Below are 576,716 nucleotides of genomic sequence, written 5' to 3' on the forward strand. Positions count from 1 at the left end.
TAAACTTGCTTTCACTTTATTCTATGGATTCACCTCAAATTCTTTCTTGTGTGAGATCCAAGAACCCTCTCTAGATTGAGATCCCTTTCTGGTAATACTATCATCTTTTCCAAGTGAAACTATAAACTAAATTTCTCCTGTACTAATCTTGGCCCACGCCCAGGAATGTGTGAAGGCAGCCAACCTAGAAGGCTAGAAGCAAGATGGAGTCAGTTATGTTAGATTTTTCTCACTGTCATTATCTTTGCAATGACAGTTTCACCTGCAAGTGTGTGTATTTGCAATGACCTAGAAGGAACAGGAAAGATGGCTTCCTAGATATTTCCTAACATTAACTCAGAGAATTCAGAGGATCTGGGAAGTGTCCCAAAGCCAGGATTGGCCCTTAATATTTCAGGAAGTAAAAGTCTTTTTTGAGTGCATCCTTTATGTGACCAAGGATAGAGGGAAAAATAGCAGTGACACTTTTGACATTTTGATGCCATATTTGCATGCCTATGCTAACTTTATGTTTACCCCTCTGCTAGGACTTTGACAGATTTGTTTTCAGCATTCTGAGCACTATTTTTTAATAAAACAATTTTAATTATTTTTAATTGGAAAATAAAAATTGTATATATTTATGATATAGAGCAATGTCGGTGCTTAGAAACAGATATGCCAAAATATAGACTGTTGACATGCTGAATTGAAGAAATCTCAAGTTCTCACTGACCATCCCCTACTCACTGTCCTCCCAAAGTCCTTCTCTGCCTAAGATCCAGACCCATCAAGGACAATTGATTTTTTCTTCTCCTCCCTATAAGACCAAGAATGTAAACACACTTGAACAGACCCCTTCACTGTCAAAAGCATATCCTGAGAATGACCCTATGGTCTAAAAAGAATATGTGTTTGGAGTTCTAAGCTAAGGAACCTGGGAGGGGTCAACCTGAAGATTCACTCCTTATCTATGCAGGACATCTGAACCACAGGCCCACTTGTGGGCATGTAGGCATACAGGGGATCCAGGCCTTTTGTTTTGGGTTAAATGGAGGTTGTTAGGTGGAGGCTGCTAAGTGAAAATGATATATAAACTCTGTGCTTTTTACAAACTTTAGCAGTTCTCCTGTCCAGCTCATTGCCACTGGACGGGAGTCCTCAATAAACCCAACGTCTCATTTCCTGGCTCCGGTCTTCTCTGCAGCCTCTCCAACAAGGTGCCCTCCATATTGGAATCAGTAGAGGTCCAGCATGGCAAGCAAATATGAACTGATATCTCACTGCGGTTTTAATTTGCATTTCCCTGATGATTGGTGATGTTGTGTGCCTTTTCATATACATGTTGACCATTTCGTATGTCTTCTTTTGAAGAAATATGTCTATTTAGGTCCTTTGCAAACTTTTAATCAGGTTATTTGTTTTCTTACTATCGAGTTGTCTGAGTGCCTTTTATATTTCAGATATTAATCCCTTATCAGACGTATGGTTTGCAAATATTTTCTTCCCATTCTATAAATTGCCTTTTTGTTTTGTTGTTTGCCGTACAGAAGCTTTTTGTTTGATGTAATCCAATTTGGCTATTTTTGCTTTTGTTGCCTGTGCTTTTGGGGTCAAATCCAAAAAAAAAATCATCTGAGCACTACTTTTGATGGAATATCAACTCCCTAAATATCAGCATGACTTGTTGATAGAACATACTAAGTTTATTGCTTATCACAGTAAGAGAAAACACCACCTAGACAGGGTTTTCTAGTTCTCAGAGAAGGAAGGCAAGGTTGATTTTATCAAAAATAAGAAATTTGGTTTAAGGTGTGTCTTTCAATGAGCAGGCTTCATTCTCAGAAAGTTTCTGTTGCTGAGATTCTGAAGGTAGTGAAAATAAGCATTTATTTTTTAAGCCTGAACATATGTATTCATGTTTTTAAACGTTAAGAATCATGTTATCATGGACAAAGCTCTACCTCAAGAGTGCGAATTCCAGATTGTGTGGAAATCTATTCACTAAGATCTGTTTCTGGGTTTTATCCAGGGACACTAAAGGATCATATGTGAATGTTCTCTATGGGCCACTGCTTAGCTAAGGTCCCTTTGGATCTACTGGGTCTAATTTGATGTCTGTGGAAATAAAAATTATTTTCTTTTCTTATTTATTTATTTTTCTGAGACAGAGTCTTGCTCTGTCACCCAGGCTGGAGTGCAGTGGCGATCTCGGCTCACTGCAAGCTCCGCCTCCCGGGTTCACGTCATTCTCCTGCCTCAGCCTCCGGAGTAGCTGGGACTACAGGCGCCCGCCACCACGCCCGGCTGATTTTTTGTATTTTTAGTAGAGATGGAGTTTCACCGTATTAGCCAGGATCGTCTCGATCTCCTGACCTCGTGATCTGCCCGCCTCGGCCTCCCAAAGTGCTGGGATTATAGGCGTGAACCACTGCACCCAGCCAATAGAAATTATTTTCTAGGGTCTCAGCTGACTCAATTTTACAATCCGTTCCCTTGAGGGGAGCAGATATCAGTGGGTGGGATGATGTGCAGGAAGGTCTCAAGTGATTTTCATCTCATTATTAGGTTGCACTTAGGGGTTGAGAAGTTATTTATTTCTTTTGAAATGGAATCATAAATAAAACGAGTTGAAGAAAGATTTTTCACTCAGTGGCACAGTTTATTCATGGTCCAGGGAATAATATTAAATGCTTAGAAACAACAAAGTTTCGGGGAGAAGCACATGTAATAAGAAGGATATATTATATTTTATATTTTACTGAAATCTTATTTATTCCTCCATGTAGTCAACTTTCAATAGCAGTGGCTCAGAGCTAAAAGAATTGTTGAATCCCACTGTGTTGAAGAAATTTTTTAAAAGCCAGCTTGAGCATGTGTTTGAGGAATGCAAGACCATGAAATTGCTTAGAGCTTTTCCCATGATACATTTGGTGTATGAAAGTAGACTGTATCCTTGGACATAGTCCACTCAACCTACAGTTACGATGCTAGAAGTGCAAGAAGCTAAAAGTGGTGATTAGAGGTCAATGAGAATATTTGCACAATGGAAACAGAGATCAGGGGATATTAAATATATAGATTGAGTGTTAACGGAAGTGAGGGAATTCAGGAATTACCTGGGGATTAGGAGATACCATCATTATAAAATTCTGCCTAAGTATTTAGTGTTTTAAGTTATGAAGAGGTGTCAGTGTATTAGTAGTAAAAATTGTTTCTCCAAGGTATGGTAATCAGAACTACAGCTCACCTTTTGTGGTAGCTAGTGTACAAAGATGTCTGCCATCAGTTTGTTCTTCTACTTTTTTGTGCATGCTGCTTCTCACATCAAGAGCGGAAATGAAATTCACCTGTCCTTAAATCTAGGCCATCATAATGATTGTTGATGATTCTACTTAGTGAAAGTGATGTTGTATTTCCAAGGTGAGGTCATAAAAGGCTTTGAGACTTCTTTCTGGGCTTCTTCCAGTTTTTACAATCCAGCCACCAAAAGGTAAGAAGTACAACCTTCACGAGGAGGTCATGTGGGGGTTCTTTGGCCAACAATCCCACTTGACCTCCAGGCAAATGGGATTACCCAGTGAGAATGGTGATTACCTGCCATCAGAGTGAGTCATGTCTTTATCCACCCCAGTCAATGTTCAGATAACATTAGCTGCCATCTGACTGAAATCTCACAAATGACAGCTGCTATTTAGGCCCGGTCAATCCACAGAATTCTGAGAGAAAATAATGAGTTATTGCTTTGAGGCATAAAATTTGATGTGGTTTTTATGTAGTGATAAATAATTGGAGAAGTCCTCAATGTACTGTTTATGTAAATTCCTGTCAGTTCACAGGTGGATTCTAGACAATTAGGATTAATGAATAGATGCTGGAGATACACACAAATGAAAACACAAAAAAAATGCTATTGTTCTTATAATTCCCCAGACTACCTTGTTTCCCCAGATAATACCATGCTCTGTGGTATGCAACAATGAATTCAGCCGGGCGCTATTGCATTTTCCTCTTTTAATATTCCTACTTCATGATGGAATTTGTACTGATGATTGTAATCCGCTTCAGTAGTCGCAGTTTATTTGGGGGATCTTCAGTGCATTGTCTGAATAATGTTGGTGGTATCTTGGTATTCTAATTTTTAAAATATCTTCATGGAATTTGAAAGGAGACAAAAAAAAAAAAGAAAAAAAAAGAAAGGTAGGGTGGGTACTCCATGTTAACAGGTGTTAAAGGAGAAACCTCAGTTTCACTTGCATACCAGGCATTAGCTGATGGTGAAGTGGCTTCTGGCTGAGTTCCTCTATGGCCAGGAGAAAGTGAGAGGACTATATAAACAGAAAAACAAAAGCTTTTCAAATATTTCAGGATTAAGATAAGGATATAATCACGTTGTTAGAATTTACTCGCTCTGTGTTACCAAATGATGGAATTGATAATGAGTTCACAACATGTTTTATAGCATTACAAAAAAATGTGACATTTGATGTTTCTGAGATTCTATGTTGCTATCTGGTACTCATTTTGTACCCTAGACTTGTAATTCTGGCTGGGCATGTAGTAAAGTATTACAAGAAATGGGGGCCAGAAGCAGTGGCTCATGCCTGCAATCACAGCACTTTGGGAGGCTGAGGTGGGAGGATCACCTGAGTTCAGGAGTTTGAGACCAGCCTTGCTAACATGGCAAAATACTGTCTCTACTAAAAATATGAAAATTAGCTGGGTGTGGGGGCATATGCCTGTGATACCATCTACTCAGGAGGCTGAGACAGGAGAATTGCTTGAACCTGGGAGGCTGCAGTGAGCCGAGATTACACCACTGTACTCCAGCCTGGGAGACAGAGCAAGATTCCGTCTGGAAAAAAAAAAAAAAAAAAAGAAAAGAAAAGAAATGGGAAAATTAGAGTTGAGCCACTGCTTGACCTAGGATATAGTATAGATATGGCTAAATTTAATTCCAACAATGTCTTGATATTTTGAGTGTTCTAAGGAACTATTAATCAATCTTTAGGAATCTTATTACCTATGTCATTTTTCAAGATGGCCATTAAGAAACACTTAGAAGGATTAAAATAAAATGGAATTAAAATAAAACAGGGAAAGGTTTTCTTCTCTTCCTGATGCTACATTTTTCTCTCTAGGGGAACAGCCTTCCTCTAACTGCCCTTGGACAAGGAGAAGAGAAAAAGGTGTAGAGGAGAGACACCTGCACACACCAACCTCTAGAGGGAACCCAAGGCTTTCTCCTCTCCATCTCATTACAAGGGTGACCTCCACAGCCTTCCTTCAATAACTCTTCTGATTTCTAGTGTATCTTCCACTTATATAATGTTACCTTGTTATCATTATCATATTCACAATTTTGCTCACCATAAAATATTTTCCTGTGTGGAAAAATATGTTCATCACTTTCAGAACAAGAAGAGCTGTGAATGTATTTATGTGTGTGTGTGTGTGTGTATGTATGCATGTTTGTGCTTTGTGTATCTGTACGTATTTACACATATATGTATATGTATATATGCATACATTTATGTGTATATATAGATTACATATGTGTGTACATAAATATACACATATACATATATATATTTCATGTGGATGTGTCTGTATATACACATATATTGTCAATAAATGTAACTTTCTCTTCTATAACTCAGTAGTGATATAAAGCTGTTGCATATTGAACAAAGATGCAGGCAAAAGTTTAGCTGAAAAGCCATTTATTTCTAAGGGAGATACCTTTGAAACAATTAGAATCATGCATGGCAGATACTGAATAATTCAAAGAAAGCTGCAGATAATTCATGCTCCCTCCTTGAAGTCACTGGTTGATCTACAAATAGTCTAAAAATGATGAGGTATGATGAATTTCTCTTTCCGCCTGACAAATAACATAGTATTACGTCTATAATTACCCTGAAACATTTTAGCAACACAACCCAGAATCATGTCAAAGTACCTGAAATCAGGTTTCCAACAGAATTCCAAAATAGGAGTGATCTTTTAAAGTAATTTGACTGGCCCTACCTAGAAAATAACAAATATTTAAAGGCTCATATTTTGGAAGCCAGACTCAGTTCATCTCAGAGAATTTTGAGAAAAGCTGGTGTTTGTCCTATACATGACCAGATTCTTGACTAGCTAGCTCTCTGTGAAGGGCAGAGGTCACTAACTCCAGTGTTAGGAATTTGGATTAAACATTTTACAAGTCTGAATTTTTATTTTGTCCATTATTTGTGTCTGTGATTTTGAAAAACCTCAAACTCAACATTTCCCATAGATTCATCTATAAGTTGTGATATTTTATGATTGTAAAGTCCTTTCTTTCTTTCCTTCTTTCTTTTCCCTTCCTTCCTTCCTTCCTCCCTCCCTCCCTCCTTCTCTTTCTTTCTTTCTTTTTCTTTCTTTCTCTCTTCTCTTCTCTCTCTCTCTCTTTCTTTCTTTCTTTCTCTTTTCTTTCCTTCTTTCCTTCTTTCTTTCACTTTTTTGGAGATGATGTCTTGCCCTGTCATCCAGTCTTGAATGCAGTGGCTTGATCAGCTCGTCATAACCTCATACTTCTGGGCTTCAGTGATACTCCTGCCTCAGCCTCTCAAGTAGCTAAGACTACAGGTACATACCACCACTCCCACTTAATGTAAAAATTTTTTTTGTAGAGACAGGGTTTCATTATGTTGCCAGGGTGGTCTTGTATTCCTGACCTCACATGATCCTCTCACCTTGGCTTCCCAAAGCACTGGGATTAAGGTATAAGCCACTGTGCCTAGCTCATTATATTTTAGTAAAGAATATATAAACATTGTCTTATTACATCTATAAAACTTTCAGTAAAGCAGTAATTATTGTAACCTGAAAAAGAAACTGAAGCTCACAGAAGTTAAGCAAATGGTCTCAGGTCACATAATTGAGAGTCAGAATTTAATCCTAGGGTTCTAACTCTGAAGCCAATGGTGTCTTCATTACTATAAAATGTTTTACTATCTAAGAATTTATGAAGAAATATTTTGATACTTAAATAAATGCTTTATAAGAATAAAAATTAGCATTTTATCTCTTTTTAAATAGGCTACACATATTAGGGTCATGGTGATGGAACAAACCATCTCAGACAATGTCTTTCTGACATTCCTAGTAGTTCTTTTGTAAGAATGGTAACAAATGAATAGAAATATGTGCAACCTAAGTTTCAGAAGAGAGATCTTTACACTAAAGTTGAAAAATCCTCTGCATTTGGTCGAATCTCAATAACTTAATGACGTTTGCAATGATATTTGATATTTGATGTTACTGATTTTCCTGAAGCTTAAAATTGCCATTGGGATATTATTAGATTGGGTTACCAGTAGTTTACATCAGGTTTTTAAAGAGCAAGTTTTTTGAAGAAAATCCTCTTTGGAGAGTCAGAGGACTTCTTCCTGATCATGCAATAAGTGCTCTGCTGAGATAACTCAAAAACTCTTCCATTGGAAACATACAGAAATGCACAACAAATTTAAGCAAACATTTAAAAAATATATAGCTGAGATTGCTAGACTGTAAAGAAATTTCTCAGGTACCAGGACAGAAACATGAGAATGAACTGGAAATGACTGAAATGATTGTGTGAGGAGTTGTTGCAGTGCTACTTTCGTGGTGGGGAGGGGCTGGAAGGCAGGAGGATTGAGCAGTTGAAAGAGATAAAGATCAGTAACAACATACATCAGTGGTTCTTTTTTTCTTTCTTTCTTTCTTTTTTTTTTTTTTTTTTTGAGACAGAATCTTGCTCTTGTTGCCCAGGCTAGAGTGCAATGGCACAATCTTGCCTCACTGCAACCTCCACCTCCCAGGTTCAAGCGATTCCCCTGCCTCAGTTTCTCAAGTAGCTGAGATTACAGGCGAGCGTCACCATGCCCAGCTAATTTTTTTTTGTATTTTTAGTAGAGATGGAGTTTTAGCACGTTGGCCAGGCTGGTCTGGAACTCCTGACCTCAGGTGATCCACCCACCTTGGCCTCCCAAAGCGCCGGGATTACAGCATGAGCCACTGCTCCTGGCCCAAAGTGTTTCTTAAGTCATACTCCTGCCTCAGCCTCTCAAGTAGTTAAGAGATAATTTTGCCCTGCAGCAGGGGAACACTTAAGCAATATCCGCAGACAGATTTTTGTTTGTCACAACTATGGGAGTGGCACAGTATGAATGGTGCTAATGGCATGTAGAGGGTAGAAGCTAGGAATTCTGCTGAACATTCTACAATACACAAGAAAACCACCCAGAACAAAGAATTCTGTGACGCCAAAAGTCAATAGTACTCAAGTTGAGAGCCCTGGTCTAGAGAGTGGAGCGTTATGCCTATAGGGACAGTAAAGGAAAATGTTGATACAGAGGGATGAAAATTTAAAACGGTATTACCCAAAAGAAAAGTCTTAATCTTATGAGGATTATACCTAAATTGAAAAGAGAACCAAAAACAAAAAAAAAAAAAGAAAATATTGTGTTCATTTCCTCTCTGCCTGCAATGTGGGATAAGAAAATTTTCTATGAGTCCGAAAATCTCTCATATTGTGAATCAATTTACCAAAAGATATCTTGGATTCTAAATATTTAGAAAATAAAATGGACACCAATTCTGGATAAGTGATATCCCTAGAATTTCTTACCATCATAAACACAAAATCTCTTTACCCAGACAGTTTCATAATTTATGCTATGAAAGGATCTTTAAGGTTAAAAAAAAAAAATAAAGATCAGCTTACAATAAAAGCTTTTTTGATTTTTATTGTTTAAAAAGTTAAACAATGCACCAAAAGGGAGTGTTAGTTGACTCAATTAACAGAAATATTAAAGCTTGAAACACTGTGAAAATAAAACAATTAAAAAAAGAACACAAACTAATTAAGTTTAATACCATCAAAATATTTTAGAAGTAATTAAAATCCCATGAAAATACAGACACTATAAAAGGAATATCTGTGAAAAGAAGCTAATCAAATTTCCAGAAATAAAAAATAAAGTCATTGGAATAAAAAATCTAATCAACAATTTAAACCGCAAATTAGATACAAATGAAGAGAGAATCATAAACTGAATTAACATATGAGCAATTAACCAGAATACAGCACAGATGGAAAAAAAATAAAAACCATTAATGTTGGAAAACATGAGAGCTTGAGAAAAGTGGAGTGTAAAATAAAAAGATTCAAAATTCATGTAATAAGAATGTTTGAAATAAGACCAGATAATGGGGAAGCCACAATAGTAAATGGTGATGGAACTTCTACTTGGTGATGGTGGACTAAGCTAGTTGGTCAAACCCTCATGCTGGGCTCCTTTGCTCTATCTAGGGCAAAAATGGAATTACCACCCACTACATTTAAATTATCTTTTGGAGACAAACACCTGGGTTGCCTCCAACTCTCTACTAACCCAGAGAGAACGATGGAAAGCACTTTTGTGAATGTTCCCTTATGGACCAATTTAAGAATATTTTTTGGGAGTGAGGGTAGGGATGATATGTAGTTCCGGAAGCAGAAGTGAGAAATACTTCTAAAAGAAAGTACAAGAATACTTGTAAAATAAAGTACAAGAATACTTCTAAAAGTGTTTCTGTACTCGCATTGGGTTCTATAATTGATTTTACATTATAACATTAGACCATATTCTAGAGTGGCTATACCTATTTGCCATACATGTACTAGTGCACAAGAGTTCTGGACTCCCCACATTTTTTTTTTTTTTTTGTACTTTTAGCTTTAGATATTTATTTTTACACTGACTTAGGTATACAACAATTTTATTGGTGTTTTAATGTAATTCACCCAGAATATGAATGCATCACATTAGCTAAGTACAAGGCACATGTATAAGCAAAAATTATAAACTTATGACACCCTCGTGCCTTTCTCCTAATGACATTTCCAACTTTTAATGGTTTGTATTTCTTCCTCTGCAGACATAGGATAATTAATATAGATAGGTCATTTTTGAGTTTATATTTTACATAAACTTATTATTTTACTTTAAAATAGTTTCTAGCTATGGCATTAATATTTATTAAAAATTTCTGTACATATGACAAAAGGAATTTCTTTCTTTTTTTTTTTTTCAGTTTTTCAGGTTTTATTTTAAATGACAGCAGGTTTGAAGTCAAGAGGACAATAGATAATGGGCATCTTGCTACAGTTAAAGAAACGAAGGAATGGGAAAGGCATTTTATCTAAATAATTATTTACAAACACATTAGGAAACTAAAAATAATTTCCATAATGCCAGTGGAGTTTTCTCATCTTTCTTTCTTTCTTTCTTACTTGCTTGCTTGCTCTGTTTTTCTTTCTATCTTTCTTTCATTTCTTTCTCTCTCTCCCTTCCTTCCTTCCTTTTTTTTTTTTAATTATTTTTTATTATTATACTTTAAGTTCTAGGGTACATGTACATAAGGTGCAGGTTTGTTACATATGTATACTTGTGCCATGTTGCTGTGCTGCACCCATCAACTCGTCAGCACCCATCAACTCATCATTTACATCAGGTATAACTCCCAATGCAATCCCTCCCCCCTCCTCCCTCCCCATGATAGGCCCCGGTGTGTGATGTTCCCCTTCCCGAGTCCAAGTGATCTCATTGTTCAGTTCCCACCTATGAGTGAGAACATGCGGTGTTTGGTTTTCTGTTCTTGTGATAGTTTGCTAAGAATGATGGTTTCCAGCTGCATCCATGTCCCTACAAAGGACACAAACTCATCCTTTTTGATGGCTGCATAGTATTCCATGGTGTATATGTACCACATTTTCTTAATCCAGTCTGTCGCTGATGGACATTTGGGTTGATTTCAAGTCTTTGCTATTGTGAATAGTGCTGCAATAAACATACGTGTGCATGTGTCTTTATAGCAGCATGATTTATAATCCATTGGGTATATACCCAGTAACGGGATGGCTGGGTCATATGGTACATCTAGTTCTAGATCCTTGAGGAATCGCCATACTGTTTTCCATAATGGTTGAACTAGTTTACAATCCCACCAACAGTGTAAAAGTGTTCCTATTTCTCCACATCCTCTCCAGCACCTGTTGTTTCCTGACTTTTGAATGATTGCCATTCTAACTGGTGTGAGATGGTATCTCATTGTGGTTTTGATTTGCATTTCTCTGATGGCCAGTGATGATGAGCATTTTTTCATGTGTCTGTTGGCTGTATGAATGTCTTCTTTTGAGAAATGTCTGTTCATATCCTTTGCCCACTTTTTGATGGGGTTGTTTGTTTTTTTCTTGTAAATTTGTTTGAGTTCTTTGTAGGTTCTGGATATTAGCCCTTTGTCAGATGAGTAGATTGCAAAAATTTTCTCCCATTCTGTAGGTTGCCTGTTCACTCTGATGGTAGTTTGTTTTGCTGTGCAGAAGCTCTTTAGTTTAATGAGATCCCATTTGTCAATTTTGGCTTTTGCTGCCGTTGCTTTTGGTGTTTTAGACATGAAGTCTTTGCCCATGCCTATGTCCTGAATGGTACTACCTAGGTTTTCCTCTAGGGTTTTTATGGTATTAGGTCTCACATTTAAGTCTCTAATCCATCTTGAATTAATTTTCGTATAAGGAGTAAGGAAAGGATCCAGTTTCAGCTTTCTACTTATGGCTAGCCAATTTTCCCAACACCATTTATTAAACAGGGAATCCTTTCCCCATTTCTTGTTTCTCTCAGGTTTGTCAAAGATCAGATGGCTGTAGATGTGTGGTATTATTTCTGAGGACTCTGTTCTGTTCCATTGGTCTATATCTCTGTTTTGGTACCAGTACCATGCTGTTTTGGTTACTGTAGCCTTGTAGTATACTTTGAAGTCAGGTAGCGTGATGTCTCCAGCTTTGTTCTTTTGACTTAGGATTGTCTTGGAGATGCGGGCTCTTTTTTGGTTCCATATGAACTTTAAAGCAGTTTTTTCCAATTCTGTGAAGAAACTCATTGGTAGCTTGATGGGGATGGCATTGAATCTATAAATAACCTTGGGCAGTATGGCCATTTTCACGATATTGATTCTTCCTATCCATGAGCATGGTATGTTCTTCCATTTGTTTGTGTCCTCTTTTATTTCACTGAGCAGTGGTTTGTAGTTCTCCTTGAAGAGGTCCTTTACATCCCTTGTAAGTTGGATTCCTAGGTATTTTATTCTCTTTGAAGCAATTGTGATTGGAAGTTCATTCATGATTTGGCTCTCTGTTTGTCTGTTACTGGTGTATAAGAATGCTTGTGATTTTTGCACATTAATTTTGTATCCTGATACTTTGCTGAAGTTGCTTATCAGCTTAAGGAGATTTTGGGCTGAGACAATGGGATTTTCTAAATATACAATCATGTCATCTGCAAACAGGGACAATTTGACTTCTTTTCCTAACTGAATACCCTTGATTTCTTTCTCTTGCCTGATTGCCCTAGCCAGAACTTCCAACACAATGTTGAATAGGAGTGGTGAGAGAGGGCATCCCTGTCTTGTGCCAGTTTTCAAAGGGAATTTTTCCAGTTTTTGCCCATTCAGTATGATATTGGCTGTGGGTTTGTCATAAATAGCTCTTATTATTTTGAGGTACGTTCCATCAATACCGAATTTATTGAGCGTTTTTAGCATGAAGGGCTGTTGAATTTTGTCAAAAGCCTTTTCTGCATCTATTGAGATAATCATGTGGTTCTTGTCTTTGGTTCTGTTTATATGCTGGATTATGTTTATTGATTTGCGAATGTTGAACCAGCCTTGCATCCCAGGAATGAAGCCCACTTGATCATGGTGGATAAGCTTTTTGATGTGCTGCTGAATCCGGTTTGCCAGTATTTTATTGAGGATTTTTGCATCGATGTTCATCAGGGATATTGGTCTAAAATTCTCTTTTTTTGTTGTGTCTCTGCCAGGCTTTGGTATCAGGATGATATTGGCCTCATAAAACGAGTTAGGGAGGATTCCCTCTTTTTCTATTGATTGGAATAGTTTCAGAAGGAATGGTACCAACTCCTCCTTGTACTTCTGGTAGAATTCAGCTGTGAATCCATCTGGTCCGGGACTTTTTTTGGTTGGTAGGCTATTAATTATTGCCTCAATTTCAGAGCCTGCTATTGGTCTATTCAGGGATTCAACTTCTTCCTGGTTTAGTCTTGGAAGAGTGTAAGTGTCCAGGAAATTATCCATTTCTTCTAGATTTTCTAGTTTATTTGCGTAGAGGTGTTTATAGTATTCTCTGATGGTAGTTTGTATTTCTGTGGGGTCGGTGGTGATATCCCCTTTATCATTTTTAATTGCGTCGATTTGATTCTTCTCTCTTCTTTTCTTTATTAGTCTTGCTAGCGGTCTGTCAACTTTGTTGATCTTTTCAAACAACCAACTCCTGGATTCATTGTTTTTTTGGAGGGTTTTTTGTGTCTCTATCTCCTTCAGTTCTGCTCTGATCTTAGTTATTTCTTGCCTTCTGCTAGGTTTTGAATGTGTTTGCTCTTGCTTCTCTAGTTCTTTTAATTGTGATGTTAGAGTGTCAATTTTAGATCTTTCCAGCTTTCTCTTGTGGGCATTTAGTGCTATAAATTTCCCTCTACACACTGCTTTAAATGTGTCCCAGAGATTCTGGTATGTTGTATCTTTGTTCTCATTGGTTTCAAAGAACATCTTTATTTCTGCCTTCATTTCGTTATGTCCCCAGTAGTCATTCAGGTGCAGGTTGTTCAGTTTCCATGTAGTTGAGCGGTTTTGATTGAGTTTCTTAGTCCTGAGTTCTAGTTTGATTGCACTGTGGTCTGAGAGACAGTTTGTTACAATTTCTGTTCTTGTACATTTGCTGAGGAGTGCTTTACTTCCAATTATGTGGTCAATTTTGGAATAAGTGCGATGTGCTGAGAAGAATGTATATTCTGTTGATTTGGGGTGGAGAGTTCTATAGATGTCTATTAGGTCTGCTTGCTGCAGAGATGAGTTCAATTCCTGGATATCCTTGTTAACTTTCTGTCTCGTTGATCTGTCTAATGTTGACAGTGGAGTGTTGAAGTCTCCCATTATTATTGTATGGGAGTCTAAGTCTCTTTGTAAGTCTCTAAGGACTTGCTTTATGAATCTGGGTGCTCCTGTATTGGGTGCATATATATTTAGGATAGTTAGCTCTTCCTGTTGAATTGATCCTTTTACCATTATGTAATGGCCTTCTTTGTCTCTTTTGATCTTTGATGGTTTAAAGTCTGTTTTATCAGAGACTAGTATTGCAACCCCTGCTTTTTTTTGTTCTCCATTTGCTTGGTAAATCTTCCTCCATCCCTTTATTTTCAGCCTATGTATGTCTCTGTGTGTGAGATGGGTCTCCTGAATACAGCAGACTGATGGGTCTTGACTCTTTATCCAATTTGCCAGTCTGTGTCTTTTAATTGGAACATTTAGTCCATTTACATTTAAGGTTAATATTGTTATGTGTGAACTTGATCCTGCCATTATGATATTAACTGGTTATTTTGCTCGCTAGTTGATGCAGTTTCTTCTTAGCTTCGATGGTCTTTACATTTTGGCATGTTTTTGCAATGGCTGGTACCGGTTGTTCCTTTCCATGTTTAGTGCTTCCTTCCGGGTCTCTTGTAAGGCAGGCCTGGTGGTGACAACATCTCTAAGCATTTGCTTATCTGTAAAGGATTTTATTTCTCCTTCACTGATGAAACTTAGTTTGGCTGGATATGAAATTCTGGGTTTAAAATTCTTTTCTTTAAGAATGTTGAATATTGGCCCCCACTCTTTTCTGGCTTGGAGAGTTTCTGCCGAGAGATCTGCTGTTAGTCTGATGGGCTTCCCTTTGTGGGTAACCCGACCTTTCTCTCTGGCTGCCCTTAAGATTTTTTCCTTCATTTCAACTTTGGTGAATCTGGCAATTATGTGTCTTGGAGTTGCTCTTCTCGAGGAGTATCTTTGTGGCGTTCTCTGTATTTCCTGAATTTGAATGTTGGCCTGCCCTACTAGGTTGGGGAAGTTCTCCTGGATGATATCCTGAAGAGTGTTTTCCAAGTTGGTTCCATTTTCCCCCTCACTTTCAGGCACCCCAATCAGACGTAGATTTGGTCTTTTTACATAATCCCATACTTCTTGCAGGCTTTGTTCATTTCTTTTTCTTCTTTTTTCTTTTGGTTTCTCTTCTCCCTTCATTTCATTCATTTGATCCTCAATCGCTGATACTCTTTCTTCCAGTTGATCAAGTCGGTTACTGAAGCTTGTGCATTTGTCACGTATTTCTCGTGTCATGGTTTTCATCTCTTTCATTTCGTTTATGACCTTCTCTGCATTAATTACTCTAGCCATCAATTCTTCCACTTTTTTTTCAAGATTTTTAGTTTCTTTGCGCTGGGTACGTAATTCCTCCTTTAGCTCTGAGAAGTTTGATGGACTGAAGCCTTCTTCTCTCATCTCGTCAAAGTCATTCTCCGTGAAGCTTTGATCCGTTGCTGGCGATGAGCTGCGCTCCTTTGCCGGGGGAGATGCGCTCTTATTTTTTGAATTTCCAGCTTTTCTGCCCTGCTTTTTCCCCATCTTTGTGGTTTTATCTGCCTCTGGTGTTTGATGATGATGGTGATGTACTGATGGGGTTTTGGTGTAGGTGTCCTTCCTGTTTGATAGTTTTCCTTCTAACAGTCAGGACCCTCAGCTGTAGGTCTGTTGGAGATTGCTTGAGGTCCACTCCAGACCCTGTTTGCCTGGGTATCAGCAGCAGAGGCTGCAGAAGATAGAATATTGCTGAACAGCGAGTGTACCTGTCTGATTCTTGCTTTGGAGGCTTCCTCTCAGGGGTGTACTCCACCCTGTGAGGTGTGGGGTGTCAGACTGCCCCTAGTGGGGGATGTCTCCCAGTTAGGCTACTCAGGGGTCAGGGACCCACTTAAGCAGGCAGTCTGTCCCTTCTCAGATCTCAACCTCCGTGTTGGGAGATCCACTGCTCTCTTCAAAGCTGTCAGACAGAGTCGTTTGCGTCTGCAGAGGTTTCTGCTGCTTTTGGCTTTTGTTGTTGTTTACTGTGCCCTGTCCCCAGAGGTGGAGTCTACAGAGACAGGCAGGTTTCCTTGAGCTGCTGTGAGCTCCACCAGTTTCAGCTTCCCAATGGCTTTGTTTACCCACTTAAGCCTCAGCAATGGCGGGCGCCCCTCCCCCAGCCTCGCTGCTGCCTTTTCGAGAGATCGCAGACTGCTGTGCTAGCAATGAGGGAGGCTCCGTGGGCGTGGGACCCTCCCGGCCAGGTGTGGGATGTAATCTCCTGGTGTGCCTGTTTGCTTAAAGCGCAGTATTGGGGTGGGAGTTACCCGATTTTCCAGGTGTTGTGTGCCTCAGTTCCCCTGGCTAGGAAAAGGGATTCCCTTTCCCCTTGCACTTCCCAGGTGAGGCAATGCCTCACCCTGCTTTAGCTCTCGCTGGTCGGGCTCAGCAGCTGACCAGCATCGATTGTCCGGCACTCCCTAGTGAGATTAACCCAGTACCTCAGTTGAAAATGCAGAAATCATTGGTCTTCTGTGTCGCTCGCGCTGGGAGTTGGAGACTGGAGCTGTTCCTATTTGGCCATCTTGCTCCGCCCCCCGACTCCCCACATTCTTAACGACAATTGCTACCCACCAAATTTTCTATTTTAAGCCATCCTTCTTGGTATTTTGGGTGGTGTCTCAATCTAAGAGTTTATCTTTTATCAATTCTAGAAAAAAATTTACCATTATATTTTGAAATATATTATCTTCACATTTCCTGTTATTTTTTGTTTCTGGAAAACCTATTTGACTTAATTTGGTGACTTTTCTTCTGTCTTCCATGTTCTTTTTTTCTCATTTTTTTTCTGTATAATAACCTCTCTAGTCTACTCTCTACATGAATTTTCCTCAAATCCATGCTCTAACTATTTCTTATCAACTGTGCCTATCTTTTGTTTAATCTGTCCATTGAGGGCTTTTTTCCCCATATCAGGTGATTACTGTTTTCACTTCTGTAATTTTATTTGGTTATTTCAAATATCCTCTGGTTCTTTTTTCTTTTGTTCTTCTATTTACGTTTTATCTTCTTTAGTTGTTGGTATTAATACATTTATAGTAGTTTGAAACAACAAATTGACAATGTTTTTTAGTTTTTGGGGTTCATGTTCCTATATTTGTTGTAACTTATGGCTCTCTTATAGACGTTTCTTTCTTTGTGTTATTTGTGATGTTTGACAGGCAGTTTGCCATTGTTGGGGCATATTTTCCACTGGTCTTCCAGTTCCATCAGTCATGTAGGGGTCCTTCTGGAGAATAGAGGATTATCTTTTGCCTCTGCTAAGATACTTTAGGTTTTTCATCATGGTGCAAATATGTTTATGTTAATTTCATGGCTTAGATTCCCACACCTGGTAGGTATTGTAAATTCAGACAGTGCCTTCAGGCCTGGCATAGGCTAAAGTTTGTTATTCCTCCTGGGTCACTATTCTCATAGGACTCCAGGTGGACAGCGACTCTCTTTGCTCCTTTCCAATTCCACATTATACCTTCTACTTTATAAAATGAATGAACTTAGATAGATGGTGCTTCCTTAGGACTGGTGAGTAAAATATTCTACTTCCCATTTCACAATGAGAATGATCTTTGATGGTACATAACTGTATGTGAGAAACTCAGTTCCTGTTTCCATGGTCTGACGCATGGAAGGGCAGTCAAAATCACATTCCAGATCTCTAAATCCATTATCCAGTTAAATATTCCTTGAGTCAGAACAGTAATGATTCTGACTTTGAGTACTCTCTGTGAAAGAATAACAAAACACTCAAAGATTTCTTTAGCCATGAAATAGATAAATAAAATTGAATTGAGAGTTGTTATGTTGCATTAAAATTGAACTGAATGTGAATATGAACCTGGAACCCAATTAGGTAGTGACTTATAATAACACAAGTGCTATAAATATGAAATCAATTTTTAAAAGTATCAAAAGAAGTATTTGTGAAAAAAATATCTTGGTCTGAGCTATGTTCTTTGAAAATATTATTTTAAATAATTCTTAAAACCTCTCTTATTTAGCAAGATTTTTTATCTCTACTTCATAAGTGAGTAAATTAAGATAAAGAATATTTTCAAAAGTCAGATGACTGATAAATTTTTAGACTATGAAGCCACTGGGATTAATCATTACACCTATAGGTCACAAACTTCAGTGTGCATATAATTATCTGGAAGTATGTTTAAAATGCATATTTTCAGGGATCCAGAGCAGAGATTCTGATTCTGAGTTTTCACGAAAGAGCCTAAAATATGCATTATTCAAAAATGTCTAATAAGCTTGACAAGTGTATAAAATTTAGAAACAGTACAGTACACTAAGATTAAATATGACTCTGATAGCAAAATCAAATAAAGGTAAAGACATAAGACAAACTATACATTAATCTCACAAAACAAAACAGTTGCCCAAACAGTAGCCTTCCCTTATCTGCTGGAGATACGTTCCAAGACCCATAGTATGTGCCTGAAATTGAGGATAGTAGCTAACTCTATATACACTATACTTTCTTCTGTATATACATACTTATTATAATGTTTAATTTATAAATTAGGCACAGTAAGAGATGAAAAACTAACAATAAAATAGGACAATTATAACAATATATTGTAGTAAAAGTTTTGTGAATGTGGTATCTCTCTTTTTTCTCTCTTAAAATATTTTATTGTACTACTGTACTCAGTCTTCTTCCTGTGATGATGTGAGATGATTAAATGCCTATGTGATGAAATATGAGGTAAATGACATGGACATTGTGACTTAATACTGCACTACTATTGGCCTTCTGACGATACCTCAGAATGATGATCATCGGCTTCTGGTGACCCTGGATGACAGAGCCATAATTATGTTTATGGATGGTTAGATGTCAAGAGCAGGCGATGATGATGACTAATGAGTGGGTGGCATATACAGCACGGATGCACTGGACAAAGCAATAATTCACATCCCAGGTGAGACGAAGCAGTGTGACGTGAGATTTCATCACACTATGCAGAATGGTTTGCAGTTTCAAACTGATGAATTGTTTATTTCTGGAATTTCCCATTTAGTATTGTTAGACTGCAGTTTACTGCAGGTAACTGAAACCAAGGAAGACAAAACTATGGATAAAGGGGAACTACTGCACATAAGATATCTATTAAGGTCAAGTACAGTTAATTCTAGAAATACATTATTTACAAGGAGTCAGTCTCTCTATTTTTTTTTTTTTTTTTTTGAGATGGAGTCTCGCTCTGTTGTCCAGGCTGGAGTGCAGTGGCCAGATCTCAGCTCACTGCAAGCTCCACCCCCGGGTTCACGCCATTCTCCTGGCTCAGCCTCCCGAGTAGCTGGGACTACAGGTGCCCACCACCTCGCCCGGCTAGTTTTTTGTATTTTTTAGTAGAGATGGGGTTTCACCGTGTTAGCCAGGATGGTCTCGATCTCCTGACCTCGTGATCCGCCTGTCTCGGCCTCCCAAAGTGCTGGGATTACAGGCTTGAGCCACCATGCCCGGCCCAGTCTCTCTATTTCTAGCCTCTGTCCCAATAACAGTCATTTTGGAGTGGTGGAGTAGCACAATACTGAAAATCTTTTTGTTGATCTGATGTCATTTTTGCCATGGAACTAAACAGAAGAGACTAGCCCAAGACTTTCTCAAAAATAGATCATTTACCAAAAGATTTTTAACTATAAAATTAGAATAATTTTCACACAACCACAGCCTATTTTTCTCCATAAGCATGGAAAAATGAGATAAATTTTTATCCTCTGTTGTCCAGAGGCCTTGTCTTATTCTATGTTGGCTTTATGCCTTGAAAAGCAAAACACACAGTTCTGTATATGATCTACTTTGTCACTTTGTCATCCCACTTCTCTGTTTTTCCATTTATTTTAATGAACTGTTTTTACTTTCATAACATTGAACACAATTTATTAATAATGGGCATTTATTAGTTGATGACCACCTTTTTTTTTTTTTTTTTTTTTTTTTTTTGAGATGTAGTCTTGCTCTGTCACCCAGGCTAGAGTACAGTAGTGTGATCTCGGCTCACTGCAACCTCTACCTCCTGGGTTCAAGTGATTCTCCTGCCTCAGCCTCCCTAGTAGCTGAGATTACAGGAGCCCACCACTGCGCTAGGCTAATTTTTGTATTGTATTTTTAGTAGAGACGGGGTTTCACCATGTTGGACAGGCTGGTCTCAAACTCCTGACCTCATGCTCCACCTTCCTTGGTCTCCCAAAGGGCTGTGATTACAGGTATGAGCCACCATGCCCAACCAGATGACCACCTCTTCTTCTAACTGTAGTGGTTTTGTTTTCCTTGACATTTCTAAGACCTAACGGAGTGAATGGTGCAAAGAATAGGGCACTAGATATTTTCAAAGAATGAGTCAGAGGATGAATTCTGGCCACACAAAAACAACAGGTAATTTTTCTGGTTTTTCAAAGGTACAATATTATAGAAATCAAGGTAGAGGGTCAATGAAGAGCAATGTGTCTGAAAATTTCAGTCTGAGTTCATTTCTAATCCCTTTATTTTAATATGAGGATGCAATAATACAACATCAATAAAATGAAAGTTTAAATGGGTTTGAAAAATTATAACTTGTTGGTGAAACACTTGAGGAATTTCCATTAAAATTAAGAGTAAGAAAAGATACCCACTATTACCTGTATTACGTATTTTTCTTGAAGTTATGCCCCATAAAATATGATAGGGAAACTAAAAAGTTTAAAGGGAGACAAAATCTTTCAGTATTTCTAGTTGCTTTAATCATCTATGTAGAAAACCATTAGGCTAAATTTAAAATGTACTTCAAGTCATAAGTACTGGGTGTTGTGGTAGGTTGAATAATGATCCCAAAGATGCCCAGGTACTAATCCCTAGAACCTATTATTGTTACCTTATATGACAAAAGAGATTTTGCATATAAGATTAAATTAGAATTATTAAAATGAGGAGATTATCCTGGATTATCTACATGGGCACGAAATGTGATCCTAAATGTTCTTATAAAAGGGAGACAGAAGGAGAATTTACTATAGAAGATGATGTGATGACGGGAGCAGGAAGACAGAGACAGAGATTTTAAAATGCTATCTCGCTGACTTTGAAGACAGAGGAAGTGGCCATATGAGACCAGCAATGCAAAAAATGCAGCTCAAGAACCCGGAAAAGGCTACGAAAGGGATTTTGCCCTGGAGCCTTCAGAGGGGCCATGGCACTTGACGCCAGTTGTGATGGTTAATATTGAGTGTCAACTTGATTGGGTCAAAGGATGCAAAGTATTGTTCCTGGGTGTGTCTGTGGGGTTGTCGCCAAAAGAGATTAACATTTGAGTCAGTGAACTGGGAGACACAGACCCACCCTCAACCTGGGTTGGCACCACCTAACTAGCTGCCAGCGTGACTAGAATAAAAGCAGGCAGGAGAATGTGGAAAGACTAGAGAGGCTTAGCCATCTGGACTACATCTTTCTCCTGTGCTGGATGCTTCCTGCCCTTGAATATTGAACTCCAAGTTCTTCATCTTTGGGACTCTTGGACCTTCGTCCACAGACTGCAGGCTGCACTGTCGGCTTCCCTACCTTTGAGGTTTTGGGACTCGGACTGCTTCCTTGCTCCTCAGCTTGCAGATGTCCTATTGTGGGACTTCACTGTGTGTTTGTGTGAGTCAATGCTCCTTAATAAACTCCTTTTCATATATACATCTATCCTGTTAGTCCTGTCCCTCTAGAGAACCTTGATTAATACACCAGTGAAAAACCATTTTGGACTGTGACCTCCATGACCATAAGAATAAATTTGGTTTAAGTTATTATGTTTCTGGTAATTTGTTACAACAGCAATAGAAAATTAATATGGGGGAGAAGAGGCCCCTTTTGTAAAATCTGCAGAGAATATCCCATAGTTTGGAATAAACTTTATCAGGTATTAGCTGTAAAAAGTTTTTAAAACCTTATGGAGGAATATAAAATGAGATGTACTCAGAAGTATAATAGTGTTATGTTTTTCAGTTCATTTAAAGCATTTATTTTATTTCAATCAATGCTTTATATAACTTTTTTGTTTCGGAATTTCAAAACATATCCCATATTTCATATAATGGGTAAATCTGGGAGAATAGGTTAAGAAAATAATTAAAAGAGAAGAATAAATGGGAGACAAGAGGGAGAACTTAAAATATGACTTACAATGCCAAATATGAAAATGTCTTGGAAGATAAAATAATCTTTAAAAAAAACCACCCTGAATTCTTACAGTGCTGTGTTGAAGGAAAAATATCTTTTTCAATGGAACCAGATTTTGATAGGCCAGCAATGACCTCATGTATGTAAGTAAACATTTAAAACCAGATTTTGATAGGCAAGCAACGACCTCATGTATATATAAACTAAAATGTTTATTAGCATCTGCTAAGTGTGACATTTCAAATAAAGGAGAAATTATGAATTATTCAATAAATCATGCTGGGACAATTAGTTATTTCTGTGGAGAAATAATATACTCTCTGCCAAAATAAATTCCAGAAATACTAAAAAATGAAATCTAAAAATGAAACAAGTAAAAAGAAAACCTTTCTGTAAATAAATTCAAAGGCAGAAATCATATTAAGAATATTGATATATTTGCCTACCAACAGTTAAAAATATTTATGTCTCACTAACCAGGCAAAAATAAACAAAAAAGGAATAAAGTAAGCTTTAAAAGCTATTTGAAAATGTGATAAAAATAGTTATTAATTTTATATAGGAAGAATTTTCATATATGAATAATCAACAGATTGAATACTCCAATAAAAATGGATAAAAAACCAGCAGATCATTCAGTAAAAACTACAGATGGCCATTAAACTTTAGAGAAAAAAATCAATCTCACCTATAATAAAAACACAAATGTAAACAATGAGACTCTATTTTGCCTTCCTAATTGACAAAGATAGGGGAGGGTGGGGAGTAATACCCACTATAGTAATCACTATTTTTAATATAATGACCATATATTAGCATTATGATAAGAACACAGTGCATAAAACCAATATTGAAAACAAAATTGACGTCTTTGCTCTCCTTTCTTGGCTGGGTTATTCATTCATTTATTTGGGTAATACATGTTGGGCAATATCTTCCTTCCAAGCAATGTGCAGTGCTGACTCACTGTCAAACCATTTTGAGTGGTTGCATGTGTGTGGCTGGAGGATTGAGGGTGAGGAGTGAAAGACAGACCAAGTCTTATTTACAGCCCAGTGCGATAAGCATTGGGAGTTGTATAGAGAACACGATCGGTGGTTGCAGAGAAGCCCTGTCACAGTGGGGCCAGGAAACAGTGGGAGGAGGAGCTTGAGCTAAGGGTGAGAACTTCAACAGGCAAAAAGGAGATGACCAGTTAAGAGTGTGGGGAGGAGAAGGGCTTTCTAAGGGCGGGGGCGGGGGAGCAGGAAAACAGGGAGGTAGGGGGAACCGGCCTAATGAGGGAACTAAAATAGTTTCTCTTGGCTGAAGTACAGATGACCAGGCAGTATGTCTGAGTGCTGATCACGGTGAATTTGCCTGGGGTTTTCATGGTATTCTTGTTTGCCAAATTTAGGAGATGGGACTTTGTTCTGCAACTCTTGACGTTTCTCTGAAAGTTTTCTGCAGAGTGGTGGTAAGATCTTGAAATATAAGGACATGAGCGAGACTGAATGAATGCTGGGTCGATTTCATCTACAAGGAAGAGATAAAAACATTCAAAAAACAGACTTTTTTTTCAGATAGGTATCTTTCAGTTTAACAATGAATTATTTACTAAACAGGAATCACTGAGTTCTCACTGACCCCACTGGCCCGTGAGTAGGAATCCCGAGGGGTTGCAACACAGTCCCTGCCTGGGTGAACTTAGGTCTAGAGAGGGAGGAAAGTGAGCAAACAGGCAGGTTGCAGTAGAGGTTGGTATGCAATATAACAGATGTCCCTGGATAAGGAAGAGGCATCAGGCAAGGCTTCCTGCAGGTGGTGACTCAGTTAATACACATTCTTTGATCTAACGATTCCACCTGTAAAATAACCAATTTGAAGGTAGAGAACACACAAGGAAAAGAACCACACTAATCCATTATATGATCTCATTACAGCCGTAGATCCTAAATTTCTTTGAAATTGAGATGGTGGTGACCTTTTCTCCAGCTTCAGGTGCCTTGATGTCTTAGGGCTTCAGCAACCCGAGCCCAGGTAAGACTGCCTTAACATTTTAAATTTTATAGAGCAATTCAGTTGTTTTGTACTGTTTCTTCCAATATCTCATTAGAAATAATTCTAGCTTTGATTACCATCCAAGGTACATTTTAAATAATGACTGTAATTCCCCTCTCCTATTCCTACATAAACAGACTGAAAAAAGAAAAGAGGGAAGGAATTGTGGATGGAAAGAGAAAGAGGAAGGGAAGAGAAAAGAGAGAGCAAGAGGTAAGAAAATGGAAGAAGGAGGGCCAGAGGGCCACAGCTCTCCTGGAAACAGCTGAGATTTTTACTTCCTGTTTTCTCTCCAGGTGTTTGTGGAATTACCATGATTTGACCGCTGAATGGGACCTCAGCCCTGGAGCTTGCCAGAGCCAGGAAATTAAAATAAGAGGAATGACCAATGACCCATATAACTCTCTGGCGTGATGCAATTCTTCCTGACCATTGTGCTAACTCCTTTTAAACATCATTTTAATTCCTCTTAGTAGGAGCAAAATGTTTTGATCTTTAAAAAGAGAAAAGGCTCCCTACCCCTCCCGCTACTCTCATGCTGTTTGCAAAATATGCGCTGTTTATGAGAGGCAGAGATGCAGGGTTACAGGAGAAATAAGGGTGAGGAGATGAGGAGACGGAAAGGAGGGTAGATTTGCTTCTCTATTTGAGCTCACAGTGGCTTTGCCTCTGCACATGGTGATGCTGAAGCCCTGCACAGTCCCAGCTAAGGCCATGCCACCTCCCACTGTGGATGCAGCTGGCCCCATGACATTTCAACAGGAGCATTCCAATCAGGCTAACACAGAGAGAGATGCTGACATTTCACAGGTTCATCAGAAAGGCAAACTCTGTAACCCATAGTTAGTTGTTCTTTCCAGGAGCAATATTCTGTTTTGTTTGTTTGTTTGTGTTTTTTTTTTTTCTTTCTGAATAGCTCAAATCTATGCATGCACGCACAGGAGAAAACCCCATATTTCTCATTAGAAAGGTGGAGAATTAACCTTTGTCTTTCTTGACTGCCTCTCATCCATGAAGTTCACTCTAATCTGCTAGCTGGAAAAGATGTCTAGCTCCACTGAACCTGAGCAGTTCTCTAATCCATATGCCATTTATCACTTTTCCTTTCCAATTTCGTTTTACAGGTATAATCCCTGGTGTATTGATATCAGAAAATAGTAAGTACATTTAGCTGGGATGTTGAAGGCAGTCTGAGGAAGGGACTATTACAGGGTTAAGGAAACCACCAAGTGCTACCGTGTTACCCTGGAACTAGAGCAAGAAGCCATTATCACCCTCTACCTGAAGGGCAAGGACAGGAAATAGAATTACCAGATTCAGGTGAGAGCTGAAAGCCGAAGTTGTGGAAAGGAGGCTGCACCCAATTCTAGTAGACACAGTGTCATAACCATTACCAGATTCATTGTGCTTAGACAAGGAGGAATGAGTGTGTGTGTGTGTGTGTGTGTGTGTGTGTATGTACTGCGGGGGAGGGCCATCACCCTGAAATCTTTCTCCTCATTAGCTCTGATCTCCTGCCAGTGACTTCTATTGCCTTATTAACACCAATTAGAAGCCACAGGGATGGGAGCCCAGAGATGTCAAGATTGGCCTCAAGGTCAGTCCCTGGTAGACACAAAGTAGATCGAAGATAGGTGGAGAATGGGTCAGGCTTGAGGGCAGGCAGACAGAATTACCAAGCATCAGTATATTTTCTTAATGCATAGAGCTGGTTAAGAAATCCATAAGCAATTTTTCTTTTCTGTGAACTAGTAAAGCACACTGTGCAGTCCACGGGGAAGGGACCAGGGATAATGAGAAAGTGGGATACAACCTTTTTTTGTAGCTATTGAGCACGATGATTGTATTATTATAATTATATAATTATGACCATTATCCCCACTATTAAACTGTGAGTTAATTAAGGAAGAGATCCTTTCTTGGTTTATTTCTTCATCTACTCTCCATATCTCTATCTCCTACCAGTGCCTTGGCCAGGGTGGATGCTTTTAAATATTTTTCAAATAAAAACATTTACAGAGAAAAAGCATCCTAATTTTGCGTCAACAAAATAATCTACAACTCGTACATCCTCTTGGAAATATTTATCTAGTTCAGTGTCATATGCCGACAACATTTTGCAGGAACATTTTGATAGGATGGACATGTTTGTTAAAGAGGACTCTGAAGGACCCTTGAATCCTTGTAAGTGTGAAGGTATTTTCCAGCAGAGTAAATGTAATAAATGCGAAAAAAAAAGATGATTGTTAAAACTATTGAAATAGACAGCAAGATATACAGGTTTGAATATTCTATTATGGAGAACAAATTCCATATTTGTATGAGAGAAACAATCTTACTAATATGACATTATAAGCAGTTTCAAAATGCTTTCACAGAGAATAACATATTTGGAAAAGAAAGTTCATCTACATATCTGTCAACAAACTAACCTGACAGGTCTAAAAGAGGTTTGGGAATGCTCTTGTGTTGATTGTTGTGTAGGAAAAAGGAAGTCATTAAACTCATATATGGTTTCATCATGTAGATAGGTTTGCTGTATTCAGCATCATAGTTAAGATACAGAACAGTTCCATCAATACAAGGATCCCATCTGTTGCCCTTTTGTAATCATGTCTACCTTCCTTCTCCCACCTTCTCCACTCCCTTCCCTAATACCTGACAAGCTATATGTTTTCTCTATTTCTAAAATGTTACTATTTTAACATTTTTATATAAATAGACTCATACAATCTATAACTTTTGGAATTTACTTTCTTTCCATTGCCTAATTCTCTGGGGATTCACTGAAGTTATGTGAGCTCTGCAGTGTGTTTTCCTTTATTGCTGATTAGTAGTCCATGCTGTGGATGTGCTGGAATTTGCTTAACCATTCACCCATTGAAGTATAGTTAGGTGGTTTCCAGTTTTGGCTACTACAAATAAAGCTGTTATGAATATTCATGTATAAGTTTTTATGTAAACATAAGTTTTCATCTCCCTAGGATAAATGACCAAGAGGTCAATTGCTGGCTCACATAGTAATTGCTTGTTTACTTTTTAAAGAAATGACCCAACTTTTTTAGAGTGTCTTAAAGGTTTTGCATTTCCACGAGCAATGCATAAACATATGCCTTCATGTCTTCAGGAGTACAACTGCTGAGTTGTAGGTAGTTGCATGTTTAGCATTGTAGGAGACAGTGAACTATTTTCCATTCTAATCAGCAATGTGTAAGTGATCCAGTTTGTCTGAAGCTTTGCCAACATTTCCCAGGATCACCATTTTTCATTTTATCCATTTTGATTTCTGTGCAGTGATATTTCATCAGAGTTGTAATGTGCATTTATCTGATGGTTAATTATTTTAAATATCTTTCCTTTTAATTATTGCCATCTTTATATACTCTTTGTTGAAATGTCTGAGTGTATTTTGCTTACACTCTAATTGGATTGTTTGTTTTCTATTGTTGAATGTCATCTAGGTTTTCTGCTGTTATCTTCTAGGAGTTTTATCAGTTTTAATTTTAAATAGGTCTGTAATCCATTTTGGGTTACTTTTTGTGAAGGGTTGGAAGGATGTGGATATCCAGTTTCATCCTTTTGCATGTGGATATCCAGTTTTCTAGTGCCATTTGTTGAAAAGACTCTTTTCTCCCTTGTATTGCCTTTGCTAATCAAAGACCAGTTGACTACATTTATTTGGGCCTATCTCTGTGCTTTTTATTCTGTTCCATTTATCTATTTGTCTATTCATTTGCCAGTGCCACACTATCTTGATTACTTGAGCTTTGTAATAAATCTGAAAGTCAGTAGTGTCAGTCTTCCAACTTTGTTCTTCTCCTTTAATATAGTTTAATACTGTCTTGGCTATTCTGAATCTTTTGCCTCTTCATATAAATTTTAGAATTTTATTTATTTATTTATTTATTTTTTGAGACACAGTCTTGCTCTGTCTCCCAGGCTGAAGTGCAATGACACAATCTCGGCTCACTGAAACCTCTGCCTCCCAGATTCAAGCAATTCTCTTGCCTCAGCCTCATGAGTAGCTGGGATTACAGGCCATGCCACTATGTCTGGCTAATTTTTGTATTTTTAGTAGAGATGGGGTTTCACCATGTTGGTCAGGCTGACCAGGAGTTGGTCTTGAATTCCCGACCTCATGATCTGCCTTCCTTGGCCTACCAAAGTGCTGGGATTACAGGCATGAGCCATTGTGCCCAGGCAAATTTTAGAATATTTATCCATATCCACAAAATAACTTGTTGGGATTTCATTGAATCTGTTGATAAAGTTGGGAAGAACTAACATCTTGACAATATTGAGTCTCCTTATTAACATAGTATGTCTCTCCATTTGTTTAGTTGTTTGAGTTTATTTATTGAAGTTGTAGGTTTACTCATATAGATCTTGTACATCTTATATTTATAACTAAGTTTTTATTTTTGAAGATGCTAATTTAAATGATATTTAATTTATTAAAATTTATTGATGATGATGATGATGATGATGATTATTTGAGATGGAGTCTTACTCTGTTGCCTAGGCTGGAGTGCATTGGTGTGATGTTGGCTCACTGTGACCACCACCTCCCAGGTTCAAGTGATTCTCCTGCCTCAGCTTCTCAGGTAGCTGGGACTACAAGTGCATGCCACCACGCCTGGGTAATTTTTATTTTTAGTAATAATATCACTGACTTTTGTATATTAACCTTGTATCTTTTAGGTTTTCTACATAGGTGATTATGTTACCTACTAACAAAGACAGTTTTATTTTTTCCTTCTCAATCAGTATGCTTGTTATTTTATTTTTCTTGTTCTATTACATTAGCCAAAACTTCTAGTAGAATGTTGAAAATGAGTGGTAAGAGGAAGCATCCTTGCCTTGCTCCCATTCTTAGTGAGAAAGCTTCAAGTTTCTTGCCATTAAGTACAATGTTGGCTGTAGGATTTTTGTACATATTCTTTATCAAGTTAAGGAAGGTCTCCTGTACTCCTATTTGACTCACCCCTCCCCCCAACACTTTTTAAAGAAATCATGGAAGGGTATTGAATTTTGTCAGATGCTTTTCCTGCATCTACTGTTATGATTATCTAATTTTTTAGTTAATTAATATGATAATTACATTAATTGACTTTAAAATGTTGAACCAGCCTTGCAAAACTGGGATAAACCCCTTTAATTTGTGGTGTATAATTATTTTTATATATTACTGAATTCTATTTGTTAATACTTTCGTGACAATTTTTGTATCTATGTTTATGAGCGATATTGATCTGTAGTTTTCTTGTAATGTCTTTGTCTAGTTTCAGTAGTAGGCTAATGCTGAACTCCTATAATGAGAGAGGAATTATTCCCTCTGCTTCTATCCTATGAAAGAGATTGTAGAAAATTGATATTTATTTTTCATAAATGTTTGGTAGACTTCACCAGTGAGCCACTTCCAGTGTGGTTCTTTCTGTTGTAAAGATTATTAATTATTTATTCAATTCCTTTAAGAGACATAGGCTTACTTAGATTGTCTGTTGAGTATTGTGTGAGTTTTTAAAAATTGTCTTTGAAGGCATTGGTCCATTTAATCTAGATTATAAAATTTGTGAGCATAAAATTGTTCATAGTGTTTTATTAGCTTTTTATGTTCATAGGATCTGTAGTAATGTCCCTTCTTGCATGTCTGATATTGGTAACTTGTGTTCTGTTCTCTCTCTCTCTCTCTCTCTTGAGTTAGCCTGAATAGAGGTTTATGAATTTCATTTATCATTTCAGTGAATAGGCTTTTGATTTTGTTAATTTTCTCTATTGATTTCCTATTTTCAATTTCATTGATTTCTGTTCTCATTCTTATTATTCCTTTTCTTCTGCTTACTTTGCGTTTAAATTGTTCTTATTATTTTAGTTTCCTAAGGTAGAATCCTGGATTGTTGATTTTGGATCTTTCTTCTTTTCTAATATATGCATTTAATACTATAAATTTTCCTCTAAGCATTGTTCTTGCTGCATTCTACAAATTTCGATAAGCTGTATACCCATTTTCACTTAGTTCAAAATATTTTTAAATATTTGAGATTTATTTTTTGACCCACATGTTATTTAGAAGTATATTGTCTAATCGCCACCTGTTTTGAGATATTTCAATTATCTTTCTGTTATTGATTTTTAGTCTAACTACCCTGTAATCTGAGAACAGACATTGTATTATTTCTATCTTTTTTACATTTGTCAAGATGTGTTTTATGGCCCTGAATGTGGTCTTATTTTGGTAAATGTTCCATATAAATTTGAGAAAAATATGTTTCCTGCTGTTATTTGATAAAGTATTCTATAGAATTTGATTACATCTAGTTGGTTGATGATGCTGTTGAGTTCAACTATGCTGTTTCTGATCTTCTGCTTGCTGGATGTGTCTATTACTGATGTAAGGGTCTTAAAGTCTCTGATAGTTGATTAATCTATTCCTTCTTACAGTTTTATGATTTTTTTCCTTATGAAGTTTAATGCTCTGTTGTTAGGTGCATACATATTAATAATTATTATGTCTTCCTGGAATACTGACCCCTTTATCATTATGTAATGCCTTTCTTTATCCTTGATAACTTTTCATGCTTTGAAGTCTCCTCTGTGTGAAATATAGATATTCCTGCTTTCTTTTAATTAATGTTAGCATTGTATATATTTTTTTCCATTTACTTTTAATCTATATGTAATTGTATATAAATGGGTTTCTTGTAGATAACATAAGTGGGTCTTATTTGTTAATTCATTCCGACAAACTCTGTCTGTTAAATACTGCATTTTTAGACCACTGACATTCAAAGTGATTATTGATATAGCTGAATTAATGTCTGCCATCCTTGGTACTGTTTTCTATTTGTTGTCCTTGTTCTTTGCTCCCTTTTTTGTCTTCTGATCCTTTTTGGCCTTTTGTAGTTTTAATTAGCATTCTATGTGTTTCCATTTTCTCTCCTTTGTTAGCATATCAGTTATATTCCTTTTTTCCTTTTCTAGTGATTGCCCTAGAGTTTACAATATATATCTACAATGAATCCAAATTCATTTTCAAATAACACTATGCGATTTCACAGGTAGTGCAAGAATATAGTAATAATAATTTTAAAATCCTAATTCTTCCTTCCAATCTTTTATATCATTGCTTTAATTAATCTCACTTATATGAAACATGAAAAGCATATATATACACACACACATACATACACATGTATATATTAACATGCATATAACATGTGTGTTATATGTATATGTGCTATGTACATAAGCATACATAATCAAATATATTGTTGCTATTAGTTTGAAACAAATGTTATCTCTTTGGTAAATTAAGAAAAAGAAAAAGTTTCATTTTGTCATCACTTATTCCATTCTTGATGTTCTTCTTTCCTTTCTGTATATCTCAGTTTCTGGCCTATATTATTTTCCTTTCCTCTAAAGAACTTATTTTAACATTTCTTACAAAGCAGATCTACTGGCAATAATTTCCTCAATTTTTGTTTTTCTGAGAAAGTCTTTATTGCTCTTTCACTTGTGAAGGATAATTTTGCAGGGTATGGAATTCTATATTTCAAATATTTCTCGTTTCTTTCTCTTTTTCTTCTCCTTCTGGTATTCCTGTTATATATAAGTCTCACCTTTTGTAGTTGCTGCTCAGTCCTTGGATATTCTGTCCTGTTTCTCTCTGTCTTTGTTCTCTTTGCTTTTGAGTTTTTGAGTTTTGTATTGAAATATCCTCAAGATCAGCAATTCCTTCCTCAGCTGTGTTCGGTCTGTTAATGAGCCCATCAAAAGCATTCTCTATTTCTGTCACAGTGTTTTTGATCTCTAGCATTTCTTTTTGGTTCTTTCTCAGGATGTCCATCTCTCTGTTTGCATTGCTAATCTGTTCTTGCATGCTGTCTGCTTTATCCATTAGTGACTTTAGTATATTAATCATAGTTGTTTTACATACCCAGTCTAATAATTCCAATATCCCTGTAGTGTCTGGATCTGATGCTTTCTGTGTCTCTTTAAATTATGTTTTTTTGTCTTTTGATATGCCTTGTAATTTTTTTCCTGATAGCTGGATGTAACATATCAGGTAAAAGGAATTGCCCTAAATAGGCCTTTAGTAATGTGGTGGTAGGGTGTGGGGAGAGGGGAAACATTCTCTAGTTCGAGTATTAGGTCCTAGTGTTTTAGTAAGCCTGTGCTTGTGGACTGTGAAGTTTACGAGTGTTTCTCAGCTTTTTTTTTTTTTTTTCTACTTCCTTAGGTGGGACAGAATGACTAGAGTGGGCTGGAGTTGAGCAGTTCCTTTCTCACACATGGAAGTCTAAAGGTTACTGGAATTTGATATTTCTATCCCCTGGTCCATTAGGCTTTGATAATACTCTGGTAGGATAGGCTCTAGTTAACTAGTTCTTCCCAACAGCACAGGGTATGTTAAGGAAAAATACTTTGGCGTATTTAGAAATGGTTCCTTTTCTCCTTCTGCTGCTGGAAGCCCAAGAGGACTGTTCCCTGATGTTTACTGTGAGAACACTGGAAAGCTCCTGGTGGTATATTTCACAATATTGTCAGGGGCTGTCTATGCCTGGATCCCTCTAGGGTTTTTAACTTTAAGGTTTGTCTGCACTGAGATTCATCAATTACAGTTCAGCTTTCCCTTCCTGTGGTGGTTTCCACTTGTGGGCCTCTGCTCTGGTAAGCTGTGACTTCCTGTATTTACCTGTTTGTCTCTTCAGTCTTGAGAGTGGCTATTTGCCCTGTGTCCTCATTCCTTTTACAGATCCAAGAAGAGTTTGATTTTTTAGTCAGTTTGGCTTTTTACTTGTTATTAAACTATAATGGCAACTCCCAAGCTCTTTATGTGTAGAACCAGAGCTGAAAGAGGCTTTAATATATATTTTTGAGAACTAGAGATCTTCTGTAATAAGATGGCTGCCTCTGGATGTGCTATAGCCATGAGTCTCATTTTGGGGATTTTTGGCCTGAGTTTGGATAAGCCAAGGTCGGTGTAGAGATAAAACTTTTGTTTTCGCTGCTACTTACGGTCTCTAAGACCCTGACACAAAATTCAGTCTCATTATCAGACCTGTGAAGGCATAAAAGTGAACCGCTGATAATAAATTGAAAATTACTAGTTAACTTTGTCCAGAATTGTTGTTTTTTGTTTGTTTGTTTGTTTTGTCTCTAGAACCTGAGCCATATAGACAATTTGATTAGAAAAAGGAGAGTTTAGAAATTCCACTTTGGCATCTCGAGCATGCATCCTACTTTAGGATGTCTTGGGAGACTGTCGAGCTGAGAGAGAGTGCCCCAGTGCAGTCATTCAGGTCATCCAGGGGGTCGTCAGGAAATGCCTTATCAAGCCCCACAAGAGAACTGGGGTATTGCACATGTCAAAATGAATCTCTCCATTCCCCCATTTCAGACGATCAATTTTTATTTGCCATTTTTCAAACCTTCCTGATTACAGAGAGTTGCAGTCATCCTAATAGTCGAATGTTCTAAGTATATGGTCCTCACAGAGTTGTCAGAGGAGATTAGGATGTAAAGAAGAGGGTTACCTTATCTTCCATCTACATGAAATTCTCAGTTGACCCCAGAGAAAAAAATGGAGTTCTGAAAGCAACTTTGCTTCAAGTAGGTTTGATGTCTCGATAAAGAGTTTTAAGCTTGTTTTGGATATAGGAGAGGCATCCTTTGCCTGGACCAGGTAGATTATGTATTTGGGCTTGCTGTGGTAGTGACATAAGCTCAGGTTTCATATCTGAAGCATGTATGCATTGCAAATGTCTTTGGGTAGAATTCCAAGCTGCATGATAGGCCAAAGGATGGAATTTGACAAATGACTTAGATAACAAGAGTAGCAGAAATCAGAAGTAAGCAAGCCGGATGCAGTGGCTCATGCCTATAATCCTAGCACTTTGGGAGACTGAGGTGGGCATATTGCTTTGAGCTCAGGAGTTCAAGACTAGCCTGGGCAACATGGCAAAACTTCATCTTTACAAAGAAATACAAAAATTAGCTGGGTGTTGGTGGCTTGCTTGCATTTGTAGTCCTAGCTACTCGGGAGGCAGAGGCTGGAGAATTGCTTGAGCCTGGGAAGTGGAGATTGCAGTGAGCTGAGATCATGCCAAAGCACTCCAACCTGGGTAACAGAGTGAGAAACTGTCTCAAAACAAAAACAAAAGCATGACAAAACAGAAGTTCTTTAGGAGATAGCAGGACCAATGACTTCCAGCCAAGTGAAGCTAAGAATCAAAGTTCAGCATTAGCTACATATTTCTCCTGGGCACAGCTCAATGACAATGCTTTCAGAACTATGGATATCACAACAGCCACTATCTGTCATTAACGTTTGCTTTAGGCCTACTTGCTCAAATCTTGTTTGATAAAACAGCTGATTACCTTTATTCTATCAGTTTCTTCATCCCACCATCCAGAGTTCCACAGTAATATAGAGTGGCATCATTTTCAGTAAATATAGCCTTGCTAAGAATGCTTGTGATTTTTGCACATTAATTTTGTATCCTGAGACTTTGCTGAAGTTGCTTATCAGCTTAAGGAGATTTTGGGCTGAGACAATGGGATTTTCTAAATATACAATCATGTCATCTGCAAACAGGGACAATTTGATTTCTTCTTTTCCTAACTGAATACCCTTGATTTCTTTCTCTTGCCTAATTGCCCTAGCCAGAACTTCCAACACTATGTTGAATAGGAGTGGTGAGAGAGGGCATCCCTGTCTTGTGCCAGTTTTCAAAGGGAATTTTTCCAGTTTTTGCCCATTCAGTATGATATTGGCTGTGGGTTTGTCATAAATAGCTCTTATTATTTTGAGGTACGTTCCATCAATACCGAATTTATTGAGCGTTTTTAGCATGAAGGGCTGTTGAATTTTGTCAAAAGCCTTTTCTGCATCTATTGAGATAATCATGTGGTTCTTGTCTTTGGTTCTGTTTATATGCTGGATTATGTTTATTGATTTGCGAATGTTGAACCAGCCTTGCATCCCAGGGATGAAGCCATTTGATCATGGTGGATAAGCTTTTTGATGTGCTGCTGAATCCGGTTTGCCAGTATTTTATTGAGGATTTTTGCATCGATGTTCATCAGGGATATTGGTCTAAAATTCTCTTTTTTTGTTGTGTCTCTGCGAGGCTTTGGTATCAGGATGATGTTGGCCTCATAAAATGAGTCAGGGAGGATTCCCTCTTTTTCTATTGATTGGAATAGTTTCAGAAGGAATGGTACCAACTCCTCCTTGTACCTCTGGTAGAATTCAGCTGTGAATCCATCTGGTCCTGGACTTTTTTTGGTTGGTAGGCTATTAATTATTGCCTCAATTTCAGAGCCTGCTATTGGTCTATTCAGGGATTCAACTTCTTCCTGGTTTAGTCTTGGAAGAGTGTAAGTGTCCAGGAAATTATCCATTTCTTCTAGATTTTCTAGTTTATTTGCGTAGAGGTGTTTATAGTATTCTCTGATGGTAGTTTGTATTTCTGTGGGGTCGGTGGTGATATCCCCTTTATCATTTTTAATTGCGTCTATTTGATTCTTCTCTCTTTTCTTCTTTATTAGTCTTGCTAGTGGTCTGTCAATTTTGTTGATCTTTTCAAACAACCAACTCCTGGATTCATTGATTTTTTGGAGGGTTTTTTGTGTCTCTATCTCCTTCAGTTCTGCTCTGATCTTAGTTATTTCTTGCCTTCTGCTAGCTTTCGAATGTGTTTGCTCTTGCTTCTCTAGTTCTTTTAATTGCGATGTTAGAGTGTCAATTTTAGATCTTTCCAGCTTTCTCTTGTGGGCATTTAGTGCTATAAATTTCCCTCTACACACTGCTTTAAATGTGTCCCAGAGATTCTGGTATGTTGTATCTTTGTTCTCATTGGTTTCAAAGAACATCTTTATTTCTGCCTTCATTTCGTGATGTACCCAGTAGTCATTCAGGAGCAGGTTGTTCAGTTTCCATGTAGTTGAGCGGTTTTGATTGAGTTTCTTAGTCCTGAGTTCTAGTTTGATTGCACTGTGGTCTGAGAGACAGTTTGTTATAATTTCTGATCTTGTACATTTGCTGAGGAGTGCTTTACTTCCAATTACGTGGTCAATTTTGAAGTAAGTACGATGTGGTGCTGAGAAGAATGTATATTCTGTTGATTTGGGGTGGAGAGTTCTATAGATGTCTATCAGGTCTGCTTGCTGCAGAGATGAGTTCAATTCCTGGATATCCTTGTTAACTTTCTGTCTCGTTGATCTGTCTAATGTTGACAGTGGAGTGTTGAAGTCTCCCATTATTATTGTATGGGAGTCTAAGTCTCTTTGTAAGTCTCTAAGGACTTGCTTTATGAATCTGGGTGCTCCTGTATTGGGTGCATATATATTTAGGATAGTTAGCTCTTCCTGTTGAATTGATCCCTTTACCATTATGTAATGGCCTTCTTTGTCTCTTTTGATCTTTGATGGTTTAAAGTCTGTTTTATCAGAGACTAGTATTGCAACCCCTGGTTTTTTTTGTTCTCCATTTGCTTGGTAAATCTTCCTCCATCCCTTTATTTTGAGCCTATGTATGTCTCTGCGTGTGAGATGGGTCTCCTGAATACAGCAGAATGATGGGTCTTGACTCTTTATCCAGTTTGCCAGTCTGTGTCTTTTAATTGGAGCATTTAGTCCATTTACATTTAAGGTTAAGATTGTTATGTGTGAACTTGATCCTGCCATTATGATATTAACTGGTTATTTTGCTCGTTACTTGATGCAGTTTCTTCCTAGCCTTGATGGTCTTTACATTTTGGCATGTTTTTGCAATGGCTGGTACCGGTTGTTCCTTTCCATGTTTAGTGCTTCCTTCAGGGTCTCTTGTAAGGCAGGCCTAGTGGTGACAAAATCTCTAAGCATTTGCTTATCTGTAAAGGATTTTATTTCTCCTTCACTTATGAAATATAGTTTGGCTGGATATGAAATTCTGGGTTTAAAATTCTTTTCTTTAAGAACGTTGAATATTGGCCCCCACTCTCTTCTGGCTTGTAGAATTTCTGCCGAGAGATCTGCTGTTAGTCTGATGGGCTTCCCTTTGTGGGTAACCCGATTCTTATACACCAGTAACAGACAAACAGAGAGCCAAATCAGGAGTGAACTTCCATTCACAATTGCTTCAAAGAGAATAAAATACCTAGGAATCCAACTTACAAGGGATGTAAAGGACCTCTTCAAGGAGAACTACAAACCACTGCTCAGTGAAATAAAAGAGGACACAAACAAATGGAAGAACATACCATGCTCATGGATAGGAAGAATCAATATCGTGAAAATGGCCATACTGCCCAAGGTAATTTATAGATTCAGTGCCATCCCTATCAAGCTACCAATGAGTTTCTTCACAGAATTGGAAAAAACTGCTTTAAAGTTCATATGGAACCAAAAAAGAGCCCACATCTCCAAGACAATCCTAAGTCAAAAGAACAAAGCTGGAGGCATCACGCTACCTGACTTCAAACTATACTACAAGGCGACCAATGGAACAGAACAGAGTCCTCAGAAATAATACCACACATCTACAGCCATCTGATCTTTGACAAACCTGAGAGAAACAAGAAATGGGGAAAGGATTCCCTATTTAATAAATGGTGCTGGGAAAATTGGCTAGCCATAAGTAGAAAGCTGAAACTGGATCCTTTCCTTACTCCTTATACGAAAATTAATTCAAGATGGATTAGAGACTTAAATGTTAGACCTAATACCATAAAAATCCTAGAGGAAAAACCTAGGTAGTACCATTCAGGACATAGGCATGGGCAAAGACTTCATGTCTAAAACACCAAAAGCAACGGCAGCAAAAGCCAAAATTGACAAATGGGATCTAATTAAACTAAAGAGCTTCTGCACAGCAAAAGAAACTACCATCAGAGTGAACAGGCAACCTACAGAATGGGAGAAAATTTTTGCAATCTACTCATCTGACAAAGGGCTAATATCCAGAACCTACAAAGAACTCAAACAAATTTACAAGAAAAAAACAAACAACCCCATCAAAAAGTGGGCAAAGGATATGAACAGACATTTCTCAAAAGAAGACATTCATACAGCCAACAGACACATGAAAAAATGCTCATCATCACTGGCCATCAGAGAAATGCAAATCAAAACCACAATGAGATACCATCTCACACCAGTTAGAATGGCAATCATTCAAAAGTCAGGAAACAACAGGTGCTGGAGAGGATGTGGAGAAATAGGAACTCTTTTACACTGTTGGTGGGATTGTCAACTAGTTCAACCATTATGGAAAACAGTATGGCGATTCCTCAAGGATCTAGAACTAGATGTACCATATGACCCAGCCATCCCATTACTGGGTATATACCCAAAGGATTATAAATTATGCTGCTATAAAGACACATGCACACGTATGTTTATTGCAGCACTATTCACAATAGCAAAGACTTGGAATCAACCCAAATGTCCATCAGTGACAGATTGGATTAAGAAAATGTGGCACATATACACCATGGAATACTATGCAGCCATCAAAAAGGATGAGTTTGTGTCCTTTGTAGGGACATGGATGCAGCTGGAAACCATCATTCTTAGCAAACTATCACAAGAACAGAAAACCAAACACCGCATGTTCTCACTCATAGGTGGGAACTGAACAATGAGATCACTTGGACTCGGGAAGGGGAACATCACACACCGGGGCCTATCATGGGGAGGGGGGAGGGGGGAGGGATTGCATTGGGAGTTATACCTGATGTAAATGATGAGTTGATGGGTGCAGCACAGCAACATGGCACAAGTATACATATGTAACAAACCTGCACATTATGCACATGTACCCTACAACTTAAAGTATAATAATAATAAATAAATTAAAAATATATATATAGCCTTGCTAAGGCTTGGTCAGGAGGCCAGAAAAAGTCCAGATGAGTCCAGCTGGGTCTGAAGTTCTATAATGCAAGTGGAGACTACCATTTCAGAAGCACTTGAGGTATTGAGAGATTATGGAGTCTATCACAAAGGGTCTTCCTTGTTTCTATAACTGTGGCTGCAGATCAAAAATAAACTTTTGTTTTAGGTAAGAAAAGCAGAGTGCAAAGGAAGCTTTTTGTACAGCCTGTAGACAGTATCAAAGGCTAATTCTTGCTGAGTAGGTAGAAGGTCTAGCTAGACTATAGAGGAGAAGCCTTATCCACTTCTCTGACTATTCCACCAATAAAACCATTAACACAATTTGTGCTAAGATCTCTGTAAATATGGAGTCCTTTGCATCCTAGAACACATGAAGAATAGAGAAAGGCAGACTTTCAGTGTGGTCCTTAATTTTCTTTGGAGATAGGAGCAGCTGAAGCAGCCGCAGGGATGAAATTGGTAGTGCTGGAGTATATTGGACTCTGGTTGGATTTCTGTCCGGTTTATTCCACTTACTAGCTGCTCCGCAGTTCCCCATGGGGAATATAAAACAGCAAGGAACTACAGTTTCACAATTCTGCAGCTGGCAGTCCATATCCTCTTCTTTAGTTTGTAAGTATCCAGCCAGAAGTTCCTTCGGATAACCTGGAAGATCTTCTATGTCCTTTCAATGATCATACTGGAGTCTGGACATTCTCTAAATCCAGAGTCTCATGAAATAAATTTATGTATTTTTCAAGGCACTTATGTGTAAGTGGTTGAAACCTAAATTAAGTTAGGTTAAGAACAAAAGAGATGCATTAGCCCACATAATTTGGAAAGCAGCTGGAATAGCTCAAAGAATTAAGGACAAAAAGGAAGGAAATGGGATCTCAAGGGGAAGAACAAAGGGTTTTTTTTCTTTTCTCTATCCATCTTTCATCTCTGCTTATCTTTTCATGTTGAACTCACTTTTTCCTACTACAAAGAAGCTTTCTCCATGGAATTGGGGTGGGTGTCTCATGGCAGACTTAAATTTATAAGCTTATAGTACTATGAACCTCTAATGAGGGACAAAATGTATTCCTTGGTAGTTTTGAAATAAAAGTCCTGAAAGACTCCGATTGGCTGGACTTAGGTCCGGAGACTACCCCCCAAACTCTGCCCATGGTAAGAGGAATGGAGTCAATGGGATGGGAAGGTATGGCTAGTATCATTATTGACATGACACAACACATTGGAGTGCAAGCAGAGGCAATTCTGCAACCTCAGGGGTCCTTTTTTCTTGTCAAAAAATGTCTTGAAATGTAATTTCTCTGCCTAAGAACATGAATCTTTATTTGGTTAAACTATATCCCAAGTACTTTTACTATTTCTGGTGTGTCTTGAGTCCTTCTACTTTGGTAATATAGTCTATTAATGAGAGTGATTGTTCACACTACCAGCCAATCCTTTTATCAGATAGTAAACAGTCTACCACTTTGTAATAAAGAATGTTTTAAGTGAGACCTTTAGATGATACTTTCTCACTGTGTCGACACACAGATCATGGAGCCAGAGAAGTCTGGAAGGGTCTGTTTGACTGATGTACCAGCCAAAAGTGACAGCACCTGTCGTAGTGACCTTTCGAACCTCTCTGTGGCTTTTTCTGTATATGGATCAAATTCAACCTTCCGCAAAGTCAGTCTTTGGCCTTCTTGCTTCTGTTGTGTTTAACACATGGAATGGCCTTTAACGCCCCAATTGCTGTCCCTCCATCAAAGCCCAGCTTACTCTTTTTCTTTATAAACACTCTTTCAAAACTGTGGAATTCTCCCTCTGAATTCTAGAATCACTTTATTCTCTTAGATCTTTCATTCTAGATCTGTACCCATGCCTCACACAAGTCCCTATACACATATGTACACACACACATACACACACACGCAAATATTTTTCTTGAGTTCCTTTATTGTGTATTGTTTTTCTTCCAGCTTCCAGCATGAGAGGTGTTTGAGGGGGAATATATGGCCTTTTGCTTTTCTCTAACTTCTTCAGGAACTCCTTGTCTATTTCCCACTAGGAGGTCCAAGTTTGACCTCAGAATGAATGGAGGCTGCTCAGCAATGCTCCATTAGCCTTCATATGGCCTGATTATCGAGGACATTTTACTTTCTCCAGTTATTCTACCTCGTACACTGTTTCACTTCCCAGGCTGCAATTTGCTACTTTCAGGTTGAAGTTGCTCACGAAGAATGAGCTATCACAGCCCTGGAATCTGCATTGAAGACTAGGGTGCTATCCTCAAAGGATTCCTCCTTTCAGGCTGAGAGAGGTTAATTCCGTCAGCCCCAGAGGGCAAAAATCTTTAATCATTTACTAATACTCTGCTATAAGTTAGGGTGTTTGGAAGTCTAGGTATAATTGGGACAGTCCTAGTTCCCCCATGTTTCACATTACGCTTTCAAAATAGCCCCAGTTTGAATAGCAAATTATATGGTTACCCCGACCTGACATTAGGACAGTGTGCAGGGGACATTCACAAAATCATTTCAATGCTAGCAGGGCCTGAAGTATATAGTACGTCCTGGATGGATCTTGGTTTTGGTCTCTGCCATGGCTAATGTCACTGCCTTCTTCAGCCAAGGCTGCAGTCTTTCTTCAAGGTGCAAAAAGGAGGATCCCTCACTTACATCTACCATGTAACATTCAGCCAAGTGTGCTCTGGCCAAGACAAGCTGGATTTAATGTTTAAGGATGTTTATTTACCAAGCACATTTCTTTCACCAAGGATTTATCCCAAATAATTTCAAAGGCCTTCAGTCTGGATAAACTGAGGCCCTAAGACGTTTGCTTTTTGTTTGTTTCTTTTGAGACAGAGTCTCACTCTGTCGCCCAGGCTAGAGTGCAGTGGCATGATCTCGGCTGACTTCAATCTGCCCCCCAGGTTCAAGTGATTCTCCTGCCTCAGCCTCCTGAGTAGCTGGGGATTACAGGTACCTGCCATCATGCCCGGCTATTTTTTTGTATTTTTGGTAGAGATGGGGTTTCACTATGTTGGCTAGGCTGGTCTCGAAGTACTGACCTCAAGTGATCCACCTGCCTTGGCCTCCCAAAGTGTTGGGATTACAGGCGTCAGTCACTGTGCCTGACCCAAAGATGTTTAATGGGCCTGTCATTTTCCTGTACTTTACAATATCACCTTCAGGAGAAAATTTTTGACCTATTGAAGAGGAAAATGTGTAAGAGCCTGCTTATCCCAATGTGGTCCTTTCAGAAAAGAAAGTTCTGTTTTAAGAGTACCAAAAATATAGCATCCCTTTCAGGAAATGTAGCATTTGGTTCTAATAAAAATGTAGCACTTGGTTCTTTTCTCAGGGTAGTGACTAAGCCATATTCTGAACATTTATAAATGACATATTTGTGGCTGACTCAATGTCTTAGTTTGTTTAGGCTGCAATAACAAAAGTACAACAAACCGGGAGGCTTATAAACAACAGAAATTTATTACTCACAGTTCTAGAGGCTAGGAAGTCCTAGATTAAAGTGCTGACGGAATCAGTGTCTGATGAGGTCTTGCTTCCTGGTATATAGACAGCCATTTTTTTTGCTGTGTCTTCACATGGCTGAAGAGGCAGGGAGCCTCTCTGGGTGTCTCTTTTGTAAGTGCACTAGTACCTCATTAGTCCCACTCTTAATCCCTTAATCACCTCCTAAAGGCCTTACCTCCCTTGGGCATTGAGGTTTAAAATATGAATTTGAGGGGTGAGGTGGACGTACATTTGCCTATAAGCACTCAATTATATTTTTTATATAGAAAATATTTTTAATTTCAAAATGATCATTTCTGACCTCAGTTTGTTCCTTTTAGTAGATAAAATACTCTGAATCTTTTTAACGTTGTAAACTAACTTTCTCATTTTTTTGTTGTTGTTAAAAAGAGAGGTTTTTAAACTGACCTGATTTACTCTGACATATATTAATCATCTTGCTTTCCTGAATCTTTGCATAAATCTGGTGATTTTAACACTATTTTCACAAACTCACAAATATAGTACAGTAGTGAGACTTGAGATCAGTTTTTTTCATATTGTGTTTAAACCCTGATGGAGGAAGATGGACAATGTTTAGACTCATCTAAATTGTACTTGGCTAAATTAGAAACCCAGTTGTTTTGGGAAAGTATAGAGAAGTTAGTTCCTGGAAAAGCCTCCTTAAAAAGCTCCAGGTCTTTGTCACAGAATCTCACATATGAAAAATTTGTTGTTTCCCCTGCAGTAAACTGATGACGCACCCACTTGTCTACTGGCATGACAGGCCACATTATGTGGCCCTTGTCATTGGCTTCATAGCTCAGTACATGTGTTAGCTGCCTTTGGGAAGCCCAGAAGGTAGTGCAATTGATTCAGACTTCTGTAAGATCATGATCTTCTCTCTACCTGGCTGACAGTCCTTTCTTACCTCGAATCATGTTGTTTGACTTGGGGGTGTCAACTCAGTTTCTCTGGATGGTTACTTATTAAATAGTGCCTGATAAGTTTTCCTTTGCATATAATCGGTAGATCAGTCTTTTCTTCTGTGTCCTTTGACTATCACTAATTTTGGATTGAATAATCCTAATAATTATAATATAATTAATATTATTTATACAATTATTTATGTATAACTTATATATAGTTTATATATTATTATTTATATACTTATATATAATTATTTATATATTATTTATATAAAATTATATATTTTATATATAATTATTTAGATATAATTATTTATATATTTATATATAATTATTTAGATATAATTATTTATATATTTATATATAATTATTTAGATATAATTATTTATATATTTATATATAATTATTTACATATTTCATATATAATTATTTATATATAATTTATATATAATTATTTGTATATTTTATATAATTAATTATACATAATTTATATGTAATTTATATATACTTTATATATAATTAATTATAAATTATATGTAATTATTTATATATATTTTATAGATTATATATTTGTATATAAATATATGTAATTTATATATAATTAATTATATGTAATTATTATAATTAATTCCAGCTTTCATACATTGAATTATAGTGCCAAGCACTGTGCGACCAATATTTTGATGACAGATATGCAACTATCCAGATTTTACAGATGAGAAACTCGAGATGCAAAATAGTCCCCCACATTCACACATCTGCTAAATGTCAGAGGATGGTGTTAAATTCAAAGCAGTCTGGGGCTAAAACTCATGCATATATCCACTATGTTATATGTTACAAAGTGTGTGGCATATAGGTAATTTTTCTGACTTATGATAAGAAAGATTTTCCTTATTTTCTACATGCTGTTGTCCATGCTAATGGGAAACTGGATATGTTAAATGAGTTAAACATGTAACTTAAGGGCAAAAGTTTGAATTTAAACTGTACCTCCCCCTTTTTAAGGTTATCTCACAAATATTACTTAGGAAGACTGTCAGAGCTAGATTCTACATCTGCACACTGAATTCCTCGAATACTGGCAAAAACACATCAGGCAAGAATTTTATTACATTCTGTGCCAGTCTCTGGCAGCCTCAGCCTAGCAGATACTTGCCTGAACATCCCAGAATGATGCTCCAAACCAGATGGCGAATGAGATGAGGTACCAGTTGGGGCCAGCCCCACATCATAGATCAGGAAGTGGATCGAACCCTGGATACCATTGTAACGACTAAACTAGGATCTCCTGATTAAAATCACATCAGATTGACAAGCCAAGTAAGGGTCAGCCAATAAGGACTCCATGCCTCCCTTTGTTCTTGGAATTATCTGTCCTCATAGCTGGACTCAATCTGTGGTGCTTTCCTCGTCTCTGGTCTGCATCCATGGGGGCCCTCTAGTTCTCTCCTTGTTGTGGATATTTGTCACAAATAAATGATGTTGGCCTTTGCTTAAAAGTGTTCTTAGACAAAATATTTGCTGTTAGAGTGAATTTAAGTATATATGTAGAAAGAAAATGCCTTGCCCGATTTTGAGCTGCACATAAACTTATTTTTTTTTAAATTTAATACACTTCCTTTTAAATTATCAGTTCCATTGCACTTTCTGATTGCTATATTTGCATTGCTTGTGATTGGTACAAAGGCTGTGAAGTATAAATTCAAGCTGGACAGCAAGTCTAAGAACATGAACTGGGACTTAGCACAACTGACCAAGTGATCCCCAAGCTCCGTGTCAGAGTCATCTACGAAATAGGCTTCATTTTTGTCTCTACCTCTTTATATACCAATTTGCTATAGAAAGTCAGATTTTGCATTGATGGGGGTGTCTCTCCACATAAAACTTGCAGAGTAAGTGATATAACCTTCCCTTCAGCACATAGGAGTTTCCTACTTACTTCCCCACTTTCCTGTTCCTCTATCCCGTGGCATCATTCTCTGGAGATAATAATCCTTTGGACTTTGCACACATCCTCAGTTTTTGTTACAGTATTATCCTACATAACAATTTGGAGCATCGTGGAAAGGAAATGGAATCAAAGCTGGGGAGAACATGCTTAAGTGTTAGTGATAAAGTGTATACAAGCTGAGGTTTGGGCATTAACCCTTGTATTAGCCTGTTTTCTGCTGCTGCAACAGAATATCATAGACTGGATAATTTATACAGAAAAAAAAAAAAAGATTTATTCAGCTCATGATTTTGGAGGCTGGAAAGTCCCAAAACATGGTGCCAGCATCTGGCAAGGGTTATGCCATGGTGGAAGTGTGGAAGGTGGAAGTGAACACACAAGACAGAGAATGGTGGCTGAACTTCCTTTTATAAAACCACCAGTCTCATGATAACTGATTCAGTCCAACGATAATGGCATTAATCCATTCATGAAGGGATCTGCCCTCATTACGTAGTCACCTCTTAGTGGCCTCACTTTCTAATAATGCTGCATTGGGGATTAGGTTTTTAACACATGAGCTCTGGGGGATATATCTAAACTATAGGACCCTGGTATTGACTGCCATCTCTGTGACCTTAGGTGAGAAACCTCACCTCTCTGAGCTCTATGATATGCAGAACTGGCATATTGAGAGCAACTACATTAGGTATTACAACAAAGCAAAGTCAGATGAATGCACAGCATGTAGTACATGTCTGACACATTGTAGAATCACTACTGGCCTATCATCCTGTTTCTGCCATTTAGATATCCACAAATCTCCAAAAAACAAAGTATTTTTTGATTTATTTGGTAGGAATCTGGGTCCAAAGATATGTGCAGGTATTAATGGTCTTTATCCCTCTTAGAGTAAATATTTATATAATTTTCATAGAATTATTAATATGTTTGATTAAGAATTTGTTACTCAAGGCACTATTGGTACTGTGATATCATATATAGTATGTGTACTATGAAACATCTCTAAAATCTGGGAGCCTCCAAATGCTAAAAAACGTCTGGATTTTGGTAAAAAGTTTTGCCCAGTATTAACTCTTCACACGATTCTCATGAATGAGAGGCAGAGGGTACTGAAAACAAAGAATGGAGCCCAGGGCTAAGTCTAAAGAGGGATACATGAAGAACAGAACTAGCTTTAGTAGATGCTTGACTACACAGCTGTCAGTGTATTGCATGACTTGAAAGGACCTGGGTAGGGAGCCCTTGATGTGTGTGCTCGTGATCGCAGCCATCATTGAAATATAACTGAGATGTGAAGTCATTTGAATTTTATATTTTGAAAACAATCAAGTTTGATTTTTAAAAATTTAACTATGTCTAGCTAATGATGAAATTCTCTGTCAAATATCTAAAGTTAAACAACAAAAATATTTTTATATTTTTTGTCATCTCTTTTCTGCATCAAAGTTAGTGTTTTTTGCATATTAATCATTTTGTCTTGGTGTTATTTTCTTTAATATAGGCTTCTGGAGGTTTATATATCTGTGTATATTTGTAAAATACTCTCAAACATATTACTGAGTACAGTAATTTTAAGGATTTTTTTTTAAATTAAAGCTATTGGGTCTCTCTTTTAACTCCCAGGGAGTCATAGAGAAAACAAACAGATTCATGTGAATATTATAACTTGATATGATTATCATTCTCTAAGGACACAAAGGAGGATTTGTTTTTTACTGAGCTGATAGCCAAGGACTGGCCATTTAGGAGGCTACGACTAAACTCTCTTCACAACACCATTTTTCCAGGAATTCTTGAAGAAGATTTTGCTTCTGTTATCTGTCCTCTGGGAGCTAAGTTGATCAAGTTATTTCCTTATAGAGCACTCGACAGAGAATGGACAATTGAAAATAATTATATAAGTAGGAAAGAATCAGGCTAGACTAACTGAAGGACTGGAAATAGATATAAAGGGCTTGGACATTTGATGATTAATAAATGTTCTCTGAACATAGAAAGGATCTTTCTCAGGTCCATAGGATGCTATGTTCCCCTGACTACACTCCACAAAGTGCTTATCTCCCATCTTCTTGAACTCCATCAATAGCAGGCAGCTCATCAACTCATAGGCAGCCTGATCCAAGAACAGTCTGACTAATCAGACTTCCCCTAAATTAAGATAGATTAACCATCCCTGTAAGTTTCAGGATTTTATCTTAGTTCTGTTGTTTGACAACATGCATTAGGCCTTGTCCATGTGATTTAGTGTGAAATGTATTTCCCCACACAGGCAGTATAGTATAGTCTTTAAGAACTGTGGCATGAATGGCATACAAACGGGCTCTACCACTTCCTGGCTTTACCACCTGTAGCAATTTACTTAAATGCTCTCGACCTCAACCTCAATAACACTGATCTTATGGAACCATGTGAATCCTAAATGAAGCAAGACACATAAAACCCCTCAATTGCCTAATATACTTAAAGTACCTGGAACATAGCAATCAATATCTGGGGGCGCTTCATATTATCACATAATCACACATATTATCGCATAATCTTTCTTCATATCAGTTTCTTCTACAATATGAGAAATCCTCTCACAATTGTAAAAACTGCTGCTTCTCAAGCATTTTGCTTATCCCTTACAAAGAAGCTGCCTATAAGAAATTAGGCTGCTAGTTGCTGGCTGATAATTTAATGATCCCAGTGGGTAGCCTGGAGAACAACAAGGGAAGTTATGTATAAGACAAAGTCAGCATGTTTCAAGACAGTTAAATATTGGTGTCCAGTTCAGGACCTACATTTCTTTAATTTCACATATAAGGATGATGAGGAAGTTTAATTTCCTTAGCTACAAGAACTCTAGACCTGTGGAAAACCATATTAACCATCTATAGATCATTTACCAATCATAACTTGAGAGGGATTGAAAGCAAAACGAAATAAAGATCTTCAACAACCTGCAGGAATTTGTGATGCTGGTTAGAATACGCTGCTTAAAGGTTGTCGCCATTGCAGAAGAAAGTATCAACTGTGTATGGAATTTCAGAGTAGATACCATCCTCCTGTTGCCATCAATATGATAGAAAAATGTCTTTTTGTCGTTTGTTACATTTCAAGGATCTCCTGGAGAGAATGTCCAAGGTTTCTGGCCAATTAAATGAAAGAAACCAGATTTGGTAAACCAGTGTTGCAAAAACATTATACCAATCATATGTGCCACTGGTCCAGAAATTATTAGGTTACAAAGTCCGTTATTGGTTGGATATAATTTCTTCTATCTGTTCCTAAACACATCTTCATAGCCAGAGTTGTGAGATTAGGTGGATATGGGGGTAGGGAGGGAGAAAAGTCCTGTGACTGCAATTATAGAGCTGAATCTTCATAATTGGTGAAATAAAAAATTTGTGTTAGACAATCAGAATCCCCTCTAGTGAGCTATTTACCCTTAACCTGAACCTCACTTGTATTTATTAATTATATCCTTTATAACATTCCTCGAAGATATTTTATTACTGATTTAGAGGTGAGGAAATTGAGTTCATTCACAGAGTTTAAGTGATTTGCTGAAAAGTAACATTCGCTAGGATAGACCTGGATTTCACATTCAAGTATCCTTACTCTTACTGCTTAACTTTAAAAGTTGCGTTTTCCTTTCATTATTATGTATTTGTACTTGTGTTAAAACCCTAGATTGTGTGGGTCTTGTGTGAGCATTATTAATAGGTATGTTTATATATGCTCCTCTGACTTTACAAAGAACATCACTTCTCTACTTCTATTGCTTCCTCTTCTTTTTGTTCTAGGTATCAAATAACAGAGGTGTATTTTAGATACTCAATCATTATGCCAAGGTATCATATAGTAAATCATTTGGCTGGTCTTTGTCCACAGTTCCTGGCAGGGAGCTTCTAGACCTTGGGAATTTCCAGAGTGACAGGAAAGTCTTTGTTATTCATGGTGGGCCAGTTGGGTGACAGGTGAGTTTATGCTAAGGAGATGGTTTGGATCGGACTTAGTTGTGCTAGAAAGACCAACCATGTGATTAGAGGATTGGGGCTTTGTGCCACTTGAAATTAACCCAAATTCCATGGAGGGGAGGAGGGCTGGTGATAAGAGTTCAGCCTCAAGGCTAGTGATTCAATCCACCATGTCTACATAATGAACTCCCAATAAAAGCTCCGACACTAAGCTCAGACAAGGTTCCTGGTTGGTAATACACATGAATGTGCCAGGAGGATGATGCATCCTGGCTCCATGAAGGGTGGACACAGAAGCTTTTCATTGAGGGGCTTCCCATAACTTGCCCTCTGCATCGCTTTTTTTTGGCTAGCTTGATTTGTATCCTTTGTTGCTATAATAAAATTGTGATTTTAAGCACAGTTCTTTTCTGAGTGTATTAAAGCAAATCGTTGAAGCAGAGCAGGTAGCAGGAACCCCAAATTTATAGCAAGTTGTTCAAAAGTGTGGGTGGCCTAGGAGTCCCCAAGTTTGCAGCTGGTGTATGAAGTGAGGACAGTCTTATGGAGGACTGCTTAACTTGTGAAGTCTGGCTTAACTCTGGGTAGTTAGCCTCATAATTGCATTGCATAAGGTAACTGATTTTTCACTTTCCTCATTTTGAGCCATGATTTTGTGATGGTTTTGAGAATACCCAGTATTTAGACATAACCACTAAATAGAAAATATAGCACAGGCAAAACATGGCAGTTAGTATGGAAGGGCTGCCCACTCAGCTCAAAATCACTGAGCAGCTTGTTGGGGTTGTAACAGCTGTAGCTGCTTTTAAACACATTTGTCAGAAGAAGAAGAGAGAAGCCATGAAATTGTCACAAAAAGAGTTGGCTTAAATAGGAACTATCACTACAAACTCTTCTTCCATTGGAGCAAGAGTATGATGCAGCCTGAATCATAATCTAGATTTCACAGGGAAAAAACAACTATAAAAAAAGGAATTGAAGACCTCATCATCATGAGGAAGTTATAGGATCTTGATGATCCCAGGCTTTTTTGTGTTGCCGTGTAATAGAATTATGTAAGACAATTCCATCCTACAAAACTTGTATGTGTTTCAGAGAAGCCCTGCTATGGATTTTTAGATACCAGGCATGAAAAATATTTCTCGTTGTTTACTTTGCTTATGTGTTTTCTCTTCTAAAAAGTAAATGTACTCATTTTATAAAACAATATGTAAAACTTTCTTGAATTAAAAGCCTCTGTAATTGAAATTAGTGGAAAGGGACATATGTATGTAGGGAAAAGTTATTCCCTAATAATAGAGACATCATACAACATGACACTGATGATAGAGGGAGAGAGGCACAGTTACAGTAGTGATATTATATTTTGGTCATTCAGCATTTTCTTCTACACTAGGTAATATTTTGGTTGGTTTTGTATTCAGGTGAAAGCAGCACACCTAATAGAACGATATTCCCATTGGCAAACCCTAGAGAATGATGTCCAATACATGGAAGCAGGGCCCTCCCAGCCACCAGAACTTGAAGCAGAGAGCAAGCCTGCCCACCGCCCACTGATTTCAGCCAAGATCAGCTGGTACCCAGCTGACCCAAAGATGCTTGAGGTGATTGTTCTCAGTCTGTGTTTTGAGAGAGTCTATTGCACAACAATTGCTGATTGATATAGATCCTGAACACTTAAAAACAGGCTGTTGATTTTAGATTCACTTAACATTTCTGAAATATAAAATTGTATGCCATCCATTAGCGATTTATTTGTTTAATCTCAATTACTAAAGACATATCATGGGTCTAAGAGGTAATCGATGATCAATTATATACTATTCATAAAATAACAAAAATGATAACTCTTTATATTTTATTAAAACTGGTCAAAGACACATAGAAAAATATGTAGTTGTAAGTTGGTAATAGTAACCAAGAAAGATAGAACATGTGTTTGTATTTATATATTTATATGTATAAAAGAGCATAATAAGATAAGAATGATTTATATTAAACTTTAATAGGACTTAATGCTATGGAGAGGGGTTAGTTCGAAATGTGGCTGGTGAACATGTGGTAGGAAATTTTCATTATTTGCTGTGCATAATTTGGTAATGCTCAAACTATTTCCAAATATATAATCTTGCACAGTTTGAAAAAAGAAGTCAAATTGGAAGGATACCATCCAAAATGTTAGGGTTGGTTATGTCTATGTTTTATAACCATAGCTATATTTCTTGTAATTATGTGTCTTAATCTGGGTTCTCCTGAAGTACAGGCTAAGAAAAAGGACTTGCAATCAGGTAGCTTATTTAAGAGGTGAAATCAGGAGACAGTGCAAGGGGAGAATGAGACGGAAATGGCAGACAAGCCTATAGTGTTGTTGCTGTGGCCAGCAGGTGCTCTATTCCACTAGAAACTCCTGAAAAGTATTCAGACTGTCTTCCAGAAAGACTGGAGGTTGGAACATTTATCTGCTGCCTCCCATCTTTCCTTGGTTGATGGTTGACTGCAGGGACATTAACTTGCCTATGCTTCCAGGCCATGGTTACACAAAGGCTGAGTTGATTCCTGAAACATTTGAGAAGTTCTGGGGCTGAAATAAAAAATATACATCAGGGATGCTGGAAGGATAATGCTGACCACAGAAGATGAGTCTGAGCTTAAGTGGAACTGTCATTTGTAGCTATGACTACAGTCAGTGATGGTTCAAGAGGATGTGATGCAGTATTCTATCATATTATTATTTTTGTTTTATATTTCCAAGTTTTTCTTAATGAATATTAATTCTTCTTAAGAGGAAGTAAAGTTTATTCTAAAAGCATCTTGGTAAAATACATTTTCCCCTCAGTTACAGAAAGAAAGGATTATCAGAAGCATTTGTAATACTTATAGTCACATTATTCAATTAAATATCTTAATGCAAACTTCAGAACTGCCTCAAATATACACAAATTTCATAAATTGATGGCAGTATTATTAATTGAATACACTGTCAAAAATGTAGGCTTACAAAGATACAATGTCTAACATTGAATCATTTAGAAAACCATTACAAAATACAAATGCTAAATCTATAGTCCTAAAAAATAAGCAAAAATAGATCTGTTGTTTGTATTTTATTATTTTAGTCAATGCTCCTTCACTGGCTAGAACTATTTTTAATTTTTTCTGTATAGTAACTGCAAAGGCGAATGACCAACCCAGCAACATATATTGTACCTGATCTTAAGGGAGAGCTGCCAGATTCAGTATCTCTTCATGACCTCAGTACCGAACCAATCTCTTAGCTTGGACTCCTTTCCGTTTTCTAAGCCTCCGACAACCATTCTTGATTTGCATTTAAAAAAAATTTCTTTCTGAAATAGTCATGTATTTATTCATTTATTCAACCAGGAGATGTCTATTAAATACTTGCCATGTTTTGGGTATTATGCTAAGAGTTGGGGTTAAGTGGTGACCATTATCTTCACAAACCTATAAGCTAGTAAACAAATTTATAAAGTGCCTTTTACATTTGACACTAAGCACTGTTTATTTAGCTGCCACCTGGGCTCTTATTGACTAAGAATTTTTTCCTTCTTCCACGTGACTTTGTTAACTCAGGTTGCATTGAGGAAATAACCCTCCCTATTTGAGACAGTTTTATCCCTGGAATCTTGTATTCACTAGCTGTTGCACTCACAGCTATACATTTACCTAAATAACTCAGAAATATTTACTCTAACAATGAATCATCTTCTTTTGCATAAAATGGAGAATGATAAACAATATTTTAAATTCTAGCCAAGAGCTTGTTTCAGGAACATGCCATGTTAATTTTCTCCATGTTTATATAGGCTCCACTCTTTAATTTACTAACCAATGTTGCTTCAAATGCTAGATATGAGCAATGCGCTTACATCAAAACCTATTAACTGAGAAGAATCATGCCAGGGTCCTCTTTGCCATATCTCTTAGGAAATGCCTTTCCTCATCTAGGCCGGTCTTAATGGGGCAGGGGGAACATTCTCTTCAGATCCCAACTTGTATTTCTAAATACGTGCTTTAATTTATATCTAATATCTTTCCAATAGCAGAATTTACCCTGGCTGTTCATATTTGGAACCATAGTTCCCCTCTTAAGATCCTCCAGGGTTGTTTATTTCGTGCCCTATAACCTCCTTAAATGTTACTCTATCAGGGAAATTAAGATGAATCTCTTGGTTTCTGCTGTTTGCCTTACCTTTTCCTAAACCAGCTGAAACAGAAATGAATTGTCTTTAGTGGTTCAGAAACAGGTAAATCTCTTTGTTTGAAACAAAATCTTAACTGCAATAAAGAGTTTCGCCTAAAATGCTGAAAAAATTAATATTTTTCACAAAATAAACCAGCAAGGTATCAGATTTACCTTACATTCTAATTATTTGTTTAAGAAACATACACACAAGCTTCAATACATTTTAATAGCTGCTGAATTCTGTTTTTCTGGCTTACATATGCTAAATATCTGACATGCAACTGGAATAATATCTTTATTCCCTTAGCTCATTAAGAAAAAGAATATTGTAAAGGAATTTCTAAAGAAAATAAAATAGCACTAAGAATTACCCAAACTGTATAATTTACTGTTTGAAGCCTTATTTTTGACTATAAACTCCCTTGTTTGTCAGCTCTTCTTTTAACATTTAATTTTCCCAGCATTCACTCAGCCAGTGTTTAAGCAAACATTTAAATATCTACTGCTCTGAGTCATTGATTTAGGCACTACTTTGAAAGGCATGATCCCTACCATCTAGGAGCTTAGAAAACAGAAGCAAGATGGTATGCAAATCAGAAATTGAAATACAATATAATAAGGATGATATACTATCTGTCATTTATTTACACATTTATTCATATTCATTCATTATTTGGTTTTTATTTGATATTTTGGAATTTATGTATCATATGTTGGAAAGTCTTTACAATCAATGACACTTACATATATTGGCCAGTCTTTACATATGTTTACCAGTCTTTATAATCAATGAAAAAAAAAGATATTTGGGAGGCCGAGGCGGGCAGATCACCTGAGGTCAGGAGTTCAAGACCAGCCTGACCAACATGGAGAAACCCTGTCTCTACTAAAAATACAAAATTAGCTGGGCATGGTGGCGCATGCCTGTAATCCCAGCTATTCGGGAGGCTGAAGCAGGAGAGTCGCTTCAACCGGGGAGGCGGAGGTTGCGGTGAGCTGAGCTTGTGACATTGCACTCCAGCCTGGGCAACAAGAACAAAAAAAAAAAAAAAAAAAAAAAAAAAAAAAGGAAATAACTAACTGTCATAGGAAAAGATAGACACAAAAAGAAATGTGATGTATGATGTATGAAATATTATAATAGAGATGTGCACAAGGCATTATGGGAGTAAAAAGAAAGGGACACTTATTTTTCTATGGGAAAGAGTAAAAAACTTTTTTCTCAATAATGCCTGAGGAAAGGGAAAGGAAAATAACTTTCAAGAAATGGAGTGCAGCATGAGCAATATCGAAGATATAGAGAAACAATAAATGTGAGAGGAATTACAAACATATCAGTTTTTCTAGAATGTTATATGTACAGGAGGGAGGGGCCAATGAGGCCAGAGCTGTAGAGGGCCTGGCTTCTGGAGGGGAGAGAGGACACTCTGGAGATCTAACCATTAAATCCATAAAAATGAGGAACTATTGAAAGTTCTTAAGAAGGGAAGTGATGTCAACACATTGTTCTTCTAGAAAAGCTACTTTAGCAGCTATAGAAGGGAGGGAGGAAGAGCTACTCAGGGGCCCTTGCAGAAGCGTAGTTATAATGAGAAGTTAAACCAAGCTCCAGGGCAATGAGAGATGGGTTAGTGGGAAAACTATTTAGGAGATCATCTTGTTCATCAGTTGGAGGGGTCAAGTTACTGAATCTAAAGAGTTAAGGCTGGATAAATGATGGTGCTGCCAATGTAGATGGAGACTAAATGAAGAAGGGTCAGTTGAAGGTGAAATATTTCAGTCTGGATAGGTTCTGAATTTGAGGTCTCCCTTTCAGCAGGCAGTGCACTATATGAGCTGGTTGTGTTCACATATGCTTACAAGAAATAGTCATGCAGTCACCACCGATGTAACTTAAATGATTGGTGAAATACTGAAATCCTTTTCTGCTGATTTTCAGCTGTATTCTTCTCCACAGCTCTTCCTCCATATCCCTTCCACAGAAGCAAGGTCAGACAGAAGCATGAAACCTGGCAGAAATGTGTGATTGTCTTTAGAGTTTCTGCTTGCATACGAGGTGAGGCTGCATCTACCCACATTCCACTGGCCGAGGCAATCTTTCACATGTGTGTATGAATGTAAACAGCAGTGATAATCAAAACATGTAACATCTGGTCTGGCATGGACACTGACCAGTCAGAACAGATGTACTGGAGTGGGGTCTAGTGAGGTGATGTCCAGTAGAAAACAGACAATGCATGAGAAAGAAAATGATAAGAAAAAAGATAGTAAGTTAGTTTTGGTTATATATGAAATATACGAGATCTATAAAAATGAACTGTTGGCTAGTTATATCATCCTGACCTCTACGGAGAGTTATTGGTGGAGAAAAAATAGACATTGTATAATTGTCGGGATGTAGATCACCAAGACACAGAATACAGACACATAGGGAAAAGACTGATGTAGTTGTATAAATAAAAGTATATAAGTTATGAATATCAATAATTTAACAACCTTGTAATAAAAAACACACAATATTTGCAAAATGCACTATATATGGCTGCCATTTTATTATTTTAATATCTTAAGAACACATAACCTAGTAAAACACCATCAAGCCAATAGAACATAACAGGTAAATCTAAGTCATTTATAAGCCTATAGAATGATTGCAACTTTCACTCGTAATTACATTAATATGACTTTTTAAATATTTTAAAAATCAAATCAAATATAAAAATGTTTCAAAATTTTTTTTTAAATTTTTTAAGCTGCTGTTGGAAGTGTTGGAAGCGTTTGTTGGCTTACCTCTCTAAAAACCAATTGGTGTTTATATCTGTCAAGTTGTTAGTGAAAAAACTCTGAACAGAATATGCTGTAATTTTTGAAGTTGAAAAGTACAGAAATATAGATGCTTACAAGCACATGCACATTTTTGACAGAATATTCAAGGAACTTTCTGTTGAGATTGTCTCTGAAAGAAAGACTTGCAGTACTAGTGAAGATAACAGCATTCTTTTACACTGGCATAAACATTGTGGTATTTAATGTTTTTATAATTTGCTTTGCTATTTTTTACCATTTAAAGAAAAAGAAAACTACATTACATGTCCTAAAGCATGCACACATTTAGTAAAAAGTTTTTCTTGTGAGTATTTATACATGGAAAATAGTTATACAGATTAATGAAAAAGTTCAGAAATGTGTATATCATTAAGCAAATTTCAAAACAACATTTTTAGTTGTTTGTAGGCAAATTACTCAAACCTAGAAGAACTTAACCTCTTTAGGATTTGAAATTTTAAAGGAAACAAACAGTTTATAACAAAACTTTTGGATTTTAAGTCATATCTACACTTTAAAAACTAAAAAATGAAATTCTTTGTACCTCTATGTTCATTCAGTCTACACTGTCCCCAAACCAACATCAGCTCTGGTGATTCCATGCTTCTCTGTCCATAGACCAAAATGGGATTATGTGTAAAGCAAAATAGAAGTTTAATCTCCCTGGATTGTCTGCCAAACAACTCAAATATTTATTTGTCCCTTTTGAAATATATTTGCATAATAAAATGTTCATGTTTTTTCAAGACTAATGCTTTTGTGTGTGAAATTTGGGAAAAGACAACCATTATATCAGTTGTGAGGCTGCATGTCAATATTGAATCAGGACAGGAAAAATGCGGCCATGTTTACCTTATGTCAGGGATTTGTAGGGAGACAATCTGATAAAGACTTGGATTTGGGTTTTTGGTCTTTGCTGACTGGAGCAATAAGGGGAAATTCAAATGTATCTCATACTTCACAATTTACTCTTCAAAATTCAAAAAAGCATAAATTCAGCATAAAATGTCCTTTCCCTAGAAGGTATGCTTCTGCTTTATATTAGACATCCTTGTTTCACCAGATAGGTTGTGCTTTGAAGAGTATGTTTCAAAATCCCTCCAGTGCCCACGATTCTGTGCTCTAACACTAACTCACTGCAGATTGCCTCAGCCTCCGCAGATGACTGTCAGAAACAAGACTAGAATTACATTATTTTGCCATACACTGTATGAGACAAAGCCCAGGAACATCTGAATGGGTAAATTATTTCAAACAAAATTAAGAGATGGTACTGACAACATTTTAACAAGCAAAATAATCAACTTTTAGGGTTTTAACACCCTTCTGCTTACAGGCAAGTATGATTATTTTGCTGTTATATGTATATTTTTTCTTATTCAAGGCAAATTCCCTCAGTCTTCTTTTTTAATGCCACACATGACTCTGTTTTCTATAATTTTGCACTTGTATGTTAATCTGGAAAATATATATAAATCTTTAGATCATTTTAATTTTATTTCTCAGAAAATTTAACTTTATACTTACAAAGGCATCTGTTTTGAAATGAGTGCCTAAATATAATAAAAAGTTATATCTATTATATTTGTTTTCCAAATAATTAATCTCAATTTTCAGAAGAAGAAATTGAAGGAGCAGAGAACCTTGCCTAAAGATGCAAAACTATACAGAGGCAGAAATAAATATTACTTTTGAGTTGCCTGAATGGAAAGCCCACTCTATTTTCAGTGCCCTGCAATTCTCAAAATAGAACTCATAGAAATACAAAACACAATGGTGGTTAAAGAGGCTGAGGGTGGGAAGAATGGGACGATGATGGGCAAAGGGTACCAAATCTCAATTAGACTGGTGGAATATATTTTTTTAGTTCTATTTTACAATGTAGTAGATATAGTTAATAATAGAGCATTGTATATTTTAAAATTGCTGAGAGAGTAAATTTCAAATGTTCTCACCACAAAAATGTTAAATAGTTTGATTTAATTATTATACATTATATTCATAAATCATAATATCACTATGTATCCCATAATTTTATACAATTATAAATTGTCAATTTACATCAAAAATAAATAAAAAATCGAACCTGAATTTTTATGTCCCACTACCTTTAAAAGAAAGCTTCAAAACTTTGAGCAAGTACATTTATTACTTTTTAAAGATGCCGTGTTAAGTGTTCCCAAAACAGTTTCATTGGATTCACTGTATGCTACAATGCAATCCTAGAAGTTAGTGTCTGTGATAATTGTGAAATATGTATTTGGTCTTCATTCAGTCTCTTTGAATACAATTCCAAAAATCTTTGGACTTCAGAGTAATTTTTTGATATGCTAAATGAGTTGACTGGCAGCTGGCAGCCCCTTGGTAGCTTCAGGATGGCGGCTGGTCACCAGAAAGACCAAGGCATGACGAGATAGTTGGGACTTTCAACTCCACCTCCCAATCTCAGGGGAGGGGAGAAGGATGAGGGATTAGGTTAATCACTATGACCAATGATTTCATTAATCGTGCCTAAGTAATGAAGAATTCATAAACACCCAAAAGGACAGGGTTCAGAGAGCTAGATAGCCAAATAGGTGAAGGTTCCTGAAAAGTGGCATGGCCTTGGAAAGCATGGAAGCTCTGGGCCCCTTCCCATGTGCCTTGCCCTATGCATCTCTTCATATGTATCCTTTGTAATTCTTTACAATAAACTCATAAGTGTAAACAAATGTTTCCTCGTGTTCTGTGAGCTCCTCTAACAAATTAATTAAATCCAAGGAGGGGGTCATGGGAACTCCTATTTATTGCCAGTTGGACAGAAGTACAGGTAAAACATTGAGGCTTGTGTTTGGCATTGGAAGTGGGGAGCAGTGTTGTGGGAATGAGCTTTCAACTTCTGTGGTCTGACACTATCTCCAAATAGATAGAGTTGGAGTTGAATTAGAGGACACCCAGCTGCACAATTGGTTGGTTCGTTATGGGGTTAAATCCTCACACTTCCTAATGACCAGAGGTCACAGAAATCTTCTATGTTGATTGTTGTTGAGTGAGAGAATGGAAAAAGCACTTTGGTTTGGTTTTCCCTACAAAAACAGAGCGACCAATAAAAGTTTAACAGATCCCCACCCTCTACCTGCCTTAAGACGACACAGTGCAGCTGGGCTTGTTTACTCAGTGCCCCCATTTTGAACACCATTGTAGCTACAAAGCTACATTCATGGGTGCAAGCTGTGGCTATGAAATTGAAACAAGCTAAATGACCTAAAAGGAACGATTCCCCTTTCCTTAAAGCTCAGTTCCTTAAAAACACTAGTATTGACTGAAATTAATCTATTTTCCTAGCCCGTTGCTATCAGGTTGCCAAGAAAGTTGGTTTGATTTTTTTTGCCTGAAAAAAAAAAGAACAAGAAAACTGAAGCTATTGTTCTCACGTGAAACTTTAACCTCGGTGCCGACCCCAGAAAAATATCTCCTTATTTATTCTTTCTAACACTGAGCTCTCAGAGCTGTTCCATCTTGGGTGCCGTACAGTTGAAAAGTCAGCCTTATGCAGCAGGCAGAGAAATGTTTATGATGAACTAACTATGTGATTAGAAAGTCTTGGTTTACATGTGCGTGACATAAAAGATGAGCTCAGTTCAGCTGTACAATGGTGTTCTGATCACCTCCTGTTCACTGTAATGGTGAAGGAGGAGTTGCATGCCCTCAATAATATAATATGGCCAAACATATGATACCAGACCCTGGACAGATGAGACTGGCAGCAGTTTTTTGGTCACATATACTTACAGCTCAGTGGAGGAGCACACTGCATGCCGTACAGGGTACATGCAGGTTATGCTCAGGAGTAGCATGAACCAGAAGGGGCTGTAGGAAGCAGGCTCTGCAGTAGCAAAGGGTGGGATGCCCTTTGGTTCCCATGGGAGGACGTGATTGGCGTCTTTGAATACCATGGCGGGTGGAAGAAACCTATCAGGTTGCTGAGGAACAACTAAGGACCATATAGAGTGCAGCTGCCCCAGCTGATAAAGGAACTAACTGAGCAGGAAGCCTTTCCCACTAGGGGTTGGGGCATACCGGGTGAGAGGTGGGAAAACATACAAGCTTTTGGGTCCCTGTAGGGCTCAAACATGTTAAGGCAGCAGTTAAAATTTTAAGTCTCACAATACAAATGGCCATAGTAGCTTCCTACTATACAGAGCTGTGAGTAAAATAAATGAAATAAATAGGTAAAAAATACTTAGTAAAATTAAATGTGTTTCAAAAATCCCAGTTTATTCATATGAACCTTATTGTTAATAGAAAAACTTTTACTTCTTAGATTATATTTATGGTACCTCATCTATATAATACTAAAATAATAAGGGTATAGACTATACTTTGAATATTATTTTTTGGGGAGTGTTTATGTATAGTGACTGTTCTTTACTGGGTTACATTGAAAATGGGTTGTATGGGTTATTCACATAGTATTATAGAAAGAGAAATGCACCAAGGAAGTCAAGATAGTGATTGTCTACAGTGTTCAAGAGTCCCCACCCTTAGGTTCAATAACTGACTAGAAGGACTCACAGAACTTAGAAAAGGCATTCTGCTCGTGGTACCAATGTATTACCCTGAAAGGACACAGACTAAAGTCAGCTAAGGGAAGGGCTGTGTCCAGGAGTCACCAGGTATAAGCTTCCACTTGTCCTCTTCCCGTGGAGTCCTGTGGATGGCCCCTATTGCTCGCAGCAACAACATGTGGAAATATGCATGAAGTATTGCCAATGAGAGATGCTCACCCCAGCTTTGGTGTCCAGAATTGTTGCTGGAGCTTGATCATTTACATATAGGTACCGCCCATGTAACCAAGCTTAGCTGCCAGCCCATCCAGTGGTTGAACTAGTATATGTCCCAAGCCCAACATTCCCTACTTAAATTGCATTATTAGCATTGACTCTATGCATGTCCCAAAGTCCACAAAGAAACAAACACACCTTCATTGGACAAATGATATTCCAAGGGATTTGCAGTTAGTTCCCGGGAGCCAAGGCAAAGGCCATACCTCTTTCTATACAAGGTTAATCCTTTACTGCACATTGGAATTCTTTTTCTAACACCAATTCACCATCTTTGATAACATTGGGCTTGAACTTCCTCATCTATAAAATACGAGAGTTGAACTAGGTCAGTGGTTTCATTAAGAGTGTTGTTTAGGATTGACTGAGGCATTATTGAGGGTGGAAAGATAAGAGGCTACTCTGAATCTGTCTCAAATAAATAAATTCAAAGCAATGTGTAGTACACTGTTACTTTTTTCCTTAATAGGAAGAAAGTGTTCTGGTAAAGCCAGGGATTCCCTGGAAATACATGGTTTGTAGTGTTCCTTTCAATTCTAGTGTCAGCAGATAGTATGGTTTTAAGAAAATACAAACAAGTGTCAGATGATTATTTTAAAGTAATGTTATGAAGATACAAATACTTTTCAGTTTAAAGCTATCATAGCCACTTCTAGTTTCCTCTAGAGTTGCATAAGAGTGTTTATTATTATAATATAATGTTCTTTGATTAGTGGTAGCATATTTACCATAAACTTATTTTAGCTGTCTATAGATATTATCTTCAACCCTGTTATGTAAGTGCTATTTTTCCATTTTTCACATGAGTATTTGGTTTTTAAGTACATAAGAGTGCTTTGGAGTCAAAGTACACTAATCACATATAAGTATTGAATGCTTCTCAAAGAAAATTATTACATCATAGTTAATTATTAGAAAATATCAAGGCTGGGCGCGATGGCTCACACCTGTAATCCCAGCACTTTGGCAGGCCTAGGCAGGTGGATCACCTGAGGTCAGGAGTTCAAGACCAACCTGGCCAGAATGGCGAAACCCCGTCTCTCCTGAAAACACAAAAATTAGCCAGGCATGGTGGCAGGCACCTGTAATCCCAGCTACTAGGGAGGCTGAGGCAGGAGAATCACTTGAACTCAGGAAGCGAAGGTTGCAGTGAGCCAAGATCGTACCACTGCACTCCAGCCTGGGTGACAGAGTGAGACTCCAGGTCCAAAAAAAAAAAAAAAAAAAAAAAAAAGGAAAAGAAAAACAAAGAAAATATCAAATGAATTTTAAGTGGATACTATCTATCTGAACCCCATTCACCTAACTACTTCAGTGTGGGAGTTGGGGCTAGATCCTTTGTCTATTAGCTCTTTAGTTGTTTGTATTTAATTAAGATAACAGAATTCTTCAGACAACAGAGATGTTTTATTTGGAAGTTGAGTAGATTTTAATTGATTTTTCCTAATCAAAATAAAAAGCCATGATACAAAAATTAAACCAATCACCATTTCCTTGATCCAAAATTTGAAAGACATCTTGGGTATGCCTAGAGTAGAAGTTAGTTGACTTGGGTGTTAGTTCCAGCTCTGCAGCTCATGAATTTGGTGACTTTGTACCGAATAACCCCTTTGCTCATCAGTTTTTCATGTTTCTAATGAGGGGATTAAGATGAGACCCCTGGTTTGTGCAGTGCTTGAGGTTGATTGCCTTGTCTTTTACGGTCAAGCTAAGTGTTAGACATTTGCAACCACAAAATCCAGGATATATTTTCCACTTATTTTGCGAGAAATCATTTCACTGCATCTTAAACACTTGTCAGTGATTGCTTCACAGAGGGCAGCCGAGGAGATTCAAGGTTTGTTAGAACTCTACTTGTACGGTTCAGTATATTTTATTCAGTTTCCAAGTTTCTTTGCTTAAGTCATAAAAATGTATGTTGCTGTATAAAAGTCTCAGCATTTGTTTTCTAATTCATTTGACCTTTTAAGAACAACAAGTACACTCCCAGTTTTACCACTTCTATTAAATAACCAGCTACAAAGGGCATGCATTTGCTACTGCTGCCAATGATGATTGAGAAACTATGATACATGAGCTGGTTCCAAGGCTATGCAGTGTTACTGTGTATATAATGTAGGCTATGACATTTCATGCCATGTTCACTTTGTGTCAGTCCTATTTTGTTCCTTAGCAGGCAGGCTGGAAGCATGGGGGTGAGAACAGGCAATGTCTGTGGGGTAACCTGATCAAGTGGTGGTCCTAGAGAAATATACGTACACTGTGTCATCACAAAATGTGTCATCTCACCGTAATGAGATAATATTCTTTGCAACACTCACCCTGAGCTGTTTGTTCATCTTATTTATAAGCAGTTTTGACTGTACATATGGATCGAATCACTAAATTTGAATCTAGAAAGTATATCACCCATTCCATCCCCTCTGCAATAATACAATTTAAGACAGATGAATGTAAAAGTGTATCACCCATTCCATCCCCTCTGCAATAAATACAATTTAAGACAGATGAATGTGAAAAAAAAAAAAAAGAAAACAAAACAACATCAGGCTTAACTGAGAATGCTTCTTTGAAGCATTTTGAAAACAAAATACTTACAGTAATCCCCTCCTTTCCCTGGGGGAAATATGTTCCAAGACCCCTAGTGGATGCTTGCAACCATAAATAATACTGAATCCTATACCCTATATACACTATGTTTTTTCTATATATACATACTTATGACAAAGTTTAATTAATAAACTGGCTCAGTAAGAGACAACAACAACTAATAATAAAATAGAACAACTATAACAATATATTGTTCACAATTTCATGGATAGAAGACTAATTATTACCATACAGCTTAGTGACCTTAGCATATGATCTTTTATTCTTTCCTTATTAAGTCAAGAACTTTCACCTTTCAACTTAAAGGAAGTACATTATAGCTTATTTTTTGGCACAACTGAGCTGCCAGCATCACTACTATTGTACTTTGGGGCCATTATTAAGTAAAATAAGAGTTACTTGACCACAAGTATTGGGCTATCTGAACAGTCATTCTGGTAACCAAAAGGGCTAGTAAGTGACAAAGGGCAGGTGGTGTAGACAGCATGAAGTCACTGGACTAATAGTGACTCTACAAAGTAGACAGCGTGTGATTTTGTCACAATACTCAGGAGAGTGTGCAACTTATGAATTGTTTATTTCAGGAACTTTCCATTTAATTAATTTCTACTTAATATTTTCAGACAGTAGTTGACCATGGGTAAGTGAAACTACAGACAGCAAAGCCCAGATAAGGATGGACTACTGTCAAGTCATTCTGAAAACATTAACTAATAAACAATAAAATCATGATTCTGTGTGAAAAGCTGAAATTGGAAACCAATATTTTAATTTTCAAGTTATACCACATTAGCGGAAGTTCTGTATGTTCTTCTCACTGTATTATAAAAGCTTAGATTTAAGCTAGAATCACCACAGTAATTAAAATGCATGGTACATTTTGGGTTCATTTTGAATGAGTGAGATTTTCAACTAACCTGAAGCAAAACAAATCAATTAGGAAGCCATCTGGGCAAATTAAATCTCAGGAAATAGAAAATAAACATGTGAACCCCTAACACTGCCACGGCTTCTGATGGTTCTCAGAACGATCTACTGTCAGAGTTAGGTGATCTTTTACATAGATGAGTACTACTCAAGCCTGGATGAGTCTTATAATTCACCTGTACAAATTAGCATAAATACTAATGCCTGAACCCCTCCACAGATATTTTGATTTAATTGATCTGTCATGGGGTCCAGGCACTGATATATTTAAAGTTCTTCAGGTGGTTTTATAAATTTCCATTTTCCCCATTATACAATAAGTAACAAATTACATCTTCCACTTCCCTTGAAAGTGGAAATTATGTTTACCAGTTTATTTACATGTTGTAGAATACATTGATAAAATAACATGAAATATTTTCTTAATGTCTGTCTATTATCAAAATGTTAACATTCTCAAATATCCTCATGTGCTAATAATGGGTGCATTCTCCTTTGGATTTTTCTCCTTAAGAATCTTATCTCAAAATCTACAAAATCAGAGAGAGTCATAAAAGAATTTTCACCAGTTAGATGCTTTTAGTGCTATGTTATAAAGTGATTAAATTTTTGTAGTAAGATTTGGGGTTTAGGACTTGAGCAGGACCTACTCGAATGAGCAGAAAGTGGGGGTTCAGTTGCCTGATAGTGGATCTAGGGTTGATAAAACATGGCAGGGAGTCATTAGGGACAGTAAATAAATTAGTGAATGGTTAAATGAATATTGGGCCTGAGATTTGATCAGAGGGGAAAACTTTAGCTTATGAAAGTTTATATGTAGGATGTTTTTGGTGAGGACGAGGCTGAGATAGAGTTATGCTTCCACGGAGGTGTGGACTGATGGAATTGAAGACTTTTGTTGAGAAGACCCAGGAACTATGAGATTGACAGTTAGCAGGGACATCCCCTTAATGACGTGTGTCGCTTGGAAAGATAGCAGAAATCAAATGGGCTGGAAGGTAAGGGTGGGAGGCAGGTGCTGAAGTCCTTGAGGGACGTGAAGTAGTGTCCCAGTTGGTAGAACAGGGATGTATAGAGAGAGTCATGAGGAACACGGCACGGGCTTTCAAAAGAGACACCATTGAGCCATGGCCCAAAGAGCCACATTGCAGAGACAGAGAGAGAGAAGGATGCTTAAGTATCATGATGTAGTACATATGAAAACAATCTGTAAACAAAAACACAAAGCAAGGGTATTCTATAGACACTTGCTAAGGAGCTCATATTTGAGCTCATGTGAGCAAAATAAGTTTATTTCTTTGTACACTGATACCAATGATTCTTTAAATAAGAATGACAGATAGTAAACTATTTTAATTAGGGAACTTAGATAAATTTTATTTAGAAAACAATGTACTTTTCCCTGACATATGGAATGGACAGGGAAAATCCACCTTTAATGTGAACATGGAGTGACATTTCTCATAAACTAGAAGTAGGAGTCTACTGATATGTTCCAAGCGTGAGGCTGCAAGCCTTGAATGAATCATGTGATGGTGTGCTGGGAAGAAAAAACAAGGAATGTGAGAGAGAGATTGTTTGAATGGCCAAGAACAGGGCTGGCTAGATTTCATTCCTCTTTAGAAAAATTAACTTTCATTTTCAAACAGTGATTTGAGACTGTTCAATTTCTTTCTAAAATTGTTACTCAGCCTATATTATAAAAATAATAAGATGTTTGTTTTACTTATGTTCCTTTTTCTTTGCCCTTTTTTTTTTTTTCTGTGTGCATGCTTGCTTGCACATATTCATTTCAGTAGAGAGTAGTCACGAATAATTGGCTAATATCCTAACCCCTAGTGGCTACCTGAAAAATTAATGCACTTGGTTTTCTTTCAAAGAACAAGGATTCTTAGGTCATGCAGACTTTTTTGATGCTGTCCAGAAGTTTGATTGGACCAAGGGACACAGCAGATTTGATCCTCAGGGCATCTCACCTCCCACCACCTACCTTACTCATCAAAGCTGCCGGTTATGTTCAAAAGCACGCTGGATTTGACAAATTTGTCTCTCCCACCCTCACACTTTAGCCAAATCAAAGAAACCCTTCTCTGCTCCTAAGCACTAGTATGTCAGTGTTGGGCTTACTGTGCATCAGGTAACCTAAATGTGGGGTCATCCCAAAGAAAAAAAAAAAAAGAAATATTAAAATAAACTCTATCAACCTGTAAAATACAGAAGCTTGCATCTATGAGTCAGGAACTTGGCAGATTTCCTACAAAATACATTGCTGGTGAGACTGGATAGTGAGAAACAGAAATACAGTCTCTACATTTAGTGACAGCAAAGAGAGTTCTGCCATGATTATGCAGGAATGGAATGCACACAATAATATCTTAAATTCTCTATCTTAGCTCATCTTAGTCCTTTGATGAGGAGGTGACAACAAAAAACTGGAATCAAGAGTAAATTATGGGGCTGGGTGCGGTGGCTCAAGCCTGTAAATGCCAGAACTTTGCAAGGCCAAAGTGGGTGGATTGCCTGAGGTCAGGAGTTTGTAACCAGCCTGGCCAACATGGTGAAACTCCATCTCTACTAAAAATACAAAAAATTAGCCAGATATGGTAGCAGGCGTCTGTAATCCCAGCTACTTGGGAGGCTGAGGCAGGAGAACTGCTTGAACCCAGAATCGGAGGTTTCAGTGAACCGAGATCACACTACTGCCCTCCAGCCTGGGCAACAACTTTTTTTTTTTTTTTCCGAGCCAACAAAAAAATAAAAGTAAATTCTGGAATGTTTGGCAAAGGGGAAAGCTTAACCTTACAAAGGTTAAGATAATACGAAGAAGTATGTTAGGTGTTGGCACTCAACTTTTTTGGCTCCTTAGCTCCCTTTCAAACTTTTGTTGGAGTGAATGCACACCAAGCAAGGCAGGAATATTGACAATATAGAACCTTAATAATGATAGTCATATCAGTTAGAATCCATATCAGTTATTCAAACTGTATGTGAATAGCCTAATTTTGATGAGAGGCCTGTGCCCTTGCCACTTCTTATAGTCACCTCCAGGTCAACTTTCCTGTGTCTGAAATCTAGACCACATGTCCATTCTTCTGTGCTACAACTGAAAGGAAGAATATGAACGAATGTCCTTGATTTCTTATAATCCCTCTTACTATAGGCTGTTGCCAGTAGTTGATTTCAATGAAGCTTCAGTGGAATGGAAAGGAATAAGATGACAGAAAAACACCACAGAACACTGTTCACGATTAAATATTTGACACCTATGCTTTTTAAATATTCATGGACTGGGCCAGGCATGGTGGCTCACGCCTGTAATGCTGGCACTTTGGGAGGCTGAAGCAGGCGATCACCTGAGGTCAGGAGTTCGAGACCAACCTGGCCAACATGGAGAAACCCCGTCTCTACTAAAACAATATAAAAACTAGCTGGATGTGGCAGCGTGTGCCTGTAATCCCAGCTACTTGGGAGGCTGAGGCAGGAGAATCACTCTAACCTGGGAGGCAGAGGTTGCAGTGAGCTGAATTCACGCCACTGCACTCCAGCCTGGGTGATAGAGTGAGACTCTAGAGCAAGACTCTGTCTCAAAACCATTTTTTTATAAGTAAATAAATAAATATTCATGGACTGTTCTGAATTGTAAAGGGGCTGGTATTTCTCAGGTTGCCTCTCTATGCTGCTTGTCCCTTTTTCCTTCCCTTCCAGCTCACTTGCCTCACTTTCCTTCTTGACTTTCCCACACTGAAAATGTCCCTGTTATTTTTCAGCTAAGCAGTTTAAATATTTATTTGTTTTGATACTCCATCTAAACTCTATGGACTTCACTTTTCACATGAACAGACCAATTTCAAAGGATTTTGTTAATATAACCAGCTGTCACCGCTAGAGATAATTCCCTTAGGAGCAGAAGCAACTGCAATCACCTGTGGTTTAAAAGAGCAGATTTTAAAGACATCTGCTACACACAGAAAAAGTAACTCATAAACTGTTATTCAACAAATTGCATCCAAATTTAAGTCCTTTTCAATAATTAATAGGCTTAGTAGAGCCTCTATCTATCATAATAAAATCTCTAGACATTATAACATTCTCATCTCTATGATTTACATTAAAATATTTGAAGCATAACCTATAAAATCTGTGACAAAATCCATTTTAAATCAGGAGAATGTATAGATTTTATTCTATGAAGAACAATGAAAAATCTTTACTTAATAGACTTAATCCATGAGAATGAAGGAAAAAATGTATTCTCAATTACACTTGAGAAGACATATTATCTAAGAAATGAGGGGGACGGGGAGTCTAGGCATCTGGTCAAAGTTGTACTCGTTGGCAAAATCATATCTTGACTTCGTTTGTATTATTAAATGAAAAATGTGAAAGTAAATGAACTAAACGTATAATTCAGAAAGTCATAAAAAGGGAGATTAAAATATACTTGTGATAAGAAGATGAAAGTAATTAATACAGGTAAAAACATAAATTTAAAAGACAAATGGAGTTTAACTAAGTATATTTAAAATATAATTCTTTAAAATGATAAAATACACATAAAATTTGGCAAGATGGCTAAGGAAAAAATATAACTCATAAACATATAATATTACACGGAAAATGGGTTTTAATCATAGGTGATTGATAATATGAGAATATATTTTAATTCCTTGGTAAATGAATGATTTTCTAGGCAGTAATATCAAAATAGATTTTAACAGGTGTTTAAAATCTTAATTATCAAATTATAATGGAAGAAACTGAAATATCTCTTCAAAAATATTGTCACAAAAATTTGGGCTCCAAGACTTTCAGGGCAAAATCTATGTTTTTATCCATAAACAGATCCCAAAGAAACAAGTAATCAATTTCCATTTATATCAAAAGTATTAGATGTTTCTAAACAAGAAGAAATAGATACTATTTATAAATACATAGGCACTAATTCAACATAAAATATAATGAAATAACAAAATCAAAATTATAGCATTAATTAAAACAACACATTTTGACAAGTAACATTTGTTTTAATATTTTGAGAATATTTTAATTTCAGAAAATCTCTTTCCAGGTTTTGTTCTGCTCGAAGTGAACCCATCACTAGACACTAAATCACAAGCTCACACTCTTGGATTTCCCTAAGGAATGGTGTCATTATGCCAGTTTCCCCCACAAACTCCCTGACTGGCAGACCATACCTCTCCAAGCCTTAGTAAATCTGATTTAGGGCTCCTTCAATTGTATTTCAACCAATACATATTGGGTGCCACTTACTGCTCTACAGAACCTATTTGTAGGTCCTATGTTCATTATAAGATATACTATTAAGAGGATTTGATAGTTCTTAGCAAATATCTTACTTCATGAAATATCTGAACGGGATCTTAGAGATCATGTAATTAAACATCCTTATTTCATTAAAGAGATATGTGGCTTCAATTTTATTTGCAGGCCAAAAAGAAGAGGAGGTGACAAATTTTGACTCTGATGACTCAATGTTATCACTAACAGAAATATTTAAATAGAGAGACGGTTTTGCAGGTGGTGTGGTGGAAGCATGCTAGCTGTACCCGCATGTCTCTTCTCTCCTTTTTTCAGCAACAAGTAATCCCCAGATTTTCCAGAACACAAGGGTTGTCTAGAATAAAGTCTATATATCTCCATCCTCTCTGTAGCTGAGCATGACCATATAACATGAGCAGAGGTAGTGCAAGCAGCTTCCAAGAATTGTGTTTAAAGGGCATACTTTTTTCCCTCTCCTTCTTTCCTCCTTCCAGTTGGCTGGAATGCAGCCACAATAACTGACATTATAGCAGAAATCTTGTACCAAGAGGTAGTGTGGGGAATGGAAGTCATGAAAAGCAGAGGAACCGAAGAGAAGGAAAGTAGATCCCTAACCCAGTGTCTTTCCAATCAGCTGCAGAGCAACTACTTCTTAATGTTGGGTGGATAAAGCTCTTTGCGCCAGGAGTTTGTTGTTCTCATAAGTCAAGATTTAGGCCTAGTCTAGAAGAAAGCTCAAAGGGGTTTGATTACACAGTGGTTAAGGAGAGAGTCTTGGTCAACTCCAGACATCTTGAATATAAAAATGAAATTAATCCTGAAGTTATTTAACAGTATCTAAATTTCCTAAGCCCAAATCTTACTAATAGTAATGAATACAAGTTGCTTTCTTTGAAATAGATTATACCAAGCATTGAAAATGGAATACATAATAGCAGATGTCAAGCAGAGAGCTGGTATTTGATGCTGAAGCTCAGGAAAGAGATCCAGAGCGTGAGAAATTAACAAAGATTATATTGACAAATCCATGAAGTTGAATTTCTCAGCAAAGGTTAAGAATGGTTGGGGAAGAGAAAACAGTCAAGGATAATATCTAGAGTCATGCCTACCTTTGGTTACATGTCTTGAATTGATTTTTGAAGATTAATATTAGATTTTCTTTGATTCACTTATCTTTTAATTTGTAAGAAGAGCACTAGTTGGTGGATAAAAGATGTAGAGGTTGTTTGTAAACACATTTAACAGGGACAAAACTGTATTTTACTTTTTTCTTAAACCAATTCTTCCTACTTAATGAATAGAAAGCGCATTTCTCTTCATTTTTAATTTTTATCCCATTGTTGTCTAACCTGAAGATTTTTAAAAGACTCTTGTTGCTATAAAACATCCTTATTTGTCATGGATCTTTTTATTTTTAAGTGCTTCCAATCATTACATCTGTATGAACCACTTGTGCTTATATGAAACGTGATAAATACAAAAAAGATACTAGTGTTTATTGCTATATCAAAAATAACTTGAAAAATCTTTGTGTCAATCTTCTGCAATATTCAAAAATGAAAAACGTTATATATTTATCTCAAATATCATAATAACATAATCTTTTTTATACATAATTGTAGTCAGTGAGTTTATTAATATTCAGATGGATGACTTAAGGTTATCAATAGAGATTTTTAAAACCTTAATATTTTCCTAATTGAAACATGGATCTCCATGTTAAATCTCCCAGACACTGAAGAAATAATGAAAGTAAGTAGACTTCTTGAGACGAAAAAATAACCAAGAACTCTATAGCAGTAGGGCAAACATCTCCAACATTGTTTACTCTGGATGACTTTTTTTTTACACTGTCCAAGGCCTCACTGCTACTTAAGAGAGTTTAAACATGACCAACATCCTGAATTAAAATAGTGAAAACATCAGCCTAGTGATCAAAATTTGGAACTCTTATTTACAACTGTTTCCTCATCTGCCTCATGGGGTCTCAAAAGAGACATAAAAGGAATTAAATCATGTTATTGTAAATTGACAATTTATAGTTGTGTCAATTTATGGGGTACAAAGAGATGCCATAATTTACGAATATGATATGAAACAAGTAAATCAAGCTAGATAACATATCCACCCCCTCAAATGCTTACCTTTTTTGTGATAAGAACATTTGAAATTCATTCTCTTAGCAATTCTGAAATATACATTACTCTGTTATTAACTATATTCACCATACTGTGCACAGGACTAAAAACAAAAAAGAAAAAAAAAAACCATATTCTTCTGGCCTAACTGAAATTTTGTATCCTTTCACTGTGGTCTTCCCATTTCCCTCTCCCACAGCCTCTGCAACCACCGTTCTTGTTTCTGCTTCTGTGTATTTGATTGTTTTAGGTTCCACATACAAGTGAGACTATGCCGGCTGGGTATGGTGACTCATGCCTGTAATCCTAGCATTTTGGGAGGCTGAGGTGGGTGGATCACCAGAGGTCAGGAGTTCGAGACCAGCCTGGACAACATGGTGAAATCCCGTCTCTACGAAAAATACAAAAAGTAGCAGGGCATGGTGGCAGGCATTTGTAGTCCCAGCTATTTGGGAGGCTGAGGCGGGTGAATCGCTTGAACCCAGGAGGCAGAGGTTGCAGTGAGTTGAAATCGTGCCACTGTGCTCCAACCTGGATGACAGAGCAAAACTCTGTCTCAAAAAAAAAAAAAAAAAAGTGAGACTATGCAGTATTTATTTTTCTGTGCATATTTCACAGCACAATGTTCTATAATTCCATCCATGTCATTGCAAATGACAGAATTTCATTATCTTTTAAGGTTGAATAGTATTCCATTGTGCATTTTTTTTTTGTATATTAATCTATTGATAGACACTTATGTTGATTTCATACCTTAGCTCTTGTGAATAGTGCTGTAATAAATACGGGAGTGCAATCTCTTCCACAAACTGATTTCAAAACTTTTGGGTAAATATCCACAAGTAAATTGCTGGTCATGTAGTAATTCCTTTTTTTTTTTTCTTTTGAGGACCCTTTATACTGTTTTCTGCAAGAGCTGTACTAAATTCCATTCCCACCAAAAGTCTTCAAGGGATCCCCTTTCTACACATCTTTACCAACACTTACTATCTTTCATCTTTTTGATAAAAGTCATTCTGACAGGTGTGAGATGATAGTTCACTGTAGTTTTAATTTGCATTTCCCCAGTGATTAGCAATATTGAGCATTTTTTTGTCACGTATCTGTTGGCCGTTTGTATGTCTTCTTTTGAGAAATATCTATTTCCATCCCTTGCTCATTTTTACATTTTTGTCTTCTTGCTATTAAGTTGTTTGAGCTCCTTATATATTTTGGACATTAATCCCTTATAAAAATGAATGACTCATAAATATTTTTTCAATTCTGTAGGTTGTCTCTGTACACTACTAAATGTTTACTTAGCTGTGCAGCAGCTTTTCAATTTGATGTAATACAATTTGTCTAGTTTTGCTTTACTTCTCCTACTTTTGGAGTCAAACCCAAAAAATCATTGCCCAAAGCCACGTGGTATAGTTTTTGCCCCTACCTTTTCTTCTAGTAGTTTTAGAGTTTCTGGTCTTATGTTTAAGTTTTTAGCCATTTTTGAGGTGCTTTCTGTATGTGCTATAAAATAAGGGTACAGTTACAATCTTATTAATGTAGAAATCCAGCTTTGCCAACACTATTTATGAAATACTGCATTTATTTATTTATTTATTTATTTATTTATTTATTTATTTAGTTCTAACAGTTTGTTGGTGGTATCTGTAGGGTTTTCTGTATGTAAGATCATGTCACCAGCAAACAGTGACAATTTCTCTTCTGCCTTTCCCATTTAGATGCCACCTATTTCTTTCTCTTGCCTAATTGTTTGGGCAAGGATTCCAATACTATGTTGAATAAAAATGGTGACAGTGGGTATCCTTGTTTTATAACCAATGTTAGAGGCCTTCAATTTTTCACCGTTTAGTATACTGTTAGCTGTGGGACTCTCATAAATGGCCTTTACTGTGTTGAGGTACATATTTTATATGTAATTTGGCAAGAGTTTTTATCATGAAAGAATGCTAAATATTGTCAAATGCTTTTTCTGCATCAAATAAGATGATCCTTTTTTGCCTTTTATTCTGTTAATATGTCACATTTACTGATCTGTGCATGTTGAATCATTCTTGCATTTCAGGGATAACTCCTCATTTATCCTCATTTCAGGGATAACATTCTTCTTATAATTGTTTTTGCTATGTCCCATAAGGTTTGGTATGTTGTGCTTCTATTTTTATTTGTCTCAAGATATTTTTAAATTTTCATTTTAATTTCTTAATTGACCTATTTGTTGTTCAGGGGCAGTTGTTTAATTTTCATATATCTGTGAATTTTTTCAAATTCCTCTTCTTGATTTCTAATTTCAAACCATTGTGGTTAGAAATGGTACTTGATGTAACTTCAGTCTTCTTAAATTTCTTGAGACTTATTTTGTGTCCTGACATGTGATCTGTCCTGGAAAATATTCCACGTGTGATTGGGGAGAATGTGCACTCTGCTGCTGTTGAATGGAATATTCTGTATATGTCTGTTAGGTTCATTTGGTCTAAAGTGTTGTTAAAGTCCAAGTTTTCTTATTAACTTTCTATCTGAATGATCTATCCATTGTTGGAAGTGGGGCATTAAGGACCCCTGCTATTATTGCACTGCAGTCTATCTCTTTCTTCAGATACTTTAATGTCTGTTTTACATATTTAGGTGGTCTCATGTTGTGTACATATGTATTTACAGTTGTCATAACTTGTTTATGAATTGGCCTTGTTATCACTGTACAACATCGTTATTTGTCTGCTGATATGGTTTGGCTGTGTCCCCACCCAAATCTCATCTTGAATTGTAGCTCCCATAGTTCCCATGTGTCAAATGAAGAACCAGTGGGAGGTAATTGCATTATGGGGGTGGTTATTTCCCATGCTATTCTCATTATAGTGAATAAGTCTCACAAGATCTATGGTTTTTTAAAGGGGAGTTCCCCAACAAATGCTCTCTTGCCTGCCACCATGAAAGACGTGACTTTGCCCCTCATCCGCCTCCTGCCATGATTGTGAGGCCTCCTCAGCCATGTGGAACTCTGAGTCAATTAAACCCCTCTCCTTTATAAATTACCCCATCTTGAATATGTCTTTATTAGCGGTGTGAAAACAGACTAATACATATATTGTTACAGTCTTTGACTTTAAGTCTATTGTGTTTGACATAAGCATAGCTACCTCTGCTTTATTTTGGTTTCCTTTTCTACGGAATATTTTTCTTCAGTCCCTTCACTTTCAATTTGTATTTGTCTTTAAAGGTATGGTGAGTATTTTATAGGCAGAATTTGTTTGTTCTTTTTATTCTTTTTAATTCATTCGGTCACCTGTGTCTTGTGTCTTTTTATGGGAGAATTTAATTCATTTATATTTAAGATGATTATTGATATATAAGAACTTACAATGCCATTTAAAAAATTGTTTTCTGGTTGTTTTGTAGATACTTTGTTTCTTTCTCTCTTGTTGACTTTTTGTGTGATTTGATAGTTTTCTGTGGTGGTATGTTTTGTATGCTTTTCATTTTTGTTTTGTACCTCTGCTAAAGAATTATGTTTTGAGGTTACCATGAGGCTCACATAGAGCATCTTCCAAACATCCTTGTTCAAGCTGATAACAACTTGACTTTGATTGCATACAACAATTCTATAATTTTAATTTCTCCCTCCTCAACATTTTATGTTTTTGATTTCAGAATTCACAACATTTTGTAATATGTTTCTCTTGACAATTTATCTAGAGTTATTATGACTAGTTTTGTCATTTAACTCTGGTACTCAGGAAAAGTTGCCTTACATTATCATTAGAGTCCTAAGGTATTCTCAATATGGCTCTGTTTTATTTATATCAGTGATTTTGTGCTTTCTTGTGTCTCCTGTTATTGAGGAGCTTTTTGTTTAAAGATCTTCCGTTAGCAATTCCTGTAAGACAAGTCTAGTGATCCTAATCTCCTTTAACTTTTGTTTGCGTGGGAAGTCTTTTATTTCTCTCTCGTTTTTGAAGGAGATTTTTGCTGGATTCAATATTCTTGGTTGGCATTTTTTTTTGCTTCAGCACTTTGAACATCTCATTCTATTATTTCCTAGTTTATAGGATTTCTGCTGAGAAATCCACTGCTAGTTTATAGGATTTCTGCTGAGAAATCCACTGAGAATCATATTGGCATACTTTTACATATGATGTGTCTCTTATCTCTTGCTACTCTCAGGAGGTTTTCTTTGTCTTTGATTTTTGATCATTTGACTATTACATGCCTTAGTGTGCTCAACCTTTTGGTTAAAATTGATTGGAGACCTCTGTACTTCCTGTAACTGAGTGTTGGCATCTATTCCTAAATTAGGGAAGTTTCCAGCCATAATTTGTTTAAATAATGCTGACCATTTTAAACTTTCTTCTCCTTTTGCAAATCCAATTATGTGAAGATTTGGTCTCTTGCCAAAGTTCCATAATTCCGTAAACTTTCTTCATTCTTTGTTATTTTGTTCCTCTCACTAGATAATTTCAAATATTCTGCCTCCCAGCTCACTGATTCTTCTGCTTGATCAAGTCTGCTGTTGAAGCTTTCTATTAAATTTTGCTGTTCAGTTACTGTATTCTTCATCTCTAAAGTTTTTATCTGATTTTTATTTTATTCTTTCTAGTTTTTTGGTCAAACATCTCACTTTTTTTAGTTTGTTTTCCAAATTTCATTAAATTTTCTATCTGTAATACTAGTGGTTTCCTGAACTTCTTTATGAGTATTAATCTGATTTTTTTGTTAGTGATTATATAGGTCTCCTTTTCCTTCAGGTCCATCAGTGTGACTTTATTAGTTTCTTTTGGTGATGTCATGATTCCCTGATTGTTTATAATCCTTGTATTCTTGTGTTGTTTTCTATGCATTTGAAATAGTCCCTTCTTTTGGTCTTTACAGTTGCTTTTTGGTTGGGATGGGCCTTTCCTATTTAGTTTAGCTGCTGACAACAACCCCTGGCAGGCAGAGCTTGTGCTGTTATTTAGTTGACTGTGCCACTGCTTTTGCTCGGACGTTTGGTGGGACTACTGGCTAGGCTCCACTCCCCTGTGAGACTGCTGCATGGTTCTGCTCTCAGGTGAAGCTGATGGCTGGGTACTGTGATGGCTTCTGGAAAGTGTGGCCACAAGATGTATTCCCTGATTGGAGAATTCCACAATATGGGATCTTTTCTCTACTAGAGCTGAAGGCTGGTCTCTGAGGGTAAGCAGAGTCACTATTCAAGACAGGGAGAAGAAACTATGCTCCTTAGAAATGCAGAACTGAAGACGGAAATCCATGAATGCAGGAGTCTCCCTGCTGGGCAGGGCTTTTGGGAAGGTTTTTTGACTTGTTGGAGCTGCTGCTTGAGTTCATAGTTCAAGCTGGTCTAGCCACTATGTTTCACTGAGTTGTGGGGAGATAGAAGTCTTCCTGCTTGGTTGGGGCTGTTTGGAGTGCTTTTTGGCTGAGTGAGGCTGCTGCTTGTCTTTCCAGGTCAAGTCAGTCTAGCCCCTTAACTTGTCTGTAGTCTATGGAGGTGGGAGTCTTCCTGCCTGGGCAGAATGGTTGGGTGAGCTTTTTGTCTGACTGAAGTTGTTCTTTGGCTTCCTGGATCAAGCCTGTCTAGGCCCTTCGCTTTTCTGAAGTGGGGCCTGGGGAAGACCTAATGAGAGTACCTGGGCTGTGTGGAGAATATGGCTGAAGTTTCAAGGCAAAAAGATCCATAGACTGTTTCCTGCAGTATGGTTCTGTTAGCTAATTTCTCTGGTATGGCATCTCCATTGGCCAGAATGAAGAGCAACCACCAAAATCTGTGGGTTAATTGCTATGAATCCCACATCATTCTTTGTTTCTAACTGATCTCAGGTTATCAAGCTAGTGCTCCCAATATTTCCTGTGGGATGAGACAGGTGTGCACCTCCTGCAGAGGGTCCCAGAATGGTGAGGGAGCTGAATGCTCAAGTTCAACTCATTTTCCCCGTTGTAAAAAACTGTGGGTCCAGGGTAATTCTCTGTGTGGTGCTGTGCCAACTTGGGGCAGGGATGGCATGATAAAAGAGAACATTTCTCTTAGCATTCAATTGTGACTTTTCTCAGTTTTATGATCCAAGGATGTGTTTCAGCCTCACTCTAAAGTTTTTGGATATTCAAGATGATATTCTTGTCTGCAAAGAGTTGCTAGTTGGATTTTTGTAAGGTGAGTGAAGTCAGAAAACTTCTATTACACCACCTTGCTGTTGTCAGCCTCTATTTCTTAAAATTATTTTTTTGCATGTGAAGTTTGGAAAAGAGAAACTTCCCATATGATTATTGGGCTATGGTTGTAACCACCAATAATTCTATTGAGTTCAATTCAGTTCATGTCTTTTTGATACTGACAATGTGTTAAACACTATGCTAGACTCTAAGAATCCAGAGTTATGTAAGATAAAACCCCTCTGTCTGAGTAATTAATAAGGAGGAGGATAAATACATGGCTGCACAACACCGAAATTAGTATTGAGTATAGTGCATCACGGTAACAAGAATGGGACAACTAACTTCTCGTATGTTTATAGAGGGAAAGTGACTTCAGAAAGAGTACATTGAAGACATGATGCTTGTATTGTGTAATAATATGAATGAATAAAAAATTATGAGGAAAACAAAGTGGTAAGTCGGGAGAAATGTGTAGATAAAGAATCATATGACATTTAGAGAAGTTATAAGTATTGAAGATAGCTTAAACAGAGACAGTATATGGAAGAAGACAGATAAAAGAGGAGTTTTAAAAGGTAGAAAGAGACCAGATTATTTATTCCACAATGAAAAATTTACCCTAACATAAATACAATAGAGAATTTTAAGCAGGAGAGTGTATTAGTCAGGATTTTCAAGAGAAACAGAATCAATAAGATATAGATATAAAATAAATGTGTTGTGAGAATTGTCTCATGAGATTATGGAGACCAGGCAGTACCATGATATGCCATCTACAAGTTGAACAACCAGGGAAGCTGGTGGGTTAATTCAGTTTGAGTCCAACAGCCTGAGAACCAATGTAATTCTCAGTGTGAGGCCAAAGACTCAATAGTGGGTACAGTGGGAATGCTGGTGTAAGTCCCAACATCTGAAAACCTGGAGCTCCAATGTTCAAGGGCAGGAGAAAATGGATGTGGCAGTTCATGAAGAGAGAGAGAAAATGCACTCTTCCCTCTGCCTTTTTGATCTATTTCAACTTCAATGAATTGGATGATTCCTGCCCACACTGGTGGAGGGAGATCTCCTTTACTGGCTCTTCTGATTTAAATGCTAATCTTTTCTGGAAACATTCTCACAGTCACACCAAGAAATAATGTTTTAACAGCCATCTGGGCATCCTTTGGCTCACTCATGTTTACCCATAAAATTAAAGATCACAGAGAGTAACAGTTGAGATTTGTGGTTTAGATATATGTTACTGATGTTATTTAGAAATTAGGAGCTAGGAGAGTGGAAGATATGAGGAAGAAGTAGAAAGAATGTTCAGGCTGCTATCATTGGCTGTACTTAAAACCCAGAGAGAAGGCTGAGGTTAGTGTAAAGGTGCTCAAAAAATAAATGCCTAAATTCATGTTATAACAGTAGAAATGGGGAAGGATAACAGGATTTCAGACACATTAAAGAGGCAGATTAAGAAAATTGGTGACTGATGGGATGTATAAAATGAGAGAGAGGCAAGTGTCTGGAATAATTTTTACATCTTCTGTTGAATAAAACTCAATATTCATTTTTTTGTAGAATTCAGAAGGGTTACCATGGGTCTATAGAGATTGGAGAATACAAAATTGTAAAATGAATTTAAGGGGGAAGGGTGATGATAAATTACTTAACAGGTACAATGTACATTATTTGGGTGACAGGGATGGATACACTAAAAGCCAAGACTTTACTACTTTTCAATACATATTCCTGTAACAAAATTGCACTTTTACCCATTAAATTTATACAAATTAACAATACAGGTGTCCTATTAAAATGGCTGACCAGATAGGCACAGCCTAGAAATGCCTCTCCCACCAAGAGAAAACAAAATATTGAGGAAACCATAACCCTTTGAACAGATCATTTGAGAGAAAACACTGCAAGCTGATAGAGAGGCAATGCAGACACCATGGTTGAACAGAGACAAAGCTGGGATGTGTGCCTGGAGTCGGAGAGAACCAGGAGCATCTCCCAGGCCTGAAAAGGTCTTAAGAAAAGGATGTGCAAACAAACCCAAGGGTACCACACTCTGCCACTGACCTCTGAGATCCTAGCTACAAGAGATCCCACAACTCCAAAGATACTTGAATTGGTAAGAGCTCCATGGAGAACAGGAGAGACAGAGCTCGAACCTATGCAGATCCCAGAAGGTTCCATGCAGCACAGTGTAGCTGCAGCAAAATGTGACCATAGGTGCCTATCCCCCACAACTCTCCATCTTGTTCTGAGTGATTGTAGCCACTGCTGACTATGCTGACTGCCAGGCTGGGAGAGAGCAGGGCTACCCTTCCTGCAGGACTGGAATACATTTGATCCGTATACCCCACTGCCTATCGGCTTCTTCTAAGACTCCCTGCCTGACCCTCTCACAGGAGGGTACCCACAGCACTGCCTCCACTGTCCTGCCTGAGTGATTTGTTGATGGTCTAGGAGTACTTCAGCCCCTCCAACACAGTCATTGCATGGTCTGAGAGGCCAGATGACAAAACTGTGGGCCTGGTCTCAATGCCCAGGATTTGAGCACATCACCTAGGGATATTAAGTTGAAACCTGTGGCCTGAGCTTGAGCAGGGGAGGAGCCCCCACTCTCAGAACACTAAGGAGAGTGTAGGGTGTGTTTGCATGTCAGTGAGAAAGCTAAGGATCTCTCCTTTTGCAAGACTGGTCCAGGAAGCATATAGCCTGATAGCCAGTTTCATCTGTTGTCCCCAGGAGCCCTGCCGCTCAGAACACCTGGAAGAGCCCAGCGATCTGGAAGCAGAAGGATTCGGACAAGTCTAGCTGCTAGGGTCTGCTCCTGGTGCAAATGCTGGAGGGAGACCCAGTCAGAGGAGTGTGAGCTGGATGGACCCCACAGCCATTTACCAGGCTAAAAATCCTTGGTTGTAGGTGCCACACCAGCTGTACACCTGCAGCACCAGTGCCCTGCCCAAGGATCCTCTGCCCTTCACCCACTGCATCACTAGATACCTGCAGACGTACCCCACACCTGCTTTAACTCTACCAAGCTCAGAGGACTAGGCAATCCCAGGGAGTTGCAGGTCTTCTGGTCACCTAATCTTTCACGTGAACTCTTCCTAAGGTAAGAGAAACACAACCAGCCAAAGTCCTCTGTATGGCTAAGGAAAATGGGTGTGGCACCAGGAATTGCAGAGGGCTCCACCTAGACCCTTGAGCAGACTTGGTGAAGGAGCCATCTCTTACTCCCCAAATATCTCCCCTCCCCAGAGCACTGCCATGTGTCCACTGAAATACAAAGCAGGTGTGTGGCTAAGAGTCTTTCTGCCAGACCTTACTTTTAAGTACCATCTACTGGATTGCACCCTGAATTACACCAGGAAACATGAATGTTTTCAGCAAACAATGCCTGTGAAACCCAATGCAAGAAACTATTCACAACAAGAGATCTCATATAGAGTCTTGACTCTCTCAGAGCACCCAGAAATAAAGCCAACAGACTATACACAACATACATCGCAGTCAAACTCTCAAGGGAATAAAGAATATAAATGCAAAAAGTTCCATCTAAATGACAGCAATTCCCAAAAGAAAAATAATCACTAGACACCTCAGATTAGAAGGAATCAGCAAAAGAACTCTAGCAATTCAAAAAGTCAGAGTTTTCTTACCTCTAAAGTATTGCTGTATGTCTGCAGCAATAAATCCTAAGCAGATAAAAATGTCTGAAGTGACAGACATAGAATTCAGATCTGGATGGCAAGGAAGCTCAATGAGATTCAAGAGACAGTTGACATCTAATCCAAGGAAGCCAGAAAAATGATTCCGGACTTGAAAGACACATACATTTTAAGAAAAAACAAACAAACAAACAAACTGGACCTCTGGAATTAAAAAACTCATTGTAAAAATCTCAAAATGCAATTGGAAGCCTTAATAACACACTAGAAAGAGCTAAAGAAAGAATTTCAGAGCTCAAAGACTGGTCCTTCAAATCAACTCAATCAGCCAAAAATTTTTAAAAATGTGTTTTAAAAATTAACAAAGACTGGGAAATATGGGATTATGTGATGAACCACACTTACAATTCATTGGCATTCCTGAGAGAGAAGGAAAGAGAGTAAGCAACTTGGAAAACATATTTGAGGATATAATACATGAAAAATTCTCCAATATTGCTAGAGAGGTTGACATACAAATTCAAGAAATTCAGAGAACCCCTGCAAAATACTATACAAGATGACTGTCCCTAAGACACAAAGTCATCAGACTTTCCAAGGTCATTGAGAAAGATAAAATATTAAAGGCACCTAGAGAAAATGGTCATATCATTTAGAAAGGGAACTCCTTTAGAATAACAGCAGACTTCTCAGCAGAAATCTTATATGCCAGAAAACATTGGGGGCCTATTTTTAGCATTCTTAAAGAAAAGAAATTTCAACCAAGATTTCCATATTGTGTCACATTAAGCTTCATAAACAAAGAAGAAATAAAATATTTTCAGGCAATCAATTAGGGAGTTTGCTACCACTGGATGAGCAATACAAGACATCCTTAAGAGAATTCTAAACACAGAAATGAAAGAAAGATACCTGCTACCGACAGGGCGTAATGGCTCACGCCTGTAATTCCAGCACTTTGGGAGGCCGAGGCAGGCGGATCACAAGGTCAGGAGATCAACACCATCCTGGCTAACGTGGTGAAATCCCGTCTCTATAAAAAATTAGCGGGGCGTGTTGGTGGGCGCCTGTAGTCCCAGCTGCTCGGGAGGCTGAGGCAGGAGAATGGTGTGAACCAGGGAGGCGAAGCTTGCAGTGTGCTGAGATCGCGCCACTGCACTCCAGCCTGGGTGACAGAGCAAGACTCCATCTCAAAAAAAAAAAAAAAAAAAAGAAAAAGAAAAAAAGAAAGATACCTGCTACCATAAAAATACACATAAGCATTTAGTTCATGGTCCCTGTGAAGCAACTACAAAATCAACACTACAAAGCAACTAGCTAGCAACAATACAAGATCAAAACCTCACATATCAATATTAATCGTGAATTTGTATTTCAGTGCTCGTAGCCTAAATGCCCCCACTTAAAAGGCGCAGAGTGGCAAGTTAGAGGAAACCACAAGACCCATTCTTCTCCTGTCCTCAAGAGACCCATCTCACATGTAATGACACCCATAGGCTCAAAGTAAAAAGAATAGAGTATGATCTATTGTGCAAATGGAAAACAGAAAAGAGCAGAAGTCGCTGCTCTTGTATCAGACAAAAGAGGCATTAAACCATCAACAGTAAAAAGGACAAGGAAGGTCATTACATAATGATAAAGGGTTCAATTTAACAAGAAGACTTAACTATCCTAAATATGTAGACACCCAACATTTGAGCACCCAGATTCACAAAACAAGTACTTCTAGGCCTATGGAAAGACGTAGCCACCCAATAATAGTTGGGGGCTTCAACATCCCACTGATAGTGTTAGACAGATTATTGAGGCAGAAAACTAACAAAAATTCTGGACTTAAATGTGACACTTGACCAGCTGGACCTAATAGACATCTACAGAATACTCCATGCAACAACCATAGATTATACTTTCTTCTCATCTGCACATGGGACATATTTTAAGATTAACCACATGCTCAGTCATAAAAGCAAGTCTCAGTAAATTCAAAAATTGAAATTCTACCAAGCATATTCTTGGACTGTAGTGAAAAAAGATAGAAGTCAATACCAAGGGGCTCTCTTAAAACCACAAAATTACATTGAATTTAAACAACTTGCTCCAGAGTGACTGCTGGGTAAACAGCAAAATTAAGGTAGAAATTTAGAACATTATTGGCCGGGCGCGGTGGCTCAAGCCTGTAATCCCAGCACTTTGGGAGGCCGAGACGGGTGGATCACGAGGTCAGGAGATCGAGACCATCCTGGCTAACACAGTGAAACCCCGTCTCTACTAAAAAATACAAAAAAACTAGCCGGGCGAGGTGGTGGGTGCCTGTAGTCCCAGCTACTCGGGAGGCTGAGGCAGGAGAATGGCCTGAACCCGGGAGGCGGAGCTTGCAGTGAGCTGAGATCCGGCCACTGCACTCCAGCAAGGGGGACAGAGTGAGACTCCGTCTCAAAAAAAAAAAAAAAAAAAAAAAAGAAATAGCATCAAAGAGTTAGAAAGATCTCAAATTAATAACCTAATACTGCACCTAGAGGAACTAAAAAACAAGAACTAACTAAACCCAAATCTAGTAGAAGAAAATGAAAAACTAAAATCAGAGCAGACCTAAATGATATCAAGACTCAATAATCCATACAAAGGATCAACAAAATTAAAAGTTGGTTTTGTGGAAGGATAAGCAAGATGGATAAACTTCTAGCTAGATTAACAAAGAAAAAAAGAGAGAAAAGCCAAATAAGCACAATAAGATATGACAAAGGTGATATCACTATTGATCTCACAGAGACACAAAGCTCCTCAGAGACTGTTATGAACATATCTATGCATAAAAACTAGAAAACTTAGAGGAAATGGACAAATTCATTGTAACACACAACCTCCCAAGATTGCATCAGGAAGAAATGAAAACTTTAAATAGACCAATAACAAGTTCTGATATTGAATCAGTAACACGAAAGTAATCAGACAAAAAAAGCCCTAGAGCAGATGGATTCACAGCCAAATTCTACTAGACATAAAAAGAAGAGCTGGTACCAATCTTATTGAAACTATTCCAAAACGTGAAGGAGGAGAAATGTCTCTCTAACTCATTCCATGAGGTCAGGATCTCCCTGATACCAAAGTCTGGCAGACACAATGAAAAAAATAAAACTACAGGCCAATATCCCTGATGAACATAGACACACAAATCCTCAACAAAAGACTAGCAAAGTAAATCTAGCAGTGATCAAAAGTGCATTAACTTTGTTCAAGTTAACATCAAAATGTTAATTCGTCATGATCAAGTAGGCTTTATTCTTGGGATGCAAGTTTGGTTTAACATATGCAAATCAATATATGTGATTCACCACATAAACAGAATTAAGAAGACAAACCATGTGATCATCACACAGATGCAGAAAGAGCTTGTTATAAAATTCAACATTTCTTCATGATAAAAACCTTCAACAAACTTGGCGTAGAAGTAACATATCTTAAAATAGTAAGAACCATCTATGACAAACCCATAGCCAACATCATACTGAATGGCAAAATGTGGGTGCATTCCCCTTAATGACTGGAACAAGACAAGGATGCCCAGTCTCCCCACTACTATTCAACATAGTACTGTAAGAGCTAGCCAGACCAATCAGGCAACATAAAGAAAGAAAAGGCATCCAAATATGAAAAGAGAAAGTCAAACTAGCTCTCTTTGCTAATGATATAAGTTGGGACCTAGAAAACCCTAAAGACTTTACCAAAAGGCACCTAGATCTTATAAATAACTTCAGTAAAATTTCAAGACACAAAATCAGTGTACAAAAATCAGTAGCATTTCTATATGCCAATAACTTTCAAGCGAAGAGTCAAATGAAGAACACAATCCCAGGTACAATACTCACACATATTAAAAAATACCAAAGAATATATCTAGCAAAGGAGGTGAAAGATCTCTACAAGGACAACTGCAAAACACTGCTGAAAGATATGATAGATTATAAAAATAAGTGGAAAAATATTCTATGCTCACAGATTGAAAGAGTGAATATTGTTAAAATGGTCATTAATACCCAAAGCAATCTACAGATTCAACACTATTCCTATCAAACCATCGATGTCATTTTTCACAAAAGTATAAAAAATTATTCTAAAATTCATATGAAACCAAAAAAGGGTCTGAATAGCTAAAGCAATCCTAAGCAAAAATAGCAAAGCAAGAGACATCACGTTACCTGACTTAAATTATACTGCAAGGCTACAGCAACCTAAACAGCATAATAGTGGTACAAAAACAGGTACATAGACCAATGAAACAGAATAGAGAACCCAGAAATAAAGCCACACACCTAGAACCAACTGATCTTTGACAAAGTCCACAAAAATAAGCAATGGGGAAAGGACTTCCTATTCAACAAATGGTACGGGGATTGCTGGCTAACTATATGAAGTAGAAAGGAACTAGACCCCTACCTTTTACTTTATACAAAAAACATGATTCCTAAAACTATAAAAATCCTAGAAGAAATACTAAGAAATATCATTCTGTCCCTCAGCCTTAGGAAATAATTTATGACTAAGTCCTCAAAAACAATTGCAGGACGACAAAAGTTGACAAGTGGGACCTAACTAAACTAAAGAGCTTCTTCACATCAAAAGAAATTATCAACAGAGTAAACAGACAACCTACAGAATGGGGGAAAATATTCACAAACCATGCATCTGAAGAAGGTCTAATATCCAGAATCTATAAAGAACATGAACAATTCAACAAACAAAAACAAAATAACCCCATTAAAAAATGGAAAAATGATATAGACACTTCTCAAAAGAAGACACATATGTGGCCAAGAAATATATTAAAAATGCTCAACATCACTAATCATCAGAGAAATGCAAATCAAAACCACAATGAGATACATTTCATACCATTCAGAATGGCTATTACTAAAAAAGTCAAAATATAACAGATGTTGACAAGCCTATGGTGAAAAGGGAATGCTTATACACTCTTGGTGGAAATGTAATTTAGTTCATCCACTATGGATAGGAGCTTAGAGATTTTTCAAAGAACTAAAAATGGAAATACCATTTGACCTAAGCAATCCCACTACTGAGGAAAGGAAAATAAATTATTCTACCTTAAAGACACATGTACTTGTACGTTCATTTCAGCACTATTGACAATAGAAAAGACATGCAATCAACCTAGAAGCTAATCAACAGTGAGCTGGATAAAGAAAATGTGGTTCATATACATCATGGAATACTACACAGCCATAAATAAGAAAGAAATCATGTCCTTTGCGGCAACATGGATGCAGCTAGAGGCCATTATCCTAAGCAGATTAACATAGAAGCAGAAAAGCAAACACCACATGTTTTCACTGATGAGTGGGAGTTAAGCATTAGTTGCATATGAGCATAACAATCAGAAAAATAGACATTGGGGGCTGTTAGAGGTAGGATGGAGGGAGAGGAGCAAGGGTTGAAAAACTACCTAATGGGTACATACTACATTCACTACCTGGGTGATGGGTTCATTTGTACACTGTACCTCAGCATCATGCAATATAACCTTGAAAGAAACCTGCACATGTATCCCCTGAATCTACAGTAAAAGTTGAAATTTTAGAAAGAGCATTAAAAAATAAATAAAAAACTCATAGGCACCATGATTTGCTTATGTGAATACCTTAAAACACCCTAGGCAGAAAGACTAAGACTAAAAAAGTTTGATGAGTTGTGGTGCAGGATAATTCACAAAGGATTTGATGCAAATCCACTTATCTCTGAATTTTTAAGAGCACATGAAGAATTATGGGGTTGTTTAACATAGTTGATTACTACTTGGGATGCTTATAGTTTCTAATATATTCCTGTGGTTGACATGAGACATAAATTTTATTACAAAGAATTTAACACTGGCATTTATAAGTTTTTATACAGAACTATGAACTCAAGGTATTATATTCATGATATATAACTTTATTCTTTTACTGATATATTTTTAAGTGCTTGGCATGCATAAATGATGGACCACAATCTAAATATCAATATAATAGTAATAAGTTATAGGAATATGTACATCTATTTATATTCAGACTTAGGTGTTGGAAGGTTTATCAATGGTATCTACAGTCCTGGCAGCCAGAGGAATGAACATCTTGGACCTGGAGGGGAGATCTTGGTGGTATACCATGACATCCATAATAGTCCGTTGATTATGCCACTTGGTTCCACTTACATCATATAATATGTTCACTCCATCTGGAAACAGGTCCTCTGGGGAAACTTAAAAGGATTTTAGTGTAGTGAAATATTGTCGTCATCAATGCAGTTGGTCTTGGGGATACAACTGGCACTGATGTTATATTTCCTCTACTGCTCATCTAGATTACCTGCACAGCTGGAAATGAATCCCTAGGAGGCTTGCCTGATCCAGTAATTCAGACCTTCATTCCTGAGAGGTCTGATCTCCTGGATGCTACAATCTTCTCAGTCAACTACATCTGTCCATTTACCATAAAAACTAGGTAAGGAAGTACAAAGAGGTGTCCCAGAAGGTCACCTGATTTCCAAAGGTATTTTTCCTTTCTGCAGTGTATACTAGAAGCACTATATCCTCCTGATAATCAGAGTTGATTGCACCTGCCTGGTTGGTGACCTCTCTCCTGCCAGGTAGTCTTGGTAAAAGGAGTGGCAGCTATAGGTTAAAGTTCAGAGGGATTTTGCTGTGTCCTTGATGGAAGCATTTCTCCTCTAGAATCTGGGAACTCTAAAACGTAGAGTCCAAAATTGTAGTATAGAAAGCACAAATTCCCTGAGTCAGTCTATAGGGGTGGTGGTAAACACTGCTACCAGCCCTTAGGTTGGTACCCATATATGCTGTCTGTTGGGGACACAGCTCCACATTATACTTATTGATTTAGGATGTATTTTGTATACTGTTAGATGTTACCCTGTACTCACGGATTATAAACGTCTTTAGTCAGGCCTTCTAAAGACTGTGTCCTTGCTCAAATCAGACCTCATTTGAGGTTGGTGTGCTATGTGACAGTAAAATGTAACTCATCCATCATGTGGTGACACAAATTAACTTCATCATTTATTGCACTAGAGTTCCTTGCTGACCAGAGTACTTTGTAGCATATATTTCATTTCCTTACTTAGATATTTGTATGTTTATTCTTCAGTTTATCGTACAATACTTGACCATGACAACCAAGTTTTATACATACCTTCTTGATGGCTAGCATGACATAATACTTGGTGTTTATCCACTCATTAAATATTTATTGAGCACCTATTATGTGTCAGGCAATGTGTCAGACACTATGATATAGAACGAACAAGGCGAAAATGCTCAGACTTGCAGTTCTCAATCTAAAAGAAGAAGAAATTAACAAATAATATTTACCAGAAGTGGGAACAAAAGCTGACAGTTTCCTTCCACCAACTACATTCCAAGAATGGCTCTTAGGAATTTACACACAATGCACACACTTCTTAAAACCAACTTATGTGTTTGCTATTATTATCTTCTCTTTATAAAGGGAAGCTTGGGGTTTTCTTAGCTCAACAAAGTCCAGGGAGTCATTATTACTTAACCGTCAGGTAGAAAGAGCTCATAGGCCCACTGAGTTTCATCCAACCTTCCCTCACTTCACTCACTCTGAGAAGTGTAGCTATAAATTCATTATAGCCAAGGACTTTGTATTGTTTCATGGTCTAGGATGGAGCAACTGAATGGGTGTGCACCTCTGCAAAGGATCTCTCTCACTTGGTAACTTGGCTGAGATAGACTTAGATATATTTCCCATGGCAGTTTACTGACCCATTAGTAGCTCATTAAGAAAAGTGTGAAACAGGCAGTTTTAACCGTTACCCTCAAAGTATTGGGGCAAACTATCTTGTTTTTGCTATTCCCATTGGGGTGGAACATCTTACTGCTGGGTTTGTGGCTTTTCCTTATGTCGCAGAGAAATGTCTACAATTGGATTGCGCTTGGAGGTAAAGGCGATTTGAGTAGGATTGGTGCCAGGCAATATCAGTTTTCACATCTTAGATGAAAGGAGATTTTGAGTCCAGACTAGTTCATTAGAATTCTAAATTGTAGTGTAGGGACAAAGCCAAACAAATAATATACTGTTCCTTTGCTTTTCTTTGTTTTTGTGTATGTGTTTCCCTATGCAAAAAATATGTAGTGAAAGCAGGATTTGGGCATTTCAGAAACTATTATCCAATAATACCGCATTCTCACTACAGTTTTTACATTTGAACATTGACCCAATGTCAATTAGAATGACTTGAAGTAATGTATCTATTGTATTTTATTTTGAGAGGGGATCTCACTCCGTCACCTGGGTTGGAGTGCAGTGGTGCAATCTTGCACACTGCAACCTCAGCCTCCCGGGTTCAGGTGATTATCCTGCCTCAGCCCACCGAGTAGCTGGGATTACAGGTGTGCACCACTGTACCCTGCTAATTTTTGTATTTTGGGTAGAGATGGGGTTTCAACATGTTGGCTGGGCTAGTCTTGAACCCCCGGCCTCGAGTGATCTGCCCACCTTGGCCTCCCAAAACCATCTTATCCAACCAATGTATCTATTTTAGATAGTACTTAATTATGGTCTTATTTACCTATAGTAAATAAGTACCTGTTTACCTATAGAAATGCACAAATATTGAGTGAACACTTCTTATCACTTCTCAGCCTTTTGGCTAAGATTAAGTGTGAACAGTCTTATACATTTTTATACATGTATTTACCCATGTGATCACCATCCAGATCAGGATATAAATAATTTTCATTACACAAAATGTTTTCTTGGGCCCCTTTTCAATTATTTCCTCTTCACTCCAAGTTACAGTTATGTTTCTGAGTTATATCCCTATATATTACTTGTGCCTGCTTTAAACTTTATATACGTGGTTTTTATTGCATTATTTACCTTTTGTTTCTGGCTTCTTATATTAAACCTAATGTTTTTGAGATGATTCATGGTGTTGCATGTATCAGGAATTAATGGTATCCACAGAGTATCAATAGTGTTTCTGTTCAACTGCTGTAGCACTAACGAATATCTAGAAAAAAATATTCAAAACCTCTATACTGAAATGTGCAAAACTCCATAGTAACATGCAAAATCTCTTTACTGGAAACAAAAAAATTTACTAAGATAAATTAATAAAGTCCTAAATAAAAGGAGAAATAAACCATGTTTGTGGATTGCTAATTCAATGTTAAGATGTTAATACATTAAAAAATTATCTATAGTTTCAGTTCAATCCAGTTAAAATTCCAGCATGCTTTTTATAAAAGATATTGATAAACTAAATCTAAAATTTATATAGAAATTAAAATGACCCAGACAAGCCAAATAACCTTTAATGAAAACTACTGGGACAGAACCTGGATCTTCCTGGGCCTGAATCCCTAGGAGGAACGGTGGCCACAGTCTCCACATACCAGCAGACTTAACCTTTCCTCCTGGTAGCTATGAGGAATCCAGTCAGCCCAGATGAGCAGGTTCCCCCCAGCAAACCACACCACCTCCAATAAGGGTCAAAGTGCTTCATTAAATGGGTCCTGCTCCGTGTGCCACCCAATTGGGTGAGAACCTCCGAGAGGGGTTGTCAGACACCCTATACAGGAGTGATCCTACTGGCATCAGGTTGGTGTCCCTTGAGGTCAGAGATCCCAGAAGAAAGAGCAGGCACCACTCTTTGCTGTTCTCCAGTCTCTTTGAGTGACTTCTCCAGGTTTGGGAGTGAATCAGATCAATCGGGCCTGAAATGAACCCCCAGAAAACTGCAGCAGCCCTACAAAAGAGGGACCTGACCATAGAAAGAAAAACAAACAGTCAGAAAGCAACAACAACACCATCAACAACAGCAAAAAAGCCCCCAGAAAAACACCATCCAAGGGTCAGCTGCCTCAAAGACCAAAATTAGAGAAACTCACGAAGATGAGAAAGAATCAATGAAGATGTGCTGAAACTCAAAAAACAAGAGTGCTTCTTCTCCTCCAAATGATTGCAACATCTTTCCATCAAGGGCACAGAACTGAATGGAGGATCAGATGGATGAATTGACAGAATTAGGCTTCAGAAGATGGATAATAAAAAATGACACTGAGCTAAAGGAGCATGTTCTAACCCAATGCAAAGAAGCTAAGAACCTTAATAAAAAGTTAGAGGAATTAATAACTAGAATATCCAGTTTAGAGAGGAACATAAATGATCTGATGGAGCTGAAAAACACAGGACAAGAACTTTGTGAAGCATACACAAATATCAATAGCTGAATCAACCAAGCGGAAGAAAGGATAGCAGAGTTTGAAGACCACCTTGCTGAAATAAGGGATGCAGACAAGACTAGAGAAAAAAGAATGAAAAGGAATGAACAAAGCCTCCAAGAAATATGGCACTTCATAAAAAGAACCTACAATTAATTGGAGTACCAGAAGGAGATGAGGAGAATGGAAACAAGCTAGAAAACACTATTAAACAGGAGAACTTCCCCAACCTAGCAAGACAGGCCAACAAGCAAATTCACCAAATACAGAGAATACCACTAAGATACTCCACAAGAAGATCAACCCTAAGACACATAATCGTCAGATACTCCAAGATCAAAATAAAGGAAAAACTGTTAAGGGCAGCCAGAAAGAAAGGCCAGGTCATCTACAAACAGAAACCCATCAGACTAACAGCAGACCTCTCAGCAGAAACTCTACAAGCCAGAAGACACTGGGGGCCAATAGTCAACATTCTTAAAGAAAAGAATTTTCAACTCAGATTTCATATTCAGCTAAACTAAGATTCATAAGGGAAGCAGAAATAAGATCCTTTCCAGACAAGCAAACAATGAGGAATTTTGTTACCACCAGGCCTGCTCTGCAAGAGCTCCTGAAAGAAGCACTAAATATGGAAAGGAAAAACTGGTACCAGCCCTGGAAAGGAAAAACTGGTACCAGCCCCTGCAAAAACACACCAAAATATAAAGACCAATGACACTATGAAAAACTGCATCAACTAGTGTGCAAAATAACCAGATAGCATCATGACGACAGGATCAAATTCACACAAAACAATAGCAACCTTAAATGTAAATGGACAAAAAGCCTCAATTAAAAGACATAAACTGGCAAACTGGATAAGAAGTCAAGACCCATTGGTGTACTGTATTCAGGAGACCAGTGTCATGTAAAAGACACACACAGGCTCAAAATAAAGAAATGGAGGAAAATTTACCAAGCAAATGGAAAGCAACAAAACAAAACAAAACAAAACAAAACAAAAAAAACAAAAAACAGCAAAAGAAAAAAAAGTAGGGGTTGCAATCCTAGTCTCTGACAAAACAGGCTTTAAACCACACAAATAACAACAGACAAAAAAGGGCATTACATAATGATAAAATGAACAATTCAACAAGAGTGAACTATTCTAAATATATATGCACCCAACGCAGGAGCACCCAGATTCATAAAACAAGTTCTTAGAGACTCCCAAAGAGATTTCTTGAACTGAGCTCTGGATCAAGTGGACCTAGCAGAAATCTACAGAACTCTCTACCTCAAATCAACAGAATGTACCTTCTCAGTACCACATGGCACTTATTCTAAAATCGACCACATAATTGGAAGTAAAACACTCCTCAGCAAATACAAAAGAACTGAAATCATAATAAACAGTCTCTCAGCCCACCGTGCAATCAAATGAGAACTCAGGATTAAGAAACTCACTCAAAACCACACAATTTCATGGAAATTGAACAACCTGCTCCTGAATGACTCCTGGGTAAATAATGAAATTAAAGCAATATCAAGAAGCTCTTCAAAGAGAAGAGAACAAAGAGACAATGTAACAATCTCTGGGACACAGCTAAAGCAGTGTAAGAGGGAAATATATAGCACTAAATGCCCACGTCAGAAAGCTAGAAAGATCTCAAATTGACACCCTAATATCACAATTAAAAGAGCCAGAGAGGCAAGAGCAAATTAATCCAAAAGCTAACAGAAGACAAAAAATAACTAAGATCAGAGAAGAAATGAAGGATATGGAGACATAAAAAACCCTCCAAAAACCCAGTAAGTCCAGGAGCTGGTTTTTTGAAAAAATTAACAAAATAGATAAACCACTAGCTAGACTAATAAAGCAGAAGAGAGAGAAGAATCAAATAGGCACAATAAAAAAAAAGATAAAGAGGATATGACCACTGACCCCACAGAAATACAAATTACCATCAGAGAATACTATAAACACCTCTATGCAAATGAATTAGAAAATCTAGAAGAAATGGATACATTCCTGGACACATACAACCTCCCAAGAAGAGTAAACCAGGAAGAAGTTGATCCCTGAATACACCAATAATAAGTTCTGAAATTGAGGAACTAATTAATAGCCTACAAACCAAAGGACAGATTCACAGCTGAATTTTACCAGAAATAAAAAGAGGAACTGGTACCGTTCCTTCTGAAACTATTCCAAACAGTCGAAAAGGAGGGACTCCTTTCTGACTATTTTTATGAACCCAGCATTATCCTGATACCAAAACCAGGAAGAGACACAATAAAAATAGAAAACTTCAGGCCAATATATGTGATGAACATCGAAGTGAAAATCCTCAATAATATACTGGCAAACCGAATCCAGCAGCACATCAAAAACCTTATCCACCACGATCAAGTCGGTTTTATCCCTGGGATGCAAGGCTCATTCGACATATGCAAATCATAAATGTAATCCATCACATACACAGAACCAAAGACAAAAACCACAGGATTATCTCAACAGACGCAGAAAAGGTCTTTGATAAAAATTCAACACCCTTTCATGTTAAAAACTCTCAATAAGCTAGGTACTAATGGAACATATCTCAAAATAATAAGAGCTATTTATGACAAACCCACAGCCAATATCATATTGAATGGGCAAAAGCTGGAAGCATTCCCTTTGAAAACTGGTACGAGGCAAGGATGCCCTCTCTCACCACTCCTATTCAACATAGTATTGGAAGTTCTGGCCAGGGCAATCAGGCAAGAGAAAGAAATAAAGGTATTCAAATAGGAAGAGAGGAAGTCAAGGTGTCTCTGTTTGCAGATGACATGATTCTATATTTAGAAAACCCCATAATCTCAGCCCAAAAACTTCTTGAATTGATAAGCAACTTCAGCAAAGTCTCAGGATATAAAAATCAGTGTGCATAAATCACAAACATTCCTTTACACCAACAATAGGCAAGCAAGGAGCCAAATCATGAATGAACTCCCATTCAAAATCACTGCAAAGAAAATAAAATACCTACCAATACAGCTAACAAGGGATGTGAGGGAACTCTTCCAGGAGAACTACAAACAACTGCTCAAGGAAATAAGATAGGACAGAAACAAAAAGAAAAACATTGTATCCTGATGGATAGGAAGACTCAATATCATGAAAATGGCCATACTGCTCAAAGTAATTTATAGATTCAATGCTATTCCCATCAAACTACCATTGACATTCTTCACAGAATTAGAAAACACTATTTTAAATTTCATATGGAATCAAAGAAGACTCTGTGTAGCCAACACAATCCTAAGCAAAAAGAACAAAGCTGGAGGCATCATGCTACCTGACTTCAAACTGTACTACAAGACTACAATACCCAAAACAGCATGATACTGGTACCAAAACAGACATATGGACCAATAGAGCAGAACGGAGACCTTAGAAATTATACCACACATCTACACCCATCTCATCTTCGACAAACCTGTCAAAAACAAACAATGGGGAAAGGATCTCCTATTCAATAAATGGTGCTGGGAAAAGTGGCTAGCTATATGTGGAAAAGTGAAACTGAACCCCTTCCTTACACCTTATGCAAAAATTAACTCAAGATGAATTAAAGACTTAAATGTAAAACCTAAAACCCTAGAAGAAAACCTAGGCAATACCATTCAGGACATAGGCATGGGCAAAGACTTCATGACGAAAACGCCAAAAACAATTGCAACAAAACACAAAATGGACGAATGGAATCAAATTGAACTAAAGAGCTTCTGCAGAGCAAATGAAACTATCATCAGAGTGAACAGGGAACCCACAGAATGGGAGAAGGTTTTTGCAATCTATCCGTCTGATAAAGGTATAATATCCAGAATTTACAAGGAACTTAAACAAATTTACAAGAAAAAATACAACCCCATCAAAAAGTGAGCAAAGGATATGGACATACACATCTCAAAAGAAGACATTTACATAGCCAGCAAATATAGGAAAAAAAGCTCAACATCCTTGATCATCAGCGAAATGCAAATCAAAACCACAAAGAGATACCATCTCACACCCATCAGAATGGTACTTATTAAAAAGTCTGGAAACAATAGATGCTGGTGAGACTGTGGAGAAATAGGAATGCTTTTACACTGTTAGTGGGAATGTAAATTAGTTCAACCATTGTGGAAGACGGTATGGCAATTCCTCAAGGATCTAGAACCAGAAATACCATTTGACCCAGCAATCCCATTACTGGATATGTACCAAAGGAATATAAATCATTCTACTATATAGACACATGCACACGTATGTTTACCGCAGCACTATTTTCAATAGCAAAGACATGGAAACAACCCAAATGCCCATCAGTGATAGACTGGATGAAGAAATGTGGTACATATACACCATGAAATACTGTGCAACCATTAAAAGGAAAGAGATCATGCCCTTTGCACAAACATGGATGAATCTCGAAGCCATCATCTCAGCAAACTAACACAGGAACATAAAACCAGACACTGCATATTCTCACTCATAAGTGGGAGTTGAAAAATGAGAACATATGGACATAGAGAGGGGAACAAACACACCCCAGGGTCTGTTGTGGAGTGAGGGGTGAAGGGAGGGAAATCAGTGGATGGGTCAATAGGTGCAGCATATCACCATGGCACATGTACAGCTATATAACAAACTTGCACGTTCTGCACATGTATCCCTTATTTTTAGAAGAAATAAAGAAAGAAGAAATCTACTGAAAAAGATATAGACTACCTATTATTACTGTGTTAAGATAGTGTGTTGTCATAAAGACAGATGTATCTGGAAATATGATATAATTATTATATTTTATTATATATAAACAGGTATTATTAATTATTGTAATACATGTTATATTTTTACTGTTTAAATGAAGAATTACGTTAAATGTAAAATATTAAACCAAACTTGCATTTCTTAAATGCACACATGCACACGTATGTTTACTGTGCTGTATTTGGTGGTGATGTATTATGTTATACATGGTTGATTTTGATTTGTTAGTGTTTTATTTGGGGACTTTCACATGTATAATTATGAGAGAAATTGTCCTTTGATTTGACATTCTTTAAAGATCCTTGTTTGTCTTTTCTTTCTTTTGTCTTGTCTTTCAGTTCAGGATTATAATCATCAAGTTGGCACGTTCTTTTTTTATTATTTCAATTTTTTGGAAGAGATTGTGTAACATTTATTACATTTCTCCTTTAAATTTTTAGAATAATAATTCACATCAAAGGCTAGCTAGTCATAGAGATGGTTTATTTGTTCATACATGTGTATGTGAGCATACAAAATTTTTAAATTACAGATTCCACTTATTTTATAGGTTTGAGATAATGAAGACATTCTGTGTTTTCTTGTGTGAATTGTGGTAATCTGTGTTTCTGTCTAGAAAATAGTTCATTTAATTTAAACTTTCATATTTACTGTCATAAATTGTTTTGTAGAATCCTTTCATTATCATTATAATACCTTTGGAATCCACAGTGAGATATGTTTTTCATTGCTAATATTTATAACTCATGTTTTCTTATTGTTTGCTTTGTTGATCAGGCTTCCCAGAGGTTTATCAATTTCATTGCTTTTCTTCAAATTACCAATTTTTGGCTTCATTAATTCTCTCTACTGTGCTTTTGTTTCCTTTTTGTCTTCATTTCTGTTGTTGTCTTTATAGTTTTTTTCTCGTGTATAAACTTTTCTCATTATTTTTTAGAATTTGATAAATTTTATTAATGTTGTAAAAGAGAAGTTTGATTATAACTGATTTTTTCTGTAAATTGTGAGATCTTCATTCCTAGATATTTGTGAAAACGTTGAATCTCTTTTTAGTTGAATGTACAAGGTTACTTGTATATGTATAGTGCAAAGTTTTCTGTTCAGTAATTTCATTCACTGTTTAGTGTTTCCTTTGACTTTAAATCATGGAAGTTTTCTTTTTTACGGTTTTTTTTTCTCAATATTCTCTTACATATTATTTCTTCTAATTGATCTCCAGTTCTCTTTTTTTGCTGTATGAATTTCTTCCACATATTTTAAATTTTTAATTGGAAAATTTTTAGAACTTTTATTCTAATTCACCACTCACTTTTCTGTTTTTCTAATCTGAGATCTACTGCAACCAGTGTTATTAATATAAAAATCGTGATTTTAATCCACTGCACATCTTTCTGGGTTTTGGTTATTGTTTGATCTTTTAAAGAAGAAATTTACTATGGAAGTTTGCAACTTTGTAATCACTTAAATGAGAGATATTCTAAAGTTTTGTATTGTCCTCTTAACCTTAAACAGTACTCTTAATTTTTTTGCCATGGTTTTAAGATTATGTCTGCATATGTCAGTCTTTCTAGTAGACAATGCAAATAACGAACATGATCTATAAACGGTGAGTGTGTTATGCCATATTCATAGCTTGATTTTGTCATTAAAGCAATAAAAAAATCACAAAAATTTTAGCATCGTACGTTATCTAATTAACTTGTAGGATGATGTATATCAATTCCCTGCATTTAGGTAGAAATAATGTGAAAATCTGACATAAAATTGAACTAGAATCATGAATAGATCATATCGATGAAAAGACTCAGAAACATCCGAAGAAGAAAGCTTGAAGGAACTGGGCAAATGTGGAAATGTCTTCAAAAATCTCAAGCTGCCAGGAAGATGATTAAGTCTACTATTTCTGTATAGCCCTAAGATATAGAAATTCAGACAGTGCAATCTAAAAAGTAATATTTAAAAAAATTCAGTGTGCCAAAAAGAAAACTATATTCAGCAGTGGATGTATGAATATAAGAGAAATGTGAAGAATTCAAACATGGACTTGAGGACACAGGGGCTGACCCAAATGGCTACCAGCATTCTTCCTGATCATGAGCTTCTTTGATTCTACTTTTTCTCCCTCTTCAATCCCAATTTCTAAAAGCAGGACAAAATTTCATAGATCTGGTATGCATAAGAAAACCTAAGATAATTTCGGATGCAAAGACACATTTTTCCCAAAAAAATGTGTGTCAATTAAAATATTACATATACTCTTTTCTAACTAACGGTGGGATTAATAGACAACCTACACATGAATGTTTATACAAGATTTATTCATAATTACCAAAAATTGGAAGCAACCAAGATGTCCTTCAGTAGGTGAATGGATAAACAATCTTTGGTATATTTTATACAATAGCATATTATTCAGTGATTTAAAAAAAGAAATAGTTACCAAGCCACAAAAAGGCATGTATGAATCTTAAGAGCATTTTGCTAAGTGAAAGAAGCCAATCTAAAAATGCTGCTTACTGTATGATTCTAACTACATGGTATTATGAAAAACGCAAAACTATGGAGACAGTAAAAAGATCAGTGGTTGCCAGAGGGTCAGGACTGGGGGTTGAGTAGAGGGTTGAGGAATGAATAGAGCAGAGAGGATTTTCAGGGTGGTATAATGATTTTTCACAATACGGTAATGATAGACACATATCATTATACATGCATCAAAACTCACAGAACGTACAACACCAAAAGCGAGCCTAATGGAAACTATTCCCTTTAGTAAATAATAATGCATCAACATTGACTCATCAATTGTCACAAATGTACCACACAAACACAAAATGCTAATAACAGGAGAAACTGTGGAGGATGGGGGACGGGGGAAGGAGTATGTGGGAAATCTCTGTACTTTCTGCAGAGAAAGTCCTATAAATGTAAAACTGCTTTAAAAATGTCTATTACTTTAAAAATGTGTATGACTACTTTCATACTTTCATAACTGATGGAGACACCTTTTAAAAAACAATACAATAAAGTGATCAATGCAATATTAAACTGGATACTTTTCTTTTAAAAATAAAATGATAAAATACTGTACTATCCTGAGTGCTTTCTATCCTTCTTTCTTAGCTGAAAAGTCAGAGGATAAATTTTACTGATGATGAGTGCTGATACTTTAGAGGTCAGTCTCCTAGAGTGTTTCATGGTCCACCATATTCGGCACAGCTCGCTAAGATCATGTGCTTTTTTATTGAGATGTGTTGTTTGGCTGAGTTTATCACTTTTTAAAAATACAGGGTTCCAGAGAATTTCTTGTTTTGTCTTCAATTCAGATTTTAATTTTTATGTGGGAAATTCTTAATTGATGTGATCTATATTCAGTCTCTTACGTGTTTTATATATATTATGTATACTTATGTACTAATCTATACACTGGCATATACGATTGTGTATTTATGCACACACAGACCAGCCCTAGAGTCAGCTATGAATTACTTAGAAACTGCACTTCTGCCTGATGCTGTGTGGGCTTCCTTCGAAGATATTTTCAATTGTGCATTTGAATCTCCCTGAGGCACATAGTTTTAAATGCTGGAATCTGCTTCTCTGCCTCCAGTTAACTCTATATGTGGTAGTGGTGATTAGAAAGAATCCATTCTTTAAAATTATACCATACAATTGGGAGAACTTGTGCAGTTGGCAAATTGTTGCTTTTACCTATTATTTTGTCTTCTTCATGGTGGCCAGGTGTAATACATTATTTTTCTCCTGAGCCATTTTATTCTATGCCTCTGGGTATAGATCCTGGTGATTTTTAGAATTGGATTCAGCCCAAGTAAGGATTCAAACATGATATTCTCTGTTTCCTTGGAAACCTAAAAGACACTTCCTTCCAAAGTGGAGACTTGAAGCTTTTGGCATCAATGTATTGTGCCTAACTCCCAGGGCCAGGCTCAAAATACTGGGATAAGTCTCTCACTTTTGAGGGTTGGGGGAGGCCTTCTTTATATCCTAACAAACCTCAACTTACTAGAACTGTTTCAGTTCTTGATACAAACTGGGAGATTCGCTAAATTTTCCTTACATTTTATAGCTACATTAATTAAAAAACTATTTACAAACATCAATGAAAATTGCTTTGTCACTTTAAAAAGAGATGCTGTTCTTTGGAAGGATATCTTTGAACCTAAAAAAAAATGTACAAGAAAGTAGGACATCCTCAATATCTTATTTTGTAAAGAAGTGCTCCCAATATTGGCTGTGTTTATACCAGTGTTTCCAAACTTTATAGTCTACCAGAATTACCTGGAAGTCTTGTTCAAAGAGAACTCTGCTCTCAGATTGAATAAGTCTGTGTGGAGCCTGGGAATTTAGATTTCGGACAAGGTCCCAGGTGTTGCTGATGCTACAGACCCCAGGCCCACATTATGAGAATCACCGCTCTATGGGAACCCTTTTCTCAAAGCTGGGACATTTGATTTGGGGCCTTAAATGTTGTTTGGAAAGAGCCTGGTTTTAGGAAGCAGACAGACTGGGTTTCATTTTTACTCTGCATCAAATTGTATGATTTTGGATAAATAATATCTCTAAACTGTAGTTACCTCATCCGTTAAATAATGATGAAAATAATGCCTTTCTTTTACTTGTAATGCATCTCTTCAAATTTTCTGTTTCTTCGTGAGTTAGTTTCAATAATTGTGCCTTCCTAGGAATTTTCCCACTTCATCTCAGTTCTCTCATTTGTTAGCATGTTTTATTCATGGTGTTGTCTTAGGGTCATTTTTGTTTTTATAAAGTTGGTATTCACATTCCCTCTTTCACCTCTGACTTCAATAATTGAGACATCTCTTCTATTTCTTGGTTAGTCTAACTACACATTTATTGATTTTGTTGATGTTTTCAAATAACTAACATTAGGGTTCTTGATTTTGCCTATTATTTTTCTATTCTCTATTTCATGATTTCTACTCTATGCTTTATTATCTTCTTCCTTCTACCTATTTGGATTTAGTTTACTGTACTTTCTCTAGTTTAAGATTGGAGTTCCATCTCAACATTTTATTATGTTGTATTTTCACTTTTATTAATCTCAAAGTATTTTCCAGTTTCCCTTATGAGTTCTACTTGACCCATTGATTGCTTAGAAGTGTGTTGTTTAGTTTCCACATTTAAAAAAATTTCCCAAATATCTCTGTTTGATTTCTAATTTCATTCTATTGCGGTTGGAGAACATACTTTGTATCATAGCAATACTTTAAAATTATTATTTTATTTTACATGTTTAATTGATACAATAATTGTACATATAAGGTACATGTGTTGTCTGGCAGATAGTGAAGTAAAAGACAATGAAACTATTACATGTGTATAATATGTAATTACCAAATTGGGATAACTGGCATATCTATCACCTCAAACATTTGTCAAATCTTTATGTTCGAAATATCCAAAATCCTTTCTTCTAGCTATTTTGAAATATATGATAAATTACTGTTAATTATAGTTACCCTACTCTGCTATAGAATCCTATAAAATTATTGAATCATGTTTTAAGGCCTTTATATGCTCTAACTTGGAGAAAGTTTCATGTGCTTTTTACATCGTAAGGCTTTTATAATCATTTTTTGCCTGATATTAACAATTAATATGCTATTCAGAAGATTTTGGTGTTTACGCAGATATAAAATTATTTCAATGAGGGAAAAAATCAAGGCAGATACCATTATTTTCACTTCATTAGTGAGGTAATATAATTATAGGGAGCTAGGTTAAAGAGCGTGATTATAATCGCTAATGAGGGCTGAACACCATTTACCATTTTCATGCGGCACATTATTCGAGCACCTGTGTGTGTCATTTCACTTAAAGTTGAAATCTCCATTGTAGGGGTCAAGACTTGTCCCTCTGAAATTTTGCTGATAAATCAACTCACAAAAGGCACAGTCATAAGAGAAAAGGCATACAAATTTATGTGATCATAATTCTATATGGCATGGGAGCCTTATGAATGAAGACCCCAAAATACAAGGAAAATTGTCCATTTTTATGCTTAAGGTCAACAAATTGTGAACAACTGTGTAGAAATATAGTCTATTGCTAACAGACTGAGTAGGAAAACCCAGTAAGGCCTCTCTGTCTAGATTTTTCTCAGCCTCTCTGAGCATGCATGCCTTCCTTCTGGGCCTGGGGCAGGGCTCTCTCTGGAATGGAGATCTTGTGACTTACAGTCAAATGAGGTAGGTCAGATCATTTTGGGGGGACCACTTTTTTTTACACAGAAAGGCAGAGAGAAACTTTGAGTGATATTTTTAGATTTTTTAGGTTTTATGGCTAGCTTTGGGAAAAGGGGTTCTAGTTTCTATGACCTACCTTGGGGAAGAGGGATTCTAGTTCTATATTAAGCCTCAGGGGACAATCGGACTGAGAGACAGGAGAGTAGGAGAAGCTAAGAGAAAAAAAGTTTTGCTTCGGAGGCCTTCATTTTGGTGTATTGTTTTCTGAGTCCCAATACCAAGAACCTGTCAATGAAATTAAGTGAAGGCTTACTGGAGTTTTTCTCTGTGTAGAGCATTTGGTAATACTTCTTGTCTCACCATCACTCTGTAAATTAATCATCTGGGCTGCCAATAACAGCGCTTGCACCTATCAGATATTCAGTAGATAGTTTTTGATTAATTCAGAATGAATTTCTTTTTACTTATTTTTTTCCAGTACTAAAAATCATATGTGCCTTGCTTTTATCACATGTAGTCCTTATCGATTGTGTTCTAGGGGAAAAAAAAAAAAAACAAAATAAAAATCAACACCAGAAATGGGAAAAATATATACTCTTCACAGCTATTTCCTTTGGGTCAATAGTAGCCTTGACCCAGGCATTCTTTGAATTGCTTTAAGCCTACTTTCTCTGGCTTTTACTTGGCTGAGGACCACAGGTGTAATTGATTATGTGATTAGCGAACAGAAAAATGAAACCCAAACTGAAAAGTAATTTTACCTGGTTAAGGGATGGATTCTCTTGGTAATAGCACAATAGGGACTCGCACTTACAATGCAAAACCCTCCACTCTTGGCACCAATTCCAAAGCATCCACACTCCTTCACAGAATGGGACTTTAATAAGCATTGGTCTCTTTATTATTACAAAAGTAACATGATCTTTGTGGGAAAAAATACAGTAATACATACGATAAAAGTCCAACAATTATCTTTCTTATTCCTGTACCTTAAACTAACTTCCTGTACATTTATAGACATATAGTTTATTATTCAAACAATGAAATTTCACCAATTTAGCATCTTGATTTGGGGATTTAACAATTATTTCATGCATATTTTACATGATAATTAAATACATCTGATGTATCATTTATCTAGCCAGATCTTTTTGTTGTGAGGAATTGAAACTGTCAAATTAATAAGAGATCATTGTATTCACTATATCCTTTTAATTTCTTCAATAACTAATATTCTTGGACATTTTTGGGGTATGTGTATTATTCATACATGTTTTCCTATGCATTACCTTTCCATCTTTGATAATTTTTTTCAAGCAGTTTTTAAATGTTTAGTTGTATTTAAACTCTTGATATACAAAGGATATTGTTCTAATTATCTGTTGGTATGTAATAAAACCACTCAAAAATGTCATTGCTTGAAAAATAGTAACATTTATTTTGTTCACAAACTTGTAATTTAGTCAGGATTTGATGGGGACATCTTATTTCTGGTCAGTCCTGCCTCATTTGAGCCAGATTAAAAACTGGGAGCTAGAATCTTCTGAAGACTTATTTATTCATTTTCATGTTTCTTGGTTAAGCTGACTTTCACCTTGGAAGTCAGCTGGAGCTGTTTACCAGACACCTGCATATGGCCTCTGTTTGTGGCTTGGGCTTCCTCATAACATGGCAACTAAGTTTCAAGGGCAAAATCACAAGAGAGATTCAGGCAAAAACGGAATTGCCTTTTCTGAATAATCCTTGAATGTCTTGCAGTGTCATTTCTGCCAGCTTCCATTTGCTAGACACAAGTAGCTCAGACTGACCCACAGTCAAGGGGAGAAAAATTAGACATTAGGTTTCAGTTTTCATTGGGAGAAGTGTCAGAGTTTAAATGTTTTAAAACCACCATGGACATTAACTTTTTTTGTAATTTATTTTTTCTTTGTTTTATTTTAAATCATTTACTCATTTAGCCAACTTTGTGGTTGCTAAGTTTGGACATCTTTAGGGAGGGCTTCCTTTAGTCAAGGTTAAAAAGACATTCTTCTACTTTTACTTTAGTGAGATGTAAAGGGTCTAATGTTATTTTTAAATGGATAAACAATCATTGCAACGCATATTATTGAAGGGCCTATCCTACTTTGAATGGCTTCTTTATTATTGAATACATTCTTACATATTAATTACACTGCTCTTGGATTCTATTTAGTCCCATCAAATTATTGGTTTGTTTTACACCCATTTTTCATAGTTTTTATTACTGCAGTCTTCTGGACCTGTAATCTCAGTGTCAGCATTAGTGTTAGAAGCCTTTTTGCTTTGTAGAGTCATCTTTAGTATTTAAAAATAGACTTCTGGGGTACCACTCGATTTAATGAGAAATTCATTGTCCATCGTTTATCTCTAGAATGTTTTTGGTGGTGGGGGAGGGGGAAAGGAGTGAACACGCTCATCCTAAATTATTTTACTCAATTTTTTTTTAATTTTCCAGATTTCTTAGTGTCTTTTGTGTTTTGGAGTCTTTTTCTGGAAGTTTGGACTAATGGAAGGTACTAAAATGAAATTCCTGTCTTTAGAAGTCTCTTAGTCACTTCAGCCAGTAGAAATTGCTCATGTTCTGCTATTTTCTCCAGTCCCAAGACCATTTGCATAAAATGTGTACCCTCGTTTTAAAACCTCTTCACATATTTTTAATATGGTCCTTGTTTCCAATTCTCTCCTTGTCACGATGCCTCTGAAAATCCACTTTTCTTCACCTTCTCTTCAGAGTAAGATAGTTCTCTTTGTTGTGGGCCATTATGATGTTTATATGAATACTACTAATTTCACACTTAAAAGATCTATCTACATTTTTTAAAATATATATTTTCCCTTCTTTCACATGAAATTTGCTAGATGAATTTTAGAATCAAACTCCTTAAAAAGAAAAAAAAAAGAGATTTGAATTTAGAATGTTTTAAATTTATGGGTACATTTGGTTGGCAATTGTCATCATTGTAATTTTGGACCATTTCATATTTATAAATCTTCCCAAGCTTACCTCCTCCAATCTCCCCCTCCCCTGAACATTTTTGTCTATTTATTCAGTTTTTCAGTGATGTGCTTTAGCCTGTTTTTATCGTTTTCCACATTTTGGTTGTTAACTCCCACTGGTGGTCCTTCTAGGAGGGTCCAGCATTCCTGGTTATAATGAGAAGTGTGGATACATTTTTAACTAGTGAGCAGCTGCCACGGTTTATATCCCAAGGCAGGAGGACCACATATTTCTACAATCTCCAAGCCCATGTTCTTTCCACGTTTCAGGTACTCTCTAATACAACAGGTGAGCACTGGAGATAACCGACACATGACATATCACTGGCCAGAGGTAGCTGAAAAGGTTTTCACATCATCAAGAAGTGATTTTAAGCACACAGGCTCGAGATACTACTTGTATTTATAAAAAGGAAACTCATTCCCTTGGATGTCATCCCCTGTGGCATAAATCACTCTCAATCTCATCTCCAGATACCTCTCAGGATAAGGTTAGCCAGCCACCTGTGACTCTGCCTCTAATTATTGTTTACTTCATTGTCAAAGTTTAAGCTGATAATACTGTCATTAATGCCAGTTGAGAGGTTCTAGTGCCAGACTAGATGGCAGTGACAGAGCTGAGTGTCAGACCTTGATTGAGGCATTGACTCTATTTTATTTAAGCCACACTATTACCTTTGCTAACTTTTGGAATGAAAAAAGAAGACAACAGTCAAAGCATTCTACAGTTTGGGGCTCACTCTCTTGCTTATGGAGTTTCTCTTGAATTTATACAATTTGTTCATGGTTTTCTTTCAATTACTGTAATGGCTAATTTTCCTTCTGAATAGCCCATTTAACATGCTATTTTACTTTTTCATTTTTAAAGATATTATAGAATATTTTTCCTAATTGATGAAGCTTTTCCCCAATTTTTTAAAGTGGTTATTGCTTATATTTAAGAATTGATATTTTTGATGTTTGATTATCTTGAAAAATATATATAATATATACATACATATCTCAGTTTTTTAAAGAAAACATGGTTTATATATATACATAAGTACGCATACACATATATGCTATATATAAAATACATATAGATACATAAGCCTCAATGAATTTTTAAACTCATTGACATAGAGTATATGCCTTTTAAAAACTTCTATCTATGGGCACATTAGCTTTCATATTGCTATTACTGTATATTACTTATGGTCACACAGTCCTGAATCTAGACTTTTCATCTGTCTTTCTTTTATTAAGGATTAGCTCTTGGTTTCATTTTATTGTTATCATTTAATTTTTTAAATTTCTTTTTATTTTGAATGTTTAGCTAAATTATTTTTTAGTGCTTTGTATTTCCCAGTAAATAAACTAAAGGATATATGTGTGTGTGTTTTTGTCTCTATAATTTTAAATGCAATACATAACATGTACAGAAGTGTTCTCAATTTCAATCACTTAAAACGTTCCCAATTTTGGCTTTAGTTTCCCCTGTAATCCAAGTTATTGAGAAGATATACTATGTATATTTAATTTCTAGATTAGTTATTTTTAGATATCTGTCTCGTTAATTCCTTGTTATTTTCATTGTTTTCACATAATTTTTCTATTTGCATCATTTTTTCTGTGAGTTTGTGAGCTTTGTGTATCACTTACAGTATTACATATTTTTGTATTTAAATATTTCTTGAATATCTGAACATATTTTATTTGGATTGGATAAAGGCCCTTAAATAAAAAATACATGTCTTACAAAACTTTTATTCAACATTTTTACATTTATGATATATCTTTATGTCATATATCAGTTTGTGAGATAACTGTGTTAAAATTCTGATTTTGTAATTGTGGTTGTGCCATAAGACTTCTATTACATGTTAATTTCTGTTTCTGTTTTTTTATCTTTAAATAGGATACCTTGTTGGTAAGAATTATACAAAATTGGCCAGGCGTGGTGGCTCACGCCTGTAATCCCAGCACTTTGGGAGACTGAGGTGGGCAGATCGCCTGAGGTCAGGAGTTTGAGACCAGCCTGGCTAACATGGTGAAACCCTGTCTCTACTAAAAATACAAAAATTAGCTGGGCATGGTGGCGCACACCCGTAATCCCAGCCACTTGGGAGGTTGGGGCAGGAGAATCGCTTGAACCCAGGAGGTGGAGGTTGCAGGGAGCCAAGGTCACACCATTGCATTCCAGCCTGGGTGAAAAGAGCAGAACTCCACTTAAAAAAAAAAAAAAAAAAAAGAATTATGTAAAATTTATGCCCACTTTTCTAGTATCTAGGGATAGAAATAGAAATCACTTTCATGCATATCTTTATTCTGGAAAACAATCATTTTTGTGTTCTCCTATGTGTTTCAAATGTAGAATATGAAAATACCATTTTTTTGTTGTTAAATTTTATTTTCCTTTAGAGAGCTTGGCAGAAACTACTTTGGCTCTTGTTATGCAGTAAATTTCACTTTGGAAGATCTGTATCAACTTGCAAAAGCTGAATTGTCATATCCTTGGATTCCAAAATCCAAGGTTAAGGAAAATGACTGCCACGGAAAAGGAACCCTGACAAACCAAGTTCCAGTAGTAAGGAAAGCCAGGGAAGACTCTGAGATAATGTTGTCTTGAAGGAAGAAAGATACATCTAGGATGGTGACCCAGCTTTAAGACGAAGGTTCATGTTTGATAAATGCCAACAGTGCAATAAGAACACATCACCAAACATGACTAACTAAGGCTGGAAACATGGAGGCCTGGGGATCCTTTCTTGAGAAAGCTGAAGTTTGGAGGACAACTCCCACTTAACTGGCAGTGTTGATTTCAGCATCACAGTGCCAGAATTAATGTGAGCTCCCTGTTGCAAGCACCTACACAATGTTGGGCAAGATAGCACGACAACAACAAAATAAATATTGTCAATGATTAAAGAAAGAGAAAGAATCCCCTTATAGTAGAAATAAAGCAGGGTCTTAAAGCCTGTTTGTAGGTGACAAAGCAAAGCCCTGAGGAAATGTTGGGAATGGGCTGAGTCTGGGGTTTTGACTCCTGAAAGCTGGAAAAGATGTGCTCTTTGGGCCTTTCAAAGGGGCAAAGATGGTACTGAGAACCTTGCAGGGAGGCAAAATCAAAAAGGGCAAAGTGAGAAAGAAGCATGATTCTGTCCATAGGAATCTAGAAGACTCCTGTGAGAGATACTGGTGTACAGTCCTAAATTAAACACCAACATGCTGCTGGAATTCTCAGGGTGAGAAATACCGTAGGATGTTTTTAAACAATAACATAAACAACAACCGCAAAAAGTACATACATGCACACACATGCATATACATGGCAGTTATGAAATGAAAAATCATTTTATAGGAACTTTGTCACAATGAAGTGTGCATTAAATTTCCCTGAGGTAGAGTGACATTAGAAAGGAGAAAAAAAAATTAAAATACCTATGATTTGAGTGACTACAGCACTGTGATAGCATAACAAAGTAAATATGTTGAAAGGATTGTATGAATAAAATAAGGATTAGAAAAAAATGGAAAATCTAAGAACAGGCACATTTTTAAAGGAATGGAATAAAACTTCTAGAAATAAAATTACAGCTTTTGATATAAAAAACTCAATGAATGTTAAATAGCAGACTAGGCACATTTGAAGAGTGATTTACTGAGCTGAAAGATGGATCTGAGGAAATTATCCACAGCGGCACAGTAAGGAAAAAAAAATATGAGAAGAGATATAAAGAAGAGAATGGAAACATACCTAAAAATCAATCTACCAAAGATATGCAGAGCTATTACAGAGAAAACTTTAAAATTTTACAAAGTACATAAAAGAAGACCTGTATTAATAGAGAGACACATCATTTCGTGGATGAAAGACTCAACACCTTAAAGATGTCACATTTTTTCAAAGGCAAATAAACAGCTAAATGTGTTTTTCACAGAGCTCATCAGAGTGATCTTAAATTCTGACAGATGAGTAAATTTCTGAAAATAGTCAGGAACTTTTTAGAGCAGAATAAGGTGGGAGGTCCAAATATGTTATAAAGCTATAGTCATTGGAACCATGTGATATTGAAAAAGTGGCTTTATAGACAAAAAGAACAGAATAAAGAGGCCAGAAACAAACCCTTTATGGAATCTTGGTATATAACAAGTCACTGTTTCATGAAACAGTGAACAAATGTTTGACTGGTTGGCAAATATTTTCTTAAAGGGAAAGATGGTAAATAATTCAGGCATTGAAAATCAGAGTGACTCTGTCACAACCACCCAGCTCTGCTGATATAGCACAAAAACAGCCAATGTAGAAACAAATGAGGAGAGTTGTGTTCCAGGAAAACTTTATATACAAAAATAGGCAGCTATTTTTGTATGTAAAAATATGGGCCCCAGTTTGCCATTCTCTGCTCTGTTTAATAAATTGCTTTCAGATATTTGATAATTTGATTTAGAAAATTATGAGAGAAGATTCCCTTCTCACCCTGCACATGGAATAAATTCCACAAGGGTCAGCATTCTAAATAAGAAAAATAAATCTTTAGAATCTATCCAGTAAAATACAGGAAAATCTCAAAGTAGGAAAAGGTTTCTTGAACAAGAAATAACAAAAAAATAGAAACGGAAAATATTGCTATGTTGGCATTAAACTTAAAATATTTCTGTATGTTGAAATACATTACATGAACTAAGTTTTAAAATAGGCTACAGTTTGATGATATCTGCAACATACATAACCAGCCCAGTATTAGTAAAAAGAAAGCTTATAGAGTACTTACAGATCAATAAGATAAACTCGTCAAAAGAAAAGAAACAAATGAACAAATGACATCTAAAGCTGATTTAAGAAGATAAAATTCAAATGATTAATACTCATATGAAAAGATGCTCAATATCTAGCAATCAGGTAAGTACAATTTAAAATACGAGATTCCATTTCAGAGTCACCAATATCACAGATATAAAGAGGAGGAAAGTCATATATTGCTATTCTGAGTGTAATTGCATACTGCCATGTTGGAAGCCAACTGGGTAATAGTAATATTGAAGTTGTGAATATACTAATATCCACAAATTTCTAACATATGTTCTGGAGAAACTCTTACATATATGCAGATGGAGAAATACAAGGATATTACTATGGCATTGTTGAGAGTGTCAAAAAACCAAAATAAATATTCATCAAGTAGAATGATAAAATTTCCAGTATTAATGAATACGTTATTTTTACACATATTGACATTTGTACATATCAAAATTATAACATTAAGTAAAAACTTCTGACAGAATTATAAGATTACTTTTATGTAACAACAGAAAATGCACAAAGCAATGCCGTATATTGCTCTTTTAGTCAGTTGATTGGTGAAAGTAAACATATATGGACTTGGCTAGAAAGGATAACCACACATTTCAGGACAGTCAATGCCTCTTGGGATAGAAAAAGAAAAACAGAATTGGAAAGAAGTACAAAGGAATAACTGTATCTGTAACATTTTATTTTCTTAAAAGTGACATGAAGCAATTTGGACATGGATTAAATACCAGTGGTGGGTACCACTGGCATCACATCTTACTTTTGTAATTTTTTTCTTTGCTTGAATAATTTGACAATTTTAAAATAGAAAACTAAGAAAAATATATATACATATATGTCTACACAAACATATAGGTAGATATATGTGTAAATATATACATATACACAGATGAAAAGATTAGATGTGAGAGAGGCTGGATTACTCAAGTGTGCAAAGGCAAAGAAATAATTGCAAAATTTCAGGGCTGCAGGTACAAGTTTTGAAATGTTAGTAAGTAATAGATCATGCAGAACACTGTTAGGCAATGAAGAACTCCACTGAAGGTTTTTAAATTGAGAGAAGGTGGTTGTAATAAATTGTTTAAAAGCTCCTGCAGAAAGCAGCATGGAAAATGGACTGGAGACTATGCCTGAATATTGTGGGTTAACCACTGAGGGAGTATTTTAGTAGTCCTCAGAAGAAACAATGGCAGCTTGTAATAGTTCAGAATGTAACTTCAATAGGACTTCGTCATAAAACAGGAGAGGAAATGAAAGTATTAAAATGATTCTGAATATTTGCCCTTTGTTGTTTCATCCCAGTTGTCATGGGATTACAGGAGAAGGTGAAGATCACATTTTTAGTTTGAATATGTGCTATTAGTTTGATGTGAACTTGAGACATCTACATGGAAATTTCAGGTCTTCCTGGAGCTCAGGGAGCAGTTTGGGTTGGAGATTTGAGGGTTTTGCCTAAACTGGCAATTGACACTGTGGGCTAATATTGGATAGCATGGGACAGTAGAGAATCAGAGGAAAAGTGGCCCTAATCTATAGCCTTGAAGAACTTCAACTTCCAATGGTTGAGATGAAGAGGAGGTGTCTTACGAAATAAAACAGAACTGTCAGGAAATTAGGAAGAAAACACAAAGAAATAGAGAAGCCAATAATGACAAAAGAAGACAACGCTTCAATGAAAAACGTAGTAAAATAGTTTGGAAAGCTAGTGGGAGGTGAAACAGAACAAAGACTAAACAATATCCACTGGACTTAGTGACATGGCTACTATAGAAACCACTGCTTTAGAGATATAATGGAACAGATAGCTGGTTTGTCTGATAACTCAGTGAAGGAAGGATAAACAAAAAAAATGAGTATAAACCTTTTTGGAATTGGTTTATCTAAAAAAAGAGAAGATTATATCTGGAAAAAAGCTGCTGGATCATGATTTTATAGAGCATATTCAATGAGAAATTAAATCGAAATGATGATATTGACTATACTAGACAGAAAGGCATGCAATTTAAGTTACGTGAGTATAGGGTTTCTAACGATGGGTAGAGAAATCAGGGTTGAATACAAGGAAGGACAGTTTACCTTTTGTAACAGGAGGGAATGGAGGCAGATACTGGTCGGTATGGTCGTCAGAGGAAGACTGAAGGATTCTAATTTAATTTTCTCTTAAGTAGCAGCTAGGCATCTGTAGGGAGTGGGGTTAGGACTGAGAGGTGGAGTGTTTGAGGAGAGTGGACAAAGTATAAAATCGTTATTACAGAAAGTGAGGACGCATGTAAAAGAAAGAAGCAGAGTACATTTGCCTAGAAGTTTTGCATGCACATTTGAGGTTATGTTCATTAAATTTATGACAAAAATATGTAATTTTAAGTTAAATTCTCCAATTGCCTTTGGCTTTTCAGATATAGGCAGAGAGAGAATATACACGGGGGAATATGCTGGGGTTGGGCTTTTGCTCCACTAGTGCCATGACATTCAAGAAGTTTCTATAGTGAGGCAGAATGCACTAGAAAATATATTGGAACATTTTACAACTGGTGTCTTCCCTTTCTGCGGAGGATAAATTACAAAATTGCCAGCTTATATTTTCAAGTAAATTTTTTTGTTATTCAAAGATGATTCCTTGATACTAAAATTTCTGAGACCTTGTTTGCCCCAAATAAATCCCTGCCTCCCACCCCAGGCTTAAGTAAATAATAATTTGGCCAGGTATTTTTTTTATGGAAAGATGTATAGGGATTAAAACCACAAAGTCTCAAATCTGTCTGTGTGATCCTGAATCCCACTCTGCTTCTTACTAACTGTATAACTTTGCAGAAGTTACTTAACACTCTGCCTCATTTTCTTCATCTGTAAAAAAGGCATAAAAATACTGATTTACTTACGTGAGGAATAAATGGAGTATTACATGTAATGCACTTAAACTACTGTGTAGAAATATTAGTTAATTCAAAAACAGTGTCAAAACTACTCTGGAATTTGAAAAACATTTTTCAATTTTCTCCCAGCATTCTTTATTAAACATAGGTCTAATCTTGATTAGTATATAATTTATGTTTAGATACATTTCTCTTTCTGCCTTAAAGCTTTTTCTTATTTTCTCTTTATTTATTTATTTTTCTTGAGGCGGAGTCATGCTCCATTGCCCAGGGTGGAGTGCAGTGGGGCGATCTAGTGCACTGCAGCCTCCGGGGTAGCAGGGATTACAGGTGCCTGCCAACACGCGTGGCTAATTTTTGTATTTTTAGTAGAGACGGGGTTTCATCATGTTGGCCAGGCTAGTCTCAAACTCCTGACTTCAAGTGAGCCACCCACCTGGGCTTCACAAAGTGGTGGGATTACAGGCGTGAGCCACCATGCCCAGCTGATTTTCTCTTTATTCTTGAAATTTAGAAATTTCAGATGCATTAGACAAAAAAAAAAAAAAAAAAAAAAAAAGCCCTACTTGAACACAGGGAGCTCTTCAAGGTGAACTCTTACAAGCTTCACCTTGAGAAAATTCTTATTTCCCATCTTAGTATTACCATGATTAACATTTTTTTGCTCTTATTCTACAATTTTTATTAGAATGAGATTGCATCTTCTGTTATTTATCCTCCAAGTTCCTTACTTCTATTTGTTCCATATTTCTAATTAAACTCTATTTTTCCAGAATTTTAAAATCTTTTTCACCAATGTTTCTGACATTGTATGGTTATTATGTTAATGTACTTTTCTCTCTTCTTTTAGTGTGAAATAGTAATGCATACAGTCAGATCATAAAAGGAACACTTACCTATACATTACCCAGGTTGACAAAGTATTTCTAGTGTGCAGAAGTGTGCCATGTACCAATCCCTACTTACCATCTCATTATTCTCCCCTAGAGATCATTATTATTATGAATTTTATGAGATTTTGTTTTTTTCATAATATTACTATCTACATGTGTATTCCTAGAAATTGGATCTTAGTCATTTTTGCATTTGCAATTTTAACATACAGAACCTTACGATGTGTATACTTTGGCATTTATGAGCTTCGTCCATGCTTCTGCAAGTGGCTATGTTTCTATAATGTTTATTGCTATATAGTATTCCATTATATGAGTATTTCACAATTTGTCTATTTGCTAATGGTGACCATTTAGATTATACACATTTTGGACCTATTGTGAACGGTTCTCGTGCATGTAATCTAATACACATATGCTTGATTTTTTATGAGTGGAGTTGCTGGGTTATAAGCTATGGTAGCTTTATACTTACTAGATAACGATAAACAGAATTCCATAAGAGTTTCCTACAGAGTTCCATAAGAGTTGAACAACCTTACATCCCACCCATAGTTCATAACAGCACCCAGGGCTTCACATCCCCAGCACCACCCGATACTATCAGAGCTGAAATTTTTCCAAATCTAATGGGTGTGTAATGATGAGAGTATTCAATCCCCTTGGTATTTCCTCTTTGGATAGTGCATGATTAAGTCTATTTGTCTATTTTTCTAATACAGTATTTGCCTTTTTCCTATTTACTTATAGTAGTTCTTTATATTATGTTAATACAAATCTTTTATTTTTACATGCACTGTAAACTATTTTTTTTCTCAGTTTTTGGCTTTTCTCTATCTTCATAATATCTTTTGATAAAGTTTTCAATTTTAAGGTAGTCAAATTAATCAATATTTTTCTTTGTAGTTAGTACTTTTTATGTTTTAAGAAATCTTTCCCTATTGTGACATCATAAAGACATTCTATGATCATCTTGTAAAAGCATTATGGTTTCTGAGTTTACAGTGAAGTCTTTAATGTAGCTTGTGTGTTGTGTGATGTAAGATTTCAATTAATTTTTATATGTATAGTCAATTTTCCCAGGGCAATTTATTGAAAAAATATTTTTTTCCTCAACTGAGCTGCAGAGCAATCCTGTTAAATGTCAACTCTCCATTAAATTTGGGCTTGTTTTAGAATCTTTTTTCTGACCTATGTATTTATCCTTGTATCAGTACCAGGTCATCTTAATGACTGTGTTTTTGTAGTAAATCTTGATACCTGGTTTGGCTAGTTTTCCTACTCTTCCTTTTCAAGACTATCTTGGCTATACTTGGGCATTCCAGTTCCTTGTTTCTCTGGGAAAAAAAAAACAAAACAGAAAACAAAGAAAAAATGAGAGGAGATTTTGATTAGAATATTTGTAAATCTATGATTATTTCCTGGAGAATAGATGTCTGTAATTCTAAGTTTTGTAATCTGGTGAGAAAGAAAATCTCATTTATCAATATTTTCTTTAATAATTTCCAATAATATTTTAGAATGATCTCTGCAGAATTCTTGAATATATTTTGTTAAATTTATTCCTGGATAATTCAGATTTTTGATGCATATTTAAATTATATTTTTAAATGTTTTCTAAACCTTTGTGGATGGCATATAGAAAGGCGATCGATTTTTATATATAGATTTTGTGTTGAGCTAACTTGCTGAACTTTCTTCTAAATTCTAAAACTATACTTCTATGTTCTTTTGGATTTACTACACACACAATCATATCACCTGCTAAAAATAATTTCCTTTTTTCTCTCCCTTATGCCTTTTAGATGCTTCCTTGACTTTCTTAGTTGGCAGCATCTTCTATGATAGTGGTGTAAAAATGTAGTGAGAGTTGGAAATCTTAACTTTGATCTTTAATGGACAGCATTTCAGGGTTTAACCAGGGAGTATAATGCCACATATTTTATGTGCATCTCTTTTATTTATTTTTACTTATTTGTTTATTTTTACTTATTTATTTTTATTTATTGAGATAGAGGCTTGCTCTGTCACCCAGGCTGAGGGTAATGGTGCAATCTCGGCTCACTGCATCCTCTGCCTCCTGGGTTCAAGCGATTTTCTTGTCTCAACCTCCCAAGTAACTGGGATTACAGGTGCCCGCCACCACACCCAGCTATTTTTTTTTTTTTTTTTTTTGTATTTTTAGAGGAGCCAGAGTTTCACCATGTTGTCCAGGCTGGTCTTGAACTCCTGACCTCAGCTGATCCACCCGCTTTGTCCTCCCAAAGTGCTGGGATTACAGGCGTGAGCCACCGTGCTTGGCCGCATCCCTTTTATTATGATTAATGATGTTTCATCCAAACATTACTTGTCTATAGTTTTCATACTGAAACTATATAGAAATATTTTTCTTGCTCTGTTTCTCTTTCCTTTACTCAAATTATTAAGTGTCAAATGTTAAGTCAAATCATCCTTGTGTCCATAAAAAAATTAACTGTCATGTCATATTATCCTTTTTATATGTTTCTTGATTTAGTTTGCTCACATTATGTTTAGGATTTTTGTAACTAAATATCTTAATGAGTGAAATTAGATAATATTTTTCTTGATGATATTGTTCTTGTCAGATTTTGCATCAAGGTTATATATGCCTTATAAAAGTAGGGAGTCCTTTTTTTTTTTTTTTTTTCTATTTCCTAGAAGACTTAGTTTAACATAATTTCTTCCTTGAATGCCTGAAGAAATTCATTGACAAATTCATCTGGGGTTAGAAGGGGTGTGTGTGGGACCTGTGTGGGATATGTTTTGACTGCTGATGAATTTCGTGTTCTCTGTCTTCAAGTGTTCATAAATTTTATTAATTTTTTTAAAATTCAAATATTTGGCTTTGATATTTCTCCCTAGTGAGAACACTTTTGTTATAAAGTGAATGTTATTATTTTTGTCTGATATTGATGCAATGCCAGCTTTCTTTTTGTTTATTTTTGAATGACATGGTTTTTCCAATTATTTTCTCTCAATATGATTGCATTACTTTTGACTTACTCTTATAAACAACATTGAGGTGGATTTCATTTTTTTTTAAATCAAGTATGACTATCTCCATTTTTTTACCAGTTTTTTATTGCTGATGGAATGAAAAATTTGTGGCGGAGGTTTTAAGTCTATGATTTATTTCATTCATCCTACTCCTCTACTTTCTCTCTAGATAAAAAGATAGATAGATAGATAGATAGATAGATAGATAGATAGATAGATAGATATAATAGAGATATAATATTTTACTTTACTTTTTTGCCTTCTTTCAGGTTTATTAAATAATTTTAAACTTTAGGTGTTTTTCTCAACTAACAAAGTTAGAGAACTTGCACTGCCGGATGTCAAGATCTCTTATAATGTAACAATAATTAAGATGGTGTGGTTTTGGTACAAGTCTAGATGAGTAGACTAGTGGAACAGAAGAGAGAGTTAGAAATCAATGAATATATTTATAACCATCTTATACACAACAAAAGTGTCACTGAAATGCACTGGGGTTTGAATGGTACTTCTAATAAATAGTACTGGGTCAATTAGAATCAAAAATGAAAAAAAATATTGATTCCTATCTCGCACCATGTACAAAAATTAATTAGAGATAGATTCTAAAATATAAATTGTATGGCAATAAAACTTCTAGAAGAAAACAGAAAAATATTTTGATTTTGTACTGGGAAAAGTTTTCTTAAACAGAACACAATCTATTCACCGTTCAAAAAATTAATAAGTTAGATTTTGTTAAAATTAAGATCTTTTAAAAAGACACCATTAAGATAGAGAATAGGCAAGCTGTAGACTTAGAAGAAGTCTTGGAGAAAATATATATTTTAAAACATATTTATGTGTGTGTATAGATCACATTATTTTATATATACTTATAATTACCTTTCTATTATCTATTATCTATCTATCCAAGAGCTTATACAGAATATATTTTTTAGAAACTTTCTAAATCAATGAAAAATGAAGAAAAAAAAACTACTGAATGGAAAACTTGAAAAGATACTTCATAAACTGGTATAACCAAATGCCCCCAATGTAAATGAACATGTTTTCAGTATCAGTATTCAATATTATTATTAATTATGGAAATAGAATAGCTAATGCTATCTATTAGCTTATAATTCTGTTTATTACATTGTTGTTATTGTTTCTAGGTATTTCATTTTCTTTATTGAATCTGATAGTTCACTTTCTATTTTTCTGATTATTGATATTTTTACATTTTTCTTGTATTATTTTTAATGGCAAGAATCATTATATCATAATTTATGTTCGAACACTTCCGTATCTGATGACTATCTTGGTCTTTTTTCCTAGTTCTCGCTTGTGGTATGTCTTCTGTCCTTGCCAACTGCTGCATTCGTTTTTATTTACCATCATTTTCCTTGAAAAATAAGTTAATGCAAATTTGAGCTGCAAATTTTTGTGTAGAGTTAGCCCAACAATAAAATGTATCAGGAATATTTCCCAGGGTTCTTTCATCCCTTTGGTATTGATACTGCATTATCCTGACAGTGGGATCATAGGCTCTCATTCAGGTGAGAATGTGGGAGTGCCTGCCTCCCTGAGCCTGGATTTTTTACCATTCAGTCTGTGAGTCTATCAGAACCAAAATGCTACAAGTTTGCAACATAAGCAAATGCCTACGGGGCAAAATAGGCTTTGTATGTCAGTGCTACATTCACCTCTGGGTTCCTGTACTTCCCTGGAAGTTGACTTCGCCACTTATCTCTATCTTTTAACTTTTTCCAGAATGTAAAGGCAATTTCTTTAAAAGTTTTTTTTTTTTTTTTAATTTTCATTTCCTCCAGGAATTTTGGTCAGAAATGCCTTGCTCCCAGTATTATCAGGAGTGCAGAATCTAAGCAGATTTTTAAATTTTTATATTTTTAACATGTTAACCTAAAATCATCAAAAGGCTCAAGTTCCAGTTAAGAGTTTATTCAAGCTCAAAGTATGAGGGTGGCCAGCCGAGGAGCAAATGTGCACAAAAGATGATCAGTGCTCCCTGCATGGGGAAAAATGAAGATTGTTTATATGGGCAAAACAGAGGTGCTAAACAGAATTACATTTTCCGTACAAAGGCTAACACACAGATACAAGATTTAGTTGGCTACTATTGATTACACTTTAAAGGGTTGCCTGGCGTTCTATTGTAAAGAGATAACAATCACAAGGTTCTCTATCTCAATGTCATTTAGTCTAGGTTTGAATAAAGAACAGGGAATTGAGTTGATGGATAACATCTGAACACAAAGGTTAGAGAGCTATGATCACGCACCAGAGAAAAAAAACCCACAGTGTTACACGAGTCAGTTTCCAGAGTTTAACTTTTCCCCTTGGCATAATAAATTCGGAAGGTTCTGAAATTTTGTTTTCTTTTTACAAATGTCAAAAACCTTTTTTAATTTGTGTTTTCTCTTTCTATATATTATTAAATAGATGCTATATTATGTTAGAAATCTCTGCGGACATTAATAGTTCTATTTGATTATCTTACTGGTTTTCTTTATTCCTTTTCTTTCCATGAGGCTGAAATGTGTTGGTCAGTCATCCTAGAACTTCTCTAACATGAAGTTTATTTGTTTGTTTGTTTGTTTTCAAGTTTCTGGACAGTTAAATGGTCTGTTCATATTTTCCAATGAATAAATAAATTAGTCATTTTAAGTAGTTGCCTAATATTTACTCAGTGGCTGAGAGTCTTTCTGCTATGGACATTTCCACAGGATATAACTGCTGACTGCGTAGTGAAACAGGAAAAGTTCCCTTGTCCCCCTCGCAGAGTGTGCAATGGGGGTGTGGCTCGTTTCTTCAGTGCCCCACTGCTCAAACCTCTAGGGAAGCATACAGAGGGGTAGGCTGTGGGGCTCTGACCCCATGGCAGTGTCTAGGGGCGAATGTTTACAGCTGAAGCCCCAGTGAGCATGTGTTACAGGGTGCTCTTTTGGTTTAGCCGTCAGTAGGCAGCTTGTGTCAGCGCAGTTAGACCACTGCCTGGTCACTAGAGGAGAGGGCTTTCTGTATCTAGGGTTCTTGCCTTGGTGTGTCATCAGAATCAGATCGCACGTGGGCTTGGAGAATGAGTGCAAACTTTTATTGTGTGGAAGTAGCTCTCAGCAGATGGGGCAGGAGAAGGGAGATGGTTTTCCCCTGGAGTACAGCTCCTCAACAGCCTGGGCTCTCCTCCAACTTGCCCCTGCCAAACTCCACCTTGTTTCCCAGTTGATGGCCTGCCAGTGTGTTGGCATCCATTGTGTGCTCTTCTGCTAGCGTGCTCCCCTTGATGCCTCTCAACATCCAGATGCTTGTATCTTCTTCCACGTGTTTCTCTTGATGTCTAGCAGCTTGTGTGTCTGCCTGCAAGGGTTTTGGGGTTTTTATAGGCACAGGATGGGGGCATGGCAGGCCAGGATGGCCTTGGGAAATGCAAAAGTTGGGTGCAAAGGGATTTGTATCTGTTCTCATGTAGGTTTGTGGTCACAAGCCGGAAGTGGATCCCTCCGCCAGGGACCGGATCCCTCCGCCAGGGAACATGCCCTTCCCTTGCCAGCACTTCCCTTCCTACTTATCTATTATTTAAAGGGACCACAGCCTTCCCTTCCCAGAACTTCCCTTCTGTGCTTCTCTATCAGTAGATGGCTGACAATCACTAAAAGGCAGGTTGTCATCTAAGTTACATGATGAGCAAGTAACATCTAGGTAAATAAGAAAGTCTTTAATCCTTCAGTCTAGACGTCTGTTTCTCTCATGGGTTTCCCGTATTCTGTTACCTAATTCTATTGATTCTACTCTGTAAACATTCTCATTCTCTCCCCTCTTCTGCAGTCTTATTGTTGCCAAATGCTTTAGGTTCCTTTTATTTTTAACTTAAATTATTTCAACAGCTTTCTTAATATACCTTCTGGCTTCTAAGCCCTTATCTATAGAAGAGGAGTAAGAGTAATGGGTGCCTGGAAGAAATGGAAGGACAGACTTAATGATTCTATAACTATGAACCTTTCTAAATCTGTTGGCTCATTTTCAAAACAGGAGATAAGTTTTTTATATTAGTTATAGGGACAGAGACTTGTTATTTACTAAAACTTCTTTGCAAATTAAATAATTTGGCCCAATAAGGGATAATCGAAATGTTGTGGACATCAGTTAAAAAAACAAACAAACAAAAACCCTTTTTTTTTGTATGAGTTGACTTTTCCTATCAAGACCCTTTAGCTATAGTGTGTAGTCACCACCTTGGTGACTTTAGATTCTGTGTTTTTTAGGTCCTGAGATCTCATTCATTGTAAGGCATACCAGCAATTTAATGACAACTTCCCAGGAAATAAAAAAAGAAAAGCATATCCTCACACTAAATATATACATAGATTGTAAGAAATATTCCAGAGCCAGAAACATTAAAATGAGAAATGTGTAAATACTAAAAAAGGAAATATGGTGGTTAGAGAAACAGTAGTCATAGTATTTCATATCAGCAGTAGGGAGGTAACAGAGTTCTCTACGGTGTTGATTTCTCCCATTTTGTAGAAAAGCAAATTGAGGCTCAGTGGAGTTCAGCAATTTGGCTAGGCTGTACAAATTGTGAAAACAGCATGGAAATGCATGTCGCCGTGATTTGCACTTGCAGGCTCTTTTTTGTACGCTGAACTGCCTTTGTAGGTCAAAAAGCTATCACTACTTAATCCCAATAGAGGCACTGAATACCATTCTCTTACTTTACCAAATGACATTTGGCTTACTTAAAAAATGTAGTAAAACAAATATGTTCATCCTTTCTCTAGGGCTAATCATAGTAATATCACTGTTCCTAGGGAGTAAAAAGAATTCCAGCTTAGCTTTGCAAGCCAAAAATAACATTTTAAGGCACCCCAACCAGTGAATGGACTTCCTCCTCAGCCAGGGCACTCTTAAAATTTAACCTCAAAGACTGGCTCAGGCCTTGATGTGGCAAGCCAGGTCTCACTAACGGCTGAACAGGCAGGCCTCCATGGCAACTCTTTCAGCACTGAGTGAGTGGTTAACTGTTAAAAGCTGATAGAGCCAGTGCCCTTCTACAAAGGCTGGAATGCAACAAAAGCCCACCAAGAGTTTTGCCTAGGCCTTTCCTGGGCCTTGAAGCATGACAAGATAACAAAGAAAATCTTAACAGGATCTGTTTAGGATTAAACAAGTTTTACTGGGGGTCTTGAGGAACTCTCCAGATCACCACAAACAAGTTTTATTGGGGTCTAAAGGAACTCCCCAAACCTCCAAGATTTAGCAGGAGACAAGATAAAGGTAATCACCCAGGTATCTGGACGCATCTAGATTGAGCAAATTTACTGAGGCTCCAGAGGAAGATCTTCACAACTCAGACCTTAGTTAGAGATTGGAAGTTAATCACGTATGTCTTTAGATGAATGCACACTTACATGTAGACATATAGCTTAGAAGGTAGATAAGCTGTGGAAAACTTTGTAATTTTGAGTTGGTCTTGCAATATTTCCGCGGACTTCTCCCCGTACCCAGTTACAGAAGCAAACTCTCTTCTTTCCCATTTCATCTGCATCTCATTATTGGGCCATGAGAATAAGCAGCCCGACCCTCGGTTCAGTCTTGGAACAATGATGGGAAGTGGGGATCAGGCATGCCTCATTATATCACTCTGGCATTAATATCAACACAGACCTTCAGTCTGATAAGAAGCATTTACAATCTACTTTATCTGAAGCCTGCTACCCGAAGACTTCCTCTGCACAGTAAGAACTCTGGGCTCCAAAATCTTCTTAACTGGGACATTTCCTTTCTAGTGATCCCAGGCCTTTAGAGAAACTCAACCAGTCATCAGCTAGAAAATTAAAAAATCTACCTATACCCTGGAATCACCCTCCACTTCAAGTTGTCCTGCCTTTCTGAACCAAACCAAAGTATCTCTTAAGTGTATTTGATTGAAGTCTCATGTCTCCCTAAACTGTATAAAACCAAGTTGCACCCTGACCACCTTGGGCACATTTTCTCAGGGCTGTGTCACAGCCATGGTCAGTCATATTTGGCTCAGAATAAATCTCTTCAAATATTTTACAGGGTTTGACTCTTTTCATCGACATCATCATAGAGTAGTGACTAGCAAAGTCAGCTGGGGAGTAGATAGTCTTGGATGCAATTCAGCCTCCGTTATTTAATAGTTTGGCATGTATTATAACCCTGTTAACTTCAACTTTCTCATCTTTGAGGTTGAAATAATAAAACTATTATCCGTAATGAGAATTAGACAATGTGGGTAAATTTTTAAATATCAACTTTTATCATACTAAACCTTTTTCCAAGTCTTTAGCCTCATTGCCTAGTACACCTGTTTAACTGGCTCCTAAATAAATGTTTTCCTTTCTCTTTAGAAATAGAGTTTTACATTGAATGTCTCCTTTCCTCTTCTTCTCTTTCTCCTTTCCTCTCTCTTTTTCCTTCCTTCCTTCCTTCCTTCCTTCTTTCCTTCCTTCCTTCCTTCCTTCCTTCCTTCCTTCCTTCTTTCTTCCTTTCTTCCTTTCTTCATTCTTTCTTTCCCAGAAGGCAAAAAAAAAAAAAAAAAGAAAGACAGACAGAAAGCAACTCTGGGAAATCCCAGCAGAGAAGGGATTTCATGTGGCAGATGCATACAATCTTCATCTCTAGTACCTTAAAGACAAAATAAAACCATGATATCCAGCTAGCAGATTCAATTATTGAGAATTTAAATATCTGTGGAGTTAGTTAATATACAAAAATAGATTATTGTATGCTTAGATTCTCAGAGAAATAGTCCCTCTAAGTTAGATGCATTTGGAAGGAGATGATACTCAGGAGTTTGGTTTAATGTAAAGATAAAAATTTTAAACATTTTTATATCAAAGTTGGTTTCTAGGTGGTGCTCAAATAATGCTTGAAGTTCCTTCACAGGGTTTAATAAACCCTTCCCTAGTCAAGGCAGGGGCTACTTCTCTAGGATCTAACCTTTCATCTACCCTTTTTTGTTCATTGATATGAAACTGCCTTCGCAAAATTTTATCAGTGAGAAAATCTAGCCAATTCCCATTATGCCTTTAGCCTTCCAACTGCCTCTGATTATTCCTGGGCTAGCATTGGGAGACACTTAGTTTACAGTTTAAATGATAATACCTAAAACTCAACTGCCTTTCTAAAGCTAATGAGAAGCCACCAGGCTAGGAGAAGGAGAGAAGCCTGAATCCTGCTAAGGCACAGACATAAACAATTGTCAGCCATTATTCCAGAGGCTTTAAAACAGGCATCTGTTTTCTCCAGTTGCTACTGCAAATAACATCACTATTGTAGAACCTAAGATTTGCCTTTTGAGATACCTTTGCAGGTTTTTTGCATGTCAGACACCTACTGACATAGAGTCCATCAATGATAGTTCCACTTGAACCTACCTGGTGTTCCTGTGGCTCCACCCAGAAGTGATTCAGCCTGCAGGAGGATCATTTCCAACACTCCTATGATTGCAGCCCCCCAACCAATCAGCAGCCAATCCCACCTCTTCCCAGAGACTACCTTTGTAAAACCTTAGCCCCTGAATTCTTGGAAAGACCGATTTGAGTAATGATAAAACTCCAGTCTCTCATTCAGCTGGCTTTGCGTGAATTAAAATATTTCTCCATTGCAATCCCCCTGCCTTGACATATCAGCTCTATCTGGGCAGCAAGAAAGAAGAACCCATTGGGTGGTTACAGATATCCTTAGTTTTACCCTTATATCCTTGTTTAAAGAAGCTGGAAGGTTTTTTTACAGTATCCAGTATTACTCTCAGGAGTCTTTTATTTGTTTATTTATTTATTTTAAATGAATAGAGGGATTGGGTTGAGTAAAAGTGGCCCTTGGGGGTTTAGAAGCCACATCATATGTGTTTGATTTTGTACTTTATTCTAATAACTTAATAAGAGACCTCGGAAAAATTATTTAACTTTGCCAGATTTCAAGTTGTTCAGCTTTAAAACCATAGAGTTTACAAGGTGGTTTTTGAAGCTGTTTGTAGCATACCAAAGGGGGAACTCTAGAGATGGAGAGTTTCCCCACTCTTCGAATGTTTCTGAAGGTGTATGCTGGGCAGAGTATTTAGATATTTCGTATGTTCTTCAGTGAGGAAGTAAAACCATATACTAAGGTGATTCTTTGAACCTAGTTTTCTGAGGTACACAGATATATTAACTGAATCATGATTTTTTAACGGCAGTTTAAGGACATAAGTGATATGTGCCAAAATGTAAATCATGAATTTTTCACTGAGTAAAGTTACAAGAATAAGATTCTAAAAATCTATATAACATTTAAATGAACAAGGAATTGGAAAGGGCAAACTGCGCATTTATGAATGCTGATTTACGCTTCTAGTGAGCATAGTTAGGGTGAATTTTTGAAACAAATATAAATCATATGGAGCCTCTTCTAGTGCTCTGGGATTCCAGAAAGTGGATTGCTCACAAACAATCCATAAAAATAGTTTTTTCTTTTGACTATGTTAAAAAAAATTGAGCCTAATGATATCAAACATCCATATTTTATATATAAAGTTGACAGAATTAGCCTTTAAAATAACAATCCAATGATGTAGACATCTTATCGTAAAATAACAAGTGAGTGTTTGCAGATATTTAGTGTCTCACTTTAAATCACACAGACAGTAGGTGATAGAGGTTAGAAATCATCACAGCTCTTCTGATTCCCAGGCAAATGCTATTTCCATATCAAATGCTCCATTTGACCCTTGGGGACCATCCTTTTGTTTTGTTTTGAGATGGAGTTTCACTCTTGTTGGCCAGGCTGGAGTGCAATGGTGTAATCTAGGCTCACCCCAACCTCCACCTCCCAGGTTCAGGCAATTCTCCTGCCTCAGCCTCCCTAGTAGCTGGGTTTACAGGCATGTGCCACCACGTGTGGCTAATTTTGTATTTTTAGTAGAGATGGGGTTTCTGCATGTTGGTCAGGCTGGTCTCAAACTCCCGACCTCAGGTGATCCGCCTGCCTTGGTCTCCCAAAGTGCTGGGATTATAGGAATGAGCCACTGCACTCGACCATCTTTTGTTATTTTTTTCTAATGTTTCTTCTCACTGGTGCTCCAAAGTTTATTGCTTGGTCATAGACTAAACTAGATGGTTACTGCTAGACAGTCCAGGGATCCTGACTTGGAGATAATTGTGCTAGTTATGTTTTATGAAAGAAAAATGTTTTCGTAACACTTGTTAAAGATAGTAAGATTGTATTCCAAAGGAGCTACTGCAATGGGGCTTTTGCAGTAGGGGAGACAGATTGGGCTCAATTCCAAATACAATAAGGACAAGCAGGAATTTATAGATGAGAAGCAGGGTAGGGGTCAGTGGATGAAAAATTGTTAAGGGGAAGCATCAAGGGAGAGGGGGAATTCTGAATAAACCAACTTGGCAGAATTCTTGCTGATTACCGGCCAGGTTGACAAAATATTGAGGGTAGAGAATGAGCAATTTGATCAGATATTGTGGGCAAGTATTTTCCCCAAACTAGGCCATCAGGATTCTTGCTAAAACTGGAGCAACCAGGCCAAGGACAGAGTCAAGGTCAAGGCCTAGTTGAGAAGAGGTCTCAAAAGAGGCTGGCTCAGGTTTGGTCAGGGAGAGTATTTTTGTCGGTTTCTTTCATTCCATTGGTACAAACAGAACTATCTGTTTCTTGCTGCACTCCTAATATGGCTGTCTTTTATCCTCTCCATGACTGCAAAGACGTGAAAGCCAGTGGACAAATATACTAATCTCACTTTGAACAAACAATCTTAAGATGTGCTGAGAAAAAAAGTCACTGCTTCTCTCAGTAGTTTGTGGAACCTTTCTTCCTTGGATAACTTTTTAGAGCTGTTCCAGGAGTGGCGCAGCTACTATGGGCCACAAGAGCTGAAATATCCAGAAATTCCTGTGTTGCTGGTAAAACTTCATCTGAAGCTTCATCTGTTCACCTTCCATTTCATATTAGTTTTAAAGCATACTCAATGCTTGTGCAAGAAAAAAAAATCATTCTTTGTTTGCTTTTACTCACTTTACCAAAGATTAAAGAGGGAGAAGCGGGGTCTGCTCTTCATATATTTCAAGTTGCAGACATAAGATTGTGATTGTAGTTCAACTGTATTTGGCTGTAGATCCTAGTGAATTCTGGTGTTTTGTTTTGTTTTGTTTTACTCCAAACTATATAACATTTTCATTGCTCACTGATGTCTGGGATAGGTTCTTTCTCTTTCCTATGTTATCCAGGATGACTCAAGCTATCACCAACTCTCCCTGAGAATCACAGCTGGGTGGGAGTTACAGCTCATTAGGCCTAAGTAATGTACTTGCTTGAGTGAAACCCAAATTGTCTGGGATTAGGTGTGGGGACCCTTTGTGTGCTTCTCAAACTATTCTCACTGATGCTGAAACATTGTCATTAGACAAAGTAAGATGCATCTTTACTTTGTTACTTTATTGTGAACTCACTTAACATTTACCTATTTACAGAGGTAAGGAAAGATTTCCTTTTACTTTATTTCTTTCAAAATTGACCAATATTAAACTTCACCAAACATTCTAAAATTTTAACTTTTAATCCTGAAAGGTCTAGGAACTTTTGTGCTTTGGGGAAATCTGGTGACAGGTCTTGTTGAGAACTGATAACCTTTTTCTCTCTAGATTTAGTGTCTATGCTATATACAGGTGCTGACTTCTTTATCCAGACTTATCTACCCACTGGGTGAGTAGCCTCAAGTTCGGTGTGGTAACACAATTAAAAGACATGACAGTAGTTTATTTGTTTGTTTGTTTGTTTGTTTGTTTTGGAGACAGGCATCTCACTTTGTTGCCCAGGCTGATTTTGAACTCCTGGCTTCAAGGGATCTTTCTGCCTTGGCCTCCCAAAGTGCTGGGATACAGGCCAGAGCCACTGTGCTTAGCCTATGCCAGTAGTTTAAATGAGAGACGATGGTAGCTTAGACCTGGAAGGTGCAGATGGAGATGAAGAGAGGTAGATTGGAGAGCTATTGGAAATTCCAGGAACAGAAAACCAAATACTGCATGTTCTCACTTGTAAGTGGGAGCTAAATGATAAGAACACACGGACACATAGAGGGCAACAACATACAATGTGTCCTATCTGAGGGTGGAGGGTGGGAGGAGGGAGAATATCAGGAAAAATAACTAGTGGATATGAGGCTTAATACCTGGGTGATGCAATAATCTGTACAGCGAACCCCCATGACACTCATTTACTTATATAACAAACCTGTACATCTTGCACATGTACCCCTGAACTTCAAATAAAAGTTTTAAGAAAAAAAAAATCCAACCGTAAATCCATACAAGTATACAAAGGCCTTTCATTCTGATTGTGAAACTAGCACGTCCTTGATACCTTAATAAAGAACTTAGAAAAATGTTAGAAGTGAAAGACTAAGTTAGAAATTATAAAACCTTAACCCAAGTTATTGTTCAGAGCCATCAGATTTTAACATTCTCTTATGTCTATAGAGATTGGGTGGGTGGTGGACACTACCGAAACACCAGGGGTTCCATCTAGGTCCTGCAGCTCTCTGCACAGAAAGCCAATCATTGAGGCAATGATTATTGCAGAGGGAAAAGGCTTTAATCAGGTGCTGCAGCAGAGATGCGAGCTCAGTCTCAAATCTGTCTGCCTGAGTAAAACTAGTGGTTTATATAGCTGAGAGGAAATGTAACAGTGTGTAAGAAAACAGGAACTAAGGAGGGGCAAGGAGGCATCTGGTGTTGTGATGTGGTGAGTTTCAGTTCTTTGATACTTCTTTGAGAGGCCTGAAGGTCCTTTCCTGAGGAAATAAAACTCAGATAAAACAAATGGAGTCTCAAGCTTTAACAACAGAAGGGTCAATTTCTATGTTTATCCCAAAACAACTGTCTATGCAACTATTGGGCAGATTTCAGACAGACACTTGCACTTGAATGTATGCTGAAAAGACCAAAGACCCCCTTTCTCTTAATACTTTATTGGGAAGATGACATGGTAGGGGGAGCTACTCTGTGATGATGATTTAGGAATTGCCAGATTTTGAGAGAGCAGTTGTAAATTCTTGTGAGTTTCACCTTCATATAAGCAAGTTCAAAGAAGTATATGTAATGTGTCTTCCTTATACCTGTATGTTTGTTTATATGTGTATGTCTGTGTGTTTTGAGAGCTACAGAGTTCAGTTGACATCTCATTTAGGCACTTCTATTACTAGTTTCTGAGGTCTGAGTTAACTTTGTAGATATTTGGCAGGGGTTGGGGCTGAGCTGAACATTGTTACTGAGAGCGTTTCCTCTGACAGTGGGAATTTCTGAAAGGAGAGAGAGCCATAGACCTTTACAACTTTGAAAGAAACCTGTTAACATTTCTTTTCCTCCCCAACTTTACACTCTTTCATGATTATAAAACATACCCATTTATATCTTGTAATACTACTTATTTAATGTCTTGATTTGTCTCATATTCATTTAATACTTTTGGTTAGTGTTTACATTTTTGTTTGCTCTTGTACCATAATATTTAAAGTATATCTTTTGTAGCACCTAATTGTTGTTGTTTTATTAATCCATTCTGGTAATCTTCATCATTAGTTGGACTGTACCACTTAATTTTAATGTAAATCACTGATATATTTGAGTTCAAGTAGAACTTGATCTACTTTGAGTTGAAGTTGACTACCTTGCTATAAGTTTTTCTTGTCCCATCCATTCTTTGTTCATTTCCTCTTTTCTTTTATATTAATCAAGTATTTTAAAATTATTTTATTTTTTCCTCTAATAGCTTTAAAGCATTTATAAAATCATACTTATAAGAGTTATTCTAGAGACTGCAATACGAAACTTTAATTTGTTACAGTCTACTTCAAATTATTACTATTATAGATTTACAAGACTAGAAGAAACTTATAAAAGTTTAACTCCATTTAGCCTCTCCCATTGTTTTTACTATTGTTATCATCTCAAATTTTATAACTCCCTCAAAATATTATTATTATTTTAGACAGGCAGAGATCATTTTTTATTTAATTTTTTTATATTTTACATGTATACCTTTTTATTTTTATATTTACCTTCTTAAAAATTTTATCGTGGAACTTGCTGAAGTTCCATGTTTTATTTAATGTTGCCATGAAAACTTCCTTTAGCAGTTTTGTGGGATTCCTGCCCAAGAGGTATATAAGAATCTTCAACTTTGTGGGGTCTTTTTTTTCATCTTTATTTTTTCTTATCATCTTTGTTGAGAAATATGATACTTATAACAAACTGTATCAATTTAAATTGCACAATTTAGTTGGTTTTCACAGTTATGTAAAACTACAAAACCACTATCACAACCAAGATATGGAATGTTTCTATCAAGCCCTGAACCATTTTTTATGCCCTTTGTAATGATCCCAAACTCTACCCTCACCCATAGGCAAGCACTGATCCGCATTTTGTCACTATAGATTAGTTTGCATTTCATGGAAATGGAATCCTACGATATATATATTTATCTGGTTTCCTTCACTAAGCATAAAACATTTAGAGATTCAATTATGATGCTTCATGCATCGGTAGTAGTTTCTTGTTATTTCTAAGTAGCATTCTATCATATGGCTCTACCACATTTTATTTATACGTTTCCCTGTTGATGGACATTTGGGTAGTTCCCAATTTTTGGCTTTTATGAGTAAAACTGAACATTTTTTACAAGTTTTTGGGTTGACATATGTTTTCATTTTTCATATGTATTCATTAAATACCTAGGAATGGAGTTGTTGAGTCATATGTTAGGTATATATTTAACTTTTTCAGAAATTGCCAAACCATTTGTAAAGTGTTTGTACAATTCTATGTAACTACCAGCCATACATAAGAATTCTAGTTGGTCTATAGCTTTACCAAGGTATAATTTTTTAAAATCTTTATCCATTCTCTTACTTATGTGGTGATACCTTATGGTGGTTTAAATGTGCCCTTTCTTACAGATTAATAATGATAAGCATATTTGTGTGTGCTATATTTGGCTACATTTTGTACATATTCTTTGTTCTTTTTAATTTTTGTGGGTACTTAGTATCTATATTTATGGGGTACATGAGACGTTTTGATACAGGCATGAAATATGAAATAAGCACATCATGATTAATGGGGTATCATCACCTCAAGCATTTATCCATTGTGTTGCAAACAATCCAATTATACTTTTTAAGTTAATTTAAAATGTACAGTTAAGATATTATTGACTATAGTCATCCTGTTGTGCTATCAAATAGTAGGTCTTATTCATTCTTTCTAACTATATTTTGTACCTATTAACCATCCCTGCTTATATATATTATTTTGTGAAATTTCTGTTTAAATATCCATTTGAAAAAATCATGTTCTTTATTCAATGTTTGTATTGTAAATCTGGAAAATATGGCTTGCCTTTATGTTTTCTTTTGTGGAATTCATTTTGTATTTTTGTTGGCTTCTTTTGAAAAGTAGCAGTTCTTAATTTTGATAAATCTATTTTGTTATTTTCTCTTTATATTTCATCATTTCAGTGTTCTAAACACAGGTTGCAAATATCTTAGTCTGTGTTTTCTTACAAGAATTTTATATTTTTAGCTTTTACACTTAGATCGTTAAATTCCAACTTAATTTTTAACTATGGTATTAAGTTATGTTGATGTTGTTTTGTGCTATGCAGATATCCAGTTGTTCTAGCACAATGGTTTTGAAGTTTTGTTGTGCTTCCTAGCTTTGTTTTTCTTTTAAAAATTGTTTTGAGTATTCTGTATTTTACAGAATTCACTATGTATTTTAGAATCAGCTGTCAATGTTTGCAACAATACCTTCTACAATTTGATGGTGAATTGCAGAGTTTAGATATTCAATGCCCTTTATTTTTTTCAAAGGTTTTTTATATTTTTATAAACATTTAAAAAGTTTACTTTCCAATTGTTTGCTACTTATTTATAAAATACTATTGATTTTTGTACATTACCATGCGTGTTGTCACTTTACTAACTTCTCTTTTCAATTTCAGTAGTTGTTTGCAGAGGCTGAAGATTTTCTGTGTAAAAATGGTGTTCTGTGCAAGTAGAGACAGTTGTAATTCTTTGTGATCATTGTTGTGTTTATTTTACCTTTCTGGTTATATTGTAATGGATAGAGCTACTCTACTTTCTTTTAGTGATGTTTTGTATTTCTTAGTGTTTAGCTATTGCATATATATTGTTAATTTTGTGTTAATATAATCGTTTTGTATTACTGTAAATATTTAAACATGTTATTTTTCCATTGTTTACAACCATTGTTCACTCTATTTTGTTCCATTAATCTATATGTCTATTCTTTTGCCAATATTGCATGGTCTTGATTACTACAGCTTTAAAATAAATATTGAAATCTGTACTGCAGATCCTCTAACTTTTTACTTTTCGTATTGTGTTAGTCATTCCAGGAACTTTGCCTTTCCAAATAAGTTTAGAATAAGTGTACTGATATCTACAAAATAGCTTTCTGGCATTTTAACTGGGATTGTGTTGAATCTGGAGATCCAATTGGGAAGAGTTCACATAAAAATATTGAGTCTTCCAATCCATGAACATAAAGTATCTCTCATTTATTTAGATCTCCTTTTATTTATCTCATCACAGTTTTGTAATTTTCAACAAGTAAGTCTTATACATATAGTATTAGATTTATACCTCACTATTTCATTTTGTTGTGTTATAATGAATGAGATCATTTTTTCAATTTCAAATTCCCATTGTTCACTTGAAAAGCAATAGGCAGTTGTGTCTTAATCCCACAATTTGTGACCTTGCTATACTTAGTAGTTATAGGAATTTTTTTCTCAACTCTTTAAAAATTTCTATATAGACAATTGGGTCACCTATGAAGAGAATCAGTTGTATTTCTTCCTTTTCAATCTTCGTATCTTTTACTTTACTTGTGTAATTGCACTAGCTATGACTTCTAATAAATAGGATGATAAACAGGCCTAGTGAAAGAGGACATCCTTAACTGTTTCCAGTCTTAGAGGAAAAGCATTCATTTTCTCACCATTAAATATGATAGTAATTGTGGATATTTTGTAAATGCCTTCTATTAGCTTAAGAAATTTTGTGTTTATTCCTAGTTTGCTAAGAGTTTTTATTATGAATATGTGTTGTATTTCTGTGTTAATTGTCATATCATACGATTTTTCTTAGTCTGTTCATGTGGCAGATTACACTGATTGATATTGAATGTTAAACCACAGTTACATGCCTGAAAGACACCCCATTTGGTCATCATGAATACTTTTTTGTACTTTGCTTATTTGATTTGCTAATATTTTGTTGAGGTGAAAGTGGGCATGGTTGTCTTATTCCTGATCTTAGGGGAAAATTTCAGTCTTTTACCACTAAGTACACTGTTAGCAGTGAGTTATTCATAAATGCCCTTTATCCAATGAGGAAGTTATCTTCTAGTCTAATTTTCTGAGGTTTTTGTTTGTGTTTTATCTTGAAAGGTAATGTATTTTGCCAAATGTTTTCTCTGCGTGAACTGAGATGATAATTTTTTCCTTCATTCTATTAATGTGATGTATTACATTGATTTTCTTAAGTTGAGCTGACTTTTCATTCCTGGGAAAAATTTCAGTTGAGCATATTAGTCATCCTTTTTATATGGTGTTGTAATAGATTTGCTAGTATTTTGTTGAAGAATTTTGCATTTGTACTGTTTAGACATATTATTCTGTAATTTTCTTTTCATGTGATATCTTAATCTGGTTTGGTATCATGGCAAAGTTGGCCATGTAGAATACGGTAAATGTTCCGACCTATAATATTTTTTAGAAGAACTGGAGAATAATTAATATTAATTCTTTAAATGTTTGGTAGAATTCACCAGTTGAAGCCTTCTGGCCCTGGATGTTTTGTGTGGGGAGAAGTTTTATTACTGATTCAATATCTTTACTTGTTGTAGGACTGTTCAGACTTTCTATTTTTGTGTGTGTCAGTTTTGGTAATCCGTATGTTTCCAGAAATTTTTCTTTCTTATCTAAGTTGTACAATTTCTTGACATGGTATTTTGGTATGTTGTGTTTTCATTTTCATTAATCTACATGTTATTTTCTAATTTATAGTGTGATTTCTACATATTTTCTATGATCTCTTGTTATGGTTGCTTAAAAGTGTGCAGTTTAATTCACACTTATTTGTGAATTTTCCAGTTTTTCTTCTGTTATTGATTTCTAGCTTTATATAATTGTATCTAAAGAAGATATTTTGTATGATTTCAATCTTTTTAATGTGAAATAAGCACATCATGAAGAATGGGATATTCATCACCTCAAGCATGTATCCATTGTGTTGCAAACAATCCAATTACACTTTTTAAGTTAATTTAAAATGTACAGTTAAGATATTATTGACTATAGTCACCCCTGTTATCCTATCAAATAGTAGGTCTTATTCATTCTTTAAAATGATTTTTTGTATCCATTAACCATCCCCATTTATATATGTTATTTTGTGAAATTTCTGGTTTGATTAATGCCTTCAGGGAAAAATCCAGAGTGAATATCTGTTTCAAAAATCATAAGCCTACTTTGGTGGAATACAGCATCTGCAAAGAGTTGCTCTTTATATTTTGTCAACCTGTTATAGTTGTTTGTGACAGTAATGTAATTCTGATAATAGTTATCTTGTTATGACCAGAACAAAACATTACCCTGAAATTGTATTCCAATGTAAAATTTTTAATGAACATTTTTCATCTTGTTGACATGCCTTTATATATTTTCGTTGCTTCAAACTTTTAAACATTTTAAATTATTATCTGTATAAATGTATTTATATATCTATAATGTTTATTAAAATAACATTTGTGTTATCAAAGTCTATATATATATTTAGATTTGTATATATTTTGTGACACTGTTATTCTTTAGTTTATTTTTAATTATTTTTATTGTGATAAAAAACATATAAAATTGACTGTGCAATTCATGAGTAAGCATGCAATTTAGTAGTGTTAGGTATAACATTTGTATAGTTGTGCAATCAATTTCCACAATTTTTTGTCTTAAGGATGAAATTGAAATTATATACCCATTAAGCAACAACTCTTAATTTTCCCCTCCCCCCAGCCTCTGGCAATCACCATTCTACTTTCTGTTTCTATGAATCTAAGTACTTCATATGAGTGGAATCATTTGCATTTGTCTTTTTGTGATTTTCTTACTTTACTTAGCATAATGTCCTAAGACTTCAACTATGTTATAACATGTCAGAATTCTATTCCCTTTAAAAATTGAATATTACTCTATTTTATGTATAGACCACATTTTGTTTATCCATTCATCCACTGATGGATACTTGGGTGGCTTCTGCTTATTGGCTATTGTGGATAATGCCGCCATGAGCATGGCTGTGCAAATATCTTGTGAGATTGTTCTTTAACTTCTTTTGGATATATATCCAGAAGTAGAATTGTTGGTCATGTGGTTGTTCCATTTTTAATTTCTTGAGAAACTAACATACTGTTTTAGATGGCTGCTGCACCATTTTAAATTCCCACCAACAGTGCACAAAAGATCCAATTTCTCCACATCCTTGACAACACTTGTTATTTTCTGCTTTTTTTTTCTTTGCTAATAGCCTTTTTACTGGTTGTGAGGTGATATCTTATGGTTTTGATTTGCATTTTCCTAAAGATTAGTGATACTGAGCATCTTCTCATATGATTGTCTTGTTTTCTTTTTGCAAACCAATCCATTTATCTATATGTGTGCTTGTTTTCCTTTACACTTATCGATGCTGGTGATTGTCCTTATAATCACCACTGTTCTTATCATAACTTGTATTGACTTAGTTAATATGACACAATGTATTTGACTGTAAAAATAGCTTCTCTTTACTGGTAAGGTTGAACAAAATTATGTTTTTTCATCATTTTAGAATCATTTGGCTCTATATATACTTGCAGTTTTTCTTTTGATTAACCGTTTTTTATTAATGTTGAATTTTCCATTTATATTTATGAAGTACTTATTCGCCATTTCCAAATGTTTTAGTTTATTTATATAGAGACATTTTCAAGGTCTAAACTGTATGAATCAATTGTTTTATAAGAGATTGATTTCTTTAATATTTTCCTTTTTTGTTTTCATTTCCGTTTTTATCCCCAAAATAGATACATTTTCACCAAATATTACTTTACTCTGAAAAGGTTACCCATATATCTTTCTCTTTTTTGTTGTTTTATAACCCTTATAAAGATATGCCCAGTTATCAAACAGACAAACTTTCACCAAAACATGACTTCGCTGTTCAGGGGTCACACATGCTTTTCTTAAAAATCATTCATACTTCTATGTTTTTTCTTATGCTTTGCTTATATTTATTTTACAGTTTTATATAATATATAGTCATTATTTAAATTTTCAATGAGTGATGATATAGTAATTTTAATATATACACTTTGCAATGAAAACTGTTGTCTCAACAGAAAAATAAACATTCACAAAAGTAACAACAAAATAGAAAAAATTATGCAATAGTTTGACTCTTCAAAAGTATAAATTAAAATAAAAACATACCTGTATCTCATAGATAAAACATATTTAAAAGAATGTTAATATCATATGTTGTGTTGAATGTATACTAGAAGTGTTAAATGCAGATTAACTTTGTAAATTCTTTTGGGTTAAAATATAATAGCATGCATAAAGGCTTTTAAAATATGAAAACTCTTTGGAAAATCAATTATGATTTTAGAAATTTTCTGTGCAAACATAAAAATGGATTTTTATATAATGTGTTTAGAGTACATTAAATACAGATTTTTTATGTAATATTTTAAGACTGAAAACAACATCGATGTCAAAAATTTGAGAAATTCAGCACTTTATGATGTGTTGATATGATGAAGTATGTACTATTGATAATAACAATGCCTATTTTGAATCCACCTGGAAAGTACTTCTGTTATTTTCTTTACAAACAAAATATGTGTACAAAATATTATTACAATAAAATTCCTCTTATGTGTGTATGCATCTGGAAGTATGTATGTATAAATATGAATAATCCTTGTTTCAGAGTGGTGGCATTTTAGATGATTTTATTTTTTTTATATTAGTTTTACTTTCTAAATTTTATGGTAATCATACCTTAAATCCTTTTATTTTATCTATTTATTTTAAATTTTTGAGACGGAGTCCCACTCTGTTCCCCAGGCCTCGTTGCAACCTGTGTCTCCTGAGTTCAAGCGATTCTCCTGCCTCTGTAGCTGGGATTACAGGCATGTGCCACCACGCTTGGCTGATTTTTTTTTTTTTTTTGTATTTTTAGTAGAGATGGGGTTTTACCATATTGGCCAGGCTGGTCTTGAACTCCTGACCACCTCGGCCTCCCAAAGTGCTGGGATTACAGGTGTGAGCTACAACCCGTGGCCTAAATCCTTTTATTTTATAAGTTATTAAATAATTTAAAGAAACTGACAATTCCAGTTACCTAGTTATATGTGTGTGAAAGAAAGAAAGAAAGAGAGTGAGACAGAGGAGGTTTTTCTATGTAAATCTGACTCCTCGTCTGGTTGATTTATTTTTTTTTTTCTGTTTCAATATGCCTTCCTTTTCATACCTGATGTGAATATTTTCATCAGTGCCAAAGACTTTTCCTGATGAAAACTTACAAGTTACTTCAGATAACTTCTTGTGTTATGAAAGGGGAATTATTTTCTTCACTGGGGCAGCCCTGAAGTCAGCAGCCTTAAACCAAAGTCGCAATAACAAGGAAGCAAGTCATTGCTGCACATTTTCACACCCTGACCATAAAATACCATTGGAAAGTCTTAGTCATTTCTCTGCAAATGCAAACCCTTCATTTATCATTGCTCCGTAGAAATGATGTTAAGGAGTTAGCACATTCGTTGTTTTATATCCCCTATATTTTATGATCATTTTTCCTTTCACTGCAGAAAAAATTGTTATATGAGCTATTGAAATGTTACTTCGTTTTCTTATCTTCCTGTTTCTCAGCTTTACTGTGTCCATACACTCTTCATTCATCTTTATTAGATCTGAAAAAGGCTGAAAAAGCCTGTCTACTGTGAACGTTCTTGTCAATTATTTAAGGCGGGAAAGAGCTCTCTAAGATGGGAAAGCCTATAGAATTGTTCTGGTTTCTTTTTCTTATGTACAGGGTCAATATTTGCTCCCCGACCTCACAATTTGAAGCTTAGATTTTCTTGAAAACCCCATAAATCATGGCACACAGGCTTTCACCCTAATGTATGAGTTGAAGCCAGAGGGAAATGAGACTTCCTCTAATGGTTAATGAGGTATGAATGGTGGTCTGCTTGGATTAGAATACAATGACTCATTTTAAAAGTTGGTCTTACAATTTGGCTGATTTTAGCAGATCCAAATAGAACCCACTCACCGTGATTTCCTAATCTCAGATCTTTTCTCAAATTTCATAATAAATGTTGTTTTTAAAATTTTATTCTTTGGGGTTTAGCACTCAATCTTTTTCAGGTTCAGCACTCACGTGCCTTATCCAGAGAGGGAAAGATGCCTAGGGTGTCACACCTCATCAGTGGAGCTTCCTAGGCAGGTGTGAGGGCATTTTGGAGCCAAGGCAAGGAGAGTTTATTGCCAGAAAAACTGAGAAGTGTCGTGCAAAGAGGGAGCATGCAAGCCAAGAACCGGCAAGTGAAGCACGTGGATAAAGAGCCAGGAGACTGTTATTAAGTAGATAGTGAGATTAGAAGATCGAAATGGATGAGAGACTGGATAAACAAAGTGAGACTCTCAGCCAGACAAAGAATTCAAATTTGAACACCACATACAATCCATTTAATTCCATATTTTTGCTGGATCCTAGTATTCTTTTATTAAAAATTTCTCCCATGTATTACATTTTATTAAAATTACCTATAAAATATGTATGTAAAATGGAATGATAAAAGTTGCTAATAATGCTTTTATCTTAATGTATTTTCTGTTGATAATTTTTTTTTCATGTAGTTGTAAAAACATTTTGAGTTTATACTGTATATGTGATTTTGTAGCTGGTCATGCAACCATTATTTAATAACCTTTTCATAAATGTTTTAACTGGCTATATAAAAGTGTATAACATGGACATGTTTTGTTTTAACAGTTCCCATGCACTTGAGATACTTTTTGTTTTTTTCTGTATTAAACAAAGAGATATGTGTGTGTACTTAGTAAATATTACTAAATTATTTCCCTAAATATGGTAACACATTACAGTCTTAAAAGCTAATATTTTATTGGACCATTGTCTTTGAATTTCAATGATCATATGAGTCACATGGGGATCTTGTTAAAATTCAGATTCCGATTCACTTAGATTTTGGATATGGCCTGAGATTCTGAAATTATAACAAGTTGCCTGATGGTGCCAATGCCGTTAACTCATGGACCACAATTTCAGGTGCAAGATAATAGATTACATGTTCAATACATCAGCATCCAGCATATTTTCATTTTTGAATAGTGGTTATTTTAGTCGTTGAGAAGGTATAATCACAGAATCTTAATTGCCATGTTTTTATTGCTAGTGAAACTAATCAGTTTTGCAAATTCTTACATTTTCTCTTTTATTATTGGTCTGTTCATTTTCTTTGCCTTTGCTTAATCAGGACCTCTGACTGAGAAAGAATCATTTTGTTTGTTTTAATAAGTTTTATAATGTACTTGTCATTGGGCAATTTTATTTTATCCTCAATGTCATAAAATAATAGATGAATAAGTTTGATGCTAAGGAATTCTATTTATCATTTTACTTTATAAATTCTGAAAATATATTTTCAAAATATATAATGTAAAAAAATAGCATCAAATATATAAAGGACTCCTAAAATCAATAAAAACCTAATGGGAAAACAAAATAAAATAAATGAGCTATTATTTCAAAAATAAAAAACACATATGGCAAAAAATATTTTTAAATGCTTTCCATAATACAATTATAAAAATGCAAATCAAGATATGAATAAAATTTAGTTTTAAAATATAAATTTGGCAGGGCGCAGTGGCTCATGCCTGTAATCCCAGCACTTTGGAAGGCCAAGGCCAGTGGATCACCTGAGGTCAGGAGTTCAAGACCAGCCTGGGCAAGTTTGTGAAACCCCGTGTCTACTAAAAATACAAAAGAAAATTAGCTGGGCATGATGGCAGGTTCTTCTAATCCCAGCTACTCAGGAGACTGAAGAAGCAGAATGACTTGAGCCCAGGAGGCAGAGGTTGCGGTGAGCTGAGATCATGCCACTGCACTCCAGCCTGAGCCACAGGGCGAGACTCTGTCTCAAAATAATAATAATAAAGTTTCAAAATAAAACCTGAGAGTGCCAATTATTAGAAACATCATGGATTAGCAGGATCCCTTTATACATTATTGATGGGAGTTTAAATTAGTAAAATTGCTTTGGAAACCAAACTAGCAGTCCCTCATAATGCTGAAATTTCATGTATCATACACCACACCAATTTCATTTTGTGTATAAATCCATGAAAAGCTCATATTAATAACAAGTGACATTTAAAATAATGCTAATCATAGCAAAAGTACTGTAAACCACACATATTATATCATAGAAAAGAGAAAGGATACCAAAATAGTATTATGGAATGTTCTTACAATGGATTACACAAAGGTATGAAAAAGAATTACAGCTATATAAAATAACATGGGTAAAACATAGTAATATACTGGCCAGGCATGGTGGCTCATACCTGTAATCCCACTGCTTTCAGAGGCCAAGGTGGGAGGAAATGCTTGGGGCCAGGAGTTTGATACCAGCTTGGGCAACATAGCAAGACCTCGTCTCTATGAAAATTTAAAAACTTAGGCATGGTGGCAAATGCCTGTTGTCCCAGCTACTCAGGAAGCTTACGTTGGAAGGTCGCTTAAACTCAGGAGTTCGAGGGGGCAGTGAGCTATGATCATGCTACTGCACTCCAGCCTGAGCAACAGAGTGAGATCCTGACTCAAAAAAGTTTTTTAAAGTAATATATTGTCTAAAGAGAAGTCCTAAAAAAATTACATATCTTTTATATACAATTTTCAGATGAGAAAATCTAAACAACTTATTGTTTTGACATATGTGTTTACATGAAGAACAAAAAGTTTATAAAGAAAACATACACCACCAAGTATAGTTATTAATTCTGAGCAAGGAGATAAAAGATGGGATAGCAAAATAACAATACATAGAAATCATTTTTTGGTGCTGTTCTTGTTCATTAAATGGGGGATCTAGTGTGTGTTTTATTTTTGAATGTCAGGTCAAAATATGGTTTTTGATTAGAGAACCTGGATTGCCAGGTGTATTAGTCAGGGTTCTCTGGAGGGACAGAATATATATCTTAATAAATGTATTTACAACTAATAGGATATATATATGATACACAGATCGTATATATAATGATTATATATATGATCATGTATGGTTATCATATATGATAAACACACATATATATGTGTGTATATGTTTACACACATGTATTACATATATATAGTATATATCTGGGAAACAGAGAAGCTGGTACCATGGCCCAGTGTAATTCTGAAAGCCCCAAAACCAGGGAGCTGATTGTGCAGCCCTCAGTCTGTGGCTGAAGGCCCAAGAGCCCCTGGGAGGACACTGATGCAAGTCCCCAGAGTTTAAAGGTTGAAGAACTTGGAGTCTGACGTTCAAGGGCAGGAGTAGTAAAAGCAAAGTGTCTGGCATGACATGGGAAAAGAGAGAGTGTGAGAAGACTCAGCAAGCAAGCTGCCCACGTTCTGTGGTCTGGAGAGCGGTGGACCACTTCCCACCACTCCAGTAGGCAATGCCCTGGTGGAGACTCTGTGTGGGGGTTCCAACCTCACATTTCACTTCACACTGCCTTAGTAGAATTTCTCAGCGAGGATTCTGCCCCTGCAGTTGGTTTCTGACTGGGCACAAAGGCTTTCTCATACATCATCTGAAATCTAGGAGAAATTTCTCAAGCCTCCTTCACATTTGCATTCTGTGCACCTGCAGGCTTCACACCATTTGGAAGCCACCCAATGATTACACCCTCTGGAGCAGTGGCCTGAACTATATCTGAAGGCCTGTGAGCTAAGACTAGAGCCTGAGTGGACTGGATGCAAGAAACTCGCACCCTGGGCCTGGCCCACAAAACCATTCTTTCCTCCTAAGTCTCTGGGCCTGTGATGAGAGGGACAGCCTGGAAGATTTCTGAAATGCCTTTGAAGCTTGTTCCCATTGTCTTTGATATTAGCTCTTGGCTCCCATTTAGTCATGCTAATCTCTCAGCAATTCACTTGTATTCCTCTTTTGAAAATTATTTTTCTATCTCTGTCACATGGCTAAGCTATGAATTTTCCAAATTTTATGCTCTGCTTCCCTTTTAATTATAATTTTCTGTTGTAAGTCATTTCTTTGCTCTCATATAAGACCATATGCTGTTTGAAGAACCCAGCCCACCTCTCGAACCCTTTGTGCTTAGAAAATTTCTTCCACCACATACCCTAGGTCACCACTTCAGTTCAAAATTCCATAGATCCCAAGGACATAAACACAATACAGCCCCCAAGTTCTTTGCTAGGGCATAACATGGGTGACCTTTACTCTAGTCCCTAATAACTTCCTCATTTCCATCTGACATCTCATCAGCCTGGACTTCACTGTCCATATATCTATCAGCATCTTTTTCACAACCATTTAACCGGTCTCTGCGAGGTGCCAAGCTTTCCCTCATCTGTCTGTTTTCTTCTGAGCCCTCCAAGCTCTTCCAAACTCTGCCTGTTACCTAGTTTCAACACTTACTCCACATCTTCAGATACCCTTGTAGCAATGCCTAACTTCTCGGTACCTATTTTCTTATTAGACCGTTTTGCATCACTATAAAGGAGTACCTGAGGCTGACTAACTTATAAAGAAAAACAAGTTTAATTGGCTCATGATTCTGCAGGCTGTGCAAGCATAGTTCTGACATCTTTTGGCTTCTGGTGAAACCTCAGGAAGTTTTTACTCATGGCAGAAGGCAAAGCAGGAGCAATATACCACGTGGCAAGAGCAGGGCAAGGCAGTAGGGCGGTGCAACTCTCTTTTCAACAACCAGATCTTACGTGAACTCAGAGAACTTGCTCGTTACCAAGGGCATGGTTCTAAGCTATTCATGAGGGTTCTGTCCCTAGTATACAATCACCTCCCACCAGGTCCCACTTCTAACACTGGAAATTGCATTTCAAAATGAGATTTGGAGGGTGCAGACATCCAAACCATGTCACCAAGTGTTTAAAAAAATGTACTGGTCTGGAGAAGTGATGAGGGAGAAAAAAATGAGATCTCCAATAAAATGTAAAACATATAAGCTAATATGTTAGCCTAAGAAAGATAGCCAAAAAATTAAGAAATTAACAGCCAACTGATGAATTTCACTTCAAAAGAAATTAAAGTAGAATAAAAACCTGAAAAGTACTTTGAAATAAATTTGTTTTGTGCTTAAAATTTTCAGAAAGATAAATGAGAACAAACTCATTCACTGTTACTTTAAATTAGGTTGTGCTATATTAATTCTGTGAATTATAATTTTTTTATATTTATATTATAATTTTATATTTATAATTTTATATTTATATTATAATTTTATGTTTATATTTATATTATAATTTTATATTTATATTAATTTATATTATAATTTATTTCATTTTCTTTGATTTATTACAAAGTCAATTTTTAAACAATTTCTACATGCATTTGAAAAAATATTTATGCTATTTTTAGAGAACATACTAGTTATGTGTGTTCACACATATTGCATATATATCAAAACTACTTATTTATTCTGTCATTTCAGACCTCTATTGTTTCAGTTATTCTAATTTATCTCTTAAACTCTGAAAGTGGAAAATAAAAGTATAAAATAATCAATAAACATCCATTAAGCACTTTCATAAAGGACTGCAACATTTTCAGTACAGAATGACTCGAACGCTTTTTTATTTTTTATTTTTTTCCTTATTTCTTCTATTAAAAACAAAACAAAACAGGATAACAGAATATATGTGCATAATATGCAGGTTTGTTACATAGTTATATGTGTGTCATGTGGTTTGCTGCAACTATTGACCCATCCTCTAAGTTCCCTCCCCTCATCCCCCAGCCCCCAGCAGGCCCTGGTGTGTGTTGTTCCCCTCTCTGTGTCCATGTGATCTCAATGTTCAACTCCCATTTATGAGTGAGAACATGTGATGTTTGGTTTTCTATTCCTGTGTTAGTTTGCTGAGTATTACGGCTTCCAGCTTTAGCCATGTCTGTGCAAAGAACATGATTTCTTTCCTTTTTATTGCTGCATAGTATTCCCTGGTGTGTATTTTTTTAATCCAGTCTATCATTGATGGGCATTTGCATTGGTTGCATGTCTTTTCTATTGTAAATAGCACTGCAATAAACATACGTGTGCATGTGTCTTTATAGTAGAACGATTTATATTCTTTTGGTGACATACCCAGTAATGGGATTGCTGGGTCAAATGGTATTTCTGGTTCTCGATCCTTGAGGAATTGCCATACTCTCTCACACAATGGTTGAACTAATTTACATTCCCACCAACAGTGAAAAAATATTCCTATTTCTCCACAGCCTCACGAGCATATATGGTTTCCTGACTTTTTAATAATCACCATTCTAACTGATGTGAGATGGTATCTCATTGGTTTTCATTTGCATTTCTCTGATGATCAGTGATATTGAGCTTTTTAAAATATATCTATTTGTTGGCCATGTAAATGTCTTCTTTTGAGAAGTGACTGTTCATATCCTTTGCCCACTTTTTGATGGGGTTGTTTTTTTCTTGAAGATATGTTTAAGTTCCTTGTAAATTCTGAATATTAGACTTTTGTCAGATGGGTAGATTGCAAAAAATTTCCCCCACTCTGTAGGTTCCCTGTTCACTCTGATGATAGTTTCATTGCTATGCAGAAGCTCTTTAGTTTAATTAGATCCCATTTGTCAATTTTGGGTTTTGTTGCAATTGCTTTTGGCATTTTCATCATGAAGTCTTTGCCCATGCCTATGTCCTGAATGATATTGCCTAGGTTTTCTTCTAGGGTTTTTATGGTTTTGGGTTTTACATTTAAGTCTTTAATCCATTTTGAGTTAATTTTTGTATAAGCTGTAAGAAAGGGGTCCAGTTTGTTTTCCCCACATGGCTGGCCAGTTTTTCCAGCAACATTTACTGAATAGAAATCCTTTACCCATCGCCTGCGTTTGTCAAGTTTGTCGAAGATCAGATGGTTGTAGATGTGTGGTGTTATTTCTGAGGTCTCTGTTCTGCTCCATTGGTCTATATGCCTGATTTGGTACCATTACCATGCTGTTTTGGTTACTGTAGCATTATAGAATAGTTTGAAGTCAGGTAGCATGATTACCCCAGCTTTGTTCTTTTTGCTTAGGCTTATCGTGACTATACAGAGTCTTCTTTGATTCCATATGAAATTTAAAGTAGTTTTTTCTAGTTCTGTGAAGAATGTCAATGGTAGTTTGATGGGAATATCATTGAATCTATAGATTACTTTGGGCAGTATGGCCAATTTCACAATATTGATTCTTCCTATCCATGAGGATGGAATTATTTTCCATTTGTTTCTGTTCTCTCTTATTTCCTTGAGCAGTGGTTTGTAGTTCTCTTGAAGGGGTCCTTCACATCCTTGTTAGCTGAATTCCTAGGTATTTTATTCTCTTTGTTGCAACCGTGAATGGGAGTTCATTCACGATTTGACTCTCTGCTTGCCTATTGTTGGTGTAAAGGAGTGATTGTGATTTTTGCACATTGATTTTGTATCCTGAGACTTTACTACAGTTGCTTGTCAGTTCGGTAAGTTTTTGGGCTGAGATGATGGACTTTTCTAAACATAAAATCATGTCATCTGCAAACAGAGACAACTTGACTCCCTCTCTCAATATGCGAATACATTTATTTCTTTCTCTTGTCTGATTACCCTGGACAGAACTTCCAATAATATGTTGAATAGAAGCCATGAGAGAAGGCATCCTTGTCTTGTAAAAGTTTTCAAAGAGAATGCTTCCAGCTTTTTTGCCCATTCAATGATATTGGCTTTGGATTTGTCATAAATAGCTCTTATTATTTTGAGATATGTTCCATCAATATCTAGTTTATTGAGAGTTTTTAGCATAAAAGGATGTTGAATTTTTCTGCATCTATTGAGATAATTCTGTGGTTTTTGTCTTTGGTTCTGTTATGTGATTTGGTTGTTTATGTCTTTGTTTCTGTTTGAGTTGATTGGTGCATGTTGAACCAGCCTTGCATCCCAAAGATGAAGCCAAGTAGACCTTGGTGGATAAGTTTTTTGATGTGCTGCTGGATTCAGTTTGCTAGTATTTTCTTGAGGATTTTCACTTCGATATTCATCAGGGATATTGGCCTGAAGTTTTATTGTTATTGTTGTGTCTCTTCCCGATTTTGGTATCAAGATGATGCTGACTTTACAAAATGAGTTAGGGAAGAGACCCTCCTTTTCATTATTTAAAAATAGTTTCAGAAAGAATGTTATCAGCTCCTCTTTGCATTTCTGGTAGGAATCAACTGAATCCATCTGGTCTAGAGCTTTTTTTGGTTGGTAGGCTATTAATCACTGCCTCAATTTCAGAGCATGTTATTGGTCTATTCAGTGATTCAACTTCTTCCTGGTTTAGTCTTGGGAGGGTATATGTGTCCAGGAATTTATACTTTTTTTTTTTTTTTAGATTTTCTAGATTATTTGTGTAGCGGCAATCATAATATTCTGTCATAGTAACTTGTATTTCTGTTTGGTCAGTGGTGATATCCCCTTTCTTGTTTTTTATCATGACTGTTTGATTCTTCACTCTCTTCTTCCTTATTAGTCTAGCTACCAGTCTATCTATTTTGTTATTTTATTCCAAAAACCAGTACCTGGATTTGTTGATTTTTGGAGGGGTTTTCATATCCCTATCTCCTTCAGTTCTTCTCTGATCTTAGTTATTTCTTGTCTTCTTACCTCTCTAGCTCTTTTAATTGTAATGTTAGTGTGTCAATTTGAGATCTTTCTAGCTTTCTCATGTGGGCATTTTACTGCTATAAATTTCCCTCTTAACACTGCTTTAGCTGTGTCCCAGAGATTCTGGTAGGTTGTCTCTTTGTTCTCATTGGTTTAAAAAAACTTCTTGATTTCTGCTTTAATTTCATTATTTGCCCAGGAGTCATTCAGGAGCAGGTTGTTCAATTTCCATGAAATTGTGTGGTTTTGAATGAGTTTATAAATCCTGAGTTCTAATTTGATCGCACTGCGTTCTGAGAGACTGTTATTATTTCAGTTCTTTTGAATTTGCTGAGGATTGCTTTACTTCCAGTACATGGTCGATTTTAGAATAAGTGCCATGTGGCAGTGAGAAGAATGTATATTCTGTTGATTTGGGGTGGAGAGTTCTGTAGATGTCTACTAGATCTGCTTGATCAAGAGCTGGGTTCAAGTCCTGAATATCCTTGTTAATTTTCTATCCCTTTGATCTGTCTAATACTGGCAGCAGCATGTTAAAGTCTCCTACTGTTTTGTGTGGGAGTCTAAGTCTCTTTTTAGGTCTTGTTGTGTGAATCTAGGTGCTCCTGTATTGGGTGCATGCATATTTAGAATAGTTAGCTCTTCTTGTTGAATTGTTCTTTTTACCATTATGTAATGCTTTTCTTTGTCTTTTTTTGAGCTTTGTTGGCTTAAAACCTGTTTTTTAAAGAGACTATGACTGCAACCCTGCTTTTTCTTTTCTTTCCATTTACTTGGTAAACTTTCCTCCATCTCTTTATTTTGAGCCTATGTGTGTCTTTGCACATAAGTTGGGTCTCCTGTAAACAGCACACTTATGGGTCTTGACTTCTTATCCAATTTGCCAATCTGTGTCTTTTAATGGGGTATTTAGTTCATTTACATTTAAGGTTAGTATTGTTATGTGTGAATTTGATCCTGTCATCATGCTGCTATTTGGTTATTTTGCACACTAGTTGATGCAGTTTCTTCATAGTGTCATTGATCTTTATATTTTGGTGTGTTTTGTAGTGACTGGTACCAGTTTTTCTTCTCCATATTTAGTGCTATTTCAAGAGCTCTTGCAGGGCAGTCCTGGTGGTAACAAAATTCCTCATTCTTTGCTTATCTGGAAAGAATTTTGTTTCTCTTTTGCTTATGAAACTTAATTTGGCTGTATATGAAATTCTGAGTTGAAAATCATTTTTTTAAAGAATGTTGAATATTTGCCCCCAATCTCTTCTGGCTTGTAGAGTTTCTGCTGAGAGGTCCACTGTTAGTCTGATGGGCTTCCCTTTGTAGGTGACCTGGCCTTTCTCTCTGGCTTCTCTTTACAGTGCTTCTTTTATTTTGACCTTGGAGAATCTGATGATTATGTGTCTTGGGATTGATCATCTCATGGAGTATCTTAATGTTCTCTGTATTTCCTGAATTTGCATGTTGACCTGTCTTGCTAGGTTGGCGAAGTTCTCCTGGATGATATCCTTAAGTGTGTTTTCCAGCTTGTTTCCATTCTCCCCATCTTCTTCTAGTACTCCAATCAATTTTAGGTTCTTTCCTTTTATGCAGTCTCATATTTCCTGGAGGCTTTGTTCATTCCTTTTCATTCCTTTTTCTCAATTCTTGCCTGCATGTCTTATTTCAGTAAGGTGGTCTTCAAACTCTGATATCCTTTTTTCTGCTTAGTTGATTTGGCTGTTGATACTTTGTATGCTTCATGAAGTTTTCATGCTGTGGTTTTCAGCTCCACAAGGTCGTTGATGTTCCACTTGATTATTCCAGTTAGCAATTCCTCTAATCTTTTATCAAGGTTCTTAGCTTCTTTGCATTGGGTTAGAACATGCTCCTTTAGCTCATTGTAGTTTTTTACTACCTATCTTCTGGAGCCTACTTCTGTCAATTTGTCCATCTGATCCTCCGTCCAGTCCGTACCCTTGAAGGAGAGATGTTGCGAACATTTGGAGGAGAAGACACACTCTGGCCTTTTGGGTTTCAGCATTTTTTCACTGATTCTTTCTCATCTTTGGGAGTTTGTCTAGTTTTGATCTTTGAGGCTGCTGACCCTTGCATAGGGTTCTTGTGGGTGCTCTTTTGTTGTTGTTTTTGTTGATGCTGCTGTTGTTGCTTTCTGCTTGTTTGTTCTTCTTTTGATGGTCAGGTCCCTCTTCTGTATGGCTGCTGCAGTTTTCTAGGGGTTCACTTCAATCCCTATTCCCTCCTGTGCCAAGAGATATCACTCAAGGAGGTTGGAGAGCAGCAAAGATGGGTACCTGCTTCTTGTTCTGGGACCTCTGATAGTGAAGGACACCAACCTGATACTAGTAGGATCACTCCTGTATAGGGAGTTTGACAACCCCATTGGAGCATCTCACCCAATTCGGTGGCAAGACCCATTCAATGAAGTATTTTGTCCCTTTGTGGAGTGGGTGTGTTTCACTGCGGGGAACCCACTTGTCTGGGCTGCCCAGGTTTCTCAGAACTACCAGGAGGAAAGGCTAGGTTTGCTGGTCCACAGACACTGTGACCACATCTCCCTCTAGGGGCTCAGGCCCAGGGAGATCTGAATTTTGTCCCTGAGTGTCTGACTGTTGTTATTGGAGATCCTGCAGAGAAGCCCCATACACTGAGGAAGGATAGGTCAGGGTTGGGCCTGAAGAGGACTCTGACTGCAGACTGCCACAGCCGGTATGTTGGGCTGTGGGAACCAGTCTTGGGACGGAGCCATCTAGCCTCCCTGGCTCCAGCAGGGGAAAATTGCAGCCTGGAGCTATAGAAATGGGTGCCGCCCTTCCCTGGTTCAGGGACCTTAGCATGTTAAGCAGTTGCAAGTCCCAGGGCTGGCTGCTGCCCCTCTCCCAAGAAGGCCAAACAGCTTAGACAGCAGGCAGCTGCAGCTGGAGCTGGTGGCTCCTCCCGCTGGGAGTTCGGTAGCCTTAAGCAAATTCCAGTTGAGAGGCTGCAAGAATCTGCTTGTTCCAGGTTTGAGACACTATACGCTGGTGGCCTGGGTTCATTAGTGGGATCTCCCAATCCATGGGTTGCACAGCTCTGTGGAAAAAGAACAGTTTCCCCGGCTGGGTAGTGTGCTCACTCACTGCCTTTCTTGCCTAAGGGTGGCTGAGAGGGTTCCCCTTCCCTGTGTGGCTTGCAGGCGGGCTAGAGCACCACATTGCTCTTCCTTCTCTCCATGGGTTATGCCAGCCTTTCAGCCAGTTTGATGAGAGAACCTGGATACCTTGGTTGCCAATGAAGGATTCACAGGGTTATTATGCCTTTTTTCCATGGGAGCCTCTGATCACGGCTGCTTTTAGTCGTCCATCCTAGATTCACCCTCTGGCTCAAATGCTTTTTTTAACTTGATTTTTATATCATAGCTTTTCCTTGCTTTTTGTTTGCAAATACATGCTCTGTCTTTGTTCATGCATTCTTTTATAATATTCATGAGTTATTTTGTTACAGATATGCTTGGTATATTTTAGCCAGATCTGAGTGTCGTTTTCTTTTACAAGTTTTACTTTTTATTATCAAGAAAATATGTTTGATCTTATTTTTATCACTTTTGTTTGTTTTGTTATGTTTAGGTACTTTTTTTTCTCCTATATTTTGTGATGTCACTTGAGTTTCCTTATATTTTTTTTTGTATGTATGTTTTTCTTCTAAGTATTTAAAGTTTATATTCCCTCTTTTCTTTGTTTACAGCTATATACTTCACATACACATACACAGCTGTAAACTGAATGCTTGATCCCTGACGTAATTCACATATTGAAATCCTAACCTTGAATATGATACTATTAGGAGTTAGGGTCTCTGGAAAGTAATTAGGTCACAAGGGCAGAGCCCTTATAAATGGGATTAATGCTGCTATGAAAGAGTCTCCAATGAGCTCCCCTACCCCTTTCACTATGTGAGAAATCAGCAAGAAGATAAAATTCTATGAAATATAATAGAAAGTAGACAGTGACCAGATACCAAGTTTGCCATCACATTGATCTTGAACTTCTCAGTCTCCAGAACTGTATAAAACAAATGTTTGTACTTTATCAGCCATTCAGTCTATGGTAGTTTGTTATAATAGCCTGAACAAAGACAGACAGATAGACAGACACAAACATGTACACATATGCATGCACGTGCGTGCGCGCGCACACACAGGCACAGAGACCCTAATTTCTATTTCTTTATTTATTAACTTTAGACAGTGTAAGTTTATTCCCAATTAAAAACATGAAATCTTTATTCTTAATCTTTCAATATCCTCCCTCCCTAAATGCTCATCTTGTCTTGTTATAGTCTATAATCATACATTTGTTTCTGCTGGTTTTTCATTACAATCATTTGAAATAAACTGTTTGCTTCCTAATTTACTACATTTAGATTATATTATATTGAATTATTGTAATGAAAGAAGATAACTGTGTACTCACACTTTCTTTAAATCTCTTGCCCTTTTAAAATTTATATTTATATTTTATATTTTATCAAGAATTATTAATTTAATATTCTTGACTTTTCTATTCTTACTTTGAAATTTCAGTTGATATGGTTCTCACTAACTAATACTTTGTTGTTCTTTTTGTTTGTTTTTAATGATAGAAATTTTTAAAATACTTGGTTTCAAAATTTTTCTTCTTCCTTGGCTTTTTTTTTGGTAAATCTATTGAGACAGTCATATATTTTTTGCTTCTTAAATGTTTTATATGTTGAATTACATTGATTAATTACTGAATGTTTAACCAAAGCCTTTATTATTGGCCCGGGAAAAACAATTTGGTTAGTGTGTATTACAAGTTTAATATGTTGAAGCTACAATTAGCTAATATTTTATAACACGTTTTTGATTTATGTCAATGAAGAATTTTTTTGTGGTCCAATGTGGTCCATTCCCCACTCAGTTTTGGGATCTGGGAACTGCTTGACTCATACGTTGGAAAATGTGGTAGACAAAATGATGGCCTTCTCAAAGATACTCAAAGATACCCTAATCACTAGGGTCCATGAATATGTTACCTCTCATGGCAAAAATCACTTTGCAGATGTGATTAATTAAGAATCTTGAGATACAAAGATTATCCCAGATTATTTGAGGGGTAGGGGGCAATGTAATAATATGTTTCCTTTAAGAGAGAGGCAGGAGGGTTAGAATTGGAGCTGTTATAAAAGACTCTTGAAGGCAGGAAAAGAGAAAGGATGCTTCATCTGTAGCAGAAAAACAATTTAAATGACAATGGATTTGTCATTTGAAACCTCAGAGACCAGAGGAAGTGGCACAACACTTTTTAAGAGCTGAAAGAAAAGAACATCAACCCAGAATTCTATGTTCAGAAAGAGAAAATCAACACATTCTCAGATGAAAGACAGCTAAGAGAATTCATTGCCCGCTAACCTACCCCAAAAGAAGGCTAAGGGAAGTTCACTAAATACAAAGGAAATGATGAAAAAAGGCACATTAGAACAACAGTAAGAAAAAACATATATGGTAAACAAAAATTTGGGCATGTGTAACAGACTTTTCTTCTCTTGGATTATATATATATATATACACACACACACACACATATACATACATATATTATATATACATATATAATTTCAATTGGCTTTTGGGGAACAGGTGGCATTCTGTCACATGAATAAGTTCTTTAGTGGTGATTTTTGAGATTTGGGTACACCTGTCACCCTATCAGTGTACACACTGTACTCAGTGTGTAGTCTTTTATCCCTCACCCCATCTCCCATCCTTTACCCGAGTTCCCAGAGTCCATTGTATCATTCTTATGCCTCTGTGTCCTCATAGCTTAGCTCCCACTGAGTGAAACCATATGATGTTTGGTTTACCATTCCTGAGATACTTCACTTAGAATAATGTTCTTCAGTTCCATCCACATTGCTCCAAATGCCATTATTTTGTTCTTTATATGGCTGAGTAGTATTTCATGATATATATACATACCACATTTTCTTTATCCACCTGTTGATTGATGGGCATTTGGGCTGGTTCCATGTTTTTGCAATTGCGAATTGTGCTGCTATAAACATGAATGTACAAGTATCTTTTTTGTATAATAACTTTTCAACTCTGGATAGATACCAAGTAGTGAGATTGCTGGATCAAATGATAGATCTACTTTTAGTTCTTTAAGGATCTCTACACTGTTTCCATAGTGGTCGTACTAGTTTACATTCCCACCAACAGTGTAAAAGTGTTCACTTTCCACCACATCCATGCCAACATCTTTTATTTTTGATTTTTTGATTATGGCAATTCTTGGAGGAATAAGGTGGTATTACATTATGGTTTTGATTTTCATTTCCCTGATTATTAGTGATGTTCAGCATTTTTTCACATTTGTCAGCCATTTGAATATCTTCTTTTGAGAATTGTCTATTCATGTCATTAGCCCACTTTTAAATTGAATTGTTTTTTCCTGTGGATTTGTTTGAGCACCTTGTGGATTCTGGATATTAGTCCTTTGTTGGATGTATAGATCATGATTTTCTCCCACTCTGTGGGTTGTCTGTTTACACTGCTGGTTATTTCTTTTGCTATGCAGAAACTTTTTAGTTTAATTAAGTCCCATGTATTTATATTTGTTTCTGTTGTTTTTGCTTTTGGATTCTTGGTCATGAAGTCTTTGGGTAAGCAATGTCTAAAAGGGTTTTTCCAATGTTATCATGTAGAATTTTTATGGTTTCATGTCTTAGATTTAAGTCTTTGATCAACCTTGAGTTGATTTTTGTATAAGGTGAGAGATGAGGATCCAGCTTCATTCTTTATATGTGACTTGACAAGTATCCCAGCACCATTTGTTGAATAAAGGTGTCCTTTCCCCACTTTATGTTTTTGTTTGCTTTGTTGAAGATGAGTTGGCTAAAGTATTTGGCTTTATTTCTGAGTTTTCTATTCTACTCCATTGGTTTATATGCCTATTTTTATACAAGTACCATGCTGTTTTGGTGATTATGACCTTATGGTATAGTTTGAAGTCGGGTAATGTGATGCCTCCAGATTTGTTCTTTTTGCTTAATCTTGCTTTGGCTATGTGGGCTCTTTTTTGGTTCCATATCAATATTAGGATTGTTTTTTCTAGTTCTGTGAAGAATGATGATGACATTCTGATGGGAATTGCATTGAATTTATAGATTGATTTTGGCAGTATGGTATTTTCACTATACTGATTTTACCCATACATGAGTATGGGGTTGTGTTTCCATTTGTTTTTGTTGTTTATAATTTCTTTCAGCAGTGTTTTGTAGTTTGCCTTATAGAGGTCTTTAACCTCCTTGGTTAAGTACATTCCTGAGTATTTTAAATTTTTTGCAGCTATTGTGAAAGGGGTTTAGTTTTTCATTTGTTTCTCAGCTTGGTTGCTGGTGGTGTATAGCAGGGCTACTGATTTGTGTACATTAATTTTGCATCCTGAAACAACTGAATTTATTTACCATTTCTAGGAGCTGTTTAGATGAGTCTTTAGGGTTTTCTAGGTATATGATCATATACTCAGCAAACAGCGACAATTTGACTTCCTCTTTATGATTTTGATGCCATTTCTTTCTTTATTATGATATAATGATGATTACCTTTTTAATATGCTGTTAGATTTGTTTGGCTAGTATTTTGTGGAGGATTTTTGCATCTGTGTTCATCAGGTATATTGGTCTGTAGTTTTTTTGTTATGTCCTTTCCAGGTTTTGGTATTAGGATGATACTGGCTTGATATAATGATTTAGGGGGGTTTTCCTCTTTATCTTTTGGAATAATGTCACTAAGCATTAAAGAAATTACACTTAAGACCACAATGAGCTATCACCATACACATCAGAATGGCCAAACTAAAAACTAGTGACATCAAGTGCTGGTGAAGAAACTGGATGACTCATGCATTGCTGGTAGGAATATAAAACAGCTTAGTCACTCTGCAGAAGAGTTTAGTAGCTTCTTACAAAAAAATAAGCATACATTTACTATATGACCCAGTAGTTTTACTTCTGGTCATTTATGTTAGGACACGGAAAAGTTGTCTTTATACAAAAACTTGTACATCAATGTTTACAGCAGCTTTACTTATAAAAGTCAAAAATTGGAAACAACTCAGCTATCCTTCAATGAGTGAATGTTTAAGCAAACTGTGGTATATCCATACTACAAAGTATAATGACAAAATTATAGAAATGAAGAATAGATTAATGGCTTCCAGGTTTTAAGGCAGGGGTGAAGATAGAAGGGAAGTAAATATAGATTTAAAAGGGCAAGATAAGGGATACGTTTAGTGATGGAAATGTTTTATATCTTGAATTTATAATGCCAATATGTTGGTCCTGATATTGTATTATAGTTTTGGAAGATTTTACCTTTGGGGGGAATGTTAAAGGGTACATACATGGATTCCTCTGTATTTTTCTTACAACTGCATGTGAATCTTCAATTATTTCAAGATAAAAAGTTTAATAGACAAAACATAATAGAGGATGTTATGAACATTTGTGCAATAAATCTGAATATTTAGATGAAATTTTCCTACAAAAGTGCAACTCACTTAAATTCTCTCAAAATTATATATGAAACTTGAAGTTTCTTATATCTTTTAAAGATGAAGAATTTTGGCTGGGTGCAGTGGCCCACACCTGTAATCCCAGCACTTTGGGAGGCCGAGGTAGGCAAATCACTAGGTCAGGAGATTGAGACCGTTCTGGCTAACACAGTGAAACCCCGTCTCTACTAAAAATGCAAAAAATTAGCTGGGCGTGGTGGCACGCACCTGTGGTCCCAGCTACTTGGGAGGCTGAGGCAGGAGAATCACTTGAACCCGGGAGTCAGAGGTTGTAGTGAGCCGAGATTGTGCGACTACACTCCAGCCTGGGTGACAGAGTGAGACTCCATCTCAAAAAAAAAAAAAAAAAAAAAAAAAAAGAAAGAAAAGAAAAAGAAAAGAAAGAAATAGAATTATTATTATTATTATTATTATTATTATTTAGGTGGAGTCTCGCTCTGTCGCCTAGGCTGTAGTGCAGTGGCGCAATCTTGGCTCACTACAACCTCCACCGCCCAGGTTCACATTATTTGCGGCCTCAGCCTCCGGAGTAGCTGGGACTACAGGTGCCCACCACCACACCTGGCTAATTTTTTGTATTTTTGGTAGAGACGGGGTTTCACCGTGTTAGCCAGTATGGTCTCGATCTCCTGACTCGTGATCCACCCTCCTCAGCCTCCCAAAGTGGTGGGATTACAGGTGTGAGCCACTGCGCTGGCCAAGAAATATAATTTTAGTTAAAATGGTTTTTGTAAATTAATCCTCCAGCTCAGTTGGTTTCATAAATGAATTCTCCTAAACATTTAAGGAAAAAATAGTCACCAATCTTATATAAACTCCAGATGTAGGAACAGGGATTATTTCCTCTGTTTGTTTCCTAAGGCTACTGTAACAAACGATGACAAATCTGATGGCTTAAAACAATTCATATCTCTTCTTTCACAGTTGTGGAGGCCATAAGTCTAAAACTAAGGTGCCAGCAGGGTCATGCTCCCTCTGAAGTCTGTAAAAGAGAATCTTACCTTGCTTTGCTCAACCTTAGACTATAGGATTTCCTTGATCTCTAACAAGTAACTAAAATCTCTGCCTTTGTCTTCACATGAGTCCTTATGTGGACTTCTTACCTTTTCTGTCTCTCCATTCTCCCTCTGCCTTTCTCTTGTAAGGAAAGCTATCATTGGATTTAGGGCCCACACTAAATCCAAAATGACTTCATTTTATGATCCTTAACTTAATTGCGTTGTCAAAACATCCTCAACTAAGGTCATTCACATTCACAGTTCTGAAGGGGTAGGCTACAGACATATATTTTGGGGGTCACCATTGAACCTACTATACTTTCCAACATATTTTATGCATCCAAAAGTACTTTATTACCAATATATGACAAGGGCATTGTAACAAAGTTATAATCCAATATCCCATAAATTTGAATTAAAATTCCTAAAGAAAATGTTATCAAATCCAGGATAATTTTAAAAGAGGTATCACACTGAATTGTGTTTCTTCCACAAATGAAACATTAGCTTAAATCCTTAAAAATTAATCATAACATTTGCTATAGTAACAAGACAAAATAGAAAACATATGATCAGCACAACATCTATTCATTATAAAAACTCTTAGTAAGCTAGGATTAGAAGAGAAATTCATTGATTCGATAAAGAGCAATTTAATTAAAGCATGTTGAAAACCTTTCCTCTAACATCCTCTCCCAACAGTACAGTACCATTCCTTGCTAGTGTCATAAAACAGAAAACAAATGGTAGAGGCCATCAAAGGGAAGAAATAAGGCTGTCATTATTTGCCAATGACATAAATGGAATGAACAACATTCAAAAGAATCTTTACTTAGGACTTAGGACTCACTAAGTGAATTCACAAGATAGCTGGATAAAAGGTCAAAATAAGAAATCAATTTTACTTCAATGTAACAATCAACAAAGAGAAAATAAATTTAAGAAATGGTCCCACTTTGAAATAGCATTATCAATACAATACTTGAGAAAAAAATCTAACAAAAAATTTATTATTTTTCTAAAGGTTACATTTGCAGTATAAATTTCTGACAAAAGACTATTATCCAAAATACATGAGGAACACCAGCAAATCAATTTAAAAAAAAAAAGTCAACCAGATGGAGAAAAAAAGGCAAGAGATTTAGAGGCACTTCACAAAAGAGGCTATCAACATAGCTGATAAACATATAGAAAGGTATACAACCTCATTAGTTATCATAGAAATACAAATTAAGACCACAATGGGCCGAGGGCAGTGGCTCTTGCCTGTAATCCCAGCACTTTGGGAGGCCGAGGTGGGCGGATTACAAGGTCAGGAGATCGAGACCATCCTGGTGAACACTGTGAAACCCCGTCTCTACTAGAAATACAAAAAAATTAGCCAGGCGTGGTGGCTGGCGCCTGTAGTCCCAGCTGCTTGGGAGGCTGAGGCAGGAGAATGGCGTGAACCCTGGTGGCGTGCTTACAGTGAGAGGAGATCTGCCGCTTCACTCTCTCCAGCCTGGGCAACAAAGCGAGACTCCGTTTCAAAAAAAAAAAGAAAAAAGACCACAATGACAAAATGTCTAAAATAAAATGACTAACACCAAATATTGGTGAGAATGTGTAGCATCAGCAGTTGTCAATCACTTCAGAAACTGCTTGACAATATCTACAAAGGCTGAATATATGCACATGCTAAGATCAACATTTCTAGTGCTAGGGATATATCTAACAACATGCAAACATATGTTTACCAAAATACATATACATGACGTTTATAGTGACACTATTTGTAATAACAGAAATTGGCAATAATAGAATAGATGAATAATTTATGATATATACCTATGTAGAATACTACTTTACATCAATGTGAAGAATCTCAAAAACATAAGTTTGAGCAAAAGAGTCATGGTATAAGAGTATATACTATAAGATCTTATTTATATACATTTCAAAAACTAATCAATGTTGTTAGATACTATTAAGAGTCACCATGGGAACGCACTGGTTAACCATGTAAGAACTAAAAAAGTATGAACAAACATTGCTATTATTTTGAGGTAAAGGGAGAATTTTTGACCGTAAAAGAAAGACAGGATAATCAAAGTAAAGAATATACATATTTAACCATATTTAACATAAAATTTAAATAGTTAATGAGGTATATGCAAAATAAAAAGTTGGATATCAAATTTATTGATTAGACCTATCAGCAACAATCCTGATGCTGAATTACTTTAAATTGATTAAAAATCAATTATATGGTTATGATTAAATAGATTAAAAAGCACTAAAAGGAAAATCAAAGAAAAATATATTAATATAAAAAATGAGAAAATATTCATTTTCTTGCAATCAAAGAAATGCAAAGGAAATACAAGACACTGCTAATTAGCAGTGATAGTGCAAAATAAATGGAGAAAATAAAGAAGTAAAGAAATAAAGAAACCATAGCAACTATTGTCAGGTGGTAGGGGGAAAAGAATCTCTCACACAGGTAGGATTTTTTTTCCTTTCTTTGTTTCAATGTGTTTACTGCAAAGTGAAACAGATTCAGAAAACCATAAAAATGTCTAACTTAGTGAGATATTATAAGGCAAACACCCATGCAACCGCAATCCAAGACTAGCAATCACATTTTGTCAGTTATCACAGATATTCTTGAAGTCTCATACTCTTTCCCCTCGAAAGGATCACAGCCTCACACATTCATTCCCCTCAATCTGGACTTTTATATAGTAAGCATATTCTTGAGTATCTTCATAGTTTTATCTCACAAGATTTTATCTTTATAACTTTTAAGAATCTTTTAATATGCTGACTCCTTCTTCATCTGTTTCTTTTCTTTGCTGTTTATCTGTTGAAGAATCCATGCTTTTTGAGCTATAGAGTTTTTCACAGTCTGAATATTGCTGATTGCATCTTCAGTCAGGATTGTACCCTCAACTAGAGAAAATACAGAAAGGATATAAAATCTGGATGGTGTTATCTTTAGTGTTATTAATGACTGTTGATACGCAATGCTTGGATCCATTAATTCATTGGGAGGTTGCAGTATGATGATATTTGACTTTTGTAACTGCTTTTCCATTTGTCATTTAGAATGACATTTATAAAACAACATTTTCTTTTATCCACGACTATTTTATTCCCCAATGGTACAGTTCATACAGGAATGGCAGGAAAAAAATGCTTGATACTTTCTTTTTGTTTTTTAACGAAACATGGTATCTCAAGATTATAATCTGGGCATGATAGTTACTCATCACTCCTAGTTTGTTGATTATTGTTTCTAGTCTTTTTCTGTTGAGAAAACAAAGATATTATGCATGTTACATACCTGCTGGATACACACACACACATACACACACACACACACAAACACTACCATAAATGCACATAAATACTTCAAATTGAAATTCAAGATGAGTTTTTAATGTAATTTATTTTGCATTGTGTCTGTGTCTCCTTCTGAGAATCCTGTTTCTTAAGGATACAGTGGATGATAGACTTAAAATATCCCATAATTACACATTCACTGTATGCCCATTTATACACAGTCATTTCAGAATAACATTGTTAATTTTACCACCAACAGTATACCCAAAAAGTAAAATTTGTTTTCCTTTACTCTCCACATTCTCTTTCCCCCATCTTAATACTTGCATAATATCTACATGGCCTGAGCCTAGAGTCATAACAAACTACATGCTTTCTTTATAATCCCAATTTATTCTTAGTTCTATAAGTAACTACATGTTCAATGATGCCTATCACCTTATGAATGTCTTTTAAGTTTTTTTTTTTTCCTCCAAGTTCATTATCTGGTAAATTCCTTAGGAAGTATTATGGGAACAATATTATCAAATATTTACATGTTAGTTAATAATAGTTTTTGTGTATGTGGTTTTTACACTTGAATGTCAGATTTGCAGGATATAAAATCCTTGGCTCACATTTTCTTTCCTTGAATATATAAGTATACTAACTACTCTGTTTTCCTCATACTGTCCATGTGTTGCTGTTGAAACATATGATGATAATGTAATTTTATTTGCCTTATAAATATCTTGGTTCCCTCAGATTCCCATAGGTGGCAAATGATATATTTTTTTTTCTACAAAGCTTAGCAATTTTACTAAATTTCAAGTTGGTACTGTCAATAAGTGGTGTGTTCTTTAATGTATAGTTTCAAATATATATATCATATATATTTAATTTTAAGAAAGTTTTGAATTAGAGTTTTTGTCTTTGTTACATTGTCTTATTTTGCTTTTATTCTGCAGGCACACTTATTATCTATAGGATGAATTTACTTCATATTTTCAATGTTGACTCGAAATTTTTATCTGTTTCTGTATTTATCTTTTATTTTTAAGGAATTATTTAGTGTGTTCATTCACGCTTGTGTTATTTCTAACTCAGTCTCCATTTGAACATGATGGTTTATTTCTAATTATTTCCTGACTTTTCTCATCTCATTTAAGGTTTTCACAATTCTGATTAATGTTGTTCTATCATGCCTTAAAATGCTTTCTTATTTAACTCACTTTTAAGGTGTATATTTTGATCTTTCCTGTGGTAATCTTTCTGGTGAGCTTTCATAATATATAGGAATCGTATTATTCTCCTCATTCTCATTTTTCTTTTATTAACTTAGTGTGGAAATTGCCCTCAATACTTTTCTGTTGCTCATTTTTTTTGTAAAATTAATTATCCTGAACTCCTAGAAAGAGGTGTGGTTCAGGATAGCTTTCTTATTTCACACAGCTCCCTCTTCTGTTCTCTTCATGTAGACTGTAACATTATAGTGGATTGCTTTCTGAAATTTCTGGACTCTCTTCTCCAGTTTTACCTGTACCTTCCTTTACTTTTCAATATTATCCCTGCCCTACTCAAAATTCCACATCTAACAGTGTCTTTTCAGTGTGGGATTCTAGGGTCTAATTCTAGAGGGAGCTCTCTAGCAAGTGGGTTTTGAGAGTTCACAGGGGACAGAATAGTCCAGCCTCTTCAGTCTTTTCTATACTCTCCTTGCACCCAGCTTCTATTGGAAGGGGCAAAATCATGCCCACTTTTGGATCCTGATCTCTCAACTGGTCAGTCATGCTAGTCCATGAAAGTGTATGGAGAATATGCTACAGTCATGCTAGCCAGTAAGAGTGTATGTCTGCCAGCCACTCCATTCCTTACCTTTGTTCCCTTCCACAGAGACACTGATATCAGGTAGGTTTTGTGGCTAATGGAAGTTTATAATTATCTGCTTGTATTGTGAGGTTTGTAGGTATAATCTGTAACCTAATTTTATTGTATTTTCCATGCCTTTGGTTTTGCTATTTACTCTGTCTTAATATATAGATTTGGAGATGTTCAAAATCTATGTTATTGTTTCCTGCATCTCATGGCTGCAGCAGCATCCTCATGAGTTGGATCTTAATTAACAATTAATTAATACTCTTACTAATTGTATTAGTCTGTTTTCACATGCTATAAAGAACTACCTGAGACTGGGTAATTTATAAATAAAAGAGGTTTAATTGACTTATAGTTCCGCATGGCTGGGAAGCCTCAGTAAACTTACGATCATGGTGGAGGGGAAGGGGAAGCAATCACCTTCTTCATAAAGTGGCAGGAGAGAAAGAGAGCGAGGAGTGAAATCCACAATTTAAAACCATCAGCTGTCATGAGAACTCACTATCATGAGCATAGCAAGGGAGAAACCACCCCCATGATCTAATCAGCTCCCACCAGGTCCCTGCCTCCACACGTGGTGATTCCAATTTGAGATGAGATATGGATGGGGACACAGAGCCAAATCACATCGCTAATTTAATTAATTCAATTCAGTTAATGTGTTTCAGTTTGGCAACACACACAAGAACCTTGGCTACCTGTTTGTAATCAACAGATTTTACTTTTCAGAATTTACCCAAAGTGCATAATTGTATAAAACCACAATTATGTTTGACAAGAGTTTTCAACAGAAGAGTATTTATAATTGAAAAAATTAACAGCAATGCACATTTGCAATAAAAGTTACTTGGTTCAATAATAAATGATTGAAACAGTATCTATCCATCAAGAATCTGATATAGAAATATATTCAGAAATGTACTGTGAGAAATAAAAGTTAAAAAACAAGCTGTATAATACAATCCTTATAGCTTATAGATCTAGATATAGACATATCTTTTTATATCATTGTATCTGTGAAGATAAATGAAATACTTATAGATCTAGATATGGACATATCTTTTTATATCATTGTATCTGTGAAGAGAAATGAAATACTAGTAATTTGTTAGTATGGTGGAACTTTAGTAATTTATTTATACCAGTAACTGTATATATATTTTAACATGAATTTGAAGTCTTCTTCATTCAGTGCTCTGACCTACTTATGGTTGTTAAATAGTACCTTGAAAGGAATGGTTGCCAAGAAGCATTAACATTGGAGTTGTAAATAAATTTCAGAAAGTCTATATCTAGTGGTGTATATAACAAAAAGAAAGGAATTTTTCCTCACTACTTACTTCTGCAACTTGGTTTATTTGCAATCACTAAAGAGTTTGCAATTTCTGATTTTTAGTTGGGGGTTGCAATTTCCTATCACTTAGCAACATCTGTGACTTTCCATTAGACTTTTGGAAGTGAGTTCAAAAGGAAATAAAATCCTCAAATCCATAGGTAAACTGAAAGAAATAAGAAAACAAAACCTCTAATTTTTTTTCTGTCATGTTTCATTGGTTTTTAATGAACTGTTTAAGTTTATTGAGTAACAAAGGCAAGCCAGATGTTTAATGGTCCAATAAAGTAATTAATCAGTACTTCTGGTTTAACAATGTTTTGCCTATCAGCCTCCATGGCCCAATTTCAAATATATTGGATTGTTTAATTGCATTAGCCATGCCCAGTTAACCCTTTGCCAACAACTAATGAAAATGGGATATTTTCTCTTTATTTACTGCTTTTCCTTTACTTGTGTTACTATGTAAGTGCACAAGAATTTGGAATTTGAAACTTTACTAATTTTCCTATTCCTGTAACAATTATTAATGTTTGATTAATCATTGTATGTTTTCCATTCTACCACAGATTATTTTTTCTTTTTTGTATCTCTTGGCTGTTTTTGTTTTTCTTTCTTTTTTGTTTTTGTTTTTTGTTTTGTTTTGTTTTGTTTTCTTTTTTTTTGACGGAGTCTCGCTCTGTCACCCAGGCTGAAGTGCAGTCTCATGATCTCAGCTCACTGCAACCTCTACTTCCTGGGTTCAAGCAATTTTCCTGCCTCAGCCTCCCAAGTAGCTGGGATTACAGGTGCCCACCACCACACCTAGCTAATTTTTGTATTTTTAGTAGAAACGGGGGTTTCATCGTGTTGACTAGGCTGCTTTTGAACTCCTGACTTCCGGTGATCCACCCGCCTCGGCCTCCCAAAGTGCTGGGATTACAGGCGTGAGCCACCACGCCCAGACCCTCTTTGCTAGTTTTCTATCTCAGGTACATTTTGTATGTCTCCTGGAATCTTAAAACTTTTCTCACCTTGTTTTAATACCTGTTTACATGTTGGTGAAAATGTTCTTAATGATCCAGTTCTTAGCACGTCACTCTAGATTCAAAGTGCCTGATGGATCATTATGTCTCATACCAGTTTTGCATGCTGAAAATCCTTTTGGGGGCCAGGCAGGTTAGCAAGTCACAGAAACAAGAGGAGAGCCAAAACAATGCAATAGAGAGCAATAGGGTCTCTAGAGTGCTGACTAGCCAGTGAATTTCGAAACATCCTGCTGAACAAAGGCAATTCATCTGCAAGCCAGAAAGCTATGTTTGTTACCTCTGCCCTAGAAAATAGAATTCCAAATCCAGATGTAAGCATACGAAGCAGCTACTATCCTATCCCACGTTCACCTTCCCATTTGTCACTATTCTCCAGTGATGAAAGGCACTGTTTGTCCAGAGAGGCACAGGCCCTCGTTCCTCCATGCCCTTCTTCCATACAAACACACACTTTGGGATCATACTTGATCAATTTCAGTATTCAAATCGGTTTCTTTCTTTTGTGTAGAATTCTCTAGTATCTTAGTATCTTCTCTAGATGATTAATTATACTTTTAGCTGCCCCCTTATTGTTCCCTGTTCATTACTAAATTTGCATATATTATCATTACATTCCTATTATTTATTGATGTGATCTTCTTAAGATACTCTCTAAGCTTCTGGGGAAAAAGGACTATGGGATCATCCCCTGTCAACCTGTGGTACTTCCAGTGCCTTGTTTGTGTTTAATGAACACACAGGAATAAGTTTATACTGATCTTTGATTTGTTCATAAGAAAAGCAATGACGTTACTTTTTTTTGTTTAATTTTGTTGTTGTTCTGAAACCTGGACTCTGGTGTGCATCTCAGCAAAAGCACACAGTAGTTATCTGTTTAATATATTTCTTGAATTTGCTGGTAGTATTGTTGTCAGAGGTGTTTGAAACAGAGTGACTCCATCTTGAATAAGGGCTGGGTAAAATAAGGCTGAGACCTTACTGGGCTGCATTCCCAGAAGGTTTGGCATTCTTAGTCACAGGATGAGATACGAGGTCAGCACCAGGTACCAATCACAAAGACCTTGCTGATAAGATGTGGTAAAGAAACCAGCCACAACCCAACAAAACCAAGATAGTGATGAAAGTGACCTCTGGTCGTCCTAAATGTTCATTATATGCTAATTATAATGCATTAGCATGCTGAAAGACACTCCCACAGGTGCCAGGACAGTTTACAAATGCCATGGCAATGTCAGGAAGTTACTCTATTTGGTCTAAAAATGGGAGGAACCCTCAGTTCCGGAAATTGCCCACAGCTTTTAGTTTTTCCCAGAAAACTAATCAATAATCCATACCTTGTTTCGCATATGATCAAGAAATAACTGTAAGTATTATCAGTTGAGCAGTATTATCTATTATCAGTTGAGTTGCTGCTCTGCCTATGGACTAGCCATTCTTTTGTTTCTTTATTTCTCTAATAAGGTTGCTTTCAGTTTACTCTATGGATTCATCCCAAATTCTTTCTTGTGTGAAGTCCAAGAACTCCTTCTTGGGGTCTGGATCAGGACCCCTTTCTGGTAAAATTTTGACTGTTGAAGATCACCTTAACAACAACAATAATAATAATAATATAAAGATAGAACCTGTGGATTGTGAATAGGGTCAGAATAAAGACTTCTGGTTTAGTGGAAGAATTTTACAAACTGCATCCCCATTAGTGGAAATACTGGTTCCATCCACATACTGCAAGATTTTGAAAAGATGATTTATCTTTTTGTTCCTTTTCAGTGTATTCAGAGGAATCAACAATACCTACTTCGTCAAGTTGCTGCCAGATTGAAACCACCTTTGCAAAATTATGACTGAGACAGTGAAAGAGATCGAACTTAACCAACTACATCTTGCTTCTAACCTCTAAACTGTCCGTTCATTCCTGGGCATAGGCTGCACTAACTTTGGGAGAAACCTGGTTTGTAGTTTAAAACAAGGATAATAACAGCCCTTTCCCAAAGCAGACCTCCTTCTTGCCTAGGGACTAGATTGCCTTTGTAGGACTAACAAATTAACCACAAGATTAGAAATTATGGTTTAGGATTGATGCAACTGGAGACTACCAGATTCCGACCCTCACTAAACTGCCCCTAAGGTCAGTGCTTGAGATATTTTCCAGATCCTGCATTTGATGGATCAGCTGGCACTACCCAGATTGATAAACTGGCTCATCTGATCTAGTGGCCTCCATCCAGGAACTGACTCAGAGCAACAAGACAGCTTCGACTCCCTATGATTTCATCTCTGACCAATCAGCACTCCTGGCTCACTGGCTTCCCCACACCTGCCAAGTTGTCCTTAAAACTCTGCTCCCCGAATGCTGAGGGAGACTGATTTGAGTAATAATAAAACTCCAGTCTCCCGCACAGCCAGCTCTGCATGACCTACTCTTTCTCTATTAGAATTTCCCTGACTTGAGAAGTTGGCTCTGTCTAGGCAGTAGGCAAGGTGAACCCCCTGGGTGGTTACAAAAGTATAATTAGTTACCTGATACAAAATGCACAGTGCCCACACATTGTAAGAACTGACCACCCCTATAAACCAGGAAAACTGCTCCCTCTTCCCTCCTGCCCTTGGCAGCTGAATAGTAACCCCACTAAGAACATTCTGCAGCAATCAGATCCTACTAAATACTGTCATAGACATTATGCTCACTGTATAATATTCTTGAGATCCAAGCGAGGTGTAAGCATTTTAAACAGTTTTAGAGAAAGCGTTTCAAACTATTACTTTACCTAAAAACCATTTGCCAGTTAGACCTGGTTTGAATTCAAGTGCTCTGGTCTACTTGAAATTCCAAATGTGCCCTTAATCATATTAAGAAAAAATCCCAGTAGGGGTTTGGATGTGGTCTTGGAGTGTGTCTTATGGAAATGGTCAGCATTTCCTTTGCCCGGGGGATGAACAGCGATGCTACTATCCCACTCTGAGCTGATACGTTCATGAGCACAGATGAACAGCTTGGGTTTAGGACATAAAGCATGATGGCATTTTGACTATTTGGACATATTGAGTTTCCCCACTGAACATCTTCAGATGGAGAAGCCATCAGGGGAAGACCTTTAGTTCATACTACTTGTAAAATAATATGAGGGAGAATAACAGGGAACTTATATAAAGGCAGCATTTCTTATTAACCCAAACAAACCACCTCAATCTTTACTGGTCTGAATGTTTCTGCTTCTGGAAATTCATGAGGAGCATTTGGACAATAAATAACAAGGCTTTATAAAACAAAACTAAACAAAAAACAGCTGCCAGCTGGTTTTTTGCTGAGGCAGCAACCAGGTGCTGAGCAAATGTTACCAGAGCCCCAAATTTGGTTAGTTTCATGAAATCCAATCTTTCCCTGCATCTTGTGATTGCAGTATCTGACCAGTCTTTGTGTTTGAACACACCTAAAACCATCAGCACATACAGAAAAGTCCCTCGTGCACCTAAAAGCCCCGCACATATCATGGATATTTTCATTACTACTTTTTGCTTCCATTTCAATGCCATAATTTCTTTAGCAGTATGCATCTGTATCATTGAACAATAAATGTGAGCTCATACACTCCTGACTCACGTTCCAAATCTAGCTTTTGTTCATGTGCTCCTGTTACCATCACACAAAATGCCTAGTGTTCTCAGTGTGGCTTTTCTATCCTGTTTCTGATCCTTGTGTCCAATAGATGATATTTCAATCCATTTTCACCCTTAATTTAACACATCTAAAAGATGAAGATCTGTTGTTAAACATAAATATGAGATGGAAAAATATATTAGATATCAACTATATATCTTCATTCCAATTTATTGACTTGCTGAGAACAACTACCATGAGAAATAATTGAAATCTTCTAAGCATCCACATAAACAATCTTAGAAGAATCCTATTTCAATCCATTTCCTTTGTGGTAGCTTAATGGACTTCTTTAACATGCCTATGCAACCCTAAAGGACTCCTCAGCTTTATAGAAGAACAAATCATTACACAATTGTGGCTTATCTGTCATTCTCAATCACTTACCTTCCCTGACTATTGCATCTGATTAGAATTACGCTGTCTTTCTATCACTTGAAATTTGTGTTGTCCATATTTTTGAATTCAGTATATTTTCTGGAACCCAATTCCACATTAGCATTAAACTTCTCTGCTTGGAGAAACTCTGATCTCAGTATAAAAGACTTTTTTTCCTTTCTGGTATTTGGAGACCATGCATTTAGAGCCACTAGTAAGCCTAGTGTCAGTACCCTTTGTGAACCTAATCAAATATAATTTTTAATTTAACTAAAGAATTAATTAGGCAGATGAGACTGTAATATTTTCTTAGTGTTCTGTTGAGAGCACATGAGTGGATGGCTGCCATTTGTCTTACAATCTGTCTCTTAACCACATAGTTCCCCAGTTTCAAATCAGTGTTCAATACAGTTATTTAATTTTGGGACTGAAATGGTTTTCAAAGATAGCCAGTTCTTCATTTTAGAGTGAGGACATTGAGATCTGATATTATTCAAATAGTAAGTGGTAAAGCTGGCAAGGAAAATCACATCTCCTGAACTTTCAGTTCAAGATTAGGGTCTGGGACATTACAAACAACTTAGAAAAATATCAGATCATTCTAATGCAGAGCACATTAAAAATAACACAGAAATATTCAGAGTCATAAATTTTTAAAATGTGGAATCTGTATATAACATATATACATAGGTTTAGATATGAACATGTGCTTGTGCACATATGCTCAGATATCACGTATAGTATGAGATGACTTATGACAGTGGTTTGAAGATTTTCACTATTAAACGTTAACGGGGAACATTTTCAAATATAGATACCCATAACTTCTTGTATATACTTTTATTCAGGTTTTAGATGGAGCCCAATAATATTTATTGCTTTATCTGAATTCTGATATGGATAACCATGAGCCATGCTTTTCACCACACTGTTTTACAAGGTCCCTTCTTATTCTAACTATGGGCAAGTCTATGATTCTGAGTAACACTTTCACCCCGCCAGCTGAGAAAGCTTATCCTTTGGTACTATTGGCCACTAGTCACCGCTGGAAAAAAGTAGCATGTCTTTAAGCCCTTGAGAATTCAGTAATGCTGCATTTGAGATTCAAATTGAAGGGATCCAGGAAGTCACATGATGACAGCTGAAACCAAGAGAATATTTTTGGGATAGTACCCTGATATTAGTTTGTCTCTGAGGCTTTAAACTCAAGAAGTGGGAGGAATGAAAGGGTCCTTGAACTTTTTAGTCTCAATAACAGATTCTCTGTCTTTTTATAGTTAAAAATGTACAAGGTATCAGGTTTTACAGAAACTTCTCAAATTTTAGCTGTGGCCCTACTTATGATGTATGATGAAATGTATAATTTTATTTAGTCTGGCTAGGGACTAGAGGAAGAAGGGGAAGTAAGGAGCTAAACCAGAGTCTGGGCTATGGCTAGAGATTAGTGAGAATGAAAGGATTCAAAGTTGATTTTATTTTTGTTTATTCTCATAACAGTTGAGAACAAGGGTAAGTGGTGTTAAAGGCACAAGTGAGGGGAAGTGGCTCCCCATTGACTACCTCATGGAGTTTGTATTTTTGTGAAGTTTGACCAAAGTGTGGTGGTTTTGGGTTTTACACAGAGGATGTCCCTTGGGTGCAAGGAGTGCAGAATTGAAGGTTTGCTGTATTTTAAACTCCTGCAGTGTAAGACAAGCTATTAACATGGACTATTTACACAATCCTAAAAAAAAAAAAAGCAATAATTCTAATACTCAGCAAGCCATGTCCTTCAAACATTAGATGAAGGTTCCAGCCTTTGACATGACAGCTGGGCCCTCACTCTCTGTTTTTCAACACTTGTGTCTAGGGTTTTTATTTTGCTTCTATTGTTTCTACCTAAAGTCCTTCTGGGTAGCTCTAATGTCAGCCCAGTTTCTTACATTAAATTTTTCCATAATTCTCAACTCCAAAAAGTTGCTGCCTTTTAGGTGAAAGTAGAATTATGCTGCTGTAGGCTAAAAGAACCAAATCTTTATTCTAGAGCCACATAATCAGTGGTGGAATTCAACTGCATTAGAGATCTTGAATTGCGGAACCCATCTCCATCTTTATTGACCACTATTTTTCTCATATGGGTTTTAATTCTTCCTGAAACCACGGATGATTCCTTTGTCTCTGAACTCTTGTGAGGACTGCACCCTATCTGTGTTTGAGGAAGAGGAGGTAAAAGTCACATAGGGATGTTGGCACTATTGGAGTGCTTGGGGAGGACCTCCAGTGGGGCTGAGGCAGCCTGGGCACTGGGCCAAAGCAACGAGGAAGAGAGCGTACCAATAGCAATGTCTGTAGGAAACAATGTTGGTAGAAAATAAAACATACCAGGGATACGATTTTTAAACCCTGCAGGTCCAAGTGCAAAATATGGTTGGAGGTGAAAAGACTTGGTGAGTTCTTATGTATTTGCAAGTAATGCAACATATGCAGGCTGAGTGAGGTGTCTATGTGAGCTGTATATGTTTATACATTAGAAGTGAGGTGTGCAGCTTTGCTTTCTAGATAGAGTTAATGTTATCAAAAGCATTGGGAGTGTTTTGGAGCTTAAGGAGGGAGTGTGTGCTGTTTAAGAGGCTCACTCTGCCATGCTGTAGATCAGAAATAAGGAACAAGGTATAACCTGGAGTTTGAACCTGAAGGATTCATGTGAAAGCTCTGGAGAGCTCATGAAGACTAACTCTTTTCTTGCTAACTGACTTAAAAGGAATTAAAAAAAAACACACACACACACACAAAATGCAACTCTATCATTACAAGACTGTAATTAACTGGAGCCTATTACATCAGCAGAGTCTCAGTAAGAAATTTCAACTACCATGCACTCCCTCATCCTAAGAGAGGAGAACATTATTTGGCATCCATATGAATTTATCCTGAAATTTCAACAGATCCCTGCCCCTCTTTGTGACTCTCAAAGCATGAGGTTACATATAGACACTGTGATGATTAACACTGTCAACTTGATTTGATTGAAGGATGCGAAGTATTGATCCTGGGTGTGTATGTGAGGGTGTTGCCAAGGGAAATTAACATTTGAGTCAGTGGGCTGGGAAAGGCAGACCCACCCTTAATCTGGGCAACATCTAATCTAATTAGGTGGGCACCATCTAATCAGCTATCAGTGTGGCTGGAATATAAAGCAGGCAGAAAAACGTGAAAAGACTAGACTGGCCTTAGCCTCCCAGCCTACATTTCTTTCCCGTGCTGGATGCTTCCTGCCGTCGAACATCAGACTCCAAGTTCCAAGTTCTTTAGTTTTGGGACTCAAACTGGCTCTCTTTGCTCCTCAGCTTGCAGACAGCCTATTGTGGAACCTTGTGATCGTGTTAATTAATACTTAAAAAACTCATATATATATATATATATATATATATATATATATATATATATATATATGCTATTAGTTCTGTCCCTCTAGAGAACCCTGACTAATACAGACACATACTATGGAAAAGAACACTTAAGGGGCTCTTATTGCCTCCAGATTTTAGACATAAGTACTTAAATCTTAAAGTACAGAAAGATTCTCTGAGGCCTTTTCAATGTTGTTGATTGCTATTTTATTCCCAAATAAATGAAGAAATATTTATGTAGTATACATATATTTGTCATCTTTGTACATTTGCCATGTAGGTGGCATAGATGACTGTGTCATATGATACGTGTTTGGTATGCTATGCAAAACTATGTCATATTTAGATTGCACTTAATTTACATTTTTGTCTTGGCCATTATAAATCCTGCTTTTGTTAGTTTGTTTTGAACTTTTACTTTAGTTATTAAGAGCAGCTGCTTCAATCAGATTGCCTGGAGAATGTGCTGATGCAACCACTTTTCAGCAGTGTGATCTTCCTGAGCAATTTATTTCATCTTTCTAAGCCTCAGATTTCCAAACTATAAAATTGGGATAACAATAATATTCACCACATAGGGTTATTGTGAAAATTAAGTGAGAAACTTTACATAAAGCCCTTAGCACATATTAAATGTTCATCACATGAGAGGTATTATTAAATGTTATTTGAATTGCCCATTACCCTGGACTCTCTGGATCACATTCCATTCTACCAAAAATTTTAAAACATCACTATAATAATGGTAATTATTAAAAAACTCAACTAGCACAAATATTGCTTATTATGTTCTAGACACTGTTATAAGTGCCCTATATACATATTCACTCCTTTAGTCTATGGAACAGCCCTCTGAAGTAGGGACTTGACTGTGGGCATTTACAGATGGTGGTGGACACAGCAAGTGCAGGTCACCATGTCTGTGAGCTTTTCTCCAGCCTTCTGCTTTGATAAGTGGTGATCTTTACAGTCTTCAGTTATTTTCTATTTTTTGATATGAGACAAAGAAACTTGCAAGACAATTTTTTTTTTTTTTTTTTTTTTTTTTTTTGAGACGGAGTCTCACTCAGTCGCCCAGGTGGGAGTGCAGTGGTGCCATCTCAGCTCACTGCAACCCCCGCCTCCCTGGTTCCAGCAATTTTCCCTTCCTCAGCCTCCTAAGTAGCTGGGATTACAGGTTGCCCACCATCATGCCCAGCTAATTTTTGTATTTTTTTTAGTATAGATGGGGTTTCACCATATTGAGGCTGGTCTCGAACTCCTGACCTCAGATGATCCACCCACCTTGGCTTCCCAAAGTGCTGAGATTACAGGTGTGAGCCACCATGCCTGGTCGAGAATTTTTTCTTAAAGCAAGAACAAACAATATTATTTGATTTTTCTTTTTTTCATATTCAATTAGGGTAAGGTATAGAAACCAAATGCTAATTTTTCTATTTGGGCTGAAAGTTTGTTATGATTTCTCTTCGGAGCCAGATTCATTGCACTGATTTAATCAATCTAGGGTTTTGCTTCAGCAGCAAAATGATGTCTAAACACACCTGCTTGACCTCGATTCTGCTGAAACTCTTCCTCAGATGCTCTGAATACAAGGGTCAGCCTCACAGCAATTCGACTCCATTTGATACCCCCTTGGGAAATATCAGCTCCCAAGCTCTTTTTCCTTTTGCTGAGATCCAGGCAAATATAGTCATGGCTGCCTTCTGCTTATTGGGAAGGGCTATGTTGGGTTAAATATTGTTATTTGAGCTTCTCTGTGCATTGAATTGCAAGTTTTTTTTAACACCTTTTAAAAAAATAGTTTCCTGGAATCGTGTGACTTAGATATTCTGCTTCTAATGATAGATTTTAGGTCCAAACGTCTCCAAAGGGTTACAATGAACCTTGCAAAAACTTCAAATTTTGCAATTGAATCTTTAGGAGTGCATAGTTTTAATGTTTAATTGTGTGACACAAATGCAATTTTAAAAGTAAGCCATATTTATCTCGCCATATGGCGTGTGATGCCTCCATTCTCCTCCAGCTAGTCACTAACTGCCTATAAAAGACCATGATGCACGACATTTTTGCTTGGGTATAATCCTTATTTGATTGGGTTTTCATTTTATTTTAAAATGTCACCTGAATCTTCTTAATTTCCCTTCGTTAAAATGTTGCTATTTAAAATCCGGGGCAGGAGTAGTTTTTATTATTGATATGTTGATAGGCATTTCATTCACTCATCATTCATTTCGAAGAATAAATTGCCAACAGATTAGGTTGAATAAGAAGAGGCCCCATCTCAGTGAGACAAAGGGCAGCAAAGCAGTGAACTTGATTAACTGGTACAGTGTCTACTCAGGAAATCAGCAAGAGAAGCCAGGGATGGTTCTACTCAATGCAGATATACTAGGTGTAAAGTATAGACTAGTTGTGTCCTTCTTTTAAATTATAACTCAAAGTATATCTTTTCCACAAAAGGCTTTTTATTTTCTTTCTCCTATTATTTTACCATATGCTGAAAATAATTTATTCTCCTGCAAATATACACATAGTTCAAAAAATAATAATTATAATAAAAATAACCATTTGAGCATTTAATATACATAAATCTATTATCATATCCAACTGCAATTTTATATTTTATTTTTACTTACTGCAAGTCTCATAGCACCATGTCTGGCATGTAGAAAACCAAAAATAAAATGATTGTTGAAAGAAAGAATTGAAATAATAATGAACAACAAGAACCATTGAAATACCTCCTTTCCATGTAGCCTCACTTTTTCCAATTTAACCTGATTTTTATTTTAAACACACAACTTAATTTTTCCCTTATTTTTCTCTTTACATGTTGCCCCTTCCATAATATTCTAGAACTACTATCTCTTGTCAATTGATGTGTCTCATTACTAACATGTTTAGTACTTCAAGGCTAAATAATGATTTCTACAGAAGTTTTAAAAATCCTAATATCTCTATCCCAATGGAAATGACCAATCCCCACTGATATGGTTTGGATTTGTTTCCCTACCTAAATCTCATGGTGAATTGCAATCCCCATTGTTGGAGGAGGAGCCTGGTAGGAAGTGATTGGATCATCAGGGCAGATTTCCCCTTGTTGTTCTCATGATAATGGGTGAGTTCTCACAAGGTCTGATTGTTTAAAAGTGTGTAGCATCTCCCCCTCCCTCTTTCCTCTGCTCCAGCCGTTTAAGACATGCCTCCTCCCTCTTGTCCTTCTGCCATGATTGTAAGTTTCCTGAGGCCTTCTCAACCATGCTTCCTGTACAGCCTGTGAAACTGTGAGTACATTAAACTTCTTTTCTTTATAAATTACGCAGTCTCAGGAAGTTCTGTATAGCAATGCAGGAACAGACAAATACACCCACTTACGTTCTACTTCCTGAAACAGAGATACCCACGGATGTAACAAACTAGAACCTGAGCAGTGTGCTCTCTATAACACAGCTCTGCTTATCTCATGAGTGTTTTCACTAGATTATCAACATGAGAGGAAGACCCGGGTTTAGAGGAGCTGGAGTTAGAGGGCCAGAGCTCAAGCTGTCTGAAGAGCATTGTCAATGCACATGTAACCGAAGCTCAGTAGAGAAGCAGGGGCAAACCTTCCTGGAAGAAAGATAATTCAAGAGTAAGTTTGGTGTTAGATTTGTTAGGTTTGATCTCCTGTAGTATTGCTAAGTGTGGATATCCTTGTAGAGCATTTTAAGGTTATTCTTCTTAGGCAACAAAATGAGGAAGAAAGACCTTGGAGTTGAAAAGAAATCAAAGCAATGAGATCCCTGAATTCATCAGCATTGAAGTGAAGCTGACAACACAAGAGAGTGTGAGGCTAAGGATCTTTAATAACTCCTGGTAGATAAAAAAGGTCTCCATATGGACCAAAAAAAGAAGCTCCTTTATTTTCAGGATAAAAATAATGAGGTTGATATAATGCATAGTGTTGTATCTGATCCTACATCATCTACTGTTGCTTTCTTGTCAAGGTACACCCAAAATACATAAAACTTAGCATTGAAAAAGGCAGATTTTTTTTTTTTTTGAGACAGGGTCCCACTGTGTCACCTGGGCTGGAGTGCTGTGGCTTGATGTCAGCTCACTGCAACCTCTGACTCCTGGGTTCAAGCGATTCTTCTACCTCAGCCTCCCAAGTAGCGGGGACTACAGGCGCCTATCACCACACCCAGCTAATTTTTGTAGTTTTAGTAGAGGTGGGGTTTCACTATGTTGGCCAGGCTGGTCTTGAACTCCTGACCTCGTGATCCAACTGCCTTGGCCTCCCAAAGTGCTGGGATTACAGATGTGAGCCACCCGTGCCCAGCCAATGCAGAATTTTGATAACCTACACATTATTGCTCAGGAGGAAGAGAAATTAATACCGACTATAGCATAAAACTCAAAGGACTTGTACATTTGTAAAGAACAAACAATATCTTAAATAAATGCTGAGTCAAAGGATAAACCAGACCTAGAAATTTAAAAAAAAATTCAATGATAAGAACCATATGCACTAAAAAAAAAAAAAAAAAAAAAAAAAAAAAAAAAAAAAAAAAAAAAAAAAAAAAAAGCCTGGGTTCTTGCTAAAGCTTTTACTGGGCACAAATTTACAGCCTTAAATAATTTTGCTACTAAACAAAAACAATAAAAATAAATCAACTAAGTATTCAATGTTAAAAGTTAGCCAAAGAATAAGAGAACACAAAGAAACAAAACAGAACAATCAATATATATAAAGCAAAAGTTATGGAATTTTTAAACAGAAAATGGTAAGAAATAAATAGTATCTAGATCTACTTATGAAAACAAAGAAGAACGTATCTAATTGTTAACTAGCTTAATCAAGAAAAAAGAAGAGGCCAGGTGTGGTGGCTCACGTCTGTAATCCCAGCACTTTGGGAGGCCGAGGCAGGTGGATCACAAGGTCAGGAGTTCAAGACCATCCTGGCCAACATAGTGAAACCTCGTCTCTACTAAAAATACAAAAAAATTAGCTGGGCGTGGTGGTGCGTGCCTGTAGTCCCAGCTACTTGGGAGGCTGAGGCAGGAGAATCACTTGAACCCAGGAGACGGAGGTTGCAGTGAGCAGAGATTGTGCCACTGCACTCCAGCCTGGCACAGAGCAAGACTCTGTCTCAAAAAAAAAAAAAAAAAAAAAAAAAAAAAAAAAAAAAAAAAAAAAAGAAAAGAAAAAGAAAAAAGAAGAAAAGAAAGCTGCAATCTTATAACATCTGATTATACCAACAACCAAAAGAAAATTCTGTGTATGCATCTATATTAGTAAAAAATAATTGTTACTTAGAAAAGTAGCACTTTGGGGAAAATAGTGATCATGACTAAAGAAACAATTGAAAATCTTGGCAAACTAACAACTACAGAATCCCAGTCTTGTTTGTTCAACTGCCTACTTAGTGTCTCAAAGTTACCTCGAACTAGACTTGGCCAAAGTGAAAGGATGAGCTTTTCTCAAGCAAACCTGTTCCACTCAACTCAGAAAATGACATATGTTTCTTCCCATTCTTTTAGGCCAAAAATCCTGATGTAATTTTAAACTTTTTTTTCACATTCAGTGAAGCCTGTTATCATTATCTTTGTATTGTATCCAGAATCTGACCTCTCCCCACCTTCTCACCCTGCAGGCCTGGCTCTTTCTCCACTACAGGGGCCTCCTTTTGCAGTCCTGTTACTCTCCTCCTTCCAGTTCTTCCTGCCTCTGCTCTCATTTCTTTTAAAACTGAAGTCAAATCATGTCTTCCAAACCTTCTTTGCCACCCACCGCACTCATGGTGGACATTTAACCATTCACCATCACTTCCAGATGCTTTGTGTCTGGGCTCCCAGTTTCCTCTCATCTCAGACTGCCCTTTCCTTCCCCTTTTCCCACCACCACATACCCATGCCGTACACTCGTTAACCCACTGCCTGTGTAGGCTAATTTAGAAATAAGTACCAAAAGCCTATAAAAGCACACATACCCTTTATTCTAACAATTTTTGTTGCCGACTTCATAACAAAACCACAAGTATGCTCACATTTTTTGCAAGGAAGGACATTATAATGATATTTTAATATTAAAAAAGAGAACAACCTTAAACATCTGGTAAAAGTAATCAGTGAACACCTAAGTAAATTATGGTATAGGTATTGAATGGAACCACTGAAAGTAATAATACAAATGTTTATTTTATAGTATGAGAGATTTTTACTATATTTTAGTGACAATGTGAAGATACAATACATGCATTATAACCTAAAATTTGAATACACACACACACATATAACATATATATAAAAATATATATATATAAAATATATATGTATATAAACACTGTGTGACTTAAATATTGCATGGATATTCACAAAGGCGAGTGTTGATAATGTATGTCTCTTCTTAATTGGATTAAACATGAATTTCATCCAGCACTTTGGGAGGCCGAGGCAGTTGGATCATGAGGTCAAGAGTTCGAGACCAGCCTGGTCAATATGGTGAAATACCATCTGTACTAAAAATACAAAAATTATCTGGGCATGGTGGTGCAGGCCTATAGTCCCAGCTTCTTGGGCTTCTCTGAAGGCTGAGGCAGGAGAATCACTTGAATCTGGGAGGTGGGGGTTGCAGTAAGCCGAGATCTCACCACTGCGCTCCAGCCTGGGTGACAGAGCAAGACTCTGTCTCAGAAAAAAAAAAAAAAAAAAAAAATCCATGAATTATAAAATTTTGCTCAATAACCTTTTCTTATTTCCCAAAATTAAAAAAGACAATGATTGATTTTTAATCAGAAAATTATAAGATTAAACAGAATTGAGAAGACTTTATATTAGAAACTCTCTCCAAGTCCATCCATTCTGATGGAGGATTTTTTTCAGTGCCTCTTCTCCAGCCGGAGATCTCCATGGCCAGCGATGCCCCTCCGCAGGGCTTTGCTCAGCTCCAGGCACGCCACTGTGGGCACCCAAGTGGGCACCCTGCCCACTTGGCCCCTTTGGGCTGCCCAGCCCGTGGTTGGGCTGAGCATACAACAACCTGCTTCCACCTTGGGTGCTGGCGTATGGACAACAGAAACATGGTGGCGCCTGAAAAATTCAGAGACTCCAGAAACCACAGAACCCCAAAGAGGGTGTTACAGTGTACCACAGCTCTGGCTTAGGGAGCCCCAAGGGTCATAGCTCTTCTCTCCTTCCTGCCATGTGCAGCCCAGTGTATGAGGGCAGGGCGTGTTTTAGTCATTTGGGTTACAGCTCATTCAGTCCCTCCACTCTGCTCTGGCCCATGGCTCTTGTGCTGGCCCGGCCTATTTGCTGCTTCCTGTTGTGTGGGGTAGCCACCCAGCACCATTGGAGGGCAGAGGACTACAATGTTATAGCCTTTTTTGTACCCATGTTTGGTGGGTCCCAGGTTCTTGTCCTGTGTTCAAGAAGAATGAGGTTATGCTTACAACCAGAGGGTGAGCAGGGCAAAGAGTTTATTGAATGAAGGAACAGTTCTTAGTGGAGGGGGGACCCAAAGTGGGCAATCCCCTATCTGAAATTGGGTAGTCCCCAAGTGTGGCTGAGTTCAGAGTTTTTAATGGGCACAGAATGGGGGAGGTGTGAACCATAGGTAGCATTGGAAAAGGCAATATTCAATGGGTTTAAAAGCATTATTCATAAAGAACCAATGTGGAAAGAGCGTGCGAACAGAAATAAAAGTTCTCACTTGGGGTCATAGGCTTCATCAGGAACCAGCAGCCTGGTCTTCAGGCTTCAGGCTGTTTTTGGCTTGAAGGTGGGGTTTCACTGGAGACATACCCCTGTCAGCCTAGGATTTGTCTGCTTCCTGTTGCTATCAATTCCTTACTACTATTATTGATAATTGGTTACTATTTATTGAGAGTTTATTATAGGTGGCAATAACTCACAGATGTTTATTTTAATGCAAACAACATTTCTGTTGTTTTGTCCCTTTAACAGATGATGGTACTGAAGAAAAAGGTAGCCAGTGCATTATACTAATTGTATGTCGTGTATACAATTGTTCTAATTCTACACAATTCATATGCTTATGTGTTTGTGGTATACATATTTTGACTTCACAAATGAGTTGTAAATACTTGCAAAGGAGAGTATGTGTTAGAGAACATCAAACATTTTTGAAACATTTTGATATCAAAATCCTCTCATTTTATATGAGAGTAGCTTGTTTTTCCTTCACATCAATCTTTGTTCATTTGTATGTATACATCATAATAGTTATTTTCAAACCCACAGTTCTAATTGTCTAGTACCTTCCAACTCAGCATAAAGTCAGTGAAGCAGTAGCACCCATATCACCTGGGAGCTTGTTGAAATGCTGAATCTCATCCCCCACCCACCTCCCAGACCTGCTGAATATGAATCTGCATTTGAATAAGGTCCCAGGAGATCTGGACGCACAATGAAGTTTAAGAAGCTCTGATCTAAAAACTTTCTTAAAACATCGAATGAAGGAAAACCTTTTCTTTTTTCTCAGTTTTTCACGTACTGATTATGACACATTGTCCTTGGGAGTACCAGAATTTTTTTTCTTTTATGATGCAAGCAATTGCATTTGGCCATCTTGTGAAGCCTTGCTCTAGGGCATCTCCCGCAGAGTGCCTGGATTTAAAAAAATCTGAGTAAAACAAACAAATTGCATTTTTTTCCACACTGCTGGAGAGATGGGATTTCTCTTTTCAGTTTGCTGCTTTTCATATCTATGAGTTCACCTTGATTTCTGGCTTGCTTTCTTAGCTCCTATGAGTTGTGTGGGCTTTGGTAGCAAGGAGGTATGCCAGCACATTGAGGGGGTCTCTGCTCTCTGCCATCTTGGGATGGCTCAGTGACGCCAGCGTCTACACTACAGCAGTTTGCAAAAAAGTATGTGAGACCTCAAAGGCTGTCAGATCGTCTTCCTTTACATCTGTCAGACATGGCACTGTTTCTCACGTGGAAAGGGCCGGCTTCTCAAAATGGAAGGATTCCCAAATGTCACCTTCTTGTGTCTTCCTGGAACTTGGGCTGTGAGTGCCTGACTCCTCAGAAAAATTATCTGACAGAAACAGTACATCCATGTAGTCATTTAAATTTTACAGTGATATTCACAGATGCTAATCTCAGACATAAACCCGTGAAGTAGATATTCGTATTCCATTTGCTAAATGGACCAATGAGTCTCAGAAAGTTTGGTTACTGCCCTGAGCATCACTTAGTGATGAGTCTTGTGTCCCCCATCCAGATCTCTGTCCGAGGCCCCGGCCCCAGGACTGGGAAATTAAAGACAGGAAAGTGTGATTAGGCACCTAATGGGCAGAGGAATAGTGGGCTCTGCTGGCTTTGGTGGCATCAGTTCCCTCTCCACAGCACTCCCTTATCTTTCCACTTGCCTAAAACTACAGCTTGTAGGACCTATCCAGCATGAAGCCGCTCATCTTTAGCCATAAGTGGTTCCTTTAACCATCTGTTCCACCCTAGGCTGCAGTTCGAGTACCCTATAAAAGGGAACAATCTCCTCTGTCCCACTCCTCCAAACTCATCCTGCCCTACTTCGCTGCCTGTTATTAATTGTAAAACACATTAATTTTACCTTTTTTTTGAGACAGAGTCTTGCTCTGTCACCCAGGCTGGAGTGCAGTGGTGTGATCTTGGCTCACTGCAACCTCCGCCTCCTGCGTTCAATCGATTCTCTGCCTCAGCCTCCCAAGTACCTGGGATTACAGGCAACCACCATCACGCCCAGCTAATTTTTGTATTTTTAGTAGACATGGGGTTTCACCATCTTGGCTAGGCTGGTCTTGAACTCCTGACCTCATGATCTACCCACCTCGTCCTCCCGAAGTGTTGGGATTACAGGCGTGAGCCACCATGCCCAGCCTCATTTTACCTTTCTATCCTTTTTGCACCCTTCAGATTTGCTGTATCCTGTTGCAGTTTGGTCTGTTCAGTTCAGCAAACCCTTACTGGGTTCCCTAGTATACTAGACCACACAACCTGATCTGATACCTCATACTTGTCCATACACTACCCTCCAGGGGCAGTGGGTGCCATTAACTTGCACCCTCACTTATAAAAGGGGGCACTGAGGCAACTCCACTTCTCACATCTGTGGCTCAATCACATTCGTGCAGCTAATTGCAAGTCCTGGGTTTTCTCTTGCCCCCTGGGGCTGATTACTGATCTTGGCAGTGTATCCATTACAAAGGACAGCACCTGGCTTCTCAGTGGCCAATTGTTTCATTTTCTCTGTACCAGAGTGTGAAATCACAGCTTGTGTCTTGGGTCCTGCCACTGACAAACAGTGATGACTCCCCCACTTTTCAAGCATCCCTCTCTTTCTCCTTGTCTTGTGCTGTGTTCTCTCTCTGGGACCCTTTACCACTTTGTCTGGGTCCCTGATACCAAGGTCTTACCTGTACTATGATTTATGGATGGTGCTCATTTTGGATGCTGTGTTCACCAAGACAACTACCCTTCTGTTTTTGCCACCCCCCTCCTTCATCCTCCATCACTCCATGTTCTGTCTTCAGCAAGAGTCCAATTCTAGGATTCACCCTCTCCCTGCCTATGGTTATCCATGCGCTGACTGACTAGACTTCTTTATAAGACAGAAGATAAGAGAGACAAATGAGCATGTAAATGTTTCAGCAACAAACTGCAAACTTCAAGCTTTTTCTTTCTGTTCAGCTTCCTGTCATAAACAATGATAATTTATGATGAGGACTAAGTTGCATGATGGCACCATTGCTTGTCCTGCCCTTTCCAATTTTTGACAGAAAATGAATGGATACCTGGAGAAAAACTTACATCTAGTTTATATCGCTCTTTCCCCCACTTCCTTTCCAATACTCTGTCTCCATTTCTATGGCACAGTGGCCTGGGAAGAGGAAACAGGGGGGCATTCTGGCTACTCTGGCAGTCGACAAGAATGTTGAGATTTATTATTTTTTTAACCTGTCACTGACTCTATCAAAATAACATTTTCACTGTGGCCAACTTCTTATGCTGAAGACAACAGCCAGTCTTAGGAAGCTTTCCTTCCTCTTCTCTCTCTCTTTTATTCTTTCCTTCCCTCTCTTATTCCTCCTTCTCTGCCTTCTTTATTTTCTCTCTCCATTAACATCTAGCATTAATCAAGAAGTGCATCCTTTAGCTCTTTTGGAGGCTCCTTGCGTCATCATCATCATGCTTCTCTGAGTTAGCAGGCATTAATAAATGATTCTTTACTGTATATGAGCCAGAAATATATGAAACCCTGACTAGAAATCCTAATTTTTCTGAAAAGTTCCTGACCTGGTATTATATTAAAAGGCATCATTTCAGTTCAGCTGGAATGGTAAACTACGATTTGCAGTTGCTGTCCCTAAGGTCTTCCCTAAGTTTTAGATCCAAGACTAAATGCAACTAATTAATACTTTCTTTTTAGTGTAATTTTTGGCCTTCCATGATATCAGTGTGTTATTAGTTATAGCAGGAAGGGTGAATTTTTAGTAATTCACACTTTGTATATCTCTCAGTTGTAAATCCCAAGTGAAGAAACGAACCAAAAAGACAGTGCCATATTCTTGAAAACCTTGCCAGAGACCTTTACAGTTAAAGCATGTATAAATACCAAATTCACAACTAATTATTTGCTATAATCACTTGAATATGGGGAATGCACAACTCTTGGTTGTAGAAGATCTGATGGCACCTCACAATAGCAAGACAACATTACCCTCAATTTTACTAAATGGGCTAGAAAATAGCCATTTAAGGTCTGTTTTCCAATACTTTTTTTGCATGTACATTGCTATATATTTATCTGTGCATTTCTGTGTATTATTTATTCCTTGTTTCACATACAAAGATTTGATAACTTAAGTAGATATATATATATATATATATATATATATATATTTTTTTTTTTTTTTTTTTTTTTTTTTTTTTTTTTTGAGACAGTCTCACTCTGTTGCCCAGGCTGGAGTGCAGTGGTGCAATCTCAGGTCACTGAAACTTCTGCCTCCTGGTCTCAAGAGATTCTCATGCTTCAGCCTCTTGAGTAGCTGGGATTACAGACATGCACCACCACGCTGGGCTAATTTTTATATTTTTAGTAAAGACAGGGTTTTTTGCCATGTTGGCCAGGCTGGTTTAGAACTCCTGGCCTTAAGTGATCCACCCTCCTCTGCCTCCCAAAGTGCTGGGATTACAGGTGTGAGCCACCATCCCGGCCATAAGTAGATTTACGTGGAGTTGTTTTCATGCTCTATGACCCTAGAAAGTAAGCTAGCCCTTTTTAGGCTTAGTATCTTTATTTTTAAGATAGAGGTTTACAACTCTTCTCTATAATACTTTGTGAGAACTTAATTTTAAAATTTGATACCTTGTAGTAAAAAATGATAGACTATTATATAGGCTGTTCTCTTTTTCCTTCTCTGCCCCTTTCTCACTATTTTTATTGTTATTGTTATTTTTATTCATTTTGACAGCAGGTTATCTTCTGAAAAATACATACTACTTGGTATAATGCTCAGTGCTGGATTCATTATATGAATTGAATACATATGCATTTGGATATATGCTGAATGAAGATGTGAAAACTAGACAAAAGTGAGATGCTGTACTTTGGTTTCAAGTATAATAAACACTAAATAATAGTGTTAATTGAGTGGCTACTGTTTATTTGACAAAGAGCTATGTTCTTTACATTTATTATTATTTAGCTGGCAAAAACCTTAAAGGTTAGTATTATGTCCCAATATATCAATGAGGGGATTTGAGCTTAAAGTTAAAAAATTATATATAGTCAGTAAATGTCAAAGCTGGAATTTGAATTCAAGGAGGACTAAATTAGCAGGTACTCCAACTCATACTTCTGCCTACTCCATTCTAACTATATTAGGAAACTAATATTGGAAGGCATAGGTGTTATGACCACTTGGAGAATGTTTTTAGAATTTTGTTTAATCATCTGATTAATTTTGGCAGCAAACTTATCTCAATGCATCTGGGAATAAAATTACTTTGATCAAGCAAAGTCCAATTACCTAGATCACATTTTTACTAGTTAAGATTACATTTAACACATGCTATTAAAATATTATATAAAATCTACTCATATATATTTAATCATAGTTTTGAAACCCCATAATCAATTAAAATAACTGATAGTTATAACGAAAGTTGCCCTTGGCTGTGGGAAGATGACTTATTCACCATTTTCACTGCTTTTTACCTGAACAGTTAGAGTCTTGCTCTGAAGCTAAGGGGTCCAGCACTGGGCCCCTTAGCTTCAAAGCAAAAACTTAAATTAAGTTTTTAACTTTATGCTCAAATTTCCTCATTGATATATTGGGACATAATACTAACCTCTAAGGGTTTTGCTAGCATGAGTGATAATGAATGTAAAAAACCTAGCTCTTTGGTGGGTGACACATGTCTCTTCTGTCAGGTGACACATATCAGGTAGGGCCATTACAGCTCCTCTTATGCTAGCCAAAGGAAGAGCCTTCATCCAAGGGGAAGGCAATGCAAGGACATATTCTGATGAGAGGTCCCATTTGGTATAAGTGGGAATGGGTATATCCTACTTGGAGTTCTCTTTGGACTAGGTTCCCAAGTGGACTCAGGTATAGATCACTGGATAGGAGTAGAAGCTGAAGTAAAGAAAGAGAGCTATTTCATTAAAACAAAACAAAATGAAACCTCTTAAGACTAGGACCAAACATGTCCTCAGAACACAATGTGTCTTAAAGGGCAAGGGGTATTGACCCCCATTTCTCAACAGTACATTATCCACACATCTACTGTCACATCTATGTCTGTAGGACATCAGTTTATTGGACACTGTAAGGCCCTCGATTTTACTAAATAGGATGTGGGAGTGGAGTCCGTTCACTAGAATCAGCTTTCAGAAGTGCTTAGTGCCAAAGTCTGATGAAAGCAGCGAAACTCAGAGCTCCTGGAGAGGCATCATCTAACAGAAGAGAAGAAGAGTAAAGAAACCACAGAGATTCCCAGCAATCAACCAGGCAGATACTCTGAATTGCTTGAGGTCACTGGGGTTATACCCTGTCAACATTACCTGGTAAAACTTTGTGGACACTTGTAGGCTTTTTCTTGGAGTTTTAACTTATATTAGCATATAATGCTACATTGAAACGTAGGTTAAATTAAATAACTTTTTTTTATGATACTTCCCTTTAAAAGTGAACAATGTAATGGCTTTGGGCTTCCAAGCTGTCTTTTTCTTTTGCTCTAGTTTTTAAGTGCAGTCAATATTTTTGAAAATGCCTCAGAGCACTGAATGCATTTCCAGCATATGATGTAGCCCCAGTTTCATTTTCGGTGTTGAATTTCTGCCGTATTCAATCTGAACTACAATTTTAGAAATTACAAATTTTAGCAGTTAAAAGTGAGCCAGGGCCCAAAGTTAGTTTTGTAGCACATGGTACCATGTCAGTCAGCTCTCCTGCCCTGCTAGAGGCTTTGTGAACAAGGTATTGGGACCTTGGCTGAACATAGGGACATCATATTTCATGCCTGTGAAAAGGAAGGTTCATGCTGATAAGGTTACATGGTGATACCAAGAAGAATAATTTGTGCTTAGTTATAAAGTTCAAATGGGATAAAGAAACCATGGGGAGCCACGATGTGTGGTTTATGGACATGGTTAGAGGAAGAGAAGCCTGGCAGAATTATCTGGAGTTTAGATACTGATTGCAAAATATCAGCTATCAGTAGCTTCAGTTCAGTGAAAGAAGCAAACAGAAAACATGCAGCAACATATTTAGGTACAGGAATCTTAAATACCATCACTCAATGCATGTGATTCCAGCTCAATATGTATTTCATTCCTCCTTTCTTCTGTGAAAAAAAATCCATTCTTAGTGCATTTTCCATTTCTGCAAGAAACTCATGGGCTATTAACTGGAGTTTGCTGGAGCAAAGTGGCTTGGAGAGATAATTTGTGAGCCAAACTTGCACTGTCAGGTCAGCTAAAGTATTTTCTCTACAAATAAACTACTGTGTGCCCAAACAATTTCTTCCATGCAGCTTGAATGTGCTGTAAGATAGGAAAGATAGTGATTTCCAGCCAGACAGATGTACAGTAATGGTAATCACCTCATGAGATTAAACTCAACAGAGCTGCAGGGTACTTTGTAAGAGGGTGAATAATCCCTACTGTCACTGAGTGAAAACATAAAGAATAGCTAGAAGCAGAAATGGCTCAAAATCCATTACCACCATCCCAAGCCTTGGCTTTTCTGACGTCTTCCCTATTTCGTCAATAGTATCAGCTTCCACAGTCTAGCCATAAACCTTGCAATCATCCTGTTTTCTCTATCACCCTTACCTACTTATCTAATGAATCTTCAAGCCCTATCCAGACTAGAGTGCATAGAGAGCTGTGGTGTTTTAAGTCATTGCAGGGTGGGTGGATGCTAACGTGTTGATGAGACAGAAAAACACATCTATTTATATAAAAAGAAAAATCGACATCATTTCTCACACTGGAAGGATTTTTTGTGGCCTTAGTTATGAACCTCAACATTAAAATTTAAAAAAAACTCTAACATCTCAAAAATCTGTCCATTCATATTCAGGCTTGTGGCTTGTGTGTCCTGTTTAAATCTTCAACATTCATCATTTCTCAACACTCCTTAAAACTCCAAATCTGACCAAGTTATATCATTTCTTAAGAAAAAAAATCATCAACTCCCAATCATTTCCACACAGCGTAACATGGCTTCTTAGCTTCAACTTTAGTCATAATCCAACTTTCTAGGCATAGAAGCCTGTATACAGTTTTTAAAGCAATAATTAATTTTCATACTTGAATGTCTTTATTCTGCTGTTTCAACTCCACACAGTTGCTGTCTTTCCCAATCACTTCCACATACCTACTATCCTCATACCTACTGTCTCTTCCCTTTCCTTTGAATTAACCTTGAAAAGTTTCTTCTCAACTTTATAGTTAGTTCCTGACTCAACTCTTTCCTAACCCCTTCATGCAGAATTAAGCACTTCTATATCTCTGGTGAGATGACCATCTTATTCAAACGGCCAATCATCATATACCATCCACTATATTATGATTAAATGTATGCGTATCTGCCTTCCCTGATTGATTATGATTGTATGGAGTTCAGACCTTTTCATGCCCTCATCTTCAGAGTGTAGCACACTGGCAAAGAGTAAGGTGCTCAACATGTATTTAAATTAATTAAAAATGAATATTAATTTATTGGTTTACTTCTCAGGGTGCTTACCCACCAGTGCATGGTTAAAAGCATACTTGGACTGAATTCCATACTCCAAATGATGACATGCACTGTCTTGTTATCACTGCCTCCAGTTCCGAGAGTTCTGAGGTTTGGTTTAGGAATGGAGAATTTTTTAGAGAGAAGGGTGATAATAGTAAAACAGACCCATTCATGAGACAAACCGTTTCTCAAGTTTTTTTGTTTTTGTTTTTGTTTTTTTTTGTTTTTTGTTTTTTTTCATTTTTTTATTTTTTATTTTTATTTATTATTATTATTATTATACTTTAAGTTCTAGGGTACATGTGCATAACGTGCAGGTTTGTTACATATGTATACTTGTGCCATGTTGGTGTGCTGCACCCATGAACTCGTCAGCACCCATCAACTCGTCATTTACATCAGGTATAACTCCCAATGCAAGCCCTCCCCCCTTCCCCCTCCCCATGATAGGCCCCGTCATCAAAAAGTGGGCAAAGGATATGAACAGACATTTCTCAAAAGAAGACATTCATACAGCCAACAGACACATGAAAAAATGCTCATCATCACTGGCCATCAGAGAAATGCAAATAAAGTTTTTATAATTAGGATTTAATACAGAACAAAATGATATTGCACACCAGGAAATCTAGATTTCTTCAACCACCTTCTTATCAATAACTGAGTAAAGTCAGCTCTACCACTACATTTGCACTATAGAAATCAGAATCTGCCAGCCAAATGTGCTATCTCAATTTCCATTTCAGTGAATTAAATTTTATCAATTAAAAATTCAGTTTTTTAGTAGCACTGGCCACATTTCAAATGCTCGATAGCCACAGGTGGTCAGTGACTGCCGTATTAAACAGTGCGGATAGAGAAATTTCCATTATCATAGAAAGTTCTACTGGACAGCAGTGATCTGTAAAATTTCCCAAACCACTGAAAGTTGTATTTGCAAATGCAGCATGTTTATATCACTCTCATGCCTACATCCTTTACTGGATGGAGATCATGGCTAAGATCAAATTCAAAGGTTTTAATATGTATCCCATGCCCTTTATGAACAGCTTCCCTTGATGATGTCTTCAGCTTCATGGCTTTCCACAGTCCCACACGCACTCTTTGTGCTAAAGGAAGTGTTGCGCTTTCAAGCTGACACATTGGCAGAGCTCTGACCACCTGTGTGCCTTTTGCCTGGCATTATTACTCATGTGACTAATTCCCATGCTCTTTCCAGCTACAACAACTTGAAACCTTCCTTGGTTCTCTCAGTTGAAGACGCCCAATGATCATCTGTGTTATTATAATTCTGTGCGCTTCTCTCTCATCAATTAATGTGCTACTTTTCCCTGCACAGCAGTTGTATGCTTCTCACTTCAATCATATGTTGAATATGGTTGAAGAAGCATAATGATTTATCTTGTGGAATAAGAATGTCAATGTTTTCTTACCACCTGTCTTTAGCTCCCCAAATGGAGATAAGGCATACATAATTCCTAAATGTGGTAATAGTTTAAATTACATATCTCTATCAGATTGATTTATGGTATGTATTTGCACTATTTTCTGATTCATAAACTTACTCTCTAATATCTCTTTTAAAAAATAAAAATGTAGCATCTATTTTTGAGTTACTTATATTATTTAGTTGTCCACATTATTTTATTTATTGGTTTTAGTATACTGATGCTTTGCCTACATCAAAATAATCATTACATATTCAGAGATGCTTTTTTAAACATAAAGAGTAACACAAGAAGTTCAAGAAATGTATCATAAGATGCAATATTCGGAGAAATAATTGGAGAATATATTATATTGTCAACATTTCGCCATTATAATCAACTTTAGTCATCAAAGTTGCCTTAGAGTCTTTAGTATTTTAACATTAATTTCAAAATAATTTATTCTATTATTACACTGACTTTCATACTAATGTAAATGAACTTAATAAGATGAAGCTCAAATGTAATGTTAAAACAGAAACATAATAGAAATTGTAACCCAAATGAGTACACTCCAAAGCAGAGAGGTTTTTTGACTGGATCTGTGGAGGAATTTTCATTTCCGTTAATCCATATCACAGACTTGTCACTTTCCCAAAAGGGGAGAAGAAAATTCTAATAAAATCTTTTTTGCATTTAAATGATAACTCATGTGCTGCATTCATTTGCCTTTGAAATTGACTGTTGAGAAAACATGGACACTATAGGGTTAAAAATGCAATTGTGAACCTCACTTGCTCACATACAGTCCTGCTCTCTCCCCTACACTGCTTTCATTTCACAGAGATTTTTCTTTTCTTTTCTTTTCTTTTTTTTTTTACTTCATGATATTTGTTTATTTCTGACTGTAAGGCCATACCAGGACAAGCCATTTTTTTCTTTTTTTTAAAATTATGCTTTAAGTTCTAGGGTACATGTGCACAATGTGCAGGTTTGTTACATAGGTATACATGTGCCATATTGGTTTGCTGCAACCATCAACTCGTCATTTACGTTAGGTATTTCTCCTAATGCTATCCCTGCCACCTCTCCCCACCCCACCACAGGCCCTGGCGTATGATGTTCCCCTTCCTGTGTCCAAGTGTTCTCATTGTTCAATTCCGACCTATGAGTGAGAACATATGGTGTTTGGTTTTTTGTCCTTGAGATAGTTTGCTGAGAATGATGGTTTCCAGCTGCATACATGTCCCTACAAAGGACATGAACTCATCCTTTTTTATGGCTACGTAGTATTCCATGGTGTATATGTGCCATATTTTCTTAATCCAGTCTGTCATTGATGGACATTTGGGTTGGTTCCAAGTCTTTGCTATTGTGAATAGTGCTGCAATAAACGTACATGTGCATGTGTCTTTACAGCAGCATGATTTATAATCCTATGGGTATATACCCAGTAATAGGATTGCTAGGTCAAATGGCATTTCTAGTTCTAGATCCTTGAGGAATCGCCACACTGTCTTCCACAATGGTTGAACTAGTTTACAGTCCCACCAACGGTGTAAAAGCGTTCCTATTTCTCCACATCCTCTCCAGCATCTGTTGTTTCCTGACTTTTTAATGATCGCCATTCTAACTGGTGTGAGATGGTATCTCATTGTGGTTTTGATTTGTATTTCTCTGATGGCCAGTGATGCTGAGGATTTTTTCATGAGTCTGTTTGCTGCATAAATGTCTTCTTTTGAGAAGTGTCTGTTCATATCCTTTGCCCACTTTTTGATGGGGTTGTTTGTTTTTTTCTTGTGAATTTGTTTGAGTTATTTGTAGATTGTGGATATTGGCCCTTTGTCAGATGATTAGATTGCAAAAATTTTCTCCCATTCTGTAGGTTGCCTGTTCACTTTGATGGTAGTTTCTTTTGCTGTGCAGAAGCTCTTTAGTTTAATTAGATCCCATTTGTCAATTTTGGCTTTTGTTGACATTGCTTTTGGTGTTTTAGACATGAAGTCCTTGCCCATACCTATGTCCTGAATGGTATTGCTTAAGTTTTCTTCCAGAGTTTTTATGGTATTAGGTCTAACATTTAAGTCTCTAATCCATCTTGAATTAATTTTTGTATATGGTGTAAGGAAGGGATCCAGTTTCAGATTTCTATGTATGGCTAGCCAGTTTTCCCAGCACCATTTATTAAATAGGGAATCCCTTCTCCATTTCTTGTTTTTGTCAGGTTTGTCAAAGATCAGGTGGTTGTAGATGTGTGGTATTATTTCTGAGGGCTCTGTTCTGTTCCATTGGTCTATATCTTTGTTTTGTTACCAGTACCATGCTGTTTGGTTACCGTAGGCTTGTAGTACAGTTTGAAGTCACGTAGCATGATGTCTCCAGCTTTGTTCTTTGTTCTTTTGCGTTAAGATTGTCTTGGCAATGTGGGCTCTTTTTTGGTTCCATATGAACTTTAAGGTAGTGTTTTTCTAGTTCTGTGAAGAAAGTCATTGGTAGCTTGATGGGGATGGCATTGAATCTATAAATTGCCTTGGGCAGTATGGCCATTTTCATGATATTGATTCTTCCTATCCATGAGCATGGAATGTTCTTCCATTTGTTTGTGTCCCCTTTTATTTCATGGAGCAGTGGTTTGTAGTTCTCCTTGAAGAGGTCCTTTAAATCCCTTGTAAGTTGGATTCTTAGGTATTTTATTCTATTTGAAGCAATTGTGAATGGGAGTTCGCTCATTATTTGGCTCTCTGTTTGTCTGTTATTGGTGTATAAGAATGCTTGTGATTTTTGCACATTGATTTTGTGTCCTGAGACTTTGCTGAAGTTTCTTATCAGCTTAAGGAGATTTTGGGCTAAGATGATGGGGTTTTCTAAATATACAATCATGTCATCTGCAAACAGGGACAATTTGACTTCCTCTTTTTCTAATCGAATACCATTTATTTCTTTCTCCTGCCTGATTGCCCTGGCCAGAACTTCCAACACTATGTTGAATAGGAGTGGTGAGAGAGGGAATCCCTGTCTTGTGCCAGTTTTCAAAGGGAATGCTTCCAGCTTTTGCCCATTCAGTATGATATTGGCTGTGGATTTGTCATAAATAGCTCTTATTATTTTGAGATAAGTTCCATCAATACCAAATTTATTGAGAATTTTTAGCATGAAGGGCTGTTGAATTTTGTCAAAGGCCTTTTCTACATATGTTGAGATAATCATGTGGTTTTTGTCTTTGGTTCTGTTTATATGCTGGATTACGTTTATTGATTTGCATATGTTGAACCAGCCTTGCATCCCAGGGATGAAGCCCACTTGATCATGATGGATAAGCTTTTTGATGTGCTGCTCGATTCGGTTTGCCAGTATTTTATTGAGGATTTTTGCATCAATGTTCATCAGGGATATTGGTCTAAAATTCTCTTTTTTTGTTGTGTCTCTGTCAGGCTTTGCTATCAGGATAATGCTGGCCTCATAAAATGAGTTAGGGAGGATTCCCTCTTTTTCTATTGATTGGAATAGTTTCAGAAGGAACGGTACCAGCTCCTCCTTGTAACTCTGGTAGAATTCAGCCGTGAATCCATCTGGTCCTGGACTTTTTTTGGTTGGTAGGCTTATAATTATAATAATAATTAATTATTGCCTCAATTTCAGAGCTTGTTATTGGTCTATTCAGGGATTCATCTTCCTCCTGGTTTAGTCCTGAGAGGGTGTATGTGTCCCGAAATTTATCCATTTCTTGTAGTTTTTCTAGTTTATTTGCATAGAGGTGTTTATAGTATTCTCTGATGGTAGTTTGTATTTCTGTAGAGTTGGTGGTGATATCCCCTTTATCATTTTTTATAGTGTCTATTTGATTCTTTTCTCTTTTCTTCTTTATTAGTCTTGCTAGCGATCTATCAATTCTGTTCATCTTTTCAAAACACCAGCTCCTGGATTCACTGATTTTTTGAAGGGATTTTTGTGTCTCTATCTCCTTCAGTTCTGCTCTGATCTTAGTTATTTCTTGCCTTCTGCTAGCTTTTCAATGTGTTTGCTCTTGCTTCTCTAGTTCTTTTAATTGTGATGTTAGGATGTCTATTTTAGATCTTTCCTGCTTTCTCTTGTGGGCATTTAGTGCTATAAATTTCCCTCTACACACTGCTTTAAATGTGTCCCAGAGATTCTGGTATATTGTGTTTTTGTTCTCATTGGTTTCAAAGAACATCTTTATTTCTGCCTTCATTTCATTATGTACCCAGTAGTCATTCAGGAGCAGGTTGTTCAGTTTCCATGTCGTTGAGCAGTTTTGAGTGAGTTTGTTAATCCTGAGTTCTAATTTGACTGCACTGTGGTCTGAGAGGCAGTTTGTTGTGATTTCTGTTCTTGTACATTTGCTGAGGAGTGCTTTACTTCCAACTATGTGGTCAATTTTGGAATAAGTGCGATGTGGAATAGGTGCTGAGAAGAATGTATATTGTGTTGATTTGAGGTGGAGAATTATGTAGATGTCTATTAGGTCCACTTGGTGCAGAGCTGAGTTGAATTCCTGGATATCCTTGTCACTTTCTGTCTCATTGATCTGTCTAATATTGACAGTGGTGTGTTAAAGTCTCCCATTATTATTGTGTGGGAGTCTAAGTCTCTTTGTAGGTCTCTAAGGTCTTGCTTTATGAATCTGGGTGCTCCTGTATTGGGTGCATATATATTTAGGATAGTTAGTTCTTCTTGGTGAATTGATCCCTTTACCATTATGTAATGGCCTTCTTTGTCTCTTTTGATCTTTGTTGATTTAAAGGTTTAAAGGCTGTTTTATCAGAGACTAGGATTGCAATCCTTGTCTTTTTTTTTTGTTTTCCATTTGCTTGGTAGATCTTTCTCCATCCCTTTATTTTGAGCCTATGTTTGTCTCTGCACATGAGATGGGTCTCCTGAATACAGCACACTGATGGGTCTTGACTTTTCTACTAACTCTTCATTATTATTTATCAATTAAAGACAAAATGATCTTTGTTTAATTTTAATTTTTGTATAAGTAGTACTCAATAAGCTTTTGTCATTAAGTCTAATCTGCATCGATTATCTGAGATATAATGACAAAAATTAAATGTGCTTATGTAACTATTAAATCCTAGATAAATATTTGTTGATGTGTCATTATTCTAATTGGAAATGGTGAGAATATAAAATGACTCTTGTTAGTCCAAGGATATGTGATGTGGGTTAGGTTTTGGAATTTCTTTACTTTCTCTGTTGTTCTTCACAATGAGAATTTCTAACAGCACGTATTAACTATAGTATAAAATAAAATATTAAATAAGAGAAGTATAATATTTTGATTCTCTGAAAATAGTATTAGGATTATTAAATAAATAGTGCATTATCTGTCAGATCAGTCTAATGAAAACACGTTTTATGACTTTAAAAACCAAATAATTAAATGAAGTGAATGATAGAAAAACATGTGAGACACAAGCATCTTTTGTGTCTGTGACTAGTTCACTATTCTACTTTTTGATAATGTTAGCTCTGACCTCCCCATTCATTTTTCATTCTAAACACACACATGTACATACACACGCACACATCTGCACAAGTAGGTCATCTTCCAAATGTCACCAAGTGTGACACAATACACACCATTTTATTCTCAATCTAACACCTTTGCTTTCATAGCAGGTTCCAATCACTTGTGTTCAAAGTGCCAATATAGGAAGAATCATCTTTTATCCTTGTCACATTCCTTCTTTCATCCTTGTCACATTCCTTCTTTCATGTATTTTTCTTCTCATCTATGTAACCATCACTCATTCCAAAGGCTATGCTCGAAGATGATTTTCCTTTTAGACAAGTTCTATTGGAATTCTTTCTAAGGCAGAAATTCCAAGAATTACAATAATCTGTGCATACTTAAAATGTCCACATTATTCTAGGATAGAACTTTAAAAGCATAACTTCTTCGCAGTGACCATTTGCTCTAACCTGGGGTTTCTGCTCTGTCATTACTCTCACTCTCTGTTTTGTCCTCCAGGTAGGCTATAAATAAGGTTTTTAGTACAGCAATGTTTGTAAAAGAATCTATAGTATTGCAATTGCTTCTGACCACAGTGTCTTCAGTAAAAAGTTGGCCACTTCATAAGTCATGCTCAACACTTAGAAACTTGCTTTTTATATAAGCCATTGGAAACCACTTAAAAAGAACCAGAACTCTGTATTGAGATTAAATTTTCATGTGGGCACTACTTATTCAATCACTAAATATCAGTGTAGTAGTCTGTGGCTATTGGTCCTATATGGGCCAAGAGTCATCTTGCATTAAATGTCATTAGAAAATGTGTTAAGACCTGGAAGAACATCAGCAAGAGAAAAGAATAGGACTTCCAAGAGCTCATTCATCTGCAAAAACATCACTTTGAACTCGTGTCTATATTCAAAATTACCCTCACAAGAGCGAAGGAAATCAGGTGAAAGATTACAGCACCTATAGATAGCACAGAAATAGGAAAGGACACATTGAAATGGATAGGAAGGACAGTATTACATTAACCATGTCACCTCCCCCTGAGCCCCTGGCAGTAAAGAGTCAAGAGAGATGCCCTTTGCAGGGGGGAGAAACAGGGAAGTAAGCACTGAACTTTGCATTGGGCCTCAACACTAGACCTACCCCAGGAAAAGCCCACAGCCCCAGATTCTAGGCTGGTATCCATGGACTTTTAAGAAAACACATAGATTCAAAATGAAGGGAAGAGAAAAGATATTCCTGCAAATGGAAATCAAAAGAGAGCAGGGGTAGCTATATTATACCATATAAAAAGACTTTAAGTCAAAAGCTCTAAAAGGAGAAAAAGATGGTCATGATATAATAATAAAGGGGTTGATTCATCAAAAGGATATAACAATTGTAAATGCATATGTACCCAATATTGGAACACCAAAATATGTAAAGCAAATATTAAATGATATGAAGAGAGATATAGATTGCAATACAATGACAGTAGGGTATTTCACTACTTGACTTCCAATGATAGACAATTCATCCAGATAGAAAATGAAAAAGAAATATGAGACTTAAACTACACTTTAGAATAGCAGAACTAAGAGACACATATAGAACCTTCCATCCAACATACACAAATCTATAAATGTGATATACCACATTATGAGAATAAAGAAAAAAAATGTGATCATCTCAATATATGCAGCAAAAGCATTTGACAAAATACAAAATACTTTCATGATAAAAACTTCCAATAAGTTCAATTTAGAAGAAATGTACCTCAAAACAATAGATATTGTATATGAAAAACCTACAGCTATGTTGAAAACCTAAGCAAAAGTTGAAAGCTTTTCCTCTAAGATTAGAAACAAGAAAAAGATGCCTACTCTCCTACTTTTATTCAACATAGTACTAGAAATTCTAGCTAAAGCAGTTAGCACAAAGAAAGAAAGAAAACCCATCCAGATTGGAAAGGAAGAAGTTAAGTTGTCTCTGTTTGCAGATGACATTATCATATTTATAGAAAACTGTAAATACTCCACTAAAAGTGTTAGAACTAATAAACTAATTCTGTAAAGTATGTAACAAGATACAACATTTACATAAAAATCAATATTTTCTATACACTAACAATGAACTGTTTTAAATATAAAGAAAACAATTCCATTTACAATAACTATATAAAAATAAAATACTTAGGGATAAATTTAACAAACAAAATAAAAGACCTGTACATGGAAAACTATAAAACAATGATTAAAAATTTTAAGAAGACAGAAATAAATCAAAAGATACCCTATGATCAAGAATTGGGAGAATTAATATTGTTCAAGTGTTCAAACTACCCGAAGTTATCTACATTTTCAATGCAATCCTCATCAAAGTTCCAATAACATTTTTTGCAGGTATAGAAGAAACAATCCTAAAATTCACATGGAATCACAAAAGACCCTGGACAACCAAAACAATCTTGAACAAAAAGAATAAAGCTGGAAGTATCTACCTGACTTTAAAATATACTGCAAAACTATAGTAATCAAAATAGCATGGTACTGGCATAAAAACAGAAACAGAGACAAGTGGAACAGAATAGTGATGCCTCAAATAAATCCTCACATTTATGGTCAATTGATTTTTAACATTCAACAAATGTGCCAATAACACATAATGGGGAAAGGATAGTCTCTTCAATAAACAGTGCTGAATTTCACCCCACAGAAGAATAAAATTAGATCCTTACCTCATACTGTATTAAAAAATGAACTAAAAATGCATTAAAGACCTAATGTAATACCTAAAAATATAAACGTAAAACTTTTAGAAGGAAACATTCAGAAAATAATCTAGGACATTGGTCTGGGCAATGATATTTTTCTTTTAAATATGACCTCAAAAGCAGAGAGACCCAAAGCAAAAATAGACAAATGGGCTTACATCAAACCAAAAGGCTTCTGCATAGGAAAGGAAATAATCAACAGCTTGAAGAGACAACCTACAGAATGGGAGAAAATATCTGTAAGCCATGCATCTTATAAAAAGTTCATATTTAAAAGATGTAAAGAACTTCAGCAACTCAATAGCAAGAAAACGGCCCTTTTAAAAAATGTACAGAGGAGCTGAATGAACATTTCTCAAAAGAAGGCATGCAATTGTCCAAGAGGCATATAAAAAGTGCTCAATATCACTAATTGTCAGAGAAATGCAAGTTAAAATCACAATGAGATATCATCTCACATGTGTTGGAGTAGCTATTATCAAAAAGACAAAAATTGTAGGTTAAAATGAGGAGTAAAGGGAACTCTTGCACACTGTTGGTGGGAATGAAAATTAGTAGAGACACTATGGGAAAAAAAAGTATGAGAACTTCCTCAAAAAATTAAAAATAGAACTACCATATGATCTAGCAATCTCAATACCAGGTATATATCCAAAGAAAATAAAATCAGTGTACTAAAGAGACATTTGCACCCCCATGTTTGTTGTAGCACTATTACAATAGCCAAGATCTGGAATCAACTTAAGTGTCAGTGGATAAAGAAACTGTGGTATGCATACACAGTGAAATACTACTCAGCTTTACAAAGGAAGAAAACTTTGTCGTTTGCAACAATGTGAATAATCCTGGAATACATCATGTTAAGTGAAATAGGCCTGGCACCGAAAAACAAATACTGTATGATCTCGTGCATACGTAGAATTTTAAAAACTTGAACTCATAGAATGGTGGTTAACAGTGGCTGAGAGTTGTGGGGTTAGAGAGATGTTGGTCAAAGGATACAAAATTTCAAATAAGAGGAAAAAGTTCAAGGGATCTATCATAGAATATAGTGATTATAGTTAAAACAATGTATTATTGAAAGCTGCTCTGACAGTATGTTTTAAGTGTTCTTACCACAAAAATTGATAAGTTGTGAGATAATACCTATGTTACATAGCTTTATTTAGCCATTCCACATTTATACACATGTTAAGACATCATGATATATATGATAAATATGTACAATTTTTATTTGTTTATTAAAAAAGAAAAAATGGGCCGGGCACAGTGGCTTATGCCTGTGACCCTAACACTTTGGGAGGCTGAGGCCAGCAGGTATCTTGAGGTCAGGGGTTCAAGGCCAACATAGCAAAACCCCATCTCTACTAAAACTACAAAAATTAGCCAGGTGTGGTGGTGTGCTCCTGTGGTCCCAGCTACTCTGGAGGCTGAGGTAGCAGGATCACTTGAGCCTGGAAGACAGAGGTTGCAGTGGGCCAAGATCTTGCCACTGCACTCCAGCTTGGACTACAGAGAGAGACTTGTCTCAAAAAAATAAAAGAATATTGCTAAGATAATGCCGAGTTGTTGAAAAATTTCACCTCTGAAATAATGTTGCTGTATTCGAGTCCTAACTTCTCTTCTTCCTAACCTTAAGATCTATACCTTAGTTTCCTAGGTTTTTATCAGTTTCCAACTATAACACAGAGGTAATAATAGTACCTTCCACATAGGACTGTAAGGATTAAACGAAATAATTTATAACATACTAAACAGAGTGAGTGGTGCAGAGTTAGCTGTCTATAAATGTAACTTATGATAATTTTTAGGAAGCATAAATGGGATTTCTAAATATGTGGCCTATCTACTATCATCACGACTTTAGCACACTGGTTATATAAGTGAATTTTTCAAATGTATTCAAGTATTTATGTTCAGTTATATTATTCATACCTTATTAATATTTGCATTCCCAGTACTTGCATAGTTCCTAATATTGTATATAGTAGGCACGAAAAATGTTCTTCATCTGATGAGCACATAAATTAATGATTTAATGGATAAATAAAAACATATGAACAGCTAATTGAAATTAAAATGTAAATAGCTAAAACCCCAATTGCCTTGAAAATATTTTATTCATTAATTTCTAGAAAACTGTTATTTTAAAAATGTTTATTAAGATTAAAATGGAATAAAGTATATTTAACCTGGAATTTATAAACATTAGTCGTAGAAGGTCCGCTGTTCCCAGACATTGTCCTGAAAGTTATGAATTCCAATGAGAATCCTCCTTTCTTGTTCTTTGCCCCTACACATGTCTTCTGAACAGATTTGACCATCAGATAGAAATTGGGCTCTGAAGTATTCCAGTCAACAGAGTAGGAAGAAAAGGGAAAGACATATGATGTAAAGTAATATGTTATTTATTTGGCATCCATTCTCTCTAAATCTATATTCCTAGCACAGTTATGAGTTGTGGTGTACTACCACCACCCCACAGGTAAGAGCAATTCTCATTTGGTGAGCCAGAGCCCTTTGCAGGACATTTCTGAAAGTGCCAATGGGAAGGCTATTTCCTGCTTGGGAGACATAATGCTGGCAGGATGTGAATTTGGGGCTTTCAGAGCCAACTTCTCTGGACACATGAAGGAAGCCCATATGTCCTAGGAAAGAAGCAGGTCAGCCTTTAGAAGGAAACAGATCCAAGCAATTGAGAGTAGAAGAGAAACTTAGTAACTTTATTTGAAATACTGGATGGAGATTTGTTTGAAACCACTTCCTACACCTCCTCCAGAAGCTTCCCACTTACAGTGGCCAATATATGTATTTTTTAAGTTCAAGTTTATTTGAGTTGTATTTTTGTCACTTTTCTACAGCATGTGTCCTGATTAATTTAGCTATGGAAAAAATTGAGATAACTTTGATTTTAATCATTTCCTAGTGTCCAAGAAAAGGAAATTTAAAAAAAGGGAATCCATGAACTAGAATTAAGATATTTTCTTGTTTTTTTTACTACTCGTACATTTATAAAATATTTATTGAGCACTTACTGGACAGTTTTTCCTAATTGGTTAGAAGGGATCAATATACCATATAGGCAAAGGTCCTTGCCTTTATAGGACTTACATTCCAATGGGAAGATAAAAAAGCATAATTATTATGTAGGTTGTTTAAAAGTCATACCTCTGGCAGGATGTGAGTAAATTGATATGGGAAGGAAAAAGTAGGACAGGATAGGATGTGTATGTATTGCAGAGGTTAAGGAAGAAATTTTGCATAAAGTGGTCAAGTTAGGCCTATTGGAGAATATGGGACTTGAGCAGCTCTTTGAAGGAGGTGAAGGTGAAGAGATCTCCAATTGTAGGACAGCCAGGTAAGGACCCCAGGGTGAAAGCATACCTGGAATATCTAAGAAACAAAGGGAGTCCAAGGCGACTCTAGTGGAACCAGCATGAAGGAAAATAGGGAGAAGTTGCCAACAAAGTGATGCAGGATCATCTCCCAGAAGACTCTGAGGTTCATTTTAATTCTGTTCTAAATGAAATGAGAATTTGTTGAGAGTTTTCAGTTGAGGAGTGGCATCATATGACTTCCTATTTGAAAGTGTATTCTGCTGCCTTTTGAGACTAGTTCTTGGGCACATGAAGAGGCAAAAATAGAACGAGGGAGGCAAGGTAGAAAGATATTGCAAGGGTCCAGGTGAGAGATATTGGTAACTTGTCCAAAGTGAAAGTGGTGAAGATAGTATATGATCACTAATTAGAATGCATATTTTGAATGTAGAGCTTACAGTATTTTCTTCCAGATCTGACATGGGGTGTGAGAGACAGAGAGGAGATAAGAATGATGCCAAGACTTCTGCTAGGATGAAAAAGGCTGCAGAAGGAATTTTGGGTAAAAGATAGAGTTTAATTTTAGTTTAATTTTGGATGTGTTACGTTTGACATGCCCAACAGACTCACAAGTGGAGATGTTCAGTAGACACACTTTAATATGAGAGTCTGGGTTTCAGGAGACAGATCTGAAAACATAAAAGGAATTGTTGAATTACAGATGGGTTTTCTTTTTTTCGTTTATTTGTTTTTGATGGAGTCTTGCTCTTGTCACCCAGGCTGGAGTACAATGGCATGATCTCGGCTCACTGCAACCTCCGCCTCCTGGGTTCAAGCAATTCTCCTGCCTCAGCCTCCTGAGTAGCTGGGATTATAGGCACCTGCCACCATGCCTGGCAAAATTTTGTAATTTTAGTAGAGACAGGGTTTCTCCATGTTGGCCAGGCTGGTCTCGAACTCCTGACCTTGTGATCTGCCCCCTTCGGCCTCCCAAAGTGCTCGGATTATAGGCATGAGCCACCGTGCCCAACCACAGATGGGTTTTACGTCATGAGACTGGCTAAGATCTCCAAGGAGTTAACATCGATGGGTAAGTGAAGAGGACCAAGGACTGAGCCTGGGGTATTCCACATCAAGAGTTAAGGCAGAAGAGAGGGGCCTAACAAAGGAAAATGAAAAGTGACCACTGAACTCGAAAAGCTGCAAAATATGCATTATATCCATTATATCTGAGAAGTCACATGGAGAAAGTGTATTAAGGAGAAGGGAAGGATGAACACAGTCAAAAACTGATGAGAAATCAAATAAATTGAGAATTGAAAATGAAGCATTAGATTTAATAATGCAGTGGTCATCTGGTGACCTTGATAAAAGTATTTTTGTAGCATATGGGACAGGGAATGGCAAGAACATAATCACGGTAGTGGCAAAGAAAGGGAGCAGAGGCATTTGAAACAATGATACAGATAACAGATTTAGGTAGTTTCCTGCAAAGGGAGCAAAGGCATGCAGTAATAGCTGACAAGTCAAGAGAGGGTTGGGTGATTTTTGTTTGTTTGTTTGTTTGTTTTCTTTTCTTTTTGAATTTTCCATATAAATATATATGGGAATATATATCCTATATGTTTCTGATGGAACGACCTGATAGAGAAAAGGACTATTGATGATATAAGAGAGAAAGAAGGCAGAGAAATGTTGGAGTGATGGCCTTGATTATGAGTGAGAAGAGATGGCCCTATTACAAAAGTTGAAGAGTTTACTTTATATGGGAACATGGATAATTAATTGTTGGTAAAAGGTGAAAAAGCAGAATAAGTGAGTCTAGATTCAAATAAGTAGGTAGACGTGGGGATGGGAGTCTACAAAAGCCTCAGTATTTTCAATGAATTAGGTGACAAGGTTAACTGAGAATAAAAATGTGGGAAGAGAGGAGGTATTGGGATTTTCTGGGAGAGGGGAGGATTATAAAAAGTCACTTAAGAAAGAAGAGATAGCTAATAGGTAGTCTAAGTGGAGTACAGTTGTTGAGTATTATTAGGTGTTGATTTGAGACCCATGGTCATGCATTTAATAAGCGCATTAGCTAGGTTTTGTGTTTTGTTCCAACTACATATCCCTTTATGAACATAGGCACAGATAGATCAGGATTATAATTTTACCAGATAAATGCCATAAAGTGAGACAGGGGCAGAGAATTATGTATATGCAATACAGTAATTATAATTGACCATTCAATTTATTTAGGAAAGGAGAGGGGAAAAGATGTGAAAGGATAAAGAAGAGTTAAATTTTATAGGATTAAGGAATTGGGGGCAACTGGTAGCTCAAGGATAGTTATAAGTCAATAACTATAGTCAATGACTTATAGTTATTAAGTCAATAACTCTAAGTCTAGTTATTGACTTATAGATATAAAATATAGATATTTTCTATCTGAGTTAGAAAAAGGAGAGACAGTGCTTTCTAAGAGCACTCAGAGGACAACACATGTGTTGAAGATAATGGAAGGGTATCAGGTATTGATGGTTGTAAGGCCTAAGATGTATGACCATAGGAATGAGTGGCTGAGCTGTGGTGGGAGGCAATAGCATTGGAGGAAATGATGTTAAGGAAGTGGCAGGTGAAGATACTGAAAGTATCATTTCTATGTACTTTGAAATTCCAAAGAATTAAGGAACAAGTAATAATAGCAAGAATGACAAGAAGTGAGAAGCTGACATCATTGAAACAAGGGGAAATGAGCATCATGAAGGAGGAGAATACTGCATAGTTCCAAAGGTCCCCAAATCTCTGGGACCATCTGTGAGAAATGCTCTATCAGAGAACAATGATTTATGGGATAAAGAACAACTACTAAATGACATTATATCTGAGTCTCAGAGTCTATGCAGATTCTAGATTTGGATAAATTAATTTGGAAAAAATTCAATTATCTGTGGATAATTGGACTGGACACATATTGAACCCACAATCTCTGCCCTGATTTCAGGGTTCCCTGTGTAGTTTGTAGGGACTTGATGATATTGTGTCAGCGTCAAGGACTGAATTTTTGTACACACAGATGACTAATGATGAATAATGCCTGCATTTGTCCATTAGGATTTCTTTTATTTTGTCCTTCTTCCTCTTTTTTTCCAGTTTGAGAGAATGCCACCTAATGCTACTCATCACGAGCTGACAGGAATAGTTAGGAATATGGATTGTTTGGTCCAATTAGCTAATGTAGATGATATAATTTATAACATGAAAAATAATCACAAAACAGGTGTGTAATCAAGAGAAACTCTATTTTTCTAACAGAGTTTAGTTTTTTTCATGAGTTTTCATTTCTACATGGCAGTGAAAACTTTAATGTCAACACCTTCAGTTATATTAGTCTGAGTCAGTTGCTTTTTTCCTAAAAAATTAAGTACTACTGAGTCGCTTCCAAGAAGGCTGAATAGGAACAGCTCCAGTCTGCAGCTCTCAGTGAGATTAACGCAGAAGACAGGTGATTTCTGCATTTCAAACTGAGGTACCTGGTTCCATCTCATTGGGACTGGTTGGACAGTGGATACAGCCCATGGAGACTGAGCCAAAGCAGGGCAGGGTATCACCTCGTCCAGGAAATGCAAGTGATCCGGGTATTTCCCTTTCCTAGCCAAGGGAAGCCATGACAGATTGTACCTGAAAAAATGATAAACTCCTGCCCCAATACTGCACTTTTCCCATGGTCTTAGCAACCAGCAGACCAGAAGATTCCCTCCCATGCCTGGCTCGGCCAGTCCCACACCCACGGAGCCTTGCTCACTGGTAGTGCAGCAGTCTGAAATGACCTGCGAGGCTGCAGCCTGGTGGGGGAGCAGGGCATCTGCCATTGCTGAGTCTTGAGTAGGTAAACAAAGTGGCTGGGAAGCTCAAACTGGGCGGAGCCCACTGCAGGTCAGCAGAGTCTACTGCCTCTATAGACTACACTTCTGTGGGCAGGGCATAGCTGAACAAAAGGCAGCAGACAACTTCTGCAGACTTAAATGTCCCTGTCTGACAGCTGTGAAAAGAGCAGTGGTTCTCCCAGCACGACATTCGAGCTCTGAGAACAGACAGATTGCCTCATCAAGTGGGTCCCTGACCCCCATGTAGCCTGACTGGGCTATACCTCCCAGTAGGGGATGACAGACACCTCATAGAGGTGGGTGCCCCTCTGGGATGAAGCTTCCAGAGGAACAATCAGGCAGCAATATTTTCTGTTCTGCAATATTTGCTGCTCTGCAGCCTCCACTGGTGATACCAGTGGTCTGGTATCAAACCAGGCAAACAGGTCTGGAGTGGACCTCCAGCAGACCTGCAGCTGAGGGCCCTGACTGTTAGAAGGAAAACTAACAAACAGAAAGGAATAGCATCAACATAAACAAAAAGGACATCAACACCAAAACCCCATCAGTAAGTCACCAACATCAAAGACCAAAGGTAGATAAAGCCACAAAGATGGGGAGAAACCAGAGCAGAAAAGGTGAAAATTCCAAAAACCAGTGTGCCTCTTCTTTTTCAAAGAATCACAGATGCTTGCCAGCCAGGGAACAAAACTGGATGGATACTGAGTTTGGTGAGTTGACAAAAGTAGGCTTCAGAAGGTCAGTAATAACAAATTTTTCTGAGCTAAAGAAGCTTGTTCCAGCCCATCGCAAGGAAGTTAAAACCTTGATAAAAGGTTAGACAAATGGCTAACTAGAGCAAACAGTGTAGAGAAGACCTTAAATGACCTGATGGAGCTGAAAACCATGGCACAAGAACTATATGATGCATGTATAAGCTTCAATAGCTGATTCGATCAAGTGGAAGAAAGGGTATCAGTGACTGAAGATCAAATTAAAGAAATAGGGCAAGAAGACAAGATTAGAGAAAAAACAGTAAAAAGAAACAAAGAAAGCCTCCAAGAAATATGGCACTATGTGAAAAGTCAAATCTACGTTTGATTGGTGTACCTGAAAGTGATGGGGAGAATGAAACCAAGTTAGAAAATGCTTTTCAGGATATTATCCAGGAGAACTTTTCCAACCTAGCAAGGCAGGCCAACATTCAAATTCAGGACATACAGAGAACACCTCAAAGATACTCCTCAAGAAGAGCAACCCCAAGACACATAATTGTCAGATTCACCAAGGTTGAAATGAAGGAAAAAATGTCAAGGGCAGCCAGAGTGAAAGGTCTGATTACCCACAAAGGGAAGCACATCAGACTAATGGTGGATCTCTCGGCAGAAATCCTACAAGCCAGAAGAGTGTGGAGGCCAGTATTCAATATTATTGAAGAAAAGAATTTTCAACCCAGAATTTCATATCCAGCCAAACTAAGCTTCATAAGTGAAGGAGAAATAAAATCATTTACAGGCAAGCAAATGCTGAGAGATTTTGTTACTACCAGGCCTGCCTTACAAAAGCTCCTGAAGGAAGCACTAAACATGGAAAGGAACAACCAGTACCAGCCACTACAAAAACAGCCAAATTGCAAAGATCATTGATACCATGAAGAAACTGCATCAATTAATGGGCAAAATAACCAGTTAACATCACAATGGCAGGATCAAATTCACAAATAACAATATTAACCTTAAATATAAATGGCCTAATGCCCCAATTAAAAGACATGCACTGACAAATTGGATAAAGAGTCAAGCCCCATCAATGTGCTGTATTCAAGAGACTCAGCTCACGTGCAGAGACGCACATAGGCTCAAAATAAAGGGATGGAAGAAGATCTACCAAGCAAATGGAAAGCCAAAAACAAAACAAAACAAAACAAAAACCAGGGTTTGCAATCCTAGTCTCTGACAAAACAGACTTTAAACCAGCAAAGATCAAGATCAAAAGAGACAAAGAAGGCCATTACATAATGGTAAAAGGATCAATTCAACAAGAAGAGCTAGCTATCCTAAATATATATGTACCCAATACAGGAGCACCCAGATTCATAAAGCAAGTCATTAGAGACTTACAAAGAGACTTAGACTTCCACACAATAATAATGGGAGACTTTAACACCCCACTGTCAACATTAGACAGATCAATGAGACAGAAAGTTAACAAGGATACCCAGGAATTGAATTCAGCTCTGCACCAAGCAGCCTAATAGACATTTACAGAACTCTCTACCTCAAATCAACAAATATACATTCTTCTCAGCACCACATCGCACTTATTCTAAAATAGACCACATAATTGGAAGTAAAGCACTCCTCAGCAAATGTAAAAGAACAGAAATCACAACAAACTGCCTCTCAGACCACAGTGCAGTCAAATTAGAGCTCAGGATTAAGAAACTCACTCAAAACCACACAACTACATGGAAACTGAACAACCTGATCCTGAATGACTACTGGGTAAATAACGAAATGAAGGCAGAAATAAAGATGTTCTTTAAAACTGGTGAGAACAAAGACACAACATACCAGAATCTCTGGGACATATTTAAAGCAGTGTGTAGAGGGAAATGTATAGCACTAAATGACCTCAACAGAAATCAGGAAAGATCTAAAATTGACCCCCTAATATCACAATTAAAAGAACTAGAGAAGCAAGAGCAAACACATTGAAAAGCTAGCAGAAGGCAAGAAATAACTAAGATCAGAGCAGAACTGAAGGAGATAGAGACACAAAAAAACCCTTTAGAAAATCAATGAATCCAGGGGCTGGTGTTTTGAAAAGATCAACAAAAGAGATATATCACCAGCAAGACTAATGAAGAAGAGAGAGAAGAATCAAATAGATGCAATAAAAAATGATAAAGGGGAATATCACCACTGATCCCACAGAAATAGGAACTACCATCAGAGAATACTATAAACACCTCTATGCAAATAAAGTAGGAAATCTAGAAGAAATGGATAAATTCCTGTACACATACACCCTCCCAAGAGTAAACCAGGATGAAGTTAAATCTCTGAATAGACCAATAACTGGTTCTGAAACTGAGGCAATAATTAATAGCCTATCAACCAAAAAAAGTCCAGTACCAGATTCACAGCCCATTTCTACCACAGGTACAAAGAAGAGTTGGTACCATTCCTTCTGAAACTATTTCAATCAATACATAAAGAGGGAATGTCCTCCCTAACTCATTTTATGGGGCCAGCATCATCCTGATACCAAAATCTAGCAGAGACACAACAAAAAAAGAGAAAATTTTAGACCAATATCCCTGACAACATCGATGTGAAAATCCCCATTAAAATACTGGCAAACCGAATCCAGCAGTACATCAAAAAGCTTATCTACCACAATCAAGTTGGCTTCATCCCTGGGATGCAAGGCTGGTTCAACTTACGCGAATCAATAAATGTAATCCACCACATAAACAGAACCATCGACAAAAGCCACATGATTATCTCAATAGATGCAGAAAAGGCCTTTGACAAAATTCAACAGCCCTTTCATGCTAAAAACTCTCAATAAACTAGGTATTGATGGAACTCATCTCAAAATAATAAGAGCTACTTATGACAAACCCACAGCCAATATTATACTGAACGGGCAAAAGCTGGAAGCATTCCCTTTGAAAACTGGTGCAAGACAAGGATGCCCTCTCTCATCACGCCTATTCAACATAGTGTTGGAAGTTCTGGCCAGGGCAATCAGGCAACAGAAAGAAATAAAAGGTATTTGATTAGGAAAAGAGGAAGTTAAATTGTCCCTGTTTTCAGATGACATGATTGTATATTTAGAAAACCCCATCATTGCAGGCCAAAATCTCCTTAAACTGATAAGCAACTTCAGCAAAATCTCAGGATACAAAGTCAATGTGCAAAAAGTCACAAGAATTCCTATACATCATAGCAGACAAACAGAGAGCCATATAATGAGTGAATTCCCATTCACAATTGCTACAAAGGGAATAAAATACCTGGGAATCCAACTTACAAGGGATGTGAAGGACCTCTTCAAGGAGAACTACAAACCACTGCTCAACGAAATAAAAGAGGACACAAACAAATGGAAGAACATTCCATGCTCATGGATAGGAAGAATCAATATCGTGAAAATGACCATACTGCCCAAGGTAATTTATAGATTCAGTGGGATCCCCATCAAGCTACCAGTGACCATCCTCACAGAATTGGAAAAAACTACTTTAAAGTTCATATGGAACCAAAAAAGAGCCTGCATTGTCAAGACAGTCCTAAGCAAAAAGAACAAAGCTGGAGGCATCACGCTACCTGACTTCAAACTATACTACAAGGCTACAGTAACCAAAACAGCATGGTACTGGTACCAAAACAGATGTATAGACAAATGGAACAGAACAGAGCCCTCAGAAATAATACCACACATCTACAACCATCTGATCTTTGACAAACGTGACAAAACAAAAAATAGGGGAAAGATTCCCTGTTTAATAAAGAAAACTGGCCAGCCATATGTAGAAAGCTGAAACTGGGTCCCTTCCTTACACCTTATACAAAAATTAACTCACGATGGATTAAATACTTAAATGTAAGACCTAAAACCATAAAAACCCTAGAAGGAAACCTAGGCAATACCATTCAGGACATAGGCATGGGCAAAGACTTCATGTCTAAAACACCAGAAGCAATGGCAATAAAAGCCATAGACAAATGAGATCTAATTAAACCAAAGAGCCTCTGCAACACAAAAGAAACTATCATGAGTGAACAGGCAACCAACAGAATGGGAGAAAATTTTTGCAATCTACCCATCTGACAAAGGGCTAATATCCAGACTCTACAAAGAACTTAAACAAATGTACAAGAAAAAACAAACAACCCCATCAAAAAGTGGGCAAAGGATATGAACAGACACTTCTCAAAAGAAGACATTTATGCAGCCAATAGACACATGAAAAAATGTTCATTATCACTGGTCATGAGAGAAATGCAAATCAAAACCACAATAATATACCATCTCACACCAGTTAGAATGGCGATCATTAAAAAGTCAGGAAACAACAGAAGCTGGAGAGGATGTGGAGAAATAGGAATGCTTTCACACTGTTGGTGGGAGTGTAAATTAGTTCAACCATTGTGGAAGACAGTGTGGTGATTCCTCAAGAATCTAGAACTAGAAATACCATTTCACCCAGTGATCCCATTACTGGGTATATACCCAAAGGATTATAAATCGTGCTACTATAAAGAGACACACACATGTATGTTTATTGTGGCACTATTCACAGTAGCAAAGACTTGGAATCAACCTAAATGTCCATCAATGATAGACTAGATTAAGAAAGTATGGCACATATACAGCATGGAATACTATGCAGCCATAAAAAAGGATGAGTTCACGTCCTTTGCAGGGACATGGATAAAGCTGGAAATCATCATTCTCAGCAAACTATCACAAGGACAGAAAACCAAACACTGCATGTTCTCACTCATAGGTGGGAGTTGAACAATGAGAACACACGGACACAGGGTGGGAAACATCACACACAGGGGCCAGTCCGGGTCTGGGGGGCTAGGGGAGGGATAGTATTAGGAGAAATACCTAAGGTAAATGACACGTTGATGGGTTCAGCAAACCAATATGGCGCATGTATACCTATGTAACAAACCTGCACATTGTGCACATGAACCCTGGAACTTAAAGTATAATAAAAAAATTAAGTACTATTTTCTCAGTTACTACCCAGTTCTAAGTCACTATTTCTGTGTTGCCTTCTCGCTTCCTTCTGGTTTTCTAACACCCACGTGGAATTTGCATGTCACTAGTGAAAGGTGTTGAAAGAGAATAGGGCATGTCATGGTTTCCAGCATTGGTGACAACTGTTGCTGGTTATTGAAGTAACTAAAGGAATTAGTGCCAGAGATAGGGTGAAAGCCAATATCATTAGAGGAGGGCACATCAAATCACTGGAAGACTAGAATATTAGAAGAATTCTCTCTTTATATGTCAAAACAGAAAATTATTAATACAGACATATTATTAGAAAAAGTAATAGCACAGGCAGAATGTGTATCTGGCTTGGCTCTCTGGGACTCCTATGTCTTCCTGGCATATAGATGATTCTACAGATGCTTATAAACTTTTGTTGCTATCCCGGGGAAGTGGTTTATTTTATAGCCTCTGCTTCTGGGTTACCCTTTCTTTGCTTGATGGCCATTCAGGAAATCTCCTGAATTGACATTCATTAAGCCAGCTTATGTTTTCTGACAATGCCTGCAGTTTATTCTGGGTCCCAGGAATAGAACTAGAAGTAAGATAAAAAGAAAGAGAATGTACTAAAGCCTAAAACTAATAGTATGATTCCTGGATAGAATATCCTATGGATTTAGTAGTTTAATTTAAACTGGGTGGCGCATCCATTTCAAACCACACCCTTTATTTTTTTACTCAGATTGGGATATAAGCTTTTCAGGAACCTCAGACAGCCTAAGAAAATAGCTGCTTTAGATAATCTTGTTTGCGATGAGTTTTGAAAATGCAAGAGAGAATACTTAAGGTGTTATATCATCTGGAAGAAATACATAGCTCCAATCACATTTAAGTGTCACTTCCAACACACCTCTGAAACAGGTGGGACATAAATTTCTGATAGAATATGGCAACAGATTCTTCCTAATTTTCTGCCTTCTCTCATTCACATGCCCTGTCCCATGAAAGATAATTAAATATTTATTTCAGGCTAAATGATCACTTACAATAATTTTGATAAAACTATGCCTAGATATCTAAACTACCCATCACTTTGACTTGTCAGTATCAGAGTGACACTAGGACAAACTGTCAACAAGCAAGTAGCATAAGGAACCATGGATGCTGAAACAGAGCTAAAGCCAGTTGTCTTTTACCTTGTTCAGGATGTGATAGGGAAAAACCTCCAAGAATCTATAACTTACTGCTAATGTGGGGTCTCAGAAGACCTGGGAAGTGCATTCTATCAGATGTGATAGGGAAATCTGTGATGTTCATTACTCAGTCTCCTTGACAGGGAGACCAGTTGCCCCATTCATAAACTATGATGCTATTTACTTAATATGACTTTTAGTGATACAGTTTAGGTGGTGGTATATTATGTACTTATGTACTTATGTACTTATTCAGGTGTGATCTTATAATTCCCTAATATGGTTATGGGTACTAAACTGCTTACTAAGGGTGGAAATGTATGGAAGCTGTATTACTGACCTATGGCATTAGAAACTCCAGTATTGCTTTCTGTACCTTCATCATAATAAAAGGGCAAAGACCATAGTTGCCCATTTTTCCTGCTCTGGGGTAGATTAAAAGGTAATCTACTTAAAAGATTAAAAGGTGATTATGACAGATAATGTCAATTAGTACTCACTTTCTCTGCCCCTTCTTCCTTTGTTAATAGAACCTTCAATAGAACATGACCATTCCACTGAAGATTTCATTACCCTCCATTTCCTGATGTTACATATGGCTATATAGTTAAGTTTCTACCAATAGGCTTTGAGCATACACAGTGAGCACCATTTCTTGGCCCTGCCTTTAAAGAACATAGATATAAACTTCACTTTCCTTGCTCTCTGTTCCCGGTTTAGGAAGAATGGTACAATGATATGAACTGAAGCAACCATTTTAGACTGTGAGATGAAATCCACATGTTTAAGATGGCAGAGTAGCCTGGATCTGCAGTGACAGCCCTGGATTCTTAGGCTTGTACTGACGTATGGGGAAGAAATAAACTTCCATTTATTTAAGCTATAATGTGTTATTTTGATGTTAGATTCAACAATTAAATTGGTCATCTGACTATTATAGCAGCAAATGGCTGCTTTCTAGAGGATGTTTGAAAGGCTAACTTAGTGGGAACTCTTGTTACTCATGTAAATTAGAAAAATATCCTCATGATACTCATGAGACACAGAATTTGGTAGTTTCATAAGAACATAAACTAACAATTATTTTAAAAGTAGTTTCATATTTGAATGTGGAACCAGCTAAGCACGGTGGCAAATACCTGTAGTCCTAACTACCTGAGAGACTGAGGTGGGAGGATTGCCTGAGGCCAGGAGTTTGATGCTGCCGTGTGCTATAATCATGTCAGTGAATAGCCACTGTACTCCAGCCTGGTCAGTAGGGCAAGACCCTGTCTCTACACAAAATAATAATAATAAAGAAAGAAATTGGAATCATTGCTATCCTTGTGTATGAAGTATACTTGTATACCAGATATTCAAGGGTGAGGAATTTAAGCTGATGCATGGGGTCATCTTCTTTCTATTTTTGCCCATTTGCAGGGGAGTGTGTGAGGAGAACAAGAAAACCCAGGACTGAATTAACCAAGAGATATCCAAAACAAGTAAAGGGAACCTCATTGCATCCTTTACAGAAAACAGAAGAAAGGAAAAGTTACTGTGACTCTTAGAGGGTGACTCTAACTCTTGTGGGTAAGAGTGAGAATCTCATAACACTAACAGAAGGAGGCCCTAAACTCTTTTCCATATATCTTAATATGGACACTTCAGCATCTGAATCTGTGGAGGAACCTGGTCAATTTGGGTGGGATACGCATTCAGTCATTTATTCAGTTATCATTTAAGTCTCTACCTAATAAAGAATCTAAACCAATAGATAAAAATTCATGTCTTATTACTTGTCTGTACTGTTGGCTGAGCTTAGGAACTGTTGATTAAAAAAAATATGCTGTATCACCTCCACCTGATAAAGCCTATATTCTAGAACCTAACTGTAGGCTGTCAAGATTAGAGAGTTTATAATTTATTATGTAAGTGTTACATTGCTTCCCTTAAATCAAAGACAATTTCTAGTTCACATACATTTATTGTTCATACATTTGTCCATTTCTTTGGAGATCAATCAAGAACTCTCCTTTTTTTTGGGAAAAAAAGTGAGAATTTGTATATTTCCTATGCTTTATTTCTTTATTGAAATTCTGCCCACCTATCTAAATACTCTTCTGTTACAGGAATTTACTCTGCAGTTGGGAACTTCAGTAGTGAATTTATATTCACACTATTTTATGCTAAACTAAAAATTCTGACTGCCACTAATGGTCCAGCAATGAAATAATAATAGGTCTAATTTTCCGGTTATACAATGAGAGAAAATTGTTCTATTTCTTGAAAGTGTTGAGCTAATTGGAGAATATAGTTGGGGGTAATCAAAATGGTTTATCCTGATAAGAAGGTAGCTGCAGTAATTTTATTTTTCTTTTGCATATTGATTATCTCTATCTCTATGATAACTAGTGAGATCAAATAGTCATTTAATAATTAATTGCATTTCATCATTTAATAAAAATCTTTTCAGGCACTTGTCACAAGGAAATTCGGTAATGAATTATTTCACATTAACTCTAAACTCATCGGGCTAGTTTATATAACATCAAGTAAGCTACTATTAACTTTGGGTGGGAGCTGGACACAGTGGCTCACGTCTGTAATCCCAATGCTTTAGGAGGCTGAGGTGTGAGAATTGCTTGAGGCCAAGAGTTTAATCCAGCCTGGGCAACATAGTAAGCCCTCATTTTTACTGGAAATTAAAAAACTTAGTTTAGTGTGGTGATGTACATCTGTAGTCTCAGCTACTTGGGAGGCTGGGGTGGGTGGGTGGCTTGAACCCAGGGGTCTGAGGCTGCAGTTTGTTGTGCTTGTGCCACTGTACTCTAGCCTGGGAAACAGAAGGAGATTCTCATCTCTAAAGAAAGAAAACAACAACTTAGAATAGGATGCAAATGTCAATAAATCTCTCTAAGGGGTTTAGATAAATTGGTAAAGGGCAAATTCGGATCTTTGTGTAAAAAATTATTATATTTTGGAAAAAACCATATAATTCACCAAGTCCCTCATTTTATATCTGCTTCAATTTACAGGGGGGAGACTGTACATAGTTGAAAGAATTTACCTTCTCCAGATCATAAGTGAGTAAGATTTGATAAGATATATCTAGATGTGTTTCGACAGTTTGATAGTATTACAGCAAGTTAATTATCCCAAAGTTATTTCTATTATTAGAATGAGAATTCTGAGTTGACTTATTTCCTCTTGTCTAATATAGTTTGAATTATTTTTATTATTAGTTCTACAGAATTAACCAATAGCTGGTCTTTCTTGAAGAGGTCACTGGAAATTGGAATTATTACATTTAGTTATTTCTAATACCCCATCCATAGAATATTTCATTTGATTTTTATATCTGAAATTTTAATCCCCTTTTGAAAATGTAGAAACTACTTCACAGAGAGATTAAATAGCTTTCTTAAGGTCATATCTAGCTGAAGCTAGAATTCAAAAATTAGTTTTCTGAATTTAAACATTTACTATTTTGGGGATGTTCTGTAAATGTGGAAGTCAAGAACCTAATATATTTGCAGGGTGGATTGTGCTTCATGGTTTATTTTTTCTTCATTTTAAGTCTTATACTTTATATATATGGTGATTATATTGTACTGGATGGAGACCAGAGAAATTTTTAGTAGTTGTCAAAACTGTCAAACATTTGCTCAAAACTAACCTATTTAGTTCTTACTATTAAAAAAATGAACGAAAGAGGATTAAAGAGCCTGACCATCCAGATTGGCATCCTCCATCTAAATTCTTAAACGCAAGAAGAATCTCCACCAGATTTGGTTTAGTATCTATATTGTTTATTTTCAAAAGATGCTATCTGTTGGGATAGTGAGAATAATCATACGGGCATTTCTACACAGCACTTATTTTTGGCATGTGGTAGATGCCAGAAAACTACATGTTACTTGGAATGAGGGCAATTACAAGTTCTAATATAATCAGATAGATCTAGGTTCTACTGGCTCTGTTATTAATTGCTTTATGCACTTGAGTAAGTAAAGAAATGTCTCTAATAACACAGATTTGGGAATGGTAATATTCTTAAAGTGTTACTCTGAAACAGTCCATTCCAAAGTCTGACTGATGGTAGGTGACCTCTATACTCCTATTTCTTTTGGTAGAACTTGAAACTAAACATGGTGGGGCAAATAGGGATTAAAATGCAATGAAGAATTAATTTATCTATTTTCACCAAAATGCCTTTGTTGCTTGTTGTTGATATTTTATCCTAATTGCACAGCTATTGTAGAATTTTATTAATTCGATTCTTAGCCTCAGAAAGGTTGGGATTCTTTCCCTGGCTTTGGCCCTCTCCAATGAGTGTTATTCAGTTGTCCTGGGTCTCAGTTTCTTCAACTGTGGACGGGGAAATATCTCCCTTATAGTGTTATCTTAAGGAGTAACTATGACTAAATGTCATAACAATAGTGAAAATAACTTTTCAATTATATAGTGCAATATAAATGTACAGGCTTTTTTTCACTTTTATTATTATGATTATTATTTCCAGTTCCTATGACTTTGGAGACCTGTGAAAAGACACTTAACAAAAATTTACTAAACATTAACATGCTTGCTTTTTTTTTATACAACCAAGTTGAAAAACCCTAAGGGAATAAGCTATAAAAAAACACAAAAACAGAACTAATAAAAGCACTTATGTTTTCTCTGAAATAAATATTTAAGAATGCATACTACATTATGAAATCTGTAAATTTTTGAAAAAAGAGTAAGATAGTAAGTTAAATCCTACCTTTTTTGCAATTCTATAGTCAGCCCTTTCAAAATATGATAAATGTGACGTTCTATTTAAGATAGCGAGTAGTCTGTTCAAAGAATTATCTTTCAGCGTTCTCACCTTGTTTTCCATAATTCATAACAAAATCACATCTCCCATTTATGTGGCAACTATTTGCTCCAAATGCTACTTCTTCCTCTGATCTTATAATCAGGCGAGATGTGCTGTTGCTAGTGTATCACAGCAGTAACCACGGCCAAGAGCTCAGAATTTCTAAACCTGATTAGTTTCTGCAATTTATATTTCATCATTGACATATCAGTCTTTAAATAGATTGAGAACTGTGCACATTGAAATGAAATTTACACATTTAACAACTGAAGAAGATCGTTCATTTTTTAAAGAAATTAATTCACTCCTAATGAAAGATGGAAGACTGTCTGAATCATTCATTAGTTTAACCTTTTCCATCTTCTAAAAATCAACCCATCATTTACAGGAGAACACTGAGAGAGTATAGTTTCCCCTACACCTAATACTTGATCAAAATAATTCCTTCAATCTTTATTAGGAATTTTCACTTTAAACATTTGTTTTACCAAATTACTAATATATGAGTATCAGACAAATAAAAAATAAATAAAACGTATTGAGTTAGTACTTTATGAGTCATTCTTTTGAAATTTCCCCTTAGCTATATATCACAAGTTTTGGAAAGAAAGCACTTCTAACAAACACTAAGACAGGACACCTTTTGCAAGATTTTGTAAAATTTTTTTTTTTAATTTATTTATTATTATTATACTTTAAGTTGTAGGGTACATGTGCATAACGTGCAGGTTTGTTACATATGTATACTTGTGCCATGTTGGTGTGCTGCACCCATCAACTCGTCATTTACATCAGGAAAATTTTTTTTAAAAAAACTAAAATCTTACATAAGTTTTTTAAAAAAACTAAAATCTTACATAAGTAAATGTAAGATACAAAATATTTACAGACAGAGAAAATCTGCCAAATGAACCCTCTGATGGAAGAGGCTTAATCCCTCTTCTAATCCCCACGGATTTAAGAGCCAAGCAATTATACAAACTTGAAAACTGGACATCTGTCTCTATGACATGGTGGGCATAGTGTCTGTGTGTGTCTCTCTCTGTGCATGTGTGTGTGCATGTGTGTGTATGTGTGCATTTGCATGCATACATAGTTCTTGTATATCCACCTCACTTCTATTACTTCTCATTTAACTAAGATTTGATAACAATATCATCAACCAAAATTGGGACAGGGTGTAGAAGACGCTGAAAGTCATATATTACTCTGTTTATTACCTGTGATACGGTTGGGAAGAAAAATGATGATGCTTTATAGAGATGGCAGTTTTTACTGTTTATTGATTTAGTGTTAGATAATTCAAATTCACTTTGCTTCTTGATGTCCAAAAATTTGAATACAATCGATACAGTTACTGGTCACATTTTGTTAATGTTGCCCTTTACAACAAAAGCTTCTTCAAACCTCAGATTCAAAAGGTAATAAGATTATCCTTTGGTAAAACATCTGAATTTTTAAATATTTTAATTTCAAACATGCATTTAATATATAATATATATAATTGAGTAGGCATTGAGCCTGAACCAACAGATAGAGTGCTTTAACCACTTTATATGTATTATTATATTTAATACTCACAGCAATTATATGCAAATGAGATTCATATTATACCTATTTTTCAGATGATGACACTGGGGCTTCATCTGAAAGGAGATGATAAGTATGGAGAGGATAAGTATGTTGCTCAATATTGCTGCTTTGTGTGTGAAAATGTAGGTAATTGAGACAGAAGTCAATTTGAGCCTACATCTTCTAGTGCTCTTTAATTTGCCAATTTAAAAACACAAAGGTCTCTCTTTTTTGTCTCCATTATCAGTCTTTCTCATTTTTCAACTTGTCTGAAATTTGTTTAAAGTCTTTGTACTTTTCTTCTACATCGTTACAGAGCATCTTAAATTTTTCTTTTACATCACAAATTCAATATTCTGAATGTTATGCAGTTTAATTTTCTTTGATGAATTCATATTTTTCCTTACTTTAACAATTCTACTTATTTTAAATTACTTCATCAAGGGTAGAAAGCCCATGTTTTCTCACACTTTTTTCTCTGAATCATCATCGTCATTGTTGTCATTATTATCGTCATCATTACCCTGTTCCTTTGGTACTATACTTAGTCCATTATCCTCTGTGGAGAATTTGCAACATGTCTCATAGCTTCATGGGGAGGGAACTCCCATTTCTCTCATGGCTTGTCTATGCTTTCCAGAGCTCACAACAAAAATTAATTCTGTATTCGCTGTGTTTGCCTGGTTTTTACTTCTTTTCTTACAACGCTGCTACAGTTCAGAGGATTTCCCATAGTTAATCCAAAAACTATTTAATTTCTGTAGATGTCACCAATTTCTAGTTGCAGTTATAATGTGCTTTCTACCCTGTTATTGTTTTTATTTGGTAATTTTAGTAAGATTTCATATGACTGGCTAAGACATTTGTTTTTCTGTCCCCGCTGTTTTCCTAAAGTCAAAGTTTCATGTCCTCTTAGTGCTTATGAAGAGCATAATTAGATGGTACTCATTTTTTTCCCTCACAGTAGAGCATGAAGGAGATAATACCAATACTGTCCCCTAGTTTTCAAGTGACATTTTTCTGTTCTATCTTGTTTTTAATACATTGAAATACATTAAACTGGTGAAAGTTATTGTTTAAATTTTGCTATTCCAGACGAAGATAGCAGGAGATGGGCTAGTTAGGCAAGGATAGGCTGCAGTAATAAATAGATCCAAATGTATAATCTGTCAACATAATAGAAATGTTTTGATTTCCCACAGCAAGGTCAATTGTAGTTGCAGTTTTTTGGGCAGGAGAGTGGGACGGATGAGGAAACTATATTCAACACAGTCATTTGAGAATTCATGCTGGGAGTAGCTCTGTTGTCTTTAATACATGGATTCTTAGATTCCATGGATTGCTGTCAGTCAAGAAGGAGAGCAATAATGTGGGGCAGTTCAGGACAGTTTTTTTTGGCCAGGTCTGGAAGTGTCATATAGCAACATCTGCTCATACTACATAAACCGCAGCTGACTGAAAGGGAGCCTGGGAAATACTGTCTATCTGTGTTCCCAGAAAAAGGAAACATTTTGGCTTGGGGGAGAATATCTGGCAGCATACTTTATTCCATATAGTGTTGTACTGCCTAATTAGAAACTTGTCACTTTCTATATGTGAGTTACATGTCCATGTGGGTAGTGTATATGCTCAGAACAAATGTTACCTTGAGTTTCCTTTGTACTTGTAAGGAGAACCTCTTACCTCTGTAGGGGCTGTTTCCATGAGGACTCCACACAAGGAGATACTTTCCATGGATAATGGAAAGATATGAAGCTACTCATCCCCAACTTCCAGAATCTGTTATTCCCAATGCTTTCATATTATGTATAATTGTGTTAGTTGCACTTTACTGGTGTCTGTGCTTTAACTTTTCTACATAACAGTTCTTCCACAGCTTAGAGACTTCAGTGCTAGCTTATTCTTTGCAAAAAAAAAAAAAAAAAAGTTCTATAGTTAATAAAATATTTAGAACTGTCTTTATTTACCCTACAACAATTTTCAGGAATAACTTAATTTTCTTATTTATTAATGCATTATTTAAGTGGGACATCAAGCTGAGGGGTTAGTTTTCTTTTGCCTTTTTGCCTAGAAAAAAGAAAGCAAAATAATATTTCATGCAACGGCTATTCTTGCTTCCTGAATTTGCGTGTTGTGAAATACTTTATGAATTGAAGAAAACAAGCAAAGCTTCATGTATGTTGTGTTTATATTTTTATTTGGACACTTGTCATTTTGCTTAAACTGAGATAAATCTATTATGTTTAATATAAAGGCATACGGTCATCATTTAGTCTTCTAAAGATATGAGAATGTTCATTATCGAAAAGATATACAATTTCTAAAGAATTTAGGAGTCCTATGCTGCCATACAAAAGCTGATGTTTTAATAGGCTGTGGAAAAACTACCTTCACAGAGCAGGGAAAGTGAAAGGCTATGACATCATTGATTGCAGATTTGTGAACTCTGCAGTTAAGGCTTTATCAGTTTCTTCTACCTGTATCTAGAGCATGCTCCCTTATGATAATTAAAGTGTGTAATGATGATTCAGATTCAACCTTGATAAAGTAAACTTCAAAGAATTAGATCACGATTTTTTTTTTGTTATTCTATTTTAAAAAGACAAAAATGAGTAAACTTCAATCAAAAGGCCTTATGCTTTTGGTATGAATATGTATAGTACTTAAAATTTGTGTCCTGCTTAATATGAGTTATAAAATGCTGAGATTAAAATAATTTAACTTTTATTAACTCTAGGATTACTCAGAGCCTTTTGATAGAGATCAAGTGTGTCTTCTTTACCTGTCTTATTTGACCACTGTTTTATAACACAAAAGCCAACATCTCCCAAATAATTTTTCTGCAGAACACTTTTTAGGAATGCAGACGAAGAACTTTAGGATATGCCAAAGCTGTAATTGACATTCCCATAACTCTTTAACTTAAGCAACAGTGTTTGTTTGTTTGTTTGTTATTTTTTATTTTTTTGAGACACAGTCTCGCTCTGTCGTCCAGGCTGGAGTGCGGTGGCACGATCTTGGCTCGCTGCAAGCTCCGCCTCCCAGGTTCACGCCATTCTCCTGCCTTAGCCTCCCGAGTAGCTGGGACTACAGGTGCTCACCACCACACCAGGCTAATTATTTTTGCTTTTTTTTTTTTTTTTTGGTAGAGATAGGGTTTCACTGGGTTAACCAGGATGGTCTCAATCTCCTGACCTAGTGATCCACCTGCCTCAGCCTCCCAAAGTGCTGGGATTACAGGCATGTACCACCGCGCCCGGCCAGGAACCGTGTTTTAACTAATTAAATTAACCGCCATTTTTCGTTGGCATACTATTATTCGTTTGAACATGCTTTCCAGATGTCAGGCATATATTACATCCAAAAACTTGGTGTCTTCTCACCCAATGGAGTGGGCATGCCTGCAAAGGAATCAGCTCACTGGCCATCTTTAAGGTCAAAATTAAACTAATCCTGAATCAATTTACTTCTGTTATTTCACTGTATGTTTTCTTTATTCTGTAAGCAGAAACCATAAAGAATGAGAATATTTTCATAGTAGCATGAACCTAACAGGCTAGGAGAAAGCCTTAGGGCATTTTCTAACTGGCATAAAAAGTTTTCTTGTTCATTTCAACATCAAGTCTAAGAAATCTTCCTTTCATTTTAAATAACTTGGCTTTCTTAGGAGAGACTTGCATACCTAGACATTTGCAAAATCTATATTTTTAGCAGACATTATATTTTTAACCTAATCTGTACCCACTTTCTTCTGAACAAAATAGACATAAAGAATAAAAGATTCTAAAATATTGGGAGTATTTCAAGAAAGAAAAGAAAGAAGAGATATAAAATAGAAATCCAGATGCCATTTTAAATAGAAGTAAAATGTTTTAATCACAGATACTCACAGAACTCTTTTCAGGCTTATCATCATTTAGAGAGAATGAAGACAACATCAATTAAGCCCCTCTTTGACCTCAGCAATTGCCACCCTATCATTTGAAGGTGGTTAAAGAAAGACAAAGATATTAACTTATTAGCACTAATACAGCATGTTTTGTTTTATAAAGCTCATTCAAAAATAGCAAGAATCCTACGAGGCAGTTCATCTTATAAGAAGTTTACAAGATAATAAAACAGAATATCAGAAATGTAAAGGAACATTTAAAGTTGCACATTTAGGAAGGTCTTGAATCAAGATTTTTCCCTTACAGTCATTCTTTTAGTCATTGCAATATATTACTTTGTCAACACATTTGACAAGAGAATAAATACATTTTAAAGAGTCAACTTAATTCAGGGATACCAAGTTTAAGTGAATGTAACATAAGAAGTTACAACAACATCGTGTTGGAAATGTAGGAAGATAGAATTTCTACTCCATAAATAATGTACGAGCAGAGATATTTTGAGTCTCTGTTCATCTGGAGTCCAGTTGGGAAGGATCTAGGAACCTAGAGAATGGAAAGAATCAATTACCATCATTTACATGTATATAACATTATTCCTAATGTAATACAGCATGTGCTTGCAAGTCAAAAAGACGTATTTGATCCTTCAAGTAGGAGGTAGCTTTTAAAAAGGCATATTTGAGTCTTAGAACTACTATAAATTTGGTGTATATTCGTGGAGAGTATGTTAAACATTTTGAGCCTTTTTCTTCCTTTTGTTAGTAGTGATGATAATAATATCCAACTGTTATGTATCATTGTGAATAATCATATGGTGAGTTTTACATTAATTTAGATATTATAAATTGCTATCAATTGTGATTGATTTTGTCAATAGCTATAACAGCCTAAAATATCATGGTTCTATTAGTGCTATTTATATTTTAGTATTTTATCCACAAATACCGTCTAATATGAACTTTGGAACTTTGACTCCAGGTTCTGCCACCTCTCAGCTGTGTGACCTTAATCAAGTCATTCAGTCTTTCTCAATTAGAGATTCTTCGTCTACAAAGAAATCATAATAGGTACTTTTAAATTTGATTCAATTTCCACTTCCACTTAAGATGAAGAAAACTTCAAGAATATTACTCTCAAGCCTATCAACAAGAAAAGCCAGTTGTTGGACATGATAACTTTGAGCCTATCAGAGAGCTGATGTTCTAAGGCAACTGGGTAGACTGAATCCCAAAGTGTAAGAAGTCCCTTCAAGGATTAAAAGGACAAATTCTTTTATTTCAGAGAGAGTATGGAAGATGTGGCAGCCTTTGAAGCAATATAAACAGAACAACTGAAATGTTTACAAATTCTTAAAGGTCAAATGAAGGCAATGTGACAGTTAAAAAAATCTATGTGTCCCAGAAGGGTCTTTTCCATGGGCCACCACCAGATATTTATAAGAACAATTCCAGGCAGAGCAGAAGACCTGAGAAGGCACCTGTCACTTACCATAAACCAACAGTAGCACGGGTTTGAAGGATGAAAATATTAGAGGGATAAATAATGAGAGAACCTGGAAACTCCTGTCTAAGAAACAGGTATTGCATATGAACAAGGTGGTGATCTGTCACTGGAGTGTGAGCTTGTGGGGAAAGTAGACTGTGTGCACACACAGAAAATATAGGAAATCAATAAGGATATAGAAGGTTTAATTTTATAAACCGACTTGACCTAATTCATATTTATAAAGCACTCACACAACAACAGCAAAATGCATATTATTTTCATATGTGCTTGGACCATTCATTAAAAGAGAGCATATAATGAATAATAAAACACATTTCAAAAAGTGTAAAGTATTGAAGTAAATCATGGTATGTGCTCTAACTAAACCAAAATTAAATTAAGAATCAATGCCAGATAGGAGGACGACCCCAAATATTTTGAAATTATTTTACATTATTCTTTGTATTGGATAAAGAAGTCACAACTGAATGAAAATGAAAATATATCAAATTATGTACAATACAGTTAAAACAGTGCTTCACAGAAATTTACAGATTTAAATGTTTTTAATAGAAAAGAAGAAATGTTCTCCAAAGAATGGTCTAAGTTGTTGTTTTAAGGTAATCCCCAAAGCAGAAATCAATCAATAAAATGAAAAGCAGAAAAGAAGAAGAGAACAATTCAATCAAACAAAAAGTTGATTTTGAAGGTATCAATGAAACTGATAGATTTCTGGTTAGTCTAAGGTAAGCAAGCTTAGCAATTGTGTAGAGGTTTTAAGGCAAATATACATACAATTATTTTATATTGATATACAAACAGTTATTGCTGAAAAATTAAAGACCTAAATAACTTCAACCATTCACCTTGTTTATGGATCAGAAAACTCAGAATTGTTTCTCAGAATATCAGAATATCAGTTCTCTTCAAAGTTATCTACTGGTTTAGTGCATTCCCCCGTCTAAGTCTCAGAAATCTATTTTCCTGGTAGAAACTGACTTCTATAATGATATTATAAATACAAAATTTAATTGATATTATAAATACAAAAGGTTCTAGAATTGGCAGAACAATTTTTCAAGAAAAATAAAGCCGGAGGCTTTCCATATGTGTATACGTTTCAAAACGTCATGTAGTACACAATAAGTACATGTTATTTATTGTCAATTTAAATTAATTAATTAAAATGTATAAAGCTAGAGGACTCAAAATGTCTAATTTCAAAGCTATAGTTAAATAAGCTACAGTCAACAAGACACTATGATATTGGAATAAAAAGAAAATTTAGGTCAGTGAGACATAGTGGTCTTTCTCTCTCTCTCTACTTCTCCCTCCTTTTATATATCCAATTGGGTTTAAACAAATATTTCAAGGTAATTCAAAGGGTAAAGAAAAATCTTTTCATACACAGTGCTGAGTAGTAGGTATCTATATGTAAATAAACTCAAACTTTACAACATATATTTTAAAAATTTACTGAGAAAGAACTGTAGTCCTAAACAAAGGACTACAAGAAATTACAGAACAGATTATTTGTGACTATAGGTTTGGCAAAGATTTCTTAGATAAGACACGAAAGTCATAAAGCATCAAAGGAAAAAAATGATAAATTAGACTTCATCAAAGTTAAAAATTATCTCTTCAAAAGAAGCTAAAGAAATTAAAAGATAAGCCACACTGTGGGAGAAAGTACTTGAAAAATATATCCGGGATAGGACTTTGTACCTAGACTTCTATATTTTTGAAAACATGCTTTTGTTTATTTTTTGTATAAATTGATGGGGTACAAGTGCAATTTTGTTGCATGCAAATATTGTGAAGTGGTTAAGTCAGTACTTTTAAGTGTTCATCACCCGAATAATGTACATCGTACCTATTAGGTAATTTCTCATCATCCATTCCCCGTTCCACCTCGTCACCCTTCTTTATCTCCATTTTCTATTGTCCTACTGTCTAAACTCACATGTACACATTTTTTAGCACACACTTGTGAGAAAATGTGATATTTCACTTTCTGTGACTCGCTTGTTTCACTCAGATAATCGCCTCTAGTTCCATTCATGATACTGCAGAAGACATGATTTTACTCTTTTTTATAGCTGAGTAGTATTCCATGGCATACACATAGCACATATTCTTTATCCAATCATCCATTGATAGACAATAAGACTGATTCCGTATCTTCACTATTGTGAATAATGCTGTGATAAACATATGGGTGCAGGTATCTTTTTGATATGCTGATTTTTTTTTCATTGGGTAGATACTTAGTAGTGGGATTACTGGATGAAATAATAGTTCTACTTTTAGCTCTTTGAGAAATCTCCATACTGTTTTCCAAGGAGGTTGTACTAATTTATCTTCCCACCAATAGTGAATAAAGACACCCTTTTTTCTGCATCCTTGCCAACATCTTATTTTCTATTTTCTGTCTCTTTAAAAATAACTATTCTGGAGAGGGCAGATAAAGATGGCAGAATAAAAAGTTCCACTACTTATTAGAGCTAGAGAGAGGTAAGCCCCTGTACAATAATAGCTGGAGACATTAATGCCTCACTTTCATCTTTGGGCAGATCTTCCAGAAAAAAAAAATCAACACAGAAATACCTGACTTAATCTGCACTACAGACCAAATGAATCTGATAGAGATTTACAGACGATTTCATCCAAGAGCTGCAGAATATACCATCTTTTTCTTTCACATAGATCATTCTTAAGGACAGACCATATGGTAGGTCACAAAACAAAACTTAAAGCATTCAAAAACACTAAAATAATATCAAGCATATTCTCTGAACACAAAAGAATAAAACTGGAAATTAATAACAAGAAGAATTTTAGAAGCTGTTCAAATACATGGAAATTAAACAATATGCTCCTGAGTGACCAGTGGGTCAATAAAGAAATTAAGAAGGAAATTGAAAAATTCCTTGAAACAAGTGATAATAGAAACACAACATACCAAAACATATGGAATACCAAAGGCAGTACTCAGGGGAATTTATAGTTATAAATGCCTACATCAGAAAAGAGGAAAAACTTCAAATAAACAATCCCATGATGCATCGTACAAAAACTAGAAAAGGGGCCGGGCACGGTGGCTCACGCCTGTAATCCCAGCACTTTCCAAGGCCTAGGTGGGTGGATCATGAGGTCAGGAGATTGACAACACCCTGGCTAACACGGTGAAACTCCGTCTCTACTAAATATACAAAAAATTAGCTGGGCATAGTGGCGGGTGCCTGTATTCACAGCCACCCGGAGGCTGAGGCAGGAGAATGGCGTGAACCGGGGAGGTGGAGCTTGCAGTGAGCCGAGATCACGCCACTGCACTCCAGCCTGGGCTACAGAGCAAGACTCCATCTCAAAAATTAAATAAATAAACACACACACGCACACACACACATACACACACAAAACTAGAAAAGGAAGAGCAAACCAAACCCCAAATAAGTAGAATAAAAGAAATGATAAATATCAAAGCAGAAATAAGTGAAATAGGAAGAGCAAACCAAACCCAATAAGTAGAATAAAAGAAATGATAAATATCAAAGCAGAAATAAGTGAAATAGAAATAAACAAAAAATAAAAATAAAATAATTTTTTTTGAAAAGTTATACAAAATTGGCAAACCTTTAGCCAGACTAAGGAAGAAAAAGAGAGAAGAGCCAAATAAATAAAATCAGAAATGAAAAAGGAAACATTACAACAGATACTGTAGAAATTCTTAGGATCATTAGTGATTACCAGGAGCAACTATGTGCAAATAAATTGGAAAATATAGAAGAAATGGACAAATTCCTAGATACATACAACCTACCAAGAGTGAACCAGGAAGAAACCCCAAACCTGAAAAGACCAATAACAAGTAACAAGATCAAAGCCATAATAAAAATTCTTGCAATAAAGAAAAGCCCAGATCCTATGGTTTCATTGCTGAATTCTACCAAACATTTAAAGAGTTAAATGTCAATCCTACTCAAACTATTCTGAAAAATAGAGGGGGCTGAAATACTTTCAAACTCATTCTATGAGGGAAGTATTATTATGCTAACAAAATAAGACAAAGACACATCATAAAAAAAGAAACAAAGAAAGAAAAATAAGAATGAAAAAGAAGAAGAAAATGACAGGCTAGTATCTCTGATGAATATTGTCTCAACAAAATACTAGCAAACTGAATTCAGCAATACATTAGAAAGATCATTCATCATGATCAAGTGGGATTTATTCCTGTGATGCAAGCATGGTTCAACATATGCCAATCAATGTGATACATCATACCACAAGAATTAGGTAAAAACAAAATTGATAATTTCAATTAATGCCAGAAAAAGCATTTTATAAAGTCCAACATCCCTTCACAATAAAACCCCTCAAAAATTGTATATAGAAGGAACATAATAATAATTATCATCATAAAAGCCATATGTGACAGACACACAGCTAGTATCATACTGTATGGGGAAAAAATTAAAAACTTTCCTCTAAGATATGAACAATAGGATGCCTATTGTCACTACTGTTATTCAACATAGCACTGAAAATCCTAACTAGATCACTCAGACAAGAGAAACATATAAGGGACATCCAAACTGGAAAGGAAGAAGTCAAATTATTCTTGTTTGCTGATGATACTGTCTTATATGTGAAAAAACCTAAAGACTCCACAGGAAAACTATTACAACTGATAAACAAATTCAGTAAAGTTTCAGGATACAAAATCAACATACAAAAAGCAGTCTCATTTCCATATGCCAAGAGTGAACAATATGAAAAAGAAATTTAAAAGTAATACCACTTACAATAACCACACATAAAATTAAATACCCAGGAATTAACCAAAGAAGTGAAATATTTCTATAATGAAAACTATAAAATGCTGAAGAAGAAAATTGAAGAATATACTAGAAAATAGAAAAATATTTCATTATTTCATGTTCATGGATTAGAAGAATCAATATTGTTAAAAAGTCTATCCTACCTAAAGCAAAATACAGATTCCATCCAATCCCTATCAAAATTCCAATGACATTCTTCATATAAATATAAATAAATCCCAAAATTCATAGGAAACCAGAAAAGACCCAGAATAGTCAATGCTATCCTAGGCAAAAAGAACAAAACTAGAGGAATCACATTATCTGTCTTCAAATTATACTGCAGAGCTATAGCAACCAAAACAGCATGGCACTGGCATAAAAACAGACAAATAGACCAATGAAACAGAAAAGAAAACCTAGAAACAAATCCACACACACATACAGTAAACTTATTTTTGATAAAGATGCCAAGAACATACACTGGAGAAAAAGACAGTCTCTTCAATAAATTGTGCTGGGAAAACTGGATACTCATGTACAAAAATGAAACCAGACCCCTCTGTCTTGCCATATACAAAAGTCAAATATAAATGGATGAAAGACTTAAATCCAAGACCTAAACCTATAAAACTACTATAAGAAAACATTGGGAAAAGTCTCCAGAACATTTTTCTGGGCAACGATTTATTGAGCAATGCCCCACAAGCACAGGCTACCAAAGCAAATGTGGATAAATGGGATCACCCCAAGTTAAAAAGCTTCTACACAGCAAATAAGACAATCAACAAAGTGAAGAGACAGCCCACAGAGTAGGAGAAAATATTTGCAAACTACCCCTCAGAAAAGGGATTAATGACCAGAATATATAGGGAGCTCAAACAACTCTATAGGGAAAAAAATCTAATAATCTGATAAAAATGAGTAAAATGTTTGAAAAGACATCTCTCTAAAGAAGACGAGGTGTTCAACATCATTGATCATCAGAGAAATGTGAATCAAAACTACAATGAGATACCATATCACCCCAGTTACAATGGCTTATACCCAAAAGACAAGCAATAACAAACACTGGTGAGTATGTGGAGAAAAAGGAACTCTTGTCCACTGTTGGTGAGAATGTAAATTATTACAACGACTACTGAGAACCATTTGGAGGTTCCTCAAAAAACTAAAAGTTGAGCTACCATATGATCCAGCAATCCCACTGCTGGTTATATACCCAAAAGAAAAAAACTCCATATATCAAAGGGATATCTACACTCCTATATTTGCTGCAGCACTGCTTACCATAGCTAAGATTTGGAAGTAACCTAAGTATCAATCAACAAATAAATGAGTAAAAAAAAAAGTGGTACATAATGGTACACCATGCCTGAGGAGTGCACATGTAATGGAGTACTATTCAGTCATAAAAAATAATGAGATCGAATCATTTGCAACAACTTAGATGGAACTGGAGATCATTATGTTAGGTGAAATAAGCTATGCAAAGAAAGACAAACATCACACGTTCTCGCTTATTTGTGGGATATAACAATCAAATTATAAAAATCAAATAAATTGAACTCATGGACAAATAGAGTAGAAGCATGGTTATCAGAAGCTGTGAAAGGTAGTGGAGGATTAGGGGCAGACGGGGATGGTTAATGGGTACAAATAAATGGAAAGAGTGAATAAGACTTACTATTTGATGGCCCAGTGTGGTGAGTCTAGTCAACAATAGCTTAATATTATATTTTAAAATAAAGAATAATTGGATTGTTTGTAACTCAAAGGATAAATGCTTGAGGGGATGAATACCCCATTCTCCATGATGCTCTATTTCACATTGCATGCCTTTACCTAAATATCTCTTGTGCCCCATAAATATATACATCTACTATGTACCCACAAAATTAGAAAGAATAATACTTTAAATATTAAAAAAATAGGCATTCTGATTTGGGTAAGATGATATCTCATTGAAGTTTTTATTTGAATTTATTTGATAATTAATGATGTTGATCATTTCCTAAATATAACAGTTCACCTTGATCTATCTTCTTTTGAAAAATGTCTATTCATGTCTTTTGCTCACGTTTTAATGGGATTATTGGTGAAATCCGTTTTTGTCCTTGTTGAGTTGTTTGAGTTTCTTTTACATTTTGGATATTAGTCCTCTTTTGGATGAATAGACTGCAAATATTGTATCGCATTCTGCCGGTTGCCTGTTCACTTTGTTGATACTTATTTTGTTATACAGAAGCTTTATTAGTTTAATTAAGTCCCATTTGTCTGTTTTTGCCTTTGTTGTCTATGCTTTTGAGGTTTTAATCATATATATTTTTTTGCCTAGATCAACCTCTAGAAAAATTTTCTGTAGGGGTTCTTCTAGTAGTTTTATAGTTTCAGGTCTTATGTTTAAGTCTTTAATTCATCTGAGTTGACTTTTTAATATGGTAAGAGATAGGGGTCATCTTTCATTCTTCTGCATGTGGCAATCCAGTTTTCCCAGCAGCATTTGTTGAAAGGTTTATCCATTCCCCAAAGTATATTCCTGTTGGCTTTGTCAAAGACCCATTGGCTATAAATATGTGGATTTGCTCTAGGTTTTATATTCTGTTCAATTGATATTTTTGTCTATTTTTATACCAGTACCATGTTATTTTGGTTGCTATAACCTTGTGATATAAGTTAAAGTCAGGTGATGTGTTACTTCCATCTTTGGTTCTTTTGATTAGGATTGCTTTGGTTATTGGGCTGATCTTTGGTTCCATATAAATTTTAGAATTTTATCTTCCAATTCTATAAAAAGTGATGTTGGCATTTTGATAGGGATTATATTGAATCTGTAGATTACTTTGGGCAGTATGGCTATGTTAACCATATTAATTCTTCTAATCCATGGACATTGGATTTTTTTCCAATTTTTTATATTGCCTGTAATTTCTTTCATAGATTTTTGTACTTTTTCCTTGTAGATTTTTTTGTAGTTTTTCTTGTAGATTTTTCTAATTTTTATCATAGAGATCTTTCACTTCTTTGGTTAAATTCATTCTTAGGAATTTACTTTTTTGGAGATATTGTAAATGGGATTGCCAGCCTTGAATTTGTTTTAGTTAGATCATTACTGGTCTATAGAAATGCTACTGATGGTTATACATTGATTTCATATCCTGCAGCTTTAATAAATTCATTTATCAAATCTATGAGTTTTTTGATGGGATGAGGCCTTTAGGTTTTACCAGATATAAGATTATGTCATCACAGAACAGGAATAATTTGACTTTCTCATTTCCAATTTTAAGACTTTTCTTTCCTTCTCTTGCCTGATTGCTCTGGCTAGGATCTCTGGGATTAAGTTGAACAGAGGTATTGAAAGTGGGCATCCTTATCTTGGTCTAGTTCTTAGAGTAAATGCTTTCTACTTTTCCCCATTCTATATGATGTTGGCTGTGGGTCTGTCATATATGGCATTTATTATTTTGAGGTGTGTTCCTCTTTTACATAGTTCATTGAGGCTCTTTATCATGAAAGATTCTGAGTTGTATCAAATGCTTTTCTGTATCTTTTGACACATTATATGGTTTTTGTTTTTCATTTCGTTGATGTGATATATCACATTTACTGATTCATGTGTGTTGAACTATCCTTGTATCCCTGGTATAAAACCCACTTGATCATAGGATTATCTTTTTAATGTGCTGTTGGATTCAGTTTGCTAGTATTTTGTTGAGAATATTTGCATTTATGTTCATCAGTGATTCTGGTCTGTAGTTTGCTTTTTTGTGTGTGTCTTGTTTGGGTAACAGAATGATACTGGCCTTGTAGAATGAATTAGAAAGATTTCTCTCCTCCTCTATGTTTTGTAACAGTTTTAGGCAGATTGGTATTAGTTCTTCTTTGCATGTTTTGTAGAATTTGACTGTGAATCCATCTGGTCCTGGACTACTTACTATTAGTCTGTCCAGGTTTTCAATTTCTTTCTTGCTCAATCTTGGGAGGTTGTATATTTCCAGGAATGTATCTGTTTCCTCTAAGTTTTCTGGTTCATGAGTTTACAGTTGTTCATAATAATCTCTCATCTTTTATATTTCTGTAGTAGCCCTTCTAATGTCTTATTTTTCATTTCTGAATTTATTTGGGTCTTCTCTCTTTTCTTTTTTACTACAGCTATCAGTGTATCAATTTTATCTTTTGAAGAACCTACTTTTCATTTCATTGACACTATATGTTGTTTTTTGGTCTCTATTTCATCTAATTCTGCTCTGTTACTTCTTTTCTTATGCTAATTTTTGGTGGTTTGTTATTGTATTTCTAGTTCTTTGACATGCATCATTAGATTTTTAATTGTAGTCTTTCTACTTTTTTGATATAGGCATTTAATGTTGTAAACTTCCTTCTTAGCATGGCTTTTGCTGTATCCCACAGGTTTTTATATATTGTGCTTCTATTTTCATTTGTTTCATTTTTTTTTAAGTTTCCATCTTAATTTATTTGTTGACTAAAGGTCCTTCAGGAGCATATTGTTTAATTTGCATATATGTGTATAATTTATGAAGTTTTTGTTGGTATTGAATTCTAGTTTTATTCCCATGTGGTTTGTGCAGAAACTTGATATATTTTTTATTTTTAAAAATTTATTGAGACTTGTTTTGTGGCCTAACATATGGTCTATCTTGAAGAATGTTTCATGTGTTCATGAAAATAATGTGTATTCTGCTATCGTTGAGTAGAATGTTCTGTAAATGTCTGTTAGGTCTATTTGGGCAAAAGGCCAGTTTAAGTTCAATGTTTCTTTCTTGATTTTCTGTCTAGATGATCTATTTAAGGCTGTACGTGGGGTGTTGAAGTCCCTAATTATTACTGTATTGATTTCTCTCTCTCTTTAGGTCTAGTAATGTTTGTTTTACAGACCTAGGTGCTCCACTGTTGAATATATATATATATTCAGAATTGTTATATTATCTCATTGAATTTATCATTTTATCATCTCTATAATAACCTTGTTTTTTTTACTGTTTTTTATTTAGTTTGCTTTATCTGATATACATATAATTCTTCCTGCTCACCTCTGGTTCTGGTTTGCATGGCGTAATGGAATATCTTTTCTCTCCTTTTACTTTCAGCCTATATAAGTCTTCAGAAATAAGGTGTTTATCATAAGCAGTATACAGTTGGATCCTTTTGTTTATCCATTTAGCCAATTTATATCTCTTAAGTGAAGCATTTCATCTACTTATGTTTAAGATTACTATTAATATGTGAGGATTTTTTGTCATATTGTTAATTATTTTCCAGTTGTTTTATAAATTTTTTGTTTCTCTTTTTTTCTCTGTGATTCTACGGAATTCAATAGTAGTGTCATTTGATTCTTTTTTGTCTCCTCCTTTGTGTGATTGTTTTACCAGTGAGTTTTATACTTACCTTTCTCTTCATGGTGATGAATGTAGTCCTTTTACTTCCAAATTTAGGACTCCTTTGAACATTTCTTGTAGATCCAGTCTAGTGGTCATGACTTCCCTCAGATTTGCTTGTCTAGAAAAGACATTATTTGTCCTTTATAAATGTTAATCTTGCTAGATATCATATTTTTGAAGAGCAGGTTTTTTCTTTCAGCACTTTGAATATGTTATCCCACTCTCTTCTGGCTTGTAAGGTTTCTACTGAGAAATCTGCTGTTACTATGATGGAGTTTCCTTTATAGGTGACTAGACATTTTGCTCTTGCTAATTTTAAAATTTGTTCTTTTACATTAAATGTAGACAGTCAGATTATGATATGTCATGGCAAAGTCCTTTTTGCATTGTATTTTCCTGGGGATCTCTGAGCCTCCTGTGTCTGAATGCCTAAGTCTTAGTAAGTTTTCATATGTAATTTTGCTAAATAGGTGTTCTTAGCCTTTTGATCTCTCTTCACTCTTGGCAATATCAATAATTTGTACATTTGGTTGCTCTATGACATATCCAATTTCTCAAAGGCTTTGTTTATTTTTCCTTAATCTTGTTTCTTTGTTTTGTCTGAATTGTTTCAAAAGACATGTCTTCAAGTTTTGAAATTCTTTACTCTGCTTGGTGTAGTTCATCGCTAAAGCTTTTGAATGTATTTTGTAATTCCTTAAATGATTTTCTTTCATTTCCAGAAGCTCTGTTTGTTGTATGTTTGAAGATATTTATCTCTTTGGTAAATTTCTCATTCATATCTTGAATGGATTTTTCTGAGTTCTTCGTACTGGTTTTCAAATTCTCTTGCATCTCACTGAGCTTCTTTACAATTAATATTCAGAATTCATTATCTCTTATTTTGAGAATTTTTTGGTTAAATTCTATTGCTGGAGAATTATTGTGTTTTTTTGAGGGTGTCATATTACTTTGCTTTTAATGTTTCATGTATCATTACATTGATTTCTGAGCATCTGGTGTAATATTTGTTCCTTATGATTTTTGAATTGACTTTCATTGGGGAGTAGAACATTTTCCTTAAGATCTGACTATGATATTGATTGGGTAGGGAGCTTTGACTTTACTTTGAGGCATGTGCAGTAGTGAAGACTCTAGAATTTTGTTGACTACAAGTAGCATTAGTGATATCTGTGCTATCTTTGGTGTGTTATGTTGCACTTATTGGTGGAGGCTGTGTTTAAGTTGTGCAGGGAACTGAAAAGCCGGATGGGTCCATCTTTATGTTTCAGTGGTAATGGTGATGGGCTAAGCATGTCTATCCTTGCATCCTGGGGAAGCATATGGTGACACCTATGTTGGTGGTTCCAAGCAGGTCAATTCTTTGGCCTCTGGGTGGCTTTCTCAGATGCCACTTGTAGTAGCAGTACAGCAGATGGGTGAATGGAATCTTCTAACACCTGGGCAGCCAATATGGTATAGGCAATGTCAATAGCAGTGGTGGTGAAACACTCTTCTGATTCCCAAACACTGTGTGTTTGTGTTGGCAGTGGTTGCAATGGACTGTGCAGACTGCTGTAGGCTAGTAGATGGGAGAATGCCAAGTGGAGTCAAGCCAGGCAAGCTTGTGCTCAGGCCCCCAATGATAAGTGCATTCATTAGCCAGGATGAAGGACTGGAGAGATCCTGAGGCTGCTGATGAAATGCACGGATGAGGAGTCACCATTGCTATACTGAGGCCCTACCATGGGGAGGGTGAGAGCAGTCCTACTGGTCACAGCCTTGGCCAGTGTATGGGGCACTTACATCATTCTCTTGCCCCAGTCCTGGTTGGGTTTTCTTTGCTTTGCTTCCTTTTTTTTTTTAAAAAAAAACAAAAACAAAAACAGAGTTTTGCTCTTGTTGCCCAGGCTGGAGTGCAACAGCACAATCTCTGCTCACTGTAACCTCCACTTCCCAGGTTCAAGCGATTCTCCTGCCTCAGCCTTCCCAAGTAGCTGGGATTATAGGCATGTGCCACCAAGCTCGGCTAATTTTGTATTTTTAGTAGAGATGGGGTTTCTCCCTGTGGGTCAGGCTGGTCTGGAACTCTGGAACTCAGGTGATCCGCCCACCTCGGCCTCCCAAAGTGCTGGGATTACAGGCGTGAGCCACCATGCCCGGCCCCTGGTGGGGTTTTCTACCTCACTCCAGCTGTCACAGCTGACCTGGCTGTTCAGTTAGATATAGCAATTTGTGCCTAGTTCCGAATCAGCACCCGTAGAAGCCCTCCACCCCCCACCCCCCCACCCCCATGCCCACCTCAAGACCAAGTTTCTGTAATAACTGTGGCAATGCTCATCTTGCTTAGGTCCCGGGGCATTGACCGCTCCAGCACCAGCAGCTGCTGCAGTCCACGCCTCACTCACTCAATTCTCAGTCCTGTTTGTGGAAGCCCATGCCACACTCACGACCCAGCTCTGCAAACAGCAGCCCAAGTTTTCCTAATGCCTGGGACTTGCATCACTGGTTCCCAGAACCATGCGCAGTCAGTTAAAAGCCAGCTCCGCCAGGCGTGGTGGCCCATGCCTGTAATCCCAGCACTTTGGGAGGCCAAGGTGGGTGGATCACGAGGTCAGGAGATCGAAACCATCATGGATAACAAGGCGAAACCCCATCTGTACTAAAAATACAAAAAATTAGCCAGGCGTGGCGGCGTGCACCTGTAGTCCCAGCTACTCGGGAGACTGAGGCAGGAGAATGGCGTGAACCGGAAGGCGGAGCTTGCAGTGAGCCGAGATCGCACCACTGCACTCCAGTCTGGGCGACAGAACGAGACTCCGTCAAAAACAAACAAACAAACAAAAGCCAGATCAAGAATGAAATCTTGCTTTAGCTGCACAGGTCTCAGAAAGGGCATGAAACCCAAGGCATATTTCCCCGCTAAAGCAGTTTGCTCTTATAGTTTCCGGACTGCTCTCCAAGTCAGAATTAGACAGTCAAAGTGCTCTTCCATGGCCTAGATTTTATGATCACCCAGAGGAAAAGAGGACTGCAGGAAGACACTCAATTACCTTCTACCATTTTGGGGATTCGCTTCCGGTCCTGGCTAGTGCTGGCCACACCGTCTGTCTGTTTCTCTTCTTCTTCCTACATTTTAGCGTTTCCTATCACTCAACTGTTCATTCTCCATGCGCCCTATTAGATAATGTATTCAAAGGGTGATCATCTACACACTATTTTGGTTCCTCTAAGTGGATGAAGGCTGCCTAAAATGCCTCTAGTCAACCATTTTGGGAAAAAAAAACTTTCCAGAATCTCTAAAACTCAATAATATGAAGCCAGTAAATATCCAGTAAAAATGTGGAAATGATTTAAAAGACACTCTGCCAAAGAAGATACATAAATGTCCAATGACTGTATAAAATACGACCAAAATAATTAATACCCAGAAAAATGCAGACTAAAGCCACAATGTGATACCACTGCATTCTCATTCAAATAGCCAATGTTCACAGAACTGACAATACCAAATATTGATGATGATGTAGAACAACTAGAACTCTGATAAACTGGTGATAATGTAGAGCAACTGAAACTCTTACAAACTGATAATAAGAATGCAAATTGGTGCAACCATTTTGGAAAAGGCTTTAAAAAATAAAGTTAAACAAACCCTTACTGTACGCCACAACGATCCACTCATACTTAATTTATCTAGGATCTAAACATGTATACATCCACCCAAAGTCATGTACATGAATGTTCAGAAAAGATTTATTTCTAAGACCACTATATTGCAAAAAACCAAAATATCAAACAACTAGCAAATGAATAATCAAATTATCATCTATCCCTAAAATGGATTTTTCTCAGTCATAAAAAATAACAAACTACTGATCCATGACAGATAATAAATGCATTTCAAAAGCATAACATTAAAAAGCCAAAACAACAACAGCAAAATTAGATACTAAATGATTTAATCTGTATGACATTATAGAAAAGGCAAAATACAGGAAAAAGAAGCAGATCAGTGGTTGTCAAGGGATCATGAGAGAGAAAATGACTCATTGCAAAATTAGCATATGGTTAATTTTGGGGTTGATGGAAAGTTTCTATGTCATGATTGCAGCATTGGTTATATGGCTGTAAACATTTGTCAAATCATCAAACTACATACTTTATTTTTTAACCGCTTAAATAAGGTAATATTTATATGCACTAAACTGCCTCTGCTGTAGTGTACAATTTGATGTGTTTTGACATAAACTAATAAAACTAGCAGCACATTCAAAATAATAAATATATGCATAAATCCTCAAGAGTTTTCCCTTCTAAAATTTCTTCCCTTTCCTCCCTCTCCATCCACCACTTTTCAGGTAAGCATTAATCTGCTTTACCACTATAGAATTCATTTTCTAGAATTTACCATAAATAAAATAATACAGTATTTACTGCTTGTCTGACTTCTTGCTTTTAATATAATGACTTTGATGTTCATTCTCATTAAATTAACAGTTTATTGCTTTGGATTACTAAATGGTATTCCATTTTATGGATATGCTGCAAACGGTTCATTCATTCAAATTTGAGTTTCCATATTTTTCTATATATAAATAAAGTTGTTAAGACTTTTAAAGTTCAAGTATTTGTATGGATACACACTTTCATTCCTATTGGGTAAATGTCAAGGAGGGAGTAGAATGACTGGGCGATATAAGTGAATATTTACAATGAAGAAACTTCTAAACAATTATGAAAATATTTGTAACATGTATATTCCCACAAGGCGTGCATGAGAATTCTGATTACTCTATCATCTCATCAATAATTGTTATGGTGAGTTCCTTTAATTTCCTATAGGTGTGTAAGATTATTTAATTGTGATTCTAAGTGTACTTTCATAAAGAAAAGCAGTTACCCATGAAGTTACTTTCATTGACTTGCTTCAAGGAAGCATGCAAAACTGAATTTCTCATATTTCCTCTCTTTGTCACTTGGGAACTAAAGATTGCTTAGAGAGGTGAGGTGCAGTGGCTCACACCTATAATCCCAGCACTTCGGGAGTCTGAGAGAGACAGATCCTTTAAGCCAAGAAGTTTGAGACTAACCTGGGTAGCATGGCAAAACTCCCTCTATAAAAATAATAAAAATTAGCCTGGAGACTGAAGTGGGAGGATTACATGAGCCCAGGAGGTCAAGGCTGCGGTGAGCCAAGATTGTGTCACTGCACTCAGCCTGGGTGACCAGAGCCAGACCCTGTCTTAAAAAAAGGAAAAAAAAAAAAAAAGAGAGAGAGATTGCTTTTAGATAAATTAAACTTGGTTCCTTCCTTGGCCAAGGCATCTTGTGCCATCAAGTTTATTTTGAAGAAGCTCAGCCCCAAGTTGCTACAAGGCTGGAAATATTTTAAACAAGAGACAGAGTAGTAATGTTTTTTCTGTGTTTACATTTCTTATCCATCTATATGATACATATATACTCTAGGATTTTAGCTTGGAGATGAGAGATAGAAATACATGCTTCAGTCATCTTTTATGCACTTTTCTTCTTCACAAAACCCCTTGGTAGGGTATTAGAGAAAATTGATTACTCTTCCTTTTTCAGACTAGCTAGACTTACTATTATTATTTTATTTTATTTTGAGACAGAATTTCTCTCCTCTTACTCCGGCTGGAGTGCAGTGGTGCGACCTCGGCTCACTGCAATCTCTGCCTCTCAGATTCAAGTGATTCTTCTGAGTCAGCCTCCCACGTACCTGGGATTACGGGTGCGTGCCACCATGCCTGACTGATTTTTTGTATTTTTAGTAGAGACAGGGTTTCACAAGTTTGGCCAGGCTGGTCTCAAACTCCTGGCCACAAGTGATCCGCCTGTCTCAGCCTCCCAAAGTGCAAGGATTACAGGCGTGAGCCACTGCACCCGGCTGCAAGACTTTCAAGAGTGAACTTTTGGTCTTTTACTTTTTCTAGGTCATATCATTCTTTCTGACTCTAGCTTCATGGCTTTACCTCAATTACAAGTGAATGGGGCTTAGAAGTAAGTTTGAATTAATAAAAAAGCACAAATCAGCTGACATTTGAAAACAGTATACCTGTTCTCACATATAAAAAGTTAAATTGTATAGGTATATACAAAAACAGTCACTTTCCCAATATCAATCTATAAAGCAGACAATGTGAATGAATGGTTCAAAGTGAGTTTCATTTTATGGTGCAGAAAAAAGATTTTTGGAAGCTTTTATCAGAACTCTAAATTCACTCTGATACATGCGGAATACTAACACAGCCAGCTGTGCATATTTTTCTGAATAGTAATGCTTTTGTATGATAGAGCAGAAATTAACCGTCTCCTAGGGGCAATGACACACATAAATGTGACCTTTCATACAATTTGATCAATGTGATCTTAATCAAGACAATACTGACTAAAAATATCCCTGGGAAAACCTTTTGGTTTAGAAAGGTAGTCGTTGTACGTGATATTTGGTGTGTCACAGTACCTTGAAAGTAAGGATGGAGCCATGTTGACTGTAGTAGACCAACATATCTTCCGCTCTACCCCCACTTGCTTCTCTTTAGATTCTTCTAATGTAGTGGTAGAATTCTTCGGAAAGTCATATATTTGGCACTTGCCATTTTTTAAGATTTATTTTGTTTTATTTATTTATTTATTTTAAGATGGAGTCTCATTCTGTTGCCCAGGCTGGAGTGCAGTGGTGCGATCTCGGCTCACTGCAAGCTCTGCCTCCCGGGTTCATGCCATTCTCCTGCCTCAGCCTCCCCAGCAGCTGGGACTACAGGCACCCACCACTACACCAGGCTAAATTCTTAGTATTTTTTAGTACAGACGGGGTTTCATCGTGTTAGCCAGGATGGTCTCGATCTCCTGACCTCGTGATCCGCTCCTCTCAGCCTCCATTTTTATCTTCTCAACCTCTTCTACTTATACCAATACCTAAAGTGGCAGTTATACCATTAATGCCCACTAAATATTACACATTAATGCTCACAAAAGGTATTCATGCTGCTGTTAATTTCTCCTTACGTTTGCCCCAGAGCACTCCAATCTTGTTTCATGCAGCATCTCTTGACAGGTACACAGCAGATGACTCTAACATTGAGCATATCTTAAGCCTTTTATGTCCCGTAGAGCTGGAAGATAAACAGCTGTTTTGTTTTGTAACAACTACTTTATGGCAGCATGCTGTGATCAAAGGAATGAGGCATGAATCCATAAGGTGGTTCCAGAAGACAATTTTAGTGAGAAATGCTAGACTGTGCTAAAAATCACTGTCCCTCGCTCACTCTTGCAAAATGACTTGAGTCAAGGTTATGATTAGTCTTCTGCTGGAGTTCATTCTTCCGTGAAAGTTTTTTCATTCCCTCATGTTTATCTTTTTATAATTATTATTATTATACTTTAAGTTCCAGGGTACATGTGCATAACGTGCAGGTTTGTTACATATGTATACATGTGCCATGTTGGTGTGCTGCACCCATCAACTCGTCAGCACCCATCAACTCGTCATTTACATCAGGTATAACTCCCAGTGCAATCCTTCCCCCCTCCCCACTCCCCAAGATAGGCCCCGGTGTGTGATGTTCCCCTTCCCGAGTCCAAGTGATCTCATTGTTCAATTCCCACCTACAAGTGAGAACATGCGGTGTTTGGTTTTCTGTTCTTGCGATAGTTTGCTGAGAATGATGGTTTCCAGCTGCATCCATGTCCCTACAAAGGACACGAACTCATCCTATTTTATGGCTGCATAGTGTTCCGTGGTGTATATGTGCCACATTTTCTTAATCCAGTCTGTCACTGATGGACATTTGGGTTGATTCCAAGTCTTTGCTATTGTGAATAGTGCCGCAATAAACATACGTGTGCATGTGTCTTTATAGCAGCATGAGTTATAATCCTTTGGGTATATACCCAGTAATGGGATGGCTGGGTCATATGGTACATCTAGTTCTAGATCCTTGAGGAATCGCCATACTGTTTTCCATAATGGTTGAACTAGTTTACAATCCCATCAGCAGTGTAAAAGTTTTCCTATTTCTCCACATCCTCTCCAGCATCTGTTGTTTCCTGACTTTTTAATGATTGCCATTCTAACTGGTGTGAGATGGTATCTCATTGTGGTTTTGATTTGCATTTCTCTGATGGTCAGTGATGATGAGCATTTTTTCATGTGTCTGTTGGCTGTATGCATGTCTTCTTTTGAGAAGTGTCTGTTCATATCCTTTGCCCACTTTTGGATGGGGTTGTTTGTTTTATTGTTGTAAATTTGTTTGAGTTCTTTGTAGGTTCTGGATATTAGCCCTTTGTCAGATGAGTAGATTGCAAAAATTTTCTCCCATTCTGTAGGTTGCCTGTTCACTCTGATGGTAGTTTCTTTTCCTGTGCAGAAGCTCTTTAGTTTAATTAGATTCCAGTTGTCAATTTGGCTTTTGTTGCTGTTGCTTTTGGTGTTTTAGACATGAAGTTCTTGCACATGCCTATGTCCTGAATGGTATTACCTAGGTTTTCTTCTAGGGTTTTTATGGTATTTGGTCTCACATTTAAGTCTCTAATCCATCTTGAATTAATTTTCGTATAAGGAGTAAGGAAAGGATCCAGTTTCAGCTTTGTACTTATGGCTAGCCAATTTTCCCAGCACCATTTATTAAATAGGGAATCCTTTCCCCATTTCTTGTTTTTCTCAGGTCTGTCAAAGATCAGATGGCTGTAGATGTGTGGTATTATTTCTGACGACTCTGTTCTGTTCCATTGGTCTATATCTCTGTTTTGGTACCAGAACCATGCTGATTTGGTTACTGTAGCCTTGTAGTACAGTTTGAAGTCAGGTAGCGTGATGCCTCCAGCTTTGTTCTTTTGACTTAGGATTGTCTTGGCAATGCGGGCTCTTTTTTGGTTCCATATGAACTTTAAAGCAGTTTTTTCCAATTCTGTGAAGAAACTCATTGGTAGCTTGATGGGGATGGCATTGAATCTATAAATTACCTTGGGCAGTATAGCCATTTTCACGATATTGATTCTTCCTATCCATGAGCATGGTATGTTCTTCCATTTGTTTGTGTCTTCTTTTATTTCACTGAGCAGTGGTTTGTAGTTCTCCTTGAGGAGGTCCTTTACATCCCTTGTAAGTTGGATTCCTAGGTATTTTATTCTATTTGAAGTAATTGTGAATGGAAGTTCATTCATGATTTGGCTCTCTGCTTGTCTGTTACTGGTGTATACGAATGCTTGTGATTTTTGCACATTAATTTTGTATCCTGAGACTTTGCTGAAGTTTCTTATCAGCTTAAGGAGATTTTGGGCTGAGACAATGGGGTTTTCTAAATATACAATCATGTCATCTGCAAACAGGGACAATTTGACTTCTTCTTTTCCTAACTGAATACCCTTGATTTCTTTCTCTTGCCTAATTGCCCTAGCCAGAACTTCCAACACTATGTTGAATAGGAGTGGTGAGAGAGGGCATCCCTGTGTTGTGCCAGTTTTCAAAGGGAATTTTTCCAGTTTTTGCCCATTCAGTATGATATTGGCTGTGGGTTTGTCATAAATAGCTCTTATTATTTTGAGATACATTCCATCAATACCTAGCTTATTGAGAGTTTTTAGCATGAAGGGCTGTTGAATTTTGTCAAAGGCCTTTTCTGCATCTATTGAGATAATCATGTGGTTTTTGTCTTTGGTTCTGTTTATATGCTGGATTACATTTATTGATTTGTGTATGTTGAAACAGCCTTGCATCACAGGGATGAAGCCCACTTGATCATGGGGGATAAGCTTTTTGATGTGCTGCTGGATCCGGTTTGCCAGTATTTTACTGAGGATTTTTGCATCGATGTTCATCAGGGATATTGGTCTAAAATTCTCTTTTTTTGTTGTGTCTCTGCCTAGTCTTTTGTATCAGGATGATGTTGGCCTCATAAAATGAGTTAGGGAGGATTCCCTCTTTTTCTATTGATTGGAATAGTTTCAGAAGGAATGGTACCAGCTCCTCCTTGTACTTCTGGTAGAATTCAGCTGTGAATCCATCTGGTCCTGGACTATTAATTATTGCCTCAATTTCAGAGCCTGCTATTGGTCTATTCAGGGATTCAGCTTCTTCTTGGTTTAGACTTGGGAGAGTGTAAGTGTCCAGGAAATTATTCATTTCTTCTAGATTTTCTAGTTTATTTGCATAGAGGTGTTTATAGTATTCTCTGATGGTAGTTTGTATTTCTGTGGGGTCGGTGGTGATATCCCCTTTATCATTTTTTTATTGCGTCTATTTGATTCTTCTCTCTTCTTTTCTTTATTAGTCTTGCTAGCGGTCTGTCAACTTTGTTGATCTTTTCAAACAACCAACTCCTGGATTCATTGTTTTTTTGGAGGGTTTTTTGTGTCTCTATCTCCTTCAGTTCTGCTCTGATCTTAGTTATTTCTTGCCTTCTGCTAGCTTTCGAATGTGTTTGCTCTTGCTTCTCTAGTTCTTTTAATTGTGATGTTAGAGTGTCAATTTTAGATCTTTCCAGCTTTCTCTTGTGGGCATTTAGTGCTATAAATTTCCCTCTACACACTGCTTTAAATGTGTCCCAGAGATTCTGGTATGTTGTATCTTTGTTCTCATTGGTTTCAAAGAACATCTTTATTTCTGCCTTCATTTCGTTATGTCCCCAGTAGTCATTCAGGTGCAGGTTGTTCAGTTTCCATGTAGTTGAGCGGTTTTGATTGAGTTTCTTAGTCCTGAGTTCTAGTTTGATTGCACTGTGGTCTGAGAGACAGTTTGTTACAATTTCTGTTCTTGTACATTTGCTGAGGAGTGCTTTACTTCCAATTATGTGGTCAATTTTGGAATAAGTGCGATGTGCTGAGAAGAATGTATATTCTGTTGATTTGGGGTGGAGAGTTCTATAGATGTCTATTAGGTCTGCTTGCTGCAGAGATGAGTTCAATTCCTGGATATCCTTGTTAACTTTCTGTCTCGTTGATCTGTCTAATGTTGACAGTGGAGTGTTGAAGTCTCCCATTATTATTGTATGGGAGTCTAAGTCTCTTTGTAAGTCTCTAAGGACTTGCTTTATGAATCTGGGTGCTCCTGTATTGGGTGCATATATATTTAGGATAGTTAGCTCTTCCTGTTGAATTGATCCTTTTACCATTATGTAATGGCCTTCTTTGTCTCTTTTGATCTTTGATGGTTTAAAGTCTGTTTTATCAGAGACTAGTATTGCAACCCCTGCTTTTTTTTATTCTCCATTTGCTTGGTAAATCTTCCTCCATCCCTTTATTTTGAGCCTATGTATGTCTCTGCGTGTGAGATGGGTCTCCTGAATACAGCAGACTGATGGGTCTTGACTCTTTATCCAGTTTGCCAGTCTGTGTCTTTTAATTGGAGCATTTAGTCCATTTACATTTAAGGTTAAGATTGTTATGTGTGAACTTGATCCTGCCATTATGATATTAACTGGTTATTTTGCTCGTTAGTTGATGCAGTTCGTAGTGTTAATAGTATAGAGAGATCTTGTGACTTCTAGAAAAATCTTCCAATGTTTCCAAATAACTACACAGTTAGGATATATGTGGTCAAGAGGTGAGGCCAGAGGTCATGGTTTATCTCAGCTCAAGCAATCATATTCTCTAGAATTTTTTTTTCAGGTATTTTGCATTCTAATCACATAGTGATTTTCATAATATGTAACTTGCTCTCATTCTCCAATGTAGGTGCATCTCTCCATTCAGTAGAAATTTTCAACGCAGTGTAAATGCTGAGTTCAGTGTGCTAACTTTGGCTTTAATATCATTTGGCTCGGTTATGGTATAATCTTATAAATTCCTTGAGTAATGTTATATATAGGACCCAATAAAGGGTCAATCCTCAGGTATTTCTGACATTAGAGAAATAAACACAAATCTGCTATTAACTTTTTTCCAGTAATAATAATAAGAATAAGTATTAGCTATTAAAAACATACTTATAAAACAGCCTATGTGCTATTTCACCTACTTATCACATTCAGTCTTCATACTTACCTGAACAAAATAGAAAGATTCTCAGATGCAAGGAAACAAACAAAACCTAAAATCTCCAATAATATGTCAGATAGCTTTGGCTGTGTAGCAAAACATACCAAAATATAAAGCAATTTTCATTTCATTTAGCTCTTGGTTCTGTGGATAAACTTAGTGCTCTTTCTTGTCTAAGTGCTCTTGACTTATCTGTCTAAGGTCAGGTGGAGGGTTCACTGGACCCTGAATGATTTAGAATAACCTTCTTATATGTCAGATGTTTGACATTTTGTCAAGAGGACACCTAAATGCCCACCACAAGGCCTTTCCAGTAGGCTAACTGCAGTTTGTTTACACGATGGTCTCAGGATTTCATACACAGCAAGCATCAGAGCCTCCATGTGTAAGCTCTTTCAAACTATGATGTTTTGTGCCAATCTAAGGAATTGAACTAGATTTGAAATAAGACTAGTAATACTTTAGAAATACATACATACATGCACGCACATGGGGTAGGAAGTGGGTAGGGAGAGAGAGGGTGAATTCTTTTTAAAAGGTAGGTAATTAAAGGTTTGAATATTTTAAATCAAAGATTTTTCTATCAACACACAAAAAAGAGAGTAAGTCTAATATTACATCTGTGGTAATTTCTGAGTGTGCTATTACATAAAACATCAATTTAAATCTTCTATTTACCTTTAGAAATTGTCAGTAACTCAATTTCATCCATACATTGATTCTAATAATCAATATCAATCAAAGAAAGGAAGAGAAGGTTTTATAAAGGACGAGTAAACATTTGTAAATCAGCTAGCGGACAAAGGAATGCAATGAAAAGACACAAATTAGATCAAATAAGCACTAAGATTTCTGTAACCATGAGACTGTGAGATCCTCCTCCCAGTCTTTGTATTTCATACTCTACATTCCTTTGTCAGTCATTTACATTCTTTCTCCCAATGCTGATAGAGAATTCCAGCATAGAATCAATCAGCATTTATTGAATATCTTCCATGGGTCAGTCACTGTGTTGAGTGCTTCCGCAGTTCTAACCTAACCACAACTTATTATGATGTTGCAATTTTCACCATCTTCACTTTATCACTGAAGACGCTTACATTCAGAGAGGTGGCTTGTCTTGCTCACAGAAAGGTAGAATTCACAGGAAGACATATTAATAAATGTATATTAGAGAAATCAGAGAAACACTATTTATTCCCAGTACACGGTCCCAGTCTTCTTTGAATACTGTCATCAAGATTAATTGGAATGGAGGACATGTGATCTAACAGAAGCCTAAGTTTAAAAGATTTCTCCTTATCTCTATGGTCTACTTGTGTCTCAGTCATTTTACCTCATTCTTCAAAACCTGAAGTTAGTTCCATGTCCCAGAATAGAGAAGATTAAATGCCGTCACTGGCTTTTCTTGAAAAAATATTAACATGATACAAAATATATATTCTTAAGTGTTTTTAACCTATAGCAAATATAACACAAGGGTGAGAAACTTTTGGTAGCAAAGATGATTTTTCTCTCTTAGGGTTTCTCTTGGTCCCTTGGCAATTGTGACTACTTTCTCAATAACTGCATGGAAGCCAGAGGATAAGAGATAAAAAGCTAGCACCCACCAACTTGAGAAATGAAACAGAACTTACCTCATTTAATATTGAAATCTCAAAGAGCTCATCCAATAGTGTAAAAAGGAAAACCCAAAATATAAGGACAAATGAGAAAGGTAGAAGCAAAAATTGCAAAAGGTAGAAGCAAAAATTATTGATAAGTGAATGTGGAAAATCTACCAAGAAAATTTAGAAGTCATCCCTTTATAGGGTTCAAAGTCCCATGCAAACTAACTGTCTGCACCTCAAAACTGCATGTGAAGCAGTCTTGTGTTGGCAATGCCCTTTAGTTGACAAGCGAAAGTAAATGAAGAATCCAACTTGATCTCAGAACTCAAAATATTTTCATAAACAAAATCAGAATCTATAGGCAAAAATCACAAAACGCACAAGTTAACAAGACACCATGAGTAAGAATTAGCTAAACAACCCACGGACAAACCAACAAAATTTCAAGTATTAGAATTATAAGACACAATTTACCATAACAGTATAGTATGTTTACAAATATGAAAGAGATGCTTAGTAATATGAACAGGGTAAGGAACAAGTTAAATAAATTAAAAATTTAGAAATGCAACATCAAACGATTAGACGAAAAAGGATATTGGTGACTAGAATGTAGATCCAAGTTTGAAGGTTAAGAAGATGAAAATTTGCAAAATGTTGAAGAGGTATTGAGATTAAAGAAAGATGCTGTGGGCAATCTAGAATAAAAATTATGGGAGTTCTAGTGATAAATAATGAAAACAATTAGGAACAAAAATAAGTTTTGATGAGTTAATGACTAAAAATTTTAAAGAACATTTGAGACACAAATCCCGAGATCTAAGAAGCCTAACAAAGCCCAAACAAGATAAATAGGAAGGTAATCAGCACACAGACATAGAAGAGTGAAGAAGAAAAATCCCAGAGAAAAAGAAAAAAATCTTAAAAGTAAACAGAGAGATAAGGCAGATCACCAAAAGAAACAGCAATTAAACTGAAAGCTGACATCATGACAGCAATCACAGAAGCCAGAAGAAAATAGAATGTCATTAATATATCGAGAAGACCCACACTGCCAGAAGATAATGCAGTATTTTTTACCTTTCACACTGCCTTCCCAGTGAGGGGAGAAGCCCAGCTGTAAAGCACTACAATTGTGGTCAAGTTTCCAACTGAGTCAACTTGTGAATGGCTAGCCGTGAAAAATGAGGAACCCAAAAGACAAAAATCAAAGATAGAGCCTGTGACTGGATCTTCTACAATATCAATTCTAAATCCAGCTTGAATATTCCTACAAGGGTGTGACTGGAAGTTGTGAATATCAGGGCATAAATGAGATTCATGGGTTGAGGGAGGGAAGACCAGAATTCCCTTGAATAGTGTTTTGATGCAATGTAAGCATAAAAGATCACCTTGGATTCTTCTTTGCTTTCTAAAAGCCATTATTATGATGTTAGAAGAAGAGGAAGAAATTAATTTAGGTACAAAAAAGTGTGTTTTAATAGCCTAAATGATGGTACTTGGTGAGTCTTCGTTCTAAAGGTACCAAGTAAGAAAGCCAAAGTTCTGAAACTGCTGCATGCTTTGATAAGAAAAATCTATTTTTGTCTTCCAATTCACATTAATGACCCAAGTCAGGTAAATACACCTGGTTTACTTCTCTAACATTTTTATGCAGACACTCTATTATGCACCATGGTTTCAGATGTGCAATAATTTGTACAGTGGTTTATTCCCAATATGCCTTAAGCAGAATACGTTTTTTTTTCTATATAGTTTCTTGTTTTATGAATATGTAATACGAATTTAAGCAAACTTTTATTTGTATAGTTGTAAACTACAAAGTAAAATGAACAATTTGTATAGTTTCTATTTTGCATATTCAAGATGTGAATTGTTTTAAATAAATCTATAATATTTTTTCTAAAAAATACATTGAGAAGAAAATGATGAATATACTCAGAAAATAACATTTTGTGAATGGGAGGAAAATAAATGCATTTTTAAACAAGCAAAATCTAAGAAAGTTTATTACCTTCCTCCCTAGATAAGCAAAATAAAACTCTCTAAAGAAAATTCCAAAGGTTATGCTCGAGGGCAGTGGATCTCAACCAGCGGAAAGTTTGCCACAGAGAGGACATGCACAAATATCTAGAGACATTTTTGGTTGTCACTACTGAGGGAAAGGTTCTATTGGCATCTAGTGAGTAGAGGCCAAAGATGCTGCTAAACATACTCCTATGCACAGGATGACCCTCCCCAGCAAAGAGTTATCTGGCTCCAAATGTCAATAGTGCTGAGACTGAGAAACCGTTGTCGAGGGGGTAAAAGAAACACCTAGGATGGTCAATTTGTTGATACAAAAAGGAATATTAACTAACTATCATTGGAAAATACACAGATAAACCACAATCAACACATACTACATTTAATTTATGAGAGGAAAACAAGTTAGTTATTTCCTTCTTCTAGGTGCCTAATGATATCACCAATAAAAAGTGTTAGGCAAAAATAACATGAATTGGTTGTAATTCATTTTAAAGCATTCAAGTCTTTCTCATGTTTTCAAAGGAAACTAAAGAAATTGAATAGATTTAAACACTATTAGCCATACAAGGTAAAATAGTTAACGATGACAAATACAGGCCCACTTTGCTTCATTGTGCTTTGTTTTATTGTACTTTGCAGATACTGCTTATTTTATTTTTATTTTTTGCAAATTGAAGGTTTTTGGCAACCCTGCTCTGAACAAGTCTATCAGTGCCATTTTTCCAATAGCATATACTATTTTTTTGTTGTCTGTGTCAGCACTTTTTAGCAATAAAGTGTTTTTAGTTAAGGTTTGTACATATTTTTAAGGCATAATGTTATTGCACACTTAATAGACTACAGTGTAATATAAACATAACTTTTATATGCACACGGAAACCAAAAAATTTAAGTGACTTCCATTATTGCAGTATTTAGTTTACTGTGGTAGTCTGGAACCAAACTGGCAATATCTTCAAGGTATTCCTCTAAAAATAAACAGTAGGAGAAAGTAGCATGAGAAAAAGAAGAAAAAAAAAACCCACCCAAAAGAAAGTAAGAAACAGAAAAAGCATAACAACGAGAAAGCACAATCCAAATAAAACTTTTCAAAGATGTGTGCCTTTGCACTCTCTCCATCTCCTCAGAGGCCACTTACTACTTGACACATAAAAATTTACCAAATTCAAGTTACCAATGATCATCATGTGACGTAAGCTAATGGGCATTTTATTATTCTCATCTTATCTGACCTTAAGTTACTAACCCTTCTTTGAATGTTCTCAAGTATTATATGACTTCATATTTTCCTGGCTTTTTCTGGTCTCCCTCTTTGCACTTTCTCAATCTAACTGATTCTTCTCTTTCTGAAGTCTAGAGGCCTATGTTCCTCAGAGCTGAGTTATGAGTCCTTTTCACACCTTACATTCTTTGTTGCTACCAAAGCTCATCTGCTCCCATGGCATCAGTTACTGTCAATTTGCTGAAACTTCCAAATGTGTATTTTCAGGTAAGATTTTTACTCTGAGCTCTAGACCACTACATTACTCTTAATCCAATGTATTTGCTTGGATGTCTTACTGGCACGTCAAAACCAACATGTCTAAACTCAACGTCATCATCTATTTTCCCACAAATCTGATCCTCATTCAGATTTTCTTGCCTCAGGTAAGTAGCAAAGTCTTATAAACAAGTATGAGTCCTTAGGACTCATACTTGATCCTCTTTCTTCCTTGTTTTCCAGAATTATGTGATCAAGTTCTGTCAATGCTAGTTAAAGGTAGCACCAAAAGGAGAGTTTCAGTTTTTAAAATTAACCCTTCCAATAATCTTAAGCAACAAGTTCATCCTGACCTAAATAAACATATCTTCTAAGTACAATGGTACTTGGTACTATAAATTTACCTTCAAGTTAAATCTTCACGGAATTCCCTTACAATTAAATTACTTCTCTTGAGTGTCTCTAATATCAAAATTCTAAAGTCACCATTGATGCTATCTTTTTTTTTTTTTTTTTTTTTGAGACGAAGTCTTGCCTCGTCATCAGGCTGGAGTGCAGTGGCGTGATCTCGGCTTACTGCAACCTCCGCCTCCCGGGTTCCAGCGATTCTCCACCCTCAACCTCCGGAGTAGCTGGGACTACAGGCGCGCACCACTACACCCAGCTAAATTTTTGTATTTTTAGTAGAGACAAAGTTTCACCATGCTCTCCAGGATGGTCTTGATCTCTTAACCTCATGATCTGCCTGCCTCAGCCTCCCAAAGTGCTGGGATTACAGGCGCGAGCCACCGCGCCCGGCCGATGCTATCTCTTAACTGTCTTTCAAATTCATTCTCTGCACTGAAGTAAAAAAGACCTATACCAATCCAAAATCTATGCTGTCCCTTCTCATTTTAAAATCCTTCATTGGATTCCCACTGCTTTTAGAAAGAAAAAAAAAAAAAATCTCAGAAATTAGCATAGTCTACGCATATGATCTAAACACATCCCCGGCCTAGATTCTAATCACATCACTAGCTTTAACTTACACCACTCTACATCTTACTCTCTGACTTAGCTACAACAAACCAGCTTTCAGAATCTTTAATGAACTGTTCTACTGCCCATGTTAAGCATTTCACTTTTTGTTCTCTGAAGCTGGAAAGCCACTTGACACTTCTAGCATTGAACTGATTCTTTAAATAGAATCATACATTTTCAGAGACGATCTCTTTAAATTCCCAGAGTGAGTTATTTTCCCCTTGTATAAACCCTCTTATTATGCCTTTAAAATTTGTTTATAGAACTTATGCAAATTTTATTTAAATAATTGAAAACATAATTTACTAATATTCCCCCACTAGAAGGTAAATTCTCTGAGTTAAGGGACCACATCTACTCAGCTCACTGTAGGTTCTATGTTTAACACAGTACCTTAAATACAGTGGGTCCTCTATAGTGATTTGTTAAATAAATGCGTGAAACAATAGATCCTATCTATTTATTTATCTTCTCTTAATGCTTCTAAGACCAGCATGTCCTATAAGTAGCTACTTTAAGAATAAAAACATAAGTTTTAAAAACAAATAGTAATAATAATCACTACCACTACTATTTTTATTAATAGGTAGAAGAACATCTAAATCCAAATTTAGGAAATAAAAGTCTCTAATGAAAATATAATCTCCTGTGACACAAATCAACTGAAAGACACATTCAGTTTAAACTCATAGACACAATACAACGTCTCACTGTGAGGCATGCTGATTCTTGTAGTTTTATTGCACTCAGGTCTTCTACTGGAAGACAAAGTCCTTGCTTTATATTTGCATGATAAAAGGACTCACTAAATTGCATCTTCCCAGAACAAAGGGACATTCTGATAGGGAGGTAAAATTCCATTTTGATATAAAAGGAAGATATTAGCAGAAACTTTTAAGCTGCAGTTTTCTGCAATACTGACCTTCAGCCATCACCCCACCTGCTAGTCACACACAGGAAAGTCTCACACTGAGTCTGTGTACACATGTACGTGTTGAAATATGTGTGCATGCATGTGTACTTTAACATGTGCGTGTATAGGTGTGTAATTGCGTATTCTTGTGTTGTGTGTATGTGATTGTGTATGGGTATGTATATGTGAATATAGATGTGTGATTGTGTATGTGCATGTGTTTGTGTAAGGGTATGAGTATGTGTTTTGAGTATGTGTATGTCTAGAGAAGCAGATCTGCAGTAATTCATAACAAAGATCTATAGAATTTAAGATTACTGGCCAGGCGTGGTGGTTCACGCCTGTACTCCCAGCACTTTGGGAGGCTGAGGTGGGCAGATCACAAGGTCAGGAGAGCAAGACCATCCTAGCTAACACGGTGAAAATCCATCTGTACTAAAAATACAAAAAATTAGCCAGGCATGGTGGTGCCTGCCTCTCGTCCCAGCTACTTGGGAGGCTGAGGCAGGAGAATCGTTTGAACCCGGGAGGCAGAGGTTGCATTGAGCTGAGATTGTGCCCCTGCACTCCATCCTGGGAGACAGAGTGAGACTCCGTCTCAAAAAAAAAAAAGAATTTAAGATTACTGTTGTGTTTTCCTTTTCAAAAATTATTTAAAGTGGTCATGTGTTGTTTAGGTAATAAAGTGAAATAAAAACATTAAAAGTAATATCAAAATGTTTAAACAGTCTATCAGGTGAAAGTTTTCATCTATGAGTAATTGAGATGAGTAATATTTACATAGCAACAATATGAAAAATTCTGTCTCTTGACTTCCTTCAGTAGCTAGCCTCCTCAGAGAGCAACCTCTATTTCCCCTTTACATTGAGAAAACATTCTGAAATTTGCCTTGGTAGAACTCAGCTCCTAAATATTCCCTGAAAACAACTTTCTTCCTTAAGTTTTCATTGCAAATATTTAAAACCACTCAGTTTTTCTTCTTGTTCTCTTCTAGTTTTTGCATTCTGCTTCGGTAGATTAATATATACGCTATCTTCGTGAATGAGCAACTTGCATTTCCAATTAATTACTCTGTGAGTAAATTGCTTGGCTATGTATTTCCCTACAGACTCACAATCCCTAGCAAAATCCAAAACTCTTACCTTTGTTGTACACATTATTTCATCACCCAGGTATTAAGCCCAGTATTCATTATTTTTCCTGATTCTCTCCCTCCTTCTACCCTCCACCCTCCAATAGGCCCCAGTGAGTGTTGATCCCCTCTATGTGTCCACGTGTTCTCATCATTTAGCTCCCACGTATAAGTGAGAACAAGTGGTATTTGGTTTTCTGTTGCTGTGTTAGTTTGCTAAGGATAATGGCCTCCAGCTCGGGCCATGTTCCTGCAAAGGACATGATCTCATTCTTTTTTATGGCTGCATAGAATTTCATGGTGTATATGTACTGCATTTTCTGTATCCAGTCTATTATTGATGGGCATTTAGGTTGATTCCATTTTTTTGCTGTTGTAAATAGTACTGTAAGGAACATACAAGTGCATGTGTATTTATAATAGAATAATTTATATTTCTTTGGTTATATACCCAGTAATGGGATTGCTGGGTCAAATAATATTTCTGTGTTTAGATCTTTGAGGAATTGCCACGCTGTCTTCCATAATGGTTGAACTAATTTACACTCCCACCAACAGTGTAACAGCATTCCTTTTTCTCCACAACCATGTCGGCATCTGTTAATTTTTTACTTTTTAGTTCTAGCCATTCTGACTGGTTTGAGATGTATCTCATTGTGGTTTTGATTTGCATTTCTCTAATGATCAGTGATGTGCTTTTTTTCACAATTGTTGGTCACATGTATGTCCTCTTTTGAGAGGCGTCTATCATATCCTTTGCCCAGTGTTGTTTTTTTTTTATTTTTTGAGACAGAATCTCGCTCTGTTGCCCAGGCTGCTGGAGTGCAATGGCACGATCTCCACTCACCGAAACCTCTGCCTCCCAGGTTCAAGCGATTCTCCTGCCTCAACTTCCTGAGTAGCTGGGATTACAGGCATGTGCCACCACGCCCAGTTAATTTTTGTATTTTTAGTGGAGACGGGGTTTCACCATGCTGGCCAAGCTGGTCTCGAACTCCCAACCTCAGGCGATCCACCCGCCTCAGCCTCCCAAAATGCGAGGATTACAAGTGTGAGCCACCGTGCCCAACCCACTTTTTAATGAGATTGTTTGTTTTTTCTTCTAAATTTGTTTAAGTTCTTTATAGGTGCTGGATATTAGACCTTTCTCAGATGCATAGCTTGCAAAAATTCTCTCCCATTCTGTAGGTTGTGTGCTTACTCTGTTGATAGTTTATTTTGTCTGTACAAGCTCTTCAGTTTAATTAGATCTCATTTGTCAATTTTTATCCATGTTGCAATTGCTTTTGGTGTCTTTGTTTTGAAATATTTGCCCATGACTATGTCCTGAATGGTATTGCCTAGGTTGTCTTCCAGGGTTTTCATAGCTTATGGTTTTACATTTAAGTCTTTAATCCATCTTGAGTTAATTTTTGTATATGGTGTAAAGAAGGGGGTCCGGTTTCACTTTTCTACATTTGGCTAGCCAGTTCTCCCAGCACCATTTATTGAATAGGGAATCCTCTTCCCATCGCTTTTGTCAGGTTGATGATCAGAGAGTTGTAGGTGTGTAGTTGTATTTCTGGGTTCTCTGTTCTGTTCCACTGGTCTAGGTGTCTGTTCCTGTTACCACTAACATGCTGTTTTTGTTACTGTAGTATATTTTAAAGCTCTGTAGTATAGTTTGAAGTCAGCGTAATGCCTCCAGCTTCGTTCTTTTTGCTTAGGATTGCCTTGGTTTTTCAGGCTCTTTTTTGGTTCCATATGAATTTTTAAATCATTTTGTTCTAGCTCAATGAAGAGTGTCAGTGGTAGTTTAATGGGAATAGCATCGAATCTATAAAAGAGCATTTTAACTATATTGATTCTTCCTATCCATGAGTATGGAATGTTTTTCCATTTGTTTGTTTCATCTCTGATTCCTTTGAGTAGTGGCTTGTAGTTCTCCTTGTAGATGTGTTTCACTTCCCTTATGAACTGTATTCCTAGGTATTTTATTCTTTTTCTGGCAATTGTGAATGGGAATTTATTTGTGATTTGGCTCCTGACTTGACTCCTGTTGGTGTATAGAAACGCCAGCAATTTTTGCTATTGATTTTGTATCCTGAGAACTTGCTCTAGTTTTTTACAAGCTTAAGAAGCTTATGGGCTGAGATGATGGGGTTTTCTACATATAGAACCATGTTGTCTGCAAACAGGGATAGCTTGACCTCCTCTCATCCTATTTAAATGCCCATTATTTCTTTCTCTTGCCTAGTTGCTGTGGTCAGAACTTCCAATACTATGTTGAATAAGAGCGGTGAGAGAGGGAAGACCTGGTTTATGCCAGTTTTCAAGGGGAATGCTTCCAGCTTTTGCCCATTCAGTATGATGTTGACTGTGGGTTTGTCATATATGGCTCTTGTTATTTTGAGGTATGTTCCTTCAATACCTAGTTTATTGAGAGTTTTTAACATGAAGGGATGTTGAATTTTATCAAAAGCCTTTTCTGCATCTATTGCGATAATCATGTAAGTTTGTATTCAGTTCTGTTTATGTGATAAATCACATTGATTGATTTGTGTATGTTGAATTGATCTTGTATCCCAGGGATGAAGCCTACTTGATCACGGTGGATAAGATTTTTAATGTGCTACTGGAGTTGATTTGCTAGCATTTTGTTGAGGGCTTTTGCATCAATGTTCATCAAGGATATTTGGTCTGAAGTTTAACTTTTTTGTTGTGTCTCTGCCAGGATTTGTTATCATGATGATGCTGGCCTCATAGAATGAGTTGAAGAGGAGTCCCTCCTCCTAAATTTTTTGGAATATTTTCAGTAGGAATGGTACCAGCTCTTTGTACTGCTGATGGAATTCAGCTGTGAATCCATCTGGTCCTGGGCTTTCTTTTTTTGGTTGGTAGGCTATTTATTACTGCCTCATTTCAGAACTCGCTATTGTTCTGTTTGGGAATTCAATTTCTTCCTGGTTCAGTCTTGGGAGGGTATATGTGTCCAGGAATTTACCCATTTCTTCTAGATTTTCTAGTTTATGTGCATAGAGGTGTTTATACTGTTCTCTGATGGTTGTTTGTATTTCTGTAGGGTCAGAGGTAATATCCCCCTTATTATTTTTGATTGTGTTCATTTGAATCTTCTTTCTTCTTTATCAGTCTAGCTAGAAGTTTATCTATTTTATTTTATTTTCTTTTTTCAGAAAACGAGTTCCTGAACTCCTTGATCTTTTGAATGGTTTTCCATGTCTCTATCACCTACAGTTCAGCTCTGATTTTGGTTATTTCTTGTTTTCTGCTAGCTTTGGGATTTGTCTACTTTTGGTTCTCTATTTCTTTTAGTTGTAATGTTAGGTTGTTAACTTCAGATCTTTATCACTTTTTGATGTGGGTATTTAGTGCTAGAAATTTCCCTCTAAACACTGCCTTAGCTATTTCCCAGAGATTCTTGTATGTTGTATCTTTGTTCTCATTTGTTTCAAAGTACTTTTTGATTTCTGCCTTAATTTCACTATTTACCCAAAAGTCATTCAGGAGCAGGTTATTCAATTTCCATGTAATCGTATGGTTTTGAGTGAATTTCTTAGTCTTGAGTTCTAATTTGATTGCACTGTGGTCTGAGAGACTGTGTATTCTGTGTATTATGATTTCAGTTATTTTGCATTTGCTAAGGAGTATTTTACTTCCGATTATGTAATCAATTTTAGAGTAAGTGCCATGTGGCAATGAGAAGAATATATATTCTGTTATTTTTGGGTGAGGAGTTCTGTATATATGGCTATTAGGACCATTTGATCCGAGCTGAGTTCAGGTCCTGAATATTTTTGTTAATTTTCTGTCTCAATGATATGCCCAGTGTTGTCAGTGGGATGTTAAAGTCTCCCACTATTATTTTGTGGGGGGTCTAAATCTCTCTGAAGGTATCTAAGAACTTGCCTTATGAATATGTGTGCTCCTGTGTTGGATGCATATATATTTAAGACAGTTAGCTTTTCTTGTTGAATTGACTCCTTTACCATTAGGTAACTCCCTTCTTTGTCTTTTTTGCTTTCTGTTGGATTAAAGTCTCTTTTAACAGAAACTAGGATTGCAATCCCTGAATTTTTCTGTTTTCCATTTGCTTTGTAAATTTTCCTCCATTCCTTTAGTTTTTATTTATTTATTATTCTTATTTTTTAAGTGTATTTATTTATTTGTTATTTTATTAGTTTTGGGGGAATAGGTGGTGTTCAGTTGCATGGAATAGTTCTTTATTGGTGATTTCTGAGATTTTGGTGCACCTATCACCTGAGCAGTGTACACTGTATCCAATAAGTAGTCTTTTATCCTTCATCTCTCTCCCACCTTTCCTCCCAAGTCCCCAAAGTCCATGTTATCATTCTTAAGACTTTGAGACCTCGTAGCTTAGCTCCCGCTTATATGTAAGAATATATGATGTTTGGTTTTCCATTCCTGAGTTACTTCTCTTAGAATAATGGTCTCCAACTCCATCCAGTTTTCTGCAAATGCCATTATTTCATTCCTTTATGGCTGAGTAGTACTCCATGATATACAAAAGTCATGTACACAAAACAATAGCACTGTTATACACCAAGTATGACCAAGCTGTGAATCAAATCAAGAACTCAACCCCTTTTACAACAGCTTAAAAAAAAAACCCAAACAAACAAACAAAACACCTTGGGAATATAAGGTTTGCCTATAAGGTAAAGATCTCTACAAAGAAAACTACAAAACACTGCTGAAAGATCATGGCAAATTATCTTTTTGATATGCGACTGTATTTGGTTGGCTAGTATTTCGTTGAGGATTTTTGCATGTATGTTCATCAGGGATATTGGTCTGTAGTTTTCTTTTTTGTTGTTGTTATGTCCTTCCTGGTTTTCATATTAGGGTGATACTGGCTTTATAGAATAACTTAAGAAGGATTCCCTCTTTATCTTTTGGAATAGTTTCACTAAGATTGCTACCAATTTTTTGGATGCCTGATAGAATTCAGCTGTGAATCTATCTGGTCCTAAACTTTTTGGTTGGCATTTTAAGAATGACTTTTTCAATCTTGCTACTTGTTATTGGTCTGTTTAGAGTTTCTCTTTCTTCCTTATTTAATCTAGGAGGGTTGTATATTTCAGTAATTTGTCCATCTCCTCTAGATTTGTTAGTGTGTGTGCATAGAGGTGTTCAGAGTAATCTTAAATAATCTTTTATATTTATGTGGTATCAGTTATAATATCTCCTGTTTTGTTTCTAATTGAGCTTATTTGGATCTTCTCTCTTCTCTTCTTAGTTAATGTGGCTAATGGTCTATCAGTTTTTTATCTTTTCAAAGAACCAGCTTTTTGTTTCATTAGCCTTTCCTATATTTTGTTTGTTTGTTTCAATTCCACCTAGTTCTGCTCTGATCTTCATTATCTCTTTTCTTCTGCTGGGTTTGAGTTTGGTTTGTTCCTGTTTCTTTAGTTCTTTGATGTATGACCTTAGATTGTGTATTTGTGCTCTTTCAGACTTTTTGATGTAGTCATTTAATGCTATAAACTTTCCTGTAAGCACTGATTTTGCTGTCTCTCAGAGGTTTTGATAAGTTGTGTCACTATTATCATTTAGTTCAAAGATGTAGGCATTTAATGCTATGAACTTTCCTCTTAGCACTGCCTTTGCTGTACCCTAGAGGTTTTGATAGGTTGTATCACTATTATTCAGTTTAAAGAATTTTTAAATATCCATCTTGATTTCATTGTTGACCTAACGATCGTTCAGGAGCAGGTTATTTAATTTCCATGTATTTGCACGGTTTTGAGCCTTCCCTTTGCAGTTGATTTCCAATTTCATTACACTGTGGTCTGATAGAGTGCTTGATATAATTTTCTTTATTATTATTATTATTATTATTATACTTTAAGTTCTAGGGTACATGTGCATAACGTGCAGGTTTGTTACATATGTTTACTTGTGCCATGTTGGTGTGCTGCACCCATCAACTCGTCAGCACCCATCAACTCGTCATTTACTGATTGGGAGATATAATTTTCTTAAATAAATATTCTTAAATTTATTGAGACTCGTTTTGTGGCTTATCATATGGTCCATCTTGGAGAATGTTCCATGTGCTGATGAATAGAATGTATATTCTGAGGTTGTTGGCTAGAGTGTTCTGTAAATATCTGTTAAGTCCATTTGTCCTATGGCATAGTTTAAGTCCATTGTTTCTTTGTTGACTTTCTGTTTGATGGATGACCTGCCTAGTGCTGTCAGTGGAGTATTGAAGTCACTCACTATTACTGTGCTGCTGTCTATCTCATTTCATATATATATATACACATACACACACACACACACACACATACATATTTAGGATTGTGATATTTTCCTGTTGGACAAGATATTTTATCATTATATAATGTCCCTCTTTGTTTTTTTTTAACTGCTGTTGCTTTAAAGTTTCTTTTGTCTGATATAAGAATAGCTACTTCTGCTTGCTTTTGGGGTCCGTTTGCATGGAATATGTTTTTCCATTCCTTTACTTTAAGTATTTGATATTATTGTGATAGCAACTTCACAGAATGATTTAGGGAGGATTCCATTTTTCTCTATCTTCTGGAATAGTGTCAACAGGACTGGTACCAATTCTTCTTTGAATATCTGATAGAATTCCGCTGTGAATTTGTCTGTTCTGGACTTTGTTGTTGGTAATTTTTTATTACCATTTCATTTTCACTGCTTGTTATTGGTCTGCTTGGAGATTCTATATCTTTCTGCTTTAATCCAGGAGGACTGTGTACTTTCAGGAATTTCTCCATCTCCTCAAGGTTTTCCAGTTTATGTACATAAAGGTGTTCATAGTAGCCTTGAATAATCTTTTATATTTCTGTGGTATCTGTTGTAATATTTCCAGTTTCATTTCTAATTGAGCTTATTTGGATTATCTCTCTTCTTTTCTTGGTTAATCTTGCTAATGGTCTATTGATTTTATTTATCTTGTCAAAGAACCAGCCTTTTGTTTTATTTGTCTTTTTGTTTTTGTTTCAATTTAATTTAGTTCTGCTCTGAACTTGGTTATTTCTTTTTTTCTGCTGGGTTTGGGTTTGGATTGCTTTTGTTTCTCCAGTTCTGTGAGGTGTGATCTTAGATTGTCTATTTGTGCTGTTTTGAACATTTAGCGCTATGAACTTTCCTCTTAGCATCCCTGCTGCTGTATCCCAGAGGTTTTGATAAGTAACTGTTATTGTTCAATTCAAAGAATTTTTTAATTTCCATCTTGATTTCATTGTTGACCCAGAGATTACTCAGGAGCAGGTTATTTAATTTCCTTGTATTTGCATGGTTTTGAGGATTCACTTTTGAGTTGATTTCCAGTTTTATTCCACTGTCATCTGAGAGGGTACTTGATATAATTACAGTTTTCTCTAACTTCACTGAGGCTTTTTTGTGGCCTATGGTATGGTCTATCTTGGAAAATGTTCCATGTGCTGATGGAAATATACATGTAGACTTCCATGTATATTCTGCAGTTTTGGGGGTAGACCGTTTTGTATATATATCCATTAAGTTCATTTGTTTTAAGGTATAGTTTTAATCCATTGTTTCTTTATTGAGTTTCTGTCTTGATGACCTGTCCAGTAGAGTATTGAAGTCTCCCACTACTATTATGTTGCTATCTCGTTTCTTATGTATAGTAATAATCGTTTATAAATTTGGGAGCTTCCATGTTAAGTGCATATATATTAAGGATTGTGATATTTTCCTCTTGGACTGACCCTTTTATCATTATACAATGTCCCTCTTTGTTATTTTTAATTGTCATTGCCTTAAAGTCTGTTTTGTTTAATATAAGAATAGCTGCCCTTGCTCATTTTTGGTTTCCATTTGCGTGGAATGTTTGTTTCCCTCTTTTTCTTTGTTTATGTGCATCCTTATGCATTAGATGAGTCCTTGAAGACAGCAGACACTTGGTGGGTGGATTTTTATCCATTCTGCCATTCTGTATCTCTTAAGTGGAGCATTTAGGCCATTTACATTCAATGTAAGTATTGAGATGTAAGCTACTGTTTTATTTATTATGCTCATTGTTGCCTAAATACCTCTTTTTTCTCATTATTTTATTATTTTATAGGCTCTGTGATAGTTATGCTTTAAGAGAGTTCCATTTTGATGTATTTTGAGGTTTATTTAAGTGTGTCTTTTATTCCCAGAAGTTGTGATTGTTTTTTTCTTATGGTATCTTTTATAATATCTATTTGGAGCTTTTTAAATTCATATTCTGTATTGTTTTTAAAATTTCTTTAAGTTGGTTTTCATCTTTCTCTGGTATTTCCTTGAGTGGCTTAATAATCAACCTCCTGAATTATTTATCTGGCAATTCAGAGATTTCTTCTTGTTTTAGATCCATAGCTGTGGAGCTAGTGTGGTCTTTTTGGGATGTTATAAAACCTTGTTTTGCTATATCACCACAATTACATTTTTGCTTCCTTATCATTTGGGTAGAATATTTCAGTAGAAACATCTGGAACTCAAGGGCTGCTGTTCAGATATTTTGGTCCAACAGAGTGATCACTTGATGTGCCGCACTCCCGCTTCCCAGAGGGATGGGGCTTCCTGCAAGTCAAAACGCAATGATTCTTATTGCTCTTCTGGGTATAGCCACGCAGCGGGGCTATCAGGCTCTGAGCTGGTGCTAGGAAATGTCTGCAAAGAGTCCTGTAATGTGATCCATCTTTGGGTCTCCAGCTGTGGATACCAGCACCTTCTGTGATGGAGGTGGCAGGGGAGTGAAGTATTTAGTATTTCAGTATTTAGTGTTCTGACTTTCTTGAATGCTGATTATGCTAGCAGTGAAGTTTTCATGTAGACAGACACAGGACCACTGGTTATCCAAGATGTTGCAGGTGGTGGAACTGGCTGTAGCATTCTCCTTCCTTGGAGCAGAGTTGTTCTGTCATGAGTTGCTGTAATGTCCTGAGTTGGTTGGTCCTTATCCAGAAGGTGGCACTTCTGAGAGAGCACCAGAGTTTTTCCTGTCTTGTGGAATTTGCAGCAGCCTTCCAGTTCTTTCAAAGAATCTTTTATTTCTTTCCGTTTTCCTGATACTCTCCTGTAGTGGTTCCTCAAGCAAAAGTCCATGATGTGAGTCTCCACACACTGTTCTGTCTCAGTGGGAGCTTCAGATCAGCACTATCTCCTATCTGCCGTCTTTCCCAGAATCCCACCCCTTTTATTTTAAGCCCATGTGTGTTATTGGATGTGAGATCGGTCTCTTGAAGATAGTATACCAATGGGCCTTGGTTCTTTATCTAGATTGCCACTTTGTGTCTTTTAATTGGGGCATTTAGCTCATTTGCATTTAAGGTTAGTATTGTAATACATGGCTTTGACCGATTCTGTCATCGTGATACTAGCTAGTTATTTTGCAGACCTGTTTATGTGGCTGCTTTATAGTGTCACTGGTCTGTGTAATTTAGTGTGTTTTTGTAGAGGCTGATAATGGTTTTACCTGTCCATATTTAGTGCTTCCTTCAGGAGCTCTTGCAAGGCAGGTCTGGTGGTGATGAATTCCATCAGCATTTGCTTGCCTAAAAAGCTTATGAAGTTTGGTTTGGCCAGAAATGATATTCTGGGTTGAAATTTCTTTTCTTTAGAATGTTGAATATTGGTCTCTGTTCTCTTCTGGCTTGTAGGGTTTCCCACGAGAGGTCTGCTGTTAGTCTGATGAACTTCCCTTAGAAAGGCACCTGGCCTTTCTCTCTGGCTGCCCTTAACATTTTTTATTTCATTTCAACCCTGGATAATATGATTATTATTATGTATCTTGGGGATGATCTTGTTGAGTATCTTACTGGGCTTCTCTGTGTTTCCAGAATTTGAATGTTGGCCTGTCTAGCTAGGTTGGGATAGTCCTCATGGATGATATCCTGAAATATGTTTTCTAAATTGGTTACATTCTCCCCAGCTCTTTCAGGTATACCAATCAGTCATAGATTTGGTCTCTTTACACAATCCCATATTTCTTGGAGGTTTTGCTTATTCCTTTTCTTTCTTTTTTCTTCATTCTTGTCTGCCTGTCTTATTTCAGAAAGATAGGCTTCAAGTTCTGAGATTCTTTCCCCTGCTTGGTCTATTATGCTATTAATACTTGCTATTGCATTATAAAAGTTTTGTAGTGTGTTTTCAGGTCTATCATGTCAGTTAAGGTTTTAAGATAGTAGAATGAATACCTGCATCCAATTTTGCTTCCTCCAGAAAAACCACCTGTCAACACAGTAAAGTGATTCTTTTTAAAAGCAAGACCTCACAAGAATAAATTAAATAAGAGAAGAGAGGAGAAAAGAGTAAAATTTTGGAAATTGGAAAGCATATGGATAATGGTACCTGTTGTGTGGCTTTTCCCTGGTTGCTGGAAAGATGATTCTCAAACCCTTAGAGCTTCCCATGTAATAGGGTTGTCTTTGATATTCAGAAGCCCTTTGGTTACAACTGAGTTTATGCTAATGAGGTGACTCATGGTGGGCTCCTAGATAGCTTTAACATGGGTGCTTGTCACTAGAAAAGCCGACTATGTGATTATAGGTTTTAGATTTTGAGCCATCCTGACCTATGAAGCTCCAGTAAAACTCCAGACACGGAGCTCACTGGAGATTGATGATTGGTGAAAACATCTACCTGCATGAAGGGGGATGGTCCCTGATTCCACAGGGAAAGGGCTCAGAAGCTCTGAGCTCAGGACCCTGCAAGATCTTTTCTGTGTACCCCTTTATTTGACTGTTCTTGAGTTTATCTTTTGTAATAAAATTGCAATAAGAAGTATAGCACTTCCTTAATTCTGTGAGTCACTCTAGTGAATTATAAAACTGGTAAAAATTGCAGGAATCCATCAAATTATATCTAGTTGGTCAGAAGCATGTGTATCCTAGAGACCTCTTGACCTCGTGGCTAGCTTGTGAAGTGAGGGCAATCTTGTTGTGAACCATGTCCTTTAATTCACGAGCTCTGTACCAGTTCTATGTCGTAATGTCAGAATTGAATTGCAATGTACACAATTGGGATTGGTGTCAGAATAGTACCATATTTTATTGGTTCTGAGTTGCACATTTTAAAAAATGTACATTTTAAGCCTGTAGTCCCAACTACTCGGGAGGCTGACGTAGGAGAACGGCGTGAACCCAGGAAGTGGAGCTTGCAGTGAGCCGAGATGGCACCACTGCACTTCAGCCTGGGTGACAGAGCAAGACTCTGTCAAAAAAAAAAAAAAATTAATTAAAAAAATTACCTTTTAATATTTCTAAATTTTGAAGTGCATTTTGCAATTGGTGGTATGTCATATGTTAAATGGTAGGCTTTTCTTCCTTTAGTGGTATGAAAATTAAAGGTAGAGTTTACAAGCAGATATCTAAAATTTGAAGAAATATCATAAACAACGAAGCAGACCCTGATCTGAGAAAGTCTAGTCCCAAACTTGAAGTGAGGAAAGGTAAGAAACAACTCATTTACCCCAACAGAATTATTACAATTCACAACATTCATGTAGTTTTAAATTGGGAAGTAAAGGGAAAGTGGGATTAAAATAAGGATGCCTGAGTAAAATATATTTGAGAAGCAGGTAGAAATGAGTTTCTTAGAAAAAAAATGAGGACAGAAGATAAGTGACCTGGAGTCACTAAACTGTGAGGGTGAGATTACCACCCCCAGCCTTCTGTTTTCCCTCAGCTTCTGGAATGTTGCCAGTAGAAACTTCATATACCAAGAACATTAGAAAAACACTCTGGAATACTTGATGAGCCCAAGATAGAAGACTTAAAGCTTCTGACAAGGAAGTTATCTTATAAATGGACTTTCTTGATCACCATGTGTCCTTGTTTGCTGGTGGTCCTGGCTTACATCTATTGACTTACTGTAGTAATTAATGAAGTTATTTTTTGCTATCAAAATAGTCCTGGTTTGCACCATAAATTATACAGTTACCCAGTTTATCAGCAGGCCTGAAAACTATCAGAGCTTCCAATAAACCCTTAACTGTGAATAGCTGAATATTATAAGACAGCTGAGGAAAGACTCTAATGTGGAAGATAGAGGCAGAGTTAACCAACCAAACCATCATAGAGACAGACAGAAAACAGAGTGGAAACAATCTCCCTGTAGAAGAAAGCTCCAAAGAAAAAAAAAAAATGAACTGACCTCAGAGATCCAAGATGTTGATTATGTGTGTCAAGTATGTATTCTTACTCTAATGAGGGAGCTTCAGGAAAATTAAAAAATGGAGAAAGGGAGAGATTGGAGTGGGGGAGGAAAAAAGTAAGAAAGGAAGGAAAGAAGAAAAGATACCTTAAAGTTTAAAAACAGTAGATGGAATGAAATATTCAGTAGAAGCCCTAGAGGTAAACTTGAGCAAATCATCCAGAACATGAATGGACAAAGACTGCAAAGAGTGGAGCAAAGACGTAAAAATTGGAGAACTAGTCTGAGAGAGTACAATATTTCTAGAAAAATATTATTTTCTAACCTAAAACTTTACACACACACACACAAACCCACACACACCCCAATCAATGCAATTCAACCTCCCGTAGTGGTTTTATCTAACATCTGGCATAGTTTTCACTAGGCATTAAAGTAAGATGAGTGACATTTTGCTTGCTTGCAGTTGGTGTTAAGCAGTTACCTATTTTGGTAAATGATATTCAAGTTATCAAGGCAGAAAACTTCTATGACTATCCCCAGCTAACATTAGGAGCCTAAAGTCCTATGGCTTCATTTCATATTATATTTTATTACTTTATTTAAACTCTTAGTCTCTAAATTTGGCTTTCTCTAAATACTGAGTAGTGAGTGCTCACATTGTGCTTGGTACCAGCCTTAAACCTTGGCACTGTGTTAGATTTTATTGATTATGCCCTTCATTGATAAATTATATATAGTGATATGTCACGTTATATTTTGTTTATACTTTATACCGTGACTTATTATTGTATTGTCACAAAAGATGGACATTGAAGAAGTGTGTCATGATTCATACCTCTTGGTTTCAATGGTAACTAACAGACTGTAGGGAAGAAGTGTCAATCAAATTAACATTTATGAATCTCCTATTGTGTCCCAAGCACCATAAAGTAGTTGTTACTACTTACACTTTTTAGATAAGAAAAACACATTAATTATGGCTAATAATATTACTGAAAGTGGAGTCCGTCTTTCCTGACTATAAAGCCTGGTCAATAAGTACTTATTTATCTAATATATATAATCTAATTTGATGAAATATGTTTGATTAATAAAAATTTAAAATTAATGTCTCTTTCTCTATGTCAGAGATGGACTATTAATGATATTGTAGTATTAGTAAGAATGATGTATTCCACTGGGTGACATGCTGTTTCTCTGTAACCAGATAAATCATCCACTCAATTTATTTGATCTTTGAAAAATCAGTTTTAAAATTCTCAAAGGATTGTTCATTTCAATTCCTTTAAGACTAAAAGAGAGTTTATTTTCCACACCCAATTAGAAGAGATACCAAAACATCTTGGGACATTAAGCAATATTACTGAGAAATAATGGAAGTATAACTTACATGGCATGCAGAACTCTTCTCAGATTGTTTTCATGTACTTATAATAATTATAAAATATTAAGCCTTAATAATAAATAGAAATACTTGTGACTGGAAGGAAAAGCTACAGTTGGCTGTTTCATCCAAACTCACCTTAGGTGTTGTTTTTTCACTTGCCCAGAATGAAATACCTTGGAAAAAAAAATGCAAGGAAATTCCTTATTTCTGAAAATAACAAATGGTCCATCTGAACATCAGTAGAATAAATAACTCATGCTAATAAATGGCATTCATTTCTTGTTTTTGTTTAAAATATTCAAAGAAGACATCTGACTTTGTAATAAAACAATGCAGTACACTTTGAGAAAAGTCATACTGTCACTATAAGCGAATAACTTTAGCAATACACTGCCATTGAGTGGTAGCTCCTTTTGAATGGGCATGAGGAATATTTTTCACTTGACAGTGCTCTCTTAGCAAAGATTACAGACCAGGGAAACCTTCCTGTGGATCAGAGAGATAAGAGAAACTCAGCCAAATAAAACTGGAAATAATCAAGAATCATGGAAATGCACAAGTTTTACCATTTGTTGCTCCTGCAGAAGCTGTGATAAGTGCTCAATCCAAAAAGAAATAAAAATACCTGGCACATTTGGTTTGTAAAGGCCTCCTGCCCCTTAAACAGCAACTGACAAAGCATCTAAGGCCACAGAGGGCCAATCTCTAAATGTGCAGGTTGCCTCCTAGTGAGATCCATTTGCACTCAAGGGAATAAACATTTCCATTTAGCAAATTTCCTCTCACTACATTGTGTCAAAAGTGAACATTTTCCTGTTTCTACATTGCCAATAACCAAGATTTTGCAAACCTTTGGAGACCTTGGTAACAACAATTCATGCCCTTTTTTCCCTTATGGCTATGTCAGTCATGTATTGATTCACCACAGGGATGTGTTCTGAGAAACATATCTTTAGGTTATTTCATCTTTCTGTGAATAACATTCAATGTACTTCACTTACACAAACTAGATGGCATAGCCTATGATATATCTAAGCTATATATTATAGCCTATTTCTCCTAAGCTAAAAACTTGTACAACATGTTACTGTACTGAATACTGTAGGTAATTGTAGCACAATGATAAATATATGTGTATCTAAATATATCTAAACAAAGAAGAGGTACAGTAAAAATACGGTATTATAATCTTATGGGACCACCATCATACATGTGGTCTATTGACTGAAACATCATTATGCAATGTCTGGCTGTAATTAAGATGATTCAGACTGAATTCATTTTAGCTTTCCTAGTTCACTTATTTATTCAAACTTATGGGACTTTTGATAAGTCCTATGTGACTTATTGATAAATATTAACATTATTCTTACTATAGATTTTCCTAGGATGGCCAGAATCCTGATGCACTCAATTGGCTTTCCAGGAAATCATAGCCTTACACAGCTATAGATATGAAAACTTTACGAAAGAATTCTGTGCCAACTGCTATGGAAAATCAGAAGGATCCCAAAAACCACAGCTAGATAGTTCCGGGAAAATTTTACAGAAGTTTGCATCTGCTTTTAGATATATATAAGGGCAAATGAAATTAACATTTATTGACATAATGTATCATCACAGTGCTGAACGCTTCGTTTAAGTTATTTCTGCTGATTTTTCACCACAGCCCAATGAGGAACCATTATCTTCATTTTACAATTAAGAAAACAAAAGTTCAGTTGGGGTAATTAACAAGAATGTAGATAACCAATAAAGAAATGGGAAAGCAGGTCATAAACTCAGATATTCTCATACCAGTCGGGATTCCTGGAAATTTCTATAGTTGAAGAAAAGGATTCCGTAATTTTAACTGATGATATTTTTAAAGTAAATTTGGGATATATAAAGTAAATTATATATTTAAAGTAAATTTTGGATACAAAATATTCCAAATATGTAATATTAAATAAAAGTGGGTTGTGATATAAAGACAATCATTATTATTATCATTATTGTTTAAATTTCAACTTTTAGTTTCACGAGGTACATGTACAGGTTTGTTATAAGCGTATATTGTATGATGTTGAAGATTGGGATATGATTGAACCTGTTACTCAGGTAGTGAGCATAGTACCCAATAGGGAGTTTCTTAACCCTTGACTCCCTCTTTCTCTCCCTGCTCTTGTAGTCCCCAGTGTCTACTGTTTCTGTCTTTATATCCAGGAGTACCCAGTGTTAGCTCCCAGTCATAAGTGAGAACATTTAGGATTTTTTGTTGTTGTTGTTCCTGAATTAATTTTCTTAGGCTAACGGCCCCCAGCTGCATCTATATTGCTGCAAAGGACAAGATTTCATTGATTTTTATGGCTGCATAGTATTCCATGCTGTTGATGTCCCACATTTTCTTTATTCTATCCACCAGTGATAGGCACCTAGGATGATTTCATGTCTTTGCTATTGTGAAGAGTACTGCAATAAATATACAAGTACATGTGTTTTTTTGGTAGAATGATTTATTTTTCTTTGGTATATACCCAGTAATAGAATTGCTGGGTCAAATGGTAGTTCTATTTTTTAGTTCTTTGAAAAATCTCCAAACTACTTTCTACAGTGGCTAAACTAATATACATTTTTACTAAGAATGTATAAGCATTCATTTTTTCCTGCAGCCTCAACAAGGTCTGTTATTTTTTACTTTTTAATAATAGCCATTCTGACTGCTGTAAGAATGTATCTCATAGTGGTTTTGATTTGCACTTCTCTGATGATTAGTAATGTTAAGCATTTTTTCTTGTTTGTTTTCCACTTGTAGATCTTCTTTTCAGAAGTGTTTGTTTACATCCTTTGCCCACTTTTTAATGAGGTTATTTGTTTTCGGTTTGTTGATTTGTTTAAGTTCCTTATAGATTCTGGATATTAGACCATTTTTAGATGCATAGTTTGTGAATATTTTCTCTCATTTTGTAGGTTGTCTATTTACTCTGTTGATAGTTTCTTTTGCTGTGCAGAAGCTCTAGTTTAATTAGGTCTTACATGTCAATTTTAGTTTGTGTTGCAATTGCTTTTGAGGACTTAGTCATAAATATTTTGCCAAGGCCAGTGTTGAGAAGGGCATTTTCTAGGTTTTCTTCCAGGATTTTTATAGATTTAGAACTTTACATGTTAGTCTTTAAGCCACTAAAGGTTATCATTATATAATTATGTGTTCTTGTTTCTATGTGTAAACTATTTCAAAATAAAATTAAACCTTTTATTAAAGATACGAAAAGATTTAAAACATTTTAAAGTGTAGACTGGACTTACTGAGATACATTCAGGATCAATGAAAAAATATACTCTTTGAAATATATTAGGGTAAATTTATCACAAAAGGTTCAAGACAAGGTTCCAGAGATAAAATAAATCAATAACATTAGGATTTCATTTGAAACAAGACCTGCAAACTTAAACTATACCATCTATAGATAATTAAATAAACCGAATAGATATTTATTAATATAACGATGAGCCAAAATATTACTTCTGTGGAGGTATATAAGAACATTTTGAAATATAAGGTTTCAGAGAAGATCACTCATTTATCTAATAATAAAATCAGTGAATCTTTAGTTAAATATATAGAGAAGATGACAATGTGATTGGGAATTTGTGTTTGATAAGAATTCTTTTTATAATAGATTGAATGGCAAAGAAAACCTTAGTAATAATCTATCACCAAAGTTTTAAATTATCTCATTGTGAGAATACATAAGATTCGGAAATAAATTTAAAATTTGACAGTTCAAAAACACAAAAATAAGCAGAGAATTTGAGAAACACAATCATCTAGCTAAATTACATAAATTACATAGATATATCGAACCATTTGCACCACTTAATTCCTATGAAGAAATAATCACATTTTTTTCTTATTCATGGAAATGGTTTTCTTTTAATTTCTATATTTATTTATGGAGAAAACCTTAATATATTTTAAATTATATTTAATTAGCCATAAACTTTGGCTTAACTAATAAAAATAGAATGAATAATTAAAAAAACAAAAGAAATTCTACATGAAAATTAATAAATGCTTAGCTGCTATCAAGATCAAAGAAAAAACTTTAAATAGATATTAAAAAATGTATATCACATACTGAAAAGGAAGAAAATTCATAAGAATACATTGAGGACATAGTTAATGCCGTACTTAATATTATACATTTGGATTTTTTTTGCTATTATAGAACAAATACTGGAAAAGTGAACCAGAAATTAGAAAAGTGAGATAAAAATAAGAAAATATATAAATTAAGAAAGAAAAGTTATAAATATTAAAGTTAAAATCTATAAAAATAAAAACTGTAAAACACTAAAAAAGGTCAAAACTGATTTTCTAAAACATGAATTAATAAAGTAAGCAAAGTTTTGAGATGTTCAAGTAATAATATTTTCAAGGGAGACATTGCAAAACTTATAAAATATTAAAATAACAATTTATAATCATAATTATTGGCCAGTTTAAAATACTTGTATTTTTATAAAAAACAATAAGAAAAACATTAATGCTAAGATCATTGTATGATTTTTTTTTAGCAACATACAAACTACCAAACTTGATTTAAAAAACAGTAACAAAAGTATGCTGATAAAGAAAGCCATGATCTCATTAACAGGGCACTATGGTTTAATATAGCAGTAGTTTATTCAGTGCCATTGCTGTATATTTTTTGTAAGAATAGATCACAATTTATTTATCCATTCTTTTATAGATGGATATTTGATTTCTGTTGAGTACTGCAAATGAGGCAATAATCATTCTATATGAACTCAATTTATCAGGACTGTTTTTGATATGCTTTCTTCCTAAAATAACTCTTATCTTTTCTCTTTAAACTGTGTATATCTTTCTTGGAACAATGGACAAATTGTCATTATTTAGGTATACAATAAAAGGATTATTTTGATGACCTAATGCCTCTGTACCTCACTCATTCCAAATAAGAAAATCAGGCACTCGGGATACCTGAGAAAAATTTTCAGTCATATTTTTAAACTATTAAATAAAACTGAAGAAATTAAAATTGTTATAGCATTTATTTTAAGTAGTAGGGTGAAATGAACATTTTTTAAGCAAACACATCTTCAGAAATGTATCAATTTTACACTAGCCAGAAACTAAATTAAAGAAATGTAGAAGTTAGAGTGAGTAAATAACCTGGTAAATTGTATTGTTTTAACAATAAAAAGCAACAAAAACAGTAGCAATAGGAGATGGTAATAACTATCTGTAAGGAAAATATAAAATTAATTGCAACTTTTCCAGTGGTGGTGGTGAAGGTAAGAATGCAAGGGACTGAAAGACATTCAAGAACCCTATATTCTTCAGCAATGAGCTTCCATTAGTTGGTTATAAATGTTGAAAGAGCAAATATTTTCATAAGCTTAAGTTGGTAGTAACCAAAATAAAAATTAAAATATAATATATACATTTCAATTATCCAAAGGGAAAAAACTATGAAAAAAGCTATCTATTAGGGAAGTAGAGAAAAAGGCAAACTAAACAAACCAAAACATGGTAAATGGCAAAATGACATGAGATGGAAAAAAATTATTTTAAAACAGTAATTTATATAAAGTAATTAAATTACAAATTACATATAGATAACGTTAAAATACATAAAATGTGAAATGATATTTTTGTACAAGAGAATTAGTTTACAAAGGGTTGAGCATAAGTGAGGAAAACATACACTACACAAATATGAACCAATTTGATACAATAATAAGCAACAAGGAAGAATGTGGTATTAATATTCATAAAACAAAATCAAGAAAACAAAATCACAAAATTAGTTATAACAAAAATACAACCTTAAAATGCAAGACAGTGTCTGTAGTTTCAGGAAAACAAGAAAAATACATAAATTCACAATTCATTTGGAGATTTAATGCCATCCTTTGGGACATTAGTAAATCAAATATCATTAATTGAGTAATTTAGGCTCAACCTGCAGTGCACATATTTTTTGAGAGGGAATATTTAATATCAAAATTCATTTCTGAACTACTACACAAGAAAGTCTGAAAATATTCCATAAATGAATCATCATATGCACTATGCTCTTCAAGAATAAAGCAATGAAACAGCTATGCCAGAGACCATGACCTTATAATTAACAGCGTAGTGTTGAGGTATGCATTTTGTTATTCTTTATTTCACAATGTTTTACCCATTGTAGATTACTTTTTTTCCATTGTCTTCTGGTATTGAATGATTTTGTGGGGAAGTGTAAAACCAAGTGTTAAAAAAGTCACAAAATGAAAAAGGAATATTCTTCACATAACTGACTCTTAGAGATAGGCACTTTGAACAATTTTTATGAAATTTCTGGAAATTTCCTGTGCATAAACGCATATATGTGTAGGTACGTTTGTGTATGCATATTCCTAGGATGTATTCCTACAAAACCAAGTATCTTATACTTACTGTTTTTTCATCATCTTTTTTACTTCATCTTTGAGAATTCAGATATGAGCTTATTCTAAACTATCTCATTTCCCCTAACTACTGCATAAGATCCCATTGTGAAGATTCATAATCTAATAATTAAATGCTCTGTTGGGGGCCGTTAGGTTATTGCTGAGTTTCATCTCATTTTTTTGTTTTTGTTACTGTGGAAATGGTGCTTAAATCTCTTACATATAAACTATATCCACAAGGTAAATGCATTCAGTTGGAATTTCCGAGATGAAAGATATATATTTCTAAAATCTGAAAGAACTTTGCAAAATGCCTAAACTTCCATGTCTTCACAAATCATTAATATGGGATTTTTCAAAGAGTTAAGAATCTAATTCTTTAACATCTGTAATTCTACCTGCCATAATTTTCATCTTAACTCTCCCTCATTCCTCCATTGTTACTTTCCTTCAGATGTCTCCACTGCCTCCCTATTTATTATTGATATGTCAAAGCACAGTGGTTTACACTGTGTGATGTGAGAATCATTTGTGTTATAGAGGATAATTTCATATATTCCTTTAAGGATTACATTTACTTAAATATATATTTATTTCAATATGCATTTGTAAAAGATAATTAGCACAACAAATTAGATTATCTTAGAAAACATTTATATAAAATGTATTTATTTAGATAAAATACTAGGCAATATGCAATTTATATGATACTCCAATTTGGAAAAAAAAAAGTATGTTTCTGGAGAATGGTGGAAGGTTTGGAAACACTATTGTAGTGTTGTGTCCAAACTTGGTTCCTTCCTGTGGGTTCATGGTCTCGCTGACATCAAGAATGAAGCTGCAGACCTTTGTGGTGAGTGTTACAGCTCTTAAAGGTGGCACAGACCCAAAGGTGAGCAACAGCAAGATTTATTGTGAAAAGTGAAAGAACAAAGCTTCCACAGCATGGAACAGGCCCCCAGCAGGTTGTGCTGCTGGCTAGGGTGGCCAGCTTTTATTCCCTTATTTGTTCCCGCCTACATCCCACTGATTGGTCCATTTTACAGAGTGCTGATTGCTCCATTTTACAGACCTCTAACTAACCCAGAGCACTGATTGGTGCGTTTTTACAGAGTACTGATTGGCACATTTTACAAATTTCTAGCTAGTCACAGAATGCTGATTGGTGTGTTTTGCAATTCTAGCTAGAGTGCTGATTGGCACATTTTACAATCCTCTTGCAAGACAGAAAAGTTCTCCAAGTCCCCACCCAACCCAGGAGTCCAGCTGCCTTCACCCTCAATGTCATGTTCTGTTCATCTTCATTATCCTCATTTCCTGGACTGTCATTACTTCTGACTAATAATAGTTACCCTATAGTGTTGAAAACACTTGAGCGATGTTTGCCATCTAGCACAATGAATAAAATTTATAACTTTTAATTATATGTTTGGAGTAGGATAAACAAAGTGATTATAGTAACCAGAGAGTTATGTTTCCACAATAAAGTATCATGAATTTTGCATGAGATCTTTAAAAAAAAGAGAAAAAGAAAGAGATGGATAAAGACAGACAGATACCCAAAAGACACAGAGAGAAAAAAGATGGAACAAGAATATATGTGAAAGACTACAAACAATGGCAAGCACAGAAAAGCAAAAGAAAGAAAGAAAGGGTAACAGAGAAAGAAATAGAGGAAAAATGTGAAGCCATGTAAATCTGAATGTGGGCTCTTTTATACCAAGAATCTTCTCTGAGGCTGAATATTAGCTCACTTTTAAGAAATCACAGTTGTGGGTTTCATAGGTAAGTCTCCCTTTTGAGGGACTAGCTTTGTTGGTAATAATGTGGTTTCTTACTTAAATATATGGAATATTTAAAATAAATAATGAACAGTGACTAACAAAGGGAATGATACATAATAGGTGTTTTTGTCCACAATGATAAGTACTCATGTTATAACAAAATTAAAGTCCTATCTGAAGCCAGAAAACAAAAAGGTACTAAATTCATTTTTAAATTATACAATCTTATGTAAGATTGTATATTTATTTATGAAATAAACACTATACCTACTGTGTTTTGCAAGAGCCACATTTAATAAAACACAGCTTCTTTAGGTTTGTACATCAGACTAAGAATATAATTGTAACCAAAATGAACACTGAGAAATCCACAAGTATTTAAAAATTAAAAATTTATGTGAGCAGATAGGAAACTGCGGGGAAGGAAATTAGGCAATATTTTGATCTGAATGAATACAAAAATGCAACATATGAAAATTTATAGAATGTAACTGAAGCAATGCTTAGATCTATAAATAATTACATTAAAAGAGAAGAAAGGCCAGGTGCAGTGGTTCATGTCCATAATCCTAGCACCATGTGAAGCTGAGGAGGGAGGACTGCTTGATTCCAGCTGTTTGAGAACAGCCTGGACAGCAGAGTGAGACCCTGTCTCTAAAAAATTTTTTTTTAATTAGCCAGGCAACTTGGCCTGCACCTGAGATCCCAGCTATTGAGGAGGCTGAGGTGGGGATATTGCTTGAGCCTGGGAGGCTGAAGTTGCAGTGAGCTGTGATCTCACCACTGTAGTCCAGCCTAGGTGATGGAACTAGACCCTGTTAAAAAAGAAAGAAAGAAAGAAAGAAAGACCTCTAAGACCTCTAATAAGTTTTCTAAGCTTCCATCTGAAGTAACTACAAAAAGAAAAGTAAGATCAGGTGTGGTGGTTCACACCTGTAATCCCAACACTGGGAGGTCAAGGTGGGGGAATTGCTTTAGCCAAGGAGTTTGAGACCAGCTTGGGGAACATAGTGAGACTTTGTGTGTACAAAAAGAGAGAGAGAGAGGAAGGAGAAAGAAAGAAAGAAAGAAAGAAAGAAAGAAAGAAAGAAAGAAAGAAAGAAAGAAAGAAAGAAAGAAAGAAAGAAAGAAAGAAAGAAAGAAAGAAAGAAGGAAGGAAGGAAGGAAGGAAGGAAGGAAGGAAGGAAGGAAGGAAGGAAGGAAGGAAGGAAGGAAGGAAGGAAGGAAGGAAGGAAGGAAAGAAAAAGAAAGAAAGAAAGAAAGAAAGAGAGAGAAAGAAAGAAAAAAGAGGGAGGGAGGGAGGGAGGGAAAAGCAAGTTAAATCTAAAGCAAACAGAGGGAACAATAAAAATGAGACTGGTAATCAATGAAATAGAAAATTTAAAAAAACAAAGAAAATAAGACAAAAAGATTATATACCACAACTAAGTTTGATTTATCCCAGGAATACAAGATTAATTTAACATTTAAAAATCAATTATTAGAGTACTCATATTCATAGAATAAAGATCAGAAAACACATGATTATTGTGATGCATGTATAGAATGTATTTGAAAAAGTAAAGACCCATTTATGTTACAAAATATACAAAAACTCAACAAATTAATAATAGAAGGGAGCTTCCTTAACAAGATAGAGGACATCTGCTAGAAAACTAAAACTGACATCATATTTAACAGTGAAAGACTGCGTGCTTTCTGCCAGGATCAGGAATAAGGCAGAGTTGCTGGTCCTTACCCCTTCTATTCAACATTGAACTGCAAAATCTAGTCAGTGAAGTCAGACAACAATAAACAAATAAATAAAAGTCCTCCAGTCAAGAAAAGTAAAATTGTTTTTAATCACAGATGACATAATCTTGTATGTAGGAAATCCTAAGAAGTCTACAACAAAACTTCTAGAATAAGTAAACCAAATTCAGCAAGGCCACAAGATACAAAATCAAGTTTAATATAGAAAAAGTAAGAGTATCTTTGTTTACCACCAACAAACAGTCCAAAAATAAACAATAAGTCTATCAACACTGGTATTTCAAAAATCAAATACTTAGGGATAAATTAAATAAGTGTAAATTTGTATACTGAAATTTAGAAGAAAATATCATTGAAAGATATTAAAGAAATTAGAGAAGGTCTAAATAAGTGGTTCCCACTCCAGGGTAAGTTCACTCCTGGGGACATATGTCAACAGATAATTTTATCTTTCATTACTGGAGGGGTGCTACTAGCCCAGGGATGATGAAAAGCATTTTGTAGTGCACAGGACAGTTCCCTAAAAATAATTAACTGGTCCAGAATTTTACCAGTGTCAATAGTGAGAAACCTTGATCTAAATAAAGGAAGAGAGAGCCTATGTTCATGGAATGAAAGATGTAACATCATTAAGATGGCAATCTTCCCAAATTGATCTATAGATTCAACACTATCTGTATTAAATTTCCAATAGGCTTTTCACACTTGAAAAGGAAAAGATGATTCTAAATGTTATACAGAAAAGCAAATCCCAGCATAAGCAAAATAATCTGGAAAAATAAGAACATGTTACAGGGCTTAGGCGTCTTGATTTCAGCTTACTATAGAGCTATAGTAATCAAGGGAGTGTGTTATTGGCATAAGGATAGATAATATAGTTCAATGGAATAGAAATGTAAGTCCAAAACCAAACTCGTATTTATGGTCAATTGGTTTTCAACAGTAGTACTGAGACAATTGGGCATCCACACATAGAAAGATGACTTTAGACTCCTACTTCACAAGCCTACACAAATCTTAACTAAGAAAGCATCGCAGACTTAAATGTAACATTTATACTTATGTTACTTCCAGAAGAAAACAGGAAAACATTTCTAGGGTCATATGTTTTTCAAAGATTTTTAGATACAGCACTAAAAATACTGCTGACAAAAACAAATTGAACTCTACAAAATTGAAATCTTCTGCACTTCAAAAGACACCATTAATAAAATGAAAAAAGACAAAACAAGAAAGCAAATGAGAGACAATATTTTCAAATCACACATCTGATTATATCTGAATTGTATTCAGAATCTATAAAGGACTCCTAAAAACCAATAAGAAGGTGAAAAACAACTGAAATGAAAAACTAGGCACAGATGTTTTACCAAAGAAGACACATGAATGTCCAATAGTAACCTAAGGAGATGCTCAACATTATTAGTTATTAGGGAAGTGTGAATGTAAGCCACAATTAACTTCCATTTCACATATACTAGACTGACTATAATAAAAAAGACACAATGTCAAGTGTTGGTGAGGAGGTGGAGAAACTGAAACCCTTATCTATTGCTGGTGAGAATATAAAATAGTGCAGCCACTTTGGAAATGGAGTGGCAGAATCTTCAAATGTTAATGATAAATTTCCTATATAACCCCCAAATTCTACTTCTCCATATCCATCCAAGAAAAAGGAAAAGATACACACAAAAGTGTGGACATGTATGTTCATAGCAGTTTTATTAATAGTAGCCAGATGTATTAGTCTGTTCTCACACTGCTAATGAAGGCATACCCGAGACTAGGTAATTTATAAATGAAAGAAGATTAATTGACTCACAGTCCAGCATGGCTGGGTTGGCCTCAGGAAACTTACAATCATGGTGGAAGAAGATGCAAGTACATATTTCTTCACATGGTGGCGGCAAGGAGAAGTGCTGAGAAAAGGCCCTTATGAAACCACCAGAACTCATGAGAACTCATTCGCTATCACAAGAGCAGCACGAGGGTAACAGCCCCTATGATGCAATTACCTCCCACTGGGTCTCTCCTGTGACACGTGGGATTATGGGAACTACAATTCAAGATAAGATTTGGGTGGGGACACAGCCAAACCATATCATTCTACCCCCAGCCCCTCCAAAATCTCATGTCTTCACATTTCAAAACACAATCATTGCCTTCCAACAGTCCCCAAAGTCTTAACTCATTCCAGCATTAATACAAAAGTCCAAGTCCAAAGTCTCATCTAAGACAAGCCAAATCCCTTTTACCTATGAGCCTATAAAATTAAAAGCAAGTTAGTTACTTCCTAGATATAATGGAGGTAAAGGAATTGGGTGAATACACCCATTCCAAATGGGAGAAATTTGCTCAAACAAAGGGGCTACAGGCTCCATGCAAGTCCAAAATCCAATAGGGCAGTCATTAAACCTTAAAGTTCCAAAATGCTCTCCTTTGACTCCATGTCTCATATCCAGGGCTTGTTGATGCAAGAGGTGGGCTTCCATGGTCTTGGGCAGCTCCACCCCTGTGGCTTTGCAGGGTATAGCTCCCCTTCTGGCTACTTTCACGGGCTGTCATTGCAGTTCTTCCAGGCATATGGTGCAAGCTGTCAGTGGATCTACCATTCTGGGGTCTGGAGGATGGACACAGCTCCACTTATCACAGCTCCACTAGGCAGTGTCCCAGTGGGGACTCTGTGTGGGGACTCTGACCCCACATGTCCCTCCCTGGACATCCTGGACATCCAGGCATTTCCATACACCGTCTGAAATATAGATGGAGGCTCCCAAACCTTAATTCTTGAGCTCTGTGCACCTGCAGGCCCAACACCATGTGTAAGCCACCAAGGCTAGGAGCTTGCACCCTCTGAAGCAACAGCCTGAGCTATACATTGGTGCCTTTTATCCATGGCTGGAGCTTAAGCAGCTGGAATGCAGGGCACCATGTCCCAAGGCTGCATAGAGTAGGTGGACCCTGGACCTGAACCATGAAATCATTTTTCCCTCCTAGGCTTCCAGGCCTGTGATGGGAGGGGCTTCTGTGAAGGTATCTGATGTGCCCTGAAGACATTTTCCCCATTGTCTTGGTGATTAACATTTGGCTCCTTCTTACTCATGCAAATTTCTGCAGCTAGCTTTAATTTCTCCTCGGAAAATGGGATTTTTTTTTCTATTGCATCATCAGGCTGCAAATTTTCCAAATTTTTTTGTTGTGTTTCCTCTTGAAAGCTTTGCTGCTTAGAAATTTTTTATGCCAGACACCCTAAATCATCTCTCTCAAGTTCAAAGTTCCCCAGATTTCTAGGGTGGGGGTAAAATGCCATCAGTCTCTTTGCATAGCTAGCTAGTCACCTTTATTCCAATTCCCAATTTCCTCATGTCCATCTGAGACCACCTCAGCCTAGAATTTATGGTCCATATCACTATCAGCATTTTGGTCAAAGCCATTTGACAAGTCTCTAGAAGTTTCAAACTTTCCTACATCTTCCTGTCTTCTGAGCCCTCCAAGTCTCTAGGAAGTTCCAAACTTTCCCACATTTTCCTGTCTTTTTCTGAGCCCTCCTAACTGTTCCAACCTCTGCCTGTTATCCAGTTCCAAAGTCACTTCCACAATTTCAGGTATCTTTACAGCAGCATCCCACCACAAGGTATCAACTGACTGTATTAGTCAGTTCTCGTGCTGCTAATACACATACCCAAGACTGGGTAATTTACAAAGGAAAGAGGTTTAATTGACTCACAATTAAGCATGGATGAGGAGGCCTCAGGAAACTTACAATCATGGCAGAAGGGAAGCAAATATGTCCTTCTTCATATGGCAACAAGGAGAAGTGCCGAGCAAAATGAGGAACAGCCCCTTATAAAACCATCAGATCTCATAAGAACTCACTCACTATCATGAGAAAAGCATGAGGAAAACCACCCCATGATTAAAATACCTTCCAAGGGGTTCCTTCCATGACACCTGGGGATTATGGGAACTACAATTCAAGATGAGATTTGGGTAGGGACATAGCCCAACCATATCACCAAATATCCATCAATTGGTGAACAGTTAAACAAAATGTTATATAATCATACAATTAGATACTATTTACCAGTAAAAATAAATTTGCAGTCCTATTATGTGCCATAAAATGGATAAACCACTACAACATTATGCTAAACAGAAGAAGCTTGTTGCAACAGGCCATATGTTATATGATTTCACTTATATAAACTGTGTAGAACAGGCAAACCTGTAAATAAAAAAATACACTCATAGTTCTCTGAGTCTTGGAAGGAGAACTGGGATTGACTCAGAATGGGTACAATAAATATCTTTGGGGTGATTAAAATATTCAAATGTGGATTGTGATTGCACCACCTTTAAATTTATCTAAATATCATTAAATTTTTCATGTATAATGGGTAACTTTATGGTGTATAAATTATACTTCAATAAAGTTGTGACAAAAAAAAATGAGCACCAAGCTCAGTGTTGCTCATTTTGGAAGAATAATTAATAACCCTTACTATATCAGATGTTTTCCATCCTCCCATCCATATGTTCATGGTTTTGCCACTTCTTGGCATGCTGCTTAACTTCCAGCTGTCAGCATTTGCAACCTTTTTCTGAGAGCTTTATCTGGCCATTGGATCTTGCTATGCCTGCACATGGCAGATAGAAAGTACTTTGGGTATCAATGACTCATGGGTGCAAACCTTGATCAATAACTGGCAGAAACTCATGGAAGAAAACCTCATGTGTGGCCAGGCACAGAGGCTCACACCTGTAATCCCAGCACTTTGAGAGGCCGAGGCAGGCAGATCACCTGAGGTCAGGAGTTCGAGACCCGCCTGGCCAACATGGGTGAAACCCCGTCTCTATTAAAAATACAATATTAGGCAGGCATTGTGGTGCATGTCTGTAATACCAGCTACTCGGGAGGCTGTGGCAGGAGTATCGCTTGAACCCAGGAGGCAGAGTTTGCAGTGAGCCAAGATTGTACCATTTCACTACAGCCTGGGCAATAGAGTGAAACGCCAGCTCAGAAAACAAACAAACACAAACAAAAAAACCCCAAAACCAAGAAATATTTATCTCACCCCTAAATGGGACAGTATTAAGTTTCAGTTTTCCACAGGTTGACTTGTATGATAATGTGGGCTGTTATCTTCCTTTCCCTTTTTTGTATCCTCATTATTTTACATTATACTGAAATTCCTTCATCTACTGTATTTCTGTCTGTTACAGACTGCCTTGCTAGTTATTCCCACAAAATCAATTTCTCCTTTCTGTCCATGTGACCTCTTAGCTACCAATTAAATGTGTCTGCCTCTCTTGCAGCTAGGTGTCTACATGTAATGTGAAAAGTGATATGTGTACCAGGTCATTTCTAAATATAAATAAACCACTTTTCCTGGATCCTAGCTCATTTTATTCTTTTCTATGGACTAGAATTATATATCTTTGACCACATAAATGAAAATACACGCAGAAAAGCAGAGAAATAATATAGAAGAATTCTAAATCCCTGCATGACCAAAAAGGTGTAGGATGACCTTGCTAACCTACTGGTCATATAGTTACATGAGAGCAAAATACCTGCTCTATTATTTAAGTAAAAATTTTGGGGGTCTCTTTGTCATAGCAACTAGTCCTCATCTTAATATACAACTTTTGCACTCTGTCTTCCGTTTCTTTTCTACCACTATAGTATTGAGTGTAGTCACCTGTTTAGTAATTTATAGTAGCCTAATTGATTGAATCCTTTCACCAAATTTATGCAGAACCTGGAAATTTTAGTAATATTTTTTCTCATACTCTTTGAATTCCAAACAGTTGAAAACCACAGATTTTTGTTACCCTGTTGGTGCTCTGTAATTACACGCAATGTGCACTGTAAAACCATCAAGATCTTGGCTCATAAACCAGATGCTTTGGTCTTTCTGAGTAAGTATTAGCAGTGAGGAACCTGGCAGCAGATGGCGTTCCCCTGGCAACTATGTTTCTAACTCACTAGTTCCTGTCAGTACCTGCTTGAAGGTTTCAAACTTGTAGGCAGTTTAATTCCTTTGACAGACTTTCTGAAGAAAAGAGCTGAGAGGAACTCTGTTTGGTAGCAAACGTTTTCTATAATTGTCAACGTTCCTGCATCCAGTTCATTTGGAGGACACTTAGTTTTAACAGGGGTTCAAAATTATAATCATTTCTGATGCATGTTGAGCTGAATATGACTAGCTCTTAACTCTCCATTGGCCGGCTTGCTCAGGGAGGCAGTGCTTAAAATGATAGGGTAGCAAATATCAGCTTAGTCAAAGCTTAAGATAGGTAATTGAATTCTGGTGGCAACCACAGACAATACAGACAATAAGTGCATGAGATGTCTTTGAAATGTATTGTACTGATCAGCCATTAAGATAGTAATGATCACCTTGGAACAACCGTCTGTTCCTGTTTGGAGAAGAAACTTCAGCAACTGCAGATTGGGTTTCCCAGGAAGCAGATTCTGAGATGGGGTACAGGACGTTTATTAGGGAGTACCCTTGAGGTCAACTTCTGTGTAAGGAAAGGGAAGAAAGAATGATTGGACAGAGGGAAAAATTGAGCTGCAATCATCAAAAGCTCCCTTAAACCCCACAAGGTGCTCTGAAGCCTGGATATGTCTTCATGGTCCACCATCATTGTGGAGAGGGAGCTGGACTTTTGAACTCTTAATGTTGATTGGCCATTGTGTGCAGACTGCCTGAGGAAATGGCAATGGCCCAGGAGAAGCAGATTTCTTCAGTCATGGGCAACTTCCAAAGAGCACTGATAGCTTTCAAGGGTCAGGTGACAACCTTCCCAGCAGCTTTGGGAATAAGAAGAAATAATAATGAGAGATTCTGAAGGAGGAAGCTGGATGACTTATTACAGGTCCTACTATGCCAACCATCTGAGCACCTCGGTGGTGATTCCAGATTACAGTTTCTTTATTGGTTTCAGGTCATTTTTCTTACAGCTACTAGAAGTGGTGATTTAGTCTCTGGAGTCAGCTATGAATACATTTTTTACTATGCTACTAGTGAAAAACATGCCCCAGTCAGGAGGTAGCTGAGATTCGTAGCTGACACTAGATGTCAAATAATCCCTTTGCTTATATGTTCTTAAATTTCACTAAAATGTGTTAGTCTGGGACTGCGTCTCTGTTTTGGTACTCTCTGTAACTATTGTTCCCTTAACATGGTTATTTATCCTGTTATTCATCACTACATGCCCTGCATTACTCCATGTGGAATAATTTTTCTCCTGGGAAAATGAAGTTTTGTGTAAAATATTATCAGCCTCTATCTGAATTTGTGAGATGTGTGTGTGTGTGTGTGTGTGTGTGTGTGTATATAAAAAAGTGTGTGTGTATATATATGTATATACACACACATATATATGTGTGTGTATGTGATATATATACAGACCTATATATATTTACTTCAGAAAAAAATACATTCGAATATTTTTAAAATGTTGAATCTTATTAAAAGACTCATAGTGAAGACAGAAATATACTTTTCCTGACACCACATTCCAATTACTTGAAACAAACACTTTTATTCATTTGTGATTTCTTTCTGATATTTTCTTGCATACAAGATTAACATGCTTATACTAATATTTCTTGAGTAATCAATGTTAACATGCTTATACTAATATTCTTGAGTAATCAATGTTAGGTTTAATGTACTGGCCTCTTATTATGTCAAATATAGATGCATACTCTCTTAGTATTTCCATCTCCAAAACCCTCCTAATATAGGTTTGCAAATTTATATAAATTACTGTGAAAATTCCTTTCTATTTTTCTGAATCCTTCCCCAATTTTTGACTTTTTTGCTTATCTGTTTTAAACTCATTCCATTTATAGGCTTTCCTCAGATATTCCATGGCATTTAATTGTATGGCTTTAAGAGAGAATTGCTTAAATGTTGATTTGAAGCTGTTTGTGTGTTTGACTTGATGATGAGAGACAGAGGTTTTTTTTTTAACTTTTATTTTTGTTTCGGAGGTATATGCACAGGTTTGTTATATAGGTATTCATAAATTGCATGTTATGGAGGTTTGTTGTACATGTTATTTCATCACCTAGGTAATAAGCATAGTATCCAATAGGTAGTATTTTGACCTTTATCCTCTTACCCTTCACCCTCAAGCAGACCCCTGTGTCTATGATTCCCTTCATTGTGTCCACATGTACTCAATATTTAGCTCCCACTTAAAGGTGAGAACATGCAATATTTAGTTTTCTGTCCCTTGGTTAGTTTTCTTAGTATAATGGCCTCAGGCTCCATTCATGTTGCTGCAAAGGACATTATCTTGTTCTTTTTTATGCCTGCATAGTATTCCATGGTGAATATGTACCACATTTTCTTTATGAACTCTACCATTGATGGGCATCCAGGTTAATTCCATGTCTTTGCTATTGTGAATAGTGCTGCAACGGACATACATGTGCATGTGTCTTTATGGTAGAACAATTTTTATTTTGGGGGGAATATACCCAATAACGGGATTGCTGGGGCAGCTGGTGGTTCTGTTTTGAGTTCATTGAGAAATCACAAAACTGCTTTCCACAGTGGCCAAACTAACTTACATTCCCACCAGCGGTATATAAGTGTTCCCTTTCCTCTGTAAACTCACCAGCATCTGCTATTTTTTTTACTTTTTAATAATAGCCATTCTGACAGCTGTGAAATGGCATCTCATTGTGACTTTCATTTGCATTTCTTTTATGATTAGTGATGTTGAGCATTTTCTTCATATACTTGTTGGTTGCATGTTTATCTTCTTTTGAAAAATGTCTGTTCATGCTCTTTGTCTATTTTTTAAAGGGTTTTTTGTTGTTGTTGTTGTTTTAAGTTCCTTATAGATTCTGGATATTATGACTTTATAAGATACATAGTTTGTAAATGTTTTCTCCAATTCTTTAGGTTGACTAGTTTCTCTGTTGATAGTTTCTTTTGCTGTGCAGAAGCTCTTTAGTTTAATCAGGTCCCACTTGCCAATTTTTTCTTTTTCTTTTTTTTTTTTTTTTTTTTTTTTTTTGCAGTTACTTTTGGTGTCTTCATCGTGAAATCTTTGTAAGGACTTATGTCCAGAATGATATTTCCTAGATTATCTTCCAGTGTTTTTATAGTTTTACGTTGTTCATTTAAGTCTTTAATCCATCTGGAGTTGATTTTTGTATGTGGTGTAAGAAAGGGGTCCAGTTTCAGTCTTCTGCATATGGCTAGCCAGTTTTCCCAGCACCATTTACTGAATAGGGAGTCCTTTTCCCATTGCTTATTTTTGTCGATGATCAGTTGGTTGTAGGGATGTGACTTTATTTCTAGGATATCTATTCTGTTCCATTGATCTGTGTGTCTATTTTTCTACTACTACAATGTTATTTTTGTTACTGCAGCCTTGTGGTATAGTTTGAAGAAAGGTAATGTGATTGCTTCAGCTTTGATCTTTTTGCTTAGTATTGCTTTGGCTATTCATGCTCTGGTTTGGTTCCATATGAACTTTAGGATAGTTGTCTCCATTTCACAGAAATAGAAACAATGTCATTGTGATGGCAGTGATAGGCTGTCCATAGTGGGGAAACACAGGCAGTGGTAGCAGGAGTGGCAGCAGGAGTGGCAGTGGTGGTGGGGGGTCACCTGTGCACCATGTCCACAAGGTGGCCAACTGTGCCACCTCCATCCTGATGTGACCAGGTAGAACCCCCTCTCAGGCGTGGAGCCTCCATGGCTCTGAACCCTGGCTATGCATTGCTGCTCTTGCCGGCCAGCACTACAGGGAGGGTGTGGGCAGGGGGAAGACAGTTCCCAGGTGGCCCCAGGGAGTCCCCTGAAACCCACTGCCCTGAGGGCTACAGTGAGGGGCCGGGCCACAACTTCTGCTGTTGGGGGAACAGCACCTTCGGGCAGAAAGGGGCCCAGGTCGGTGCTGGGCTTGCATATGGAGCGTGAGGACTGGACCTGGGGTGCGAAGTTGGGGCCATGCTTTGGGAGCCAGGAAGGAAAGTGGGAGTGGGCCTGCTTCCAGAACCTGGCCAGTGGTGCAGCCACCACTCCCACTTTGCAGAGGATGCTGAGTTTTTCACCTAGGGAGGAGGTTTTGTATGGGGCTGCCCCAGGGCATGTCCCTGGGGTCTGCCTCGCATCAGCCTGATGATTGAGTCTGACACTCCCAACGGCTGGGCCCAGGGTCCGCAATCCACTTCCAGAGGCATGCCTTTAGGCAGGGCCACGAGCCAGGTGAGGGGGAGCCCTGGCTGCCCCTGAAGGCTGGGGCCATGGGGGAGCACTCAATGATGTTGCTTCTGCCCCAGACACTGGCCTAGGCCCAGCGAGGACCTGGAGCCCCCACCCCAGGCTGCACAGGTTGTGGCCAGGGCTGCATGATTCACAGAGCCAGTGGGAACCAGGGACAAGTAGAAGCCTCATCCCTTCTGAGTTTGCATGGCAGGAGCTCCCTGGGTGCAGCTGCAACTGCCCTGCCCCACCACAGATCTGTTATCCCTGCACTCTCAGGGGCCCAGGAAAGTTCCTTTGTCCCCACAGGCTCAGGAGTATTTGTTGCTGCTGCCTGGCCTCTCCCCACTACCACTGCCTGTTTTGATCTCAGAAGAGGGTTGTGGCCAAGCCCAGGAGCAGTCACAGCCTGGCCTGGCGTGTGCACACACTCAGGGCAGTGCTGACACGCCAGCCCCCTGCTGCTATGGTCCCTCCCAGATTTTGGGCACTGAGAAGCTTTGGGAGGGAGGCTGAAGTTGGGGGAAGGGCAGCTCAGTGCTGGCCTGCAGGTTGTTCTTGGCAGGAGCAGTCTGGGCACCATGGACAGCAGCAGAAGACAGACAGGCACCTGGGTGGAAGGGGGCAGATCCCCAGTGAGGCCCACCTTCAGGCCAAGGAGGCCCTGAAGGCTGGTGTCCGGGCTGCCAATCCCAAGGACCAGAGTCCGAACTTATGGTGCCTTTTCGGGGCCCACCCATGGCCACCCATGGACCAATCGTTGGGAACTTCCTCCCCTCTGAGGCCCATAATATCCTCAGGCTCAGCCAGAGCAGAGGACAGAGAGACGATGGGATGACCACCTGCTGAAAGGAGCTACCCTCTCTGCTGAGAGCTGCAGAGATAACAGGAGGACCTGCCTGCAGAGAGAAGCTTTCCACTCCAGTGTCTGCTCTCTGCTAGCAGCTGAACACTCATCAGGATAACCTGGCTGTGAAAACGAGCTACCCACTGTGGGTCCCCTCTGAGCTATTCTGTCACTCAAAGCTCCTCTTCACCTTGCTCACTCTCCACTTGTCTGTACACCTCATTCTTCCTGGTCACAATGCAAAAACTCAGGACCTCCCAAATGGCAAGGCTAAGAGAGTTGTTACACAAACAGGGATGAAACATGCCCCTTGCTCACCATGTTGTGGGCAAAGAGAAGAAGAGAAAAGCTGCAGCCATTCGAGAGACCAGACCTGGGAGCTTCCAAGCCAAGGCTGTGACTCCTTCTTTGGGTCCCTGCAGTTCCTGGCATTTCCAAGCTTCTGGACACCACTGCATTACCTGATGCCAGCCAGAGAAGTTGCTTGCCATGTGCCCGGTCCAGCTGCAACCTCACAGAGAGCTGGCATCTAGAGCTACCTGCCATGCAGCAGCAGCAGGCATGTCTGATTGTATAGTGACCAGACCACATGCCATTACACACCAGACTTGCAGTCTCCCTTGGAGGCATGGGATCCAGGCTGGTAGCTTGAGACAAACCCAGTTTACCAGGCCAAGTGGGTAGAACAAACCCAGTGGCCATGAGCAAAACCCAGGCAAAAATGCCACAAGCCACAGTTTTTCTGCTAGAAAAGTAACAACCCAAAGATCCTGCAACAATTGGTAGTTTCATAGGAATGGCCTTGAATCTAAATTGCTTTGGACTGTGTAGCAATTTTAACAATATTTATTCTTTCTATCCATGAGCATGGAGTGGTTTTCCATTTGTTTGTGTTAGCTCTGATTTCTTTCAGCAGTGTTTTGTAATTCTCATTGTCTCTTTACCTACCTGGTTAGTTGTAGTCCTAGATATTTGTGTATGTGTGTGGCTATAGCGAATGGGATTTCATCCTTGATTTGGCACTCAGCTTGGATGTTGTTGGAGTATAGAAATGCTACGAAGTTTTGTACATTGATTTTGTACTGTAAAACTTTGCTAAAGTTGTTTATCAGATCTAGGAGCTTTTTGGCAGAATCTGTGGTATAAAATTATATTATCTATGGACAAAAATAGTTTGACTTCGTCTCTTATTTGGATTTATTTCTCTTACCTAATTGCTCGAGTTAGGACTTCCAGTACTATGTTGAATAAGAGTGGTGGAAGTGGGAAATCTTATGTTGCTCTGGTTCTCAAGGGGAGTGCTTCCAGCTTTTGCCCATTCAGTATGATTTTGTCTGTGGGTTTTTCATAGATAGCTCTTATTATTTTGAGGTATGTTTTTTCAATGCCTAGTTTGTTGAGGGTTTTTAACATGAAGGGATGTTAAATTTTACCAAAAACCTTTTCTGCATATATTGAGATGGTCATGTGCTTTTTGCTTTTAGTTTTATTTATGTGATGAATTACATTTGTTGATTTGCATTTGTTGAACCAACCTTGCATCCCTTGGATAAAGCCTACGTGATCGTACTGCATTAGCTTTTTGATGTGCTGCTGGATTCGGTTTGCTAGTATTTTGCTGAGAATTTTTTGAATCTGTGTTCATCAAAAATATTGGTCTAACGTTTTCTTTTCTCATTATGACTCTGCCGGGTTTTGGTATCAGAATGTTGTTGGCCACATATAATGAGTTAAGAGGCAGTCCCTCCTCATCAATTTTTTGGAATAGCTTTAGTAGGAATGGTGCCGTCTCTTCTAAACAGGTTTGATAGAATTCTGCTGTGAATCTCTCTGGTGCCAGGCTTTTTGTAATTGGTAGGTCTTTTATTACTGATTCAATTTTGGAACTTCTTTTCAGTCTGTTAAGGATTTTATTTCTTCCTGCTTCAATCTTGGAAACTTATGTTTCCAGGGATTTATCCATTTCTTGTAGGTTTTCTAGTTTGTGTTCATAGAGGTGTTTGGAATAGTCTCTGAGGGTTTTTTGTATTTTTATGGGATTGGTGGTAATGTCCCCTTTGCTATTTCTGATTGTGTTTATTTGAATCATCTCTCTTTTTTTTCCTTTATTAATCTAGTCAGTAATCTTTCAATCTTATTATCCTTTCAAAACACCATCTTATATTTTTGTTGATCTTTTGTATTTTTTGGTGTCTCATTTTCATTCAGTTCAGTTCTGATTCTGATTATTTCTTGTCTTCTGCTAGCTTTTGGATTGATTTCCTTTTGCTACTGCTTTCCACTGTGATTATTGTCCCTAATTCCAGAGCTCCTTTGGTCTTCTTTCTCTATAGAAAAATAACCATCTGTTCCCTACAGAAGTTGGGGAGAGGAAGACACAAGATTGTATATACATCAGCAGTAAGGATCTAGGAGTCTAATTGCCAAAGTTCTTCATAGTTTTACACAATTCTTTCATTTTCTATTCCATATATGTCCCACATCTTTTATGGTGTCTTTTATTATGCCTCAAATTTCTGAGCCTTTCCAGAGTATTCTGTAACAAATTGGTTTGCCTCTTGTCAATATCTTGAATTTTTCAATTTCAGTTGAATAACAAGAACTGCTTAAATAATGTATGATTACATTTTATGAAAAATGTTGGATTTTATCTAACAAAGGCACTTCTCCATTCACTCTGCTTATCTTTTGTTCATTCATTTGGCCTAGATTAGCTGTGCTAGACTCCACCTAGGTGTTTGAAACACAGCAGTGAAGAAAACCTAAAAGTACCTATCTACATAAAACTTACTTTTTAATATGGGTTATGGAATATAAATAACATTTAAGCACTGTATTTTAGATAGTAGTACTGTATTTAATTTAATACAAAATATAACACATAATATATACTTGTCTTTTAGATAGATATATGTATCTTTTCCTTAGGTCATTGAAGAAAACATTATAATATAAACTTCTCCAATTTTATCCTCCTTTATTCCTGCCACAGCTAACTACTGTTTAAAGTTAATTAAGCACCTGATTTCCATAGAGATTTATAACATCCAAAAGTACATTAATTGGTTTCGCCTTTTTTTTGTAATGTTTATGTGAATTATAGTGTACATATTCTTCTGTGGTTTGCTTCTTTTTCTCCATATGATTTTTTAGATATAAATACATTCGTATGTGTAACTATGGTATATTATTCTTCATTACATTTTGTATTGCACAATTTTTAAATTTATTTTATTCTTAATGGGTATTAGGATAGTTTCCATGTTCTGATTTTGTTTTGTTTCTTGCTATTACAAACAATAATCCTATACATATTCATGGGTGGAAGTCCCTGCTTATTTCTTTGTGCATTTTTGGAATGGGTAGGTTACTTTTCTCTATTGACTTTAAAGTGTCCCTAAAATGATGAGGTAGTAATCTGTTTAATATTTTGCAAATTGTTTTCAAGTCTGTCCCTTAACTTCCAGTTCTATTTATCATGATTTAAAAAGAAATACATAGAAATTCTTCATTTTAATGAAGTAGAATTTATCAGCCTTTTCTTTTATGATTTGACTTTGTGAGCTAAGAAGTATTTTCCTATCTCCGAGATCATAAAGATATTACTGTACATATTTTTGAACAGTATTATAGTTATGCCAGTTAGCATTTAAGTATTCATAAGCTTGGAATTGAATTTCATGCATAGTGCAAGGTTGGCTTCTATTTATTTATTTATGCAACAACACTTATGAAAGCCATTCTTCTGTTCAAACCTGCACATGTTCTTTAATATTCAGGACAAACAAGAACCAAAATTATAAGCCAATCTCACTTACAAAAATGGATGAAAAATCCCAATACAATGATTGACAAATTGAATTCAGGATGCATAAAAAAGATAATGCATATGATCAATTTGACTGTATTTCAGGACTACAAATTTGAGTTAAAATTTAAAAATAATGTAGTTTAACATACACGTCAAGGGTTTAGAAAAGAACAATCATTTTATCATCCTAATAGATTTCAAAAAACATTTTGAATAAAATGTTGACATGAAGTTTATTCTAGCTTCATACAAATACTTGTAGACTGTTTATGTGTTTTACAATTTGTTTTGACAGAGGTTTGTCCAGTTTTCACAATTTTCACTGAAGTAGTTTTAACATTATTGATGCTTTTAATTGCATATTTGTTTTCTGTTTTAAAATTATTAACATTGTTTTTATTATTTCCTGTATTCTATTCTTTTGGACTTAATTTAGCATTTCTTCCTTTTAATTTTGAGATGGAACCTTTCCTTACCAATTGTTCGTTTAATTGATTTGAATACAAGTATTTAAATTTACAAATTTTGCTGAGTACTGCTTTACATATTTTCCATAATTTTTACTGCATTTTATCATTTATTTTTCTATACAAACATTTTCCTTTTGGTTTTTCCTTATAACTTTGCTTACTTGGATGAACCTTTTAAAATTTCTAAGCTTATTTAAAGTTTTTATTGATTTCTTTCTTAATTTTCATAAGAGAACATGATACCAACTCTTTGACATGTTTGATATTATCTTTCTAGCTCAAAATGTGTGCCATTTTCATAAATGTTTCATGTATACTAGACAACATGGACTCTCTCATTGTAGGTACAAAATCTTCTGTACTTCATCACATTAAAGCTATTGTGGTTTTAATACCATCTAATTCGTATTAGTATTTTTACTTGCTGTGTCTATCATTTAGTAAGAAGTTTTGAAAGTATGAATTTGTACATGTAGTTTATTGACATCTCCTTGCAATTCTGTCTAATTTTTATTCTGCATATTTTTTAATTTGTGCAAATTTATGGGGTACATGAGAAACGTTTTACATATATATAATGCACAGTGATCAAGTCAGAGCATTTAGGGTGTCCATCACCTGAATACAATACATTTTTTTAAGTATAGTCATTCTGCTTTGCTATCAAACATTTAGTTACTACTTCTATCTTACTATATGTTTGTATTCTTTAATCTACTTCTCTTCACTACCCCCCACTTCCACCTAATCACCCTTTGCAGTCTCTGTTAACTATTTTTTCATCATTCTCTACTTCCACGTGTTCAAATTTTTAGCTCCCACCTGTAAGTGAGAGCATGCATTATATGTCTTTTTGTGACTGGTTTATTTCACTTAAGATAATGACCGCAGTTCCATCCATGTTGCTGCAAATGACATGATTTCATTGTTTCTTTATGGTGAATAGTATTCCATTGTGTACATATCCATTACCCATTCATCTGCTGATGAACATTTAGGTTGATTCCATATCTTTGCTTTGTGAATAGTGCCACAACAAACATGCAAGTGCAAATATCACTTGGATATACTGATTTTATTCCTTTGATTCTATACCTGCTATTGAGATTTCTGGATCAAATGGTAATTCTATTTATAGTTTTCTGAGAAATCTCCATATGATTTTCCATAGTGGCTTTACCGTTTCAGTCTGCTTAGTCCCTAGTTCAGCTAGGTCTGTATTCTTGTCCTATAGCCACAAAGAATTAGGCATGAGGAAACCAGAGAGTGAGTAGAGTAGAATTTATTACGAGGGGTACTGAAAGCAGGCTGCCAAATACGGGCTGAATTCTAGAACTTTTATGTGGCAAAAACCAGGAAGTCTTCTGTGAAGACCAGGAAGTCTTTGGTCAAATGGGAGGGGTAAAGTTCCCCCCTTAGGGGTGTTATATCTGTTCATTTTAGGGTTGGCCAGAGTGACTCCTGTCTTGGTTATTACTCATGAGTGCCTAAGCGAAACCCACAGTTGTTGGGGGCAGGGGACTATAACCACAATGCTAACGTCATGTTAATGATGTTATAATGAGCTGGGTCAAGTTAAGTATATTTAGCTTGATTTATTGTGACAATGCCTAAATTGAGACAGTCCCTTCTGAGCAACATCCTGGCACAAGGGGAAGTTCTTAACCACATTTCTTCCCATTATCTGCAGAGGCAGTATAGGTGCTGTACTGTGGTTGTTCCTGTGAATATTGCCTGTCTCTCTCCTACTCCCAAGACTCTCCCTCTCTATCTGCCTAACCAGCCCCCAACTGCCTCCTCTCTCGTTACTAGTTTACATCCCCACAACAGTGTGTAAGTGATCCCTTTTCTCCAAATCTTCACCACAATCTGTTATTTAATCTCTTTTTAATAATGCCATTCTGACTGAGGTAAAATGATATCTCACTGAAATTTTGATTTCCATTTCTCTGATGATTAGTGATGTTAAGTCTTTATATTCCCCCCCACCCTTGAGAAATGTCTATTAATGTCTTTTACCCAATTTTTAATGAGTTTTTTTCTTTGAGTTCCATGTATATTCTGGAAGCAAGTCCCCTGTTGGGTGAATAGCTGGCAAATATTTTCCACTTCTTTTTGATCCAAAAAGTAAATCTGTGTCTTTTAAAGATCAAGTACAATGCAACGATATTTATCTTGATTAGTTCCATATTATTTTGCACTTCCTATATAAACTGTATGTCTATATTTAGAAAAATTATCACCTGTTATTGGATTGCTTGGTGTTTTATTAAAATTTTATTCTCTATCATTTTCAGTATAAAGCATTGTATTTATATTATGTTGTGTTTCCCTATAGAACATGAATCTGCACAATTAACAAAATCTAAACTTAATCATAAAGGGTGAATTTTTCTCGTTAAAAATATGGTGATCTGCATGTTCTCTCTTATAAGTGGGAGCTGAATGATGAGAACACATGGACACATGGGGGGAAGCAACACATACTAAGCACCTGTGGAAGGGGTGAGGGAAGGGAGACCTTCAAGAATAGCTAATGGATGCTGAGCTTAATACATAGGTGATGGGATAATCTGTGCAGTAAACCACCATGGCACACGTTTTACTATGCAACAAACCTGCATACCTTGCACATGTACCCCTGAACTTTAAAAGTTGAAAAAATATTGTAATGCCCAGACCGTTTGTTCCCCAAAGAAGACCACCAGAGTCCAGTGTCAAAGCCAAGCAGTAAGGATCTTTACTACAAGTTCGAACTTGGTCCCTCCATTCCACAGTATACAAGAGGGCCCCGAACAATGCGAGCGTTTGCTTTTTATAGCCCGAAAGTTGCAGGGGAACAAAGAAATTCTTTTGGCTCCCGCACTTTCAGTAACCTTGAACGGCTGTCCCCTTATTGGAGACTTTCCAGGTGGTGTTTGTACTGGGCTCGGGGAGTTGGAGAGATATATGGTGGTATGTGGTGGGATGGGAGGATGGGATGTGTTTGTACTAGGCTCAGGGAGTTTTGAGCCCGGGGCTGAGGAATGTGCCCAGCTCCTTTCAATATATGTAAATATGGTGATGTTAGTACATATATAGCCCAAACACTGTGCTCCAGTACTGCCAGTATTCAGTATTATTACATGTTTTTGTTTTATTTAACTCTGTCTTCAATGAACATATTGCAACATTGTTTTATAATGAATATTTATAAATGTTTATTTACCTTTATGTTCATCTTTTATAAATTTTTCTGCTTACCAGTCTGCAATTCATCTATATGCTATTTCTTTGTAAATAATTTGTCTTTTATTTTGGTTACTTTTTTGAAAATATTTTTCTCTTATGTGTCTGAAGTTGTGCTAAACACAAAAATTTTTAATTTATGCCTCATATATTTAAAACACTGAGCATGTATTTCAGTGTTCTGGAGGATCCCAAGCCAATGTCTTTATTCTGTCTATTTGCTTTTCTTTTTCATTTTTTGGAACTTCAGTTATATTAGACCTTCTCATTTTGTCTTCCATATCTATTTATTTCCCTTTTAATTTTCTATCTTTTAAAATTTGCTCTAGACTCTAAGATTTTTTTGTTAACTCTATCTTTGTTTAGTAAATTTCTATTTATCTGCATTTAGTGTGGCAGTTAACACTTCATTGATTGTATTTTTCACATTTATACCTGTTTATTTTCAAATCTTCTATTTTCTTCATTTTAACATTTTATTACTTACTATTTTTGATACAACTATTTCTTTCAACCATCTTTAATTTAAAGTACATATTTTATATTCTATATCCAGTCGTTTCATTGCCTGGGCTATCTAAAATTCTTGTTAACTTAAATCTTCTGTTTCTTGATTTTGCTATTTCTTGCTAATTGGTATTTTTTGGTTTGCTTTGCTTTGGTGTTTTACAATTTGTTATTTATTACTTTCGTTTATATTGCACACTCATCCTTGGTGAAACTTAATCTGTGGAAATCCTGCCAGCCTGTTTTGAGGATTTGTCCTATCAGAGACAATTGAATTTTACTTAATGACACTTTAGTTTACAACTTACAATAGTGCATAGAAGTTAGAAATGCAGCCATGACTAAGTTTCTGGTTAGAATACACAGCAAGGACTGGTAAAGCAACAATTGCATTAAACAATGTTAGTGTCATATTTATGGCTGCAGATATCTTCATTATTCGCTCCACCATTCTTCATGCTTTTGGGAGCTTGTATTTTATTGTTTTTGTTGCTGCTGTTTTAACCCTCTGTTTTTTCCACACAGCTACCTGCCCTTTCTTTTAAGAAAATGTATCTTTTTTTCCTATCTCTTCACTAGATGCAATGTACGTAAGAAAGGATAATAAATATAGAGAAAATTGTCTACAAGAAGAAATAGGGTGAGAACAAATGGCAAGGGTCATGACTACTGGATACTGAAAGAGTTGATAGAAGGAGAGGAGCAGAAGTCTGGTAGAATGACAGCTGGAGAGCAGCAGCACTAAGATGCTATCTAGAGGAAAGGGACTTGTACAAACTATTTCCTCTGAGTTATAAATTGGAACAAATTTATGTTCCTAGATATTCTCAAGAGTCTACTTACAACTTTATTGATGTGTTCATCAACTATTGACCAAGTGTGTGATTTACGGTTGGCACCTTTCAGGTTAAGGAGGATATAGCAGTAAATGAAAGAGGCAAGGACCTCACTCTCCTTGTGTTTACAAAATATCAAAAAGCAATTTAAAAATAAATCGATAATTAAATAACACTGTAGATCATATGAGTGTTACATGGAAGTAAAACACTGTAAAGAAACAATGAGAGAGGGAAGGAGTTGTCTTTCATGTGGGGTAATCTGGTAAAGGTTCTGTGGTTAGGTGACTTTTGAGCTGAAACCTTAATAAAGTTGCTGGACTTTGTTTCCATAAATGAGATGTTGAGCAAGGGCTGAGCTACATGGGGATCCAGGTGTTCTTGGAGTAACAGCTGTCACAGAGGTAAACTTAGGGTTCTTTGGAAGGACAGATCTAGGCCATTAAACCAAGCATAGTTTAGTGAATCTATGAAAGGAATCCAACAGTGCTAGGAAAGTCTCAAAGGTGATAAAAGAACTAGACAGTTAGAGGAGACAGAGAAAGTGTGCACAGAGAAAACAGTGTGCTTGGAGGGATTAAAGAACTTGTAGTAGTGGACGGCAAGTAATTTGTCTTTCTCCAGCCTTCAGGATTATATGGTGAGAGATGCAAGCAGAGACAAAATCAGAACTACCCTGTGACAAGCCACATAGTCTCGATATTATTCTGAGGCCAACTGGGAAGTGGGGGCAGAAAATGAGTTGATTTTAAGAAGCAAGTAGTAAGGTGAATGTTACGTGTTAGAAAGACTATTCTACATGTTGGAAAGTGACCAATTTATAGAGAATGGACTGCAAGGAGTGCAGTTAGAGTCCAAAAAACTAGTTAAACTGTTGTATTTAGTGAAAAATAGACATTGTTCCCAAATATGATTTACTCTACAAATGTCTACCATGTATACAGAAACTCTTTTATGATCTTGGTGATACACAGATAATATTGCAAGTATTTTACATTTGTACCAGTAATACTCTTCACTTATCCACTCTAGTTTTTCCCTTGATAGGACACAAGTCATTCACTCAATATAAATTTGTTGAATTTTTTCTTTACTTATTATATGCCAGTCATTTTTGTAGGAACTGGTCACATAGCAGAACTTTAAGGCTAGCATAATACAGTAAAATTTTATTATGAGACATGTAATTATATTGCTATTATTTTTATCTTGATTCCTGTTTATCAGTTTCCGTTGATATTTTCATCACTCCCTAATGGTGTTTGTTATTTCTATGGATATCTCATGAATATATATCGTCAGTAAACATAAAGTAATCCTGTCTGGTTTCATGACAACATAGGCTTTCATTGTAGTCCACAAAATTCTATGGTCTTAAGACAGAACAAGTTACTCCCTTCCAGACTTTACTACATCCATCACAAGTAAACTCACTTTAATATACAGGAGTCCAATGCCTTGGTCTCTAACTGCATCAGTGTTTTCCTAGGCTTTTTAATATCACAGAAAATTCTTGGCTACTGGTTATCAGAGTCATCAGCTTATGATAAAGAAATTCAACACCCTGTCATACTAAAATCACTCAATAACCTAGATATTGATGGGTCATATCTCAAAATAATAAGAGCTATTTATGACAAACCCACAGCCAATAGCATACTGAATGGGCAAAGGCTGGAAGCATTCCATTAGAAAAACGGCAAAAGACAAGGATGCCCTCTCTCACCACTGCTATTCAACATAGTATTGGAAGTTCTGGCCAGGGCAATCTGGCAAGAACAAGAAATTAAGGGTATTCAAACAGGAAGAGAGGAAGTCAAATTGTCTCTGTTTGCAGATGACATGATTGTATATTTAGAAAACCCCATCATCTCATCACCAAAACTTCTTGAACAGATAAGCACCTTCAGCAAATTCTCAGGATACAAAATCAATGGGCAAAAATCACAAGCATTCCTATACACCAATAATAGAGAACCAAATCATGAGTGAACTCCCATTGACAATTGCTACAAAGAGAATAAAATACCTAGGAATACAACTTACGAGGGATGTGAATGAAGGACCTCTTCAAGGATAACTACAAACCACTGCTCAAGGAAATAAGAGGGGACACAAACAAATGGAAAAACATTCCATCCTCATGGAAAGGAATAATCAATATCATAAAAATGGCCATACTGCCCAAAGTAATTTAGATTCAATGCTATTACCATCAAGCTACCATTGTCTTTCTTCACAGAATTAGAAAAAACTACTTTAAATTTCATATGGAACCAAAAAAGAGTTTGTATAGTCAAGACAATAGTAAGCAAAAAGAACAAAGCAGGAGGCATCACTCTACCTGACTTCAAACTATACTACAAGGCTACAGTAACCAAAACAGCATGGTTGTGGTACCAAAACAGATACATAGAACAATGGAACAAAACAGAGGCCTCAGAAATAATACCACACATCTACAACCATCTGATCTTTGACAAAACTGACAAAAACAAGCAATGGGGAAAGGTTTCCCTTTTTAATAGATGGTGTTGGGAAAACTGGCTAGCCATAAGCAGAAAACTGAAACTGGACCCCTTCCTTACACCTTATACAAACATTAACTCAAGATAGATTAAAGAATTAAATGTAAGACCTAAAACCATAAAAACTTTAGAAGAAAACCTAGGCAATACCATTCAGGACATAGGCATGGGCAAAGACTTCATTACTAAAACACCAAAAGCAATAAAAACAAAAGCCAAAATTGACAAATGGGATCTAGAGCTTCTGCACAGCAAAAGAAACTATCATCAGGGTGAATGGGCAACCTACAGAACAGGAGAAGATTTTTGCAATATATCCATCTGACAAAGGGCTAATATTCAGAATCTACAAGGAACTTAAACAAATTTACAGGAAAAAACCAAATTCATCAACATGTGGGTGAAAGATATGAGCAGACATTTTTCAAAAGAAGACATTTATGTGGCCAAGAAACATATGAAAAAAAGCTCATCATCACTTGTCATTAGAGAAGTGCAAATTAAAACCACAATGAGATACCATCTCACACCAGTTAGAATGGTGATCATTAAAAAGTCAGGAAACAACAGATCGTGAAGAGGATGTGGAGAAATAGGAATGCTTTTACACTGTTGGTGGGAGTGTAAATTAGTTCAACCATTGTGGAAGACAGTGTGGTGATTCCTCAAGGATCTACAACCAGAAATACCATTTGATCCAGCAATCCTATTACTGGGTATATACTCAAAGGAATATAAATCATTCTACTATAAAGACACACGGACACGTATGTTTATTGCAGCACTATTCACAATAGTAAAGATGTGGAACCAACCCAAATGCCCATCAGTGATAGACTAGATAAAGAAAATGTGGCACATATACAGCACGTAATACTATGCAGTCACAAAAAAAGAATGAGTTCATGTCCTTTGCAGGGACATAGATAAATCTGGAAACCATCATTCTCAGTATACTAATACAGAAACAGAACACCAAACACCACATGTTCCCATTCATGACTGGGAGTTGAACAATGAGAACATACGGGTACAGGGAGGGGAATATCACACACTGGGCCTGTCAGGGGGTGGGGAGCAAGGGGAGAGATGGCATTAGGAGAAATACCTAATGTAGATGACGGGTTGATGGGTGCAGCCAACCACCATGGCACATGTATATCTGTGTAACAAAGCTGCACATTCTGCACCTCTGTGTGTGTGTGTGTGTGTATAAAATAACACGGATGAATTTCAAAATAATTAAAGTGAAAGAAGCAAAAACAAATAAATAAAAATTAAAATTAAAAAAGCTGTTGCTTCACCAACATATAGTACCTTCTTCCAAAACTTTCACTATGCCTGTAATTCTCCCTTAAAAGCAAATCATCAACATGCTATTTTTCCTTTAGATTATTTGTTAATAAATTGCATACTCTCACAAAATATTTTAACCACACACTGCACCATTTCATACCTCTAACTATTTCTTAAATGTGTAAAAGCTTTGTCTTTGTCTTCAGAGCCCTTTTAATTCCATACTTTTGGCAATTACTTTATATTGCGACTCAGAGTCAATCCTAAAACCACCACTCTTCCCTACTTTTAAATGCAGAGGATACTATCACAAAGATCTCCTTCACAAAGAGATTACCCTACACCCCACCTGTTCACTAGCTAGACAGTCAACAGCTGTCACATAAGAAGCTCTACATATTTTATTCCTTATGCTTCCTATACTTGAAAATAAGTAGCATGCATTTTATTTTCCAAGAAGAGCATCCCTAATTTTACACTACTGTGTTTACCTATGCTAGTTAATCCAAGCTTCCAAGAAAGAAAATTACTACATATTATTAAATCTCATTGAATGCCATCAGAAGAAGCTATGAGATAGTAAAAGGAGCATAGATTTTAGAGTTTTATAGATGTAACTTCTTACTTTGTGATTTCCTAAGTATATTAAATTTGGCAGCTTAACATCTCTAAATCAAACTTTCTGCACTATGAAATAAGGATAGTAATATATAATTCAAGTTGTGACTTAACTTTTTTCAAGAATTTTGTCAATTCTCTTATATTTATGGTCTATATGAAGTTGATAATTTATTTATCAGATTTCAAAACAATCCCCTTCATTTGAGATTTACAATTTCACATGATTTTTACATTAATATTTTTCCTTTAATTTAGGAATAAGATTTATTTCTCTATTATTCAAGGCTTCTGTGTGTCGCCTCTGAATTTTTTTGTTTGAACTGAATTCTGACCATCCCTTGAGGACATTAATAAACACAGAGGTAACCAAGTGATGACAGTGTTTTTCAACATCTGGACTATGAAATGGCCTAGAGATAGAATAAGTTTTCTTCTTGCTTTACATTGTTTCATCTATAATATTGCTCTTTCTTGTCCCTCAAAACTGTTCTCTTCATGTCAGTCTAAACCAGTCTACTTCTCACTCCTTCTATTCATTTAAAACATCAAAATTTAGCTCATACTCTTTTTAAAATTTGTTTTCTTCTTTATTTATTTATAAATATGCCTTAAGAAATCCTGTGGTGAAGATAGAAAAAAAAAAAGGCCAAGTTCCTTTCTTCTGGAATTACACAGTTTAAATTTATGGAAACCTTAAGAATCATTTAGCTAACTATACTCATGCCTCCAGAGTGTTGGAGGAACTCTTTTTTTTTCTTTTTTCTTTTTCTTTTCTCTTCCTTTTCTTTTCTTTCTCTTCCTCTCTCTCTTTCTTTTCTCTCTCTCTCTCTCTCTCTCTTTCTCTTTCCTTTCCTTTTTCTTTTCTTTTCTTCTTTTTTTTTGAGACAGGGACTTGCCCTGTTGCCCAAGCTGGAGTTCAGTGGTGCAATTACAGCTTACTGCAGACTTGGCCTCTGGAGCCCAAGTGATCCTCCCACCTCAGCTATCTGAGTAGCTGGGACTATGGGCATGTACCACTGTGCCTGGCTAACTTTTATATTTTATTTTCTCACTATGTTGTCCAGGCTTGTCTTGAACTCCTGAGCTGAAGGAATCCTCCTGCCTTGGCCTCTGAAAGTGCTGGGATTACAGGTGTGAGCCACCGCACCTGACCTGGGACCATTTCTGAATCTTCATGTTTAAATATATCCATTTCAGTTTCTTAAAGGCAAAATTAGAAACATTAGGAGGATAACTTCTGCCCTTCTCTCATCCACCTTCACTTGTTGCCTTATCTGCTTGGTGAGATTGAGAGAAGCACTGAGCGCTCGGCAGCGAGGTTCCCTATCTCTGGAAGGGACATGCCCTGAAACTGCAGGCCTCTGTCGCTGATACAATGAAGAGCTTCCTGACAAGGGTGCTGTCTCTGCAGGGAGTAGGATTTATGGATGTGTGAACTGAACTCATAGCCACAGGTACTAGGAGGTGGACTGGGGCTATAGATCCAAGCTGTCTTCTCCAATCTGTTGTTGTCTGCAACACAGGTTCCATTTTTACCTCTTTCCTCCTGACTTTGTGTCCCATTCTCGACTGAGCTCATTCCACCTCGATTTCAGATGGCCATACGATGCCCAGCCTCTTGAATATGCTGCTCCTTCTATGAGGCTCAGGAAGCATGATGTATTGCCCTAGAATCTGCCCATTAGAGTGCCCACTAAATATTTTGTGAAACTGTCTTCCGAGAAGAGACTTGACAAGGTCTTCTGGAGTCCTCAATGTACTACATACATTTTTTTTGTTTTATTTCTTCTAAAAAAAAATGGGGGGGATACAAGTGCAGAACATGCAGGTTTGTTACATAGGTATAAGTATGCCATGGTAGTTTGCTGTACCGTATGACCCATGTTCTAAGTTCCCTCCCCTGATTCTCCACCCCACAGTGGGCCCTGGTATGTATTCTTCTCCTCTGTGTCCATGTGTTCTCAATGTTCAATTCCCAATTATGAGTGAGAACATGTGGGGTTTGGTGTTCTGTTCCTGTGTAAGTTTGCTGAGTATGATGGCTTCCAGCTTCAGCCATGTCCCTGCAAAGGACATAATCTCATTCCTTTCTACAGCTACATAATATTCTATGGTGTATATGTACCACATTTTCTTTATCCAGTCTATCATTGATGGGCATTTTGGTTGTTTCCAAGTCTTTGCTATTGTGAATAGTGCTGCAATAAACATACATGTACATGTGTCTTTATAGTAGAATGATTTATATTCCTTTGGGTATATACCTAGTAATGGGATTGCTGGGTCAAATGATATTTCTAGTTGTAGATCCTTGAGGAATCACCACACTGTCTTCCACAAAGGTTGAACTAATTTACACTCCCACCAACAGTGACTTTTTAATGATCACCATTCTAACTGGCATGAGATGGTATCTCATTGTGTTTTTGATTTGCATTTCTCTGGTGATCATTGATGTTGAGCTTTTTTTCATACGTTTGTTGACTGCGTAAATGTCTTCTTTTGAGACGTGTCTGTTCATATACTTTGCCCACTTTTTGATGGGATTGTCTTTTTCTTGTAAACATGTTTAAGTTCCTTGTAAATTCTGGATATTAGACCTTTGTCAGATGGGTAGATTGCAAAAATCTTCTCCCATTCTGTAGGTGGCCTGTTCACCCTGATGATAGTTTCTTTTGCTGTGCAGAGCTCTTTAGTTTAATTGGATCCCATTTGTCAATTTTGGCTTTTGTTGCCGTTGCTTTGGGCTTTTTGGTCATGAAGACTTTGCCCATGCTTATGTCCTGAATGGTATTGCTTAGGTTTTCTTCTAGGATTGTTATGGTTTTGGGTTTTACATTTAAGTCTTTAATCCATCTTGAGTTAATGTTTGTATAAGATGTAAGGAAGGGGTCCAGTTTCAGTTTTCTGCATATGGCTAGCCAAGTTTCCCAGCACCATTTTAAAATAGGGAATCCTTTCCCCATTGCTTGTTTTTGTCAGGTTTGTTGAAGGTCAGGTGATTGTAGATATTTCTGAGGTCTCTGTTCTTCTCCATTGGTCTATAAGTCTGTTTTGATACCAGTACCATGCTGTTTTGGTTATTGTAACCTTGTAGTATAGTTTGAAGTTGGGTAGTGCAATGCTTCCAGCTTTGTTATTTTTGCTTAGGCTTTTCTTGGGTCTTGTTTGATTCCATATGAAATTCAAGGAAGTATTTTCCAACTCTGTGAAGAATGTCAATGGTAGTTTGATGTGAATAGCATTGAATCTATAAATTACTTTGGCCAGTATGACCATTTTCACTATATTGATTCTTCCTATCCATGAGGATGGAATGTTTTTCCATTTGTTTGTGTCCTCTCTTATTTCCTTGAGCAGTGGTTTGTAGTTCTCCTTGAAGATGTCCTTCACATCCCTTGTTAGCTGTATTCCTAGGTATTTTATTCTCTTTGAAGCAATTACTAGTGGGAATTCATTCATGATTCGGCTCTCTGCTTGCCTGTTGTTGATATAAAGGAATGCTTGTGATTTTTGCCCATTGATTTTGTATCCTGAGACTTTGCTGAAGTTGCTTATCCGTTCAATTAGTTTCTGGGATGAGATGATGGAATTTTCTAAATATAAAATCACATCATCTGCAAACAGATACAATTTGGCTTCCTTTCTTCCTATTTGAATACCGTTTATTGGTTTTTCTTGCCTGATGGCCCTGTCTAGAACTTCTAATACTTAATACTATGTTGAATAGGAGTGGTGAGAGAGCGCATCCTTGTCTTGGAGTGGTTTTCAGAGGGAATGCTTCCAGATTTTGCCCATTCAATATGCTATTGGCTGTGGGTTTGTCACAAATAGCTCTTATTATTTTGAGATATGTTCCATCGATACCTAGCCTATTGAGAGTTTTTAACATGAATGGATGTTGAATTTTATCAAACACCTTTTCTGCATCTATTGAGATAATCATGTGATTTTTGACCTTGGTTCTGTTTATGTGATGGATTACTTTTATTGATTTGCATACGTTGAACTAGCCTTGCATCCCAGGGATGAAGCCGAGTAGACCTTGGTGGATAAATTTTTTGATGTGCTGCTGGATATGGTTTTTCAGTATTTTATTGAGGATTTTCACATCGATGTTCATCAAGGATATTGGCCTGCAGTTTTCTCGTTTTGTTATGTCTCTTCCCAGTTTTGGTATCAGGATGATGCTGGCTTCATAAAATAAGTTAGGGAGGAGTCCCTACTTTTCAATTGTTTGGAATAGTTTAAGAAGGAATGGTACCAGCTTCTCTTTGTATTTCTGGTGGAATTCAGCTGTGAATCCATTTGGTTCTAGGGATTTTTGGTTAGTAGGCTGTTAGTTAATGCCTCAATTTCAGAGCTTGTTATTGTTCTATTCAGGGATTCGACCTCTTCCTGGTGTAGTCTTGGTAGGGTGTATGCATCCAGGATTTTATCCATTTCTTCTAGATTTTCTAGTTTATTTGTGTAGATGTTTTTATAGTATTCTCTTATGGTAGTCTGTATTTCTGTGGGGTCAATGGGGATATCCTGTTTATCATTTTTTATTGTATCTATTGATTCTTCTCTCTGTTCCTCTTTATTAGTCCAGCTAGTGATCTATCTATTTTGCTATCTTTTTCAGAAATTCAGCTTCAGGATTCATTGACTTTTTGAAGGGTTTATCATATCTCTATCTCCTTAAATTCTCCTCTGATTTTTGTTATTTCTTGTTTTCTGCTAGCTTTTGGATTAGTTTTCTCTTGCTTCTCTAGCTCTTTTAATTGTGATGTTAAGTGTTTATTTGAGATCTTTCTAGCTTTCTGATGTGGGCATTTAGTATATAAATTTCCCTCTTAACACTGCTTTAGCTGTATCCCAGAGATTCTGGTATGTTTTCTTTTTGTTCTCATTGGTTTCAAAGAACTTCTTAATTTCTGCCTTAATTTCCTTATTTACCCAGTATTCATTCAGAAGCAGTTTGTTCAATTTCCATGAAATTGTGTGGTTTTAAATGAATTTCTTAATCTTGAGTTCTAATTTGATTCCACTGTGATCTGAGAGACTGTTTGTTATGATTTCAGTTCTTTTGCATTTGCTGAGGAATGTTTTCCAATTATGTGGTTGATTTTAGAATAAGTACCATGTGTCACTGAGAAGAATATTCTGTTTATTTCAGGTGGTAAGTTTTGTAGATGTCTACTAGGTCCACTTGATGCAGAACTGAGTTCAAGTCCTGAATATCCTTGTTATTTTCTATCTCATTGCTCTGTCTTATACTGACAGTGTGGTGTTAAATTCTACCATTATTGTGTGGAAGTCTAAGTCTCTTTGTAGGTCTCTAAAAGCGTGTTCTATGAGTCTGAGTGCTCCTGTATTTGATGAATGTATACTTAGAATAGTTAGCTCTTCTCGTTGAATTGTTCCCTTTACCACTATGAATGGTCTTCTTTGTCTTTTTTGATCTTTGTTGATTTAAAGTCTGTTTTGTCAGAGACTAGGACTGCAACCCCTGCTTCTTTTTTGCTTTCCATTTGCTTGGTAAATTTTCCTCCATCCTTTATTTTGAGCCTGTGTGTGTTTTTGCACATAATATGGGTCTCCTGAAAATAGTACACTGATGGATCTTGACTCCTTATCCAATTTGCCAGTCTATGTCTTTTAATTGGGGAATTTAGCCCATTTACATTTAAGGTTAGTATTGTTGTGTGTGAATTTGATCTTGTCATCATGTTGTTATTTAGTTATTCTTCACATTAGTTGATGCAGTTTCTTAACAGTCTCATTGGTCTTTCTATTTTTGTGTGTTTTCTGCAGTGGCTGGTACCGGTTTTTCCTTCCCATATTTAGTGCTTCTTTCAGGAGCTCTTTCAGGGCAGGCCTGGGGGTTACAAAATCCCTCAGCATTTGCTTGCCTGGAAAGGATTTTATTTCTCCTTCACTTATGAAGCTTAGTTTGGCTGGATGTGAAATTCTGGCTTGAAAATTCTTTTCTCTAAGAATGTTGAATATTGGCACCCAATCTGTTCTGGCTTGTAGAGTTTCTGCTGAGAGGTCCATTGTTAGTCTGATGGGCTTCCCCTTGTAGGTGACCTGGCCTTTCCCTTTTGCTGCCCTTAACAGGTTTTTCCTTCATTTCGATCTTGGAGAATCTGATTATTATGTGTCTTGGGGTTGATCTTCTTACAGAGTATCTTAATGGTGTTCTCTGTATTTCCTGAATTTGCATGTTTGCCGATTTGCTAGGTTAAGTTCTTCCAGATAATATCGTGAAGTGTTTTTTCTAGCTTGTTTCAGTTCTCCCCATCTCCTTCTGGTACTCCCATCAATCGTAGATTTGATCTTTTTATGAAGTCCCATATTTCTTGGAGGCTTTGTTCATTCCTTTTCACTATATTTTCTCTATTCTTGTCTGCATGTCTTATTTCAGTAAGGTGGTCTTCAAAATCTGATATCCTTTCTTCCCCTTGGTCAAATCAGCTGTTGATACTTGTGTATGCTTCACAAAGTTCTTGTGCTGTGTTTTTCAGCTCCCATCAGGTTATTTATGCTCCTCTCTAAACTGGTTATTCTAGTTAGCAGTTTCTCTAGCCTTTTATCAAGGTTCTTAGCTTATTTGCATTCAGTTAGAGCATGCTCCTTTAGCTCAGTGTAGTTTATTACCCATCTTCTGAAACCTACTTTTGTCAATTTGTCCATCTGATCCTCCATCCAGTTCTGCGCCCTTGATGGAAAGACATTGCAATCATTTGGAGGAGAGGAGGCACTTTGGCCTTTTGGATTTTCAGCATTTTTTCGTTGATTCTTTCTCATCTTCGTGAGTTTGTCTAGTTTTGGTCTTTGAGACTGGTGAGCCTAGGATAGGGTTTTTGTGGGGGTGTTTTTTGTCGTTGCTGATGATGTCATTGTTACTTTCTGTTTGTGCGTTTTTCTTTCAATAGTCAGGTCCCTCTTCTGTAGGGCTGCTGCAGTTTGCTGGGGGTTCACTTTAGGCCCTATTTATCTGATTGCCTCTTGTGCCTGGAGATGTCACTCAAGGGGGCTGGAGAGCAGCAAAGATGGATGCCTACTCCTTCTTCTAAGACCTCTGACCTTGAGGGGCACCAACCTGATGCCAGTAGGATCGCTCCTGTATAGGTGTCTGACAACCCCTGTTGGAGGTTGTCACCCAGTTGGGTGGCATGGGGAGCAGGACCAGTTTAATGAAGCACTTTGTCCCTTGGTGGAGAGCGTGTATTTCTCTGTGGCGCACCCACTTATCTAGGCTTCCTGGATTCCTCAGAACAACCAGGTGGAAAGGCTAAGTGTGCTGTCTGCAAAGACTGCAACGACCCCTCCCCCTAGGGGCTTTGGATCAGGGAGGTCCGAATTCTGTCCCTGAGCCTCTGGCTGGAGTTATTGGAGATCCTGCAGGGGAGCCCTGCCCACTGAGGAAGGATAGGTCAGGATTGGGCCTGAAGAGGCCCTCTGGCCACAGATTGCCACAGCTGGTGTGTTGGGCTGTGGGGACACCTCTTGGGACCAAGCCATCCAGCCTCTCTGACTCCAGCAGGGGAAAAGTGCAGCCTGGAGCTATAGAAGTGTGTGCCACCCTTCCCCCACTCAGGGAGCTTAGTGTGTTAGGCAGTTGTGAGTCCTAGTGCTGGCTGCTGTCCCTCCCCAAGAGAGCTCAAGTGACTTAGACAGCAGGCAAAAAGTGCCTGCTGTCTTAGGTGCAGCTGGTGCTGGTCACCCCTCCCTCTGGGAATTTGGTAGACTTAAGCAGATTCCAGCTGAGAGACTGTAAGAATCTGCCTATGACTGTAAGAATCTGGGTTTGGGACACCAGGCTCTAGTGGCATGGGTTTGCAAGTGGGATCTTCTGATCTGTGACATGCACAGTTCTGTGGAAAAAGCACAGTTTCCCTGGCTGGGTAGCACGCTCACTCATTGCCTCCCTTGGCTGGGGGGCGGGGGTTCCCTTTCCCCGTGTTGCTCTTAGATGGGTCGCTGCACCACACTGTTCTTCCTTCGCTCTGTGGGTCACACCGGCTTTCTAGCCAATTTTGATGGGAAAACCTGGACGCCTTAGTTGCTGGTGTAGGATTCACTTGCTTATTATGTTTTTTTCCGATGGGAGCCTCTGAACACCAGTGCTTGTAGTCTGCTATCCTGGCCTAGCTCATACTCTTCACTACTGTTTCTGTCATTATTCTTGGGATAATAGCTTAATTATAAAAATGGTCTAAACAATATATTTATTTGTATTTCCGAGAGCTTCGCAAGATGGCTTTGCAGAGCCTCCTGAGGAGCTGTAGAGTCTGTTTCACTACACCTTGAACTTGGGCTAAACTTGTAACTTACTTTGGTTAATAGAATATGGTGAAAGTGACACTGTGCTAATTCTGAGATTAGTTCTCAAAGGGCCTCACACATTCCCACTATCTCTTAGATCCCTTTAACAACAGAACATGCCTAGAGTCTATTGCTGAAAGAGAAAAGACCATGGAGCGGAGCCAAATGAGTAAGCTCTGTGGTCTCACCTGAGGCCTCAAACTTCTTTTTCTTTTTTATAACATTTTTTAAAGACCCTGAACTTCTGAGAGGACCCAGACAAGAGCATCAAAGCCAATCTGCAACTGAGCCACAGCTGACCCTGAGGTATGATTAAGCTAGGCTGACACCAGTTCAGATCAGCATAATGTCCCACATCTGATGAGCAAAAAGAAATGGTTATTAATGTATGAAACTGAGATTTGGTGACTTTTACTGAGGATTATTGTGACAATAAATAAATGATATGAAAATTAGTTCTAAGAAAGTAAAAATTTCAAGAAGTTATGGAATGCAAATATAATAAGAGTCTGACCATTCTTTTGCACCACCATTTCTCTTAAGTCTACGAAAGCGTTGATAAGAGTCTGAAAACATACAAGTCAATCTGGCCAACTCCATTTCAGAATTCTTCATTCATTACCCTAGTTCTAGACATACATCTCAGGAACTGAAAAATGTGAAATTAAAGTTTGCTTTGGTATGAAAAATGAGAATTGAGGGGACACTACATGATTCCTTTTAAGATGCTTGATGTCCCAGGATGTGCATTCTTGGGACACTATATGGACTTCTCTCTGAAACGTATCTCTAGATTTGATGAGCTGTACTTACTGTGCACGTCCACTCTCCTTAGCCAATGTTACACACCGGGAATGAAAGCACCAGGTGATTTCGACAGCTACAGAAAGGATTTAAACTGAATTAGAGAAGTAACATTTTCCATTTTTAGAATTATTTTTGATTATTTTAGCAGTAACTATCCTATATTTCAATCCTCAAATCCTGAATATTCTTCATAAGGTTTGTCATCTGGGCAATCAAGGCAACACTCCTGAAACATATTCTCACAAAACTGAAAATCTGTTAAAAATCTATCTAAAATACATTGTTCCTTTGGCTTATGGCAAAGAAAGTATGTTAGAAACACAATGTGACCAGTTTGGAATGTAATGGTTGTCTTACCTGACATAAAGGACTTGAAATGTTTTTGGCATCAGAGCACAAACATGACACAAATAAAGATGAATGCATACATGTGAAGTAGGAAGGTGTCATTGTGACAGTCACTGTGCTAACTTGAGCCTGTATGCATATAACCTTGAGATGTCTCTCAGTTGGAGAGTAACATAGGCGTAACTATGCCTCCTCTTTTCATTATAGAAATAAGAAATGAATTAATTGTATCCATTTAAAGACAGTCTGATAATGATATGAGCTTTATGACTGAACTAAGTTAAAACCTCGACTTTTCTGCTATTTGGTCTTATGATCTTAGGGCAAGTTACTGAATAACTCAGAAAGTTTGTTTCCTTGCTTGCTTTTTGTATAATAATAATAATAATGCTTACCTCAGTGTTTGGGGTATGCTACTATTTTTGCTTGAGTATCTAATTGCGAATTACATCTCAGTGCCTTGGAAAAGAGTTAGTGCTCACTCAGTTCCTTTCCTCTATTTTAAATATCTTAAATCCTTTCTGTGTTATTATAGACACATTTTTATTTTTTCATATTGAAATCATTTTTCACCAAGATCTATATCAATTCCTATCTATCCTATGAACCTTGCTCAGTTTTGCTTGATTGGTTTCAATTTTGATTCTAACATACATGCTATCCAATTAAACTTTCAGCCATTGAAATTACAAATACAGTTTTCATTTTGACAAAATTCCTTTATTGTGCCCTAAATATTTTCTTTTCAACAGATCTTTTTTCTTGAACTATTTGCAAAAATTTCAGGAATAAGAACTCTTTCTTAGTTCTATTACAAATTGCCTACCACAGTGTTAGCAATAGAACAGAATATAATACATTTTTCTTATTAGAGTTAGTGAATGGAGTCTCAGAATATTCTTCAAAAACTGGGAGTCTTCTGCTGTTGTGAATTGAATCTCTTTATTCTCAAATGTGAAAGACGAGCACCCCTTTTGAGTCTCTGAGGAATTTTTGCACAATTGATTAAGAGGTTAAGTGCGCTTTTATAGTGTTACACTTTCTGTTCAGTCATCCATGCATTCTTTTATTCTTGTTTTTTTTTTTTTTTTTATTAAGGTGAAATTCACCTGACATAAAATTTACCATTTTAGTCATTTTATAGAGTTCATTTAGCAGTTTTGTAGATTTACTATATTTAACAACCATCACCATTAATTTCAGAATATTTTCATCACTCCAACAAGAAACCCATAACCATTAGCAGTCACTCTGCAATCTCCCTATCCCCACCCCACGGCAATCCGGGAATCTGCTTTCTCTCTGTGTGTATTTTCCCGTTCTTGAAATTTAATGTAAATGTAATTATACCATATGTGACTGTTTGTATATGACATTTTAAAAATAGCATGTTTTCACAGTTTATCCCTGTTGTAGCATTTATCAGTACTTAATTTTTTAAATTTGTATTTATGGCTGAATAATATTCTGTTATATGGCGATGTCAAATTCTGTCTACTCATTTCTCTATGAATGGACGTTCGGGTTGTTTCCACTTTTCAGCCGTTGTGAATAATTTTGCTATGGACATTTGTGTACAATTTTTTTGTTTAGACACCTGTTATCCACTCTGTTGAATACATACCTAGAAGTGGACTTGCTGAATTATATGGTAATTTTATGACTAAATTTCTGATGCAATATTAAACTGCTTTCCACAGGAGTTAGTCTGTTTTACATTCTGACCAGCAGTGAATGCAGATTCCAACTTCTTCACATCCTCACCAACACTTATTGATATCTGACTTGTGTTTCTAAGCATCCTGGTGGATATGAAGTGATATTTAATTGAATATTGATTTGTACTTCCCTAATGACTAATAATGTTAAGCATCTTTCCATGTGCTTAAAGGACATTTATATATCTTCTTTGGTGAAATGTCTATTTAAGTCCTTTGTCCATTTCTAAATTGAGTTATTTGTATTTTGTTGTTCAGTTTTAACTGTTATTTGTATATTTTGAATACTAAACACTTAATACACACACACCCCCCCACAAGTTTATTTCCAAACTCTCACTTCTATTCCACTAATCTATATGACTATCCTTATGCAAGCATCACATGTATTTGATTACTGTAGCATACTAGAAATAAAAAAATTAGCTGGGCGTGGTGGCATATGCCTGTAATCTCAGCTACTCGGGAGGCTGAGACAAGAGAATCACTTGAACCTGGGCGGTGGAGGTTGCAGTGAGCCGAGACTGTGCCATGGCACTCTAGACTGGGCAACAAGAGTGAAACTCAGTCTCAAAACAAACAAACACACTGCTTTAAAGTAGTCCATTATAGGAATATATCATGATTTACCCATCCATTCTATTGTTTATGGACATTAGTGTTATGTCTACTTCTTAATTGTTACGTGTAATGCTGCTGTAATCAATCTTGGGCATGTGATTTCTTATGCAAATATTCTTATATCTGCTAGATATATACATAGGATCGGAATTTCTGTCAAAGGGTATGCATATATTTGATTATGTAAATTATAACCAAAGTGTTTTAATCAAGGTATACTACCACTGGTAGTGTTTGAGAGTCTGTATTTTCAGTACTTTTAAACCTAGCAATTTTTATGAGTGATTTATAGTACATTATTGTGGATTTAATTTGTAAATTTCTGTCGACTAATAGATTGAATGCACTTTCATCAGCATAACATTATTTAAAGTACCTCCAATTTTCTTGCCCATTTTTCTACTGGATTGTCAACCTTTTTCATATTTATTTGCAGGAAATTTTATATACTTGTATTTTGGACTAAGTTGTCTTAGATTTGTTTTGGAAATCATTTTTCTAATTCTGCGGATTGCTTTTTAATTCTCTAGTGTTTTATTTTTCTCATGACTATATGATTTAACTCTAATACAGTATATTGTGTCATTTAGATTTTGTGTTTTTTAATATTTAAATAGTCCTTGACTACTCCGAGCTCATAAATATACTCTCTTATGTTGTCTACCAGAACTTATGTATTTATGTATTTATTTATGTATTTATTTACTTATTTATTTATGTTTGTCTCAATAGGTTTTGGGGAAACTGGTGGTGTTTGGTTACATGAATAAGTTCTTTAGTGGTGATTTATGAGATTTTGGTGCATCCAACACCCAAGCAGTGTACCCTTTACCCAATGTGTAGTCTTTTATCCTTCGCCATCTTTTCCCCCAAGTCCCTAATGTCCAATGTATCATTCTTATGCATTTGGGTCCTCAGAGCTTAGATCCCACATATGAGTGAGAACATACAATGTTTAATTTTTCATTCCTGAGTTGTTTCATTCAGAATAGTGGTCTCCAATTCCACCCAGGTTATGTAAATGCTATAATTTCATTCCTTTTTATGGCTGAGTAGCATTCCATGGTATATTATATATGTGTGTGTGTGTGTATATATGTGTGTATATATATTTATATAAAATATATCATAGAATATACATACACATATATATGTGTGTATATATATAATATACCATGGAATATAAATATATATATAATATACCAAGGAATATATATATACATACACACACACACATATATATCATATTTTACTTATCCATTCATTGATTGATGGACATTGGGCTTGTTTCATATTTTTTCTATTGCGAATTGTACTGCTATAAACATGGGTGTGCAAGTATCTCTTTTGTATAATGACTTCTCTTCCTCTGGGTAGATACCCAGGAGTGAGACTGTTGGATCAAATGCTAGATCTACTTTTAGTTCTTTGAGGAATCTCCACACTGTTTTCCATGCTGGTTGTTTTAGTTAACATTTTTACCAAAAGTGTAAAAGTTTTCAGTTTTCACTACATCTACATGATAATCTATTATTTTTTGATATTTTGATTATGGTCATTCTTGCAGGAGTGAGGTGTTATCACATTGTGGATTTTATTTGCATTTCCCTGATAATTAGTGATGTTGAGAATCTTTCCATATGTTTGTTGCCCATTTATATATCTTCTTTGAGAAATGTCAGTTCATGTCATTAGCCAACGTTTTGATGGAACTGGGTTTTTTTCTTGCTGATTTGTTTGAGTTCTTTGTAGATTCTGGATATTAGTCCTTTGTTGGTTGTGTAGATTGTGACAATTTTCTACCACTCTGTGGGTTTTCTGTTAACTCTGCTGATTATTTCTTTTGCTATGCAGAATCTTTTCAGTTTAGTTAAATCCCATCTATTTATCTTTGTTTATATTGCCTTTGCTTTTGGATTCTTGGTCATGAAGTCTTTGCCTAGGCCAAAGACTTAGAAGTGTTTTTCCAAAGTTATCTTCTAGAATTTTTGTGATTTCACATCTTACATTTAAGTCTTTGATCCATCTTGAGTTGATTTTTGTATAAGGTGAGAGATGAGGATCCAGTTTCATTCTCAAATGTGGTTTGCCAATTATCCAAGCACCATTTGTTGAATAGGGTGTCCTTCCTCTATTTTATGTGTTTGTTTGTCAAATATCAGTTGGCTATAAGTATTTGACTGTATTTCTGGGTTCTTTATTCTGATGCATTGGTCTACATGCCTATTTTTATACCACTACCAAGCTGTTTTGGTGACTATGACCTTTAGTATAGTTTGAAGTCACATAAGGGTGATGCCCTAGATTTCTTCCTTTTCCTTAGTCTTGTTTTGGCTATGCAGGCTCTTTTTTGGTTCCATATGAATTTTAGAATTGTTTTTTCTAGTTTGGTAAGGTATGATGATGGTGTTTTGATTGGAATTGCATTGAATTTGTAGATTGTTTTTGGCAGTATGGTAATGTTCATAATATTGACTCTACCCATCCATGAGCATGGGATGTGTTTCCATTTGTTTGTATCATCTGTAATTTCTTCCAGCAGGTTTTGTAGTTTTCTTTGTAGAGGTCTTTCACATCCTTGGTTAGGCGTATTCCTAAGTATTTTATTTTATTTTTGCAGCTATCGTAAAAGGGGTTGAGTTCTTGATTTGATTCTCAGCTTGGTCACTGTTGGTGTGTAGCAGAGCTACTGATTTTTGTACATTTTGTACATTAATTTTTTATACTGAAACTTTGCTGAATTCATTTACCTTTTCTAAGAGCTTTTTGGATGAGTCTTTAGGGTTTTCTAGGTATACAATCATATCATTAGCAAATAGCAACATTTGACTTCCTCATTACCAATTTGGATACCCAAGTCTATTTCTTGTGGGGTATAATTAAATCCATTGTTTCTTTGCTGACTTTCTGTCTTGATGACCTGTCTAGCACTGTCAGTGGAGTATTAAAGTCCCCCACTATTACTGTGTTGCTGTTTATCTCATTTCTTAGATCCAGTAGTAATTGTCTTATAAATTTTGAAGCTGCAGTGCTAAGTGCATATATATTTAGAGTTGTGATATTTTACTGCTCTAAGTGCTCCACTTAAAAGATACAGAAAGGCAGAATAGATAAGAGTTCACCAACCCAGTGTCTGTTGTTTTCAGGAGACTCACCTAACACATAAGGACTCACATAAACTTAATGTTAAGGGGTGGTAAAGATATTCCATGCAAATGGACATCAAAAGCGAGCAGAAGTAGCTAATCTTGTATCAGACAAAACAAATTTTAAAGCAACAGCAGTTTAAAAAGTCAAAGAGGGACATTATATAACATTTTACATCAAATATTTATGTCTACTGCATGCCTAGAATCAATTTTTTTAATGTGGTAGTAGATAAGATAGGGTTTAAGTTTTCATTTTTTCTCCATATTGAAATCAAACTTAACCACTGATATATGCTGAAAAGATTATTTCCAATCTCTCAATGAATTGTAGTGAAGATAATGTCATAAAGTATTTATACATGTGGATTTGTGTTTGGAGTTTCTATCCTATTACATTTTTGTAGTTGTCTATTTTTTACCAAAAACATATTGACTTATATTTTGGTAGCTTGTCAATCATCCTAATATCTAGTAGTGTAAGTCTGCTAATTTTTACCTATTCAAATTGCCTTGACTATACTATGTCTTTCCTTTTGTCTAGAAAATGTAAAACCTTTCATCAATATTTTTTTCAAAAAAGAGTTTGATGAGATTTTGACTCCTGTTATATTGAGTCTATGAATCAATCCTGAGAGAATTGTCATTTTTGCATGGGTTTTTAAAAAATATGTTATAAAACAGAGATTGTCAGATTGGATGGAAAAATCAAGACCTAATTACAAACTGTCTAAGGAAAAGGAACCTCAATTAAAATATAAAGACAGTGAGTGAGCAAAATGATGGAGAAAGGTATTTTATGAAAACACTAAAAAGAAACTACTGTAGCTTTATTAAAATCATATAAAATATATTTCAGAAGAAGAAATAGTATTATTGTTAAAGATGGACATTATGCAATAATGTGATCAATTTGCCAAGAAGACATAGCAATATAACAAATATATGTACTTAACAATAGAATGTAAACATATCTGCAACAAGAACTCATAGAACTGAAAGAAGATATAGACAAGTTCCCAGTTGTAGTTAGACTTCAACATGAGTTTTTAAAAATCTGATAAAACAAGTCATATGATAATCAGTAAAGATGTAAATATGTAAGCAATACTATAAATACATTTGACCAAATGAACATTTATAGAACACTGCATCTAAAAACAGTAGAATGCGCATTCTTGTCAATTTCATAAAAAATGTTATAACCCTGACATTGTGGTGTGTAACATACTAATATCTTGACCAGAAAGGCTAAAAATGAACCTATGAAAATAACTACAACAACTTTTCAAGAGATAGACAGTACAATGAGATATAAATCATAACAATGAAAATTTAAGAAGTGAGGGACTGAAGGTAAAGTGGAGAGTTGTTGTTAGTTTTTTGTTTGTTTCTTGGTTAGTTTGTTTATGCAATCAGTGTTAAGCTGTCATCAATTTAAAATAATGTATTATAACCAGGTATTTGCAAGCCTCATGGTAATCTAACCTAAATCAAATCTAAAAGCATACAACAGATACAAAAAAAGTAAGAAATTGAAACATACCACCGGAGAAAATCACCTTTGCTAAAAGAAAGACAAAAAAAATGAAGAGAACACCACAAAATACCCAGAAAACAAATAACATGGCAGGAGTAAGTTCTTACTTATCAATCATAACATTTAATGTAAATAGACTAAACCATGCAATCAAAAGACACAGAATGACTGACTTTATCGGTTGCTCAATGGCTGAAATTATCAATTTGAATTTATCAAAACCAAGACCTAGTGATCTGTTGCCTACAAGAAACATATTTCATGGATAAAGACTCTTACAGACTGCAAATACAGAGATGGAAAAGATATCCAATGCCAATGGAAATCAAAATGGAGCAGCAGTAGCTATATTTATATCAGACAACAGATTTCAAGATAAGTCCTATAAAAAGAGAAAAAGGTCAATATAATAATAATCAGCAGGAGGATATAATAATTGTAAATATATATACACCCAACATTGAAACACTCAGAAAAATAAAGCAAATATTACTAGCACTAAAGGAAGAGACAGATCCCAATACAATAATAGTTGGAGACCTCAGAATCACAGATTCAGTACTGGACAAATCATCCAGACAGAAAATTAGCAAAGAAATATTGGACTTAATTTGCACTATAGACCAAATAGACTTAATAGATGTTTACAGAACATTTCACCTAATGACTTTAGAATACACATCTTTCTCAGCACATGGGTCTTTTTCAAGAAAAGACCGTATTTTAGGCCACAAACTAAGTCTTCAAACATTCAAAAAAATTGAAATTATGTCAAGTATCTCTTCTAACCACAATGGAATATAATGAGAAATCCATATAAAGAGGAAAGTTGAAAACTATACAAACACATGGAAATTATACAATATGCTCTTGAATGACCAGTGGGTCAACGAAGAAATTAAGGAGGTAATTTAAAAGTTTCTTGAAACAAATGAAAATGGAAACACAACATACCAACCTATGGAATACAGCAAAAGTTGTACTAACAGGAAAGTCTATAGCAATAAGTGTCTACATAAAAAAGTAGAAAAGTTTTAAATAAATAAGCTAATGAGGCATCTTAAAGAGCTAGAAAACCAAAAGCAAACCAAACCCAAAATTAGTAGGAAAAAGAAAATAATAAAAATCAGAGCAGAGACAAATAAAATTGAAATAAAAAACAAATGATCAACAAAATGAAAAGTTGGATTTTTGAAAAGAGAAACAAATTCGACAAACCTTTAGCCAGACTAAGAAAAAAAAAAGAGATAAGACAAATTAAATCAGAGATGAAAAAAGAAAACATTACAACCAATAATGCACAAATTCAGTGACTCATTAGAGATCCACTGAATTGTGCAACTATACACCAACAAATTGGAAGACCTAGAATAACTGAATAATTCATGGAAGCACACAACCAAGATTGAACCATCAAGAAATCCAAAACCTGAACAGACCAATAAGAAGTATTGGCAATATTCAACTCCTAACACCTGCAGGTCTAAGAGCTTCTGTTTTTCCCTAGCTGTCAGCTGTAGGTCACCCTCAGCTCCTAGAAGCCATCTACAGTTCCTTGTCCTGTGGAGTTCCCTAACATGGCCGCTTATCAACAAGGGAGGGAGAGGGAGCTGCAACCTTTTGAAACACAATCATGTGATCACATACACAGAATCTCACATCTGTTAACCTTTGTATATCACAGGTTCCAACCACACTCAGGAAGAAGAGATCACACAGGGATGTGGACATGAGGATGTGAGCATCATAGAGGCTACCATAAGGGTTAATCCACTGCAAGTGTATTTTGTGTCAAGGTAAGCTGAGAAGAGAACCTCTGCTGGCACCCCATATCTTGTTGCCAGAGGCATCTGAAAATCTTTATGTTATCTCCAGTGCCCACCTTTATTTCTAGTCCTTAACATTCAAACTTAGGCACTCTCAGGGGTTTATCTGACAGTCTCTTTCTGCTTCTCAAGAAAGCTTACTCTTTCACCTACATTGAAATAGGCAAGACTTCCGTTCTTCATCAGTGCTTATTTGCCTGTCAGGCAAAAATACCTTACCATTTCTAACATGTATGGGATGCCCAGAACTTTGGATAATAAAAAGTTTCGTATTTTATATGTCCTTTAATCATTTCAGCAGTAACCAGGAGAGAAAGGTGATGTATCTTAATTATAATATTTATTGCAAACTTGAGAATATTTTAAGTTTTTATTTGTGGGAGAAAGGGGAACAATTGTGTATCAAATATCACATATCATGTGTCAACAAGGATAACTGCATCTGTTAGTCTATTTGTATTTTTAAAATATCCCAACTTAAAACATATACACGTACACACATATATGTGTGTGTGTATATATATGTCTATATACACAAACACCTACACCTCCCCCACCCCTGCCACACACACACACACACACACACACACACACACACACATATATGTGGAGAAAAAACTCAAAACAAGGAAACATGACATATAAGTGTTTCTTTGATATTTTCTCCATGCTCTTTTTTGGCCGTACCTGAGGCTTTTAACTGCTCTGAGGACTTGGTGAAAGGGAGAAGGCATTCCTCTGTCACTCAGTTTTTCTTACTCCCTGGTGCCTGAGAGAGCTCTTGTCAATACTGCAGCTCAGGGCTGCACTTGTGTGTGCAGCAGACAGAACTGCACTTGAAGAGTCAACAGACAATGAGGCATCTAACAATAATTTGACTCCTCTGTGGGTATTTGCTAGGTGGCTGTTAGATCAATGTACAAATGAGTACTTCCAACAGCATCTACACTCATAATGTAAAATAGGATGTAGAGGCAAGTGTTTCTTTTCATTTTTATACACTTATTACAATTGTCCATATTATAAGATGCCAAAACGTGGTCTCAATTTCTAGTTCCACATTGTTTATAAATAAAATGGACAAAATTTATGCAATGTTCCTCACACTTTTAATGTCAGAAATAATTAAATCATAATTTCTGTTCAATTTACCACACCATTTTATTTACACTAGAAATATTGGAAGTTTTTTATTGTTATTATTTATTTTTTTGTTATGAGTATTTCTGTGATGTCTGGAGGTACTTTGTTTCTCTCTCCTTTATCTATGTTTTTCCATTTGTCAACACTATCAGAAAGCCCACAGAGTGTAAGATAACAGCCATTAATAAGAAAACACTTGTTTCCAGCAAAGGTTTTCATTACCTTTGCTATAAGAAAGCAGACGTTTATCCTTAGATTAAAACAAAGTGACTTTTCTTGACATGAATATAATTGTTTAGTGAAACATAATATATTTGCACACAAAATATGCTATAAATTATGAATAAATGCCACAACTGAGATAAACTCAAAAATACCCAACTTGATTAGGTATTCAAGCATATATATATATATATATATATATATATATATAAATTATATACTTATACCTAAATGTATAATATATACAATATACATATACACACAATTATACATTCCAAATTTATCAGTATTTATTCTTTACCATTTTATCAAGCTTTCCATTGTTATGTGCTGATTGGAAAAAAAGAAAAATAAACCTATTGATTGGTGTGTTTGTCCAAGATCTGAAGCCCTCAATTTAGAGTATTCACCTTATGTTGACAGCTGTTTACATTTAGTTCAGAATATTGAGTGTGCCACATAGAATTTTTAAGTGAGACTCATAGCAAAGGAAAACCTCTATAATATATTTAAGGCATTGATTCTTTATCTCTGTGCACCATGAGCACAGTGTTACATGTCTGTAGTTACACCATATATAATTTATAGGGTTTTAGACAAGTTAATTAAAATCTTGAAGCCTTACGTTCTTCGTGAATAAAATAAGAGATAATTACAAAACTTTCTTAAAGAGTTTGAGAATTTAATCTATGTAAAGCACCTATATACAGCCTGGTGCATGCTAACCACTTAATAAATATTATCTATGATTTGTTTATTTAAAAAGGCTTAAAGCACTTGTTTATACATAATCGTATTTGATTCACAAACAGCTCTATGATACAGGAATTGCCTTTTGAATTTTACATATAAGGTAACTGAATACTGGAGATACTAAGTACCTTGCTTCCACAGAGAGAGTGGTGGAGCCTGGCCTTGAAGCAAGACAATTTGGCTCCAACCCTGCAAACTTCATATTCTCCCACAGCTACCAGGAGGCATAGAAACGAGATATTTTCTACAAGGATATGTACCAATCCATCAGCTGACCTTGACAGCACTGTTTTCAAAGCATCAAAACTCCAAACCCTCAACAATTTTCTATGACTTCCACTTCACCATACTGATCTAAGAAACATTCTTTTTCTGTTGGGTTGTTGTATTGATCTCTTATTCCTTTGTTGCCACCTTTGCCAGCTCCCACCCCAACACACACAGACCCTATCATCAACACGCTGCATTACAGGATGCTTTTAATCTTCAGTGAGATCATGCCACTCCACAACTTAAAGTCTTTCATTGGAATTGCATCCGTCTCATTTGCCAGGATATTTTGTGAAAGTTAAATGGATATAAATGGATGCATGGTTAAGTGGATATAAGCACCCTAAACATGACATGTAGCATGAAGCCTATATAGAATAAATATTATTTATTCTTAACAGTTCATACCCATAATTTAGAGACTGCATTGGGACTCATGCAAAAGTGTTTACCTCATATTACACGGATAAACTGACTGAGGCAAAGAAAGACTGAAGATGTTGTGGTTCTTGAACCAAAACCTCTCCATTAACCAAGTCACTTCTTTAGAAGCGATATTTCTCCTTAACTATGTTGCTTGGGAGTTGAACGTTACACATATGCTGTTGCAATAGGGATAATATGTGTTTTTTTGTTTGTGTGTTTTGGTTTGGTTTGGCTTTTTTCATGATCTAATGTTACGGTAATTGGCCAGGTCTAGGTCACTCGCACACAGTAAGTCAATCATCGTGACATGGATTTTGCAAAAAAGAAAAGATTTATTCACAAAGGCACTGAGTGAGAAAGCAAAACAGCTCTCAAATCTACCTATCCAAAGATAAGGCTTAGGGTTGTTAATGAGTTATGAAAATTGGGTGGTATAAGGCATGGGAAAAGGTAATCGGTAGTGGGGAAAAAATATAGTTACAGGTTCATTCCACACAAGTGTGGATGTCATTCATGGCATTTCATAGGTCATATGTACAGAAAATGGCAACAGTTGCATAATGTGAGGGTGGAGTTTTTGGTTTTCTGATGTCAGAAGGCTACCTCTTGGGCATTGGCACAGACCCATTTGAAGGGTCCAAGGTTTCAACCAGTTTGAAATGAACAGAAGCTGGTCCAAGATTCTGAAAAACAACTGAAGCTATTACCATGGATGACCTATGCTATCTATACGGTAGCCAGTGAAGGTTAAGTTTCAGTGTTCTGCAGTAAGGACTTCAGCTACTTGGGCTTTCAGCTTCATTGAACAAGGAGGAAAAAAATGGAACAAAAAACAAGCAACTAAAAGCAAGCAGTGCAGGCAGCCCTGACCTAATTAACCCCTCAGTTTCAGCCCTCCTCATTTTTTCCCATTCCTCATTCTCTTTTTTTTTTTTTTTTTTTTTTTTGAGACGGAGTCTCGCTCTGTTGTCAGACTGGAGTGCAGTGGTGCGATCTCAGCTCACTGCAACCTCTACCTCCTGGGCTCAAGCAGTTCTCCTGCCTTAGCCTCCAGAGTAACTGGGACTACAAGCTTGCACCACCACACCCAGCTAATTTTTGTATTTTTAGTAGAGACGGGGTTTCACCATGTTGGCCAGGATGGTCCCAATCTCCTGACCTCGTGATCTGCTCGCCTTGGTCTCTCAAAATGCTGAAATTACAGACTTGAGCCACCACGCCCGGCCTCATTCTTCATTCTTAAAGAAACTGAGGTGACACTCATTCTAGCTGTTTCCTACTGAATTGGGGCATAGATCTGGATTAAAGGAATGCAGTTGTCTGGCACGCATTTGAAAATATTTTCTTGTCTCTGGTTTTAGTTTAACATTTTGCATTGTCAGAACTTTGGTACTTTAGCAGTTTAAGTACAACATTTGAAAGTATACAAGTAAATATTACATAAAAGGATAAAAAAAGAGATCTCTTTTGTTGGATAGCAATGGATAAGGTTGTTTCATTTGCCATTATTCTTAAGAGTTTTTGATAATATGTTCATATGATCTAGTTCCCCATTATAGGAAGAGTATTCTACCAAACATACATCAGCATCCACCTTCTTTATATGTAGGCAGATAAATGGTTCTTTTTATTCTGGAGAACAAATTTAGAAATATAGTCCAATGCTGGGTCTCACTGGAGTTATGGACTGAAAAAGGAGTAATCAACTACCCTGATACATATGTGTCCCCTAATTATTGATATATTCATAAACCCATGGGGTTCCTTGATGTCCTCCACAAACAAATAGGCATTCTAGGGGGAGGGACACAAAATGACAGATAGGTTGTGGTCATCTGGAAAGGATTTATGTAGGATAACTGTAGAAATAAGGTCAAACCAAGGTTCTGTCTTGGACATCTTCTGTGGGTCAGGAGCCTGTGTCCATTCTTGTGGGCCGAGATAGGAAACTAAAGTGGTATTTTGTAAGCATAATTTTAAAGGGGCATACAAGAGGGAATGAGGGTCCTGATCATCCAAGGAAGCAAAGCCCAAACAGGTTTATAAAGGGAAAGTGTCTTATTTTGTCCATTACAGAGCATTAGAAGGTAGCCTGAAGAGGCAGGGTCACAGAGGGTGTGGAGTTCTTTTAAGCAATGTAGCCCATCATTTTCTAAGTTGGACCTGCTGAGTAGCTGGATATAGTTGGACACCCTGGGGTATGGCAGAGGGTAGCTGTGGACATGTGGGTGGTCAAGAAAAAATAAGGAATAGGGGATGAAGGTACAGATTAATAAATCTGAACTCAATAAGTGACACGGGGGGCCTAGTATGGTCAAGAGTGAAGTTGGGGACGTTGGAAAAATTGTGAACAGGCAGAATAATGGGATCACGGTGATCATGTGTAGAACAGGGCTTTGGATGACATATCTGACATTTAGAGAGATTATCTGCCTTTGCCAGCATCTTAGAAATCCTTGTTATTGAGTTGTTTCTCCCAGCTTGGGGGCTAAAGATCAATAAGGAGGGACAACAGAAAAGGAAGAAGGTGATTATGTGTATGATTGAAGGAAGGGCTTATTAGTCCTGCTTGTCAAGGAAGTGGACAAAGCCTTCATTCATGCAATACACAGCAAATCACAGGTAGGTAAAGAAGTAGACAAAAACAAGTAAACCAAAAAGTAAAGCGAGAACCTGAGAGTTGTTCATTATTTATCTCTAGGGGGCTGTCTCTTATACAGTAGTTTGCTTGAGGTCAGAGGTTTGCAGGTCCATTTGGAAAAGTCCGTGTCTGATGTGTACTGCTGATCCAGACTCAGGTGATCTCAGCGGTTTTGTTTCTCTGTCACAGGGTTTCCATTCCCGGAGGCATTTCTGTACAGAGGGCACAGTGAATCCAACGACTCTGGGACCAGCTTCACTTGGGTATAATGAACCCATGGTTTGACTCCTTTTAACTTGACTATGAAGAATGGGTCAACAGTAGCACATCATAAGGCCAGTTTAATAAGAATAAAGCTGGTCTTCTGGATGTTTATTCTTCCAAGATTTTAATAGAATCCAGTCTCAGGACACAGGTGGTAGAAAGCAACATCTGTCGGAAACATTTAACCTCTAAGAAGTGAATTCACATATAGCAATTAAAGTGATTCCCAATGATTGTACATACCTGGCAGTCATTAATTATTTTCGGCTTCCCTCTGGGTACCCCAGTACCTCCCACCCTTTGGGCATAGGAAGGGTCTCCCATATAACATTTTATAGGGACTCCACTGGAACTTGCTTGTAGGGACCACTCTTTCTAGAAGCAGGGCAACTAGTAAGGCCTTATCCCAAGATAAATCAGTCTCTTGACAAATCTTATCCAAAGTCTTTTAAAGAGTATGATTCATCTTTTCTATCTTGCCAGTAGATTGTAGCCGCCAAGAAGTGTGTAATTTCCAGCAAATGTCTAAGGTACCAGAAATTTCTTGAGCTATTTTTGCTATAAAGGCTCCTCCATGGTTGCTTTGGATAGACATGGGTAGCCCAAACTGAGGACTTATTTGACTTATTTTTTTAATGGAGTTTTTACATCCTAAGGAGCCTTTTCACACCACCAGGGAGAGACCTCCATCCACACAGTAAAAGTGTCCAGAAATATTAATAAGTACCTGACATTCCTGGTGGATCTCAGCATCATGGTAAAAGTCAATCTGCCTGTTTCCCCTGGGTATGGTGCCTCTGTACAGGGACCCCTTTTATTATTGGTGGAGGTCCTGTTTGGATTGCCTAATTACACTTCTTGGTAATTGCCTCCTCTTGGAAGTAAGCCAGTATCTTCTTTGTTCTGACAGAGGGAGGAAGTACACAGTGGGGAGTGTGTACAGTGGTGGGCTGGCCAAAGGTAAACTTTTCTGGTTGGTGTAGTAAATTACAGGTGGCTGCTACTGCACACTGGCATACAGGATGTTTCTTAGTCATTATGTCTAGCTGTTTTGAGAAATAGACAATGGGTTTTCTCATATTACCTAGATTTTGGGTTAATGTTAAAAGACTAATCTTTTGTCTTTCATGGACAAACAGGTCAAAAAACTTCCTAATGTCCAGGAGACTTAAAGAGCTTCATAGAAGGGCTTGGCTATCAGTCCAAAATTGAGGATCCAAATATGACAAAACTCTGCCATAGCTAGGAATCCATACAACTGTCTCCTGGTGGTGGGTACTGCTACCTTTGCTAGAGCCTCTTTCCTTTCAGGGAGCAAGCTCCTCTGTCTCTGTGACAACTCAAAGCTTGGGTATTTAAAAGGTTTGGAAAGCTGGGCCCCTTTTTTTGAGATTTTTTATAGCCCTGTTCAACTAGGAAATTTAAGGTTAAAATGTTTTGGTCTGAGGCTTCTTTAGTCTTGCTGGTAATCAAGATGTCATCTACATACTAGAGAAGTTCTCCTTCTTTTAACTGGAGATCCTTTAAATCTGTGGCTAAGATTTCACCAAAAGGGCTGGAAGAGTTTTCAAAACCTTGAGGGAGTACAATCTAACAATATTGTTGCTTGATCCTAGTCTCAAGATCTTCTTATTCAAAAGTAAAGAGTTCCTGTGAGTTGGGGCTCAGAGGTGTGCAGAAATAATCCATAAGTTTCAAAGCAGTAAATCAACCAAAGTCTTCAGGCACAGTGGCAAAGTTTAAGGGTTAGGCACCATTGGGTGGATATCTTCTACAATCTGGTTAATGTCTCTTAAGTGCTGCACAAAAAGATGTTCCTGTGTGCCTGGCTTCCATACCAGCAAAATTGGAGTGTTATATGGGGACTTGCATGGGCAGATGAGGTCATATTCAAGAAAGGCAGCTACAGATAGATTGAAAACCTTGCCTAGCATGTTCTTTTAGTGGATACTATCTCAAATTTGGAACTCTCAACCAGTAGGAACTTTAACAGATATAGGTGCTGATCTTTTTATCTGTCCTGGCCTCTCATCCTCCCAAAAATCCAGTCTTAGCTTTTTAAAGATCTCTTCAAGGACCTTTGTTGGGGGTCCCTTGACTTTTTTTTATAGTGCCACTTGGAGGGCACATGCTTGTTCTGGTGGTACCTTCACGTCCATCCAGAGGGGGGAAATGTCACTAGCATTCAGCTTGGTTAGTAGGTCCCATTGCAGCAGCAGGATGGGGCATTGAGGCATATATAGGAAACTTTGTTTTAGGTGTGATTTGCCCATTTGGCAGTCTGGGGATTGGAGAAACAACTTTTTCAAGGTTTCTCCAGAGACCCTTGTCATCAGCATAGCATTGTTTTCTCAGATAACTTGAAAAGTTGAATGTTTAGGACTAAGTCAGTAGCCCCAGTGTCAATCAGAAAATCCAGAAGTCTATTTCCCACCATATGGTCACCCTGAGGTCCATGTGGGATGTGGGAAATCATTAGGATCAGTAAAGTGAAAGGAAGCCCTTGGCCTTGTCATTCTGTTCACCACCGGTGATTTTAGGCATTTGTTGCACTGCCTGCTTGCTATCTTCTTCAAGAGTCTTATTTTAGTCTGGGCACTCTTTCTTCCAATAGTCCTCTTGTTTTCAGTAGATACATTGGTGGGGTCCCACTGTGCAGTATCCTATAGAGTCTGAATTCTGGGATTGGGGCTCCTTACCTTTAATCAAGGTCTTCCTGGATTATGGACTACAGGACTGCAGGTTTGATATGGGTCAGTGCTGCCACCAGCAGAGTGGGTTGTTTTATTTTCTGTTGCTTCTTTTCTTCTTGGACATCCTCCCTGCCATTGGAAACCTTACAGGCAATCTCATACAGTTGAGACATTGGCACACCTCTCTTTTCTGTAGTTTCTTCTGAATGTCTGGAGCACTTTGGCTGACATAGGTCATACTAACCATTGTAAAATTTTCAGGGACATTCAGATCTATGTCTGTGTATTGCCTATATGCTTCAAAAATCCTTCCGGAAACTCTGAAGTTTATGTTTTATCTCCTATACTTTATTTAGTTTATTTAGACTCCTTTCTTTGGAGACCACTTTGTGGAGCCCCGCTGAAGGGCAATTTGAGGAATGTTCAAGTCTAACGCTGTCTCCTGCAAGTATTTTCCAATGAGGGTCAGCTGTGGGGATGGCCACAGCTGCATCAGCCCTTCAAGAATTTTATGGGGTCTATGGATATAAGTGATTGGCTTTTTCTCTAGCCTTTTCTAAATCCATACAGTACAGTATTCCTCAGCAGTGAGAAAGGTATTTAATAAATTTGCTGCGTCAGTTCTAGTGACATTATGAGTAGCAAAAATTGATGAAAAATGATTTTCTATTCTCTTGGGATCATCCTTATAAGTGGGCATGTTGTTCTTCCAATTAAACAGATCCCATGTAGAAATGAGAGACTAGACTCAAGTCAGTCTCACTGGCTGTCCAGTGGACATGTCCATGTCTCCAGGAGGAGCTTGTCTTAGTGAGTATTCCCCTACCTGGATTTGGGTAGTCCCCTGATTAATTGAGTACTCTGATGGGTGTGAGAAAGAGACACGATTTTATCTCCTGGCCCTTGGGGACAGAAGGAGCTGAAATCTGGGACCGTGGCTCAGGTAGTAGTAGCAATGGGACAGTGCCACTATAAGGGGGTACTCCTTTTCATTAGAATTAGACAAAGTAGATTTCTTTGTCTCTCCTGTTGAACTATAATCATACAATTTATTTTTCATACAGGCTTATTCTGATATAGCAACATAAAATAATGAACTGACAGTAATTAATCTCATTTTTATTCCAAAGACATAAGCTTACAGACATATTAAGCAAATATCAAAAATATTAAAGAAGCAACAGATTTATGACCTTAAAATATCTAAATGTTGAAGATGCTTTTATTTCATTTTTTTCAATAATTAAAAAAATTTTTTTTGCCAAAGATTCTTGAAGTCTCATGAACTTAAAAATCACTTGGGCTTATTTATTTAATTTATGAGTATTTATTTATTTATAATCCAATTTGGTACCATGTAAACACAACAGATAACATAATGCATGTGTATACATAAACAAGACAGTTGGATCCAACTTATTTTTCTGACAAAACTGGAACCTGTTCACATGGATAAGCTTTATATGCCCCAGTAGGTTAAAAAAAAATGCACTTTCCTTGTCAGTTTGATTTTAAAAGACCTCTTTCATCTTTTTAAAATCTTTTAGCCAAGTGACCATGATTTTGTAGTAGCACTAACAGTAAGCTTTATCTCTATACCAGTAGAAAAGTCAGCAGGTTCAAAATAGACAAAAAAGATAAGGAGATAGACAGATAACTTTAGAAGGCTACATGTTAATTCATTAGTTACAGGTTTTTGAATAATAATTATTTGAGCTCTGAATTTTCTTTGATGTAATTAGGCCATCAGTTTTAAAATGTGTGCTAGAATGAACAATAATATGTAGCCGGCTGCAGTCCCAGAAAACCTGGCATTCCTTAATGATTGAGAAGCCCATTTCAGCCATTTCTCTCTGAAATCTAAAGGACACTGTGGCCACACAGTGTTACAGAAAAACACCATCTTTTCTTTTCTCGTAGATTCATAGCTGAAAGTTGCCCAGTTTTAGAGAACACAACCTAATGGGCTGCAGGTGGGGATAGAATTAGCATTTCCTATTGTTTCAAACTCTAAACATGATCAGTCAGAATGTATTTATATTGTCTATGCTGCAGCTAGAACCAGATCTCAGAAACCGGAAACCAGACAGAACCAGAACTTCTGCAAGTGGAGATTCTCTAATCCTTCCCTAATATCAAGTTGTCCCCCAAACCAGGACCCTTACAATGTAGGTCAAACAAGGACTTCCTTTCAGAAGTCAAGCCAGAGGGAAAGAGAAATAACAATCCAGTCACTTGTACCAAAGTTACCCAAAAAGACATCTTCCAGGCCAGAAACTATTTCTCTATTGCAAAAATATAAAGTATGCAGCAAAGGCCAGTGGTGAATGCTGGAGGATCCTGAAAAATAAAAAACAAACAACCAAAGCTGCTTACATTTACTGCAGAGAACCTTTAAATTTTTTCCATGTTCTTTCTTCTTTACAAACATATTCTAGTTAATGTTTCCCAGTATGGGCTATACATCATACTTGGAATCATACCCAGTGAGAACATTTCAGCTCTCTTTATATGAGACCTACCCCATGAAATTTGCTGCTTTGTATTTTTTTTTACCACTGACAACCCTAAATAAAGTCTATCTTACTCTTCCCTTCTTGGCTGCAAATTTAGTTTACATAAGTCATAGAATCTGTGTAAGGGAAAAAAGTTTTAAGGTTGCTTGGTCCAAATGTCTAAATATTGCTCATGATCTGTTGGTTTCTTCAAAAAATTCTTAACTTGTTTAAAGTTTGATATATTTCAACTCATTCTAATTTCCAAATTAAATGTTTTAAAATGGAATATATGACAAATTAGGATTCAACTTCTGCTAGTCTCTCCAACATCTTCTCCACCACTCATCTCCATGAACCTGATGCTTGATAGTGAATCCAGAACTCACAATGCATTCTCTTTACCTTGTAAATGGGATGATGAGTCCTTTCGTTAAAAAAGACACACTGAACCTTCTCTCTTTCTTGTCTCTTTTCCCTAGCTTTATTTCATATTTTATACTATGTGTCTGTGTAAATAGGGAGATATTCCTGATCTCTCTTATTATATTCTAAGTTCCAGGAGGTTGAGTAACGTGTCTGTATTGCTCCTGAATTATATTCATCATACGTTATACTCCCTGACAACAGTGCCATGTGCCTCTATTTGTATCCTTAGTTGTGTTTGTTAAAAGGGTGCATGTATATTAAAACGTTTCAGTTTTCAAAATTCAGCAGAATAATTCTTTCTATAGTACAGTCTTTTATTTGTTTTTCTCTACCCCTTCACAGCCCCTGTCAAAACAATTAACTCCCTCCTGTGTACAATGGGGATATTAGTCACAAGCCTATTTAGTACATTTTGTGTGCGTGGAAAATATTGGTTTAGGAAAGTGTTTTGTCTAATTTTTAATTATTTTGCCAACCCCAATGCCTGCATACAGTCATTCATTCGGCAAATATTTCTTGAGCAGCTAAATATGAACCAAGTAAGTAAAATCAGAAAATAGTTCACCCATCTTTATAAACCAGTATTTAGCTCTGTTTCTGACTTATAGACAATACAAAAAAAAAGTTAGGATTTAAATTTTCCTCTTTATGTGCTTGAACTGTGGTCCAATACATGTATGTTCGTCATAAAAAATTTGGAAAATGAAATTACATTATAGTGACTTCATTAGCTACAATGTAACTACTCTTTTCAGAGATATTTCACACAAACTATTAGTAAAGAGTTTAAGTCTTGTTCTAAAGAAAAATATTTGTATTCTAAACCAACTTAATCTAAAACATACTGATGTATACTTGATTCATATCATAACTATTAAGGCAGAATCATCGTTTTACAGTAAATTATCTACAACACACCTGTTAGTAAGCAATGTTATAAGTATGAAACAATTTGGTCTTTTTCCTCTGATTTATAGATATTTTATTTTTAAAATCATATTTTGTTTGAATATATTATTTCTGATGGTTTTATTTGTATTTATCCTTCTAAGGGGTCTCTGAGCTTCTTGGTTTTGTGTTTTGATATCATTCAATAATTTTGGAAAATTAGTACAGGTTATTTTTTCAAAGGATTTCCTCTTCCTCATTTTCTGTCACTTCTTTGGGAAACACACACATTTAAATACACATATGTATGTAAAAAGTATTGTTCCACAGATCTCTGATACTTTGTCCCATTTTTTTCCACTACTGACCTGTTTTTCAGGTTTATAGTTCTTTCCTTTGCTATATCCAATCTACTGATTAGCCTATCGGAAAGCAAAACAAACAAACAAAAAATACTTCTATTTCCTTGTATTTTCATTTCTGGTATTTCCATTGTTTTTTACACTTTTTGTATCTCGGCTAAAATTCCCCCCATTTGTCCAGAAATGTTTTCTACTATCTCCACTCTGTCTTATCATATGTTCATCATTATTTTAATTTCCCTGTATGTTAGTAAATCAATACCTGGGCCATCTCTATCTGATTCCACTGACTTATTCTTTTCTTAATGATAACATATTTTCTTGGAATACTTTTTTATGTGTCTTAAAGTATTTATTGAATTGCTAAATATTGTGTATTAAAAAGTAGCAGAGATTGAGGTAAATAATACTTATGCTCAGAAAAAAAAAGCATGCTTCTTTTTCTATGAGACAATAGTGTGTGGCTTGCATGGGGGAGTAAGAAAAATTTAATATGCAGTTAAGGTGAACTTGGGCTTTGCTGTTGATTCAACTATATTCAGTTCATCAGAGCCTTCTAATTACTTGACACTTCCCTTAGGAAAGCTTGGCATCTGAGTGTCTAAAGGGTGAGTTTTAGCTCTCTAGCCTACCCTCACACTTCAGTCTCCCATTCACCTGTGCCTTAGGGAAGTCTCAGCTCTTTTCTCCCAGAAGCAGATGGCCACTGCCTCATCCAGTGTGGTGTGCTTGGAAGCATCCCATAGTTCTCCTTTGCATCCTAAAACCACAGCAGGCCTGGAGCAGCTGGGCCTCAGAGCCATTCCCGCACAGTTCTTTCTTTCCCTCTCCACTCTCAAGGTATCTGCTGCCTGAAACTTGATGTAAAGCCAAACAGTAGCTGGTTTCTCTCTGTTCTCTCACTCTCCCCTCAGGCTATGGAAGGCCTGGAATCTTAGTCAGTTTGGACTGCCCTAACAAAGTACCATAGACTGGAAGGCTTATAAACAGCAGAAAGTAATTTCTCACAATTCCGGAGGTTCAAGTTCAAAATCAAGGTGTCAGTATGATTGGTTCTGTTGAAGGCCTTCTTCCGGGTTGCAAACTGTTGATTTATCATTGTGTTCTGACATGGAAGAAAGAGGGCTTGCTAGTTCTCTGGCCTCTTCTTATAAGCACACTAATGGCATGTATGAGGGCTCCACCCTTGTGAACTAAATCACCTCCCAAAACCCCATCTCCTAATACCATCACATTGGGGTTAGAATTTCAACATACAAATCTGGGGAGACAGGAAACTTCAGTCCGTAATACCCCATCTGTATCAGAAGGGCCTCTATCAGACCTCCTGCTGCTCCCCGAGAAGCAGATGACCACTGCCTCTCCCTCGGTGGAAGTCCCCGTGTGTAGGAGACTTTTCTCTGGGTCTCCGGGTGTGCACTGGTGCCTCAAGGGGATCTTTCTCAGCTCTCCTTTCCTAAATCCAATCTTTCTCATGAGTACCAGATGAAAGCTCAAGAGAAAGAGTCAATGGATGGATACAAGGATTCCTTTTGCCTGGAACTCCTGTAACTTCTAAACTCCCATGCCCACATCCAGCCTTTAAAAATCTGTCATAATTTCAGCAGTTTTTTTACTTGCCTGAGTCTATGGCATCTGTCTCCTCTTCCTGCTGCTCTGCCAAAGATGGAAGCAGCTGTGCAGCCTGCCTGACTCTCTCTATTAGTCTCATCCTCTCTTGGATTTTAGGCTATTCTGTGACCATGGCTCTCTGATGAGTGTGAAATAGCAGTAACTTTTTAGATGATCCACTTGTTTTCATAATTAGGCTGGGAGTGTTGTTTCCTTGCTACGTTTTACATCCTAAGTGGAAGCAGAAATCCATCAAACTTTTTGAGTTGAAACTTTTGCTCATTGTTTTTCATTTATTATTTTGAATATAACTTTATACAGCGGAAAGTGCTGTCTCACATCAATTTCTCCCCAAGGATGTGGTTCTCTGTATTTTATTAGGGCATATCTGATCTAATTCTAAAAGGTTTAGATATGTTCTCTTTGTAAGTAGCAAACATTTAAGTCATGCTTATTAGGCTGATATCACAACAGTTTAAACCAAGTTAGATGACTAAATGAAGACTGAATCTTTTTTTTTTCTATAGGTTTTTGGGGAACAGGTGGTATTTGGTTACATGAGTAAGTTCTTCAGTGGTGATTTGCAAGATTTTGGTGCACCCATCACCTGACCAGTATACACTGAAACCAGTTTGTACCTTTTATCCCTCACCCCACCCCCACCTTTTCCCTCCTAGGCCCCAAAGTCCATTGTATCATTCTTATGTCTGCATTCTCGTAGCTTAGCTCGCCGTTACAAGTGAGAACATATGATATTTAGTTTTCCATTCCTGAGTTACTTCATTCAGAATAATAGTCTCCAATCACATCCATGTTGCTGTGAATGCCCTTAATTCATTTATTTTTATGGCTGAGTAGTATTCCATTGTATATGTGTGTATATATATATACACATAGATACACACACACACACACACACACACACACATACATATAGATTCCTCTGGGAATCTACCCAGAGGAATGCTGAAACTTTTGATTTTGACCCCCTATTTTAAAGCCTTACAAACATCTATATTGTCTCTTTTCCATATATCTTTCACTCTTTCTGAATTTTTATTTCCCTCTTAATTCCTACTTGCCTCTCTTCCCATTTGGACTAATTATTCTTTTATCTCTTATTGGAAACTCCATCAGAAATTAAAATTCCCTCACGTCTAGCAAGTTTTTGGTGGATTATGCTAAGCTTGACAATCTTGAATGATTTTTCTCTCTTAAATATTTGTACCTAAGTTATAATAGAATAAAAGAGTAAATATATAAGTTAAATTATACTTTGCTTTTTTGTTTTGTTTTTGTTTTAATAGGTAAATTGAACTTAATTTGATAAGGCATATGATTAGGATATCTAATAGATAACCTAATGTGTTTCAAATATGAAAATTTTCATATTTCTTGAATGAAAATTCAGCAAATATGCAAAGAAGTGATTCGCTTAAAAAAAATAAAATAAAACGACTTCCAGCATAAGAAGGGTAAAGCCATGATATTCTGACTTGTCTATTTCTTTAATTCATTTGTCACTTCAACAAATAGAAAGAGGGTTTGTTTTTTGAGCACCTCTTAATATACCGAATTTTATTCAAGGTATTTCAGACATAGTAGTAAACACGTAAATTTTTTTGCCACCATCGAATTTATGGACTAATAAGGCTTGGATCTATCAATAACTCCCAAAGTCATGCAAGTACTGTTGTTGATTTCATGAGTGTATAGGCATATATAGACATATACATTCAGTATGCATAGTCTAAAGAAAGAAGCATAAGAGGAATTGATGAAATGTTCTAATTTGGTAATAATAAATATACCACTAGTATCTGAAAATTAAATGCAAGACCAAACAAATGGAAAGATATTGACCTTTTCTAGCCATCAGAAAATACAAGTGAAAATATTATGATAAAACATTAATCTAATAAAAGGAAAGATAAAAGAACTCGACAGAATAACAGTCTTAGGGAAAGTGATGCAATTTCACTTATTTTTAATTGTAAACTGCAGTAAGCAATTTGAAAAATGATTTAGCAATATAATTTAAGAACTACAAAGTGTTTTTATTTTTACTTAACACTATTCCTTGAAATGTATAACAGAACAATTTAGTAGAAAATAGTAATATTTTTGAATTAAAACATTAATACTACTTTGGCCTCTAATAAAATATAGTACTACTATAGAATATTTTTCAATATAGAAAAATGTTTAAATTACCTTTTTTTTTCTCTCTTATACTCTGCTAGTAATCACTTTTACAAAGGTCAAAACCTTAGAATATCTATCTGTAATCTTAGATGTTTGAATTAAATGCCTATCCGTAAATTTTTCCAAACAGTTGTAAATTCTTGCAGTTTTCATTTTTTTTTAGAAAGGAATCTAAAAAAGTTTGAGCTTCCTCCTACAAAATGAGGCAATGAAAATATTCTTTTTTAAAGAAAAATGTGTAAGTGAAGATTTGAATACTACATTTTTTAAAAATTAAGAGGGAAAGTCTTAAATGGCTGAACAGATTTCCAACAGAGTGAACTCTAACCCAGAGTTTTAAGAGTGAACCTCTAACAAGGTTCCAACAGAGTCAATTCTAACCCAAATGATTTTTTAGAAATTTTTATTATTAGGTTTAATTATCCAATTTAACAACCAAAAACTAGAGAAAATAATAGAACTCGATCTCATTCTCCCACCCAGAAACAAAATCCATTCTAATGTTAGGATTGGTTTTATCTAAGAATCTATGATGTAAAATGGGATGAACAATCTTTTCTTTTTCTTTTCACATTTTATGTCTTCTGTTTATTTATCTAAAAATACAAATAAAGAAAGCTGATTTTACCATCTGCTAATAAGCTACTTCTACAAAATTCTGCTTCACATGCATTTGAAAGTCTCTATGGTGTTTGCAATATTTAAAATATTGAAGTAGTTGCTTGTTTTCCATGGGATTTGAAAGCCATAGATCTCATGCTCACTGCAATGCTTAATGACAGTCAGCTTTTGTGGACCAAGTGATTATGAAATTGGAGAAAGAAGATATGAGACAAATATAACTGTCAAGTCTTTATGTTGCCTTAATACATCAAACTGCTTAACCAATTCAAAAAATAAGTAATATATATATTTCTGTACAAAACTTCAGTTCTGCTTTTATGATTTTAGTATAATTTAATAGAAAATCACAAAGATTGTTAGATAAGCAGGGTGGAAAATTGATGTGGATGCAGTAAGTGCTTGATTTTTGCTGTTGTTTTATTTTTAATGGGTGGGCGCTACCTAATGGGTAACACACTTTACCCTCTTTCTAAATATGTTGCTAGCATTGATTAAATAGCATTCAGTTTAATTCACCAATGCAGGAAGCAGCAGCCTACTGTTTAAAGAATCTAAATCTACTTTCTCTCCCAGTTAAATTTCTCCTTGTACTAGGATATGTGTAATTTCTGCAAATAATTATTTTCCATTTTCCATTTTGAATAAGCACTTAAGATAATTTTCCCATAAAATAAAAATTGTATTAATGCTTATCAAATTCCTGTAGATTGTTAGTAATATTTTAACATTTTATGACAATTCGCAAATTTTTTAAAAACCCATAAATACACATATTGTTAAAGGATACAATGGTATTCACACTAGAATAGAATATTGTGTTAAAAAATGAATTACTGAATTTAAAAAGCTCAGCACTCAGCATAAAAGGCTCTCAGTAAATATCACATTTCTATCTTTTTTCATGGACATTATATAGCTGCAGTCACTTAGAACATAAAACGTGAAATAAAACAGGAAAATAAAACATGAAATGACAACATAATATAATAGAAACTAATCTTAGGTTTTATTCCATTCAGTTTTATGACATTTTCATAATATGAAATTATCTAATTGTTGTTATGTTATGTATAGATTTCCTAAGATATGAGTAATACCTTTAGTGTGTTTGTTATGATTACTAAGAATTATTCTATTCTGGTATAAACTGTATAAAGCAGAATTTTCCTTAAATATTTGGTAGGAATCTTCAGTTAAACTTTCCAGTCCCTATGTGTTTGTGTGTGTGCATTGTGTTTGAAATACTAATTAAATCCATTTAAATCACAATGAGCTATTCCTGTTTCTAATTTTTCTGTATTATATTTAAATAAGGTATATATGTCTAGATATTTCTTCCATTCATATACATTTTAGATTTGAACTGCCATTTCCACATCTGTGAGTTAGACAATGTCTACATCATACAAGTTTTTAAAGGGTGATTGTTAATTTAGTTCATATAAAGAACCTGAATTTAGTAAAGATTCAGAAAAATAATAGTTCCTACTCTTATCAATTAAATAATAAAGATAATGACCTTGTAGCCCTCTTATTAACAAAACTACATATTTATCACTAAACAACGTGATACAAATATTACATCAAATTTAGATGCACCAGAAAGCATATGTTTTATGGAAATCATTTCTCACACACTAGCTCATTTGACTGCCTCAGATTCTTAAAAATTTAACTGTTTTAGAGAAGAAAAGACCCTTATTCAAAGTCACACAAGCAGTAAATATTCAGCTCATGTCAGAACCCTTATCTGTTTATTACATGTCTACTATCTTTGCACTCCCCATACCCAATTTCTATCTCTGCATTATCCAAATGGTATGCTTAATCTAAAGAGCTAGATACTTGATACTACGTGATCAGTAAAAACATTGTACAAATACAGAGGCTTGGTTTTCCTCACTAAGAAGTCAAGTCAGAAAAACACAAGGCTGGGGATGGAGGAGTTCAGTATCAAGGGATACATTTGAAGAAGTATGAATGAGTCCATTGTTTTGTTTGAACGGTATGCATTACCCTGTTCTATATTATGCTACACATAATGGTTACCACATCTAGAACATGGTATTTGCTCCCATTTTTGTGGTCTGCTTCCATAAAACAGGCACAGTTCAAGAGTAAAAAGAACAATGAATGGTTTAGGTATTGAAAGACCCAAGTTCTGTTCTTTGCCTCCATGTTTTGTTTTGTTGGAGTGACCCAGACAAACATTTCTGCTCTCTAGGTCACTAGCTCTTCAATTTTTAATTTAGGAAGTTGAACAAGATGACTTCTAATGCCCTTTTAAATTCACAATTTTGTTTGACCTGATGACATCACCAAACCCTCCAATATATGTATTTTTTATCATTGGAAGTAATTGTATTATCATAATATGCCAACTAACAGATTGCTTGATTGTCAAAGGAGAAAAAGCATTTGCAAGAAGATGAGAAGCCACTATATCTTTAAAAGCATAATAGAATGTAAACTCTCCATCTGATATTTAAAAGGCAGAAATCATATTCCCCAAAATAATACTGGCAAAGTATAGAAAGGAAACCTTCAGAAACTAAAACAAAAAACATCACCTTGGCTCTTAATGTCTCCTTCTGTGAGAGTTTTAGCAAATCTCAAAAGCATCAAGTTAGACTGAATATTTAGTCATTATTTGGAATATAACTACATTTAAGTACAATAGAAATTTAATTTTGTGTGTTAAAAATGTTTTAATGTGCAAACGTAGAGAGATCGAAAAACCGTCCAGTGAATGGGTTTTAACGAAAGTAATTAAGATGTTTTATCTTAGAAATATTTGGGAGAAAAATATCTTAGTGTTAAGCCTTTTCACTGACTATCAGAGGAATGCAATGAGTAAATATGAATAGGAAAAGATGTCTGTTACATTTTTCATTACTGAAAACAAAGAGAATTATCTTGATCAGGGAGTAGAGATAAAAATTCATAAACTTTCTTCAAGATCAGTGGACTTAACTGATAAATTTTAACATTTCAGCAATATTTTCCTATTAACTCTTTTAAAATATAGTTTTTAGGGATTGGGTGTAGGAAGAAAGATAGATATCAATTCTTTATCTTGATTCATTTTTCTCTTGTTTTCTATATGACGTAGTTTCTATTTAACTTAGTGAAACTTCACCAGAAAAAATTCAGTAGTGTTTTATTTTTAAAGTGGTTGATTTCATAAAGATTCTTATAGTCATTTATTGATTGATATGTCTTGTTTTATTTGTGTCTTCTATTTTTTGATAATAAATATTTTAGTTGAAAGATGGGAAAGGTTATACAAGATACTTCTAACCACATATTTAACCATAAATATTTCCATTGGAGTGAAACAATTTTAAAAAGACTGTCAGTTTTATATAAATAATCAAACACATTAAATAAGGCATTCCCTAGCATTCTGTTAATGTTGAAATAAAAGAAATAATCTAATTTAATTCAGGAATAAGTGTAATAAAAGAAATAATCTAATTTAATTTAGGAATAAGAAAAGTTATTATATTTAGCTGAGTGACTTTACTAGTGGGACATTAGAACTTAAGAATTTGGGGCATCATATAGGAACCAATGAATCAGAGTCTCTGGGGTTGTGGTTTGTATATCACTATTTTTGTCAAAGATAAAAGAAAATTTTAATACATTAACTGTAGATCTCTTATTCTACTGTTCAAAAATGAAACTAAGATACGTTTAAAATTATAATTTTTAAATACAGTGACTCAGTGTTTATTATATATATGATACAATTATATAAGTATGTATAAAACTTATAATTATATATATTATGTATATAACATTATATATAATGTCATAATATGAAATACAAAAATATAGTAAGTTGAGATTCCTGTAGAAATTGTTATGCAATTTTTAATGGTAATGTTTTAAAATACATTGGAAAGTCAATAGGTTTTATATAATCTAGTATAAAAGCATTTAAGATTATTCTGGAAGATGCTTTTGCTAAAAGCAAGATTATTTTATTTAAAACAAAAATACATGCTATATAGTCACAATGTAATAAGAAATATATGGAAACTATAAGAAGAAAATTATTTTAAAAGATTTTTTAAAGTCTTGCAAAAAATGAAGTAGCACATACTTAATTCATCACATCACAACAAGCACAACTAAACATTTGAGGAAAAATAAAAACTATTAAGATAACATTGATCAATCTTACTACTTTAATTTTTAAAATAATCTGTATTTCAAAACTTACCTTGGACACATTTAAAATGAAAAAAAACCTAAATAAAGAAAGCAGATGATGGGGTATTTATAAGGTACTTTTAAAATGACTAATCAGAAGGTGAAAACACAACTGGAATTATTAACAAAGCCTGTAATAAGCCATTTACTAAAATAAATAGAAATGGCAAGTGGACATAGGCATAAATATTCAAACTCACTAGCAATCAAAAAATGCAATTTTAGCATGAATGCAAACCAATTTTTTGCCTATTGAATTTGAAAAGAATTTCTAAAATCTAATTCACTAGGTGGAAGGTGAGAAAAAATGAGCACATTCAATCACTGCTGACAGGCATGTTAATTACTAGAAACTTACTTTAGTTCAATTTAGAAATATTTATCAGAAGCTCTGAAAATGTTCATGCCATTTTACTTAGAAAAAATTACCCTAAGGGACTAATAAAAAATATGTGCAACAATTTGGTGTAATAGGAAATGGTATATAATACAAAAACAATAGAATGAAACTTGTAAATGTTTACCAAGAAGAGAGATTAAATGCTGTATAGGTACAGATATAGAATTCCAATACAAAATATATTTTAATTTCCATAGATATAAACTAATAAAATGAGAAATGCATGGGTAATAGTAAAAAAAGGACTCAATGATTAATACACATTTTAATTATCTAATCCTGTCCACCATAATGAAAAAAATAATTTTTTTCACCTTGTGTTATTAAGAAAGTAAAGAAAGTAGATGACTTGCATACTTTCAATATACTAAAAGCTAATATCTATTAAACCGTAGTAATAGATTACATCGTAATAAGTAACACTGCTAATTTACTCCCTGTGACAGCCCTCTAAAATCATAATGCTTTTTATCTCTGCTGATAAATGAGGAAATTACCCATTAATCATTCATGAAACCGAGATTTAAAACTTGGTGAATAATTTCCTATATATGACTGCATTCGTGAGCAAAAGGACTATCTGTTGCACTAAAAAAAAAAAAAAAAAAAAAAAAAAAATTACCTAAACAGAGGAAAAAAGCAAATATTCTCTAAAAGCACAAATGGTCAATCACAGAATTTGACCATATATTAGCTAACAAACTATGCTTGAATAAATTCCAAGGTATTAACACCATAAGACTATGTTCTAAGCTGATAATAAAATAAAAATATCACATGTAAAGGAATGTCTTTTACAATTCTATATATTTGGAAAGTAAACAATGATCCACTAAATTACACTTAAATAACTGAGAATAAACAATAAATATCTTAAAATTTTAAAATGTTCACCATGAATGAAAATTATATAAATGCACATATATTTAAATTTGGAAGATACATACATTAAAACAGTATTTACAGAGAAAATGGAATACAAAATCAAGAAATATGAAGGATTAATTGCAAACTAGATAAGAATTTAAATCTAGCACAGAAAAAAAGTTCAATAAAATTCAAAAAATATAAATTTCCAACACAAAGGAAAAAACAAAACAAGAAAATTTAACTACAAACTGTTTTTATTTTTAATATTAGTAAGATTGACTCTAGCAGAAAAAATAAAATTTTAATATGAAAGAAAAAAGATAGATTATATCATTAAAAGGCATACTGATAAAGGAATATTATGATGATTATACTATATAATGCTATATAATGACTATATATATGCCATATATATATTATATAGAGAGAGTAAAAAAATGCCCAAGTTGACACTGTAAACTTATATTCTCTTCTACATTTGCCTATGAATTTTAAAGATGGTTTAGTGGTAACAACAGTTTTCCTAAAGTTTTGGACAGTGATGATTCCGTAGATGAATTCCTTTCAACTTATTCTTAAAAGAAACACACCAAAATGTTGTCCAATTGACTAAATAATATTAACATAAGTTTACTTTCAAAATTAGGTGAAGATAGCATAAAAAAGAAAATGAACTCTCATTCATTGCTGTTGGGAATGCAAAATTATATAGACACCTTGGAAGACAGTTTGGTAGTTTCTTATAAAATGAAACATAATTTTACCATATTGTTACTGAAACACCAGGGATTTGGTCTAGGTCCTGCTGCTCACTGCACAGAAAGCCAATTACTGAGACAAGGAGTACTGCCAGAGAAGAAGTCTTTATTTGGGTGCTGCAGCTGAAGCTGGGAGTTTCAAATCCATATCCCTGAACAAACTACAATTAGTAGTTTATGCATCAGGGAACAAATGTAACCAGGTGTGGGAAAACAGGAATTAGGGACCTGTAAGAAAGAGGAGTTGGTCAACAGGAAGCAGTGATCTAGGGAGTTTCTGTTCCTTGTTACTTTCTAGGAGGCCTAACAGTTGGTTTCCTGAGAAAGGAACTCAGGTAAGACTAACTTTCTCAAGTTTTAAGACCGGGAGGATCCATTTCTGTGTTTATTCAAAGAAATTGGCCAGGCGCAGTGGCTCGTGCCTGTAATCCCAGCACTTTGGGAGGCCAAGGCAGGAGGATCACAAGGTCAGGAGATCGAGACCATCCTGGCTAACACTGTGAAACTCCATCTCTACTAAAGATACAGAAACAAAATTAGCCAGGCATGGTGGCGGGCTTCTATAGTCCCAGCTACTCAGGAGGCCGAGGTGAGAGAATGGCGTGAACCTGGGAGGCGGAGCTTGCACTGATCTGAGATCGGGCCACTGTACTCCAGCCTGGGCAACAGAGTGAGATTCTGTCTTAAATAATAATAATAATAATAATAATAATAATAAATATCAGCTCTATAGGATAACTGGGTCTGCTTCAATATGATCCAGCAATTGCATACCTTAGTATTTACCCAAGTGATTTTAAAGCATATGTCCACACAAACCCTAAACATGGATGTTTACAGCACCTTTTTTCATAATTCCTAAAACTTAAAAGCCACCAAGGTATCCTTCAGTACGTGAAAAATAAATATATTTTGGTACTCCAGAAAAAGGAATGTTATTCAGCAATAAGAAATGAGCTATCAAGCCATGAAAAGCCATGGAGGAATCATAAATGCGTATTAGGTAGTGAAATAAGCTGATCTGTACGGCAGCTTATTGCCTTTTCAGTGTTGCCATAACTTTTGGCAGTATTGCCATTACTTTTGCACCAACCTAATAATAGGTGGAACACAGAGGATTTTTAGGGCAGTGAAAATACTCTGTGTGATACTATAAGAATGGGTACATTTTATTATACATTTGTCCATACTCAGAATGCACAACACCATGAGTGAACCCTAATGTAAACTATGAACATTGGGTGATAATAATATGTCAGTGTAGACTTATTGATTGTAACAAATATACCACTCTGGTTAGGATGTTTATAGAGGCAAATGTGCATATATCTGAGCAGAGGTTATTTGAGAACTCTGCATTTTCCATTGAATTTGTTTTGAAACTAAAACTGCTATAAAACATAAAATAAAAGTTACATTTAATTTATCAACAAAAATATAAAGATCTTAATGTAAGCATTGAATATTTATTGTATGAGAGAAAATGTTCTAGGATCTGGGTATAGAGTACTGAACTTAAAAATGTCAAATTATGGTTAACGTGGATCTTGCAATCTAATGAGAGAAAACAGATAATAAAACCATCACTATGTATGCATCTGTAGGAATTAAAATTTTATAGCAAAAATACATCAAAATAAGCATACAGGGTTTTTCTGTTTTTTTCATGAGATGATAAGGAAAGGCCTATCTGATTAGATGATGAAGTCAGTGCTATCAGTGCTACACACTAATCCTCATTCCAGTAAATACATAGGAAGGAGAAAAAAGATGATAAATATAGGTTATGGCTTGCAATAAGGGCTGTAGCTCATCCCACTAACCCTGCTTTTATATGTCTTCCTAGAAGATTTGACCAGCCATGTAATTTCACTCCTTCCGGACATTCTTTGATGTGAATAGGAAGTATAAAAGAGCAGTGCAAAGAGTGGACTGGACCGGATACTGTCAGAGACTTCCAAAGATTCCTTTTTTTAACTGGCGCATACCTCCCCCAGATGCTGTCAGTGTTGTATATTGAAAAATCATAGCTTCCCTATTTTCTAGAAAATTGTTCTTGGACAAACAAGTCTTAGTCTGGGAAGCAACCCTTACCCCGCCCCCACCAATCCCACCAAAAAAAAAAAAAACTTCGCCATTGACTAACTGTAGTGGAGAGATTTACTTTTGACGGTGGGATTAAATCTGTGGGGTAATTTGTGGGACAGAGCTTTTTGGTGAGAACTGAATCCTGTAGGGTTCTGCCTCAATTTAGGACAGATCTGAAGGGCTAGCTCCACACAGGATTGGCCTGAGGGTTACTGAATTCACAGTGTAGGTCACCTTTTCTCTGTCTGCCCAAACCTGAATTTCCCACTTTCATAGAAGTCTATTTCCTGAGAGTATGTCTGATAAATCTTCTTCAACTTTTTAGCTCCAAGTCTGCTTCCAAGAAACCAAAACACTCTGAGACCAAACTGAAGCTAATCTCAGGCTTATACCGTATATATTTTTTAGCTTTTGCCTTGCTTTTCTGCCTTCCTTCACTTCCCTTTTTCTGAAGGATACCCCCAATAGATAACATAAGCAAGGTTGCCTTGGCTGCCACTTCTAATAACTGTCATAAAAAAGATGATATTTGAGTAATGATGTGAATAAAGTAAAAATTACAAAAATAATTTTGTGTGTATAAAGTATATCAGGCACAAAAACAATGACAATAGGTAGCAGAACTTGTGCTTCAAAGAACAGCAGAAGGATAGTGTGCCTACAGCAGAGTTAGTAACGTGGAAAATGGTAGGAGTTTTAAAAAATGGCCTTACCGGTATTTGGAAATGATATAGGGAAACACTGGAAGGTGTAGAGGTAAGGAGCTGGTTTATGTTTTATATTTTAAAAGGATTATCCTGGGTGTTCTTGGCTACTAGATGATAGGAGGTCCAAAGGTAGAATACAAAACTCTATCTGTGTGTGTGTCTGCAAATTCCTCAGTGTATTAAAAAACTATCCTTCTCATCTAGGATTATCCTCTGAATGCAAGGATGATCAGTCAACATCAGAAAATCTATGAATCTAATTTACAATGTTTAGAAAAATCTAAGAAAAAAAAATATTATGTTTATCTCCTTAGATCCAAAAAGCATGACAAAATTTATCAGATGTTTATAATAATTTTAGCTAGCTAATATAAAATGAAATACCAAATTTAATTTGTGTTACATTTTTAAAATATGTAACAAATACTAGATTAAGTGCTTTAAATCAGGATTTTTTAAGCTATCTGGTAATCAGATATCCCTAAATTCCAAGGGCCTAACAAAAGTCTGTTTGTTGCTCATATTACACAATAACCCAAGTTAGACAGTTCTCGTGAGTGATTATTCTAATGCCTAGATCCTATCAGAGATCCAGAATTCTCTCACCTTGTGATTGATTCCAGGACCCTGACTGGAAAGACTTTCTTTTGTTTTTTGACATGGAGTTTCGCTCTTGTTGCCCAGGCTGGAGTGCAATGGCACGATCTCGGCTCACCATCCGCCTCCCAGGTTCAAGTGATTCTTCTGCCTCAGCCTCCTGAGCAGCTGGAATTACAAGCATGCACCACCACAACCAGCTAATTTTGTATTTCTAGTAGAGATGGGGTTTCTCCTCTAGTCTGGTCTCAAACTCCTGACCTCAGGTGATCTGCCCACCTCAGCCTCCCAAAGTTCTGGGATTACAGGCGTGAGCCACCGCACCCAGCCTATAAAGAATTTTTCTCAGAGCCTTTCTCTCAGATTATTTGCATAAAGACATTCAGTAGAGAAGACAGAGTAGAAGACTGCAGGGAGAATTTTATGGTTAGTCCAGGAAGAGATAAATATATTACATTGGCCACAACCTCTGGATACAAAGCCCTATTATAAGGTAGGTTAGGTGAATAATATAATCTGCAAAATAATTCTTGTGTGCCTAAGAAAAAGAAACAGATAACGAATATCTAACTAGTTTAGTCAGGAGTGACAAAACCATAGCCAGTTGGACAGAAGTTAGGGTGGCCCTGGGGACTCCTGAACTTGTGACTGGTGTCTGAAGTGAGAGCACACTGGTGGAGGACTGTTGACCCTTCACCTGTGTAATCTGGCCTAACACCACGTAAGTTGGCATTATAATTTTGACATATTTTATAATCTTGCCAGTCAGATATTCCATTGTGGATTTATTTTTGTATAAAATAATATATCTTCTTCAAATGCTTGCAGATGTGATTTTTGTTTTCTTTTTTAACCATTGGGCTGTCTATTCTCAACCTACTTTTACTAGGTTTTCTGTTCTGGTTTTTTTTTTTCCCCCATCTTTTGTAAGACTTTTTATAAATTCTATATATTATTCGTCTGCCATCTCCCATTAGCTTTGTCTATGTTGGCCTTGGTTGAAAAGAAAGACTCAATTTTGATATATTAAAAAAAACTAAGAGAGGCCTCATTTGCAAAGTTCTTTTCCACCACAAAGTCATAAAAATATTCTCCTGCATGAGTTGTATTCAATTTATAGTTGTGTATTTTATATTTTGATGTTTAATCCACCTTTGTTTCTGCTGTTTTTCACTTTATTATTCTTCATGTAATGAGTTATTTTATTGAAAACTACCCTCCAAAGAGTCCTCTTATCACACATGAATTTCTGATGGAAACTTTATTGTATATAAGTTTACAACATATATTGCTTTCTCTAAGTTTTTAATCTTTTTCTATAAGTCTAGCTGTCTGTTCCTGTGCTAAGGATCTGTTGTTTTCACTCCTGTGGCTGAGATGGAGCAGGGACCCATTTTAGGGGTCTGCCAAGCACCCTTCTAGCATCACAATAAAAGAAAATCTTGAGTTCCTGCAAGAGAAATTTCAGGCATCTGGCTAGCCTTGAGAAGTAAATGAACAACTTGATAAGCAAGAAGGTAGTAACAGCTTAAAACAATAACCAAGAAAATTAAAGTCACAGGATGTTTGATTCCTTATATAAACTAAAAATAACATCTTAACATATGCCCCTGAGTTGTTTGCAGAAATCTTCACCCCACCCCCACAACCAAATGGAAAATGTCATATGCTGGCCCATAGACCTCAGATAAGGGACAAGTAAGGGCTGATCTCTAGTTGCCATTCTTTGTTCTAAATTTCTTCCCAAAGGGCCTGGAGAAAGTCACATTAGTAGCCCAGACCTTCACATTCCTTTCTCTGACCCTGTTTTTAGACAAAGCTTACTTCCTTAACCAATCACAAGTCAGAGAGTCTTTGAATCCACCTACGACCTGTAAGCCCCCACTTCAAGATATTCTACCTTTTTAGTCCAAACCAATGCATAACCTCCATGTAATGATTTATTATTTGCCTGAGTACAATGGAAGCTTTGCATCTGGAACCCTTGGGAAAAACAGAAAAGGTGTCACAGACTCTTTTGAGAGGAACTTCTGTTTTTCTCATGAAACCCCAAGAATTGTAAGGGGACATATTCCTCTCAAATCTAAAGCTTTGCTCTCTTTTGTGTTACGTTGTGTTACCTGATCATTTGGCTTTTGAGGGTACCAGAAATTACTTTGCATTATGAGAGACTTTAAAAATTGGAAACTGAAGAATCTTATCAATCTATAAGATCCGCTTCTGTCTTATGTCTATTTCTATATGCTTACATGTGTCATGTGTGTGATATTTCACTACCAAAGTGTATAGAAGAGCTCTAATCAATTGGCTTAAAGAAGAGCAAGCATTTAGATTAAATAAGACTTGTTCAGAAAATCACAACTTCAACTTAAATGTTTTTTAGTTCGAATGATTTTCGTATTCTTTGGTAAATAAAGATAGTTTTAAATTATTGGTAAAATAAAACAGAAACATTTTCAGAATTTAGACATTTGGTCTGAATTGGGCACATCTGATACTGTCTGCTAGATGATTTAAAGTCATAACTGCTTTTATAACATTTCTGATTATTGTTCAACTTTTCTGTTTTAGAGCCATTAAATTTTAGGTAAAGTCAGGGGACATGTGGAGTTAACCATGCCCCTGGTTATGCTGGGAAGAGTCAGACATTATCTGAAGCTCTGTTCTTTGCTCTGGCTCTGCACCAGTACATAATTAAAACTACCTATTTCCTAGGTTTTTCACTAAAATTAAAAGTTACTAAGAGTTAACATTGTAGTATATGTATTTATAACTACTTGAGAAACAGTTTTACATGCAGAGGTAAAATTTAATTTTCTCTTTTGGACAAGATTTTTATGTAATATTGACAGATAATGAAAAACATTGTGTTTGCCTTTTGAGTAAATTGCAAAAACACAGAGTGGGGATGGAGGGAGAGAGAACAGACTCAAATTCAGTTGACCTCAAGATGTCTTAACTGGGTCTTGCTTTTTGGAAAGTGGAGCCTTCACTCTATCAAAGAATGCCTTTTTGAAATTTTTCAGTTGTCACTTGGGCTAAATGAATAACCTGTGATCCTAATTTGTAATATCAAGTGTTTTAAACCTTTGATATTTGACAAACTTTTCAAAATAAAATTCTAAATTCAGCCTTTTGATATTTAACTTTTCAGAGAGGGCTACGAGAGACATATATTTGACTGATTTGTTACATGAAAATTATACAGAAAGCGCTGTCAGATATTAAATAGTGTTTGGCTTTCTTTGGATTGTATTTGTATTTAACCATAGCTGTTCTGAGACTTTTGTCATCCATAATTATTGTTTTATTTTGAGTCTTCTTAGAAAGTGATTTATCAAAAGCTACAGTTCAGAACTTGTTTTTGTGTGTTTGTTTATTTATTTATTTATTTATTTATTTTTGACATAGTCTTGCTCTGTCACCCAGGCTGGACTGAAGCCTCTGCCTTCCAGGTTCAAGTGATTCTTGTACCTCAGCCTCCTGAGTAGCTGGGATTATAGGTGTGCACCACCACACCTAGGTAATTTTTTGTTTTTTTGTATTTGTAGTAGAGACAGGTTTCACCATGTTAGCCAGGCTGGTCTCAAACTTCTGGCCTTTAGTTATCTGCCTGCCTCAACCCCCAAAGTGCTGGGATTACCGGTGTGAGCCACGACACCTGGCCCAGAACTTACTTCTTCAGGACAGTTGGTGAGGAGGACTCTGATAGGTGCTTTTAAATTCAACTTCTGATAACCTTAGAGATTGTGCCATTGGACAAAATCTTCCAGAGCTCTCATTATAGAGATACTGTGTTCATGAGGATTGCTGGCCCAATATCAAGCAGAACTTTACTTAATTGAATGGACTAAGATAATAGAAGTTTGAAATGATTTTTATGACTTTTTGTCTTGAACACTGCTGATTCTTTTTGTTTTGCTTTTCAGAGTCAAGAAAACATATTTCTTTTGAGTTATTTACAGTTTTTTAAAAATTGAGTAAATTATACTCCTGTGAGTAAAATTTGAAACATATTTCTTTCTTTGTACCTGATTTCTCTAGAATTTGGGAAGTATTTGTGAATACTCTTAATTTATAGCAATCTGGTTATTTGCATAAATTCAATAAAAACTGTTTTCTTTTATAATAGGACACAATTGGAGACACTGGTTATTTTACCAAGGCTTTGACTGGAATGGCATATTTTCTGATATGAGCAGACTGCTTTGAGAAATTTATATGTATAATGGAGTCAACAAAAAGCCCCCTGGAAAAACTCATACCTTATCAGTGCAGTTGCTGTATAGGATTCTTGACCTGTGATAAGTAAAGAATGTCAGGCCCAGGAAACTTAAGTTATTCTGGGATCTTGGAAAGAGAAGAATTCACCCATTTCATACAAGTATCTGCAGGCACAGAAAAATCCTTGCCTGGGTACACAGGTTTTTGTAAAGGTCTAACCTGAGATTCCTTATAGAAAAGTTTCAGCTAAGCTAAATGTTAAAAAGAGCTAAGCTTTAAAAAGAGCTTATATGGCAAATAATTATTCTTGCTACTCATATAGAAATAAGCAGTCCTAGGACAATAAGACTAAAGCTTATATTGGAATAAATTGTAGTACCATTTGTCTTTGGTAAAAATAAGGGACTGGAGAGAGAAAAAATATGCTTAAGAAGAAAACTAGAAGGGAGGGCGGAGCAAGATGGCTGAATAGGAACAGTCCCAGTCTCCAGCTCCCAGCGCAAGTGACACAGAAGAGGGGTGATTTCTGCATTTTCAACTGAGGTGCAGACTGACACCCCACACCTCACATGGCGGGGTACACTCCTGAGACGAAGCTTCCAAAGCAAGAATCAAACAGGTACACTTGCTGTTCAGCAATATTCTATCTTCTGCAGCCTCTGCTGCTGACACCCAGGCAAACAGGGTCTGGAGTGGACCTCAAGAAATCTCCAACAGACCTACAGCTGTGGGTCCTGGCTGTTAGAAGGAAAACTAACAAACAGGAAGGACACCCACACCAAAACCCCTTCAGTACGTCACGATTATCAAAGACCAAAGGCAGATAAAACCACAAAGATGGGGAAAAAGCAGGGCGGAAAAGCTGGAAATTCAAAAAATAAGAGCGCATCTCCCCCTCTAAAGGAACGCAGTTCATCACCAGCAACAGATCAAAGCTGGACGGAGAATGACTTTGACAACTTGAGAGAAGAAGGCTTCAGTCCAACAAACTTCTCAGAGCTAAAGGAGGAATTACGTACCCAGTGCAAAGAAACTAAAAATCTTGAAAAAAGAGTGGAAGAATTGATAACCAGAATAATCAATGCAGAGAAGGCCATAAACGAACTGACAGAGATAAAAACCATGACACGAGAAATATGTGACAAATGTACAAGCTTCAGTAACTGACTCGACCAACTGGAAGAAAGAGTATCAGCAATTGAGGATCAAATGAATGAAATGAAGCAGGAAGAGAAGTCAAAAGGAAAAAGAGGAAAACGAAATGAACAAAGCCTGCAAGAAGTATGGGATTAGGTGAAAAGACCAAATCTACGTCTGATTGCGGTGCCTGAAAGTGAGGGGGTAAATGGAACCAACTTGGAAAACACTCTTCAGGATATCATCCAAGAGAACTCTCGCAACCTAGTAAGGCAGGCCAACATTCAAATTCAGGAAATACAGAGAACACCACAAAGATACTCCTCGAGAAGAGCAACTCCAAGTCACATAATTGTCAGATTCACCAAAGGTGAAATGAAGGAAAAACTGCTAAGGGCAGCCAGAGAGAAAGGTCGGGTTACCACAAAGGGAAGCCCATCAGACTAACAGCAGATCTCTTGGCAGAAACTCTACAAGCCAGAAGAGAGTGGGGGCCTATATTCAAAATTCTTAAAGAAAAGAATTTTCAACCCAGAATTTCATATCCAGCCAAACTAAGTTTCATAAGTGAAGGAGAAATAAAATCCTTTACAGACAAGCAAATGCTGAGAGATTTTGTCACCACCAGGCCGGCCCTACAAGAGATCCTGAAGGAAGCACTAAGCATGGAAAGGAACAACGGGTACCAGCCATTGCAAAAACATGCCAAAATGTAAAGACCATCAATGCTAGGAAGAAACTGCAGCAACTAACGAGCAAAATAACCAGCTAATATCATAATGACAGGATCAAGTTCACACATAACAATATTAACTTTAAATGTAAATGGACTAAATGCTCCAATTAAAAGACACAGACTGGCAAATTGGATACAGAATTAAGACCCATCAGTTTGCTATATTCAGGAGCCCGATCTCACATGCAGAGGCACACATAGGCTCAAAATAAAGAGATGGAGGAAGATCCATGAATCAAATGGAGAACAAAAAAAGCAGGGGTTGCAATCCTAGTCTCTGATAACACAGGCTTTAAACCATCAAAGATGAAAAGAGACAAAGAAGGCCATTACATAATGGTAAAGGGATCAATTCAACAGGAGGAGCTAACTATCCTAAATATACATGCACCCAATACAGGAGCACCCATATTCATAAAGCAAGTCCTTAGAGACTTACAAAGAGACTTAGACTCCCATACAATAATAATGGGAGACTTCAACACCCCACTGTCAACATTAGACAGATCAACGAGACAGAAAGTTAACAAGGATATCCAGGAATTGAACTCAACTCTGCACCAAGTGGACCTAATAGACATCTACAGAGCTCTCCACCCCAAATCAACAGAATATACATTCTTCTCAGCACCACATTGCACTTGTTCCAAAATTGACCACATAATTGGAAGTAAAGCACTCCTCAGCAAATGTACAAGAACAGAAATTATAACAAACTGTCTCTCAGACCACAGTGCAATCAAACTAGAACTCAGGACTAAGAAACTCACTCAAAACCGCTCAACTACATGGAATGGAAACTGAACAACCTGCTCCTGAATGACTACTGGGTACAAAATGAAATGAAGGCAGAAATAAAGATGTTCTTTCAAACCAATGAGAGCAAAGATACAACATACCAGAATCTCTGGGACACATTTAAAGCAGTGTGTAGAGGGAAATTTATAGCACTAAATGCCCACAAGAGAAAGCAGGAAAGATCTAAAATTGACACTCTAACATCACAATTAAAAGAACTAGAGAAGCAAGAGCAAACACATTGAAAAGCTAGCAGAAGGCAAGAAATAACTAAGATCAGAGCAGAACTGAAGGGGATAGAGACACAAAAAACCCTCCAAAAAAATCAATGAATCCAGGAGTTGGTTTTTTGAAAAGATCAACAAAATTGATGGACCGCTAGCAAGACTAATAAAGAAGAAAAGAGAGAAGAATCAAATCGACGCAATTAAAAATGATAAAGGGGATATCACCACCAACCCCACAGAAATACAAACTACCATCAGAGAATATTATAACCACCTCTATGCAAATAAACTAGAAAATCTAGAAGAAATGGATGATTTCCTGGACACTTACACTCTCCCAAGGTTAAATCAGGAAGAAGTTGAATCCCTGAATAGACCAATAGCAGGCTCTGAAATTGAGGCAATAATTAATAGCCTACCAACCAAAAAAAGTCCAGGACCAGATGGATTCACAGCTGAATTCTACCAGAGGTACAAGGAGGAGCTGGTACCATTCCTTCTGAAACTATTCCAATCAATAGAAAAAGAGGGAATCCTCCCTAACTCATTTTATGAGGCCAACATCATCCTGATACCAAAGCCTGGCAGAGACACAATTAAAAAAAGGGAATTTTAGACCAATATCCCTCATGAACATCGATGCAAAAATCCTCAATAAAATATTGGCAAACTAAATCCAGCAGCACATCAAAAAGCTTATCCACCATGATCAAGTGGGCTTCATCCCTGGGATGCAAGGCTGGTTCAACATATGCAAATCAATAAATGTAATCCAGCATATAAACAGAACCAAAAACAAAAACCACATGATTATCTCAATAGATGCAGAAAAGGCTTTTGACAAAATTCAACAGCCCTTCATGCTAAAAACGCTCAATAAGCTAGGTATTGATGGAACATATATCAAAATAATAAGAGCTATTTATGACAAACCCACAGCCAATTTCATACTGAATGGGCAAAAACTGGAAGCATTCCCTTTGAAAACTGGCACAAGACAGGGATGCCCTCTCTCACCACTCCTGTTCAACATAGTGTTGGAAGTTCTGGCCAGGGCAATCAGGCAAGAGAAAGAAATAAAGGGTATTCAGTTAGGAAAAGAAGAAGTCAAATTGTCCCTGTTTGCAGATGACATGATTGTATATTTAGAAAACCCCATCATTTCAGCCCAAAATCTCCTTAAGCTGATAAGCAACTTCAGCAAAGTCTCAGGATACAAAATTAATGTGCAAAAATCACAAGCATTCTTATACACCAGTAACAGACAAACAGAGGGCCAAATCATGGATGAACTTCCATTCACAATTGCTTCAAAGAGAATAAAATACCTAGGAATCCAACTTACAAGGGATGTAAAGGACCTCTTCAAGGAGAACTACAAACCACTGCTCTGTGAAATAAAAGAAGACACAAACAAGTGGAAGAACATTCCATGCTCATGGATAGGAAGAAAATGGCCATACTGCACAAGGTAATTTGTAGATTCAATGCCATCCCCATCAAGCTACCAATGAGTTTCTTCACAGAATAGGAAAAAACTGCAAACTGCTTTAAAGTTCATATGGAACCAAAAAAGAGCCCGCATTGCCAAGACAATCCTAAGCCAAAAGAACAAAGCTGGAGGCATCACGCTACCTGACTTCAAACTATACTACAAGGCTACAGTAACCAAAACAGCATGGTACTGGTACCAAAACAGAGATATAGACCAATGGAACAGAACAGAGTCCTCAGAAATAATACCACACATCTACAACCATCTGATTTTGACAAACCTGAGAAAAACAAGAAACGGGGTAAGGATTCCCTATTTAATAAATGGTGCTGGGAAAATTGGCTAGCCATAAGTAGAAAACTGAAACTAGATCCTTTCCTTACTCCTTATACAAAAATTAATTCAAGATGGACTAGAGACTTAAATGTTAGACCTAATACCATAAAAACCCTAGAAGAAAACCTAGGCAATACCATTCAGGACATAGGCATGGGCAAGGACTACATGTCTAAAACACCAAAAGCAATGTCAACAAAAGCCAAAATTGACAAATGGGATCTAATTAAACTAAAGAGCTTCTGCACAGCAAAAGAAACTACCATCAGAGTGAACAGGCAACCTACAGAATGGGAGAAAATTTTTGCAATCTACTCATCTGACAAAGGGCTAATATCCAGAACCTACAAAGAACTCAAACAAATTTACAAGAAAAAAACAACCCCATCAAAAAGTGGGCAAAGGATATGAACAGACATTTCTCAAAAAAAGACATGCATACAGACAACAGACACATGAAAAAATGCTCATCATCACTGGCCATCAGAGAAATGCAAATCAAAACCACAATGAGATACCATCTCACACCAGTTAGAATGGCAATCATTAAAAAGTCAGGAAACAACAGGTGCTGGAGAGGATGTGGAGAAATAGGAACACTTTTACACTGTTGGTGGGATTGTCAACTAGTTCAACCATTATGGAAAACAGTATGGCGATTCCTCAAGGATCTAGAACTAGAAGTACCATATGACCCAGCCATCCCATTACTGGGTATATACCCAAAGAATTATAACTCATGCTGCTATAAAGACACATGCACATGTATGTTTATTGCATCACTATTCACAATAGTAAAGACTTGGAATCAACCCAAATGTCCATCAGTGACAGACTGGATTAAGAAAATGTGGCACATATACACCATGGAACACTATGCAGCCATAAAAAAGGATGAGTTTGTGTCCTTTGTAGGGGCATGGATGCAGCTGGAAACCATCATTCTCAGCAAACTATCGCAAGAACAGAAAACCAAACACCACATGTTCTCACTCATAGGTGGGAACTGAACAATGAGATCACTTGGACTCGGGACGGGGAACATCACACACTGGGACCTATTATGGGGGGCGGGAGGGGGGAGGGATTACAATGGGAGTTATACCTGATGTAAATGACGAGTTGATGGGTGCTGACAAGTTGATGGGTGCAACACACCAACATGGCACAAGTATACATATGTAACAAACCTGCATGTTGGGCACATGTACCCTAGAACTTAAAAGTATAATAATAAAAAAATTAAAAAAAAGAAGAAAACTAGAGTACACCTGTTATTAGATTCTAGCATTGCCCATTGTCATGCCCATTGTTCTTAAATTTTTATTATTTTCTACAATTTGAACTGAATCTTAAATTCTTTTCTGGCTGTAAATTTCCAAACTAACATTTTCAAATTTTTCTCCCATTTTTCTGACTTGGACTCAATGAAATTGCTACTACCTTTTTTCTGACTTTCTGAAAGTTGAAACTTTTTCTTTATGATATAAATAAGGAAAAAAATTTAAAAAGCCTGTCAGATTATTATTGCCTTTTTCCTCTTTGACTAAAGATGCTTTGAGTCTAACGTCTGAATACTTCAAATGGCTGCCATCCGGACTTTAAGGGAACTGATTTAGAGATTGTTCCTAATCTTAATCTTTGTTTTTCTTCTGTGTCCATATAAATGCCTCTTATTAAAAACATGTTTGTCTTCATTGTATATAGAGGCCTAGGCCATCTGCAATGCCACTTCTTGGAATGTGACACAGCTGTTTAAGTGAACCACTCTATTCTCAGTACTAAGAAGCTGACTAAAGAAGAGGTATGGGATAACATTTTACGTTTGCCTTTTTCTGTTTACCTCAATTTGTCTTTCCAACAACCTCTAATCTAAATCTCTCTCTACTATGCCAACAAGATCTACAGCTTTGATATCACATACGTGGATTCCGGAGAGCCTGTAAAAAGGATTAATGGCTCAGTTCCATTTTGTCTATGCTATCCATGAAGGAGTCCATCAGTGGACTTATCCCGGGAGGGTATTACCTGTGCACCCAAGGGATATACCTTTTTGTGGCATAGGGTCAAATCCTTCTTAACAAGAATGGGCTCATTCTTGTCTCAACAGTCTTTTATGGAGTTATGGAGTTACAGAGTCATGGAGTATATGCCATCAGAGACATTATTTTATAGTTATGGAGTATATGTCATCAGAGACATTATTATATAGTTATGGAGTATATGCCCTCAGAGACATTATTATATAGTTATGGAGTATATGCCATCAGAGACATTATTAGAAACCTGTCTCCTACCTTAGGGATAATTGTTTTAGGGCTCAGCAAAGTTCCCTTAACTTATTAGTCCAGGTAGTCCTAGACAATTGGGACATGCTAGATTTCCTCTTGGCTAAACAGGAGGGAGTCTGTGCAGTATTAACACCACTTGCTTCACCTGTTTACCTCAAGAAAAGTTAAAACCTGAGTAGAGAAAATATCCCAACAAGTTACAGGGTTATCTTCACTGATAGCCCCATGTCTGATTTTTTGGGGGGTTACTAACCTGGATTCCTCAAGCTATAGATCATTTTTACAGGGATTTCTGAAACTCAGATTTTCATTCCTTTCATTAGGGCTTATTATTTACCTTAGAGTCTGCTATTCTCTTAGGTGTTATGCTAAAACTGTGGATGAAAGTAGTAATGTCTTGTTATGCAAACCTGGGGAACTCAACCAGATACCTGTGAGTACATGCAGACAACTGATGTTTCATTCCTCAAATGGGTACAGTCGCAACATCAACTGTGCTGTAGCAAGAAGATGCTGGAGAGATCATCAACCCTGTTTCATCTCATTAGCACATACTTCAGGAATGAGATGTGCTCAAGCCCAAAGAGGGGGCATGGAGCTGAAACCACCTTAGCAGAATGGTAATTCATGAGAGAAATCTAACATGACTGACACCATTTTGCTTCTAACTCCACAGGCTAACTTGATTTTCACTTATTCTAGCTGGAGGTCAAGTTAACTATTAGAACAACTCATAGTTACACTTTGAGGAAAGAAAAACTAACCTCCCTCTTTTTTTGAAAAAAAAAAATAAATAAGGCTCATTCATAAGAAAACGATAGAATTATGTTAGGGGCTTGAGCTTTGCTAAAGAATAGGCATAGTTAAGTAATACCCCACTCTTGTTTAGTTTGCTTTTCTGTAAGTTGCTTACTGCCCCAGAGTCATGTAAATAAAGATTGCAAGATTTATAACTTCCCCAACTATTCCTAAAGATACCATCACTATTGTGAAACCTGAAGAACTGTTCTTTGAGATATTTTTCAGACTTAACATTTTTTTAAACCATGAGATGCTACCTGGTCCTGAGACCCCGTGCCCATGAACTGACTCAGCTACATGATTTCATTTCCAGCCAATCAATTACTTCAGTTCCCCAGCCCCCTGACCACCAAAGTACCCTTAAAGAACCTGAAATTCCCTGGGAGGCAGTATTGACAAATACCTCCTGTCTTTCCACTGGGTTGGCCCTGCAATTATAAAACTTTCTTTGCTGCAATGCCTGCTGTTCTCTGTGCATTAGCCTTTCTGGGCAGTGGAAAAGACTAAACCATCAGGCTGTAACAATAATACAATTGCACTTTTTTAAATTGCTCATTTCTTTATTGCTTGAGGACAAACATCTAGTTTGTGTTGATTGTTGTGGTTTCATGAGTGTTTCACACAAAGTGGAGGATCTAGTTGGTGCTCCATACACATTTATAAATTAAGCAAGTAGATGAATATCTCCTGGTTACAATTTCAGAAGTGCTATTTCATTTCTTTATAATTTATTTTCAGAAAATTCAACATAAGATCCTTGGCTGACATTACAGAGAAATGCTGACATTCCTCATTTTCAATAAACTAATAATGTCTATGAAACTACAAGAAAATATTTTTACCACTATCCCCATATGTAAAAATTCTAAATTTAACCAATGCATTTTAATGTTGTTATTCAGTTGAATGCCCATTCAGAGTCAAGCATGGCTTTAGTTTCTGAAGATTGAAAGATGAGATAATTACATTCTCTTTCCTTAAGGAGCTCACAGTCTACCTACAGTGATGTGCACATGAATTAATTCCAAGAATTCAGGAACGCAGAAAGTGGTGCAGGAACACAGAGAAGGAAATAACATTTGCTATAATGTTGAAGAAACTAAGGGCAACTCACAGGAAAGATGAGGCTTGAGAGCTAGATCTTGAAGAAAAGGAGGAGTTTACATCTGGACAATTAGGAAAAGACATCTAGTTAGTATAAACAATATATTTAGAAGAAAAAACCAAAGACAAAATCAAGAGTGGCTAAAAAATAGAGTTTTTTTTTTTTTTTTTTTTTTTTTTTGGTTGAGGAGTTGGATTTGTGTGTGTGTGTGTGTGTGTGTGTGTGTGTAACAGAATAAGGATGAGTCTGCAAAGACAGTTTGGGCGCTGATTATGGACAGTGGAATTTCCATTTTATTCAGTGGGCAATAGGAAGTGATTAGTAGTCTTAAACTTACATCATTTATTTTCATTCTAGAGTTGTAGTTTCTTGACTCATGAACTTATTGGTTCATTCAAACTTGAAAAAGTTCATGAGTCAAGCATCATTCAAACTTGATTGAAAAAGTGACTGAGAAGTCATACATCAACATTTTTCGACGAAATGTTAACGCTTGGATTTGGCTTATAGATATAATTTATTCTAAAGCACTATTTTGAAGTTATATTCTTGGGTGGGGTTAAACACACCAGAGCCACAGTATTTGCTGAATCAGGAATATAACTAAACTATCAATACCTCAACTTGACAAAATCCATATCTACCAACTCCTACTCTGCTGCAGACATTAAAATTCTCTGTTGAAAATGGAAATTTGTTGCACACATATACAGTAGAGTAAATTAAATAAGAAAGAGTAATGTAAGGCTGCAGACTCAGATAAATGGTGCATAAATCCAGGTATTAAATTAAATGTTTCACTGGGCAATGATGAAGTGTTATACATTTGCTCTCTCTCGATGTATAAAAAATTGATTAGCTAAATTTAAAATCCACAACATAACTGAATGTTACTCATTTTGCATAATCCCTGAAACGGTGCTTAAGATACATGACAAAAGTCAGCCATGATCCTAACTCAAAAAGTAATTTCTCATCTGTGTATTTTACACATGAGCTGTGAGGATGTAAGATGTATGGAAAGGCAGCAAGAACATTTCCAATGCCATAACTGTTTCAATAATGATGTGCTTATTTTCATTATTATGCCAGCTCTGTCGACATGCATGTTATTGGCAATATGGGTCTGGCCAGTCAGTATTTTTTGGTATCTTTTTATTTTACAAGAAATATGTAATGATGGGGGTATCCAGTATCTCTTACTGTAAATCTCTAGGATCTCCCCTTAAGTAAGATGCTGACACTAGAGTTAGTACCACAGAACAAAGAACTTGGAGACTTTGGTGGGGTGAAGACATAGGTAACCATGGGTCTTCTTGCTCCCTAGCAACAGGGATCTAAAGTTTGGGTATAGGTAGGACATTTACTTCCTTTCAGTAAAGGTATTTGAGCTCATTTATTTAACTGTTTTTTTTTTTTCAAGTTTCTTGTGAAATGAGTAAAAAATATATTAAATAAACATGGAGACAGATGTACTTCTAATAATAAAGGGTTTCAGACATCAAAAAATATAATCCAAACTCCAGAATTAAGTGTTAAGTGTTATCCCACTACACTACATAAGAGAACAAGATCACGCAGATAGGAAACTAACAAGTGTCCATGGGTCTGTATTCACAGGAACATACATAAAGCAAGACATCAGAAGTAGCAGGGATTGAGAATCATGGGAAATAGGAGTGATGACCTGAGAGTAACTTGAGTACCTCGAACAGTTCCTGGCTGTGCCATATCAACAGAAAACCCATTTACCTTGACACATGTACCAATCTTTTTTTTTTTTTTTTTTTTGTAACACAGGTAACTAGGTAATAAACCTTGAAGATTGCTGTAATCCACGCTGAAGAAAGGCTTCAAGAATCAGGAGCAGGTCCTCAACTAACTCAGGCATGGTTAGCAAAGCAGTTACTTCCCAGTTGTATGTACCACCTTCTGTGTTCTTCACAGCCACCTAGAATAACCACAGACTAGCCAAATAAAACTACGATAAATACCAGATTTTCCTGTGTCCATTTACAATGGGGCAAGCTGAGTAAAAGCATCAAATATATAAGGCAATTTAGGAGAAAAGGGGGGAATCTTATGAGGATTTAAAGGAAATATCCCATTGTAAAATGGTTTTAGTCTGAAGAACAGAATAAATCATAAACAACTCTAATTGTATTTTTATTAAGATTGGCACATACTTGGCATTTTTAAGCACAGTATGACAAAATCAGCAAAGAAACCTTACAGACCAAAAATGTGATTTCAAATTCTAAAACTTTAAGGATTAGAAATAAGGAGAAACTAAAAATATGCTATGGAAACCTTGTGGACCCTGTGACATCTTCACTTCCTTCAGATGTGAGCTCCAAGATCATCTCACCTGTGTGGCCTTCCCAAACTCCTTTATAAACCTGGACTCAAGTCTGAAGCTGCTTTTTTGTTTTTCCCATCACTTTCTAACATGCAATATACGTATTTGTTTACTTGCATATTGTCTGTCTTCCCCAAAAGAAAGCAGAGCCTTTTGTGGCCTGTTTACCATTTTTTTTTACTCCACCACCAGAACCCTCCATCATGCACTACTGCTGCTCAAAAATTATCTGTAGAATAAAGAAATGAGGGCTAGTGAGAGAGAGCCTCTGACCACAGAGGCATTCCTAACTAAAACCATTGGATCTGCAAAGGGGCTAATCTCTCCTTCTAGAAATAAAATAACTTTGCTTGTTTTAAGAAGTCTATTTCAAGAAAGACTGGATTGCAAACAGTCATCTCTCTTACCTCAGTTCTTTAGGAATTATATTTTCCTATTAAATTATCTTGAGTCTCTCATGGGCAATCACATAAACCACACTGAGTTTTTAGTGCATAAAGTCCTAAACTTCATGTTCTTCCAATGCCTCTAGGTTTGCTTTCAGAATCTTTACCATAGTAATCTTTACCCTGAATGTACAGCATAATCAGATATGAATATCCGACAAAATTACAAAAACCTAGAACCACCTTATACCAACTGAAACCAAATCTCTAGGGTAGAAACTGGCTATTTGTAAGCTTTTAAGAGTTTTAAAAATGTTTATCTTAGTTGACACCTAAGAATTGTACATATTTATGGCATACAATGTAATCTTTTGATGCTTGTATACACTGTATAATGAACAAATCCGGTAATTAGCATAGCCATAACCTAAAACATTTATCATTTATTTGTAGTGAAAACATTCAAAATCCTCTTTTCTAGCTATTTTGAAATATTCATTGCATTATTTTTAACAATAGTCAGCCTAGGATGCAATAGGACACCAGGCTTTATTCCTCCTATCTAAGTATAATTTTGTATCAATTGACTAATTTCTCCCCTTTGTCCCCTACACCCTCCTCCCCAGTCCCTGGAACTACTGTTCTATTCTCTACTTCTATAACATCAACTTTTTATATTCCACATATAAGTAAGATCATGCAGTATTTGTCTTTCTATGTCTGGCTTATTTCAACTAATATTATGCCTTCCAGGTTCCTCCACTGTAACTTTTCAAAGCTCCACTGGAGCTCCTAATATGAAGTTAGTGTTGGAATCCATTGCCTACCATTTTCTCTCTCCCTCAAAACAGCTAATATTTTTCTGTACTACTCACAAAAGATGGGTGGATCTCCATTCCCTTGTACAGATTTTCCATTATCAGTTTTCTAACAAGGTTGCTAGGTGGCAATAGAGATATGATTGGGTATACCCCAGAAATGTTATTACATTCATGAAACATCTGGCTTATACAGAAATGCTATTTAAACAATCTCTGACCTTTCTAACAAGCTTAGAGTGATTCCATATGCTCTAATCTCTCTCCAAAACAGTAGCAATTAAGGTTCTCTTTCACACCAGGTAAAGCGCTCAGTGGAAAGCTTACAACCTGGCTTAGAATTTTAATGAAGCTGACATCTCAGGCTACGGCTAGATGACTAGCGGGCAAGGACAGAGAAGATCACATTTCCATGGATACTGAAAGATATATTTGGCATAGTATGGGCACTATGCCAACGCTGGGAAAGGCAATGGCCCTACTCCTCTGGAAGCCATATAGGTGATGAAATCCCTTAGGTGAGGATTCACTCTGTGTGAGGTGGTGAGTTCTGCTCCTGCATGGGGCCTCTCTTGCCGCCAATGTATTCCACTCCACTGAAACCTAGTGAGGCTATCATAGGTAACCACAGATGTAAAACTTCTCAGTTCTTCCTTCTTATTTTCTCTTTAGGACCCTAGCATGCTCTCCTCAACGTGGAAAATATAAAATGATCCCTTCATTTCTTTTCTTCAATAACAGAATCTCATGGTGGATATGTCCTAGATCATCTGAGACACTCGAACTACCCATTTCCCATTTCTACCCCGGTGGAAAGGAAAGGATAGGGAGCAAATTTGAGTGTCCTCATTTTACTCCTTGAAAGCCCCTATACTCGTCATGTTAAATTCTCAGAGAGTCAAGCTTTGGGCAGTATATCCTGCTAAGTGTCTAATAATTTATTTTGTAATTCCGTCCTATGTTGGCTTACATATTTTGTTTCTTAAGGAGGAATGCCCTTATCAGGAAACTCAATAATGCTCTTAAATCCCTGCCTCCTAAAAATGCAGATTCTTGGGCCCAAAATTCAGACAAATTGGAATATCTGGGGATAGAGGCTAAGATTCTCCACCTATATGAATTCTAATGCACATAAATCTGAACTTCACTGAACTAAGGAAACAGACAAGTGAGACAGCAGAGTATAAGTACACATACAGGTAAATGTGCTTGAAAATAATGTGCTTTTTCAATCTACAAATTCAATGCAATTCCCATCAAAATACCACCATCATTCTGCACAGAACTATAAAAAAAAAATCCTAAAATTCATTTGGAACCAAAAAAGAGTCCACATAGCCATAACAAGACTAAGCAAAAGGAACAAATCTGGAGGCATCACATTACCTGACTTCAAACTATAGTATAAGACCATAGTCACCAAAACAGCATGGTACTCGAATAAAAATAGGCACATAGACCAATAGAACAGCAATAAATAGCCCAGAAATAAAGCCAAATACATACTGTCAACTGATCTGCAAAGCAAACAAAAACATAAAGTGGGGAAAGGATACCCTATTCAACAAATGGTGCTGGGATAATTGGCTAGCCACATTTAGAAGAATGAAACTGGATCTTCATATCTCACCTTATACAAAACTCAACTCAATATGGAGAAAAGACTTAAATTTAAGACCTGAAACCATAAAAAATCTAAAAGATAGCATTGGAAAAACCCTTCTAGATATTGACTCAGGCAAAGACTTAATGACCAAGAACTCAAAAGCAAATGGAACTAAAACAAAGATAAATAGATGGGACTTAATTAAACTGAAAAACTTCTGCGCAAAAGAAATTTTATGGGGGAAAATCTTCACAATCTACACATCCAGAAAAGAACTAATATCCATAATGTACAAAGATTTCAAACAATCAGCAAGAAAAAAAAAAATCCCATCAAAAAGTGAACTAAGGGCCAGGTGTGGTGATTCATACTTGTAATCCTAGCACTGTAAGAGGCCAAGGAGGATGGATCTTTTGAGGCCAGGAGTTCAAGACGAGCCTGGCCAAAATGACAAAACCCTGTCTCTACAAAAACACAAAAGTTAACTGGCATGATAGTGGGTGCCTGTAATCCCAGCTACTCAAGAGGCTGAGGCAGGAGAATCACCTGACCCCAGGAGGGGGAGGTTTCAGTGAGTTGAGATCGCACCACTGCACTCCAGTCTAGGTAAGAGAGCAAGACTTTATCTCAAAAAAAAAAAAAAAAAAAAAAAAAAAAAAAAGGTGGGCTAATGACATCAAAACACAATTCTCAAAATAATATACACAAATGGCCAACAAGCATATGGAAAAATACTCTACATCACTAATGATCAGGGAAATGCAAATCAAAACCACAATGCAATACCACTTTACTCCTGCAAGAATGGCCGTAATCAAAAAAATAATAGATGTTGGTGTGGATGTGGTGAAAGGGAACACTTTCATACTACTGGAAGGAATGTAAACTAGTAAAACCACTATGGAAAACAGTGTGGCGATTCCTTAAAGAACTAAGGAATCTCCATTTGATCCAGCAATCCCACTACTAGGCGTCTACCCAGAGGAAAATAAGTCATTATACAAAAAAATACTAGCACACGCATGTTTATAGCAGCACAATTCACAATTGCAAAACTATGGAACTAGCCCAAATGCCTATCAATTGATGAGTTCATAAAGATAATGTGGTGTGCATATATATATATACACACACACCATGGAATACTACTTAGTCATAAAAAGGAAAAAAATAATAGCATTCACAGCAACCGGGATGGGATTGGAGACTATTTTTCTAAGTGAAGTAACTCAGGAATGAAAACCAAACATTGTATATTCTCACTTATAATTGGGAGTTAAGCTGTGAGGATGCAAAGGCATAAGAATGATACTGTGTCCAGAGTCGGTTCCTTCTGATGGGTTCTTGGTCTTACTGACTTAATGAAGCCGCAGACCTTTGTGGTGAGTGTTGCAGCTCTTAAAGGTGGCACAGACCCAAAGAGTGGGCAGCAGCAAGATTTATTGTGAAGAACAAAAGAACAAAGCTTCCACAGCATGGAAGGCGACCCAAGCAGGTTGCCACTGCTGGCTGGGGCGGTCAGCTTTTATTCCCTTATTTGTCCTCACCCATATCTTGCTGATTGGTCCATTTTACAGAGTGCTGATTGGTGCATTTACAATCCTTTAGCTAGACACAGAGCACTGATTGGTGCGTTTTTACAGAGTGCTGATTGGTGCATTTACAATCTTTTAGCTAGACAGAAAAGTTCTCCAAGTCCCCACTTGAACCAGAAAGTTCAGCTGGCTTCGCCTCTCAATACAATGTACTTTGGGGACTTGGGGGAAAGGGTGGGAAGGGGGTGAGGGATAAAAAACTACACAATGGGTACAGTGTACACTGCTTGGGTGATGGGTGCACCCAAATCTCAGAAATCACCACTAAAGAACTTCTTCATGTAATCAAACACCACCTGTTCCACAAAACTCTATTTAAATAAAAAATAATAATAATGTGCTTTTCATAATTGTTGGCACGACTGACTATTTGAGTTGTGGGCCCAGTGAAAAATTAAAATGTGGAGCCACTTGATCAAAGACTAAGAATTTCAACACAGTGGTGCTAGAGCATTAAAACAAGTGTGCAGCACTTCTAGGAATGGGGCTTAGTGTGACTGCACAGATCACACAGCCATGAGTTGGCTCTAATTTTTCTACACTTGCCATTTAGGTCAATTTTGTTAACTGTCTTGTTCAAATCCTTAACATCCTTACTACATGTTTTGCTGTTTGTTTTATCAGTTGTTAAGAGATGTTTGCACTTCTTCCATCAAAATTAGATTGTCTATTTCACCATTTAATTCATTAGTTATCCTATTAGAGTTTATTAGGTGCAAACAAATTTAAAATTGTTATAAATTTCTTGGGTACTGACCATTTTATTATTATGAAATGTTCCTCTTTACCTCTTGTAATATGTTTTGCATTTCATGCAGACATACCTCTGAGATTATTGTCAGTTCAGTTCTAGACCACTGCAATAAAGTGATTATTGCACTAAAGGAAGTCACACATTTTCTTTTCCCAGTGCATATAAAAGTAATAATTAAAGAATACTATAATATATTCAGTGTGCAATAGCACTATGTCTGAAACAATCCACATACCTTAATTTTAAAAATATTTCATTGCTAAAAAATGCTAATAATCATCTGAGCCTTAGGAGAGTAGTAATATGTTTTGCTAGTGGAGAGTCTTACTTTAAGATGTTGTTGACTGCTGACTGATTAGGGTGGTGGTTGCTGAAGGTGGTGGTGGCTGTAGCAATTTCTTAAAATAGAACAAAAATGAAGACTGCCACATCAGTTGACTTTTCTTTTCACAGAAGATTTTTCTGTTGCACATGATGCTCTGTGATAGCATTTTACCCACAGTAAATTTTGTTGCAAAATTGGATTCAATCCTCTCAAATTCTGCTGCTCCTTTATCTAAGTATATGTATTACTGTAATTTTTTTAATCATTTCAGCAATGTTCACAGCATCTTTGTTAGAAGTAGATTCCTTCTCAAGAAACCACTTTCTTTGCTAATTCATAAAAAGTAACTCCTCATCCATTTGAGTTTTATTATGATATTATAGCAATTCAGTCACATGTTCAGGCTCCACTTGGAGTTCTCTTGTTATTTCCACTACATCTGCAGTTAATTCCCCCATTGAAGCCTTGAACCTCTCAAAGTCATCCATGAGAGTTGAAATCAACTTCTTGAAATGTGTGTTAATGTTGATATTTTGACCTCTTTCCCTGAACCATACATGTTCTTAACAGCATCTGGAATGGTAAGTCATTTCCAGAAGATTTTTAATTTGCTTTACCCAGATCCACAAGAGGAATTACTACATATGGTAGCTATAGCCTTATGAAATGTATTTCTTAAATACTAAGTCTTGACAGTTCAAATTGCCCCTTGATTCACAAGCCATAGAATGGATGTTAGCAGGCATGAAAACAATAACTTTCCTGTACATCTCCATCAGAGCTCTTGGAAGACCAAGTGCATTATCAATGAGCAGTAATACGTCAAAAGAAATCTTTTTTTTCTGATGTAGATCTCTCAACAGTGGGTTTAAAATATTCAGTAAGCCATGCTATAAACAGACATATCGTCATTCAGACTTTGTTATTCTATTTATAGAGCACAGGCAAAGTAGATTTTGCATAAATCTTAACAGCTCCAAGATTTTATGGCAAATGAGCATTGTTTTAGATGTAAAGTCACCTACTGCGTTAGCCCCTAACAAGAGAGTAAGGTTAAGCTTTGATGTCTTGAAGCCAGGCATTGGCTTTTCCTCTCCAGCTATGCCAAGTCCAAGATGAGCTCCCCTTCCAACAGAAGGCTGTTTCATCTACATTGCAAATCTGTTGTTTAGATTTCATCAATTATCTTAGCAAGATCTTCTGGATAGCTTGCTACAAATTCTACAAAAGCACTGGCTGCTTTACCTTACACTTTTGTGTTATGGTGAGGGCTTCTTTACTTAAACCTCCTGAACCATCCTCTGCCTCTCTGCCTGCTGGCTTCAAACTTTTATTCTGCTGCTTTCTCGGCTGTCTCAAGCTTCATAGAACTGAAGAAATTTGAAGGCTTGCTCTGGATTAGGTTTTGGCTGAAGAAAATATTGTGCCTAGTTTGATGTTCTTTCTATCCAGACCACTGAAACTTTCTCCATATTAGCAATAAGGCTGTTTTGTTTTCTTTTCACTGGAGTAGCACTTTTAATTTCCTTTAAAAACTTTTCCTTTGTATTCATGCTTCGGTAATTAGTTGGCAAAAGAGGCCTGGCTTTGGGCCTATCTTGACTTTCAACATGCCTTCCTCACAAGCCTTATCATTTCTAGCTTTTGATTTAAAGTGAGAGACATGCAACTCTTCCTTTTACTTAGACAGGTAGAGCCCATTGGAGGGCTGTTAATTCGCCTAATTTTAACACTGTAGTGTGTCAGGGAATAGGGAAGTCTAAGTGGGGAGGGTGAGAGACAGAGATGTGGAATGGTTGGTGGGTGGAGCAGTCAGAACACACACAACATTATAGATTAAGTTTACCATCTTATGTGGTCATGGTTCATGGTACCCCAGAACAATTCCAATAGGCAACATCAAAGATCGCTGATCATAGATCACCATAACAGATGTAAAAGAATGAAAAGACTTGAAATATTGTGAGAATCACCAAAATGTGACACAGAGACATGAAGTTAGTATATGTTGTTGGAAAAATAACACCAATAGATTTGCTGGGCTCTGAGTTACTATAAATCTTCAATTTGTAAAAACAAAACAAAACAAAACAAAAACCATAATACAATATAATAAAAATTTTTAAATGCAGCATCTGTGAAGTACAGTAAAGTGAAGTATCTGTGAAGCACAATAAAATGAGGTATGCCTATACTGGTGATACGGTTTGGATTTGTGTTCCCACCAAATCTCATATCTAATTGTAATCCCCAATGCTGGAGGTGGGGCTTGGTGGTAGGTGATTGGATCACGGGGGCAGTTTCTCATGAATTGTTTAGCACCATCCCCTTGGTGCTATTCTTGAGATGGTGAATGAGTTCTGGTGCGATCTGGTCATTTAAAAGTGTGTAGCACCTCCCTCTTCTCTCTCTCTTCCTCCTTCTCTGGCCATGTGTAGTGTGTGCTCTTTCTTTGCCTTCCACCATTATTGGAAGCTTCCTGAGGCCTCCTAGAAGCAGAAGCTGCTGTTTTCTGTAGAGCCTGCAGATCTATGAGCCAATTAAGCGTGTTTTCTTTATAAATTACCCAGTCTCAGGTATTTCTTTATAACAATAGTAATGGCAAAATACAACTGATTTTACTTTGGGCTGCCTTTTCATGAAAAATGTTTTCTATGCCTTATTTTCAACCAGTCTATTACCTTATATTTAAAGTGTGTCTACTTGGGAACACATAAATTTATTTTACACAAACACACAGACACCCACCCCACCTCCCCTATATATATATATGTATATATATCTCTAGTCTGACTATACTTGTTCTTAATTGTAGTATTTAGTTTATCCACATCAGATGCAATTATTGATGAATTTGGTTAAAAAAATCTAATAGTTTATCATGAATTCCGTATTTTGTTACATGTTCTATGCTTCTTTTCTTGCCTTTCATTTGGTAAATTAAGTACAGTCATTTCCATTTATCCCTTCTATTGGCCTGTTGATTTACTAATTTGTTTTGCTCAGTGTCCCCCATCCCATATATTAACCATATATTAACGCATATATATTAACCCTATACTCAGTCTTCCCTGGGAAGTTGTATATGCTCACCTTTCCCTATCTGATTGTTACATCTGGAGGAATAATTTGCCAGCCTGATTTATCTGTCATGGTTCTTTCTGAATATACAGTATATTTAGAAAGTATAGAACTTGAGTAAACACAAGTTCTCGTCTTGTTCTCCAGACTTTTATTTGTCTAGGAGCCTCTTCTTTCCTGATGGGGAAGCCCTGCCCAGTCACTGGTGGAATTCTTTGGAAAGCGAATTGAATAATAGATTTCTGTGTTAAGATATTATTAACAAGAATATTTAACCTTGTCTTCCAGCTTACATTTTGTCAGTAACAAAGTTCACAGTTTTGACTCATTTAAAAAATGTTTGAAATTAGGTGCAATCCAGATTGGGAAGACTAATGATACTGAGAAACAGACACTTCCATAAAGACTGAATTTACTGTGATCTTCATGAGCCATTGAATCCAGATTTCAGAAGAAAAGCAAAGAAGGTAGAAAGAATTCCACTGCAATTTGGATGTCTGATAACAGTGACTCTTTGACTCTTCCTCAGGAAGAGCAGCTGTGAATTTAAGTTTTATTGAGGTGGTGTCAATGCTCCATGGTGCTATTGCATCTTGTTAGATTTAGGCATCACTTCTACGGAAAGAATAGTGGTTTTCCTGTCAAACCCAGGAGAATCATATAGTGGAAACCTCTTATTTTCTCACACTGCTTGTTTCTCCTATATAGACGGCTCGTCTCGGTCACGTTACTCCTGCATAATACTTCAAGGAGACCACAGCCTTTACCTCCCCACAAAATTTTGAATGATGAAAGGACAGAGCAACTGTTAGTTTTTGAGAGCTGAGTTAAGTCAGTAAAAATTCTAGAGGGAAAATGACCTAGTTCTAAATGTTGGTGATCATTGTTCTAATATTCTTTCAGTCATTCTTTCCCATTTTCATTTGTATTACGATATTCTTTCTAAGGCATTCATTCCTCTCTCCCCCTTTTTCCCCAGGCTAGCTCAGGTTAACAGCCAATAATGTAGAAATATTGGAAAGTTTTATATCTAATGTTGTTTTCACTTATGATGTAAAGCATGCTGTACCAACCACAGTGTATCATATGTAACTTTTGCATAGACTTAGGACACACCAGAAACTTATGAACACTGCCTAGGATATTAAAACATCTGATTTTACATTATCCCTGTAAATACATTACTTTATAAAGAAAAATGGCATATTTTAAAGAGTTCTGGGCTCTATGTTTTTTAATTGGATGAATTTTTTGAATGAGTTAAATTATAGTAACTTCCAATTGATACATACTCAAATATGTACCTGTCTTTTACCATATATCTATATCTATTTCATTAGCTCTCTATCCCTGTCTCTCTGTATGTTTGCCTGCGTGTATGTGTCACAGTTTGTGTTTATGTGTGTGTATACACACATGATGTATATATAATCCAACAATGAATGTGAGAAATAGGGGAATGTTAAATAAGAAACAGATTTTATATATTAGGTATGTGCATAATTCCTCAAGAATGAAGCAGCCACTTGTATGCAGGTATGATACCCGTAGTATCATCAGATGTTACTATCAATTGTTTAAATAATGGGAATTGCTTTTTTAGATTTTGAATATATATTTACAGATACTGAAAGTAGATGAAGACAAGTAATTAACAGCACTCTGAGAGTTTTAATGATAGAAACAGATGTTCACATTTAAGGCATCAAATCTGAGTGGTTATCATTGAACTGCTGTTTGTGATGGTGTTATGGCGTCTTTTTCATAGGAAAGAATATTGTAATGCAGATTATTGTGATTGTCTGAAATTATCTCCATGGCTGACAATAGTTATTTTTTTTTCCTTTTTCTACTCTCTTATTTGACAGTTAAATGGAGACTGCATTTAACAAGCACAATTATGTCCTCTCTTGTCTATTATGCAGCATTTAATCAGAATTGCTTAAAGAAAGCCTACAGAGGCATATTCAAGCTCAAGTTCCTCATTTCCTCCAAAACCAAAGAAAAACATTCTACCTAATATGTTTCTTAACATTTCATGGCTAAAAAGTGAGCTGTATGATCACTCTATAAAATGCAATTAGGATTAAGTTTTGTAAAAATGGAATGAAGGAACTTAATCTGAACATTCTGACTCATGCTTAGTTTGATATTTTTTCCCCAAAGAAAACCCAAAAATCTACTCCATAACATAGCTTGCTTACTTTTAGGAAATAATAATTTGGTTATATCCAATCTTACACATTTTCAATTTTCACTGGGCCAAAGTATCCCTTCTGTAAGTGACTTAAGCATTTCTATCCGTTCCTGAGTTCATGTTTCTAGCAACAATGAATTTGGGGACTCTATTATGTGACAGTTCGATTTTAGTTGTTAAGCTTTGAATATACATATAGATAAATGCTTTTGGAAATGCAGAAAACAAAAACATATAATAAATTTACCATAATTTACATTTTGAAGGATTTTTTCATATTAATTATTCATCAACAACCTGTTGTTTAAAGTTTCATATTATATCTGTATAAACATTGTAAAATTTGTTTAGACACTTTCCCCCCTTACTAGGCATTCAATTTGTTTCCAATTTTTCTCTATTATTAATTACACTAAGATTTAATTTTATGTAGAATTTTTCTCTAGCTTTGATTATTCCTTCAGAGGGGAATTTCAGCATTGTTTTAATGAACTAAAGATTAATAATTCTAAAATGTTATAATATATACTAAAAATTGTTCTTGAAGAAGTTTCTGAAATCTAGTCTTCCAAATTGTGGGGAGGGGTGCAGAATCCACAATTTAAAAGAGAGAAGATATCTCATTATTTGAATGTACATTTCCATTCAGTATACTCAATATATTTATTAGCTATTTAAATTTTTCTCTCAGTTCTTGTTTTCTCTCTTTTTTTCTTTTGACCATTGATTATTTCCCATTATAGGTAAAAGCACTTATTTTATAAAAAATATTGACACTACTAATTATGAGCTATTTGCAAATATTTCTTACCGGTAAGTTTGTCTTTTTATTGTACCTTATTATGTTTATTTGTATTTATGGATATTGTCCATTTTTAGGTAGCCAATTCTACTAAATTTGTATTATGTATTTATTCCATGTTTTCCATTATTAAGTATTCATGCTTTACTGTGTTTTCATAGAAACATTAAAAATTTTACACTTCATTCATTAAAAAATTTTAAACCGAGACAAATATTTCTGACTTCTCTTCCAACCTATTAAAAACAAGCTTTTTATTATAAGAATGGAAATACTGTCACCCAATCTGACTTTGGTAGTTTCAGAAAACACCCCGACAATATTTCTAATGGTAGATATTTTTTAAATTTCACTATTCAATATTGTCTGTTATAGATTTAACCACCCATATTATAAGTCTATAAGCCCCAATGTTTCTATCATAATAGTAAAATACATTTTTGTTTCCTACTTAGTTATCTAGGTTTAGAAACAGATGCCACTTTGTGTGAAAAACAAATGCACCAAACAAATAGATTTTATTCAAGCTATTGCAATAAGGTAAATGTTCATTAATGAGAATATCTGAGAGAAAAGAAAGGGGAGCCTGGAGATTAATCGAGGTAGGTATATAAGGGAAGCATTCACCAATCTTATAGAAGGCATAAGATAAGATGGAAACAGGTTTTATCTTGGACAATATTAAGGCATGATGGTACTTTGCAGTGACTAGTTGGTTTCTAAGCACAAAAGGATTGGGTGAAGGGCAATTTTTTTTAACTGTTTCTGTTTTCCAAGAACATGGAACTCAGGCAGTTACTATATAATGTCATATGTATAAAAGATGCTTTTAATTTTTTACTGCTGAATTCTGTAATCACTTGTTTTGTTGAGGTAGAGGCATAGACAAACCTGATGATTAATTACAAACAACCCATTTTGATATTTTCATAATCAAAAGATTCACTATTTTTTCTACCACAAGGTGATAGCCCAAAGAAGTTGTTTTTCAATGAACTATAGCTATTCATAAAACATCTAAAATCTTCAAACATGGGGAAACTATTTCCATTGCACTAGTCCAAGAAATTCCCTAGGGGATGCTAAATGCTTTGTTGAAGTACTCAAGTGAAGAAAGTATGTGCAGAAGAAAGGCTCATTAGTAGGCAGATCGTAAAAGGAGCAGCTAACACACATTTTTTGTTTGTTTGTTTCTCATCATAATGAAATCGTGCCTGAAAAATATAGCCAAGTGACTAATTGTGGCTGAAATTGGGCAATTACTTCTCAAATTAGCCAAATGTAGGTATAATTACTATTTTAATAATACTAATTCTCAGTGGTAATTTCCAAAGAAGGATCTACATTTGGTGGAGACACAAGAACTCCAGCTACCTAACTTATAGCAAATATAATTTGATGTGTATACATGTGTATATGTAGAGACATGCACATAGTATATATATTTGTGTGTGTATATAGAGACATTAAGATAGTATATATATGTGTGTGTTTATATATGTGTATATATAGTACATATATAGAGAGAGAGAGAGTGAAAGACAGACAGAGAGAGAGAAAGAGAGAGGGAGAGTAGAAAAATAATGGTGTAAAGGGAAGATAATATGTATATGGGATAGGGAAACAATGAAGTAAAGACAAGATCAAGTGCTAACATTAAAACAGTAAATTTTCTATGAAAATGCCAATGAAAATTGTCAAATAGGGGAAAATAACACTTAAAGTTAAAACAAGTAGTCAGCATATATGAGAATCCAAGTGGATTTCTGAAACCAATCACACCTCTAACAAATTATTTTTAAAAGTTACATCAGTGAAAAACTACTACTCTACTTTCTTATAACTTCTTATGCTTCTAAGTTATCATTATCTCTCACCTAGAGTATTAAAATAGCTTTCTAATTAGTCTGCTTTTCCTGTATTTTTGCCCCACAGTAGCCAACATGATTTTTTAAAACTGTACGTCAGAGCAGATCACTTCCTTGTTCAATACTTTAAGGCCGGTCGCGGTGGCTCAAGCCTGTAATCCCAGCACTTTGGGAGGCCGAGACGGGCGGATCATGAGGTCAGGAGATCGAGACCATCCTGGCTGACACGGTCAAACCCCGTCTCTACTAAAAAATACAAAAAACTAGCCGGGCGAGGTGGCGGGCGCCTGTAGTCCCAGATACTCGGGAGGCTGAGGCAGGAGAATGGCGTGAACCCGGGATGTGGAGCTTGCAATGAGCCGAGATCTGGCCACTGCACTCCAGCCTGGGCGGCAGAGCGAGACTCCGTCTCAAAAAAAAAAAAAAAAAAAAAAAAGAGTATCCTACCATACTTAGAAAAAACATAAAGACCTTTACATAACTTATGAGGTCCTCCAAATTGATCCTCGTTGATCTCATTATGGACCACACCACAGTACCTGTAAGTCTCATAACTCCTTGACTTGTTCCTTTTAAGCAGATGAGCCTGCTCTCCCATAATCACACCAAGAAATTTTCTACCCCAGACATTTGGCAATCACTATTTGTTTTATAGATAACCTAATGATTTTCTTCCCTCTTTTATTCAAATGTCATCCTACAATAGAAGCAGAACCTAAAGAGGATATGTTCATGTTCTGAAGATCTCCTTAACGATCTTTTTAGATCAGGGCTCAGTAATTTCAAAATCCTTCCAATGGCTCCCCATCACTTATTACAGGACAAATTCTAAATTCAACATAATACCAAAGGTCTTCCATTCACTTTTGCAACTTCTATGTTTTACCACTCTCTGTTTTGTGCTGCTGGTTATGGATGATATAGAATTGCTTTTACTTTATACTTTCACCCACAGCCTTGTCCCACCTTCCTCCCAATGCCCCATCATTCTATTGTTCAGTGCCTGTTTTTGTAAGGCCGGCAAGCTAAGTGTCCACACCAAAAAAAGGTTTTATTGGGACAGCAGACAAGCTCATTCACTTACTATTATCTATGACTGCTTTTGAAATACAGCAGCAGAGTCGAGTAATTGCTGCAGAGACTGCATGGTTCACAAACCCTAAATTATTTACAGTCTGGCCCTTGGCAGACAAATTTATTGATATCTGCTTTAGGTTAGATACAAGGGCCCTCACAGCCAAGTTAGCACATAACATAAATTATAGCAAATTTATTTAGCAATAATAGCACTTATTGCATACATCACAGGCATCTTGTAAATGTTGTACATGCATTTTTTTCATTTAACTGAGATAGCAACCCTCTTGGTTAAATATAATTATTTTTATTTTAGAAATTAGGTAACTGAGTTTTAGAAAGGTTGTTGTTTTAGTGAACTAAAGATTAAGAATTCTAAATCTTTTTTTTAATTATAGTTTATGTTCTAGGGTACATGTGCACAATGTGCAGGTTTGTTACATATGTGTACATGTGCCATGTTGGTGTGCTGCACCCATTAACTCATCATTTACATTAGGTATATCTCCTAATGCCATCCCTCCCCCCGCCCCCAACCCCACAACAGGCCCTGGTGTGTGATGTTCCCCTTCCTGTGTCCAAGTGATCTCATTGTTCAATTCCCACCTATGAGTGAGAACATACGATGTTTGGTTTTCTGTTCTTGCGATAGTTTGCTGAGAATGATGGTTTCCAGCTGCATCCATATCCCTACAAAGGACACAAACTCATCCTTTTTTATGGCTGCATAGTATTCCATGGTGTATATGTACCACATTTTCTTAATCCAGTCTGTCATTGATGGACATTTGGGTTGATTCCAAGTCTTTGCTATTGTGAATAGTGATGCAATAAACATACATGTGCATGTGTCTTTATAGCAGCATGATTTATAATCCTTTGGGTATATACCCAATAATGGGATGGCTGGGTCAAATGGTATTTCTAGTTCTAGATCCTTGAGGAATCACCACACTGTCTTCCACAATGGTTGAACTAGTTTACAGTCCTACCAACAGTGTAAAAGTGGTCCTATTTCTCCATATCCTCTCCAGCACCTGCTGTTTCCTGACTTTTTAATGATTGCCATTCTCACTGGTGTGAGATGGTATATCATTGTGGTTTTGATTTGCATTTCTCTGATGGCTAGTAATCATGAGCTTGTTTTCATGTGTCAAAAATTGTTCTTGAAGTTTTTGAAATCTAGTCTCGAATAACTAGATTGTGGTCTAAGTAGCAGCTTTCCCATCCCCTGCCCCAAATTAGAATCTAGCTTTGTCTGATTAAAACTCTTAACATTATCACATAAGATACTTTATTCAGGAAAGTGCACTTTTGTTTTCATATTAGATTTTTATTTTGAAATAATTATTGAGTCACAGGACATTGTAGAGGGATATACAGCAGGATGTAACTGGATGTACAGGAAGGTCACATGGATTCACATCACATCTTCCTCAATATAACTCTGAACCTTAAAACTATGCTACAGATACTTTCAAGATTTCAAGATGCCTAAGTTAAAGAGGAAAGCAAAGCAGTGTGTCTGGATAATGGGACATTCTGGAGGCCATGTGCTCTTGGCTACCACTTTCCTAGTGGGCAAACCTGGTACATACAGACCTAACAGACCATTTTAGTGTCTGCCACATTTGTTAAATGAGTGTTGAATGAAAATTACTAAGGTCAGGAACATTTCATGTTATGTAATCTGCCATTACTATAGCACTATAAATACATATTAAGGCCATTGATAGACTCAGGTGCACTACGTTAAGTAAAAACTAAGGTTCTGACACCTAATACCTGACACTTTCTACAGGAAAATTCATTCATTTTTCTTAAATTATTTTACATGCTCCCCAGGAAAGTAATGTTTAATTTTTATTTTGAAATAATTATTTATCCATAAGACATTGCAGATGGCTCAAGCCTGTAATCCCAGCACTTTGGGAGGCCGAGACGGGCGGATCACGAGGTCGGGAGATTGAGACCATCCTGGCTAACACGGTGAAACCCCGTCTCTACTAAAAAAAATACAAAAAACTAGCCGGGCGAGGTGGCGGGCACCTGTAGTCCCAGCTACTCGGGAGGCTGAGGCAGGAGAATGGCGTGAACCCGGGAGGCGGAGCTTGCAGTGAGCTGAGATCCGGCCACTGCACTCCAGCCTGGGCGACAGAGCAAGACTCCGTCACAAAAAAAAAAAAAAAAAAAAAAAAAAAAAAGACATTGCAGAAAATGTATAGGGAAGTGCCATGTCAACTTCATTTAGTCTTCCCCAAAGTTAATACTTTCTACAACCGTACAACCGTACAATATCAAAGCCAATAAGACAATATTAGTGTAATCCATAGTACTTATTCAGATTTTACCAATACACAGGCATCCCTGTGTTTAGGGGTGTGTACAATATATCATATGTGCAGCCTTGTGTCCCACCAACAAAATCAAGATACTCAACTGTACATTGCCACAAGGCTTTCTTGTTTTACCCCTTTGTAGACACACCTATCTCCTCCCACCTCACTCCTATCACTTGGCAGCCACTGATCAGTTTTTCTTCTCTATAATTATGTCATTATATTTCATAAATATTACAAAAATGGATCCCTGCAGTATGCATGTTTTTAAGACTGGCTTCTTTTATTCTCTAAGCATAATTTCCTTTAGGTTTACACAAGTTCTTAGGTGTGTGAATAGCTTATTCCTGGTTTATTACTGAGTAGTGTTTCATGGTATGTATGAATGTATCATTGTTCAGCTGTTCATCCACCAAAGGACATTTGGGTAGTTTCCTGTTTATAGATATTATAAATTAAGCTACTAAGAACATTTGTTTACAAGGCCCTGGGTGAAAATTATTTGTCATTTCTCTGTGACAAATGCCCAAGAATGCAATTGCCAGGTTGTATGGTAAGTCCATGTTTAGTTTCAAAAATAACTGACCGTCTGTTTCCCAAAGTGACTGTGCTATTTATATTCCCCAAAGCAATGTATGAGTGACCCACTTGCTCCAAATCCTCACCACTACTTGATTTTTTTTTTTTTTTGCCATTCTGAAAAAGTTTTAGTAATATTTCATTATGGTTTTAATTTGCATTTCTTTAATTGCTAAGGAAGTTAAACGTCTCTCATATTTTTATTTGCCATATAATCTTCAGTAAAGTGTCTGTGCGTGTATTTTACCCACCTTCTGCCTGGAGTATTTTGTTTGTTTCACTGAGTTTTAAGAGTCTTTCGTATTTTATATCTATTGTCAGATATGTGACTTGAAAATATTTCTTCCACCATGCAGCTTATCTTTTCATCTTTTTCTCAAGGTAAAAGGTTTTAATTTTGATAAGTTCCAATTTATCGATCATTCCACTTACGGTACTTGCTTTTGATGCTGAGTCTAAGAACTCCTTGCTAAGTTCTAGTTCCCAAATATTTTCTACTATATTATTTTCTTAGAAGTTTTATAGTTTTACACTTTAATCTACAATCCATTTTTGCTTAGCACCATTTATTAAAATTAAAATTGTTTTGGCTATTTTTGAGTTTCGCCTTTCTATATAAATTTTAAGATAAACTTTTCTATGTATACAATAAATATGCTGAGATATTGTACTTGTGTAATTCATAAATTCATTTAGAGAAAATTGACAACTTTACTGTGTTGAGTGTTCCAAATCACATCCATCATGACTCTTCAAGTAGTTCTTTAATTTCTTCCATCAGCATTTTATTATTTTTATCATACAGAATCTGTACATGCCATGTTAGGCTTATATCTAATATAACATTTTTTGGAAAAACTATAAATGGCATTGTGGGTTTAATTTCTGTTTACACTTGTTCATTTTTGCTATCTAAAAATATGATTGATTTTTGTTGATCATATGTCTTGTGACTTTATTTAACTCACATAAATCCATTTGGTTTCTACTTGTGTAGATTCCTCGGGGTTTCCTACATAGAAAATCATCTTGTCTGCCAAGAGAGACCATTTTATTTCTTTCTTTCAAATCTGGCATGCATTTTATTTTTTTTTTTCCTGTCTTATTGTAGTGCCTGAAATGCCAGTACTATGCCAAAAAGAGTGGAGAGAGAGAATAACCATGCCTTGTTCCTGATTTTCAAGAAAGGTAGTCAGTCTTTCACCATTAAATTCCTCTCTATTCCAGTATAATGACAATTTTTAATCATAAATGAGTACCGAACTTTGTGAAATGCCTTTTTGGTTTCAGTTGATATGATCATGTGACTTTTCTACTTTCACCTGTTGTAATGGTGGACTGCAATGATTGATTTTTGAATATAGAACCAGCTTTGCATATTGGGAATAAATAACCCAATATAGTTACGGTATATTATTGTTTTTATACATTGTTGGATTCAGTTTGCTAAAATTTTGTTAAGGCTTTGTGTATGCATGTTCATGAGTGATTTTGTTTGCTTGCTTTTTATGCTGAGGTTGGTTTTTTATTAGAGAACCACTGGCCTCATAAAATGGATTGGAAGTTTTCTCTTTTTCTATATTCTAGAAAAGGTTGTAGACATTTGTGTTAATTTCTTCCCTAAATGTTTGCTAAATTGAGCTACTAAAACCATCTGGGCATAAAGATTTCCTTTTTTGGAACTCTTTAATTAAAAATTCAATTTTTAAATGGTTATAGAGCTACTCACATTATATTACCTTGGGTGAGTTTTGATATATTTTTTCAAAGAATTCTAAGTTGTTAAATATTAAAATGTTATTTTCATGTAGTATTTCTTTAGTATCTTTGTGATGGTTGCAGGCTCTGTTTGGAAATTCCTCACATTGTTGAGTTATATCTCTTTTTTCATCCTTATTGATTTTTCTAGATTTTATAAGGAGCCCTATCTGATACAAGCAGCCACTTAGTGTGCCTGTTAAGATCACCTAAAACAGGATTTTAGCCTTCTATGAGGATGGTTCTATATAATTTTGTATCCTATCTGACTGAAAATATGTTCTATATGTATGTGTGCATGTGTGTGTGTGTGTTTGTGTGTTTATGCTGCTAGCTTGAATAGGGTTCTTAGCTTTCCTTTGAAATTTTTTGTTGTGTTTGAATGACTGTATAATGAACACATGTTAATTTCACAACAGTAATAATGTTTATTAAAAACAATAGGAATTTTTATTACCTCGAAAAATGATATATGGTCAGAACTTTTAAAACTAAATGTTCTAAAATAAGGACTTTAAAAATGTTGAATGCATTGTAGTTTTAAGCTGGCATAGACTTCAATTTCAAAAACACTCTGGCTAACATTTGGGACCTTTTAGCAATCAGGCAGTATGTAATTTGGAAGTGAAATCCTGCTGTATTAAATTCTGATCCTTTTTAATAAGATGCTTCCAGATGAGCTCAATTGTAAACTGTCAAGAAGGTCAGTATTTATTATGTAAGAGAAATATGTGATGTGGTTCAAGCAAGCCAAAGGCCAACCTGACCAAGAATCTATTTACCAGTCAAAACCTTAAATCCCTAACATGAGACTCTCTCTGAAGAATTAAGACTTTCTCCCCCAGATGAGATGCCTTCAGGCAAAGCATGAATCAGTGATGTGGACTGAATTGAAAATTATCTATGTGACACTTAGGAGCATTACCTAATACAAAAATGCAAGATCTTTTAATTACTGTGCAGGGCAGTACCAACCTTGCAACTGCCCCATCCGTTGACATTAAATAGCAGATATTTGCCCAAAGATCTTCTTTGTCTCTAAAAAAACTTATAAAACCTCACAATTGTGTGAGATTTACACTCTGACTGACTTTTCTCTTTTTTCAGATTGGTGGGGATGATACCACTCCTGCAAGTTTTAACGCAGTTACAGATTACCACCATTCACCACCACAATTAGCATAAAAATTTTCCATCACCCCCAAAAATCTATGTTATGAGAACATTTTGTAATCACAAACTCCCCAACCCTTAGCAATCACTGATATGTTCACACTATATTTTGTCTATTTGAAAATGTCATACAAATGGAATCACACAGTATGTAATTTTTTTAATTTCTAACTTTTGTGGGTATTACAAATATGCGTGCATATATATATATGGGTTACATGAGATATTTTGATACAGGCATGCAATGCATAATGAGGGTAAATGGGGTATCCTTCGCCTCAAGCATTTATTCTTTGTGTTACAAACAATCCAATTATATGTTTTAGTTATTTTAAAATGTACAATTAAACTATTTTTAACCATAGTCACTCTGTTGGGCTAGTAAATAAATGCTAGGTTTTATTCATTCTTTCAATTTTTTGTACCCACTAACCATGACCACTACTCACCCCACACTCCTTTCAGCCTCTGGTAATCTTCCTTCATTCTCTATCTCAATGATTTCAACTATTTTAATTTTTAGCTTCCACAAATAAGTGAGAACATGCAAAATTTGTCTTTCTGTGCCTGACTTATTTCACTTAACATAATGACCCCCAGTTTTATCCATGTTGCTGCAAATGACAGGCTCTTACTCTTTTTTATGGCTGAATAGTACTCATTTGTGTATATACACCACATTTGTTTTATTTATTCTTCTCTTCGTGGGCACTTAAGTTGCTAATATATAGAAACATAATTGATTTTCATGTGTTGTCTTTACATTCCTAAACCCACTCATTAGTTCAAGTAATTTAAGGATTCCTGGAGAATTTCTCAATAGGTAATCATGCCATCTGCAAATAAATGTGGTTTTCTTTTTTTCTGATCTATATATTTTGTAGTTATTTTTCTTTCTTTAATCCACTGGATAAACTTTCCTCTACAAAGTTAAATAGGAGTGGTGACAATGACATCCTTGTTTTTTTCTCTATCTTAGGGGGAAAACATTCAGTCTTTCACCATTAAGTACAATACTAGTGACATAAGATCCTCGGGGTGTTGCTTCAGCAGCCAGAAACCTCTGTGACCAGTGGTGCCTTTGCCCAAGTTTTGCTTGGACCCACTGGGCTTGTTCTGCCCACTCAGCCTGGCAGGCTGCACTAGGCTGACGCTACCAGTCCTAATTTTATGACTGTCAAGGGTGAACCAGATGCGAAGCAGTGAGGGGTGGATGAGTGAGCAAGCACAGGGTCTGACCACTATGCACAGCCAGGTATACCGGCTGCGGTGGGGCAAGAAGCTCCAGGCACTGACATGGGTGTGAGCTCCCTGTGAGTCTGCAGATAGACCAGGCATACTGCAAGCAATTTCTGTTGTTGGCACCAGGGAATGCAGGGCCACTTGTAAGCTTGATGATGCCAGGAACTACAGAGACCCAGAGAGGGTGTTGCAGCTTGGGGAGCTCCTAAGTCCTCAAAGGGACACAGCTCTTCTCTCCTTCTTGTCACCCTCAATGTGGCTAGCATGGGGGCATGTTGCAGTCCTGGGTGTGTTACAGCACTTTCAGTCTTACCATTTGGTGAGTCCCGAGTTCTTGTCCCACATCCAGGAAGAATTAGGTAGGCAGACAACTGGCGGGTGCGCAAGGCAAAGAGGTGCTTTATTGAGCGACAGACAGCACAGTTCTCAGGAGACAAGAAGTGGGTAGATCCTCTCTGCAGGCAGGTCATCCCATCTGCCCGAATCTGGTTGAGTTGGGGTTTTTAATAGACTTCAGAAGATAAGAAGTATAGGCTGATTGGTCCATGAGCGGCCATGGGTGGGCCTGGAAATAAAGCATCTAAGTTCTATCTCCAGGCCACAGAACTGGCAGTCTGGCCAACAGGATTCAGCCTTCCCTGGCTTGAAGGTGGTGCTTCACTATGGACATTCCCCTTTCTGCCCAGAGCCTATCTGCCTCTTTCTCTCCTCTAAATGTCATCCATGGCCCCTAGGTTGTTTGTGCCAAGGGACACCTGCAGGTCCATGCAGAGCTGCCCTCAGCCCCTCCTTGGCCTCCATTGCATGCTCATCAGTGCCCAAAGTCCAGAGGGAGCTGAGGCAGCAGGACATTGGCATGTCAGTGCCACCCAGAGCACATGCACACCCAGCTGGGTTGTGACTGTGCCTGGGCTCAGCCTCAACTTTGCTCTGAAATTCAAACGTGCACTGGGAGCATGGGGAGACCAGGCAACCGGAGCAGGCACTTTCAAGCTTGCAGGGGTACACCCGTGGGTCCACACCCACCTCTGGGTGGCTGCAGCTGTGCCTGGGAGCACGGGCTCCCACCACACCAACTTGGAAGGGGGCAGGACATCCACCTGTTCCTGGTTCCCTCTGGCTCCAAGGAACATGTAGCAGCCCAGGCCTTGTCTCCCCTGCAGCAGCAGCTCCAGATGGGCTGCTGCTGCATCACTAGCTATAGATATTTTTTATGAACATTGTTTTTCAAGTTGATCAAGTTGTCTTCCATTCCCAATTTGATATTTCCCAGTTTTATCAGAAATGCATGTTGAATTTTGGCAAGTAATTTTCTGATCAATTAACATAATCTTTTTTTTTTTTAAATTTTTAGACTGTTAATATGGCAGATAGAATTAGTCGATTTTCAAATACAGAACCAGCCTTACATTCCCAGAACAATCTCTATTTGTCCATTAAAAATGTATTTCTAGAATTGAGTTGTTTCTAGTACTATGACGTTTTGGTATCAAGGCAATAGAAGACTCATAAATGAGTTGAGAAGTATTTTTGTCTTCTATTTTCTGGACGAGATTTTATAAAGTTTGTTTTTTTCAATAGGCAAAGAGATTTCTCTTTTTGGATGTTTCTACTACAAATGTAATTTCCTTAATAGTTATAGAATGGTTCAGGTTTTTAATTTTATTATTGATGAGTTATGCTAGTTTTGGTTTTTAGCAAATGGCTCCTTTCATCTAAGTTGATGAAGTATATGCTTAAGTTTGTCTGTTGTATTGTCTTTTTACTCTTTAATGTTTCCAAAGTATGTAGTGTATCCTCTCCTTTAATACTAATATTTGTTTATCAATTTGGGGACTGCTTTTAATGACAGCTAATTTACAACATCCCTAGGTTATAATCTTCCTGCATTTTGTAAGAGAATCAATATAGAACATTTTGGTAGTATACAATACAACTTCACCTTGCAAGAATACAGCCAACTGCTATAAACCAGACTTTGAGGGCAATGAATATTACCACAACCTAAATATTTTTCTCTAATAGTGTAAGGTACAAACCAGTGCCAGTTGTAAAACTGTCACTGGTACACAAGAAGGTCAGGACAGAAGATGGGAATGATAATTTGGAAAGCAATTATAGCAATATGATGGTAATTTTATGTATTTTGAATAAATAATAAAATTAGGTTATACTTTAAATGCCTTTTTATATTTTTAGTAATTTTTAAGTATTTTATAAAAGTATCTGTTCAATGCAAAACATGTTTCATAAAAATAAAGTTTCAATATATATTCTTTGAGATAACCACTCCAGAGAAGTTGTCCACCAATGTATCACTGTCTTTCTTTTAAAAAGCAGAAAATTTTCCTGTCTGTTCCTCTGCCAGGGAGTCATTTCCATAGTCATAATGGAAATACTATCTCTCAGTATCTATAATTTATTCAAAATATTTTTTCATTCTTATAGCTGTATACTCCAAATATATTCATTCCTGTCTAAACATATCTTTGTATTGCTAAGCAGATAATGAGGTCTCTGTGATGTTTGCCTATTGATTTTTAGGAACTGAGCTTTAGTTTAACCATTTTTCTCTTCTTTCAGCCATGTTACATCGTTTCTGCATTTACCAAATTTTCCTCATATTGGTGTCTAGGTCATTGACAATGTTTGCAAATACTAGCAGTGAGGCTTTCTTTTTATTTAACTTTAGTATTTTTTAATTGTAAGCCTGAAGTGTGAATATTTGATGCTTCTGCTACCATCTCACTAACTCCACCTATAATTTTCTAATGCTTGTGTGTGTGTGTGTAATCATTGACAATTATTAATTGATTTTTTCATTGCCTTCTGAATTTTTATACTTATGAGAGATTAAAATAAGAATATGGTATCTCTAAGCCAAACAACTTCCAATTTAGAAAAGTTTTAAAACATGCAGTAAACAGGGAGGCATAGAGGCATGTAATCAGAAATATTAAGCAGAATTGAGAATTTTTCTAGAAAAGAATAGTGAGTACGATTAATGGTACATAGAATTGATAGGGAGTAAATAGGTAAGAAGCCTGTTGAGATTTTGAGGGAATTTCAGTGCCAAAGAAACAATAAACCTTGTCTAACAAGCTTCTGACTATTTCATGAGCTTCAAAAGAGAAGCAATATAGAAAAACTGAGCAAACTGTAAGGATGGCATAGCCAGGCATGACACTTTAGATGCGACTGACGAAGATGATAGACCTGGAAGAGTAGCCCAGAAGTTGAAGCCATAGTCATAAAGAATAATGTACAAGAAGAAAAAGAATCCAAGTATTAAACCGACAAAGATCAAAAAAGAAAAAGAAGGATATACCGTAATGGTAAAGGGTTCAATTCAACAAGAAGACCCAGCTATCTTAAACAGATGTGCATCCAACATGGGAGCACCCAAATGCATAAAGCAAGTTCTTAGAGACCTTCAAAGAGATTTAGACTCCCACACAATGATAGTGAGAGACTTTAACACCCCACAGACAGTATTAAACAGATGATTAAGGCGGGAAATTAACAAATATATTTAGGACGTGAACTCATATTGGACAAATGAATCTCATAAATACCTACAGAACTCTTCACCCGAAAACAACAGCATATACATTCTTCTCACTGCCACATACTCTAAAATCGACTACACACTCAGACATAAAATAATCCTCAGCAAATGCAAAAGAGCCAAAATCATACCAGCCACTCCCTTGGACCACAGTGGAATAAAAATAGAATTCCCAACTAAAAATTGCTCCAAAACATACAATTACATGGAAATTAAACTTGCTCCTAAATGACTTTTGAGTAAACAATGAAATTAAAGCAGAAATCAAGAAGTTTTTGAAACTAATGAGAGCAAATATACAATGTATCAGAATTTCTGGGACACAGCTAAGGGAGTATTAAGAGGGAAACTATACACATACATTAAAAAGTTAGAATGGTATCAAGCTAACAAACTAACATAAAAACAAAAATGACGAGAGAAATAAGAGTAAATCAACCCGAAAGCTGGCAAAAGACAAGAAATAAGCAAAATCAAAACTAAATGGAAGGAGATGGAGACATGAAAAACCATTCAAAAGGTCAATGAATTTGGAAGTTTGCTTTTATGAAAAAAATTAATAAAAAAGAACACTAGTTAGAATAATCATGAAGCCAAGAAAGAAGATCCAAATACGATTAGAAATAAAGAGGATGTTACCACTGACCCCATAGAAATAAAAATAATCATCAGTGACTATGACGCACACCTCTATGTATACACACTGGAAAACCTAGAAGATATAAATGATTGCTGGACACATACAACACCCCAAGACTGAAACAGAAAAAATTGAATTCCTGAGCAGATTAATAACAAGCTTTGAAATTGAATCAGTAATAAATAGCCTATTAAACTAAAAAAAAAAAGTTCTGTACCAGATGGATTTGTAGCTGAATTCTAACTGATGTCCAAAGAAGAGCTAGTGCCATTCGTAGTGAAAATATTCCAAAAAATTGAGGAGTAGGGATTTATTTCTAACTCATTCTATGAGGCCAGCATCATCCTCATAACAAAATCTGTCAGAGACACAACAACAAAAACAAAACAAAACAAAAAAAAACTTCAGGCCAATATTCTTGATGAACATTGATGTGAAAATCCTCAACAAAGTACCAGCAAACTGAATCCAGCAGCATATCAAAAAGTTTACCCATCATGATCATTGGCTTTATCCCTGGGATGCAAGGTTGGTCCAACATATGCAAATTGATAAATGTGATCCATCACATAAACAGAACTAAAGACAAAAACCACATGATTATCTCAATAGATGCAGAAAAGGCTTTCAATAAAATTTAACACACTTTGTGTTAAAACCGTCAATTGGAAAAACGTACCTCCAAATAATAAGAGCTATCTCTGACAAATCCACAGCCAACATCATACTGAACAGGCAAAAGCCAGAAGCATTCCTGTTGAAAACCCACACAAGACAAGGACGCCCCCTCTCATCTATCTTGCTCAGCATCATACTGGAAGTCCTGGCCAGAGCAATCAGGCAAGAGAAATAAACAAAAGGCATCCAAATAGGAAGAGAGGAAGTAAAACTATCCCTGTTTGAAGATGACATGATTCTATATCTAGAAAATCCCATAGTCTCAGCCCAAAAGCTCCTTAAGTTGATGCACAACTTCAGCAAAGTTTCAGGATACAAACTCAACGTACAAATACCACTAACATCCCCATATATGACACATTCAAGCCAACAGCCAAATTAGGAAGGCAATCTCACTCACAATTGCCACAAAGAGAAAAAAAATGCCTAGGAATACATTTAACCAGGGAGGTGAAATATCTCTACCATAAGAATTACAAAACATTGCTCAAAGAAACCAGAGGTGACACAAACAAATAGAAAACCATCCTATGCTCACAGATAGGAAGAATCAACATTAAAATGGCCATACTGCCCAAAGCAATTTATAGAATCAGTGCTATTCCTATCAAACTGCCAATGACATTCTTTATAAAACTAGAAAAAAATTATTTAAAAATGTATATGGAATCAAAAAAGAGCCTAAATAGTTAAGGCACTCCTAAGCAAAAAAATAGACCAGGAGCCACCACGCTACCTGAATTCATAGTATACTACAGTGCTACAGTAACCAAAACAGCATGGCACTGGTGAAAAAAAAACAGACACATAGACCAATGGAACAGAATAGAGAGTTCAAAAATAAGACTGCACACAGAGAACTATCTGATCTTTGAAAAAGTAAACAAAAACAATGGGGAAAGGACTCCGTATTCAATAAATGGTTAAATGGTGCTGAGATAACTGCCTTACCAAATGCAGAAGATCGAAACTGGACCTCTTCCTTCCACCATACACAAAAATCAACTCAAAATGGATTAAAGACATAAATGCAAAACCCAAAACTCTAAGAACCCTGGAAGACAACTTAGGCAATAGCATTCTGAATATAGAAACTGGCAAAGATTTTATGGCAAAGATTTTATGTTGAAAATGCCAAAAGCAACTGCAACAAAAGCAAAAATTGTCAAATGGGATCTAATTAAACTAAAGATCTGCTACATAGCAAAAGAAACTATCATCAGAGTAAACAAAAAACCTACAAATTAGGAGCAAATATTTGTAAACTATGCATCTGACAAAAGTCAATATCTAGCATCTATAAGGAACATATACAAATTTACACACACACAAAATAACCTCTTTAAAAAGTAGCCAAAGGACATGGATAGCCACTTTTCAAAAGAAGTCATACATGTGACCAACAAGCATGTGAAAAAAAGCTCAGTAACACTGATCATTAGAGACATGCAAATCAAAACCTCAATGAGAAACCATCTCACACCATTCAGTATGTCTGTTACTAAAAAGTTAAAAAATAACATACTGGACAGGTTGCTGAGAAAAGAGAATGCTTATACACTGTCAGTGGAAGTATAAATTAGTTTAATCATTCTGAAAGACAGCGTGGCAATTCCTCAAAGAGCTAAAACTGGAACTACCATTCGACCCAGTAATCCCATTACTGAGTATATACCCACACAAATATAAATTGTTCTGTCATAAAGACACACACACACGGATGTTCACTGCAGCACTATTCACAATAGCAAAGGCAGAGAATCAACATAAATGCTCATCAATGATAGAATGAATAAAGAAAATGTGGTATATATACACCGTGGAATACTACCCAGGCATAAAAGCACACGAGATCATGCCCTTTTCAGGAACATGGATGGAACTAGAGGCCATTGTTCATAACAAACTAATTCAGGAAGAGAAAACTAAACACCAGATGTTCTCACTTTTAAGTGGGAGCTACATGATGAGATCACATGAACACAAAGAGGGGAACAATAGACACCAGGGCTTACCTGAGGCGGCATGATGGGAAGAAGGAGAGGATCATAAAGAAAATAACTATCTGGGTACTAGGCTAAATACATGACACCCATGACACTACTTTATTTATATAAAAAACCTGCACATGTACCCCTGAACCCAAAATAAATGTTTTAGGAAAAAAAAAAGGAAAACAAAGTCTAATCAAAAAGTTTTCCTCATATCATTCACTGTTATTTTCAACAATCTGTGATCTGTGTTTCCCATTCTTCTCCTTTTCAAATGAATTATTTATTGGTTAAGCTGCCTCTGTTCTGCTACTGTGTATTAGTTGGGGGAGGGTGGGCAGAGCAAGAAATGTCTTTTGAATTCAAAGGTTACTGAACTGTGAAGGCACTTTTATGCCTGATGCAGAATAATGTGTATTATTCACAGAACCAGGACCTGAGCTGGATGCTGTTAGTAACAAAATTTTAAATGCCTCCTTTGTAAACAGAGTATGTTCAATGTGTGAGAAGAAAAAAGAGTGAAATTGGTAGTTGATCACCAGAAAGGCAGATTTTGGCAAAAAACAAAACAAAACAAAAACAAACAAAAAACCAAAAATCCACAGCCATTTGTTTACTGAACTTCATTTCATTCTTCTCTTTGAAAAAATATAATTACTAGATTTCCTGGAGGAATGGGAAAATATGACTTATTTGCCAGCCAAACCTCTCACCTCCCAAAAAATCCGGTGAAGTCTTTGAGTCTGTAGTGAATGCTATAATTTCTAAATCAATGATTCCCAATGACATAATTTCCCTTTTCCACCCAGGGATCACCTGACTGCATGTGGAGTAATTTGTGTTTATGAAAACTAGGATGATACTACTGGACTCTAATGGATAAAAGCTTGGGACCCTCATAAACATCATGCAATGTACAGGACAATTGTCATGATAGCATTAGGAGAAATACCTAATGTAAATGATGAGTTAATGGGTGCAGCACTGCAACATGGTACATGTATACCTATGTAACAAACCTGCATGTTGTGCACATGTACCCTAGAACTTAAAGTATAATAAAATAAATAAATAATAAAAAATAAAGTGAACAATTCCATGGTTATTAGTATATGTACAGAGCTGTGAAACCATTACCATAATCTAATTTTAAAACATTTTCATCATTGCAAAGAAAGTCCTCTCCCATTCCCCCATCCTCATGCCCTCTAAAAAGTAAAATTATCCAATCAAATGTCAATGGTACCAAGGTTGAGAAACCCTTTTCTGAAACGATGGCATCTTGGTTTGCATGGCTATATGAGACAAAGCACCTCAGTCCACTTGCATTAGATGATAAATATGACATAAGCCTTTCTAGTATTAATATAGCAAAATTTGTTTTTTGAATTATTTTTGCAATACTCTCTCATGTGAACAGAATGTTAAATCACTGATCTAAAGCCTTAGAACTTACCACCTCATAGGATTGGTAAGAAGATTAATTATTTTGCTTATAAAGCATTTAGGACAGTAACTGGTACAAGGTGCGATCTCAGTAGGTTTGGTTAAAAATAATGTTTTTTTCTTCCCATTACTTTCTCTTTTGTATGATATAAGGACAATCATGCACCACATAATAGCATTTCCCTCAACAGTGAACAGTTATACAACGGTGGTCCTATAAAGTTATAATAGAGCTGAAAAATTCCTATTGCCTAGTAATGTCATAGCCACTGTAATGTTGTAGCACATTCATTATTCACATATATGTGGTGATGTTGCTGTAAACAAATCTGTTGTACTGCCAGACCTATGAAAGTGCAGCACATTCAGTTAGCCTCCATATACAATAATCGGTAATAATAATAAATGACTATGCTATTGGTTTAAGTATTTATTATACTTTTTATCATTATTTTGGAGAGTACTCTTACTTATTAAAAAAAAAAGTTAATGGTAAAGCAGCCTCAGGCAGGGTCTTCAGGAGTTATTCCGAAGAAGGCATTGATATTACAGAAGTGCTATTGCTTCTGAAGAGATTCCGGTAGGACAAGATGTGGAGGTAGAAGACAGGAATATTGATGATATAGGCCTAAGCTAATGTATGTATTTATGTCTTAGCTTTTAACAAAAATGTTTAAAAAGTAGAAACAGATTAAAAACAGAAGTGTATAGAATAAGTATATTAAAATATTTTATACAGCTGTAAAATGGATTTGTGTTTTAGTGACATAAGAGTCACAAATTTTTCAAAATTAAAATTTGTATAAAGTAAAAATATTACTGTAAGCTCAGGTTTATTTATTATTGAAGAAAGAAAATATTTTTATAAATTTAGTGTGTCCTAATATATAGCGTTTATAAAGTCTATAGTAGTGTACAGTAATGCACTGGGCCTTTATATTCACTCACCACTCACTCACTGACTCACCCAGCGTAACTTTCAGTCCTGCAACCTCTATTCACAGTATATGCCCTATGTAGTTATACTATTTTTAATCTTCTATACCAATTTTTACTGTCCTTTTCTATGTTTATATATGTTTAATATACAGATACATAGCCATTGTGTTACAATTGCCTATCGTATTCCATACAGTAACATATTGTATAGGATTGTAGCCTAGGAGAAAGAGGCTATACAATATAATAATATGTGTATAGTAGGTATAGCCTCTGCATAGGATAGGTAGTAGGCATGTAGTAGGTTGTACCATCTAGATTTGTGTAAGTATACTCCATGTTGTTCACATAAAGACAAAATCCCCTAAGGATGCATTTCTCAGAATGTATCTGCATCATTAAGCAACATATAACTGGACAGTTATTTTACAATTTCCTTTTGTAGATGAGGAAAATTAGGATACAGAGAGGTTAATTAAGTTGATTATATTTGCAGAGATAGTAAATAATAAAACACATATAGACCTAGAAAATCTGATTCCCAAGTTCAGGTCCTTGATACCACACTACAACTGTCTTTCACTGGAAAAGGAAAAGAAGTCCCACAGATGCAGAAAATTTCACTTAAATTAAAAATATTTTCTTCTCTGTATCTCAACCAGATTATAGAATCAGTTGCCTTTGGAAGCTCAACATTAATGAGCAGTATATTACACAGAAATTCAGGTAATTGTAGAAAGACTCCATACTGTATCCATGCTTCCCATGGAGCGGTAGCCAGAGTAAGCAGAATATTAGATACTGAAATCTCATATTTCATGTAGAAGCTTTCCTGAATAAAATAAGTAACTAAGCTGAGATATAGTTCACCTGCAGGCACTGCTTCGATTCCAGCCTGCTGGATCACACCAAATGAGTGATTGAAATTTATAGCAAACAGCCTTGTAGCTGAAAATCTGAGAAAAATATCCTGACAGATTCCGTCTTTAGAGTGAGAAAATGAAAAGAGTATATATTCACTGAGTTTGGGGAAAAATACCTGTATATAAATCTCTATTCAATGAAATGTATGAGAAAAAAAAGGAATCACAGAAAAAATGTGACATATAAAAAGAGAAGATCTTTTATGTGTGAAGGGAGTGTGATCTGCCTACAGTGTGAGGCTCTCCATGCTCCCACTCTGTGTCACATGTGCTCAATCCTTTTGATTAGGAAGTGGAGAACTGATACAGAATGTCAGTCATAACTCAGAATAATGAGTTCAGGGAAGAGATGTCTGATGCAAAATGGCCAATCAGAGCCTTTGGATGTTAAGAAACAGACATCACATTTCCATAAGGGTTGTTGATTTAGAACCATTTGACTATAGACCTGAAGGAAGCCATCTTGACAGCCACATAGAGAAAGCCGGCATTCATTTAATTTTGTTTTTTGAATGTTGGCTATGTTCAAGGACACTAATCTAGTTCCAGGAGATGGCACAATAGACAAAACAGATTAAATCCAGGCCCCTTTAAAAGCTAACTTTCTAGCAAGGGAGGGAGATTTAAATAAATAACAAGTACATAATGTGAAGCCAGTTTGAGATAAATGTTGTTTTATAAACTAAAATATAGCTGAGGTGTCAAGTATAAATTGAGGGAACATGGATTGGATAGCATTATCAGGAAAAGACTTCCTGAAGAAGGGGCATTTGAAGAACTAAAGAAACAAAATACAACAGCAAGCAAGGAAAACATCTGGGAGAAAGCAGAAGGAATTGTGAGTGCAAAACTTGAAATGGACACATTTTCATTTTTACAGTGTTTGATGAGAAGAATGACAGAGAGTGTGGTTGAAGCAGAATGAATAATAATACAGTTGGCCGTCCATATTCATGGGTTCCACATCCATGGATTCGACCAGCCATAAATTAAAAAAAAAAAATTGTATATGTACTGAACATATGCAGGCTGTTTTCTTGTTATTGTACCCTAAACAATACATCATCACAACTATTTATATAGCAGCTACATTGTATTAGATATAAGTAATCTAAAGATGATTTTAAATATGCAGGAAGATGTACATAAGGTATTTGCAAATAATAAACCATTTTATATCAGGAACTGGAGCATCCATGAGTTTTGGTATCCATGGCAGATCCTGGAACCAATCTTCCACAGATACTAAGGGATGACTGCATTTGAAGGAAATGAGGTTGTAGAGTAAGCCAAGAGCAAGAGCATATATGGCCTTTAGGCTACATAAGCACTTCCAATTGAATTATAATGAAAGACCATGTATTCTGTTCTTGTGATAGTTTGCTGAGAATGATGGTTTCCAGCTGCATCCATGTCCCTACAAAGGACACAAACTCATCCTTTTTTATGGCTGCATAGTATTCCATGGTATATATGTGCCACATTTTCTTAATCCAGTCTGTCACTGATGGACATTTGGGTTGATTCCAAGTCTTTGCTATTGTGAATAGTGCCACAGTAAACATATGAGTGCATCGCATGTTCTCACTCATAGGTGGGAACTGAACAATGAGATCACTTGGACTCGGGAAGGGGAACATTACACACCGGGGCCTATCATGGGGTGGGGGGAGGAGGGAGGGATTGCATTGGGAGTTATACCTGATGTAAATGATGAGTTGATGGGTGCTGAGAAGTTGATGGGTGCAGCACACCAACATGGCACAAGTATACATATGTAACAAACCTGCATGTTATGCACATGTACCCTAGAACTTAAAGTATAATAATAATAAAAATAAATAAATATATATATATAAAAAAAAGAAAGACCATGTAATAATTTGTCTGAGTCGGTAATGTGATGAAATTTACAGTTGTACATAGGGCAAAAGTTTTTGATAGGCAAGAGTAGAAGCAAAGATGTTAGAGGAGAGGCTCTAAACATGTTAGAAGGCTAATAAAGATTATAGGACAAAGATGACCCTGCTTGTGTCTAGGGTGGAGGCAGTGGCAATGGTGACAATACAAAGAATATATTTTGAAAATAAAGATAATATAATTTAGCAGAAAATAATAGGAAAAAAAGGAACAAAGGCAGATCATAAAAGTTGAAAAGAAATAGCAATGTGATAGATTTAAATCCAAATATATCAATAATCACATTAAATGTTAATGATCTAAACACCTAATTTAAAAGGCAGAAGTTGTCAGATTGTATAAGAAAGCAACCACTACTATATGCTATGTATAAGACAATGTAAAGACACAGATTAAAAGCAAATGAATATAAAATCATATGTACCATGATAACACAAATAAAAAGAAAGTTGAAGTAGCTATATTACTATAAGACAAAGTAAATTGCAGAGCAAGAGTGCTGTCAGGAAATAAAGAGAGTCATTTTATCTAAAAAGCCAATTCAATAGAAGATATAATAATCCAAAATTCTTATGAGTCTAAACACCATCTGTATGTTAAATACAAAGGAGAAAAATTCACTATTGTAATATGAAATGTAAACACCCTTAACTATCTCAATACTTCATAGACAATTAGACTGAAAATAAGTGAGAATATAGAAAACTTCAGCACAATCAACCTGACAAACTGATATTTATAAAACATTTTACCTAATAGCAGCAGAAAACATATTCTCTTCAAGTAGACACTGAACCTTTACCACGACGCACCATAAAGTCTATCAAACACATGTCATTAAATGTCAATGCATTCAAATCACACAGAATACATTATCTGACCACAAGAGAATTAAATGAAAATTTAGTCAGTCAATAATCATCATTAACGTTATTGTCATCATCACCAACATCATTATTATCACAATTGTTTCTAACATTTGGGGAATTCAATGGGAAATTGTATACTTCAAAACTTGGTAAGCTATATATACCATTATCATAAGCACAGTATGTTACGTAATGGAAAAACATTAGAGCCATTTCCATCATCCTGAGAAACATTGCAAGGATGCCTACTAGCTTAGCTGCTCTTCAGCATTGTAATAGAGGTATTAGCCAATGCAATCAGACAAGATAAATTGGACACATAAGAATGATAAAGAGTGCATAAAGCTAGCTCTTTTACAAGAGTATAATTGTCTTCTTGGGAAACTCTACATCAACAATTTAAAAAATAGCTTATGATATAAGGATGATGTAAAATGACAAGATATAAAAATATCACACTTTGGGAAGTCAAGGCACAGGGACTGACTGAGCTCAGAAGTTCAAGACCAGACTGGGCAACATGGCAAAGCCTTGTCTCTACCAAAAATACAAAAAATTAGCTGAGCATAGTGGGGCACACCTGTGGTCCCAGCTACTTGGGAGGCTGAGATGGGAGGATCGCTTGCGCCTGGGAGGTAGAGGTTGCAATTAGCTGAGACTGCACTACTTCACTCCAACCTGGGTGACAGAATGAGACCCCATCTTGTTACCAGGGGGTCCTTGCTCCCAGAGGTCCCAAGATGGTGGCAGGCCACTTCCAAAATGACAGCAGACTGCTTCCAAGATGGTGGCAAGCCTCATGTTCTCTGACCTGGGGTTCTTGGCCTCATGGATTTCAAAGAATGGAATATTGGGCCATGCAGTGAGTGTTACAACTCTAATAGAAGCTGTGGGTCACAAAAGAGAACTGTGGAACCCAGTGACTAGCGTTCAGCTCGATTAGGACGAATTCGGGCACTTAGCCATGCAGGAATAATGGCAAGCCTTTAGTCCAATTGGGAGCGGCAACAGGCACTTCCCTGGATCAGAAGCACAGTGGACACCTGCTAGATCGGAGGAATGGAAGTCAGCAATGGGTTTGCCACGGCAGCAAACAGCAATGGTAGACGGCCAGCAAAAGCTCAGCTCCAGCCGTAACAAACGTGGACCAGTAGAGAGTGCAGTTACAAGATTTAATAAAGTGAAAACAGAGTTCCCACACAAACAGAGGGGACCCAAAGAAGGTAGCCACTGCCAACTGGAATGCCTGGGTTTATATCCCTATCATTGTCCCTCCCACTGTGCTCTCAGGCGATAGATGATTGGCTATTTCTTTCCCTCCTATTTTTGCCTAATTAGCATTTTAGTGAGCTGTCTTTACTACCTGATTGGTCAAGTGTGAGCTAAGTTGCAAACCCCGTGTTTAAAGGTGGATGCAGTTACCTTCCCAGCTAGGCTTAGGGATTCTTAGTCGGCATAGGAAATCCAGCCATTCCCATCTCTCAATCTCCAAATCAAAACAAAACAAAACAAAAAGTAAAAAATCAATGACCATAGATCAACTTCCCGCATGACAGTGTGAGCTCTGCTGATTCACTCCCCAGGGACTTTTGGAAATTTTGGAAACATTTACTTTAAAATTGTTATACGACTGAATTGGTGCCTACTCTCCAAGCACAGTAAGACCAGATATCCACAGTGAGAATTTGCAGAGTAGGAAGGACACGCTTATTTGTAAGGCACCAAGCAAGGAGGACCCGGAAGCTTATGCTCAAATTCTGACCTCCCCAGTGGGATGTAGGTAAAGGTTTTCAAATGCAGGAGTAAATTTCAGGAAAGCAAAAGTTACAGACAAAATGGTAAATCAATACACGGAGGTTACAAATTGACTGGGACCTAAAAAGGTGGGATATCTTTCAGCAGGTGCTGATTGGTTATAAGTAGTTTCAAACATTTTCTTATTTGTAATTGGTAAAGGAAGAGAAACATGGTTTAAAAATTTAGAATCAGCAGAAAAGAATATTAGCTCTGGCTCATGGGTGTGACTCCCTCTAGGACTCTCAGGAAGAAATTCAGAACAAAGAATAGTTCAGAGTTCAGTCCTCCCTTCTTTCTTATCTGAAGTTTATTTGTTGACAGATCCATTAGTGGGAGTCCAGCTTTCTGAAAAACAGCTCAGAGGTATATGTTAAGATGTTATCATTAGCACATCTCCTGACTCTAACTTTGCTATTGTTTTAGGCTACTATTGCTTTCTTGCTTATCAAGTCACTTATTTACTTTTCATGGCTAACTAGGTGCCTGGAATTTCTCTTGAAAACACTGAAGATTTTCGTTTATTTCCATGCCTTGGGGCAGAAGTACAGACCCCTAAGAAAGAATCTCCGCTCTGTCTCAAAATAGTCACTTGAAATAGTCCTAAGGGCAAATAACAAATGAACAAACATATATTCAAGAAACTGTATGAAAATTTGGTAGAATATGTGAGGGTCTGCCCTCTCCTCTCCTACATCCTCTGCTTCTCTCCCCTATGCTCTTCTTCCCTCCCACATCCCAGCTAGAGGAGAGAGATAATCAACTCTAGACTGCTGCAACCCAAAAAACAGGGCTCCTTCTACCCTCAGCTCTCAGCCAAAAGGTTATCTTGCTAAGGGCAGGACTTCACATTTTTCATCTTGCCCCTTGTTTTCTATTGCTGTAACTAAGTCCTGGGTGAGTGTAGTCAAGAGGTGGTGGCTGCCTTCTGCCTAGCCCATACTCATGGAACAGAAGCTCTGCCTTGGGCTTGTCTCAAAGAAAATACTGGGAACACAATTGCCTTCCCTTAGCTCTGTAGACAGTGGTTCCATCCCCAAAGCAGCAAATCAAAAGGATCCTGTTGCTAAATGTGCAGCTACTACAAGGGCATAACACTCAAAAAGAAGCTTGCCATTGCCTCTACTCCCACTCCCTGCTACAAAGCCCTGGTTCAGAGATTTTGGCTGGGGTGGAGGGAGAACCAAGCAGTGAAACAGATAGCTCCTAATTTATCTTTTAAATAACATATTTCATTTGCAACGAGTATGAAAATTTTAAATCTAAGAAATTTCTCAAAACAGTGAAGATTATGGTGAAGAAAATTGGGAGGAAATTTGAGGATCTAATAAAGATGCAGTCTAGACTGTAGGTTACGAAATTCGCAAAAAAAAAAAATTAGACATCTAGAAGAGCTCTTCTGAAATACGAACAAAATATCAAACAGTGACTCAGAAACTATATCTTGGAAAGAGCCTCCAATTTGAACAGGTTAGTACATACAGAACTTTTTGCTGCAGGACAGTGTTGTAAATAATACAGCAATTGGCCAGGCGCGGTGGCTCACGCCTGTAATCCCAGCACTTTGGGAGGCTGAGGTGGGCGGATCACGAGGTCAGGAGATCGAGACCATCCTGGCTAACACGGCGAAACCCCATCTCTACTACAAATACAAAAAATTAGCTGGGCGTGGTGGCTGGCGCCTGTGGTCCCAGCTACTCGGGAAGCTGAGGCAGGAGAATGGTGCGAACCCAGGAGGCGGAGCTTGCAGTTAGCCATGATCGCGCCACTGCACTCCAGCCTGGGTGAGAGTGAGACTCCGTCTCAAAAACAATAATAATAATAATAATACGGCAATTGGCCTATAATGAGTAGAGTTTAACAGCTGGATATGACTATGTGAGAGAATTAGTTTTACTAAAATAATTTGGTAGTCACTGAAAAATGAGAAAACTAATAACAAAGACAAGCTTGGTGTGGGGGGGAATATACCCAAAGATTTTACGATATGTTATTAAAAATATCCTGTGTCCAAGAAGATATTATCAGGCATATAAATAATAAAACAACAAATAATGCTTGTGAGAACATTCAGATTTGGGATTTAAAAGGAAAAGTTTTCAAAGTAGCCATTATAATTATGTTCACAGAAGTACAGGAAATCTTGATTAAAGGAGTAAAGGAAGGTATAATTACGATGTCACATCAAATAGAGAATTTCACTAAAGAGACAGAAAAATACAATATATAAGCAATCAAACAACTCTATGGAAGGAAAATAAATAATCCAATTAAAAAATAGGCAAGGGATCTAAATAAATGTGTCAAAAGAAGACATAAAAATGACAATCAAATACATGAAAAAACTGCCTAACCTCACAAATCACTAGGAAAATACAAATTAAAACCACAATGAGGCATCACAACACACCTGTCAGAATGGCTATTATCAAAAAGACAAATGTTAGCAAGTATTAGCAAGGATGTGGAATAAAGGGAACCCTTGTACACTGTTGGTGGAAATATAAATCAGTACAGCCATTGTGGAAAACAGTAAACAGTTTGGAGTTTGCTCATAAAACTAAAAATAGAATTACCATATGATTCAGCAATCCCCTCTCTGGATATTTACCTCCCAAATTTAAAATCAGTATGTCAAAGAGTAGTCTGCACTCCCATGTTCACTGCAGCATATACACTGCAGCAAACACACACACACACACACACACACACACACACACATAAATATATACTGAACATCACAACAGCCAAGTTATGGAATAAACTGAAGCGTCCACAACAGATAAATGGGTAAAGAAAAGATGGTAAAGATACACGATGAGGTATTATTTAGCCTTAGAAAAGAAAGAAATGTTGTCTTTTGTGACAACCTTGATGGAATTGAAGAATATTGTGCTAAATGAAATAAGACAGGCACAGAAAGACAAATAATCATATTCTCACTGATATGTGAAATCTCAAGCATCAAACTATAAGAAGGAGAGAATAGAATGGTAATAACCAGAAGCCAGGGGTATGGAGATGATGGTCAAAGTGTATAAGATCTCAATTAAACAGAGGGAATAAATTTTATTATTATTTTTTACTCCAAAATCTATTACATAGTATGGTGAGTATAGTAAATAATGATGTATTGTACATTTCAAAATATCTAAGAGAATAAATTTTAAATGTTTTTACCACAAAAAAGAAGTATTTAAAAGAGGTGGATATTTTAATTAGCTTGAAGTAATTATTGCATATTATATTTATAAATCATAAAATTCTTTTTTACCCCAGAAAAAAATACAACTATACTCTGTCAATTTACAATTAAAAATAAAAATTAAAAAATACACAAGAATAAACAATCTCTCAAAAAGAAAAATTACAATAACTGAAATTATAAAAATACGTTAGAGTGGCTCAACAATAGATAAGAACTAGCAAAAGTAAAAATTGGCAAACTTGAAGATAGATCGATAAAGGTTATGTGAGTTGAAGAACAAGGAGAAAAAATAAGGAAGAAAATAAAGACAGCACACCAACATACACATACTATGAATATCAGAGGACTGGAAAGAAAAAAAAGTTATTCAAAGAAATGCTAAGTGAAAAGTTTCCCAATTTATTGAAAAACAATAAATTTAGATATTCAATAAATAATGTAAATAAATAATATAAACAAATGTAGGTATTTCAACAAACTCCAAGTATGATAAGCACATAGAGTCCCACAGACACACCATATTAAAATACTCAAAATTTTACAGACAGCAATCTAAAACAACAAGAGAAAATGTTTCTCCCAAGAGATCCCCAATAAAACTAATGGTTGTCTTCTCAGTAAAAACAGTGGATGTCCAAAGAGAATGAGATAATCTATTCAAAATTCTCTAAGAAAAAAGTGTCAATAAAGAGCCCTTTATCAAGCAAAGTTATTGTTCAAAAATACAGGTAAGATAAAAGTGTTCCCAACTAAATAAATCTGAGAGAATATGTTGCTAATAGACATACCTTACAATAAGTAGTAAAGGAAGTTCTTCAGGCTGAAAGCAAGTAACTATAAATGGTCACTTGAATTCATATAAACAGCAAAAGCATTGATAAAGATACTTACATAACTATAATATATACTATTAATACAGATCCTTTTCTTTCTTTTATTAACTAACAGAATAAGCAATTGAATAGAATCATGTTTATAAGGCATTTTAGGCTCATAACACATACAAATGCAATGCATATGTATATATTTGTGAATAATAGCATAAAGAAGGTGGGCCGGAGCAAAGTTGTAATGGGCTAAGGTAATAATGACAGATTATAATATGATAATTATGAAAATGTGTTGTTTGATTTGTAAAATTAATAGATGTAATAAGTGGAACAATAATACCCCAAAAGGAGGGTAAAAAGAAATGGAGCTACATAGAAATAATGTTCCTATATATTACTGGAATTAGGATAGCATGAATCTGAAGCTAATTTTGATAAGTGTGTGGTAAACCCTAGAGAAGCTACTCACAAAATAATTTAAAAATTATTTCACAGTTTATTGGTAAACTGTGAAAAGTTTACTAATAAAATAAAATTGCATGTTATAAAACATTTACTCAATCAAAAAGAAAGCAGTAAATGAAGAAAAGAAAAACAGACATAGACATATGGAAAACAAAAAGAAAAAATGGGAGATGAAAATTAGCCACATCAATAGTAGCATTAAATGTGAATAAACAAACAACAACAACAAAAAAACATGGATTATCAGGTTGGTTAAAAACAGGACTTAACTAAATGTTGTCTACAGGAGACAAACTTTAGATTCAAAGACACAAATAGGTTGAAAATAAAAGAATGAAAAAAGATATTTCAGGCAATAGTAATCACAGATCACAGTAAACGTAGATTAGCTCCACTAACATCTGATAAAGTAAACTTGGACAAAACATGTTTACTAGAGATAAAGAGAGATATTTTATAACAGTTAAAAGTTTAATTCATTAGGAAAATATAACTATAAATATGTATGCAATCAATAATGTAACACCAAAATTTATGCAACAAAGAAGACAGAAATGAAGGAAGAAACAGACAATTCAACAATAATACGTTGATGCATCAATATGCTCCTTTCAATGATTAAAAAACAACTAGACAGGAGATTAACAACAAAATAGACTTAAGCAGCACTATAAACTATCTAGACCTAATAGACATCAAAAGAACACTCCATCCTAAATAAACAACAGAATATAAATTCTTCCCCCCACACACAGAGAACATTCTTTATGATAGATCATATGCTAGGACATAAAATAAATCTTAATAAAGTTAAAGAATTGAAATAGTTCAAATATGTACTTCAACTACAGTAGCATCAATTTAGAAATCAATAGCAAGACAAATTTGGGAAGTTTACAAATATGTGGGAATTAAGCAAAACACTCCTGGATAACCAACAGATCAAAAAACAAAATCAAGGCCACGTGTAGTGGCTTATGCCTGTAATCCCAGAACTTTGGGGGGCCAAGGCAGGAGGATCATGAGGTTAGGAGTTCGAGACCAGCCTGACCAACATAGTGAAACCCTGTCTTTACTAAAAATACAAAAAATTAGCTGGGCATGTTGGCAGGCACCTGTAATCCCAGCTACTTAGGAGACTGAGGCAGGAAAACCACTTGAACCTGGGAGGCGCTGGTTTCAGTGAGCCAATATCACATCATTGCACTCCACCCTGGGTAACAACGCCAGACTCCATCTCAAAATAAAATAAAATAAAATAAAATAATTAACTAAAATAAAATAAAATAAAAAATAAAAAGGAAAATAAAAAATTTTTATGAAAGAGTAAAAAGACATGACATCTGAATTTATGGGATATTGCTAAAGCAGTGCTGAGGGTTAAGTGTATAGCTTCGATAGCCTTAAAAAGGTAAAAAGAGGCCGGGCGCAGTGGCTCAAGCCTGTAATCCCAGCACTTTGGGAGGCCGAGACGGGCGGATCACGAGGTCGGGAGATCGAGACCATCCTGGCTAACACGGTGAAACCCCGTCTCTACTAAAAAAATACAAAAAACTAGCCAGGTGAGGTGGTGGGCGCCTGTAGTCCCAGCTACTCGGGAGGCTGAGGCAGGAGAATGGCATGAACCCGGGAGGCGGAGCTTGCAGTGAGCTGAGATCCGGCCACTGCACTCCAGCCTGGGCGACAGAGCGAGACTCCATCTCAAAAAAAAAAAAAAAAAAAGGTAAAAAGAGCTAAAAAGAAAAAAATCTCAAATCAATAAGCTAACTTTCCATCTTAGACAATAGTAAAAGATGGAAAACTAAACCTTAAGCAGAAAGAATGAAGAAAATAAATAAACATTAGAGTGGATATTAATGAACTAGAGAATAGAAAAAGAATAGATAAAATATATAAAACCAAAAGGTGGTTTTTGGAAAAGGTTGACCAAATTAACGAGCCTTTACCTAAGTGACCAAGGAAAACAAGATAGAAGATGCAAATTAATACAATAAAAAATGAAAGAGGAGACAGTACTACAGACTTTATAGAAATAGAAAGGATTATAAATACTATGAACAACTGTTTACCAACACATTAGATAACTTAGATGAAATAGATAAATTTCTAAAAGACACACTCTACCCAAATTGATTCAAGTAGACAGACAATCTGAATAAACCTATAACAAAAGAAGAAATTGAATCAGTCATCCAATGACTATGAATAAAATTTCAAACACAAAAGCCTTCCTTGCTTAATTCTACCAAACATTCAAAGAGAAAGTAATACCAATTCTTTACCAACTTTTCCAGAAAAATTGAAGAAGACATTTCTCAATTCATTCTTTAAGGCCAATATTAATCTGATACCAAAACCAGACAAAGGCATCATATGCGTCATTTAAGAAAAACAAACTACAGGCCAATATCTCTTATAAATATATATGCAAAAATCCTCCAAACAAACACAAAGCACTACCAAACCAAATCCAGTAACATATAAAAAGAACAATATAGCATAGACAAGTAGGACCTAATCTGGGCATGCAAGCTTGGTGTAACATCTGAAAATTAATTAATGTAATACATCTTATCAGCAGACTAAAAAATCAAAATTGCATGATAGTATCAATAAGTAAAGAAAAAAAAGTCTCATAAAATCCAACACCCTTACTTTTTCATGATAAAACCACAAAAAATAGGAATAGAAATTGTTTTAGTCAGTGTTCTCCATAGAAACAGAATGGAAAATACAAATTAATTAATTTGTATTTAATGTATTAATATATATACAGATTATATAAACCATATTCATATAAATATGTCAAGACCATAAGAAATCTGGTTTTTTTTTTTTTTTCCAAAAAATAGTCCTAGGACAACTGGATGCTTACATACAAAAAAAATTAATATAAACCCATACCTTATGCCATATACAAAAATTAACTCAAGATTGTTTAAATATCCAAATATCAGAGCTAAAACTATTTTTAAAATGCATATGGGTAAACCTCCAAAACCTTGTATTTGGCAAAGAATTATTCAATGTAATCCAATATGCCCAAACAATAAAATAAAAAATAGCCTAATTGGATTTTTTTAAAAACTAAAAACTTCTGTGCTTCAAAGCACACCATCAAGATAGTGGAAAGAGAGATGGGCACTGTTTCTCATGCTTGAAATCCAAGTGACTCAGATGTCAGAGGTGGGAGGCTTGGCTGAGGCCAGGAGTTTAAGGCTGCAGTGAGCCATGATCCAGCCACTGCATTCCAACCTGGGTGACAGAGGAAGACCCTGTCTCTGAACAGAAAACAAAACAAACCAAAAAGAAAGTGAAAAGACAACTCACAGAATGAAATATCTTTGCAATTATGTATCTGGTGAAGGACTTGTTTCTAGAATACATAAAGAACACTTACAACTCAATGATTAAAAATATAAATAAACTGATTTAAAAATACACAAAAGCTCTTAATATAATTTTTCCAAAAAAAACATACAAATGACCAAGATAACTGAAAATATATGTCCACACAAAAACTTGTCCACAAATGTTGATAGCAATATAATTCATGATAGCCTAACAGTGGAAAAAATTCAATTGTTCATCACTGGAAAAATGGATGGCATATAAACCATGGCATATCCATACAATGGAATATTATTTGGTCATAAAAATGAAATACTGATACACGCTATAACATGAATGCATTTTGAAAGCATCATGCTAAGTGAAAGTATACAGTTACAAAATTTCTCATATATGATTTTATTAATTTGAAAGTTCACAATAGAGAAATGTATAGAAATAGAAAGTAGATTAATAATTTCTTAGAGCTGAGTAGGAGACCTAAGGGTTAGGGGAAATAGTTTAAAAATATACATTTTTTCTAGAGATGATGAAAGTGTTTTAAAATTGTGGTGATAGTCACATGTATCTGTCAATATACAAAAAACACAGAATTGTGCATTTTAAAGGGCAAAATTTTATGTTATATAAAGTATAGCTCAATATATCTGTTTCAAAATTACATTCATGGGAGGAGGGGTGGAACAAGATGGAGGAATAGAAGGCTCCACACTGATTTTTCCCCTGGCAAGCACACAAATTCAGCCACTATCTACACATAAAAGTAACTCATTAGAACCAAAAACCAGGTAAATGTTCACAGTACCTGGTTTTAACTTTATACCACTGAAACAGGCAGTTAAATAGTTAGAAAAATAAACAGTCTTGAATTGCCAGTGCTAACCCTTCCTCATACTCCAGCAGCATGGTGCAATGTGCCGGGGAGAGAAAGAGCACAGCAAATGTGAGGCAGTGAACTCAGGACTGTCCTGTTATAGCAGAAAACAAAACTAAACCAAACTTAGCTGATGTCTGGCCATGGAGGAAGAATTTAAATCATCCCTAGCCAGAGGGGAATAGTCATCATAGTGGTCCAAGCTTCGGTTACACCAAGACTCCCCACTATTTTCTAAAGTGCTCTGGGACTCTAAGTTAACTTGGAAGACAGTCTAGGCCACAAGACTGCAACTCCTAGGCAAGTCCTAGTGCTAAACTGGGCCGAGAGCCAGTAAACTGGAAAGGCAAACAGCTTACTGAGACACCAGCTAGAGCAGCTAAGGCAATGCTGGCATCATCCTTTCATAGCCCCAGGCTTCACAGCTGGTAGCTCCTCTTGAGATGAGAGGAAAGGGTGGGGAGGACTTTGTCTTGCATCTGAATACCAGCTCAGTCACAGCAAGATAGGGCACCAGTCAAAGTCATGAGGACCCCTGTCCAAGCCCTAGCTCCTGGGCAACATTTCGGGACATGCTCTGGAACAGAAGAGAACCTGCTGCCTTGAAGAGAAAAATCCAGTTCTGGCAGGATTCACCACCAGCTAACAGAAGAGCCCTTGAGTCCTGAATTACTAGCAGCAATACCCACCTAATACCTCAAGGGCCTTAGGTGAGACTCTAAGAGACTTGCTGGCTTCACATAAGACTCAGCAAATTCCCAGTTGTGGTGTCAATGAGGCAAGACTCCTTCCACTTGAAAAAAATGAAGGAAAAAGTAGAGAGTACTCTGTCTTGTACCTTAGATACCAGCTTGGCCATAGGGTTGTAAAACATTAAGTGTGCTCCTGGGATCCCCAATTCCAGGACTTGATTCTTTGATGATATTTCTGGACCTGCTCTGAGCCAGACAGGAGGCCCCAAACCTGAAAGGGGAGACCCAGCCCAGGCAGTATTCACCACAAGCTCATTGAAGAGCCATTAAGTCTTAACGGAATATTGGCGGGAGACTGGTAGTACTCTTCAAGGGCCTGTGGTGGTGGTGGCCACAGGGTGAGCCTCCTCTGCCTTCAAAAAAGGAGGGAAGGATGAGAAGGATTGCGCCTGGCAGTGTGAGTGCCAGCTCAGCTGCAGTACAATAGAATGCCAGGTAGAGTTTTTAGGTTTTTGACTTTAATCCCTGGCTCCCAGATGGCACCTCTGGATGTGGCCAGACCCTGGGGGTATACATGGCCCTGAAGAGAAGGACACAGGCCTGACTACCTTCACCATCTACTGATTGCAGAGCCCTAGGGCCTGCAGCAAACATAGGTGACAGCCAGGGAGTTGTTAAAGCAGGCTTTGGGTAAAACACAGTGCTGTGCAGACGTCAGGTCTGACTCAGCACAGTCTGAGTTGTGGTGTTCACAGGAATGCTTATGTCACTCCACCACAGCTCTAGTGGTTAAGAAAGAGAGAGAAACTCCGCCGGGCATGGTGGCTTATGCCTGTAATCCCAGCACTTTGGGAGGCCGAGGTGGGTGGATCACCGGAGGTCAGGAGTTCAAGACCAACATGGAGAAACACCATCTCTACTAAATATACAAAATTAGCCAAGGGTGGTGGTGCATGCCTGTAATCCCAGCTACTTGGGAGGCTGAGGCAAGAGAATTGCTTGAACCCAGAAGGCGGAGGTTGTGGTGAGCTGAGATTATGCCATTGTACTCCAGCCTGGGCAAAAAGAGCAAAACTCCATCTCAAAAAAAAAAAATAAAAGAAAGAAATTAAAGAGAGAGACATTTCATTTGTTTGGGAAAAAAATAAGAATAAGAAAAGAGAACAAAGAGTCTCTTTCTGGTAACCTAGAGTACTCTTCTGAATCTTTTCCAAGACCATCAAGAAGGTGCCTGTACGAGTCTGCAAGAACCACAGAATTATTGGGCTTGGGTGCCCCTTAAAGCAGATGTAGCTTAAATCACAACACCCAAATCATGTCGAATATCTGGAAAACCTTCCCAAGAAGGACAGGTACAAATAAGCCCAAACTGAGAAGACAACAATAAATACCTCACTCCTCAATTCACAGGCACAGGTGAATATCAGCAAGCTAAAGGCCATTTAGGAAATGAACTAAATGAACATTCAGCAAATGAACTGGTAGTATCAGCAAAAGAATTTAGGTACCAGGGACCAATCCTGGAGAAACAGAGATATGTGACCTTTCAGGTAGAGAACTTAAAAATCACTCTTTTGAGGAAAATCAAAGAAATGCAAGATAACACAGAGAAGAAAATCAGAATTTTATCAGAAAAATTTTAAAAAGACATTGAAATAAATGAAAAGAATCAAGCAGATACTCAAGCTGAAAAATGCAATTGACATACTGAAGAATGCATCAGTCTTTTAATAGCAGAATTCATCATGCAGAAGAAAGAATTAATGAGCGTGAAGACAGACTATTTGAAAATACACAGTCAGAGAAGAAAAATAGATAAGAATAAAATCAATAAAACACACCTACGGGATCTAGAAAATAGCCTCAAAAGGGCAAATCTGAGTTATTAGCCTTATCAAGGAGGTAGAGAAAGAGATAGAGGTGGAAGGTTTATTCAAAGGGATAATAACAGAGAATTTTCCTTGCTTAGAGAAAGTTATAAATATTCAAGTAAAAAAAGGTTAGGGTAACCTCAACTCAAAGACTCATGGTAACCTCAAACCAAAAAATATACAACAAATACACAAAAAATAAAAAACAAGAAACTAAATCACATCACCAGAGAAAGTCACCTTTACTAAAAGGAAGGCAAGAAGGAAAGAAAGAAGAAGAGACCAAAAAATCAAGTAGAGAACAAAAAACAACATGGCAGAAGTAAGCCCTTACTTAACAATATAATATTGAATGTAAATTGATTAAATTTTTCAATAAAAAGGCATAGAATGGCTAACTGGATTTTATAAAAATGACCCAATGAACTGTTGCCTACAAGAAACACACTTTAGGCTGGCATGGTGGCTGTCACCTGTAATCTCAGTTCTTTGGGAGGCTGAGGTGGGTGGATCTCCTGAGGTCAGGAGTTCAAGACCAACTATGGCCAATATGGTGAAACCCTATCTATACTAAAAATACAAAATTAGCTGGGCATAGTGGCACGTGCCTGTAATCCCAGCTACTCAGGAGGCTGAGGTAGAAGAATCACTTGAACCCAGAGGCAGAAGTTGGAGTTAGCAGGGATCACGCTACTGCACTCCAGCCTGGGTGACAGAGCAAAACTGTTGCAAAAAACAAACAAACAAAAGCACACTTTACCTATAAAAACACATATAGACTAAAAACAAAAGGATGGAAAAGATATTCTATGCCAATGAAAAACAAAGAACAGCAGGAGTAGCTATACCTATATTAGACAAAATTGATTTCAAGACAAAAACTATAAGAAGAGATGAAGAAGGTCACTACATAACAATAAAGGGGTTAATTCAGCAAAAGGATTTAACAATTTTATATGTAATTGCATCCAACACTAGATCACCCAGATATATAAGCAAATATTGTTAGAGTTAAAGAGAGAGATCAGCCGTCATACAATAATAGCTGGAGATTTCAATATCTCACTTTCAGCATTGGATAGATCTTGCAGACATAAAATCAACAAAGAAACATTGGACTTACTCTGCACTATAGGCCAAATGGACCAAATATATATTTATAGAACATTTCATCTAATGGTGGAAGAACACATACTCTTTTCCTCAGCACATGGATCATTCTCAAAGATAGACCACATTTTAGTTCACAAAATGCCTTAAAACTTTCAAAAAAATTGAAATAATATCAAGCATCTTCTCTGACCACAATGGCTTAAAACTATAAAACAATATCAAGAGGAATTTGGGAAACTACACAAACACATGAAAACAAAGCAAGACACTCTTTAGTGACCAGTAGGTTAATGACACAATTAACAAGGAAATTGAAAAGTTTCTTGAAACAAATAAAAATTGGAACACAACATACCAAAACTTATGGGATACAGTGAAAGCAGTACTAATAGGGAAGTTAATAGCTGTAAGAGCCTATATCAAAAAATAAGAAAAATTTCAAATAAACAACCTAGTGTTTCATCTTAATGAACTAGTGAAGCAAGAGCAAACTAAACCCCCTATTAGCAGAAGAAAAGAAATAATACAGATCAGAGGAGAAATAAACATATTTGAAATAAAGAAAGCAATAGAAAAGATTAATGAAATGAAAATTTGGCGTTTTGAAAAGATTAAAAAAACTGAGAAAATTTTAGCCAGACTAATTAAGAAAAACAGAAAACCCAAATAAATAAAAATCACAGATGAAAAAGGAGACATCACAACTAGTAATTACAATTAATATTACAAGTAATAGTGAAGAAATTTAAATAATCATTAGTTGCTACTATGAGAAACTTCATGCCAATAAATTTGAAACTCTAGAAGAAATGGACAAATTCCTGGATATATATAACCTGCCAAGATTGAACTATACAGAAATTTAAAACCTGAACAGACCAATAACACATAACAAGATCAAAGCCATAATAAAAAGTCTCCCAGTAAAATAAAGTCAGGGGCCTGCTGACTTCTAAGAAACATTTAGGAAAAAACAAATACCAATCCTATTCAAATTGTTTCAAAAAACAGGAAGAGGGAATGCCTCCAAAATCATTCTACAAGGCTAGTATTATCCTATACTAAAACCAGACAAAGACACATCAAAGGAAGAAGAAGAAGAAGAAGAAGGAGGAGGAGGAGGAGGAGGAGAAGGAGGGGGGAGGAAGAAAGAAAGAAAGAAAGAAAGAAAGAAAGAAAGAAAGAAAGAAAGAAAGAAAGAAAGAAAGAAAGAAAGAAAGAAAGAAAGAAAGAAAGAAAGAAAGAAAGAGAGAGAGAGAGAAAGAAAGAAAGAAAAAGAAAGAAAGAAAAGAAAGAAAGAAAGAAAGAAAGAAAGAAAGAAAGAAAGAAAGAAAGAAAGAAAGAGAAAGAAAGAAAGAAAGAAAGAGAAAGGAAGGAAGGAAGGAAGAGCGAACGAACTACAAGCCAATATTTCTGATGGATATTGATGTAAAATCATCAATGAAATACTAGCAAACCAAATTCAACAATGCATTAAGAAGAGTACTCATCATGACCAAATGGGATTTCTCTCTGGCATGCAAAGATGGTTCAACATAGGGAAATCAATCGGTGTGGTACATCATAACAACAGAATGAAGGACAAAAAACATGATAATTTCAATTCATGCTGAAAAGGCATTTGATTAAATTCAATTATCACTTTATAATAAGAATCTTCAAAAAACTGGTTATAGAAGAAACATACCTCAGCATAACAACATCCAGATATGACAGACCAAAAGCTGGTTTCATACTGAATGAGGAAAAATGGAAAGCCTTTCCTCTAAGATCTGGAACACAACAAGGATGCCTAATATTACCACTGTTACTCAACAGAATTTGGAATTCCTAGCTAAAGCAATCGTATAAGAGAAGGAAATAAGTTGCATCCAAATTAGAAATGAAGAATTCAAATTCTCCTTGTTGGCAGGCGATATGATCTTATATTTGTAAAAACTAAAGACTCCATCAAAAAACTATTAAGAATGATAAATAATTCAGTAAAGTAGCAAAATACAAAATCAACATACAGGACACAGTAGTATTTCTGTATGTCAAAAGTGAATAATCTGAAAAAGAAATAAAAAATTAATCTCATTTACAGTAGCCACAAATAAAATTAAATATCATGGAGTTAATTCCAAGATAAGTTGAAAGTTCTCTATAATCAAAACTATAAAACAGTGATCGACAAAATTGAAGAGGACTCAAAGAAATGGAAATATATTATTCCATGTTTATGGATTGGAAGAATCAATCTTGTTAGAATGTCCATACTACCCAAAGCAAGCTACAGCTTCAATGTAATCGCTATCAATATATCAATGACAATTTTCACAGAAATAGAAAAAATGATCCCAATATTTATATGGAACCATAAAAGGTCCAAAATAGCTAAAACTATCCTAAGCCAAAAGAGTAAAATTGGAGGAATCCCACTACCTGACTTCATATATACTACAGAACTATAGTGACCAAAACAGCATAGTATTGGCATAGAAACAGACATCTAGATCAATGGAACAGAAGAGAGAAACCAGAAACAAATCCACACACCTACAGTGAACTGATTTTTTAATAAAGGTGCCAAAAGCATACACTGAGGAAAAGAGAATCTTTTCAATAAATGGTAGTAAGAAAACTGGATATCCATATGCAGAAGAATGAAGCTAGATCCGAATCTCTTGCCATTTACAAAAATAAAATCTAAATGGATTAATGACTTAAATCTAAGACTTCAAACTATGAAATTACTATAACGAAACATTGGGGAAAATCCCAGGACATTGGTCAGGGCAAAAGTTTCCTGAGTGTATAAGTAAATGTGGTACTTATACACAATGGAGTCCTTATTATTCAGCCATAAAAACAAATGAAATCCTGTCATTTGTGACATGGGTGGAACTGAAGATCATTATGCTAAGTGAAATAACCCAGGCACAGAAAGACAAGCAAAGGAAACAAAAGGAAAAATGAACAAATAGGATCACATTGATGCAGGATTTTTTGTCCCTTAGTTTAGCTAAAATCCAGGTTCTTGTCACATGACCAGGAAAAATTAGGCATGCAGACACATGGAAATGTGAGAAGAGCAGAATTTATTAAAAGAAAACTCTCAGCAAAAAAAAAGGAGGGTCAACAAGCTCCCACCTCACAGATTGAGTACCAGGCCACCACACAAACCAGCTTACCAGTGGGGAAGAGGTCAGGCTCCTCCCCACCTGCATAAAGCGTGTATTTCTGGTAGCTCCACGACATTCTCCCGGTGCACAGGCAGGCCCCCAGTCTATTGTGGGAGTGTCCAGACAAAGCCCTTAGCGGGTTCCCTCATCTACACAAAGTCAACTGATATAAACACTTGTAGGGTGGATCAGAGATTCTCTGGGGATCCTCCCTTATCTGCCTCCTGCATCTATCAACATCAAGTTAATAAGCTTCTGCACAAGCAAAGAAAACAATCAGCAAAGTGAAGACACAACACACAAAATGAGAGAAAATATTTGAAAACTACCCATCTGACAAGGAATTAATAACCAGGATACATACAAAGCTAAACAACTGTATGGAAAAAAATTTAATAATCCGATTAAAAATGGACAAACAATTTGAATAGACATTTTTCAAAAGAACACATACTATTGGCAAACAGTCATATGAAAAGGTGCTTGATCTCATTGATTATCAGAGGTATGCAAATCAAAACTACAATGCGATATCATCTCACGCAGTTAAAATGGCTTATATCCAAAAGATAAGCAATAACAAATGTTGGCGAGGATGTGGCAAAAAGGGAAGGCTTTTACACTGTTGATGGGAGTGTAAATTAGTACTACCAACATGAAGAACAGTTTGGAGATTCCTTGAAAAACTAAAAATAGGACTGTTATATGATTCAGCAATCCCACTGCTGGGTATATACCCAAAATAAAGGAAATCAGTATATCAAAGAGACAACTGCACTGCTGTTTGTTGCAGCACTATTTGCAATAGCAAAGGATGGATACAATCTAAGTGACCATAACAGAAGAATGGATAAAGAAAATACGGTGCTTATACACAATAGAGTACTATTCAGCCATAAAAACAAATGAAATCCTGTCATTTGCAACATGTATGGAACAAAAGGTCACTATGCTAAGTGAAATAAGCCAGGCACAGAAGTCAAGCATCACATGCTCTCACTTATTTGTGGGGTCTAAAAAATCAAAATAACTGAACTCATGGAGATAGGAGTAGAAGCATAGTTACCAGAAACTGGGAAGGGAGGGTAGTGTGGGTTGGAGGTTGAAGGAGTGGTATGGTGGTGGTAGGAATGGTTAATGCTTTAAAAAAAGAATAGAGGAATGAATAAGACCTAATATTTATTGGCACAACAAGGTGACTATACTCAATAATAATTTAATTTTACATTTTAAAATAACTAAAAGAGTATAACTGGATTGTCTGTAACACAAAGGATAAATGCTTGAGTGGTGGATACCACATGTTACATGATATGATTATTATGCATTGCATGCCTGTGTTAAACAACTCATGTATCCCATAAACAGATCCACAAAAACTGAAATAAAAAATTAAAATGACATATATAGAAACACAAAATAATAAATTAGAGAACACTGTTTATAATACCCACAAATGTCTTGCGTTTTCAACATATGCAAATCAATCATTATGATACATCATATTAACAGAATGAAGGACAAAAACCATATGTTCATTTCAATTGATGCTGAAAAAGCATTTGATTATATTCAACATTGCTTTGGAAGAAAAATCCTCAAAAAACTGGGTATGGAAGGAATGTATCATAAAATATTAAATACTGAGCAATTATCTCAAGAAAATTTTTTATAAACTAATCATAACATTTTGAAAAAAATTTTTTAAATATACAGCTAGGCTTCAACAAATGAAAGGTAACCCCTGTTCTTGGATAGGATAATTCAATATTATTAAGATATAACTTCTCCCTAAATTAATTAATAACTATTATACAATATCATTTAAAATATCAAAATGATTTATTATGAAATGAAACAAGTTGATGTCATAATTCATATAGAAAAAAGTCTAAGTATATCCAACAAAACCTTTAAAAATCATGGGGGCAGACTATTTAAAATATCAAAATGATTTATTATGAAATGAAACAAGTTGATGTCATAATTCATACAGAAAAAAGTCTAAGTATATCCAATAAAACCTTTAAAAATCATGGGGGCAGACTAATTTTGCAAGATAGTCAAATATACTCTAAAGCCTCTGTAATTAAAAACCTGTGAGGCCAGGTATGGTGGCTGATGCCTGTAATCCCAGCACTTTGGGAGGCCAAGGCAGATGAATCATGAGGTCAGGCAATGGAGACCAGCCTGATCAAAATGGTGAAACCCCATCTCTACTAAAAATAAAAAAATTTCCTAGGTGTGATAGCACATGCCTGTAATCCCAGCTACTCAGGTGGCTGAGGCAGGAGAATTGCTTGAACACGGGAGTCTGAGAATGCAGTGAGCCGAGACTGTACGACTAACCTCCAGCCTGGGCAACACAGCAAGACTCTGTCTCAAAAAAAAAAAAAAAAGTGTGGTACTGGTTCATGAATAAGATATATTATTGAAATAGAATAGAAAAAAAAAAAAACAGAAACACAACTGTGTGCATATGAAATTTAGTGTATGAATAGAGTGGTATCATAAATCACTGTAACAAAGATAGACTATTTTAGTTAATAAAAATACAAAGACAAGAGTGTATACATTTGGAAATAAAAAAGATAAAATTAGATTTATACTTTACACCCTTTTCAAAAATAAATTTCAAATGAATCAATGATCTAAATGTAAAACATCCATTTCTACAAGTATTAGAAGTATACCTGTCTTAACTACTTTCTAAACTTAGTATAGGGAAAGGCTCTCTAATTGTGGCTCAAAATCTGGGACAATTTTTCAAAAAAACTGCTGATTTTATATTCATAAAATTTCTAAAAATTCATGGCAAAAATACTTTATGAAAAAAGCAAAACAAAGTAAAAGACAGTTGACAAACTGGGATAAAATATTCTACAGACAAAGGGCTAATATCCCCAATATGTTAAAAAATACTTTTTAATTTGAGAAAAAGGGATTCAAATATCCAATAGAAAACGAGAGAAAAACGATAAAAATTACCTCAGAAAAGTATAAAAATGACTACTAAAACATGAAAAATTTTCCAACTCTTACAGTGAGATGAATGCAAACTAAAATACTTACATCATATATCACGTATCAGATTGACATTTAATAAATGTATATCATCATATTCTGCTGCCAAAGTTATGAGCAAGCATATCCTTTCATAGAATCCTGGTGGGAATTTAAACTTGTATAATCCTTCTGGAAAGAAATTGGGAAAAACCTAACAAAACTACATATACTACTTTATTTTGGTCCTCCAATTCCATTTACAAGAACCTTCTCTGGGGATAGACTTCCGATAATATGAACTATATATGCACAATGTTCATAGCAGCACAGGCTTATAATTGCAAAACAATGGGAGTAACCTAAATGTCCATAGATAAGATAGCAATTTAATAAAATATGGTTAGTTTATACATTGAAATACTCTGCAGTTGTAAAAAAAAAAAAAAGAGAACTGTTTGAACTAACATTAAGGATCATGTTAAAAGTAGTATTTTAGTATTAAACTTATACTAAGGATGGCTACTGACTGGAAGCCATCTTTAGGTCCTACAGTCTACTGGATATCACTGTGTATTCACAGAGAAAAGTTCAGAGCCTGAGTCATACATGCACATAAAGTGTAAATGGAGTCTTCCAACAACTGGAATGAGCTTTCAAGTGGATTATTCTGCAATCAAGCCCACAGATGAGATGTAGCCTGCACTTTGACTACAGCTTTATGCAACCATGGGCAGAGGAGCCAGCTAAGCAGAGAAAAGTCTCCTGATGTCTCACAACTGTGAGACATAATAGATGTTGTTTTAAGTCTCTATACTCGTGGTAATTTGTTTCACAGCCATAAAAAACCAATACAGTATTATAAGGAAAAAGTTGCAACTTTACACAGGATGTCACCTCAAACAAGCGATCAAAGTTTATACCACCAATTATGAGATGTGGATATCATGTACACTCTGTTCTACTGGGAAGGAAACATCATCACTTTTGTTGTAATATTGCCAACTGAATAACTTTAATGTAATTACAAGAAAACTTCAGATAAATATAAATTGAGAGACAGTTTACAAAATAACTCTTCAAAATTAGTAAGGTTCTGGAAGACAAAAACAGACTGAGGAAGTGCCTGAGTCCGTAGAAGACTGAAGGATACATAAAACTAAATGTAAAGTGCTATACCAAATTGGGCACCAGAAAGGAAAAGAGTAGCAGTAGGAAAATTAGCAAAATTTGAATAAAGTCTGCGATTAATTAATAGCATTATTTCAATGTTGTGATAAGTTTATGTTATTGATAAGTGTACTATAGCTATGTCAGATATTAACATTAGTGTATAAAGAATAATGGGAATTCTTTTTAACATTTTTACATCTTTCATGTAAAATTATTTGAAAGTAAAAAATTAAAGAAAAACAAGACAGTGCATGTCATAATCTGAGTAACACCAAGGAACCAGAATTAGTAGAGGCACACAAGGAGAATTTAAAACAGGGATGACTGATATAGAAAAAAGAAAGGAAGTCATAACCATAAAAAGAACTTGTGGATATAGAAAAAGAAATTATATATATATATAACTTTATAAATTAAAATGATTGTTACTTAGTTTAAAGCCATAATATTAGATAAAATTATAATGAATTTAATTGAAGAGGAAGTTATAGAGCAGGAAATATGAACTAAGGTGTCAAAATGGAAAGAGGACAATAATTGTATGTTTCAAAATAGCTAAAGAAAAGATTTGGAAAGTTCCCAAAACAAAGAAATGATAAATGTCTGAGATGATGGATATACCTATTACACTGATTTGATCTTTGTACATTGTATGCATGTATTAAAATATTACATGTACCTGATAAATATGTACAATGATTATGTATCAATTAAAATAAAGTATAGAAATGAAGAGACATAAAGCACATAGAAGAACCAACATTTTTCTGAATTTAAAGTAAAAAAAAAAACTGAAAAAAACTTGATAACATTTTAGAATTCCAAAGGTAAAGATAAATTTCTAATATCTCCAAAAGACAAAAAAAATTACTATTTAGAAAAAAAGTTAAAATCACATTGGCATTAGACCTCTTATAAGACATGTTTAGAAAATTAGAAAAAATTATAGAAGACACTAGAAGAAACATTCAACGTTCCAAAGTAAAATCACTTTAGATCTATCATTGTACACATTTAATAAGCATTGAAATAAAGATACTTTGAGTATATTTAGAAACTATTTTTGTATCTAGAGGTCCTCTGTGCTATGTTTAGTAAAAAAAAAAAATTGCAAAATAGAAAATGTGTTTGGAAATACAAATAGATGAGACATAAAATCAGTAGTGGAAAAAAAACAATAACATTGATTTTAGTTGGCTCAATAATTTTTGACAAAGAACCTAGAAAGTAAGGGTAATTACTTCACCATGAAAGAGTGAGCATACACAAAGCAAAAATTACAATGTTAGAAATACACTAAAATACATCATTAATCATGATAACATCCAATAACATCCAAATAAACATTTAGTTCAACACACAGAAGATTTACAAAAGCAATGATTAATATCCTCATGAGAATATGAAAATATATTAATTTTCTGTTGATAAATGTGCAGGAGAAAGAAAATTCAAATGTGGTAAAGCTGTTTTTTTATTTTATTTTATTTTATTTTATTTTATTTTATTTTATTGAGATGGAGTCTTGCTCTGTTGCCCAGGCTGGAGTGCAGTGGCACAATCTCGGCTCACTGCAAGCTCTGCCTCCCAGGTTCAGGGCATTCTCCTGCTTCAGCCTCCTGAGTAGCTGGGACTAAAGGTGCCCACCACCACGCCTGGCTAATTTTTTGTATTTTTAGTAGAAACAGGTTTTCACTGTGTTAGCCAGAATGGTCTCAATCTCCTGACCTCATGATCCACCCGCTTCGGCCTCCCAAAGTGCTGGGATTACAGGCGTAAGCCACCGTGCCTGGCCAAAGCTATTTGTTTTTTGTTTGGGTAGATGACATAGATCTTGACTGCCTCTACATACTGAGAAACTATAAACACGAATCCATATGTGTTAAAGTTACCAGGATAATAGAAATGCTTGTGATATATTATTGTAAATACTTATATTTTCACTACATATAAAATTTTGCAAACAATAGTTTGAACAACCCAGAAAAGGCAGGATGATATTATAACATCAAATATTCATTCAGCCTCACCTATTGCCAGTGTGAGCATTTGCAGACATTATCTCTGATGACTTCTTGTCTTTGAGTAAAATATTTTGGTGGTCTCTTACCCATCTTGATAGCAGCAGGGTCCATGGAGATCAATCAAAGCTTCAGGCTATCATGATTGCCAGAAATTCAAATCAGCTTAAAATAGCACCCAACCAGGAGGAGCTTCACTTTCTTCCAGACCTGGGATTTTCTTCCAAGCATCAGTGTCTCAGGCAGACCAAGTAAGGCATAGTGGATGGATAAACTTCATTACTTATATATGCTAATTATTCATGTTACAGGAGATTGAACCATTTTGAACTTGCTGCATTCTCTCTTACTTACAAACTCAGGCCCACACTTCTGTGATCTCACTTGTGGTTTTGTGTTTAAATATTAGTTTTTGTATTTTCCTTCAGAATTTTTGAAATCAGAAACTTATACAAAAGTTGTAAGTCCAGTCAAAGAACATTTTTCCTGAACTATCTGAGTATGTGGTAATGACCTGATTCCCCATTATCCTCAAAACTTTATTGTATATTTTTCACAAACAAGAATATCCTACATAGCAAAAATAAAAAGAATTGGTATCATAAATGGACATTAACCATATGTTCCATCTAATCTTCATGCCCCACTCAAGTTTTACTAGTTGTCCATTAATTTATGTAAAGTAATAATTTCTTTATAATTCATGATTACTCATTTTACTTAGTATGTCTCTTTAGTTCTCTTCAAACTGGAACAATTCCTCAGTCTTTCCTTGTTTTCCCATGCTTTAACACTTTTGGAAATTACAGACCAGTTGCTTTTTAAGAATGTTGCCCAATTTTGGTTTCTAATTATGGGTTGCCTTATGATGAAACTCAGGTTCTATATTGATGTAGTAAGGCTGTGTCCCCACCCAAATCTCATCTTCAATTGTGGTGCCCATAATTCCCATGTGTTGTGGGAGAGATCTGGTGAGAGGTAATTGAATCATGGGGGCAGTTTCCCCCATACTGTTCTCATGGAAGTGAATCAGTCTCATGAGATTTGAAGGTTTTATAAGGGATTTCCCCTCTCACTTGGCTCTCATTCTCTCTTGCCTGCCACCATATAGGGAGTCCCCTTGCTGTTCTTTAATCTTCCACCACAATTGCGAGGCCTCCCCAGCCATGTGGAACTGTAAGTCCATTAAACCTCCTTCTTTTATAAATTACCCAGTCTGGGGGATGTCTTTATTAGCAGCGTGAGAACAGACTAATAAATATAATTTGGCAGAAATTCGGCAAGTGTGATGTGGTATTCTTCTCATTGTATTCTGTCTGGTAACAAAGACTTAAATTTGTCCTGTTATGAATGATTTCTACTTGGATCACTAATATCTACCAGGATTCATGGATTTATTTTCTTCAGTAGACTATACTTCATTACTATTATTATTTTGATAAACATATTGTGTATAATTTGTTTAGGGGAAGGTTATTTAAAGTGATTCTTGTGTCTTTTTGAAATGCCTCTATTACTCACTGAACATATTCTTACTTTCTGGTGTAAAACGTGTCGTAAGTGCATTTTGTAGTTTCTCTTCGGCTGTCTTGAAATCAGATACTTTTCTGATTTCAAAAGGGCCATGTTTCCTTTTAATGATGAATGTTGTTTAGAAGCCAAAATTTAGATGGCATGTGTGCTCATTGCTACTAACGTGTCACTACTACAAGGTCAACACAGAGTCATTTTCATCTCTATTTATTTCTCTACCTATATACATGAGTTCAAAATAATAACTTCAATTCCTATCCCATACCTTAGCATGTAATTTAGCTTTTGCCTTTTCTACATTTTCTTGTTGGTAGTTGTACCTTGTTTTTGATGACAGCTGAAAAATAAAGCTGCTGTTATCCTTATAACATATGTGAAATTCCCCAATATGTACCTATTCAATTATATTTCCTTGTGACCTCTAATTCACCATGTTGGGCCACTCCTCAACATGGACAATTTCTTACCCTGTTGGGGCTCTGGCACCATGCACCAGGTCAGCCCTTCGATATGAACACTCTCCTTACTTTCTTGGACTTTGACACACCACAGTAGAGGTGTGGAAGCCCTCCTCATCCTGCTCACTCTCTGACACCTTGTATCAGGCTGCCTTCCAAGGGCATACTTCTCACTATGATCAAGCTCTGACATCTTGCTTTGGGCCATTGTTCTCACCAACTGTCAACTGGAGATACCTACCTCGATCACTCCCAATTAATGGATTTAGGATTGAATTGTTCAAGAGGTAACAATGAAAGAACACTCATTTGATTTTTAAATGTAAAAAAATACATTATTTTAATTTAGAAAAATGTATCGAGATAACTGCAGATTCATGTGCAAACTTAAGAACAACTACACAGAAAGAGCAGTGTATATTTTACATGGTTACACGATTACACCAATGGTGACATTTTGTAAAAGTACAGGGCAACATCACAAACAGAATGCTGACATCAATATATTAAACTAATCTTATTCAGTTTCCCAGTTTTAGTTTATTCATTGTGTGTGTCTCCATGGATGTTTAGCTCTATTGAATTGTATCACTCGTGCAACTTTGTGTATTCCCCATCACAGCTAAGACACTGTAGAGTTCCATCGCCACAAGGATCCCATTGTCACCTTTTTATAACCATACCCCAATTCTTCCTGCCTTTTCCCACTTTATCCCCAACACATAGCAATCACTATTCTTTCTTCAATTCTAAAATGTTGTCATTTTAGAATGTTGTATAAATGGCATCATGCAATAAATACCTTTTTGAAATTTGCTTTCTTTGCTCAGTACAATTCCAAATAGATCACCGAACTTGTTGTTCATATCAATAGGTCATTCCTTTTCCTTAATAAGTAGTGTTCCATGGTATGGTTGTTATCACTACACAGTATGTATTATGCAACAAAGGTTTACTTATATAATGTTCAAACACGGATATGAATAATTTATTAGTTTATAACTTGGAATAGCATTTAGTTTTGAGGAAAAGGAAAATCTAGGAGGTTCCATGAAGGGATCTTCTCAAATTCTCAAATAGTAATGTTTTATTTCTTACTCTATTTCTTGGTTATATAAGTGGGCTCACTGTGAAAATTCATAAAGCTGCATCACTATGATTTGTTCATTTTGCTTATGCACTAATACTTTAATACAGTGAAAATATAAAGTAAACGTGAAAGGAAAATTAAAATATTCAATAAGTTTAAATTCTTTATATAAAATAGAAATGATACTCAAAGTTAAAATTAAATGTCTTAATTAAGCAAACTAGTTGCAATACTCTTGGAACACTTTATTACTTAATGTATAAAGAATATTTATAAGCCAGTTAGAATAAAAGAACATTGTAATCACAATAATTAGTAAGAAAATACAGCAAAACATAGTCATTTCTTTCTAAAAGAACAACCGAGACCATAGTAGCTAGCAACACAGCAATAAGAAATGTATAAGTAGAAAACTTGACAACTTTGCTAAAGGACATAAAATACAATGTAAAGTAATTGAGAGACAAACTATATTTTGAATAAGTACCAACAGGAACGAAGAAGTTATCCTCCAGAGCTTGCTATGGACTAGAAAGAAGAGTATAGAAAAATGTTTAATTCCATTTATGTGAAAAAATAAAGATAAGATTAGATGTATGTGAGTACAGGTATAATTGCATAGAAAAAGGACTGTAGAGGCAAACACCAGGCTCCTACAAGTCCTTATTTCTGCTCTAGAGAATTTTAGAGATATATTTGTATGTGTGTAGACAGGGATGTGGGAAAAGTATTATTAACTATTGTTATGAATTGATGGGAACATATTACTTAGAATAAAGGGTAGGTAAAATATACAAATATGTACTCATATAGAAAAACTCATATAGTTAAATATATGAATGAACATGTTTAAACATATATGCTATGTATTTTTAATTAAACATATACAGCATTTTCTGGATAACAAATATGTCTATTTTTTATGTGAGAAAGGGAAATAAATATATTCAGGTAGGACTCCAGGTTTCAAGGAAACTGAAGACACTGAGCAACTAGAGATGAAATGTTGAGAAAGAAAAGTAAAAGAATCTCACCAGACACAAATGAGATTAAAATTACTTTTACCTTAGTCCTGATATCCCTGGATGTGTAGAGATTCTTCACGTACCTATACAAAAAACATGTGACTGTTTCCCAAATTAATCAGGGTTAAAAACGAATCCAAAGAAGAAACATATACTAATAGTTCCTACAAATTTAGCCTATAAATGACACTATTTGAAGATTTGAGATCTACGAAAGATATAGTTTAAACTCTGTATATCAGTAATGGGCAGTTTCTTAACTTCAAACTGATAGAGGAGAAAGGAATGTGAAGATCAGAAGACTCTTACTGAATCCCGCAGATATATGAGAATTCTCTGTGTTCAAAAGGGCAGCATTTGAGTGGAGGTGGTGTGCATGGTAGGAGGTTGATGGAAGGACCATAGCAAATGTGTAAAGAATTCTCAAAACTCAACAGTAAAAGAATCAATCCAATTTGTAAAATGGTAAAGGACATGAATGGACGTTTCACTGAGGAGGATATATAGATGACAAGTAAGCATATGAAAAGATGTTCATATCATGATTGATTAGGGAAAAACAAATTGAAGCCACTGTTAGATATCACAACATTCAGATCAGAATGACTAAAAAAAAGTGGCAACACAAAATACCAGTAAAGATGCAGAGAACTACATCCCTCAGACATTACTGCTGGGAATGGAAAATGGTACGCCTGCCCTGGAAAACAGTTTGGCAGTTTGTTGCAAAACTAAACATATAATTGTCACACAACTTAGGGATTGAACTCTTCAATAATTATCCCAGAAAAATGAAAATTCATGTTCACATGTAAACTTAAACCTTTTATAGGGGCTTTATTTCTAATAGCTAAAAACTAGAAAGAGTCCACATATCCTTCAACAGGTGAACGATTTAACAGACTGTGGTACATCCAAGAAGATGCTGAAGATCTTCTCTTCAGCAACACGTCTGGCATTTTTTACAAAACTAAAACTACTCTAACCATGAAATCCAGCAATCTTACCCTTTGTCATTTAGTCAAAAGAGCTGAAGACTTATGTCCATATGAAAATCTGCTCACAGATGTTTGTAACAGTTTTCTTCATAATTGTTAAAACCTGAAGCAATGAAGATGTCCTTCGGTAATAAATGGATAAGTAAACCATGGTACATTGAGACAAAGGGATATTATTCCCTAACAATTAAAGAGACATCAAGTGATAAAAAGACATGGATGAACATCAAATACTATAGTGAAGTAAGCCAATCTAAAAAGGCTACATACCATATGATTCCAGCTATATGACATTCTGGAAAAGGCAAAACTATGGAAATAGTACAAGGGTTAGTGGAACCAGATATTGGGAGGAGAAAGGGATGAAGAAGGGGATCACAGGAGTTTTAAGGAAGTGAAAGTATTCTGTATGCTGAAGACAAGTCATTACACATTTGACCAAATCCATAAATGAACAACATCAAGAGTGAACCCTAACGTAAACTATGGACTTGGAGTGATAATGATGCATCGATGTAAGTTCATCAATTGTAATAACTATACCACTTTAATGCAAGATGTTGATAGTGGGGGAGGTTGTGCATATGTGGGAGCCAGGAATATATGGGACATCTCTGTACCTTCTGCTCAATTTTGCGATGAACCAAAAACTACTCTAAACATAAATATACTTTTAAAAATCACTTTGGTGTCCACAATCAGATATTGACAACATTTCAATTTCAATGTAGTATTATCTAAAAATGTGTTCTTGGGAGTCAGCAAATTCTTTGGTTTGAAAAGCAAGATACTAAAATATGTCACAGTTATTTTAAGTTAAAGGAAAACACCAAATATTTGATGAAAATCATGTGGTAAATATGTACAACTATTTGAAGAAAAAGTAATATATCAGTGCTCTATGCATGCAGTATAGTTCTCTGGTACTCATTTTAAAATGCCTTTTTGTTACAGTTACATCAGATGAATTCATCAAAGATTTTGTGTTTTTCAAGACAATGAATATAAAAAGAATACTAATATATTCTGAGATTTTAAATACTTAATAAGGTGTAGTTGACCTTAAGGAATCACGTTTTGTTAATTCAATACAAAGTAAGGGAAGTCTGATGTTTTGCCTAGTAGTAGCACTTCAACCATTCAGAGTGTAGGGTCCAGAGAATGTAATTTCCAAAGTAAGTTAATAATTATTTTTCACCAACAGCTACTTCCTGGGCCACACAGTCTTGCCACCCTGGTCATTATGAAAGTTAAGCTGTGTCTGTTATACATGTTCTGGGGAGAAAGGAAGAACCCATCTGAAGGTGTACCCTTTGGCATAACTTTTTCTGAAACTTCTTTGAAGGAACTAAAACTATAGGAGCTCTGCAACTCTGCTGCAGAGGTTCAGTGAGAACCATTATGGGGAGATTACTACACCAATGCTTATGTTTATCTTCAGACACCATTCCTATCCCCAGCTGCCACATACAGGGCATAGTTTTCCAAATATTTTTCTTTTCCCCAGTTTACTTTCCATCTTTCTTCTAAACTGCTGCTACTTCCAGCTGAGGGGTACTTGGTGTTACCTCATTGGAGCATTTACTTAGTTCCTACACAGGAGGACTCTTCAGCATGAATTAAATCTTTACCTGATGACTACATCCCCCAATCAGATATTTTCAATATAATTTATTACAGAAAAGTCTGACATTTCGAGGACATTTGAAATATCCTAAAACTTGAAAAAGTGTCACAATTTACACCATGGACAAAAAAATCATTTCAAATCAGTTATCAACTTACCTATAACAGTGGAAAGACAGGAGTTAAGACATTAGAATTCAACTTGAAGGACGCACTCTGAGTGCAATTCAAAGAAAGGTAGGGTGTAGGAGGCAAAAAAGAGAAGGCAGGATGCCTAGTAAAAATGTAGGCAGGAGCTTAGGGAAGCTTTCACAGGGGTAGTGTGACAGTGGAGTGGAGTGGGAAGGAAGAGAATCCTAAGGTTTTTTTTTTTTTTTTTTTTTTTTTTGGAGTCTTACCCTGTCACCCAGGCTGGAGTGCAATGATGCGATCTCAGCTCACTGCAACCTCCACCTCCTGGGTTCAAGCAATTCTCCTGCCTCAGCCTCCTGAATAGCTGGGATTACAGGTGTGCACCACCATGCCTCTACTAAAGCTAATCTTTAGTAGAGATGGAGTTTCACAGTGTTGGCCAGGCTGGTCTTGAACCCCTGACCTCGTAATCTGCCCATCTCCACTTCCCAAAGTGCTGAGATTACAGACGTGACCCACCGCGCCCGGTCATTCCTAAGATTCTTAGAAGATATTTAGTGAGCAAAGGAAATTGGATTTGGTGACTGATAAGAAATGAAGGACTTTAGACAAACCCTAATGCTGGCAATACCTACAAAAACTGAACAAATTATGGGAAAAAAAATTATGAACCCAAAATGAAGGCATTGGAGACCAATATAAGAATACAAAAACTAGGGATAATCTGATCTTTAAAAAAAGAAAACTTTACATGGTGTATTCCAGATGTACCTGGACTTTCTCCTTTGCGCTCAGAAGGATGAAATCCAGGCAGACATTGACAATCTTACTAGACTGAAGAAGGAGGTAAGATGTTAGGCATGCAAGAATGGCTGGAAATTGGGGTAGTGGGGGAACTGAGGCTGGAAGTTGGGGGATATGTTTAAATTCCCAAGAGAAGAGAGTCACAGAAATCCCAAATTTACATGAAAATTCCCCATAAATTGTTGTCTAACTCATAAACTATGCACATGCCAGGTGCAGCTTCAAGAAATCCAAAGGAAAGCATTAAGCTGCAGCTTCAAGAAATCCTTTGGAAAGCATAGCAAAGATTTCAGGAACTGCCACCACTGGAAAGCAAGTGTTTTGAAGTACAAATTCCTCCTCCAAGTTAGAAGGGCTTGGTAAAAACATCAGGTTTTTATCGGAAATCCTGAAAGGCCAAAACCTAGGCATAAGGGCAAAACTAAACAAATCAGTTGTAATGAAGCCTGAATGTAACTCTCTATAGGGTAAACGTGATCCACCTGACTAAAGAAGATTTAACCTCTTTGGAGAATAAGATCTTTCACAGTTTCTATAGTTCTTCATTCATAATTTTGTGTGCCTGACATTCAATAAGAAATTATAAGACTTAATAAAAACAACAGTGTCAATTGATTGGAAATCAACAAGTGAAAGAGACCAACAGTTAACTCTGATATTGGAATTTGCAGAGAAGGATATTAAAATAACCATCTTAAATAGGTTAAAGAAAACATAAGAAAAGATAGACAAAATGGAAGAAAGTAGACATTTTGATAGAAAAATTATAATCTATAAAAAAAGTATGAAATCAAGATTCAAAAATTCAAATCCACAGCGTTAAGAACTTAGTGGATGGATTTAACAGCAGAAAATAGAACTAATGATATTGAATATAGGCCACCAGAAAATAATCAAACTGAATATTCAAACTGAAATATTCAAACCCCATCAGTAATAATGCAAATTAGAATGCTGGGATGTACATAGAATTTAAACTCCAGAGGAAATATATAGAAATAATTGGAATATGGAAAATTTCAGCCACAAGGAAAACATCCCCACAGGCAATACTAGAAATAATTTTTATCTTAACTGGGTGTTAGTTACATGGGTGCAGACATAAATTAAAATGTATTGAACTCTGTAGTTAAAATACTTGAACTTATTATGTTACTGAAATAAGAATTTACTCAATGCAAAATAAAAAATGCATCCCTAGATTGTCTTTCTCTAATTTCTGCCTTCATTCCTGTCTCCTACTCTGCTCCTTGTCATTTTTCCCCACAATAAGCCACCTGCTCCTACATCATTTTCTTGAATTCTCCTTTATTTGATGAGTCAAGTCTGAAGCAAAAACCTGTTGTCTTGCTTTGTTTTTCTGAACAACCAAAACGTTTTTGTTTTTCACTTGTCCTTGAATGCTACTGAGGTTGTTTATGGATTTTAAAGAATTTTGAAGCTATTATATTTTAACCACCATTGTTGTCAATGAGACAAGTATCTGATGCCAATTTTATCTTTACTCATGAAATTTTTGCCCTCTCTCTGCTTATTTTTTATCCTTTAAGTTCTGAAATATCACTACTATGTCTAGATTTTTCTTTTTGTTAACCATGTTTTAACTCAGCAGATACAAGTCTTTCCTTAACTTTTGTAATATATAATTTATATTACTTGTCTATTCTTTCACTTAAAGTTTCTAAATGGATTCCATTTTCCACATTACATTTGCGATTACATTTTTAATTGGAGAAAAAGGGGAAGTTTAGACTTTCATAATTATGCTTTTTCTTATGACGAAACAGAATGGTTCATAGAAATGTATATTTTATAAACATTTTTAAAAAGCCATGACTGCTACCCACATCTGAACCTGTATCACCAACACAACCATAAACATATCTCAGGAAGCTCCTGGTATCATTCAGGTTTTCCAAACCCTCACTAGACATTTCTACATAATTCCTTTCTGATCACCAAGAGATTTTCTGTCATAGTGTCTACAATTTATGAGAATTGATGTCAGCATTTAAATTCTCCCATTTCTCGATAGGGTTCAAGAGTTCAAGATCAACAAAGGACACTGTTATTTAGAAATGGACTCATCAATTTTTGGTCACAATGAAACATGTCTTGTGATGGGTTTTCTCTTGTTTATTGTTTGCCTGTACTATTTATATATATATATATATATAAAATGTATATATATGCTTTTATTTTTATATATGCTTTTATTCATTATTTGTATTCTTAATAATAGCAACATGAAGTGGAAAGGGTAGATTTTAGATTCCATTTTCTTATATTATCTGGTATCACAAAACTGCATTTTAAGAACAGTACTGTAGAAATAATAAGTACCTTGTTTCTTGGCTTCAATTATTTTATCCAAACAAACCTGATTTGTCAACAGAAGAGATTTTTATTTCAGTTTTACTTTTGCCTCTATGCTTGCCTTAATAAAGTGGCTAATTTCTTATTTTATTCCTTTGCAAATTTTATTTTCCTTTTAGTTTACAAAGATACTGAATATGGTTATTAATTATGTTTACCCATCAACTTGTGCTTTTGTTATTCATCAGTGGCATCAGCAGAATCTCTTAACGTTAGTTAGAAATTAAGACCAAAGCAAGTATGAGTTAAGTTGTTTTATAAAACTAATTTAGTTGAACTAATTTAAGCGGAGTTGTATTTCAGTGCTCTAAAGCAGCCTCTTACAGTTTGCTTGCTGATTTGCTCTAATTTGCTACTGCTCCTTCTGTGTGTGAGTGTTTGTGCTTTCTTCTTTAGTTAAATGCCTTCAATTCAGAGGTGCTACTTGTATTATAATATGAAGATGATGAAGAACGCATTGCCAGAAGTAGATCAAAGTGGTTAATTGCAAACTAACTTCAGTATTTTGTCCCTGTTTGTAGAGAGAGGAAAACAGGTGGCATGTGGTTCTCTGCCAGAATATTGCTAAATAAATAATCACGCTCTTTGAAAATAATACCTGTAAGTAAGTCATTTCAATATAATTTCAGTGTTTATAGATGTCTCTTTTGAAGAAGCTTTGAAATATTTTACATTTGCCAACTGATGTTTAACCCTTTCTCATGCCAATTAAATTGAATGATTTAGCCAGGAGGATACTAGTAATCAAACCAGACAGGAGCCAGAAGAGCTGGGTTTTAATAGTGGCCATTGTATCTTACCTGTGTAGTGAATATTGTGAATATTTGAAAACCACTGTGACTGAATATGTTGTTATTTAAATATACTTCTTTTTTTTTTTCCACTCTTTATTTTCTTTTTCACCTCTTTTACTGGCAGTGAATCCACATGGGTGTGCAGCAACCTCAATTCTTACCCTTTAGTAGAAAGAATTTGACCAATGAGGCATAGGTCGAAGAAGAGACAGAGGCAAGTTTTACAGCAGGAATAAAAGTTTATTAAAAAGCTTTATAGCAGGAACAAAAGGAAGGAAAGTACACTCGGAAGAGGGTCAAATGGTTGACTTGAAAGACAAGTGCATGGTTTGACTTCTTGACTTGGGATTTTATATGTTGGCATAGTTCTGGGGTCTTGCGTCCCTTCTCCCCTGATTCTTCCCTGCGGGTGGGCTGTCCCCATGCACAGTGGCCTGCTAGCACTTGGGAGGGGAGCATGCACAATCTGTTTACTACAGTTGTACGCATGCTCACATGAGGCATTCTTCCATTACCAGTTGAATATAACCCTGGAGCTCACCATTATCAATAATTATAGCACTCCAGTGTAAAACATCCCAAACTCCTACTAGTGTCTCTTTATGTCATTCAGTCTCCAAGACTAACTTCCACCAGGACCACCATTGACCCTATCACAATTTTTCTATGTAATGCTCACCCCCCGACAACATAGTTTGGGTTAGATGGTCCACTATCACAACCATCATTTTCAGTCTTGCTCCTTTGCCACTTTTATATCCGTATTTATTTTCTTGCAAACCCCAATCCTGCCTAAATCCATTCTTGTTTCTCCATTCCTGGATGTTACTGGAGAAAAACACACAAACACATTGACTAATCACACCTAAAATGTATGACCCAAGTTTTAAATGAACCTGCAGTGTTTATGTTCAACTTTCAAAAGGCAATTCAATGTTTACAGGATAGAGACACGGGATTGAAGGTTTGTGGGGGAAGGGGATAGCAGTGCTGCTGATTTAGAGAAGATAATCCTACAAAGCCTCACTGAGAAGGTGACATCTGAGCAAAGCTCCGAAGTGACCCATATGGACACTAGGAGAGAGAGTAAAGAACAAAGATAGAACCAGTGCAGGGTCAAGGGGTAGGGTATCTCCTGGCAAGTTCAAAATTTCACAAGAAGACTAGAGAGGCTGAAGTTGAGTGAGTGAGAGGAGATTTGATGGTAATAAGAGGAGAAATGATCAGCAAGGTGATTGGGAACCAGATTCCAGAAATATATATAAGCAAATATTAGAGTTTTGAATTTAATCCCAGTGAGAAGAGAAGTGGTTGTGGGGTTGAAGACAGAAGACTGACACGATCTGAATTTACATTTTAAATGTAAACCACTCTGGCTGCTGTGTTGGGATAAGACTGTTGTAAACAAGAGAAGAAATAGAGGGACAAATTCGGAGATTATTGCAGTAGTGTAGGTGAAAGACTGATGAATTAGAACAGGCTGAGAGAGAGGAGCCAACACTTTCATCACTCAGTGAACACAATCCGACTTTATCTTGTCTTTTCAATCTATAGAACTTGCTGTGGTCATTGCCCCTCTCCTCCTCTCTCCCTCTTTTCAGGTTTATTTCCATCAGCATATAAACAAGTTGCAGTATCCTCTTCCTAATCAAATAATTCTATCAATAAAAATAAATCAAAGTACTTTTTATCAGAGAGAGATTGTCATCTCTCCTCTCCCTTTTATGTAAAACTCCCTAAAAAGAGGCCCTTTTATTTCCACTTTGTTTTTGTGGCCCCTGCACACAAACAACTCTGGCTTTTTTTTCACATTTTTGTGAAGAAACTACAGTCACGAACTTTGAAACCTCCGTGTTGTCAATCCCAGTGGGAGACCTCTCAGCAGCTGAGTTCTTCCATACTGCCTTTTTCCCCCATTTTAAAAAAATCTTAAGTATATAATTTTAAAGCTCAATATTTTTAACAACGTTTTCATCCATAATTAACAATTCACTGTCACACCCTGATGACCACTTTCAATGCTTTTAGCTGTTTCTTCTATTTTTCCATCTGTTTCTAAATGCCATGATCTTTTCCTATGTCTTGGCTATGAAACTGGTCCAATGGGTCCATCCAACTGGTATTTACATGTTTTTAAAATAAACATAGAACTTGACCCTCTCTGTCTTAAGACTTGAAACACTTGTCTCATGTGAATTCTTTCCTCAGGAAACTGACCCTCAGCCAAGGGACTGAAACTCACCAGATCGTCACATCCAGACAATGAGAGGCCAGATCCTTACCCCTTATTTGCCTTCCTTACCCTTATTTGCCTTCCTTACCCCTTCCTAGTTTCTATTTTCCTGCATGGCACCCTCCTTCCCCACTGTATAAACTTCCAACTTTATTTGGTAGAGGAGAGGAATTTGAGACTTATCTTCTGTTCTCTTGGTTGATATAACACTAATGAAACACTTTCTTCTCTAGCAAGAATTGTTGTCTCAGTGACTGGCTTTCTCTGTGGCAAGCAACAGCTCCTGGAGCAAAACCCTGGCATTTTGGTAACAATTATCCATGCCACACTCACAAAAGCCGAATTTCTTCTATGCTATCTTCCCAATATCATCATATGTTTTGTTTAATTAATATTTACTGACATTAGTTTGGGATTTAAAACTTAATCACACCGGAGTCACTTTCTATTTTTTCTGGTGTCCTTTATATTGTCTGTTGTTTTTTTTTCTTCGTTTGATCAGTTTTCCACATATCTATTATTAATTCATTCCTAAGATTTCAGCCAGTGTATTAAATTTTCTCTCAACATGATTAAAACATATTGGGAAAATCTGCCATTTCTAATATTTTTTCTTGGATACTGTCCTAGAGTCCTTTTGGCCCTAGTCTGGATTAGATACTCTGAAACATGATATTGTTCTTGAGCATTCCTCCACATCTTCCCGAGGATTTCTATAACCTCTCTGATGTATGGATCTTCTGTGTTCAGAATTCTGTATCTTCCTTAATGGTGGTTTACACTCTAGCTTCAGTGGAGTATATTGTCCAGAAGTTTCCAGAAACAGAGTGCATGGTTTTTTTGTTTTGTTTTGTTTTGTTTTTTTAAGACCTGGAATATCTGACAAGGCTTATGATACATCCTTTGTGGGTTATTGCTAATCAGAACTTGGCTAACCTGGTGATATGGTTTGGCTGTGTCCACACTCAAATCTCATCTTGAATTGTAGCTCCCATAATTCTTACATGTTGCAGGAAGGACCTGGTGGGAGATAATTGAATCATGGGGGTGATTTTCCCCGTATTATTTTCATGGTAGTGAATAAGTCTCAGGAGATCTGGTGGTTTTATAAAGGGAAACCCCTTTTGCTTGGTTCTCATTCTCTCTCTTTGCCAGCCACCACATAAAACATCCCTTTGCTCTTCCTTTATCTTCTTCCATGATTGTGAGGCGTCCCCATCCCCATTAAATCCCTTTTTCTTTATAGATTACCCAGTCTCGAGTGTGTGTTTATCAGGAGTGTGAAAATGGATTAATACACCCGGAATAACATTTTCCTCCCATCTCTCACATACCAGATAAGAACAAGCTGAGAAAAAAAAAAATCTTGCGTGAGATTTGGAAGTGGTAGTGAAAAAGCAGTTATTTCAGTCTGTGGGTAAGGCAGAACATTGGACACCACTGCAGCTTGTGCATCTTGTAACTCATCCCCTGCCTTACCTTGCAGTTGGGCCTCCAGCTTTGCCAGTTCCCACCTGATCTCTTCCTTCAGCTTCTTGGACTCCTGGGCCAGATGCAAATGCAGCTCTGATGTATTGAGTACCAGCGTCTTTTGCAGATTACCTACCTCATCATTGGACACAGTGGGAGACAATGAGGGTTCTAATTTCTCTCCTGCTCTTCTGTGCTTCCTATCCAGTTTTTTTTTTTTTTTTTTTTTTTTTTCCTGTCAGTCCTGCAGATCTACTGTAGCTTCAGGCCCACCATAGACACAGGAGCAACAGAACTCCATGAATTTCTGTACTAGCTCCCACAATTGTGTACAATATAATCTTTATGGTGTATCACTTTATTTATGTCACTCAAGAGGTTCTACTTCCTTGATCAAACATACTCACATACAAATTCATAGCTTGACTGGATTCTAGCGTGGAATTCCTAGTAGGAAAATTCTAGGTTGAAAATCTCAGACAGATTTTCTAAAGCCTGAACCAATGACCATGTGAGAATTCCGATGTTTTTCTGGTTCGTGAATTCCTATTTTTGTAAGCCTAACATAATATATTTCTCCCCAATGTCTTTAAATTTTTTTTTTTTTTTTTTTTTTTTGAGACAGTGTCTTGCTTTGTCACCCAGGCTGGAGTGCAATGGCACGATCTTGGCTCACTGCAACCTCTGCCTCCCAGGTTCAAATGATTCTGAAGTAGCTGGGATTACAGGCATCTGCCATCATGCCTCGCTAATTTTTGTATTTTTGTAGAGACAGGATTTCACCATGTTGGCCAGGCTGGTCTTGAACCCCAAAGTGCTGGGATTACAGGCGGGAGCCACCACCTTGCCTGGCCTATTGTGATTTTTTAACTTGTGTATTTTTTGTGTACTTAATCACTATGCAATGCTTTCTTAATCTATAATTCAATTTTCTTTAATTTTTTCCCCATTTATTACACCAGCCATCCATATTCTCACAGGTGCCTTTTGGCTATAATTCCTGAGCTATTTTGAATTCTGTGGTGCTAAACAGCTTGCTTCTGGTCTTCTTCTCTGCTTCAATGGTAATAAAGTTTGTATATTTGTTCCCACCAAAATCTTATGTTGAATTGTAATCCCTAGTATTAGAGGTAGAGCCTAGTGGGAAATAATTGGATTGTGGGGATGGATTTCTCATGAATGCTTTACCACTCTCCTGTTAGTGCCATTCTCATGATAGTGAGTTCTCATGAAATCTGGCTGTTTAAAAGTGTGTGGCACTTCCCTCTCTCTCTCGGTCCTGCTTTAACCATGAGATGTACCTTCTCCCCCTTTACCTTCCACCATGATTGTAAGCTTTCTGAGGTCTTGCGAGAAGCTGAGCAAGTGCTAGAACTATCCTTCCTGTAATGCCTGCAGAACCGTGAGCCAATTAAACCTCTTTTCTTTACAAATTACCCAGTCTCAGGTATTTCTTTACAGCAATGCCAGAATGGCCTAATATAGGAAATTGGTACTGAGGAGTGGGGCATTACCATAAAGATACCTGAAAATTCTGAAAATGTGAAAGCGGCTTTGGTACTGGGTAACAGGCAGAGGTTGGAAGAGTTTGGAGTGCTCAGAAGAAAAGATGAGGGAGAGTTTGGAACATCTTAGAAACTGGTTAAACGGTTGTTACCAAAAAGCTGATAGCAACAAGGACATTGAAGTCCAGGCTGTGTAGGTCTCAAATGGAAATGAAGAACTTATTGGGGAACTGGAGCAAAGGTCACTTTTGTTATGCCTTAGCAAAGAACTTGGCTGCATTTTACCCCTGCCCTAGGGCTCTGTGGAAGTTTGAACTTCAGAACGATGTTTAGGGTATGTGGCAGAAGAAATTTCTAAGCAGCAAAATGTTCAAGAGATCTTCTAACAACCTACACTCAGATGTGGGAGCCAATAAATGACTGAAAGTTGGAATTTATAGTGAAACAGGAAGCAGAGTTTGTAAGTTTGGAAAATTTGCAGCCAGGCCATGTGGCAAAGAAAGAAAACTTCTGGCAGAGGAATCCAAGCAAGACACATTTGCATAACTAAAGAGGAGTCAAGTGCTAATATCCAAGACAATGGGAAAAGGCCTCGAAGATATTTCGGAGACCTTCATGGCAGTCCCTCCCATCACAGGCCTAGAAGGGAAGAATCATTTTGTGAGCTAGTCCCAGGACCACAGCTGCCCTGTGCAACCTCAAGACACTGTTCCCCACATACTAGTCACTCCGATTCCAGCCTCCACTCTAAGGGCCCGAGATACTGCTCATGTTGCCACTTTGGAGAGCTCAAGTCACTATACGCCTTGTTGGCTCCCACATAGTGTTAAGCCCTGTAGGTGCACAGAATGCTAGAGTGGTGGAGACTTGGCTCCTCCACCTAGATTTCAGAAAATGTATGAAATAGCCTGGGTTCAAAGGCAGATTGGGCCCTCACAGAGAACCTCTACTATGGCAGTGCGGAAGGGAAATGTGGGGTTGGAAGGCCTACACAATCTCCAATGGGGCACTGCCTGTAGGAGCTGTGGGAAGTGGCCACCATCCTCCAGACCACAGAATCGTAGATCCACTGGAAGCTTGCACCCTGCACCTGGAAAAGTTGCAGGTACTCAACACCATCCTATGAGAGCAGCCTCAGGGCTGAACCATGAAAAGCCGCAGAGGCAGAGCTGCCCAAGGCCTTAAGAGTGCACTGCTTTCACCACTGTGCCCTGGGTGTGCAACATGGAGTCAAAGAAGATTATTTTGGAGCTTTAAGATTTAATGACTGCCTTACTGCATTTCTAACCTGCATGAGGCCTGTAGTTCCTTTCTTTTGGCTGATTGGCTGATTTCTCCCTTTTGAGATAGGAATGTTTACCTAATGTCTACACCCCCATTGTATCTTTGGCGTAAATAACTTGTTTTGAATTTACAGGCTCATAGATAGACGGAACTCATTTTTGTTACACACATCCATGTGAAGAGACCACCAAACAGGCTTTGTATGAGCAATAAAGCTTTTTACTCACTTAGGTGCAGGTGGACTGAGTCTGAAAAAGGAGTCAGCAAAGGGAGATAGGTGTGGGGCAGTTTATAGGATTTGGGTAGGTAGTGGAAAATTACAGTTAAAGATTTTTCTCTCGTGGGCAGGGGCTGGGGTCACAAGGTTCTCAGTGGGGAGCTCCTGAGACTCATTGTCCAGGAGAAAGAATGCCACGAAGTCAATTGATCAGCTAGGGTGAGGCAGGAACAAATCACAATGGTGGAATGGCATCAGTTAAGGCAGGAACTGCCTATTTTCTCTTCTTTTGTGGTTCTTCAGTTGCTTCAGGCCATCTGGATGTATACGTGCAGGTCATAGCGGATATGACTACTTAGCGTGGGCTCAGAGACCTGACAATTTTCAGACAAGACTTTGGATTTAGGAATTGGGATTTTGTCAGTTAATGTTGGAATGAGTTAAGACTTTGGTGGGACTATTGAGAAGGGATGATTATATTTTGAAATGTGAGGACATGAGATTTGGGAGAGGCCAGGGATGGAATGATAGAGTTAGTATATTTGTCCCTGCCCAAATCTCTTATTGCTTTGTAATCCCCAGTATTGGAGATGCAGTCTATTGGAAAGTAACTGGATCATGGGAGTGGATTTCTCATGAATGGTTTAGCACCATCCTTTTGGTATTATCCTCATGACAGTGAATTCCTGTGAGACCTGAGTGTTTAAAAGTGTGTGACATCTCCGTCCCATTCTGTCTTGCTCCTGCTTCCGTCATGTGACATGCCTGCTTCTCCTTCATGATCTGCCATAATTAAAAGCTTGCTGAGACCTCACTAGAAGCTGAGCAGATGCCAGCACCATGTTTCCTGTAAAGCCTGCAGAATTGTGAACCAATTAAAACTTTTTTTTCCTTTATAAAGTCCCTAGTCTCAGGTATGTTTGTATAGCAATGCAAGAATGGCCTAATACACGTGGATTGTAGGTTTCTCCAATACATTACATCTCTCCTTCTGACATGCTAGGTTGTCTTTTACCTTTCTGCTTTTTATCGCCTAATAGTTTATTACATTTCTTTCCTCTGCCATTGTTTCATCCTTGGAATTTTGTGTCTATTTTGATGCCTCTGCTTCCATTAAAGAAGATTTTCTGAAAAACAAGCAATAAATGTAAATAGTCTATATTTCTCCTGTGTCTAGTGCACATAGGCACCATTTTCCTAGAGTATTTGCAACATTGGACTTCCAGGGTGCAATTCACCAATTGATTTCCTCCTATCATATTGGCCATTCTCAGTCTACTTTGTTGAATTTCCCTGCAATTTACGTTTCTTTCTCTTTCTAAGCTCCTCTATGGTAACCTCACCCAGTTCTGTGACTTTTAATACCAGCTATATGACAATGACTATGAAATTTACATTTCTAGCCTAATATTACCCTAGAGCCTCACACTAATATATTCCAAATCTCCACTTGGATATTTCAAAGGCTTTTCAATTCTAATATTTCACAAATTGATCTTTTATTTATTTCTCTTTATAATCTGATCCTTCCAAAATGGCAACCCCCCATCCAATTGCTCAGAACATGAAAGTAGGCATCTGAGTCCTCATTCTCTGGGATACCTCACATCCAATCCATAACAAATCCCATTAGCTCTAACTTCAAGGTATATGTCAAATATAAATGGCAGACCTGAGCACTTTTTATCACATCAGTGGTTTCCACAGGAACTGCTAGGGTCCCTTACCTGGATCCCTGTAACAACATTTTAACAGGTTTCACTGTTCTACTACTGCTTACCTAGGGGCTGTCTGCTACAGAGAAGTCAGAGTGATATTTTAAGCACCTGAGTCAGATCATGTCACTCCCTTGCTCATAGTCCTCCAACATTTTCTGATTGCACTTTGACAAAATGTGGCTCTTACCATAAACTATAAGAATATCCCATTCCTCAAGTATGCCAAAGTCTTTCCCACCTCAGGGCCTTTGTACTTGCTAGGCAAAGTGCACTTTATATCATAGTACATACCATACATTATACTTACGATGTACATAGAGTACCTTTTCCTCATATACTTTCAGGTTTCAGTCACTGATATTTTTTAAGCCACTCTTCAATTGCGACCTTTTCAAAAAAAAAAAAGTCTTCTGTATTCCATGTAGCTCAAATAGTAGGCTTTTACACTCAGTTTCATCCTGTGACAACATTTCTTTAAAGCACTTACCACTACCTGATATTATACCTCATATTTCGTTTATTTGTTGTTGCCTGTCTCCCTTACTATGATATAAATAAGGGTTTGAGGTCAGGGGTGTTAACTTGTCAATGCTAATATCCCCAGCTCTGAAACTGTGCCTGATACATGGTAGAGATCCTGTAAATATTCCCTTAATAAATAAACATTGAATCACCAAAAAAACAAGGCACCATTCCAAGTGGTGGGTTAAAAATACTGAATGGGACACATGAAGTCCACTCTCTCATGACTCATACTCTAATGGTCAATCATTCTCAGCAGCATGTACAATGTTTATAAATTTATTTTTTATGTGAACCTATCTCTTTGGCTTGAAAATGTTGTCCTTGAGATCAACTGTGTTTTGTTCCTCTTGCTATTCTGTATGCAACCTACCTAGTACCTGGAACATAAAATCTTTTAAACCTGTTTTCATTTATCTTATATATTTCAGTTTGTTTATTTGTATTTGTAATAGAATATCTAGCTTATCACAAGCTTTGCCATTTTATTTTAAAATTCTTAGTAAGCAACTACTATCCCATAAGTCAGGCTTAGAACTTCAGTGGCAAATGGTTAATATCCCCATTTACAACTAGGAAACCACATGAGAATGTTGAACTAACTTTCCCAAGGTTATCTAATGAATCATTGCCAAAGCTAGAATTAAATCCCATAACTCATTCTTGTTTAGGAAGCACTTTTATTCTTGGTTCTAAGATACACTGGGAGAACACTGTGTATCACCATCATTTTTCATTGGAGAGTGTAGAATAGACAAGGCCTAAATCAACTTCATAATAGAGGTCTTTATTTCATTTTGGAGGTTTAGTGAAATATGGCTAAGGATCATTAAGTGTTACAGATGGGTTTAAACTGAGATTAGCTTATTGATCATTAATCAGCTAGTGAATTATTAAATAATTAATTCCACATATTGGAAAAAATTGTTGTTAAATTACTCAAAGTTCATGGTATCCCCTATGAAAGATGTCTTTAATCAATTATAAAAATAAAAAAGTCAACATCTGTATAATTGTATTACCTTGCATTGATTATTGGTTTTACAGAGATCAATTAAAATAAGAATTCATTTACAAGGTCAGAATGCTCTTCTCTTATCAACCTGCAATTAGCTTCCACTACCAAAGCCAAATGAGATATTGGCAGAAAGCCATAAGTATAATTAATATTGTTGTAAGGATAATTACTAAAATAATACCTAAATTTAAGCTTATTAAAATCAGTTAGTACTACTATACTTTTGAATGGCTCCCCATTTTTAAACGTATTGTATATTTCTTCTTTTGTTCTACTGTATCTTAATAATTTATGCCTCCTTACCAGGCTGAATGATTCTTGTCTTGTTCCTCCTACAGTCGACAGAATAAACTTTTTACCAATTTGAATCTTATCATATCTTTCTGATTAAAATATAAACCTAGTAGATTTCCATTTTATTTCCAATGAAGTCCAAACCCCTTCTCATGGTCGATCTATAATGTTCTATGTGATGTGGTACCTGTGATTCACCACAGTTCCATCCCCCACACTGTATTATTCATCATGGTCCAGGCTTGCTGGACTTCTTTGTGAGTGTAAAGACCCCAAGCTCGGAAACTATTGAACCAGTTGTTCCGTTGATCTGGAACGCTTTTCACTTATCTTTGCATTGCTCTCTTTTATGGTTCTGGTCTCATCAGGAATGACATATCAATGGCATCCTATCTAAAATAGCATTTTCTATCCTATTACCGAGTTTTTGTTATAGGTCAGCCTTGTGATGTGCTCATTCTTATTTTCATACATGTGTTCCTTAACTACCTTTGCCAGAATGTACATTCTATGAAGACAGTGACTTAAAATTTTTGTTCTTTATCTCCAGAATGATAGACTATAGTAGGTGCTCATTAAATGTTTTGTTTGAACGAGTGAAAACTGTTTTCCCAGTGCTGCTATGCTTATAAGATTGGTAAGAAAATGGACTCTAAATTATTACCTCTCTTTAATATTATATGAATGCAACTTCAGCCCTTGATGTTAAATTCATTATATGTTTATCCTTATTTTGAAAAGGGACTATTTACATTAATTATTCTAACGTGGGACTTTTGTAATTTTATAATTCAATATGTACACCAAGGTAGTATGCAACCAATGACAAAATTTAATATATTTCAAGCCCTCTTCTAATTTGATTTAAATTATATTGCAGCAAGCAGTATAATTGGAAATATGTAATGTAGGCTTATCCTAGTATCAATATAGGTGTTTCTTTGTGTGTGGTTGTTGTTTGCTTACTTATTTTAAAGTACTGGAGTTAAGAACAAGGGAAAACGAGAGTACTTGCTTATCCCTATATTTCTTCAAAGACCAAATAGCCCTCAGAAAGCACTGTTCCAGGATTCAATGTGATATTCATGGCAGGAGGGACATGTTTCAGTCTTATATAGGTCAGAATCCTTTCTCTGAAATATAACACTTTCTGTAATTCCCTGGCAGTTCTGATTCTACTACTATGAACAACTCTTTTCTTTATAATAGTGAGAACTATTATCATACGAGGCAGGAAGTAGACATTACATTTAAGCATTACAGTTCCATCAAAAAATTTTTTTAATTCTAAATTTATCCAATAAGATAAATCAGATATTTCTGTAAAAATTTATCATCTATTTATTTAAAAATTAAAACAATGCTTAACATTTTTATGATCCTATGGAGTATTTAGAGGAAATAATGTCATCAACTTAATTTAATCACAGAATAGACTATATAAATTAAATCATCCAAGTTTAAATAAAATATCTCCAGAGGCCCTCTCAGAAAAATCTAAGAATTTATTGAGATATTTTTCATTATAAAATTTAACAAGAAGGTTAATGCAGCATCAAATATGACATAGTATCTCAAGTTGATATTCATAGAACCAAAGCAAACTAGCCCTCTCTCAGGGGCACTAGCTTACATTTTGTCCATTTTATGTACAGCTCATGAAAGAATAGTACTACTCAAAGTGATTCCTGGACCAGCAGCATCAATATCACCTGGGAACTTGTTAAAAATGCATATTCTCAGGCCCCACCCTAGACATACTAAATCAGAAAATCTGAGTGTAGGCCATAGCAATCTGTATATTAACAAGACTTTAACAGGGTTATTCTGGTGCACACTGAAGTTTGAGATCCATAGTCATATATAGATCAATGCCTGACAATTTCTCAAAATGTTTTCCAGACTTACAAAATACTAACTTCTTCTATCTCATGAAGAATGTGATAATTGATCAGATTGTATTCATTAAAGAGTTAACATCTTCCTTCCAATTTCTGTTCACTGATATATCTTTCCATGACTTTTAATTTAACTGAGGTTTATATCTTAAGTTAAATTCTGCCTGTGCTATAAACTTTCCTCCTACACATTCAAAATTTTCTTGTGTTTGTAACCACATGGGATCAAAATACATTCAGTGGATAAATACTGTGTAACCTAAAAAAATTAACAAGCCCATATAATATTTTCCTTGTCTCCTATACCCCTACAACTAAAAGTGCTGAATGCTATGTAAAATTACACATAGTATGTTTACTGGAAATGAACACAACACATTCAAATACCACCACTACAACTTATGGTAATACATCATATAAAAACACGAGGTTCCAAAAACTCATTTGTTGTCCTGAGGGAGTGTTTTCTGACTTGAGGTACCACTTATGAGTTCTCACACTAGTCATTTCAAAAATCGATTTTTAAAAAAGGACCACCAAGCGTAATTGTGAAGATTCTGATGTAAGTGAACTCTATAATAGCTTCTTTAATTGGTGCAGTTAAACCCTATTTATCTTAGTGTTGCAATCTTCTAAAAGAGTCAGGGCATATTTTATAGTTGATTCCATAAAGAAACACACACACACACACACATACACACACACTCAAAGAATTAAACAGAAAGTTGTATTTGCAATAAAAATAGGACTAAGATGGTGGATGGTTTGATTGTAAAACAAATAACAATGCTAACTGTGTTACAAGCAGAGGGTTTTATTGAAAAATTAATGATTTCTGTTAAACAAAAGTAATGTTTAGAATACATGGAAGATTGGTTTACATTTGAAAATAAGACACAATTATTCACAGATGATATCAGCAAAATAATCCTTATTCTTGTTAGCAATTACAATAAGAGAGACTCTAAATGTGTCATGGAATGTCTGGGGTGCATTTTACCTGTGTAGATGAAACGGTTGTATTAGAATGCTAGGAAACAAAAATAGCCCTCCTAAAATATTGTAATGTTTTGGGTGGGGGTAAGTAAAAACTTTCTTCTGAGCCTTCTACCTTCAATAAACACCATGCCTACTTATTTGTCTTCTTACTAATATCCATTTCAAATTATTTTACTTTCTTATTTCATTGGATGACTGTGTGACAACCATATATTACTGTGTTCTCACTCAAAGTGTAAAGCCAGTCCTCCCACTTTATATTCTTCGTTCTAAACTCAGCTCAGTTCACAGCACCTCTCACCACACAATGAGGTAAGATGCGATAATAAGCAAACTTTTTATTCTTCATGCTCGCTTTTCACATTTAATTTACCAAGTCTTGCCAACCATTTCTTCAAATTAATCTTTGAATGTGTTGCCCTGTCTCTACTCTCACTGCAATGTTTTTTTCCTTCAAACTTTATGGTAGTGAATGCTTATTTTCCTCTAAAATGCTAGAATTGTCCATATTCGCTATATCTATGGCCTTCAGAATAAAATCTTTATATACCTTCTACCCTCATGGTAGCTTCTGGTGATAAAATTCTGGCTCCTGGGGTAGTTGTATGATGACACAGAAGACAGACTTTCAGGAGAGAGTGCTACTTTCCTTCCTTTTACTTTTCTTACTGGTTAAAGTGTGACCAAATAGCAAGAGCTGCAACTAGCACCATAGCACAAGAGATGATTAGGAATGGTAGTTGGGCAGCCAAAGAGACAAAGCCTGTGGCCTTGACAATGTGAAGAGCCATTTTGTCCCTCTACTGTCCAACAAAAATTAATGATTTCCATTAAACAAAAACAAAATTTAGAATATGTGAAAAATTGGCCTATATTTTAAAATCAGACGTAATTTTTCACAGATGATATCAGCAAGATGACCATGGTTCGTGTTAGCAATCACAATAAGGGAGACTCTAAATGTGTCATTGAATGTCTGGGCTGCATTGTACCTGTGCAGATGGACATGTTGGATAATAATGCTAGGAAACATTGATGACCACGAGAGAAAAATATGTTTCTATATTGATTAATATAATTATTTTGTGTATTTTTGTTAATGAAACCACACTTAAGTCCCCCCAAAATATACCCTTAATTTTTGCTTGACAATTTTTGAATGCTCTCTTATCTGACTCAGTATTACTTGATTCCAAAACAGACTTCATATAACTGCCAAGTAAAATGTTTGAAACTCAAATCCATTATGTTTACTCAACTGCCCATAAGATGAAGCTAAAAATATATAGCCTGGTATATGGGGGATTCATGATTAGTTCTAGTCCTCTCTGTACAGACTCATTGCCTGCCATTCTTGCATTCTGGCTGTATTTTCCAGAATTTGCTACATAGATTTTTATTGAGTGCCTGCTAAGGGTCTGTGCTACCAAGCACCTCATTTCTCTCCCAGCCCCATGGACCACAGCTTGCTGCTTCATCTGCTTGAAAAGCCTTCTCTCCTTCTCTGTTCATAGGGGCTTACATTTTACCTTATATGTGAAGCCCTTCCCAACTCTGTTCCTAACCATTATCTTCTGTCCTTCCCATATAACAATGTGCATATTTTAATTGGTTTTCATGCTATATCACTTTCTTTGACATGGTTGACTTTCTCATTAGACTGTAATCCTCTTTGTAGCAGGATTATAACTTCCAAATTCCTAGTATTTGGAAGGTTGCGAAGAACATAGTAATGATAAAAAATACTTGTGAAAAAAATAATAAATTAATTTCAGACCTAAAAAGGATGTTATATATCATCCTTCCCTTCCTTCTCTTACTAGATGAGAAAAGTATGGAGAAGTTTTTAAAAATCAAAATCATACAACTCTTTACTAACAAAATTATGATTAAGTCTGGTGTTGTCTGGCTCACTAATCAATGGTAATATCCCCACTTCATGTTGCTTTTTAAAATCCCTGAACTATTTTAGTTACAAATCTAGTTTGTCTTTTCATTTTCTTCCACTATATCTGTTCGTCTAATATTAAACTAACGTTTATTTTCACAGTCTTCTAAAGATTTAATTTGTTTTCTGGAAATCAGAACACTGTAAGAAGACAAAGGCTGAGAGAAAGGTTAATGGATAGAACTAAGTGTGCAAAATCCTCAAAACCCTTAGTACCTTACAAGAAAAGATAAACTGCAACATCCTGAATTTTTCTCATATACAAAATCTGCAATTTCACGTTATATTTTTTACCATAGTAAATGAATTGTATTACTAATTGGGATGGTTACTAGCAGACAGAATTGAAAGCCATATCTGATGTATTTCAGTGACGTTGAAAATGTTCATAAGGGGAAAAGAAAAGTAATGTCTTTATGTTATCTTTGTTAAACATTTGGACAGTGGCTTCTTGAAGAAGGTATCAACCACAAAGGTGCCACCTTCATTGTAAAAGAATCATAGAAATCAATCTTTTGGATTACATGTTTAGAAAGCTGGCAAGGGAAAGTTAATAATTCCTGACTGCATATAAAGAATAACAAGAAAAAGTTAAAATAACTAATTTTTTAAATTCATAATTGACACATATTAGTGGCTATTTGTGGGGTAGAGTGTGTTTCAATGCATGTATATATTGTATAATGACCAAATCAGGGTGACCGGCATATGCATCACATTAAACATTTTTTTGTAGTGATAACATACAAAATTTTCTCTTCTAGTTATCTTGAAATATGCACTACATTATATTTGCAGGGAAATACCAATCTAAAGCATAGCGAGCTATCACCTCACCCCAATTAGAATGGCTTTCATCAAAAAAGACCAAAGAAAATTCTGGAGATGATGTGGAAAAGGGAACCTTCTTCATACACTGTTGGTAGGAATGTAAATGAGTACAGCCACTTTGAAAAACAGAAGAAGCTTCCTTAAACAATTAAAAATAAAACTACCATATAATCCAGCAATCTCATGACTGGGTATATAGCCAAAAAAACAATTGTATCAGTATGTTGAAGAGATATCTGTACTCCCATGTTTATTGTAGCACTATTCACAATAGCCAAGATATGGGATCAACCTAAATGCCCATGTACAGGCGAATGGATGAAGAAAATGTATGTATACACACAATGGAATATTATTCAGCCATAACAAAGAATGAAATCCTGTCATTTGTGGCAACAGTGATGAATCTGGAGGATATTACATAAAGTGAAATAAACCAGGCAAAGAACAACAAAACATTTCAGGATCTCACGAATATAAAAAGTCTCACTAATATAAAAAGTGGACTTCATAGAAATAGAGAGTAGAATTGTGGTTTTGAGAGGCTGGGGAAAATAGTGGTTAGAGGAGAATGGGAGAAGTTGGTCAATGCGTACAAAGTTACAGTGGGACAAGAAGGGTCAGTTCTGGTGTTCTGTTTCATGGCAGGGTGACAAAAGCAGTAACAATGTAGTGGAGCTGTCATTTCTAAGCTCCTCTAAATTAATTTTATTTCTCACCTTTAATCACCATTTATTCATGTTTTGGCTGAGTTGAACATATTCCAGGGATAAGGAAAATATTTAGCAATCATGTTTAGGTAGTTGAAGATTGGAGAAAGATGCTTTTTTGGTGGCCTTCATGGGAGACAGATGGGTAATACATTTATTTAATTATTGTTTTATATAATACATCTTGAATCTTACCTCAAATCTTACTTATATTATTCAGACTCAATAAAAAACTTTTGCTATCCACATTGTACAAAAAAGGAAACTGTGATATAAGAGGCCACTTATCAAAAACAGTAACATTAGCAAACATTTTTGGGCCATTTACAGTACCAAGAAATCAACTAAGATGCTTAAAGTGTGATCTCATTTTCTCTTTACAGAAGCCATACGAAGAAGATTTTCCCATCACTGGTTAACAATTAATATATATAGTTAAACAATCTTCAAAATTTTATATACATACAAAATTGAGTGATGAGAAGTAAAGCCCACAACTTTCCCTCTGACTTCAAAATCACGGCACAATTCTCCTTAGGAGAAAAAAAAAAAATAGTGCATCCGTATGGATTGTAAAGCCCTGTCAGTCACAGCTTTGCCTAGGCTGAGATAGTGAAACACTTGAGTCTGCCTCCCAGCTTGAAGAATTGGTCTGCTAGTGCTAAATACTACTGCTGCTGCCTCCTCCTGGCCAATTCAGCAGGAAGATCAAGGGCAAGGAAATTTGTAAAGTTGACCACAAAAGTTAGTCTCCCAGGGCCCGCAATGAGATAGATATTAATGGACAGTGAATCTGGAGGAACAGCAAATGAAAATATATATCCAGAAAATAGCCTATTCATTTAAGTGGTTAAGAGATGGTCTGTAACTAGAAATAGCGGCACAACAGGCTTAGAGAACAGGCTGTTCAGATTGATTCAGGCAGACAGAGAAGAAAAGAGAACAATTTGTCATGAATAAGGGACACTAATGGAACATCCCAAATAGACCTTGGGAGAAATTTGAGGCATAGTAATACATATATGTATACATGGAGAGAGAGAGGGGAACCTGGTAGATGGCAAAATAGAAGTATAGATTCACAGTTGAATATGGGAATATTTTTCCTTTAGTACTCAGAAATCATGACATTTGGGTCCTCAAAAAAGGAATTATATACAAATACACTTCTTGGCTGTGCAGTAAATATGTTTAGCAGAGAAACAATATTGTTATTGCTTTTCAAATTTCATAATCTACCAAAAATAGAAGCAAAAGATTTCATTATGGTTGTAAAATAGAAAGTAAATGTTAACCTCCTAACATATAACCGGAGAGAAATAATAAATGAAAGAAAGCTATAGAAAATAATAACATAAACTAAAAATTTTCCACGAATACCACTCTCCCTGTGAGTGATGGAACAAAGAACGGATGTCTATACATACTGTAACCACTTGAAGAGTTGACCAGTAGGGATAAGGAAACTAATACTTGTCTACATTGGGAAGCAGGAAGACAATATGTTGATAGTGATATAAATATACTAAATCTTATCATCATAATATTAAAATATAAACCAAAAATATCTGAAATGGATAAGCAAGTAGGTGCTAATAAAATACATCATTTAGAAATATCAACCTCGTATTAGTTTTCTAACTCTAAGTAAATAATTTACTACACACTAATTAATGTGTGGAAAATATTCTCGGTGTTGATCTTGTCAACAATTTTTTATTATTATACCAATAGCACAGACTGCCCAAGAAAATATAGACAAGTACAACTCCATCCATAAAAAGCTTCTGCAAAGCAAAGAAAATGATCAAGAGTGAAAAGGCAGCCTATGGAATGAGAGAAAAATTTTTGCAAATTGTGTGTCTGATAAGAGGTTAACATACAGAATACATAAGAAATAATACAACTCAATAGCAAAACAACAAAAACAAGACAACCCAATTAAAAAAATGGACAAGGCACATGGATAGACATTTCTCAATAGTAGACATACAAATGGCCAACAGGTACACGAAAACACTAATCATCAGGGAATTTCAAATCAAAACCATAGTAATACATCGCCTCACGTATGTTAGGATGGCTATTAGATTAAATTAAATTAAATTAAGTTAAATTAAATTAAACATAGAACTAACACGTACCCATTTCTGAGTATATATGCAAAGAAAATAAAATCTGGAGCTCTAAGAAATATCTGCACTCCCTTATTCACTGTAGTATTATTCACAAAAGCCAAGATATGAAAACAACCTAAATGTTTGTTGATAAAAGAAGGAAATCGTTCCATTTGTGATGACATGGATGATCCTGCAGGGCATTAGGCTAAATGAAATAAGCCATAAACAGACAAGCAAATACCACATGAGCTCACTGATATGTGGAATCTAAGATAGTGAAACTTGTTGTAGAAACAGTGAATAGAATAGTGGTTGCCAGGGGCAGGGGAGAGGGAAAATGGGGAGATATTGGTCAGAGGATATAAAGTTTCAGTTAAGTAAAATGAATAAATTATGGAGATCTACTGTACATCATGGTGACTATAGGTAACAATACTGTACAGTATACTTGAAATTTACAGAAGGTAGATATTAAGTGTTCTCACCACAAAGAAGGTAACTCTATGAGGTGATGGATATGTTAATTAACTTGATTGAGGTGATTATTCGGCAATGTATATTAAGTACATGTATTAAAACATCAGATTGTACACTTTAAATATATATAATTCCTATTTGTGTATTATGCCTCCATAAAGCTGATTTAAACAAAACAAAAAACCCACAATTTAAAAATTCTGAAAGTCAGAATTTCAAGCGATTCAACTGGGTTCTCTGCTCAGGATTTCACGATGCTAGAGAATTCATTCCGTGGGAAAATCCACCTCCAAGCTTATTCAGTTGTTGACAGAATTCAGTTCTGTATCATGATAGAACTGACGTTCAGATTCCCATGCTTGTTGTTGGCCACAGGATGTCCTCTGGCCTTGCGAGTTACCTCTATTCCTTCTCCTATGGCCATCTCCATCTCCAAATCAGCCATGGTGCCTCAAGTCCTCCTTGTGTTAAGGATCACTAAATTTCCCTTCTGTCTTCCCCTTCTGTCTTCCATCTCTGCCTTTCTTTTCACATTCCTCTTGCTACCAGTCAGAATTTTCCACTTGTAAGGGGTTTGTAGTATTAAATTAGGCTCATATACCTTAAGATCAATTGTGGCATATAATATAACACAATCACAGGAGTGATATCTCATGACATTCACAGGTTCCGGGGATTCGAGATGTGCAATCTTGGGGCTATTCCTAGAAATTTTCCCTACTGCAGAATTCACTACTAGAGACTCCAAAAACAAGTAGTTGAAGATGTTTTTCTTTTTTTAATGAGGAGTATGACTAGAGCTCAGATGGGTAAAATATCCTGGGAGTTTAATTTTCCATTTTAAAGATGGCAAAAATTAATACAATAGTAAAACAATACATTATTCAATTAGTGTTTGGAACAATTATGTATATTTGGCAAAAGCATGTTTAAGTCTCTATTTTACCCAACAGACAAAATGAAACATGAAATAAAACATATTAGAGAAAAATAAAATATATATTTCTAATATATAAGATGACTTTAAAAGACATATTTTACTCTGTTAAATATTAACCTTTTAAAATAACTACCATAAATCAAGTTTAAAGATTTCAAACTAATAAAGATAAATCTTGCAACTTACAAAAAGCCATTTATATACAGTATATTTTACTGTAACAAAATTTTAAAATATATTAAAATTACATATAGCTCATTAGAATTACAGTTAAATACATTAATGGGCATTTCACATTGGGAAATAGAAATAGCTTATAAATTTATGAAAGGATGTTAACTTTATTATTCACCTAAAAATAGGAATTAAAAATAAAATACAATTCTTATTAGCATTTTAAAAGTATAGACAATATGCAATTTTAGGAAAACCTGAATTATCCTCTCTTATTGGATTGATTCCTCCTCATTTGTGCCCTGACGGACTCTTGAGTCTTTACATTGCATTATCATTGAAATAGCAATTTTATATTTGTAAGGAATACTATGATTAATAGCTGTCTTCTCTGACAGTTGTCAGGGCTTAACATAGTGTCTGAATGATAAAAATATTCACTAAATATATGTTTGAATGGATTAGAAAAACTATTGATGAGAATATGGAATAGTGGACACTCTGATACAGTCTTGCCAGAAGAAGAAAATTGCTATATATAGTTTTGAAATAAATTAGAAATATTTGTAAAAATTATGATGAACAAACATTTGGCCAGGTTGTTTCATTTCCTTAATACGTAGTCTACATAAATGCTATTTCATGGACACAAATATGTACAACTTCATATTTAAATTACAAAATTGTTCATACTATGCAAAGGAAATAAAGTGATGTAAATGATCAACAATGTGGCATTGGTTAAATAAATGATATTATTTTCACAACATGGAATACTTTAGCAGTTAGAAATAATGTAGATATAAATATCCTGACATGGAAAGGTCTTCAAGACTCATTGTTAACAATTAAATACAAAGAGCAAACAAAACAAGAAAAAAAGAGCAAAAGAAAAGAATATGATCACATTTACACAAAACTAATGTAAAACTAAAAGCATTCATTTTTCTGTTGACATGTTAATGAATGTGCTAATGTGAAGAATAATGGGTAAGTGAATCAGACCAAATATGACAGCTTGATCACATACTGGAGCCTCTTTCTTCATTCTCAACTCTCTAGAAATGAAAGGAAAAATATTTAACAATGAACTTCAGATTACACTGAAATATAAAATAAGCACGGATGAAAACGTATCAGTAGTTTCCAAAAGACAGACAGCACATGCCAAAATACAGTAGAATGAACTTACAGAAAGAACTGCATGAAGATTTAAAACAGAAACATAGAGGTAAATATTGGCAAACAACAGAGTGTATGGTGGAGTTAAGCCAGGTATGTAAAACATTTTCTGTTGACGCTTACAATATGTGAAAGAGACACCAGACCCCAACTCCTCCATGGACACATGTAAACAGGAGATGTCAGGTTGTCCTCGCGAATCAGAGAAGCAGAGCAGTGACCTACATTTGAAATTGCCATGCCCAGAGTACTGGCACTAGCCAGGCAGAAGTCTTGTGTTACTCCCACAGTCCCTGAAATGGGGTTAGCACTCAGAGTTCATTGTAAATTCCAGGATGAACCCCCACATGAAAGTCAACAAATATTTGAGGAAATCTCTGACGGTTGTTTGGAGAAATGGAAAAACAGATCCTAAAACTTATATAAAACTTTAAAGAACCAAAAATACTCTAAATAATTTTGTAAGAACTAAGTTGGAGGACTTATTTCCTGATTTCAAAGTACTATAAAGATACACTAATCAGAAAATGTGGCACTTTTTAGGATTGACATACAGATCAATGAAACAGAATAGAGAATTCAGAAATAGACTCACACATGTTTTATCAATTGATTTTTGACAAATGTGCCAAAGCATTACAGTGGGAAAATGACAGTCTCTTCAACAAACAGTGTTGCAACAATTGAATATTCATATATGTGTGTGTATATATATATATATATATATATATATATATATATAAAACTAAAAGTTGAGAATAGACCTAATAAAAAGTCCAAAATTCAAATATTGCTAGAATGCATAAGAAAAAACTTTTGTGACCTTGAATTAGGCAACTCACAATTCACACAAGGAAAAAATAAAAAATTGGCCTTCATCAAAGCTAAGAATACCTAATTTTCAAAAGACACAATAAGGAGAATAACTGGGAGATAATACTTCCAACCACATATCTGAAAAAAAGACTTACATAAAGAATGTTTTTTAAATTCTCAAGATTTGATAACAAGAAAGCAAGTAATTCAATTCTTAAAAGGAGCAATTTGGACAAAAAAATCACCAAAGAAGTTACACACAAATGTCAAATAGATACTTGAAAACATGTCAACATCGTTAGTCTTTAATAAAAAATACTTACAAAATTATAGTGAACTACCACGACATGCCTATTAAAAGAGTAAAATTAAAGAGACTAAAAAAAAATCAAAGGTTGGGAAAGATACAGAAAAACAGGAATTCTCACACACTGCTGGTAGAACAGTGAAAAGATACAATAACCTAGAAAGCCAGTATGAAAGTTTTCTACAAAGTTAAATGTATATTTACTGTATGATCCAGCCAGTTCATTCCCAGGTATTACCCAAGAATGATAAAAGCATATGTTTGCAGAAAGATTTCTTCACACAAACATTCATAGCAGCTTTATTTGCAATTGCAAAAAATAAAAAATAAAAAAAACAGAATAAAATAAAATTCATATCAAGAGATTAGTGCATAATAAAATGTATTTCCATAAAAGGAAACACTACTGAGCAATAAAAAGGAGTGAATTATTGATAAAAATGATATCATAGATGGATATCAAATTAATTATATTAAGTGAAAGAAACTAGAAGAAAAATAGAATGCAGAGTGTATCATATCATTTACATAAAATTCCAGAAAAAACAAACTAATCAATAATGACAGAAAGCACATAGTGTTTGCCTTGGGATCCTGGGCAGAGAGAGGTTTTGGAGGAAGTTATCAAAACAGAAAATGAGAGAAAATTTGTGGGTAATGGATATAGTCATTATCTTGCTTGTAATAATGATTTCATAAGCATGTACATATGTATTTAAAAACTTTACACACACATGAACTAGCTTTGTCTTCATAAGTTATACTATGTCTGTTTATATAATTATGTCATGAAAGCTAAAATAATTGGAATAAGTGATAGAAAATAAACAATGAAAGTGATTATTTCTTGCATGTCCTTTATGTTATGCCAAACAAGCCACAGCAGTAGCAGTAATATTTGTAATAATAGTAGGATTGGTAATAGCAAAGGGAATGAAGTAATGGTAACAACAGTATGAATAGTAGAAGTGCTACACAAAGGAGTTCAATAGATATGACAAACTAACAGCTTAGAGGTCCAATCTAAATGAAATACTATTGGAGTCAGCAGAAAGTTTAAAGAGTATAATTTAATGAGTGATTTTAATGCTTTTAGACAACAGATGCATTCTCAGTTTTCCTACTTTATGTATTTAAGATAATGATTGAACTTCCAGAGTCAGTTGATAGTAATGTATTTTTTGCCTCCTATGCCCACTAATTCTGAAGTGTAAATTATTGCTCTTTGAGTTAAGTGTCACAGTGTTGAATTTTAAAAATGTTGTTGTAAGAGGCTGGGCATAGTGGCTCATGCCTGTAATCCCAGCACTTTGGGAGGCCGGGGTGGGAGGATCACGAGGTCAGGAGATCGAGACCATCCTGGCTAACACGGTGAAACACCGTCTCTACCAAAAATACAAAAAATTAGCTGGGCGTGATGGTGACAGCCTGTAGTCCCAGCTACTTGGGAGGCTGAGGCAGGAGAATGCCGTGAACCCGGGAGGCAGAGCTTGTAGTGAGCCAAGATCGTGCCACTGCACTCCAAACTGGGTGACAGAGCGAGACTCCGTCTCAAAAAAAAAAATAAAATAAAATAAAATAAAAAGTTTTGATGTAAGATATAACCTAAGTACAAACTAAAGCTTTTCTTTATTTATTTAGCAAATATATTTAGTGCTTGCTATATGCAATATACTATCTTATTGTTTCCTTTATCTTCTATTATTGTCTCACCCTATCTTCCCTGAATTCATGTAGTCTATTTTGAGCTCCTTCATGGTTCCATAATGTAGCTGAGCTTGTGTATGGGTACACAGCGAACAGAGCAAACATAAGTGAATGAACAGAACAAACAAATGTCCTGCCTTAATTCTTACCTTTTAGTAAAGTAGACAGAAATTAAGAAAAGTAATATATTTATATTTCAGAGTGTTTGCTGATGTTAAGTCCATTAAAGAATGATTGAATAGTAGGAAAAAAGAGAGTGATGAGTAGAGATTTTTTTTAGATAGACTTTTTTGGGGTGGTACCCTTGGAGAAGGTGACCTTTAAGGCAAGACAATAAAAAAGATAGGGGGAAAGAACATTCCAGGCGAAGACATTCACAATGCAAATGCTCTCAAATGGACCTTGTTTAGCTGCTGAGAAATAGAAATGAGGACAGTGTGGGAAGAACTGAATGAGTGGAAAAGGAGAAAGATTTGGAAATGAGGTTGGAAATCTAGACAGAGCCAAATGACATAGGGCCCTGAAGCCCATTGAGGATTCTGTTCTATTTTAAATGTGATAGAAATCTATTCAAAAGTAAATGCTCATAAATTATGGAGAACATATTTTGAATGAATGACTGCAAAACTCTTTGAAAATAAAAATGAGGAAGCATGATGTACCAGAAATTATGATGGTTCCTTGAAAAACAAAGTAATAGATGTGTCAAATATATTCTAGGAATTTCAACAAAATGCACATTCAGTGGACTGTTGAAAACTATGAGAGCAGAAAAACACTGGCTTTCTACAAGCAAGTTGTAAATAGGAGGAAGAAGGAGCTCTAGAGCAACGAAGAGGGCTGCTCACAGAGAAGGACAGCCCAAGGAACCAGAGGAGAAAGTCACTGCAGGCCCCTCTGAACCTTCTCTACAACTGTGGTATATCATCAATTCTTTTTCCAGAGCTCACGTAACCCTTGAGCTCACATTGCTCAAGGACACACAGGAATAAGAAATGATAGACCAATTTCACCTACGAGCAAAGATTCAAAAATATTAAAAATAAGCAGATTAAATACAGAGATATATTCAAATATATAATTTTATGACGAATTAAGATTTATTTAAGAGAATAAGAATAGGTCAAGAATGCAATATCTATTAATATATTTCCGTGAATGTGAGAAATATATTTTAAAATGTATATATTTAATTGTGAATTGTGATGAATAATGAATTTATGTGGAATTTTAAAGATGGTTTAAAATTCATGTTTAAGATTATTGAAAACACAAAAGAGTAGAAGTGTTTATCTTGATTGAAAATATATTTATAGACCAGACACGATGGCTCATGCCTGTAATCCCAGCACTTTGGGATGCCGAGGTGGGCAGATCACTTGAGGTCAGGAGTTCAAGACTAGCCTGGTCAACAAAGTGAAACTCCATCTCTACTAAAAATACAAAAATTAGCCAGGCATGGTGGCTCATGCCTGTAATCCCAGCTACTCGGGAGGCTGAGGCAGGAGAATCGCTTGAACCCGGGAGGCGGAGGTTGCCGGGAACCAAGATCGCACCACTGCATTCCAGCCTGGGCAATACAGTGAGACCCTGTCTCCAAAAAAAGAAAAAAAAAAAAGAAAATATGTTTATATTAGAAATATATACGTGTGTGTATATATATACATACACACATCTGAAAGCTTTAATTAATATTACACTGTTTTGAAATTTAGATGTTTTCTCTATAAAATCAGAAATAAGACAAGAATATCCAGCATAATCTCACTATTTCATTCAATAACATATTGAAGGTTGAAAAGAAATAAGACAATGAGGAAGAGAGGATAATAGGAACAAGAAAGAGGCAAAAATTTTTTATAGATGATATCATTATCTTCATATAAACTGTAAGTAAATGACAAATTATTAAACTAACATAAAAGAGCTACAATCTGTCAGATATAATAAAGCATAATGAATTGCTATCTATAAATTTAGAAAATGCAAGAAAGAAGGTTATATTAAGAAAAGCAGAGAGAGAGAGAGAGAGAGAGGTGGCGAGAGAGAGGGAAAGAAAGAGAGAACAAGGGAACTACAAAGTACCAAATGAAATATGTGAAAAAACAGAATGGATAAAATTATAAAACTCTACTAGAGAACACAAAATAAAATAAAGAAATGAGAAGATAAATCACATATGTGAATGGCATACTTAATATTATAAAGCCATCAATTTTCCAAAAAGGCACCTATACATTCAACAACAATCAAGTCCCAAAATGGAATTTTGTTAGAAATTGACAATGTGATTCGAAAAGTTACCTGAAACAGTAACTATGGAAACATAGAGATAATTTTAATCAATAAATGGTAGGCCACTTGCAAAAGATTTGGAAGATATTGCTCCCCGTGATAGCGTGCAGGGTTACATGTGAGGACAGACAGGCTAAGGGGTGGCATAGCCTTTTATTCTCTTAATAAAACATACCTTTGAGTTTACATTGATGTTGTTTCATTTATAAGAATAACATACGTAAAACAGGAGGAATGAAAGCTTGATGTCCGGAAGTCTCTCTTGAACAGTGATTCAGGACCTTCAAAGGTGTTCTTGCTGATGGCTACAAAGCTCTTTCTGTTAGACATGCTTTTCTCAAGCCTAACCTAACTCCCTGATGAATGGAAGCATTAAACATAAAAATTAACATTGCATTTATTTATTTTTCTACAAGGTATTATTCTTCCCAACATTGTTCTTTGAAACATGGCCTTGAATTTATCATTTTAAATGAACAGATTATATTTTTGAATCAATATCAATTTACTATTAATTCCAAATGTTAATCAGATAACATTTTTAAAAAACATAAATGCCTAACGTAAACTTCATACGGAACTATCGGTTCTGCAGTGTCCTTACTGACATATGTGCTATAAAAGGCAAATGTCTTTGATGAAAATCTCAGGCAATACACTGTTCATCACCCTCTTTACAACATCCTCATTCCAATACACACCACTGTGTAAACCACACTATTGTGAAATACAACACCCTCATTATAATATAAACTATATTTTATAAACCACTTCATCTTTCTTTGCCTATTCAAATTTTGTTGTCTAATTTTACAAGTGTATATTGTTTAAAAATGCAAATGAGTCATGATGCCTTTTTTTTTCAGAAAATAGTTTAATATTCATTGCCTTGTGGACATTGTGTATTGTGTTTAACTGTAGAACCTACAGTAAAAATGCTTATAAAAACATCGGTAAAAATGGTAGAGTAAGAAACACCAACTTCTCATTCATAAAAGCAATGAAAAAGTGGCAAACACTGTTAACACCAACTTTTACAGAAATCTGGAAATGAACACAAGCTGCTAACAGCCAATAGAGTGTTTATTCAAGAAAATTAGCTGAATTTCACCAAAAGTAGCAAGTTTTGTGGCATTTTGACTTAACTCTAGCCTCACTCCCTGCCTACCTGCTCAGCCTAGTTAACCTATACTTTGAAAATAATAGCCCACACTCCTGGTGTTGGAATGAACAAAGTTAATATGATTTACAAAGAATTGTACTTACTGTATTATTAATTATCTGTCTGGTGGCACCCTATAAGACTGGGTCGAACACTTGCCTTTATGTCTACTAACTCAAAACTCATCCAGTGCTAAAGCTGCTGCCTGAGAGGCATTTGTCAAAAGTGTGTACAGACAAATGTTTTAGTTACTGATGTCCAAGGCAATAGACGGCACCAGGTGCAGGCTACAGACTAACCAATCAGCTTGGGAGGAAGAACTGATGAATGAAATGCTTTGTCGAGTAAAAGCTTGGAAAATATTGAGCATATTCCTGGAATACAGAAGACCACACACATGCCTAGAGTGGTGATGTGAATGCATGTGAGTCACTCAAATGCCTCAACCACTCACCTTTGGCTGATCTTGAAGCTCTGCACAAAACTAAAGTAGTCAATAGAGACTGTTCCTGGGGAAGCAGAGACACTGGACTGGCTAGACAAATAATTAAAATCAGCTATTTTAAAGATACTTAAAAATCTAAAAAAAAAAAAAAAAAAAAAAATTCCAAAAACTAAAGGAAAGCATGAGAAGAATGTCTCACCAAATAGAGAATACAGTCATGTGCTGCTGCATATTGAAGTTTCAGTTAATGATAGACCACATATACAATGGTGGCCTCATAAGAATATAACACTGTATTGTAACTGTATGTTTCTATATCTCAAAATACCCTCACCATTGTGTTAAAATCGCCTGAAGTATTCAGTACAGTAACCTACTGTATAGGTTTGTACCCTAGGAGCAATAAACTATACCATATAGCCTAAGTGTACAATAGGCTATGCCATGTAGATTTATGTAAATACACTCTATGATGTTTGCACAATGATGAAATCACCTAACAACACATTTTTCAGAATGTATCCCTATCATTAAGTGACACATAACTATAAAAATAAAAATAAAGAATTGCAAAAACAAACCAAATAGAAATTCTGATGTTGAAAACTATAATAATTGAAATTTAAAAATTCACTAGAGAGAATTCAGCAGCAGATATGAGTTGGTAGAAGAATCAGCAAACTGAAGACTCATCAATTTATCTAGTTTGATAAATGGAAAGAAACAAAAGCCTTTTTTCGGATAACTTCTGGAGGACCTTCATGAAGTTGTTTCACAGTTAATATGTTTTTTAACAAGTATGAGTGTACCCTAAAATAAGAATAAAATGTATAGGACATACATAAACCAGTAACATGATCACTTATCATTACCAAGTATTATGTACTGTATATAATTGTACGTACTATACTTTTATATGACTGGCAGCACAGTGGGTTTGTTTACACCAGCATCACCACAAACGTGTAAGTAATGCAATATGCTACGACATTATAATGGCCAGGACACCTCTGGATGACAGGAATTTTATAGTTCCATTGTAATTTTAAGGGACCACCATCCTATATGTGATCTGTTGTTGACCAAAATGTTATAATGCAACACAAGATTTTACGTTACAGTTCAATTTCTCTCTGTGTTCATTTTTTCTTTCATACAGGGGTTGTTCTTGAGTGTACTCCCTAATAATCTTCCTGCACAAAAATCTGCACTTCAAAATCTGTTTATAAAATATCAACCTAAGGCATCTCTTTCCAGCAAACCCCAGGATTTCTGGTAGGTAGAATAATGATAGTCTCTGCCACAACTGAAGCAACACAATTATTACAATGTATCTGGTGGTAAATTAGGTTGAGTTATTTACTAAAGAGATTGCATTGGTTGATGCAATATCTCAGTCATTTGAGAACTACAGAATAATATAAGGACTACAGAAGCGGTTGTCTATTGATAGGTGCTGTCAATGCATTTTTTCATAGGAGATGACAGCTCCACGTTATGTTGTTGCACACAAAGACCTTCCAATGGGACAAGACGTAAAAAGGTAGAAGACAGTGATATTGAAGATCCAGATCCTTTATAGGCTTAGGTTAATGTGTGTATTTGTGTCTCAGCTTTTAACAAAAAAGAATTTTAAGTAAAAATTTTAAGAAAATTATAAATAGAAAAAAACTTATACAACGAGGGTATAAAGAAAGAAAATATTTTTGTACAGTTGGACAATTTGGGTTTTAAGCTAAGTGCTATTACAAAAAATCAAAAAGTTTAAGAAATTACAAGCTATAAAGTAAAAACATACAGTAAGTGAAAGCTAATGTATTTTTAAAGAAAAGTATTTTAATAAATTTAGCATAGCCTAAGTGTGTAGTGTTTGTGTACAGCAATGTCCTAGGCCTTCACATTCAGTTACCACTATGTCATCCAAAGTAACTTTTAGCTCAGCAAGCTCTGTTAATGGTAAATTCCCTATACAGGTGTACTATTTTGAAAAATATTTTATACCATATTTTTACTGTACCCTTTCCATGTTTAGATACTATGTTAAAACTGCCTGCAGTATTCAGTACGGTAGTACTCTTGTAAAAGACCTAGCCTAGGAGCAATAGGCCATACCATATAGTCTAGGTGTGCAGTAGGCTATGTATCTAGGTTTGTGTAAGTATACTCTCTGACATTTGCACAATTATGAAATTGCCTAATGATGAATTTCTCGGAACATATGTATCCCTATCGTTAAGTGATGCATGATTATAGCTGCAACAGAGATGTTAGCTAGTCCCTCCGAGATCATTGGAGCTGGGCTGTCCCTTTAAAATTGTTCCTAACTAAATCAAAGGTCCAAGACATTTTATTGAAACGTCGCCAGTCATTGGATGCTGGTTCTTCACAGAGACACTTTTTAACCTTGAGCAAGACAGCAACCTTAAGCACAGTACAATTCTCTTAAAGGGAAGTATTTGTTGCTGTTAGCAGGGAACACTGCAACCATCTAAGAAAATGAGTAGCTCAACCTTAAAGTAAGGGTCTGGGCAGCACAACATAGCATCCACTATAATAAATTCTTTAGGGGAAGAAAAATCTTAAATGAATGGATGCCTATGTAAAAGTTTCCAGAGTAAAAGTCCCATTGTATTTAGGTATTAATTATGAGTTAAACTTTCCTTATGTGATATGGTTGACAAAATGTCAATGAGATGCCAATAAAACTTCTGGGCACCAAAGCTTGGTGGAGCTTCCTGGTTGATGAATACATTGATGTACCAGGAGGGTAACATACTCACATTCCACAGGGAGAGGTCATGCAGCTCTGCGTTTGGAATCCTCCCAGACCTCACCCTATGTATTTCTCTTTGGCCATTTTTGACTTCGTATTTTCTATAATAAAACTGTAATAATAAATGTAGCACTTTCCTGAGTTTTGTGAGTCATTTTAGTGAATTATCTAACCTGAAGGGGATCATGGGAACACCCTGGATTTGTAGCCAATTGGTCAGATGAGTGGGTGGTTTGGGGACTTCACTTGTGGATGGCATCTAAATTAAGGAAAGACTTGTTGAGGACTGTGTCTTTTAACTTGTGGCATCTGTGCTAATTTCAGGAGGCTAGCACAAGAACTGAATTGCAATAAACCAGTTGGGATGAGTGTCAAAAAAAATACCATACTTAAAATACTTTCAAAAGAGTCAACGTTTTTTCTGCCTGTTCACTGCTCTGTCCCAAAAACCAAGAGCAGCAACACAATAATCTCTCAATATTTGTCAAATTGATCAATTACATTATTTTTATTGTAAATCAATTGTCTACTGGAACTGAATTGATTCCTCCGGGCTTCCTGTTCTAGATATCTGAGCTGTTTTCTAGGTCAGCTCCTTCCTCCCTTTTCTTCCCACTTTTTCTTGGATCTTATGTTGTTGCTTTATTGGGTTTCACTTTTTTATTTCTTGAAGTCCATCATCAACTTTTTTTCTTTTAACTTTGCTTGCTTTGGTGTAAGATACCAAAAATCTGGTGTAGCAGATTTCAGAAAGAGCTTATTAGGAGTTAACTCCCTTCATGACATAAAATCTATTTTTCAAAAAATACTTGGTCTGGCATTTAGTATGAAATGTAGTTTAAAATAACATTCCCTCAGAATTGTGATGTCATTGACCGATCACGTTGCAGTAATTTTTACTGATGAGTAGTCAAACATCAGTCTGGTTCTTTGTTGACAATCTGTTACTTCATTCCAAAAAAGAAAAACATCTTCAGCACCTTCTCTATATTTTAGATTTGAAAATTGTGTAATAGAATATATTCTAGAGTGCTCATTGTCTTGACACTCTTACTTGGGGATATGATGACCAGGAATAGACAAGCAGATGACTCTACAACACGTTGAAATAAGAAATGCTTTCTTGTATGTGACAGATCTTCTTCTGGGAGTTCTGAATGTCCCAAAGAAGATCATCTACAGAGGAAAAATATCTGGTTTTGGATTCTAATTTCTTTGTGTAGGAGGCTGAAGGGCCGGGAAAGAACTTGGAAAAGGAGGTTCCACCAAATTGTTCCGTGTATATTCCTTTGATTAATCTCTGTAGCTGCTTACTTGTGGTACTTGCTGTTTTCTGGACTTGTGGACACAGAGCTCGGAACTTCTCTGCAGTTAGGAAACACTGTTCCACATCACCTACAGCCTTCCTCTGGAGTGTGTGCTGGGTCTGGTTTCCTCTATCCTTGTTTATTTTTTAGTATTAGCCTATGCTTTTTTTTCATATAATTGTAAGGTATCTTCTCTAATGATGGAAAACCACCCTTCTCCCATTTCTCAAGAGGTATGTATGCACATACCCATGTGTACATACTACATCTCTTGTTAATTAGATTAAATTAAACACAGCTAAACATATTCTAATTTGTAGAAATTAGAGTGCATAGGAAGAAATAAGACAACTGGAAAATAATAGTACACATAATTATAAAACATTTAATACCCCACTTCAATACCCTACTTTCAACAATCAGACAAAGAACAATAAAGTTATACAGAACACTCCAACCAACAACAACAGATTTTACATTTTCTCAAAAGCACATTGAACATTCTACAGGATAGACCATATATTAGTCACAAATCAAGACTTAATAAATTTTGAAAACACTGGAATTCACATGGCATCTTTTCTGATCTCAATGGAGTGAAACTAGAAATCAATAGCAGAAGGAAAACTAGAAAATCCAGAAATTAAACCACATACTCTTTAAAAACTAATAGTTCAGAGAAGAAACCACAAGGAAAACTTAGTATATCTTGAAACAAATGTAAATGAAATCATAATGTACAAAAACTTAAGCAACGCAACAAAAGCAGTACTAATAAAAAATTATAGCTGCAAATACCAGCATATCATATTCAAACTTTAAAAAAAATGATTAAAACATTTCTTGAAAAAAAAGAAAAAAAAAATTACCTTACCTAGAGAAACAAGGATAACAATCACAGGAAAATTCTTACATATTCTTCATTATAAGATGCAAGACAGTTTTAGTTGACAGTGGACTTAGTTGTAAATGTATACTGTAAACTCTAGTGCAACTACACAAAAAAAGGAAAATAGAAAAAAGTACGACTGTATAATGAGAAAATAGAGAAAAAAAATGTATAATGCTCAAATAAACAAGGAAAGGCAGAAAAAGAGGGAAGACAAAGAACAATGAACAAAGTCAATATATAAAAAATAGTAATAAATATGGTAGATATTAATCCAACTACATTTTCAACACACTAATACAAAGTGAATAATGATTTTGAATGTCAAATGTCTAAATTCACCAGTTGAAATAAAGATTGCCAGAGTGAATTAAAAAAAAGACCTAGCCGGGCGTGGTGGCTCATGCCTATAATCCCAGCACTTTGGGAGGCCGAGGCCGGCGGATCACAAGGTCAGGAGATGGGGACCATCTGGCTAACAAGGTGAAACCTCGTCTCTACTAAAAATACAAAAATCAGCTGGGCATGGTGGCAGGCCTCTGTAGTCCCAGCTACTTGGGAGGCTAAGGCAGGAGAATGGCCTGAACCCGGGAGGCGGAGCTTGCAGTGAACCAACGTTGCACCTTTGCACTCCAGCCAGGGCAACACAGCGAGACTCCATCAAAAAAAAAAAAAAGACCTGACCTAACCACTTTGGGAGGCTGAGGCACGCGGATCACAAGGTCAGGAGATCCAGACCATCCTGGCTAACATGGTGAAACACCCTCTCTACTAAAAATATAGAAAATTCACCAGGTGTGGTGGCGGGCGCCTGTAGCCCCAGCTACTCTGGTGGCTGAGGCAGGAGAATGGTGTGAACCTGGGAGGCGGAGCTTGCAGTGAGTCGTGATTGTGCCACCACACTTCAGCCTGGGTAACACAGTGAGACTCCATTTAAAAAAAAAAACAAAAAACAAAAACAAAAAGACCTACCTAATTATTGTCTACAAGAAGCCCACTTTAAATATGAAGACACATGTAAATTAAAGGCAAATGGATGGAGAATTATACACTCTGCTACCGCTCATCAAAATAAAGTGAAAGTTACTATATACATTTTAAACAGAAAATAATCAAAGTAAGTAAATTTATCAGATTAAGTGGTGCATAATAATGATAAAGGAGTCAGTTCTCCAAGAAGACATAATAATCCTTAATGTATATGCACCTAACAACAGAGCATCAAAATATATCAGGCAAAAACTGATAGAACTGCAAAGAGAAATAAATAAATCCACTATTGTAGTTGCAGACTTCAGCACCCTTCTAACAGATACAGACAGATTCAGCAGGCAGAAAACCTGTTAAGGACATGGTTGAACTCAATGAACTCATAAACAACTAGATATAAAATACTATCCAACAACAGAAGAATATGCCTCCTCAAGCTCGCATGGAACATTTACCAAGACAGACCACATTCTAAACACAAAACACACTTTAACATTTTAAGAATAGAAATTATACAACATCTGTATTCAGACCACAATAAAATTATACTAAAATTTAATAACAGAAAAGAGATGAAAAGTTCTAAAATACTGAAGATTAAACAACACACTTCTAAATAACACATGGATCAAAGAAGAAATCTCAAGATTTTTTAAAACTTTGATCTAGACATGAAGTCCTTGCCCATGCCTATGTCCTGAATGGTATTACCTAGGTTTTCTTCTAGGGTTTTTATGGTATTAGGTCTAACATTTAAGTCTCTAATCCATCTTGAATTAATTTTCATATAAGGTGTAAGGAAAGGATCCAGTTTCAGCTTTCTACTTATGGCTAGCCAATTTTCCCAGCACCATTTATTAAATAGGGAATCCTTCCCCCATTTCTTGTTTTTTCAGGTTTATCAAAGATCAGATGGCCATAGATGTGTGGTATTATTTCTGAGGACTCTGTTCTGTTCCATTGTTCTGTATCTCTGTTTTGGTACCAGTACCATGCTGTTTTGGTTACTGTAGCCTTGTAGTATAGTTTGAAGTCAGGAACGTGATGCCTTCAGCTTTGTTCTTTTGACTTAGGATTGTCTTGGAGATGTGGGCTCTTTTTTGGTTCCATATGAACTTTAAAGCAGTTTTTTCCAATTCTGTGAAGAAACTCATTGGTAGCTTGATGGGGATGGCATTGAATCTATAAATTACCTTGGGCAGTATGGCCATTTTCATGATATTGATTCTTCCTATCCATGAGCATGGTATGTTCTTTCATTTGTTTATGTCCTCTTTTATTTCACTGAGCAGTGGTTTGTAGTTCTCCTTGAAGAGGTCCTTTACATCCTCTGTAAGTTGGATTCCTAGGTATTTTATCCTCTTTGAAGCAATTATGAATGGAAGTTCATTCATGATTTGGCTCTCTGTTTGTCTGTTACTGGTGTATAAGAACAATAGCAAAGACTTGGAATCTACCCAAATGTCCATCAGTGACAGACTGGATTAAGAAAATGTGGCACATATACACCATGGAATACTATGCAGCCATAAAAAAGGATGAGATTGTGTCCTTTGTAGGGACATGGATGCAGCTGGAAACCATCAATCTCAGCAAACTATCTCAAGAACAGAAAACCAAACACCGCATGTTCTCACTCATAGGTGGGAACTGAACAATGAGTTCACTTGGACTCGGGAAGGGGAATATCACACACCGGGACCTATCACGGGGAGGGGGGAGGGGGGAGGGATTGCACTGGGAGTTATACCTGATGTAAATGATGAGTTGATGGGTGCAGCACACCAACATGGCACAAGTATACATATGTAACAAACCTGCATGTTATGCACATGTACCCTAGAACTTAAAGTATAATAAAAAAATAAAAATTTTTAAAAAAAGGAAAAAAAAACCCAAAACTTTGATCTCAGTAAAAACAAAAATATAACTTTTGGGGAATGCAGTAAACTTAGTGCTTAGAGAGAAATTTATAACATTGAATGCATATAATAGAAAAGAAGAAATATCTAAAATTAATCACTTAAGCTTTTACTTTAGGAAACTAGAAGAAGAGCAAATAAAATCCAATGTAAGCAGAAAATAAGTAATAGAAAGTAGAGTATAAATATAATTGAAAACAGAAAATCAATATGGGAAATCAAAACAAAAAACTATTTATTTGAAATGATTAATAAAAATCAATAAAACCAATAAGCCTCAAGTCCAGATAACAACAACAACAAAAACACACAGAAGACACAAATTATTAATATCAGAAATGAAAGTGAAGACATAACTAAAGACCTCATGGACATTAAGAGGATGATAAAAGGTACGGGGACACATCTGTATGCCAACAGATTTGATAAGTTATGTAAAATGGATCAAATCCTTGAAGGACACAATCAGCAAAAACTCACACACACAAAAATAAATAATCTAAATAGGCCTATATCTATTAAATTAATGGAATCAACAATTAATATTCTTCCAAAACAGAAAGCACTAGGCCTGAATGGGTTCACTGTGAATTCTATGAAACCTTTAGAAAAGAAATTTTCTACAATCTCTTCTAGAAGATAAAAATAGAGAAAATACTTTCTAATTCCTTCTAGAAAGACAGCATTACCAAAATACCTCAAACACATAAATACATCACACAAAAAAGAAAATGACAGACTGATATCTCTCATCAAAATGGGTTTAAAAATCTTCAATGAAATACTAGCAACTTAAATCTATCAAAGTATAAAGAGGCTAATGGAGAAAAATCACATAACTATGTCAAAAATCACATAACTGTATCACATAACTAAATCAACTATAGCATGGAGAAAAAGAATTTGACAAAATCCAATACTTATTTATAATAGAACTGCTAGTAAGCAAGTAAGAGGGGGATTTCCACAACGTGATAAAGAATGTCTGCGAAACCCTGTAACAAACATCTTTAATGATGAAATGTAGAAGCTTTCCTGCTAAGATCAAGAATAAGGCAAGGATGTCTCCTCTCACCATTGCTCTTCTTCATCATACTAAAGTTCATGCTAATGCAATAAAAAAGTAAAGGAAATAAAATATATTCATATTGGGAAGGAAGAAATAAAATCTCATTGTTTACAGATGACATCATCATGATCGTCTTTGTAGAAAATCTGAAGAGCTGACAGAAAACTCCTGGAGCTAATAAAGAATTACAGCAAGTCTGCAGGATACAAGATTATATGCAGAAGTCAATTGCTTTCCTGTACAGTAGCAATGAAAATGGACAATTTGAAATTAGAAACACAATATTACTTACATGAGAACCCAAAACATGAAATACTTGGTTAAAAATCTAATAAAACATGTACAGGATCTATATGCAGAAAACTACAAAACTTTATTTAATAAAGTCAAAGAAAAATTAAAATGGAGAAATATTTCATGTTTATCAAAAAGAAGAATAAATATTGTCAAGATATCAGTTCTTCCTGACGTGATCTGTAGATTCAATGCAATCCCATTCAAAATCCTAACAAGTTATTTTTCTCAGTATCAACAAACTAACTATAAAGTTGATACGGAAAGGCAAAAGACACAGAATTGACAAGACAATATTAAAGAACAAAGTTGGAGGACTGACACTATCTGATTCTAAGGCTTTTTGAGAAAATGCATTAATCAGAACAGTGAGATATTTGAATAGGTAGATGAATGGGGATCTAGAAGTAACCCAATAAAAAGTAGGCTACATATCTTAACAGACATTTGGAATGGGGAATAGGAATCTAGAAGTAATGCAATAAAAAATAGGCTACATAACAGACATTTCCTCAAATAAGATATACAGATGGCATGTAAGCATATTTAAAACATTTCTACATATGTTGTAAGAGAAATGCAAACTAGAATAGCAATGAAATACTTCTATATACCTAGTAGAATGACCACGACCAGGAACAACGATAACACCAAATACTGGTTAGAATGTGGAGCAACAAAAATGTTCATTTATTGCTAGTGGGAATGCAAAATGATGCAGCCACTTTAGAAGACAATGTGACAGATTTTTTTTTTAACTGAATTTTTTCTTACCATATAGTGCAGCAATTACACTCCTTGGTATTCATCCAAAAGAGGTTAAAATTGATGTCCAGTCGGGCATGGTGGCTCACTCCTATAATCTCAGCACTTTGGAGGATGAGGAGGGCGGATCATTTGAGATCAGGAGTCTGAGACCAGCCTGACCAACATGGTAGAACCCCATCTTTTCTTAACAACAACAAAAAATATATATTAGCTAGGCCTAGTGGCAGATGCCTGTAATCCAAGCTACTCAGGAGGCTGAGGCAGGAGAATCTGCTCGAACTCAGGAGGTGGAGGTTGCAGTGAGCTGAGATCGCACCACTGCACTCTAGCCTGGGAGACAGAGTGAGACTTTGTCTCAAAAAAGTAAAAAAAAATTAAGTTAAATTGACATCTAAACAAAAACCTGTACATAGATTTTTATTGCAGTTTTATTCATAATTTTCCAAACTTGGGAGCAACCAACATGTCCTTCAAAAGGTGACTGAATAAACTGTAGTAGATATAAACAATGGAACATTATTCAGTGCTTTAAAAAAAGGAGGGGCTATCAAGCCATGAAAAGACATAGCAGAAACTTAAATGTCTAGTACTAAGTGCAGTAAGATCACCTAAAAGGCTACATACTGTGTGAGTCCGCTACATGACATTCAGAAAAAGACAAAACTATGGCTAAAGTTAAAAGATCAGTGGTTGCCCAGGGTTGGGTGAGGGAGGGATGAAGAGGCAGAACACAGGATTTTTAGGGCAGTGAAAATACTCTGTATTATATTATAATGATGGGCACATGTCATTACACATTTGTCCAAACTCATAGAATGTATAGCAGCAAGAGTGAACCCTAATGTAAACCTTGGACTCTGGCTGATGACACATCAGTGTAGGTTCATCAATTATAATGAATACATCAACCTAATGGGGGATATCCCCAATGGGGGATATTGGTTATATGGAAGCAATGTATGTGTGAAGGCTACGACTATGTGGGAAAATGTCATTATCTTCCTCTCAATTTTGCTATGAACCTAAACTGCTTTTAACAAATAACACATTTTGAAAAATGTATATTGCACAGTCTAAGCTAAATATGAAAAGAAGTTTAAGGCACTGTTGATAAGAGAGTAGATACACTAGTCATATAAGATGCTCAATTAAGATACAAAAGATGGGCAAAATGTGGGAAAAAGTAACGATGAACAATTGCAGTGAATAAAGAACAGTGATAAAAGTGGTAGATAATAATCCATTTCAATGACCGTATAACATTTTTATAACATTTAAAATGTGAATAGTCTAAAAACACCTATTAAAACACAGAGATTGTTAGAGTGGATAAAACAATTTATTCACTAGAGGAACTCAACAGTAGATTTAAGCTGGCAGAAGAAACAGCTTTAGAATTGTTCAATAAAAATGGTACATTCTGAAGAACAGAAAAAAATCATGGAGAAAAATGAGCAGAGACTCAGACAAATATGGAACATCACTAAGCACACCAAAATATACATAATGGGAGTACCAGAAAGTAACATAAACAAATAGTTGAAGAAATAATGGCTGGGAATTACTCACATGTGATAAAAGAAAAAATAGTCTACACATCCAAGAAGCCAAAAAAACTCCAAGTAGAATAAATGCAAAGAGATTTATACCCAGACACATCATGATAAAATCTCTGAAACAAAAGAGTTTTGAAAGTAGTAAAAGAAAAATAGCCTATCACATTATAAGGACCCCTGATGATAACAAAAACCAACTTCTCATTGGAAACACTGGAAGCCAAAGACAGGTAATGATACATGCAAAGGGCTGAAAGAAAAAGTCTGTCAACAAAGAATTCTATATTCACAGAAAAGTAGGCAAAATACAGATATTTACAGACACACACACACACACACACACACACACACAATCCCAACCAAGCAAAAACAAAAACCTGAGAGAATTTATTTGTTATCAGAGCCACTTTACAAGATACTACTAAAGAAAGTCCCTAAGGTTGAGAGAAGGTTACCCAGAGAGTAATTTAGAGCCACATAAAAATCCAGAAGTGCCAGTAAAGGTACTTACATGGGTAATTATAGAGAAACGTATAATTGCAAATTTCTACTTTACTTCCCTTACTTGATTAAAAAAGCAAATGTATAAAATATATATATCTATATTTGCATTTTTGACGCTTTTGCATATAGAAATATAATGTTTGACAACGTCATCAGAAACGGTCATTTGTGAGCAATGTTCTGTGGAGGAAAAGAAATAACACCAGATAGTAACTTGAATCCAAAGAAAAAAATAAAAAGAACCAGAAACAATGATATGGCTAATATAAGCCTATAAATATATATTGCAAATACATACATGTTCTTCTTTTTTCCCTAGCTTCTTTAAAAGGCATATAATTGTATGAAATCAGTGTTTTGCATATGTATTATATATAACTGTGCAGAAGTAAAATGTATAAAATAGCACAAAAAAGTGAGGAGGATATATGTACAGTATGTAGGAGGAAAGTTTCTATCTCATTAGAATTAAGTTAGTATAAGTCTGAAGTAGGTTCTAATAAGTATATATATATACACACATACACAACACACACACACACACACACACACACACACATACATATGGTAAACCTTAGAGAAACCTCTAACAAAATAACCAAAAAAACCAGGAGTAAAAAAATTATTAAATGTATTAAAATGAAATAATCAATTAATGAACAAAAAGAAATACAGATGGGATAGACATAAAACATATACAGAAAGAAAACAGCAGAGGTAAATCTAACTGTACAATAATAGCATTAAATAATAATGAATTAATCAGTCCAGTCAAAATGCAGAGACTGTCAGATCATCGTAAAAAAATAACATTTACCTATTTGGTGTCCTCAGGAGACACAATTTAGGTTCAAAGAAACAAATGAGTTGAAGATAAATGGATGGAAAATATACATCATGTAAACTGCAACATTAACAGGGATGGAGTGGCTAAATTAACGTTAGACAAAATAGATGTTTAAATAAAAAATTACTAAAGAAACACATTCTATATTGATAAAAAGATTCAATACATCAAGAATATATAGCAATTCTAAAAATATGCACCTAACAATAGACTCCCAACTACGAAGTAAAACTAAAGGGAGAAATAGACAATTCAACAATAATAAAGACTTCATACTCCACTCTAGGTAGTGGACAGGACAACTAGACAAAAGATGAATAAGAAAATAAAAGGCCTGAAACAGGCATGAATTGAGCATACAACCAAAACAAACATACAAACAAACAAAACAGAACACATATGCTTCTCAAGTACGCATGGAATATTCTCCAGCATAGGCCACATGCTAGGCTATAAAAAAGCCTCAGTAAAATTAAAGGTATTGAATTAATATGAAATATGTTCTCCACTCAAAATAAAATGTAATTACCACTCACTAACAGAAGGAATTTTCAGAAATTCAAAAATATATGAAAAGTTAAAAGCACATTTCTAAATAACCAATGGGTCAAGGAAGAAATCACAAGGTAAATCACATTAAATTGCTTCAAGAAAAATGAAAATAAAACACATCACACCAAAATCTATGGCATGCAGTTAAGTGACTCTAGTGAAATTTAGAGTTATAAACCTATATTTAAAAAGAAGGTAGATCTCACATCATTAATGGACTCTTCTATTTCAACACACTGAAAGAACAAGCTGAAACTAAAATGAGCAGAAGGGAGGAAATGGTAAAGATTAGAGTGGAAATCAACGTCATAAACAAGAGAAAAACAATGCAAATACAAAACCAAAAAGTTCTATGAAAAGACCAAAAATCAGCAAATCTTTAGCAAGACAGATTTTTTAAAAAGAAAGAAAACTTGAATCACTGAAATTAAGAAGCCATCACTACTGATCTTAGAGAAATGGAAAGGATTTTTTTTTTTTTTTTGGAGATAGAAGGTTCCACCATGTTATTTATTGTCCATGTTCACAGAAAATTATTTAAACATTTTCAGTTCAAAAAGATTTTGTTGATTTCTATGATGGGTAGATCAACAAAAAAGCTTTCAACAATAAAAATATTTTGTTTAAGTATACAATTACAATAACTTCAATCTCCACCAAACCTTCAGGCTTATGGATGGTGATAACTCTGCTGAGACTAGTTCCAAGTTCATGAGTTAACACGGGAGGTCTCCCAATACCACCCATACTTTTATAATTAAAATTTGGGAAATATGCTGTCCTTAAATCTGAATGGATTATACCTTAGGTTTCAAATTTGGGATTCTGATATAGATATGAAACTGACACTATGTGAGAGACTAATAATTTTTAAGTATTCATTAATAATAAATAAATAAAATAGATAAAAACAAAATAAATAATAAAATAAACACAAAGTAGTATGAACAAATATATCTCAATAATTAGACAACTTAGATGAAATGGAGAAATTCATAAATAAACTACTAAACCTTACTTTAAAAGAAATATAGACTCTGAATAGATGCATAAGTAGTAAACCATTTATATTAGTAATTTGAAAGCTCTTGTACAAATAAAACAAGGTCCAGAAAACTTCACTGGTGAACTTTTAAAATCATGTAAAGATAAATCAATATCGTTTGTCCACAAACTCTTCCAAAAATATGGAAAAGAAGCAGCCAATCTTAATTCACTCTATGAAACCACTATTACCCTGATATCCAAATCAGATAAGGCCATCATGAAACATGTGTCTAAAAGTCTATCTTATAAATACTAATTCAAAAATTCTTAAATTGCAACATACTACAGGCTGAATCCGGCAACATGTAAAAGGAATTATTCACGCTGGAAAAGTGGGATTTATTCCAGGGAAAAAGAGTTGATGGCCGGGGGCAGTGGCTCACACCTGTAATCTCAGCACTTTGGAAGGCTGAGTCCGGTGGATCACCTGAGGTCAGGAGTTCCAGACCAGCCTGGCCAACATGGTGAAACCCTGTCTTTACTGAAAATACAAAAATTAGCCAGGCCTGGTGGCAAGCATCTGTAATCCCAGCTACTCAGGAGGCTGAGACAGGAGAATCACTTGAACCCGGGAGGTGGAGGTTGCAGTGAACTGAGATCGCACCACTGCACTCTAGCCTGGGTGACAGAGCAAGGCTCTGTCTAAAAAAAAAGGGGCGGGGTTGATTTAGCATATTAAATCAAACAATAAAATAAATAATATTAATACAATAATATACTAAGAGACATAATCTGGTAGGAATGTAAAGTATAGTGGCTTTGGAAAACATTATCCTAAATTCTCAAAATGTCAAACATAGAGTTATTCATTATTTCCACTTATAGGTAATTTCCCTTGCTGGCTTCAGATAAGACTCAGCACATTCCCAGCTATGATGGCTATGGTGTGAGACTCCTTCTACTTGAGAAAAGTGGAGGGAAAAGTAAAGGGGCCTTTGTCTTGTACCTTAGGTACCAGCTCAGCCATAGGGGGGTAGAGCACCAAGCAGACTCTTGGGGTCCGCAGTTCCATGATTTGGCTCCTGGATGGCATTTCTCGACCTTCTCTGGGCCAGAGGGGAACCCACTGCCCTGAAGAGTGAGTCCCAGGCCAGGCAGGATTCACCACAAGCTGATTGAACAGCCCTTGGACCTTAAGGGAACATTCATCATAGTCTGGCAGTATACCCTATACCCTATTGACGTGTGGTGACAGTGGCCATGGGGTGAGGATCCTCTGCCTTTGGAAGTGGAAAAGAAGAGTGGGAAGCACTAAGTCTTGCTTGAGTGCCAGCTCAGCTGCAGTACAACAGAACATCAGGTAGATTTCTAAGGTTTTTGAATCTAGTCCCTAGTTTCAAGATGGCACCTCTGAACATGCCTGGGGCCTGGGAGAACTTGTCATACTAAAGGGAGGGACATGAGCTTGGCTGGCTTTGCCACCTGCCAATGGTAGAGCCCCAGGACCTTGTGTGAACATAGGCTGTAGCCAGGGAGTGGTTACAGCAGGTCTTGAGCAAGACTCAGTGCTGTGCTGGCTTCAGATCCAACCCAGCATAATCCTAGTGCTGGCAGCCACTGGAGTGCTTGTGCCACTCCACCCCCATCTCCAGTTTGCTCAGAACCTACCAGATTATGTCTCTTATTGTATTAATTCATTTGGGAGAAAGCAAGGGAACAGAGTAAGAGTCTCTGCCTCGTATTCCAGATATTTCTTCTGGATCTTGTGCAAGACCATCAAGGAGGTGACTCTATGAGTTTGCAAGAACCACACACAGTATTACTAGGCTTGGGGTGCCCCCTAAAGCAAATACAGCTTAGATCACAACACCCACATTCTTTCAAATATCTGGAAAGTCTTCCCAAGAAGGAGGGTTGCACAAAAGCCCAGACTGAGAAGACAACAATAAGTATCTAATTCTTTAATACCCAGGCACAGATAAACATCTGCAAGTGTCAAGACCATCCAGGGAAACATAATGTTCACCAAATGAACTAAATAAGGCACCAGGGACCAATCTTGGAGAAATAGAGATACATGCCCATTCAGACAGAGAATTCAAAATGGCTGTTTTGGGGAAAGTCAAAGAAACTCAACATAACACAGAGAAGAAATTCAGAATTCAACCAGATAAATGTAACAGAGATTGAAATAATTAAAAATAAGTTGAAATTCTGGAGTTGAAAAACTGCAATGGGCATACTGAAGAATGCATCAGTTTTTTCTTTTTTCTCTTCTTTTCTTTTTCTTTTTCAGATAGAGTCTCTCTCTGTCACGCAGGCTGGAGTGCAATGACACGATCTCAGCTCACTGCAACCTCTGCCTCCTGGGTTCAAGCAATTCTCCTGCCTCAGCTTCCTGAGTAGCTGGGATTACAGGCCCCTGCCACCACACCCAGCTAATTTTTTGTATTTTTAGTAGAGACAGGGTTTCACCATGTTGGCCAGGCTGGCCTCGAACTCCTGACCTCAGGTGATCCACTTGCCTTGGCCTTCCAAAGTGCTGGGATTACAGGTGTGAGTGACCACACCTGGCCACATCAGAGTCTTTTAATAGCAGAATTCATCAAGCAGAAGGAAGAATTAGCCAGCTTGAAGGCAGGCTATTTGAAAATACACAGTCAGAGAGAAAAAAAATAGTAAAGAATAAAAAACAATGAAGCATGTCTACAAGATCTAGAAAATAGCCTGAAAATGGCAAATCTAAGAGTTATTGGCCTTCAACAGGAGGTAGAGAAAGAGATAGAGGTGGAAAGTTAATGCTAAGAAATAACAACAGACCTTCTCAAACTTAGAGAAAGATATCAATGTCCAAGAACAAGAATATTATAGAACACCAAGATTTAACACAAAGACCACCTTAAGACACTTAATAATCAAACTTCCAAAGGTCAAGGATAAAGAAAGGATCCTAAAAGCAACAAGAGAAAAGACACGAATAACATGCAATGGAGCTCCAATATGTCTGGTAGCAGACTTTTGGTGGAAACTTTACAAACCAGGAGAGAGGAAAGTGCTGATGGGGAAAAAAAAAAAAACTTTTACTTTAGAATAGTACATGTGGCAAAAATATCCTTCAAACATGAAAGAGAAATATTTTCCCAGACTAAAAAAGCTGAGGGATTTCATAAACACCCGACCTGTCCTACAAGAAATGCTATAGGGAGTACTGCAATCATAAAGAAAAGGATGTTAATGAGCAACAAGAAATCATCTGAAGCTGTAAAACTTACCGGTAACAGTAGGTACACAGAAAAAAAAAAAAAAAAAAAAAAGAAACCCAGAATTTATAACACTATAATTGTGATGTATCAACTACTCTTAAGTAGAAAGACTACTTAAGTAGAAAGTACCAATCAAACATAACTACTACAACATATTTTCAGGACACAGACAAGCACAATAAGATATGAAAGATATGAAAAGAAACAACAAAAAGTTAAAACACAAAGGGATGAAGTTAAGGCTTAGAATATAAGTTTTCTTTTTGCTTGCTTGCCTGTTTGTTTGTGCAAACAGTGTTAAGTTGCTATCAGCTTAAAATAACAGATAATAAAATAAGATTTGAAAGCCTCATAGTAACCTCAAACCAAAAAACATAATGAATACACACGAAATATAAAGCAAGAAACTAAATCATATCACCAGAGAAAAATTACTTTCACTAAAAGGAAACCATACCCACCCTGTGTATACCAAACTCCATGCATCCTCAACCTGCATAGACAAAAAGTTGGCCTGCCATATTATACTTAGATTTCACGTTTTGCAAATGCTGTAATTGCCCGCCCGCCCGCCCGCCCGCCTGCCCGCCTGCCTGCCTGCCTGCTTTCATAGACAGGATCTCACTCTGTTGTCCTGGCTGGAGTGCAGTGGCATGATCTCAGCACACTATAGCCTCGAATTCCTGGGGCTCAAGCCATCCTCTATCCTCAGCCTTCTCAGTAGCAAGGACTATACCACACATCCAGCTAATTTTTTGTATTTTGTAGATAGTAACTCACCATGTTGTCCAGGCTGGGCTCAAACAACTGGACTTATGGGATCCTTCCACTACGCAAAGTGCTGGGATTACAGGCATAAATCATCATGGCCATCCCAAATGCTGTAATTTATTTATTTATTTATTTTTTCTTGAGACGGAGTCTTGCTCAGTCGCCCAGGCTAGAGTGCAGTGGCGCGATCTTGGCTCACTGCAAGCTCCGCCTCTCGGGTTCACGCCATTCTCCTGCCTCAGCCTCCCGAGTTGCTGGGACTACAGGCGCCAGCCACTATGCCTGGCTAGTTTTTTTTTGTATTTTTAGTAGAGACGGGGTTTCCCCGTGTTAGCCAGGATGGTCTCGATCTCCTGACCTCGTGATTCTCCCGTCTCGGCCTCCCAAAGTGCTGGGATTACAGGCCTAAGCCACCGCGCCTGGCCAGCCAAATGCTGTATTTTTAATCTCCATTTGGTTAAAAATAAATCCAGTGTATAAGTGGGCCTGTGCAGTTCAAACCCGGGTTGTTCAAGGGTCAAATGTATATAAATTATATCTCAATAAATCTGTTACACAAAGTCTCCACTTCTTTATCATTTGTCTTAAATATAAAATAGAACATTTATACTGTTCATATGACCCATTTTGCTTATTCACCTTTCTCTCTCATAGGTGTTAGGGTAGCTTTTCAGAAAGTTAAGTCACTTAAATTTGAGATTTTGTATTTAACAATAAAAGTAGGATTCATATGTTCCTGCTTATAAATCGTTTCTCTATGCAAAAATAGCAGTGTACAATTCTTACAGTGTACAAAAAATAACAGAATGCCAAAATGTATGTTTCCTTGTTAATCATACTTTTATGCAGCTGAAGTCTCATAGTTGAAATACACATATGACAAGGGCTCCCACAATTTAAAGAGAGCATTAGATTTCTAAAGGCGTTACTAGGATTGAAAAACAAAAGTTCAGAAACCATCTCTTTATTCCTCTCCTTACATAAAAGAAGGGTAGAGGTTCAGGGAATGCTTTGAATAGAATTCAAAGGATGAGAGGGCACTGGGTCATCTAGTCTCAGCAGAAACCTGATCTTTCCTCTGTCCAGTTTAGTACATACATGCATATAATATCTTAAAAGCTTTAAATATTGTTATTTTATACAGTGTTTTAATTTTATTCCTTTTTAAATTTTGACAACTTAGATTTAATTGAAGTAAAGAATTTTTTCTTGAATTGATTATGCAAAAAGTGCAATTTCCATTGATGGCAGTTAGACAATGTGTCCTAATTCAGCTTGCTAGTGTTGAATATAAATTTTAAATAAGGAAAACATTTCATACAGTATTATAGAGGGAGTAGCAGTTGGTAGAATAGGTACTCCCTAAATGCCTTTGCATATCTATTATTCTATTACATATTTATTTTCAAAGCGTTTATTCTAGCAACTTTGTTTTGGTTTGTCTATTTTATTATTTTTTATTTTGTTTTTGTCTATTTTATTTATTATTAATGAATACTGAAAAAGTATTAGTCTCTCACATAGTGTCAGTTTCATATCATCTAAATCAGAATCCCAAATTTGAAACCTAAGACATAATCCATTCTGATTCAAGGATAGCATATTTACCAAATTTTAATTATAAAAGTATGGGTGGTATTGGGAGACCTTCCGTGTTAACTCATGAACTTGAAACTAGTCTCAGCAGAGTTGTCACCACTCATAGCCTGAAAGTTTGGTGGAGATTGAAGTTATTGAAATTGTATTCTAAGACAAAATATTTTTATTTCTGAAAGCTTTTTTGTTGATCTGCCCATCATAGAAATCAACAAAATCTTTTTGAACTGAAATATTTTAAATAATTTTCTGTGAACACGGGCAATAAATATTTTGTTCTGTGTCAGTGTAATATTAAAACAATTTTAAAGAACTTCTATAACGGTATAAAGATCATTAACAATTATTCCTATTTTCTTTTTTATATATTTTAAAACTGAGAACATTTTTATGTATGGTTGGATTAGATGGCATTTGACAATACAATGTTACTCAGTTCTCTAAAGTTCTTCTGAGTTATAATTACATATTGCATAAAGGTATATCATCAAAAATATTTTAATCAGCTAATAACTCAATTAGGTGCTCTCCAACTACTCAAATTGCTGAAAGCAAAGTATTGAAAATTATAGGTCTTGCAGAAATGTTTGTGACACAGTCATAAATCATTTTTGTCAGTTTCTAGAAAGTAATACATTGTGGATTAAGCGAGACTTATCAAAGAACTGTAATTTTTCACTTAGAGAAACCTTATAGATGGAATTGAAACTAGGTGAACTTGGGACCAAAATAACTATTTGATATTAGAAATATCATAGTTTCTGCCCAGTTTCAATTTTGTAAGTACACTAAAATTATTTTTTTTAATTTTATTTTATTATACTTTAAGTTCTAGGGTACATGTGCATAACGTGCAGGTTTGTCACATATGTATACCTGTGCCATGTTGGTGTGCTGCACCCATCAACTTATCAGTACCCATCAACTTGTCATTTACATCAGGTATAACTCCCAATGCAATCCCTCCCCCCTCCCCCCTCCCCATGATAGGCCCTGGTGTATGATGTTCCCCTTCCCGAGTCCAAGTGATCTCATTGTTCAATTCCCACCCACAAGTGAGAACATGCGGTGTTTGGTTTTCTGTTCTTGCGATAGTTTGCTGAGAATGATGGTTTCCAGCTGCATCCATGTCCCTACAAAGGACACAAACTCATCCTTTTTTATGGCTGCATAGTATTCCATGGTGTATATGTGCCACATTTTTTTAATCCAGTCTGTCACTGATGGACATTTGGGTTGATTCCAAGTCTTTGCTATTGCGAATAGTGCCGCAATAAACATACGTGTGCATGTGTCTTTATAGCAGCATGATTTATAATCCTTTGGGTATATACCCAGTGATGGGATGGCTGGGTCATATGGTACTTCTAGTTCTAGATCCTTGAGGAATCGCCATACTGTTTTCCACAATGGTTGAACTAGTTTACAAACCCACCAACAGTGTAAAAGTGTTCTTATTTCTCCAGATCCACTCCAGCACCTGTTGTTTCCTGACTTTTTAATGATTGCCATTCTAATTGGTGTGAGATGGTATCTCATTGTGGTTTTGATTTGCATTTCTCTGATGGCCAGTGATAACAAGCATTTTTTCATGTGTCTGTTGGCTGTATGAATGTCTTCTTTTGAGAAATGTCTGTTCATATCCGTCACCCACTTTTTGATTGGGTTGTTTGTTTTTTTCTTGTAAATTTGTTTGAGTTCTTTGTAGGTTCTGGATATTAGCCCTTTGTCAGATGAGTAGATTGCAAAAATTTTCTCCCATTCTGTAGGTTTCCTGTTCACTCTGATGGTAGTTTCTTTTGTTGTGCAGAAGCTCTTTAGTTTAGTTAGATCCCATTTGTCAATTTTGGCTTTTGTTGCCATTGCTTTTGGTGTTTTAGACATGACGTTCTTGCCCATGCCTATGTCCTGAATGGTATTACCTAGGTTTTATTCTAGGATTTTTATGGTATTAGGTCTAACATTTAATTCTCTAATCCATCTTGAATTAATTTTCGTATAAGGAGTAAGGAAAGGATCCAGTTTCAGCTTTCTACTTATGGCTAGCCAATTTTCCCAGCACCATTTATTAAATAGGAAATCCTTTCCCCATTTCTTGTTTTTCTCAGGTTTGTCAAAGATTAGATGGCTGTAGATGTGTGGTATTATTTCTGAGGACTCTGTTCTGTTCCATTGGTCTATATCTCTGTTTTGGTACAAGTACCATGCTGTTTTGGTTACTGTAGCCTTGTAATACAGTTTGAAGTCAGGTAGCATGATGCCTCCAGCTTTGTTCTTTTGGCTTAGGATTGTCTTGGCAATGTGGGCTCTTTTTTGGTTCCATATGAACTTTAAAGCAGTTTTTTCCAATTCTGTGAAGAAACTCATTGGTAGCTTGATGGGGATGGCATTGAATCTATAAATTACCTTCGGCAGTATGGCCATTTTCACGATATTGATTCTTCCTATCCATGAGCGTGTTATGTTCTTCCATTTGTTTGTGTCCTCTTTTATTTTACTGAGCAGTGGTTTGTAGTTCTCCTTGAGGAGGTCCTTTACATCCTTTGTAAGTTGGATTCCTAGGTATTTTATTCTCTTTGAAGCAATTATGAATGGAAGTTCATTCCTGATTTGGCTCTCTGTTTGTCTGTTACTGGTGTATACGAATGCTTGTGATTTTTGCACATTAATTTTGTATCCTGAGACTTTGCTGAAGTTGCTTATCAGCTTAAGGAGATTTTGGGCTGAGATGATGGGGTTTTCTAAATATACAATCATGTCATCTGAAAACAGGGACAATTTGACTTCTTCTTTTCCTAACTGAATACTCTTTATTTCATTATCTTGCCTGATTGCCCTAATCAGAACTTCCAACACTATGTTGAACAGGAGTGGTGAGAGAGGGCATCCCTGTCTTGTGCCAGTTTTCAAAGGGAATGCTTCCAGTTTTTGCCCATTCAGTATGATATTGACTGTGGGTTTGTCATAAATCGCCCTTATTATTTTGAGATATGTTCCATCAGTACCGAATTTATTGAGAGTTTTTAGCATGAAGGGCTGTTGCATTTTGTCAAAGGCCTTTTCCGCATCTATTGAGATAATCATGTGGTTTTTGTCTTTGGTTCTGTTTATATGCTGGATTACGTTTATTGATTTGCTTATGTTAAACCAGCCTTGCATCCCAGGGATGAAGCCCACTTGATCATGGTGGATAAGCTTTTTGATGTGCTGCTGGATTCAGTTTGCCAGTATTTTATTGAGGATTTTTGCATCAATGTTCATCAGGGATATTGGTCTAAAATTCTCTCTTTTTGTTGTGTCTCTGTCAGGATTTGCTATCAGGATGATGCCGGCCTCATAAAATGAGTTAGGGAGGATTCCCTCTTTTTCTATTGATTGGAATAGTTTCAGAAGGAATAGTACCAGCTCCTCCTTATAACTCTGGTAGAATTCAGCTGTGAATCTGTCTGGTCCTGGACTTTTTTTGGTTGGTAGGCTATTAATTATTGCCTCAATTTCAGAGCCTGCTATTGGTCTATTCAGGGATTCAACTTCTTCCTGGTTTAGTCTTGGGAGAGTGTAAGTGTCCAGGAAATTATCCATTTCTTCTAGATTTTCTAGTTTATTTGCATAGAGGTGTTTATAGTATTCTCTGATGGTAGGTTGTATTTCTGTGGGGTCGGTGGCGATATCCCCTTTATCATTTTTTACTGCGTCTATTTGATTCTTCTGTCTTTTCTTCTTTATTAGTCTTGCTAGCCATCTATCAGTGTTGTTGATCTTTTCAAAAAAAAACAACTCCTGGATTCATTGATTTTTTGGAGGGTTTTTTGTGTCTCTTTCTCCTTCAGTTCTGCTCTGATCTTAGTTATTTCTTGCCTTCTGCTGGCTTTTGAATGTGTTTGCTCTTGCTTCTCTAGATCTTATAATTGTGACGTTAGAGTGTCAATTTTAGATCTTTCCAGCTTTCTCTTGTGGGCATTCAGTGCTATAAATTTCCCGCTACACACTGCTTTAAAGGTGTCCCAGAGATTCTGGTATGTTGTATCTTTGTTCTCATTGGTTTCAAAGAATATCTTTATTTCTGCCTTCATTTCATTATGTACCCAGTAGTCGTTCAGGAGCAGGTTGTTCAGGTTCCATGTAGTTGAGTGGTTTTGATTGAGTTTCTTAGTCCTGAGTTCTAGTTTGATTGCACTGTGGTCTGACAGACAGTTTGTTATAATTTCTGTTCTTGTACTTTTGCTGAGGAGTGCTGTACTTCCAATTATGTGGTCAATTTTGGAACAAGTGCATTGTGGTGCTGAGAAGAATATATATTCTGTTGATTTGGGGTGGAGAGTTCTGTAGACGTCTATTAGGTCCACTTGGTGCAGAGTTGAGTTCAATTCCTGGATATCCTTGTTAAGTTTCTGTCTTGTTGATCTGTCTAATGTTGACAGTGGGGCGTTGAAGTCTCCCATTATTATTGTATGGGAGTCTAAGTCTCTTTGTAAGTCTCTAAGGACTTGCTTTATGAATCTGGGTGCTCCTGTATTGGTTGCATATATATTTAGGATAGTTAGCTCTTCCTGTTGAATTGATCCCTTTACCATTATGTAATGGCCTTCTTTGTCTCTTTTGATCTTTGATGGTTTAAAGTCCGTTTTGTCAGAGACTAGGATTATAACCCCTGCTTTTTTTTGTTCTCCATTTGCTTTATAGATCTTACTCCATCCCTTTTTTTTTTTTTTTAATTTATTTATTATTATTATACTTTAAGTTGTAGGGTACATGTGCATAACGTGCAGGTTTGTTACATATGTATACTTGTGCCTTGTTGGTGTGCTGCACCCATCAACTCGTCATTTACATCAGGTATAACTCCCAATGCAATCCCTCCCCCCTCCCCCCCCCCCCCCCCTCCCCATGATAGGCCCCGGTGTGTGATGTTCCCCTTCCTGAGTCCGAGTGATCTCATTGTTCAGTTCCCACCTATGAGTGAGAACATGCAGTGTTTGGTTTTCTGTTCTTGTGATAGTTTGCTAAGAATGATGGTTTCCAGCTGCATCCATGTCCCTACAAAGGACACAAACTCATCCTTTTTGATGGCTGCATAGTATTCCATGGTGTATATGTGCCACATTTTCTTAATCCAATCTGTCACTGATGGACATTTGGGTTGATTCCAAGTCTTTGCTATTGTGAATAGTGCCGCAATAAACATACGTGTGCATGTGTCTTTATAGCAGCATAATTTATAATCCTTTGGGTATATACCCAGTAATGGGATGGCTGGGTCATATGGTACTTCTAGTTCTAGATCCTTGAGGAATCGCCATACTGTTTTCCATAATGGTTGAACTAGTTTACAATCCCACCAACAGTGTAAAAGTGTTCCTATTTCTCCACATCCTCTCCAGCACCTGTTGTTTCCTGACTTTTTAATGATCGCCATTCTAACTGGTGTGAGATGGTATCTCATTGTGGTTTTGATTTGCATTTCTCTGATGGCCAGTGATGATGAGCATTTTTTCATGTGTCTGTTGGCTGTATGAATGTCTTCTTTTGAGAAATGTCTGTTCATATCCTTTGCCCACTTTTTGATGGGGTTGTTTGTTTTTTTCTTGTAAATTTGTTTGAGTTCTTTGTAGGTTCTGGATATTAGCCCTTTGTCAGATGAGTAGATTGCAAAAATTTTCTCCCATTCTGTAGGTTGCCTGTTCACTCTGATGGTAGTTTCTTTTGCTGTGCAGAAGCTCTTTAGTTTAATGAGATCCCATTTGTCAATTTTGGCTTTTGCTGCCGTTGCTTTTGGTGTTTTAGACATGAAGTCTTTGCCCATGCCTATGTCCTGAATGGTACTACCTAGGTTTTCCTCTAGGATTTTTATGGTATTAGGTCTAACATTTAAGTCTCTAATCCATCTTGAATTAATTTTCGTATAAGGAGTAAGGAAAGGATCCAGTTTCAGCTTTCTACTTATGGCTAGCCAATTTTCCCAGCACCATTTATTAAATAGGGAATCCTTTCCCCATTTCTTGTTTCTCTCAGGTTCATCCCTTTATTTTTAGCCTATGTGTGTCTCTGCATGTGAGATGGGTCTCCTGAATACAGCAAACTGATGGGTCTTGACTCTTTATCCAATTTGCCAGTCTGTGTCTTTTAATTGGACCATTTAGTCCATTTACATTTAAGGTCAATATTGTTATGTGTGAACTTGATCCTGTCATTATGATATTAGCTGGTTATTTTGCTCGTTAGTTGATGCAGTTTCTTCCTAGCATCGATGGTCTTTACAGTTTGGCATGTTTTTGTAATGGTTGGTACCGGTTGTTCCTTTCCATGTTTAGTGCTTCCTTCAAGGTCTCTTGTAGGGCAGGCCTGGTGGTGAGAAAATCTCTAAGCATTTGCTTGTCTGTAAAGGATTTTATTTCTCCTTCACTTATGAAACTTAGTTTGGCTAGATATGAAATTCTGGGTTGAAAATTCTTTCCTTTAAGAATGTTGAATATTGGCCCCCACTCTCTTCTGGCTTGTAGAGTTTCTGTCGGGAGATCTGCTATTAGTCTGATGGGCTTCCCTTTGTGGGTAACCTGACCTTTCTCTCTGACTGCCCTTAAGAGTTTTTCCTTCATTTCACCTTTGGTGAATCTGACAATTATGTGTCTTGGAGTTGCTCTTCTCGAGGAATATCTTTGTGGCATTCTCTGTATTTCCTGAATTTGAATGTTGGCCTGCCTTACTAGGTTGGGGAAGTTCTCCTGGATGATATCCTGAAGAGTGTTTTCCAACTTGCTTCCATTTTCCCCCTCACTTTCAGACACCCCAATCAGACGTAGATTTGGTCTTTTCACCTAATCCCATACTTCTTGAAGGCTTTGTTCATTTCTTTTTCCTCTTTTTTCTTTAGACTTCTCTTCTCGCTTCATTTCACTCATTTGATCTTCAATCACTGATACTCTTTCTTCCAGCAGATTGAGTCAGTTACTGAAGCTTTTGCATTTGTCACGTATTTCTCGTGTCATGGTTTTTATCTCTGCCAGTTCATTTATGGCCTTCTCTGCATTGTTTATTCTAGTTATCAATTCTTCCATTCTTTTTTCAAGATTTTTAGTTTCTTTGCACTGGGTACATAGTTCCTCCTTTACCTCTGAGAAATTTGATGGACTGAAGCCTTCTTCTCTCAACTCATCAAAGTCAATCTCCGTCCAGCTTTGATCTATTGCTGGTGATGAGCTGCATTCCTTTGGAGGGGGAGATGCGCTCTTATTTTTTGAATTTCCAGCTTTTCTGCCCTGCCTTTTCCCCATCTTTGTGGTTTTATCTGCCTTTGGTCTTTGATGATGGTGACGTACTGATGGGATTTTGGTGTGGGTGTCCTTCCTGTTTGTTAGTTTTCCTTCTAACCTTCAGGACCCTCAGCTGTAGGTCTGTTGGAGATTGCTTGAGGTCCACTCCAGACCCTGTTTGCCTGGGTATCAACATCAGAGGCTGCAGAAGATAGAATATTGCTGAAAAGCTTGTGTACCTGTCTGATTCTTGCTTTGGAAGCTTCGTCTCAGGGGCGTACCCTGCCGTGTGAGGTGTGGGGTGTCGGTCTGCACCTAGTGGGGTATGTCTCCCAGTTAGGCTACTCAGGGGTCAGGGACCCACTTGAGCAGGCAGTCTGTCCGTTCTTAGATGTCAACCTCCGTGTTGGGAGATCCACTGCTCTCTTCAAAGCTGTCAGACAGGGTCGTTTGCATCTGCAGAGGTTTCTGCTGCTTTTTGTTTAGCTGTGCCCTGTCCCCAGAGGTGGAGTCTGCAGAGACAGGCAGGCCTCCTTGAGCTGCTGTGGGCTCCACCCAGTTCAAACTTCCCAGCAGTTTTGTTTACCTACTTAAGCCTCAGCAATGGTGGGTGCCCCTACCCCAGCCTTGTTACTGCCTTGCAGTTAGATGGCAGACTGCTGTGCTAGCAATGAGGGAGGCTCCGTGGGCATGGGACCTTCCAGGCCAGGTGTGGGTTATAATCTCCTGGTGTACTGTTTGCTAAGACCCTTGGTAAAGTGCAGTATTGGGGTGGGAGTTACCCGATTTTCCAGGTGTTGTGTGTCTCAGTTCCCCTGGCTAGGAAAAGGGATTCCCTTTCCCCTTGCGCTTCCCAGGTGAGGCGATGCCTCACCCTGCTTCAGCTCTCACTGGTCGGGCTGCAGCAGCTGACGAGCACTGATTGTCCGGCACTCCCTAGTGAGATGAACCCGGTACCTCAGTTGAAAATGCAGAAATCACCTGTCTTCTGTGTCGCTCGCGCTGGGAGCTGGAGACTGGAGCTGTTCCTATTCGGCCATCTTGCTTCACCCTCTAAAATTGTTTAAAACAGGTGTAACAAGAAAGGACAAATGTGACACCTAATAATAATTACATATATGTTAATAATTTAAATCATGGTTGAAAATAATATATGCAATAAAAATAAACCCTTATGTAAGCTAATCCTAAATAGATGCAGTTGCTTTCTAAATTTCCGGACTATAAATTCCAGGTGCAATATTAGAAATACTCTGATACCATAGATGCTTTTGTGCATACATTCTGCTTTTATGACAGAAACTTATTTTGTGTAAATTAATAGCACAGAGCAGGTAAGACTTTGAGTCCTTAGTTAGTGTGGGGCTTATTAAAGGTGTATTAATGGTTGCTAAAGCTATTATTTATAGCAATATCTTTAAAATAGTCTCAGTAATCAAGAAAGGGCTTGAGAAGCATAGAGAAAGAAATTGGCAAAGGTTTAAAGACACTAGGATACTTACATCCAAGTAAGCATGAATATGAATTTATAACCTCCAGGGAAATGCAATGCATGACAATACAAATTAGATAAGGCTTGCCTTTGTTTTGTATATTGCTAAAAGCATGAGGTGAAAAGAGAGATAAGGGAGAGCTAACCTGAGACATTTCCAGAATGAGCACTCTGGAACATCTCAATTTTAAGAAAAGATACATATTGAAATTGAAGATTTGTAAATTGAAAGTGTTGAAACAACCAATGCTTATATGCCCCTTACAACACCTTAGTGTTTCCGAAGGGCTAACATCCCAATGTTTGAAGACAATTGCTGAAGATATATCTTTATTCAGTAAAAGAGGTACATGTAAGTTATGCTCAACAATACGAACACACATATGTACATAGCCCCATGTTGGTATTAGTAGTGTTCAAATTCATAGAACCTAAAAGACGACATGTCCTCCTTCTGATTTTTGTATAATTCGTTAAATATTTTAATATTTTATCAATATTTATTTACATATAAATAAATGTAAAAGATAATCTTGTCTATTTTCTTCTGTTTTTTCTCAGTTTGACATGCACTGATCTCAACTAAGATTTGTCTGTAACACTAAGTCTGATAGTCTGCAAACTACATTGTCCATGCTCACCTGACAACAAGTTACCAGACTTTGCCTGTAGGAAAAAACACAGTGGACCAGAAAGTAGGAAGAGAAGAAAAGCTAGTTTCTTCTTCCTTTTATTTGCTTCTAGAGGCACCTATAAAAGTAGTTACCTCCTTCTGTGTTCCCAATTTCAACCAGACCTTCCTTTCTGGCGGATCATATAGGGAGCTCGACTATGACTGAAGGTGGACCCTTCCTTACCATTCTAGGACTAGCTGGGCAGACCCCAGTAGTGCAGAACCAAATGTCTGGGGTCCTACCAACACCATCTCCTTTCTTTACTCACCTTTTCCAGTTCTAGGAATGGCAGTGGTTTCCTGAAGTTACTAATCTCTAGAGAGCTCTTCTGTTTATTTTTTCTCCTCCAAAACCCTTTTCCCCCTTATCTCTTTCCAATGTGTTTTACATAACTAATTCTCTTTATTAAATAAAAAAACTGGGAGCTTTACTTCACTATTTTCTCTAACTGAATCCTTTATGTTAAGGGAATGAACAGAAAATCAAATAGCAAACACAAGTCTATATAAGTAAAGAAAATGGTAAGCAGAACAGAACCTCTACATCATAGTTTACCTTAAGCTTCACTAAGAATTTAAAATTTACCATTCTGGGAAAGATGATGTCCAAAGTCATGACTGAGTCTTGGAAAATGTAGAGTCCACCACATGTAGGACTCCTGAAAACTGATGTACTATCTTCTTATAAGCTACTTATGTATGATTGAGTGGTCACTCTCTTTTGAACTTTATAAAATAATTAAATAAATTATATGACAATTATTGTAGATTCACATAGTTATAAGGCACAATACAAAGAGATCTCATGTATACTTTATCCAATGATAATATTTTGTGAAACTATAGTATAGTGCCATAATGAGGATATGGACATTGATACAATGGTACCATACTCTGATCTTGCTCAGATTTTGCCAATTTTTCTTGTTGTGTGTATCTGCACAAGTATTTAGTTCTATAAAATTTTATCACATGTGTATGTTTATATATTTAACAAAATAGTCATAATTTCCAATATTTCCATCATCATGAGGACTCTTTATGCCGCCGTTTTTAAATGACACTCACTTTCCTCCCATGCCTATGTTCCCCGTTAACCTCTAGCAACCACTAATCTGTTCTCCATTTTTATAATGTTGCCACTTCAAGAATGTATTTAAATGGAATCATATAGTCATATAGAATCATATAGTAGATAGCTTTTTTGACTTGGTCTAATTCCCTTGAGATTCATTCAAGTGGTTACACGTAGCAATAGTACACTCCTTTTTATTGTTGAGTAGCATTCCATAGAGTAGAGGTATCAAAATTTGTTTAACCACTTACCTGTTGATGGGCATCTGGTTTGTTTCTGAGTTTTGGCTCTTACAAATAAAGCTGCAACAAATATTCATGTAACTGCCAAACCACACACCAATCAAAATGGCTAAAATAAAATATAGAAAACACAATGTTGGAGAGAATGTAAAGAAACTGATCACTCATACATTACCAATGAGACTGTAAAATGATACAGTCATTCTGGAAAACAACTTAACAGTTTTTCTTTTTAATTTTTAAAAATTACACTTTAAGCTGACTTTAGGTTGATGCCAACCACAGTCCCTCTTATATTATGGACTCACAGTGCTGCCATTCTTTCTCTTCTCCACAGTCCAACAGAGTGAATGATGACCTGTGAGCCAACCTCTAACACATGTTTTCAACAATACTGACATGATAGAGTGGAAATTGCTTGAAATGTAGATATACATTAACAAAGCAGTTTTCACAGATGTCTTTGAGAAATCTTTGTGCATTACTGTAGCCATTGTAAGTACACAACAGAAGAAAATGCTACACCTTGTAAAACATGGGCTATTTATTATAAAATGCTTTTGTGGCATAATGTTAGTGTGTATTTGAAAATGTTTTTAGGCCACAAAAGGAAAATGCTTTGCATCTGATGAAACACAGAAGATTATTAATGGAGAATGAGGAACACAGAAAACAGCTGCTTAAGGAAAAGCAATGCAAAATTAGTTTAAATGCTTTAAACTAATTTTGTCTGTCTCCTTCAACATGAATACTGTAGCAAAAATACAGTTAGCTAACAGCAAACTCCACATTAAACATATTAAAAATATAACCTATAAAATAAATTTTAAAAAATCAAAATCTTATAATATATACATTTATGAATTTATATAAAGAGCCTTGTTGCCACAATTATTATTTTTTAAATTTACACTTTAGTGAATGGTGAGAAACCATGTAAACTGAGTCACTTATCCTAATGAAAGATGTAAAGATAAATGACTTAAAAAGGTAAAAATAAGCACATAAGTAAATGCATGTCATAAGAGGCAAGGATTAATTCAATTTAAAATAAATTTTTAGAACCATTTGAAAGTCTAAGATTTCAACTGGTGGAAAGAAAATTGAAACATATACATATCTTATTGCAAAACAAATAGCCTTCCTAGAAAAATTTAAAACTGGATGTAAGAAAAAGGCTAACATCACAATTCTGACAAAAATATTAATAATTTATAAATTTTGTCCAGTGCTCTTTAAATAATGTCATAGTATAGAGTTATTAATATTTCCCTAGGTCAATATAAAAAACAATATTGAATAGCTACATAAAAAGTCATTAATAGACTACATTCTATTTTTTGTTTTATTCTATTATTATTTTTCCTTTACTTGTTCTAAAAAAAATGAGATACATGTGCAGAACATGCAGGTTTGTCCCATATGTATATGTGTGCCATGGTGGTTTGCTGCACTCTAAGTTCCCTCCCCTCACCCCCCATCCCCCAACAGGCTCTGCTGTGTGCTGTTCCCCTCTCTGTGTCCATGTGTTCTCAATGTTCAACTCCTACTTACCAATGAGAACATGTGGTGCTTGGTTTTCTGTTCCTGTGTTAATTTGCTCAGGATGATGGCTTCCAGCTTCATCCATGTCCCTGCAAAGCACATGAACTCACCCTTTTTATGGCTGTATAGTATTCCATGGTGTATATGCACCACATTTTCTCTATCCAGTCTATCATTGATGGGCATGTGGGTTAGTTCCATCCCTTTGCTATTGTAAATAGTGCTGCATTAAACTTATGTGTGTATGTGTCTTTATAGTAGAATAATTTATATTCCTTTGGATATATACCCAGTATAGGATTGCTTGGTCAAATGATATTTCTGGTTCTGGATCCTTGAGGAATTGTCATACTGTCTTCCACAATGGTTGAACCAGTTAACATTCCCACCAACAGTGTAAAATTATTCCTAAAATTAAATAAGCCTGAGTTCATATTTTAATGTATTTAAGATGTTTTGAAACCATATGACCATCTAAGTAGATGCAGAAAAATCACTCAATAAAACCCAACACCCTTTCATGAAAAAAACCCTCAACCAACTAGCCATAGATGGAACGTACTTCAAAATAATAAGAGACACATATGAAAAACCAACAGCCAACATCGTACTGAAAGAAGAAAAGTTGAAAATATTTCCCCTAAGAACTGTAACAAGACAAGGATGCCCACTTTCACTGCTCTCATTCAAAATAATACTAGAAGTCCTAGCCAGAGGAATCAGGTAAGAGAAAAAAAAAATTAAAGGTATCCAAATTGGAAAAGAAGTACTCAAATTATCGCTGATAACATGATAATATAGCTCGAAAACCCTAAAGACTAATCTAGAAGACTGCTAGACCTCATTAGTGACTTCGGTAAAGTCTCAGGATACAAAATCAAGATACAAAAATCAGTAGCTTTTCTACACACTAATAAAGTTCAAGCAGAGAACCAAATTAATAACTCCATTTACAATGGCTACAAAAAATACCTAGAGATACATTTAACCAAACAGGTGAATGATCTCTACAAGGAGAATTACAAAACACTGATGGAAGAAATTGTAGACAACACAAGTAAATGGAAAAATATCCCACTCACATGGATAAAAAGAATCGATTATCATTAAAGTGAACAAATTAACCAAAGCAATCAACAGATTCAACGCAATTCCTATCAAACTAGCAATATCATTTTTTACAGAATTAGAAAAAACAATCTTAAAGTTTATATGAAAGCCCCCATGCCCAAAAGCCTGAATAGCCAAAGCAATCCTAAGCAAAAACAAACAAACAAACAAACAAAAATCTGGAGGCATCATATTGGTTGGCTTCAAATTATACTACAACACTATAACAACTGAAATAACATGGAACTGGTACAAAAATAGACATATAGATCAGCAAAACAGAATGGAGAACCAGAAATAAAGCCACATACTTTCCACAAACTGATTTTTGAATAAGTTAACAAAAATAAACAATAGGGATAACGACACTCTATTCAATAATTGGTGCTGGAAAAACTAGCTAGCCATATGCAGAAGAATGAAACCAGACTCCTGTCTCTCACCATACAAAAATCAACTTAAGATGGATTACATACCTAAATGTAAGACCTAGAACTATAAAAATCCTCAATGTGGTAGGCAAAATTATTCAGTTTTCATCTCTTTCATATCATTGGGCTTAAAAAACTTTGTATATGATAATTGACCGTTTGTATTTCTCTTTTTATAAAACTTCTTTAAATATCATTTCTTTGAAATGTCTTCTTCAAGGTGTTTATATTTTCCAGTTTCTGAAGGTTTCTCATATACTAGTTCATGTATTTGGTAAATATTAATTATAATTAATTATTTTTAAAAGTCAACTTTTAATTTTGGTTTTTTTGCTTTACTTATTGCATTATCCAATTATAAAAAGTTGAATTAGAGACTCTGAACAATAGCTTCTTCTTAGGACAATTACAAGAAATCGACTTAATATAAAATGCAAAAGTCATCTTAAAATATTGTTTTATTATTCTTTCTCCTTATCTATAAATATTGGTAGCTTACTGAAGTGAGATAAACAAAAATCAGGACTTTTGAATTACACAGTTGTTATTTTGAATCACTAATTTGGACAAATGTTTTAGTCTCTAGCTAATAGGTTTAGAATGATATTTGACATATAAGGTAAATGTAAAGATTGGTGAATTGAATGAAAAAGTAGACTTTTGAATATAATATTCAATTTCTAGAAGATTCTACATTTCCTTTACTTGTATAGGATTTCTGTCAACAATTTACTAACACCAAAATTATTAAGCACCTATTTTGTGCAAGTCACTGGTAAAAGAAGTTATTCCACTAAGGAATTTAATTTTAAATATTAAAGGTGGCAGGGGTGGGGAAGAAAGAAAGATAATAAGTGTACTAATTAGTTCAGTTTTCAATGACAGCTCAGGTACTGAGAAGTATTGAGAAGTATAACAAAAATAAACGGCTAATAATTTTTTAAAAAATGAACGAAGCCATCAAGAAATTTGAGATTATGTTAAGTGACCAAATCTAAAAATAATTGCTGTTCCCGAGGAAGAAGAAAATTCTAAAAGTTTGGAAAACATATTTGTGGGAATAATCATGGAAACTTCCCTAGCCTTGCTAGAGATCTAGACATCTGTCAATGAGAAGAGTCAAAACTTTATATCCAAATACAGGAAGCTCAAAGTACATCTGGGATATTCATTGCAAAAAGATCATCACCTAGGTACACAGTCACCAGGTTATCCAAAGTCAAGGTGAAAGAAAGAGTCTTAAGACCTGTGAGCCAAAAGCATCAAGCAACCTATTAAGGAAAACCTATCAGACTAACAGCAGATTTCTCAGCAGAAACTCTACAAGCTAGAAAGGATTGGGGTTCTATATTCAGCATCCTTAAGCAGAACAATTAACAACTTAGCATTCAATGAAACTAAAATTCAAAAACGAAGGAAAGATACAGTCTATTTCAGACAAATGCTGAGAGAATTTGCCACTACTAAGCCAGCACTATGAGAAATGCTAAAAGAAGCTCTAAATCTTGCAATAAATGTTCAAAATATACCAAAATAGAATCTCCTTAAAGCATAAATCTCACAGGACCTATAAAACAATAACACAATGAATAAAACCAAGGTATGCAGACAAAAAGTAGCACAATGAATAGAATAGTAACTCACATCTCAATACTAATGCTGAATGTAAATGCTCCACTTAAAAGATACAGAGTGGCAAAATGGATAAGAATTCACCAACCAAGTATCTACTGTATTCAAGAGACTCACCTAACACACAAAGACTCATAAAAACTTAAGCTAAAGGGGCGGAAAAAGATATTCCATGTAAAAGGACACAAAAGTGAGCAGGAGTAGACAGACAAGTCAACAAAGAAACAATGGACTTAAACTATCCCTAGAACAAATGGACTTAACAGGTATTTACAGAACATTCTACTCAACAACTGAAGAATATACATTCTAATCATCAGCATATGGAACATCATCCAAGATAGACCATATGATAGGCCACAAAACAAGTCTCAACAAATTTAAGAAAATCTGAATTATAGCGCATACTCTCTCCGACCACAGTGAAATAAAATTGGAAATCAACTCTAAAAGGAATCCTCAAAACCATGCAAATACATGGAAGCTAAATAACCTGCTCCTGAATGATCATTGGGTGAACAATAAAATCTAGACAGAAATTTAAAAATTCTTTGAACTAAACAAAGAACTTATCAAAACTTAACAAAACCTCTGGGATACAACAAAGTGTTGCTAAGAGGAAAGTTTGTAGCATTAAATGCCTACATCAAAAAGTCTGAAAGAGTACAAATAGACAATCTAAGGTCACACCTCAAAGAGCTAGAGACGCAAGAACTAACCAAACCCAAACCCAGCCAAGGAAAATAAATAATCAAGATCAGAGCAGAACTAAATTAAATTGAAACAAAAAAACACAAAAGACAAATGAAACAAAGAGCTGATTCTTAGAAAAGATATATAAAATTGATAGACCATTAGTGAAATTAACCAAGAAAAGAAGAGAGAAAATTTTAAAAAGCTCAATTAGAAACAAAATGGGAGATATTATGACTGATACCACAGAAATACAAAAGATAATTCAAGGTTACTATGAATACCTTTACACACATAAACTAGAAAACCTAAAGGAGATGGGTAAATTCCTGGAAATATACAACCCCCCTAGAGCAAACTGGGGAGAAATAGAAACCCTGAACAGACCAATAACAAGCAGTGAGATTGAAATGGTAACTAAAAATTCACCACCAAATAAAACGTCCAGTACCAGACAAATTAACAGCTGAATTCTATCAGACATTTGAAGAAGAATTGGTACCAATCCTACTGACACTATTTCAAAAGATAGAGAAAGAAGGAATCCTCCCTAAGTCATTCTATGAAGCCAACAGCACCCTAATACCAAGACCAGGAAGGGAAATAGCAACAAAGAAAACTACAGATCAATTGTACATAGATGCAAAAACCTTCAACAAAATACTAGCTAACTGAATCCAACAGCATATTTAAAAGATAGTAAACAACAAACAAGTGGATTTCATATCAGGAATGCAGGGCTGGTTTAACATATGCAAGTCAATAAATGTGACACATCACATAAACAGAATTAAAAATGAAAATCACATGATCATCTCAATAGACACAGAAAAAGAATTTGACAAAATCCAGCATCCCTTTATGATTAAAACCCTCAACAAAATTGTCACAGAAGCGAAATACCTTAGGATAATAAAAGCCGTGTATGACAAATCCACAGCCAACATTATACTGAACGGGAAAAAGTTGAAAACATTCCCCCGAGAACTAGAACAAGACAATGATGCCCACTTTCACTTCTTCTGTTCAACATAGTAGGGGAACTTTTAGCCACAGTAATCAGACAAGAGAAAGAAATAAAAGGGAATCCAAATCAGTAACAAGGAAGTCAAACTGTCACTGTTCACAAATGATATTATTGTATACCTACCCAAAAAACTCCTAGAACTGGTAAATGAATTCAGCAAAGTTTGGGGATACACAATTAACGTACACAAATCATTAGCCCTGCCATACACAAACAGCAACCAAGAAGAGAATCAAATCAAGAACTCAGCTCCTTTTACAATAGCTACAAAAATTTAAATACTTAGGAATATACTTAACCAAGAAGGTAAAATACCTCTACAAGGAAAACTACAAAAATGGCTGAAGGAAATCATAGATGACACAAACTAATGGAAACACATCCCATACTCATAGATGGGTAGAATCAATATTTTGAAAATGATCATACTGCCAAAATCAATCTACAAATTCAATGCAATTCCCATCAAAATACCACCATCATTCTTCACAGAACTGGAAAACAACCCTAAAATTCACATGGAACCAAAAAAGAGCCTGCATAGCAAAAGCAAGAGTAATCAAAGAGAACAAATTTGAAGACATTATATTACCAAACTTCAAACTATACTCTAATGCCATAGTCACCAAAACAGCATGGTATTGGTATAAAAACAGGCATATAGACCAATGAAACAGAGTAGAGAGCCCAGAAACAAAGCCAAATAGTTAGAGTCAACTGATCTTCAACAAAGCAAACAACAACAGAAAGTGGGGAAAGGACACCCCATTCAACAAATGGCTCTGGGATAACTGGCATGCCACATTTAGAAGAATGAAACTGGATCCTCATCTCTCACCTTATACAAAAATCAACTCAAGATGGATCAAAGGCTTAAATCCAAGACCTAAAACCATAAAAATTCTAGAAGACAACATTGGAGAAAACCCTTTTAAACATTGGCTTAGGCAAAGATTTCATGACCAATAACCCAAAAGCAAACACAACAAAAACAAAGATAAACAGATGGGACTTAATTAAACTACAAAGCCTCTGCACAGCAAGAGAAATAATCAGTAGAGTAAACAGACAACCCAGAGAGTGGAAGAAAATCTTCACAATCTATACATCTGACAAAGAACTAACATATCTTGAATCTACAAGGAACTCAAAGGAATCAGCAAGAAAAACCAAACAATTCCATCAAAAAGTGGGCTAGGATATGAATAGACAATTCTCAAAAGAAGATATAGAAATGGTCAACAAACATATGAAAAAATAGTCAACATCACTAATGATCAGGGAAATGCAAATCAAAATCACAATGTGATACTACCTTACTCCTTCAGGAATGGTCATAACAAAAAAAATAACAGATGTTGGCATGGATGCAGTTAGAAGGAAACAATTTTACACTGTTGGTGGGACTGCAAACTAGTATAACCACTATAAAAACAGCGTGGAGATTCCTCAAAGAATTAAAAGTAGATTTACCATTTGATCCAGAAATCTCACTTCTAGGTGTCTTCCCAGAGGAAAATAAGTCATTACATGAAAAATATACTTTCACACACACACATGTATAGCAGCACGGTTTGATATGGAGCCAGCCCAAATGACCATCAATTAGTAAGTGGATAAAGAAAATACATATATAACATGGAATACTACTCAGCCATAAAAAGGAACAAAATAATGACATTTGCAGCAACCTGAATGGAATTGGGGAACACTGTTCTAAGTGAAGCAACTCAGGAATGGAAAACCAAACATGGTATGTTCTCACTTATAAATGGGAGCTAAGCTATCAGGATGCAAAAGCATAAGAATGATACAATGGACTTTGTGGACTTGGAGGAAAGGGTGGAGGCAGTGAGGGATAAAATACGACACATTGGGTACAATGTGCACTGCTTGAGTGATGAGTGCACCAATATCTCAGAAATCACCACTAAAGATTGTATTCATGTAACTCAACACCACCAGTTCCCCAAAAACCTATTGAAATTAAAAAATACATATTTGCTGAAAGTAATATAATCTAAAATAAAAGAAGTGATTGATATTGTCAAATAAATAAATGAAAAATAAATGGGTAATATATGCAGAGTGCTTGGGGTGGAAAGAGCTCTAAATAGAGTAGTAAAGTTCTCTCTCAGTGACGCTCCACTTTCACTAAGAAAGAGAAATGATATGAAAAGACTAAGCAACCTCAGCCCAAGCAAACAGATGATCTGGTGACCTAAGACCTGAAACCATAAAAATAACCAAAAAATAAAGAAAAATCAGTTCTTAAAAAAAAAGAAAGAAAATAATTTGACTGGAAAAAGTGAACAAACAGAAAATCTAATGGGAATGAGGATTAACTTTTCGCAATCTAAATATCAACATTCGGGGTGGATGGGTAAATCTTGGTTCATTGCATATGATGAAATATCATGCAGTCATTAAAAGTAATGTCATACCATCAATGACAGACTGGATAAAAAAATGTGGTACATATACACTGTGGAATACCATGCAGCCATAAAAAGGAACAAGATCATGTTCTTTGCAGGGACACGGATGGAGCTGGAAATCATTATTCCTAGCAAACTAACACAGGAACAGAAAACCAAATGCCACATGTTCTTACTTATAAGTGGGAGCTAAATTATGAGAACACATGGACACATGGTGGGGAACAACACACATTGTTGGCTGTCGGAGGATGGAGGGTTGGAGGAGGGAGACGATCAGGAAGAACAGCTAGTGGATACTGGGCTTAACACCTGAGAGATGGGATGATCTGTGCAGCAAACCACCATGGCAAACATTTACCTATGTAACAAACCTGTACATTCCGCACATGTAGCTCTAAACTTAAAATAAAAGTTGGAAAAGATAATAATAATAAGTGAAAATAGGTGTAGGGCATATAGGATCTCCGTATTGTCTCTTCAATTTTTCTATTAAGTCTAGAAATATTTTAAAATTAAAATTTAAAAAAATAATGGCATAGAATATTGAATAAAATGGAAAATATTTATGATAATTTTGAGTAAAAGGAGTAAAAATTGTAAAAACATAATCTCAACTATGAGAAAATATAAATACTAAAAATAAAAAACTATTGAATATTTTAAAAAAAGAAAATTCAATTGGAATCTTACTGAAAATTGAATTACAGCAATAATAAATGACTCGAGATACTTATAGTGAATGCTGAGAAAAATAACAATTTGAAACCAGTAAGAGATAACATAAAAGAAGTGGAGAATAAGACTGTCAAATTTTAGAATAATTAACCCTAAAATTTTTAAAAGTTCAGAAAACATATAAAAGAAAAATGAAATACATAATAGTATATTATTGAAACGAGAATTGACCCTGTAATTCATGAATATTGTTCATTTCAGGAAAAAAAATTGAGAATCATGAACAAGAAAATATATCCTACTTAGGTTATTGAAATGCAAATACTAACATAAGATGCAAATAATGAAGAAAAAATGGTCATTTACTGAGAGAACTAAGTCAAGCTGGCATATGAGTTCTCCACCAACATTCAGTCCCAGAAAACAATGGTAAAATGTTACCATGCCCACAAAATTTGGAGGCAAAGAAGTGTGACCCAAAGAAGTGTGCCTTCCAAATTTGGAGGCAAAGAAGTGTGACTTCATTCTTTACATAATAAATTATATATTTATAACTTTAATATATACATTCAGTCAAAATACCAAATGACTTATGGGAACTCATCAATAACTATAAACTTTGTCTATATTAATAAAAGTGCATTCTAAAACCTGTAGAAACCTTTAAAATATGCCCAAAGGTAACAGAAAATGAAATGTTTCAAATAAGAAAAAAATTACAGTAAAGTTTTCTTTTGCTCTTTTGACCTGTGTTCTCAAGCATTCCAAAAAAATAAGTAAAATAAGGCTAACTCCACATATGAGTACTGCATGAGGAAAAAATACTTTATGAGAACATTTTTTAAAAATCAGGATTCAAGACATTAATAAATCAATAGAAGGTTAGCATTTAGTTTATGTGAATATAGAAGTAAGGCTAAACAACCAAGAAATTATGTCTGTGAAACAGAATTTATATGTTATAAATCTTGGCAATGAAAGGATAATGACTTACTTATAATATTTTAAAATGTATAAAAATAATAATATTTTGAATGACAGTTTAGAGAAGGTGAAAGGTAACATAGTGCTAATTTCTTGATATTTTATGGAAGATAGATAATAGATATTCTCTAAAGTCAAACCATATGATTAAAATAACAATGTTCTAAAAAATCATTTTTTCTTCATTACCTTTAGAACATCATTTAATGATACATTTCCTTTAGGTGACATCTAAGTTTAGTGATTAGTTTTACATCAGCAATTTGTTCCTCTCAATTGGAGTAAAGCTACATTTATTGTACTTTTCCTAACTTACCTTCATCTGTCTTCCTGTCTACTTATCTGCATACATATAGGCCTCAAATAATATTTACCTCATAATATTGATGGCTATTTCTGGTTCAAGGGTTTTGGGTTGATGTGGTGCTTTCATTTTAATATCATCTAAAATGATACAAAATACAAAATTTTTAAACATATTAGGTCATAGTTTAATTTCACATTATGTATTAAATTATCAATGTATTTGTTCTTATTTCTAATGGTATTAGACTGATTAGGACAGCCAGAAAGATCAGCAGCCAATATCTCCAGGTTCATTCTTCCCATGTCAGAATGCCAGCAATTGTTCAAAGGTTAGCTAGGAGCAGCAGGGAGTCATTCCAGTAATCTCTCCACGCATCCAACGTAACTATTAATGTGTCAATGAGTTCCAGGAAATCTGCTTGCATGTTTATTTTGCATGGGTACCAAAGGCATATCTTCTCTATCCTTCCTGACATTTCTTTCTTTGATTATAATTGGTAGATGAACATTATTAGTTGCATGTCTTTTGAGTCAAAAAATCAATAATGTAGGTATTGGCTGCATGAATGAGTGATATAAGGCACAGTTTGGATTTGTACCATGTTTTGGGCAACAGGCAAGAAGTGTTTGCAACACATGTGCTACAAATCCCCAACCAAGCAGCTGAGAGACAGGGTAGGATAAGGAGGCATTCTGGGCTTCTTACACCCAAGAGTTCTTCATTTTGAATCCCAGATCTCTCACTTATTGTGTAATCTTGGACCAGTTACTCAAAGTTTCTGAAATGTAATCCTAACATTTTTTAAATGTAGAGGAAAGAAATAAACATTTAAAACTGAGATAGACTCTTGTGTATCAAACAACTTTTGCTTTGTCTGTACATTTAAAAGGTTGCATTCTAACTTCATTAAGAATATGATGCTTCTAATTATCAGTATTTTAATTAAAGACAGGAGCATGTGATAGCACTTTATTATGTTAAATTTTAATGTCCACCTGAAAACTGTGATTTTGTCAGTTAAGAGACTGAATAGTTAAAAGATGAAAAACTCCAAAGATCTATTTTTAAATAAGAAAAATGATTTATTGTGATAGACCCTTTTGTGATAATCAGAGTATAAAGATATATTATCAGCTTACTGTATTATTGGCAACCACTAACTATTAATTAACATTGTGATAAAATAAATATTTCCTGTCTACCTGCAAATAAAAGTGCTGCAGATTTATATGCATGCTTGAATCCTAGTGCAGGATTACTGACTTCAAAATGCTAAAATAAGGAAATGTTGTTAGCAAGATGTCAGAGTAAGCACTCTCTACCATCATTCCTCAGCAGAAGCACAGATTCTGATAACTATCTATTAACAAGTGTACTTCTGTGGGAATCTGAGGGTACAGTGGAAAAGTTCCAACACACTGTTGAAGCAAAAATTCTTGGAATAGCTACACTGAAGAGGGTAAAAAAAGTACCTTACCTGTGTCGCCCCTTTCCAAGATGGCACAGTTCAGTGTCAAGAGAGAACATTCCAGTCTGAAATTTCACCCGCAGTGGAAAGAGCCAGCATAGTGAGTGATCACCACCTCCCCAGCCTTGTGGAATGCTTCCCAGAAGAACCAATTCTTTCTTGCCTCATCCAATTACTGAAGTGACCAACGCATCTAAGTGGCTGGGAGAGGCTGTCCCCACATTATGGGATTTCACTAAGGGGACATAAGATAGAAAAGAGCAGAAAGGTTATTTTAAAAAATAATGGCTGAAAACGTCCTAAATCAGCCAAAAGTTATAGTTATTCAGGTACATGAGGCACAAAGGTCTCCAAGCAGGTCCAACCTAAAGCAGATTTTTACCAAACGCATTATAATAAAATTGTCAAAAATCAGGAACTGAAGAGAATTTTGAAAGCAGCAAGGGAAAAGAGACTCATTACATACAAGGAAATCTCTATCAGGCAATCAGAATTTTTCACAGAAACCGTGCAGGCAAAATGAGAATGGGATGATATATTGAAAATGCTGAAAGAAAAAGTGCCAGTCAAGAATACCATACCTGACAAATCTCTCCTTCAAAAATGAATGGAACATAAAGACTTTCCCTGAAAAACAAAACTGAGGTAGTTCACCACCACTAGACCTGCCTTATAAGAAATGCTAAGAGATATTCTTCAAGTTTAAATAAAAGGAGCTAAGTAGCAATATGAGAATATATAAAGGTATGAAACGCACAATAAACAAGTAAATATTCAAGTTTTGACTATTCTAATATGTAATGGTGCTAAGTAAATCACAGTGAACTTTAGAATAAAAGTTAATAACTACAATTACAATAATTTGTTAATGGATACACAATATTAAATGATGCAAATTTTGACATCAATACATAAAATATGGGGAGAGGGTGAAGTGAAAGTGGAGACTTTTTTTGTGATTGAAATTAAGATGTTATCAGCTTAAAATAGACTTTCATAACAGTAATATGTCTTATGTAAGCCTCATTATGGTCACAAAAAAGAATCCTGTGGTAGATAAACAAAACATAAAAAGAAAGGAATGAAAGCATACCACTACAAAAGAAATTGTCAAATCACAAAGGAAGAAACAAGAGAAAGAGAGAAAAGAAAAAAAGACCCACCAAAAAGGCAGAAAACAATAAGATAGCAATAGTAAGTCCTTACCTATGAAAAATTACTTTTATTATAAATGAATTAAACTCTCCAATTAAAAGTCAAAGGATCTGAATATGTGAAAAAGCAAGATCCAACTATATGCTACCTGTGGGAGACGCTCTTTAGCTTTAAGGCACATATCAGCTGAAAGTGAAGAAATGGAAAAATGTAGGGTTTTTTTGTTTGTTTGTTTTGTTTTGTTTTGTTTTTTTCATAAAAATGGTTACCTTTAGCTAGACTAAGAATAAAAAGGAAAGGACTCCAATAAATGAAACATAAATGAATGACATTACAACTGATACCACACAAATACAAAAGACTATTATGAACAACTATACACCAAAAAATTGGTTAAAGTAGAAGAAATAGATAATTTCTTAGCAAGATACAACCAGCAACACAAAATCATAAGGAAATAGAGAATCTGAAAAGATTAATAATGAGTAAGGAGATTGAATCAGTAATCAAAAAATTCCCCAACAAAGTAAATCTCAGGATGTATGGCAACACTGGTGAATTCTACCAAACATTTAAAGAGTTAATACCAATCTTTCTCAAATTCCTCTCTCTCTCTCTCTCTCTCTCTCTCTCTCTCTCTCTCTCTGTCTGTCTCTCTGTCTGTCTCTGTCTCTCTTTCTACACACACATACATACACACAGGCACATACAATGGAATATTATTCAGCCTTACGAAATGAAATCCTGTCATTTTCAATAACACAGATGAACCTGGGAGACATTAGGCTAAGTGAAATAAGCCGGACACAGAAAGACAAATACTGTATGATTTCATTTATTATAAATAGATTCCACATGTAAATGAAATGTGGAAATGGTGAAACTTGTAGCAATAGAGAATAGAGGCATGGTTAGCTGGGACTATGGGGTGAGGAAAATGGAGAGATGTTGGTCAAAGAGAGAAAAATTTCAGTTATAAGTTCTGGAGACCTAGTGTACAACATGATAACGATAGTGCATTTTATACTTGAAATTTTCAAAGAAAGATCTGAAGTTTGTCCTCTCTCACACACACAAATAGTAACTATGTGAGGTGATATATGTGTTAATTAGCTTGATGGTGGTAATCATTTCACACTGTATACACATATCAAAACATCTTGTTGTACACCTAAATAAATACAAGCCCTATTTGTCAATTTTACCTCAATAAAATTGGGGAAAAGTCAAATTGCCTAAATAATAGCAACTCTTATGAAAATATTTCGAGATACAGGAAAATATTTGGAGATACAGGATTGGCATATGATATATTGGAGATAGAGGATTGGGCACAATATTGGAGACACAGGATTGTCATATGAGCTAATATTGTGAACAAGGAAGAAATGCCAGGTAGAAAACTGGAAAGTTCATTTCCAAACCCTTCCATCTGGCCTAATTATAGCAGCTGTGGTAGAGGCTTGAGCACTACACAGCAGCCAGAAATTCTGATTCCTTCCATTGTCTTCACGTTTCCCCATGAGCTCCAAATTTGTGGCTGGAATAGAGCATCTGTAACTAATCTGCATTTATGCCAGGGGATCCAAAACAGCTGATCTAAAGGGTGATTTTTTTCCCTAAGTTTGGACCTCCAGGTTTCAAGCTCGATGAGACAAACTGCTCAGGACTTGGTATAGGTTGCTTGGTAAGTCACAGAGAGTTCCCCAGATACAGCAGTTTCCACAGTACCTGAAAGTATCCAGGGTTTACTCACAGCAATATACACAGTCTCTTTGATCCTGGAACAGAATTTCTGTGAAACAGTTTGCAGAGTACCTGTTCTTTAGCACAGGTGATTGAAAACTGGTAGTGTTTTGGTCCTTAGTGATCTTAGTAACTTTTAACAGGAGCACTATATGATAATTTTAAAGAACATGAGCTATTAAATCATCTTTCAGGCTTATGAAGATTCTTATAATATTAAGAAAAATTAAGACTGATTTAAGAGATGAGAAAAGCTTAAGTTCTGTGTTGCACAAACTTCAGAATCCTACAAATTCCTGTGTTGTAAGATTACAAACACTAGGCTCTCTGAAAATAAAAATATAAGTAATGAAAGAAACAAGTCAAACAAAAGTGGATGAAAATATACAATTTGGAGACTGCATGACAAAGCCAGAGCTGTCTTTTTGAAACAAAATGGTGGTATTCATCTGGTCAAAATACTCCAGCAACTTTCAGTCTTATTCAGAGTAACAAAATGTTCTGTAGTAAATCAACCAACATGGTAAACTGGAAGGGTCACCAGGCTAAAAAACAGAATGATGTAGTTCTGGTAGGAACAGCAATATATCCATGGCTCTAATTTCATAGTTCTCAAGTTCCCCACTGTTTAGATGTGGGAGTTTGATCTGATTTTTTAAGTAGAGAAAGTTATAATGTTTAGGGGATGGGGTCAAAATTAATATTTACTCAATTTGAGTTTCATTTCTACTTGTTAGTTTTTGTATCCACCACTATCTCTTTATAATTAATAATTAGACATCAATTAACAACTTCTTATAAGGACTGAGGACATTTAGATCAGATATGGAAAACAGTGTTCATTCCAAAAGAATGCCAAGGCATACAAAAGAATTATACAAAAGAGATTCCAAGAATAGCCTAACATAAAGTAAGCCATTCTTGCCGTTGCTTACACCAAAACCTTGGTACCTTTCCTAAATTCATTCTTTTTTTTCTCACATGCAGAACATCAGCATATCTTGTTGGCCGTACTTTCACAATACATTCAGGCTCAAACACTTCAAACTGCTTTCACCACTTCACCTTCAACCAAGCTCCATCATCTCCTCCCGGCTTACTGTTGTCATTAGAATCCCTGCTCCTCCCTTTGCTCCCCAAGAGCCTAGTATCACCACAGACCCAGAGCCTTCCTAGTAAAACAAAATAGGGCTGGCCAGGTGCGGTGGCTCACACCCGTCATCTCAGCACTTTGGGGGGCCAAGGCAGGTGTATCACCTGAAGGAGGGAGTTCAAGACCAGCCTGGCCAAAATGGTGAAACCCCGCCTCTATTAAAATTAAAAAAAAAAAATTAGCTGGGCGTGGTGGCGGGCACCTGTAATCCCAGCTACTTGGGAGTGGGGCAGGGGGGAGCTGCGATACAAGAATATCTTGAACCCAGGAGGCAGAGGTTGCGGTGAGCCAAAATCAAGTCACTGCACTCCAGCCTGGGTGACACAGTGAGACTCTATCTCAAAAAAAACCAAAACAACAACAACAACAAAACTGTGCTGCTACTTACCTGGTCAAAATACTCCAGCAATTTCCAACCTTACTCAGTGTAAAAGCTAAAGTCACTATATGGATCTAATATCCCCTTAGTATTTCACGCTATTCTCCTACTTCTCTGACCTCGATTCCTCCCACTCCCCACACTCTTCAGCTACGTGGGACTCTGGTTTTTGAACACTCCAAACATCCTTTAACCCCTGGAAATGTGCATTTGATGTTTGACCTGCTTGGGCCACTCTTCTAGATATCATTGTGATTTCGCTCTCACCTGCTTTAAGTCTTTCTGGGTTCAGATGTCACTTTATGAACATGTGTGTGGTGGTGGTGGTCAGGAAGGGGTGGAGTGCTTTATAGGATCACATCGTAAGAAACCAACTGTTGAAGGACTTTTCCTTAGTTCAGCTAAACACGGGGTCCTTGTCCCACGGCCATGAAAATATAGGCTCGCAGACAATTTGAAGCGTGAGTAAAGTGGGGTTTTATTTGGTAAAAGGGAAGAAAAGTGGGCAACAGGCACTCTCCGCAAGGCCAGAGTTCCCTGCTAGAGTTCTTCCTGCCTTGCAGCTTGAATTCCAGGTTCCACGCAGGAAGAGGAGGGCCCAGGCTCCTCCCCACTGCCAAGGGCAGGGACCTCTGTGGCTCCAGCCTGGTAGCGTTTCTCCCAGTGCGCAGGCCAGTTGGAGTTTTTCTGGGGACCTCCTGCCACCTAGCTTTCTCACAACTTTCTACCAACCCTGTCAATATCTCTCCCCTTTAGTGTTTGAACATGTCTTCATAACACATATTTCCATCTTTAGAATATATTTTGACTCTCCCTCCTCCCCAGGATGAAAGGATAATGATCTTCTGTTGGTTTTGCCGACAGTTGTATTTTCAACGCTTATACAGGGCCTACCCTGCAGTAGGTATTCAGTAATGTCTACTGAATAAGTGAACACAACTTATGTCTTTCACCCTTTTGCATCTATCAGATTGAGAGGCACTAAATGATGCATCTACCGGACCTGCTACTTAGGTTTCTCCCTTCCATACAGTCCTATTCCTTTTCTTACTCCAAAGTCCTAAAGAAAAAGCCATTTTCATATCAAAAACACAACTTCTATGAATGTTTTGCAGAATATAGTGGAATCCTTAGAATTCATATTGATTACTCATTTATTATTGTAAACCTTACCTGTCAACTAAATCTGATAAGCTCTTTATCCTTGTATTTCATGCTTTATGTCCAGCACAAACTTCTACACTCTCTAAGCCAAACCTCCCACTAGTTTACTCCTTCATGAACCCTTCTGTTTAGAGTTTCTCTTTAATGATCATCACAGTACTCTATGTTCTTAGCCTACTTACTGGTGACTTCATCACCTGTTTGTTTCTCTTGATGACACCATTTCCCTCCAGTCCCCTCAAATGTGTCTTGTGTATTTTCTCATGCCCTGTAAAACAAGACTGAAAGGTTTATATTTCCTTTTTTTATTTCCCTGCCTGATGTTACCATTAGAAGATCATTCCTCTTATATTACATTCGACTGAACAAGTCATATCATTTTATATTATATTATATATATGGGTATATATGTATATTTTGAGATGGAGTCTCACTCTCTCGCCTAGGCTGGAGTGCAGTGGTGTGATCTTGGCTTACTGCAACCTCTGCCTCCCAGGTTCAAGCGATTCTCCTGCCCTAGACTCCCAAGTAGCTGAGATTACAGGCACGTGCCACCACACCCGGCAAATTTTTGTATTTTTAGTAGAAACGGGGTTTTGCCATGTTGGTCAGGCTGGTCTCAGACTCCTGATCTCATGATCCGCCCGCCTGGGTCTCCCAAAGTGCTGGCATCACAGGCATGAGCCACTACGCCCGGCCTTGTATTATATTAAGTCATTACAGTATTAGCTTCCTTCATGGTCTCTATCAAAAAATATTTTCTCATTTGTGTTTAATCATATTATTTCTCTGTAGATGTACCTGATATATTTGTTTAATGAAATAATTATCTTTCTTTTATAAAAGAATCTTTGCATTCCTCTGAGGTTAATTCTGGGTGATTATATTATTCTTCAGCCCGCCTTTTCTGCAATACATCAACTTTGCATCCTAGCTTTCTATTATACTCTCTCCTTACATCCTGGTATAGCAGAGTAAGGTCAACCTCAACCTGGGAAACAGAATAAACTGCCAAAACTTTCAGTCTTTCTCATTCGGACTTCATTTATTTTTTATTGTTTCAGACTTCTTCATTCCCACTGACTTCTGAAGCACTCCACTCCTGCTACTAAATCTTCTGTCCACATCCTGGATTTACATCTGTTTTTTTGTTTTGTTTTGTTTTGAGATGGAGTCTCGCTCTGTCGCCCAGGCTGGAGCGCAGTGGCGCGATATTGGCTCACTGCAAGCTCCCCCTCCTGGGTTCACACCATTCTCCTGCCTTGGCCTCCCAAATAGCTGGGACTACAGGTGCCCACCACTACGCCTGGCTAATTTTTTTGTATTTTCAGTAGAGACAGGGTTTCACCCTGTTAGCCAGGATGGTCTCGAGCTCCTGACCTCATGATCCACCCGTCTCGGCCTCCCAAAGTGCTGGGATTACAGGCGTGAGCCGCCGTGCCTGGCCGGATTTACATCTGATAAAATGTTTCCACCTCAGAAATTCTCACTAAAACAATCCTCTCTAACTACAACACATATCATTTTAATTAATCGCATATTTTCTTCTACCTCCTTGGTATCATCTGCTCATTGACTCCATTATATTCTTATTAATAACCATCTTGTCTTCATTTCTTTTTCTCTACAGATTAAACTCTTGGGTTAATTATCTCAATCATTTCTTTAAAAATCCCTAAACTTTTTTCATTGTCTTTCCTCGGAGCATAGAATGGTAACATTCGAGGAATATCACACCACCCTTCTCTCTAACCACAACTGACCATTTAAGAATTATTGGAGGCCGGGCGCTGAGGCTCACACCTGTAATCCCAGCACTTTGGGAGACCGAGGGCGGTGGTTCACCTGAGGTCAGGAGTTCCAGACCAGACCGACCAACATGGTGAAACCCCATCTCTACTGAAATACAAAAATTTAGCCAGGCGTGGTGGCACATGCCTGTAATCTCAGCTACTTGGAAGGCTGAGAGAAGGTGGGAGAATCGCTTGAACCTGGGAGGCGAGTTTCAGTGAACCGAGATTGTGCCATTGCACTCTAACCTGGGCAACAGAGTGAAACTCCATCTCAAAAAAAATAATAATAATTTTTGGAGACAATACTAGAAATCGAAGATGAGTACTGATGAAAGTCTAAGATCAAAATCCAAATCCAGGCCCTCCACATCAAGAAAACCTAATAACCTGATCTGTGTTCCTAAACTAATTCACTCCCCTTTGATATACAAACACTGCTTCCAAGCTTTATTTTCAGCTAATATTTATTTGCTTTTTAACTTGAGAGTTCAATTATCACTTACTCTGGAAAGTTCTTACTGATACTCAATAACGAATTAATTTCCTTTGCCATATAGTCTTGTAGCGCCTTCTATTTCTCTTTGTCTAATTTATCAGTTGATGATTACTTTTTCAATGCTTAACTTTCCCTCAGAATTAAATTCCCATGAAGAGTGGTCATTAGCTATTATATTTATCTGTTTTACAGTTATACCCTCAGAACAAGTATAGCTTCTTCCAGATGTATGTTTTCAATAAATATTTTTTGGAAATCAAAGATAATTTTCCTTAACAATTTAAAATTTAAAAATATTATCTCTCTTCTCAAACTAATTATCATTTTAACCCACAATCCATTCTTACTAACTTCGTCTATCAGGATGGTTTTCTTACAATGGTCTACACTTGTTGGTCCTACTGTGATATTAACACAGACATATAATAAACTCCATTTATAAGCCTCTCATATGATTATAGCCTGGATAATGGGGATGGTTTCACGATTGTGTACAGATTCCCAAACTCATCTAGACATATACATTATATATGTACAACTGTTTATATGTCAATCATACCTCAAGTGGTTTAAAAGGGAACCATTTTTAAAATAATTAACAATTACAATTTCAATCAGGCTTAATTATACATGTGTACATGCTTATACATATATATGTATTTAACCATATTGCATATGCATAAATTTGTTTACAATGTATATATGTATTCATATACATGTAAATCTATAACATATATTGAACTCATTCATTTCATGATCAAATGGAATTCAAAAAATAAAATTGTCTAGAAACAATGTCACAATGGAACAAATTTCTGAGAATTGACATAATAAAACCTAATGCACTGAATGGAATGCAATTACACACAATTCATTCAATACCATACTCTTTGTGTACAATAAAACTGTATAAATAAAAGGCATACAATAAACACATGTTATTCACAATTTACTCATACTTTAAAGGATATCAAACAATGTTACCTACAGATTATACACATATTGGTAGCAAATTATCACACATGAAAACTCAAGGGCTTCAAATTAAAAAGCTTCTGCATAGTGGCTTTTAGAAGTAAGTTAATACTTTAAAGTACATGTGTTAATAAAACAATTACATAAAAGGAATAATATAACAAACCTAAGAAAAGTAAAAGGGAGGATATAAAAATAAGTGTAAAATTAGTAAAGTAGTAAATGAAATCAAGAAAAAAAAAGGGTGAACAAAGCCAAAAGAGCTTATTCTTTGAGACTAGTTCATCCCTTTTCCCTCTCACTCCAACAAATCAATATCTGGCAATATTTATAAAGAATCAGGGAAACATCACAGATAGTTTGAACTAATTCAAAGGACGTACGTAACTACAGTCAAAAGTAAAGATTTTTAATATAACACAAGAATAGCAAAAAAAAAAATGTTGATACGCTTTAAAGCGATATAGTACTAAAATATACTAAGAAAATAAAAGTTGTAAATGAATTTAAAAATGACATCAAATTTGTGTCAGAATGATCCCTTCTAAAAGGCCACTAGATGGCTTTATACACAAGTTTGAGCAAATCTTCAAAGAACAAATAAACTGTTATGCAAGCTCTTTCAGAGAATAATGAACAACATTCTAATTAAAACACTTAGGAGGTTAATATAAAGTAGATACCTAATTTGAAAAATGAAATTTCAAATTTGGAAAATACAGATTCATCTCACCTGTAAAATACTTGCAATAGTAAATCAAATTCAGCAATGTGAAAAAATGTACACACAAGGAAAGATATTTCAGCATTAGAGAATTTTTAAGTACTAAATATCACATTGATAGATATAAGAGGTTGATTGTCTTACGATAGCCTCAACATCTATCTATTGTTATAGTTCTGTAACTATATACCAATGTGACTATCTTGAATACATAGAAATAGAGAACAGAGAGGTAATTATCAGGGGTAGGGAGGATGGGAGAATTGGAGGAATTCATTGACTTAATGAATAAGCTGAATGATCCAGTGTACAACATGATAACTACATTTAATAATATTTTACTATATACTGAAATTTGTTAAGAGAGTAGATTTTAGATATCCTTAGCACAAAATATTTAACCATGTGTGATAATGAGTATGTTAATTTACTTGACTGTAGTAATCACTTCATTGCAGATGTTAAATATATGAAATGAAATAATTTTAGAAAAGAAAACATAGAAAGGCATTTATAGGGTTTTAGATTGTGGGCTGAATAATTTTGAAAGTATGACTTATAAGGTGGGAATGATTTGGGATTGAGTGATATTGTTGGTGTAATAGCTTTGGGTTGGCTATTGGTGTGTACAGTGAGGTGAGAGTCTAGACCAAGTCTTGATGGGAGAGCTATTACTCTTAATAAGTTTGGTACTTTGGTTAATTGGTTCACACCGTATTTTCCATAAGCAGGTGTTTCTTACAGCAAGCAGTTTACTTTTTACTAATCTCAGTGATATTCATTTTTAAAAACTAGGAAGCAAAGGCATTCTAAAATTGTTTAGCACAGAATCGAAAATGATTCCTGTTTGCAGGAATCAAACAGGAATTTGTGGGTGGGAGACACTACTACTCCCAGAGACAGAGGATTACTTGGTTTAAGTTCTCCAATATAAGCCAACAATATTAAAGGCCTGAAGGAAATGTGAAAATTATCATAACTAGGAAAGGAGAAATAGAATACTTTAAAAGTCAATTTTTTTTTTTTAATTATAGGCTAACTCTGGATGTTGTGGTGAAAGGATCCCTTGAGCCCAGGAGGCTGCAGTGAGATATGATTGTACCACTGCACTCAAGTCTGGGTAACAGAATGATATCTTGTTGCTCACTCTCTCTATATATAAATATGTATGTGTATGTGTGTGTGTTTATGTGTATTAATGTAGCATATATACATACACTTAACATATGTTTATATATACTGAATAAATATACTAGACATATTTAGTATATATACATTTACTAAATAAATATATTAAATATATTTAGTATATTTAGTACATATATACACAAAAATATACTATATATTATATATTTAGGATATACAATATATAGAGTATTTTAGGATATATACTATATATCATATATGCTAAAATACAATCTACATATTATATTGTATTTAAAAACATATCAAATGTCATTTGTATATACTAAATATATAATATGCAGTATATTTTAGTATACATATATATGTGTATATATATACTACTTAGTGTGTGTGTGTGTGTGTGTGTATATATATATATATATACTAAATAGAAGACAAAATAAAAGACATTCACATTTGGAAATGAGAAATAAAACTTTCTCTTTGCAGATGACATGATACATAATCCCAACGAATTACCAACAAATCAACAACTTGTAAAACTGAGTTCAGCAAGGTCATAGAACAAAAGATCAATACAAAAAGATAATTGTTGTTTGATATACTCTATATTTTAAGTTTTTTTAATTAGTGGCTGACCTGAGATTTTAAATTAACATCTTAACATACAACAATCTGGTTCAGATTAATACCAATTTAAGTTCAGTGGTGAATATATACTTGGCCTCTATAAGGCTTCATTGTCTCTCCACTCTTTTCTGCCCCAAGACACACAGTCACTCAGCATGGATGAGGACTTTTTTGTTCCAGATATTTACGTGAATCTCCATCAAATCATTAGCTGACCACTGAGCTAACTAGTAGAGACTTCAGGAGCCACAGTGAACTGTCAACAACAACAAACACCACCACCAAACCTTAAGGAAGAGAGAGAATCTAATTTCCAAGGTTACCAAATGTTAGTATTTAAAATGTCCAGTTTTTTGTTTCTTCTCATAATTGCTATCTCCTTATTGATGTTCTGCACATACTGAGATGTATTATTGTACTTTCTTTTGGTTCTTTAGCCTTGGTTCTCTTTGGCTAAAGAGAACATACTTCAAGAAGTTGAACATACTTCAAGAAGTTGATTTAAGGGCTTATTCAGTAAGTCCAGCATCTGGGCTTGTTTAAGGGGAATTTCTATTGATTGCTATTTTTTTCTGTATGTGGGCCATATTTTCTTATTTATTTGCATGTCTTCCTGATAAATAAACTTAAAGCTCTAAGTTTCCCTCTAGGGTATCGCTATGTTCAGTTCTCGAATGTTTGAAATTTTCTGTAGCTACGTTGAGTTTGATTGTTGGAGCCTACTCCTGGAACACTCAATCCTTTCTTATCTGATATGTTACGTACCATTTTTTGACCCACTTTCCCAAATTTTATTTTACTTGTGGTAGATTTGTCTTTTAAAATAGTTAGTTTTTTGCCATCTCAGTGGAGTTTTTGAAGCTGCATTTACAACAGGTCACAAAAAATGTAAAATTAGGATTTTATTTTGAAAAACATAGAATATTAAAAAGGATTAATAATTTGTAAAGCTAGGTAGTTGGTATTCAGGTGTTCACAATCTTATTTTCTAGGTTTTTCTTTATGATTGCTATATTTAATAATTTAAAGTGGGATGTAGCAGTGACTGGAATTGTTTGTTGGCTGGTTTATTTATCAGGTTATATTCAATGATTTTTCCACTGAATTGACAAATGAATTTATTGTATTTAGATTCCATTTCATCATCTACGTCAAAACCTTTGTCATTTCAATTTGAGATTTTTGTGTTATAGGTTTATCCTTTTCATCCACTTTCTTTCATTGTATTTTCTAATAATTATTATTTATTCAGCACCAGTTTTCTTCTAAACTTTTCTTGCTCAACATCACAAAATTTGGATTTATTTTATATGTCAATAATAAATTTATTTTCTTATCAAGTAACTCCATAATCTGCTCATAATCTACATTCAGGTATGTGCAAACCTGAGATATTTTGTATTCCCGCTGACATTGTAAAAGTTCTCCAAATATGCTTTTTGGTTTTGTGCTTTTTAAATACACCATCTTTCTCAGTATCTCAGAAAACTTCAGAGAGTTATTTGAATCCAGATACCATATGACCACACACCTCAGAGAGTCTATCTTGATGCCTCTAATTTCCTTGAAGTATTCTATCCATAAATATTTTAGAAATTTAATTATTAAAATTTATCCTATCCTAGGCACTGACATCCTTAATCTTAATGACCCATTATAATTACCTTTTAGCTCTGAAGCTTCAAAATTACAAAACATATATTTATAAATTAGAATTGAGAACAGAAACTAAGTCAAGAATCAGTCTAAAATCACTTCAGTGATAATTTTTCTGACAATTGCATCACAATTCTTTACTACTGTGGTTTTTAGGCTTACTACATCTTTCCATAATGCTGAGTTTTACTTTCTGAATTAAGCTCAAATATCTGAGATGATATTTATATATTTTGTATCTTTCATGGTAGCTAGCATAGTGCTGGGCCCTGATTTTAAATGCTAGTTGTCTGATTCTTCCATTCTTCAGCTAGTTGGATCATACCATTTGTAACAGGTGAAATTAAATACCATTTCATGGAGTCGTTCACTCTTTACGTGGACTGAACAGTTACTCAATATTATGTTAATAGAAGAGGAGCAAGATATTACATGACTTAACTAGAAAATAGCACATAGGAGCACATAGTATTGAAAAATATCGGCCGAACATGGTGGCTCACACCTGTAATTCCAGCACTTTGGAAGGCCGAGGAGGGTGCATCACTTGAAGTCAAGAGTTAGAGAACAGCTTGGCCAACATGATGGAACCCCATCTCTACTAAAAATACAAAAAGTAACAAGATGTGATGTTTTGTGCCTGTAGTCCCAGATACTTGAGAGGCTAAGGTGGGAGAATCACTTTAACCCTGGAGGCAGAGGTTGCAATGAGCCAGGATCGCATCACTGCACTCCAGCCTGGGTGACAGAATGAGACTCTGTCTAAGAAAAAGAAAGAAAGAAAGAAAAATATTCCAGGTTATGTATTTTGCAGAAAAGGTATAAAACAATGCACAAAGTTCTATTAAGAGTATAGAATATGTATGAGTATAGGTACACGGATAAGAAGATGTGGTTCCAAATCTTTCCAAAATATTGGTCTGTGATCATCAATACAGCAAATGACTTCAGTGGCTCTGGGTTCTCAGGTGTTTCAAAACAGTTAAGAAAATAGCTATTATTGTCATGTGAAGTAAAGAAAATTGTCTTTTGTGCATTGTGAAAAACAGCTGTATGTGATTAGAACTGATTGGAGATTGTTTTAACTATTTTGTCAGAAACAGTCACAAGAATTCATTATATCATCTGTGACATCTGTTATCAGAAGTGGCATCTGATTGAAACATCACTGGTCTGATATAATTGCATAAGAATGATGATTTCTTGTTTTAATGTAATTAGTACTTTTGAGTTGTGATGTTGGAGATTTAATATATATTTTAGAAATGCATGAGTGCAAAATCATCAGTGCATTTTAAACTTTTTGTTTACCCTTGCTTTCTCCTATGACCTAGGCTGAAGAATATTTTTAAAGAAAGATTTTCTCATTTCTCTGAATTAAGTAGAATCACAAAAGAGATTTCCTGGAAAGATTCTCAGATGTCTTTTCCTACTTAAACAATCAGAAATTTCAGATTTTTCCAAGGTCTACCCTTTTCAGTTTGTGTAATTACTTTTTTTGCTAAATTATCTACTTCCAGGCTTTGAAATCTTACCTATCATCATACATTTATTATGACTATTTGCAACACTCCTAATTCTTTCCACATGTCATGTCAATTCTACATGTAAAATGTACTTGGAATTTGTCTCCATTCCCTGTGCCTTATGCTAAGTCTAAGACTCTAAAACTTTGTTTTTTTAATCATATTATTAGTCCAATATCAGAACAATATGTCCCAGTCAAAATTCTTCTATATCAGTTTGAGTATTTTCAGTTGTAAGTAAAATAAAACACCTACCAACTTCTCAAGTAATTAGGAAGTTATGACCTTATAAGATGGCCAGAGTTAGGGTAGCTTCAGGGTTGGTTAATTTAGGAGCTTCAGAAAATCATATAATGCTGTTTTGTTTAAATTCACTCAACAAATATATACTGAGCGCCTATTAGGTATCAGTATAGTGTATCAGGCTTTCTTATAAATATTTGATACACATTAGTGAACAAAACAGTCATAAGTTGCTGTATTGTGAACGTTGCATACCATTGTGAATAGAAGATAAGTATATACATTAAAAAGTAAATAATTAATGCATGTTAGAAGGTAATAAAGCTTTGGGGGGAAAAAAGAGCAGAGAAAGATTGAGAGTGCTGAGGGTGCAATTTAATGTAGGGTGAATAATCAGGAAGAAGGTCGTATCTGAGCAGTCTTCAAGGAAATAAGGAGGTTTCTAGATAGATTTCTGGAGGTACAAAATCCACATGGAAGAAATAACTAATGCAAAAATCCGACAGGAAGACTGTGCCTGAAAAGTTAGAACTCTAAGGATGCCAGAGAATCTAGACCAAAGTAAGCAAAGGATAAAGTAGAAGAAAAGGTTCCAAAGAAAAGAAAACTGAGGCTTTGTAGACAATTTTTTTTTCTTTTCCAGACAGGGTCTCACTCCCTGGCCCAGGCTGCAATGCAGTGGCATGATCTTGGCTCACTGCAACCTCTGCCTCTCAAGTTCGAGGGATTTTCCTACCTCTTCCTCCCGAGTAGCTGGGACTACAGACGTGCACCACCATGCCCAGCTAATTTTTGTATTGTTAGTAGAGACAGGGTTTCACTATATTGGACTGGCTGGTCTTGAACTCCTGACCTCAAGAGATCTGCCTGCCTCGGCCTCCCAATGTGCTGGGATTACTGGCATGAGTCAACGCACCCGACCTTTGTAGAAAATTTTAAGTGCGTTGGCTTTAAAACAGCTTGAAATATGAAGCAATTGCCAGCTTTTAACTAGCAGAATGATATGAAAGGATTTGCTATTTTAAGGGATCACTTTAGCTGCCCTACAGATTATAGACTCATGAGGTGGGAGGGAGCAAAGTTAGAAGAATTGTGCCAGTCATCCAGAAAAACATGATGGAAGCTCATGGCATGGTGAGCATGGTAGTCAATGGAATCTGTGGATATTTTGAAGGTGGAGACAACAAGCATTTCTAACAGGTGTAAAACATGTTTGTGAGAAAGAGACAAAACAATGATGACCCTAAAGTGTTGCATTTTAATTATTAATAACTTTAAACATTAGTGATCATAATAATATGAATAGTCCTTAAAAATCACCATAATTAAATAACATGTACTTCATTACTCTGTTTTTCACACAGTATTTCCCAACTAAATAAATATTACTCCTGTTTTGGAAAATAAATCAACCACTCAAGGATCATCTGCAAGAAAACAGAATTCTTAATTATTTATAAAATCAGCAAACTGGAGTTTAAACATGAGTACATTATATGTAAAATGAAAGCTACAATTGGCCAAGCTATCTACAGCCATATTTGCAGGTCTGATTACTAAAAAATATAGTCTATGACAGCTTACGTCTTCTTATCATTCTAGATATTTTAAATACAGATTTTCTGGGAAAGCCATGCTACAAACACTTCATAAAATGTCGTTACAATATCTTTAAATTAACAGTGCTACTTTTACACCTTGAATTTTCCTTTGACATTTATATTTCACACTTACACAGAAGCTTTTGTAAGAATCTAGCCTTTATTATGAGGTATATTTCTCTTCCATATTACAGTTTAATTGGCATGCTATTTCTGTTTTTTATCATTAAAATATTAAATATAATAAATATGTCCAAATTGTTTGCCCAATAATAATCCCTTTGCATTCTTGTTTATGTAACCTGATTTCATAAATTAATGTTATTTTTAAAATTAATAAATTGCTACATAATCACATATTTGCATATATTTTCTGGAGACTGTGTTTTTAAGGAACAATTATAAATTATCTTCATTTGGATTTCTAAGATTCTTTCTTCCTAGATTACTATCTCTAATGTATTTTCAATATCACTTGCATCCCTGATACAAATATTACATACCTGCCACTGTAGCCCATCTTAAATACAAGTCCAATCATATTAACACCTTGTTTGAAATCCCAAAATTATTATTTTTCATCATGACAACATATATTTTCCTTTTCTGGGGATGTCAAACATGCCCTTCAAAATTGTTTATTTCCATTCATTATTTCAGCCTTATTACATGCCATATCTCTGGTCGCCATAGATAGTTCATTGTTAACCACAGTGCTAAATGGTATTCAACCCTACTATGTTCCATCACATGTCTTTGCCTTAGTAATTTCGCCATCTGCGTGGCCCTTTACTCCACACTCTCTACTACTGAATACCTTTCCTCTGTTAAAATTTAACTTCAGTCTCCTCTTCTTGCAGACCTTTCTTTTATTAAACCTGTTTGTACCTCTGTCATAGCACTTTCTGTACTGCACTAGAGGGCCTACAGGTAGATGGGAACCATCCAGTTAAGGAGAGAACAAGATGTAGACACCTGGGCTTACTATTCACCCTCCAAAATGAATTATGGTATGTGATACACAAAAAGAGCAGAACAGGAAAGAGTTAATGGAGAGTAATTAGCATTGGCTATAACTAGAAGGAAGAACACATGGTGTATTTTCTTCAATTAACAATTTTACTTTTAATGGTTTAGAGCTATTTTAATCACTACCTACACTCTTGGTGGTTATCCTACCTTTATTTCTTTTAAAGCCTCCAATTTTCCTAATTACTTCATATATGGTGTAATAATTGAACCAGGATCTTAAAACCATAAAATTCTAGCTGAAATAACTCCTATTTTGCAATAAACTACTGTTTGATGTAACAGATATTTTGTCATACAGTCTCCATAGGGGACAATGAAATCAACTTCTTGGTACCCTTATGAATAAATAGCACAGCTTACTTGCGGAGAATGCTTAATTTATTTCATCACATTCTATATTATTTATCTTTTGTTCTGCTTTATTTAGCTTTTTCATAGATCAAAGCTGAACTCCAGCTTTTGTGATTTGTTCTCTCCACTGTTGCAAGAAAAGAATGGAAAAGAGGAAGGAGAAGAATGACAACTATGACATCTTGATAAAGGAGATTTCAATATTTAACAAATTTGCATGTCATCAATAAATGCATTAGCACTTCAGCACCTGGCTTCTCAAGCAAACACTTTAATAAGCAGATGGTTCTGCCTGAGTGACCATTTTAAACACTTACTCCATTTAGCTTTGACAATTTGCTTGAGACAGGCTGGTATTGCTCATCAATTCTATAGCATCTTCAGAAACAGTCAAGTCATTTACTGTGAAAAATATTTTTTCCAAGAGGTTAAAAATAAATTTAAAGTGAGCACCCATATTTTAATTTAAATCCTACTGCTTATTTGTTACTCATTTATCTATGTGGTATTGGCGATACAAATTAATTCTTTAAAATAATTCATATCATGTCATCTCTCTGGGCCAGTTTAAAGAGCCCTTATGCCTCTCATCAACATTTCCATACTTCTTGTTATCTTTCCATCTCTGTGATCCCTTCTCTTTTCAGATTATGTTTTATCATTTCCTTTACTGAGATTTCACTTATCCTTCCCCAGCCCAAGTTAAGTATTCTCTTTCTAAATTCCCCCAACCCTTCATAACTAATGCCTGCACTGAATCACAATGCTGAAGTATAATAGAGGTGATTGCCTTTGCCTGTTGATTTCTGATATGGGGCCAAGAATCCTTTGAAAATGAAAAACACCAATTTTATAATTATATTTATTTTTAACTGATTTATTGCCTGTTCTTTTCTTTAGGAGATTAATTTAAACAAAGATTTGACTGAGCGTAAATTCAGAGTAATACTAAAGGAGTAGAATTACAGCTTCTTATTGCATGTGAAGTGCAATTTATGTTCAGATAAAATATAAAACTTTTAAGCTGAAGATGCTTACAGTAATTTCCTTCTTATTTTCAAGATCACATATAAACTTACATTTTTGTACTAAACTCACAATGTGAATATTTGAAACATAAAAGTATCAGACAAATATTAGAATGTGTAGCTTTGGTGTAATAAGATGTATTATGCAGAAAGAACAAGTGCTTTTGTATACATACAAATAAGAATTTTTGAGACATGGAAAAATGGATTCATCTTTTAAGCAAGGAAGAGACAAAGTGTCATGTTCTATAATGCATTTTTTACTCTTTTTAAGTGATCATTCTATTGAATTCCTCCGTAGAAGTAAAACAATTCACCTAGAGTTTCCAGAAATTTCAAGTACTCAGGGCAGAGAAAATTTTCAAAGGAAGAAATTCATAAACACTAGAGTCTGCATGGGTGTACGAGTCTGTTCTCACATTGCTGTAAAGAACTATCTGAGACCTGGTAATTTATTATTTTAAAAAAGAGGTTTAATTGGCCCACCATTTTACAGGCTGCACAGAAAGCATGGCTGAGGAGGCCTCAGAAAACTTACAATCATGGCAGAAGGCAGAGGGGAAGCCGACACATCTTAAATGGCCAGAGAAGGAGGAAGAGAGGATAGGGGAAAGTGGTATACACTTTTAACCAACCAGATATCATGAGAATTCACTCACTATCATGAGAACAGCAAGGGGGATGTCCACTTGCATGAATCAATCACCTCCCACCGGGTCCCTAATCCAACACTGGGGATTACAATTTGACATGAGATTTGGGTGGGGCCACAGAGCCAAACCATATCATTTCCTCTCTGGTTCCTCTGAAATCTCATGTCCTTCTCACATTTCAAAACACAATCATGCCTTCCCAACAATCTCCCAAAGTCTTAACTCATTCCAGCATTAACTCAAAGTCCAAGTCCCAAGACTCATCTGAGACAAGACAAGTCCCTTCGGTCTAGGAGCCTATAAAATAAAAAAATAAAAAATAAAAAAACAAGTTACTTACTTCCAAGATTCAGTGGGGGTACAGGCATTGGGCAAATGATCCCATTCCAAAAGGGAAAAATTGGCCAAAAAAACAGGGGGATAAAGGCCTCATGCAATTCCTAAACTCAGCAGGGCAATCATTAAATCTCAGAGCTCCAAAATAATCTCCTTTGCCTCTATGTCTCACATTCATGCCACACTGTTGCAAGGAGTTAACTCCCAAGATCTTGGGCAGCTCCACCCCTATACCTCTGCAAGGTACAGCCTCACAGCTGCTTTCACGAACTTGCATTGAGTGCTTGTAGCTTTTCCAGGCACACAGTGCAAGCTGTCAGTGGATCTACCATTGTGGAGTCTGGAGGATTGTGGTCCTCTCCTCACAGCTCCACTAGGCAGTGCCCCAGTAGGGACTCTGTGTGAGGGTTCGATCCTCACATTTCCCCTCTGCACTACCCTAGTAGAGGTCCTCCATAAGTGCTCCACCACTGCAGCAGACTTCTGCCTGGACATCCAGGCATCTTTATACATCCTCTGAAATTTAGATGGAGGTTTCCAAGACTCAACTTTTGCACTCTGTGCACCTGCAGGCTTATCACCATGTAGAAAATACCAAGGAGTTTATAGCTTGCACTCTCTGAAGCAACAGATCAAGGTATACCTTGGGCCCATTTAGCCATGGCTGGAGATTTAACAGCTGCAATGCAGGGTGCCATGTCCCAAGGATTCACAGAATAGCAGTGCCCTAGGCCTGGCCCACAAAACCATTCTTTCCTCCTAGGCCCCCAGTCTTGTGATGGGAGGGGTTGCCCTGAATGTCTTTGAAATGCCTTCTAGGCATTCTCCCATTATCTTGGCTATTAACATTTGAATCCTTGTTACTTATGTAAATTTTTGCAGCTGGCTCGAATTCCTCCCAAGAAAATAGGTTTTTCTTTTCTACCACATGGTCAGGTTGCAAATTTTCTAAACTTTTATGTTCACTTTTCTTTTAAATATAAGTTCCATTTTCAGATCATCTCTTTGCTCACACATATGGCCATGTGGTGTTAGAAGCAGCTAGGCCACATCTTGAACACTTTCCTCTTCAGAATTTTTTTTCAACCAGATACCCTAAATCATCACTCTCAAGTACAAAGTTTCACAGATCCCTAGAGCAGGGACAAAATGCTGCCAGTCTCTTTGCTAAAGCATAGCAAGAGTGACCTTTACTCCAGTTCCAAATAAATTCCTCATCTCCATCTGACACCACCTCAGCCTGGATTTTGTTGTCCATATCACTATCAGTATTTTGGTCACAACAATTTAACAATTTTCTAGGAAGTTCCAAACTTTCCCACATCTTCCTGTCCTCCTCTGAGCCCTCCAAACTGTTCCAACCTCTGCCTGTTACCCAATTCCAAAGCCACTTCCATAGTTTCAGGTATCTTCATAGCAATGCCCCACTTCTCGGTACCAATTTTCTGTATTAGTCTGCTCTTGCATTGGTATAAAGAAATACCTGATATTGCATAATTTATAAACAAAAGTTTTAATTGGTTTATGGTTCTGCAGGCTGTACAGTAAGCAAGACTGGGAAGTCCTCAGGAAACTTGCAATCATGGTGGAAGGTAAAGAGGAAGCTGACACATCCTTCATGGCCAGAGTAGAAAAAAAGGGGTGGGGAAGTGCTACATACTTTTAAATTACTAAGTCTCATGAGAACTCACTCACTATCATGAGAATAGTAAGGAGAAATTTACCCTCATGATTCAATCACCTCCCATCAGGCTCCTCTGTCAACAATGGAAATTACAATTACAATGAGATTTGGGTGGGACACACAGCCAAACCATATTATCATGCTTCAGGCCACCCCAGGTACTGCAATAATAGCTACCATGTATTGAATAATAGCATTGTGTCAGACAGTATACCAGTCATACTTTATATTCATGATTTTATTTAATTCAACAGTAATCTTATAAGGCTACTACTAAATAAATGTAGATAGAGAAATGTAAGCATTTTGCTAAGTTTCAAACAGCCTCAAAATGTTATAATCAAGATACAAGTTCATGTCTGAATAAGTTCACAACTTAGAGCACCCCTGAGTCTTGTCTGTGCCAAGGAGAATGTAAGAGTGTAAAAGTCAACATCTCTTCATGTTTAAAAACTCTCAATAAAATAGGTATTGAAGGAACATACCTCAAAACATAAGGGCCATTTATGACAAACCTACAGTCAATATCATACTGAATGGGCATGGTGTGGCAATTCCTCAAAGATGTAGAACCAAAAAAACCATTTGACCCAGCAATCCCATTACTGGGTATATGCCCAAAGGAATATAAATCTTTCTATCATAAAGATACATGTACGTGTATGTTCATTGTAGTACTATTCACAATAGCAAAGACATGGAATCAACCCAAATGCCCATCAATGATAGACTGGACAAAGAAAATGTGGTACATATACACCATGGCATACTATGCAGCCATAAAAAGGAATGAGATCATGTCCTTTGCAGGGACATGGATGAAACTGGAAGCCATGATTCTCAACAGACTAATGCAGGAACAGAAAACCAAACACTGCATGTTCTGTCTTATAAGTGGGAGCTGAACAATGAGAATATATGGACACAGGGAGGGGAACAGCACTTCCTGGGGCCTGTCAGGGGAGGGCAGAGTGGGAGAGCATAAGGGAAAACAGCTGATGCATGTGGGGCTTAATACCTAGGTGATGGATTAATAGGTGCAGCAAACTACAATGGCACCTGTTTACCTAAGTAACAAATCTGCACATCCTGCACATGTACCCCAAAACCTAAAAAATAAATAAATAAATTTAAAAAAATAAAAAAGACTGAGTGTAAATGTTTTAGAGAACATTGTCAATTATACTCCCAGAAATTTATTAATAACCTATATCCTTGCCAATTGTGATTTTTTTAGCAACAATTTCTAGTCTTGAGATTATCAGGTCAAATAGTAAACATGTATTAAATATGAGAATAGTTATCTAATATTCTTACAAAAGTGTTTTACAATAAACCGTTGATCAACAATGTGTGAGAATGTTTGTTTCTGCACAGCCTTGCCAGCCATGGGTATCATCAAATAATTTATTATTTGTTACATTCTTATGTTTCCTTGAGACATAAATGCTGAGCATCATTTTTGTGTTTATTGGGTATGTGTAGACAGTTGTTTACAGTAAATCACTTTTAGTATTGTGAGGGGTGTGTGTGTATGTATTTGTGTGGTGTGCTCCTCTTTGCAAATTAAGATTAATGATATTAGATCTTTCTTGTCAAGAGTTAAACTTATGGTCTGGCTCTGTGACTCACCTGAGTTATCTGAGTTATAATCCCCACATGTTGAGTGAGGAACCTTGTTGGAGGTGATTGGATCATGGGGGCGGTTCCCCTATACTGTTCTTGTGATAGTGAGTAAGTTCTCACAAGATCTGAGGTTTTTATAAGGGACTCTTTCTCCTTCACTCTGCACGTGTTTCTGTTTTGCAACCTTGTGAAGAAGGACATGTTTGCTTCCCCTTCCGCCATGATTATAAGTTTCCTGAGGCCTCCCAAGCCTGTCAGTTCTGAGTCAATTAAACCTCTTTTCATTATAAATTACCCAACCCCAAGTAGTTCTTTATGGCAGTGTGAAAATGAATTAATTCACTCCCTTTTATACATACTCCACAATTAATCCATCAACCAGTTCTGTTAGCCCCACTTTCAAAATATATACAGAATCAAACCTTTTTTCATGACCTACCATTGTCATGTCTCATCTGGGCTATTGTGACATCCTCTAACTTGTCTATTCCAAACACAGTAGCTATTATGACACTTTTAAAGCATATGCCAAATAATATTCCTCTGCACAAAAAGTCTCATTCTTAGCCAAAGCTGACATCCTTACTTGGGCATTGAGTCATCTCATCCTGGCTATCCTGCCTTCATGTCCCCTTCATCTCCCATTAGCAGGCCTCCTTGTGCCACACTCTTGACATGTATCTTCTTCTGCCTTCAGGATCTTCTGCCTGGAAAGCTCCTGTCAGACATCAGGTACCTCCCGCCCTCCCTCCAGTCTTTTCAAACAGCAGTCTTTCATTGTCCTATGCAAAGCACCTCTCCCAACAATACACTTTCTTTGCCTTGTTGTGCTATTTTTTTATTGTTTGTATTACAACTTATTAACAACTGAAATATTATATGTTTGCTTTCACATGAATCATTATTAATTTTTAAAAGGGAATCATAAGAGTGCTCAAAAATAAGAGTGCTCATAAGTAGCATTGGTGAATTATTTATGATGATTGAGAAGTGAAGACATTTCTGAGCAGTAAGACAGAAATCCTGATTTATTAATCTATTCCCCAGCAATGGTTATTGAATTATCTCTCTTTTCTCTACTGATTTGAAAATGTTACTTTCATTTTCTACTGAATTTCTATATCTATAGGAAACTATTTTTGAACCACCTTAAACTAAAACCCCATGTGTATTTGGATCTATTTGGGGCATTACTTTGCTCATTGCCAAATTTTTCTTCAGAAAGATCAAACCTACTTACAATTCCAATAAACATATGAGCAAGCCTATTCTCCCAAACCATACACAAATGCTCAGGAACCGAATCTAAAAAAACTTTTATATTTGCATATGTAGGTTTTTTATTATTTAAGCCAGGAATTCATATATATGCACACACACATATATGAATATTCTATATACAAAAATTATTTATATATTTTTAATGTTTCAGATAGATGTAAGCTCTTTATATATTAATGCCATTTCATTTTAGTTTATCCTTATAGTAGAGAAAACAATTTTATTATTTGAATTCTGTCTCTCTACTTGTGTTTTTTTTTAAGTTTTATTTTTACAGGATTTATAGATTTGGTGGATTCCATCTACCTTATTATAAAATTTTGATTTAAACAGTACTTTATTGTATAAATTATTTTATTGTTAAATGTATTATCTTCTAAGATATGCATTTTTCATGGGCCTGAGAAGTATTAGTGTGTAGTGGTTAGCTCCACAGGCTCTAAATTTAATCTGGCTTGGATATGTATCCTGCCTCTTCCCCATACTATATGTATAAATTCATGAAACTACTTTATCTTCTTTAGCCTCTATATTCTCATCTTTATAATGGGGATTTTAAAAATCAACTAATCAAGAAGGATTATTGGCCAATTAAATTGGATAAGACATCTAAATAGCTTAATATGGTGACAGGCAAAATCAGCACAATCATATCATAAAACAAAGTTAAAATGTATTGTCATAGAAACTTCTGAAGTACTACTTTCTAAAATCTTACATTGAAGACAAGAAACCTTATGTCAACCTATTTAATGTTAGATATATAGCTTTTCAGATATTTAGTCTCTATAGACATCCCAAAATCTTGCCATTATCTTCTGGATGTATCATATCTTCACTAATTTCTCTGTTAAGTGGCCACCTTTTGATTCTATTTTTCTCGAGTTTTGTTTTTCAGTGTTGCGGATTTTTCTTTTCATAATTCTTCACTTAGTACTTTTCAGCAGGCTCCGTTCTCTTCTTCAGGGGTTACTGGTATCTCAGATTTTCACATTCCTCAGATTACATTCATTACATTTATTTTTTACCCATAAAAATGTTTTTGGAATTTCTTTAGTTGATTTAAAATTTGTTTGAGCTCCTGCTGTGTATGGTTTTCATGACATAAAATCATTCTATGTGTGTAAAAATTTTATTTTGATGTCAAATATCCACTTTCAATTACAACATTCTCTTGATTGTCTTACATAATACATTAAGACATGTTTAGGGTTCCTCCTGTTACTTGGAGTAAGCCTACTTTATTGGAGGTAACTATTACAGAATTTTCAAAATAGTGTCCTCCTTTTAGACTAGCGAGACATGAAAATTTATGAATTTATAAATTGCTTTCTAGATTGATGTGGCTTTCTATTCCTGTGTTTTAGTATAAATTATTAGGAAAGGAAAGGAAGATATTTACACTTATCTATTTTATTTTTCTGTATTGGCATTCTGTTGCTTGGGAGGCAGGGAAAAAGTAGGAGACCAGCCAGCCAGTTGCAGAGGACTTCACTGATTCAGGAGTGGTTGTTTTCCATGTTAATTGTAGAAAGCTGATTCTTTTAGGGCCTATCTCACTTTCACAGGTCTCACAGAGAACTCTGTGCCGCAGTGCCTTCCTTTTGCACAGCCATCCATACTTGAACTAAATTTGGGCTAACACGCTGGCCAAATACCTCACACAATTCTTCCTTTTGAAGCTTCACAGTTTGAACTGGCACCTTCTGTTCTGAACTTTGTTGTTTTACCACTTTATGTTTGTTTGCTTTTGTTTCTGTTTTTGTTTTGTTTTGTGTTTCTCCTGAGATATTGTGTTCACATACTTTCATGCAGGATTTCTTTTACGTTTCACATTATCAGCTTTTCAGTACTTCCTTCAGTACAATCCTATCTGCATTACCACCCGTCTATTGATGATATCCATTCTCACCTTCCATTTTGAATAGAGAGGACAGATTTATTTTCACTTTCTAGTACATTTATTTTAAGGGAATTTATGAATGAACAGAATTAAGCATATAGGTTCGAACAATATCTTTTAACAAGTTGCATGTTTATTAAACTACATTTTAAAAGTGGCATCCCATCACAATTTAAACCAAAATACTCATCTTCCTTATGTCACCATCCTCAATAAAATAATAATTAAAAGTAATTCATGTTTGTTCTCATTCTCTTGTACTTGCATGGGAATATGTATTACATGCACAGTCAGAGCACTTTTTATTGGTCAAATCTGGAAGAATAGGTACAACTGAGTCAAGTACTGTTTCTAAAATGTCAGTTAGGATATTACACCAGTAATGTAACACCTTGCAATGGCTTTTTCTCATTTTTGCCCAGACTACTTGTCTTGAGTCTTTCCCTTTCCCTTTCTAGCTTTCCATGATGTACTTTAAGAAATAGGGAGTTTGGTTCAGCGTGGACATAATTCTTCAACAGTTTAGAAACAAGACCATAGAGCAGAAATAGCAAAACCTCTAGAGAGTTTTCTTTGAGTTGTCTCCTCACCATGTTCATGTTTGAAATATTGAGCAATTTATTAATCATTTTAGATCCTCTTTTTTGTCTATCAAATGGTGAAAATATCTACACTGTAAACTTTTGAAAAAATAAATTAGATAAGGTGTTTAAAGCAGTTGCCAGACATTTTCTTTGTCATCGATGAATGTCATTTTTTTCCTTTGTGGAAGCTTTAAGTTGACAGAGTTGGGACTGATCTCCAAATCCTCTTATGTTCCCTTCTCCGTCTTTTCCTCCATTTCTCCCTCTGCCTTCTTAAAAGAGTGGAAATACAGCAACTGAAAATGATGGATTCGCAATGTTGAATTTCTGTATAAGGAGCATTATTACAAATACATAATCAGAACTACAAATGTGCAATGGAAATAGCAACAATGGGTCCAAGGAATGGGAGAAGAATTTTTTTGAGTCACTGAACTTGGGATTTTCCTTCTTATAGCAAATTTAAGAAGCAGATATGAATAAGTTGTTTGAGAAGTAGCTTGGCTGTCAGTGTCACATTTCATTATACATAAGCCCAATAGTTCTCTTCCTACTAATGAGCTATTTGACTGACAACTTGATTAAACTACATATGCCCGTGATGTCACACATTTGGGTGAAAACAGTCTTGATGTCTAACAGATAAGTGCTCTAATTTGACACCAAATGAGGCCACCTTACAGAACGCAACCACTGTAGTCTAATTTTTCCAGATGGTTGTCACTTTTTCTTCTTCCCCAAAATGACTCTAGCAACTTCAATGACATTATCTGTAACTGTGTGCTTTGGGAAGATTAATTATGCATTTTTTCATATTATAAAATATGCAGTAAAGAGTCAATATTTCCTCAAATATATTTATGAACTCTAACACCTTAAAAAATAATAGATTATAGCCATTAATTATTTTGGATAACTCTAAAATAGTAGACATTTTTAATATGCAGGAGTTTCAAAATTTGGTTTGGAATCCTTTGCAAAACTCAATATGGTTTAGAATTGATTATTCACTATATTCTAGACATTGTACTAGTTGGTCTGAAAACTACAAATATTGATAAACCATGGCATAAGAAATTCTATACAATCAGACCACAAATAGACTATATATAAAAATTTTAGTACAATATATAAAAATTTTAGTGGATAAAAATTGAGGAAATAAATGTCATGGGAGCACATAAATGGAGATATATTGCAGTTGGATTATATTAGAATAATTCTTGGGTAAAAATGGTATCAGATCTGAGCGTCAAAGAGTAAGAATTTTGCATGTAACATCAGAATAGAGAAAGTGCAAGCTTAGGAAGACATTCAGCTAATAGCAAAAGGGAAAACCTTTGAGATAAGGAAGAACATTGTGTCCAGGTAGTTTGCATCCTAATGAAAACATTTGTATTAAATAAAAAATAGTCATCATATATTGATAAGTAAAATGAACATATAAGACATTTTTAAGAACATATACGTTTAAGTCTAATTATTAAGGTACGTAGGCACCACCAATTCATCTATATAAGAAAATTAACTGAAAGCCAAAAGAGAATACACTAAAATATTAAAAATAATTTGCTGATCTGGTAACAAACACAATATTCTATTTTATTCAATTAATATAATCTATTTGTGTTACAAATTTTTTGAAACTTGACGTTTTATTTATTCTTGCCTTGGATCTATCATATGCTGTTTATGATTTTGATAGAGTTCTAAAAGCTTGCAAAACCACAAAGTAAAGCACCAAAGGCTCCGAATTTTAGTAAGTGAGTGGCTTCCTAAAATAAGTTGAGTCTATTAGTGAAAGCTACAGTGAATTGGGTCAAAAGAAACAAAATACTGGCAGATGGCAAAGGGAAATAAGAAAAGCCTTTTTAAGTATTTCAAACATAGAAGTAATTCGAACATGAAGTTCCAAGTCCATTAATAAATAAAGAGGTATATGAAACCTACAACAGCATCACAACAGCCAGTTTATTGACCTGCTTTTAAGATAGGTGGTAACAAGAGTTGTTTTCTTTTAAAATGATGTAGCAATCAGTATTATCATCTGAATTTATAAGCCACACAGTGATAAAGGTAGAAGTGACAGGAATAAACACTTTAAACATTTAAGCCTAAACGAATGAACATCTAGGTGACACATTTCAGGATGTTAAAAATTAGACAATAAATGGCCTGGATATAAATCTGTAAAAGCATAAATGAACTTGAACAGATCTCTCCAATATTATTTGAATTGGGAGCTAATGATTAAAAATTGTAAAGTACTAGAATTTATGTGTGATTTTAAAAGTAAAAAATAATGTGTAAAGAATTTTTAAAGGACAACATTAAATTTCAAAAGGCATTTACATTTAAAAAAAACACAACTCTTTGTTAGAATCAAAAGTAAAGATTTTTATTAGTAAATAAAGAATACGTTAGAATCACACCCAAGTGTAGGTAAGTTTACTAATCAAATCATTTGTTCTAGATTCATTGTCATATATTCTGATTTTTCCCCTAAACCGTGATACCCATTTATACTTGAGACTGTACTGCTCAAGGTAACTTACCTCATGATTATAATTTACCTTGTAAATCATGACCTGGAATATTTGTCAATGTCAACAGTAAGTATGTGAGTGAGTTAGTTTGTTATTTTTTACTTAGCTAGATCAACTTTGTAAAGACATGATTTCTTTATTTAACTTGAAGTAAGTTAATACGATAATTCTTTTTTGTTTTGTCTTGAATATTTACCTATAAAGGAAGTACATTGTTTTAAAACTATACCTTATTAAAACTGATGTTATGTAGAAACCTGTGGACAATATCTAGGAGGAGACATGGTTTATAAGAATTTTTCAGAAATATATGCAGTTTCCAATAACAAATACTATTCCTATTTGTACAGGCTAACCTGTAATTGTAGTAAAAATAATCCTAACCACAATTAAGCTAAAAATGATATCAATAACAGTTTAATAGAACTTACAAAACACTTCCAAATATGTTATCACAATTAACACTCGTAAAAACACTTTTAAGAAGAGATTTATTAACTTTTGCCTTCATTGAAGAAATATTTATGTAGTACTTATACAGGCCTGCTATAGTTTCAACAACATTTTAATACTGAACTCGTCTTCCATATGTAATTCTGTACATTGCTATCAGAATTCATTTGTTGGGTTAAGTGAAAATTCGAGATGGGATTTTGACAGAAATCTAATGGATCATATTACATTATTATATAGTATAACATATTAAATATATGATATTTATATTAACTAATGTGGAATAACTAATAATTGCTACATCCTTACATTTAGAAACATGGCAAATGTCTCTATTTGTCAGTCCTAGTTTTGTAATCTTTCATTTATTTTATAGTTTTAAATAAAAAGATTGCACAGTGATTTTATACATATCTTAAGTAATTCGTTATCGCTGAAATATAGGGTAAGTTCTGGTCACTACAGCACCAAAATCCCATTACCAGATGCTGCTTATCTAGCTGGAGGAGACTGAGTGGGAATGGTGATGGGCTGACACTGTTAGCAGCTTTTGTTGGAACAACCCAACAAGAGTTGATGATTCTGCTCCTCTCCCAGGTACATACTCAACATTCCATGTATTGGCCAATAATGGTCTTACGTTCTACAGTAGTACTTTCCCAGCTCTTTAGAGCTTGATTCCGTGCTTCATTCAGATCTTGTCAGCTGTCTTTCAGGCTTTGCTTTGTCTGTGGTAAACTAAGAGCACCTATACTTGTTTTTCACTATTTTTATAAATGTATTTTTATCATTTTTGTCAAATTTGGAGCAGCTGGTGGAGGCCTACCATACCTTCAATATATCAAATGGAGCTGAGATCAGAATTTCATTATATTTAATTTTTTTAAATATTTAAATCATTATTACTTGTGAAATGTGTTTTCATAAAAATTTTGAATACAGCTCTAAATGTATGATTTTTTTAAATAGTGATTAGTGCCATCCAGATACCCACGTTAAATTTTGAAAGATGCACTTATACTCACTGATTGTATTTCTCAGCCACCTCAATCTGTACTAATCTGGTTCGGGTCCCGTTGCTCCAAGAAACAACCTTTATAAAGGGAATCAGTCAATGTAAGGTGGTTTCCTTTTAAAACTGTTTTAAATCTGTAACTTTTTGCTTATTTCTTTTCTCCTACCCACAGTAATTTTAAATTTTTTTCTTAACTTCATTTTGTAAAATATTTATATGAAATAGACCAAAAGTTTATTTAAGCCCTTATTTTGCAAAGAAAACAATTACAAGGATAATGCATTATCAATTTACAGTACCCTTGAAAAACGAGGAATTTAACATGCCATTATTTCCATCCCCAAACCAACACACCATAATTTGTAATAACCTCAAAACTTAAAACTATAAGGTGATAATGTATTTCTTACTCTTGTTTTATCTCTTATTATCATATTGAGTTTTTCTACCCACATGGTTAATTGACATTACATTTAATATATTTATTTAATTGCTAACAGACACTTCTTTTAGATCTTCCATTTTATTAAAGCCTAAATTATGAATTGATTTTACATAGGTAAAGGACTTTTTTCAATTCTTTTTTTTTTTTTTTTTTTTTTCCAGTGAGGTTGTGTGAGTGGCAGCTTTTTCATTTGTTCATATTTAGTAGTTCTCTGCTGAGTAGAAAATTCTTATATCATATATTTTTTTTTATTTTATTGATTGATTGATTTGAGATGGAGTCTCTCTCTGTCGCCCAGGCTGGAGTGCAGTGGCGTGATCTTGGCTCACTGGGAGCTCTGCCTCTCGGGTTTGTGCCATTCTCCTGCCTCAACCTCCCAAGTAGCTGGGACTACAGGCTACAGGCTCCCGCCACCACGCCCAGCTATTTTTTTTTTTTTTGTATTTTTAGTAAAGACGAGGTTTCACTGTGCTAGCCAGGATGGTCTCGATCTCCTGACCTCGCTATCTGCCCACCTCGGCCCCACAAAGTGCTGGGATTACAGGCGTGAGCCACCACACCTGATCCATAATTTTATTTTTAAAGAAAAGTAAAAAGTAAAGAAATACCTACACATGATATTACAAAATTTAAAAATCCTTCAAGATTCTCATTTATGCACAAAAACCTGTGCTATATTGTGATATATCAATGACTTTATTATCAGAAAATCTGTAAATGTGATTGCAAAAAATTAGAAAACACAAAAAACCAAATTTTCAAAAATTTAAAAAAAAAATTGTATTCACACCTAAGATCACTTGTGCAATTCCTACATCTGGATTTATTTTTCTTTGTTTAAAAAATATATTAGCTAAAATGAGATTATCCTCTGCTTTTCAAAAAATTGGTATATTGTTAAAAAATTTGTCCCAGAACATTTTCATTTTCTTGTAAAATACATAGAATTTTTAATAAAAGACCTAAAGTATGTAATTCAACTAATAATCTTTTATTTTTTGGTTCCTAAAAAGTGTTCCCAGAAATTAAGTTTTTCATGAAAGTATTGGTCATTTTGAATACAGTTCTAATAAATGATTTTCCTCCATATATATTCTATCAAAATAGACTGATTTAAACTTTTCTCAGCCCTGTAGATTCAGTTTAGCTTATCAGCATTCAATATGCCTTTTGTTGATACAACTGATATTTTTTCCTGTAGGAGGATCTCAAGTTCTTTATAAGTCCTTATAAAAGCAATCTGGACTGGAGAATTTCTTTTTATAAGAGAGACACTGTTTGAGATGTATAATTGTCTATATGAAAGTTAAGATACAGCTCTCCTAAAGGCGCTATAGTTACTTGATTCCATATTTCAAATTAAAGTAGAAAAAACACACTGTTTTATGAGTAACAGTGTGTAATCACCTTATTTATTTTGCTAATTCACATAATTGCTGAAGATTTGGTTTACACCTTTTCTGCACATTGCTTGAAAACATGGTAAGAGTCTGAAATATAGTTGAAAAAATAACTGTAATTGCCTACAAGCTAGTTGTGTGCTTTTTAAAAATGCATTCAGTTTTATTTGCGAAAACCAACAAAAATATTTAATTGAATTGCAAAACAAAAACGTAATCAGAACTGCAAAAAACTGGGCATTCACTTAACTGTTTTCTTTCTATTACTTTTAAATTTTTGTTGTTGCATCGTATTACCTAGCTTAATTTTTTAATTCAAAAATGTAACATTAAAAACTGCTGAAACATATCAAGTATCAATAACTTAATCACCATAACATAATTATGTTGATATTATATTAGTCACTTCAATTCTCTCTTTCCTTATTTCTCCATTGATCTAATAATTTGCTTTATGTTCATCTATGTATATAATCACTTAGAGATATATCTATGCAGTTGAATTTGTAGTGAACATACTTTGCTCTATTACATTTCCAATATTAATATGTAAAAATTATCTGTGATGAAGCATAATGTTTGCAATTATCTTGCTAAGCACTGCATTAGTCTGAGAGACAACTATCGTAATAATTTAATTCTACTACATCTAGTTAAACATTTGTATTCGTTTCTTTTTTATTCAGATTGTGATATATATTTGGTTAATAATACATTAGTTTTACAAACATTTAATTACATTTGATGAGTGTACATTTTTGTTGTCTTTACTGTTATCGACTCTAGGACAAGATTCACAAATGAGCATTCACAATTTCAGAGAAACTATCAATAACTTCTGCCTTCTGATGTTTATTTTCATGTTACAGAACAGTGTGTAACCATTTTAACAAATGCTTTTAACACTGGATTATGTTATTATTTAATTTCTGACTTATAATTATAAAAGTTTACCTAAGTTTATTTAGCCTGCATTTTTATATCTTCAGAGGATAAACATTTTTCCATGTTCAGAACTGTTTCCTCTTGTGTACTCACATAGTTTTGTGTAGTAAGTAAGAGTAGAACTCAAGTCTTTTATTACAATTTCCAATATATATTATTATGCTATAAATAATAATTCATTGCCATTTCCTATACACTTATCTTATCTATTGTCATCTTTAAAATTTTACTTTTTAAACCAAGCCAAAAGAAAATAAATTTTATAATAAGTCATTTAGGCTTAATGAAGTCCTAAAAGGCTGATACATTTTGCCAATCATTTGTGAAATGAGGGATACATTTATTTTATTTAACAAAGTTTAAGTTAAATCTTAGTAAAATGTAAGTGCAATATCGGTAACAGCTAAATGTTAATGGCATATTTAACTAACCATGTCATATTCTTATGAAGAAATGCATAAAGAAGTTCTTAAATACTTTTGTATAAAATTGACCTCAATTTTAATTAATGATTACTAGTAATATAATTATTTCTCATACTAAGTCTTACAAAATATTCCAAATTATCTTTTTTGTTTGCTGAAATTTCAATGCCAAAATATATTGGAATTGCCTGTGTATAAAAATAATACAGTACTTAATTATTAAAAGAAAATTATTTCATTGACCTGTAATAGTGGATTTATATCTGCAAATAAATGTATACAGGGTGTTAATACAGAGTTAATGACAACCTTTTACATTACCAAAATTGATATTGTTATCAATAGTATAACAATATTAATGTCCCTTCTGATCCCAAATATATATGAAGACACATTGATTTTATTCTAGTAGTGATAATACACAGACACAAAAAAATTTGTATTTGCATTATATATGTGCTTATATATATTTATATATAGGTTTGGGGTTTAATCTAAGTAGTAGCTAATACATTTTTTAAAAACATTACTCTTGATTCTTGATCTCAAATTTTAAATAACTAATTTGTGTATAAATATAGGTTTATTCATTGTAGTCCACTCAATGTAGACCCTTCCTTAATAAACTGCTGTAGACATCTACGCATCTGCAGTACTTCACCAAGAAATAGAGGGTAAGAAAAGTAGTTCTGAGATTAAAGAAAAAAAAACTAAATATAGGACAAAAATGCTTAGGGGAAAAAAAAAAAGTGTCCAGTATAGCGCTATTTAAAGAACAAAAAAGCGGCCAGGCGCAGTAGCTCACGCCTGTAATTCCAGCACTCTGGGAGGCCAAGGTGGACAGATCACTTGAGGTCAGGAGTTCGAGACCAGCCTGGCCAATGCTGATGGTGAAACCCCACCTCTACTAAAAATACAAAAATTAGCCTAGTGTAGTGGTACGCATCTGTAATTCCAGCTACTCAGGAGGCTGAGGCACAAGAGTTGCTTGAACCTGGCAGGCAGCCATTGCAGTGAGCCGAGATCACACCACTGCACTCCGGCCTAGGCAGCAGAGCGAGACCTCTGTCTCAGAAAACAAATGACAACAAAAAAAGAGCAAAAAACTAAAAAATCAAAAAAATAAATTTAATCATTTCTAAACCTTATATGTATTGCTAATATTTGAAAAGAATAATTATCAATATGGGTAAAATATTACAATGTAATATTGAAGGTAAAAACCTACATTTTTGAATGAAATTATATTTTATGAAACAATAAAACAGATAAAAAGGGTATCATAAATCAAATAAAAAGATGTTTGTGAAATGTTAGTGGAATAAGGAATGAGTTTAATTTGTTCTGTATCTCAAATTTCTTTACCGTGCTTTCCTTACTCTTAAAAACTATATTACTAATTGAAATTGTTAATTTTTAAATAAGGCATATAACTGCCAAGGGGACCAGAATATTCAACACAAAATTTAATATTTCAATTTCTTACCAGGATATGTGTATAGGGGCACATATGTAAAATTATGTTAATTTGAGGGTTTTAAATGTAATTACATTTTTATTTTTTCTAAATGAAAAACATGCAAATATTTATACATGATGAATCACATAGCTGTCTGTTAAGACCTTTTATGTGCTTCTTTGTGTGTTTTAATATATCCTTATCAAATGCATATATGTTGAAAATGGTATATAATCTTGTTAATACAAATATATGGAGTTTTATTCTCATTTTACTAAGCATTAAACTAAGTATTAAATATTTTACTTATCCTCATTTTACAAAGTAATATAACTGGAAATTATATAGCATATTGTATGTTATATATTTGATATCATTAGATGTATATTTTTAGTCATTTGATGATCATTTCAAAGCTTTATTTAACCACATAATAACCCTATATTTAAATTAATTAAAAAGCTTCGAAATATGTGAAACATAAACTAGAAAACTAAAGGGATAACTAGAAAAATTCTAAAACATAGCAATATTAAGCCTCCTTTCTAAGCGTCTCATAAAAAAAATAGACTACATTAGGCATATAGAATACTTCAGTGAACATCAAATACATTGACCTAATTGACTTTTTTCTTTATAGCTTTGTTGAAATATAATGCGCATATCATACCTTTCATTTATTTAATGTGTACAAGTCAATATTTTTAGTTGTATTTCACAGTTGTGCAAACATCATCACAATGTCATTTTCGAACATTTTTGTCAACCCAGAAAGAAATTGTATAATCATTTTCAGTTAATCCCCTTCCCCATCTTTACCTAGTCCTAAGCAATGACCAATCTACTTTTAGTCTCTACAGATTTACCTATTCTGGGTATTTTATTTAAATAGAATTATACAATATATGACCTTTTGTGATTGGCTTCTTTCACTTAGCACAGAGTTCATCTATGTTGTAGTTCGTGTCAGTATCAATCCTTTTTATTGTCCAGTAATAAATCATTATATGGATATGCCACCATTTATTTATCCATTCATCAATAGATGGAAACTTTTTTTTTAGCCTTTTGGCTAAAGTAAATAACATTGCTATGAATATTTGTGCTCAGGTTTTTCTGTGATGTATGTTTTCATTTCTTTGATATTGACTTATATAGAACACATACCCAGCAGCTACAGAATAGATATTCTTCTAAAATGTATATGATACATTTTTTCCAGTAAAGATTAACCATAAATTGTGTCATAGAGTCCCAATATATTTCTAATAACTAAAAATTTTGCAGAATATATATATTCTCTGACCACAATGAAGTTAAATTAGAAAAAAAAGTTGAGAATTCTCATATTCATGTTTAATTTATTGTTAAAAAACCTGTTTTTTGACTTGCATATATATATTATTTCTCTTCTTTGTTTTTTATCATATGCACTTAAGGTCCTTTCTAATGTAGTATTACTTCATCTCATTTTTGTCTTCTGATATTGTTAAATTTCTTTTATGTCTATTCACGTAGTCTTGATTGTTCTTTTCAAAATGTTTTTTGTTCTGGTGTGGAAGCTTCATGCCAAAATGTTTAAAGTGATCTTCTCTTTTGCTTTTTTGAACATATGTAGATATATTGGTTCCTAATTTGATCCTCTCTTGGTTTTCCTATGACAGATAATTTTTCTATTTATTTTCTTTGGAGAAAAAATTTGTACTTATCTATTTTTGGAGTTGAAAGGGGATTTCTTATATTCTGAATGGTTTCTTTTCCTTTTCATAACTTTCATAATTTCTCTCTCTGCTCAAGGATGCCCTTTGCCCTTTCTTTGCTTGTCAGGACAGCCAGCAAGTAAACTGACTAAACAAAAACAGAAAACAACAACAACTACAAAACACACACACACACACACGGCTTTCAGTGCCAATCATAAGATGGAGGAATATGTTGTTACTTAAGGTACTTTTCAGAAACATTGATGCTGCCCGATATTTATCCTGATATTTAACCCAACTTCCCCGCAGCTGACCTGTCCACTCACAGCAAAAGTTTATGCATTTTTATAAAGTTCTCTTTCACTTAAAACACGGTTTGACCCAATGTATTGACTCTTCTTTCAGTGTGAAAATATCTTTGCATTAAAATAAATTGAATGAGGTTTTCAGAACTTGGAGATCCTCCTTCTCTAATCGCTAGCACTAGGATAGATTTGTGTGTGTGTGTGTGTGTGTGTGTGTGTGTGTGTGTGTGTGTGTGTGTGTGTAGATGAGGTTTCACTATGTTGCCCAGGCCCGTCTGGAACTCCTGGGTTCAAGCTACATTTCCCACTGTGGCCTACCAATGTGCTGGGATTTTAATTTCTATTTTCATACTGTATAAAGTATTCCAAGTCCATATATGAGGAGGAAATTTGGATGCAATTGCTCAGTTTTCTGTAGTTCCTGGAAATTCTTTATATTTCCACATTAAAAGAAAACTTTTAATGTTATCTATCCTTTAGATATTTAATTTTTAAACACCAATTTATATGTTTTGATTGATGCCCCAACTTACAATTAGAGAAATGTGAAAATGTCAAACAAAAGGTATCTGAAATTGTTATAGGATAGGGTTAGGGAAATGTACCACTTTCCTCATATGGTAAGTGCTTCACCTGCTGGATGATAGGGATTTTATTTCTGAGTCATCCATTTCCTGGACTCACGGTTTTGTTCTGACTTCTAAGTGGTGTGATGACATTAATACACAAAATAAAATGTCTTTAATATTTCTTGCCATGACTGAGTCATTTTTTCTAATTTTATATGCTTATGGATGTCATCATTTCCTCATGGGATATATATATATAGACCTAATTGGCAGAAAGAAATGACACTCCATTCTATGTTAAACTTAGGTGCTTCCAAAGATGCTGTTCTTTCTTAAAGAAGAATATCCTTCCATCATAAATTTTTATTTGGGAGGGAAATAGTACAAGCTTTGAAGACAGGCAACTCGAAATCAAATTCCAGGTTTTTCATGTAAATATGTGAGCATAGGTATTTAATACACCCTGGTAGCAACAGTTTTCCAGTTTCAAAACTGGAAATGATATTGTCTATCATGGGAGGGATCAGCAATTTTACATAGAGCACAAAAAAACCACTGCCAAATATGCACTTGTATCAACCATAGATATTTGATTCAACGTTTCATTTAGAGTTTCCGTATCCATGAAATGGATTGGCATTTGAAGAATGTTATTTTTATCTGTTATGTTAACTCTTAGAATGAAAGAAGATTGTAAAATTTTCCTCTTTGTCTCTTCGTAGGCTGTTTCCTGAAGGATTTTAGGTCTCCCACACATCAATATTTTCTTGAACTCTATCACACTGCATCAGAGGCAAAATAACAAAGGGAATGAGCCTTTGAAAGGGGGGGATTCTAAGATTCAGTAGTCCTGGCTCTATAAAGAAATAATTTTGTTCTTGAATTGTCTCAGAATTTCTCCTAAGGATGGAGGGAATGTGTAAGTGTGTGAGTTACCACAGGCTATTAGAGATTGAATTAGCAAACACCATCTATTTTAAAGAATTGCAGTGAAAATTTCCAAGACATTCCAGTGCTAAGCAAATTAACCAGCAAGAAAACAAGCAAAAAAAGAAGCAAATACATTTTCTTTCTAATAAAATTTGTTTTTAGATCCTTCAAAAGGATTCAACAGCCTTTACATGTTATGCCTGTTTATTAATTCATCAATATCTCACATATTCATGAACTTGTCTCTGGGATTTCCACTTTGTACTGTTTATCTATGGTTAAATACTGTCTCAAGAGCTATCACTATAAAAATCTGTCATTAAGTCAAGACCTTGTAGTTTGCTTTTCTTCAAAATTTTACAAATATTCTTTTCTCTGCACTGTTCCATATAAACGTTAGGATTTACAAAATAAGTTCCTTAAAAAATAGGATATTTTTATGTTCTCACCCTCAAGCAGGAGCTAAACTATGAGGATGCAAGGGTATAAGCTTAAGACAGTGGACTTTGGGGACATTTGGGGGAAGGTTGGGAGGGGGTGAGGGACAAAAGACTACATATTAGGTACAGTGTACCCTGTGTGGGTCATGGGTGCACTAAAATCTCAAACATCACCACTAAAAAACTTAGCCAAGTAACCAAAGACCTCCCATGCCCCAGAAACTACAGACTTTTTTTTTAAATAAATAGGATATGAATTGAAAATGCATTAAATTTTAATTAATTTGGGGATATATTTATAATATTGTGTCTTCTTACTTATGAATATAGTTATTTTCAACTTTTCTCCATAGAGGTCTTTGGTAGACACAAAAAGATCTTTTGTTAGGTACCATATTATGGGCATCACATGAGAGCACATTTTCTATTACACTGTGTTATATTTAATTAGTTTTCAGTCACACATGTAGAAACACTAAACTCTTTATTTGCCAGAGTTTTAGATTTTCTATTTCATATAAAGAATCCTGTACTCTATCAATACAAGTAGGGAAGCTTTGGGGTTTTTTAATACTGATATCTTTAATTTCTACTTCTTTCTAAATCTTATAATCTTACTGAATGGCCAAAGGTCTCCAATGTTGTATTGATTGAATCAGTGTGGAAATAGCAGATATCTCTATTTCGTTTCTTGATTTAATAAGAAATGCACTTAAATATGTAATATAAACTATAATATTTATTATGAATCTTTGATAAATGTCTTTTATTAGATTAAAGACATCCTCTTTTATCCAGTATAGTGAGGTTTTTTACATATTGATTATTAAATATTGCCCAATACTTTTAATTTTCAATTTTGAAATATCTTAGTTTTTCACTACATTAGCACGTACTTTCTCCTTTAGTCTATTAATATGGTAGGTTATATACGTTGGTTTTCTGATATTAACCCATCTCCACATTTCCAGATAAATTTTAATTAGTCATTGTGTGTGTGTTTCATTTGCTAATATTTGATTGAGGAATTTAACTTCTATGTCCATGACAAAAGATGGTTAAAATTTTATTTTTCCCTTGCAATTCTTGGCCAGTTCTTTCATCGTGGTATGTTCATTAGTCAAAAAAATGTATGAGAACATCTTTGCCAGACACTATTTTGAGTGGAGATATGGAGGTTAAAAAAAACAGAAAAATTCTCTTCTCTAATGAAACTTGCATTCCATTGACATGTGCAGATGGGATATCAAGTTATAATGCATGCAGCATAAGTAGATGGAGATGTTTCAGTTAGGGAGAAAAGAAAAAGGCATGCTGGAGTAAAGCAAATTGAAGTGAAGGGATGGGCTATGAGGAGGTGACATTTTACAGGCATAAAGAATAACTAACAACAAGGGGTCCAGTCATTTATTCACCATTGCATAAAGATGTATTCAAGAAACAGGTAGAATTCTGGTATTTCTGGAGCACCAAGAGAGATCAAAAGTGGTATAAAACGATATCATAGGCCAGGGGTGGTGGCTCACGCCTGTCATCTTAGAACTTTGGGAGGCCAAGGCAGGTGGATTACCTGAAGTCAGGAGTTTGAGATCAGCCTGGCCAACATGGTGAAACCTGTCTCTACTAAAAATACTTTAAAAATTAGTCAGTGTGGTGGTTGGCGCCTGTAATCCCAGCTACCTGGGAGGCTGGGGCAGGAGAATCTCTGTAACCCAGGAGGCGGAGTTTGCAGTGAGCCGAGATCACATCACTGCACTCCAGCCTGGACGACAGAGCAAGACTCTGTCAAAAAAAAAAAAAAAGACATCATAAAGTTACTCAGGGACCATAGAATGGAAATTCCTTACTATCTGTGGTAAAGATTTTGATTTACACCATCAATATGATGTTGTAGAAGGCTTTGTGTGGCATAGTAATACGAAACATGAAATTGGTTTGTAAACAAAGCCTGCACTTCATGAAGGAAGGAGCAATGGGACTTGGGTTATAGCAGTAAACTGGGATCAGAGTGTGAAGACCCTGATGGGAAGTATAATAAGGTTTTGTAATTCTTGCCAGAAAGCAGTGGGTGTATTGAAAGACCATAATTAGATGAGAGAAGTGTTAAGATTCTTATTTATTTATTTTTAAGCTCAATATAAATGCAGCGGAAATGGAAATGACAGGCATATCCAAGCAATATACGTGTTAGAAGTGACAAGATTGGTGAACGGGTAGAGTTGAGTTGTAAAAGAACATGAATGAACTAAAAATATTTTCAGCTTTATGGCTTTTAATTCACTTAGATTAAAAATAAATGATAGGCAATGTGAGAAATGAGTTCACAGTGGGATCTTCATATTAAGTTGAAATTTTAAAAATAGGAATGCTGTCATCTGTTCATATTTTGGAAACCAGAAAAACCACTTGCTTACTGACTACGTGACCTATAAAAAAATTATGTTGGAACAGAAGAAAGGATCTGAAAACTACATTCATAAATTGTATTTTCTGATAATGAGTTCCCCATGCACTGCGTGGTATTATGTACACATTTTCTAATCTTAGCAAAAAACATGTGAAATGAGTCTGCACAGAACCAGAAATGTGAATTATGTTTCCCAACTTCTTGACATTCCCTTCTTCCTTACACCCCATATAAATCATCAAGTCAGAAAGATTCTCTTCCTAAAGATGTCTAAATTCTTAATTCACTTGGTAGTTATAGTGGATTCCAGAGTCAGACTTTCTTAATTTGAATATCTCTTTACCATTTATCTGTGTGATCTTCAGGGAATAATTTAATCTTCTGGTGTATCAGTTTGTCTGTATCTTTCATTTGCTTAAACTGCTATGGTTCTTTCCTTTGCTATTTGAATAAGTAACAAGTCACTTCTTGTCCACAAGTCTCTGCACAATCTGTCTCTTGCCTATACTTCTGGCTTCATGATAGACCATTTTCCAACTGCAGTGACACCAGTTTTCTTTCACCCTGATGCACTCACAGATTTTATTTCATAGTCTGTGATATGTGTCTAAACTGACTCCCTAAGGCAGAGGGAGACTTGGTTGAGCAAAGAATCACATTGCTCTGCTACGAAGTCCAAATTAGTTTATAACAATCCCAGCAGTCCCAAATTAGCTGCTTCACTTTTGGCACTGGTAGAAATGATCCTGGGCTCGCTGTGCTTTGACAAGGATCCTGCTGTATTTCACATTATCTGTAGAAGTGAAGAGTGTATGTGGGTACAACCCATGAAGTGCTACTCTAGTGTAGTAGTCTCTGCAGCTCCTGAAATCCTTCCTATGGTTGCTATTTGACCCCTGATGACTGACCATTGGTCTTCCCAGGCTCTGTTGGGACACTGAAATGTTAACAGTGTTTTTTGTTGTTGTTGTTGTTGTTTTGTCTAGAGCTTCAAATATCTGTGAGAAGGAAATGATGGCTCTAACCCCAAATCGGTAATGGATTAAAAAATTTAACTGTTGTAGTGAGCAAGTTTTCTCCATGATTCTCATGTCAGCTAATAGTGAAATGCCTTCTCTCTCTAAACAGCATAAAAGCCTTCTCAACTGCTTACTAGGGAAAGGATCCTGCTGTATCTAGTACAATGCGAAGGAAAATGCAGTTAATAGCCACCTACTTGCTATCCACATTTAATAAATGTAGGTGCTGCTGTATTCAATTCTGGGTTGTTGTTTTTTTTTTTTTAATAGAATTTTAAGATAGAAATTTTTTCACAACTTTTCAGTCTTCTTTAGGGGAAGCCACTATTTTCTGCACTGAAATTGGTACATATTTTTTACATGCATTTTTATGAACCTAACAGAAATGCACGAATTCAAAAACCACAGTGTTGCTGCATGTTCTTAAAATTAATGTAAAATGGTGTCAAACTTTTTTAACTTTTTTTTTTTTTAAACATAATTGAACTGTCTTAGAAATGTAGCAGAGTTTCTGGCTTGTTCATGGCAATATTTCTTTTCAAAGCCAATGTATATTATGCTTTGAATTTTGATTTATTTTCTCCCTTTAAATTTCAGCTCAAGATCTCAGAATTCAACATATACGCTTGAATTGTCATATCATGTGGCAGACTTAAGAGTAAATGCCACTTGCTAACCTCATTAATGATGTCTCTATTTGCAATTCAAAGATAATGATTTTTTAAGAGAAAGAACATAACCAACTATGTAAAAATATAAACTGCTTCACTTTGTTCCAAAAAGCAAAAATATACCTATAAATAAACAGATATAAAACATTTCTCAAGAATATATAATACAAAATTTATCTGTGCAGAGATTAAACTTCACATGTTTTAGAACTCAGAAGACACTGTTTATAGTTGGATCTGCCATTTACTAGGTCCGATTGGAAGATAAAATTTGAGGTTTTATTTCTTTATCTCTAATTTTTTCTTACTTGCATGTTTATCAGAAGTGAAAACCTAATTATTAAAAATGTGAAATATTACAGTGCTTCAGTCTCACCATCTTTTTGATGCAATCTTGCAGCCTTTCTCTAGAGACTTGGGTTCACTGTGTCTGCAGTGGTACACTTTAAAATTGCCACCTCGGGTATGTATGATGCAGGTGATCCTAAAGCATATCGATTAGCAATGTACCTAGAAAATTAGAGGTATTTAATAAGGTTCACTTTATCTTTCCAAAATACTTTCACTATGTAATTCATTTATGTATAATTTAGGTAACCATGTGATAAAGAATATAATGAGTAATGCAATTCCAGTTTTATTCTGCCAGGTACAAAATAGCTTAAGTAAAGGTATTCTTCAGAAACTCTCCAAATACTATTTTGATGTACCTAACTTGGAAGTGATACAATAACTCCACCAAAGACTCCATAACATTTTGAGGGGCTGGACATTTAATTTAGTGTTTATGCATGTTGCTTGGTTTTGATTATTCAGAAGGAGAGATTAAAATCTCCTGATGGGTGATAAAGGTATTAAAGTTAAATTTGTTGGAACTTTTGTTGTCTAATGAAAAACATCTGGCTATTTGGAAGCAGGCAGATGCTGAAATAAATTTTTCATTTTTCATAAAATGTGCCTGCCACTTGGCTGAAATCTTAGTATGTTAGATATAAATGTTTCATTCATCCATATATTTAAATAATATGGGTAGGTAAAGATCAGCAGAATTACAGAGTTACTTTATTGCTATGTTATGTTACAATTATAGTCAACAAATTAACTTTGTTATTTGGATGTAAAAATTTTTAGAGTGCTTATCACTTTTTTCTATTGGATTTTGATTCTCAGACAAAACTCAAAACATCTTAAAAATGCACTATATACTTTCTGTCAAAATATTTTTAAAACTCATAGGTGGAATGTAGCGTACAGCAATTTCATATGTAAAATGGCCAGGATACCATAGATTAAAATCTTCACGGGGAATGAAATAGATACTGGGATGACATAAAGAGGAATTGAAATGATAGCGATAAATAGACTATGTAGGTCCAGATTCCAGAATCAAGATTTCTAGGTGTCTGCTGGTTCATTTGTAAAGCTTTCATTTTCCAATGAATTAGCTACAACATTTCGATTCCATTTGGATGTTTAGTATAAATGTGTTACAAAATTAGGAACCATTATGGGAATTAAATATTTCCACATTTCTATGCGACCTCTGCAAATAATGTTTTGCTACTTAAATACTTATTTTTGTCATAAAATTTCCAAATACACAGAAGGTAAAATAATAATACAATGTGATTAATTCATTATCAATCTTGTTTAATTTGTGGTCCTCTAGAATCTAACACCCCAGTCCATATTATTTTTTGTTATATTGAGACATAATTCACACATCATAAATTTCACTTTTTTAACATATATAATTTCATATGTTTTCAGTATGTTCACTAGTTTGATGTCACCATCACCGCCCCCCCAAAAAAACTGTATAGCTGTTAGCAGTGACTCTCTTTAACTCCTCCCTCCAACTCTTGGCAGCCACTAGCCTATTTTCGTGTTTATGAATTGTCTGCTTTGAACATCATGTACATAGAATCATATGACATGTGATATTTTGCTTCTGAGTGTGTCATTTAATACAATGTTGTCAAAGTTCATCCACATTAAAGCATGTTTCAGTACTTCATTCTTTTCATATCATTCCAATGGGATATTTCATATTTTATCTATTTATCAATTGAAGGACATTTGTGTTGTTTCCACTTATTTGTTTTCTAAGAACACTTGTGTACAGGTTTTCATGTGAACATACATTTTCAACTTTTTTGGGTTTAGTCCTGGAAGTGGAATGGTTAGATTACATGAATAATCTTTGCTTACATTTTTGAGGAACTATTTTTCCCCCATTGAATGGTCTCAGGACCATTGTTGAAAATCAATTGGCTATAGTTGTATGTATGTATTTATTACGGACTGTAAATTGTATTCCATTGATCTATATTATATGTCTACATGATTTTTTGTCCTTTATTCTATGAATTCAGTGTATTAAATCACTTTATTTTGTATGTAGGACTAATCTTGCGCCTTCTAAATCTCACTTGGTCATGGCATATCATCCTTTTTACGTGTTGCTGGATTCAGTTTGCAAGTATTTTGTTGAGGATCTTTGTGTCTATATTCATAGGAGCTATTGTTTTACAGTTTTCTTTTCAAGGTTTTTGCCAGATTTTGGTGTCAGGTAACACTGGCCTTATAGAATGGGTTGAAATGTGTCCCTCCTCTATTTTTGGGAAGAGTTCAAGAAGGATTGGTGTTAGTTTGTCTTAAAATATTTGGTGGAGTTGAGAAGTGAAGCCAGCTGGGCTTCTGGGTAGGGTGGGAACTTGAAGAACTTTTGTGTCTAGCTAAAGGATTGTAAATGCACCAATCAGCGCTCTGTGTCTAACTAAAGGATTGTAAATGCACCAGTTAGCACTCTGTAAAAACGCACCAATCAGTACTCTGTAAAATGGACCAGTCAGTGCTCTGTAAAATGGAGCAATCAGCACTCTGTAAAATGGGTCAATCAGCAGGACATGGGCGGGGCCAAATAAGGGAATAAAAGCTGGCCACCCCAGCCAGCAGCAGCAACCGACTGAGGTCCCCTTCCAAGCGGTGGAAGCTTTGTTCTTTCACTCTTCATCATAAATCTTGCTGCTCACTCTTTGGGTCTGCACCACCTTTAAGAGCTGTAACACTCATCACGAGGGTCTGCAGCTTCACTCCTGAAGTCAGCAAGACTATGAACCCACTGGGAGGAAAAAACAACTCCAGATGTGCCACCTTTAAGAGCTGTAATGCTCACCGCAAGGTCCACGTCTTCGTTGTTGAAGTCAGTGAGACGAAGAACCCACCAAAAGGAGTAAATTCTGGACACGAATTCCTTAATGAAGTTGACTCTGGGCTTTTATTTCAGGTAATATTTTGATTACTAACTCGGTTTTTTTACTTGTTACACGTATATTCAGATTTTTTTGTTTCTTCTAGAGTCTGTTGCTATGATTTGTGTCCTTCTAGAAACTTGTCCATTTCATCTGGTTAACTAATATTTTGGCACTAGCTAAAATATGGAAACAATCTAAGTGTTTGTTGGTGGACGAATGGACAAAGAAGCTGTAATGTATATACAATGGAATGTGGATAGATGTATACATATTGTATATTATATATAATATATATGTATACAATGAGGTATTTTTTCAGCTTTAAACAGGAGATCCTGTCATTAAGGTAACATGGATGAAACTAGAGGGCATGATGTTAAGTGAAATAAGTCAGGCAGATAAAGAAAACTACTGCATGATCGCACTTACATGTGGAATCTAAAAAATTCAAACACGTAAAAACAAAGAGTAGAAAGGTGGTTACAGGAACTGAGGAGGGTAAGAAAAATGAGGAGATACAGCTCTTTAAAAAAAATAAAATAGGAGTCTGCAGGTATAAATTTCCCTGTAAGCACCCTTTTAGTTAATCCTGTAAATTTTACTTTCCATTTTTATTCATTTAATTTCCCTTGTGATTTCTTTCTGAGATTGGTTATTTAGGAGTGGGTTATTAATTTCTACATATTTGCAAACATCCCGGTTTACTTCTGTTATTAATTTCTAATTTCATTGCATTGTGGTTATGTTACTGGGGGATTCTGCATTAGGATGAATTCTTTAACGAAGGAGATCAACAGAGCTAGAGTTCTGGATCAGCAATCTCAGTTCTTGTGGTAGTGAGCAAAGAATTGCAAACTAACACCAAAATTCAAGCTCAAAGCAAAATTTATTAAAGCACAGTAATAAATTCTCAGAGAGAGAGTGGGCTGATTTCACTTCACAGAAACCAGACCCTCTTTACAGAGTTCAGGGTGCTTTTATCCAGTTTGTGGGGAGAAGGTGAGGCTTGAACTGGGTTTGAGTAGCAGGATGATGTCATTTGATGGGGAGTTTGTGGTTATATAACTGAAGTTAAATTGTGCATGTTCTTATCTGTAATTCATTAAGGAAAGCCCACTCAAGGGGGCCAAAGCACATGTATATTTTATTATAATCACTGTATAATGAGGATAGGGTTACCTGGGGTTCCAGCCCAGATGGACTGGACCTATGCCCCTTTAGGGGATTGTTAATCCATGCTCCAGTTCTTTTTTTCTCCAGGATGTGACAGTGATGCAGGACTTTTTGCTCTGTAGTTCAGCTAAAATTGAGGTTCTTGTCTCACAACCAGGAAAAATTAGGCATGTCGACACATTGAAAAGTAAAAAGAGCAGAATTATTAAGCAAAAAGGAACACTCTCAACAAAAAGAGGGGCCTGCACCCAGGTTTTCCAACTTATAGAATTGAACACCAGGCCACCACATGTGCACTGAAGAGGCCCTGCTCCTCCCTTGCATAAGGTGCAAATTCCGGGTGACTCCACCCCATTCTCCCACTGCACATGCAGGCCCTTAGTCTGAGCCACTCCACATTGATTTATTTCCCTTACTACGCATGTGTTAAGGGACAGAATTTTTCACCATGGGCACGTATAGGCAAGCCCCCTGTGTACAATGACCTGGGCAGCATTTGGCTGTCTCCTACCTCTATCACTAGCCACAGACTTTACCACAAACTCCATCTGTTAGGGTGGAGTTAGGGTGATCTTGGCGCTGAACTTAGGTGGGCCAGGACCTGTCTTAGTGACAGCCCTTCTGATCTCTTCTCTCATCCCCTCCCAGCTTCTTATGTCTATCTAACTACTTAACAGTTAGAAAACATGTGCTCTGCATGGTTTCAAGTATTTTAAGTTAGTTGAGTCCAGTTTTATGGTCTAGCATATGGTTCAGCTGGGAATGCTTCTTGTGATCTTGTTGCATGAAGTGCTCTCTAAGTATCTGTTAGGTCTAGCTGGTTTATAGTGTTGCTCAGGTCTTGTTTTTCTTGTTGATCTGTGTAGTTGTTCTAAACACTACTGAATGTGGTATATTAAAATCTCCAAATATTCTTGTTGAACAGTTTATCCATTCAATGCTGTCACTGTCTGCTTTGTATATTTTGGGACTCTGTTTTCAGATTATCATGAAGCAAATCCCAGATATCATACCATTTGAGCTGTACATATCTAAATGTGTATAGTTAAATGGCAAGAACCTGTTTAATATAACACCACCACCATTATCTCAACTTTTGAAATAGAAAATAGTTTCTTAAATCAAATGTCTAATCAGAATTCAACTTTCCAAATTAATTCATAATTTATTTAATTTTACATTTTCTTTTAATTTAGTCATTCCCTCGTCAAAATGCCATGAAACCACCAAACCTTACAATGTTTCCTTTATTCAGATGGTTTCCTCATGTCCCATCAATAAAATGTCGTATATTCATAGAGAACTACTATTGTGACCTCAAATACCACTATGTTAGTTTTGCTTGTTTTTGATGATTAGAATTATACAGTTTTACTCTTTTGTGCCTGGTTTTGTTTGCTCAACATTTTGCCTTTGAGTTTTATCCATGGTATTGCATATAAGCCGTAGTTCATTCTTTATCTTTGCTCTGTTTTCTAACTACAAAATAGTCTATTTACTTAGTCTGTCCTCATGTTGATGTACATTTAGATAGTTTCACATAGCACTCAGTAATAGGGTATACATAGGTTTAGTTTGGAAGTTCCAGCGTGGTTACATCAGTTCTATCCTAGGCATCAAGACGTAAGTGTTGTATTTAGCCTACATTCTTGCCAGTACTAGATGTAATTGCTGCTTTTCAGAATGGTAGGCCTTTAAGTAATGACTGTATTGGTTACTCTCTATTGCCTTAAACAGTTTTGGGTTGTTTTTTTTTTTTTTTTTCCGTTTCCATACTTGGTTTTTTGGTGGGAAAATTAATTAGTCTTATACAAATAAACTCAGTATTTTTGTACAGTTTATTTAAGTCACAATCTAAGAAGGTCTATAGGATGCGGTTACTTGACATCTGTTAAGTCTCTTTCAATTTACAGGTTCTTACTCCATATTCCATCTTCTCTAGCTGTTATTTTCTGATACCAAAAAGGTCAATTGTCTTGTAGAGTATCTCATGGCCTGTCTTTTTCTGATACATCTCCAAGGTGTCATTCATCATTTTTCCTCTGTCTGCTTATTTGTAATAAACATATATATCAAGCTCTATATGATTCTGGCTTTTTTTTGCAATAACTCTTTATAGGTTGTTCTCTTCCAACAGAGCGCACATAATCCAGATAACACTCTTTATATGTGTGTGATATTAGTGCCTGTTAAATAATTCGCCGATCCTTTATTATGTGTTAAAAATAGTCATGTTCTTATTTACTGTTTCTTTTTCATTTATTATCTGGAATGCTTCTTTAAAGATAAATTTGTACTCATCATCTGGTTGGTTGCCCTGAAGCATAACCAGGCAAAAACAAGAAGACACAAGTTAAACACTTGATATTTTCCCTTTATCTATGCATTTTTTGATTGATGAGTTGTACAATTAGTATCTTTCAAAGGTGATCAATGGGTCTATTATTTTATTACTTTGTGATAATATTATGGGGTTTAACAAAGGGGCTGCAATTGATGGCAGCATTTTCTAACTGAAGCCGAAACTTGATTCACCATTGGTTACAGAGATTCTCCTTGCATGGGATATTAAATCTTTTTAGCTATGTTCGTAGAAGTCCTTGAGTACATCCTTGCTATGCAGTATGATGAAATGTCATAGGTCTTTCATGTACATTTCTTGCCCTGACCCAGATAGCTTTTTGAATGAGAAGTGTTAGCTCGTCTTAGTGAAGAATTGTACTTAGAATTTACAATATGGGCACTAGGGATGCTCTTTGCTACTGAAATAGGCATGGTATCTAGGTAGTTTCAGTGGATAGAGCTAGGAAATCAAATTTGTAAGGAATAAACTTAATATGAATTAATAATTATACTTCTGAATTGATTTCAGGAATACAGGGTTATACAAGCCTCACAAATATTATTTCTTCTCTTTCTTTTCTTGTGCTGAAAATCCTAGTTCTCAACGGAACTGACATCGTCATTTCTCTTATGCCGTAATACACCCACAATAGTATCAGAATAACAATATGAACTCAAAATAACAACATGAAACAATATGTTTATTCCAAACAATTTTGAATTTTTTTGCAGGTTTTTCTTTTTGGTTGTTTTAAACATAACTCAATACAGCTATATAGAAAATTTCAGAGATTTGAAACCTCTGAAAATGCTTATACCTTCAACTATGTCACAGGTAGATTCATTGGTTTCATCTTGATTTGGGATTTTAGGAATTTCTTTATAAAATTAATTATGCTTTATAATAATTTAAAATATTTATGATTCTGAAATACAGTGTCTCCTTTTACATTTGTTATATTTTATTCTAAGTTCTGCCTGTCATAATTGCCATTGAAGATTATTAGATGATCTTCATTTTTATCAGAAAAAAATGCTAATTGCTCAGTTACTTATTCATTAAGTATATATTGACATTAAAACTATTACGATTAATAAGTGAAGAATGTGCAAAGAAATGAACTATTTGACCCCTGATGTATTTAATGAGATATATTAGAATGTTTCACACACTTTCTCTCTTAATTGCCATAGCAACTTCATAACTTTATTTTAAAAGACTATTACTAAAGTATACATTGGTCAAATAGGTTAGGCAGTTTTTAAAATGTATGTTTCTTCTGACTTTTTAATAATAGGTTTTCTAACTGGTGTGAGATGGTATCTCGTTGTGGTTTTGATTTGCATTTCTCTAATGACTCACTAGTGATGTTGAGCATTTTTTCATATGCTTGTTGGTCACATGTATGTCTTCTGAGATGTCTCTGTTCATATCCTTTGCCCGTTTTTCAATGGGGATGTTGTTGTTGTTGTTGTTTTTCTTGTTGAATTGTTTAAGTTCCTTATAGATTTTGGATATTAGACCATTGTCAGATGCAAAGTTTGCAAATATTTTCTTCCATTCTGAATGCCATCTGTTTACTCTGTTGATGGTTTCTTTTGCTGTGCTCTTTAGTTTAATTAGGTCCCATTATCTATTGTTGTTTTTGTTGCAATTGCTTTTGGAGACTCTGTCATAAAGTTTTTGCCCAGGTCTACGTCCAGAATGATATTTCCTAGGTTTTCTTCTAGGGTTTTTATAGTTTGAGGTCCTGCATTTAAGCCTTTAATCCATCTTGAATTGATTCTTATATATGGTGATATGATTTGACATGTCCCCACCCAAATCTCATCTTGAATTGTAACTCCCACAATTCCCGTGTGTAGTGGGAGGAACCAAGTGGAAGATGACTGAATTATGGGGGTGGATCTTTCCTGCTCTGTTTTCATGATAGTGGATGAGCCTCACAAGATCTGATGGTTTTAAAAACGGAGTTTCCTTGCACAAAATCTCTCCTTGCCTGCCACCATCCAGGTAAGATGTGACTTGCTCCTCCTTGCCTTTCACCTTCCACCATGATTGTGAGGCCTCCTCAGCTACGTGGAACTGTAAGGCCAATAAACCTCTTTCTTTTGTAAATTGCCCAGTCTCAGGTATGTCTTTATCAGCAGTGTGAAAATGAACTAACACATATGGTAAAAGGAAGGGGTCCAGTTTCAATGTTCTGAATATGGCCAGCCAGTTATCCCAGTACCAATTATTGATAGGAAGTCCTTCCCACAGTGCTTGTTATTGTCAACTTTACCAAAGGTCAGATGGTTGTAAGTGTATGTCTTTACCTCTGAGTTCTCTAACCTGTTCCATTGGTCTACATGTCTGTTTTTGTATCAGCAAATTGCTGTTTTGGTTACGGTAGCCTTGCAGTATAGCTTGAAGTCAGGTAATGTGATGCCTCCAGCTTTGCTCCTTTTGCTTAGGATACTTTGGCTACTTTGGCTTGCTTAAATTCCATAATTTTAGAATAGTTCTCTCTAATTCTGTGAAAAATGACATTGGTAGTTTGATGGAAATAAGATTTGATCTATGAATTGATTTGGGCAGTATGGCCATTTTAACAATATTGATTCTTCTAATCCATTAGTATGGAAGATTTTTTCGTTTGTCTGTGTCATCTGTAATTTCTTTGAGCAATGTTTTGTAATTCTCATTGTAGAGATCATTCACCTCCCTGATTAGCTGTATTCCTAGGTATTTTGTTCTTTTTGTGGCTACTATGAATGAGATTGTGTGCTTGATTTGGTTCTCAGCTTGGACATTAGTTGTATATGAAATGTTACTGATTTTTGTACATTGAATTTTTTTATACTGAAACTTTATTAAAGTTGTTTACCAGTTCTAGAAGCCTTTGGACAGACTATGGGATTTTCTATAGAGTCATACTGTCTGTGAATAGATATCATTTTACTTCCTCTCTTCCTATTTAAATGCACTTTATTTCTTTCTCTTGCCTAATTGCTATGGCCAGGACTTTCAATACCATATTGATAAGGAGTGGTGAGACTGAGCATTCTTATCTTGTTCTGGTTCTCAAGGGGAATGTTTCTGGCTTTTCCCCATTCAGTATGATGCTCAATGTGGGCTTCAGAATAAGAGTAATAGATTGCTCTTATTGTTTTGAGTTATGTTCCTTCAGTTATTCGTGTAATGAGGATTTTTAACATGAAGTGATATTGTATTTTACACCATAAAATACTATGCAGCCAAAAAGAATGAAATCCTGTCCTTTACAGTAATATGGATGCAACTAGAGAGGCCATCATTTTAAGCAAATTAATGCAGGAACAGAAAACCAAATAACACAGGTTCTCACTTATAAGTGGGAGCTAAACATTGAGTACCAATAGACACAAAGATTGGAATAATAGACACGAGGGGATACTTGCGGGTAGAAAGTGAGAGGAGAGTGAAGATCTGATATTATACTCACTACCTGGGTGATGAAATCATTTGTACACCAAACCCGAGCTGCATGCAATTTACTCATGTAACAAACCTGCAAGTGTACACCTTGAACATAAAATAAAAGTTTAAAAGAAAAAAAGTATGTGGATAATAAATGCAAGATTCACATTTAAATTCAGATATAACTTCAATCAGACTACACTGATAGCCAGACTATCACGTTATAATTAATAGATTAATTAATGCACAATTTCTTACAGAATTATTTCACACCTTATTCTATAATTCATAAAAATGATACTGAAAGGATAGTTTTATCTACATTTTATAACAGAAATGTTGACTCTAAATCACAATCTTTCTGTGGTACTTCTATTTTATATCTGTTTTTGAGTCACTTACTGTCTAGTAGTATATTGGGTTGGATCTAATATACTACTGGATCTAATATACACTGGTAACATAGTGTAACACTGTAACAAAAAGCTGAATGCAATGAGAAAGTGGCTTATTTTGATATATAAAGACAGAGTGATGCATTTAATTTACTAAGAGTTCAAAAAATATTGCCAATATAATTTTTTTAATATTCTAAATTGTCAAAATTACCCAGGTATACATTCTTTGACATGTTCCACTCTAAATATTGATTTTCTTTTACACAGATTAAATAACATTAAAGGTTTCCTGATTTCATTAACAATGACATTTCATTACAGATGGAGGCTTCCTTAGAAAATGAGCAACATCCTAATGACACTGAAAGTAGAAATGCACAACAAATAAAATGGTTCATTATGATACATGGCATTAGGTTTATCTATTGGGACTTCAGAAAGTAAGCCCGTTGGGAGTTGCTAATGTCAATTAGCTAAATCTAAAGGATTGATGATTACCTATTCTAACAAAGAATCTCCCCAAGATCTTGAATTAACAGCACATAAAGCATGGGAATTTTTACCACCCTTGAAACATGCTACAACAGTTTTACAAACAATCTTATTTTTGTTCTTACAGTGAGATTATTTAAGAGTTGGCAGAAATGTTCCACTTCTGGCAAATGCATAGTGCCTTGTTTGAATACAATGAATTCCTCCTCAGCTAAGATGCTTTCTGAAGTAATCACACAGACCTAAAGACCAGGTTTCCTTCACTTTTATCAACCCCAAGCACAAAGTAGGTAACATGTAGATACAGAACAGAAGATGTTGATGAAGCCGAATGTTTTTATAAAATCCCAGCATTCACACACAAAAATTATTTTCATGATTTTAATATAAAGGAAGTAAAAAAAGGAAAAACAATCTGACTTAAAAGAGCCAGTCCAAGGTAGCTGAAAAGATATCCCAGGTTCCACCTTTGATTTATAAAACTGAGCCTTAATAGTCAAGTTTCTCACAACCATTCATGTCTCTTTCCCTTGTCTTTGCAGAAGAGGAGTTCCCCAACATCCCAGTCCATTACCTTCAACTTAATCATGTCAGTTGCCTTCTGAAATACGTTTTCCTATTCTCTTTTTCATGAATTAGTTAAATCACCTCCACATCTTCATATGGCTACTAAGTGGCAGAGACAGGACTTGAAACAAAGAATCTCTCTCTCTAGGCCCACACTCTTTCCTGTGTCATTCCATTGCCTCTCCAATAAGTTGATAAACATGAGGAAACAACAACAAAAGCATGACACTGTCACCTGCACAAAAGGAAACACTACCACTGAAAGATGAAAACTGTAAAGGAAGAGAAAACAAAGGGCCTTCAAACGGATTTATAAGCCCAGAAATTGACTCACACAAATAGTGTAAACTGCTCTTTGATGAAGGAGTAATGGCAGTTCAATGGAGAAAAATAAACCTTCTCGACACATGATGCTGTGACAAGACATCCACAGGCAAAAAGCAAAATGTAAGAACCTAGATATAGACCTTACAACTTTTACAAAACTTAATTCAAAATGTATCATAGACCTACATGTAATACACAAAACTATAAAACTTCTAGAAGATAACAGGAGAAAATCTAGATGACCTTGGGTTTTACGATGTGTTTTAGGTAAGACACCAAAAGCACAATCCATGAACAAAAGTTAATAAGTTAGACTTCATTAAGTTAAACACTTTTGCTTTGTGAAAGACACTGTTAAGAGAATAAAAAGACAATGATGCTTACAAAAATTTTATTCATAATTGCCAAAACTGAAAGCATACAACACATTACTCAAATGTTGAATGGATAAAAAAAAACTCTGGTACAGCTATACAATAAAATATTATTCAATAATAAAAAGAAATGAGCTATATGAAACCATGAAAAGACATAGAGGGAGCTTAAATGTATACTTCTAATTAAAACAAGCCATTTTAAATTGGTTCTGTATGGTTCTATATGACATTCTAGAAAAGGAAAAACTATAGAGACAGTAAAAAGACCACTGGTTGCAAGTTTAATTAGAAAAGTAGGGAGGATAGACAGTTGAAGCACATGGAGTTTTAGGGAAGTGAAAGTATTTTGTATAAAACGATAATGGTGACTATGTGACATTATACATTTGTAAAAAGTAGTATAATTATAGAACACATAGAGTGAACCCTAATGCAAACTATGGACTTTAGTTAATAATAATGTATCAATATTGGTTCATCAACTGTAACAAACGTACTAATGCAAGGTTTTTAAAATTGGGGAAACTATGAATGGGGGAAAAGGTGGGAATTTTCTGCACTACCAGCTCAATTTTTCTACCAACCTAAAAAGGTTCTAAATATAAAATCTATTAATTAAAATTAATTTAATGCTAAAGAAGGCAATAAGGAGGAAACAGGAAAAAATAGATATGACGTATGAAAACAAAGAGCAAAATGGAAGCAGTAAGTCACTCTTTCTTAGTCATTAAAGGGAAATTGATTAAACTCTCTAGTTAAACACAAGAGTGGTAGATTTAATATAAACAATCATTCAACGATATTCTATCTAAAATACTTATTTTAGATCCAAAGACACAAATAGGCTGAAGGCAAAATGATAAAAAAAAAAGTACCATAGAAATAGTAACAAAAAGATTGCTAGGGTAGCTTTAATGATATCAAACAAAATAGATTTTACATCAAAAATTATAAAAGGTGATAAAAAAATGTACAAATTGGTTAAAGGGTCAATCACCAAGAAGATATAATAATTACAAACACATAGACACCTAGCAACAGAGCCCCTTCAATTGATAAAAGTAAAGAGGAAAACAGACATTTCTACAATAATAGTTAGAAATGTCAATATCCTACTTTTAAAAATATATAAAGAATTGTAAAAGAACATGAATAAGAAACTACAGAATTGTAAAAACACAGTAAACAAACTAGAACTAAACAGACATGTACAAAACACCTTATCAAGTCAGAGCAAATACACTTTTTGTATTAAGTTTACATAAAACATTTTTAACATAGCTGTATATTAAGTCACAAAATACATCTCAAAATTTAAAATTTTGAAAACATATGAAGTTTATTCTCCAATAACCTGGAGTAAAACTAGAAATCAGTATCAGGAAGAAAACTAGAAAATTCACAAGTTTGTGGAAATTAAACAATACACTCAGACAAAAAATGGTCAAAAAAGAAATCACAGAGAAATTAGGAATATTTTATTTTGAGACAAAAACAAAATACAACATACAAAATGTATTAGCTTTATATGTCTTGGAAGGGAATTTATACCTGTAAATACCTACATTAAAAATGAAGAAAGATACCAAATTAATAACCTACCTTTATTTCTCAAAGAACTAGGAAAAAAGAGCAAACAAAACCAAAGCTAGCAGAAGGGAAGAAAGGGTAAGTAAACCAACAAAATGGAGCAGATAGGAACAAAATAGAGAATTCAAGACAACACTGAAATTCAATAAAATGAGAAGTTGTCTTTTGGAAAGATCAGTAAAATTGACAAATATTAAGTTAGACTGAATAAGAAACAAGTGAATAATCAAATTACCACCATCAGAAATAAAAGTGAAGGCATTAGTGCTGATCTTGCAGAAATAAAAAGTTTTATAGCAAAATACTATGATAGATAACCTAGGTAAAATGGACAGATTCCTAAAAACACAGAAACTATCCAAACTAACTCCAGAGGAAATAAAAATCTGCATAGATTTATAACAAGTATGAGATTGAATCAGTAATCAGAAACCTACCAAAGGACTCCCTATTCAATGAATGGTACCAGGATAACTGGCTAGCCACATGCAAAACGAAACTAGACCCTACCATTCACCACATACAAAAATGAACTTGAGATGGTTTAAATATTTAAATGTAAGACCTTAAACTATAAAAATCCTTGAAGAAAACCTAGGAAATACCCTTCTTGACATTGCCCTTGGCAAACAATCTTCGCCCAAGCCCACAAAAGCAATTGCAACAGAAACAAAAATTGACAAGTGGGACCTAATTAAACTGAGGAGCTTCTGCATACAAAAGAAACTGTCAACAAAGTAAACAGACAACCTAAAGAGTAGAAGAAAAGTTCAGAAACTATGCATCTGACAAAGGCTAATATGCAGAATCTATATGGAATTTAATCAACAAGCAATGAACAACCTCATTTAAAAAATGGGAAAGGGCTGGGTGCAGTGGCTCACACCTGTAATCCCAGCACTTTGGGAGGCCGAGGCAGGCAGATTACGAGGTCAGGAGATTGAGACTGTCCTGGCAAACATGGTGAGACCCCTGTCTCTAATAAAAATACGAAAATTAGATGGGTGTGGTGGTGCATACCTGTAATCCCAGCTACTTGGGAGGCTGAGGCAGGGGAATCACTTGAACCCGGGAGGCAGAGATTGCAATGAGCCGAGATCACGCCACTGTACTCCAGCTTGGCAACAGAGTGAGACACCATCTCAAAAAAAAAAAAAAAAAAAGAAAAAAAAAGGGCAACGACACTTCTCAAAAGAAGACATACAAGCAGCCCAGCCAAGACACATGTGAAAAACTGCTAACATCACTAATCATCAGAGAAATGCAAATAAAAACCACAATAAGATGGCATCTCACACCAGTTGTAATGGCTATTATTAAAAAGTAAAAAAAAAAAAAAAAAAAAAAAAAAAAAGCAGATGCTGGTGAGGCTATGGGAAAAGGGAACACTTACACATTTTTTGTGGGAAGGTATATTAGTTCAGTCACTGTGGAAAGCAATATGGAGATTTTTCAAGTAACTTAAAACAGAGCTGCCATTTAACCTCTTAATCCCATTACTGATTATATAACCAAAGGAAAATAAATCAATAAATGGCACATGCACTCTGCATGTTCATCACTATGCTCTTTACAATAGCAAAGACATGGAATCAACATAGGAGCCCATCAAAAATGGATTGGATAAAGAAAGTGTGGTGCATGTACACCATGGAATGCTATGCAGCCACAAAAACGATTGAAATCATGTTCTTTGCAGCAACATGGATGCAGCTGGAGGCCATAATCCTATGGAAATTAATGCAGAAACAGAAAACCAAATACTGCCTATTCTCAGTTACATGTGGGAGCTAAGCATTGAACAGAAATAAACGTAAATATGGGAATAATAGACACTAGGACTGCTAGAGGGTGGAAGGAGGGAAAGGGGTATGGTTTGAAAAAGCACCTATTTGATACTATTCTCACAACCTGAGGTACAGAAGCTATACTCCAAACCTCAGCATCATGCAATATGCCCATGTAACAAACCTGCACATGTGCCCCCTAGGTCTAAAATAAAAACAGAAAACAGAAACCTCCTAACAAAGGAAAGCTAAGGACTAGATGGCTTCCCTGGTGAATTCTACCAAACATTAAAAGAAGAATTAACACATATCCTAAATAAATTCTTCCAAAAAATAAATAAAACTCTTTTTAACTCATTCTAGGAGGCCAGCATTACTCTAATACTAAATCAAAGACATAAGAAAAGAAAATTACAAACAAAAATTCCTCATGAATATAGGTGCAAAACATTCTCAATAAAAACTGGCAAATGAAATCCAGCCGCATATTAAAATAATATGACCAAGTGGGATTTATTCCAAGAATGAATGAAATCAATATAATAAACCATATCATTAGAATGAAAGAAAAATTAAATATATATATATATATGATCATCTCAACTAGTGCAAAAAAATCTTGACAAAATCCAACACTCTTTCATGAAAAAACCCCCTCAGAAAACTAGTAATACACAGATTATTTCTCAATGTTTTAAGGGTGCGTATTTTAAAACTCATAGTTAACATTATAACCAAATGGAGAAAAACTTTACCGTAAGTTCAGAAGCAAGACAAGAGCATCCTCTGCTCTCACCTCTTTTCAACATTGTAATGGTAGTTTTATGCAGAACAGTGAGAATAAATAAAGAAATAAAAAGCATCCAAATTAGAAAGGAAAAAGTAAAACTGTCTTTAGAGATACATTGTGTTACATAGAGAAAATTCTAAAGGATTTATACCAGAACTTATTAGAGCTAATTAACAAATTCAGCAATGTTACAAGAGAGAAGACCAACAGACAAAAATCACTTGTAAGTTCTAGCCAGAGCAATTAGGCAAGAGAAAGAAATGAAAGACATCCAACCTTAAATGGAGGAAGTCAGGTTGTCCCTGTTTACAGACGATGTGATCTTATGTACAGAGAACCTCAAAGATTCCACCAAAAACTATTACACCTAATACATAAATTCATTGAAGTTACAGGGTACAAAATCGACATACAAAAATCAGTTGCATTTCTATATGCCAATAGCAAATTATCTGAAAAATGAATCCAGAAAGTAATTCCATATCATACAGGAGCCACAAAAAACATCATAGGAACAAATTTAATCAAGAAGATGAAAGATCTCAATAATAAAAACTATAAACCATTGATGAAATACTGAAGACATAGAAAAATATGGATATTCCATGTTCATAAATTGTAAAAATATTGTTAAAATGTACATATTACTCAAAGTCATGCCTTTCACTGCCCTCTTTTTTCTTACATTCTCTCTTTCATTTTTCAGCTTTTATTGCCTGATGACTCCCTCCCATGCAAACATCCTCAAATCTTTTGACTCTCTTTGTCATACCCATGCAATAAATCTCCACACTTCACCTGCACTATGCCTGTTGTCTTGCAACTGAATAGTTCTAGACTAAAACATTTAGCCATGCTGAATGGACTCTAAATTTGTGATGTGGGCCTTTCATGGCACTGGATAATCAGATCTCAGCTTCCTAATGGATTCAATCTCCACGCTCAACTATGCATTTTTTTCCTTTCTCCTCAATCTTATATCACTTCCTTTGGCATAGTCGCTCATCTCTAAAGAACATGGCTTTGGTTTCCCTGAAGGAAAATTTGAACAATTAGAAGATAATTTCCATTAGTACCTAAGACCACATCTACCAATCGGAATATATGCCAATATATTTATAATTGTTTCTTGTCACTCATGTCCAATAAAATACATGTCCTCTAATCTTAATCTCTATCTTTTCTCCAAGAATTCTTGTCAAGTCATTTTTTGATAGCGTTGTGTACAAAAATCAGCCCTCCCATTCTATTGAATCATTTATCTCCCTTGGTCATTGACATAAGCTGTCACATGCTATATTAACCACAATGTCTTTAAAATGCACTCTCTTGCCTACTGAATAAGAAATTTCTTTCTTAAATATAAAATAAATTAAAATGTGATGGCATATTTTGAGCAATAATTGTAGAAAGAAAACTTTGAAGGTGTCATTTAAAGGGATGGTAAAATTCCTACAAAATGAAGAAAAGCAAAACTAGAGTGACACTATCTAAGGCTATTGCTGTGATCCTATTTGTAGTTCTAGTTCAATGTCGCCTAGGAAATACATATTACAATCATAGTAGTAAACAAATTGGATTTTTATTATGGGTGTAAGTTTAATGAAGAAAGCACTGCTTCCCAGGTAACAAGAAATTTATCCTCTCTACTAATATTCCCTCAAAAGTTCACCATCTAATTTCATCTTTTTTCTTCTTCAAATACATTGCTTTTCTTTTCTTCTGTTTTCTAAAGATTTCTTACCAAACAATAGGTTGTGACTGAAAGCTTTCTTAGAACTTAGTTTAACAGAAAGCACAGAGAAATGCAAAACCACTAGGCCAGCATTCAGATATCTGCCACTTTTGATATGAGTGAATAAAAGAGGATTTTCTCAGTCTAATTCCTACATGAAAAAAGCTTCGATTGATTAGATTTTCAAATAAATTTCAAAATGTATTCCTTTGTGTATCATTAATGAGAATCCAGCATTAATTACTAATAGATATCTGGTAGTGCTCATAAAGAACACAACTTTCTCCTATGAGCAGCCATCAACATTCAGAGATTTTAAGGGATTATTTTAAAATATAGTGTAATCAATCCTATTAAAAGGTCAGAACTAATCTATCACATTTATAACTCCTTTGTGCATATCTTAAAGAGAATTTTTTATCTTTTCAGCTGAATGGTCACTGCCCATTAGAATTCCAAAAATATGATACTTATTTAAATGTAACTTATTGCTAGACAGGATATCTAGCAAACTCCTCAGTGGGAAATTGAAAAGATAAAATATAAAATGTAGGAGAAAAAGAGAATATCTGGCATCAAAAATCGCTCAGTAGGATACAAATAAGTAAAACACGGGGATGAAATGAATTGGAACTGAATCTATTTGCATTAGGGATTGAACATGAAGTGCTCAGTAGGAAAGTTTGAAACACTTCACTGAACAATAGCAAAATAAGTTGAATATTTTAGCAATGTTTTAGTATTCTCCAAATGAGCTTTTGTTGAAGCTCCCATTGCAGCCACTTTATTTCCAAAAGTAAAAGTTCCTTAGCATGTCTTTAGGAAAAAATCCCCCAAAAACCCACCAACCTATTCTTTGCCCTTAAATGTAGCCAAAAATTCCAGTGTAATGGAAAGTTCACCCTGAGCAACCACTTTCTTTTCATGGTTTCCAAGATTTTCTTGTTAATGTTATGGTGTTTCTGGTTTTGACCTGCCCTAATTTTCGTTTTCCTTGTGGTCACCAATCTATTCCTTTCCAGGTCCCTTCAAACGTGTAATTTGTTATGTGGAACAAGCTCATGTTCATTGTAGAAAATCTAACTTTGTCTTGCACTTTACTGAACTTAATTAATTGCATAATAAGAAAGCAGTGCTTTGTGCTATGTATTTGTTTGTTTTGGCTAAAAGTCTTTACATACCCATCAATACTCAGTTACTAGAGCTGCACTGAGAAAATACCACCGAATGGCTTGAACAACCTCATCTCAACTTATTGAGAAAACCCAATGTATTTTCTCACAGTTCTGAAGATTAAGGTTTCCTGTGAGGCCTCCCTCCTTGGCTTGTAGATGGCTGCCTCCTCGTTATGTCCTCTCATGCCTTTTGTCCACATCCATGTGTCCCTGGTGTCTCTTCTTGTGGGTCCGAATCTCCTCTTCTTATGACAACACCAGTCAGATTTGACTAAGGTGGTCCACATGACTTTATTTAACCTTAATTACCTCTTTTAAGACCGTCTCTCCAAACACCATGACAGTCTGAGGTTCTGGGGATTAAGAGTTCAAAATACGATTTTGAGGTGACACCAGTCACCCCATAACACCATCTGTAAGGACTCAGTGAGGTAACATAAATTTTCAAGTAAAATAGTATAGAAATACAAAAATTTTCCTGGGAGATAATCAACACCATTTTTTACATTATTCTATAAGGTACTGCATGAGACCCAACACAAGTGGATTCAAGGACTTTCTGGTTATGTCTAACCAATCAGAAATAAGTTATAAATTTTAACTTGAAATATTTTGTGGAAACAGATTACCTCTTACAAGAGGTAAAGAAAGAGGTTATTTCCTATAACTCAAAACAAAAATTATCAGGTAGATGTGGTGACTCATTCCTGTAATCCCAGCATTTTGGGAATCTGAAGCAGGAGGAATGTTTGAACCCAGGAATTCAAGACCAGCCTGGGCAGCATAGTAAGACCCTGTCTCTACCGAAAAAAAAAAAGAATAAAAACATAGCTAGGCATGGTGGTTCATTCTTGTAGTTCAAGCTACTCGGGAGGCTGAGGTGGGAGGGTCCCTTGATCCCTGGAGGTTGAGACAGCAAGTGAGCCATGATTGCACCAACCTTGCACTCCAGCCTGGACAACAGAGCAAGACCTTGTCTCAAAAAAAAAAAAAAAAAAAAAAAAGAATATATATATATGAGGTTATTTCCTATAATGCATAACAATACATTATCAGGTAGGTGTGGTGACTCATGCCTGTAATCTCAGCATTTTGGGAGGCCAAAGTAGGCCCACTGATAAAATATTATCAGTGGAGATAAAGAACACCATGAAACTAAAAAAAATGGAACTCTGCTTTTTTAATTAAAAAATCTGCACTGAATATTTTGTTGAATCAATAAATTAGTGAATGAAAAAAGAACTTTAAAGGTGTACCACTGAGAATGTTTTATTTAAAAATGTTAATGTCCTATAAAAATATGTATGGGATAATGAAGCAAAATATCTTATGAAGAATGATAATAATGAGGTTACAGTAAATTTTATATTTATTTCATAAGCAAAGAAGTACAAATATTAAACTGATTGTGGTATTTAAATTGCTTCTATTATTTCCTTACAAACTCATCTCCTGCCATGATCCCACTTCACTGTTTTAAAAATTCAATATATTGCTGCAAGCAATTTTCTTTCTCCATAGCCCAGGGTTAATCCCATCCAACTAGATGCCAACCTTGCCTTTTAATCTTTCAACTGCATTTAAATGGAGTTGCTAGTTTGAAACATTTCCATGTTTTAGACCACCAGGTAGAACTAGCCTTTTGCCTCCACTGCATTTGGTGTGGATTTCTTTAGGTATAAGTGTGAATGTATACCATGCAATCCATATAGAGAATATGTTTAAATCTAATGTAAAGAATCACTTATGCAATTCTCATTCCATAGACAGTCTCAATTAATCCTTTTATTTTTTATAAAGCATGGACTCTAACACCAAATTTAGAAAATTCTAAGAATTGGGTGAATTTGAAGGGCTTTACCAAAAATTGGATACAACAACTTGGTGCCAAAGTGGGCAGGGTAAGTGCAGAGACTCTGAAAATTTAAGGTCCACTCAAACCCTATTTCTGTTTAATACAATTTATATTGCACATATGTCCATATAATGTTCTTAAGACAAATTTAAACCCAGGCCATACAGTAAACATTTTAAAAAGTTTTCATTTAACCTGCACTTTGATTCTTTTTAACGATTGACACAAAATAATTGTTCATATCCCTAGGGTACAATGTAATGTTTCAATACATGTATACATTATGTAATTATCAAAAAGGGGTAGTTAGCAAATTCATATCCTTAAACATTTATCATTTATTTGTGATGAGAACATTCAAAAACCTTTCCTCCAGCTATTTTGAAATACGTTGTGAACTCTAGTTGCCTACTATGCAATAGAACATCAGAATTTATTCTTATCTAACTGTGGCTTTGTACCTATTAACCAGTCTTTCCCCAGTTGCCCCCACCACACTCCTCATGCTCTGACATGATTATTCTACTTCTATTTCTATGAGAATAACGTTCTAGATTCCACACATGAGTGAGATTATGCAGTATTTGTTTTTCTGTGCCTGGATTGTTTCACTTAACGTGATACCCTCCGTGTTCATTCATGTTGCTACAAATGACAGGATTTCATTCTTTTTATGGCTCAATAGTATTCCATTGGGTATCTATACCACATTTTCCTTAACCATTCATCCATTGATGAACATTTAGATTTATTTCATATTTGTCTATTATGAATAATAGTGCAATGAACATGGGAATCCAGGTATTTTGTCAACACACTGATTTCATTTCCTTTGTGTATATATATATATCCAGCAGTAAAATTCCTAGATCATTTGGTAGTTATATTTTAATTTTATGAGGAACTTCCATATATTTGGCTGTACTGATTTATGTTACCACCAGCAGGGTGTAAGAGCTCCCTTTTCTCAGCACCTTCACCAACACTTGTTAACTTTTGATTTTTTTGATAGCAGTCATTCTGACTGGAGTGAGATGATATCTCACTGCAGTTTTGATTTGTATTTCTCTGATGATTAGTAATGTCAAACATTTATTAATATATATTTGGCCATTTGTATGTCTTCTTTTGAGAAATGTCTTTTCAGGTCTTCTTTAGTCCATTTTTAAATTGGATTACTCGTATTTTTATTGTTGAGTTTTTTGAGTGCCTATATATTGTGGATATAAGTCTCTTATCAGATGTATAGTTTGCAAATATATTTTCTCATTTTGTAGGTTGGTTTTTTGCTGTTAAGAAGCTTTTTAGTTTGATGTAAGCCCATTTGTCTATATTGGATTTTGTTGCCTGTGCTCTTGAGGTTTAATCTGAAAACATCGCATCTAGACTAATGACAAAAAGCTTTTCCCCTTTGTTACCTACGTTTTCTCAAGTAGTTCACAGTTTTAAATCTTAAATTTAAGTATTTAACCAATGTTTATTTAATTTTTGTATATGATGAGTGATTAAGACTCTAGTTTCATTCTTCTGCATGTGAACATCTGGTTTCTTCAGCACCATTTAATGACAAAGCTGTTCTTTCCCCCATTGCATGTATGCGGACTTTTGTTACATATCTGTTGGCTGTAGATGTGTGAGCTTATTTCTGCACTTTCTATTCCATCCTATGCATCTATGTATCTACTCGTATGGCAGTATGGCAGTGACATTGAATCTGTAGATCACTTGGGTACTATGAACATTTGAACAATATTAATTCTTCTCATCTATGAACATGAGTATCTTCCACTTTTTCGAGTCATCTTCAATTTCTTTCATCAATGTTTCCTACTGATCATTGTAGAAATCTTTCACCATCTAGGTTAAATTTATGTCTAGGTGTTTTATTGTAGCTATTGTAAAAGGGATTGCTTTCTTGATTTCTTTTTCAGGAAACTCACTCTTGGTGGATAGAAACACTACTGATTTTTGCTGTTTATTTTGTATCCTGCAACTTTACTCAATTTATTGAGTTCAAAGAGTGTTTTGCTGGAGTCTTTGGGGATATATATGTGTGTGTGTGCAGGCACGTAAGATCATGTTGTCCGCAAACAGGGACAATTTGACATCTTTCTTTCCAGTCTGGATATCCTCTATTTTTTTCACTTGCCTGATTGCTCTGCTTAGGATTTCCAGTATCACATCAATTAATAGTTATGAAAATAAGCATTCTTTTCTTTTTCCAGATCTTACAGAGAAAGGTTTCGGCTATTCTCAATTCAATTCAGTATGATGTAAGCTGTGGTTCTGTCATATATAGCCTTAGTATATTGAGGTACATTCCTTCTAAACCTACTCTGTTGAAAGGTTTTATGAAGACACATTAAGTTTTATGAAATACTTTTTCTGCATCTATTGAGTGATCATACATTTTTTGTCCTTCATTCTTTTGTTGTGATATATCACATTCATAAATTTGCATATGTTGAAACCTTCTTGCATCCCTGGGATAAATTCCACTTGATCAGGATGACCAATCCTTTTGATGTGCTGTTGAATTCAGTTTGCTAGTATGTTTTTCAAGATTTTTGCATCTGTTTTCATGAGGAATATTAGCATGTGGCTTTCTTTTCTTTTTCTTTTTCTTTTTTTTTTCTTATGGCTTTCTCTGTTTTTGATATCAGGGTAATTCTGGCTTTGTAGAATACATTTGGAAAAATCCCCTCACCTTCAGTTTTTTTGGAATAATTTGAGAAAAACTGATATTAGCACTTTAAATGTTTTATAGAATTCTGTAGTAATGCTGTCCTGGGCTTTTCTTTAATGGGAGACATTTTGTTACTGATTCAAATTAGTTACTTATTATTCTCCTCTTTTATTTTCTTAAAGATATGTTCCCTACAATAGAAATACAAAAGGAAAAAGTATAAAGAAACAGAACAATAATTGTCTTTGCATTTTTATCCATGTTAATGACAACATATATAGTGACAAACTAATTTTATTAGGTGACAGGATACTAATTAATTGGCAACTTACATTTCTAATATCCATTCCTCAAGGTCAATTGATATAAACAGTGGTACTTTTTAGCATTTTCACATATATTCTGGCTCTTTCTCCTCTCCTTTATGATTGATTGAACTTCATCTACTTGAAAATATGTATGCCCATTTTATTTCCTCTTACCAATAAAATGTGGGTAAATTTACACATTACCTTTCTAAAGATGAGACAAGTGGCCACTTCCCTACGTTCTCTCTTTCCTTTTGTACAGAGAGAGCCAACATTTGAGATGATGACAGACACTCTGGATGACACGCATCAGAAGCATTGCTATTTTTCAGAAAAGGAGATTTGGGGATTATTTGTTACTGCAGTATATCCAGACATTTCTGAGTCAATACAGAAACGTAGCCATTTATTTTTAAACTTTCACAATATGAACTGACAACAATATATCAATTCATTTTCCAATTGGCAACTGTTTGATTATTCTTTATGTAATAGAATACCTTATAAATACCTCCTCAAGAATGATGGCTTTGTGTAGAATAATATACCCAAGTAAGATTTCTAGGTTAAATGTAATGGTTAAAATGTTCATGTTGTTGATATAAATATTCAATAGGAATTTGAAGAGATGATGCACAGGACAGAGAAGCATGAGAAATAATAATCATCACAAAACCAATATATTAATATATCTGAATAATTATTGTATTAGTCCATTCTCACATTGATATAAAGAATTACCTGAGACTGGGTTATTTATAAAGAAAAGAGGTTTAATTGACTCACATTTCCACAGGCTATATAGTGCACATGGCTGGGGATGCTTCAGGGAGAAGCCAAAGGGGAAACAAGAACATCTTACACGGCCAACAGGAGAGAGAGAGAAAATTTGGGGGAGGTGCTACACACTGTTAAACAACCAGATCGTGTGAGAACTCTATCATGAGACAGCACTAGGGGGATGGTGCTAATCCATTAGAAACAACTTCCATGATTCAATCACCTCCCACCAGGCCCCACCTCCAACACTTGGGATCACAATTCAATGTGAGATTTGGTTGGGGACACAGAGCCAAACCATATCAATTATTATAGCATATTTGTTGTTCTAAGTAGTTTACCTGTGTAAAAATTTAATCTTATGGGGTAGGTGCCAATGCATTTTCCATTTTACAGGTGACTTAACTGAAGAACAAATAAATTAATTTGCCCAAGGTCACATGGCTTGTAAGTGGTAGAATGAGTAGTTGGAGGCAGCTTGGAATCAAAGTTGATATCCACTCTTTTATGGATTCATAGAGCCAGCCACATACATACACACACACACACGCTAATCTAGGCAAACATTCTTCAACACTAATAAAATTTATTTAAGATCTTATAAGTAACAACCACTTCTCTTTCCCTCTTCACTCCCCACTAAAATCCCCTTTCACATTCTGACATAGAAAAGAAAAAAAAAATCCTAAGGTGTCTAGGTTGTGGGTTTATCTCCAGTGATAAACATAAAATCAAAATGTATCAACTACAAAGAAAATGTATAGAATATAAATGTATATAAATCTGATGGTTCTCAGATTTATGAGCATTCCTATTCAGAAAATACTCATGGTTACCACCTGTTGACATCATGTTTTATTGTTCTATAAGTAGTATTAAGCACTTTAGTTGTTCACAAATATTTCTCTTCATTTTATATTTGTTTTGACTGAAACAAATCAACATTTTTATAACTTTCTCACTCTACCTGTGAACTTGGCTGAAGTCATGGTACACAATTTTATAAAACTAAAACTGTATTTGCTTTTTGAATTATTTTACCATAACCTGTCATGTTTCAAGTTTTCACTTTTTCTTCTCATGGTCCTATAGCTGTTAACTGGAATACTATTTTCTTTTTTATGTTCAAAGAATTCAGAAGTTAATTGCCTACATGTCACTAAGTAGAGTTATTTAATTGCTTTACTATCATGAAATTTGGCATTTGGTATGTAACTCCAGTTTGCAAATATATACATAAATAAATTAATAACCAGTTAGCTAAACAAATTGTGTCCAGGGTTTGTTCCTGCTGGTGGGTTCATGGTCTCACTGACTTCAAGAATGGAGCAGACTTTCGTGGTGAGTGTTACAGCTCTTAAAGATGGCATGGACCCAAAGAGTGAGCAGTAGCAAGGTTTATTGTAAACAGCAAAAAAACAAAGCTTCCACAACATGGAAGGGGAACTGAGTGGATTGCCACTGCTGGCTAGGGTGGCCAGCTTTTATTTCCTTATTTGTCCCCTCCTATGTTCTGTTTTTGTCCTATCAGAGTGCCCTTTTTTCAATCCTCCCTGTGATTGGCTACTTTTAGGATCCTGCTGATTGGTGCATTTTGCAGAGTGCTGATTTGTGTATTTTACAGAGTGCTGATTGTTACGTTTTACAGAGCACTAATTGGTGCATTTTACAATCCTCTTGCTAGCTACAGAGCTCTGATTGGTTTGTTTTTACAGAGCACTGATTGGTGCATTTTACAATCTCCTTGCTAGCTACAGAGCACTGATTGGGTGTGTTTTGACAGAGAGTAATTGGTGCATTTTACAATCCTCTTGTATGACAGAAAAGTTCTCCAAGTCCCCACTGGACCCAGGAAGTCCAGCTGGCTTCACCTCTCAAAGTTGCCCTTTTTAATGGAATAAAACCACTATTTGCTTCATTTAAAAATATGAACTGTTAATTAAGAAGCCGTTATGAAGAAGTGGCTATAATGGATCATCTTATGCTATAATGGAAGAAGACAAACTGAGAAGAAAGAAGACAGGGACAAAAAGAAAAACCAGTCATGTGCCAGGCTGTTAACTAGTGCTTTAACTATCTCCTTATTGCCCCTAATAACCACATAAAGCAGGTACTAACGACCAATTTACAAATTAAAGCAGAGGAGAAAATCTGAGGCTCTGGCAGGCTAACTATAGTACCAAAAAAGTCATGACATAAATGTAATAAATTATCGTACCCAAGCTCATGCTATTTTATTATCCCAAGTGGCACCAGCTGGTACAGTCCAAGGCAAGCTATAATTTTCAAGAAAAAGGGAAAAATGGGGAGGAAAAAGGTGAAGAGGCAAGTGATCTGTCTACATATTTGTGGTGTCTGTAGCATTAAGATTTTCTAAAACTCTCATAAGCAGCATGTATAAACAAGCTGATTTTCTATTTTACTTATGAAGATAAAAGTAGGAAAATATACTGCTAAAATTATTCACTGAATCATTGCTATAGAGGAGAAAAATGACTCCCTAAAATCAACACTATTTTCAATGTATATTTAGAAAGAAACCTTAGATCGTAAGTTTTAGAGGCCAGAAATTGAATTGCTGGATTTGGTGTTTTGAAAAGTAGAACATCATAATTCATATAAATAAGCATTTAATGAAAGAATTCAATGAATGTTATTTCCTACTTCAAGTTTTTAGGTTTTTTCCTGGTATTTTATTTTACATATAATTATTTTGATGCAGAATTAAAGGAATATATTTACATCTGTAAAATTGAAAGAGGCATTTAGGTAAAAATAATCCATGATAAATTGCTAAAAAGTTGAGAAAATCATAATCTCATCTAAATTAAAATTAAACACCCTTCACTTCCTGCCTGCCCCTCCACCCCCGCCCCCCCCACACACACACACACATACACAGAAATGTACACAACAAGGAAGACTACAAAGGAACATTGATATCTATCTTTAATCTCCAGAAGGAGATTAAAGGCATGGATTTAGGACACAAGTGGCCTGGGTTAACATCACATCTCCACTTACCTAAATGATTTGGGACAAGTTGAATGAACATCTTTAATAAACATATTCAGGGCTGGGGCATTGGCTCACACCAGTAATCCCATCCCCTTGGGAGGCAGGAGGTCATTCTGTGACTGAGAGGTTGTCATTTTAAGTTCATGGGCAAATATCTAAACCGTCCATTTAAAGAAATCAGAGGGAAAACAAGGAGCCCAGCTTGCCTGGCAGGAGAGATGCCTTTACTTTTTTATCTCTAGCCAGCAGCTGGAGCCATTTGGGTGGGATATAGTATTGGAAACTGTGTCAGGGGTAACTGAGTCCTGCTTCTGGCATGAGAATGTTAAACCTGTATATTTAAATGATATTGAGGCAACATAAAATTATGAACAGTCACTACAGGTACATCTTAAGTGTTCTCATTAAGCAAAACAAAACAAAAAATTTACTTACATGAGTTGACGGATATATTAATTTCTTGACTGTAGTGATCTTTCCACAATGTATATATATATCAAAAGATCAACTTGTATACCTTAAATGTGTGGCTTGTGTTCTTATAAAAAGAGGAAATTTTGACCAAAGGAGAAGACGCCATCTACAAACCAAGAACAGATCCTATCATGACAGCTTTCAGCAAGGGACCAACCCTGCCAATCCCTTGATTTCAGACGGCTAGTCTCCAGAACTATGAGACAATGAACTTCTGTTGTTTAAATCACCCAGTTGGTGGTATTCTTTACAGTTGCCCTAGCAAATTAATACAGACAAATTTGAAATTGTTGATTTACATGTATTTTTCTAAGTCCAACATCTGGGTGATCTCATTAACAATTTCTATTAATTGCTGTTTTTCCCTGTGTGTGAGACATACTTTCTTGTTTCTTTGCGTGTATATAATTTTTATTGAACATTGGACATTTAAAATAATATAAGTGTGGTGGCTCATGCCTGTAATTCCAGCACTTTGGGAGGCTAAGGGAGGATCACTTGAGGTACGGAGTTCAAGATTAGCCTGGCCAACATGTTGAAACCCTGTCTCTACTAAAAATGCAAGAATTAGGCTGGGCATGGTGGCTCATGCTTGTAATCCCAGCACTTTGGGAGGCCAAGGCAAGAGGATCACCTGAGGTCAGGAGTTGGAGACCAGCCTGGCCAACAGGGCGAAACCCTGTCCCTACTAAAAATACAAAAATTAACCAGACTGGTGGCCCATTACTCTAATCCCAGCTACTTGGGAGTCTGAAGTGGGAGAATCACTTGAGCTTGGGAGGCAGACATTGCAGTGAGATAAGATTGTACCACTGCACTCCATCCTGGGCAACAGAGTGGGATCCTGTCTCAAAAATAAATAAATAAATATTTTTAAAATACAAAAATTAGCCAGGTGTGGTGGTGGGTACCTATAATCCCAACTACTCAAGAGGCTGAGGCATGAGAATCACTTGAACCTGGGAGGTGTAGTTTGCAGTAAGCCGAGATGTTGCCACTGCATTTCAGATTGGGCAATGGAGCAAGACTCCAACTCAGAAAAAATAATATAATATAATATAATATAATATAATACTCTGAAAATTAGATTTCCTCTCCACCAAGGGTTTTTACTGTTTTTGTTTGCTTGTTTAGTGACTTTTCTTGAACTAATTCTATAAGTCTGCATTCTTTGTTTTGTGTGGCTCCCCCAGTACTC

At 35.9% G+C, this 576,716-nt stretch overlaps 1 long non-coding RNA gene across 1 annotated transcript; it reads left to right on the forward strand.

The window, feature by feature from the left end:
• The first annotated feature begins 18,769 nt into the window (after positions 1-18,769).
• On the forward strand, positions 18,770-24,380 carry LOC126962310 (uncharacterized). The gene is made up of 3 exons (XR_007728641.1): positions 18,770-18,911; positions 24,055-24,151; positions 24,310-24,380. It is a non-coding gene; the product is annotated as an uncharacterized LOC126962310 (long non-coding RNA).
• The last annotated feature ends 552,336 nt before the right edge of the window (positions 24,381-576,716 follow it).

This window comes from Macaca thibetana, chromosome 9, assembly GCF_024542745.1.
Source record: "Macaca thibetana thibetana isolate TM-01 chromosome 9, ASM2454274v1, whole genome shotgun sequence".
Lineage (NCBI taxonomy): Eukaryota > Metazoa > Chordata > Mammalia > Primates > Cercopithecidae > Macaca > Macaca thibetana.